Genomic DNA, 576,716 nt, shown 5'->3' on the forward strand with positions numbered 1-576,716 from the left:
CATAAAGAACCTGGAGAAAGCTCACACACATAAAGAACCTGGAGAAAGCTCACATTAGCAACTTTACAGCACACCTGAAAGCACTAGAATAAAAAGAAGCAGACTCACCCAGGAGGAGTAGAAGACTGGAAATAATCAAACTGAGGGCTGAAATCAACAAAATAGAAACACAGAAAGCAATACAAAGAATCAATGAAACAAAGAGCTGATTCTTTGAGAAAAGCAACAAGATAGACAAACCCTCATCCATACTAATCAAAAGACAGAGAGAGAACATCCAAATTAACAAAATCTGAAATGAAAAGGGGACATAACAACAGACACTGAGGAAGTTCTGAGAATCATTAGGTCATTTTATAAAAGCCTGTACTCCACAAAATTGGAAAATGTAAAAGAAATGGACAATTTTTTAGATATATACCATATACCAAAATTAAATCGAGACCAGGTGAGTAATTTAAATAGACCTATAAACTGAAAGAAAATATGATCAAAAACCTCAAAAAAAAAAAAAAAGAGGCCGGATGGTTTCAGTGCAGAATTCTAACAGAACTTTCAAGAATAACTAATACCTATACTCCTCAAAGTGTTCCATATAATAGAAATGAAGGGACATTACCAAACCCTTTTAATGAGGCTACAGTTATGCTCATAACAAAATCACACAAAGACTAAACCAAGAAAGAGAATTACAGACCAATTTCACTCATGAACATGGATGGAAAGACAATAAAATACTGACAAACCTAATCCAAGAACACATCAAAAAAATCATACATCATGATCAAGTTGGCTTCATCCAGAGATGCAGGGCTAGTTCAACATATTAAACTCTATCAATGTAATCCATCTTATAAATAAACTGAAAGAAAAAGCATATAGCCACAAATAACATAAAATATGTTGTAACACTAACCAAAGAAATGAATGACGTATTTGACAAGAACTTTAAGTATTTGAAGAAAGATATTGAAGAAGATATGAAAAAATGGAAAGATCTCCCATGCTTTTGGATAGGTAGGGTCAACATAGTAAAAATAGCAATCCTTCCAAAAACAATCTATAGATTCAATTCAATCCCCATAAAAACCCCAACTCAATTCTTCACAGACCTTGAAAGAACAATGATCAACTTCATACGGAAAAACAAAAACTCAGGATAGCCAAAAAAATCCTGTACAAGAAAGGAAATTCTGGAGGCATCACCATCCCTGTTATCAAGCTCTATTACAAAGCTGCATTAATGAAAACAGTTTGTATTGGCAAAAAAAAAACAGAGAAGTTGACCAACAGAATTGAATTCAAGACTCGGATATTAATCCATGCATCTATGAACACCTGATTTTTGACAAAGAAGCTAAAATTATACAATGGAAGAAAGAATGTATCTTCCGCAAGTGGTGCTGGCATAACTGGTTGTCCACATGTAGAAGAATGAAAATAGATCCATATCTATTGCCATGCACCAGACTCAAGTCCAAATGGATTGAAGACCTCAATATAAATCTGACCACACTGAACCTGATAGAAGAGAAACTGGGAAGTAGTCTTCAATTCATGGGCACAGGAGACCACTTCCTAAATATAAACCTGGTAGCACAGACACTGAGAACAATGATAAATAAATGGGATCTCCTATAGCTTAGATGTTTCTGTAATGCAAAGAACACAGTCAATAAACAAAAGAGGCAGCCTACTGAATGGGAAAAGATCTTCACCAACCCCACATCAGACAAAAATCTGATCTTAAAAATACAGAAAGAACTAAAGAAATTAGACATTAAAATTCTAAATAATCCAATTAAAAAATGGGATACAGAACTAAACTGAGAGTTCTCAACAGAAGAATCTCAAATGCCCAAAAGATACTTGAGGAAATGTTCAACATCCTTAGCTATCAGGGAAATGCAAATCAAAACAACTCTGAGATACCATCTTACACCAGTCAGAATGGCTAAGGACAAAAACACTAATGATAGTTTATGCTGGAGAGGATGTGGAGTAAGGGGAAGACTCATTCATTGCTGGTGGGAATGCAAACAGTATGGCTGTTTCACAGATAATTGGGAATCAACTTACTTCAGGATTCACCAATACCAGTCCTGGACATATACCCAAAAGGTGCTCACTCATACTACAAAAGCATTTGTTCAACTATGTTTATAGCAGAATTGTTTGTAATAACCAGAACATGGAAACAACTTAGATGCCCCTCAGCTGAGGAATGGATGAAGAGAATATGGCACATTTACACATTAGAGTACTACTCAGCAGTAAAAACCAATGACATCTTGAATTTTACATGCAAATGGATTGAATTAGAAACCACTATCCTGAATGAGGTAACCCAGACTCAAAAAAATGAATATGGCATGTACTCACTTATAAGTGGATACTAGCTATAAACAAAGGATATTGAGTCTATAGTTCATGATCCTAGAGAAGCTAAGTAATAAAGTGAACCCAGAGAAAAATATATATAAACCCACCTGGAAATTAAAAACAGACAGGATTGACTGGCGAGATTGGGAGCATGGAGGTTGTGGGGGAGAGTGGAGGGTAAAGGAGATCTTGAGGGAATGGGATGATTGAGATAAGTTGTTTCCACGTTCTGGCTATGACAAACAAAGCTGCTATGAACATGGCTGAGCACATTTCCTTGTGGCACAACTGAGCATCTTTCAGCCATTTTAGAATCCTCTGTTGAGAGTTCTCTGTTTAGTTCTGTACTTCATTTTTTCTTATTGGATTATTTGTCTTCTGATGACCAATTTCTTGAGTTCTTTGTATATTTTAGAGATCAGTCCTCTGTTGATGTGGGGTTAGTGAAGATCTTTTTCCATTCTGTGGGCTGTCGTTTTGTCTTGTTGACCGTGTCCTTTGCTTTACAGAAACTTTTCAGTTTCACAAGGTCCCATTTATTAATTGTTATTCTCTCAGTGTCTGTGGTACTGAGGTTAAATTTAGGAAACAGTCTCCTGTGCCAATCAATTCAAGTGTACTTCCCACTTTCTCTTCTATGAGGTTCGGTGTGACTGGGTTTATGTTGAAGTTGTTGATCCATTTGGATTTGAGTTTTGCGCATGGTTATAGATATGGGTCTATTTTCATTCTTCTACATGTTGATCCAGTTATGCCGGCACTCTTTCTTAAATAAGCCTTCTTTTTTCCATTTAATATTTTTTGCTTCTTTATCAAAAATCAGGTAACACTCCTGCATTTTTGGTGGGAGTGCAAACTGGTACAGCCCCTTTGGATGTCAGTGTGGTGATTTCTCAGAAAATTAGGAAACAACCTTCCTCAAGACTCAGTAATACCACTTTGGGGTATATACCCCAAGGATGCTCAATTGTACCACAAGGACATGTGCTCAACTATATTCATAGCAGCATTATTTTTTATAGCCAAAACCTGGAAACAACCTAAATGCCCTTTTACCAAAGAATCGAAAAGGAAAATGTGGTACATTTATGCAATGGAGTACTACACAGCAGAACAAAATTAATGACATCTTGAATTTTGCAGGCAAATGGATGGAGCTAGAAAACATCATTTTGAGTGAGGTAACCCAGATAAAGAAAGACATCACATGTAATCTCTAATAAGTTGTTTTGAAGCATAAAACAAAGAAAACCAGCCCACAAATCACAATCCCAGAGAACCTAGACAGCAATGAGGAACCGAAGAGAGACATATATCGATCTAATCTACTTGGGAAGTAGAAAAAGACAAGATCTCCTGAGTAAATTTGGAATATGGGGACCTTGGGAGAAGGTTGAAGGGGAGGGAACAGGCAGGGAGGAGAGCAGAGAAAAATGTAGAGTTCAATAAAAGTCAATAAAAAAGGGGAAAATAAGAAAAAATGAAAAAAGAAGTGATTCTAATGACAGTATATAAGAATAATAGAGGGGCGAATTGAGAGAGGAAAGGCAAGAGCTATACTGCAAAAACATAGCATTGATAGTGAGAAGGAGAGAGAGGAGAGGGAGGGAGGGATGGAGGGAAAGAGGGAAGAAGGGAGAGAGGGAGGGAGAGAAAGAAGGAAGGGAGGGAAGGAGGGAGGGAGGGAGGAAGGGAAGGAGGGAGGGAGAGAGGGAGGGAGGGAGGGAGGGAGGGAGGGAGGGAGGGAGGGAGGGAGGGAGGGAGGGAGGGAAGTGGCTGAATGCTCCACTTGGCAGAGAGGTCTACCTGCCTTTATTTTCTAGAAGCTCTAAATAACTGATGTGCTATTTTCATAAACAGATGTGAAAAGCTGTTCCAAATAAACAGTGTAGGACTCCTTTCCACATTTATTTGTTTCTAGACCACAGATTGTTCTCTGATACCTTCCATGATACCTTCCATGTGGAGTCCTGAAAAATGATTAATACTTCAATCTCTTCATAGTGAAGAATATAATCATTCTATCTAAAACACATGAATCCCTCTCAAGAAGATTTTCAATAATATAAGAAGGAAATGCGTTTTGTAGTTGCTTTCTTCACAGTAAATCATTCCATTCAATCTCATTAACTGTACACACTACAAGAAGTAGCAAGCTACTCTGCCTAAGAATGTTGATAGTGTGAAACTTAAAACCATACCTATGATTTATTGATCATTCCAAAAAATATTTTTATTAAACATTGTCAGTGACAGAAATATCTCCTTCATTGTTTACTTTTCTGCAAGTAATATGCTTTGGCAATAATCATTTTTGCTATTTGAACCCTGTATCTGATGCAAAATGATTTCCTCACTGGATAACCTTGGCTGCACATGACTCCCAGCAATTCTCCACATTCTCTATGGGATTTCCATAGGATTACATACTCCTCTTGCTACAGTGATATCGAATCAAACTAATAGTGCACCCACACAGGATTCAAGAGAGGAAATTTTTTAAGGCAAGAAAATATTTTTCTCAGCCACTCTGAAATTAAATATTCTCATATATTTACTGTTGTTTGTCTTTAGAATACCTAACTGTAGTTTTGCCCATTTTCTCTCAACTCTCATATTTCCCATATGGACACTTTAGATTTTTTTGGCTTCTCTTTATCAGAGAATTATAATGATCATGAGTTCATGAAAACAGGTATTTGACCAAGAATTAAGTTGTTTGTAAAACAAATTTTTAAAATTATAGTAGCTTTTGATTGGTGCAGAGTCTCTCTCTCTCTCTCTCTCTCTCTCTCTCTCTCTCTCTCTCTGTGTGTGTGTGTGTGTGTTTGTGTGTGTGTGTGTGTGTGTGTGCCTGTGTGTGTGCTTGTATATAATACAGGATGTTGTCTAGCAAGTCCAACAATGACTATGTACCAATAGAAAATACACTAGTCTCAGCTGGTCTTCAGTTTATGCTGGAGTACCAAAGAAGTAGGTTCTAATGCCAGTGAAGAAATTATCCAGCAAGAGAAGTCAGTCAAAGAGCAACACTTTCTTTTTTCCTGTTCTTTATATTCCTTGCTACCAAAAAGTTTGATCCAGGTTAAAGATGAATCTTCCCACCTCAAAGGATCTGGATTAAATTTCCCACTTCACATGATTTAGTTAAGAAAAATCCTTTGTGGATGAACCTATCTGCTAATGTTTTAGTTAATTCCAGATGTAGTCAAGTTGACCACCAAAAAGAGCCATCACAAGAAGCAAAACTGTTTAGGAAAAACACATTGAATTGAAATGGATGAATTCACGAGAAATTATACAGATCAAAAACAAAAATTAAAAAAACTGCAGCATTAAAGATAAAAGAGAAACAGTAAAATACAAGAAAGGTTTACCTATTTGCACTCACAAAGTGAAGAGAGCTACAGATATTCTAGAGCAGTGGTTCTCAACCTGTAGGTCATGACCTCCTGGGGCTCAAATGACCATTTCACTGTAGCAACAAAAATAATTTCATAGCTGAGGAAGAGTATTAAAGGAAAGAAGCCTTAGGAAGGTTGAACATGATTGCTCTAGAGAGTAATGTGTTCAGAAACATTTATTTTTTTTCCAGAAAAGATTGTCCAATGTAGATACCACTCCTATTTTCCATGGCAACATGATTAACAGTAAGGTGAGTCCTTTTTCTATGGTTTTAAAATTTAGAGTATAGTACATGGGGAATCACACAAGCTCTATCATGTCAACTCCCTAAGAATGAAATACTCAAGCAAGTTTAAAAAGGTTGTGTGTTATACAGAAAATTAAAGATCATTGTGAAGATAATTTAAGAGTGAAACCACCATTCATCTTCATCTGTAAATATAGCGGAGTTTTAAGGCACTGTGTTAAGCTTTTGTTTGCCTACTGATTCTTTTTTTTCAATTTCTTTTTTTTCAGGTTTTATTATTATTATTAAAAATTTTCACCTCCTTCCCTCCTCTTATTTTCCTCCCCTCCCTCCATTCCCCCACCCCTCCCACTCCAGTCGAAAGAGCAGTCAGGGTTCCCTATCCTGTGGGAAGTCCAAGGTCCCTCCCCGCATCCAGTTCTAGGAAGGTGAGCATCCAAACAGACTAGGTTCTCCCAAAGCCAGCACATGCAGTAGAATTGATTCTTAAATCATGTCAGTGACCGTAATAAATCACAGGGTGGAATATCTATGAAATTCTCTCAAGTCTACTCACCAACGTGTCTGCAATGGGAACTCAGAAAGGTGAAAAACTGAATGATTGTGGGCCTTTAAAGTACCCTGTGATAAGATGATGGAACTTGGACTGTTTTTCTCACCTAACAGAGCAGTGCACTCGTTGCAAAGTCACAGGCAAGCTAAGGCTACATCACTTCACCTCTACCATCTTCTTCCACAACCATAAAAACCAAATGCTAAATAGACTGAGTTTTACAGGTTATGGCTAAAGATACTGATGCACTTTTGTTTTGGGCTCAAAGACTCTCAATACGTATGCTTTAAAGTCAGACTTAACTGAGTCTAGCATTTTTTTCTTTTCCTTTTCATTTCTTTTTTTAAACTTAACAGCATACTACACATTTTCAACCTTTTACCCTCCTGTTTTCCAGTTCTTCATCTATAGGAATGTACCTCTCTAGACTTTAAGTTTCCCTATTAAAACTACCTTATAGATGAGGTAACAGTTCTTGAAATAACACAGCTAAGCTTTGCTGAAAGAAAGTCTAAGTATATAGTTTGCATAAAATAAATTAATGTAACAAGTTAATATTGCAAGGCTCCCCAAATCAAGGAATTTTAAATGTATGCTTTTCTCTCAATTTTATTAAGGAATTTTATTAAGGAAGACCCTAAATTAAGGCTGGTTTGCATTAAAGAAGCTCTAAAATATATTTAACATAGTATTAGCATTATACACATTATTGCATCCTTTATGATTTCATTGTATTCAAAATTTATTTTATACAAATTTATTCTTATATTCGTAATTCCCTGATTGGGACTTATGGATTAAAACTTAATAGAAATTTCTGTTGTTGAAAGCTGTAGTGTCACTAAGATTTTCCACAGTTTTTCTCTCCTGACATTCAAATTCAAAGTCCTAGAAATTATTTTCAGAGAGACAAGATTTATTCTTTCAAACAACATTGCAGAGCTTCACAGTACAAAATGAAGGCGATTCTGCATAAATATTTAAATGCTATCTGGCCTATTATTACCATCCTTGTGTTCATAGTATGAGATTCAACTATGAAAAGAATCAGAGAGTGAATGTAAAGTCTCTACAGTGATAATTACCCATTGTATCTAAGTTTTTAAAGATGATGGGGTCATTTTCTCATATAGGATATATCTTAACTAAAATCAAATTAAGAGCTATCCTGTCCTAACTTAAGATTAGTTTCTATGCCTCATAGTCTTTGTGAATGATTTCTTCAGGCAGTACCCAATAATTTCATCAATGTCTACCCAGAGTGACTGTCTATTTGCCAGCCTACTGCTACTATGCAAAGTTAAGTAATCATGGTTCTGAAACAATCCTGGTAGGTAAATGTGGATATACCAGTATACTCTGATGATGTTTTGAAGATATGCTAAATGAGCCTGAAATCACAGGCTTTTTAGGAATTTCAAATCTGTATCCATTCCTGGATGCTGCCTGCCAGCTCCAATTTCTTTACTTCCCAGGACTAGTCTCCTTTTAAGGAAAGGCATTAACTTAACAATAAGGAAATGATGGGCTTGTAATGACAAATGAACACGCCTCTTCTCTTCTGTTTGATAGAAAGACAATTGTCCTGTGTAAATTATGTGTTCTTCTGTAAACAGACTCTCACTGTTTAGCTAGAAGAACCAATGCCCTGTGCAGATGGTACCAGACCCTTATTCAGAAATATATGCACGTGGTGTATCAGAAAGTTTTGATATTTAACCTTTTGTCCAAACCTTAAATCAAGGCCCCAGGACAAGAAGTAAAGTCTTCATCTTTTTAAATTTAAAAATCTGTTTCAAACTAGAGACAAAAAATTAAACTTCCAGAATGATTTGAGTCTGTGCGCATAAAAATAGCCCTCTAGCATAGTATGCATTTATAACGAGAGTCATAATCTAAGGATCAGTCTCTCAAAATGAGAATGAGGATCAAAAAGAATTACAGGGGAAAGTATGTCTGTAAAAAGACATCTATAAATCTCTATGCATGTAAAAAGCCAAATCAACACGATTAAAATACAAGGTTATTTTTAAAAACATCTCTATACCAGTCCTCCAACATACACACAAATATACACATAAAAATTACAATACAACCAAAATTGTGCTATTTAGATTATTAAAAAGTAATTATAGGATTTAACTCATACAGCAGCTAGGGAAATTATCATAGGTTGTAGCTACTGCCACCATAAGAATTGGTTTCAATTCAGCCTTTAATGAGATCAGCAATTTCTATTCATTTTCATGGGTACCTACTCCTGTAATGAAAAGGATTAATTTGAAGTTTCTAGAAATGCATCAACTGTCTCATGTTGGAGGGTAGCTAGTCTATGGGCCATAAATATAATTTTCTCAAGTACTAGGTTGACTATTTCATTAAAACAGATGATGTTTTAGTATTTCATATGCAAAGCCATGCAAGGGTTATGTAAAGCAGGATTTTAATATAGAACATATTTGAGGAGGAAAAGATGTCATGAAAGGTAATCACTACTTACTTATGGATGCAGTGGTCAGGGTGGGTAAATGCTTCCTTTTTGGAGCAAGAGCAAATTAATCTGTAACAACTTAGTTTTGCAAGATCCCAAAACCATGAAATTCTGAACAACAAATCTAAGTTAGAAAATGCAAAGGTAGAAAATGTGTTTTATGTCATGGCTATTATTTAAAGCAAATTATACTAATTTATTCAACTTTTTTTCTATGTAAATGACCTAATATATTAAGGACAGGATTAGAAGTGTGGGAAGGGGCTATGCATACATTGTACATTAACCTCTATTTTGATCTCATGGGCTCACACCTAATCTTTAGTGAACATTTTAAATTCTATAACTAGTGCGGTTCAGATGGGCACTGTTGACAATGGCAGCTTGGTGCTTTATGAAAATGTGAGGGGCATTATCAAACTGACAGTGACAAAAGGTCTCCAGAGCACATGTCTGTCCAACTCTCTACAAACCAGCCATAAGTGACACTCCTTATAGAACGTAAATTACACAAGATAATGATGAAGCAAGTATGATGAATGCCAATTTGATCAAATCATGGAGGGAAATAACAAAAAGATAGTCAATTAGCTTTCTCATGAAAACAGGGGCACTGGTCTCTCAATGTCTTTCATGAATAAGTACTGTTACAGGTTTGAGTTTTTATAAATTTTTATTTCATGGATAAAGCAGAGTTGATTCAGACTTCAAGAGTTGACCATTAAAAATACTTAAAATACCAAGAATTATTTATAGAACAGGCACAAGCCATATAATTTCTGAAAGTTGAAATCATGCAGAAAATGATTAAGTGTATATTTATGTGAAAATTTTCAGAATCTCTTTTGAATCTTAATACAGTACTCATCAAGTTGAAGTGAATAATACATGTAACGATTCCTGGTCTTGTCACAGAAATCCCGTCCTTGGATGAGGATCTTCAGTGACATCTGTAAACCAATGACAAGAGATCAACAAAAATGAGAGCAATCAGCCAAATATACTGAGTCTATTGAGGGTTATTGTCCTGCCCTGAAGCAAACAGAGGGATTCACAAATGATAGATGATTTCCTCTGGTGTACCAAACAAAGGCAGAGTATTTATCTTCTTAAATATTTGTAAATCTCCCATCACATAGTTTTATAATACCCTCAAATCCAAAACAAGAGCAAACATAGTTAAAATGTTTTAACTGTTTAAAATGAAGAATGCCTTCATCCCTTGTGGGGCTCTGAGGGTGGGACTGCCGAATTCGGAGATCCTACTTTAGTGAATGTGTCTGTAAAAATATCATTCAGTGAAGAAGGAATAGCATCTAGCTCATTCATTACCACATTTTCCAAACTCTTTGTACGTATTTTATTTTCTACCTGGTTGTCAAGTGAATATCCTGTTAATCAAAGCCAACTGATGGAATGTCAGATTATCAACCTTATCTTAAATAGCTAAGTTGTTTTGGGTATTGACTTAAAGCAGAAAATATTTGCTCTACAAGTCACAAAGTCTCATTACTTTAGTTTACTGACAATTAAGATTTCAAATTTTTAGAGATGAAAATCTTGGAAAATCCATCTATTCCAATTCCAACATCTGAAAATCTAGAACGAACGTTAAGAGAATGGGCCAATATAATACCTCAAGGTAAGTTCTAAATTTAAAAATACACCACGATCCATGATACACTGTGCACCATGTAAACCTTTCTGAGTACATAAATGTATACCTTCATGCACAAGAAAACAGCAGCACATTCTGTCCCCAAGTTCCCATTGAAAGCAAAAAAGATTCTTCTACTTCCTTAGTCCTTACACAAACTGAGAACCAAATAATAAGAGAGCTGATTTGGGAAAGAATGACATAAAAGTTTTAGTTAACTTAAATATGAATGGAGATCTTTAAAAGTGAATAAAACTTAAAGAAATTATCCAAGCATGACGCTGGCTAAGAACAATAAATTCTAGGCCTACTGCTAAGAGATATTGAGTATGGCAATAGGAAGATGCTAGTGATGATAGGCATTACTGAAGAGTTTGCACTAAGGTCCAGGGCAACTAAATAACTGCTTCACATGCAGTCAAGTTTGTTTTCCAGCCTTGGTATGTAAAGGAACTCCCTTCACAAGCAGATAGCAGAAGAATGCTGAGAAAGACGAGTGGTTCTTTCATCATTTAACACAAGTGGTCTCAGCTTGAAATAATCAAAATACTAATTTTGCAAAAAAATTCTTTTTGAGACAGGGTCTCACTCTGTAGCCCCTCTGGCCCAAAACTTGTCCCATAGACCAGGCTGGCCTTGATCTCACAGGCATCTTCATTCCTCTGCTTCCTGAGCTTTGGGATTAAAGGTGTGAACCACCTTTACAAGTCCAAGTTTGCATATTTTGAAGTGATATTCTCATAATTTGTTTATATCATGTACCCATTTGTTTTTAGTAGTTGAGGTCAACATGTGTGGTAATAAGAAGAGTGGGTTACATGTTAGAGTGAGTTACCAAACACTGTATGCCTGCCTTCTGGGACTATAAACTTGGGCTATTCCTTTAACACTCTGATATATAGTTTCCATACATAAAATGGGATGAATAATTCATAGAGTAGCTAAAAAGATTAAGTGAAGCAATATATGTAAAGTGGCTAGTACGTTTCAAGCACTCAATAAATATTAAATGTCATTATATTTTATTTCTTCAGGTACAAAATAAATCAGTGAATGAATCAGTAAAAATTAACTTTTCTATAGTTTTAAATATGAAGCAAGTGTTAGTCACAGTTTGAAAAGTAGAACAGAAAGATTAGGAGAAATTGAAGATATGTAGAATTCTTATCAACTACTATTGAATCCCCATAAGTGATAAACACCAACTTCTTAATGGCTGATAGCGTACTTGATTAACAGGCATGTTTTTGGTGGCACTCGCTTAGAAGAAGCTATTGATGGCTACAAGGTACCAGGCTGTGGATACTTTACTCCACAATTAGATATTTTGTGCAGTGTGATAAGTCACACACTGAGTGAGACAGCTACATCTTCTCCCACATTCACACGGGATCTTTTAAAAATGGGAATCAAAATGTTTGGTAGAGTATTCGAAATTTGAATGGATAGGGGAAGGTACCCAGAGGTTATGTAGCAGACACCCAACACGGTTAAATGGAAGAGAGATTGTACTTGTGTTCTCTGGAACAATGGGGAGATTTATTATTGACAATAATCTCTTACATATTTTATGAATATGAAGGAAAACTCAATCAAAGTCTCCAAACAAATGTAACAATAAAGAGATGAACACATTACTCATCCTGATTTATTCATCACATACTGTATGCATGTCTTGAAATAGTTCAATGTACTCCATTAATAGCTATAATTATTTTATATTAATCAAAAAGTTTTAAAGTATTTAAAGAGATGAAAAGACTTGCTACTTTGATATGATCATTATACATTGTATAAATCTATCAAATTATTGCATTATACTCTGTAAATTTGAACAATTAGAATCATTAATAAGTGAAGAAAAAGGATCCCAGTATCATCTCCTGCTTCATATGTCCATGGAAGACAAAGCTGAAACAAATAGAAAGTCAGTGTATAAACTGAATTTCTGCTGTCCTTAATAGCATATTGTTCTCACACCCCTTGATTTAGCAAATGTATCTTGAGCATTTATAATATGCAAATTCAATGCTAATTAGTAATCACAAAGTTAATGAGAAAGCTTATACTGATGCATACATTCACAAACAAGTACATATACTTACAATCAGTTGGAAAACAAATATTGAACAAAATGAATAAAGTCAAGTGGATGTTGACAGGTTGATGTGATGAAGGAGGATATTATAGGTAGGTAAGAGAGAATAACATGATGAAATGTCAAGAGAGTAAGGACATGAGACCTGGTATGTCTTTTTTCCTTGTCCTATAAAATTCCACCATTTATTAAGATCTAATAGATATTATAAGCTGAATATCAATCCCCATAATTTGTACTCCCTTATTACACCCTTCAGTTTTGTCTTAAGATATCTGGAGCTTCTTCATAGCAGGGAAGCAAAAGTCTCAGTAAAATTAACACCCTAGAATCTCATTTACTATTTACCATCAGTAGTAAGTAAAGTAGTTTGTTTCTAGAATATAGGAAGTAAGGAAAATGTGAGAAACAAAGGTGAATTTTAAAGCTTTAGGCTCAATGAGTAGGTGAGATAGGCATGTAAAATCAATGAATAATGAGCAAAGCTTAAGTTTTGGGGAAGCAAGATAATCTGGTAAATTTGGTATTAATAAAAATGCAACGTCAAAGTTAAGTAGGTTATGGTTCATGTTTGCATACACATATTCAATGAAAGATATTCAATTAAGCAAATTCACATGATGACTTTGAATTTAAAAAGAAATATTTTAATAGAGGAAATCCAGGAAATAAAGAATTTTTTATTTCCTGGAGAAAATAAAGAATTTATGTCAGTAGAAAATGGAGAAAAAAGAAAAAGAGATTTAGAACTGTTATTAGCAGTTTCCAGAAATAAAAAAAAATGAAGAGAGATGAAAGAGATTTGAGGGGCTGAGGAGATGAATGGCTCACTACATGAACTGCTTGCGGCACACACATGAGGATCTGACTTTGGGTCATCAACACCCACAAAAGTCTCAGATGGTGTTATCAGTGTCAGCAATCTCAGTGCTGAGAACATAGAAAAGAAGAATTTGAGGCTAATGAATCAGTCAGTCTAGCCTACTAGAGTTCAGAGCTAGTTAGAGATTCTGCCTCAAAAAATAATGTGGAGGGAAATAGGTAGACAACTCTAAGTACCCTCTGACTTTCAAAGAGCCATATGAGCACAAGAGTATACACACACACACACACACACACACTCACACACACACACACACACACAAAGAGAGAGAGAGAGAGAGAGAGAGAGAGAGAGAGAGAGAGAGAGAGAGGTTTATTACATTTATAGCTCTCATGGTTAACTGATATCATCAAAATTTGTTTCAGGAAATTAATATAGCTAAATAAATTTTTTCTTCCATCATATCACATAACTGAATATACTCAAAATGATGGATTCACAGCTTTAAGAAGAAAAGGTTTATATGCAAATATTTACACTGTGGTTTCCACGTTGACATTCTTTTAAGTGAGAATTAGCTATTTTGTCTTTCTTAACACTTTATGACACATGCATTTTTGTATTAAGAAGTTATTTATTTTTTTACATCCCACCTGCATTTTTCTCTCCCTCCCCATCATCTAATCTTCTCCCAGTACCTCTTCTGTGCCTGTGCCCCCTTCCTATCTACTCTTCCTCTGTTTCTATTCAGAAAATGTCTCGTCTCCCCTGGATATCAGCAAAACATGGCATATCAAGTTGCAATAAGACTATTCACCCCACTTCGACATTAGTAATGGGCAATGTAAGCCCCAAGACTGAAAACACAAGTCACAGTTTATACTGGAGAGAATGTGGAGCAAGGGGAACAATCCTCCACTGCATGTAGCATATAATATGCAATTTTTAAAGCTTATTTTAATTAAGATTTCAAAAAAGTTTAAAATCTACACCAACTATTCCAAACTAAAGAAAAAGTCATTTTTATTAATCTATTAGTTAATTGTTGTTTGCAGCGGGCAGGGGTGATGCGCATGCCACAGCACATGTGGAAATCAGAGGACGATTTTGTGGTTACCTCTCTCTTTCCATTCTTGCCTGGTGTGGGGATTAGTTTTTTTTAATTAATTAATTTATTTATTAAAAATTTCCACCTCTTCCCCGCCTCCCTTTTCCCTCTCCCTTGCCACCTCCCCCTCCCTCTCTAGTCTTAAGAGCAGTAGGGTTCCCTGCCCCATGGGAAGTCCAAGGACCTCCCTCCTCCATACAGGTCTATAAAGGTGAGCATCCAAACAAGCCAGGCTCCCACAAAGTCAAGTCCATGCAATAGAATCAAAACCCAGTGCCATTGTCCTTGGCTTCTCAGTCAGCCTTCATTGCCAGCTACATTCAGAGTGTCCATTTTGATCACATACTCCATCATTCCCAGTCCAGCTGGTTTTGGTGAGCTCCCATTAGATCAGTCCCACCATCTCAGTGGGTGGACGCACCCCTCGTGATCCTGACTTCCTTGCTCACGGTCTCCCTCCTTTTGCTTATCATTTGGACCTAGGGAGCTAAGTCCAGTGCTCCAATGTGGGTCTCTGTCTCTATCTCCATCCATCGCCAGATGAAGGCTCTATGGTGATATGCAAGATATTCATCAGTATGGCTATGAGACAAGGCCAGTTCAGACACCCTCTCCTCTGCTGCCCAAGGAACAATCTGGGGACCTCTCCTTGGACCTGGGAATCCCTCTAGAATCAAGTCTCTTGCAAATCCTAAAATGGCTCCTTTAATAAAGATATTTACTTCCCTGCTCCCATATCCATCCTTCCTCCATTCCACCCATCCCATTCTTTCAAGATTTCCCAAATCCTCCCCTTGTCCCTTCTCTATATCCATCTCCTCTTACATCCACCACCAACACCCCCCCATGCACCCAAGTTTGCCTGGCAATCTTGTCTACTTCCAATATCCAGGAGGATTACTATATGATTTTCTTCAGGTTCACCTTCTTATTTAGCTTCTCTAGGATCACAAATTATAGGCTCAAAGACCTTTAATTATGGCTAGAATCCACTTATGCGTGAGTACATACCATATTCCTCTTTTTGGGTCTGGATTACCTCACTCAGTAAAGCATTTTCTATTTCCATCCATTTGCATGCAAAATTCAAGATGTCATTGTTTTTTACCGCTGAATAAAACTCTAATGTGTGTATGTTCCAAACCTTCTTTAACCATTCTTCTGTTGAGGGGCACCTAGGTTGTTTCCAGGTTCTGGCTATTACAAATAGTGCTGCTATGAACATAGTTGAACAAATGCCTTTGTAGTATGATAGGGCACCTCTTGGGTATATTCCCAAGAGTGGAATTGCTGGGTCCTGAGGTGTGGAGCTTTGAATGAGAAATGTCTCCTGTTGATTTAGACATTTGGTCAGTAGTGCCCAGTTGGTGGTACTGCTTGGGGCAGCGAGGAAAGTGCATCCTTGCTCAGAAGTACATTACTAGGGACAGGTGTTGATAGTTTAAAGCCTCATGCCACTTCCAGTTTGTTATCTCTGCTTGTCCTTGTCACTGAAGTGTGATTTCTCAACTCGATTCTCCTGCTGCCATGCTTAGAGCTGGCTGGCCTAGCTCCCTGCCATGATAGATTCTTATTCCTCTGGAAGTTTACGCTAAAATAAACTCCTTCACAAGTCCCTTTTGGTCATGGTGTTTTATCACAGCAATAGAAAAGTAATATACACAGGAAATTGGGAACACAAAGAGGCAGGTTTGAGCAAAACACACCCTTACCTGTTGAGCCAACTCACCATGCAGAATTCATTCTTGATATAGAATAAGAATCCCACAAGCCATTTTGGAGTTGGCAATCTATATCTGTGAGGAAAAGAATCATACATCTAAAATGTCATAGGAGATTTTGACTAACTAATAGGTAATTATCTTAGAGGTAGCCAGATATTTTCATTTTGGAATTTGTGGATAACTGGGGAGAATAGAAGTAAAAAGTCAAGAAATGGGAGTTAGAGAGATGAATCAGCAACTAAGAACATTTGTTTCTCTTTTAGAAGAACTGTACTCAGTTTTCCTAACCCACGTGGCAACTAACACTATTTGGAAATCTAGATCAGGGTCTGATGCCTTCTTCCAGCCTCTGTGTGCTCAAGGTAAACATGGTTGTCATACGTAAGTGCAGACAAAAAAAAAAAGCTCACCCACATAAAATAAATGATAAGTTTGTCTTTTAAGTGGAAATACAAAACAGATGAAAGTTTCTAGACAGCATGTGATCAAGTATTTAGATTTATATCCTTGAGGATGAGAAGCAATTACAAATTAAGAAATCAGGGTCACTTAGCTAGTCAAGGAAAAAGAGCATAAACTCATACTGATGATGGACTTTGCCTGTGTGCTGTTATATGACAGCCCAGGAAAGCATTTCCCATAGTAACAAAGAAGTAAATATACTTCATGATACAATCAAATTACTCTTCCACGAAACCATACAGAAGTCAATACCTTATTCTTTTCTCATTTGGTGTGGCAATTCACTCAACCACTTACTACTTTATTCATTCAAGAACAACCAATTGCTCATTGTAGCCTAGCAGTGTAGGCACTGGTCATAAAATAGTGAGGCGGACACACTCCTTGAAGTCAAGAAAGCCTAAGCATCCTCCAGATATTTCCAACTTAATCTCAGAAGACTAATTGCTTTAAAATAAAATCCATGTGGCTATCTTGCCAAAATAGCCTACATGTTTTACCAGATTAACAACCTCTGTTTATGATATGATATATCACACCTGTTGTTCAAATATCACATCAATTTTCTGGAACACTCCTGATTTTATACCTCACAGCTGCAGTTTTATTTAAACAGAAAAGTATTAAAGAATACATTTTCATTGGCTCTTTTAAATAAGTTTTCACTGTATGCAGCATAGTATGTTAACCAACTTCCTTGATAACCCTCTAGCAAGGACTCAAAACCTTTTGTTGTGATGGTCACAGACTGATTTCATAGATGCACGTGTAGGACAGAAAGGTGCAGAATGCCAAGTGATATAGATGACTAGCATCCCGTCACTTTGAACAGAGAATAATGCTTTTGCTTCTTAGTTTAAAGAAATACAGCAGGAGGTGATCATTCACATTACAGAAAAGAACCCAGAAGGATCCAAACTCCTTCACATAGATTCATATGTCAACTGCTCTATGAAAACTAATACATTTAACACGCTATGTAATACCTCCCAACCTCTGGGAAAACAACAAATGGGTTATTTAAACTCAGCTTGTGCTTAGGGGAATACTTTCTTTAAGAGAACAGCTTTTACTGAGAAAAAAAAAAGGTTAGAACTTTCATGGCCCAGAGGTAACTTACTGCCTATTTCTTAGAGTTACCACAGTTCTCCTAACTGATGGATAAGAAGTCAACAAAGAAGAGCCATGTATGGAGTAGCCTAGCCCAGGAAGGAAATGAATATGAGAGCCATAAAGTTGAATTTTCTGTGGAAAACACTGAGTTATTTACCTCTTGATAATTCAGAATACTAGTAAATTATTTTACTTAATATAAATATCCTTGAATGTTCTAATGTAAAAATCTCCAGAAAATGAAATCTGAATGAAGCCATTTTTCTCCTATTATATACTAATACAACCAAGAAAAGGAAATATATATAGTATGTATATATTGACTCTTAAACTGTTAAGCCTTTCGTCATCTATGATTTTCTGAGAACTTTCCTTGTCTCCCTCACTTACTGAAAGCTGTACAAAGGGTCCAGTTAGTCTCATTCTTGCATGTTTTCTGAATGCCACTATGCCACATGATTACTTGACCACAAAGTACTAACAGTAAACTAAAACCTCAATCCTTAGAAGACTTTTATCCTATGAATCTTTTTTGAAAACTCTATGACATCTCATCTACTCCATTACTTATCCTTAAGACATATAGGATTCAAAGTACGATTCCTGTTTCCATTTTCCTCCCTGCTTCATCCCAAATGTACTTAAAATAAAATCACTGTCTTAATTAACTATGCCCTCCTCTTCAGGTCTTATATTCCATTATCTACCAAGTATTCTTGGTGCTTCTTTCATCTTCTTTGCATTTTACAAAGTTGTTGCCTCATCAAAGCCCTCTTGGCTGATGCTTGGTGAGTACAGATAAACGCTGAGTGTTCAGGTCTTATTTCCTTTCACATTCACACTTCGCAGCTCTCTAGATGGATCTGTTTCATTGTTTTTATCCCTCAATTCTCCTCTTTAAAGGAAACAAATCAATTTGTTGATAAAATCATTTATTAAAATGCTTTCTCTTGTTAGTCTGTGTCTTCCATAATGTGTCCCCACCTAATCTGATATCATCATTCCTTCCAATTTGTTTCTAAGTAACCTAGGCTTTGAATACAGCAAAATTTACAGTTTAAGCAGATTCCTATAGCCACTGGCCTGTGGAGCCAGTTTGTACCAATACCTAATCTAGCACATACTGTGAATTGAAGATAAAGTGGAAAGCATAAAATATTTTAACTTGTTCAATTATATAAATTCAACTTACACACCCATATATAAGATTCATCTTATTCATTAAGCATAATCGTGTTTGCTTGACTAGTGACTGTCTATGACTGACTTTATACCACAATGACAAATAAAACTATGAGGTTTATTGATATTTCTCTGCTCTGAGTTTGAACATAAGCCCTGTCATCTTTTATTAAAGCAGTTGTGATAATTTGTAGGAGACCATACAGAAAAGAACATGTTAGAATTCTCTTGGAAAGAACAGGCTATGGCTTACCAGCCCACCCCCTCCTTGGAATTATAGAAAAGATAACTTACTGGGCTAGATCTCTGCTGGTGTAGTTTCCCAAATGGATCCCCTAAACCCTTAATAGTGCAGCGTTTTGCCACTTGTCCATACTATAGGTGGAACACTTCACTGATGGTAAGTTTTCTCAGTGACTTGTAGGTGAGGAAACTGTCTTTGAGTCACTCATGCATGACCCTGTGAGTAACTTCAACAATGTTTTTGAGGAGAAACCTCTTATCTGTCTGTTGGTGCCCTGACTATAAGCAAATCGATATTTACTCATATCTCCTCAGGAAAAAATAACATCATCTACACAAAGCCTATAGTGTTAAAGCATCAATATCTGGCTTTTTATATCAATACTATCATTCACTGGTTTATAAGTATTAAAGTAATTAATGGTGGACATTAGCATAAATAGATAAATGATAGATAGTTAATAGATAGGTTGATTGATGATAGATAGATGATAGATTGACAAATGCTTCTATTTATTCAGAATAATAGATACTATTTACATTATCTTTATATATTATTAAAATAAACATTGTTTTACTATACTTAGAAAAATGTTTTTTGAAAAAAACATTAACGTTTTGGATTTAATGGTAAATAGTAAGGAGATGAGAAGAGATGAAATGAGGATGTATAACCCAGGAACAAAAGAGACTTTCGCAGAGAAGATGGTGATGAGGGCAGTGAGGACTCAGTTTTATGGACATAGATGGAAGAAAGCAGAATCAGACACTGTACAGAAGTGTGGGAGGGACCATTTCTATACCTCATCATCTTCTGCCTGCTGTTTTTTGTCTCATTAAAAAGAAACAAAAATACTAATTATTGACTCTTACCTGTATAATTTAATTATATTATCAGCCAATCTTCACACAACCCATAATTAAAGCAATTAAAATCTTCTTAGCTACAGTTGAGAAAAGACCAAAAAAAAAAATGTGTAAGGGACAGACCTGCCATTGTAACAGGCATGAGGGCGAAGTACATAGTGAGGAGACCATGCTGTCTTTCATTACGTTTCAGTCCTGTGCACTGCATTCAAGAGAATCTCTTTGGGGCTGTAGGAAATGGTGTGTTTTAAAAATTACGATGTAATACTGTCAGATCAGAATGCTGCTCATCCCTTACTGTCCTCACAAGCTTCCTATGAAATGAAGGTGTTGATTTACAGAGGGCATCCTTTCGTCAGAGACTCCACTGGCATGAGGAAGCATACTGCACTGGCAGGCTTAGAGGCTGCAGGGGACTGTGATTAAACATCACTCTGCTAGTGAACATTGCTGACCTCTTATTAGGTCAGCCCTTCCTTTCTCACTATCACACTGTAACGAAGACACAAGTAGCATCCTTATTTCTATCATAAATTAGTCTTGTATAGACTTGTTTTAGGTAATGCCCCCAAGTTCCAGGACGATGCAAGCAGGGGATCCAGGACACGAACAAAATGTTACAGGTCTAGACCATTCTGCTAACTTTTCTTGATAGACTGACAGTCTTTTGAGATTCTCAGTGTATGGGAAGGCATCAGCACATGAATATATGAGTAACCCATTTCTGAAAGGAAAAGATTTCTTTTCCTTGTATCTTAGTTAGGGTTTCTGTTTCTGTAAATAGATACCACGACCATGGCAACTCTTACAAAAGAAAATTCTTTAATTGTTGTACCTTACATTTTCAGAGGTTCAGCTCATTGTCACACGGTGGCATGTAGGCAGAGACCTGGTGCTCCAGAAGGAGCTGAGAGTTCTTAATATTGCATAGCCAACAGGAAGGGTCTCAGACACTGGGCATGGCTTGGACATATGTGACCTCTAAGCCTGCCTCCACAGTGACATACTTCCTCCAATAAGGCTGTACCTACTTTAACAAAGCCATACCTCCTGATTGGGTGACTCCCTTTGGGTCTATCGAGCCATTTTCATTCAATCCACCACACCTTGTTATGACAACAGTTTGAATATATGATACGTAATTAAATTATAAATTCAGTTCTACCCCATTTAACAAACATACAGGTGCATGAACATGTGCAAATACACACATACAGTCAAGATGTGTTTTTGAAGCCATAAAGATCCCAAACAGGCTTATCAACTTCCCATTAAGTAGGAACTGTCCTTATGATCAACTTCCTGCTCTAAGCACTAAAGAGAGCTGTAGGTTCAGGGAGTATCCCTCCCTGGGCAATGCTCTCATCCAGCTTTGCTCGCCCACAGATCTAGGTACTGTTAACATAAAAGGTTTGCTGTAGTTAGTAGACTCTGAATAGTGCCTAATGAACAAACAGCCTGGAGTAAGCACGGTTCGCGTAGTCCCCAAGCACTGATGAACACGGAGATTGAGCTATCTCTTCAACCTTATTACTGTCTTTAAGTCGATTTCAAGATATGAGGTTTGCGAAATGAAGAGCAGGAACTTCACTGCTGCTGGCATTCCATTTGTCAGTGACCTGCTGTGGATGTATTATCCACAGATGCACTGCCTTTCGCAGGAGGAAGACACTTCAAAAGACAAATGCTAAACTTACATTGTAATATTTAGACACTCTTTTCTTGGAGGTCAGTGTAAGAACAGCAAGTAATTACACCATAACACGGGGCTCTTAATTACAGAGGTTCATATTATCTTTACTCAACGGGGTCATTTTTATATTACAGCAATTCCTCATCTCTAGGAAACACCTTCCCTTGCATCAGAATTCTGAAACCTGAAGTCTTATGTAAATACATCTACTTAACAAGGTGATGCCCTCCCTTAAATGTTGTGCTCAACTCTAAGATACAACATAAACATGAGGCTCCTTTTAAATGAGAGAAGCAGGTTGGTTTTACTATGCAGAGAAATAGTAGGAATAATAACAATGATAATAATAGTCTATTTTGTTATTTCCCACTGCTATTAAAATGGAGCACATTTGCTCAGGTCATTTGAAATACCCACACACCCTCCTGTCAAATAATTATATTTGCCACAGCAGGAATCTAACATTGCGTCTATCTTGCCGCCACACCCATCAACCTGGAATTTAGTGGGCACTTAACATCCCTAACATTTCAATGGGTTGATAAGTTTTCCTTACATTTGGTGCTATTGTGTTCCTATAATGTACATTTCAAAACTCACTATCCTCTGTTTTAGCACTGGTGAGCAGACAAGTGAGAAACACACATGAAAATAGGTGTGTTCTTGGCAAATACTTGGACTGTATCACCAACTGTAGCAAGGATCATGACAGAGATGCGTATGGTAAGAATACAAGACTCTGTCTCTGTCTCTCTGTCTCTCTCTCTGTCTCTCTCTCTCTCTGTCTCTGTGTGTGTGTGTGTGTGTGTGTGTGTGTGTGTGTGTGTGTGTGTGTGCTGTAAAACGAGGTCTCAGTACCGAGTTTCAGATTGACTTCCTTTTCTTTACTAATCAGGATAGTTTTCTTCCCATAGCCCCACAGGGTTTTTGTTTGTTTGTTTGTTTGTTTGTTTGTTTTAACATGAACATCTGCAGTGCTCACCAGGACTGCAAATAACTCCAAGTGTCAAGTTTGATAGTCAAAAAATCTGTTAATCATTAAAAACATCATGCTATTTACCAGTCTCTAAAGTATTGTTTTTCTGTCTCTCATACAGTGTGGAGAAATTTGTAAGCCAGCCCGCCTAAAAGATCCCTGACAATGTAGCAATCAAAATGGCTGTCTGCAGAAAACTAGGAACAACCTTGCCTGCACTTAAAATTAAATGCTGAAAATGAAAGTGCCATGTGCGCATTCGGCAATAAGTGGAGCGCCCTCTCTTTACTTCGGCCTCCATTTTATTTAATAAACACCAATGATCTGTACTTCATAGAAAATCAATCTGAAAGTACTTTCCAAAATATACTCGCATAGACCTCTAGATGGCGAGCTTTAGCAAATTTTATGGCTGGCCTGAATTCTCAGTTTCTTCCTGATGTTGTGTAATCCACCTAGTGAAATGATTTCCAGTTTAATAAGCTACTCAATAGTATCTGTGCTTTCATGGAAAAATGTATGAATAAAGAAAACTGTTTTTTTTTTTCTAAAGTTTAATCTTTTTCTTCGGGTTTGCCTAGTTGTGACAAGATGGTGCCGCAGTGCCCTCCATCAGCGCCTCTTCGGTGTTAGGTGGCCTGGAAAAGTTTTACATGAAAGGTGACTGAAACTAACTTCTTAAAATCAGGTATTCCCTTTAATTATAAAGACTAGTCCCAGCTTTTGTTAAGGGATTTAAGCGATCTCCAAGGATAATCACAGAGCCTCCTTTGAGACATTTTAAGGCTTTGGGGTGTATGTATGTGTGCATTCGTGCACATGTGATAAGAATCACGATCACAATTGGGCATCCGACACAATTTCCACAAGCCCGCAATAAATGTTGCAACACAATTATTTTCAAATTCCAACTCAGATCACTAGGCTGGACCCTGTGATGTTCAGTCTTGGCTGCCAGCTGGAATGAGCCTGTTATCAAATAGGAGATGTGTGTCAAGGAGGATCTGGAAAGGTGTTCACAGGAAAGACAGACTGAGAAAAAAAGACTATCCCGAGTTAGTGGCAACCTCAGATGGAGTCCCAATCACCAATCATACAGGTCTTAGGAAACGCCTCCGCTTTTGCCTGCCTACCTTTGCTGTTTGCTTCCTCCTAGTTAGCTGCTGTTCCTATCACTGCAGCTTCAAAATTTATGCTACGAGGATCTGGAAAGTTTGTGACAAAGAGGCCAGAGAAGGAGAGGCTGGGTGGGGAGAAGGGAGGAGCTTATTAATATCTCAGTGGTGAGTAGGGTTCACAGAGAACTGTTCCCCAGATTCGTTTTGGTTTGACGTTAATGTTGGGTATTGAACACTCTCTCTACCACTGAGCTTCAGGTTTTTTGTATACTGTAGTTTTTGCTGTTGTTTTTTAAAGCTGAACATTCACTTCTTTCCATTTGCAAGACATTCTCAAAGTAATTCATTAAGTTGCCATCTTACATAAGTTTATTTAAAGTGTTTTGGAAACCAAATCAAGGGAATCTTAACTAATAATCCTTGTTCTTGGCATTTTTTTCCTAGAAAAGAATGATTTTAGAAATAAATTGAGGTCTAGTTTTTTTATTATTTATTCAAATATTAACTAATATTATCTTTATAATGTGACAAAAGTGTGATATATGAGATATATATATATATTCTTAGAAAATCCAAGCACATTAATTTCTATTTAGAATAATAGAATGGTGAGTTTAACTCAAATAACTTCAATACTGTGAGCATAAAGTACAGGGAAACACAAAAACAGAACACAGTAAGATTTCCTTTCATTCACAATTATAAGTATAAGCAATTTATTTTTGGAAGTATTTGTTTATATACATACATACATATATATACATATATATCCCCCAAAACACACTAACATGGAGATTATTCTTGTAGATTTTAAAGGATATCGTGATTCAATTGTGCATATTAAAGTGAAATGAGGTAGAAAGGTGAAACCCTCCCTGGGGCTCAGCTCTCCTCACTCAGCTGGTTGACCTTTCAGAAAATGCACAACTCACTATCACATTCTTTCTAAGTAATAAGCTTCCCTTTGTGAACACACAAACCAGAAGAGTTTCTCTATAAATGCATTTAAAATGAACACAAAATTTCTCATAATTTTGTGTGATCACAAATGCAGATGGCTTCCACTAGGGGCTCCTAAAAGCCTGCAGCATGGGAACCTGCTTGAGAATTCAGTTCATTAGAGTCCCTGGCTAGTGAAGGGTGAGGAATCTGGGGATGAGGTAACCTACTTAGCAGGTGGGTCCACCCACGCCTGAAATCTGCCCTGACCTTATACTTTACATGAGACACTATTCCCTGTTTTCTCCCTAAGCATATAGAATACGGTTTTAATAAAACCCAAAGGAGTCTTGAAAAATGTCAGGTCAATCCTTCTGACTTATGTTTTTCACTTACTCTCATATTCTTCATGATACCAAAGAATGGAATTACAATTAGAGGGAACTGTTTGCTCTTTTCAGTCATTCTAGATGTATAAAGAAACCTGATCATGGTGCTGTATGGGAGGAATTACATATGTAAACTCAGAATGCATTTCCAGCAGATTATGTATCCAAATGTTTGTGTTCAGAAGTATGCTGTTGACATAGAGCAATTGACAGAGCTTTAGGAATTTTTAGAACCTTAAAGAAAGTGGGTCAAAATGTAAGATGTGAAATATCAAAGAGATTTATTTTTAAAGCATAAGATTACTGCCTAATGTTCTTTCCATGAAAATTGTAGACAATTTTTCCCATTACAGTAGAGATGTCCAGAATAATTAATGTGATTAAACTGAAGTATACATTAATGCACTAAGAGCACTAGCCCCTCTATTTTTCTCTATTTTCCATTGCTTTTTCATGGATCATTTTTTATAATAAAATATTCATAAGATAAACATTTTCATAAAAGGGCCACTTAATCATTATATGAAGAAACTCAGCTAAATGCCGAAGTAACATGGTTTGAAAAGTAAAAACTGTAGAAGGAAAATGAAAAAGATACATCACAAATCTTATCAGAAATTTGTGACCTGTGATTTGTAAGAAATTTGGTTAGAAAAATTAGCTGATTATCCTTCATTCCAGTTTCCTCATCCATAAGACTATATAGAGATAATACCCAGTGTGTGACTGTTGTTTAATTGCCTCTCCTAGAAACAATCTGCCACGAACATGGGAGTACCATATAGCTATACATGTGGCTGTCACAGAGACAGGATCCTGAACGGTCTACCAAGTCCTTTTCTAGGACCTGTAAACCAGGAGGAAGTTAGATGCTCTTGAACTTCCAACACTGATACATGACAGGAAAGAAGTTTCTGTTGACAAAAATCAGTGGTGAACAACGGCAGTCGACAACAAGAAAGCAACTGTTAAATATAATCCATAATAGGCGTATTGTTTTGACATCTGAGTCATTGTGTGTTCAGCTGTGCTCTGCATTATATGAAGCTTGGACACTCCATCTCCCACTTGAATAACTACCTATGGCATTCCCCTCTTTACCTCACCTTTCAATCCAGTGTCATGTACTCATTAGCAAGAATATTTCTAAAAGCATGTACTGGCTTTTTGGGATCCTATTCTCTTTGGATATATATCTTGCTCAGCCTAGATGTAGTAGGGAGGGCCTTGAACCGTCCACAAAGCAAAATGCTTTACTCTCTCTTAGTATTAGAGGGGGTGGAGTGGGGAGGTGTGTGGACGGAATGGGAGGAGGGGAAGGAGTGGGAATTTGGATTGGTATTTCTTTTTAAAAAATCTAATAGAAAAGAACATTTCTAATCAGATTCTTAAGACTCACATTGTTACAAATAAAATACTGAATGTAGTAGAACTTGGAACACTTTAAATCACTGTCCAATCATAAGACACTATACAGTCTTCTATACAAATAGAATACAGCTTATAGTTTAATCATGATTGTTATCTGCAAGTAACCTCAGATGGTTGTGGAACACAGTGTAATAGAAAGAACATTTTATATGTCAGTGTCAGGTCAAAGGTCTCATGAATCACAAAGGAAGGAGATTTCAGTTCAGTATGAAAAAGGAAGTTTAGCATAGACCATGAACTAGTAGGTGACTGTATTGTTTTCAGTCCTATTTTTCTTTTGTTTTCAATCACTCTCCATTTTAAAGATAACATCACTTTATGGTAATGAACTCACAAATAAAAATATCACCTAGAGAGATGAATGTATCACTCAAGCACACACTTGTCCAGTCCATAGCTCTATCCACCACAATGAACTACTAGACTGGTAGCATGGTCTTTCTGAAGTGTTAGGATGTCATTTAGGGTATTTTATTTTCCCTATCAATTTTATTTTTAAATACTGATTCATCACAAGAAAAGGAAAATCACTACACAGTTGAAATTAGAAAAACAATTAGCTTTGTACATGTGGTCCTAGATAGATATAGATAATGTATACAGATACGTATGTGAATAGATATAAACATCTTAAGTACAACATTTAGAAAGCACACCAGGAAAGGATAATAGTAGGCGATGAGGAAGGGCAGAATGCAATAAAAACAACACATGAGTCACGAAAGAGTAAATAAGGCTAATTGTTTTTCTATTGTTTCAATTTCAAAAGGGCTATCTTTTAAACTTCTCTGTCACATTTGTTTAATAAATATACTGGGGAAAGACAAATGAGCATCTTTGAGGTATGACTTTCCCAATACATGTGAATTTCAACCCACAGAGCTGACATAAGGGAGAAATGCAGAACCCAAGCTGCTCAATTGTTGTGTAAATCATGAGGTTGTTCTTTACCAGTTCAATAGTGGACAGGACCTTTGCTGGGGAGCCAGGCAGGAAGTTTCTTTTTTATCTGTTGAAGACAATTGGCCTTCCAGTCTGCTGGCAGCTTTTGTGTAACCATGGGAGTAACTGTGTCTGTAATGAACCAGTTAAATCCCTAGGTTAAAACAGAATTAAATGTACCACAGACACAAACTCATGTGACATACATCTGTGAACCCTAAAGATTTGCTAAGGTGACAGCACCCATAAAATTCACCAAAACAAGACTTGTTGCAGGAAAATTTGAAACAAATACTTTTAAAATCTTTGCAACAAATACCACATTGTCATGCACTATGCATTCCCAGAGAATGGGCCAAAAATCCTAAAAGAACCAGAGCGACCAGAGCTTGAGGTGAAATTGAAAAACACACAGACTATGTCTTCAGAGCTGTTTTCCTCCTACTCCTACGAAATTCCTATCTTTTCTTCCAAAGAAAAATAGCCACAAAATACTTATCTTTGCTTAATCCTGATGAGTATAAATCTTGACTACTTCCCAGAAATTAACATCTTATATTTTTCTTCTGGAAGTTCGACATCCTTATTTAATTCGGATATATCTGCATTTGATGAATAGATGGCCATATTAAAAAAATGAAGTCTCATAAAAAAGGGTTCTATGGGTAATTATAACCAAACAAAGCATAAATTATTATAGTAGAGATGTGTGTCATATTCCACTCACCTAGGTATAAAAACAACAAAACTTCTACCATGCAATTAATAAATTCCTTCTATAATCTTCATTCATTTCCATAGTAAACATTTACTATACTCTCAGTCTTATACTACTGTCACATTTGCAGTATAAGATGAAACTAATTTTTAAAATAAAGACTAAAGAGATGGCTCCAGGGTAAAAGTACTTTCTGGGGGAACCTGCCAGCTGGATTCTACTCCTAAAACACACTTAAGATAGAAGGAGAGAAATGACTCCAACAATGTTCCAATGTTCTCCTTTGACCCCCCACCCCCGCCAGCCAAACAGAATGGCATGTCCACCTTCCCTAACACACTAGAATAGATATAGATAAACAGATTGATAGATGATAGATAGATAGATAGATTGATTGATTGATTGATGTTGGATGGATAGCTAGATAGATGATGGATAGATAGATGATGGATGGATGAATGGATAGACAGATAGATAGATGATAGATATGTAGATAGATGTGAGAGAGAGAGAGAGAGAGAGAGAGAGAGAGAGAGAGAGAGAGAGATGATAGATAGATCGACAGATACTTTAAAATAGTATCAAGAATAAATTCTAGGAAAATGTTTCTACTACTGTGTTTTATAAATGAAGTGATAAGATTTAAGTAAGAATTCTGAATTACTCTGATCTGTCTATTAACCAAGTCTTCTATCAATAGAGTACTTTTTCCAAAATACTGCCATTTTGGATAGACTTGGAAAGCCAGTAGGATACATCAGCAGTGTTGAGACATTCAGCATTAGTGATCATATGATCAACCAGTCAACTCCCCTCATGCTAATACATTACTGTGAAGAATAGAGAGAAAGGAAAGAACGGTTTCCAAACAGAGTGTCTGAGAACCATAATTTGCATAGTTTCCAGAGAACAAGTCTGATAAGGCAAGAGCAGAAGATCATGAACTGAATCATTTTTATCCTACGAAGTTGTGCAACCTCATCATGATAAAGTATAACCTGTTCTGGTTAGATGTCAATTGTTATAATGAAGTAGAAAAATATAATTAAGTAATCAAAGAGGCCTAGGCAAGTAGGATTCTCATATCACAGTTATACAAAGGAGGTTTGTAGTTCCACCTAAATGTCTAACAATGCCTACGTCTGGCATGAACGTGGGTTAGAATCATGACTCGGAATCAATTAGGGCAATTACAAATCAGTGGAGCACAGAGGAGCATCAGTGGTCAATTGACAAAAACATAACTGAGCAATCCTTAGAGCAATAAGTATGTAGAAAACTGAAGTTCTTGCTGTTCGCTGATGCTTTATCAGTCTCTCTGCTTACAAGGTTCAGCAGATATGAAAGGGAGAATGTTCAGAGGTGAATGGATTCTGGGGATGACACTTTATATACAGAAACACTCTGAAAGGGACTACCTTCCTATCACCATCTCAGAAGTCTGTGCTCAGTGAGAACAAAACATATAAAAACCAAAATAATAGATCAAAAGCAGTGAGCTTAAATATTGCATGAACCCACAAGCTAAATGTAAACCTGGATCCTAAATTCAAGTTCTTAATTTTTTTTACAAAACTTTTAATTATCCCTCTGCTATGTACTGATAATTCATCTGGTAATCTTGACCATTAGTACTTAGTTTAACATTCTTTTCTATGACTTCTTAGGAGCCAGAGGGCATGGACTGTCTGGTCTAGAGAAGCAAAAGAGAAAAGAATGTGACTACTGAAGTCCAGGATCCTCCAGACATAACATTTCAATTATTCACCAGTGTGCATCGGTTCCTGGTCGACCGCTTTATTACAGAAAGAACAGACAGCATCCATCTCTCCTGGCCTTGCAGGGAGGAGACTAGTAGCTAATAATAGAGGGCTGGAATGAACATTCATAGTGCATATGTTTTTTAAAGGAAACATGCATTTCTGGCTAAAATAAATGCCTTGAGAAGTGGACTTATAAAGAGGCCACCTTCTAATTGTAATAGAATGCACTAGGCAAATAAGCAAGATGTGTTTAAAAGAATTCAAACAGCTCATAGTCTCCTCCTGCTGGGTACACTTCTAACAACTTGGCATTAGCACACACCTTCCTCTGAATGGAAGAGAACAAAGAGAAAGAACAAACGAGATATAAAACAGAAAACAAAAATGCCCTAGGGTTGTTCTGAACTCCAGCGGCTCAGCCTCGGTGAAGGATGCTTCATCAGCACAGTGGGTTGTGTGCAGGCACACAGGTCTATGCCCTAGAAAATGCCTCTGAAGTAGATCACTAATCAGACTAAACAAAGAATTTTAAAGGGCAGATGAATTATAAAAAACAAAAAGTGGCATGTCTTGTGGAAAGAATATTACGTCAGCTCACCTGCTCTGGAATCGGTATGCTGGCACCATGTAAATGTCTGGAGATTTTTCTCCAGGCAAAACAGGACTGGAATTATTTATGTTTTCATTGTGTCACATTACACAAAACTACAACGCATAATAATTGGAAAAAAAGAAGCCTCAGGTGACACAGATGGCAGCACCAATTGTTTAAGGGTGGGAGGGATACTGATCACAAGCTTTGCATTAAAACTACTCTGACAAATGAAATCATCATAGGGAGAAAATAGAACTGTGATTGAATAACAATTCCGGGTTCATGTCACCTTCCTCCGTATCCAGATTCATCTCTGCCATTAAAGTAGTTTCAGAGTGAAATAAGGACACTGTTTCTTGTTTCACAGTCATAGAGATTAAAATCCATGAGAAAAGCAAGGAGAATTCCCTGAGCATTTATGAGGGATCTGGTTTAGAAAAAGAAAGTATACATATTTGCTGCCCTAAAGCACCCTTCCTTGCCCATCATACATGACCTATCTCAGTATTTCTTCTTTCTGCTGTGCGAGAGTAGCAGTAGCAAGATATTAGGAAATTAGAGTGGAGAGGGTGGCTAGTTTAAATAAGTTTTTCCATTTTCCCAAGGCCTCCATGGAGGTGTCAGCTTAAAAAGAAATAGAAGATACATAGAGCACTTAAACAACCTTTTCTGAAATGTTTATGGCTGTGATCTCATGTTGAGGGTGTCATTTGTATAACCTCAATATTTAAGATGTCTCTGCTGCTCTTTACCTCCTTGCCCTTTATATTGAACAATGACACTGTTGACAAGGAGAGCATCAAATATAACTGCCAAGTGTGATGCATAACCCAGAGGCTTTGCAAGCTCATGGTTCATGTGGCTCTCACCCTGCTGCCCATAACCGCCAGCATCCTACTCAGTATCGGTCTCTGATTCTGGTGATGTTCTTGTACATTGCCAGCAGCCTCTATTATTTTTTTTCTCTCTCTTGATTTATAGAGAGCTAGGTTAAAGATTTCTCTTTGTGAACCTTTTGAGGTTTATTTTCTTGCTGTTCTCAGTCTGGCCCCTTTCTCCTTCCATCATAAGCTGCTTGGGTATCACCCGGTCTTCTCTCTTCTGTGCGTGTCTTACCATAAGAGCCTCACTTACAGTACCAAGATTCCCATGCTGGTTGTTGGGCTGAGTCGTAGGACTTCATTCTTTTTTCTTTTTTTAATGATTTTTATTGAGCTCTACATTTTTCTCTGCTCCCTTCCCTGCCTCTCCTCTCCCCCTTTCAACCCTTCCCCAAGAGCCCCAGGCTCCCAACTTAACTCAGGAAATCTTATCTTTTTCTACTTCACATGTAGATTAGATCTATAAACATCTCTCTTAGTGTCTTCATTATTGTCTAAGTTTCTAGTGAGTGTTATGGTTCTCAATGTCCCTTTTGATATAAATAGAGCTCAGAAATTTCCAACTCCCAAAAGGAGCACTCCTTGCACAGCTTTGTTGGTAATAGAAGAAGGCCCAAAGGAGATTAATGAACTGATCTGCAAAGAAATTGTTTCCCAAGTACGCACACCTTGAAAAGTTGGCATCTCCAACATGCTCTATTGCCTTATTTTTTTTCACCATTTTGAAGGGTGGTCTTCAGAAAGGAGACCCCAATCATCTTTCAAGTATTTACAAACTATTCTAGGACAAGCAAAATGACTCAGTGACACATTTGCTCTATAAACTGACAACCTGATTCGGATCCCTGAATTATACAGTAAAAAGAGAAAAGCAGCTCCAATTTTTCTCTGTCCTCCATATGTAAGTCATAGCACACACACACCTGCACACATAATACACACACACACACACACACACACACACACAATAATACACATTAAAAGTGAATCAAAATTACAAGCAGGGTCTCTTCTCAACTATTACAATTATTAACAATTACTTTTTAGAAAGATTACAAATCCTTAAAATATATCTTATACAGATAACTTTTACTTCTGCATTTCTAAGGATCATCCTTAACATTGTGAGTGACCATCACAGCATGAGTTGGGCACTATTATTTCAGTTCTTCTCCAGAGAAAGTCATCCATCAATAATTCTTGGTATTCAGCTGGGTTCCTGTGTCCTCTGAGTTACATTATATGCAGAATGTCTTTTGAAATTTGTGAAGATGTTCATAATCTTTTGTGTTCGAACAGCTTCCCCAGAGGCTAAATTTATATCTAATAGCATTTCTCATCTCCCAATGGCATCCTCAGGAAAAGATTACCCTTAAGACTAATCTTTAATCTATTTATTCCTTAACACCATTAGTAATGAGAAATATCCCTGGCACATCTCCTCTGTTGTCACTTATATGGTCATATACACGTATACCTGGAGGTAATGACAAATTCTGTTTACACCTATGAATTCTGGCCTAATAATTACTGAGATGATACCAATGCAAGGTTCTGAGACTTGTGTTTAAAAAGTATCATGTATGAGTTTCAAGAGAAACACTAAGACATGTATTAAAGAGTTATTAATGTCGTAGACACATAGATAGACATCAGGCTGATGTGACTCTGAAGGGAGTTCAGTCCTCAACATCATGGATTAAACAGACAGCCTGGTAAGGGCCCTGATGTGGAGATAGCTTCTTATAGGTCTGTAAGGAAGAAGGCTTCAAGTAGTCATGCTATCTAGGGTCCTCAGCCAGAGCTGAGGGTGTATTCCAGGGTAGGAATGTGTAGCTTTAAGAATGTGGAAGGAGAAAGGCAAATTCAGTTAATGTATCAACCACTGGGACTTAGAAATATGTAGCTACTAATAACTGCCAATCACTCTTTGATGTTTGTTGTGACACATTTGTACACTGTTTGATGATATATTGCTGTGATTGGTGTAGTAGAAAGCTGAATGGCCGGTCAGACATGGAGGAAGCAGGACATGGAGGAGAAGAGGTAACAACCACGAGCCATGTGACAGGATATAGCTTCAGAGAAATGAACTGACTGAAGTTATAAAAAAACTAGTTAGGAACAAGTCTAATCTCTAGAACAAACTTTCATAATTAATAAGAAGTTTCCATGTTATTATTTGGAAAGTGGTTGCCAGGACAGAGAAAGATTAATTGCATTCGGTGCCAAACATGGAAAACCTCAATAAAGCATTTATCTAATTATTCTTCTATCAATAAAATCTCAGGAGTCAGTTATAAGGATAAGAAACTGATTGGTTATGGAGACAGCAGAGAAGCTATCAGTGACCTCCTCTCTCTCGCCTTTCTAGATTTAGATGATTGAGTATCTCTCTAAGCCCTTTCCGACTACCTTTTATGTCTCTCAATATGCATATATGCCCAAAATTTACTAATGGCTAATTTGATCAGCTAGAAGCTAGCCTTTTTATTAAATTGTGAAAGCTCATATATATATATATATATATATATATATATATATATATATATATATATATATATATACACACACATTCCTACTCTTCTTTAAGGTATTTTTATATATTATACAAATTTAAGGTTGTTTTTGTTATACTATGTATATCTTTCTATTGTTATTTAATGTGTTCAACCTATGCAGTTCATTTAACAATGTAATGTAAATTTATAGTCCGCAAGCTATTTATGATAGCCAAGAAATGCAGGTCAGTAATTGATCATCTATAATAATCAAGCATGTAATCATGTTAACTATGTTTTCAAGATCAAACAGAGATATATTTTAGATAAACAGGTGGTATATAGAGATCTACCAAATGTTTCATTTAAAATATTTTAATAACAGAAGGCTTTTCATGCAGTGAGATACATCTATTTGTGGAAGCACCAATTAACTTTTAAAAAGTATGATAGGCATTGAAGAACCTTCATGTGGAGTTTGTTTTCTTTGTCATAAAAGTTAGTCACCAGGCAAGAAATTGCCTTTGACTCAACTGCTGACAGTGCACTATTTAAATTGGACAAGGAGAACACAAAAGAATATGACTCTCAAACTTTATCATGATAAGGTATGACGGTCCTTAAAATTTCCTGCTTCACAGAAAAGTCTGTCAGATACTTTAGGCCTGTAGGCCAACGATGATTGCCCTAATGTTGCAGAGGAATCTTGGTTGTTTGTCTAGGCAGTCATCTGTTTCTGTCATTTCTAAAATTTTTGGCAGTTGTTTGTTCTGCACTTCCTGTTTACTCAGGAAATATTATATTTTTCTTGGTTCTCTGATGTAGTTGAAGATGGGATAATTATAGTTGTATTTTTCCTGCTTACCAAATTCAGAAAAGAAATTTACATGAAAGATGTAAATCTTATGAGATAGAGAAACATAGAAGTTTAAGTTGTTTATCTAAGGTGTTTTAAGATCTAAAAATATTTCTAGGATGATAATAAAAGTTACGACAGAAAGAGGTATAGGTATAAAACTTTTGATTCACTAATATAGAAGAGATAATTGTGTACATTACCTGACTGTACCAGATACAGATAGACTGGACATTGTAAATGCAATTTGTATTTGGTAATTGTTTCTATTGTATATAGTTTTACTCTATCAGAATTAAAACTTATCCTTTTTATTTAGACAAAAAGGGAAATGTTGTGGGGTATTTGTATACTGTGTGAATATGTATTATTGTGATTGGTGTAATAAAAAACTGAATGCTCAATAGCTGGGACTTCCAGGCAGAGAGAGAACACTTCAAAGAAGATAGACACAGTCACCAGTCAGACACAGAAGAAACAGGGCATGCAGGAGGAGAGGCAATAGCCATAAGTCACTTGGCAGGATATATATTCCTAGAAATTGATTTATTTAACTTATAAAAACTAGTTAGGAAAAAGTCTATGCTATAAGCCAAGCTTTTACAATTACTAAGAATTCTTAAAGGCATTATTTGGGACATGGTTGGCGGGAAAAGGAAAAATTCATTTCAGGTGTTCTTTTCTTGGGTGATTAAAAGGGACACATAACATTCTCCTGTAATCTAAACTCCTTGTGTTGGGAGTTCACAGACAGACTTTCAGTAGAAGTTTGTCATTTCCTTGTAATGGTGGCAGCCCTAAGACTGAAGCCTCAACTGCTGTCTGTTCTGGATCCTACAGTGTTCAGACTATTCATATTGTCCATTTAGTTCACTACTATCAATAGATTATTGTTTATTAAAAGTACAACCTTTCTGAAAACTTACTCAATATTGCTCAGGAATAAAGTGAATGAGGTGAGTGGACATAGGCAAGAAACAGAATTTACAATACAGCAGGTCTTAGTTTAGTTCAAAGTTCTGTAACACTTGACAGCATGTCAGGGTTAATCTGTCTTCAGGAAATGTTGAGCAGGTAACTTTGAAAAGAGGTGAATGTGAACAAGAGTTTCAACCTTAAGATTTAAGAGTTAGGGTATTGCTTTTGTAATTAGTGAACTTTATCTTCTTGGCTCATATAACTTTTTATATCTCATTGGAATTTATAATATGACTATCTCAGAAAACTGTTTTCATGATCCTTCCTTTACTTATATAAAATGTTCTTGGCAATTTAGATTTCTCCCCAGTTCTGACTTCAAAGGAGTCATGTTAGATAACAATAATGATAAACCATTAATCTAAGATAATCATAATACTATGCAAAGTGTAACAAGAAAATTCATTAAACAAAGCTATTTGTACTAAAAATCAAAACACAACATTTCTATAGCATTTTTCATGCTCATTACAGCTCTAAGAATTTTACATACATTTACAGATTTAATACTCATAAAAATACAAGGTACTGTCTATTACTCAAGATCAAAGACTTTGATGTTTTTGTTTGTTTGGTTGGTTTTTTGAGACAGGGTTTCTCTATGTGGCTTTGGTGAGTGTCCAGGAACTAACTCTTGTATACCATGCTGGCCTCAAACTCACAGAGATATGCCTACCTCTGCCTCCCAAGTTCTGGGATTAAAGGTGTGTACCACCACAAACCAGCCAAGATCAAAGTTTTAATAAATGTCAAGAATTATACTAAAATCAAGTCATTTTTACTTAGATCATGGTACCTCAAACATTGTTCTATATCATGTATCATCAACACTAATATGAGCTTTGTTTATCTGGGATCATTGTTAGAATAATATTATACATGATTATTGATATATTATATTATATATGACAATAATGTCACACGAAAATTTCATGTCACAAAGCAATGAACACCCTGAGTGTCTTTACCTGACCAATATGAGGCTTAGCTGAACTTGGGTGTGCTCATTCATTCTTTTGCAGAGTCAATCAGTCCCTCCATTCTTTTTTTTGTTACTATTTCATTAGCCAGGTGGAAATTCAAAGTAGATAGAGTGCAAGAATTAGAATTCAAAGGCCCCCTAAGGGTATATATCACTGTGTATGAATTAAAAGAAAAAATAAATGATCAGATCTACTATAAGGGAAGTGGGTTGAATAGAATTCAGAATCAAATTCTATTATGTCGTAGCCAGTTATTCATTTACCCATTGTGTAAGCACCCTTATGTTCTATATCATGGTCTTATGTTTAAGACAGATCATGCTAAAATTCAATTTCTGTTTCAAAGTATCAGTAATTATGATATACTATTTGTGCTGCCTAGTTTTTATTCCCTGTTAACTTGAAACTTGAAAGTCTTAATAAAAAATTATCTATATCAGTCTGGCCTATGGATGCATGGGTAGACTTATCACGAATATTAATTGGTATAGAATGACTCAGTCCATTGATGGAAACACCATCCCTAGGTAATATAGTCCTGGATGGGAAAAGAGAAAAGGATACTGTCTGACAGTATCAAGCAAAGGGTGGATGCATATCTCTCTCTCTCTCTCTCTCTCTCTCTCTCTCTCTCTCTCTCTCTCTCTCCCTCTCTCCCTCTCTCTCTTGTTCTCTGCTCTTGACTGTGACTAGATCCTTGAGTTCTCATGTTGACTTGTCTCAATGATGGACCAAAAACTGCAATTGTAAGTCAAATGAACCCTTTCTCCCTTAATTTGCCTTTTTGTTCTGGAAATTTTATCATAGAAATGGAAATGAAACTAGAATGCCACATTATTTTGAAAAATCTTGTGAAAACAAACATTAGATCTACAAAGATATTTTTCAGTGTTTTTGTTTGCTGGTTTAACTCTTTGTTGGATTGGTTGACTGACTAGTCAGTTTGCTGATTAGTTATTTAGTTCTTTGGTTATTTGAATTTGTTGTTTTTTTCTTTATATGTCTGTATGTATATGTGTTTGTGTAGATGCATGTGGATGTTACATTGTGTATAGGTGCCCACAGAGTCCAGAATATTTGATGAATCCCCTGGAGCTAGAGCTATAGGTAGTTGCTGAAAGTGTTGAAAAACTACAGTCCTGAAAAAGAACAGTAAGTGCTCTTAACCTCTGAGCCATCTGTCTAGCATAGTTTTTGTTTTCATGCTAGTAGAAAGAGAAAGAGTAGAGATGATACCCCTGAGAAACAGCTTGGGTTGAATTTATGTCTGGATCTTGTGTTTTCTAGATAGTTTTTATAAGGGACAAAGAACAGCATGTGTTTCTAAAGTATCCTTTAATTCACTAAGAATGGAGCTCACCAACAGAGTACTTGCTTAGCATACTTTGAAGATGAACTTCATCACAGGCAAAATGAAAAAAGAAGGCCAGAGAGATGAATCAGCAGGTAAAGCCAGTTGACATCAAGCCTGATGACCTGAGTTCAATCTGGAGTTAATTCAGTAGAGAGAATCTATTCCTACTAGTTGTCTGTTGACATCCACAAGCACACTGTAGCACGTATGTGTAACATGAGGGTCAGCTTGTTGGGGTTTATGTCCTACCCAGTTCCCATAACCAGCAAGTCCCAAAGAAAATCACACAGAGGTCTCTATAAGTTTTAAACTGATTGGCCCATTAGCTCAGGCTTTATTTTAACCTCTATTTCTTTTATTTTTACTTTTAACTTTTGGATTTTTGAGACAGGTTTCCTGTGTATCTTTGTCCTGGAACACCCTCTGTAAACCAGGCTATCCTTGAGCTCACAGAGATCCACCTATCTATGCCTCCCCAGTGCTGGGACTAAAGGTGTATGCTACCGCACTTTGAACTCCCAGATATCTGTCTGTCTCTGCCTCCCAGGCATTGGGATTAAAGGTGTGTGCTACCACACCCTGAAGTCACAGAGGTCAGTCTACTTCTGTCTCCTAGTTGTTGGGATTAAAGGTGTGTACCACTACACACAACTCTTTTCTTTTTATTTTAAAGACTGTAACCTTTTTTTTCAAGGCTGCATATATTTTTAACACACTGTAAACCCATTTAGAGATTTTCTATGAATCTCTCTTTACTGTATATCTCTCTTTTTCAGACCACATTAGTCTTTAATTTACCAAAAAATATGAGTAGGATTAAAGCCGTGGCTTTGACAACTGGATCCAGCCCATTTCTTAGATTTCTGAGACTTCAGCCTCATGGTTGATGTACTGGCCAGTTTATTGCCACAACTCTATGGAATTTCAAGGGTCCTGTCAGCAAGCAAACTGCAGCATTCTTCTCACAAACTACATTCAAATTCTCTGTAGTCAGACCACCTTCCTGAAAGAGTTAGAATTTTCCCTGGCAGGATGGTCCAGAAAGCCGGCATTTTAAAATGGTGCAGCTTTTTTCCTGCAAAGGTTGGAGACCAAAAAGCATGCAGTCAGCTTTTCATCAACACCATTTAAGTGTTATGTGGCAGGACCTCTTAAAGGGCTGCAGGGTTTTGCAGCTAAAGCTGAGTCAGGAAGCCTCTCTTAAATGAGAACACATGCCATTAGCAAACTGAGCAGATCTGAGAAATTGCTGCTATCAAGAAGTCATGCTTTACTCTATTTTTTCTGTCTAAAATTACTTCCCAAGCTCTGTCAGGCTTTTTGTGGATGCAGTTGTCCACATGGGTGCCACATAAAGGGCCTGCTCATTGGGGTTTCTGTCCTGCCCAGTTCCCACAGCTGGAAAGCTCCCAAAGAAAATCACACAGAGGTCTATATTAATGATAGACTGATTGGCCCATTAGCTCAGGCTTCTTGCTAACTCTTATAACTAATATCAACCCATAATTTTTATCTATGTTAGCCACATGGCTTAGTACCTTTTTCAGCAGAGCAGGTCACATCCTGCTTCTTCTGTGATCTGGGCAGGACTTGGGAGGAGCTTCCTTCCTTCCAGAATACTCCTCTTCTCACTGCCCCACCACTACTTCCTGTCTAGTTTTCCTGCCTATACTTCCTGCCTGGCTATCGGTCAATCAACGTTTATTTAAAATATAATTGACAGAATATAGAGTTGTCCTGCATCATGTGTGTAACCCCTCCCAAAATAAAAAGATGATAGATAGATAGATAGATAGATAGATAGATAGATAGATGACAGATAGATGATAGATAGATAGATAGATAGATAGATAGATAGATAGAAAGATAGAAAGAAAGAAAAGAGGTTGAAGGAAGGAAGAAGGGAGAGAAGGAGAGTTAGACAGAAACTGAGAGAAAGGAAAAAAATAAAGAAGGGCTTCAGCTTGGAAATACATGTTGCTTGAAATTTTTGATTAGTACTTTCTAATATCATATGCATATTCTTATTATTACATAGATGAGGGATTTATGAACTGTATTTTCACTTTGAAATTCTAAGACTCATTTCTACCATGTCATCAGATTAGCTAACTTCTTCTTACAGTGCTATCTGAAAGTGAATGATTGGTACACATTTACTAATAAGGTAGATATTGGTACAAATACAACAGGATGTATCTACTTTTGTCAACTCAGAAATAAAAATTTCAAACCAACTACAAATATTTATGTAGGCAATAAATATTCACACCTTGGCTCGCAGTAGTCAAACTATTGGCAATGCAGTAATCACAACTGAAGCCTGTTTTATTGATTTATTGTGAAATATTACAGTAACAAGGACAATAAGACAGAAGCAGACAGACTTAGAAATCAGAATTCTTGAGCACATAATCTGAACAGTAGCAGGTAGATTAATTGGATGCTTTACAGCAAATTGCAAGAATACTATGTTTCTATCTCTGAATGGAATCAGGAACACTGGGATCCAAACCCAGTGCGTAGCCTTGCAAGTAGGACATAAGTGGCTTGATATCCAATGACTGTGTTATGTTCATGGACTTCATGATCATTATCAATGAAGAAATGCATTCCCTTCTTGTACACTCCAAGGATGACTGATGCCCAGTTTGACACCTTTTTCCTGAAATGTTAAAACTTAAACCAGAAGCCATTTTATCATCATGAAATGTTAATCAGTAGTCTAATGTTGACCTCATCATTTATCTCTCACAACTAAGAATTTCTGTCTTTGCCAGTATTCACAGTGAGTTCCTTATATAGCTCCTTAAGGTGTCAAAACTGGAGATCTAGAATGTGAAGTCAACAGATGTTATCCAAATGTATATATACATTTGTATACAGTACATAGTCAAGTTTAATAAAAAGATGAAAATACTGTTTAAAGATTTAATGACAGGGCTTCTCTGACAAGTTTTGACTTCCAATAAAAACTTGTGAGTTGTCTTATAAGCTATTAAATCAATGTATTTATGAAAACATACTTTTTACTCACTAAAAAATTTGGCTTCAAGTGATACATCTTTCTAATTATGTAGCAAAGGGCAACAGATACCTCCAGGTAATCTTTGAAGTAGAAGAAGAAACAGTTTGTTTATACTCTGATTTCTCATTAATTTTTCTTCTGAACTTTATTACTATGAGGGAAGTAGTTGAATGAGAGAGGATTTTTGCTATAGATGACACTCTGCTCTTAGTGTTAAGAACCCTCTTGACTTCTCAATAATACCTTGATTATATTATATATCATTCTCTGACAACAGAAGATGGAAAAATGAAATAACAGAAGCAGTGTTCAAATTATACCCTGACATTGGATCTATGTGGTTCCAACTATCCTTAAATAAGATCAGCAATTAAAATAAAATATTGCATGCACTTATGATATGCAAATTGTACACAAGTTTAGAAATAAAGGTTTTTATCATTGGGAGAATACTGTTATTTATGTTTGTTTTGTAGGGGGAGTTTTTTGTTTTACTTCTGAAAGATTGGAAATAGATGATTACTATGTTTATTACCATGCTTTTGTTTGCACATAAAGGAAAACACAACCTAAACAAGCTTGGCTAATCAAGACAATTACAGGTTTTGTGACTGAGAAGTCTTTCAGGTAGTTACCACAGCTCAAAAGGTCTTAATAGTAACTACTTCTATTCTTTATAATTTTCAACTCCTTTTCCTTGGTGTTTATCTCATTCAGTGTTAGCAACTCATTTCATGGTTCACATTGCAGCTCAGTGGCTGCCAAGAAGTCTTCCATTTATAATCCTGCCTAACATAAAAATAAAAAAAAAATCTGTGCCACTACTTCCAAATAGATAACCAGAGACACATCCTGATTAGACTAGTTAACTAGTTAAATCACTAATTAATCTGCAACCTAACTGCCATACCCAATAGATTGCATGTTACCTTTGTATCTTGCAATTGTGTAAGTTTTTTACAACATATGATGGAAACAGATGCATGAAGGAGTGTTCATTAAAACGGTATACTGTTCAAACAGGAATGAAGGAAATTTAATTTCTGAGTTTTATATCAAATATATATACCAAACACATACCTGAAATAAACTCACACATTCGTGGATAACTGACAAAAGTACCAAAAACATGGGAAAAAGAAATGATGATATATAAAAAATGGTGTTGGGAAAATTTATATCCATGTCAGAAGAATGAAAGTAGAAATTTGCTTCACTTCATATACAAAAATCATTCCAAAATGTATGAAAAATTTAAATGTATAACTCCAAACTGTCAAATTACTAGGAAAAGATATAAAGGAAACCTACATGACATATGTAGGCAGTAACTTTTTAATATTGTATCCAAAATATAGTAGCAAAATAAATATAAATAAATAAATTATTTCAAATAATGGAAAAGCTACACAATACAGAAAACAATAATATAAAATCTTTTCAAAGAATATGCAAGGGTAAATATCAAATATACACAAAGTATTCCAGCAACTCAATAGCAAAAAAAATAAATAAATGAGAAATTAATCTGACTTTAAAATTGAGGATCTGGATTGACATTTCTCAAAAGAAGACATACAGATAGTTAATATGTATATGAAAATCACTCATCACGACTAATTATCAAGGAAATGCAAATTATAACAACAATGCGATAGCATTTAAGCCTATTAGAATGGCAATTATCCAAATTAAGAAAGATAAAAAGCACTGGTGAGGATGTAGAGAAAGAGAAGCTTTGACCACTGCTGGTGGGAATGCAAATTACTATGGTCATTACAGTAAACAAAATAGAAGTTTCTCAAAACATAAAAATAGAAATATGATGTAGTCCAGGAATGCTGTTCCTGGGCATACATTCGTAAATGAAATAAAGTATTTTAGCCAAATGATCTGTCGCACTCCTGAGTTCTTTGAAACGTTATTTGTAATAACTGTTATGTGGGATCAGCCTAAATGTTCATCAGTGGATAAATGTATAAGGAACAACACATACACTAATGCACGCACACATTCATGATCGCATATGCATATATGTGTGTGCCTTGGAAAACAATTTAGACTAAAAATGAAATTGATATGTCATGGATGATCCATAAGAACATTACATCAGGATTAAATGGAAAGCATAGAAGGGACAGGTTCTTCTGGTCTCATTTGCAGAGTCCCTAAAACCTGAGTACAGAGAGCAGAAAACAGAGTGGGTAACCAGGCTAATGGCGAGAGGGTGGATGCTTGACAGATGAGGATTAAAATAAAATTTCTACTAAATATGAGGAATAAGTTTTAACATCTACTTCATGGCCTGGTTACTACAGTTAATACTACATTTTGAAAATCCCTAAGAGTATATTTTAATCATTCTAAATATGAAAAATTCAAAGTATATGAGGCAATGTTTATATTACTTAGTTCACTGAGCTACAAAATATTACTAACATATTTCAAAATATCACATTGAATATAACGAATGAATACATTCTTTATTTATCAGTATTACTTAATTCCTATTTGCAGTGATAAATTTGTGGAATATTTGTAGGACATGAACAAAATTGAATTCTTTGGAATTTTTCAGTAAAAAAAAAAGCAATACCTAGATAAAGTCAGCTAATATCTATGGTAGGTTTCACCAAATAAGTTTCCATAAACATTTTCTGTTGCCCTTAGGAAATCCTGTACTGCATTTGCTAGTCCGATTTCACAGTAAGCTTCTCAGTTCCTCTTCCTCTCTTTTCTCTAGAGGTGTCTTGAACACACAATCTAATTTTACTTCACACATTTACCGTCAACACTCTTCTTTGCATCAGCAAAATGATAAATAATAATATCCAGGAGAAACTCTGATTCCTCAGTAATAAGAAACAAATAGTTGGCCCAACTGAAAGAGTTGAGATTGTTACCCAGTTTGAAGACTAGAACTAAAACTAGAAAGTAAATATCACAGGTAAATTTATGTATGCTTCTACAATATAATGTTCTGCTGTTTGTTGCCTGAACCACATCTTATTTCGTTTTGAGCTGGTTTTATTGTGAGATTTAGACTTTGGTTTTCTTCTTAATGAGATACTGCTTATCTTCCAATGGTGGCTAAAGGGAAAGTCTAAATATCCCTCTTCAGGGGCATTCAAATGACCTTGACATGTTTTCATTTGTTTCCATTTTCCAGAAGGAATTTATTCCATTCCATGTGGCATATAAACTTATCGACTTTTGAAATATTCTCTTTGTTTTTGTTTATTTTCTTCATGTCACCCAAAAAATAAGATAAAGTGGGACTAGAGAGATGGCTTAGTGGTTAAGAGCACTGATTGCTCTTCCAGAGGTCTTGAGTTCATTTGCCAGCAACCACATGGTGGCTCACAGCCATCTGTAATGAGATGTGGTCCCTCTTTTGGCCTGCAGATGTACATACAGACAGAACACTATACATAATAAATGAATAATAAAAAATCTTAAAAAATAAATAAGATAAAGTGACATAAGTTTCTTATTTATCCCTTCTTCAGGATGGACTGTCATTTTCCATATATTAGCAGCTCCGAGATGGAAAAAAATTGAAAATGTCTAACTCACAGCGTAAAGACTTCGACAAGCAAAACATCAAATTCACCAACTACTCTGCATATTACCTGCATTATGCATTCTCTAGCCAAGGTTGAGGTTTTAATTACTTAAAACACAGAAGCTCAGCAATAAAGTGAATATATATAACCAACAGCCTTGAAAAAGCATTGATGGATTGAGAATTAAATAAAATTTTACACAATCTGTTGAATGTTTTAATGAGTTATTAGGTATCCTAATCCAACAAAAACCTGGAATCGATGCTAAACAACTAAGAAAGATCTACTGGCTTCAGATTAATATTTCTATATTTTGGAACTTAATTTACTTTCTAGAACTCCTCTTTTAATTATTACTAGCTTATGCATAATAAAAATATAATATGAGTTATCATTACCTGTTTGAACTAGTGGAGTACTCCATTGCTTAACCACAATATAAAACTGTCCTCTGAGAATATTTATTGTAAGTATGGTTCAACTTCAGAAGCGTTGTTTATATGAAAGAACACTCAGATGTGTAGAGGGAGTGAATACTTATGTTATAGAAAAATGGTTCATAGTATATTTTTATAATTAATATTAATCTTATTGATGCCCTTCCTATTAAAACTGTTCTTACTCTTATTAACTCCCTTCCTCACGGGACTGGGACATTCTTGGCAGCATTACATCCAGCAACTTTCACCATACCCTCCATCAGCAGTTACTGAAGCCAATGGGCCTCCAGTTTTAGTGTATACTAGAGCCACTGAAAGAACTGAAAGCATAGATGGCAGTGCTTCTAGTATTCAGCTCCTTAGATCTACACAGTGTCTAGTGGGTGTATGGTATGCATAGTAGATGTACAGTGTGTTCAGTGTTCAGTCTTTGTACTCATGAGATGCCACCACTGTTAGTGGGAGAATTGCTGCCATAACCTCATCCAAGGTGACATCTTTTATGTCGAAAACATTCTAGATATACACAATATATGATATCAGCATTCTCTTATTTTAGACAAATCTATTGAGTCATCTCAGCTTCAACTCTCCCAGTGGGATTCACTGAAACATTTCTTTTTACCATATTGAACGTTGACAATTCCCTCTATTCAATGCTTTATTTATTCCCTCTATATATTTATTGATCCTGTGTGTTCTACAGAAAACTATTGATTGCCTACTCATATCTGCCGAACATATTAATAATTTCTAATCGTTCTTGAATGCCATTTAAACTTGCATCTACTTATTTGCATCAGCTCCAGACTAGATGAATAAAATTTGTGTCTTCTACCTACTAAATGCTACAAGAAGAAAAGTTCCAAAATCCTAACATCATGCTCCCAACAATGCCTTCATATTTTTCAATAGTACATAATGCGTATTTAAGTAATTTTTCTCTCTTGGTGTGCACTAAAATATTCTGTAATTTGTCCTAACCCCGGCTTCATATCCTGACGTAGTCTCAGAAGAAGACCAGTTTATTGACGGGTTTTGCACACAAGATTACAAAACCATTTTCCATGTCTTGATTTTCCTTTTATTTAAATCTCATTGATTTCAAGTCCTATTGATTTTATGTACAAAATATCTCCTCATTTTCCAAATCTTTTCTTCCTACAAACAAAGTCATTCATAGGAACATTTATGAGCACTAGAGTACTCAAAGAAAGTTTTCAGTTCTCATTCAACTTCCTGGCTAAATATAGCTTACAAAAGATCACAGTTCTTTGATGGAGCAGCCTGACGGCAGAGGGTATTGAAACAGCCTAATGGCACAAAATGACTCTCACAAATAATTAGTAACATTGTCATGGCTAGGTAGGAGAAGAACCATGGGTTCTTTATGCTTCAAAGTCAGAGAAAGTGGGGGAAAGAAATTCAAATACTTAAATATGATAGCTCAGTAGGTGTGTATCATTTAGTCCTAAGGCAGAAATGTTGTATCACAGTATCACAATAAGACTACATGCCTTGTATTAAAAAATACAACCCAAACCTCAGACATTTCTTAATGCTGAGAGAGGTCATTCATATAGTCCACTTAAAGTGGAACATATACAAACACTAAGGCCTCAATATAGGAGAAAAAAACATATGTATGCATCAAATGATGTTACCAAGAAAGAAGGAAACAGAGAGTGTGTGGATTTAAATATACTCCTAAATCAACCAAAGACGCACCAATTTTTTGATGTGTGCCATAAAGGTATAATAATAGGTAGATAAAAAACTTTTGTTGAGCTAAAATGAATTTTCTATATTACATTACAAAGTTATTTTACTTAATATTTGACACTATTCTCCTTTGCATTTCACTCTCACTCTCCATTAAAATAATATGACCTGTCATTATAACTTCAGAGGATTAGAAGGCGATTTCTAAAAATATAGATGGGTTATCATAAGAAGCTTGGGTCAAAAACAATGTGACTATGCACTAATAATTTTTGGAACTAAGTCTTTAGCTCCTCATTTCTCTTTAGTACAAAGATGATAGTATATTGATCTATGTCACTTGTCAATGTCACGGTCACACAAATTGTCTTCTAGTTCCAATTTATTAAACTAGCATTCCGTGTTTTTGTATTTAAAAACTGAACTTACAGTTTTCAAAATTACATAAAAAAGAAAATATTAATAATGCATGATATATACTAAAGTATGGCCCTTTCTGGGTAAATGTGCAACTAAGAATGAAATAATTCCTATTTGATCCTGGGGTCCATAATTTCACAGCTATTCGTGCCTTTATTTTTCCTATTGTGAAGAAAATAGAAACGTATACTCTATGCCTACCGTGATTATTCCTATGCAAAGAAGATGCTGAGGATGCAAACTTGAGTAAGATAGAATTTTTGTCAGCTTATCAAATTAATTGTCTAATACAGGGGGAAACATTAACTATGCAATCTGGGCTGTGTTCTTCATGCAGTGGAAGAGTTAAGTCCCGTTGACTTTTGTTGTGAAAGGCCTGCACAGGAGAAATTGTGGCGGTATCTTCACAAACACATTACTTTAAATGATTTCCTTAAGCTCACCCATTTCTTCCCCTCCCTTCTACTTGTAGTTTTCAAACTGAGTGTTGAACATGTTAGAAATAGAGGAGGACCGAGCAGTGGAGCCCTAGCTCTCCCTCAGGACATCTGTCCTAAGAAATTATCGGTCTTTTATGGTTTTTCAAAATGATTCATATGCTCCCTGGATGTTAAACTCAGCTCTATTTTAGGGAACATCATTAACTGACTTTTGACCTTAAAAACTTTAGGCCAAGGAAGAAAAGGCACCAAATTGTTAGTCACAGGCTAGGACACTTCTTATTACATTGCAATGAAACTTATTGATTTCACTGAATAAAAATAATTCTTAGAATGTGAGCCAAACCAAGTTCTTTTATATCATCTATGCACACAATTATCCTAAAAGTTAATGTAATTTAATCAAAACAATATGGTCCCGTAGGTTTACATATAGTATTTAATATGCAAAAAGCTATTCATAAAATAATCTCCACTTGTATTATTTTGTTAGGTTGATAAAGATAAAATGAAGAGGTAATCTCAGAATATCATTGAGATTATGATTTTTTCCCATCTTGTAGAGAGATTAAAAGAACAATAGCTGTGAGCCATTTATTTCCAAATATTCACATACACTGAGTATCTGATTGGTGTTTTCTATAATTATCCAGATGTTAGACACATGTAGAATAAACTTTAAAACTGGAATAAGTAACTGACACTGAATGAGTCAGAGGTTAGTTCAGCAGTGGTGAACTTTCCTAGCGGCATTTATGTATTTAATGGCAGCGATTCTCATTATATATTGGTGCAAACTTCACCATCGTGCAGTAATACATGGTAACTGTGTACTGGCTCTCTGCAACTGGCCCTTCTAAGTCCCTTTTCTTATTAACTTTTCAGAAATTCTCTCACACAAAAGAGTTTGATGAAGCTCAGTATGAGCCCTCCCAGGAGAACTGTCATTTTAAGCCGTTAATTAAATAGAACAATCTTTTACTTTAGAAGTTATAAAATGCATTTAATAGAAAATGGAAAGAAGCTTTCTAAGGAGGACATTTCCCCAGTATACTTCCGTCATGTGACTATCCATGCCATATATATTCCCCTAAACACAATGGGTCCCTAGTTTACAAAACTACGTTAAGTAAATGTAATTCTAATTCTCATGTTTATGATTATAAGCACTTGAAGAGCCACTAGCTTTCGTGCATTATTTTATTTTCATCCTTTGGAGATTAGCATATTATCATCAAAAATTGAGAGATAATAAATATGTGTGTGTATCATACATACATGAACAAACTAAGGCCATTATATTGACATATAAAATGAAATACTTATATAAATAATAGATACTTGCTATGCTCTGAATATAAAATCTCTTCTCCAAGCCAATATAGAGAGTACTTGGTTTCTAGCTGATGGACTCTTGAGAAGCGGTTGAGTACTGTGTTGCTGCCTTACTCTATGGATTTATCCCTTGACAGATTCATTAGATGATGATATTATTAGGAGGTAGAAAAAGTAGGGAGGGCAGTGTGGTTCAAGAAGTAGGCGACCGGGGAATGGTCAGGAAATGTGTGTCTTATCCTCTCCTGAGCACGATTAATGAAAACTCAGACAGTGAAATTGGGGCTCAACCTGAAGGTCAGAAAAGCCAAACAACCAGCCACTGGCTCATATCTCTACTTTAGTCTGAAAAGGCAATCTGGCCTCCAGGAATCTCAGAATCAGATTAAGTCTCAGAGCTGTCTCCTTCCGTATTGTAATTCTCTCTAGGGCTGGGATTAAAGGCATGCACCACCCAGCTTCTATGGCAAACTAGTGTGGCTACTGGAATTAAAGGTAATTTTAGACACTGCCTAGTCTATAAGGCTGACCAGTGGAGTTGTTTCACTCCCTGATATACAGGCAAGCTTTTTTTATTTAAACACAAATGAAATGCCACTACACTTTGCCTTGTTTTTCTTTTTATCACTTCTGCCACTGATGAGGGATGTATCTCTGTATGCTGTGAATATCTTTTATTACCATTGATTAATAAAAGAGCTATTTCGACTAATAGTCAGACAGAATATAGCCAGATGGAAAATCTAAGCAAAAATAAAGGGGGGGGGGGGTAGAGCCGGAGAGCCGTCAGTAGCCGTCAGAGAAGCAAGATGTGAAGTAACAAGCCATGAGCCTTGTGGAAAAATATAAAATAATAGAAATGAGTTCATTTAAGTTGAAAGAACTAGTTAATAATAAGCCTGAGCTAATAGGCCAACAATATGTAATTAATATTAACCTTCAGAGTGGTTATTTGGGAATTTGTGAACAAGAGAGAAACCTCCAGTTACATGCCACCACGAGGGAGCTGCTTTTCTCAGCCACTTGTTCCTCATAGTGATACTATGCTTCATGGGCTCACAGTCCACCTCAGTGAATGAAAACTGGGAGTCAAAAATAAAAATTTCTTTCTTTTAGAAAGTATATGTCAGATGTTGTGCCATAGAAGTGAGTATATGACTACACGATGTATAAAAGGGAAGGGCTGGATGGTGGAAGCAGATTCTTTGCATTTTGTGTCTACTGCAAAATTCCATGAATACTCAAAATTCTTAGAGCAAATCACTCTGATAGTGTCTGAGGTGGTAAGTGCTCCCCGTATCTGAGACAGAACGGAAAATACAGCGCTCCCTTAGTATATTTCCCTTAGTGATTCAGTACTACTGTTGTGGAGAACGTTAATTTCATGTGATGCCTTCAGTAATGTTTTATGTTTTAAATGAGCAACACTGTTCTACTGGGCAGCAATCTATTTGAATGACAGCTAACAAATCTGTTCCCTTTCACTTGTTGCCTTAAGCATGAAGCTGTCAATTGGGCAGCCTCTGCTTTGACAGCCAGCCAGACTATTTATCATCATGGCAGCCTGGCTGCTCTGAACATTGCATGTACTTCCCAAGGAAACTGCATGTCAATTGCAAGAAACACTATGACCATTACTGCCACCCAAGCCACAACCTCTAATTCAGCAAGCTGTATTTGAGGAATGGCCCTTATGACAATTTACACTATCTCTTTGAGACGACACTTCTTCCACGACAAGCCTAGGTGGACCCACCTTGTAGCAATTTTCTGTCAGGACCAATCCTTTTGAGGCTCAATAAAAAGTCTGTCGTTAAGGCATATAGGTGGCTTGTCTTTGGTGTAATGAGGAGCAACTTACAAACAAGTGTGTGTGGTTAGTGGAACAGGAAGGGGATAAGAACAGTATCCTCTATATGGGCTATGTACGTAGGCTATTTTTTTAATATTGGTAATTAGTATATGGAATTTTCTTTCCCTGTTTGCTGAATATCTCCTATGGATGGCCTTAATTCCTACTAGTGGCCTTTGCTACTAAGAAGAGCAAAACCCTTGCTTCGCCCCCTGTAGGCATTTGATTGCAGCAACCAGAGACTAGCTGGAGAATGATGCTGGAAGTCATGTGAGCCTCTGGTCCAGGGAACTTCTTGTGTGCTTTGTTCAAAAAGCTGAAGAGTTCCAGAAAGAAGCTAAGAGAAAGATTACAGAGACTAAGAAGGAAAGACTTCCTGAGGAATGTTCTGGGGCCAGTGGAAAGCGGTGTCTACCAAAAGCAAGTGACTGTAAAGAAATGAACACAAGTGCAGATGGTACTCAGTGAAGGGGTTCCAGAGATCTACCAAAGGTAAAAGAGGGTGCTGACTGTCAGGTTCCAGGTTTTTGATATTCACTGCCTAGAGCAATGAAAATTCAAACTGGAACATATCAGGCTGTAAGTCTCTGTCTTTGAAAACCTGGAGTTATAAGCCCTTCGTGCTCAATGCCTAGATCTAGAGCATCTTATTCTGTGCACTTGTAACCTTGAGTCTCTGATTCTTAGTATCTCCAGCTATTTACCTCTCAGGCAGTATGAACACCAAGTGCTGCACAGCTCAGTTCTGGAAACCTAAATGGGACAACAATGGAGTGAAGAAAGAACAGCACCAACACAAGAACAGAGAATCGGGGATGGTCTGGTGGGCTATGTTTTCTCTGATGGAGAAGCATCCTCTACAGTGAAAAATATCAGAAGCTCACCCTCTTTGTCCTACAGCACAGGGGGAAGACTTAGCTAGTATGGGGCAGAGGTCTCTGCAATAGAGCAATCTCAGGTTTGGTCATTCAGGAGGAAGAAGCGGCTATTGCTAGTTTTTACATTCACTATCAACACCTGCACATGGTCCAGAATTGTCAGTTCTATGGGTCTGAGTCACTGGGGTGCTTGCCAATAATACACATTCATTTTGGAATTCATTCTCTCCTTACACCTTCATTTAGGATTTCCTTGGCTCCCCAGAGATTGAAGTTTAGTTTATTAATGTTAAAACTGAAGGAAAACACCAAAGGAATTCCTCCTTGTCTGTTTAAGAAACAAAAGAACCCACAGTCGTACCTTTGCCCCAATGGTATGGCTGGAACAATTCATACTTCATGCTTATTATTCCTTAAAATAGATATGCTTGCAAGGTTGCCATGGAGATTAATAAAATATCCTTAATGTTGTTAATATTACAGCTGTAGTAATTACATTGGTCAACATATTATCACACCTTTGTTTGAAGAGAAAATCTGATAAACAAGACATGTAAATTATTCATTAATTCAAAAAAGGACTAAGAAACAAGTTATAACAATGTTAGTTCGTGATTTTTAAAAACTGTTTAGAAAAAATCTGGGAAATGTCTTTTGTTGAAACCATCTCGAAAATCCTGAAGACAGAAACTCAAACATTATTTGTAAATACTGCCTTCCAAACTCTACATGGAAATCATTATTAGGCCATTTGTCAGTGGGAAAAATATCACTTCACAGTGACTAAAAAAAATGCTTCTCAAGAATTCTCACCTACAGTTTCATAGAACACATCTAAATAAGTCAGTAGTGTGGGTGGGTTGCTAGGAAATACTGCAGTTTAAAGTGCATATGTGATAGCTCAGAAAATGTGGATTCACCTAGAAAGCAATTTATAAAATTTAAGTGGACAAATCAAGCCTTTACTGTACCTTCTTAAGACATTTCAAAAATGTTACCAACTGTACAGAATAAAACACTAGTAAGTTTATAATAAACACATGACCTGTACTTAAAATACTCATAATAGAGCAAGGAATACGTTATCACTCTGCAAGAATATTCCTTTAATCCCTTGATCTAGTTGCAACGTAACGATCCTTTACTTTAAGCAAATAATCAGAATGCTTCCAATATAGGGCTCTGAAAATCACAGCTGTTCCAGGGAAGGTAAGTTATAAATTAACTAAACTCAGTTATTCTTGATCATCTTACTAAGTATTTCTATTCCTACTCTTCCTTGGGAATTTACGTTCCCAGAAACACCAAAGTAAATGGAAATTCTCTTTAAGTGTATTCATGGAAAAATATGAGTGATCTTCTAGTTTCCCATTTTAAGATTTAAACACACTCTAAACACATTGTGGAGATTTTTAAATTTTACTGTGGATAAAAATAATTGCAATTTGGGAAACACGGAGTGATGACTCATTTAATAAAGGGCTTGACTTCCAAGCACAAAGCACTGAGTTCCATTCCCAGAGGCCACACTGAAATAAATACCAGAAGTGATGGCACTCATTTACCAATATAATGACTGCACCAGCGGTCAAGTTACATGGGTCCTTGGGACTGACTGGCCAGGCAGCCTAGCCTACTTGATGACTTCTGGGTCTATCAGAGCATTTGTCCTTTTTTCTTTATTTTTATTGATTTTTATTGAGCTCTACATTTTCCCACCCTGCCTCTCCCCTCCCCTTCAACCCTTTCCCATAATTCCCATGCTCCCAATTTGCTCAGGAGATCTTGTCTTTTTCTACTTTTCATGTAGATTAGATCTATGCATGTCTCTCTTAGTGTCCTCATTGTTGTCTAAGTTCTCTGCGATTGTGATTTGTGGCCTGGTTTTCTTTGCTTTATGTTTAAAAACCGCTTATGAGTGAATATATGTGATAATTGTCTTTCTGGGACTGGGTTACCTCACTCAAAATGATGTTTTCAAGCTCCATTCATTTGCCTGCAAAATTCAAGATATCATAAAGCAAGGTGACAGGTACATAGGAATGAGACTCCAGAGTGTCATTTTCTCTCCACATGCACATCCACATACTATGCACACTCCACACACAAACACACATGTACCTGTACAAAGAGGAACATTACAAACACAAGTTAATAGAAGTTTGAATAAATAGAATACATTGTTCTCAGCAGTGAATGAATAAATAAACATATGATTCTCCCTCACCAGATGATTTAAATATGTGGTCTTTTCCCTTTCTATCCAAATTCCATTTTATGAGAAGGAAAATGGATGTAGTTTCCCTTATGTAGAAGGCAGGGCTAAGATGCCAACCTTCCAGTCTCAACCACATCTTCACTTCACTTGTGTTTTCAAGTTATCTGGGTTGGAATTAAGGGATGACTGAGGACATTTATACTGTGTTCAGTATAAATATATACTGAAAATTGACCTAATGAGCCATTTCTAACTAGCCTGATAGAAAGCAGCAGGATTGACAGAGCTTCAGTTCCATACAATGAGCCTGAGCTGTGGGTGTCAAGGCCAGGAAGTTTTTGCAAATATTGAGATTCACCTTAAGGCCCTGACAGCTTTTCTGGTTTCCTCCCTAACTCAAAAGAGTTAACTAAGTTACTTGCTTTTTCCTAATTTAAAATAAAAATACACAAAACAATCCGCATTAAAATTTAAATCAATAATAATAAATGAATTTTACACTGCTTCTATGATCTCACTATTACCTCGAGAGTACACAGTTGGTTTTTGAAGACTAGGAAATAATACACTCCAGGGAAACACTCAGAGCTGGCTAAAAATTTCTACTGTGCCTTAATTCTTTGTGGCTGTTATTTCATAGCTTATTTTGGAAATGCTCTGTTGAAGCCTTTTGGAAATCCAGACTTCTGCATTTCTTTCACAGACTCTATGGGACTGGCGAATAAATTCATCTGAGCTTAAATCTTTACTTTTGTAGTTTATCAACCTCATCTGTCACGTTTGTGTCACTGAAATGAGAAGAGCCTTAGAAGGCAGGGGGAAAAGTAAAAACAAATTAATGTGGGAAGATGATATAAATCAAGTGGTCAAGCCAAGAGCAAGTTATCAAAGGTTCTTTCATCAGGAGGGAACACATTTTCCTTTCTCTCAAGAGGAACCCATTATGTGTTTTTGTTTGCACAATTATCCTTCAAGAGCCATATTAAAGAAATGGATTTGTTAGGATTTGAAATGTGTTTTGCTCTGATAGGAAAGAATAGTGGTCCCTCAAATTTAATTTGAAAAGACATAAATTTTCAAAGTCTATGCAGACACTGGCTAGTAATGAGTGCTAAGAAAAGCAAATATTACTTTTAACTCAAGACATGAATGAAACTCTCCTTGTAGGAAACATACAGCTATCCTATTAGTCTATCTGTAATCTTCAGAATACAGCTATCCTATTAGTCTATCTGTAATCTTCAGAATTTATTCAAGTAAGTATGGCAGTTTAACTTTTTTGTGTCAAATACATGCTTTGTTTATAGAGAATGGAAGCAAACAATTAAAACAAGGATTGTTTGTGTCTTCTATACTTGCTTTCTTTTGGAGTAAACTGCATATACATACCAGTGGGTTTTAACAAACACATCTCTCTGGTAATTTGAGGGAAGATTGAAGGTAGATAGAAATTTAACAATAAAACAAATACCTGCCTTATAACTGTCCACAATCATAGCTATTTTTCAATAGAGAAATACGGACATGCTATAATCTTTGAAGAAGAGAGTGATTGTGTGTAAACATGTATGTGTGTGTCAGACAGGGATCACAGAATGTCTTAAACAGAGACCAACATATTATGACAAATTCCTTAAGAACAAATCTTTTACAGGCTTAGGCTGTGGGTGAATCAAAGTTAGAGAGCTGCAAGGAAGAGAAACTGGCTTTAATGGGGAATTTTCTATGATTAATCAATGGGGGGAAGTGTATAGTTTAGTAGCTGTATGTTAAAGACTAAAAATTTGGAGTGTCTATGCCTCATGGATAAACAATAAGGACTCAAGCGTAAAGGTGGCTCTATAAAAGACATTACTTTCTAAATACAAAGGGGAGGAGAATTTGTTTAATGTTGGCATTTTGTCCCAAGGGCAAAGGTAAATTTCAACATCATCAACCGTGATGCCACCTCCCCATCGATGATGCCACCTCCCCATCTTTCTTCAGTTCCTGGCGACTTCCATCTCTGCTGCAAAGGTACTAGGAGAGCCAGGTCTAGTGTTCAAAAATGGAAGGAAGTCAGCTGTTAGAAGGAAGAATGGCATTGGAAAATCTTCTAAGAAGGTCCACCTGGGACAAGAGTGTATGATTTGAAACTGAACTTTTAAAATTATCTTCATGCGGAGCTGAGATACAGTACAGCTCAGAAGGCAAACCCATGCTGCTCCAGCTTGTGGAACTGAGTTTGCATCCCTAACAACCACATAAAAATTCAGGTGTGGTGTCTCCCAGTTGCTCCACTGCTGAGTCAGGAGACAGGCGGACCTCAAAGACTTGCTGCCCTGACTAGCTAAAAAGGTGAGTTATAGGTATAGTGGGAGAGTCTGACTTCCCCCAAGCAAAAGGTGTCAAGTGTTAGAGGAAACCAGGTTGCAGACATTGGCTTCTAGCCTCTCATGTTGCCTGAGGAAGACACCAGCATACACACATGCTACTCACCCTCTTTCTCCTTTTAAGTGATAAAAACAACTAAAAGGGAAATGTAAGGCCATACTTTTCCCCGAACTGAGTAGAATGTTATTGCTAGAAACGAATTGGATTTTTGAGGCACCCTGGCAGCAAGGGGTCTGGTAGAAAAGACAAAACAGCACACAGGCAGCTCCGTGTCTGTTTGGAGCCATTTATAGCAGGTGTTCGCTGAGTTGGTCTGGTCTGCATAAGAACAAAAAAGAAAGACACATCTGACATCGCAGTGAACAAGCACACGCCAATGGTTTTATTATGTCTCAGCTGCACAGGGGGAGGAGGCATGTGAAATGAAGTGGGTGGTGATTTCTCCCTCCTGGGAAATACGCCATAAATTTCAACAGTATAAACCTATGAATTCCTTGTGGCTCACTTAACCATGTTATGGCTGGGGAGATAACTCAGTGGGAACAGAACTTGCTGGCCACACCTGTGGACAGGAGTTCTGATCCCTGTTACGGACGTGAACGCTGGCCTTGGAGGTATGCTTCTGTAACCACAAGCTGAACTGGTCAGCTCCAAGTTAAGTAAGAAACCCTGACTCTAAACTCAGGTGAAAAATAACAGAGGAAGACAGCTTACCGTAAAACTCTGGTGTCCACCTTGGGCAAACAGTCACAACTACGCCCACCAAACATACATGAAAATATTGACACAAAATGCACACACACAGACACACACACACACACACACACACACACAGAGAGAGAGAGAGAGAGAGAGAGAGAGAGAGAGAGAGAAAGAGAGAGAGAGAGAGAGAGAAACTATTTTGATAACTTGTAAGACTACACTGTGAATTAATAAGTCAATAACAGCTCAAGAAAACACTTTTTCAAATCAGACCAGCACAGATTATTTCTGTTATAGAATACTACTATCAAATATGAAAAAATACACCATTAATTACATAATTAATTTTATATTATTGAGAAGAAAATGGCTCTGGTCCTAAGTAATACAATGCTGATAACTCTCATTCAGTTTCATTGTTTAGGAACAACTAGACATTTATCATTGTTGTGATAAATTAGGAGTGGAATGGAGTCTGCGTCTTCTGTGATTTTGCAGTAATAGTGTCATTTCTGACATACTTTGTATCTGTCATCAAGGTAATACGATTTTTTTTCTTAATTACATTTCTGGGCAAAGGTAAAAATAACAACGAACCACGGTAGCGAATTCATCATCTTTCAGTGTTACAGCGAGCCACGGTAAAAGGGTAGAGCGAAAAGAGGTTCTGTCAGTCAGAATGCTTTTGCTTTTCTTCTTCCCCATCCTCATTTGCTGGATGTTCTTATTTTGTCTTCCATAAATTAAAAGCAATTACATTTTAGTTTCATAGATATTTCTCAGAATGTTGAAGTAAGTGCTGTAGTTTACCAAGAAGCCTACGTGGATGCACAGTAAGTGGGAATAAGCAAAATATACCCTGACTTCCACATACCATTATCAGGGCTCCATTTAAACATAGACTTAGTGGAGGGACAGTTATGCATAAATTATACCATCAGCTAATGAAGACCACCATAGAAGTACAAAAAAACTCATGCACAGTAGTTTTTGAACTTTACCGTTACCCTCTTATCCAACACTAATCAGAATGTCCATCTTAACACTTGGTAAATGACTCAGAAGTATTCTTTTCTCCCCTCATACAGCATCACGCCTGAAGCTTCAGGTAAGTTCTGTCCTCCCTCATGTCTCCTCCCAACTGTACTGACTGCAGCACAGAAAAGCAAGGAACAGCCCAGGAGATGCTCTTCCTCGTCCTCACTTCCAACCTGGAGAGTCAGCTGCGCACAATCTGCTAGAGCAGGCTGACCTCAGCTGACACCCCCCAAACATTTATTTAGCACCGGGATAGATGTGAGTAAAAATAAAAATAAATAAAAATAGAGCCTGAGGCCTCCCAGCACCGACAACGTATTAATCTACTTGGGAAGACGCTCATAAGTTTATTCACACTGAACTGTTATTAGTTGGCAAGTGTTAGCTCCATAAGGTGTTATTACAACAGGTTCCTAAGCAACCCAGTTCCTCCTCCCATGCTCAGCATGGAGCTGAGGGAGAGGTTGTGTTGCTATGCAGAGAGAGCTGTGGAGCAAATCTGTCAGAGAATTATAAAGTTGCCCAGGCGAAGCTCTGGAGAATCACCTGCCATCCTATTTCACCAAGGGCCTTTTCGAGAATGGGCTCCCAGAAATGTCCCTTAACAGATTTCCTGCCAACTGAGAGGGCAACTGTACGCATGTGACCTTGGAGCCTGGAGTTTCAGGAGACTCATTTTCTCATTAAGGGCTTTATTCCCTTTCAAAGCATCGTAATGTGGCTTGAAGAACTGCTTTCCTCTAAGAAATTGTTTCCCCGCCTGATCTGCTTGACAGAGTAATGGCCACAGAATTGGAGTTCAACGGACAGTGATCCTAAAGGGACCCTTGCTGGCGTGCAGAAGAGTGGAACTTCAGCCTGGAGATCGAGGGGACTCCTGAGTCAGTCTCACCTTTTGCTGAGGGCCTGGAGGAGAGGTGTCCTAAAGAGAAGCTGTGGAAAGACATTTCAGACAGGCCATTTACAGGAGACAGTGGCACCTGAGTGTATTTATAAAGAGGTATTTCCAGATAGAACCTGCCTATGTGAATATGCACAAATGTAATTTAGATATTTGGGTTTTTAACAACAAAACACTGAGAAATGAACACTGGCATTCTCAAACAACTAAAACGTGTTTTTATTTGGCCTGAAATTAACAATGAATAGAAATGAAATCTAGAGATATTACAGAAATTTTGCCCTCAGAAGGTTATGACCTCTTCTAAATTTAGGCAAGGTGGTTCTCTCTCTCTCTCTCTCTCTCTCTCTCTCTCTCTCTCTCTCTCTCTCTCTCTCTCTCTCTGTGTGTGTGTGTGTGTGTGTGTGTGTGTATAACCAGCTTGTAGTTCCAACTATTTTTTATTTGTGACCCTAATGACTAGCTAAAGTGTCAGTGGATGTAAAAACCCTCTTGTCTCCATTTGGTTTAGATGACTGATAATGTTAATGTAGGGGAAATAAGTAAGAATGAGTTATGTGCTGAAGGGTCTTAATGTTATAAAATGTTGTACACACCTTTGTTGTACTACTATTGGAAACCCAGTACAATATTTGGTGCTCCCTCATCTCCATGGCGCAAATAGGAGAGGTCAAATGCTCTAATTGGATTTCCATATTGCCTAATTCAGCTCAAGAACAAAAATTACAGGTAGTTCAGGCAGAAATCAGAAGTGGAGGTATTGAGGGATTATAAACCGCTTTTTTGAGAAGGCCTTGAGGTGGAGTCAGGGATCATTCCAGTACCCTGAGACATTTCCTTTTAAGCTTGAGGTTTTTACCCCGACAAAACTAGAAAAGGGAAAAAAGTATAACTTATATCCAATATTAAAGATGTCCTAAAGGGAAAAGAAAATAAAGCTTTATGTTAAACAAAAAAGAAAACAAAATAGTCTCATGACTGACGACTGTTCCCTAAAATTAAAGAGTCTTACAAAAATGATTGTTTAAGGTATCTTTCTCTAGAGAGAACAAAGAATCCTGACTTTCACCAAGAGTTTCCCTCAAGCAATAATGTCTGTCAAGATAAATAGCATGTGGTAACTCTCCAGTGATGTTTTCCCTAACTAGTAAGGTCAATAACCATAGAGCTATGAGGGTGGACCTACCGTGCACTGAATCAGTGTGTGTCTAGTTCTAAAACCTTTGATTTTTATTGTTTCTTTCTAACTCCTTCAACAGAAAAACCCAATTTGACGTAAACTCACATGATACCTTAACTCAATGTGAATACCGCATGGTCATTTTCAGACTTTATGCAGCTTACAGGGAGATTTGTCGGTGTATTTCTTGCCATCGTTAGTGATATGTCAGAATATGACATGCACCCTGAGTAGGATTGTACTTCTTCTCTCTCTGTCTCTCTGTCTCTATCTCTCTCTGTCTCTTTCTCTGTGTGTGTTTGTGTATTGTCCTAAAAATCTAAAAGAATCCTGATCAGAAAAAAAAAAAGAATCCTGATCAAGAGGTTCACAAACATAGTTTATAGAGAATCTCCTTTGAAACGCTGACTTCGAATTTCCCTTGTGTGTAGCCCAGTGGAATACAGTGAGGGTGAACAGTTTCTTAATGGTCTCCCAGTTGATAGTGGTTGGAAAAATGATGATTTTTTTCTTTACTGTTGGCCACTTAAGGTTATAAGATTTTAACCCACCACAGTGAACTCCTCCTTACCTTGAGAGACACATCCCATTTGCTGCTGGAGTTCCTTCCATTTTACTTTTTTTTTTTCTGGCTTGAAATCAGTTTTAGAGTTAAAGAGTAATACTATTGTAGAGTGATTATCATTCTCTGCATATACATGACAGAATATGTGACTTTCCATTTAGAGGCTATTGGGGAAGGCACAGGAAAGAGAGAAATCGTGAGCAAAGAAAAGAGATGTGGACAGAAAAAAAAGTGGAAGGAGGAGAGGCAGGGCAAAGAAAAAGAGAAATTTGTTTGATGCTAACAATCTCCTAACCTTGATAATATGTATTAAGAATAAGCATTCTACTCATTTATAATATCTATATATATTTAAGTAAATAAGAAAGAAGATAGAGCAGAGAGAAACCTTGAATGACAAAAGAGAAGCAAAGATCCCTTTTGCATTGTGATTTGTTGCTGAGAAAAGAGCTAAAATGGCAGCAGAGGATAAAGAAAATGCATGTGGAAAATAAAATAAAAACAAAAACAGACCTGTACTAATTAATGTCCATGAGAGAAATAAATTTTATCATGATATTTTCCAGAGTGGGAAGGGACTAAGGCAAAGTAACTGTGTGTGAGAAAAGGATAATTGAACATTCTGGTTCCCGAGTTAAATGGTAGTCAGATACAATGGATTATTTCATGTATCTTCTGGAAATTGGTTTCCAATTCATTCTGCGACTTTCAGACCCTGCTCTCAAATTAGGATGGGGAATTCTTAAAATTAAGCCGTGTTAGGTTTTGAAGTAGACAATGCTGTATTTCCAGTTCAGTGTTAAGAGTGCCATGAAAATAGAGCACAGCCTTTGGCTAGAAGAACAGTGACATACCGTGATGGTCAAACTGGTCCATGGAAATGTTAAGAATCTGTATCCTGAGATCAAGAGATGTTGGAAAAAACAAGCTTGCTTAACCTTGAGGTAGTGCTGGAGTTAATTTATATGTAGACATTAGGTAATTTGCATCAGATAATAAAAATGAACTTCAACAAGATTTAAACTCTCCTTACCCTTTACCATATAAAATGGCTCTTCTCCGATGTGGTCTGATGAGATTCTCACAGCAAATTCTTACAAGGCTTACAAATCAGCTAAATGGACTTTTTTAATCACTATAAAAATGAAGCATACTTATAGAGATCAGCATGCCAATTATTTGATCTAACAATTCTACTAAAGAAACTACATGACAAACTAGCAAAACCTGGTGTAAAACTGATTATAGCAGGAGAGTGCATACATTTTATGATCATTAGTGGCCGAGAAGCCTTAATGAAAAGTCAAAATATACACAGTGTTTTTATATCCTACCACACTTGCCCAAAGTTTTGACAAAAGAAACATGATATGGCTTCAGTGTTTTCAAATAAACTCCACGGATTCATTTTATAGGAGCTAACTCTTAGATTGTGCTGCAAGAAACAAAGAGGGAAAACTTGACCAAGATTTCTAGGAAAAATCAGCATTTTGGGACTGTTAACTAATTTATCTCCTTAATATCCCCAAACTATGCTAATGATTTGCTTTCATCAACATGTGTTCATTGTTAGTCTTTATATAAAAAACAATTCTAGTAAATTTGAACCAACCAATCCTCCTCTGAAGAAGAAGGAACAGACAACATCTTTTCAAATGCAATTATGATGAGTGATTCTATGACATGTGGAACCTTATCTAAAGCAGGAAGGTAAACACAGACCGTTTCAAAAAAAAATCACTGGGAAACGGAAGCTCAATTGAAAAGAAAGTGTCTCTATGTCTGGTAATGGCTTTGATTCAAGGAAATTTAAGGTCTTACAACCTAGTACTGAAAAAAAATTAAAAGCTTGAAACCTATTAAAAAAAACTTTAGAAAATAATTCAACTAGAAATAACCACATTAAAGTACTATACTCCTCACTATCATTTACTTTAAACCCTAATCTCTAACTTTCTTCTAAAGAAGAAGATAAACTTGGTAGAGCTGGCAGAAAAGGGTCCTGTAAGACAACCCAAACACTGTTCCTCTTTGTGTGACCTGACAGGCTAGTGAAAAGTCCCTGGCCCCAATTTCAAGATAAGGCCTCGATCTTAAAATAAGAATATCTTATCCTTGAGGCAACAGCTGTCCTAAGAGAAAAGATAGTTAAGGTCTCACTCATAACAGTGATTTCAAAGGATTTTACAAGTTTTAGTTCAAATGGGTTTCTTCTTTCCCCGAGAAGGGGATGGATGGAAAATTAAGAATGTAAGTTGTATGATTAAGAGGTTCTAAGATAAATGGCAACAGGGAATTCCCTATGCACTAAGTAAATATTTTGATATCAACTCCCCCATATAAATTGGCAAGAGTCCAAACCACTGACAAAACCACTGCCATATGGTAATAAAATATAACCTTGGTCATCTATTTGCACAAGATCTGTCTTTAAGAAAGCTCATGGTAATTGTTATGGTAGATGGAAAGGTTGGGGACTGTGGCAAAATATAGATACATAAGAATAACTATCTTTAAGCATACTGAACTGTATACCTTAGATCTTTGTTAATAATTGAATCTATATATCTAACTTTACCTCTGTGAAAAGTGACAACTGACATCCATAACAATATTCTTTGAATTATGGGGAGAAAAGGAAAATCACAAAACAATCATAAAATCAAAGGTCTATTGGTTTGGTAATATGGCTTAGTGGATAAAGTCACATGACCTGAGAATTACAGTTCAAATTCCCCACATCCACATCAGTGGCTGGTAGTCCAGGCCAGTTCTCACACATACAATTGTAGTACTTGGAAAGCAAGAGAAAAATCCCCAGAGGAAGCTGGTTAGCTGCTCTAATGGTGTCTGTAAACTCAGTTTCAATTGAAAGAAGTTGTCTGTTGAATGAGGTGGAGAGCAATCAAGGAAGATTCCCAACGTCAGCCCTGGCCCTCTACACATCCACTTCTGCAAACACTTGCATCTACACACACTGAGACACAACCCCACCCACACTGAGACTCATACACACACGGAGACACACACATACACACTGAGACACAAACACTGAGACACACACACTGACACACACACACATACACACTGAGACACACACATACACTGAGACACACATACACACACTGAGACACACATCCACACACTGAGACACACACACTGAGACACACACATACACACTGAGACACACACATACACACTGAGACACACACATACACACTGAGACACACATACACACTGAGACACACACACCTGAAAACAACAACAACAAAATCACCACTAATACTTGCCAAAGATCATGTAGTCCTAAGTTTCATAGGAGCTGAAAAGTGAATTTTCTGTGAACTATGGTGGTTTGGTAGAAAGCAGATTGAAATCAAGGGAACCACATTTCAATCCACATGTCCCTTCCTACTGTAGATTTTCTCTGAAAAAGATCTTGAAACATTTGTGCTCTTTACTACCAGAGGTCTACCCCTCCCATTTTTGGTTAATTGAGGCAGGGTCTGTCTAAATTACTTAAACTGACCTTAAACTCAGAGTGTAACGCAGGCCATACATGAGCTCACTGCCTCAGGGACTCGCCGTCCTGAGTAATGAAAGGATTTAATTGGAGTGGTCTGGACATAATTTATGAAGGTGATCACAACTTTTTCCTTCTTCTGAAAACTGACTTGAAAGGGGTGGGTAAAGATGATTTCCAGAGGATTTATACAGGGAAAAGATTACAATCACATTTCCCTATTTCTTAGTCCCATTAAATTTGGACTATCAAACAGTGTACACATAGTGCCTAGCAGTTGCTCATAATGGTAAACAATAAACTTTCCAGTTTTCTACTTCAAAGTCTTGCCTTAGGGCTTTCAATCTGTGATGTTTTAGTGTAATAAGAACTCTTCATATTAATTTTGAGTACACATGTACTAAAACTTTTGATATATATTGACCTGCTTGTATTTATTTCTGTAATTTTTGTTTGTTTTTGAACTTAGCATATTGGTCATTTTGAGAACACTGAATCCTAACTTTCTTATTTAACTTCTGAGTATTTGTGTTTGGATGATTGAATAAAATAAAGTCACTCTTCTTATATAGAATATAGCTAAATTTAATACTACCTCTCACTACAAAGGCAGAAGATGGATGCCGTATTGGTAGGTATAAATAAACCTTGGCATATAACAGCATGAACAAGGATTTTATATATTCAATGTCGTATGACACTTAGTAATATATTTCATAGGTTAATTATAAAAGATTTATTGAAATAATTTCTTAAATATTGTCTTTCAAATAGCTGCTTAATAGTCATTGCTAGTAATTTTTAAGAAAAAATGCATTGTTACCTCCTATTTAAAATTTAGAATGAGAATTAATGATTAGAAGACTGAAATTTAAGGCTGACTTCAAAAGCCACTTAACTTTGTGTGACTTAACAAAATGCTCCACTTTTGCAAGGCACAGTTTTTTTAACTACAAAATTAAAGTTCTGATCTAAGCTGTCTCATTAAAACCTACTTTCATATTAAACTTCCATGATTTTGTTTTTTAAGTCATTTCTAATCAAAGAAAATGTGTAAAACTATTTTAAATAACTGAGAAGATAATTTAGAGGTACAGACTAAGGTTAGGAAATAAATATTTTCTTAGACATTTAGGCAATGACCTTGTGCAGAACAAGTTGGACATCATTTGGAGCTGTTAGCATTAACAAATGTTTATTCAATTGGTGTTACCACCAGTGCTCTTTAAATGACGATGCTTAATGCTAGAACACAGAGGAATCTCAACAGATTTATGTGAGTTCCATCTCAAATGAAATACTGTATTATAATTTCCTTGTAAGGCTATGGCTACTGCAAGTTATCTTCCTAACTACAGCCCTTTCTTGGAGTAGCTGTAGTTCCCTCCATTTAGATTGAATATTAATACTGAATGCTAGAATGTGCCCCCATCCTGACAATGCTCAGATCCAAATCTGTCAATGGGTAATTCTGCAACATCTGGAAATCCTCCTTGGAAACTCTGCCAGCTCCTGCTTCTGAGCTGATTTCTAACAGATGTTCCGCCTTTGTGAATTCCCAATCTTTACTTCGGCTCCTGTCTTTCTCACTAACAAAAGGGACCTCTGAGCCATTGAACATGGCTGTGGGAAGCCAGAGTATCCAGGAGATGAAAATACATCTAGATTAAGACTGCATTTTCCCACTGACATACAAATCCGTTGCACCTTGTCTCAGATTGCACAATGTTTCTCCGGTGCTTGCCACCGAGCAGACATTTTGAGAGATTCTGGACCAGGGCATTCAGATCTCAGAGCCACAGGAAGGGCATTAGGCTTTAAGACAGACACAAGATGTCACTATGCCAGTACTACACAACTGACCGTACAAAACATTTAAGTGAGATTAAAAAGTTCAAGGAAACAGTAGGAAACATTAGCAGACAAAGTATACCTACTCCCTCTAGAATTACATATCTGCCATCAAGCTTCTGATTGAGACTGACTTGAGAGTCTAATCTTTAGGCAAGCTACATTAGCATCACTCAATATGAACCAAGAGTACAAACAAGGCATGCTTACTTTATGCATCACAATCTTATCTGGTAAAAGTTGTGCTTCCCACTATACTACTCTACACTCAGTACAAAGCTAAATAGAAATGGAAATTATTTTGTGAGCTTTACTCCAACTTAAAAAAAAAAGGAAAGAGATACCTTGGGACTTATTTTCGAAACAGAGATTCTTGGAATTCTTTATTCTTTTATCAGCTCTGATGCTCTGATGCCCAAGGGGAAATCTGTACAACAGACATTGTATGTCTTTAATAATGAAGCAAACTACTGTAGTTTGAGTCTTTGGAGCAGCGAAGAAACCCAATTGTATGTTGGAAATGCCTGAAGAGTTTGTTTTACAGAGCTATAAATCTAGCAACATCCAAGGGTTAGGTTCATTGCAGTTGAAGGCAGCAAGGCAAAAGAAACAGAGGCATTTTCCAGATAATTCATAAGAACTGCCTGGCTCTGAGGAAGATTTCCCATGAAGCAAATTCCTTCCTTCTACAGTTGAGAGCTCTAGAATTCTTCCTTAACGGTTTTGTGTAGGGACACAAACACCAGAGAGCGTCTCATAAACACCAATATCATCCTTCTTTAAAAGGAAAAAATATACTGAAATGTTTCTTAAAATGTTTCTCCAAGTAAAAGGTCTCCTCACTGATCAAGTTTATAAACAATCCCTTTTTCAAATGGAAAACTGTGAAGCTTGATTCAACAAATTAGATTTTGAAGATTTTTACTTCTAATGACACTTCGCAACACCAGACAGCACATCGTATGCCTTAGCCAGCAAAGAACAGTGGCTAACGGCTGCTATTAAGCAAGCAGACACATTAGAGATGACAATAAAAATAATTGTATTGAAGGCATCAAATAAACATCACAGGCATAATTTCCATATGGTCCTTTTTTTGAGTTGCAAACTGATGTTTTGGCACTATCCTTTAACACTTAAAGTAATCTCAGTCCCAGGGTAGGTCCGACAAATGCAAAGTGTAAGTACTATAGATTTGAAGAGTTCTCAATAGCTCAGTGACTGTTCTTTCGAAAACATTGATCAGCTGAACAACGTGTAATTTCAATGACAGAAAAGTAGGTTTTTTCGCAGATGCTTTCAATGAACAGAATAGGGCACTATGGTGAGTTGGGCTGGTAGCAGATTAGTTCAGTCCTTCAACTGGAACAACTAAGGAAATTCGCTGTAAAACACTACCTTAGCTACTGAGCTTCCTAGCTTATTTTTTCAATGTAAAATTTACATATAATTTTGAACATGACTATTCAGAGCAAAATTTAATCAAAACTCATATAGCTACTACTCAGAACAATCAATCCCTTATTTGTTGGGCATTTAACAGGGAAAATATTTTATGCACAAGCGGCATTTGTATCAGGCAATTAACAGATAGTAGAGCTTTCACTGTCTTAAGTATTTGAGTAGTTCAAATGAGCTAACTCTATGTCCTTATTCCAGAACCTCAAATGGTGATACATACCCTTACTAAAAGCACTCAACTGCAGTTTTAGATACAGCATGCATATTTGATTTTGTATCTAGAACAATTTAGAAGCAAACAATTAGAAAGAAGCATGACTGTATTGGCAAGAAATGACAGCTGATAGCCTGACAGACAGGGGCAAGAAGAAACATAAAATAGACAAAGTAATTGTAAGATATAAACACAACACAGTGACCCACAACTGAAATGCATAGCCACTTGAGGCAATTGTCTTCTCAAATAATTACTTTAACAAATGTAGTAAAACTGATAGGAACAATGATGGGACCCCCTGCTATCCAAAAAGCATTATATAGACCCTGTTCCAATCAGGCCAGAAGTACTTAACACTTCAGATAAATATTTGTAGGAAAAAAATAATTCATGTTTTAGAGCATTGGCAATCCAGGTATTCATTTTGTAGAGTATCTTATCTTCAGCCATGACCCCTGAAACATAGCTGCATTAGCAAAAAGATATGAGACTCAGTATCACTGCCAGCTGCTGATGGATGACTCAGATATCAAAAAAGAACATATCATTTATTTATAAATTTAAAACTAATATACTTTCTGAAGCTCATTGTTACACTGTTCTGTCAGCCTAATGAAGAAAGCAAGTGTCAGGTTCTTAGCCTCAGTGGCAGTGGCAGTTAGGGATCTATCTCATTGTGGAGGCCTTACATCTAAAGTTTAAGAGTGGTTGGTTATTTCCATAACATCTGTGCTACTACTACAGCAGTGGTACAGTTTGCAGGCAGGTTGTTATTGTGACTTGCGAAGTTTATAGCTGGGAAAGACTGATAATTCCTTTCCCCACAGGTAGCATATACAACACATCTAAACACAGTGGATGTTGACCAATGGGGTGAGGCTTCCAGTGAGCACCAACTAGATTTCTTTATGTTCGATGACATAAGTATGTGGTATTTTCACCAAGTAGTCTTATTGTCAAGTTGTGGAGGGTAACCTATAGTATTAACAATAACCTTTAATGTTTTGGGGATACATAGAACCCTGATGACCGACAAGCCCATTCCTGGTATCTGGAATTTTATTTGGAAGACTACGGTGTCTAGTTGGGGTATTGCCCTTATCCTTAGATGGCAGCTCTACTTAAACTCCTTTTATATAGATATATATTTTAGAAAGCTTCTTTTGAAATAAATAGTTCCCATATGGCTTTTTCAAAGGAACTTTAGTGTTAACCCTCCGTGTATTTTCTCCTCTACTATGCCTTATCATTCCTCTTTACATTTTAATGCTGTATTCTATTTCCCAGAGCAGTGTTTCTTAATGAGTAACCTTATTTGCTTTTCTTCTGTGTTTGCTCTCTTCACTTGAACTTACTTTTCAGACAGTAAGAACTGGCTTAATGATAAGAGTGTGATTCAAGCTCTGTCAGTCAGAGTTTCCAACATCCCTCCCTAAATAATGATTGGTCCAGGATGTAGGCACCTGTCCAAAGACAGAGCTGGATGCTTCCCAAAGAGTTCTCTGAAGAATTTTGGGAAGCCACAGTGGGTGGTCGAAAGCTGGTTTAACGTCTCCTTCAAAAATACTGTGAGTGTCCATGGTTTCAGCTTGTCTAGAAAACAAGATTTAAAAACTAAAGCCAGAACACAGGAAAGGGAACACACAGAACAGAGGGAGGGGGGAAGGAGGGAGGGACAGAGAGCATTTTAGCACCTGATTCTGATTCTAATTTTTCTTGGCAAAATTCTTGCCATTTATTTAGATATATAGTTCCCAGAAAAATGTCTATATAGTTACTTCTACAGATATGGGATAAGTATTGCCAACTTGCCTTTTCAAAATGATGTGCTGATTTATATTACTGGCGTATTTCATCATAAATCAGCAAGTGCGTCTTTGTTGAAAACTACATGATGGATAACTCTAAAATGCATATGGTAGCACAGAAAAGTATGACTTGCTACAAAATCTCCTCTTGTGGAAGATATATAGTCTCTGGGGGTCAGGCACACATGATTTTTTTTAAAGTCCTTCTTGCTTACTAGTCATTACAATTTTGGATAGATGCCTGAAAATCAATCACATCCATTATACAATAAGGCATATTAACACCTAGCCTGTGTCCTGCTAAAAACCTAGCATTTAATTAACATTTTTCTAGGGAAAGAGAACTGCTTTATTTACCTTTTGAGCAACAATTGTGATAGGTAGGGAACTCACATTCTTCATTCATTTTTAAAAAGATCTCAATGTCTACATAAATGATTTTAAAAATCTTTTTTACTTCTAACCTTCTGATAATGTGTACTAGGTCCAGAAGTATAAACACTGTTACATTTTAATACAGTTGAAAGTAAATACTTATTTTGATATATGAAAACAGATTAGCTCTTAATTTTAAAATTCAAAGAGAAAAACATAAATAGTACCTTAAAATAAGCTAAGTAGTAAGTCTGATATAACTCTATTGAATCTAACTTTACTTCAGTGATGTCACTAATCCATGTACAATGTCACAGAACCTCATGGGACTTTAGTATTACAAGAAACCTAATCTAGCCTTATGTTCCCTCTGCTTCCTTTGATACCACTTTGCTACAATAATGGTCTATTTGAGGTAATTTAAGAGAACTGTGAAAAAAATGAAAAAAAATGGCCATCAAATTGCTTTGTAAGTTTCCCAATTATATGTGTACTCTAAATCTATAGAACTAGGCCAATTTTATGCATTAATGAATTTTTTATAGTACAATCATGAATCTGTAAGGCTTATCAGAATTCCTGTATTGATAGATATGACTTTGTAGGTTTCTCTATCTAATTTGCAAGTTATATAGGAAATATTCATTAGTATATATTCTTTTGATTTGAATTATTCTAAGGGCTTAATGAATCATTTCAGAAAGTTCACTTTAATTCAAAGTGAATACTTGATTGCTTTCCTTAAATTTTAAATTTATATGTATGTTCACATCAGGAAAGTACCTTAATTATTTAAAGCTTCCCTTAACATATGCAGATATAAAACAATAGCTTTTGAAGATGGAAACATTTTATACATCAGAAGAGACTAGAATAAAGAGTTTGGAGTAGGATCACTGCTGTTTTTCATTTTCTTACATGCATTTGTCAGCTAAAGGTTACTTTTCAGGTCATCCCTTCTGATGAGAGAATCAAGGAATCATGTTGAGACTTAGGCTTCTGCAAGTAAAAGGATATTCTAATTCTCAGAATGGTGGTAGTGCATATAAATATAATGCTACATTTAATTTGTGTATTCTTCATTATCAAACCCAGATAACCCACAAATATAAAAATGTGTATGTATGATTTAACACTTATCCTCAGTTGTAAAGTAAAGGAGCATAATTCCTGCATCCTAAATCCCTTTGTGATTCTTACACAATATTCAACCCAAAAATGCTGAAGATACTTATTATATGAGAAAAAAAGGTCAGATTCTGCATAAAACTGGAATTAAAATAAAAAGAAAAACATTAGGATGTATAGGAAATTGAAAGGGGGCAGAATATTTGGACTGTGTTGTGTGATACTTTTCCTGCGGAGATGGAAACAAATGTTTGTTTCCTCCAGATGGAGAACCAATGAGAGACACAAGTAATATTACACCAAAATCCAACATGGAGAACTAGCAACCTACTTTGGTTACTAGAAATATGAAGGGTTACTTACAAGAGATGGATGATGCAGAGGCAGCTACAGCATGGACCCTGAGTACTACAATTCTAATCTGCCTGGCAAGATGTAGCCATTGTTATCACAATGGCATGTTGGTTATTTGGAAAATCAATTGCTTTTTAAGTGAATATGAAGTCTGTTCTATAGTAGAGATTTCAAAGCTGGCACTATAAACCTGGTCAATGCCTATGACTGAAGAGATCACAGACATTAGTGGGGAATCTACTGTGATCTGCTAAACAGTGATACAGTTAAACTGCATCCTAACTCCTTTTGTTTATACTCATGAGTTTATGTTGTTTTCAACTTTGGCCAGAGACACTTAATGCAGAGACTCACGACGAGAAAACCTGCTAAGAATAGATAACTGTGAGTATTCAGTGGTAAATGAGCTATCTATATCGGCCTACCCCTATCCAAGACTCAGGAATCATGGTGGAAGAGGTGGCAGAAAGAACGGAAGAACTGAGAAATGCGAAACACAGCCGTGAAATGCTGAATTCAGGATATTGTGGGTCTGTTGGATATATGAACTCACAACAGCTGTGGTTAACTGCCCAGACATGCACAAGATTAAGTCAGTCAAATAGGAGAGAACACCCCCACCACACACACGCATCGGAGGAGCATTCAGTGGCTTGTCAGTTATTCTCTATCATTACTCATGGTTTGGGGATGGTCCCGCAATCATGTACTGTAGGTAGCACTAATTGGATTCAGGATTATTAATGCAACAAAAATGAAGAAGGATTAAGCTGGGAGGAAGATAGGCTGAGAATCACTAAGAGATGTTGGAAGAAGGTAGTGATGGATGAATATGAAAAAAGTATTTTCCATAAATGTATGTTTTCAAAGAGCATATAGAATATAATGTCATAAGTATTAAAAATAAAAATAATTTTTAAAGAAAATTAGATCCTTTGCATTTAAGCCTTATTTTTAACTGTAAAGAAACACACACACCTAGGAATGAGGAAGCATGCTGTCCCAGAAGAAGATGGGTAGAGACGCTGAATGTTGATTTGCATAATGCGTTGAAGTTACCAGGGGTGTTTTCCACCACTCCCCTACTGTATGTCAAATAGGTGGAAGAAGGCACTGAATCCGAGCATACATTTTAGACAGGAGTTCTGCTTTGTTAGTATGAATACTGATGTCATTTTTAACTATTTTGATGAAGGATATTGCATCTTGTGGTCACTATAAAGTTATTGATATCAAACAAATTTAAGTGTGAGAGAGCATTAATGGATTTGAGAATTTCTGAGGAGGATTATTAACATCTCTTTTCAGAAATCCATATGTAGAGGAAGCAATAATTATGGTTTCAGTGCTTCAAAGTCTTTTTCATGTTGCTGAAATTAGATTTCTTCTCCATATAATATATCTTAATTATTGTTTCTCCTCATTCTATGCCTCCAGTTCCTTCTTGCCTCCCCTCTCATCCAAACCCTTCCCCTTCTCTCTCATTAGAAAACAGAATTCAAAGAGGTAATAATAAAATATAATATAATAAGATGAAAACTAACACCCTGGACTATGACAAAACAACCCAATGAATGGGAAAAAGTCTATGAAAAGGCATAGCAAACAGATACAAACGTGGAGACCCACTCATTTGCATGCTCAGCAATCCCTTAAAACACTCAAGTGTAAGCCACAATATATATGCAAAAGTTCTGTATAGTAAAATGAGACAATATATAATTAAAAAACATAAAAACAAAATATTAAAAATAAAACAGATTTTAAAAAGAAAGAAAAAAGAAAAAAGGAAGGAAGGAAGAGAGGAAAGGAGGGAGGGAGGGAGGAAGGGAGAAAGGGAGGGAGGAAAGGAGGGATGGAGGGAGGGATGAAGGGAGGGAGGAAGGGAGGGAGAGAGGAAGGAAGGAAGGAAGGAAGAAGGCCCTGATAGGACATCACGAGAAAAGGAACTTCCAAAGACACTGTTGAGTTCATTTCTGTTGGCCATTCACTACCACATATAAACCCTAATGATAAGAACAGTTTGTTTCCCCAGTGAGATTCCCTTGGAGAAAACTAAATTTTCAATTGCAAGTTGCTATCAACTGTGGATAGCTTATTCATTAGGAATGGGGGCTATCTATTCTGCTTCCATTTCCTAGGGAGAGCTATTACCCTTCCCCCACCACCCTGAATTTCCTTACTCTATGTATTTTGAATCTAGATAGAGACTAGGAAACTAGGAATTATATGAAGATGTGAAAAACATAAAATTCAGAGAAATAAGGGATTTCACACAAGGACAACACATTCAGTATGGAGAATCTTCAATACTTTTCCTGATAATGAAAATGAGCCAGTTCTTATTTTGTGACCACCAGGGGCATCATGAAAAATATAATAGATGCATAATACAATATCAGATGAGACCCCTTCCTACTGTGTGTTGGCCTCCTATGTCCTGGCTTGACATTGATATATTTCCTTTCAATGAATCAATTCATTGAACATTCAAGGTGACAGGCCTAAGTAAACACACTGACCTATATCATTAGAGATATTTGGTTACCAGAAATGTTGGCATATGGTTAACTGTGTTTTCACTCCCGTTTTCTCCAAGCTATACTGTAAGCATGTTGTGTATTTCTTCAACGACTTTCATACTATATGTCATGTCCAGCTTCTTTTCTTTCTACAATTGTTCAGTTGGAAATCTGTCACTATTTCCTCCAGTTCTCATTTATCTCCTGTTCCAATTAGTTGAAAGCATCAATATAGTCAATCTTTGCAGAAGAATGATGTCATTATCAAATTCCTTTGCTCAGGTATATACTCAACATTGATTTACTGGGTCTGTCAAGTTCTTAAAAAAAACTGTCTTCTGCGTTGTCCCTGGGGTTGTTTGAATAAGAAATGTCCCTCTGTGTATTTGAACACTTTGCAATCATTTGGTGGTGATGTTTGGGAGAGCAATGAACCTTTGGCATATGGAGCCTCGCTGGGAAAAGCATGATATTGGGGCTGTAGGGTTCTGCAACCTTGCCCAAATTCTTGGTCTCTTCTTCTGTCTGTTTCCTGCTTGCAGATGAAATGTGACCAGCAAGCTCCCTTTTCCTTGTGTTCCCCACCATTGTGCTTCTCTTCAGCAAGCATCAGCTAAAGTAAAGTCCTTTCTCCCAAAGTTGCTTTCGGTCATGGTGTTCTCTCACTGCAATAGGAAATTGACTAAAACACACTCTCAACCAACACGCTCGACTGCACATGCTCATCTCTGGTATGTTGAACTCTCCTTTTCCTCTGTTAGGCTGTGTTCATATCTAAATTTGTGTATTCCCTGATGCTGGTGTTTCATCTGTGTTAAATAATCATGATCTTTGCAACCATGAATGTAAATTCTGCTCTGTGAACCAAATTTTAACCCTGTCTCAAAGAAATGGAACTGGTCCTATTGTGATGCTGCTGTCTCAGTTTAATACCTACAACATTTTCTTGCTTTTTCTTTCAAAATTTGGCTATTTAATAGACAATTCCATGCCAATAAATTGTAACTCATTTCTTAAGGAATTTTCCTGTTTTTGTCAAGGAATTTGGTCAAATGCCAACTATTCCCTGTTACATTCTTTGCATTACTCAATTAATTCTTATCAGCATTTGTCATACGTACTGCATCTTTGGTAACTATACAATTTGCTAAAATAAGCATATACTAAAGATATCACTAATACTAGCAAGACCGAAAGATGAATAGAAAACTGTTACAGGTGGACATTATCATTCAGACAGTAGGTTTTGACTATGCATTTCATGTATCACCATTGAAAGATACTCCAATGACCTCAGCCTTAAGTATCAGGAAAAGTCAATATAATTTATTGTTTTAAAAGCAAGGGAGCCCAGAAACTAGTCTATTCGATCTTATTGTAGAAGGCAATATTCCTAACCATCTGAAGGTCAATTATGAGGAAAAACTGTAGCACAATAAAAGAAATAAAATATGAATAATTTTTAAAGTGATGCATAATACGCCATTTCGTTGCAGTTAAATCTATTTTCCACCTCTTTACTCTAAGACAGTGCAAGCATAAGACATTCTAATTCTTTTCATACCCTGAAAAACACTTTTATGAAGAATTAATTATGAACGTGACTTAGGTTCAAACATAATGCAATTATTCCAATGCATCCAACTTGTATTGTAGAAAATCTGGACAAACTGTGGAAGCGAGAATGTATTTAAGGACAAGTGAATCCCAATAACATTCTGTCTCTTGTTATATTTTACTTCTATTGTTTTCAATAGGTGACTTTCATCTAGGCAAACACTCTCTTGCTTCACCTGCAAAGGGAAATATTCCAATCTGTTGAGCTCCCCCCACCGGAGTTCAACATCTGAGGTGGTGGGGGTTGAAGAGGTGGGTGAACTGATAATAGTGTTAAGAATGTGATTTATTTGTAGAGGAACTGACTGTTTTAGTCTTTGGGGTCAATCAACATTAACACACACACACACACACACACACACACACACACACCCCAAATATTTTCTTTAAGGATTTCTTTAGTACTCTAGAAGAATAGCAGATATGTTAAAAATGATGTATGTGCAGCCATGCTAAATGAACAAAATGAGATATGGTCAATACTAGTTTATCATTTGTTAAGAACCATCTAGGTCAAGTTCAAGTAATCATGTGATGGTAAACATATCTGCAATTTGTCTTAGGTGTCACACTCAAAGTTTCCAAGTTACTAGAGCTCACCCCCTGTTTTTTGCTTGTCTATCTGCTTGTTCCAGGCAGAGAAAAACTGTATTTTTATAATGCCTAGGTAGGGACTTTTCCATTTGATAAGAAAGAAAGAAAAATCAAATTATACTGACAGAAAATTTTCAGAAATAAGGCCATGGTGTGCGTGTAGAGAGCTTCCCACACAAAAAAGTAGAAGATCCTACGTCTGACATAATTCTCTGAAAAAAGTCATAAATACATGGAGATCTGAAGAGGTACCCTACTGTTGTATGAATTTAATTACATATCTGAACTGAAAGATAAAGTATCTGACATTGATGAGCATTCATTGAATACATTTCCAGAAAAAATTCTTTATTCTTACAAAAAGAATTGTTGTTACTCTTTAGTAAACTTATTTTCTTTCTTTCACTCTGTCTTTTGTAGCTATTTATTTTCAATTCTCCAAACTTCATTTTACTATTTTGACTCAGAAATCTCTTTTAACAATGCCTTTCAACCAATAAAAGGTCACCTTCTTGATTTATGTCTGATGTAGCACTATTATCTCCCTAGGAACATTTCTTTCTTCATTTTATTTCTCAGGTAGCTGAGTACTGAGATTTCTTTTTTAAAACTTCACAAAATTTACCTTATCCATGAGTCAAAACGATATGCTTTAATCTATTAGATGAAGCAAACAATTGCTAAACAATGCTTTCAGACATGTTCTGACAGCTCCTTCAGGGGCGATTGTAAACCACTCTGAGCCTCCTGAGTCCTCCCCACCTTGACCTTCCTGATACTTCTCAATGGAGTGGCTGCTGGACTCTATGTCTAGATGAAGAATGAATACTTCCACCCCATTTCTGTTCTCTGTACAAGCGTCTGAGTCACACTTGGTCGAATTTCTCCCACTTTCCAGATTTCTTCTCTGCTTCTTCTGCATGCATACCTTCAATTTTAACTATTTCTAGCTTCTTCTCTTCCACAAAATGCTTGCTTTTCTCTCTTAAGAAGGGGGTACGTTTTTTTCTCAAAGAGTTTAGTCTTCTTTAAAGGACCTGAAAACCCCATCTCACATTTGCTAACCATTATCTCTAAGTTTCCACCCATTCTTAAGGATTTTAAGTCTTCCAATATCCCAGCAATTTAGTGATACTTTTCCCTCCAAGACTTACTCATGTGACTCCAAATGAAAATTATGATGCTATTGCTTTTTAAAAAGGGTCTTCCTAATGTTATCCAAACTTCTCATCAAACCTCTTACCCGCTTGCCTCATCCACCCAAATGAGGTGATAAAAGGCATATATCCCATACCTTAACTCAAGTTTATCTTATTTATGTTTTCTCTTACTTCCCAGCAATATTTCGTACTATTTTATTAAAACTGTACCAGATTCTGTTCTAAAAATTCATTACATTGTTACCAAACTGTGCATAATAGATAATTTATATGTTTCAGTATGCTACCACAAAGAATTCTCTTCCTTGTTCATGAAAGTACTTGAAAAGATCTGCGTGCAGCAATTTCTATCTCTTTGAAGTTTTATAACCTTCTGATGTATTCAGGTAATCAGCATTATGCCTTTACAGGGCTTATATTAATCTCAAATATGCTTCTAAATTTTCTACTACTTCTACTTATGACAATTGGTAACATCCTTACTTTTTATCTTCATTTTTTAAAAAAGGTATTGGTTCTTTTTTTTTTATTTTCTCAACCCTTAGCAATTACCTATCATAAAATTCTAATTGCTCAACCAGCTCATAACAATCAGTTCTAATATATGAGTTCCAGGTTTCATATTTTAGTTAAATAATGCAAGTTCTAAATAATGTATTTCATATTTAAGTTTCCATGATATGTTAACTAAATAATAAGTGCAAACAAAAAAATAAACACTATCTATTTTGTTGATAACTCATTATACAAATGATAAACAGGCATCATGACCAGTACTAATACCATAACCTCCTTCAAAGAGTATTGGTGACTGGTTATGATGTCTGTATTTCAGTTTGTACACAGAAATAATTATTTTGTGTACATGTAATAATTATTTTGACTTGCCTCCTATGTGACATTTTATGAAAGTGAACAACTTAGGGTGCCAATTGGTAGTAGGAAGGCACTTAGTTCGTTCCCAGATGCTCAGCCCCAAAATAATTACTCCGAAACTATATTATTTAAAACACGCCTTGGCCAATCACTTAAGCCTATTGCTAGCAAGCTCTTATACCTTTGGTAAACTGATTTCTATTAGTTTATATTTTACCACGAGGTGCATGACCTACTAGCAAGGTTCCAGTTGAAAGCTTGCATCATTCTCCTTTGGCAGCTCCTTGGCTTCTTTCTGACTCGGACTTCTTTCTCCCAGCATTCAGTTTAGTTTTCCTGCCCAGCTCTATTCTGCTAAGTCACAGGCCGAAACATATTTATTTATTAACCAATAAAAGCAACACACAGACAGACAGACTTCCCACACCAAGGGACCTGGGCACGAACCATGAAAGTGTAATAATGAGAAATGCCATGGGTTAATGCTGGAATGGCAACTCAAATACAATGCAAATGATATTGCAATAAATAAGCTGACCATGGACATATTGCTATGACCCAGGTTTGAGAGACTCTACATGCACAGCAAGGCTTGCACCAGTCTCTTCCATGAGAGTTGATTGACACACATAAAGAAAGTGATTAGTGATGAAAGGGACATGAATGTCCTAATGAGGAAGTGATTCCAGCACAAAACTTCACACTAGATGAATTCTCAGAGCTATCTCACAACAATGAAACTTTATGATATGAAATATTGAAAGCTATTTCCAACTACGAAAAATGAGTGCAATTCACAAAGACATAGAAAAGAAGTTCTTCCTACTGAGGAAGCTGTGTGAAGAGGAGGCAAACATTATTCAAACTACTCTTGGCATGCTTTTTAATAAGTTTATTTATTTAATTCACATCCCAACCATCATTTCCCCTCCTTCCTCACCTCTCAATCTTTCCCCCCCAATCTACTCCTCCTTTATGTTTAGGAAAGAGCAGGTCTCCCATGAGTATCAACAAAACATTGCCTATATTTGACAAAAAGGTAACCAGGGTAGCAATGGTTCTATTGTTTTAAAAAAAACTGTGCAAATACATATTAGTGCTGCTATTTTTACTTTCTCATATGACTATAACTACCATTGAGTTTTAATACTTTAAGAAGTATCTTTAAGGTTGCAAAACAATTCTCGTGTTCTTCTTGACTATTAAAGCACTTTGGTTTTCTTTCACAGTCATCTTTATGTTTCTTCATTACTCTGCCAAGTGAAGAGTGGGCGCAATATCAATTCCTTCTCAGCAATCTTTGCATATGTCTTGTGTGATACACTGGGTGTTCTTTCTCAGCAACTTCCTTAGTCTGCTTAGAGACAGGGCATCAGCAGATGGCAGAGAGGGAATTTTGCCAGTGGCTTTCAGACATCCTCCTGAGAATTACCCACTTCAGTGCCGCAGGCAGCTGTGATAATCAAGTGCCGCTTCCAGCAGTGCCTGGCGTCCTCCTGAGAACCACTGACTTTGGTACTACAGAGAACGGAGTTCATGGGCTGGAGTTTTCTCCAATTCTGACATTTCTGGAACTTCTGAAAGCCACAAATAATCTTCTGACCTTTGCTTTGTCAGCTCTTTAGGATTTGTCTCTAGGTCCCCATAAAGTACCAAATGTTTGGCATATTCTTTGTGATATCCATTTTCCTGATTGCCCCTTCGAATAGACTTAGAAAACTTGGGGTCAAAAGTACTTGATGGATAAAGAAATACTTAGGGATAAAACTTTGTGCTGGTTGGATCTGAACTCACGAGTATCTTTAGTGGAAAATAAAATGTTAGCTTCTAAGACAGAATGACAAGCATTTAGTATAGTATCACTTATTGTTACCATTCATATAAAGCTTACCGCAAGCAAATAGGAAAAATCTAAATTTCTTTTACATAAGTAGAAAAGAGATGATAACAAGGGTTGTGGAGGAAGGTGATGACTGGGATTAATGAATGACCTTTCTAGATTTAAGGAGTGATGGAAAGCTACAATGTCCAAGCTCATAGGCTTCTAGCTGATGGATATAAAACTCAGGCCCAAAAGGAGTCTACAGGTTGCAACTTAAATTCACAGCCTTAATTGTTTTCTTCAGTAAGACGTTACACAGTATTGGTTATATACATATTCAAGATATGTCGGAAAAGAAGGTGGTTTGAATATGAAAAGAACAAGGTCTTAAGAGAGGACATTTAATTATGTTGTTGACAAAAGCGCCTGTGGAATCTGTAGGTGTGACTAATTTCTATACTCACCTATTCTGTTCAAGCTACTGTGGCCTCAGGCTGTCAATGTCCAAAATCACAATCACACTGATTGCTAGTTGTTAACACTCTACAGTGGTTCTCCTTTGGAGGACACAAATGTAAGAAGAGTGTTTAGAGACAGGATTCAGATATGCACCATTATGTAATGAATGATACTGGTACATATTTTATTTATTTATTTATAAAAATTTTCACTTCCTCCCCTCTTCCCAATACCCTCCCACTCCTCCCACTTTCTCTCCTCCTCCCTCTCCAGTCCTAAGAGCAGTCAGGGTTTCCTGCCCTGTGGGAAGTTCAAGTTCTTTCCCACTCCCTCCAGGTCTAGGAAGGTGAGCATCCAAACAGACTAGGATTCCAAAAAGCCAGTACATGCAGACGAAACAAGTCCCAGTGCCATTAGCAATGGCTTCTCAGTCAACCCCCATGTCAGCCACATTCAGGGAATCCGGTTTGATCGCATGCTCATTCAGTCCCAGTCCAGCTGGCCTTGGTGAGCTCTCATTCAATCAGTCCCCTTGTATCAGTGGGTGAATGCACCCCTCGCGGGTACATATTTTTTTGACTTGGGTGTCAAGTCTTAATTCCGGAAGGAAACCTGGGCCATGTGCTCCTGAGTCACAACTTTCCAAAAACAATGCATAGAAAAATTAGCCTTAAAATATTGGGTCAAAGAAGTGCTTGTGGATTAGTAAACATGTGAAAGTAGGGGTTTCAATGTTGAAAAGTTTCCCTGGAGGATCTTGCAGTGCTATGGACATTTACCCATATAACAGCCCCTAGTTTGACTGCAGCATCCTGCCCAGCATGGAGTTTTTATGAGGATTTCCCAAGTTGTGTACGGACAAATCCCCTCAGTTGTGACTTTAAGGATTGCAGCACACCGTGCCCGTCTGTGCTCTGTGTGCTTCCATACAGTTCGTGAACTGGGAAAGGGCCTGAAGATTTAAACACACAAAGACACACAGATAGAGACATGGGCCATCCTTGAAACAGGAATGCTCCAAGCATGGCCCCTTTTATTGTTTCCAGGGGCAGTTTATATAGGTATCATTAACTGATAGCCATGCCCTAGCCAAACCCACCAGAAACCACTCTCCTGCCACCAGGAACTCCTGAGGGGCTCATGCTCAAAGCAGCTGCAAGAATTACAAGTTGTTTACCAGAAATTCAGGATCTGGGGCGTTCACAGCTCCTAACATCTCACCTCCTCTCTTTTCTTTCTTTCTTTTCTTTTCCTTGACAATTTTTTAGGGAATTTTGGCGCCATCAAACTGTCTGTCTGCTTTCTCCTGAGTGGGGGCACTGCATTCTTGGGATTACTCCTTTTAATCTGACTGTCTCTTTTAAACTCACTCTTTTCCTTCGTCTCTGGGGCTATACTCTGTCATTTTTTTTCATTCTTTTTGTACTATTTTTACACTTTTCCTTTTGGAGGCCTTCAATTCACCTTCCTGCCTCCTGTTTTTCGGAGGGCGTCCCTCAGAGCGTTTCTGGGGATGAAAACACACATACCAATCTTCAATTCACCCTCACCATTCCCCAGGGTCACCTCTCAGCATTCCCTAGTTCCCCATTTTGGCGGGCCCTCCATTTGTAGCACACCACGCCTGTCTTTGCTCTTTGCACCACCATACAGTTTGTGAACCGGGCAAGGGCCTGGAGATTTAAATACACAAAGACACACAGATAGAGACACGGGTTATCCTTAAAACGGGAATGCCCCTTTATTATGTGCCACAGCTGCTTTCATGGGGATCCCAACCGGATAGTCATGCCCCAGCCAAACCCACCAGAAACCACTCTCCTGCCATCAGGAACTCCTGAGGGTCTTGTGCTCAGAGCAGCTGCAAGCATTACAAGTTGTTTACCAGAAATTTAGGATCTGGGGGGTTCACATCTCCCAACAAAGGACAATTCATGTTACATATTTTACTCTTGCACTGCAAATATTTACTTTAGCTTCAATTATAGTTTTTTTTTTAGAATTTGATATTTAAGTACATTGTATTGTGTAATCTGTAAGAAATAGAATTCAGAATTCTTAGATTAGCCTTTAAGGCCATTTGTAGGCTACTGTCTATCATTCCATTCTACTCCTACATTTTTCTTTGTAAACTTTAAGCTTCAGCTTCTCTGGGGTACTGATGCATGTTGGGTGAATCAGTGTATGTTTAAAGAGCATTCTATATCACTTCCTACTTAGACTATGCTAATATGCTTGTTTTCTATCTGATGCCCCTTACTCCTACTTAGGTTTTACGTAGCGAGGCCTTCTACTTATCGATTGAAATTATTTGGTTTTCTTGATAAGTGAAAGCTCTAAGATTGGACTGCCTGTCCATAACAAAATCCTGTAATGCATTAATGAAGGTATAAGAACTAGAGCTTTCTGATATGAAATAAATCTAGAGTAAAGGGAGTTTATAGACGTGTGACTGGGCCAACTTTGTCAGAAGTTAAGTGTACTATTTTTTGCCCTCTGCCTATATAAAGTCATTAATTGGTAAAGATAGATATGGACCTCCAGTCATTTCACCCATGTTCAAAGCAATTAATGGAGAGGGAAGAGGCTGATGTTAGTAAATGCCCGAGATTCCTCCCTGTAAGGGGTCATTCTAGAAGTAGCAGCTAACTTCTTTCTTTGCATGGAAGTTAATCAGATGGCTGGAAATATGTTTTGGCACATGAATAATAATTCTGTTCTTAAATAAATGAGAGAATAATTGACATTACATATATAATTTGTAGGTGATGCCATGAACACAGATCAGCTTGCTCCATATCAATTGAGGTCAAATTAGTACAGTTCTTTATGTTTCTGTTCCCTAGTAGCAGGGTCTCAATACATGAGCAAATAATGGACAAATGAATTACAGTATTCTTTTTAATAAATGACGTGTGACCAAGCTATTGGAAAACTGGGATATGTCCTAATATTCTACAAAGACAGAAATTCTAGGGTTAGATTGGTGAGACAGGAGTTATTTTTATTTGGAAACAAGAAAAAAGCAAACTACTTCTAACTTCATTTCTATGGCTACCTGTCAGTAAACACACACTCTTGAACTCTTTAGTGATAGAAGTACATAAACGAGTAGAAATGTGATAAATACAGATAAACACTTGCTTTTGCACTGTGTAGAAAATTCATCATTGTTGCCAACATACTTAATGTTTTACATATTATAACGAGACTCAACATCCTGCTTTTATAATGGTGAGCCAAATGAAACAAAACAAAACAAACAACGACAACAAAAAACTTCATGAATCTTGCAAACCCTTGCTGTAAACTAATGAAATATCAAGGGATGCTCCAGGAGTCCTCATTAGCTCTAAGTGGTTCCTCAGCAACTAGTTCCAAAACAGACTACCTAGCTGCAAATAAGACTATTACAACTGATCCACATGTAAAACATTTATTATGTTTATCTATCCATCCATCCATCCATCATGCATTTACTACCTTACTACAGACATTATTTTATGACTTACAAACATATTACACTCATTTATATTAAAGTTAAAATGTATAGGCAACACCAACAAGGCAGGAGATTAATCTATAATGAAATAAGAATAAACAGACCAATTTAGATGCTAGGTAAGCAAAAGAAAATCCACCATGACATCCCACTTTCTTCCTAGAAGTTCATTATTTGTCTGGCTTTAAATATTCATTTAATGCATGGAAAATCATTCCTTGGAGAAATGTAATTAAATACCTATCAGGTTAATTCTGTGCTTAGGGGAATAAAATTGCTCATCTGGGTTATAGCATGAGAACACCACAAAATAGAAATGTTGGCTATAAGGCAAGGTGACATAAAGGATACGATGAAAACAGAGACACACTCACACATACCACACAATCAAGCACACGGAATTAAAAAGGAATTACAGGTCTTGTAAACACAGGGTGAGATCAGTGTACCTTTTACTTCATGTATCCAAATCTTTTTGTCAAATACAATGTTTGTCAAGGAGTTACTAATGTTTTCTGTGGATCAGGATTAAGCTAAACAATATTTAGAAGCTAGGCAAACACCATGTTAAACGATGTTATTATTGGAATTAGCAAAGTCTTTAACTTGCTTCTTGAGTCAGTGAAGGAAATAAGAGTGTAGGAGCTCTCCAAATTTAGCTGACAATCTGGGATGACAGCCTGCTATGTTTTCATTACATCTTTATTACTTTATTATTTTATTACTTCCCAGATTCAGGATTACTCACCCTCTCCCACTGTCGAAGTCATGACAGTGTGATGGAATTTCAGCTTGTGGGGTGGGACACAAGAGAGAGTTGAAAGTACATACACCAACTCCAAACCTAAACTTTGTCCTAAAATTATTTTTATTCTTCCTTCAAGTGCATGGATTATGTACCTTCTAGACAGCACAGCAGGCTCTGAGATGGAGAAGAGTTCTTGTTCTAGAAAGCAATGCGATGTTGGAAGAGGCTGCTTGTTGGTTCCCAGCCACTTATCCCCAAAATAATCACACAGAAACTGTATTAATTAAATCACTGCTTGGCCCATTAGGTCTAGTTTCTTTTTTTTTTTGAAAGTAATTTTATTAAATTACAAAAGTTTCCATTTCCGCCCCTCTTCCCAACACCCTCCCACTCTCCCCACTCCCTCTCCTCCTCCCTCTTTGTCCCTTAGGGCAGTCAGGGTTTCCTGCCCTGTGGAAAGTTCAAGTTCCTCCCTCCTCCCTCCAGGTCCAGGAAGGTGAGTATCCAAACAGACTGGATCCCCAAAATCCAGTATATGCAGAGGAAACAAGTTCCAGTGTCATAGTCAATGGCTTTTCAGAAAGACTTTGGGCCAGCCACATTCAGAGAATCTGGCCAAATTCCGAGAATCTGGTTAGATCACATCCTCGTTCAGTTCCAGTCCAACCGGCCTTGGTAAACTCTCATTAGATCCGTCCCCTTATATCAGTGGGTGATAGCATCCCTCGCAGTCCTGATTTCCTTTTTCATGTTCTTCCTCCTTCTGCTCCTCATTTGGACCTTGGGGGGCTCAGTCCGGTGCTCCAATGTGGGTCTCCGTCTGTATCGCCATCCATCGTCGGATGAAGGTTCCCTCTGATCTTGCCTTCCTTGCTCACGTTCTCTTTCCTTCTGCTCCTCATTTGGACCTTGGGGGGCTCAGTCCGGTGCTCCAATGTGGGTCTCGGTCTGTATCGCTGTCCTTCACCAGATGAAGGATCTGGATGGGAGCTGGGATGGCAGGCAGGAGGGGGTAGTCAGCACTGCAGGGCGACCTGGGTGTCTATGGGGTCGGGGAACGCCCAAGCTCCTCCTCACCAGGACCCTGTCAAGGCCCGAAGCAAACTCACCCCTCCGATGGCCCTCTGCTAGAAGTCAGGGCCCCTGCTGGTCAGGAATGTGGCTGAGCTGGCACCTGGTCCACCTGTCCTCAGGGAGGCCTTTAAGACCCAGCTAGGTCTAGTTTCTTATTTGCTAACTCTTACATTTTAATTTAACCCATTTCTATTAATCTGTGTATCACCACAAGGTTGTGGCCTACCAGCAAAGTTTCAGTGATCCTGTCTGGTGGCAGCTCCATGGCTTATCTTTGACTCTGCCCTCTTTTCTCCCAGTATTCAGCTTAGCCTCCCCCTCCTTCTCCACCCAGCTCTGTTCCCCTATAGCTCTGCTATAGGCCCAAAGCAATTTCTTTATGCATCAATGGTAATCACAGCATACAGAGGAAAATCCTACTTCTATCGAGGAGGGTTCCTGTTCTAGAAAGCAATGTTACATGAATCAAAACGCATTTTTTATTGTTCCCTTGTTGAGCTTTTAGGATTAACAATTAAATCTTACTACTACCTGAGTTAATTTTTGGAGAACACCTACACATACTTTTTCACAGCAAACAACTGATATTAGGCCAGGCTCTCACACTTCTAAAGCATTTTATTTTAGGGCTGTTTTGTTTTCCTGGGACAATAGATTTAATTTATTTTATCAGTATCTACTCTATAAAGAGATGCACATTCAGGTATCTGGATTTACTTTCACGTTTGAAAAATATACTTTTCCAGCTGAACCGTGCACCGGTACTCACTTGTTACTACTTTCCACCGGATTTTTGGTTTCTCTTCTTGAATCCATGTAGGAGAGATACCAATTGAGCTTTCATAGTCACCTCCTTTTTTCTTCTCCTCCTCCTGCCCCATCATCTTCCTCCTTCTCCTTCTCCTGTGTCATATTCTTTTCTCATCGAGCATTTAGTTAAAAAAAATCTCTGTGGGGGAATACTCCCTGGTGTCAAGTTACCTGGACTATATATGAAGTTTGTGAAAGACGTGAAAGAATTTGAAGACATAGTGGTGATCATTTACAAGAGATCTCTTTAAAGATTACCATTAATAATATTCTGGGTATTCATCTAATTACTTTAACACTGTAAGTTCAAGAATAAAATTCTGAAAAGAGTTCTAGTTGAAGGCTATATCAGTGCTTGCCTAAGATTTCAGTATGCTTGTCTGTTCTATGGATTTGCCAAAAACATATACACTCACTTGAATGCATATAAGAATAATTTTATAATAATCTATATATTTCACTAAAATCTGCTGTACTAGAAAACCATGATGCATATAACTCTTCGCTTTTGCAAATAGTTTTCAGGCTACTGGCATAGCCTGTCTTCAGTGTTTTGGTTTTTTTTTTCCTGTCTTTAGTTTCATCTCTTGCCAAGAGGACATCCTAGCAGCATAGCTTACCATGATTATGTTATTCATATTCAGCAAGCTAGGCCAGTGTTTTCTACATCAAAATCACTCAGTGACTGTATTGCCCCTCTTTGTATGTTGTAGTTGGAATGTATAACTGATACTCATTCTAAGATGATGTGGGGAAGAGAGTCACATGCTACTTTCTTCTTCTCTTTCTCCTGTTCCCCCCCTACTTCATCGCCTTCTCCCACTTCTTCCTACTTTTCCATTTCATTTCACAACCTCCTTTTTTCCCTTTTCCTATCGATTTTCCAGTTAGTGTTGCTCAGAACATCTGGGGAGCAGGGTTTACCGTGGTGTGTATAGTCCACCTATCAGGGGGCCACATAATCAATAAAACTGATTCTCCCTCTCCTAACAGTGATCAAACACCAATAGGGTGTTGGCTAGAGATGGGATTCCATGTTTGAATCTGGAAAATGCTGTTTCTGTGATGCTGTTGACCACTTCTTGCTTTTACGATTTTTCTACTTCCCCACCCATAAACGTTCCTGAACCACAGGAGGAGGAGTTGATATGTTTCCAGTTTAGAGCTAAAAGTGTTTATTTATAATAAGGAATATCTAAAACCTCATTTCCCATTCATGTGAATGAGACACACATGAGTGCAGGATGTTTTTATCTTGCATATATTTCTTTGATAAGATAATAAAACTGGAAAGAAATAATGTATATTTATTTGAAATTCTGTGAAAAACCCTATCATTTCTTTCTTTGTTCACATTTTCTCAAATGTGGTCATTAGGTCCCTGTCTATGTTCATTACAATTAATTCATCATTTTTGTGGTGATTTGAAAGAAAATGGCCCCCAAAAGAGTAGCACTATTTGGAGGTGTGGCTTTGGAGAAAGTGTGTCACTGTAGGGGTAGGCTTTGAAGTCTCTTTTTCTCAAACTTCCCTCAGTGTGACGGTCAGTTGTTTTTCTGTTGCTTCTGAGTCAAGATGTAGGATTCTCAGATCCAGCACCACATCTGGTGCGTGCCACTATGCTCCCCTCCATGATGATAATGGACTGAACCTCTGAAACTGTAAGGAAGCCCCCTCAATTAAATGTTTTTCTTTATAGGTGATGCCATGATCATGGTGTCTCTTCACAGCAATTAAAAAACCCTAAGACACCTTTGTTTGGGGAAATTGTTTTCTACTCCCCTGGAAGCAGAAGACTTACCTTCTGTATTCACCCCAGCTTTCAAATTAGTCAGCTTTCCAAGAAGGTTGGAACAGCTTGCCATAAAAGTCGTTTGACTTCAGAGTCAGCAAACTAGGTTCTAGTTCTTATAACATTTCCATTTGTATGAATACATGTGCAATAAGCAAATACTAAAACCCCAAAACACTAACCCCCCCCCCAAAACAAAACAAAACAACCAACAACAATGTGGCTATTGGATGCCAGGTAGGAAGGAGGACTGCAGAATTCACATGGATGACCTTAACTTCCTAAGGAAACCTGCTAGAGTAAGTTAAAGCATTGTGTAGTTAGTGGGATTTTACGTTAAAACAATTCCCATTATCTGGTGTGCTCTCAGAACACCTTCCTAGGTCTCATCTTAGAGGGTGTGAATCATAGTCCTTAAGGCCTAGGCATGATGAAAACATCTTCCACGTTTTTCTAAAGACAGCTGCACCTGGAAGAAGGAAGCAAGCTCTTGGCTCCCAGTTGTCTCCTTTTTCCCTACCATTGCTATGCCTGTGACCATGCTTCTGGCCTGACATTTAAATGACAAAATAAATTGTACATGAAATAAACATTGAACAAGATACATACTGTCTCTCTAAATGAGGCAGTGATTAAAACAAAAATGTCAAGCAGCAATTTAATATGAAGCACAATACTGAAAGTAGATTAAAACAAAACAGGCTGGGCAGTAAATGAATTAACAAAACTAAGGAACTAAGAAATTAATAAAAAACAACTATTTTTTAAAAAATCTGACAATGTGGTGCTGAGGAGTTCTACCCGGAGAGGTGAGTGGGTGCTAGCCTGGGCGGCCAGCCTGGGAAGAGAGCACAGCCCCTCCCCCCTCAGCTTCTGAGGCAGGGTCTTCTGTGTGTTTCACCGGACCACGCCCTGCCCCCACTGCCGCTGCACTCTTGTCTCCTGGGCCCTGGGAAGGCCAGCTATCCCAGCTGCAGTGCTGAGGAGCTCTATCCAGAGAGTGCTGAGGAGTTCTATCCAGAGAGTGCGGAGGAGTTTCATCCAGAGAGGTCGAGATGGGCAGGCGCCAATGCAAGAATTCCTCCAACAACCTGAAAGGTAACATGACATCTCCAGAATCCAGGGAGCACGAAATGAGAAGAATTGAACAACCTACTCCAGAAGAAATAGAAGAAATCAACTAAGCGGATCTATATGAAAATAATAGAGGAACTTAAACAGGAGGTGAAAATCTGCCGTAAAGAAATGGAAGATAAGTATAAAAAAAAAGATTGTGGAAATGAGTAAAGAAATGGAAAAGAAATATACCAAAAAGTTTGAAGAAATGAGTAAATCCATAAATGAAATTCTGGGAAACCAAGAAAAAACAATCAAACAGGTAATGGAAACAGTTCAAGATTTGAAAACTGAAATGGAGTCAATGAAGAAATCACAAACCGAGGGCCGGCTGGCTATGGAAAATCTAGGTAAACGAACAGAGACTTCAGAAACAAGCATAACCAACAGAATACAAGAGATAGAAGAAAGAATCTCAGACTCCGAGGACACCATAGAGAAATTAAATGCTCTGACCAAAGAAAACAACAAATTCTCATCACAAAACATTCAGGAATTGTGGGACACAATAAAAAAACCAAATCTAAGAATAATAGGGATTGAAGAAGGAGAAGAATGGCAGATCAAAGGCCCAGAAAATATATTAAGCAAAATTATAGAAGAAAACTTTCCCAATCTAAAGAACGATATTCCTATGAAGGTGCAAGAAGCATACAGAACACCAAATAGACTGGATCAGAAAAAACATCCCCTCGCCATATAATAATCAAAACACAAAACATACAGATTAAAGAAAGAATATTAAGAGCTGCAAAGGAAAAAGGTCAAGTAACTTATAAAGGTAAACCTATCAGGCTTACACCGGACTTCTCCATGGAAAACATGAAAGCCAGAAGATCCTGGATAGAGGTACTGCAGAAACTAAGAGACCATAGATGCACGCCCAGACTACTATACCCAGCCAAGCTATCATTCACTATCAATGGAGAAAACAAAACATTCCAGGACAAAAATAAATTTAAACAATTTGTAGCCACAAATCCAGCCTTACAGAAAGTAATAGAAGGAAAATCGTAACCCAAGGAATCCAACATTGCCATCACTGCCTACAATAACCCAGACATCTAGTGACCCTTCACAACCACAACTCAAAGAAGAGAAACACACAAACTCTACTACACACACACACACACACACACACACACACAAAAAAAAAAGTAATAATCGGAATCAACAACCACTGGTCATTAATATCACTTAATATTAATGGACTCAATTCACCTATAAAAAGGCACAGACTAAGAGATTGGATATGAAAACAGGATCCAACATTCTGCTGTTTACAAGAAACACACCTCAATCACAAAGATAGACATCTACTCAGAGTAAAGGGTTGGGAAAAGGTTTTCCAAGCAAACGGACCTAAGGGACAAGCTGGTGTGGCCATTCTAATATCTAACAAAATTGACTTCAAACTAAAATCAATCAGAAGAGATGGAGATGGACATTTCATATTCATAACAGGAACAATTCATCATGAGGAAGTCTCAATCCTGAATATCTATGCCCCAAATATAAAAGCACCCACCTATGTAAAAGAAAAACTTTTAGAACTCAAGGCAGTCATCAAACCACACACACTAATAGTAGGAGACTTCAACACACCTCTCTCACCAAAGGACAGGTCAATCAAACAGAAACTCAACAGAGTAATAAGAGAATTACTAGAGGTAATGAATCAAACGGACTTAACAGATACAACATTCCACCCAAATAGGAAAGAATATACCTTCTTCTCTGCAGCTCATGGAAGCTTCTCGAAAATTGACCACATACTCAGTAACAAAGCAAACTTCCACAGATACAAAAAAAATTTTAGTAACCACCTGTGTCTTGTCGGATCACCACGGTATAAAGTTAGAATTCAATAACAATTCGAACACCAGAAAGCCTAAAAACGCGTGGAAGTTGAACAGTCAACTACTGAATCATCCCTGGGTCAAGGAAAAAATAAAGAAAGAAATTAAAGTCTTCCTTGAATTTAATGAAAATAAAGACACAACATACTCAAAACTATGGGACACTATGAAAGCAGTGCTAAGAGGAAAGTTCATAGCACTAAGTGCCCATTTAAAGAAAACGGAGAAAGCACATATTGGAGTCTTAACAGCACACCTGAAAATTCTGGAAAAAAGAGAAGCAGACTCTCCCAGGAGGAGTAGAAGACTGGAAATAATCAAACTGAGGGCTGAAATCAACAAAATAGAAATACAGAAAACAATCCAAAAAATCAACGAAACAAAAAGTTGGTTCTTGGAGAAAATCAACAAGATTGACAAACCCCTAGCCAAACTAATCAAATGGCAGAGAGAGAACACTCAAATTAATAAGATCAGAAATGAAAAGGGGGTCATAACAACAGACACAGTGGAAATTCAGAGAATCATTAGATCTTACTACGAAAGTTTATATGCCACAAAGTTGGAAAATGTACAAGAAATGGATTGGTTTTTAGATAAATACCATTTACCAAAGTTAAATCAAGACCAGGTGAACAATCTAAATAGACCTGTTAGTCGCGAAGAATTAGAAGCTGTTATCAAAAATCTCCCTACCAAAAAAAGCCCAGGGCCAGATGGTTTCAATGCAGAATTCTACCAGAACTTCCAAGAAGAGCTGATACCTATACTCCTTAAGGTATTTCACAATATAGAAACAGAAGAGTCATTACCAAACTCTTTTTATGAAGCTACAGTTACCCTGATACCAAAACCACATAAAGACACAACCAAGAAAGAGAATTACAGGCCAATCTCGCTCATGAACATTGACGCAAAAATTCTCAACAAAATCCTGGCAAACCGATTCCAAGAACACATTAGAAAAATTATCCATTATGATCAAGTAGGCTTCATTCCAGAGATGCAGGGCTGGTTCAACATTTGCAAATCTATCAATGTAATCCATCATATAAATAAACTGAAAGAAAAAAAAACCGTATGATCATTTCATTAGATGCTGAAAAAGCATTTGACAAAATCTAACATCTCTTTATGATAAAGGTGTTGAAGAGATTGGGGATACAAGGATCATACCTAAATATAATAAAAGCTATTTACAGCAAGCCAACAGCTAACATCAAACTGAATGGAGAGAAACTCAAAGTCATTCCATTGAAATCAGGAACAAGACAAGGCTGTCCACTCTCCCCATACCTCTTCAATATAGTACTAGAAGTTCTAGCAATAGCAATACGACAACATAAGGGGATCAAGGGGATTCGAATTGGAAAAGAAGAAGTTAAGCTCTCGTTATTTGCAGATAATATGATAGTGTACATGAGCGACCCCAAAAACTCTACCAAAGAACTCCTACAGCTGATAAACACCTTTAGTAATGTGGCAGGATACAAGATCAACTCCAAAAAATCAGTTGCTCTCCTATACACAAAGGATAAAGAAGCAGGGAGGGAAATCAGAGAAACTTCACCTTTCATGATAGCCACAAATAGCATAAGATATCTTGGGATAACTCTGACCAAGGAAGTGAAAGACCTATTTGACAAGAACTTTAAGTCTGTGAAGAAAGAAATTGAGGAGAATACCAGAAAATGGAAAGATCTCCCTTGCTCTTGGATTGGGAGGATCAACATAGTAAAAATGGCAATTCTACCAAGAGCAATATATAGATTCAATGCAATCCCCATCAAAATCCCATCAAACTTCTTCACAGACCTTGAGAGAATAATAATCAATTTTATATGGAAAAACAAAAAAATCCAGGATAGCCAAAAAAATTTTATATAATAACGGAATGTCTGGAGGTATATCCATCCCTGACTTCAAACTCTATTACACAGCTACAGTATTGAAAACAGCTTGGTACTGGCATAAGAACAGAGCAGTAGACCTATGGAATCGAATAGAAGACCTAGATATTAACCCACAAACCTATGAACACTTGATTTTCGACAAGGGGGCTAAAGGTATGCAATTGAAGAAGGAAAGTATCTTTAACAAATGGTGCTGGCATAACTGGATGTCAACCTGTAGAAGAATGAAAGTAGATCCATATCTATCACCATGCACAAAAATCAAGTCCAAATGGATTGAAGACCTCAACATTAATCCGACCACTTTGAACCAGATAGAAGAGAAAGTGGGAAGTAGTCTACAAGACGTAGGCACAGGAGACCACTTCCTAGGTAGAACCCCAGTAACACAGACAATAAGAGAATCAATGAATAAATGGGACCTCCTGAAACTGAGAAGCTTCTGTAAAGCAAAGGACACCGTCAGTAAGACAAAAAGGCTACCTTCTGACTGGGAGAAGATCTTCACCAACCCCTCATCAGATAGAGGCCTGATCTCCAAAATATACAAAGAACTCAAGAAACTAGACAATAAAACTCTAATTCACCCAATGAAAAAATGGGGTTCTGATCTGAACAGAGAATTCACAACAGAAGAACTTCGAATGGCCAAAAGACACTTAAGGTCATGCTCAACCTCCTTAGCGATCAGAGAAATGCAAATCAAAACAACTATGAGATACCATTTTACACCGGTAAGATTAGCTAAAGTCAAAAACATCAATGATAGCCTATGCTGGAGAGGATGTGGAGAGAGGGGAACTCTCATCCATTGTTGGTGGGAATGCAGACTTGTGCAGCCACTGTGGAAATCAGTGTGGCGGTTTCTCAGGAAACTGGGAGTCAACCTCCTTCAAGACCCAGCAATTCCACTCTTGGGAATATACCCAAGAGATGCCCTATCATACCACAAAAGCATTTGTTCAACTATGTTCATAGCAGCACTATTTGTAATAGCCAGAACCTGGAAATAACCTAGGTGCCCCTCAATAGAAGAATGGTTAAAGAAGGTGTGGAACATATATACACTAGAGTTTTACTCAGCGGTAAAAAACAATGACATCTTGAATTTTGCATGCAAATGGATGGACATAGAAAATGTTTTACTGAGTGAGGTAAGCCAGACCCAAAAAGAGGAATATGGTATGTATTCACTCATAAGTGGATTCTAGCCATAATTAAAGGTCTTTGAGCCTATTATTCGAAATCCTAGAGAAGCTAAATAAGAAGGTGAACCTGAAGAAAATCATGTACTTATCCTCCTGGAGATTGGAAATAGACAAGAGTCCCAGGTAACCTCGTGTGCATGAGGGGGTGGGTGGGAGGGTTGTTGGAAGGGGAGAGGGTTAGAGAGAAGGGAGTAGGGGTGGAATGGAGAAAACTTGGGGGACTGAGATGGGGGGAGGGAGGAAGGATGGATATAGGATCAGGGAAGAATATATCTCAACTAAGGGAGTCATTTTAGGGTTTACAAGAGACTTTATTATAAATGGGATCCCAGGTTCAAGGAGAGATCCCCAGATTGTTCTCTGGACAGAGGAGAGGGTGCCTGAACCAGCCTTGGCCTATAACCATACTGTTGAAGATTTTGCTTATCACCATAGATCCTTCATCCGACGATGGATGGCGATACAGACGGAGACCCACATTGGAGCACCGACTGAGCTCCCCATGGTCCAAATGAGGAGCAGAAGGAGGAAGAACATGAAAAAAAAAAAACCTCAGGACCGCGAGTGGTGCGATCACCCACTGATACAAGGGGACTGATCTAATGAGAGTTCACCAAGGCCAGTTGGACTGGGACTGAACGAGCACGTGATCCAACCAGATTTTCTGAATGTGGCCGAATTCTCTGAATGTGGCTGGCCTGGAGCCTTTCTGAAAAGCCATTGACAGTGACACTGGAACTTGTTTCCTCTGCATATACTGGATATTTGGGATCCAGTCTGTTTGGATACTCACCTTCCTGGACCTGGAGGGAGGGGGGAGGAACTTGAACTTCCCACAGGGCTGGAAGCCCTGACTGCTCTTAGGGATGGAGAGGGAGGAGGAGGGGGAGGGGGGAGTGGGAGGGTGTTGGGAGGAGGGGCGGAAATGGAAACTTTCATAATTTAATAAACTTTGAAAAAAAAAACTAAAAAAAGATCTGACAATGTTTACCTATATATAAAAGTATAGCAAATTTTTATACATTCATCAACATTTCCAACAATCATAACAACTAACCTTTTCTCATTTTTCCTTTCAAGCATTTATAAACTTCTTAGATATATCAAATAATTATATGAGTATGCAAACCTAAACCATATATGGGCATCTTATTCAACTACAATGTAATTATCACATCATTAGTACTAATTTCATATAACAGCACCAAACAAACAAGAATTTCATTGGACGACCTTCTTAATATTCATATTTTCTTTAACATATGAAAATATCTCTTTCATAGGACATAATTTTAAATTTAGGTCTAAATATGATATGTGGCAATGTCTCTTATATAGCTTTCAATATGTGACATCTCACTCATTTTTCTTTCATTTAGTTGCTGAAAACCTAGATCAACTCATTACATATTTTGCATTATCCATTCATATGTCTGTCTTCTCATAGTAAGTTTAATCCATTCCTCACATCCTTATATATCTTTAGCATGACAATGATCTGTAAATCTTCAAGTCCAACTTTGGGAAAGGCAATATAGCACTGTTTACGTAGTTGTCTCCATCTTTTCTCCATCAAAGAGGAAATATTTATGTCCTGTTAGTTATGTCCAGAACAAGTGGTAAGTGTTTAATTTTTCCATGGAAAGGTTCACTACTTTGAAGATAAACAAATTTGAAATGAGTAAAAATATTTACTCCGAATTTTAAATTGCATAATATTCAAAGATAAAAGAAAAACTCTCTAAATGAGTAAGATTAAGAGTTTAAGTAAAGGAATAAAGTCAAAACAGAAGTCACATACATTCATCTTTAATGAGTTTAAATTGAAAACATAAACATAGTCCTTTTTCTCTTCATGGCAGAAACAACAACAATAACAACAATAATAGCAAAAACAACAACAATAATAGTGATGGACTGAGGAGCCCATGACTAGGTTCCCACAAAATGAGGTAAAAGAACAAAGATAAGAGGAGAGAGAGGGAAAGATAAGCTAAGAACATGTTGAGGAAACCTAGAACCTATGTGGCTCTATTCCAAAGATCAAGACGAAGTGGTCTCCACCCTGGGCCCTGGAACTCTCCCTAGGCAGTGTGTGCTCTTCAGTGTGGGGTCGGGTGCTGTGAAAGAATAATAATATGGAATAGAGATCAAGCTTGTGACTCCTGATCTTTATCTCTTTTATCTAATATGGAAACAATGTAGAATACTAGAGTTCAAGTGAACACCAGCTTTAGGTAAGAAGACAATAATCATCATTTGTAGTACTTGTAGAACACTCAGTGAAAATTTACATAAAATATTTTGCTATAGGAAGCAATAAGAATCAATACATGCTCAATAGTAAATTACAACTTTAACACACATCTGTTTAAAAATAGTTACATATACCCCTAGTTTTGCTTATCAAAAAAAGATACAGATGTAGCTCCCAAATAACCACACAGAAACTTAATAATTATAAATGCTTAGCTAATAGCTTAGGCTCATTACTAACTAGCTCTTATAACTTAAATTAACCCAGTTTTCTTATCTTCCTCTACCATGTGATGGTACCTTTTTTCAGCACAGCCTGTTTGTCTTGTTTCTCTCCTGGTGACACCACCCTCCTTCTTCCCTGCACCTCTTCTCAGTTGGCCAGATTTAGCCAAAAATTCTCTTTATGGAATCGGGGTAGATATGTAACAAAATTGTTCGCAATGTTATTCATCATGAAATGAATGTCATAGCAAATACTGAATTAAAAGGAGTCCTGATAAACATGAGAAAGAAGTAATAATCCTTTCAGTTTCTCATTGCGGGCCTTACCCTTTGTGGGGAGGGAATGAGGATGGGCTGGAGGGAAACAAGATAGAGCAGGAGGAAGGAGGGGTGGGGAGCACTGTGTTTGGAATGTAAAATGAAATAGAAAAAAATGGAACAAAAATTTTTGAGGAAAATTTTCTAGAGTGTAAACTGTTTGAAACATATCCTACATGTTTGGAAACTTTTAAAATCAAAATAAAATGACTCATTGAGATTTGATTGTTGTAATTAAACCAAAATTACATGGAGTTGAATATGAATATTATACATGGAAATCAAGTGATTTGTTAGTTCAAGACAAATGTAAATATTATACATGAAAATCAAATCATTTGTTAGTTCAAGAACAAATGTTGGAACCAATGGCCCTTTGTATATTCAGCTGAAATCCTGATTCTATCTATATGTCAAACTTTATATCAAAATACTCATACATATGATATAAGCACATGTTGGATGAGTTCATATTTTTCACATTCAGAGTTTTCTATTCCTATGCTATATTACACAAGCCTGCACATAAACCCTTGTAAATTCATTTATCTTGTTTTATGGCAAAGTAAATTGGTAAGATTTCTCTTGTTGGATTTTTGCTTTAAGAACACTTACTATAAATACTATATAACTGACAAGACTGGAGAGCAAAGCTTGATGTTTCTCCCACCTTTACGATGTCAATATTGAGTTAAGTGAACATGTATTTAAGGATGAATGTTCTGAAGAGGGTATAACCTTTCCATCTAAAACGTAACAGACCAAGCTATGTATGAGTGTGGACTCTTTTGCGGCATTTTAAATATGCATTCCTCCTCTCAGAAGTCTATTCTGGGCTGTGAGCAGCAAAGGGAAAGGGAAAGGTTAGAGACGCAACAACTAGATGCTGGATCCCACCGGAGGAGACAAGTTATTTCCCTTAGTATTCAGTTTAGACTGCCTATTGATTTCCATAAGCAGACTGACTGGGAATGCTTGGCTATACATATCTCCTGGCCCCTGATTCGATTCTTTCCCTATTTAAACCTAAACCTTACGTTAGTACTCCAAAGATAGTCTTGGGGTCACTGGAGACCTCCATCCATTCCTCTTCACAGCGTGTCTGAATTGATTACATTTCTTCTCGCTGCTTATCACCAGCATTGCCATTTCTTTAGTTGGCATGTCAGGGTGAATAACTGATCCAAGTCTGTCAGGGGTGGGAAATCTGGGCTTTTGTTCTAAATCTCTGGGCATACAAATAGTCTATTAAATGAGGAACTTGCAATTAATGTTTGCAACTTGAATTTAGGTCTCCCGATCATAGGTCACATTGTTAGAGTAAAACACAGTGTATGTTTTATGGTATAAGAAACTGTACATGAGGGCTAGCCTTCTCTCCTGTGCATCAGAAATGACAGGAACCATTGTGTATTAATAAGTAAACTTCCAGAATGGCCCACCCTTCAGACACGGGTGTGATAACGTGTTTCTTTCATATATACAAACATGGGCTGCGCTGCACAGTTTGTGCCAAGTTAAGTCCAGGTGTAAAGTTTTAAATTATAGAGGAAAAAAGACCCCTTAAGACTATTATATCTTAATTCCTACATTACCAATTAAGAAATTTTGCCCTAAAGTGTGGAGGTTTCTCTGCAATTCTCTACAAATCATTATTAATAAGATAATAGTGCAGAAAAATTAGTAGGGAGTTCATTTGATTTTTTTTCCCTCCCTGAAGGCTGGCTTTAGTGAGAAAATTTACCTACATTTCAATTCTAATGCACAGCGAATGATAAATGAACTCCACGGAATAGAGGACAGGACATTGCTGTGCCTTAGATTTCTATTTTCTTTCATCAGAATATTCTGCCTCACAAAGTTCATAGCTCAGTGCCTGTCCCCGTGTAAGGAATAGATAAATGGACCTCAGCCGTCTAAAGAACTCAAGTTCAGGGCATGACTCAAAACAGGCGGAAAGAACTGATGTGCGAGGGGCAAGGACAGCCAGAAGGCTGCTCTGCTGCTGTTTTGCTTTCTCTCTCCAGTTTATCTGCTCTGGTTCATTCTACACAGGAAGAGCAATAGCAAAGCTATTTTACCTTGCTTTGATGGCCAGGTTCAATGGCTGCAGGACCAGAAACAGTGAAAAGATATGTGCCCTGAAGCTGAGAGCTGAAGGAGAGAAAAACACATTAGCCTTCACCGCTTCCTCCCTGCTCTGTCTGCACTAGCTTGTGTATTGTTTGAAGAATAGGTTCCTTATCCAGACAACCTCCTGTATGATCTGCATAGCAATGGCTATAAAACCCCGGTGGGTGACACATGTTGAATTGATACCGCTAAGGAAGTGCTTGAGTCAGAGGGGAGGAAAGGTTTGCATTTTTACAGTCACCATGAAAAAAAAGTCAATTTGCTGTCACTGGTTACTTTTTTGAACCAGGGGAACATGGTGACTAAATCCGTCATCTGAGGTTAGAGCTGAACACTTAAGGCTGAGGAGAGGGCAGTGGAGGAGACATCAAATTTATAGAAAAGAAAATATGAGAGGCATCGACCCTCAGAGTTCAAGTAGTATAAAATGGGAAACACTGTCAGAAAAAAAATGTTTACAATTGCACTTTTTTTTTTTTGCTATTAAACCGTGGCTTCTCCTGAGCAGGAGGACATAAAACTAAGACATTAAATATTACTAACATCAAGAATAAATTCTCTTTTAGATAACAAAGTAATTGCTAGTAGTCATTAGCTTAACACAGGAGAGAGTACAAATAAATATGAGGTTATCTCTATTTTCTAGGACATTAAAAAATTAATAGAGCAAAACTATGCATTCTGGAAATTAACAAAGACAGGTTATCCTCCTTTTTTGATGTTAGTAATAAGCATACCATAGAAAACAGCATTTGCAGAGTACAAAAGGTGACATTCTCTACTTGTCTGTTGTGAATTTTGAAAACATTTAGCCAACAAATGCTAGTGAGCCAACATATACACTAGAATATAACCAGGTTCTCTAAAAATAGCTATACCAAGACAGAAAAAAGGAAATTGTATTTAGTTAGAATGCTTAATATTTTATTTGTCTATTTATTAAAATCTCACCTGGAAATATACATTCACAGCTGCTGTTGGTATGCAGAGGCAATGGGCATTAATGGGAGGGGCACACAAATAATTTAGATTGATAAAATCTAACTTCACACTGTGCGCTATATTGAATAGAGAGGACCTGTGGCTGTAATTACTCTGGTCATTTAAACTCTTCCAGAAACTCACAGTGAAATGTTTTAATGATGAGCAATTTCTTTTGCTAAAAACAAACAAACAAATAATACCAACCCCAAACTCCAGGTTTAAGAATATGACCCAGTTGGTAATATGCCTGCTCTGTAAGCAGGAGGACCTGACTTCAGTGCCTGGAATTCATGGGCATGATGCCCTGTGGTTTGGAAGACACATAAATCCTCGGGGTTTACTGGCCGGTCAGTCTAGCTTTCCTGGTGACAACCTAAAATGTGACAGATTCTGTCTTAATAAACGGTGGCATCTGATGAAATATACCTGAGGTGGTATTCTAACCTTCACATACACGCATACGTGTGTACACACACACACACAAATTCCTGATGCAAAACAATCACCTTTCCTTATGCACAGCGAACACAATAGTAAGAATTTTATGCCAGTGCAGGGAATGTCATAGCTGCACATCATGCTACTATTACTGAGAAGTACAGAACACAAACCACAGCAATGCCGAGATACTAACTGCAAGGCCCTCAGGGAATGCATGTGGCCAGGCTCCTCTCCGGAGAACCTCCAGCCACCAGGGTGCACCCACAGAATACTCTTACTGCCCTGAGGACCCATCCTTTACGTTCCCTATAGAATAAAAAGCCCAAGTTCAGAAATTGAAATCCCACCAGTCCCTTAGCTTGCAGTAAACTCTGTACTTGAAATCAAACTAATGCCCACCCTGAAAAGCTCTTCCCCCACCCCAAGAAATGCTACATAAACCCTGTCTTCTCTTCAGTTCTCTGACGCTTCTCACCCGAGCAGAGGCAGTCATCCTCCTGGGATCTTCCCTTGCAAAATAGCTCTTGTGTGAGGTTTGTTGTGCAGTGGGACTTTGTGGTATTCCTTGGCTCCTGATTGCCCGGATGCCTTTTCCCTCAGAGCTGTAACACTTACACTAACACCTTCGCACTGTGGGAAAAATGCCAAGATGGCTTCAATCAAGCTCCCCTGCGTGCACCACTATCAGCAGGCCATGTTGAGTCTTATTAGCACACCAAGTTATTAGCCTATTGCACTTGAAGTGAAAACAAATCATGTTTTAGACATTGATCTCCAAGGCTTTACTCAAAGTTGGCTACTCAAAAATGTCACCTCATATACAGATTTAGCTGCATAAGTAAATCCATTACCCATTCATTACACAGTTAAAAATTCTAATATATAATATGGTTAATTTTTGTGAATTCCATATATGCCCAGCATATTTTGATCTTATTAATTTCCCTTCCCCCATTTCCAAGCACTTCTTACTAATTATGAATCATCTAGCTAAAAAAAAAATAAAAACCAAGAATTAGTATTAAAATAAATGAAAAATTGACAACACCTTTCTCAGGAATGCATCATGATTTCCTTTATGCATAAATCGCATACCAGTGAGTAGACACCTGAAAAGCAGATTGGTGGAGTGTCGCACTGGACTAAGAGAGTCCAGGCAGCTTCTCAAGGTTCTCACTTAAACCTGAAAGATAGTTTATATATCCGAATTGTTTAATATGATTTTCTTTCAAATGTTAGAAATTTTATGTGTGTTGATTATGCACACATGTGTATGTGTAGGCTGTGTTAGTGTGCATGACAGCATGTCCATTATTGTGCACATGAGATGTTAGGGCCTTTCCTCTATCTCCCTTCATGTTTTAAGACAAGGGCTCTCATTTATTGAAGCCCAATACTTTGCTAGGGCTGGCTAGGCAGCAAGTTCCTGGGGATTTGTTTGTTGTCTTTCGCCAAAGCTGGAGTTACACGTGTACACAGTCACTCCTAGCTTTAATGTCAGGACTAGGGACTTGAACTTACATCGTCTTCTGTTACTATTTTAGTTTTAAGTTTGTGCATGTGCTTACATGTGAGTGTGTAGTTGTGAGTCTGATTACTCTTGGAGGCCAGAAAACGATATTGGAATCCCCGTAGCTGTAGTCAGAAGCAGTTGTGAGCGGCTGATGTGGGTACAGGGAACTCATCTCAGGTCATCTGCAGGGGGAGTCCTTGTTCTAAACCATGGAATCATCTCTTCCACCTCTGCACACAGGTGCTCTAAGTCACTGGGCCATCTTCCCAGCACCCTGATTAACATAATTTAACATACAACATATTTCCCAAAGAAGGGAAACTTCCTAGCTGCCTGGTCCATTGTGCACATGTGAATCTACGTATGGAAAGCATCAGAGTTGAGATAAAGTCCACTAATATTAACTGGAAATCATTCCTTATAATACCACAAAAAAATGAACAGTTGCCACTGCAATTTAGCATTTTTTATTGACTGAAATGAAAGACATTTTCTGAAATGCTACAATTACCATCCCAAGTCTTCATAAAGACTAAGATATCAGCATTAACTAAAACAGTATATCGACAGGGGATTACAATGTAAAACTTAACGCAAAATGAGGCACAGATAAGAATTTTATATTATCTCTTATAACACTTGTATTTTTAGGTTACCAGTACATATTTAATGTAATATTTCTAAACACAATTTGGAAAAAGAAGAAAGAAACAAACTCAGTACTTTATAATTCAGACCAACAGACAATGGAACAAAAAAGGCCACCAACTATCCATCTCACAAAATACTGTCTCACTACAACAAAAAAATCATGCCTGATGAGCAATTCAAATTTGAAATTAAAGGATCAAACACCTTGCCAGTAAAGTAACATTTAAAAATTATTATATATTACACTTCATTTGCAAATCCTAATTTCTTGGAAGGCTTCAAAATACACATTGCTAATATTTTAAACACATCCTTCCTTCTACTTCAGAAGTAAGTTACATATTTGCATATTCCAACGTTGAATTTCAGCCCGATGTTTTGGCTAGACAGCCGTGTTTTGCAAAGCACACGCATTAGCAACACTGTGGCAAGGGGAATCAGTCAAACCGACGCATCTGCAGGAGGTGGGTTGAGTGCGGGTCTCCTCAGTTTGGCAGATCCACATTCTGAAGGATGAGAGCCACGCGGCTTGGAATGTACACCTGTCAACACAATCACATCGGTGTAATTGGAAGAAATGCTGAACATGCTGTCATAACATCACAGTGACAGAGACACCGTGCAGTTTCGCATAGGATTAAGGTTACAGTGAAGGTTCAAGGATTAAGGTTTACACCACCAGAAGGCTCAAGCAATCGAAAGCTATTACAACATTCACCACTAGAGGGCTCCATACTATTTACAAAAGATGAAATTCCTCACAGGAATGATGTAAGGGGCTCTCTCCTAAACCGCTTCGCTATTAGGAGCTGCAGAAGGGCTGCCTGTATTTCACAAGGTTGTGATTAGAAAAATAAATGCAACAACCAGGTACTTAAAAGAACATTGCTCTTCACTAAGACAATATGTAATCGTGCCATTTCTTAAAAATTTAAGAAAAACTAGAATGCAACATAAGGAATTCTAAGTGTATCAGAACTTGTCTCAAGGTAACCCAATTTTAAAAAGAGATAGAGTGGGGGAGGGAGGGAAGGAGGGAGGGAGGGAGAGAGAAAGAGAGAGAGAGAGAAGAGGAAAACAAGAAAACAATATAAAGACCCCTCCTTTGAGAAAGCCCTTTGAACCTTTGAAGCTCCTCTGCTTTGTGCAATCTTAGCTCAGCCCCTGCCTCTCACCACCTCCATCACAGCCTCCTGCTGCAGGAATCTGTATGTTCCTCTCAGCATTGTCTAGAATATATTTTATGTTCTGAACTCTTTGCTTGACTGGCTCTTATAGCCCTCAGACCGTAAGAACCCTTAGATCCTGGCCAGGTCTAATTGCAGGTACAGAATGTCCTCCGTTGCAGCAGCCATTTAGTGCCTTCTGAGTCCTTCATATAATTTAGTTTGTGATTTTTTTGTTTTAGTTTTTATTTTAATCTTTTTCAGATATCTATTCTTCCTACAGGACCAGGAGCTTTATGGAAGCCGGGGTTAACTACTATCTCCTAATTCATCACACCTATCAGCGCTAACAGGGAAGGAGGGAACCAGTAATGGCTCCAAAAAAGAACAGGTAACTAGTGAGGAACAGCAGAGGGCTGCTATGTTCATGCTTCCCAAAGCCCTCTAATGCAGCTACTCATGAAACAAGCTGTATAAAATTAATAACCAGTGAACTGTGCGACCTGATTGATTCCATATACACTTAAGTACTAGCAATGTAAATAATAAAAATAATACTATAGATTACTGAAGTCATTGTGAGACTTCTCTCCCTGTCTTTGTTAATTATTTTACCATTCAGTCATTTTACCTCTACGTGAACACTTGCCTGAGAGTTTTTTTAAAAAGTCTTTTTATAGTTTGTAACCAAAATTAAAAACCACAAAAAATGCCTTTATAAGAAAATTAAAAATGTCAAATGTACCTAAACTTTGCAACTGGCCTCACTATATTTTAAGATATCTACAGTAAAGAATTTAAACAATGTATTTTCCATACAAAAGAAGCAAAACAGACCTATGGAACTGGTTAGTTTTAAATATTAAAGCACAGTCCATTTTAGAAGATGAGTTGAGGAAGGGATGGAGAAGGAGAGAAATGAAGAGATATCTTGATAGAGGGGTCCTTATGGGTTATGAGGTTTGGTAGAAAACTCTTGCCAGTGAAACACCCAGGAATCCGCAAGGACGATCCCAGCTAAGACTCCTAGCAATAGTGGAGAGGGCACCTGAGCCAGTCTTCTCCTGTAATCAGATGAGTGGCTACCCTAATTGTCATCACAGAACCTTCAGCCAGTAACTGACGGAAGCAAATGTAGAGTTCCACAGCCGATCACTGGGCTGAGTTCTGGGAGTCCAGTTCAAGAGAGGGAAGAAGAAATATATGAGCAAACAGGATAAAGATCATGACAGAGAAATCCACAGAGACTGCTGACCTGAGCTTGTGGGAGCTCATGGACTCTAGACTGACAGCTAGGGAGCCTGCATGGGACCAACCTAGGCCCTCTGCATGTGGGAGACAGATGTGTAGGTAGGTCTATATGTGGAACCCCTAACTGTGGGACCAGGACCTGTCCCTGGTGCATGAGCTGGCTTTTGAAACCTATTCTCTATGGTAGGATGCCTTGCTCAGCCATGATGCAGGCAGGCAGGATCTTGTTCCTGCCTCAACTTGATAGGCCATGTTCTATTGACACCCATGGGAGATCTTACCTTTACCCTTCTGAACTGAGATGGAGAGAGAGATGGGGTGAGAGAATGGGAGGAGAGGAAAGAGGGGAAACTGTAATTGGTATGCAAAATACATTTAAAAATTAATAAAAAATAAAATTATATTAAGAATGAAATGGCCAGAGGTCATAATTTCTAATTTTTTCTTAAATGTAACAATGATTTGGAAAGTATTACTTGTCTGATAAAATTTTTATAAACAATAACAGCCATTATTGTTTGTTGTCACAATCTGGTTTGCAATCAGGTATTTTGAAAAAGATAAATATTCCATCCCTGTATAATGAATTACATGTGGAGAAATCAAGTATTTCAATGTCATAGCCTGTTTACCTAAACTTATATATTGTCTTTTTTTTTTTAAAAAAAAACTATTGGTTTTTAAACCCTATTAGAATTTAATTGCTACTGTAACTTATTTCATCCAAAAAGTGTATTCTTTTTGACTAAGACACAGATACATAAGGTAAGATGTAGGAAACTGTTTCAGCAAAGGGAAGCTGGAGGTATCTATGAGTAGAGGAGGAGTGTCTACTCCATAGATCCAGAAAGATCAATACAAGGAACTGTGAACTTCTACAGTGAAGCCACAGACAAAAGAAACAGATCAAAGCAAAGGAGAAGAAACAAAAAGGACCAATAGTCAGGAAATTTCATTTCCTTCCTTAAACACCCTAAGCACAATTTTAGATAGCAATCTGTCCCTCTGAAGGGAACATCTAAGAGGTTGCCCATGTGTTATGATTGCTGTTACTGGGTTTTGACTAATAGGTAAGATAGGAGGTTCTGCCACGAACCATCTTAAATCAAAGAGCAATCTAAATTTCTATCTAGCTCCAGAAATCAGACACAAACATTTCACATTCTTCTCTCTCAAAATCACTCTGAGAAGATAGTGTCCCATAATACCAGCGACAGGAACCCGGCAGTTCACGCCTCCTGAAGAAGTTGCAATGAGACACATTAATCAGACTGGGGACAAATAATGATTGGTCCGTCTCAGTGTGCAACACAGTGATACATCAGAAGAGGTCCACTCAATCTCTTATTTGGATTCAAGGCAATTACAGTAGCTACTGCTTGATTCATATCTTCACAGTGATTTATCTATGGAATATAAGTAACAACTATGATTTCTAAAAAGGTACCTTCCTTTGGAACCTTTGATATTTCAGCGAGCTCAAATTTAAGAATTGAAGACAAGAGAATATAAGGAGGCCAAGTTTGCAATACATGCTGCATCGGCTTTTCCATTTTGGCATTAAATGATTAGAAATGTTCTGAGAATTATCCTTCTCATCAAATGATGCTGACCATTCTATGCAAGGAAATTCATGATGCTAGTTCTAGTCACAGTGACAGACTTCAACACTATCTGTTCAAAACTCTTCAGCTGGCAATCACTCAATATCTTTGACAGGAATGGTGTGTAATCACGGTATTTTTACTGCACCGTTAATGACCACATGTGTTTATGCTGCTCTGGAGCCCCTGTGCTCTAAGCAGCATAGTTTTGTTTTTCCCACATAAAGTGATTTTTCTCCATTCTGGCTATTGACAGATTCTTGAGTCTTATTCTTTCTTGTGTTTCTTTGTATGTAAATCAACTTTCTTAGGGGTTTGGAAAAGACTACCAATTATACTAAAGACTGAAGGTAATTAGTGCTAATCCTTAAGATGAGATCATTAAAAACATGAACAAATTTGGGGTCTCTAAAACTTAATGCATAAGTACTGGCTCTGCAACTCTCATCTCCCTATTTACATTCCAAAAGGTTTTGATCTGTATGGCAAGAGGAAAGCCATAGACATAAGCAGATTTAAACATAAATGTGTAAGTATATTTATATATAACCAACATTTTGGTACACACATTTAGAAAAAAATTTAGTATGTATGTTATAGACCATATGTACTGTAAAACACATCTGATTAGGCATTCAGCCTTACACATATTACAGTGAGGGCCACATAAAGAACAAATGAGACAATGTACACGTCAATGCAGTTCATTGTCTAGCCATAGTCATACTGACCTGAATTAAAGCAAATACCATTGAAATCATTGATTGTCAAATGCATGTTAATCTACCAGCTATTTTGGCTATTCATAAAGATTTAACTGCTACAGTAACCACAAGCGTGACCCAAAACTACATGACCACATAGTGATCCATGATGTCAGCCAGCCTCTGTTATTCTTCTTAACGATCATAAAAGAGCTGCGAAATTAATTACATAATTTTTGGAAACATGGTGTCTAACACTTGCAATGATAACATTTTAAAATATAGGCATAATGATGCACAGGGAATTTTAAAAAGATATTCAAATGTGTGCTAAATTTAGCATTGTCCCATTCACATATATACTGGTAGGGCAAAAATACTATTCACTGAAAAGTAGACTAGTCCTTTTAATAGTGGTTTTCCTTTTTCAAAGTGATAGTTAAGGTAATTTTATTTTTCATATACATGTATAAGTTTACAAGGTGTCTTCCAAGAAAAATGTAATTAGCTCTCATTGTGTTTGTTAAGAGTTAGGGGAAGTAATATACATATAATTTTAATTAATTTATCTTTATTCATTTATTTCCTATATATTAATATAGAATAGGACATACTAATTTAAAAATATAAAGAAAACTAAACTCTAAGAATTGAGTGCTTTTTTCCTAAAATAAATAAATACTTCTATAGTCAGTGGCAAAGATATATTCTAAATGTTAAATTGTATTTTCTGTATTTATAATGAGGGACAATAGAAATTACACCTTTTCAAGATCCCCCATTTAAACGAAACCTCTTGTGACTCCCCACATTTAGAATAGGCACAAATGCACTACTTGTTGGGAAGGGGCCAAGCTGATGATATAATTAAGGCCAAGCCTCCTGTTTTGGTCATATCTTCCTCACTGCCATTGACCTTGGTGGCTGTAAGCAAGCACACTTCTGTGGCCTTGTAGCCCCTGTGCTCTTCTTTAAGCTGGGAAATTTGAATTTATGAGCCAGAGAAGGGAAAGGGAATCTATTCACCCAACATGTGCCAATTAACACAGAGGTTAACACACCAGTTCCTACGTCAGAACACACAACACAGAGTGATCACGCTAAATAGAGTTCCCTCAGACCATCAGCACGGCAGACTAATGCAGTTCAGCCCTATTAGGTCAGTGGCTGTGGGGTGCCCTGGCTTTGCAAATGTGTTTTGGTGGTTTTGTGAATCCAGTTAGCACTGGTTTCATGGTCTTCAGTAAGGAATCACAGGCAGCTCCCAGGCAGTGCCTGCTGATGCCGCAGGATGCAGGTGTATTTTAAGATTCCTCTGAGCTGTGTTTGCTGCTGTCTTTGAAAGCAGATTTGACACTTACTCAGCAGATCCCTGGATTATTGAGCTTGCACATTAAGCTTTAGCAAATGCTGTGAACCGGTTATGACGGGCAGATTTCATGGAAGAGGGAAAGTTGTAGCCATTCTTCCTTTCATGACTTGGGGAGCTCAGGACTTAGATGTTGCTTAGTGGTGATTATACGAGTCATAGTGTTCCCAGGGACATTGTCATAGTGGACCCAGGGACATTGTCATAGTGGACCCAGGGACATTGTCACAGTGCACCCAGGGACATTGTCACAGTGCACCCAGGGACATTGTCATAGTGCACCCTGGGAGATTGTCATAGTGCACCCAGGGACATTGTCACAGTGCACCCAGGGACATTGTCACAGTGCACCCAGGGACATTGTCACAGTGCACCCAGGGACATTGTCACAGTGCACACAGGGACATTGTCACAGGGCACCCAGGGACATTGTCACAGGGCACCCAGGGACATTGTCATAGTGCACCCAGAGACATTGCCACAGTGCACCCAGGGACATTGTCACAGTTTACCCAGGGACATTGTCACAGTGCACCCAGGGACATTGTCACAGTGCACTCAGGGACATTGTCATAGTGCACCCTTGGACATTGTCATAGTGCACCCAGGGACACTGTCATAGTGCACTCAGGGACACTGTCAAGCTTTGGACTGGATTCCAGAACTTACTAGTCCATTTAAGAAGCAGTTTCACTGTAATGAGGCATTCCTTTGACAGATGTTTTGTTCACATCATTTTCTATTCCCTGTCCTTTACCCTAATTGTCTAACAGAACAATTATCAAGAAGGAACGTGTTTTTATGTTTGTGTGTGTGTGTGTGTGCGTGTGTGTGTGTGTGTGTATTTCCTCTTAGGCTCCCTTCTTCTAGCCTCTTTCTCTGCCCCTGTGCCCCTGAACACTATAGATGGACACTTTCTTTTTTTTTAATTTTTTTTTATTAAATTATAAAAGTTTCCATTTCAGCTCCTCCTCCCAACACCCTCCCACTCCCCCCACTCCCTCTCCTCCTCACTTTCTAACTATCTGAACTCTGACATCAGACACTGCTCTGAGGAAGGAAGGCTCCCCAAGCCCTCGCTGACTGAGGTGGATCACAGCTGCAGTATGCATAGCCCTTAGACTTTTCTTCTGTGCATGTGTATATTACTGAGACTAAGGGGGAAGGGACAGTCTTCATTCCACCTGCTAACTTAGAAGCTGTGGTCCAGGCCTGCCAGATCCCTTCAAATAGAGCTTAAAACGTAACCTGATTGCCACAACCCCTGGCTTGGTGACTGGTTTTAACCATGTCAGAATATTTTTTCTCCTAAAAAACTGAACAGTTTTCAAAATCTTTTCTATCTACAGCAAAAAGTGTGAGCACATCTCAAGGAAAGTAACTTCCTGCCCCTTGGGAGACGGTGTTTGTAACCAAGCACCCTCAAGGCACTTAGTGCCTTGAAATGTTCAAGATAAGAAAATGCACCCATGACATAACATTTAAACACATTGCCAAAAGGACCAGAAAGCTTGATCCTGTTAATGGGCTCTGTGCTTCCTAAGAGTCTCTTGCCTTAGAGAGGCTGGTCCTATACAGCCGCATTTACAGATGAGGGAAAGAGCTATGGACAGCAAGTGACATTACTCGAGTCTTATAGCCAGCCAGTGGCACACAGGGCACTGGATTCCAGGCCTCTTCCATGACAGTTTGTCATCATTTCACTCTCACAACAGAGCCTCTCTATAGAAGAACTCTGTTGAGACGTCGGAACCTTTGGCAATTCTATCTACAAAAGAAGTTTGCTAAACCTTTCAAACTCCTCCTGTCAAATTCGAGTGGATAAAGTTCAGTTTTACTGTGGCAGGCTGCAGCTTCTCGGGTTCCTCGCTGAGCTGAATCATCTCGCTAAAGCCCTCAGGAGTTTTTTACCTTTTTGGTTATCCCACATCTTCTGGGTAATTGTCTCGCTCACTTACGGATCTACTGTTATCAATCGTATTGCACATGTCACAGCTGAATGCCCTGACAAACTACAGCTGTAGCTGTTCAGAAGTGGCTAGTACCCATGAGCCCTCTCGCTTAGCTGGGCAGACCCTGCCTCTATACCCACATATGCCTACATCAGCTATTCAGACACACTCATACACAAATAAGAACAGTCGCTGAGTCTGTCTAGCCACTGTGCTTATGTCATTACGCAGGGGTCATTGTTGTGATCTTTTCATTTATTTTAGGATTAATCAACCTGCCCATAATAAAGTACTTTACTGTATGAAAGACTTGTTCAAGTGGTAGGGTATAGAATAAAAATGGAATCCAAGGGTACCATGCAGATGTTAATGCTCAGCTTATGAACGTTTAAGAAAGTGAACAAATTTATAAAATCTGCTGACTTGATATGCTACATCCACATATTTGTTAGATATTTCCTGATGTCATGAAGGGAAGAGAATATCTCTCATAGTGAAAGAGAATGATAGATACCTCAGCTATATATACAGAGAGAGAGAGAGAGAGAGAGAGAGAGAGAGAGAGAGAGAGAGAGAGAGAGAGAGAGATGGAAAGGCAGGCACATGATCAGTCAGGCAAAGAAAATGTGATTTATATGCAACCTAAGCCTACCATATGGACATAAATTATTAAGATAAGAATTCTTTGCATCTAAAATGTTGCTAAACTCTACATCTTCTAAGAACTGATATAATATTTGAAGGCATCATCCTATCACCTGTTTCAACTCTGCAGTATAACAAAACTTATAAGATCAAAACCATTTCTCAATTACATGAATAAGCCAGAGAATTCAAAACTACAAAGAATCTAGGCCTTGATTTACTAGATGACAGAAAAGATATACATTTTTATTTCTTCAAGATGTTTTAAGTTAAATTTCATTAAACAGATAATAATGCAGAAATCCATTAAATGACATATACTGTAGAGAAAGCAATAATTACTACATAAAGAATAGACATGATTGCAATCCAAAAAAGAATGAAAACTTCCCTCTCAAGTCTATAGAAATAGCTTTAAATCCTACCAATATTCAAGGTATTTTTCCAGTTGTACCCAAATATTCTTCAGTATTATTTTTCCTAAGACCCAGTGTCTCTCAACACATTTTTCTGTTTTCCCTATCTTTGCCCATGTGACCAGTTAAAGAGTTGCTATTTTGAACAAAACCACAACTATAAAAACAAACAATTAAGTTAAATATAATGAAAACATCTTACTTACCAAGAGAGAATAGGGACGGCCATTATGTTCGAAAGCCTCAGCAAAGTAATCAGTATTGTGGTCCAGTCTCTGGTGTCCTCCATATTCCGGGGCATCTGAATCTAAGACTATTTTGAATGTGCAGCCATTAAGGAATTCACAACAGTGCAGAAGTGGATGGAGGCATTATGAATATACTCTAAACAATGGCAAAATATGATTTTGTTTTGTACTCATTCCTTCTCAAAAATTGCAGAGATTTCAAAGAGCTTCTAGATTGAGCCCCACATAGTACACCTGAAAGGTCATATATATGTACTTCATCCAGCCCATTGAGAGATCATGCAACCTGGCATTGAATATTCTACTGACAAACACTCTCCTTTTCTCTAGAAGCAACCCATCCGCTAGTTGACAATCCAATTCTGAAGAGAAACAGGGTTAATTGGGAATATTTTATCAAGGAAAAAACACAAGAAATACACTTACTATATAATTGTGATATACCATTGTGTATCTAGTTACTTTGTTAATTACATGTCTTTAAAATGCATTAACTGTATTATAATAAAATGCAATGATACATGCATGCACTAGACTTTTCCTTAATCCTCACTTGGAAGAACTTTTACTCCTTCCTCATCTTTGAATTCATGGAGCTTTTCAGAATCTGAATTTCAGAGGGGCAAACAAAGACATGGACAAAATATGGTTGGAATATTTCCAGGTATAGCCTTACCCCAACTTCCTGGCTCTAGACCACATATAGCTCTCAACACAGCACAAGCAGGTAAATGCACTGTCATTGCCACAGGAAGATTCCTGTGGCAATCAAGGAATATACTATAATTTGATACCAATCCTTCCCTTGCATTATCAAAGATTAAAGTGGTCTCCAGAATGATAGCCCAGTGTCCTCTCAGGCTAATACCTATTTCACTGTGAGTTAAGAGCATGAATGTACTTACAGAAGGTAACTAAAGGTGTTTGACTAACCTAAGATGTCAAGAAATTGTACTTGACATTAAAATCTACAAGTTAAAACTTATTAGTACATAGAAAATTTGACCCTTCTAGGTCTTATGAAAAGCAAAGATAGTACTAAGGCATTTTAGCTTTCTCTTCCTGGAACATAAATGTTCAGTAACATTTGTACACTTTTCATAAAGTAAAAAGCTCCAAATATTGTGTGTGTGAGCAATGATCAGTGGTCTATCATTTCCACCCTTTGAAACCTTAGTCTGGGTCAGAGATGCAGATGGATACCCCACAGGAAATTTGTTGATGGTAGTGATTCTGTTTCAATCAATCCAGGTCAGTCAGCTCTGACTCACACAAGCTGATGACCAGGAAGCTACTGTGCTCAAAGGATGCAGGGGTCAGGGTCAGGGGTGGAGGTTCAAGTGATGTGTTCTGGGCTCAAAGATACATGTGCATTCTGAAGTCAATGTAGCTGAAATGACTGAAGCCTATTAATGAGATTTAGCGTGAAATCCAGCTGGTGAACATCACTGCAGACAGTAGATAAGTGAAACGCCAAAGATGACCAGAAGGAAGTTGAGTTCTCTTCTTTTTCTAGTTTGTCACATCCTTTGATTGGTGTCTAAAATGTCAAAATATGGAGAATAATGCCCCGGAATATGTTTTTATAATTACTGAATTATATTATCAACAAACTACTGGTTAACAACACAAATTGTGGTGAAGGAACAAAAGGCAAGCATGTCTTCAACATCAGTAGCTGGATGAGGAACTACCAAATGGTAGCTGTATTTTAAGAGTTTCCCTGTGTGGACAGGTGTTATTACAGGTGAGAGAAGATCCATATGCATTAGTCATTGTCTGAACACAGATTGCTGTTTCTGTTTACTAAAATACTAATCCATTGAAAAACTCAATAGTGTACCTTCGACTATATATTTTCATAATCAATGATACAGAAAGAACAATAATCATACAAGGGCATATTTCTTTTTTCTGACATTGAAAGGGACCCTCATATTGGAAATAGTTACAGTATACTTTGCATGTATGTAATCTGTAGTCATAGAAGAAATGTTTCAATATAAAAAAAAGGACACAGAATTTCAAAATGCAAGCTATACTTATCTTTTTTCTGTTTTTAATTTTTGGAAAAATTTCTTTTGTTCCCAGTTTTGGAATGACCCAGCTCTGTGTCTTTACTATCCAGGGAATACAACAACTTCCTTAAGGAAATAAAATTAAAAATCTGAAATTTATGCCCTGGCAATGCTGAAGCATGCATGGGCAGCCCATATATGGTGGTTCTGTTGATCTTGTTCACATTGGGTTTCATGGCCTAAGTTGATGACCAGGTCTCTTCTTCAAAAGGGAACAAGATTTCATTACAGATGGTTGTGAGACCCCATATGGTTGCTGGGAATTGAACTCATGACCTTTGGAAAATCAGGCAGTACTCTTGAGGCTGATTCATCTTTCCAGCCCATCCTTAAGGAAATATAGTGCTTAAATTCAGAAGTTTCTACAAAGTGAAGCAGTAAAAATAATGATTGGGAAGACATTTTGTGGTTGTTATTTGCTATGACACATTATTCAAGCATCAGGAATCTTTGCCTTTATAGGACCTTTCTTAGACTTTGACTAAAGGCCTAAAGAAAAGGTTAGTGGAACTGCTGCCTTCATTTGCTGATTATAAATATTCTCCATCTCAAGTATTCTCCTAATCCCTTTTAAATATACAAAGAATATAGTTTGAAAAATACAATGCAGATAATTTTAAGTCATTTCAAATTATTCTTAATGTGCTTTCATATTACACGAATACAAAACTAATTTGTACAGACATATCAACAGGCTGCTATTGACCATAGCTTCCTTCCCACACATAGAAAAACTATTTTCTTGTAAGATGTTCTCAATAATTCATTCAAACTGGCATTCAGGACAATCCCAATTCACTAACAGGTGTTGAACTTCAAATAGTAAGATTTTATATTAGAAAAATAGGGAAAAATTATCATTACCACCTCATGCACTTACTACACATACAAAATGAACAAGAGAGCATAGAAGATACAGGAGTTGGTTAGATGGTCTTAGTTTATATGTTATTCACTCCTTATAGTAAGGAGACTAGCCATACATATGTATGTCTGTAAGTAGGGGAGAAAAGACATTCAGTGAGGTCAGAAGAGAAATACAAAGAGAGAGTCAAAGAGAAATGGAGAGTTGAAAGTCTGTTCATAAAGAAACTGGACTAAGATGTTAATATGTAATTTTTTGTTGATTAAATCTGATACTGCTACATATTTAAACCAAACATCATTTGACTAGCATGAAATTTAATCCAGGAGTCAGAACTCAAGTATGAAGTTCAGGCAAAAGGTCAAATATGGCAAACCAATTAGGAGGTTAGCAATGACCAAGGATACCAAGGTTAGCTAATCTTCAACAGACACAGGCAGTATAGAATTTAGAGCAAAACATGGTAGAACTAGAAAATATGGAGCATGGTAAACAATTTGTTAAAAGAAAAGTAGAAGACAGACAAGTAGGAAAGTGGTGGAACAGGTGCCAAGCAGAACTCAAGGGTAAACTTGGCTGTGCCATCCTGCAGATGACTACAGTTTATAGGAAATTCTATCAGATTGCTGATGTCGTGTAGGAGGGCCTTCTTCTATGTGTTGCTTTCATTGGTTAAATAAAGAGACTGCCTTGGCCTTTTGATAGGACAGCATCTTAGATAGGTGGAGTAGACAGAACAGAATGCTGGGAGAAAGAAAGTAGAGTCAGGCAGAAGTCATGGCTCTCCTCTCTGAGACGAATGTGATTAGACTCATGCCGGTAAGCCACAGTCAAGTGGCGATACAGGTTATTAGAAATGGGTTGAATCAAGATGTGAGAGTCAGCCAATAAGGGGCTGGAGATAATGGGCCAAGCAGTATTTAAATGAATACAATTTTCATGTAATTATTTAGGACAAAGTTAGCCAGGAGTGGGGTGGCGGGAAATAGCCCGCTGTTCCTTTTACAACACTGGGGAATGCTCTTTCATGCTCAGTTCTAACATTGACCTTCTAAACACAAGAAAGCCAGAGTAAATATAGTATGAGAAAATAATACAGGAGGTAATTGATAGTTTTAAATTAGCACACTTAAAAGATAACGTTTCCTATATTGTCAAAAGTTTATTCTGTTAGTTTTAGTTCCATACTCCTTCACTTCCTCACTTACTTGGAAACAAAAAATATTCTTTTCCTTGCTTAATTTTGGAAAAATGCAGTAAAGAAAAGAATAATAGAATTTTAAGTACAGATTTCTCTCTTCTATAAAAAGGGAGATGAAATAGGTTTCTACCAATTTGGATAGCATTATAAAATATTATGACTTCTTATTTTAAATTCAAGAGCTTCATAAGTATTTGATATATCTATCAACAGGTTGAAGTAGATAAGAAGTTTTAAGCATTATTTTATAATCTATGTCCTTAAATTTAAACCTAGGAAGAGCCTATTCTGAAAGAGGCCTCTACTAATAAGATTAAAGAACAGTGGAGCCATGAAGACTCTCAAATTCAATGGCTCTTCAAATACTTCAAAAGCTGCTATGTTTGCTCAGGCACTTGATAAAGGGTCTGTTCCAAGTGTGAGCATTTCAGACAAGAAGAGCTATCATTGATATCATTCAGTGCCAAGCCTACTTCACTACCACTGATGGATCTGAAGAAATTTATTGTAAGGTACAACCCCTGAGATTTCCAACTGAGTGACAGAAAGGGGGTCCTCCAATGACTAGAGGATCATAAAATGGGAGAGACAGTAACTTAACATATATATTTAACTGTCAGAAATAATAATTTTGAGACATAATTTTCATAGATCTCTAGTAAAGGGAAACACATCATTATTGCACTGTTCCTTGTAAGGCAAATTCACAAAAAAGAAAGGGTATAATGTAAAAAACATAAAATGGAACATTAATTTGAGTGTCAGTTATATTTATATATACTTCTTCAATCAACACACTCATTTGATTGCAATTACAATAATTCAAAGGAATTGAATGATGTCAGGAGACTCTATACCCAAGAGAGAAAAGCAATGTAAACACTCTAAGATCTACTCTAATATAAGTAACTATGAGTAACCAAATGTTTACTTTGTAGAATAAGAACAGTTGGTGGAAAGCAAGAAAGGATTTAGGATTTCAATAGTTTGAAGATGACTATCCAGTATAGAATTTTCCATAATGTTGAAATATGCTCTCCCCTTTAACATTTCACAAATTAAATTTTATCTCTTGACATGTATAATACATAAAATCTAAGGTCCATAGCTATAGAGCATCTGAACCAGATCTGCCCTTTCACTTTATAATGAGTTCAGTTATAATCTTTATAAAATCCATAGAAGCCACAACTTTCCTACAAGAGTCTTTGGTTTCTTTCAAAATGCAGAGAGAGCAAAGGTTTGTGATGTGTTGGGCATGTGTTAAACATGTGCCTGTCTGTACGGGGTGGTGATACATGTAAATACAGACCAGATTCTGGCATTTCTATCTTTATTTCTTCTTTCAAAATTCATTCTTATAATTGAGTGTTCTCATATTTTAATAATTTTTAAACCACAGATATGAGACATATATGATTACTTTATATGAAAAGTATGCATTTTTTCTTAGACATCAATGAAAAATGGCATCCTTCAACAGCACATAATTTCTAATATAAATTTAGAATAAGAATATAAAAATAAATGAGAAACTTGCTTCTGAGTATACTCAATATTTTAAAATTTAATAAATCAATAATGAAACTTTTCTTTGGGGGAGTACTTTCTTAGTCTTATTAGGTCCAAATAATCATGGAGTCCTAGAAAAAGGCAACATCTCCATGCATGAACTCCACAGACATTTGAGATTGAGAACAATGTCTTCATCAAAAGTTGAAATAACCTCATATTTAATTATATGCCAAATAGAAGCATATTTCTACTCTAAGCTAGGATGTACTTGCTTTATCAACAAAAGATTTCTGGTTTTAAACCACAAAATAAACTCCAATTTCTGCAAGATCAATGCCTTACTTACATACACGTCTAATTCTGTAAAATGTAAATAAAAATAAAGCAAATCAATGCATGTCTTGCTCAAATGCCATTATTCACTATGTTAGTTAATGGATAAATATAATTTGTGAAATACATTTCATACAAAATTTAAGTTTATTCTTGGGTATGCTTAAGGACAAACATCAGTAGATGACATATTGAATGACAATACAAAATACCAAGGGCTATGCAACTCTCTACAAATGGAAAAAGTGTTCTAAATACTTTACAGAATATTTCTGGCTATCCTACGTAGCCAGGTTTCATTATCTTGTATGATTGTTTAATATAAGCTAAAGAATTCACTGCTTTTCAGTAGCTTGAAAGAGGAGAAATGCAACAACAAAGTGTCTACAGTTCTGACTTATTTCCCTCTAGAAATACACTCTGTCTATACCATCATTATTGACGTACTGCTAAATTCAGCTATTCAAAGAAGCAACAGCAATTATTTGGAACTTTAAAAGAAAAATTACATATCATTTTTGCCTGTAAATCAGAAACCTTATTATCAAAACCAGTTTGTACTATGCTGAAAAGAAAAACCGCAGAATAACAAAACTCTATAATGTTTTTGAACTAAAAGCTAATTTTCATTTTGACTATAAAGAAATGCTTTACCCCACACTGGAAAAGTGACTCAATGGAAAAGAGCTTTCTGTGCAAGCATAAGATATGAGATCTTATTGCCAGGATCTACTAAAATCCTGGGTGAAGTAGCACCTATCTGTAATTCCAATGCTGGTAAGGCAGAGACAGTTAGAATCCAGGGGCTAACCTTGGCCTTAACACACCCGTGCATCAGTGAGCTAATTAGCATCCTTAAAAAATTCCACTTCATTATCTGTAATACTTAAATGTTTAAAACAATTTTATGATATTTAAGATAGATTTGTAATAGACACACTTTTGATAGCAATAGTTAAATAAGTACATGTGTAGGTGGAGACTGCTCTTTCTTTCCTGGCTGTCTAGACCCAAATAATCACACAAAACTATATTAATTACAACACTGGTTGGCCAATACCTTAGGTATATTTCTGGCAAACTCTCATCTTAACTTCACACATTTCTATGAATCTACATCACCACGAGGCTGTGGCTTTCAGAATAAAGTTCCAGCATGTCCTTCCCCTTTGGCAACTACATGGCGTCTCTCTGATTCCACCCACACTCTCTCTATATCTCTTCCTGCCTGGCTATATTCTGCTCTGCTATAGGCTGAAGCAGCTTCTTTATTAACAAATGGTAATAAAACATATTCATAGCATAGAGAAGAGAATCCCATGTCATACACGTAAATGTGAAGCAATTATTTCTCAATAAAATAACTGATTTCCATGAGTTTTGGAATTAAGATATCATTCATAATTCTTAACTGATGGGGATAAATGACCAATAGTTTATTAAGGACATGAAAAACTTAAAGAATTTCATTATCAGCTTCATTGGCTAGTTTTTTTAATAATTATACGTTAGCACAAAATATTAAAACAACTAGACAAAATCATATCTTTTTGAGTATGTGGGGCAAGAATACACTCTTTGATCATATGATTCTACTTTAAAATGCATAAACATTAAAATACTTAAAATGTTACAACTCATCACTGTATCTGTGGTACTGAAAGTATCATCTTGCTAATATGTGAAGGAACAGAAATATATTAACTTTCATTTTTAACTTCCAAGAATATTGCTATTTGGGTCTCTTCTGGTGCGTTAGGAAGCTAAATGAGCTGAGGCTGAAATGGTTTCAGGTAAACTACAGTGAAGAATTGGGCAGGTTTGGATACGTGTGTGGAAGCAGGACTGTGCCATCAGTATTTAGAACTTACAGGCACACAGCCCATAATGACATCAGACTGATTTATGGAGTCAACGTTTTAATACATCTCACATGTATATTTTAAAAGTTAACCACACAGATATAGATGAATACACACTTCTGAGTCTTATAAAATATTTCCATGGGTATATTACAATTGACATGGTAATGTCAATTTTACACCCACCATATCTTAATAGACAGATGTGGTTAAAAAAATACATATATCTGAGAAACAAGTAATGGTGTTAAGTTACTTCTGGAAAGTACATTTTTGTCACTCATAGTGAAAATTCATATTCTAGTTATGATTGGCAAACAGATGATTTATAAAATTTAAATCAGTCAAAATTCTGACTTATTTTAAAGCCAGTCTCTCATGATATAATTATTTTTCAATATTATTTAATATTCATGAGTTTTATTTAGACTATTAGATTATCATGAGATCTTAATTCCAACATACATTCTGCTGTATATTCTTTTTGTTCCATTAGACTTGTTTATTCAAGTATCCGAAAACACTCTTTCCACTTCCTCCCCTCCTCCCAATACCCTCCCGCTCCCCCCATTCCCTCCACTCCCTCTCCTCCTCCCTCACCATTCCCAAGAGCAGTCAGGGTTTCCTGCCCTGTGGGAAATCCAAGTTCCTTCCCCCTCCCTCCAGGTCTAGGAAGGTGAGCATCCAAACAGGACAGGATCCCAAAAAGCCAGTCCATGCAGACGAAACAAGACCCAGTGCCATTGTCAATGGCTTCTCAGTCTTCATTTGGACCTTGGGGGCTCAGTCAGCCCCCATGTCAACCAAATTCAGAGAGTCTGGTTTGATCACATGCTCGTTCAGTCCCAGTCCAGCTGGCCTTGGTGAGCTCTCATTCGATCAGTCTCCTTGTATCCGAGGGTGAACGCATCCCACACGGTTCTGATTTCCTTTTTCATGATCTCTCTCCTTCTGTTCCTCATTTGGACATTTAAGTATTACAGATAATGAAGTGGAATTGTACTCTAGTCTTTCTTTGCTTTATGTGTAAAAGCCACTAATGAGTGAGTACATATTATATTTCTCTTTTTCAATCTGGGTTACTTCACTCAATATGAAGTTATCTAGATTTATTCATCTGCAAATTTCAATATACCATTATTTTTTTCAACTATGTACTCTATTGTGTAAATATACCACATTTTCCTTATCTATTCTTTGTTCAAGGGGAATTTAGGTTATTTCCAGGTTCTGGCTATGACAAACAATGCTGTTATAAACATAGTTGAGCACATGTCCTTGTGGTATGATTGAGCATCCTTTGGGTATGTACCCAAAAGTAATATTTCTGGGTCTTGAGGTAGGTTGTTTTCTAATTTTCTGAGAAATAACCATACTGATATCCAAAGCAGCAGTACCAGCTTGCACTCCCACCAGCAATGCAGGAGTGTTCTCTTTACCCCACATCCTCTCCAGCATAAGTTGTGGGATTCCCCCTCTGTATGCCTTTAAAGTTAAAACCTTACTTTTCATTTAAACAGATTAGGGGAGGTGATGTAGGATTCCCCTCTGTATTATGTGAATAAAAAAAAACTGTCTTGGCCTATTGACAGGGCAGAACTTAGATAGGTAGGGAAAACTAAACTGAATGATGGGAGAAAGGAGGCAGAGTTAGGGAGAAGCCATAGATATGCTGCTGGAGGCAGACATGCTGAAACTTTGCTGGTAGGCCACAACCTCGTGGTAATGCACAGACTAATGGAGAAGGGTTAAACTAAGATGTAAGAGTTACCCAATAAGAAGCCAGAGCTAATGTGCCAAGGAGTGATTTAAATACTACAGTTTCTGGGTGATTATTTTAAGGCTGAGCAGCTGGGAACAAGCAAGCGGCCTTCCAACAATAGTTTTTCATAAACAATATTATAGCATTTGCACAAATAATTTTATTCCATGCAGGAAAATTTGGATGTAATATACTTCACAATATATTTGGGTATCAAGATATCCACTTTAGATGAGATTTTTTTTTTCCTGACAGCAAATCATTTTACTTTGGTGGACTGAATATTGGTAGGGTTCAGTGTCTAACCTTATATTCTTTTGTTCTTACAGAAAAACATTTAATTACATTTTCCTTATTTTTTTCCTACCAATTTTTCTGTTCATGTTTTGTGGTTACCATGACATTTGGGGAAAAACATATCTAATAATTCAGTTGTAAGCACAGAAGCCAAAAGTACTGACCCAGTAAATTATGGGATATTCAAGAAATAAAGTGATTGCAACAGACAGATAGCCCATGTAATTGAAATTAATACTGTTAAATGGTGATACTACTCAAAGCAATTAATAGCCACGATGTGATACCTATCTATATCCTATGACATTATTCATAGAAAAATAAAAGAAAATTCTAAAATGTATATGAAACCACAGATTATCAACTTGAAAAAGAACAAAGTTGAAACCATCCTACTATCAGGTTCCAAAGTTTAATTTAAAACTATAGAGATCATTATAGCATATTAATAGCATATATAATGTATATATCAAAGAGTCACATGAGAGAGTATGGGAACAAACTCACTTAGTCTACTAATCATTAACAATGGTACCAGGAGTACTCAGTAGAGAATTTATCTATTCTATAATCTGTGGTGGAGAAATTGGATATCCTTTTGGAGGAGAATGGAAAAATTATTCAACATCACTAATTACTGGAGAAATAGTAAGCAAAGGTGGTCCATCACAACATGTGTGTGAGGATTGCTATTACCGAAAGTGCAAGGATGATATCTGACAAGGATGGAAAGCAAAGTGGCGCCATTAAAAGTTCTCACAGACACTGTGGAAAATAAAATAAAAACCTACAACCATAATTCACAATCCATATATAGGGATATAATCAAAGAAAATTAAATCAGCAGTTTAAACAATGTGTAGATGTCAACAACCCCTGCAGAATAGAAGCTTCATCTGGCGATGGATGGAGATAGAGACAGAGACCCACACTGGAGCACAGGACTGAACTCCCAAGGTCCAAATGAGGAGCAAAAGGAGGGAGAACATGAGCAAAGAAGTCAGGACCTCTACAGGTGCGCCCACCCCCTGAGACGGTGGGGCTGATCCAATGGGAGTTCACTAAGGCCAGCTGTACTGGGACTGAAAAAGCATGGATCAAACCGGACTCTCTGAACGTGGCGGACAATGAGGACTGACTGAGAAGCCAAGGACAATGGCACTGGGTTTTGATCCTACTGCATGTACTGGCTTTGTGGGAGCCTAGTCTGTTTGGTTGCTCACCTTCCTAGACCTGGATGGAGTGGGGAGGACCTTGGACTTCCCACAGGGCAGGGAACTCTGACTGTTCTTTGGACTGGAGAGGGAGGGGGAGGAGAGTGGGTGGAGGGGGAGGGAAATGGGAGGTAGGGAGGAGGCGGAAATTTTTTAATAATAAAAAATAAATAAAAATAAAAAAATATAAAAAGGAAAGAACTTCAATGTCCAAAAAAGATTCAGTATTTATTTGTAATTGAATATTTGACATAAAGGAACTGTTTGCAGTAATCTAGTCTCAGGAGATATTGTACTAAGGGAAATGAGGAAGTCATGGCAAAGCAAATACTATACAATAACACTCACATGGAGAATCTAAACAAGTTGAATTCTTAAGAGAGGTGAACAGTGATTGCTGTGGGCTGCAGGGCAAATGTGAAATGTGGAAAAATGGAAGGCTTTTGGTCAAGAAACTCTGGAGAACTAATGCACAGCATAATAACTTTGGTTACTAATAGAGTAGAAAGTAAAACTAACTGTGGGTCTTCATTATAGGTATTCTCACCATATATGCAAATACATATAAAGGAAGTAATTCTGTGAGGTGGAGACTACATAGGCTGCGTGAGGTAACTGTTCATAAACATCTGTATACCAAGGTAGAATATTGAATACTTTAAATCTATACAATCTTAATATATCAGTTATGCTTTAGTAACGATATAAATATTTTGTGTTCATATTGAGCTGTGATTTTGAATGTTGCAAACTAGGGTAGTAAAAGATAGCTACCCCTCCCCCATCAAAAAGAATTAGTCAGCCATTAACTTTTTCAAAGAGGGGGCAAGAACACAAGTGAAAAGAGCATTCTAACTAGTGAGATATGCTTTATGCACACTGACAGTATTTCTAAAAGGCAACAAAAAGATGGTTTGCCATCCAAATCTCAAACTGTGCTGACGTAGAGAAACTCGATTAAATTTCATATATTCACTTTCCAGGACTTTGACCTTTCAGAAGTTATGAATCTTTCTGATCCTCATATGTAGATTAAGGATAAGAGCACTAGACCAGACCAGCCTTACTGACATAATGTGAGAATTGCATGGGCCAAGGTAAATGGAAGTCTATGAACTGCTATGGAAATTCTACTTCTGACACTAATTTTAAAATAAGCACAGAGACTTCCTCACCAAAGCAATTCTATTTGATCTGAATAGTCTGCAAAGTTCATCTCTGAATTCTATGTTTAAAAAATCAGAGTCCATGCTTCCCATTATCCCTAACACTCATTCATCATCACCCACCTGTACATATTTTAGTTACATAGCAGAGGCCAAAGCATGCTGGCCAATAGAGGATGCTATCGTAGTGTGGACTGCTGAGTTGAAGAGGACCTACCATTTCTTCAGGGCAAGGATGGCAGAAGAGAGAAATAATAATGAGAACTGATGGGTAGGGAGGGTTATTTCATGAAGAAATTGGGGGAGGGAAGTAAAAAAAAACATGAAAATATTCCAACAAAATAGAGAAAGGCAGGTGATAAGAAGCAGAGCTGGGAAAATAGTATAAAAATAAGGGAGGGACTTAGCAAGGAGCAGACAATGTACAGTTACAGGTAAAGGAGTGAAATGAATTATTATGAGTTAATGAGCTGGGGAATCAGACATGGAAAAAAGAATTTGGAAAAAGAGATCTCAGGCCACAGTGAGGAAGACTATCTGCTGAGTTCAAGTATTCTAATAAGTACAATACAATAAAACACAATATAACACAACATAACAGTACAACACCACTCCAGGACTTCCACACACATCAGCCTCCCACTATGACCCCAAGACAGTGAGTAAGTGCTTTAGTGACAAAAACAATGAAAAGACAACAATCTACTTCTTTAGTACAAATAAATGGCAGAGACAAACTGTAAAACCCCAGAGAGTAATACTGTAGACACTATTCTAGCACAGAGCAAATCTATGCATTTATAGATAACAAAATCACACAATACCTACATCATCTGGAGGCTGCAATAGCTACATGAGCCTTGGGGAGACAAGAAGATCAGAGTTCATTTTCTGTTGGGCATTTACTGCTGGGCATGTGACCTATCTCTAAAAGGAGTTTGTTTCCCAAGTGAGGTTTCCTATTAGAAGCTGAAGAAAGCACCTCCTTCAATTAATAATAATATATCATAACGTGAATATGCATTGTTTTTTAAAGGTTATAATATTTCCTAAATTCATTATCATCCAGAACAGCATAAAATGGACGACAGGAATCTGAGCTGTTGTCTAAGAATTTCCAAAGTCAGGAGATACTTAATGAATTAGATACGTACAAGAAAAGCTACAGAAATGTTCTTGAGTATTTCACAGCACTACAATAGATATTCAGAACAAAACTACCCCTCCATTCCTTATCACTACACTACACAACAATACAAAAGTTGTGGAGATATGGCTCAGAAGTTAAGAGCACTGCCTGTTACTTCCAGAGGTACTGAGTTCAATTCCCAGCAACCACAAGATGGCTTACAGCCATCAATAATGAGATCTGGTGTCCTCTTCAGTTATCCAGGTATACATGCAGATAGAACACTGTATACATAATAAATAAATAGAATCTAAAACATGGTTGTGTTTATGCATACCTAGTAAAGGGCTGCTTATATATTACTGTCTATAATCATATATGTATTTGGCCAATCTAAAAATGTTACAGTAGCTACAGTTTGATCATAAAAATATTTTTCATACTTTGTGATTCATCTCAAATTTCTGAAGTGAAGACAAAAAGCCAAATTAAACCCTCTTGCCAGGGAAGAAAGAAGGTTAGTCTCTTACTGTCATTAAATGTCAGGGACTTCTAAGAAATATTGACCAATGAAAAAAAAAATTATCAAACAAACCCCATACAAATGTCTAAAAGACATACTATTATCTAGAGACTGAATAAGAGAATGTTGTCAACTCATGAGTATAATGCATGTTTGTAAATTCCTTAAAACTAAAGATGAAAGAAAACTGTAAAAATAAAAATTGCATTTGCTTAAATTCCCTTGATTACATAACACGTATAATAAGGACACACACAGACACACAATAAAAGAGAAAAGATGGGTGCATATGCTCCATATCACTGTTAAACATTTCAGGAGGAACACTTTTCAATGTTTTTTTGTGTTTTCCCGAAACATCTATAACAAAAACACCAAAAAGGCAAATCTAGACTCTAATTTTTTTTTAATTCAAAAATTATCCCTCACATGTACAGTACCCTCTTGACAATGTGGTATGTAATTAATTTTACAGTAATTACTTTGCTGTTTACTCTGTTTCATAAAGTCCTGATTCTGTGTAACAGTGTTATCTAACCACACTTCAGAACCTTCTCTAAACCAAGCAACACAGCTACAGCCCTGCCTTCAGCGATCACACTCCAGTGAGTCATCCAAATGACATTATTTGCTCATTAGAAAACCTGGATACTGGTTGCAAATGTCATACTCTGAATTTACATTTTAAAAGGCACATCTTGCAGCAGTTTAATAAAAATATTTTTAAGATCTTAGGTCAAATCCAACTATTTACTCATCTGTTCCCTTAGCTTTAACTATTTTTGGCCTGCATTCACATACTTCTCACAAGCCATGTTTGTGATGGCTTCTTTTAGCATCTGATCTTGTGACTGCTGAAATGCCATGTGGAAAGGGGATGCTACTGTCACGATCATGCCCACCTTTCCAAGCCTGTGACTGTTCTGTTGTTTATGCTTTCAGACTGAGATTCAGTTTTAAAGACCGATTCATATGCCTTAAAAATAACATTTGAGGTTATAAGTTTGCATGTACTATTATACAGTAAACTTGGATGCAGTAGAAGGGTTTACATATAGAGCCATGTGCATCTACATTCCACTCCAGAATACAGAAAACAACAAGAGAAGAAGATGACCTGGAAATCTATGATTTACTTTAAAAGAATAGTTTTTCCTTTTTGTAGATATTGGTTACAGAGGAAACACAGAAAAATTCCAAAGGAAGAATATGTGGCAGGTTACTGGGAGGTGGGCAAAGAGATCAGGTGAATGGGAAAATGTGCATATTGCCACAAATTTTTGCACAATTTTCTAATGCAACTCATTTTCTCTAAAATTGTATCAAAACAATTTTTAACATTATAGAGATGATAATCACTAATCTCACCATTGCTATCATGTCAAAACACATGTAGCAGATACAAAAATAAAGGAAAATGTGATACAAGATCACTAGAAGGGCATGGACTTTGTAATAAACACACTGCTTGATTTTACCAGCCCCATGCTGGAGAAAAAGACTCAGGTCCCCAGAGGCTTGCCTACTGGTCTGTCACATGAGGCAAATACAATTCTCCTTCTAGACTGCACAAGGATATAAAAGTAAATACGTAAAAGAAAAGCAGAAGGCCTTCAGATGCTGTACCTCAAAATACAACTTGTCCCTACATTACCTAAAAAGGGGAACTACCATTTTGTATTCTGGCTTACAAATAACAGGTTTTCCTTAGGGCCTCACAGCTTTTAATTTTGATTCAGAGCTCACCTCAAAATACAAAAGGTACTGTGTTTTCTCTTTGCAGATGAACAATGTGAAACCACAAGATAATATACTGGAAAATAACTTCTAGTTTTCTAACCATGCAATGTGAAACCTGCCTGTTGATCAAGTGCATTGAGGTCTCGGCTATGCATCACCACATTACCATTATCCACTAGACTGAAGAACCCTGGGGTTGATATACTGAAGATTAATTGCTGAAATGGTATGTGATGCAAGTATGTAGGGAAAGGCTTTCTGCTATTGTTTATACTATTCTCCTAAACATAGGCACTAACTTATTTAAAAGCTTATTGTATTGATACAAATAAGCCTTATCGCTCAATTTTCCAAATTTTGTATTATTTTGAAAGATGTCTAAAAGTATACTTAAAGTTTTATCCTCCTTTGCCTTTCCCCAAAATAGCTCCCTTTACAAATTTCTGGGAAGACACCCACCATGAGTTCCCCAGATCTGAGTCAGGTTGATGCCTTGCCATTTGATATGCAAGACAAAAGACACACAGTTTCAAGATGGACACTGCTTGAGAATTCAAACATGTCACCTACAACATACTTGTCCTTCATAATGACAGGAGAAATTCAAATGACTTTTGAAGAAACTTGAGATTTTTCTGGTATTAAATTCAGTTTCTTAGGAATTCAGAATCTGAATAATTTCTTTACTTGATAAAGGCAACCAGTCTTGACACTGAGGAAACTTCATAGCAACTATCTCCATTTCATTTACATGCTAGAAAAACCAATTATCATACAACATTTTTTAATAAAGTCTGAAATATAATAATAGAATCTTAATTTATTCATATTTCTATATCTAAAGTCATTCTGTAATAGTTTAAAGGTGAAAGAGTAAGAATAAAAGATTAAAGGCCAAAAAAAATGAGACTTGAATGATGTTGTAGATTATAAAAAGAATGTTAAGCTTGGATCAACAAAAATTTGCAAGAAGATATCTCTGTTTTGTCTAAGGAATATGGTAGACTCTTAAGAAATTAGCAATGAAGAACCACACATTGCAGAGTTCCTTTATGAAATCTCTCAAAAGATTAGAGGTCAAAAACTAATACCCACTGTGTTTTCTCATGCTATTATATGGAATTTTGAGTTTAAATTATTACCTGAATAAAGAAAAGAAACAAGGTATTATACTAGGGCATCTAACGAAAAGCGAAAGACTTTGAATGAATGTATAACAGGAGCAGAAGGTGTGGTATGGTTGCTGTTGGTAGAGAAAGGGGCATTATACCTCTACTCATGAAACAGGTTTAGCTTGGAAATGCAGGAATGTGGCACCTGATCTTTCCTTGCCAGCCCAGATCTGATGAACTGTGCTGCTAGATGTGGTGGCTTCACTTGGATGAATGTAGAATTTCCTTTTTAAAGGACAAAGAAGAAAAAGAAGGAAGGAAAGAATGGAAAAGAGAAGGAAAGAACAGAAGACGGAAGGAACGCCAGGCATTTGATCTAAAAACAGGAAGGCTGGAGAGAGGTAGTGTAAAAGACAATGTTTTTAATAATTAAAAACTTCCATGTTTATCCTGTGAATCAGATCCTTAGAAGAGAATATTGTTTCATTAGCAGTCACTTCTTTAACAGGGAGTAAATGGTAGGCATAGACTGGGTAGGCAGATCACAACTTCACAAAACCAAGTTGACAGTATGGTTTTAGTCTCCGAGTTAAGGTCAACTGCTTCTTATAGGTGAGTAATCGTGAGGGGTGGGGCAAGTGTATCCTGGAAGCACTTCCTTAATCCTTTGACTCAGAAAAGAATCTACATTATAGTAAAATACACTAAATCAGCAGGTTTTTAAATATTTTTAAGTGTATAAAGAGACATTTCAAGCCACCAAGTAAACTATCCAGTGGCAGGAATGTGTTACACCATGTAGAGTCATTGGCCAAAGTGGTCCCTTAGGTTCTGCAAAACTTCACCAAAGCTGTTGGTTACTTTCCATAACATGATGGTAAAGCCCACTGCTAAAGACACACTTACTATGCCCAACTAGAATCTTTATAGTAAGTATTTTACATGCTACTGGAGGAGAAAAGTAATCATCAGTATCACCCAGGTACAAACCCTACAATAGCAATCTGCCTGCAAAATTTTGGCCCCAATGTTGTGGAGTAACCACTAACCACTTTTTGATTGCATTTAAAGCTTATACCATGAGATGAAACCAATACCCGAGACTAGATAGGCAATAGGCCTAAGGAAAAAAGTTCATGACTCTTATTCTGCTAAAGTGACATAGCAATAAAATGACTCCTAATAAGCTATTGCTACACCAACAGGTCAGAACATTGCTCAGCCATCATCAGATAAGGTTCTTGCAGTACACGGTAATTAACAATGTGCAGAGAGTGAAAGACTCTGGGGTACTAAGCCCTAAGTGAGATAGACATCTTTAGCAAACCGTTCCTCTAAAAGCACAAGGACCTCTTATGCAGAAGAGGACACAGAAAGACTGTAAGTGCTAGATATAGCGAAGGCCTCCAAGGAAATACTGTCCTCTAGTCAAAGAGGATGGAGAAGCATAAACTCACAGAGACTGTCACAAAACACACAAGTCCCATACAAGTTCAAAACAGACCACTACCACCCCACTCTGCAATGAGAAGGAGAAGTAGACACAAACTCCATGCTAACCAAGGAGATATATTGTTACGTTCTGGAGAAGGGAAAACCAGTTCTCTCTAGTATAGCATTACTGGCTGCATCAACAACACTCTAGGGCAGGCCTCATGGCTAGGAGCAGTTGGCCAAAATAAAATGGAATCCATGTGATTTTTTGGGAATTTTTTTTGCTTGGTTTGGATATTTCTATCTTATTAGTTTTCTTGCTTAGTTTGTCTATTTTGTTTTTTGTTTATTGAGTGAGAATATACAATTAGGTAGATAGGGAGTTAGGCAGGTAGGATCTGGAATAAATTGAAGCAGGGAAAAGTGTATGATCAAAATATGTTACATAAAAATTTTAAAATAAAAATTAATATAATGAAACTTTTTATTTCCCCTTGCAAATATATTTCAACTTTCACTTCGGAAAGAGCTACATGAGCCTGCTGTTAATCTCTCTCCATCACCTTACTTCAAGCCTACCTATGCTTTAAGTATTCTGCAATATTCCATGGTTAACATGAAACTGCAGTCTTCCTTTCACGTAATCTTTTATAGACTTGGATATGAAATTTTGCTCTAGTACATGCATTCTTACCAAGTGACTTCCTAGTTCAAAAACCTTCAACCACGTACCATAAACTCCAGGAAAAAGGCTGAAACTAATTAATGTAGATTTTCAACTCTTCTATTACATGATCTCAATCGGTGCTGTCAGCTTTATTACAGTCCCCATTCCTTAATCTTTTGTACTACCCATTATCTAAGGACGGTCTATGCTTCCACTATGGAATGGCATTCCTCATTTTACTATACTATATCAATGCTAATTCCCATGCTATAGGCATATCATTCTTTCCTCTCTACTTTACCCCTTTTTAGTCTTGTTAACTCATGGAACACATATGCTTCTCTCCCACTTGTTACCTTATATCTTACAGAATACTTTGGTTTTATACATATATGCTCCAGTAAGGGTTGAGCAGCGTAGCAAGGATATATAAGAAGGGACTGAGTCAGAAGCCAAGAAATCTGTAGACATAAGTAAGTAGCAAACATCAGAAATACTCTCCTTGCTCTTTCTCTTGCTCAACCCCTTCCTGCCCCACCTATTTCCCTGTCAATTCTGATAAACAAAAGTGAGTAATGTCCTAAATTTAAGAAGAGATAGAGAAAGGAGGACTGTTGGTTATATACACTTTCTCACCAGTTAACGATAAGGGGTAGAGATAATTATCAGAGGTAACTATGAAAGATTTTATATAGAAAAACAAAGTGTGGATTAATTGCTTATTAGAACAAAATACTACTTTCAAAAATTTCCAGAATTGTAGTTTTCAGAGAGGAAGCAAAGCTCATGAATAATTCAGTACAAATAAGATGGGCAATGTTAGCTTCCTCAAGTCCCTTAGTTTTCAGGAGGAAACTGAATTTGAGATCCATGTTAGCCTTTTTTAAAATGTACTTATCCGATGACATATTGAATTTAAACAGCCATATTCGCTAGCAGAGAAAAGGATATTTCCCTGGCAGTGCCGTCCCAACTCGGTAGTCAGTATAGCTCTTGTTCGGGTGGAAGTTGAAAATAAAGAGGAGCCCTGCTCTCTCAAAGGTGATGGTCTTATTCCCTTCATGTTTTTCGCTCACATAGGCCTGCAAGGATGAACACATTACATTTAAATCACTCTGAGATGCTGCTGCTGCAAGGAAACCATCTCCAAGAGGCTCATTTTGTTCTTAATATGTGTTGTTCATTATTATTTCCAAATGAAATCCCTGATCTCTATACTTTTGCATGCTACAATTTTGCCAAATAATATGAAAAAATAGTTTAAAGACTATAAGAATGCCACTGTTCCACCGTGAGAGCACACCCAGAAGATTAGTGTTATGGATAAGCCTGAAGTAAAAGCCAAACCAAACCAAACAAACAAAACATGGCATTTCCAGTATATAGTATTTGTGTATATTAGGCTTATTTTCCTAAGACTCTGCTTTAGTACCCAGATTAATGAAGTAACACAAATAAAATTATTTTTCAAATTTACTATAAGGTTATATCCAGCTTCAAAATTATAGTTATTCTAAAAATCATACATTTTTACATAACTCTGCAGAGACTCAACGGCAACCCAAAGTCCACTGCAATATGCTGGGGATATTTCTTAATAATATGAAAAGGTCTAAAAATAAATTACATCTGCACTCTCTCTGATTTCTGTTTACAGCTGGCTTTGAGAGCCTTTGCATCTTCGGCTCCACTTTGCCCCAACTCTAGTGTTGGAGATTTATTGCCATGTTTATCGGCAGCACCTCTCCTGGTAATTTAGCAGGGAGAACTACAGCTCCAGAGTAAACAGTGTGCCTTTTGGTATTCAACTTTGTTCCTCCTGAAAAAGGAGCATCATTTTGCTCTTTCTTCTGGAAATGGCATCTCTAATAAACATGAGCAGGGCTGCATATCAGGGAACCAGTCTTACTGAATACACAAATACCTTTGTTCAATCACTAAACAAGCAAACCATAGACACTAAGGTAAAAACACATCAACAGTAATTTCAAACAGTATCAATAGAAAGTAAATGGATTATAACTAACACATACTATATGCTAATTTTTGCAAGAGGAAAATACAAACCTGTATAAAATTTGCACCTGTTAATTACATTTTCTCAAACATATTGAAAACTGAGACTTTAATTCCAAAGAGAGTTCAGACTCATGCAAAATACAACACAGCACGCAGGTATAAATGGCATCTATTGGAATGACAAGCTAGAGACCAGTTAAGAAGGGGAAACAGAAATAAAAAAAATCTAGGTGTTGTCAAAGTCGGGGTTTTTTTTTATGACAGCATAATTATTTACACAAAGGAAAACCAGTCAAAACAATTAAGATGTTGTTGCAGCAATTTCCAAAATGGACTTCATGCAGAGTGTCTGCCATTTACTGTTAACCAATTGAAATGAAAATTATTAAATTTCAACAACAACAACCAACTAACCAGGAAGCTAAGCAGGGCAGTATGCTTACCATTTTCATTATCTATTGGAGAGACTCCTGTGACATGTTTTGACAACTCCAGTACATTACAGGGCACTACACACTGAATAATGAAGCGCTGCTCAGAAGGTCTGCATGCAGATTTAAACCGCTTGCCATTCTAGGCATGCCCAGCACTGGTGACTAAAACATCACATTCAGAGTAAAGAGCTTACCTGTGGAGCTGAAAGCCAACCACATCTTTCCTCCAATCTATTCATATCTCTGTCAAAGTTATTTAGGAACTTATAGCGAAGAAGGTCATCATCGGTTAAATGAAATTGCCTTCTGGCGTAATGGTAACTCTCATTATTCCCTTTCCTTGGGAAGTCTAACCACTCAGGATGGCCAAATTCATTACCTGTATTCAAACAAACAGAAAGGTTTGAAAATGTAAAAATCAGGTAGAAATAGAAGCATTTCTTACTAAAAGAACTCCATAATTATGTATTTTCAAAGTTATTTAAAAATCAATTTAGAGTCTAATTTCCTAGAGCGGCATCCTGTGGGCAATGTAGGTGTCTTCTTTAAAACGGAAAGTAAAGCCTGAGGAGATGACTCAGGGACTAAGAGTGCTTGCAATCTTGAGTTTGTGAGTTCAAATCTCCCACATCTACACAAAAAAGCCAAGCATGGCTGCATATGTTATAACCCTGGCATGACTGGGTAAATACAGTCAGATAATTATAGCACAGTGGCCAGCCAGTGTGGCCCAATTGGAGTGTTATTGCTTGGGCGACAGTCCATGACTCAAAGTGGTAAGGAAAAGGACAAGAGAGGAAGACACTTGATTCTCTCTTTCTGCCCTCATTTGTGTACATATAGACACAAACAGGCATATGCTCACATGCATCACACACATACACACCATCCCACAACCATACCACCACCAACATCAAAATTAAGCAAAGCAAAACAAAACAGAAAATATCACATTTAGTCTCTGAAGTGCCTTGGTCCAGCTTCAGCTGATTAAAACATAAGGATTTCCCTACCACACTACCGTAGGCACACATGCTAAAATGTCCTGTGTCTATCTAAGCTATCACTAGTGTTATTAATTGTCCGTATTCCTTTCTCAGGTTTCCTGGTTACTTTAGACATATATCTAAATTTGGTTCACGTGCAAGTGGGTACAACTGAGACACTTGGATGGGAATTCATTTAAATATTATTTCTTGTTATAATGATGAAAAGCAGAAGCCAAATGCAATTTAAAATTATCTACCATGGAACTGCATTACAGAGTAAACTTGGCTAAGAGACTGTGTAGTTTTCATTTGACATTTCAGGTCTAGAGTCATAATAACAAAAATTTCATAAAAAATAAACTATCTGCAAGCAGTCCATTAAACTCTAATATTTCACTCTAAATGAAAATATTTCTTATGATGTGTACATAGTACTTGAGAGGAAAGACACGTTTTTTCCTCTGTGAACCTACACTGATTGCAAGATGCTTCCTGAGGCAAGGGGCCCCTTTATGCTACACTGAGACTCTACCTTCAGAAAGAGTAAATGGCAGTGGGGAACTCAGCCACAAACGGGCATGTATACTGCACCTTCCACCGAGGCTCAAGGACCACTTCAGGGGAGGGGACAGAAAAATCTGAACAGTCAGAAGTCAGGAAGAACTGGAGAGAATCACTCTATTCTGGACATGACTGGACTACTACACTCGAACTTGAAATCCACACAAGATGAAAACATTAAACTAGCATGGAGAGAGAAGCATTCATGAACCTTTACTCTCTAGAGGAGGTAAGGAAAGGCGATGGTATCCTGGGAGGGAGAACCTGTTTTTCTTTAAAAGTGTGGCCTTGAGCTCTAAAGAATGGCCCCTTATCTAGGAATACATGCAATGCCCAAATTGGACTCATTAGGTTATTTAAACTAAATCATGGACAAATATTTAGTGTCATAACCCAAATGAGATTTTTGTAGTCATTGTAATTTTTATTTATTTAATGTTATCAAATATAAATTGAGTTACTTAAAATATAACCTAATAGGTATATATATTTAATACAGAACATGAAATCAAATTTCTAACAGGAAAATAGAATGTCATGATATGATAAAACTCTTATTAAGTCATTACATATTGATCTCTATTAGATTCACAGAGGCCTTTTAAAAATTCTTCCCTAGAGAGGCATCTTTTTAAATCAGAAGGACCAGAAAGCTGCACAACAAAAATCACAACAAAAGTAGAAAAACTGTACCAGTGGCTACAGACAGCAAACATTCTACAGAGTGGGTGTTCATGCTATCACAGTAGTAAATGAGCTGACCTGCAGCAAATTAAGTTTAATGTAGGCAAACCCAACATCAAATTTCATTTCTTGGTTCAAAGCCATAAACACAAGTGCAAAATGAATGGAAGTAAATCACGTGAAGACTCTGAAAGTGACCTTGCAATAGCAGCCAGCCATTCTCAGGCTGAACCGCACAACCTGCAAAGTGCCTGTTAGGAGCTCTCAGCTCACAAACCTAATGAAGAAAAATACTATCATTACAAAAAGTTAAAAAATGTTCTCCTCAGTTGTGGTCTAGAAATTATTTAGGAAATATGGTACTACTCGAGACAGCACAGTGAAATATGATCACCAAAATGAGTTGATAACTAAGGGCTGCTGTATATTAAAAATGATCAGAAACCTAAATGAAATTTTTACCATGTCCAAGAAGATGGGATTTCTTTTAGTATAGACAACTCTATGGACTGGGAACAACTCAGTCTTAATAAGCATTTAAAATTAACGGAATGAAAAATGCTGTTCTAAATCACATATAAAAACTATGTATGCATTCCATGTCATTTGTATATACACTTTGATTAATTTGATAGGTACTCAAAACCTGTGCTCATCAGGTTCAAGATGACTCTCTGGTATCCCATGGAACATATTCTATGTGTATTCCTGTATATATGTTTCTTAAGTGGAAAGATGTGCTTTGTACTTTCTAGGCATTTTAGTCTTTAATGTCTTTGAGAAAGACATGCTCTATTCGAATCTTCCGGAATTAGGAAAATGGATCACAAAGAAGAATTTCTAAGCAACATAAAAAAGAAATTGTGAAGAGAAGCATTTTTTAAAACTGCTGGCTGGTTTATCCAACAGATAAGAGGCTAAGAAAAGTCACATTGGAAATTCCCCTGGGACCCTGAGGCAATGACAAGGACAGTTGAGAACGTACTTCTAAGACCAGATAGGCATTACAAGTAACCAGGCACTCACCAACAAAGCATCTTGAGGCTCATTAAGTTATGATAATGATCAGTAGTGTAACATACAGAATGCTACCAAATTCAAAATGATGGGAAGAGAACAATCTTTGGGCTCTCACTTGGGACAACTTGTAAGAAAATTCATAGTTCATTCCATGCATGATGCCCTGAGTTCAAAAGGCTAGCCAAATTGAGTGTTTTCAGAAAAGAGCAGGCTGACATATTTGGTCAAACAACTTTAGAACACCAGGAAGCAGGTAAGTAATGCTGCTACGGTTAATGACTCTAGTAAATTCTACAAAGTTCTTTCTCTTTCTTTCCATTTCCTCTGTACACTTCCCATTCATGTCTAGTTAATTGTGAAAAACCTCTAAGCGCAACATCCCTATTGGGATTCCTTTCTCCGTAATTAATTTTTTTTTTTCTGTTTGATGTAAAGGTCCAAGCTATAAATTGACAAGAAGCCAGCTGGTAGAGGGATGAAATTCAAGACAATATAACTAACAAAAAGCTCCAGCTCTGTTAGCTGAACATTTTGATTAGCAGACTTGTGTATTTTGTTCTCTGAACTGCAATGCATACTAATTTTACCTAGGAATTAATTAAAGTCTACCATGGTCTCCGTGATGTGGATGTTATATAAGTCTGTGTTGTTCCTAAGTTTATGTATACGTGAAAATAATGCACGGTCCTAATGAAAAAGAAAGAAGCCCTTCCAATTCTATGCTTAACTGTACTGAAAACGAGCTTTTAAAGAAGTCCTCTGTTTTAAATTATTTTATATTTTTACACCTGTGATGACTGTGTTCTTAACAAAGCAAGGAACACCAGATAAAATAATTTTCCAAATATGGATCAGATAGTTTTCGTTTTGAAAAAAATAGACTCGCCATCACTAACCTCCCTTGGTGACACAGATGTGTATTTTTGTGTTGCTGCCTATGTCTAAAGGTTCATTTCAGTTCTATACTGGTCATGTGCACAATTCTAATGATGACAACATTTTTAATACTGTTTATAAGCATATGTAGCATGTCCAAGTATCACCCCTCTCTTGTAGAACCTATAATCTAAAGGGGGAGAAAAGACACAGGAGAGTGTCTAAGAGACAGAAAAGATCAATGTGAGCTATTATAACAAAAAGAGTGGAGTAGAATGGAAGAATACCAGATTCCCCTGCCCTCAACCAGGGTTAGACGTAAAGACTCTGGTTTGGTAGCATTGGGAGGCAGAGTAAGACTATTCTAACACTCAACTTATACAAGCAAAGGAAGGCAGTCAGTCTTCAGAAGTAATCTCAGAATTTTAGAAAATTACTTTTGTTATGAAGGGCCCACATCTCTGTGTATCAGGCCCAGGAATGGCCTGGGAAAACAAAAGGTAACAGACTTCTGGGGTGTACTGTAAATGGGCTTGGAAGAATACATGTATCCCAGTGGTGGACTTGGATATAATAAGGCAGAAACTGAGAAACTCGGTTTCTTGTAGAGAAGACAAACACCTGGGATAGGAATGCAATTCCCAGAGTGTCAGAAGGAAAGCCAGAGCAAGTGGGAACTAGAGGGCTGAATGCAGGGAAGAAGGACATCCCAGCAGAAAAGATGTCCACTGTGCAAGCAGTACAGAGGGCGTACAAGTGGAGCTAAATCTCATGGACGAGAGTAATTTAGTAACATCAGAAGACATGGATGAATGAAAAGGACATTGACGTATCTGAGAATACATCTGAATTACTGACAAGTGAATCAAGAAAATACCTGTGCTAAGCTTTCTATTTTCTTTATTCCAAGATATGCTGACAGGGAGAATTTAAATAAGTGCCTGACAGAGAAGGCCATTCCCAATGATGGCCATGCATTCATGTTCTCATGCTCTCTAGTTTATGCATTAGAATTAAAAAAAGACTAGTACACACTATTTAGTGTTCTCAAAAATGTTTGGAAATATATAAAAATGAATTGCATAACCGATGACAAATTCTAGTTCTTCATTCTCTTAAGTACAAGGGATGGTGATGTTTGTCCTCTTGCACCAGAATGGTGATGCTAATGGAGGGCCAGTGGCGCAATGATGGATGCCAGGCGTATGGTAGCAAGGCAGTTCCATTCTGTTTCTCTGTCCCAGGTATTAGTGTCTTCTCCTGATCAATTACACATAAGAAGAACGGAAAGGATTGTTAAATGATCTGTGACTCTTTGGAAGACCATTTTTAATTCAAACTCTTTTCGGGTTTGCTCAGATCCACGAGTGAAGTTCATGCCAGGAGACACAGTAAATGCTCAGGTTAAGTGCCTGGGTCTGAAGGTTGTCAAATCAAAATGAACAAGCCAACAGAAAAACGTTACCATCAGTGCCTGCCCATAAGTACAAAATGAGATTATATTATGTATAGATGCAGCAGAATGAACATAGATATGCCGACACGCTTACAAACAAGTAGTTGTTGAAATGCTAAACATAGAACTATTAATACTGAAGAGTAATTAAATAATTTCTAATGCCTTTATTTACCAAATGGAAAACAATTCTATTACATGAAATGTACGGCATTTAAAGTTATTAAAATATTAAAAATTTAATAATTTTAATAATATTAAAAGCAATTTTAATATCCCAAGTGCCTCCTACCTACATATGTTCTACAATAGCAGTTACTTGAAATCTAACAAAAATTATTCAATACAGAAATCATTCCCATTTTCAAATATTTCAGAAAAGTAATTAATGTTACTTTCCAAAGTCATTCAAGCATAAAACATCCAGGCTAGCATTCAGATTTGATGTCTGTGTTCTATCCATTGTATTCAGCCCCAGTTCTTGTTTCAAACAATATGAACATAAAGCCTCGGTGACTATGCAAGTGTTAGGAAAGATAGGGGACAAGAGCTGTAAATAAAGCATATTTTTAATAAAGCATATTTATTACTGACTTGTGCTTCATTTGTATTTTGCATGTTATACTATTGTTGCTGTTAATATTCTACGTTACAGCTGGTTAGTCTCCAAAAACTTCTATTTGCTCCGGTTTGTAGTGCTGGGGATTGCACCTAGCGCTGTGTACACATAAGCATACACACGAGTACCCTTTTACTGAGCTCTACCTGAAGTCCAGTTCGCCTTTATCAAAATCCCGCATAAGGCTTCAGTGCTTCCCTTTGGCTTACACTGCTGTTCACTTTTTGTTTGTTTTCCCTTTACTGAACAATTACTTAAATAGTATAACGCCATAGTTTGACTTTTGCCTATCAGACAGGGGACAGACCCTCCATATTTAGATCTATTATCTCTACTATCTAATGGAATAGAAAGTATGGAATGCACATTCAATGATTTATTTAGTTTATGATAATTCTTTAAAGTGGATAATGTCTGCTTCCTTTAGGAGACGACTTTGAACAGCTATTGTCAATTGACCTTTTAGAGTACTCGGTTTGAGGCAAAGAGACTCATAAAAAAATGTCTACAATAGTTAATTATTGCATAGTTGGATTTTATAAAACACATAAGAAGAATACCAGGAAACAACAGAAAGAGTTTGTATAAACAAAAGCAAATCTGCAGTCGCAGGACGGGGACAGTGAGCAAATCATCACAACTTGGTTCTCAGTAGCCAGTGTTCCACTTCACAATGGTGTATCTAGACAAGACAGGGTGTTGGGTGCTCTTGTGGCTATTTAAACTCCTTCTGCATGTTGTTTTGGGTGCATTTAAAAAACTCGACCTCAATAGAAATATAATAATACCAAAGATTAAACAATGAACACAGCAAATGAAAATGAATTGGGTAATATTTTTTTTTGCAAACAGAATGCCTTAAGAATCACTTACACTTTTTAATATAAAGATTGGCAGCATTTGGAAAGGGATTCTTTGCCATATTTTAAACATATTTTATATTGCATGGCACAAGACGACTGGGAAACAATAAGTCATGCAAAGGAAAACAATGGGGAAGGAAACAAGAGGTCACTATGAAACTTCCCGAATTCTGAATGCATGCAGTTAAGTACAAGGCGCCGTAGGCAAGCTTCTCTAATGGTAACCTTGTAATGCTGTGCAGTGCCATACAAAAACAGAGTGGGTGGGGAAGGCTGGAAAGAAAATATTTCTTTAAGAGCCACCACTTGTTTAACTGAATCCTGATATCACTTCAAGGTGGAGGAATGCTTCTCTAAGCATCTCAGGATTTTCCATGATGAAGCTTGGCTAGCCTTCCCTCTTCCATGGCCTCTCATTTGCAGTCAGCGTTCCTATTACAGACTTTACTACCTGATCCTAACATAAGCAATCGACTCGCATCTGTTTGCCTTTCATTGACATTTACAAGGTCCCATGGCTGACAGCAGCTAGTTTTAGCCTTGTTTATGGATCAGCTCTTGCTTCATTTGAGGTTGGAAATGTCAAAAGAAGTAAGAAGAAAGTTCCAAACAACAGGGCAGCTGTGGACAATGTGGCACTTCTTCCCTAATGAAAGACCCTTACTTCAGATATTGCCCTTTACAGAAGTCCTTCGAGATTTTTGTTTAACACAAAATGATTTGATGAACTGGTGTATCAACCAGGTCTGAAGGCTATTATAACATGAGACTGAAAATCACATCAACAAACTTAACATTCTCAAGGGAATTGCACTGAAAGCATCCCACCTGAGAGGTGAACACAGCATGAATGGAAACAAAGACCACTCTTCTCCACTTGGATAAACCACAAAATCTTCACCAACCATACTTTCATAAAGAACAACGTTCTAAAACCAAACATCAACTGCTATAACTGGTACCTTCACTGGTGCTGGTTTTAGCTTTGCCAAAAACTAGCCAGTTACTTAAATTGTGCTAGTGATTTCTACTTGAATAACTGAGATTTTGTTGTTATTTCTTTTTTATTCCTATTACATAGGACTTGCATCCATTAAACAAGATGATGGATAGCTACCTAATCATAGCCCACAAATCCAGCTTCAGTGTCTCTTCCCAGGATGTTGACTGGCAATTTCCAATTGTACTGCCTGAGATTTTATTCACCAATACTCAGTTTAGATATTGTCTCCTACAACTGAGATACAGGTGTTCTTCTGATAGAAAACCTATTTTTCCTTTACTAGTTGGAAAAATTACTTTCTCAACAAAGAGATTTTTCCTAGCCTGCATTTCCTAGCCTCACATCTAAGTTTTGTATAATAACTAAGTGGAATTGAGAATCTTCCAAATAGAACCTTTCTGCTCTTCTTTCTCCCCTGTATAAACAAATGTCTTGAAACTTAAACTTGATTACATAGGCAGGGCTGTATTTCATCTTTGAGTTTGGTAGCCTCTAATGTGAATGACATTCATGTGAGTTCGTGTAATTGAAGTGACCACATAACTGCTATGATACACATCTAAGTACCCTTTCATGATTCTGATTATGGAATGGGAAACTTGAACTGAAGTATGATAAAATCACAGATCAAACTTGGTATTAAATTTAACTAACATTCATTTTTTGTAAAATGAGTGTCAAAATTTAAACAACTTGTAGAGATATATTCAAAAGTAAATGTAATAGCAGACTTAAAGAGTAAGGAAATACCAAAGAGATTAATTAATTGAGCTAAAAAGAAGCAATAAACCTCCAGACTTGTAGCATATTACAGTAGCTTTCTGAGTACTTCAGAGATTGAAATATGACTGCATTTGTAAAAAGATAAAAAAGTGAACATTTTATCAAAGTTTCCTCCAAAGTTTTCAAAACTTTACAAAGTATCATTAAATGTGTCAGCGATTTGGGAGTAAAAAGAAACTTTTAGTATTCCAAACGACAGATGTCAAGACTCATGAATATCTAAATATTCATAATTCGGCAGACATTCTAGACTATCATTAAGTAATATATACATACTTACCTTAATATTACTTCTGAGATTCATTAAAAAGAAGCCTCATGTGAAAAGTTGGAGTTCAGGGTAGGAAGACTAAATGTGGTGCATTTGGATGGGATGCTCCCCACAATCTCAGACATTTGAATACTTGGTCTGTACTGGCAGCTGCCTGGGCAGGATTAGGGGATACAACGCTGCTCAAGAAAGTTTCTCACAGAGCACAGGTTCTGAGGCTTCAAAAGATCCAGGTGTGCTCAGTGTCCTTTCTATTTCCTGCTTACTGTTCAAGATGTGAGACCTTCGCTTCTCTTACTGCTCCAGGCTAGCTCCAAACACCCACGCCAATGCTTAAACTTCTGGAACCATAAGTTCCAAATAAATCCTTCCTTTTGCAACTGACTTTGGATATAATGTTTTAATCACATCAATAGAAAAGCAATGAGACACGAGAAAACATATTATTTCGCTACCAGTTCTATTGTACCATTTTATGTTGTTTAACACATTTGTAACATTAAATTTGTATAGTCCCAAGTTAAAGAAAAATGTCTACAAATTTGAAAAAGGAAAAATGAACTATCATACAGTCTGATCATATATATGATCAGAATATTCAGACTCAGTATAACCTAATGCCTAGCTTCAGGCTATGTGCTTTTTAGTGACATAGTCACTGCAATGGATTGAAGACTTTAAAGCAGAGTTACACCAAACGCATCACCCACTGAATACTCTAATTACTATTGTAATGATTCACCACACAACATGGCTGACACTTCCAGGTTCCAGGGCCATGCATGTGCAGACAAGCCCTCAGGCAGAAGTGCCTAAAGGGCCAGGGAATCTTAAAGGACCCCGTGTGACCCACATGCAGCATAGTTGCATCATCTATGTATGACACAGTTGCAAGAGCCCTCACTGCATGCATGAGATCCATCATCTGCATGTTGGTGTGACTACCAACAAGATATCTTGTCCTAGGGTATGGTTACTGGTATTTTGGTTATTAAGAGTGCCCACAGAAGTGGATTTGCTCCACCTTGACCAAAAGTCAGGGATGTCAGGACTATTCCTGCTCCCTCAAGGATATAACAGGAAGTTTGACCCAAGGAGTGACTGCCTACAGGATGGTTGACCTAAGGTGTGGTCTCTGCATGCCCTGCATAAACAGAATACTTAACCTGGGGTATAGTTGCTTGGTCCTTCAGGTATTGAAGAGGCAATTGCTCTGTTTCATTTTAAAGTAGTCCTTTGCCTTCTTCCCCTCATTTTAGACTGGAGTATCTAACCATATAGAAAATAAATACAGGTGAATTCAGTATTCACTGGACTGCCAATCCAACTCTATCCTATGTCTTTGTATTTCTTTTGCATCGCTGTTTTACCTGACTGACATTTCTAATCCACACACCCCAATCCTGGAACATATGACCCAGCCATGGTTGTACCCCATCAAACTAAAGTTTAGATTTTGAAATATTGATTTGGAAACTTTTTAAAAGAAATGATTAAAGTATAAAATAAGTAAACTTTCTAAAAATGATAAAGGAAGGAAACTATAAAAAAGGCCAAAGATTCTAACGAAACAGGTGCAATATAAGAGTAACAAGAAAACAAGGTGAACGAGACTAGGAAGCCATGGTTAACAGACAAAGTAAAAGAGAAAAAGATGAGGTGTAAGACCCAGTCAACTAGGCAGGGGATTCATGGACATGGTATAGAGACCTGCAAGCAGCATAACTTTAGAAAGTAGAATGCCCTACATATAGGAACATAGAAGGAGCCCTTAAAAGGTTCCAGAGGAGAATAGAAGAAAGGAATGTGGCTTCAGTCCCTTTAACTACATGACAGAGATGAATAAACTGGAGAGGAAACAGATACAATATTAACAAGCTCTAGAGATCAGAAAAGTGTGCATTTTTCAAGCAAGATTTTAATATCTTTGAGAGTTTCTAAGATTAATTTCTCAGTTATTCTTTATAATTTTCATAATAATTAAAACTAATGAATATCAAACTTAGATTGAAAACCATCAGTTCTAGTCTACTGTTCACGCTACATACTCTAATGACGCTAAGTGAATGAATTTTTGTTTCACTAAATTATGCATTTAAAACAAAAACAGCTTCAGCATCACTTGCTGCCAAATTGAAAGAAAATGGTGCACGCTATAAAACATTGTGACAGAGGTAAGAAAAGAGCATTATTTCCAAGTGTGGTACACCACGAGAATTCGATATGCTATGCAGCAGACATATTCACCCTTTTAAATTAGAACTTAAATTCTTTATCTTCAGTGTTTGCCTTTTGATGTTATGTTTCCTCAGGCATCCCTGGGCCTCATTTAATTCACAGTAGCTTATATTGACAAGGGAAAAAGAAAAAAAGAAAACAGAATAAAATAATTAAGTTGGAAGTAGACTGATTGTCACTGCAAACTTATTTTTAACTTCAAAATAAAATAATACTGTATCTTTTAACTTTTAGTTACTTTAGAAATATTTTCAACAGAATAAGACCTTATATTAATATTTGAAAGAGATCCTGAACAACCGCCCCCCCCAACACACACATACACACACACACACACACACTACCAAGGTCATGGATTTGGAATGTTCTCTCAAAGTTGGGAAGAGGGACTTCCAGAGGTGATCTAGAAAATGGTATTATTATATATGCCATCATATATGCGGGTTTCTCACATAAAGAGTTTGGTCATTCTTAGCCATACATTCTCTCTTGGCCTTCCACTGTTGACAACTGAATCTTCTCCAGAAAGGTTCTCTCAGACATAGCTCCTCAGATCTGGTATTTTGCAGCCTGCAGCATCATAAGCAAATCATCTCTGTCTCTATGCTGTATAAATTACTCAGTGCCAGGATGATTATTACAACAACAACACAGAAACTGAAAACAAACACCAGTGTAAGGAAGGATATGAGAATAATTTCTTATTTCATCTAATAGTTCTTTTATGTACATGGAATGGGTGGAACAGAAAATTTTTTTACCACTATCCTAGAAGAAGAAACCTACACATGAAGCTAGAAAGCTGGAACAATTATTCTTGCAGCACTATTTTGTGCACAGAATCTAACAAGCAATCTCTGAGATGAGGACAGAAAGATAAATACAAGCAATGCAGTGGATTGCAACATTTATACATTACATGACCGTTGCTTATCTCTCAAACCCATGTGTCTTTCCAGACGTTTTTAGCTCATTCTTTTCACTCCATGAAATGTTACTATTATATATATATTATATATATTTATATGTTCTGGCAATCTGAAAGGATTGCACTCCCCCAAGAATAAAATACTATATTCAAGTGGAATACTGTCACTTCCACGAAAATTGAATCATTATGGTATGTTTAGGAAACCATGAAGATATTCAGACTACTAAAATTAGGTGCACATTTTGTAGCATTTACAAGAAGGGTCACTGCTTATATATCTTCAAAAACTATATACAGGGAATGCCACATCCAGCTTTCTGCAGTAGCTCCCAGGAAATCTGGGTCAGTGAATAGCTGGACTGTTAGCAACCAAAATGGTGACTTTCTAACTCTGTAAACATGAGAACAGATTCAATTATTCTTATGTTTCTTGTTAGCATTTATTTGACCTTTTAAAGTAGAAGAGGCTGCACATAGGAGGAATGCTATGTGATTATTCTTTTGCACACTGTGAAAATGTGTTGCTCTCATTCTTAACAAAAAGCTGATTGGTCGATAGCTAGGTAGGACTTTCTTCGCAGAGACAATGCTGGGAAGAAGGACAGAGTTGGAGAAATCACAAATGAGACACAGAGAGATTCACAATGAACTTGCTGTGTTAAAAGAAGGTACTATCATGTGGCAAAGGATAGATAGGAAATAAGGGTTAATTTAAAATGTAAGAGTTAGCTAGTAACCGGCCTGCACTATTGACTGAATGATTATAATTAATAATTACTCTCTGAATGGTTATTTGGGAACAGTTGCTGAGACACAGAGAAACTGCCTACAGTTCTCTGTGAAAGAGAAAGACGGGACACATACATGTGGGGATGTGGGAAAGCGGGGAAACTAATTCTCTTATGTCACAAGCTTCCAGAAAACTTTTGATTTATTAAACAGTATGCCTTTAAAAAGTTAATAACTAGGTCTTTAAGATGTTCCTAGGATGAATGAGAATTTTTTTTCAGTAGGTAACCATAAAATTTGTCTACTATATCATAATTTAAAAGTCTATAGTTAGGCATAAAACCAGCTGATCCTTAAATATTAAGTGTGTATCGATTCTACATAACAATAAAGAAAAGAAGAAAGGCAAAAATATAAATTGTAACGTTAATTACAGAAAATTATCTCTTAAATGACAGAGGAGAAGTGATAGTTTTTATTTAGCTATAGATAATGTATTAGAAGAAACCAAGGTACTTGTGTGCTTTGTTGCCCGGAGCCACTGTCCTTAAAGCTGAACCATCCAGTGGGAGGAAAGCCTACACACCAAATAGTGTGTCCAATTTCCCAGGAAACTGGTGTGCCTTCTAAATACATTATGAAATTTTAAATCACGACTCACATAACTTTTAAAAATCTTTATACAAACCATGAAAATACTTTGAAAAAAATTGTTTCTTTAAGTTCTTAAACTTCATTTTGTCATCTTTTTATTTCAACATGGTCACACAAAAAGATTAATCAGTTTCTGTGAACGACAGCAATTTTAAATAGGATTGTAAGGTTTAAACACCAAACTTACATTTTTAAATTGAATTTTATCACTGATGTCTCTGTGTATGTGAATGCAGGAATGAGTGTTCCACCACACTCGTGTGCAGAACATCTGTCAGTAGCTGGGTCTGTCTGTCTATTGTGGGTTCTCTGAATGGAGTTCACTTTGTCAGGCTTGTGGGTAAGCACTTACCCACACAGCACTGCATTTCCCTTTATTAAAAGTGCTTTTACAGGATCTGTTAGGTACTGATGCACAAATAAGCTTGAAAAGTTATTCATGGGTTACTTGTCCAAGCAAAAAACATTTCTTCTATGAAAATGGAAGTGGACTCATATTTTAAGATGGTGAACATAAGCTTTTAAGTTAACTGCAGATATAGTTTGCTAAATGCATTTTGAAGGACAGATAATGATTATATTATACACATTATAACAGTGCTGATTTAAAACAGTTACAATTATTTCACCTCTGCATTTGTTATTTATGGTACTATGGGTACAACTTACCTTATGCAACTTGCCTTATATATATAAAAAAAGCTTCCACACAGGACAAACAAGTTGTAATTTTGCTCTACTACTGAATCCTTTAAAATACAGCACATTTTACAATTCACATTAAAGGCAACAGATTATTTATGTCAACAACCTAACAAAATACCAACTAGAAGCAGCTCAGGGGAAGAAGGATTTACTCTGGTTCCCAATATCACAGTAGCATTGATTGTGGCAGGACCAGCTGCTGTCTGAGTACTGGGAGCTGGGGGTAGCTAGTACATTTCCAAGAAAAAAGGGAGTTCAGGCCCATCCCCAGAAGCCCACTTGCCCCAATAAGGCCCTGGCTCCTAAGGGTCTCTTAAAGGCCTCCTGAAACAGTACTACAGACTGGGGCTCAGGTATTGAGACACACACGCCTATCGGGAAATTTCACAAACAAGCCACAAAACAAGCTTTTGTGACAGCTATGTAATCTGTATTTTATCTAGGTGACCACAAATTTACACTGGAGAGTTAACTTACACTGAATATGTTAAATACCAGGGCTGCTTTCAAGTTATGAAATAAAATTTGAACACTCAAAGATCTTCTCTGACATTCTTTCTATGCTCAGAAACATAAGACTTGCATGCATAGACAAGCAGTATTCCAACACTTTATTATTACAGATATAAACGTGCAATTAAAGTACCTTAAGAAAAGCAATCTTTCTTCTTGCATAAGCTACCTAAGATAGCATTAACATATAAATCCCCCTCTAGCATGAGCCAACAATTAAACCATTAAACCACTTAAAATCAATTCTGATGGCAAAATATCTTGCAGTGCTTCCAGGATTGAGATGACTGCTCTTTTTAATTCAGTTTTAAACAAGGAACTTATCTACAGTTGATCTGTGTATGCTTACAACCTTTCCATGACACCCTATGAGACAGTTTTGGCTTTTATGTTCAAGTTAAAGTTTCTTATCACATTCTAAGATAATGGGCACTCTTTACCTACTTAGCTCTGTGTAGCCACTTCCCCTATGGTTAGTACAAAAATTTCACTGGGAATCACAGATTTGACATCTTAGAATCAACCCCTCCTTCTGTAGGTGGCCTTCTGTGGTGGCCTACGATTTTCCCCCAAAGGATATTAGCTGGGTTCTTTGTGTGATCTGTTTGTGTGATCCTGAGAATCAAATCCAAAGTCACAGATATTAAAAAAAAAAAGTGCTCTGCCACTGAGCTATACCCTCGATCCTCTGAGGAAATCTTAACAGTGACATTTATCAACAGGACATCATACTTTGTCTTCTCTCCTGAAAATGGGCGCTTAGATACATAAGCAATTTGCAGCATTGTTTCATACCTTGAAAATGCATTGCTTTCTCCCTTGATTTGTTGTAGATAATATCACACAAAATAAAATGTGATCTACTACTCTTCTCTGAATGGATTTCGACAGGCAGAGGTCCACCAACATCACCGTGACATGTATCATCTCTTTTAGACACTACTTCAATGTTAGCCTCTGTGGGGTGACGGTGCAATCGTATGCTGTGCAGGTTGACAGTGTCAAGTTAGATTTCTACTTCCTATATAAATCTGAAAGCCACTGAGTTTTTTGTTTTCCTACATTTTTGATGACGGTAATTAGACCTGGTTCTCAGGGATATAACAGGATTTCAAATGAAGCAGTATACATAAAATACTTAGCACAATGCCTTATTTACAAAAATATAATGTGCTTAGGAGATTATTAGTATTCTTTAGAGTAGTGTGCTAAGATATTGTCAAATTGAGACCCAAATAATTTTTATTGTCTCAAACCTTACTGAAAAATAGAGAATATTTTATCGCTTTGTTAGAAATGAAAACAAAAAATTACTATATTTCCCAGGGACCCCCAGGTAATCCTCTAGTCTTCCAGGAGAAGTAAAGTAGCTCTCTTTGACTTGCTTCTCTTTATTAGAATGGAAGGTTGGGGAAAAGAGACTGATATAACTATCTAGGATCTCAGACGCAGAGAAACTCTCCTTCAAAATTTCTTGTTTGCTGTTAGCAACTTACTCAGTAGGAAAGCTTGCAGAACATCCTATCTATGTCCAGGACACTCATCACTGCATTCTATGAGATGACAGACAAACTGCCCAGTAGCACTGGACACACGCCATCAGTCACACTTAAAAGCCTGTAGATAGTTACAACCTGCCTGATTAACACTGAGAGTCAGGCATCCAGCTTTCAGTTCGAAGTTAGGTGCCTTAATCAATTCTCTTCAGAAAAAGATCTCTGTGATTTGTTTCTCTTGAAAATTCTAGAAATTCATAGAAAGTACTAAGAAATCTTGAGCAAAAACAAAAATAGAGATTAACACTGAGAGAGGAGAATGGGTAAATGCACACCCGATACACAGAAAACCACAAAATGGAATCATCTGGATTGGTGGAAGTAGAGGATTTGTTCTATCAGTGAGAGAAGGTTTTACTGAGGTGGGTTATTAGTGTTACATCAAGTTTGACTGAAGTTACAACATAGATCTGGGGGTTCAAGCTGGTGATATTCATTCTATGTGCTGATTTATTTTTAGTCTCAACTCTTAGGGTAGCGTTTTCACTTGTCCATTGGTGTGGGAGGTCCTTCTTTCTGTGTGTTGCTTTTCTTGGTTAATGAACAAAGAAACTGCCTTGGCCTGTTGATAGGGCAGAATATAGGTAGGCAAGGAAGACAGAACTGAATGCTGGGAGAAAGAAGGGCGGAGCCAGAGAGATGCTATGGAACCTCCTGGAGACTAACACTGGCAATTTTACCCGGTAAGCCATTGCCATGTGGTGATACACAGATTAATAGAAATGGGTTATTAAGATGTAAGAGTTAGCCAAGAAGATGCTAGAGCTACTGGGCCAAGTAGTGATTTAATGAATACAGTTTTCTGTGTGGTTATTTCAGGGCTAAGCTAGCAGTGCGCCCAGGAATATGGCAGCAGGAAGGACAAGTAGGCCTTCCTCATACAGTCCTTAATCTACAAACCTTCAGAAGAGGAAGGCACAGATAAAGACCCTAGAAGTCCCTGCATTTAGTAGATCTTTAGGATTCTGAAGTTCATGATTAGGCAACAAGGCTTTGTAGTTATTCTAACATGACATTTCTCCTTAGCAATAAAATACACCATGTCCCTGACATAGTTTGTACAACAAAGGTCCTATTACCAATTGCTTGGGCCACAGAACTTTTCCGTTGGGAGATGATAGACTTTGTAAAAGTTGGGCAATGGTGAGCAGTCCCTAGGTACTTGTGTAGATGCTCTTGGTGAAGACTGGGGACTTGGCCTCAATACTATTAATTCCTATCATGGAGGTGACTAGCTTTACTTTGCTATGGAGCTTTCACCATGTTGCTTCTATGTACAAACCAAAGAAATGGGCCCCACTGATAATGAATCAAACTTCTAAACCTAGGAGACCAAATAAGAGTTTTCTATTTATAATTGACTGCCACTGTATTTTGATATAATGACAGACAGCTGACAAATAAAGTCTCTATTTTTCAAACTCAATAACTGAGAGAGGGATATGAAAAGGAATCATATGTATTCTCTTAATCTAGGGCTTCGAGGAGAGTGTACCCACTTAGGGGCATCCTAGTATAATTATCCTCTGCATTAGATGTATAGATGGTGAATCTACAATGTGTCCTATATGTCAGGGGAATGCATGTGCCTGAGCATCTATACAATAAAGTATAGGATTTCTCTGCTTCTCAAGGTGAAATAACCATTCCAGGGGAAAACAATACAGACTTAACTTGAGAAACAAATATGCTTTTTTTCTCATTTGTACTTGCCCTAAGATCCACACCTGTTTTACTACTATGTTAGCTCAGAACATGTGCTGTGCAAACTCCAGATTTAATTCCTGTATGTACTGATCTCACTTTGAGGAGGGGAGATAAAGCTGGCCCATGAGACTTTCCTGTGTTTGGGACTTACCCGTCCTGAAATCTAAATGCTGATAAGATGATATCCTTTCTCAAGGACAGAGACAAATATTCAACACAGTAGGTTTTGCTTTTAAATCTATAGCACACAAGGAATAATAATACATTGCTTACCACGTTCTGTACAGAAAAGCAATTTTGTTTCTAACAAATTTGTGCATTGAGAATAAACTACTGAGCCAAAACTAATAATATTCCCACTCCTCTGACCGGGTTTCTCTAGGAACAAATAAAAGAGAAAGATACTGTTCCTGAGCCTAGGGACCAAGAAGTAGAATGTCCTCTCTCATTGTCTGGATTATAATATTTTCATACTGGTCAAGTGTTTGATGTATGTTATTTCTATCTTTAGTGATGAAGTTAAGAAAATGTAGATAAGACACACGTTTCTAATAGGTTAAGGTAAACTTTCTCTAACACTGGGATTCAGATCATCAAGGAGTTAGAAATGAAATCTTATTTGGAATGGGTACCTGGCAGGTGGAAACTTTCCAGAACTGAGATGGAGGAGGAAGAAATTTCACAAGCAGGTCTCTCCTCTCCAACCATCATGTTTCTATGTTCCTTGTTCAGCTTTTCCACAAAGAACATTCACTTGGTGTGATTTGTAAAGTCTGAAATGCAAGGGCCTCACCCATGGATCTCAGACGTGGCTTCAAGCTCCACTACTTCAATCTTAGCAGTGCAACAATTATGGTAGATTCTCATTAAATGCCCACTGAAGTGGGTTATTGGTGTGCTGTGAACCAAATCCAGTCTATTTCCTTTAGGTCTCTGCTACTTAGAATATGCGCTATTTGTGTCTTTTGAGCATTTTAATGGAGTTTCAAGTCATTTGCAACTGCTCACACTGAGAATTTTGCCATTTTTCACAGTTCAGTTTTATAGACTTCTAGGAGTCATGTTACGTTTAGTAATCTTGCCTCAACAAGCTAAGAGAAAATGCCAGAAATTAGCACTCCTACTGTTCAAGAGAGTGTATTTTCTCTTCCTGTAACTGCTTCAATTCCAGCACTTAGCAGGGAGACATTTAAATTTTTATTGTATCCCCTTCTATCAGAAAGAAAGAAGAATTTACAAGTTTGACACTAAACAATCACAGATGGAAGATCTGAAGTAAGAGCACACATTTTATACTGATGTTTAAGGCAGCCATCAATAAATGCAGCCTGACACTTAGGACAAAACCCATCTACTTTCCCTGTGGCTTTTGGGAGAGTGTAACGTATTCATTAAAAAATGTCCCACGGAATTTTCAAATGTCAAAATACAATATAATCATATGGAGAAAATCCTTCAAATTTAGTAATGGAAATTTCATAATACTGCTGAGAGAGAAAATTGCCAGTTTGTAATTGTGCCTCTTTCTCCACAGGAATCACTCATTACAGGGAAAAGAATAACATCATGAAAATGAAATTCCTAAACAAGAAACATAGGGACACATATCCAATGACCCACATTATAAACAAAACAGCTCTGTCGGCATTATTTTATTCTATAAACTTATTTTATATATTCTTCATCTGTATGAATACACAAATGTTTTAGAGAGAAATATGAGGATAACGGAAAGCTTGTGAATTAAATTTATATGCCGATGAAGGTATATTATACAAAGATTCTCAATAATGCTCAACCCATCCCATGCTGTCTTGGTTGCTAGAGAATGTCAAAACACTACCCAGTGGCTTGGACATATACTGGTACTCAAAGTGTTTGTGTTCTCTAGTCTGTCTCAGGTTCCCTTCTCCTCACAGAAACCCTATCTTTAGACAGGCGCAGGTAACTCTAACCTCCCATCAACTGAAGCCTTCTAAGGGTAAAGGAACATAACCAAAGGCTGATTCTATGTGTTGTTTCAATTACACACCAAGTGAGTGGGCATTACCTACACATCCCCCTTGTTCCTCTGCTAGTTGAAATTTTAGAGATGTCTTTCAAGCCTTTTGTCCTTTCTCAACCATCTTTCTTTTCTTCTTTCAAGCCTTAATGATGATGTCCCTGAGCTAGTAATGTGAATTCCCCTCGATAAAACTCCCCTTATAACTATCTGTACCCCTCTTCATCCCTCTTCTTTGCTTCAGGTTAATTACTGCCCTTATGCAATTACTGATGTCTGCATATGTACTTGTGTACACTGTTACTTTTACCCACTTTGTTTATTCTATGGTTCTCTCTCAGTACAGAAAAAAAGCCTTCTAAAAGAGCCTAATTGGAATAAAAATGTCTTTACCTCCCATAAGGTAAGAAGCTTCCTTGATTCCCAATTCACTACATCACCTTATTATATCTTTGCTAAACACCATTTCAAAACTGCTGACTTTCCCTTTTATACCCACTCCAGTGTACTTCTTTGCTTCCTAACTCTTAGAATCACTTTGGCCTTGTTCTGCGAGGCAAAACCAGCTGTCTGGATTCCTCTTTTGAAATCTGACCTTTGGCGCTCATGATACTACAATTCCAGTGCCTTTTCTTCCTTCTCCCAAAACTCCTGTTTCTGCTGATGATCTCCCTGTATTTACACACTGGGCTCCTCTGGGTCTTGCTCTGTGCATTTCTTAGTTGATGGTTCTCAGTTCCTGGAGCTGGCCTCATAATTATCATGGATCTAGTTCTTGTTAGTTGCAAGTTTACATTTTCTAAATTACATTTCTTGACCCTGGTGGTCTCTAAACTCAACTAGCTACCATTTAGGGCTAAATGTGCCTTGATGGTTCTGTGTCTAAAATTGAGTCCTTACTTTCATGATAAGCTGACTCCCTAATTCCTTTTCCATGTAAGAAAGTGGTACGGCCAGTTACTGGTTGCTTAGGCCTAAAGCTTGATTGCTGTTAGTCACATTTTCAAACCAATATCAAGGCTGACAGATTCATGATACGTTTGGCTCAAAAAGTTCTCAAACCAGTATCAAGGCTGATTGATTCATGCATGATTCCGTAAGACTCAAAAAGCTCTATTTCTGTCCCCCTGTCTCCAATGATCTCATTATTGCTCTTAACTTCTTCTTTAGCCTTCTCAGTAGGTTCAGTGTTTTTTCTTTCCTCATTCAAGTTATCATCATCAAATCCAAACTGCATCTCCATAATTTTCTCATTAAAATTTACTTCTGCAATAGGGCTGACATGATCTTTATAAACAAACTTTTAGCTACCTTCCTAACACTTTTTATCATATATTTATTAAACACCAGCTGAAAACTACAGTAACCTCTTTCTATGTCTATGTCTATGAATCTGTCCAGTGCCCTTCCCATGAATAGTCTGGGCCTCGCAGAATCTTTTAACTATCTTAAAAGAGATCTTTTTGTTTGCTTATTTTTTGCTTCAACTGAGTTGGTCCATTTTTATTCATTTGATGAGCTCTTCTATAGTACCTACATCTATGAAAGGTGAAGAAATGCGTAAGTTTCTGTTTCAAATGATGTTACAAATACAGTTTATTTCATCCCTTCATTGCATCTCAGAATAAAACTCTGACTCTTGCTTTTTATATTCCAGTCTGATAGGTAATTCCTTCTGCAGTAGTTACCTAAACCATCTCGGCTTTGTGGTGTTGATCTACCAGCATTCTCTAACTTCTCCAGGATCAATAGAGAAGAGATCATTTAAACATAATCAAACAAAGGGCATTCTCTGAAGTGATGTTTAAAGGCTTTACCCAGCTGTTTGGTGGTGCCACAAGTCTTTAATTACAGCTCTTGAGAAGAATAAGAAGGTGGATCTCTGAGTTTAAGGCCACTCTGATATACAGTAAGTTCCCTTACAACCAGGACTATGTAAGGAAACCTTGTCTCAACAAACAAACAAACAAAAAACAAAAATAAGGCACTATACTTTTAGAAAACTTATATGACATTTTAAAACATATCTTCACTCAAAATTAATCACTGTATAAGGAAGAGCTCACAGTATTAGTCTGATATGGGAGTCCCCTCTCTCTGTATGTTGTGATTACCATGAATGAATAATGAAATTGCTTCAGACATATTGCAAGGCAGAACTTAGGTAGGCGGGGAAAACTGGACTAAATGATGGGAGAAGGAAGGTGGAGAGAGAGACTCCATGGAACCACTACTGGAGATAGATGTGCTGAAAGTTTGTTGGCAGGCCACTACTTTGTGGTGATGCACAGATTACTGGAGATGGGTTAAATTAAAATGTAAGAGTTAGCCAATGAGAAGGTAGAGCAAATGGGTGAAGCAGTGATTTAATTGATGTAGTTTCTGAGTGGTTATTTTGGTTCTGGGCAGTCGGGATGGTCTAAGTAGCTGGGCAGCTGGGAACCAACGAGCAACCTTTCTTACTACATTAGTCCTATTTGTCTCAAGCCCTGGTGTTATGTGAATGACATCCCATATCTGGTTACGATTGCAGCTGACAGATCCAAAGTAAATGTCAAATTTCTTAACATTTTTCTATTTCTAAAAAAGTATTTAAATGAAGTTATAAGAAGAGTTACATCATTTTCACAGTAATCCAGGAAAGAAAGCTTGCTATTAGAATTTGTTTTCACATATACCGACCCAGAAGTCAAGGAAGCCATGGAAGGTTTTATACTTTCTCGTCTCTGCTTTTCAAGTTGATTCAAATGATTCCATGTCAACTTTCAAATATCTTTTATATACCTCTTTACTGAGGCTGGCTTCCTATAAATGACAGTGAATGACAATACCCATGTCAATGATTAATTGTTCTCAGTATCTTTGACCTCTAAACCTTTATTGGAGGAATTGCCACCAATAAGTGAGTCATCATTGTCCCTCTCTGCCCTTTACCCCGAGGAACAGACTATATGTGATCTCCTGAGATTATAAATGTCAGAGAACAGCTGTCCATATGTGATGAGGTCTGGGCAGATGAGCATGACAGAAGCCACAGCTGTCCATAGGCGATGAGGACCTGACAGATGATCATGACAGTGGCCAGAGGGAGACTGAGGAGGCATTAATTTGGGCCTCGGGTACTAGCACAGTGTAGGGGAATGGTGGTAGGGATAGGGAAGGTGAGCAGAAAAGTCAGAAAGCTGTCTCGCATTGATTTCACAAAACAGGTCAAAACTTGAAAGACTGTCTTCCAATTATTTTAACTGTGTCTATTTTTAACAATTTTGTTGCATTTATTTACTTATACATTTCTGTGTGTTTGTATGTGTATGCTTCGTTTTTGTGGGCATGTGCAGTACAGGACAACTGGTCAAAATCACTTTTTCCTCTTGTTCCAATATGTGGGTTCCAGTGGTCTGAAGCCAGGGACTGTGGCAATCACTTTATATGCTGAGTCATCACAACAGTCTATATTCTAACAACTCGGTGTGTGTGTGTGTGTGTGTGTGTGACTTTGTTCATTTGTACCTTCATATTTCATGTTATTTATCTTCATTTTATGTTTGTTGTTCCTAAAATAAATTAATACTGGGATTTCTGACAAGTATTGTGGCTCAAGAATTTAGCTGGGCCTACTACCTCACCTTTTAATTCCAGCATTTTGGAGGCATAGGTAGGAGAATCTGAGTTAAGGTCAGCCAGGTCTTCATAGTGATCACTAAGATATCCTGAACTAGAAAATGAGCCTCTGTCTCAACAAAACAAAAGGAATCAAATACACTAAATAAGTAATGAAAGAAGGAACTTAGTATAAGATCTACAATAACTCTGGCACAGAGGGTTACTTAACATGGGAAATGAATGAGTTAGCAAATGAAAACATGATTCTGAAGTGATTAAATGCTTTCAGCACTGTTCTTGTATTCAGATAAAAAGTACTGTGTTCCCAGCATAGCCTTGGATGGATGATGGATACAGCCTAGACATCCAGATTTTCAGAGAGCCTGAGGAATGGACTTTGTGCTCACTTAAGATGTTGGAAAATGCAAATGGAGAAGACACTGCTGGTCACAGCTGGGAGTCTGCAGAGAAGGTGAAAAACTGTTTCCAGAACTCAGGGCTCATCTAGAAAGTAATTGCTATTTCTGCCCATGACTTATTTTTTTAATAGCCAAAAATAAATTTTCAACACTAAAATTTAAACATCACTAGATATTCCCTTCCAGTGATAAATTCTAATTAAATTAAGGAATCAAGCATTCAATCAGAAAGAAATGTTAGAATATGTAATGGCATCTTATCTTACATCTACCATGTGGAAGATTTGTTTTCCTTGTTCAATACACCCCTGTGACCAGAGAAAGCAGAGCCTATGGCAACTATTCCCTTCTGTTTAAAGTAAACCATTCCACACAAAATTGTGAGCCAAGTGTTATAAATCTCTGTTGTGGGTTGAATAGGAATTATTTCTCATGGGTGTATTTCAGTACTTTGGCACCAGGTTGTGATGCTAGCTGTGAAGGTTATAGAACCTGTTGTAGAGGAGCCTTGGGATTTGGGGATTTATAGCCCCACCCTACGTCCTCTTTTTTCTCCACTGAATGTGTGTGGATGACAATGTGATCAGCCAAGTCCATGTTCCAAATGTCATGCTTTCTCTGACTGTTGTTAAGACTTCACAGTCATGACAGATTTCCCTGTGGAACCAAACCTCTCTCCTCCCATCTACCAGACAAGTAATTGTCAACTTGTCTGTGTATGGCAAAATTAAAGAAAAAAGATCCCATAGCTCTGTTTTGTTTTTCTAAATGCTCTGTATTTTTAAAGATGTTTTTAATGTTAGGTATTATACATTTAAACTCAAAACAGCATCTAATCAGGAAATGAACAAATTAGCAGGTAAATCTAGTAATTTGAAACAAGGTAAAAGAGAGGAAAGAAATGGTAAATTGAAGGTGGGGATTTGGAAAGAAAAAAGAAACTGGGGAGTTGACTTCTCTCTACTTTCTTACAGAAGTCTTTGCACTTAGAGCTCTTTGTTTATATTTTGAAATTAGTTTATTTCTTGTTTCACATTTCTGCATTGAGAGGGCAGAGACTGGCAATGTAACTTTCAGGAATGAATTAAGTGAGAAGGAACAAGTCAATAAGCCCAGCTGATTCTAGGTTCTGTTGGGTGATTATGTATGTGTATCCAATTAACTGGGGAATTTGCGTTTCTGTTGACAACACAAATTCTGAGCACACCTTGTTACATTATACTGGTAAATCCTGCTGGTTCTGTTGATTTCATTTTTCCAGTTCAGTCTTTTTTTATGAGATATTTGATTCATTTATGCTTTGAGATATACCAGAGATCACATGTCCCATTAAAACTTTAAATCAAATGGTATACTCATTTAAAAATTGCTTTTCTGTCATGCTAGAAATCCCCTAAGGAAGAAAAAAAAGAGCAGGGAGAAAACCAGCTTTATGAGAAGGGCAGGTCTTTCTTAGTTCAAAAGTTTGAAGACTCCCATTAGATCAGTCCCACCATCTCAGTGGGTGGACGCACCCCTCATGATCCTGACTTCCTTGCTCACATTCTCCCTCCTTCTGCTCATCATTTGGACCTAGGGAGCTAAGTCCAGTGCTCCAATGTGGGTCTCTGTCTCTATCTCCATTCATCGCCAGATGAAGGTTCTATGGTGATATGCAAGATATTCATCAGTATGGCTATGGGACAAGGTCAGTTCAGGCACCCTCTCCTCTGCTGCCCAAGGAACAATCTGGGAACCTCTCCTTGGACCTGGGAACTCCTCTAGAATCAAGTCTCTTGCACACCAAGGCCAGCTGGACTGGGAGTGATGGAGCATGTGATCAAAATGGACACTCTGAATGTGGCTGGCAATGAAGGCTGACTGAGAAGCCAAGGACAATGGCACTGGGTTTTTATTCTACTTCATGGACTGACTTTGTGGGAACCTGGTTTGTTTGGATGTTCACCTTCATAGTCCTGTATGGGGGGGGAGGACCTTGGACTTCCCACGGGGCAGGGAACCCTACTGCTCTTAAGACTAGAGAGGGAGGAGGAGGTGGGGAGGGGGATAGAAAAGGGAGGAGGAGAAGAGGTGGAAATTTTTAATAAATAAATTTTAAAAAAAGTTTGAAGACTCCGTCACTCTGTTTGTCTCTAGGATAGGGAAGATAAGGATGAAGACACACCAGAGGCAAACAAAACACAAACTGCAGAAAGTTACTACTTAAAAAAAAGTATTTTCCACAAAGAATTCCCATTTTGGCAAAAAGAATAAAAAGGTTTTCATAAAAGTTATAAAAGACATGTTTAAATGAAGAAAATATTTATTATACAACTGCTTTGTGTTCCAAACATATTTTAAGTTGCAAAGTATTTTACAAAAAAAATGCCACTAGTAACTCAATGGAAACTTTTTCACAATAAAACTGTCACTAAAACACAAGAAATATCATACTATTTCTAAACTAATGAGTAAATAGTTCTAATTTCCTTTTCTATTTTTTAATATCTAGGATCTTACCATGTTCCCAGGGCAAGTCTTGAAGTCAGTGAAAGCAGGAAAACTGTTTCTGCCTTGGGCTCCTGATGGTGGGACTATATAATGTATACATTCTTTGTTGTCCTGTTTAGTCCCATTACATTGTGTCTGCTAGTATTTTACAGCATCATGGCACATGCGCAGTGCTTCATTATTTGTAATGGAGAACAAGTAGAAGTCAGGGTAAAACTTGATACTCTCCTTTCACCATGTGGCTCTCAGGGATCAAACTTACTTAGTCTTGGGAAAAGTGCATTTATCCACTAGGCTGCCTATATGGCCCCATTCTATTTTACTTTATACATTAAATGTTTGTATATGGTTACATCATAATCATTAAATACATACTTTTCTTTTTTTATAATTCTAGGCAGTCCTTAAGTGCTGTCAATACTATTAAACAAGTTACATAAGAAGTACATAAAGAATTAATGGTGCAGTCATAGTATTTGTATTTTATGCTGGTAGTATAACTACTATACAGAGTAGTCACCTATTTCTGTCCGAATCCTGAGGAGTTACTGGATGTGGTAATATGGCTGTCATTCCTCCAACTTGACTGACTGATTACAAAAACATAATATTTGCACGATAGCCTGGCATCACCAGCCTGGTGGAAGATCCACAGAATATCTGAGGAGGTCTGTCTTCTCCTTCTCTGCTAACAGTCAACATCTTCTTACCGAGGCCATTCTGTGTTTGAAGTTTTAGCTTTTCAATTTACATTTATTTTTAACCACAAAACATATTTTACGAGGATTATAAAAACTACAAAAGGCACACTAATATAATTAATAGTAGCTTTATTGTTTAAAGCCATATTCTTCTAGCTTCATTAAATACAGTAAAAGCCTATAACGGCACTCAGTGAGGAATAGAGCTTTCTCAAACAGTACAGAGTACTTGAACAATTTTTGCAAATTATAGTGTATGTGTGTGTGTGAGTGTGTGTGTGTACAATCATGTATGTAGAAGATGTGTTTACACAATCTACACCACATGTGGAATTTAGAGAACAACTTGGGCCTCTCTTAGTGCCATCTACTTGGTTTGACAGAGGGCCTTGCTTTCTCTTCCCTAACGCCAAGTGAGCTGCCATGCTAGCTTTGGGATTCCTTTGTTTCCACCTCCTTTCTCCATACAGGAGTTCTGGGATTAAAGATGCTTGCATTACAGCATGTACATTCTGTCTGGATTGTGGAGATCCAAACTTGGTCTCCATTCTCACAGAGTAAGCACTCTGAATTACAAAACTGTCTCCAGTCAACACCTTTCTTTCCCGAACAAATTTGTTTAAAAACAAAAACAAAAACAACAGAGAACCATAAATTTATTTCTCTAGGCATTTTTGTTTCCCATTTATTCATTTATTGTAAATTTAATGCCATGATTAAAGTTTAATTTCAAATGAACCCTCAACTGCATTAAGCATGTTTAACTCTGATTTCAACATGGCGTTCTTGAACTCCCCAATTCCAAACTGTATGGGTAGAAGAAGCTATAAACCCAACTGCCTTGTAACTCAGCTTGCTGCCTCCCTCGTCTGTTTACCTTGTCACTGTGTGCAGCTCATATTCACGTATAAAGAAACTCTGAAGGCTGAACCTGCAAAGAGAAAATTTTCTTTCTCATGTGTGCACACTTGAGTGTGTGAGTGTGTGTGTGTGTGTGTGTGTGTGTGTGTGTGTGTGTATAAGCGGTGTGGATAGGAATAACATAAACCCCATTAAATTTGTTCTGATATTCTATATATGTTTGTTTATGATCGATATTACCCAACAGATACATATGATAAGTTAACTGATTAATAAAAGTAAAAAAAAAAACTAAAACAAGGAAGGAAAACTGACTTCTTTCTTATACATAAAATTAAACTTCCCTTAATAGAAATATTCAGTATTCATTACTACATATGAAAAAGTTAAAAAAATATATAAAAAAGAAAAAGGTAATATTTACTCCTAATAACACTGACTAAACAAATGTCATAATATAGTATACAACATAAACTGGGAAAAGAGAGGTCATTCTTAACAAGTAATCATTACCTGTTCTTGCTATGTAGGCTACTAGAACTCAGCAGGCTTGGAGACACTGAAGATAGGTATCCCCTTCATGATTCATTTTGAGCTCAACTTTCTATTTCTGCTAAGCTTAAAGAAGAAAAACTATCATGACTGCCCCTCCTTAAGACTTAAAATACCACATGGAAGAGCATGTAGAAGGGCTCTGTTGAAGCCCTTTAAGTAAGGGTATCTCCCTTTGTTAAATGGAGTTATTTTATTGATTTATTCATTTAATTTTTAGATGTATTTATTTATGTCTCATGTACATTTATATGTATGAAGGTGCATAAATGTGTACCACATGCACATAGCTGAATACATAGATTAGAAGAGAACATGGTCAAGTTACAGAGAGTTGTAAGCTGTGTGATGTGGGTTCTGGGAACAGAACCAAGATCTTCTGCAAGATCATTAAGGGCTCTTAATGCTGATCCATATTTCCTGCTCTCAATATTAATTATTATTGTTATTACTATTATTATTACCTAGTCAGTGCATGGCTTTTTAATAAAGCCACATACCTTCTCTGGCTCTGGATAGACATGAGACAATCTGGCCTGCCTCAGATAATATCTGATCACACAGATATGCTACCACAAATGAGCCGGTCAGTCACCTAGACAGGTAAATATTGCTCAGGAAAGCTGTCTATTGCAGTCACTTTAAGAAACATGATATACCCAAACACACAGTAAAAGACAGGCAGAAAATTCTGTCTTTCAAAAGGTATGAACAGGTACCCCACAATCCACTCCCTGGACTTAGTGACTTTCGGATCGTCCCTGCTAAGCCTGGGCATGTTCTCAGTCAGAACACAAAGAAGATGAAACCTCTTGCTTTCCCTGATACTGGCCAACATTCTAGGCTCTTTTGCCTGAAATTCTAGCGCCCTTGCTCCCTCTGCATCTACTCCACTCCCAGGCAGCTGCATCAGGACTGGTTGAGCCTGACTGCATCCTTGAACTGTATTTCTGAAGGCATGCCCTTTTCTCTCTCTGACCCATCTCTCCACTCCTGGATGCTGCTGAGGTCTCCAGTTCACTTGTTCTTTTGTTGTTTTCTCTCAAACTCCAAATTGCCCTGAAGTTTCTTTTTAAGTCCACTATCAAATACATCTTCAAGACTATGAGCCAGCAAGAGTCCCTATTCCTAAATACACTCTGACACCACAAAATATAAATGGATTAAGCACCTTAAAGCAATTCTTATACTTATCAATGGAAATTTCAAAATACTTTTAACACACCTATATGAAATTAAACCACCATTCAGGACTTATAACTAATAATATTAAAAATAGTAAATTTATGTAACAGTTGAGTATAGTTACAGTTGTTTAGGAATACGCATTTTATATATGCACTAAATCATTTCACCCCCGCCCCACAATAAAATCCAAACCTGTGAGTTAGGCGTATCAATACCATGAAAAACTGTACAGAATAAAGATTCCTTGAGCCTATTCAAAACTATAAACATTTAAAAGACTGAATTAGAACCAGATTGTTTTACCCTCTAATCTATTCAATCATTAGTCACACATTTTTGGCTAATCTACAAATTGAGCTAAGTATAATTATTTCATAATATTCTCAAGTTAACCACCACAAGAATGAACAAGGGTCCAGCTGCCGTCACTCCTAGTTATACACCATTAAACATGTCCCTTCACCTCACAGGGCTGCGACAACAGCAGCTGCGGTGGGAAGGAGGCAGAATTTAGCATTCACCTAACCTTGTCCCCAGATTTCTTTTGCACTAACATTAGGCAGAAAAAGGAAGGAAAAAGAAAAATTAAAAAAAAAAATGAGTGACACATTTCATTTTATTGACAGTTACATGGTAGTTCTCTTATGATTGATGATAGATATTTTTTTTGAAACCCTAAATTAGAAATGCTGTATCCAGAAACAATTAAAAAGCAAATCAGCCAAACTATCATTTTCTAGGACTCTACAGATGGAGCTGAATGATGTGATAAGCAGAACACATACCTGAATGTTCAAAAGCTACAGAGTCATTTCATTTAGCTTTAGTTTATCGTAAGAACACAGTGTGATCATTCTCTTTCGCTGCCACAGCTCCTCCCAGTTCCTTTCACATCCCTACCCTCTTAACTCCATGTACTTTTTTTCCTCTCTCAAATAATTAAAAAAAGAAAAAGAAACAAACAAAATTATATTAAAGAAAAACATGTAAACATTTAAGTAAAAATGCCTGTTTTCTTACTTTTAAAGAAATCTCTACCAGTGGAAAAGTAAAAACAAAATTAAAAAAATGAAAACAACTAAAATATGAACAACTATAATTGTCTTGTATTTTCTGTAATTTCTATAACTACTCCCCTTTAAAAATCAATTTTTTAAATGCTTTAAAGTGTATTATGCTATGACACTTAATAGGAAAATATTAACTTTTACAAATAATCTTACCAATAATAAAATTTAAAGCTATTAAGGTATGACTGATTTAAAAGCAGAGGAATATCACACTTAGATAATATAGCATGATAGACTGATATTTTTAAAGGATGCATTAAAATTAGGAGTTATTTGTTTCAAGAAATAAACTAGAATTAATAAAAATTAGAGGAGAGCTTCAAAGTTACATTGGCTATCACACATGTGGTCAATTCATCAACTCTATAGAAAGAGAGCGGTTAGAAGCAACTGCTATTTTTTCTTTTGTTGCTCTTGACAATTTTGTGAAAAGAGCTTCCCAACAGAGCAAATGTTGTCTGTCTTAGGTTGAATACAAAGTGTGAAAAAGAGTGTTTTGGAAATATTACGATTAACAATCCTGGTAGATGAACAAATGTCACAGCTCTACAGACATTGCTTTACTCTGAGAAACACACGAAACAGGGAAGAGGTCCATGTTAGGATCTGTCTGGAGCCAGACAGTTCAAACCAGAGAGGATACTGAAGAAGCCAAGATTCCGTGTAAGAACTCTCAGAGAGAATGAAATAAACCTAACACTTGGGAGCAGTGTTTGTGGAAGCACAAATCAGGCTCTTGGACATGTTTTATAGTTTGGTCTGTTGTTCTCTAGCCGACAAGCTTAACTCTCCTAAAACCCAAACACTCAGATGTTCGCTGTAGAGCAGATGATATAGAAAGATGTCAGTTAATTTCCTTCTCTTATTAGTCAGGATTCTTCAGGTAAGAACAATCTACTTGTTCGCTGCTTTCAAGACTGAGTATGATGCTCTTCACAATGTCCCTCAGCCATGATGTTCATACTTGTGACACAAGTATCTGGTGTGCAACTACTCAGAGAAAATTCCGATGATCTGCTTATTAGATTGTTATATGACAACTACAACTTTACTATGCTTAATATTAAATTTCTATAAAAACATCAGAATGAAAACATTTAAAATAACTTTAGGATTACAAATATTTCAGCATTCTTATTGACAAAAATAATGAACAAAATTAAAGTTTATATTTTTTAATCTTAAAAATCAAACTAAAATATCCGTCACTTATATAGCATTTTAAGAACAGACGCATTTTCTGTCTCACTCACACTCACCCATGAAATTGAGATATCCTTCTCCACCAAGCCCGTGAGTAATGAGCCGAATCATCTTGTGAAGCTGTATTCCTCGATCAATAACTGGAGTGAAAGGAGCCAGAACACTCATGTTCGTGTACATCTCGGCATCCATCAACCAAAATGCTAGCGTCTTATCGCCAACCAGTGCCTGCGGAAACAATTCACTGAGATAAGACGAACATGGCTACTAAGGCTGAGCAGTTATAGCTAGCAGCAGTGTAGTACTAGGCCATTTCTGAGAGAACCATGAAAGACAGGTATTTGGACCTATAATTTCCAGTGGTTACTTTTTTTGCTGAAAGGCAGCTGGTAAATGGGAACAATGTGGGTTTAAGACAATGTTTAATTTTCAAAAAAGATTGATAAGAATCAATTAGAAACCTGAGTTATGTCTAGGACGGAGCTTAAGATTTTTTTTTAAAAAATGCTTCCTACAGTGGTAAGAATATTACATGACCAAAAAAAAATATACCATGATTCCATTTCTTTTGAAACAATGGGGAAAATTTAAAATATACCTATGTATATGTATGTGAAATAGTAAAGTAGATAAAGAAATTACAAAGATCCTTTGTTCCCCTTATGAGATAAAACTTCAAGCTTGCATTCTTTATTTGGTACTTCTATTTAGTTCATTTTATCTGAAAGTGAACAACTGATGATTAGGACAGTTGGCTCATTAGTGCTCTAGGCAGCAGGAAGGGGGGTTTCTGACGACGTGCCCTGGTGAAGACTAGAAACTAATGAAAGTACTCCTCACTGACAGATCAGGAGTAGATAGTGAAATGCATGGTGGGAGGTAGCACAGAATCTCGGTATGCTGAATCTTCCACTTTGGAAGTCTTTACAATTATAAACCTATTATACCACTAGGCTATTTTAATGAGGATGACTCCTTTGAAGTTTGAGCGCAAATCTATAGCACAAATTCCTAAACAATTTGCCTTTTCTACTTATATGATTATATATACTTGATTGTTTTCATAATCGCCAATTCGGCTTAAAAATTATTTTGCTGGGTGTTGGTGGTGTACACATTTAATCCAAGCACTCGGGAGGCAGAGGCAGAGGCAGGCAGATCTCTGTTAGTTCGAGGCCAACCTGATCTACAAGAGGTAGTTCCAGGACAGGCTCCACAGCTACAGAGAAATCCTGTGTCAAAGAAACAAAATGCAAATAAACAAAAAAAAAAGCATTTTGATGGCTTTAGTTTAGGTTCACATGGGATGATTATTTCAAAGTCAAGTAGCCCTCTAAAATACATCCCATTGGCTGATAGGTACTTAATAAGTAAGCTTAAGCATTTATCTAAAAATTCTATAATACCTTCTACCATGTATTATATGTGTTTAAATTTATTGATTGTATAAAGAGGTGTTTGAATGTCTTTTTACCAAGTTGAAAAATAAGAGCACATTTTCTTCTGTAATGAATGAGGCAATTTTTTCACTGTTGACATTCCTGACAATTTTTCATCCATAAAAGAATGAAATAATCTCAGTAAACCTACAGTTCTTTATAAATAGGGTAAAAAGTTGCAAAGTAAATTTATAATCTTTCATTTTCAATTTTTTAATCTACCCAAATGTTTTTTATTTCATTTATTCAAACAAATATATATGTTGGCAATTTACAATGTGCTGTGATTTCTATATATCTATTTATAAATAAAGCAATAATTTATGCATGCATTTTAATTTTCACTGCTTTTTTGTTGTTTAGTTTTTGTTGTTGCTGCTGTTGTTGCTTTGAGACAGGATTTCTCTAAGTAGCTCTGCTTATCCCTGAACTCACTCTGCAGACCAGTCTGGCCTCAAACTCAGATAGATTCATCTGCCTTCCAAGAGCTGGGACTACAGGAAACAATTTTCACTGCTTCATCCTTAGTGAGAACTTCCCCCTCCCAGCACCCTGCTGTCTACCCTTTAAATTACTGTTTTTTTTATCTAGCCTGTGTTTTTATAGGTATGTACCTGAACTGCTATTTAGATCATATACGTTAAAACTCAAGTGGACAAGAAAGTCATACCCAATTTGGTAGTTGCAAATTTCGTAGAGGTCTGCTTTGAAGTGCAACAAACTTCTACTTAGAGTCCAAAACAGTAAATATTCTAGGAGAGTTAGGGTAGGTACCGATGTATGCCACAGAAAAACAACAAAAAAAATCATGAAAATTGAGCAAGCACAGTTGTTTTCAAGTTTACTGTATACACAGGCACAAGAAAAAGGTAGAGTGTGAGTCAGGGCTTTGCCAATGGCCTGTGTATTTGCACATTCCTAACAAGGAAAAAAATGAAAAGCCATTATTAATTAATGCCTATTAATACTACAATAACAAATACATTTATTCTCTTAATATAGGCATTCCTAGGAATTTCAAAATATTTATTGCCTTCATTTATTACCCATAAAATGGAATTTTTATAATTTTGATGCATATAAGAATAAATTTTAGCCAGGCATAATGAGGCCTGCCTTTAATTCCAGCACTGGGGAGGCAGAGGCAGGTGGATCTCTGTAAGTTTCAGGACAGCTTGATCAACACAGCAAGTCCTAAGACACTGAGTTTAACATAGAGAAATCCTGCCACACATACACAAAAAGAATTAAATTAGGTATAAATTGCTAAATGGTGCCTCCCCTCCTGATATAATATATTTATTGAGTGGTGTAGAAGTGGTCCCAGTACTCAAGTGTAGGGGTGAAAAAATGAATGGGAAAACACTTTTCCCCTGCCCTAATACTTGATGGGAAGGCAGAACACAAAGCAGTTAAGTTTTCCTTCATGAATTACAGCTTCATCGAGAATCCGATACTTGGGCCAAGTCTGAGGGGGCGCCTCTCTGGTGAATTAGGTGGAGGGCAAAGTATAAGACTGAAAGCAGAAGACCTGTCAGAAACAGGTAGAAGTTTTATGGTATTGAATAGAAGGCTTAGAGCTGGGGAAGGGATGGAACTGGTCCTGCAAGAGTGATTTTGAATGGCAAGCTTCAGCCAATAGAACCTGCTTGACAATTTGATGCTCTTTGGAAAATAGTTCATTCTGCACCAGAGAAGATAGACTAACTTAGGACAAGTGCAGCCCAGGTGATCCATTCCAGCAGAAGACTTCTGTGATCAAAGGGGAAAATATAAAAAGAGAAAAATGTATGTAGATACCTATCATGGCACTATCAGCACACTAGATTAAAAACACTGTTTTTACAGAAAAAGAAACCATTAACACTGGCAACTTTAATATGAAGCACTGTACTGCAACTCAAAAGAATAATTTATAGATTATGAAGTAACTTTAAAATGCTTTTCAAATGTGGATCCCTGTATGTTTATACATACATTAATGTTACAATATCTATACTTAATTATAACAGTTTATATTTAGCGATATAACAGAATACAAAGATTTAAGGGAACATAAATATTGACAAAGAAAAAAATGACTTTATTTATATTCCTTTACCTGATCATGGCTCTCTGCATAAGCAACACATTTTTCAAGATAGCGTCGATTTGTGAGAGTGTACACTATATTGCCCATATTCCAATCTTCATCCTTAAATTCTTTAAGTAACTACACAAAGGAGAGGAAAACAACTTCGAATGAACACAGATTTTCTTTCTTAAAACCTCAACCTGACAGCATACATATTATTCTAAACTATTATATATACATATATATATATAATATATATATATATAAAGTAATGATATCATTTTGTGGTTTTACTAAATGTAAAACTTTATTTTCAAATAACATAAGCATTCAAGAGCATTAAAGCAAAGGCAACAGTGGTAGGCATTTATCTACCCATAAGATATTAACAAGGCTAATGCTAGGTTTCTTTAATGTTTCTGCTGTACATATTTCACTTATATCATTCTATAAAGTTTAATACAGTATGCATAAACGGAAGGGTATACCATGCATGTTGGTGTGTAGGTGACTGTTTTTTTTGCATATGTTTCAAATTATTCTTTGAGAGCTCTGCTACTTTTTGATTACCTGGAATAACTGGAGCATCATGATTGGCATTTAACTTGATTTCTCTTCCCTGTCATTTCACACTAGGTCTTCCTGTAGCTTTCATACACTAGAGATACGCCTGCTACATTTTTAGACTGGAATAAAAATGTGTTAGCAGGAAGCGTATAAACAATTATAATTAAAACAATTATTTCAGAGTGAAAATGCTAATTATAAAATAATTATTATCTTAATAGATCACACTAATTTTCTTTCCACTTCATTTTCTTTGGTCTGGCTTTTGCCCTTTAACCCTGCTGTGATGCCACTGGCCTAAGACCTCAGATGTCATCTCTTAGGTCAGTAATTGCTCTTTCTTAGTTAAATACTTTCTGTGCATGACACCACTGACCCTCAGACCTCACATGAAGTGTTTCCTCCTAGCATCTACCACTGTGTACTTGATGTTTTATCTCTTCCCAGAACTATGGATATCATTCAATTACTTTCCCGTGACCTTACTCAACATGAGGTTGCAGTTTCACTATTATTCTATATAATTTTTCTGCTTGGGCCAATTCTCTGTTCAAAGTATTGAGAAAACTTGCTTGTAGGCAAAATTACAAGATGGTTCTACAGTTCCTGTTCTCATTTATTCTTATATCTGTGCTACATGGAGTGTTTTATAATCTCCAAATATGATAACGTGGTGGATACAAACTGCAGATGAGATAATAACTGAGCAATGCAGCAAGATTCTAAATCTGTGGCAAGTTGCCATTTCAATAGAAAACTAGAAATTTTTGATACCAGAAAAACACAGCTGAAATAGTCATTGCTAGGGATCAAGGAGTGGCTGGGAGTCAGAATAAAATGGACGTCTATAAAGACAGTAAGAGAGTATTTTATATCTTACCTAAATCAATGTTGGTGTATTATTTATGGCATTGTACAAGTTTGCAACTTAGCACCACTGAAGAACTGATCAATTACAAAATGCACCTAAATATATAACTTTATAACACAAAAGCATAAACATAATCCATATCTATATCACACAAAAATATCAGGTAGGATGAGCAGACAAGTTCCAAATGCATACATCCCTTCGTATAATGAGTAGTGAAGGAATTCAGGAAAATGCATACATCGCCTTTACGTGATAGACTTAGTCTTCTAAATCTGATGAGGCAAAATCAAACCAGAAAACAAAGACTATCCCATATCTTCGTAAGTATTTCTTATGGGAATATTTAAAATCTAATGCTATTCTAATCAACAGAGTGCAAAAGAACACGAAAAGAATATTTCAAATAACTTAGGGCTACAAAATCATGACTGTAATCTAGCATTCATGTCTTATCCATAGCTTTTGAGTGGATGATACTGAAAGCCACACTTATTCCGACTAGACTTGTCATTTGGTTTAATATATTTGATGGTTTCACTGCTATTTTGAGACAAATTATTTTAAAAGAAATGTAAATTTTTACTTTACAATTTTTTTTGCCTGTAGCATATATCTATGTACTAGATGCATATAGTGTGAGAAGATGCCAGAAGGTGGTGATGGGAATACCTGGGACTGGAGTTACAGTCATCCGTGAGTCACAAAGTGGATATAGGAAATCTTACAAGATCCTCTGAAAGAGTAGGACATGCTCGCACGAGCTGGACTATATGCCCAGGGTTTAGTTATAGTTTTAACTATGTAGCTCATAAAAACAGACCAGGGTCACTGTATCAAAGGATTTAAGAATATTTAACAATCTAGATTTATGAACTAAAGCCAAAAATTGGTGATGCAGAAACATTTTTAAGTAGATTCATAAAATAGAAAATGGCACATGCCTTTAAAGGGTTTCTGAATTTAAGATGATCGTATCTAGGCACTAGATGATAATCTCTCCACTTGTATGACACTCAGCCTACTATTGTAGAGAAGGTACTAAAATGTTTAATGGACTAATTTTACAGATTTGGAAGGGAAAAAAGAACACCATCAACATATAAGATTATATTCCACTGTGAGCTATGATTGACTAGAAAATAATTCTAGGTTGATATATACTTTTGATACATTCTTGAACCTACACGAAGTACAGTGAAGAATTTTAATAACAGATTAAAAAGTAGGATTTGGCACTTAAGCGGAAATGATTTATAAATAAAAGACTATAAGTGATAAGAAATTTGGGCTGATAACCTTATGTCAAAAAAAGAAATGTGAAAAGACAAACACTGTTTATATAGTAACAGACTAAATGCATCTTTCAATGTACTAAACCAGAACAATCACGTAGCCTAAACTGACCTTGTAAAATATTTGTTTGTGGACCTGCTATTGTTTAAGGAATCATTATTAAAAGAAAAGCAGAAATAAACTTCTGCCTAGTTCACTTCTCAATATCAGAGCTGAGCATTGTAGAACCTGCCTAGAAGGACAGAAAGGACAGCAAGTGATGATGACAGTAACATCAATCATAGATCCTATGAGTTTTCATACAGATGTGTTCTTATATTTATTCAGAACATGACTGTAGGCATAACTTCTCAAAGTGTGTTTTTCAAAGCTAAAACATTAGATTTTGATCATTTAGGAAAACTCGTATGAATACATACATACATACATACATACACACACACACACACATACACACACACAATGGGGGGAGGCAGAAGGGAGGAAAGAATAAAATTAGAATTAATAAAACTGCATTGAGAAGAAATATGCTTCTACCCTCTATGATTACTCTGTCCTACTCTTTAAGAGTTAGTAATAATTTGCTGAATAAAGGCAGTGGTCAACTTAGATTTGCTGTATGAAAGATCATACTCTGAAGGAAGTACAAGAAATTAAGTAATTTCTCCTTCACTAGTTGACTGCAGAAAGGAATAAATGTATTGAGGACATTTGATGTGTTTTCAATACATAGCACAACAGTTTCACAGGTACGCATTTATAGGGCAAAACTCTGCTCAACACCTGATTCATATCACTTTCTCCTGCCTTAATCACAGAAATGTGAAAACTTCGCTACACTTTTTAAAATTCTGAGAACCATCTTGTAAAAAGCACAAGACTGACACACTTACAGAAGAACTAATATTTCATTTATATCTGCAACGAATAATTATGATTAAAAAATAAATGGAACAGATAAATAAATTCATATATGATACATGGGGGGGATGAAAATAACATGGAATCTTACTTGAATCCATTTATCTGGAATTGCCATTGCTAATCTGTAGTCAAAGCCACCTCCTCCCTGGGAAGTAGGAGAGCAGAGAGCTGGCATCCCTGATACATCCTAAAACAAAGTACATTACAAATATCAGTTCATATTACTCAAAATAATTTCTGGACAGCAAAATCTAGAACAAAAAACAAAGTTAAGAAAAAAAACATATAGTTTTGAATATTTTGATCCGTAATTATAAAAGCAAACACAATTGTGAATTCACATCCTAGTCATTTTTCTAATGTTTTCACACTAGTACAACTTTCACTTCAAAAGGCTTTTATTCCTTTCATTAGTATCACCTTGAGAATAAAAATTAGTAAACATATTTTCAAAATATTGTTTAATCATCGAGGCTTTAAAAAACCAATTTACCTACCATGTTTAGCAAAAACATAAATGTATATACCATCTCTCTGCACTATTTCTCTCTATATTTAGCCCTGTGAGTACTAGCTCTCGAAGAAATGGAAAACACAGTGAATACATTAACAGCAAAGAAATAAGGTGTCTTCACTTTAGTAGGTCATACTGGAAAGGGTCACTGAGATCAGCCACTGGGTGTTTTCATTAGCAGATATAGAAGCAAAGGCTCACTGAGGTGAAGGAATCTTGAGACAGAGAGAAAGGTTTATTAATGGTGGAGTCATGGCTCAGACATCAGACATCACCTGTTGACAGAGTGTGTTCTCCTGTCATGATACCCTTGGAATACTGAGAAGTAAATATTAATCAAATAGAAAACTGAGCTGAAAAATTGGGCAAAAGAATATGGATATAGCAGAAGATATTTTTGTAACAACAACAGCAAAATACAAGCTAAATACTATCGTTCCAACTCCACAATAAATTTCAAACAAACCATTTTCTTCTGTTCAGTTTCTATGGCCAGTTTTATTGACTCTAAATTACCTTTTACTTATACTGTAGGTCTTCAAATGGAATTTCTCCAGTTCTAATTCTGTTTTACAATAACAACTAATATCTCATTAGAGAGTTTGTTTGTATTTCTGTCCTGTTCAATATCTAATACTAGAAATATGAACTTCTTTAGTTAAAGATTCACTTAAGACATCAGCCATTACCCATTTGCTCTATGATGTACTACCCAGGATTCTCTTTCCCTACTTCTTGCTTGTAAGATACATAATGGAAGGAGTTGCTTTTGTTAGCTAATGTCACCAAAGGAGGACTCTTGCTTGGCAGCTAGCACTTGGCATAAAGAAGGTACTCAATAAAAATGTTCTGAGTGCTAGGAGATACAAGATAAATAAGGGATATTTATCTGATTTATCTACATGCATAAATGAGGACATGAACAAATATATCTCCATTTACCATGAAATGGCAATATTTACCTGCCCAACGGACATAGGCCATAGTGAAGGCAGAGATTTACATCTTTCCACCAGTGTCCCTCTCAATCATTTAAGATCTATATATTTGGTCTCCCTTAAAGTATATACTTTTTATGCTTGCAACAACTTTTTTAACTTGTGTCATAGTTTAAATTCTTCTATGGAAATTCTTAGAAAAGGACATCACGTTCTGAAACCAGAGTTAGCTAAAATGCTACTGCTTTGATAACCTCATCTGTATACTACGCACAGAAAAGTTTGAGGAAGAAAAGTGTTGACTTCTCTGGACTCAGAACTGATTGACTACTTTCTTATGCTAGAACAACAAAAACAAATGCGTGTTACATTGAAATACAACCACTGGGAACCAAAATGCTTACTCATCATACTTAAATTCCTAACAGTTCCTTAAAGCTCACTATGGAAACAGAATGAAGATCATCAGGAATACCTACTAAAGGTGTACTTAGCAAACAGAAGGCATTTGTTCACATATGCAGGTATTCAGTTCAATTTGCTGTTACAAAATGGGCTGAGAATCTATAAAATATCAGGCTTCTATTAGATGATAGAATTAAAGACAAAATACTTTGCGAAGACTTCCATTGTGATCAAATGGTCTGGAATGATTACTGATGGCTGGGATTTAAGCTCAAGGCAACTTTGCTTGAGAAAAAAAACTAGATAATCAGTATTATATGCATCTTTCTAAAAATAAAATAGAAGAAAAACACAGATATCAAATTTGTCACAATCTCTAAGTCAGAATCATAGGAAGCTCTCCCATTAGTCTATGGGTTATTCCAAGTTTTCTTGTCAAAAGGAGGTGCTAGTGGCCACCCTTTTGAATGTAAAAGACAAAAGAAAGAATAAATATAAAGGTAATATATTCCAACTATGAAACATATGTGTGAAAACATTTGATAAAGCATGTAGGAAATATTGTGGGTTCTGAATTTAAATAAATTTGGTTCTTTAAAATCTAGAATATTTCTGGCTACTGATCAAAAACATAACTTATAAAAAATATTTCCATTAATAAACTAACTTTTTACAATGGTGAACAGTTTCGTTAAAATGATTTTGTTATAGTTGCAATTAGTAATAAATTCATATTTCTACTATATAAATTTACATAAAATTCCATCACATTCATTTTACCAATGTTTTGAAAAAGTTCATGAAGATTAATTCAGTATTTTGAAGAGCCTCCCACTAGACAGAGAAGTCATGTATTGAAATTGAAGCAGTTTTCAATTTGAGTAGAATAAATTGAAAGCATATCTTGCTTAAAAAAAAAATCTAAAACCAAGTAACAGAAAGTAGGCTAAAGTCTGAGAGTTTCGTTGGTAGAAACTGTGATAATCAGATAGAGCTCCCTAGATGATGAAACCATTTTACTTGAAATGAGTGGAAAGATCAATGTACCAATCTTCACTTTCATGTATTGCTTCTTCTTCATCACGACTCACTTTTCATTTGCACTGTCATTAATTGTTTGTAGTAATTTGCCACGTATATTAGCTCTGCTTTGGGTTGTCATGAATATAATTGACAAAATAATTTTTGATGTTTGACAGATAAATTAAAATAGGTTTTCAAAAAGTAAAATTAAATTTAAAATATTTGCTATGAAAAGCAATTCAGAACAAAGTATACATAGCTAAGAGTTCTGAGAACAGGTAGTGAAGTTGATACAATGAATTATTACTGGGTGTTTTGTAGTTTGGGACTTCTGCATTACTTCTATATAAGAACTTCTTTCAGGATTATCTTCTGAAAATATTCCCAAATGTCATTTAAATGGCAAAAGGAAGGTCTGACAGAAATAAAACTGTTTTCAAACTATAGTCTAACAATAGAGTTACATGTACTATCTAGAGACTATTGTTTCTGAGAAATGACAGACAGGAAAACTGTATAAAAATAATAAATTCAGAAAGAAGGGAATTCAATCCAATAAATGGAATTCCAACAGGACAAAGGGAAAGCTTAATAAAAATTCTTCTTAAACATAATGTTAGTATCTTAAAGGCTTACAATTATACTTAAAAAATATTAAAATTCTAAATTCAATATTAATAACAATTTTTTCTTAGAAGACAGCAAAAGGGGTTGGTATTAAATCTAAATTAGCAGAAGTATTTGACAAACTTCATAATTTATCATATTTATCATCAAGGAGGGAATTGTCAATTATAGATATGCCAAATTATATCATTACAGCACAGCTTTGGGACAGTTAATCATGAACTTTTAATAATCATGAATAATTGGTGAACATTTGACAGCCTGAGGGCCATAATGTAAACAGGAAAGGTAATTGCATCAGAACACAAAATGCATCAGAAAAGTGTGCAGGCAGTGATCCATGACATCTCTAATGATTAAGTCAGAAAATAAATTAACAAACAAATAAATAAGTAAATGAATGAATGAATGAATGAATGAATAGAACTGACAGTGGCACATTAGTACTCAATTCTTTTCACCACTGAAGGTGTCAGGAAGAAGGAATTGTTCACTAATTAGGACATTTTACTTCCTAACCATTGACATTTTCTTTCTAACAATGGAATAATGTCAAGCAATTAGTGTAAATCATTCCCTAGTAGGAAAACAGTGAATTCCAAATAATGCGCCATCCTTACAAGAGAGCTGAACCATCGTCAGTGCACAATGACATTTTTGCAATTATTGATGACATAAATTTAGTTATTCAAATACTATATGCTACCAAAATATCCTGTATTAAAGGGGTGAGGTGGTATAACATCACACAGTCTTACCTCTGCTATGGTAATAGAATCTGGATACAACGTGTGAGCCAAATGATTTGCCAACATGAGATAAATCAAAGCATCTTCATCAACATGTAGTCCAAAATATTCATTATAGTCACCCGAAAACCCTTGACCTGATTAACATGGGAAAAAAAGGAATATGGTATATAAAGAAGTGAATCTTAAGTTTATGAAAACAAATCACAGATTGTGAGGAATACGCTACTGTAAGGGAATATCATGAAGTTACCACTTGAAAATGCACTAACCCAATACTCAGAAATCAGAAAATCCTGCAAATCAATTGCTGCTTGAAAGAAACAAAACACAAAAATTTAAAGATGAAATTTAATTCTAACTAACTTTTATAGCAGTGAAATATGTAATGCAACTTAAAACGAATTCAAATATATTCAAAAGTCCAAATTCCAATACATTCCTACCATATTAGAAAAGAGAAAAAGAATGGGCCATGAAAAGACAAGGCATGGGTAGCGGGGATTAAGGAGGGCCTAACACTCACCACTGATCTACTGGGTCTGGACTGATCGAGGTAGGACTCAGTGCCCCTAAGTGTGTAATCACCAAGACAGGCTCAAGCTGACCCTTGTTTTGTCATGTCCATTTGCTGCCTTGTGACATTAAAGGATAAGTTAATGTGTAATTATAAAAGGTCATGCCCACTATTCTTTCACATATAAACCTCAATAATAATTATCTGTCAATTTTCCCACTTTACCAAAATCAGTCTTCTTTCATTTACAATATGGAACAGACACCTTAAGTCACTTAGATACACTTTTAAAAATTATTTTTATTTTATTGTTATTCCCAGGGTATCTTGAAGATAATCAGATGAGGGCAGAGGGCAATGTCACGTGGTAAACTCTTCCATTCCAACTTCACTGATGCAATCACTGGGCTGGCACAGCACATTTTTATCTGCTGAGCCATCTTGCTGGCCCAAGATAATACTTCCATATAGGTGTATAGCATATATTCATTATCCCAGCAAATTAATCATATACATCCTATGTGCTGTCAGTGGAACATATATGTGAATTAGGGACAGGGGTGGGGTAGCATAAAATAATTCTAGAATTTACCTTTAATTAAATTCTACAGCAGCAATAGAACACATAACCACACTGACCATCCTGTATGATATACCTCCCAAATACGTGTCTGAAAGTTGAAATATTGTATCCTTCTGCTAAAATTCCTCATTTTCTCAAGTTCCCTACCATTCAGCTATCAAAATCATAAGCCACAATTTGTTTCCCTAGGAAATCTGAATATACGTTTTGGAAAGCAAGCTACCACAAATTCAAACATTTTTTATCCATGAAATAAATTGCTTTTTCTTCATAGATTCTGATTATGCTATCCACTCTCCCAACTCCTTTGAGATCATCCTCACATCTCCTCCTATCCAGATTCATCCCCTTTCTATGTCACCTTAGGAAAAAAACAGGCATCGAAAGAGTAATAATAAAACAAAAACTAATATATTAGAATAGGACAAAGCAAATGAACAGAAGAAAAAAGAGCAAAGAAAAGTCACAAGAAACTAATACAGACACAGACAGAGATACACATTCACCACACACAAATTTCTCATAGGGTCATCACCATAGTCAGCAGGACTTGACCAAAACATATTTACATAGAATAAAATAAAGACTGGGTATGGAGGCCCATAATTGAAATTCCATCACTGTGGAGGAAGCTTGAGAGAGAAGAATTAGTTTTATGTTCATGTAGCCTAACCAGCAAGACGCAGCCACAACAAAACATAAAATGAAAGCAAACCAATTATCTGTATGTCATGTCTTTGGGAAATTGAAATTCTGAGTATAATTTTGTTCAATTTTCAAAATGATGGCTTGATCAATTCTTCAATTTAATTTAAATTAAGTAAACAATACACATATTTTCTATATGCATAATGTACAAAATGTTCTAACTAATCATTTTTATCTGGTTTAAATGTTTAATATATCACATATATGCATATGTATGTGTATATACATATATATACATATTGATGCACGGTGGTAAATGGTTCTTTACATTTATTTTTTAACTCTTATATTAAGGATCCATTTTTATAAAGAAGACATAGAAATGTAAATGTACACTTTTGGTTTCTTATTAAATCGTATCAGAAACGACTACACAAAAGGCGTAAACAATAGACAATTACCTGCCAGTGATGACCATAGCAGTTTCTATAGGAGAACCCCACACCTGGCTACAACTTAACAGTGAAAACTAAACTCATACTTCACATCTATAAAATATCAGGTACCTACCCATCCCATGGTGATGATAAAGCATGGATGTAACACCATCAAAACGGAACCCATCAAAGCAGTATTCTTCCAACCACCATCTTATGTTTGACAGAAGGAATCTTAAAACTTCCCAGCTAAAATATTAGACAAAAACAAGGTTAAGTATAATGCAAACAGTGTTTTCCTTAGTTGTTAGATATCATTTGTTTAGAGTATGGGCTAGAATTACTTCCCTGTCTAAAGAAGCATGATAATCAAGAAACATATACAAACAGTAGATAACATCCAGTATGGTTTATAAAATGAAGCTCATTCTAAATGGAAAACACTAAATTCCCTTTATCCACAGAATCATTCAAAATCTGAGAAAAGTAAAAGGGAAGGGAAGAATTATAAAGCAGCCGCCTGTGTTGTCTTGTTCAGTGTTCTACCCTTATCAACCAGATAGTCAAGTACAGATAATATAACTAAATATGAAAATGCTATTTATAATTTAATTTTAATCAAGATTGTTCATTGACTATATCATAGTAATGAGAGGAGGTTATTTTCTCTATTAAGAACATTTTAAAGTTTAGGGCCGGGCGGTGGTGGCGCACGCCTTTAATCCCAGCACTCGGGAGGCAGAGGCAGGCGGATCTCTGTGAGTTCGAGGCCAGCCTGGTCTACAAGAGTTAGTTCCAGGACAGGCACCAAAAACTACAGAGAAACCCTGTCTCAAAAAATCAAAAAAAAAAAAAGAACATTTTAAAGTTTAGAATAGAGAAGTGGCTTCAATGAATATCTTTTTAAAATACTTGACTATAATTCCACTGAAGAAATAAATGATAAAAGACTTCCTCAGATGGTAAAAAAATTACATTTACTAGACTGCTCTTATATAGAAGCAAAAATAAAAGCCTAATTACAAAATCCCTCTCCCACATATTTCATAAAGCATAGCACTCAGAATCCACAATCCATCAAAACAGAAGGAAAAAGAACTGTATTACTCAATTAAAAACACCACGTGAAGCAAGTCTATTTCGGACAATTGAAAAGAGGGCAGTGTCAATTAGTATTTTCTTCAGATGTAGAGACATGGTTGAATTCTCTATCCTATTACAACTGCAGTTTTAATACTTTAATACCTCATTTAGCTTAATGACAAAGTTGTAATAGTGTACACAAGTCCTTAACACAGCTCAAATTTATGTATTTTTAAACCTCCTTCATATTAACGAACAATCTGACATAAGCAGAGATTAAGTCATCATAATCAACTTGAGAAGTATAACTCACTTCAGAGGGAAGATGAATGCTGTTACTAATACCTACTTGAAATAAGCTACCTTGAACTTTAAAACCTAGTGAATGATTGAAAAAATAAATGTAAGAATAAACTCAGAAACATAAGCAATGAAACCCGAGAGAAAACCTGGAAGTTCAAAATGCTTAGCTAAAATACTTATAAAGATGTATTTCAGTTGTATTTTATTAACACATGTTCATTAATTTTGTGAGTATGTAAACATGTGCAAGCTTGGAGTGTATAAAACCAAGTGGATGTCAGATATGAATATTAAGTAGAATTCTCAATTGATTTTCCATTGATTTTTCATCTTCTTTTTTTTGTTTTGTTTTGTTTTAAGACCGACCATGTAATAGTTTAAATGAGAATGGCTTCCTTAGGCTCATATATTTGAATGCTTGGCCTCAGTTGGTCTAAATCTTTGGGAATGACTAGGATGAGTGGCCTTCTAGGGAAACTGTGCCATGGAAGCAGGGTCTGTGATTTCAAAACCGGCCTCATTCCCAGTTAACTCTGTCTGCCACCGGCTTGTGATAAAGATGTGTCATGCTTGCCTGCCTGTTGTCAAGCTCCCTCCCATGTTGGTCATGGACCATAGCACTCTAAAACTTGATCCCCAATTTAAATGCTTTCTTTTATAAGTTGTCTTGCCCATGGTGTTTTGTTACAGCAATTGAAAAGTAACTAAATATTAGAGAATATCACACCGAACATGGAACTTACCATTTAGCCAGCAAGCCCCATGGAGTCCTAACTATATATACCTTGCAATGGGAGTACAGACAGACTTTATCAATCTTTACCTGAGTACTGAGGTTGAACATATGCCCACATGCTTACTCAGCAAATACATTATTGACTAAACCATCTCTCTAGCTTCTATCATTTAAGAAAGACATTCATGCCCTTCCCCCACCTCAGGGCCATAAAAACACCCATCTCAGCTGGCTTGCAGGCTGGGACTGGGCTGGAAGTGTAACACGGCAGGATGGAGTGACTGTGTTTCAAAAGCCTGCCTGCAGGTGGTGGAAAGGTAGGCCCTGCATCAGCTCAGCAAGAATCCTGGCCAGCAAGGGTCACGGATCCTCTAGCAGAAGATTCATCAGAGGGGGGAACCTGACCCAGTACCAGAAGATCCACTAGAGAACAGTTGAAGGAAGAGATGGGCAGACGCCAAGGCAAGAATTCCTCCAACAATCTGAAAAACAACATGAAAACACCAGATCCCAGCGATCTTACTACAGAAGGACTTAAACACCCTGTTCCAGAAGAAGTGGAAAACAGTATCATTATGAAAGCAATAGAGTCCCTTAAACAGGGTATGAATAACTCACTTAAAGAACTGGAAGAAAGTATAACAAAAAGATTGAAGAAATGAGTAAAGAAATGGAAGAGAAATATAACAAAATGTTTGAAGAAATGAGTAAATCCGTAAACGACACCCTGGGAAACCAAGAAAAAACAATCAAACAGGTAGTGGAAACAGTTCAAGAATTGAAAGCTGAAATGGAGGCAATGAAGAAAACACAAATCGAGGGCCAGCTAGATATGAATAATCGAGGTAAACAAACAGAGACTTCAGAAGCAAGCAAAAGCAATAGAATATAAGAGATAGAAGAACAAATCTCAGATTATGAAGACACCATAGGGAAAATAAATGCTCTGACCAAGGAAAACAGCAAATCCAACAAATTCTCATCACAAAACATTCAGGAAATCTGGGACATAATAAAAAAATCAAATCTAAGAATAATAGGGATAGAAGGAGAAAAATTGCAGATCAAAGGTCCAGAAAATATATTCAACAAAATTATAGAAGAAAACTTTCCCAACCTAAAAAACAATATTCCTATGAAGGTTTAAGAAGCATACAGAACACCGAATAGACTGGATCAAAAAAAAAAATCCCCTCGCCATATAATAATCAAAACACAAAGCATTCACATTAAAGAAAGGATATTAAGAGCTGCAAAGGAAAAATGTCAAGTAACTTATAAAGGTAAGCCTATCAGACTTACACCAGACTTCTCTATGGAAACCATGAAAGCCAGAAGGTCCTGGATAGAGGTACTACAGAAACTAAGAGACCATGGATGCAAGCCCAGACTACTATACCCAGCCAAGCTATCGTTCACTATCAACGGAGAAAACAAAATATTCCAGGATAGAAACAAATTTAAATAATACATAACTACGAATCCAGCCATACAGAGAATATTAGAAGGAAAATCGCAACCCAAGGAATCCAACATTCCCAGCACTGCCTAAAATAACTCAGACATCTAGCGACCCTTCACAAGCACAACTCAAAGAAGGAAAACACATATACTCTGCTACCCCCTCCCCCAAAAATGACTGGAGTCAACAACCACTGGTTTTTATTATCACTTAATATCAATGGACTCAATTCACCTATAAAAAGGCACAGACTTAGAGATTGGATACGAAAACAGGATCCAACATTCTGCTCTTTACAAGAAACACACCTCAACCACAAAGACAGACATCTACTCAGGGTAAAGGGTTGGGAAAAGGTTTTCCAAGCAAATGGTCCTAAGAAAAAAGCAGGTGTGGCCATTCTAATATCTAACAAAATCGACTTCAAACTAAAATCAATCAGAAGAGACGGAGATGGACATTTCATACTCATAACAGGAACAATTCTTCAGGAAGAAGTCTCAATCCTGAATATCTATGCCCCTAATATAAAGGCACCCACATATGTAAAAGAAACTCTTCTAGAACTCAAGGCAGTCATCAAACCACACACACTAATAGTAGGAGACTTCAACACACCTTTCTCACCAATGGACAGGTCAATCAGACAGAAACCTAACAGAGAAATAAGAGAATTATTGGAGGTATTGAATCAAATGGACTTAACAGACATCTATAGAGCATTCCACCCAAATAAGAAAGAATATACCTTCTTCTCTGCAGCTCATGGAACCTTCTCGAAAATTGACCACATACTCGGTAACAAAGCAAACTTCCACAGATACAAAAAAATATTAGTAACCACCTGTGTCTTGTCAGACCACCATGGATTAAAGTTAGAATTCAACAACAATGCTACCCCCAAGAAGCCAACAAACTCATGGAAATTGAACAGTCAACTACTAAATCACCCCTGGGTCAAAGAAGAAATAAAGAAAGAAATTAAAGTGTTCCTCAAATTTAATGAAAATAAAGACACAACATACTCAAACCTATGGGACACTATGAAAGCAGTGCGTTCACCCTCTGATACAAGAGGACTGATCGAATGAGAGCACACCAAGGCCAGCTGGACTGGGACTGAATGAGCATGTGATCAAACCGGAGTCTCTGAATGTGGCTGACATGGGGGCTGACTGAGAAGCCATTGACAATGACACTGGGTCTTGTTTCATCTGCATGTACTGGCTTTTTGGGATCCTAGTCTGTTTGGATGCTCACCTTCCTAGACCTGGAGGGAGAGGGGAGGAACTTGAACTTCCCACAGGGCAGGAAACCCTGACTGCTCTTAGGACTGGAGAGGGAGGAGGAGAGGGAGTGGGGGGAATGGGAGGGTATTGGGAGGAGGGATCAGAAGTGGAAACTCTTATAAATTGATAAAAAAAGATTAAAAAAAAGAAACACAAAAAAAGAAAGACATTCATGTTTTAAAATTAGAACTCAACAAAGAAACATGTTACAACTGTACAGTAATCAAATTATTTTATATGGTTATACAGTGATTTGTTATACCTTTTTATACTTTCTTTAACTTAGCAAACTTTAGCAAATTTACAGCAAAACTAGAATGGAGTCATGCAGAGATTGCCTATATATCCTCTTTACCCACACATGTCATAGTTGTTTTAAAAGAAGGTTCAATTCCATATGAAAATTTCAAAAGATATGACTACGTTACAGTTTTACATGTCAATAATAGGTTGAAACATGTTTTTCAATATTATCCATACTTTTAAAATAATGCTGCATAGTTACACATAATTTTATTTTGTCCAAAGATTTGCTTATGTGTGTGTCTGAGTGTGTGTGTGTCGTGAACATAAAGGCTAGTAATGTCTTTAGATCTCCCAGAACTGGAGCCTTTGTAAAATGTCAGGCTTGCTATGTGGGATGCAAATGCTGGTCATCACGATTGTAGAGAACTCTGAGCCATGTCTCCAGCCCACAAGATCCCTCTGAAAAGTAAGGTGACTATATATATATATATATATATATATATATATATATATATATATATATATAAAACTATATTTATATAAAATATAAACTAAACACCACTCTAGGGTAGAGAGAATATTTGTCTCAAAGACAAATACATAAAAAACATAAACAAGATAGTATAAACTGTCCTTAGGCCTTATCTTGCATTCAGAATTCCTTATTTGTCTGGGAGTACAGAGTATTTTATATATTTTTTTAAAAATTTTAATTCATGCAGACACAGCAAATGTGTTCTAGGTCTTCCTAGTTTTTGGAACTGGACTTTTCTTATGCTAAATATTTCTATATCTTTACATGATTGGTTTATACTAGCGAACATAAATTTCACATAATAGAAATGCCACAAACTGAATAATTTCTAGGTAAAAACTGTATTCTAACTCCTGTGAAAATAAAAGAAATAATTGATCATGAAATATCATATTTCAGAGACAAAAAGAGGAGGGAAGTCAATCATTGAAAATAAGGCATTTCTCTATGTCATGTTTTTAACTAAGAGTAGAAGTAATAAAAAGTAACCCACTGATTCCTATTACTACAATACTTCATCTATTCTTCTTTTGGCCAAGAAAAGCAATAACATTCTTTAACATATGAAAAGAAACAGCAACATCTGGGTATAACAATGTGCAAATACACTTTATTAGCATGGATGAAAAAAAAAACAGAAACATTATCTTGTGATATTCCAAAACTAAGCAAATGACAACTGAGTATCTACTTAGAAAATTCTCAAAAGCAAATTTTATTCTTTAGGTTTCTAAAGTACTATTAACCTTTAAGCAATGCCTAAAAAATAATTTAAAAAAATAATAGACATAGCCAAAGGAATCACTATGTATTTAAAAATAATAAACCAAATTTTATTGGATTTAAAACAATATAATTATTCTTTATGATTGAGTAATAAAATAAAATTTTGTATCTCCTACAAAATGACCAAAAATAATAAAGACTCAGAGCATGAACAAACAAAACGAACTAACATTGAAAGCTTACTTTTCCTAAGGACATGTGGAAAATAGGCTCAGGAGAAAAATCTCAGACATAAAAATTTAAAGTTAAGAACAGCAAGCAAAAGCCAAAAGTTAAAAAAATTAAGTCTCTGGAGGGTACTGGATAGCTTGGTTGGTAAAGTGCTTTTGTCATGTAAGCAGGAAGAATTGGGTTCAATACCAGAACCAATGTAAGGCAGACAAGTTCTATGGCATGTGACTGGAATTCTCAAGGATGAGAAGCAATGAGAGGGAGTCCCTAAGTCTCAACAGTCAGCCAACTTCTCTCTAAATCAAGAATCACAGGACAGTGACATACCCTGTCTCAAAAAAAAAAAAAAGATGGAATGCATCTGAGGAGGAACACCTGAGATATACTTCAACCCTCTAAATATAAGGAAAACATATGTGCAATCATCACACTAGTGACAGAACAGAGAGTGAGACAGACAGACAAATAATAATATTATTACATTTCTGTTAAGAATGTTCAACTCGATTATTATATTGTCAATCCTAGATTAAGATTAGATTATAAATTATTAATACTAGATCATAAAGAACAGTTAATTAGCTTTATATGACTAACACTTTATAAATAGCTGGTCATTGTTGCATAGGGAAAAAAAGAGCAAACAGAATCAGACATGCAAGCAAAAAATACAAACTTATAATGTTTCATTACTGTGATCCAATGATTGTGTATATTACCTTACCATGACACATGCAAACAATGTAGTTGACTGCAAACTCACTCAGTGGCCTGGTGTTGTGGCATATTTAATTGCACTGTGAACCCCAAGATTGTATTAATTAAATAAATCAAACTTGGGCCAAGAAGAAGAGCTAGGAACTAGTTGACATTGAAAATAGCAACAGGGAGTAAAGGGGAGTCAAGAAAATGGAAATAAAATACACAGGAAGTAGTAAGGAGGGACTTAGAATTTGGCAGTCAACATCCTGGTGAAATTAATTTGAAATGCATTTATCAAATGTATGTCAGTTAACCAGAGAATTAGAGAACCTACTAAACAGAGAATCAGAGAAAAAAAAAAGTTGTCTAAGGAACAAGCACAGCAGCACATGTATTTGCATATACAAAATGTAGAACTCGATGTTAAAAAAAGTCAGATCATGGAGTGTTACCAGGATGAAGATGTAGCTTTCTTTATGTTTGGCTTTAATATGTAACCATTCAATTTGATGCAGACAATGCATTTGATTATAACATAAATATATTATCTTAGTTAACTGAACTCAAATTACAACAGAATTGATCCTGTGGTTCTCAAGGCCAACTGTAAAGCTCAGAGAGTCACTAAGGAACTCAATAGAAGGTTTGGGAAATAGGTACACTTATGACTAACTATGATATTTATGCATAAACATATAAAATACAGTCAGCAGGGGATTGATTCACAAGGAATCACTTGAGTCAAGTCAATAACAAATCTATGCAGGTTGTGGCAAGGGACCAGTTACAACAGCACATATCACAATCTAGACTTTTACAACAAAAGCAGTGTTTCAACATAACCACATTGCACAATGTATTCACAGGAAGAGACTGTTACTGTTCCTAGAAGTAGTAAAATGTTTCCTAACTCACAAGGACCAACCCATGGAACTCTTGCCAGCAGGTGTTTTTTCCAGACAACTGTCCTAGTTATGTATTATGTATTTTTTTCCTCTACAAGACCAGAAGCAACCTTTGATTAAGTCATTACAAAATAATTAGTGTTACTATTTGGGGTTAAAAAACAAACATACTATTAACATCACTTTCTTTTTAGTTATCCATACTTGAAGATCAAACAAAGGAAGTTTAAAAATCTAGGTGAAGTATAATGTCCTGAACTAAATTCTCCTGCATTCACAGGGACAGTGAAAATATTAATGTCATACATGAATGGACCAGTCTGTGGAATCTAGTATTTGGATTTTTAGTGTGCAACTAAAACAAACTTAAGTGAGTTTGTCATGTCTCAAAAAAAAAAGGTTTCTGAAAGATGACTAATACCATATGCTAGAAATTTTTAATTTAGTAATAAGAAATTCTGTGGGATTTTTTTTGTTTTTATTTGTTTGTTTGTCTTGTTTTTGTTTTTCATCTTTCTAGGAGAGAGAAGAAGGGGAGTCATGATGTAACCTGAACCCTGACCAAATGAGAAATGTCACATAATGTGATCTCTGGCCACTAATGTGAATTCGTTAATATGAATTCAATCTTCTCAACTAAATGTTTATCCAGAGTCAAAGTATAAAAGAATGTCTAGAAAATTGTATGATAAAAATGTCATCAGAAAGCTCATAAGTCAGTTGAATCCCATAAAAATATAAAGCAGGATTTATCTCGGCAGTATTGTTTTGGAGTACGCCAACATATAAGGTCTGTCATTCATTTTCAGATTATTCTCTTGATATCAGGCATTTGAAACTTCCTTAATAAGTCATGGTGGTGGAACCTAATGTCGGATCCATTGAGAGACCTAGGTGGTAACATTTAGACTGTGATGCCCAAAGTACCTCCGGGACCACCATGAAAATGCTAGAGAAGGGGCTAAACACAGTGAACTATTTGCACATGAATTAGGAACAAATAATACCTTCACTCATTTGAGTAACATACCACAATTTCACTTAAATAAAGCATAAACATGGTTTTACCATTTTAAAAATGTTTATCTTAACAATATAAAAAACACACAGTAACATAGCTGTCATGCTTATTAACCATAAGCTACTAAAATGTTTAAATCATAGGTGTTATATTTAAACTGAATACACAGACGATGATATATACATTTAAGAATCCTTAGCAATCAAAATAATCAGGATCATAAATGGTTTAAAGGATTGAAATAGTCAGTTTCTAATCAAGTAATGAAAATTATTAAGGAAATTCTTGTCATGCACAGATAATTCCAATATTAAGATTTTCCAAAATATCTGCAAACTCAAAATTGTTGATTGTCTCTCAGTCTGCCAATAAACTTTCTAATGAAATAAAACACAGCCAAATTTTCTTGGCAAGCAAGTGTAATCAGATATAATGACATTTATTTAATGAAATCACATTTTGTAATTCAAATCTATTTGCCTAACGTTCTATTTATTTGTGGTCCAGAATAATGTCTAAAATTTTCAAAATAAGCAACTTGGGTCAACAGATGTTACTAAACGTGCTAATGTTATACACTAATAAATATAAACAGTGGCTGAATTACAAAAGCATCAAAAGAAGTAGCACATGCCTCTTAGCTGTTTTTCAGGCCATGTGGTTGAACAGCTATTAAAGAATAAATCATAAATGCATGAAGCAAATTCCTTGATGTTCTCATTTGTATTTCAACTGAGGCAACCATGTAGGCTTGAGAAAAGAAGTTTTATAGAGATCATTTCTCTTTTTTTGGAGATATATTTAATTATTTTGGAATTTGATATATGCACACAGCATTAATAATATTTATCGAATATCCCCCCATATAATGTCTGTCAGATCCAAATCTCACCCTCCAACCTCTCTCAACTTCCTGTTATTAAGTATCTAAACCATAAGCCTTTTTAATTAAGTGAATACACTGATGTATTTTTGCTTATGTTTTAAACTATAAATTTAGCCAACTAAGAGAAAAGCATAGCTTGATTATAATGTGTTAATATATATGCAATACATACATGCATTGTATAGTGTATAACATACACTTTCAAAAATAAGCAATTATAATAAATGATCAGTGAATATTTTCTATTTATTATCTGTGCATCTTTATATGATATAAGGTACCATGGTGCTTGGTATGAATGAACACCGATAACTCAAATTAATTATTGTAAAAAAAATTTCTCTTTATACCTAGGTTATACATAGCTTATAATACATTGCATCAAAATTGTTTTTACTTAAGTAATCTGCAGGAATTCTCTTTTTGTTTGCCAGTTGTCACGCAAGTTTCCACTCTACATGCCTGGCTGACGTGAAACCTGCTATGTAGACAAGGCTGGACTTGAGTTCACAGAGATCTGCCTGTCTCTATCTCCCTAATGCTTCACTTAATCATGTCATGTTTATTCCCACACTGGGAAGGCACAGACCTTAACAAAAAAATAAACATTACAGAATAACATACTGTTAAGCTTGTGTCCTAAATATTTTCATTTAAACCTATTCTAAAAATACTCAAAAATTTTCAAGTCCTACTTTTCTATTTAGCATGTATTATCTGCCCAAAGAGTATTTTATAAAAGCAAACTTTTAGGAGAGTGCTACTGTGTGTCACACATAAGTGTGTAAGCATGTTTCTGTATACACGTACATGTTATATACACGTATGAGCTTATGGTAAAAGTTGCAATAAAGTGACATGGGCAGGATAAGCAAAAGTTAGTGTCCTGATAGAAGGATGCAATGTGAATCAACAAACTATGTCCTCTGTTAATACATGCCCAGAGTTATAAAGTAACTTGTATATTTTTTAAAAACATGTGTTAACACTGATTCCTGGCATTTGTATTCCTAACAAAGTTTGCTGACCAAGATAATTTTTAACACATCTTTGTCTCTAAAACAGACTTGTAGAGACTAGGTGGATGGCTTAGGTGGTAAAGTGCTCACTGAGCAGGCATGAGGCCCTAAGTTTGGATACCGAGCACCCATGTAGGGAGTCAGACACAAAGGCACATAGGTAAAACATAAGCACTAAAAATGTAGAGGCAGAAGGGTCCCCGGGGCTTACTGAACAGTCAGTCTAGCTGGGTAGGCAACCTCCAGGTTCAGTGAGAGAACCTGCCTCAAAAATAAGCAAGTGGGATGTGGGACACAGTGACTCTATTTCCATCTTGACTCAAGGTTAGAGAGTTCAAGCTTGTCAAGACCAAATAAGATTTTGGCCAGGTGCTGGTGGTACACATCTTTAATCCCAGCACTCGGAAGGCAGAGGCAGAAGGATCTCTGTGATTTCAGGGTCTGCCAGAACTACAAGAGCTAGTTCCAGGACAGGCTACAGAGAAACCCGGTCTCAAAACCGCCCCCCTTCAAAAATGTTTGACTAAGGATGTGGTTACTAGCTGTTTTGCGTATTAGAGTGGTAATTACCCTTGTTTGTTCTTTGGATCATTGTAAGGAACTCTTTTGCCTTTCCCTTTTGCTTTGGTTATATAAGAGCTATAAGAAATAAACTTGAGGCTGTTGCAGTAGTCACTGAAAGCCCTCCTGACTGTAATCTTCTGTCTCCTGCCTACTTCTTTCCTCAATCCTCACTCCTCTTTTCAGGCACATACAAAAAGGTAGTCCTGTCCTGGCTGAGCAATTGAGGAAGAGACAGAAAAAATCTCACACCATCCCATGACCTTTGCGTGCATATATACACATGAGCACATACCTCTTCTGCCAAGCAAGTCAAGCTAAGCTTCTATGTTTCATTAAAGTCCTAATGTTTAATCAGACACAACTGAAGTAATCTGTGGAACTTCACAGAGGTCATCCTAACAAAACATTGTTCTTCTTGGCTTGAATTACTGTACATTAGGTAGCCACAAAAAGGCAACATGGAACATGTGTTTTCCAAACATGACTGAAACCCTCACCTTAATTATAAAATGAAGATGACTAGTACTTCATATAAAAAATAATGACAGTACTTTGATTGCATATGCAGCAAGACAAATATGTTTTACCTAATAATTAACTTTTATGAGCTTACTTTGAAGGTAAATGTTGGGAAAAACTGGTTACTCAAATATATTTTAACCTTTTCATTCCAATTTACTTCTAATAAGAGTAGTTTTAGATGAGCTAGTATAGTATTTACCTTTTAGAAATTTCTCAACTGGGTAATTCCTCATTGTCTTATGAAATCATAATTAAATGTACAATGATTATTAACTTACGTTTAAGTAGTACTATTTCAAAAGATGGCTTAACAGATACATGGCTGAAAAAAGCGCCCATAAGACATAAGCTCTCTCTCTCCAAAGGACATTCTCCGGCCCCTGCATTGGACACGGCAGTTTTCTCTTTTTTTTCTTGATATATTCTTTTTTATGTTTGAATCCATTGAGTGTGGGGGGTACAAAAGAATATATATATATATATATATATATATATATATATATATATTTGTAAAAATAAAGATATCTGGTACCCTACTATGATGCAGTTCATGAAAAAGTTATGACTTATTGTCCCTAATGAAAATAACCCATGTAGTTCTAACACACAAGGATTACTGAATTAAGAGTAAAAGCTGAATTCTAGTAAATTTCAATAAAGTTCAAATAACAAATAATCTTTCTAAACCTCAGAGTAATGATTTTTGCAGGAAGGCATGGAGTTTGGTTTCTCTTTATAAATTCTCATGAAGCTAAACTGAAACTGAAAGAAAAACTCAAGATCAGGATATTTGAGTTTCAGAATATGGACTAAATAAATTGAATTTATGTACATTCATAGAATTTATAACAAAAATATTATCACATAAAAGCCAAATATCAGGATCATCTTCCATGTTTTTCCTATTATAACTCTAACCATCCTTGAATACCCAACAAAAAGTATTTCCACAATTCTGTGCATCGTGCGCCTGCCAGACAACATTGATGTTAGTGAGTCCCAGGTCCCTCACCCATGAATGCCTTGTGAGGAGAAACAATATTTGTTCCACTTTTATATTAAATTAAACCCAACTGTTCTGCCATAAATTAATTAACTTATGTACTTATAAATTAATGCACACAAAAAATGATTTAAACATAGATGCTGAATAAAAGCTTTAGAAAACAAAACCTTGTCTCAGAAACAGTAAGGTATAAAAAAAAAGTTAATATTATTTTTACAGACACATACAGAGAAAAAAGGAAATTAATACAACAAAATTCCTTGGCTCCTGAAATATATCAGACATGAATAATAAGTATTCCATAAGGAGAACGCTACGAAAGTATCTCTGGTTAGCTGATGTAGAATTTAGAGTACTAATATCATGAAGAAAACTGAGTAAGAAATTAGTTAGAAAATTGAGTAAAAATTTTATCTTCTTTTCTATAATTCCTTTTTGTGGATCTTTAACAACATATTTACCACTAGCAAAATCACTATATTCTTTGCTAATCTTATCCTCTCATGAATGTATTCATTTTTTATTAGAAGTTTAAACACACATGGGCATTCAGGCAAATATAAATTTAAAAAAGAGTAGTATATCTGGGCCCAGTAAAAGTTCCTGTTGGCTTGCATGTAGAGCCAACATTGGGTATGAAGGCTTATGATTAAATATTGAACATTTCCCCAAATGTTGCATCAGTCTCCAGTGAGGACAACAAAAGAAAGGAACCATGAGACATCTGTATCCTTGAGGAATCTTCAGCTTCTTTTTGTTTGTTTCATTTATAAATTTTGCATTTGCACATTGCAGCATAGAATTTCAAAGAGTTCTGAAATGATTAATTGAACAAATCATCCATACTGATCAAATATAATGAAGAACTTTTACATACATATGATTTATTTATCAAGGACAGAAACATGGGGAAAACAGAACTTCCAGCATCCTGGAATTACATTAATGTGGGGATGGAAAAGTATTGCCCAAACAAATACTATATTTAAAAACAAAGCCATGAAGCTGCTGTTCTCTATTCCGTGAAAATATAAAGAATCAACGTGTACTTTTTTAAAGTAAATTTTATCTGGTTATGTAAATTTAAAGCAGTGATATCTAATAAATGCTTACTAAATGCTACAGTCTGTAATGAGTGTTTCGCATGATTAATTATGTAATTCCCACAGCAACTCTCAGAAGCACAAATCATGACAAGGGTCAGTAAACTTCTCTTGTAGAGGCAAGTAAATAAACATTCTAGGAATTGTGGGCCCTTGGAGGTCTTGACTTACGATACAACAACTCAGTTCTGTTGTTGTCAAGTAAAGGAGGTCACAGTCGACATGTAAAGTACCAAGTATTGCTGAATTACAAAATAAAATTATTTATAAAAACAAGCAACAGCCAGACTTGACGCAGAGGCCATATAATTTGCTCTCCAGGCAATACCAATTTATGAATTATACCAGTACCAATATTTAGCTTTCACATGGCAACATATCTAGATAATGATGAAATCAGAATTTAAACCCAAATTTATTATCATACAAGACAGCAGCTGAAAAATTCAAATCTAGTTTGGAAGAAGAGATTTTATACTAAAACATGCACAGACATATTCTGGAATAAAAATGAACTATTTGTAATAAATAAATCAATACATTATAAACATTATGGTACTAGAAACAGTCCTAACAAGAGAAGCTTACATTCTGGGTAAAATGTAGAAGAAAACTTCAGAAGTCCACTTTCTTTAAGGATCTAGTTTCTTAGAACTCCATGGCATAGGAAATGTGTGTGTGTTTACGTGTATGTATGATATATAAACATATATATATATATATATATATATATATATATATATATATATATATCATGACCATGATAACCTAGAGAATGTTAGAGAATAGATGGTTCATTGGACTTATGAAACCAAATGGTAAGAACCCATTTCTGTCACAGTAGGAAAGCATGACAGTAACCATTACCATGGGTGTCAAGGACATTTGGTAGAGCAAACAGGAAACAGAAAGAACACACAGGAAGAAGTTCACAGTTTTGAAACATCAAAGCTCAACAGTAGTGGCATATTACCCTAGACAGACCACATCTCCTTAACCTACTAAAACAATATCTGTTCAGATGCCTGGAAATAAGGGGGATAGATCATCAAAACAGCGTATCATCTATGCCCTGGATCTTTGCAAATGTGCAGTGTATGTCCAGGTTGAGAATAATGGTCTACACCTGGTCCATGACTTGCTTTGGTAGAGCACACTTGTCGCAATAAAGAAAGTCATATATCCCTTGCAATAAACTCCAAATAACAAGCTTGTAACAGGGTCCATGCTGATCTGGTTTCCATACTTGGACATTATCTTACCCACTAAGCACTAGCCACAGTGGTCTGCTTTCAGTGTTTGAAACATAACTGAGCTCTTCTCACCTACAGATATTTATCAGCTATTACTTTGGCTAGAAATCTCTGTATTTATGACAGAGTCCCACTCTAACGTCAATCATATTTCTTGCTACCCATATCTATGTGTACCTATTTATGATTAACCACAAGCTCTTGCTTATAACTCATCACTCATGTGGCACATTGGCTATTTTCTGTTTAGCAACCCGTTCCCTTCTATTAAGCAATCATGTGTCATTACACAACCAGTTTTAAAAACTGATTTATTATAGATCTTCTTTCAAGTAATACATCTCTGCTACCATCAGAGACTTTGCATTTTGTTCATGGCTGTTTAATCCCTAGAGACAGTAGAGCACCTGTTACTTAAATGATATAGGAAATACCTGCAAAATGAAGAAATGACCAGAGATATAGAACAAGAAATCACATCTCTTCCAATTCCATTATAAAATTCTATGCAACACTGTCCTTTCCCCATCAATGTGTTTTAGTTTGGAGACCTATGTGCATGAACACAAATACACACATGTGCGCACACACACATGCATGTACAAACACAAACAAAGAGAAGAAAAGGAAGAAGAGGAAAATAAAAGCTGCTCATATCTCATACATTGAAGACATATTTGAAATTCATACTTCCTTCATATTTTATTCAAAATGAAGGAAGCCGAGTTTTGTTTTGCTTGTTTTTTCCTTTTATATTTAGATCACTATGATCTATTGTTATCCAAATGTGGAGAAATGTTATTTTGACTCTGAGTACAATGGCATTTAAACACTATTGTAATTGTATGCATATGTAATTGTATGCATACTACCATTTTATTCACTTTTCCTTCATTTTCATATTTTAACTTAATTATTTAAGCAAGTATTTTAATCTTTAGCGTACTTGAGAAAAGAAAGCTTATTCATAGAAGCTGGTTTTTCACAATGTATGCCCAGCTTAAAAATCATATTCATCTAATTAATTTTTTATTGTCTCTTCAATCCCCTTAGACCAAATTCTGCTACTTTTACAAAGTTAATTCTTATCCCTAAAAATTCAGCAAATTCCACAGTGGTTGTTAGATATCAGCATGCCCCTACACATACAATCATCCAGAGGGATTTCCAGTCCAGTCTTTAAATTCTTATAAGAAACCACTGTTTCCAGGAACTGATAACACTGTGTAAACCATTTCTGATACCACAAGCACTGCTTAGGGTTAGGCATGTTTGCCCAAGGGAAAAAAACAAAGGTATTACAGAATAAACTCCTCCAGTGGTTTTTTTAACTTAAAACTCATAGTAAGGGATACTTTATTTAAGAATATGAATTTTAAAAATGTTATTATTTGATTAAATCAGGCCTTTTAGAAAGCCATTTTTGAGGGCAGTGAAATGGCTCAGTAGGTCAAGAAACATGCAGCAAAGTGTTTGAAGCTGAGTTCAAATGCAACTCTCACTGAGGAAGAAAAACTTCACCAATACAAATGGTCCTCTGATCTCCACACACCTGTAAAATGGTGCCTGACTGGCTCTCCCATCCACAAACATAAAATAAGTCAATGAATGGGTTTTTAAAAGAGAACTGTTTATTTAAAAACCATTGTCATTTTTTCCTTCAGACAAGTTCTCCCAGACTACATTTTCAGTATCTGCTGCAAGCTTCACTAAAGGTCAGCGATTGGTTTTGTAACATTTGCTGTCTTTCATTGGCATGATGACTTCTCGTTGTAAACACTTCAAACTCCTCCACACCATGAACTCCAAATTGACACCGTGAAATAACTGTCAGAATGACACTGTGTCTTAACATGTTAATGGGACTCTCCTCTTTCAGTGAAGATGGGATTCTGGGATGAAGAAAGAAAGCAGAGAAAATTGCCATTGGCCGAGGGCCTAGAATGCATCATGAAGTTGTAGCTCATTTGCTCACTACACTATGGCAGGAAGTAGAGGAACACAAGCTTTGCCTCCACCTCTAATTGGGCAGGAAGATTAATTTGAAAAACGAAAACAGGAGAAAATTACACACATTTCAATTTTGCATGAAACAAAAGTCTTCACAATGAAATGAAGATCCACAGTAGCAACCTCTCCATATTCACGAGGGAGGGTTGAAAAGAGAGGCAGCTGCGAAACAGCCTATACAATAAACAGAGAAACAAAGGAAAGTAAAAGTCATTTTATGAGTGCATGCAAATATGTCTGCAGGTAGGGGTTCAACTTCGCGTGTTCTACCTTTGGACCCATTCGTGTGTGTGTGTGTGTGTGTGTGTGTGTGTGTGTGTGTGTGTACATGTGTGTGTGTACATGTGTAGTGCAATGCACCTGTCTGCATATCCATATAGAGATGAGAAGTTGGCAAGGCTGTCTTCCTATACTTTTACTTCTTTGAGAGAGGATTTCACACTGAACCTAAAGATGATGTAATTAGGCTGGCTGACTGACCATAAGCACCCTGGATCCACCTGTCCTTCTTACGACCATTAGGGATAAGACTGCAGATTGGGACCATAATACCCTATATTGGTTATATATGGTTTCTAGGATCCAAAAGTAGGTTCCTTATATTTGTGTGGCAAGTACTTTTCTCAACATTTACCTCGTAAGTTATTTTTAGTGCAGTACATTTTACAAAATTCTTCAGCTCCCTCCTCTTAAACTAAAAACAATTATTTGTTTCTAGTGCAGAGTGGGCAATACTCAACTGGGAGTTCTATCTTGTGAAGAATCAGAGGACGTATCTTGTTAATTTCCAAGTATTCTTAAGTATGAAGTGATCATATCCCAAGATGGAATATTATGTGTTGATGTGTCCTGAATGACTTTAACAGAGTCACATTATCTAATTATAGACAAAAAAGCTAGAACAAAAGATTTTAGGTAAACAAGAGATTCTGTTTACCCCAAATCACTGGATGAATAATGGAATGTTGGAAACAATGGCCCACTTCTATCTGATACACACTTACAAACTTTGCATAGCCTCAGACAGAAATTTACAGATTATAACCTGCATGTTCCTGTATCAATGGAGTCTTAATTTCTAAAATTTATGTACTAGTTGTTTCTATCATTTGCTCTTGAAATTTAGTGAAGAAAATCGAGCTCTCTATACCACAGGAGACTCCTGAACCTTACAGCAATCTCCCAACTTTGGCCCTCACAGAGTCTTCTCTGGAATGTTTGCTTTTCATTTATAAGTTAATTTTATAATGCATCCATTGTGGCTAAGTGGGCCTAGAGTGGTTAAACTAACATAGGAAGAATTAAACTATTGGGATGCATTATCCTAACTATTATAGGCTGTGAACATAGAAATTACTCACAGTAGAGCCACAAATACATCATATTTGGCACCCTCACTTGTCACTAACATAAAGATGTGATTCCGATTCATTCACAACCAATTCCTTACGGAATCAATGAGAAGAAAGTGAGAGAAACGGGGCATTAAAATGTTGCTAATGATACCAATGTGAGAAGATATGGCAACAGGCACAAAAGTAGAAATATTCAGGAAATGATGCCTAGACAAAAATAATTAGTAATGTGAAGTATAAACTTCTCCCACAATTGCCTGGTATTTTGCAGTAACTATAACGTCGTGTGCCACATTTCAGACCTATTGATTGAAGATGTTCCTTCTTTTTCCCTGGAGCAATAGCAGTTTCACCCCACAGAAGCAACTCTGGCCACGCAGCTTGTTCTTCCCACATCACCATCCAAGCATATAACACTCTGACCTTTCATTTACTATGCTAATCAATGAATCATTTCAATACCTCTTGTTTGGCAGAACTTGCTAGTCTTTGGTAATAGCTAAAAAAAATAAATCAAAGTTTTCCATTTTTAAAGATTAAAGAGAATTTCTATTTAAAGACAAATGCATTTTTTGTGAAAAAGTAAAGCTTATATATAAAAGGACTACATTTGTTTTTCATAATTCATAAAAAGTTCACAAGGAAAGATAATTCTTTGAAGTTTCATGATATTATTAAAGCAAGAAAAATGATTTTGATAAACAAGGTTTTATGTATTTTTTCTAATGTGGCTTTTGAGACGCAAATATGTGGTTGTGGCCCAGGGACCTCAGAAATATTGTCACATCAAAATAATGTCTGAAAACAAAAAGCACGATGTCTCTGCAGCCCCACAGGGTGTTGATAACCCCGCGATGACAGCAGGAGCAGTATATGAAAAGGTCCTCTTCAGTGGCTCCTACTGTGATCTAAGGCATGTGAGAGGGGATCCGATGGCTCTCAAGTTCAGGATTATAACTCAGAATCACGGAATCAGGAGCACTGGCAAGTACACAATTTAACTCCTTAAAAACATACACGTGGTGTGTTTTTCCTTCTCAATCAAGAGACCCCGTCACAGATTGAGGAAAGAAATGTAATCTAGCAACTATCTCTAGGAATCCATCTTAAATTGAATGATGGATTTAACAATTTCTAAGCATATACTGGTTTTTGAAAACGTAAAATTACACTTTACATCACTCTCAATAATAATTACAATATATCGCTGCTTCTTCTATCTAATTGTAAGATTGACTTCTTCCATCCAATTGTACATACTATGTATAGAAGATACATAGTGGTGTAGGAGATCCTTCTGTATTTGTATTGCTTTCATTGGTTAAATAAAGAATCTGCCTTGACCTTTTGTTAGGGAAGAACTTAGATAGGCTGGTAAAGAGAACAGAATGCCGGGAGAAGGAAGGCATGAAGAGAGAGCCTCCATGGAGTCGTCAGAGTCAGACATGCTGAATCTTTCCTGGTAAACCACGACCTCGTGGTGACATACAGATTATTAGAAATGGGTTGAATCATGATGTGAGAGTTAGCCAATAAGAGGATAGAGCTAATGGGCCAGGCAGTGTTTAAATGAATACAGTTTGTGTGTAATTATTTCAGGGCTAAGCTAGCTGGGTGGTTGCCCACCTCTCCTCCTACTACAGACTACCAACAAATGTAAGCACATTGCAAGAGCTATAATGCACATATTTTATAAAATAACAAACCCCAGTATGATGACACATTTCTATACTGGGCAATAACTACGAAATTTCTAACTCTAAAACCATATGAAAATCAGAATTCACCTGGTATATTGTACACAGTTCAAAATCTGATATTGAAAATAAAGATAGACAAGTTCAAAATTTTAATCAATAGAAAATTATAAATATGTAATGCAACAAGAAAAAAACAATTGAGAGAAAATGAAAATTCTCTGGAAATAACAGAGCCCCCAGAAAATAATTCTGAAAAACATACAACAATGGAGGTGATCAGCTCCCTGTTACAAACTTCCACAAGTAACACGCTGACAGACATTCAATGGACAACTGAACTTTACCATGGATAGATTTGACCAAATATGGGAAAGGGCTAACTCATAAGATGAGTTTCAGCCTACTGAAAATATTCATGGATAAGGTACATTATAGATTATGAAGCGAAATCTAGACTTAACCATGACTTTGGGGATCTTTCAAAGTTTTATATCTGAATTCTCTAGGACGAGACAACACTTAGACTGAGAAAATATTTCACAAAAAGAAATTGCATGGAGTAAGTAACAGTTGAGGGTGGTAAAAAGGCATGAAACTAAGGCATTACAAATGTTTTTCAATGCAGAGTTAGTAAATACTGAAATATGTAAAAATCTTGTAAGAAACCTGATTTAACAACATCACGATATATGAAAGAAACTGAAAAACTGAATCAATGAAAATAGCATTTTGAGAACAGAAAAAAATGACTTGCATGATGACTAGGAAAGCAAACATCACTTGCTTAATCTGAAGAAACAAACACACAGCCATTATTAGTACACATTAATTGTAAAAAGTGATGTGTGCCATATTATCTAGCATAGACGCACATCACACACTGAGTTGAGGAGAAATTGGTTGTCATCTTTGGGTGTTTCCCGTTTATAGGTATTGACTGAGCTGTTATGATAAATAGGCACTGAATGTAACCAAAAAATACTTTTCTAAATCTACTAATATGATTCTTTCTTCAATATCCTGTTGCAATTTTATGTTACATTATCATATTTGATTGATTTTTACATTGAATGTGTTTCACAACTCTGGATGAAACTCACTTGGCTACAGTGTACAATTCCATTCACGCATTCCTGAACCGTACTTTCTAAAGTCTGATTCAGAATTTTAGGTCTCTGCTCATATGTATTCCTCTGCTGTTTTCCCTTTATTACTTTACTTATCTGATACTGATTAAGGACTTCATGAAATATTTGCTTCATGAAATTAAAGGAAAGTGTTCCTCCTTTTCATACTTGATTTCTGAATAAGTTTTATCTAATTAGTGACAATTTTTAAAAGTATGTTGTGAAATTAATGAAATTATTCATTAAAATCTGTATAGAAAGCTCTCTTATTTTAGGTGCTTTAAAACTATTACTTATACTTTTGTAGTAGTTGTAGCATATGGAAATTATTTTATATTAAATAGTAGGCAGCCTCTTCTTTAAAAAATACTGTTTAATCTATGTTAGCAAATATATTCATACAGAATCATTCTTAGTGTCTTTTAGTAACCCTGGGATATTGGTTGAATGATATTAACCTAAAACGTAAAGACAAGGACAATTCTCATACTTATATACTCCCGACTTCCACTTCCTTTCCTGCTAATCTACCATCTCTTTTATTTTATTCTATTCAAAAACCAAATTTAACCACATTTTTGATTTTTAGGACAAGTGTACAGACTACAAATCCTTTTACTTTCCTTCCATCTGAGAATGTTTTAATTTCTCCATTATGGAAAGACATTGTCAGTCTTTCCTAATTAAATAACTGTAGTACCTATTTTATGCGAAAGAATTTTAATATATAGTAAGATTTAAGCCTTAATAATAACTTACATATTGAAGTACCTAATCATAACGTGTAACATGTTTTACAGTAAGTTCCAACCAACATCTTTCCAGTATTGTGTCTACCCCATGAAAAGGGATGTGTAAAAGTGATTTCTTCACTTAGAGAAAGGAAGAACTACTTGACCTCAGAAAACCCTTACAAATTCACTCCTGAATTCCAAATCATACTAGTAAGGACGATTTTTCAATGTGTTAATATTTATGCAAGACATAGTGGAATACACTCTGAATATCACAGAAAACTGTCTCTTCCTTTCACAAACTAAACTAATCCCTTTTACTCCCACTACATTTCACCTTGACTTTTGGCTTAATTCTTTCTCTCACACAACTCAGACATTTTCCTGCTACAACTCAGATATTCCAGTCTGACTGTGCACTAGACATTAACTACACCTTCATTTCACACATGGAGAAATGAAAGTACTGTCACTTGGTTACATACACAATTATCATTTGAAAACAACAGAGATATTACTCTTTTTTGCTTTAATTTTGGTTTTTGTGGAATTTTGCTATACATTCAGAAACACTTTACCTATTATGCTACAATATACCCCTGAAATATATAAACTATCTTTTTAAAGATCCTAAAATTGTATCAACATAAAAAACATGAATAAAACAAATCACACTTATCATTTTGTCCTCTTATGCAATGATTAGAAAATTTCATTTGTCTATTTTTCTGGAGTTGTTTCTTATCTTAGTGAACCAATTAATAATGCTGGAGTAAGACGCATGCATTGTTACCCTATAAGATACACAGATAGTAGCTGATCCTTACTGATGGTTCAGCAATAGTTCACACATATTTAAAAGTGCTCAGTCCATAGAAAACATGCTCTTCATATGATCCAAACCTTTATGAACATGATCCAATGTTTCCTTGATACTGCATCTGTATACACATCAATGCTAGAAGAATGCTCAATCAAGCTTCCTCCTTATAATAAACACATTGGTGCCAAGGCCTTCTGCTATATCTACTTACAATGCAAACAGAACAGACACAGGGCAGGGTGTCTTGCTCTCTCTTAAGATTGGAGGGGGTGAGCAGGAGTGTGTGTGGAGGGTGTGGGAGGGAAGTGGGAGGAGGGGAGGAAGTGGGGATTTGGATTGGTTTTTTTTAAGTAATAAAATAAAATAAGAAAAAAGAAAACAGAATAGAGAAATTAAAATTACCATCTACTAATGGTTCAATAATGGTGTAGTTATCCTAATGAATAGAAATAAACAATTACATTGATTATTTCTCATTTTATGCTTATATTGTGGCATTTTAAATTAACGTAAATTCTAAATAAAAATAATTGTGGCACTTTATATAATGCTCCATTAAAAAATGGGATGGGTATTTACAAATGAAATTTGTAAGTCACCCATACAGAATTCATTATATTAAGGAATCTGGGTAAGAAAACCCAATAAAATTGTGGCTGAATATGAGATTAAATAAAATCACAAGGCAAATAACAATAAACACAATTACTTAAAAATTATCCTCTAGGTTAGAAGCAGTCACATTTAAAAATTCTTTAGGGACTTAATTAAAATACTTTTCAAATATGATCAAGAGAAGTAAATTTGGTTCTGTATGTTTATTTTGACATTTTAAAATGTGTTTTAATTTGAAAAAGAAAGTAACACATTTGATTCAAAAAAATTCTTTTTCATTATATTCCTTTTCAATAGGTCTCTTGGGGACAAACCTTTTTCATGGTGAGTAGAAAACATAATATTAAAATGTCATCAACAAGAAACAATTGGGGACAATTTATGAACTAAATATCATCATACTATGGACAAACTGTATTGCAGTCTGTGATTGAATATTAAAAAATAATGATTACTTGTATTTAATTTCTTTTTTAAATTTACTTATTTATTTATTTATAAAAATTTCCACTCCCCCCGCCAATACCCTCCCATTCCCCCCCACTCCCTCTCCTCCTCCCTCTCCAGTCCTAAGAGCAGTCAGGGTTTCCTGCCCTGTGGAAAGTTCAAGTTCCTCCCCCCTCCCTCCAGGTCTAGGAAGGTGAGCATCCAAACAGACTAGGATCCCAAAAGGCCAGTACATGCAGACAAAACAAGACACAGTGCCATTGTCAATGGCTTCTCAGTCAGCCCCCATGTCAGCCACATTCAGAGAATGTGGTTTGATCACGTGCTTGTTCAGCCCCAGTCCAGCTGGCCTTCGTGAGCTCTCATTAGATCAGTCCCCTTGTATCAGTGGGTGAACGCACCCCTCGCGGTCCTGACTTCCTTTTTCATGTTCTCCCTCCTTCTGCTCCTCATTTGGACCTTGGGGGCTCAGTCCAGTGCTCCAGTGTGGGTCTTGGTCTCTATTACCATCCATCGTCCGATGAAGGTTCCCTGTAATCCTGCCTTCCTTGCTCACGTTCTCCCTCCTTCTGCTTCTCATATGGACCTAGGGAGTTAAGTCCAGTGTTCTAATGTGTGTCTCTGTCTCTATCTCCATCCATCGCCAGATAACTCAATATTTAAATAAAATTAAAACTGAAAAATATGTAGCAATGATTTATCAGACTGTAAATATTTTGGCACCATAGACATATGAAAAAATTTTCAATAATAACAAAATTTGACATTCAGTCTCTCCACACAGACAAATATCTCACATATTTTTCTAGGGCCTCATTCACTGGGTGTCTCTGAACCATCCCATCCGTATAAACTGCTCAAACTGTCACAAGTAGGGAGATCCTAAATGAAATGTCCAGGCTTTGTCTATACATCCCTGCCTGGACCAAAACTAATCTCTAAGCTTCTGCCAGAACCCACTGTACCATGCTTCAACCCATGAGCCTCTTGCACACCACATTTAACCTTTACACCCAGCCAGATATACTCCTACACTCCAGGGTTGGAACAGGACGCCTATCCAGCATACCAAACACATGACTTCATTCCACCCAAGTCATTTGCAGTATCTCTACACAACCCACATGCACACCTTCTCTCCAGTTCCAACATTCTCTGCCCATGTAAGACTAAGAACAAAATAAGTTTCCCTGTCCAGATCGCATCACAGAAATACAAATATTAAATATCACAGGACTACCTTCTCCCCAAAGCCTAGCAGGCCTGTGGAAATGTTTGCCAATGAGATTGACATAAATGAATTCCTATAAACAAAATTTAAAAGAACAATGGTGAAGTCCATCATGGAATTCAAGGAATGTAAAGAAGACACATATTTTTCATATTTCTGTTATTATTTGTGCTCAATCCTCTATTTTATCTTCGAGTGCTGATAGAGTATTTTCTACTTAATTCTTTCTCCATGTAAGACTTTCTTTTGTGCTTTCTAGCTGAGTTACTGGATTTTCAATTCCATCTGCATTTCATCTTGGGTCTCTTCAATGTTTCTATCTCCTTATTTAATTTCATGTTTAAATTCTGGGCTTTCTTTTTTGTTTCCATAAACCTTTTGTGATTCCATGGGCATCACCTTGTGTGTTAATTTCTCTTACATTCTAACTCCTTGATTTGATTTGCCTCTTTCTTTGTGTCTTCTTTAAATTACAGGAAGTTTTTGTTGTTGTTGTAGTTGTTAGTTCTAAATCTCTTATGGACTGAGAACATTTGAACAGGAGAGAAGGTGTGCACATGGGTTGTATATAGATGTTGTACTAACAAATATCCAGACTACCTAATGACTCAGCTATATCACTGATTTGCATATGCCAAAGGACTCCACATTCTATTACACAGATACTTGCCCAGCCATGCTCTTTGCTGCTCTTTTCACAATAGCTAAGAGATGGGAAAAAAAAACTAAATGTCCTTCAACTCACTAATTGAAAATGAAAATGTGGTGCATATACATTATGCAATACTACTCAGCTGTTGAGAAAAAGGTGAAGCTATGAATTTGCAGTTAAATCGGCAGAGCTGGGAACCTAGAAAAGAGCATATTCAGTGAGGTTTACACTAACCCAGAAAGACAAAGTGACATGTTTTCTCCCACGGCAGGCTCTTGTCTGCAACAAATCTTCAGATATGAGGATATGACCTGGAGTAACTGCAGAAACCAGAATAGGAAAGTGGAACCATGGCAGGGTTATGTCATGGGGAGGCAACAGAGATAAAAACAGAAGAGTACAAGTGATCTGACCAGAAAAAAAAGTGAAGGAGAGGCTCTAACTAGGAAATGGGGAGAGAGATAAATATGGATGGAAGGGGGTAAACTAATAGTGTGTGTAAAAATAAAGCTACAGCGAAACAAAAATCTCACTTAAAATTTTAAATGCATACAAATTTGTGTATAAATGTACATATATATATGTCAAGTGAGACTTTCTCATCTTCTCTGACAATATTCTTCCAAGACTCAAAGACCATCTAATGAACAAACCAACACCAGGCTTAAGTTCTCTTTTGAGTTATTGGTCAGGGTTGTCCAAGAGACTTCCAAAAATTTTAAAGACTATTGCTATTGGTGTTGCTTTCATACATGAGGTATAAGACAAGTCCCTGTTATTGAAGACGCCATGCATGCATCCCAGAAGCAGGTCCAGAGGCCGGCTGGAACTGACATGAATACTTTTTTCTAAGATCTAGCTTTAATTCAGTATTCTAAAGAAAGGAGGAAACCTCCTCAGTTATGAGACCTATGAACCACAGCAATGACCAGAATCGCACGGTAAGCCAAAGGGTACAGTAGTGGTAGAAATACCTTGAAAGGAACTAGTACCTAATTTGACATACTGATCACCTGATAATCGGGAAACCATGCCTGATATTGATGACCAGGGCAACTGAAGCCATAGATCTTGAAAGAGAACCTATACTACTTGATCAAACCAGCATCAACCCTGCGGGGTTGGGAGATACGGTGAAGCCTTTCAATAGTGTCGCTACTGATCCAAATTCAAGCACATAAGGGCATATGTGTAACTACACACGCATTTATTTAATGCAAATGTTCAACACCCACACAACCATATTCCCAGGTTTTCCTCCTTTGTTGCTAATGTCCTATTTTAACAATAAACACCTAGAGAAGAATAGAATTTTGTCCTATACACCATTTGGGCAACTGAAGAATACCAGGATCTTGGTCTAGGAATAACATTTTAGAGACATTTGATGCTGTCTTTGATATGAAGTAATCGTCATGTCAAACCCTGTTTACAAGTCTTTGGAATCTGTATTTTCCTCTGATAGTAAAAACAACAACAAAACAAACAAACAAACACCAAAGCTATGAAATTATGACAAAGTATACAGGAGACAAATAACCTAGAGGATAAGAATGCATACTATAGATGTCAGGTTATCATTTTTATCTGAAGTACAAGCATTATGCTGCTTAGAAAACAACTGCCGCTGGCTAGAGTTTATCACCAAATGATTTACCTTTGTGAGATGCCCAACAAATTTACATGTTTGAAACCTTAATTTGGCAGCAGTAAGGAGAACCAAGGAGATTTCATTTGAAGAAGTATGTTTGATTCAATTGTATTCCAAGCTTAGCTTATAGTTAATTATACCTCTCTTCATCTTTTTAATTAATGTTATTTAACAGATTAGACCTGAAACTCTATGACAACTTTTGTTGCTTTTTATTTACATTGGGAAAAGTGCAAAACTTTAAGGGAAACGCGAAACAGATGGCCATTCAAATGTTTACTGAATGACTCCAAGAGGTACTTTTTTCCTGTTTGTCAAGAAGTCATGGGTGTGATTTATGCTAAGTAACAGCTTTGTGTCTCTTTATGTAAGGCAGCTTCAGCCACACAATGCCAACATCAGCAGATCATCACAGCTTCTCTCCATGATACATTCCCCTTCTCCTATCCTACTGTGACAAAAATGCTATTCACACACCATTAAATACAATTTCCTTGATCCAACTTCTCCAAAGTCAGTAAAGACTTCCACCTCATTCCCTTCCTGAAACAATTTCCCACTCTCTTCAAGAACAATTCTTCAGACCCCCCTCATCTGCAATTCAGATACTTTGGACTGAAAGCTGATTTTTGTGCATTTTATTTTAAAAACTAAACAATTAGAGAACACCATTATCTACCTATATGTATGTCCTAGAGACTAATCCACATCTCTAAAGGTGCCATCTCCCTCTCTTTCCATCCTAAGAACAAAACCTTTAATCACATCAGAGGCTGTAGGACATACACATTGAACTCAAATCATAGCACTAATTTATTACCTGATGTCAATTTTTCCTCCCCTCACATATAAGCAATCATTTTACAAGATTTTCAAGTCTAACTTCAAAATGGTTTGCATTTTTAATTGAACTCTTATATCAGCTATTGCCAATACATAGACAGACCTGAGACTGCCCTGTCTTAGTTCGGATTTTTGTTGCTTTTAAGAGAAACCATGATCATAGCAACTTAAATAAAGGAAGATATTAATTGGGGTGGCTTACAGTTTCAGAGGTTAAGTTTATTAACATCATGGTGGGACATGGTGGTGTGCAGCCAGGCATGGAGCTAGAGAAGGGGCTGAGAGTAGCAAAGGAGCTCTGTCTTGATCCCACAGGCAGTGTTCTGAAGCAGGGAACATGGCTGCAGAATATATGAGACCTCAAAGTCTACCTCCATAGTGACACAGTTACTCCAACAATGCTACACCTACCACTAGTGCCATGGCCTTTGGGAGCCATTTTCTTTCAAAAGACCACATTACACTCCCTGGCCCCTAAAGGCTTGTAGCCACATCATAATGCAAACATGCATTTATTCCAACATTAAAAGTCCCCACAGTCAATAACAGTCTCAAACTTATTTAAAAGTCTAAAGTTTCAAATATCTTCTCAGATTCATGCAATCTCTTAACTGCAATCCCCTGAAAAATCAAACTCAAAAAACAGATCACAAACTTCCAGCATATAATAGCACAAGCGATACATTGATATACATTACCATTCCAAAATATAGTGAAGACAGCATACTAATAAAGAACCGCATCAAAGCAAGGCCAAAGTCCAGTTGGGCAAACTCCAGACTCCTCGTCTCCATTTCTGATGTCAAAGTGCTCTTCAGATCTCCAGCTCTTTTCAGCTTTGTTGAGTACAAAACACTTCTTTCTCTTGGGTTTGTTCCACTTCCCCTTAGCAACTTTTCTTGACAGGTAGCCCATAACTCTAGCATCTCTGACATCTTGGGGTCTCCAGGGCAATCCAGGCTTCACCTTCACAGCATCACCAATTGTTCTCTCGGCCACTCTGCAGGGGAATCCCTGATGTCTATCTGGCCTCAGCAGCTTTCTTTAGTTACTCCTCGACTCTAAAGCAAGAACCAGGAGACCAAAGCTGCCACGTTCTGCTGTTTGCTGGGGCTGCTCCCCCTCGTTCACTTACATCTTCGCCAGCTTTCAGGTTTCAAAGGTTTCCTTTACTGCCTGTTTGTCTTTTCTGGAATTTACTCTGTAGACCAGCCTCAAACACAGAAAACCACCAGCCTCTGCCTCTGAAGGGCTCAGTTTAAAGGCATTCACAACCACACCATGCTCTAAGATGTTCTTTAATTCCTCTTCACAAGTTGGAAACTTAGTTATTTACCACTGCCTTTATTCCATTTCTTAATCTACGTATCTCCTTCAACATGGGACTTAACTCCATTCCATTTCCTGGTGCTCCTTTTCTCCTCAAATTGCTCAGCACCTTGTATTTTTTTTCCTGATTACTTTGCTCCTTTTCATTGCAAATCTTCACTAGAGTTATCAGTAATAAACATATGACCATCTATACTAGGCTGTTTTGAGATTTCTTCTGCCAACAGAATTAATCCAGACCTCCTCACTGTAGCCTCAGGCAGACTCTTTGGACAAGCGCAAAATGCAGTCACATTCTCCAACAAAAACTTCAAATGACCACTCTCTAGGCCACATAATAATATTCTTCTTCTCTGAAACATCTTGATACAGGCACCCAAAGTTCAAATCTCCTCAGCACCACTGTCTTCCATGTTTTTACTAGGATGGCTCATGTAGCAGTGCTTAATGCATTTCACTGCTTTCCTAACACATAATACCAAAGTCCAGATCCCTCTAAACAAAAACATGGTCCCAGGCCTATAACAACAATACCCCACTCCTTGTCACAGTTAGGGTTTCTGTTATAGTGAAGCGATAACCATGACCATGGCAACTCTTATAAAGGAAAATATTCAAAGTAGTGGCTTACACTTTCATCAGAGGTTTTGTCCATTACAGGCAGACATGGTGCTGGAGAAGGAGCTGAGAGTGGAAACAGAGCTACATCTCAATCCTGCAGGCAACAGGAAGGGTTTTGAAACACTAGGTATGGCTTGAGCATATATGAGACCTCAATGTCTGCCCCCATAGTGACACACTCCCTCCAACAAGGCCACACCTACTTCAACAAGACCATACCTCCTAACAGTGCCACTCCTTTTATAGATCATTTTATTACAAACCACCACATCCCCAAAGTAAAGAAAAGTTAATATCTCTTTAATCTGTTCATATTCTCTATATCTACCCAATATCCCTCTCCCTTTTAATTTTTTTTACACAGAAAAACAGAAATATTTTTTCAGGACCTGCATAACTTTTAAGCATTTACAAAGCTGCTGAAATATTTTCTCATCAAGTAGAGAAACAGTAAAGGAGACGATTACACAAACTGCTTCCAAAAGCCTCAGGGCTTTATGAACTGACAGCCAACAAGCCCTTTTGCTGGGGAAAAAATCTCTTTGTATACTGTGATTGGTCTGATCAAGAATTGAATGGAGAGTTTCCAGGCACAGAAAATGCTGGCAAGAAGAAGGGAAGGAGTCTCGAGGAGTTGGGGAGGGGAAAACATGATATGTAGGAGATGAGGTAACAAGCCATGAGCCACATGGCAATATGTACATTAATAAAAATGAGTCAATTTAAGTTATAAGAGCTACTTAGAAATAAGTCTAAGTTATTGTCCAAGCTTTTATAATTAATAAGAAATCTCTGTATCATTATTGGGGAGCCAATAGTCCTGACGACATATCTATCCACACCCTTTGGAAAAGGAAAATATTTTCTTATTCATTCATATCTCCTTGGCCTTTTATAAACGCACACATAAGGAAAACAAACAAACCTACAGTCTCTGAAGATGGACCAGACAACTACTGTTCTTACTAGTTCCTCAGTTCTCAGGATTCAACATTGCACCTCACTTCTCTTGGTCTGGGATAAAACATTGTCCCCCCAGAACTGCACAAGTCAACCATACTAAACTATAGTCACTGTGTAACCAAACACCATACACTCTGAGCTGCCTGTCACTGACGTCACACGTTTGTTTTAGCTATTCTTCCACTTGATAATGAAGTCCTGTTCTGTTGACCAGAATGTTCTCAATCTTGAATGCTCCTGTTCTTGCCACCCAACTGCTGGAACTGTAGACATGCACCACCATGCCCAGCAACAATTGGCTGTTTTTTGAGTTGTTTTGTTGTTGTTGTTTTCTTTGTTCCTTGCTAATAATTATCCTTATCTGAAATTTTCTTTCACAGTTTCTATTTTCCTCACTTGAACACAGGAATCTGAGGGTGAAATCTGTTTTGATTTATTTTCTTCTATAAATTCATTTTGGAAGTTTTCAGAAATGTATAAAATAAGTGGATTCTAGCCATAGTTAAAAGTCTTTGAGTCTATAATTTGTGATCCTAGAGAAGCTAGATAAGAAGGTGAACCTGAAGAAAATTTATATAGTTATCCTCCTGGATAATAGAACTAGGCAAGATTGCCAAGCAAACTCGGGTGCATGGGGGGTGGGGGGGTGGAAGTAAGGGAAGAAGGTTAGGGAGAGGGGAGAGGGCGAGAATTGGGGATGGCTTGGGGGAATGGGAGGGGGGAGGGAGGAAGGATGGTTATGGGAGCAGGGAAGTTTATATCGCAACTAAGAGAGCCATTCTAGGGTTTGCAAGAGACTTGATTCTGGAGGGGTTCCCAGTAAAAATTAAATAAATAAAAATAAATAAATAAATAAATAAATAAATAAAAAGAAAAATTAAAAAAAAAAGAAAAAGAAAACGCTTTACTGAGTCAGGTAAGCCAGACCCAAAAAGAGGAATAAGGTATGTATTCATTCATAAGTGGATTCTAGCCATAATTAAAGGTCTTTGAGCCTATTATTCGTGATCCTAGAGAAGCTAAATAAGAAGGTGAACCTGAAGAAAATGCAGGTAGTTTTCCTCCTGGAGATTGGAAATAGACAAGAGTTCCAGGTAACCACGGGTGCATGGGGGGGGGGGGGGTGGGAGGGTAGTTGGAAGGGGAGAGGTTTTAGAGAGAAGGGAGCCTGGGAGGAATGGGAAATGCTCGGGGGAATGGGAGGGGGGGAGGGAGGAAGGATAGATATGGGTTCAGGGAAGAATATATCTCAGCTATGGAAGTCAGTTTAGGGTTTACTAGAGACTTGACTGTAAATGGGATCCCAGGTCCAAGGAGAGATCCCCAGATTGTTCTCTGGACAGAGGAGAGGGTGCCTGAACTGGCCTTGGCCCATAACCATACTGATGAATATTTTGCTTATCACCATAGATCCTTCATCTGGCGATGGATGGAGATAGAGACGGGGACCCACGATGGAACACTGGACTTAACTCCCTAGGTCCAAGCGAGAAGCAGAAGGAAGAAGAACGTGAGCAGGGAGGGCAAGATCAGAGGGAACCTTCATCCGGCGATGGATGGCAATGCAGACGGAGACCCACATTGGAGCACCGGACTGAGACCCCCAAGGTCCAAAGGAGGAGCAGAAGGAGGAAGAACATGAAAATGGAAATCAGAACCGCAAGGGGAGCGATCACCCACTGATACAAGGGGACTGATCTAATGAGAGTTCACCAAGGCCAGTTGACTGAGACTGAAGGAGCGCTTGATCCAACCAGATTCTCTGGAGGAGGCGGGATTCCCTGAATGTGGCTGACCCGAAGTCTTTCTAAAAAGCCATTGACAATGACTCTGGGACTTGTTTCCTCTGCATATTCTGGATTTTTGGGGATCCAGTCTGTTTGGATACTCACCTTCCTGGACCTGGAGGGAGCGGGGAGGAACTTGAACTACCCACAGGGCAGGAAACCTGAACTGCTTTTAGGGATGGAGAGGGAAGAGGAGAGGGAGTGGGAGGAGTGGGAGGGTGTTGGGAGGAGGGGTGAAAATGGAAACTTTTATATTTTAATAAACTTTAAAAAAATTATTCTAAATATGTTAATTAAGGCTACAGCAGATTTATTTTAATATATTATTTTCACAAGGAGATTCCTTAAGTATCAACATTTGTGCACAAAGCCAGCTGATATTAAAATGCAACTTAAAGTAAAGACCACAGAGAACTTTTACATATGTAAGTTTTCTATCCAATGTTCCTTAAATGTCCTACCCTACAGACTCCACTGTTTTAATATACACCATGCTCTGATCTGTCCCCTGGCCCATCCCACAACTGTCACGTTGCAGTTTCCTTACTTGTGAAAGTTTTCCAGATCACTTCTTTTGTTCCATCCATACATCTGCAACTTTAATTTTTTTTTTACAGAGGGATGAACTTCAAATGTGTATATACATATATTATATTTTACTTATCAATTGATCAGTTTATAGACTAATAAACTATTCTCTGAATGAATTTGAGGCCTGCTTCACAAGAGGGGATTCATACTTGGTCCTGTAACCCTTTCAAATACCCATGGATGACAAATCTTGTGCCCTATAGGTAGTGATGTCTTGTTTATGTTTTAACAAATAAAGGGTGCCTGAAGATCAGAGTGCAGAGCTAAGCCATTAGGGACCAGGGAGTGGTGGCATACACCTTAATAACAGGACCCAGGTGACCGAGGCAGAGGGATCTCTGTTAGTCATAGGTCACCCTGGGCTATACAAGATCAAATCTGTCTAAAAGAGTCACAGAGCTTGCACAAAAGTGATCCCAGCACGTGGGATCTCAAGCCTTTAGTACCAGCACTAGGGAGGTGGAAGCAGGAGTGATATGGCTGAGAGAGAGAAATAAGGCAGAAGCAGACATCAGCTCACTCTACTCTGTGGTTCGGTGGAGACAATTTTAGTCTCAAGTTTGGTGGAGACAGAGTCTGGAGACAGGATCACCCCTTCAGTCCGAGTATTGACAGAGGTAAAAGAAATCTCAACTGACTGGCCTTACTGCTTCTCTGATCTTCAGCATTACCCCCGATATCGGACTCTGGGTTCTATTATTAAGACCAAATAGAATTTGTACTAAACTTATGGACAAACTTTCTGCAGCAGTTTAGCTAAATTGTCACAGATCAAACATAATTTTTATATTCATATGAATAGAAAAATGCTTTCCCTAACCTTAATCAAAGAGGTCTCTCTTTGCAGTGATGAGAGGGGCATGCGGCGATGCAGGGCTGCTCAAGGTACTGAGCATTAGTGACAGCTGAGAGAGTACTAAGTCCCAAACAGAACAATTAATACCATCACCTTTAGTATGTAGGGATCACTGTAGAAGAGGGGACAAAAAGATCATAAAGGGCAGAAGAAAAGTACAGAGGCTATGAATACTGACTTTTGGGCATGGCAGAGCCAATGTAGTCAGCCATGAGTTCAGTTGCTGTGGCTGCCTACAGTGGGCCTACACAATACTGGGTCATTAACAGTCAATTTCACCACAGTGAAAGGGCTGGCTGATGGGGCCTTTCCCCTCCTTGCTAAAATAGTGGCTACTGATGGATTTTTGGAAAGGAGCAGTCATTGCCTTCAGCTGTATATTCACTGAAGCGCCTATCAAACTCCAGTATTAATTCAAAATCCATAGTAACACAGATGATCGTTGTCAAACTCAGTGGGCCTGAAAACATGCACACATGCAAACACACATGCTCAGAGGTTAGAGGAGGAGGGACATTACAGCAATTTGCATGCACTTTACACATGTACAAAACTGTCAGAAAACAAATTCAATAAGCATAAAAGCTATAAATGCATATTCACTAAATATTCTAAGGTATTTAAACTGTAAAGAAATGTGTAGAAATTTCCATAATTTAGGGATTTCTAAATTTCCCATGGCACTGAACATTCTTCATGGGACACAGGATGATACTCAATGCACTCCTTCTTGGGGAAGCCTTTCATTTAGTTAGTTTTATTTCATGTACATTGGTGTGAGAGTTTCAGATCCTTTGGAATTTTAGTTATAAACACATGTGACCTGTCATGTGGTGCTGGGAATTGAACCTGGGTCCTCTGGAATAGCAGCCAGTGCTCTTAACCAGAGTCATCTTGCCAGTCCATGGGGAAGCATTTTAATAAGCAAATACATTGAACAAGGATCTGTGAGAACCTCAGATGCTATTGCTATCACAGGAATGAGATGAAATACCATTTTCTCTAAGTGGAGTAAAATGACTTCAACTGCTCAAGAAGTTTTATTACATGGAATAATTTATACTCAGCTGAACATACATTTGAGAGATATTTTCTGACAGGTATTTATATGCTTCCTAAAGATCATACTGCAAGATGTCCAAGGCCTGTTGTGGGAAAATATTCTGCCAATAATACTGGGGTACTGTCATTAGGGCATAGCTTTTTGTCTGTGGACATGATCTTTAAAAAGGAGAGAGAAAGAAATCGCACACTCTCTTGGGTTGTGAAAATCAGGTCAGGAAGCAGGAAGCAGGGTGTGATCAGTCCCAAGCTTATGGATTCCAGCTCTGTGAGACTGTTTTCACCACAGCCCTCTTTTGACGTGTGTGTGTGTGTGTTTCTCAAAACAGAGGTCTACACTGTAATTTATGAGAACTGGTGAGTGAAAATGTACCTATGCATTTATTCATTCAACAAATCTGTGTATTAATGAGCTAAGCCCTGTTTGAGTCTGAGATAAAGTAGGCACCAAAGCAAATATTGGTGTATTTGTCCTGGTGAAGGTTATATTCTTGTTCGGTGTACATGAGAAAAGTAAACTAAATGATACTAATGTAATTCAACTATTAATTAAATCTGTATTATGATGTAGAAAAACAAAAAAGTAGAGGCAGTTATAACAGCAATTAACACAGAATAGTAAAAGAAAATAAAGTTCAGATAGGAGAAATAATTTCAAAATAAAATGAAAAAATAATCGTAATGGTGAAATGTATTTATGGGTAGAATGAATTAGAGGCACAGATTTGAATTCAATAACAATAAAAAATGTATAATTGTAAGGACATCATAACATGTCCAAGAAAGGAGACTAGTTCTTATTATATGCCAGAACTTGTTTAACAACATCACAACTTTTAAAGATCTCATAATAGCTCTAGGTAAGTGGTGTGTTAATCTCTATTTTAAAGAAAAATTTCAAGTACATAAGAATTCAAGATACTGTCCCATCCCAAGTCACAGAGAAGTCATTCTTTCAGAGTCATCTGTGACAATTCCACCAGCTGAGACTCAAGTGTTCACTTTCTCATGTATTCAGCTATCAATAAGCCAACCGGTGTTTTTGCTTGTGTTAACCTGTGTTTTGGGCATCAAACTCATCAGATTTTAAATCCCCAAAGATGGGAGCCATGTCTTCTCTACATTTCATGGAAACTGAGTCTAGCACAGAAAATTCTAACCACTGTAGACATGAATTCAACCTCAAGGAGGAGGTGACTCAAGTGAAACAGCACAAAAAGGAGACGTGAAATCAATGATGCTGCATGGAACTTTGTGGAAGTCAACACCGAAAGCAAGAGCTCTGACATATCACAAAATGGGAAGAAAATGTGAGCGAAAACAGAAACTCTCACCAAATTACACGCCAGATAAGTGACGTTTCTTCATTACTGCTAACCTGGTTTCTCTAGGACTCTATCATTTTTACGAAGGTTAAATAAATTATAGGTCTTTAAAATTCATAAAAATCACTTTTCATTATTTATCTATGCTACCCATCCTCTAAATGAAATCCATAACTTTTAAAATATGGATGAGAAAGAACAAATGCCGTTAGATTATTTGAAACAGAGTATGTTGCTAAATTATTTATTTCATGTTTAACCAGAATGACTGAATCATTCATTCTAAATCACAGATGTCTGGATCATTTGCCAGAGAAAAGTAGAGTGCCACAGCAATTAAATTTATGTGTTTACTGACTGACAAATTGGTGTGTATTATGCTGGCTGTTCTATAAAACTGCTGCAGGCTAAGGGTTAACAAATGTCAGTGGACATTTTCTTGAAGTTATATGTTCATCATCAATTTCCTGAGAAATTGAAATTTAGTGTTTTATAAATCACATACTTCCATGTTTTGAGTTCACTGCTACTAAATTTATTGAAAAATAAAATGGCATTTCATTCAACTAGCTCAATATATTGATGTGCATTTACCCAATCTTATCAATTACAAAGCCATTATAGAAAAGCCTTCAGGGTACTTGCTCAACTGCATTAATGTGTCATACAGCACAATACACACAGGGGGAGTGAGCCCTCAGCAGCAGGTTAGAGTGAGTACTGGAATGGATTCATAAATATTTTTAAATTACTCAAAATTGAAATTTAAAGGCTGACACCCAATTCCACTATTACAATCCTTACGAATGCTTAGAACAACACAGATGTAAGGAATCTATAATTCTACTGTAAACAGTTTTATGTTTAAACACACATGCACACGTGCACACACTTGCATGCTCGCATGCACACACAAACACGCACACACACACAATTTAGGATGAAAATCTAATGTGAACTGAGATATACTGTGTGGGCAAACAAACCATACTTCTAAGTCACACTGCACCAAAATGTGAAATACGTTATTTTACTTGATTTAATGAGTTTTATAGAGCTTTAAGATTTAAAAAAGATTTGAATCCCCAGAGCTAATGAAGCTAAATATAGTTGCTCTGCTTATTACCTTGTATTTTTGCACTGATACTAATTAATGAAATTTTTCCCTGTCAGTTGCATTCCATTCATGCTAAGCAGTGACACACCACTACCTCAGCGGGACCACTGAGCCTGTTTGGCACCTATTTCATGTAAACCTCACATATAATTTTCCTGACCTTGCAGCCTGGCAGTGAAGTGACTGAACTATTTTCCATGCTGGGGACACTGTGAGCTTCTCTCACAGTCTTTATAAAATGACGGTGCTAGTGAATGAACTCATTTCCCAGTGCACTAAAGTTCTCAGAGGAAACTCCCTGAAATCTCTTTCCATAATGTTAACTCCTGAAAATGGTATGTCAAATAAACCTTCAGATGTCACCACACAAATTAGGAAAGGATCTCAGGACAAAAAATAAAAGGAGGAACTGCTGATCTATCAAATCAGTGGTAAGTAACTATGAAATAACTGCTAATAACATTTCATCAAATAACAGTCAGTAACTCGGGGACAAATGCTTTACCAGGCTGAGAAACTGTACAGCACACAGAAGTGTGTGGACACCAGCGATCCCAACAATCAGAAAGGCACTATAAGAATCAAGTCGTCTTTTCTTGCTAAGGACTATATTTCAAGGTTATCGTCCAACCTCACTATTGGGAAAACAATACATTTTTACTTATAGTGAATGTTTTGACAATACAAGTCATGCCTTCCTTTAAAAACAGAGAAGCATACAGCAGGGCCCTTAATCCAGCACGGTTGTAAACTCTTGTAAACTCAGTATTTGGAAGACTGAAGGAAAATCTACCATGAGTATAAGGGCATCAGAGCTGCATAAGAATGTCAAAGCTACCCTGCCCTTTGCAGCAGGATCTTAATTCAAAGAAAACTGCGTCCTAAAAAGACATCTGACTTACAATGCAAAGTAAGCAACTAACCCAAAACTGATTAGTAAAATGATGTCAGAACCTGAAAACAAAATTAAATATAGCACAAGGATGCCTCATTTATTTCACCATTCAGAATAAATTAGTCTAGAGAAATAAAACCTTTCTAGACTCTTCACTAAAACTTGATAGTGGATCTGGAGGTGTAGCTCAGTGTTAGAATGCTGGCCTAGCAAGTACAAGGCCCTGGGTTCCGGGATGGGAAAAAAAAAGCAAGCAAATGCTGACTTTAGATCATTAACATCACACTTAAAACATTAAACAATCTAACTAAAGGTACTTTTAAATTGCATTTAATTTTTTCTTGGCACCTTTTATGATACAAATTTTGAAGACAATTTTGAGTTTTTTAATGACTCAGGTTCGTTATGATCAATTATTATACTACATTGTGGTATAATGATGCCCAGAGGGACAATTGCAACATGCAGAACTGTTTGCTGCAGTACCTAAGTGGCTTTGCAATGCTGCGCTTTCAGTTCTGGTTTCTGACCTTGATAGGTTTTCTCTTTCCCACTGCTCTCAGAGGTGACAGCTCAATACTATTAGCTGTGGATCACAATCGGTCATTTCAAAAACTGATTCTAATTTTATGCACGCACCTAGAATTGCATCACCTGCTTTAAAGCTAGTATAAGACTGCGATGAACAAAGACCCATTGCCACTGTAGTACACACTGACACATCTTGAAAACATGCCATTACTTGCATGTATTTCTCTAATTATGATTCCCAGAACTAAGGTAGCTGGTAAGTCTGTCTGGCTATGAAATGGCTTCCACAATGATACCCCGACTGCAGCAATGAACACCACAACTTAGAGTTTAGGATATTTATGTCAGTGAATCTTTACAACCCTATGAGGTGCAGAAATGATCTAATTTTACAAACAAAAAATGAAGGAAGGAAGAAAGGAAGGAAGGAAGGAAGGAAGGAAGGAAGGAAGGAAGGAAGGAAGGAAGGAAGGAAGAGATTGTGGTAAACTAGCTCTAGTAATAGTGCTATACACTGTCTTCAAGTCATTTATAATTAAAATTTTTTTCAACTTAGATGCACAGCATTAAAAGTATCAAGTGAATGTATGTTAACTGTAGATTTCTTGAACAAGCTTTATTTCTTGAACCTGGCTTTATTCAGCAGTAAAGAAGCAGTTCATTTACTCATCTACTAAAATCAAGCATTACTAAGAGTCTGCTAAGTGATGATGCTCTGCCAGTTTAGGTTTATAATATTCTCTTTGCTGGCACAATTGAAACTGAGTTAGAGTACTACATTTAAGTCATGAATTATTATCAGCTTCACCATATTTGACTCCTTATAATTTAATTGGAAGTCTGGTAGAATCATATTATCTTGTGACCCAAAGCACACAATAGAGTCTAAAGATAGGCCCAGTGTGCTGGGAATTTTATCTATTTTACATAAAAATTCTTTTATATGAAATAATGATTTCAAAATTTTAACTGTGTGATACTCAAAACTGGAGCAAGTTACATTTAAAGTGTGTGTTTCTGACGTTCCTTAACTGAAATATAAGGCTGCTTTCATGTGCTCTCATGAAAAACCTGACAGGGGCTAGTTAGCAGCACAGGACCCAGACAAGTTCTGTTTGCTCCAGACTGTCAAAAGATAAGATCTGGCCATGCTCCCACAAGTCACCTGCTGTGTATAGCAAATATCTGAAAGCACAGCTCCACATTCCACAGTATTCTGTGGACACAGAATAGACAATTTAAGATGCATTGTTTTTTGTGACAGGAACTAGTACTCATAGAACATAAAAATATTATTCTATGATTGTTTTACACATGAAATCAAGATTCAGGTGGACCATGCATGATACAACCTGGGGAATAAAGATAACAAAACCACCTGCAATCTACCTGACATTATGTTAGCTCTTCAGCAAATTAATTATTTTGATATATTATTATTGTGGCTACTATCACTATTTAAGATGAAAATCCCTTTTCCTTCTTTTCATTGAATTCAGCAGTAAATAATAAATGAATTTTTAAAAATGCATGATATTACTTGGTGGATAAATAAGAAAGTTTGTTCTACAAGAAGAACCTTTATTGGAGTCCCAGAATGCACATCAAAAACAGAGCATTTGGACCTTGGGAGCTCAGTCCAGTGTTCCAATGTGGGTCTCTGTCTCTATCTCCATCCATCGCTGGATGAAGGTTCTATGGTGATATGCAAGATATTCATCAGTGTGGCTATGGGAGAAGGCCAGGTTAGGCACCCTCTCCTCTTCTGCCCAAGGAATAAGCTGGGAACATCTCCTTGGACCTGGGAACCCCTCTAGGGAGCTCCCGAGGTCCATATGAGGAGCAGAAGGAAGGAAAACATGAGCAAGAAAGTCAGGACCGCGAGGGGTACTGAGACGGTGGGACTCATCTTATGGGAGCTCACCAAAGCCAGCTGGACTGGACTGATGGAGCATGTGATCAAACCGGACTCTCTGAATGTGGCTGACAATGAGGGCTGACTGAGAAGCCAAGGACAATGGCACTGGGTTTTGATTCTACTGCATGGACTGGCTTGGTGGGAGCCTGGTTTGTTTGGATGCTCACCTTCCTAAATCTGGATGGAGGGGAGAGGACCTTGGACTTCTTACAGGGCAGGGAACCCTGACTGCTCTTAGGACTGGAGAGGGAGGGGGAGGGGGAGCTGGGGGAGTGGAAGGCAAATGGGAGGTGGGGAGGAGGTAGAAATATTTAATAAATAAATAAATAAGATATTTTAAAAAAATAGATCATATCTGTACAGCCACTGAATCCCAGTACTGGCAGGCAGAGGAAGGAAAATCCTGACAGCTCCCTAGCCAGTTAGCAAAGCTGAAGTAATAAGATCCGAGGTCAATGACAGACTCATCCCAATCCAATAAGGAGGGTGGAAGTGGCATTTGCATATATATATATATATATATATATGCATGCTTTTATATATATATATATATATATAATATATATGTATATATATTGAGCATGAAGGTTAATAGCTTGGCATCCACCCCTACGTTCATCATGTATACGCCTGGGTCCATGCACCCATATGCTCACATTTGTGAAATACATACACACAAAAGATATTCCTACAAAAATATTTTGAAGTATCAGGACAAAGCTTGCAGGTAAAATCTATGCTAGAGAAACAGGAAAGTAGAGAAAGAAGAAAAGATTATGTCTAGCTTAAATAAAATATATTAGACAAACATTAGGGACAAACTATTAACCTTCATGACCAACATGTATAAGCAAATGCCCTACTGAAATTGAAAAAAAAACACACATAATTATATGCCCATAATCTCACACAGTATTCATCATAATGATAAACAATCAGGAAGGAATCGGGAATGATAGGGGATTGGAGGGATGTGTTTATATCAGATTGCCAGGGGCATATGGAAACACCTGATACCACATAAATTAAGAAGGTGAAATCAACATGATTAATGTCACATCAGTGCAAATGAGCCTACCTGAACAGCTATCCAGTCTCCTTTGCCAGGCCAAACACAATGTTAAAAACAAGGCTTTGGTTGTTTTGTTACCTGCAGCTTTGAGAGAGAATGCTAGCTACAACAGATTCCAAACTTGACTAGCGCTTTTCAATGCAGATTTTTACAGGCATTCTTAAGCAAAAGCCTATTTTGTCAGGTACTTGGAGGAAGAGGCATTTTAATAATCAAAAAGGCAATGAAATAAATAAATTGAAATCTACTGTTTCTCTAACAAACAGTAAAAATTAAAAACAAGACCAAGAATGACTCCAGCCATGGACAATGAGATGACTGGGAGAGGGTGAACATTAACAGTACTTGCAAACCAGCCTGGTGACCTAATTGTGATCCTCTGGATACACAAGGTAAAGGGCAGAACTGACATCCATAAACTGGCCTCTCAACCCCAAAGTTGCCATGGAAAATGAATGTACACATTCACACATGCTCCCAGCAAAGAAAATGAATAAAATTCAACACAAAAGCAAAGAAACAAACGATCGAAAAAGAAATCCTAAGGTCCGGGGGTACCAGCATAGGATTACCTTAACCTTACAAACTGTATCCAGGAAAGACAGCGGTTAGAGAAAAACACTCTGGTCACTAACCTAAATTAATGGAGAGGAAAGCCCTCAAAATGAACAATTTCATATTATTTATGACCTTTTCAGATTTATGAGAAACCTATATTTTCTGAAAATAAGTGGCTCAGTACAACACAGTTTATTTATCTGCACCAAACACTAAGGAAATCACTCAGCTAGAAAACCATGAAATATCTCTTTCGAGCTTCACAACTGCAACCCAAACTCTAGAAAATAGACATGCTGAAACAAGCTGTTCTGCTACACACAGATAAAAGGAGGAAAAAATTGATTCTTTTCTTTAATTTTGACCTGCTTATTTTTTAAAGGGCCATAAAAAACCAGAAATCATTATTATTTTAGACTCCATAAAATTCCCTGACTTAAATGGATAATCACTTGAATACAGACACTAATACCATTTTTACAAGCATGTGCCTTGCCTTGAGCTGGAAGTAGCTTTTAGGACAGCAGACAGTATTTTAAGTTTAAGACACTGTCCTATTTTATAGTGAGTTTCAATTTGGGAAAGAAATCTTCCAGGTAAGTAAGACCTAAATACTCACGATGCTCGCATGATATCCCTGTGCGCCTAAACTGTAGGCATGTGCAGAATAAATGAGACCGATAATACCAGGAACAAAGTTTATACAAAGACAGTAAAGCCTCACTCCTGTGCTGGGCTCTGCATCAATAGAAAACTTTCTACTGGGCTGAATAATCTCATAAAGCCTGTGAGAGAAGATATATTTCTTGCTATTCAAACTCAATTCCAGACAGGATAGGATGATACTGAAACTTTCTTAATCTTTTCCACAAAAAAAGATTAGTATGTATGAGTTTTGAAGCTAACTTTACTTTCTTTGAAAAAGTAGATTTAACTGTTTTCCTTAATCAAGTTCAAATAAGATTCTGACTTCTCAACAAGGCTAAATACTAAAAGAAGAGTTAAATAAATTAACAAATGGATAAATAAATAAATGAATAAGTATATGTAAATTTTTAAAAAGGTTGTAAGCTTATTTTATGGAATAGAAAACAGTCTCAAAAGCAATTAATAAAAGTCTTAAAATAAATTTAATATTTTAATTAAAAATTGGCTATGAGTTATTGTTGTATATTTTAATTGCCTTAGTTCCTTCTGGGTCATTAACTGTTTCCTGAAACTGCATTCAAAATTGCCTGATACTGAATCATTATTATTTTTATGACTAGTAAATGGAACAGGCTTTGTCTAAATGAAGTAAAAATGTTAAATGTTTTGGTTTATTGCAAGAAATTAAAAGCAAATATTATAGAATTTTGTGGCAATTTTGAAATACACTGAGAAATCCAATTCTAAAACACATGGAATATGACAGATGTTATATAAGTCTATCAAGTAAACAAATGAGCAAATTAATAGATTGATCAAAAAGGCCTAACTATATATGTGTATGTGTATGTATGCATTTGTTATTTCATAGTTGATCTATATAAAGTTTTAGTGTGTGCTTTATTAGCTCCTTAGCACATTCTTCTATATAGCATTAGTAGTATATTAGCCATGTTACCTTCACAAATTGTAAAAATCAAGCTTTGATGATGGCAATCGAGAAAGATCCTTTGGAACTGGGATGAGAGGAATGGGACTAAAGTAAACAAGATATCTATTGCCTGACTGTGGGCTTCTCCGGTCACCTCCGCCCTATGACTGGCCTACTTCCTGACCTGCACTAACCCTGATTGGACAAGTGCAGAGTGGCTAAAGTCAAGCAGTGCATATCAGGAAATTACCAGGCTCTAACTTTGTGCTATTTATTCACAGTTTTTATTGTTTAGCTTCTTCAGGTCTTATAGTCCCCATTCATGAACAATGTATAGGCTCCCACTTTTATGCCTTCACAGTAAGCTGACTTAGTAATATGGACCCATATCTCCTACATTTCATTCTCTAACGTTCTCTTTAATCAAATTCTTTCTACTTTCACACAGAGAAAGAATAAATACATAGGGGAAATTATTTTTAAATAAAAGTAAAATACTAATGGTCTATTAGAGATATTACAATCTTAACACAGGACTTTAATGCTTATCTTTGGCATAGTGAATAGTTTTCTAAACAATATACAGATCTAACTAAGAACAGAGGTAGAATTGTGGTTACTAAATCTTATGCTGGGCGGTAGTGGTGCATGCCTTTAATCTCAGCACTCAGGAGGCAGAGGCAGATGGATTTCTCTGAGTTCGAGGCCAGCCTGGTATACAAGAGTTAGTTCCAGGACAGGCTCCAACGTGACAGAGAAACCTTGTCTCAAAACACCCCCCCAATAATAATAATAAAAAAATTAAACCTACAAAAACCATTAGCCAATTTCTCCAAAATTAGCTTCTTATTGGACTTGTTGCAGATTTACATTTTCATTTTCTCTATTAGTCAATAGATTCTGTCAGATAATAATAAGATGAGGCGTTTATATCAATACTTGATAGCATGCTCATTTTTTGTGCAATTCGAAAAGTTTGACAAAAACTATCCTAAAGAGTTGTGTGTGTTCTTGTAATAAAAGAAACAGTACTATGTGTCTTTGACATTTTACACGTTTTTACTGTTATAAGAACTGTACTTAAAAACAGCAACACCATTGATAGCTTATGCTGGAGAAGACGTGGAGTAAGGAAAACACTCCTCTACTGCTGGTGGGAATGCAAACATGTACAACCGCTCTGGAAATCAGGATGGCAGTTTCTCAGAAAACTGGAAATCAATCAACCTCAGAATCCAGCAATACCACTCTCAGGCATATACCCAAAAGATGCTCAATCATACTACAAGGACATTTGTTCGACTATGTTCATAACAGCATTACTTGTCATAGCCAGAACCTGGAAACAACCTAGATGATCCTCAACCGAAGAGTGAATAAAGAAAATGTGGCACATTTACATATTGGAGAAGTACTCATTGGAACAACAAAAAAAAAATGAAAAATGACATCTTGAAATTAGCATGCAAATGGATGGAACTAGAAAAAAAAAGCATACTGAATGAGGTAACTCAGATCCAGAAAGATGAACATGGTATGTACTCACTCATAAGTGGATACTAGCTGTAAAGCAAAGAATATTGAGCCTGTAGTTCATGATCCTATAGAAGCTAAGTAACAAAGTGAACCCTAAGAAAAACACACATAGATCCACCTGGAAAGGAGAAAAAGACAAGATCACCTGAAAAAAATTGGAGGCTTGGGGTTGTGATGAGAAGGGAGGGCTGAAGGGGATGAGGAGGGAAGAAGGGGACCAGGGAGGAGAACCTGACAGAACAGGATAGTCGAGATGGAGGAAAAACAGAGATATTTTGATTGAGGGAGTAATTATAGGAGACGCAAGAAACCTGGTACTGGAGAAAAATTTCCCAGAAATTCACAAGGATAATCCCAGCTAAGACCCTAAGCATTAGAGGGGAGGGTGCCAGAACTGGTCTTGTCCTGTAGTCAAATTGATGAATATCTTAAATGTCACCATAGAGCCTTCATCCAGCAACTGATAGAAACAGAAGCAGAGACCTGCAGTGGAGCTCTGGGCTGAGCTCCCAAAATCCAGTTGAAGAGTGGAAGCAGTGAGAATATGAGCAAAGAGGTCAAGACCATGATGGGTACACCCACTGAGACAGTTTACTTGCATTAATGGGAGCTCACCAACTGCAGTTGGACTGAGAAGAAACAAGTGTAAGTCCCAACAAGACCCTCTGAATGTGTGTGACAGTTGTATGGCTGGGCAGACTGCAGGGCCTTGGCACCAGGATTAATCCCTACTGGATGCTTTGGAACCTATTCTCTTTGAATGGATACCTTGCTCAGCCTAGATAAAGTAAGGAGGCCTTGGACCTTCCACAAAGCAATGTGCCTTACCCTTTTTGAGGAGTGGATTGGGGTGGGGTAGAAGAGTAAGTGGAGGGCAGGAGGGAGTGGGAACTGGAATTGGTATGTAAAATTTATTAAAAAAATAAAATTAATTTAAAAAAGAGAAAAAAAATTGTTTCAATTTGATTTCACAAATTTATTTTAAAAAGACAACTGGGGTGATTTATTCTACTTTTATGGAGTTTTTTTGAGATTATAATATAATTAAATCATTTCCCCTTCTTATCTCTGCCCTTCAAATTTTCTTATATTTTCCTCCTTGCTCTCAATGTCATGAAAAATTTCTCAATCAAATGTATTTAGCAACATGTCCTAATATACATGAATCTCTGATCTAACATAAAATACAAAACTGTTACTTGAATAAGTGTATTTACTATGGGGACACCTAATCTAAAAACTCAAACTGGAAATACTTCCGAATTTGAAGTTTTTGGGTGTCACTATGTTGTCAGGGGTGGAAAACTCAACATCTCATCTTAATCTATAAGCTACAGTTAATACAAAAAAAATATTGCATAGAGTCACCTCCAGGTTATAGATATGAAGGAAACATTAGTTTGTGTGTAAGCTTGTAATTCCATCTGTATTATCTCAACAAGTATTTTCAGATATTTAATTTCTTTTAGATTAAATGAAAAACATTAATGCCCTAAATATTATAAAGAATATTCATACTGTACAAAAAATTTTTACTTAATGATAAAAATACCAAAAATGAGTTCAACAGTACTTTAAATATAATTTTAGACATTTTTAATCAATGTCATTGATGCTTAGTTTTTAAATATATTAATAATTATGTTGGTGTCATATGCTCATTAAGTAATATATCAGTGTATAATAACCTTTTAAGATTTATCATTAATAACTGATTTAGTAAAAATCTTACAGTACATTTAAAGATTGTATGTAGAATACTTGTATCCATATTTATGTGGGCTTATGCTAGGAATGGAAGATTGGTTTGATATTGATAGGTAACCAATATAATTGATTGAATTAATAAGTGAAGACGAAAACATGTTTGATTATCATTGACCAACTATGAGATCTAAATCTCTTTTGAACAAAAGGTCTCAAGAGTTTTCTTCCATACCAATGTGAACAAGAGTGTACTTGGTTAAAAAGACTCAATTATTATAGTCTATAATTGCATGCAGGTATAAACATAAGAGAAGAAAACTGAATTTCTTTTGCCTCTTCTCAAGAATGCCCAAAAAAACTCAAGATAAAACTGGGATAACTTTAGTAATCACAATACAAGATACCAAATTGATATAATGTAGTTATACCAATTTTACATCAAAGTGGAAATTTAAGGAGAAAAAGATCACTAGCTTGACTGTGATATTCACTTTGAGAGTCAGAATATTATTTTTAAAATTAATATTTAGCAAGAAGGCCAGTCATTTGACAATGTGATAAAGGTAGTTAAAGACGTAATAGTTATTCAACTTAAACAGATCTTACATTGTTTTATCCAGTGAATTTTTATAATTCCATAGCAATGTGCAAAAAGAATGTAAAATTGAAGTGTTCAAGTTATACCCATTATTTTTCATTCTGTGTACTCTTGGGACTTACTGCTGACAGATTTATAAAAAAGCTCTCTGTACCAACTGAAAAAAGGACAAGCCATTCTCTGCTATGAACTGTCAATTGTAATTTAGCAGAGTTAGAAGGCAGATCCACTGACTAGACAGAAAATTAAAACATGGGCAGCTCCTGATTAGAAATTTATTCATAGCAGGTAATAGGACAGTCAGTATCTCTGGCATTACTCAGAGAGAGATTTAATTCTGATAAGTTAGGTGATGGCACTTGAATCAAAGGTTATAAATGGTGACAGGTTGTGACATATAGAGAAGATGAAAATGAGTAACATCACTCCACAGAAGTGATTCAATATAGATGAATTTCTTGAGTAGTCATATAATTATTTTAAAAATCATTTGAAAGTTTTTAAAGAACAAGACTACACTTTAATTGAACTATGAACCACTTATATAGCTATTTGTCAATAGATTATAACATTAATCAACTGATCAAAGGAAAAGAGTGGAAAATAAATTATATTTAAAAGATGAAATGGAAATTGTCATTTCTGATTTCATATGAATAAGGCACAAACTTAAAATTGTAGACAGACTAGTTACCATATGAAGAGAGCAAATGTGAAGTACTGAGGTTTTACACAGCTATATGTATGAGAGAGATATGCACTTAAAGCTTTAAAAAAGCAAGTTATTCATATTTATAAAGAATACATTTTATTTTGGATCTGGATGCCTCTTTTGCATTTTCCAATAGAGAAGTGCATTATTACATTGCCTTTTTAAAGATATAATTCTCTACACTACAGAAACATTGCAGATATAAACAATTTTCCACATGGGCAGGTATCTTAATTACCTCTTTTGAATTTGTGAAGTAGTCTATTAATTGTGATCAAATCTTGTTATAGGTGGAGATTTTATAAAATAGGTTTAAAATCCCCTGGTGCTATTCCCACTGAATGAAGGGACCACAACCCTCATTCCTTAAATCTGGCAGACCAATCATTCACAGAGGAAGTGATCCTATATTAACTACAGGAGTCAAACTATATGAAACCTTGTTCTGAATATTCTGTATTTTGGAATTCTTAGGAGGAAGCATAAATAGTACCCGCAGAAGTCTTCAAGGAGAAAAACTGATACCAAAGACTCAACGTCATGGCTGATCCATAGCATCAACTGTCAGTGATGGAAGAAAGTTATCCTGAAAGTAATTGGTCCACTTAAAATGGGGATGTTCCTGAGGGAGCTGGGAAGCCAGACGAATACCATGACAGTCTCCTTGTAGCCCTGCCAGTGACTAGGCCTTAGTTTTGGTTTCCTGAAACTGAACAAACAGTTCTTGGAAAGAACATAACTCAGGCACAACAAATCAGTAGGCATCCCATAGCCTTCTGCTTTCTCCACCCAGCAGCTGGAAAGTCCCTAAGCACTAAAGCCACCTACCTATCCTATATCAACTCATAAACATAAGCAGAGACTGCACATTAGTTTCCCGGCCATCCAGACCCAAATAATCACACAAAACCTATATTAATTACAACACTCTTTAGCCAATGGCTTAGGCATATTCCTAGCTAGGCCCTACATAATACATTAACTCATTTCTATTGATCTGAGAATGTGGCCTACAGGTAAAGTTTCAGTGTCTTTCTCCTTCAGCACCAACACGGCATCTCTTTGACTCCCTCTTCTCTCTCTCTCTCTCTCTCTCTCTCTCTCTCTCTCTCTCTCTCTCTCTCTCTGTCTCTCTCACCATATATAGCTATTTGTATATATGTGTGTGTGTCAGATTTCCTACCTGGCTTTATTCTGTCCTGTCATAGGTAAAAGCAGCTTCTTTATTAACCAATGTTAATAAAACATATTCACAGCAAAAGGGGGAATTCCACATCACATAAACTTTATGTTTAAACCCACCAATTAGCTCCCAAACTAAAGTTCCCTCTCGGGAATTCCCGTAATCTTGCTTAAAAGGAATCTGTGAGTTTCTCTTGTGGTCACCATTTTGCCACTTTGTCTGACAGCTATAACCCTGCATGCTGAAATTTTTGCTCTAGAGAATTAAACACTCTTGGTGATTACATATGAGTCTGGTGGTCTTTTATAAGGCTTATCATGGACCACAACAGTTACAGCTGATACAACAAGAAAAGTATGCTCAAAATAGAAACAGAGTAAAAACTTGGTATCTTAGTCACTAAATTTGAAACTGGTTCAACAAACTGAAAAATAATGAACCAACAGAGTAGGAATTTACTTGTGAATGCCAAATGTATGCAAATGGCTTTAGAATAAAGGTAAACTATACAAGCCGCAATTAATATTAGACAGCAGAAAATGTTTGTGTAGCAGTTTCCTCTCTGAAGTTAAAATTTTCCATCCTGGTGTGGTGGTATACACCTTTAATCTCAGCACTTCAAAGACAGAGGCAGACAGATGTCTGTAAGTTTGAAGCCAGTCTGTTCTACAGAGTGACTTCCAGGACAGCCAAAAGCAAGAACTGTTACACTGGAATATCCTGTCTCTAAAAGCAAAAACAATAAATTCCATCATCATGCAAACTTCTTAAGATATTTAGGAGAAAAGTGGAACAAAAGGATGTTTACAAGGACGTAAAACTATAGAATATTCTAAGAGGAAATAAAACCTTTCATATTACAGAGATGGAAATAAGCAACTCAAAATAGTTTCATGAAGTCACTGAAACTGACAAGGTTCACAAGGGCCCTCCCTCCTCAAGAATACATACAGTGAGAATCACTCTCAGAAAAGCAGAACAGCTTAGAAGAAGTTCAGAACAAGTAGCCTGAAAGAACAGGAACCAGCCAAACCACCCAAAAGAAACAAAGATAAACTGGGTTGCCAGGAAAGCATGCTCACCAGCATTGTGTATATTTTAGCTGATTAAATTTAAACAGCATTATTTGAAAAAAGGGAAAACTATATTTTCAATTGACATTATTACTTACCATAAGTGGAAATATAATAAATATATGGTACAATTAATTTTGAAAGTAGAAAATATTTTAGCACCTAATGTACAGGCTGTGAGACTCGACTCTAAATACATGACACCCCACAGTCTAGAAAAGATTCTAGCACTGGCGACAGGTTAGGTACATGTAGTCAAAATATCAGATATCTCACAATTTGAAATCTTTTGCATCTTTATGCTACAAGTTGAAAACTCCAAACTCAGACTCAGGTGATGGGTCAAGTGCAAAACACATACATATTAAAATACTCTCTATAAGCTACTAGAAATTTTAATCAGCTAAGCTCCATATAGATGGAAAGCTAGCTTTTTAAATATTCTGTTTTAGGAATAAAAAGAAAACTAAGTTTTAGTGTTTAAATGGCTAAAATGAAACAGGGTATGTAAAAATAAATCTAGCTTGTGTTTAATATGTTAGCTGTAAACAGAGCCATCGAACTTCTTTTGATATATGAAGACATAATGTACGAGTGGCCTACTTATAACAATGTGTAATTTTAACAAAAGATTTTCTATGATTGATCCAACAAGCTAAAGCTACCCTTTAAATTTTAATAATAAATTACTCACATAAAAACCTTTAAGTGCCAAAACCAACAAAATATTTTAAATTGCATATTTATAAAGTTTAAATTTAACATAATATGCCATAAATACATGTACTATACAACAGAAAAAAAATCCTTACATAAATGTTTAAAAATCAAATCAAAAGCATTAGCTAACAGCTGGCATTAGCTAACAGTAACAGAACACACATAAATTGATTAATTGAAAATACTTTAAAATTGAAAATTAATTTTAAAAACACAAGTTTCACGTTATATGTACTTACCTGGAGTAGTTAAATAATCTACTATCCCAAAGATCATGGGTCCCTCTGGGTCCAGAATGAAAATAACAAGAATCGGTCCCATCAAACATGTTCAACCCATCTTCTGAATTTTTTGAAGCATGGCTATGTACCACATCTAAAAGGACTGTGATGCCCATTGAATGTGCTGTGTCAACAAGTTCCTTCAGTTCTTCAGGAGTTCCATAACGACTGAAGGGAAAGGGCACAGAAAAAAATTACATCACATTGAAAGCAAACATTATTTGTGCATCAATGCCTATGCCCAGCATGGCATTAGCTATTTTAAATACAAAACTGAAAATATAAATACAAAAAGTATATACTTGGAAGTGCTATTTTATATAAGGTAAATGAAAAGGATTAAATAAAAATATTAATTAACAAAAGCTGTTAAATGGAACTCTATATTAAAGAAAATTTGCACTGGGGATACACAAAATAGTAAAAATCTATGTTTTTATCCTTGGGGCTTCTTCTATAAGTGAGTCGAGTCAGCCATGGTCAACGATACTTTCCAGATGTTTGTCCTTCTGCCTGCATACAACCAAACGAGGTAAGGGGCCCTTAAAGTACTTCTTTCATCAAAGTACTCAAAGCTGTCTATTCTCCCTTGTTCCTAAACCAGAATTTTGGTGGAATTAGTGGGCCAGGAAAATGTGCCATACTTCACCAATAGTTCACACATGCAGAAGAGATGGTTATCTTATACATATAGTCTCTCAGTCTCCCTGCAGAAGAAAACAAAAATCACTTCCAGAAGACTTTGTGTCGCCCCAGGGCCATAACCATATTACTATTTTCTAGGCATCAAATTTAAGCTCTAAATACCTAAGTGCCCTTGATATTGTTATCATCTCTCTTGCCCATCAGATGACATGCCTGTTCATAGCTGAGGTTGTGTACATGTGCCTTTTCATGACACAGTGCAATACTTAGCAAATAGCAATTCTTCTACTGAGCAATCCTACTGAAAAGTTAAAAAAAGAAACAAACATGTTATCCTCTAAAAAAGAACACTGATTGTAATGCCAAAAAGATGAGGACTGGGGTCATTAGATGGCAATTTCTCATATTATTAGGCTCTCCATACCACTCTACTACTTCCTTTCCTTAGAAAAGTCACACTGGGATAGTTTTATTCACTGAACAACAGCCTCAATACATGAGTAGCCCTCAGTCTCATTCAGTCATTCCTTTTATTCTTTTTTTGTAATGATACATGTATTAAGATAGCTACCATAATAATGGCACTGGGTTTTGATTCTACTGCATGGACTGACTTTGTAGGAGCCTGGTGGGACTGATCTAATGGGAGCTCACCAAGGCCAGCTGGATTGGGAGTGATGGAGCATGTGATCAAAATAGACACTCTGAACATGGCTGGCAATGAAGGCTGACTGAGAAGCCAAGGACAATGGCACTGGGTTTTGATTCTACTGCATGGACTGACTTTGTGGTAGCCTGGTTTGTTTGGATGCTCACCTTTATAGACCAGGATGGAGGTGGGAGGACCTTGGACTTCCCACGGGGCAGGGAACCCTGACTGCTCTTAGGACTAGAGAGGGAGGGAAAGGTGGGGAGGGGGATGGAAAAGGGAGGTGGGGAGGATGTGGAAATTTTTAATAGATAGATAGATAGATAGATAGATAGATAGATAGATAGATAGATAGATAGATAGATAGATACAATGAGCTATGAAATTTCCCATATTCTAGAAATTGCATATTGAACAATATTAATATCACTGTTCTGCAATTTACACTAAAATGAGGAGACAGAACCATGAATGAAACATGAAGAATAAAATAGCAAATAATTTTTCAAAGACAAAATGAAAATAAAAGCACACTATTTCCAGAAGAGTCATCAGTAAATGGATCTTATAGGTGAATAGGTGACACTGAGCCAGAAAGGAGTGAGGAAAAGACAGACAGATATATGAGAAATTCAAGCTAAAATGAGCTAAAAAAACATATAAAGATTTAACGGGATGGGGAATGGACACATCAAAAGAGAGAGCAAGAAGACCTCATAAATCCTGTCATATGACCAAAGGAATATTGACACTTTTCTGAAAGAGACAGAAAGTCACTGAGGAGAGTATGTGCAGGAGATCCATACAATTTAAAATGCATCTTTAAATGCTTTGCTTTGGCTATAGTGCAGAAAACAGATATTTGGGCAATTCTACCAAAAGCAATCTATAGATTCAATGCAATCCCCATCAAAATCCCATCAAACTTCTTCACAGACCTTGAGAGAACAATAATCAAGTTTATATGGCAAAACAAAAAACCCAGGATAGCCAAAACAATCTTATACAATAAAGGAACTTCAGGAGGCATTACCATCCCTGACTTCAAACTCTATTACACAGCTACAGTATTGAAAACAGCTTGGTACTGGCATAAGAACAGAGAAGTCGACCTATGGAATCGAATAGAAGACCCGGATATTAACCCACAAACCTATGAACACCTAATTTTCGACAAGGGAGCTAAAGGTATACAATGGAAGAAGGAAAGCATCTTTAACAAATGGTGCTGGCATAACTGGATGTCAGCCTGTAGAAGAATGAAAGTAGATCCATATCTATCACCATGCAGAAAGCAGATATTTGAATCAAGACAAGAATAAAAGTTCAAATAACAAATAGCTACTGAAAGAAACCAAGTAAAATACTGTCAACTTGGGATAGAGTAGGAACAGAGGGGCAGGTGAGCAGCCAGATTTAGGATACAATGTAAAGTGGCAGATGTCTAAGTTTTCTAATAAGCAGAGAACAAAAAGGGATAGAAATGGAATAGTTTAATGCCAGATTCTGGCTTAAAGAATTAGAAAAGGAAAGTGTCACTTATTGAACTAGAAAATATGATGGAGAAGGAGAACGGTGGACATGATGAGGTAATGTGTAACATATTAAAGATTTGTACTGGACACAGAGAATGCAATGTATAAAGACTAGAAATATAAAGTTTACATTGAAATTGTACTAAATTGGGAGGAATGGACAGAAACAAAACAGATTAGAACTAGAAAGTTTCATCTTAAGTAGAAAGATGAAAAGGAAAAAAGAAGGAAGAAGTGAAAGAGAATGTACCCCCACCCCAAAAAAGGGAGGTGAGAGATACTGCAGCAGGATATTACATTCTGGAATTAAAGGGAAAAATAAAAATCTTCCAAGGAGGTAAAGGAACTCCTTAACTTGACTGTGTTAAGCGATTCCGACAGTTTGAGTTAACCAAGAAAAGCCACTGGACTCCAGGGATGAAGGTCACCAGAAGCATTAACAAACACACTTTTTAGTAGAGAGATAGGCAGATTCTTGAATGAAGCTAGAAAACAAGTTGAAAGCAGTATATACTGTATATAAACAAACAAAGAGAACTACAGGGAGATGTAAGAAAATTGGTTAGTATCTCCTTCTAGAATATTATATGCTTAAGCTCCTTCTAACCTTTCTCAGCTATGTCACTGAGAGCTTCAATCCACTTCAAATATCACATGAGATTTAATCTATAGTCAATTTTGTAGCATTATAAAAGCAATTTGTGGTTAGTGCTTATTAACGGTAGAAACCACTATATGTATGAGTACTAAATTAAAGTCTATTTCCCATACTGTAAACTAATGAGGCAGAATTAATGTTGGGTTAGTTCTATTTGTGGTAATCAAGGCACACAGGACCATTTAGGGTAGTCTTTCTCTCCAAAGAGCCATATTCTGGTAAATTTAAGTCTGAGATAAGAATTTCATCTGTGCAGTATAGGTCCTCCCACATGTTCCTACCTGACACCAATTTCTTCCTATAAAAAGTTGGAGTTCGTTTAGTACAGGCTTGCACAGGACACAGTTTCTGACTAAGCGTGTGCCTATAAGGTGTAAGTGTCAGCAAGTAAGTAGACATTTACCAGCTGATATCATTCCATGAAACCTGACATTAAACATGGGTCAATCAATGCTACATCTTTCTGATGAAAATCAATGACCTCAGTCAAAGAAAACCTCCATCGTCTATTAACCAGAACTGTAAGTGGGGTTATAAAACAAAATGAAGCTAAATGTTAAAATACAACTTGATTACATTATTTGAAATATACATGAGCATTAAATATTCATTTTACCTTGATGCTGCAAAAAAGCTAGTGATTTGGTACCCAAAACTGGCATAGTAAGCATGTTCCATGATCGCCATCAACTGAATGCAGTTGTATCCTATATACAAAAAGCACAAAGAAAGTCAAAACTGCATTCAAAACAGAATGAAAAATTGCATGTTCTGAAGACGTAACTTTTACAATGAACCTAGAAGCTCTAATCAGCATGCAAATTTCTACTACTCTGACATAATTTACTTGTCTGACCTTCTAAAACAATTGGACATTTGTCTCTTTGAGCCACATACTGCCTGGATATTTGAAATGTCTTCATTTTAATACGTGACAAATGATATGCAAATATATACATAATTTTGCTTTAGAATATTAAACATGGAAATCTGCATATGCTAAACTTTAGCTTTACTTGTAATATCCATACTGAAGATTATGAGGCTAAATACGAGTAACTGATTGCATGATATGGTTTTTAATTTGCCTCTTTTCATCATAGTTTAGATATTTTACCATATAGCCTAAAAAATATTACCAAATTCATTTTTTCTACAAAGTAGGTATTATGAAGCCAGGAGCTAGGTTCCTATGGACTTACTCTTAAAATATTTAGTGTCTTTCATGTGCACACACAGACATGGGACAAACCACAGTTTTTCTCTCTTCATCAGAATATATTTTCTCTCTAGTTGTAAATGAAGTCACTCAAAAGGCAGGGATTGTCCTTTAAATATTCATAATAGCAGTGGAACTACTCACAAGTAAATAATCAGAGAAAAGACAGAACCTCTTGATTTTATACAAAATAAAGAAACAGAAAATCTTTAGAGAAATCAGTTTTTCTTTTCTTACAAGTACAATTTTATCATTTTTCACATATGCTCAGTTTGCTTGGGAACATTTGTGCAACAAACATGCTAAGTATTTGTATTAAGCTCCTAATGTCCAATTCATATAAGCTTCAGTTTTATTAAAAGACTTCATAAAATCAGATTCCTTAACAAGTCACTGAACTATATAACTGAACTTGTGAGAAAACCAAAACCCATATTAACTTCATTCTCTTCGTTTGCTGTGCTGTAGCTCCTCATGACTATATTTTAGCACATCATACATTCTGTAACTTTCACAAATACAAATTCAGAAGTAAAAATTTATATACATATAGCATTTCTCACAGATCTCACCATTGGCATATTGTTGCAAAAGGAAAATGATTTAATTCAAATAGACCTAACAGAAACACATGTATAAGATGATGGACATTAATTATCATATATCTTAGAGTAAAACTTGTAGTTTTAATTATGTCTCCATTATATAATAGGCACTGTTCTCATCGAGCTCTACCTTGAATAGTCATTGTTTATTTCAATGGCACTAATCATGTCTCCCTTAGTGTGCTCTCTACCTACGGTGCTAGGCAACTCAAACAATGGTGCAGAGGAGCATTCTGTGCTGCTGAGGTGCATATTAAAAGTCAGGTATAAATAATTTAATATTATATAATAATGAAAGTACTTCTTCAGTGAGCAAATGTAACATAATACCTATCCACCAATGCTAACAATAAATTTGATTAATTTTAGTTTCTGGAATTGTAGTTCAGTTCACAATCACAGATAATTAGGATCTATAGATAGGTGAAAACTTTAACCCTGACTTGTATTTAAATTGTTCCTCTGGTTAAAAACTAAACTCCCTGCCAGAAGTGATATAATTAAATGTATTTTGTTTTCCTCTCCAGCTGCTGCAGCAGGCACCAAATATGCTACAGAATAATTTTTTTCAACTGCATCACCTATAAGAAGTAAAATAATAATATAACATCTATTGAAGCAGGCAGTCAACCTAATACTATTTATTCTTAGTCTTCTCTGAAGACAGTCATGTCTGCTATGTGAATATTTCAACATGTTTCAAGGGTGGTCCAGATATGTTTCTGAGAAAAATCATACATATGATACATATGATTTTTCTATATAATATATAATAACTGACCCAAAATGAGTTCCAGACACCTTACAAATACTAGAGTTTTTCATAAAATAATAAAATGGACTGGCTATTATCAATGACCACGTCAAATGATAAAGGTTATCTTCTGTAGAAAAGTAATTACACTCGCATATTTATCTACAATTTGGAAGCCATCAGTTCACATTACTTTAAATTGAAATTGGAATAATATCTTGAATGCTTATGCTCTATCTTATTCCATTTCTCTTTTCTATGCTATCACTATTACAGGGCAATTGGAGAAGCCTAAAATAAAATGCATTTTATTACATATTTAATCTCTTAACACAAAAAAGAGACATTTGTAATTAGCTTTTCTAATAAGAGAACAGTCTCATTAAAATTTTATCTGAATAAAAATCACAATTATTACTTACCAAGGTCTTTGATTCTTGGTAGTACATTGCTTGTAAAATGTTTATAAGAAGCTATTTTTCCTTCATGAGAAGAAATTCCCACATGAGATTCATAAATTCTTAGACTTCTTGGTTTCTTAGGTCTGGAATGCTTCAACTACAGAATACAGAGTTACAAATGGAATTAAAGCAAGCATTCAGTTGTGACATTAATCAAGTATGTGAAATAAAATAGAGGCTAAATTCAGTGAAACACTTGTGATTGTTCTTCCACATCAAAGGCAATGGCTGCATACACCATGTTTCTTAATCATTTATAGGACTGTATTAATAAAAACCACTTAAAAAGTGATGAAATAGTTCATGCAGTATCAATGATTGGAGAGATATTTTCTTCATTTTTAAACCTATGCCTTAGGGAAAATATGGAGCTATAAATGTCATATATAATATATTTATTTAATGCATATCACTCATTAGCAAGATTAAGTAAAATAAATGACTGAAAAATTAGTTCTAAGATGCATATAACACATCTGGAACATAATCATAACATAACCCTAAATACATTAGTTTGCCATGCCACTGTCCTTTTCAAAATACTAAATTATCGATCTTCACATACTAAATTATTTAAATCTTTGTACAATTGAAATTGTAACCCAAAATATTAATATTTCTTCTTGATAAGTATATAGAAATTTACTGGTTTTTGTTAACTTCAAAACCAGGCAGAAAGAAAAACCTTACTTCTGTTTCATGGGGAAGATACGACAGAATATGATATAAGATGTATAATACAGGAACACTGTCAAACAAAACACTAAGCAAGCAAAACTTTGAGCATTTTTACAAAAGCTATAAAATACAAAAATTATTGTCCCAAGAAACATTGAAATAAGCAATTATTTATAATCTGCTGTCCTCACTTTATATGTGTCTTCTGGATCCCAGTGTATCCAATCATAATTCACATTGTCACTTTCACGAACCACATACTTGGCCCACGGTGAAATGCGATACAAAATCTCACCACTTTTACTGGTAATGACGACCTAAAAAGAAAATGAGATGGCACTGATTTAAAATAGCCCCACAAATCTAACAGAGGACATAGTTAAGGAGCACTGCCTGCTGCAGGAAATCAAATGAGTTAAAAATTTAGGTGAGTACCCAGATGTGTATCTATAAGAACGTATTTAAAATTTTTGCTCATCTGTTATTACTATATGATCATTAAGTTACATATAAGTTTATATTATACAATCCTCTTTCAATTTCCATGAATGCAAACCAACCATTAGAATACTTAAGTAACCCAGACCCAGAAAGACAATTATCACATTTACTCACTCATAAGTAATTTTTAAACATAAAGCAAAGAACCAGCCCACAAATCACAATCCTAGAGAACCTAGAAAACAATGAGGACCCTAAGAGAGACATACATGGATCTAATCTACATGGGTAGTAGAAAAAGACAAAATCTCCTGACCTTAGGAGAGGGTTAAAAAGAAGGGAAAAGACAGGTAGGGGAGCAGAGAAAAATGTAGAGTTCAATAAAAATCAATTTAATAAGAATAGTTAATTTAAAATACTGTAGATCCTAAAAAGACAAGATCCTTTGGATACTGCAATCAATAAGTCAATCATCCACAGGTTATTCCTCTTCTTTTGGATTGGGAAAAAGCAAATTATACAGCCAAAACTTTCTTTTCTTCTTTGTAATATATTATGACAGTTTCCAATGCCGAATCAAATACAATGGTTTAACACTACAAATACGCAATTAAAAAAATCATAAAACTGAAATGAAATATTATTACCTGTGTCAGTGAATACTTTTCTTGTATACAGTGTTGTCAACCTTCCAAAAATATCACAACACATAGGTTGAGAACTGTTGTTCTAAAATATCTAACTATCCTTTTTGCTTTGTGAACAGAACAAAAGATCATTTTGGAACATTATTTTGCAGACTTTCCATTATACATAAATATCATCAGGAGACAATGAGTTCTAAGTGACAGAAGAAACAGACACACTATCCATATCTCTGCTCCTATACATCGTGTTCAATTACAGAAAGAATACAATGCTTTAGCTGCTGATGCTAACACCATTTCATTTTTGTTGTTGTTTTATTCTTTTTTTTTTTTTGATTTTACATACCAGACCCAGTTTCTCTCTTCCCTCCCCTTCTCCTCCTCCTACTTCTTCCCATCCAACATCTCCCCTGCCATCAACTCCTAAGAGGAGGTAAGACCTCCCTTGGGGAGTCAACAAAACCTGGTATACTAAGTTGAAGCAGGACCAAGCCCCTCCCCCATATCAAGGTTGAGAAAGGTATCCATCCCACTATAGGGAATGGGCTCCAAAAAGCCAGTTCATACACCCGTGATAAGTCCTGATCCCACTGCCAGCCCACTTCCCACCCTGCAACAGATCAAGCCACATAATTGTCACTCACATTCAGAGAACTTAGTTCAGTCAGTCCCATGAAGGATCCCCAGCAGTCATTCCAGAGTCTGTGAGCTCCCAATAGCTCGGGTCAGCTATCTTTGACTAACACCATTTCTTATGGTCATTCTGAGAGTCACCTTCGAGGAAACTATAAATCGGACAACCATACTAAATATAAATGCTATATAAAAATGGATATTTCCAAACTCACCACCACACTACAATGATGTCAAACCACTGAGTAATTGAAAGTCAACTAGGTTTACAGTTTCATCTTTGTAAGGCTTGAAAAATAAGGAAGCAGTAAAAACATGGTATTCAATGATTTAGCGTTGTCAGTGATACATCATTTGTCTTCATCCTGGGGATCCTGAACTTTGGGCCAGAATTTGTGAAATGGTAAGAGGAAAACTCCCAACCATGTCATTAGGGTATAACCATTAGATACACCTGACAAAGAAGATTAAGTCATCCCCTGAATGAATCATTTTCCCAAGTGTTCTGTTTCTCCTTTCCCTAACCTGTATACGTAGGGACACATATTATTGTAAAGAACTTCAACTTTCTGTTTCCTTCGCCTTTCATAGAAATTCCTAAATGATATGAAGAGCACAGCTTCTCACTAAGCCTGAAAAGTATATGATTTATATGTAACAACTTTCTAACGACTTGTGTTTTCTGACTAACACAACTTGTTCAGGAAGAATCCTTCACTTTCAGTGCCTCTTCACAATGTCTTTAGTATCACAAACCAATTAGGGGTATTATGATAAATCCAACTAGGAGACAGCAACCAAGGAAAATGATCCTATCTCAGACTTATACATAAACATAATGAATTGAACATATGTATCATATGTCTACCCATCAGATAAGATATGTCACAGGGAACAGGCTGCTAATTTGCAAACTGTTAACCATTCAGTAGCTGAGTGATGCTAATTGTCGAAATCCCAGGAGGAATCCAATGTTCCCTGGGTTGTCCTATAAACTACCAAATAGAATAAATGTATTTTTATCTCACAGTAAGTACAGCCAAACATGTATAATACTTGTTGTCAGCACTTCTCGTTCATATGTCTGAATATTCAAATGGACAATAAATCTTGAAGTAAGTTTTAAGGACCTTGTCACAAAGCAGGTAGCAACATCATAGACTATCAAGAAGGACCCACATGGTAGAATAATATCAGATTTCTAAAGCTCACCTCTAACCTCCAAATGTGTGACACAGTCACACAGCTACACACACATACATACACACAGATGTTGTAGGAGGCCGCTCGTTGGTTCCAGGCTGCTCAGCCCTGAAATAATATAATATAAAGCCCCATCTTTATAGTTATAGTTTTCCTTAGTTATTATAAAAGATTAAGTAGATATAAATATTATAACTGCAATTTTTTGTTAAAGTTAAAATCTTCCTTCACATTTAAACAGAAAAGGGGAGGTGATGTGGGATTCTCCTCTGTATGCTTTGAATAACATTTGTTAATAAAGAAACTGGCTTGGCCTGATAGGGTAGAAGAGAGCTAGGTGGGGAAAGCAAAACTGAATAATGGGAGGAAAAAGGCAGTCAGAAGAAGCCATGGAGCCGCAGCAGGAGATTGATGTGCCGAAAATTTCCTGGTAGGCCATGACCTCATGGTGATGCAGAGATTAATGGAAATGGGTTAAATTAAGATGTAAGAGTTAGTAAATAAGAAGCTAGAGCTAATAGGCCAAGTAGTGATCTAAATAATATAATTTCTGTGTGATTATTTCAGGAGTCTGGGAAACCAGGAAAACAAACAAGCAGCCTCCCTATTACAGACACACCCATTCATGTCAAAAATATGAAAAGAGGTTAAGCGGTTTTTGGTTTATTCTTGTTGTTGTTGTTTTGTTTTGTTTTTGACTTGGGGTGTCTCTCTGTAGGCCTGGATGACCTGGAGCTTGCTATGTAAAACATGTTAGCCTCAAACTCAGTGATTCACCTACCTCTGTCTCTTCTGCAGTGCTAGGATCAGCATGTATGCCACCAAGCCAATCACAAGAAAAAGTATTTATTGAAGGAAATACATTATTTTCTCTTTCATTTTGGGTTTTGAGATAAAGTCTCACTTTGTAACCCATTTTGACCTTGAATTTACAATTCTGCCTTGGTCTCCAGGCTGCTGAAATATCAAGTTTGTTGTACTATATTCATCAAGCCATCATATTCTGAACTTTTCATTTGAAAGGGTAAAAAAATTCAAAATATTTCACATTTCATTGTTAAATTTAAATCTGCATTGCTATTTTAAAAAAAAAAAGCTAGGTATACCAAGATAGCCACAAAATGACTAATGCAATTGTGATAGATAAAAGTTCTTCCCTACTTGACTAAATGCATAATCAGTTAAGACCTAACTGAGGAAGGAAAATCTAGTTTTTAATAGTTATATTTTGATAACAACAATCATATGTTTCAGAGACCTCCATCTTTGTTTCTCAACTTAGTTAATAAATTTCAATTAATTAAGTAACTATATAAACCATATATGCACATAAAAAAATCTCTGTATTATGTCCTTCGCATCTACAAAGAGATATAGGATAGAGAAGAGGACTAGACATATCAAATGATTAGACTAAATCCCTGTGTCTTGTGTTATGCAATAGTAGGCACTATACAAAGGAAGGAAAGAAAATAGACTTCTTAATAGCTTAGCCACAAAAGCTATACCTTTTTTGATAAAGTCTCACTAGCTCTTACTATTTAAACTTTGTACAACATATATAAAATAATAAAATAAAAGAGAAAGGAATTGATTATTTTGGAACATGCTACCACAATTGAAAGAAAAAAGTTTTCTTTCTTCAATTAAAAAGAAAGAAAAGGACAAAAAATTGTCCAAGTTGAATCCATAAGAATTTGAAATCAAGTAGTGTAAAGACTTCTCTAGCAAAAATAAGGTGATTAAAAAAGAACATTTTCAAAGACTAAGAATATTAGCCATAAAACAAATCTGTAATAAGAAACTAATCACTATCAGAAAAAAGTTAAACCAAATTTTAAGATGAAGGGCACTCCCATATAGGACCAGAACAGAATATTTTTAAGGCAAAATATCCAATTACTTTGCTTTTGGCTTAGGAACAATTATACAATTATGAACACTGATCTCTGTAACATGGGGAGGGGAGAGGGAGAAACCACAGAATACTGTCAAAGAGAAATGAGTGGACAGTAGTAGTTGTATCTCCTAAAGGCAGGTTCTTATTTAGAATGATTGAGAAAAACAGGTGTTTCATTCCTATAAAAACAAGTACTGTCCCCCCATCTAGTCCCTTAGTCATTTAATATGAATAAAATTTATTAGAACTGTTTTCCCCATTACTGAGACAAATATTGAAGAAATAAAGAAACAACTAAGCAGAACTAATAAAGTGTTTGCTATTTTCAAGGGCATTACCTGAACAAAAACCTTATAAAAGGAGGGAGGTTACTAAATAAAGAGAAAATCCAAATGCATTGTTTGAGATTTAGGAAGCTGGTATTGAAAATGACATCCCTGAGCAAGTAAGAATAACTACACCTAAGCCAAAAGAAAAGGAACAATGTTTTAATAGGGTAAAGATTGTCTAGGTGTCTTAGGCTAGGAAACAAATGAATTACCTATATTAAAAGAAAGGATTTACACATCCAAGGTATTGAAAGATCAATATAGAAATAAAAGAAAAAAGTCATGAAATGGGGGAGCGGGGGAGAGATCAGTGAGTTTGCATTATTGAAAAAGTGAGTTTTAAAGAGATTCATCCATGTGCAGTGAATGCTGGAAATATTTTATGTAAACAGTGTTATAATATGGTATGGCGCAAAAACAAAATCTAAGACACGCTCAGAAGTGAGAGAGAATAAGGCATCGAAGATGAGTTGAAGTTTTTTTTGGAAATCTTTCATTAAGTATCAGTATAAAAGTCTATTTGGTAATAAACTGAAACAATTGAAGAATGAATATGATTCCTAAGCAACCACTCTCAGTAATATTCCACTGAAATAAGATTCAAAGTGTAAAGAAGGAAAATGAAATGATTCAACCTCCAGAAAAAACAATGCAGAGGAATTGCAAAGACCATCTACTGAGTAGGAATTTTAAGAATTATACATTAAGAAAATATTTAATTACTTATTTAGTATATACAGGCTAGAATCTTGAAGAGTATCTAATGACTACTAAAAATTAGTTAATGATAGGAATTCCGAATCATAAGCACTCATATAAACCTTTACAAATTTAAGTCTCGACATAATGATTTCAATACTGTCATTGTTCCTCTTATCTTCTGTAGAAAGTCTGGTTTTGCCAGGTACAAGTGGCACGTGGGAAATGAGAACTGTAAGTAGTTTTATATAAACAAGGATAGAGAAATGAGCATAGGCATAATGTGAGAGAGAAACGAAATATTTCACATAGTGGGAAACAATAACTACATGGTTTAAGATGCAATTTGAAAACACCTGATGACCTCTTGTCAATTGATTTTTATATACATTTTCTTGTGGTTATAAAATACAGTGAAGAACTGAAGTGACCCTTTAACAGTGGACTTGGGCAGTGGAGGCTGTAACAATGAGGATAAGAAGCAGCCCTGATCAATACAACGATCATCACAGTACAGTGATTTAGTTGAAATCTTTCTTACCGAGGTCTGTTCAAATTACTAAACATAAATTCTCCCATGTCATTGTTCTCTAAAATATTCTTTCCATCACTATTTACTTGATTCTTTAGGATACACTGATTTACAAGGGGCAAATGTAATGTTCTTGCTATATTTTAATGGTTCAAGTGAACAGCAAGATTAGTTAAGAGGGAAAAAGGAGAAAAAGGAGACATACCTTTAAATTTGAAGAGGTTAAATAATAAGTTTGACATTTGCCATATACTTATCTGTAGTATCAAATAAAGCTTCGGTTTAAATGTAAATGTTTAAAGCATGAAAGGCTGGACAGTATGTATTTTGCGATAAGCAACACCAACCTTTATGATTAGTAGGAGGCATACCTGGCAAAAGTGAATTTTTTATGTTTAATAATAATAAGCAAGAATAATAAACACCTAAGTCACAAACTATTACTACTTCCCCTTTTTTCTTAAAAGCTATAAAAAAAATAGAGGTTGGGGTTTGAGAGATGGTTCAGGGGTTAATCCTAACAGTTCTTCCAAAGGCTCAAAGTTCGGATCTCAGTACCCATGAGTAATTCAGTTTCAGGGGATCCTAGCCCCTCTTCTGGTCTTCACGGGCATATGCACGTATCTGCACAGACCACTACACAGAAACATACACACATGCATATGATTAAAAGAAAGTCATTAAAAAAGAAAAGAAAAACTAGGTGCCTATATACTTTAGAGCAAAAAACTAAAGCATAAAACACTTAATATTTTTAAAACCTGTGTATTTCAAAGGCACAATAGAAGAAAGCTTTCAGTTCTTCAGACTTTTATAGTCACATTTAATATATTATGAACACAAGGATAGACTAAAGAATAAAAGATCATAAAACAATTAGATACTTGGAGTACAATAATACAAAAACAGAAATGCTTAGTCGTAAATTGAAAGCATTTCTAGAAAATGCAGTTAGGAGACAGATTTATAGAGTCTAGTGGTCTAGACACATATGATCACTTATATAAAAACTTAAAGAAGAAAATATTTTTTGTTTTTATTTTTGTATACTCTCTTATATATCCAATTTTAGCAATAACAGAAGTCATCTTTACCCAGAATGATTTAGATGCATGGACATGTTTGACTGTGAAACTTTTGGGCCTCAATGCAGTAGGGAAATGCTAGTCAATTATACATGTCTCCTCAAGGACTTTTCTGGCCTAGATTTGGAGTCAGATACCACATAAGAAACACCTCAAATAATCATTTTCTGAGCCCTGACTCTAATCCCCACCACTAACTTCTCTGCTGCCCTGCAACACGGTTCTGAGTTCTGAAGATTTCAGTCACCACAGGGAAGCCAAATATGAAACAAGAGAAACAAAAGGTAAGATGAGATGATCAACTTTTATTTTTGAAAGATAAATGGCAATAGAGGATAGAAAACTAACACCAGTGTATTATGGAATATATTTCCAACACCCTAAAATTAAATTCATTTTTCCAAATAATATAATGTATTTTTCTCTGAAATTTAAAGCATTTCTTTGTATTTTAACTTTGTTTCATATATTTTAAGAATAATTTAAGATTTTTCTATTTTCATATGTATACTAATTCTACCAATTTAAGTGTTTCAAATAAAAAATATAATTTCACACAAACCAAAATTAATTTCATGTACATCACTAAAGTTCTTTGTGTTAATTCAGAAATGTTTGGTATTTATATTTTACATCATTTATTTAACAAAGTATTTCCGAGCAAGAGATCATGAATTCACAAGAATTCATAAGACCTCTTGACAATTCTGGCGCTACACTGATCTCTATCCTATCTGACTTTAAAAAAAAAAATCTCTTTTCTATATTCTGTAGTTGGATTTTTTTGAGCCACGAGCTATTTCCCAAATAATGACACAGAGACATATTATCAATTATGAAAGCTAGGCCTTAACTTAGGCTTGCCCCATTAGCTCTCATAAGTTAAATTAATCTTTATATATTAATCTACATTTTGCCTCATGATTTTTAACCTTTCTTTTATCTTGCACCTCAAGTTTTTGTTTTTTTTGTTTTTTTTTCCTTGCTGGCTGGTATATCCACCCCTTCTTCCCAGAGGTCTCTCTCTCTCTAGCAGAAGGCCCTGCTATACCTCTTGCCTAGCTATTGGCCATTTGGCATTTTATTACACCAATCACAACAATACATTTTAACACAGTGTATAAAGATTCCAATATACCACAGAACTCCTTCTGAAGATGTTTGACATCTTCGAAATGAATAACTACTACTACTGAAAGTGAATGATTTCCTTTTCAGCTTTTTATCTTTCAATTAATTCATAATTTTTAATTCAAAGTTTTAGCAAATAATGTCTCTTTTCTAAGTAAACTTCCAGCACCCCTGAAGGGAAAATATTGTGGTTGAGAGAATACAAAGCTTATAATACTAGTTTTTTTCTTCTTCTTCTTCTTTTTTCTTTTTTTTTTTTCCTCATGTAATGTAGGCCTAGCAATTGGACCTAAAAGAATCTGGAAGAATGGAATGAGTAAGTGAAGTATATCATACAGTCAAGCATTTTAACCTATAAGCAATGAATGGTGCTTAACTTGATAAAAAATACCATGTTCTTCTTAGTTACACAATGGGAAACACAAGGAAGCTACCAGTCTGTGAAAATGAAGTAGTTCACGATATCTATAGTTTCTATACACACTTTCCTACATGTGATTACATATGTATTCAGAATCAGCTGTTTTGCAAAAAATAATCACAAAAATAAATTTGATTTGACAAAAACTTCTTCAAAGCACATGTCTTCAAAGTTCAAGTTTTAAGATATATGTATTTTCTATCAACAGAATTGCAATGATTATTTGTAAAGTGTATGACGGATACTGAAAATAAACATAAATGCTCAGCAGAAAAGTCAGAGAATGGAGACTATGTACCTCATCAAAGAACTGCAGTGTAGAACCAGCCCTGCTTAAACACAGAAAACTCATGACTAAAGCAAGTATAAGAGAGGTTGCACAGTTTGGGCTCACAAGAAGAAGTTCTGATAGCTATATGGATTAGAGAACCAAAGAAGACAATGGAGTCGGTTACAAAATGAGATGGACAAGAAGAGAAAACCCAGAAGTGCAGTGCAGAGGGAGACAGGAGATGGGAGAGAGACCAGAGTGTTTAGGTTCAGACAAACCCATTTGGGCCTGAAATAGCCAAAACTCTTTGGAAACAGAAAACTAATTCTTTACAAACCAGACATACTATTGATGCAAACATTGGTTTAAATAGGAGTTCCTATCACAGAAAATAATAAACAGTGCTGCTGTTCAGCTGAGAAATGGGTTTAGTAAGATTATAGAGGTTCCTACAAGATACAGAATAGAATTTTAAGCTCAACTTAGAATTGTTTTTAGTATCAATCAATCAAATATTACCTAAACTGTCCATAGAAAATTATTTATTTTCCCATTAAAAAGTTTTAAGAATTACTGGTGATTGCAGTCTTATTTATCAAACATTTGCTTGAAGAACTGATACGTGCATTCACAACAATGGAGAAATGTTAAACACTGTCTATAATCACCAATGCAAAACATTACAAATCATTGTTTCATTACTATTAGCACTTCCAACAAGTGTGCATGACTGCTTATAAATGGGACATCAGTCAATGACACAGAATTAATTGGCCCTCACAAACTAACCACAGTTAGCATGATGATACAGTAAATCTACTGTGATACAAATATGAAAATGTCAAAGACCTTGTCATCGGCAAAGGCAAAAACAGCATTAGCTATACAGTCTTCAATTTGTATTACTACATAACATTATAATGTATATACTAAGAAGATATTTTCAAACTCAGAAGTAATTCACAAACATGCCTCAAAATATTCATATACACACACTTTCATTGTTGTTACAATAAATATAGTTTTTGTAGTGTAACAATATTTTCAGTCTCATAATAATGCCTATTTTTGAATAAGTTCTGAAAATAAAACACAAAGATGAAGAAAATAGATGAGAATCAGCAAAGAGAAGTTAGACACAAACAGAAAAACCAGTTACAGACTTTTGTAAATACTTTCTTTTTATACTGTATTTATAGCAGTCTTATTTTGATGATTTTAAGAGTTTTTACTTCTCTAAATATGACTTACTTTACCTTTATCCTTTGTAGTTAAACCTGAATAACATATAAATACAGAGAGAAGAAGTGAAAGGAAAGACAGATTTAAGAATGCTTGGTGGTAGAGCAGGATGAATAACCACAAAAGTTTCAAAAGCTGCCGGGTAGTAGAAAGCCAGGCTTCTGATGATTGTGTTCTTTGCCTTCCCTGTTACTAGATTAAATGTTATTAGTTAAATGTTTTAATAGACATTATAAATTTTACTTAATGATTACAAAGCAACAAGCAACTACCTGTCTTAAAATAAAATTGAAAATTATTTGAAATAATAAAAATATTGCCTAGGTTCCCACATCAAGTGGATGGAGTTCTCCATCTGAAGACATGTCCATGCGCACTTGTGAGCTCAGGCCATTTGTCTGCGCACTATTACCATAATCTATCAAAGTAGTGGGGCACCTCAGAAAACCAAAAATAGGATTTTACTTTTTCACGATCAGGGAAAAAAAATAAAAAATAAGAACTGAAATGTGAATACTATTTACTCTTGGTCTAAATGACATGCTTTGGCTTTCCAAAAGAGGGAGCCGGAACTCCACTGACAGGACAGAAACAATGTGGCACTTCGGTATTCTGTACTCATTTTAGCCTTTTAAATTTAATTGCATAAAGAGCATAGCAAAGTCAATGAAAAGATATCATGATCCACAGTCATAAAAGAAAAGCTGCTTCACATTCTCTGTAAACATTCAGTTGTAAACTAAAAATAGTTTGTAAGTCTTGTATTTACTTTTCCAAATTTATTTTTAGATATCTGAAGATTCTATGACATCAGATGTTATAGAGTCTTAAAAAAATGGAAGCTAATTATTACTTGAAAATTCAGAGTTCTTACTGTTCAAAAATATAGAGAAAAAAAATAATCATCCTCAGGCAATGATTACAAAAATACTAAAAATTCTATCTTGTCTGTAGGATCTCCTTGCTGAAAATGATGTCCAGGACACTTCATTAGCTAACTCATACCCTTAAAACATATTTTTAAAAATCAGAATACATTATACATTTTAAGCTAGTTAACAGAAATCCAATGTATTAAAAGACTCAAAGTAAAGAAAAAGTCTGTAAGAGAAAAATCATTAACTGTGAAATAAAAATATTAGCATTCAATCACAGATTCAGCATGAAAATAAGAATACCATCACTTTGGAAACTAATCCTAAGAAAAATGTGAAACCTTTAGGTTAAATTTTGACAGATAAGAGAGAGAGAGAGAGAGAGAGAGAGAGAGAGAGAGAGAGAGAGTTAAATATAAAGTGCAAGTACACAAAATCAGCATATAACAGGGCATCTGTGCATACAAGATGCTTCTGAGCAACTATTTTATCCACTTGCCATTTGAATAGACCTAAAATTAGATGTTTTTCTTTTCTTAATCAGAATCTGGTGATCACCAAGTTTGTACATATTTAATACAGAACTTAAGGGGCTGGAAACAGATTCCATGATTAAGAGATTTTTTTGCTCTTACAGAGGACTCTGGTTTGATTATATTTCTAAAGTAGGGTTTAAACTGAGTAACTCCTAGTTTCTCAGCATCTACATGAAGTTAGCACTTGGCAGAGGATAGGGTTTAAATGTTTAAGACACTTATGCTATTAGATAAAATTTGTAATACTTCTAATATCTAGATTTGTAGATAAAATTATAGTAATTATGTATGCCTCATAGGACTACTAGTGAGAGTTAAAACTAAACAAGAGATTAAGCAAATAAAATGCTTAAAATACTCAAAATATAGAATACTCAAAATGGAGATTTTTCTGTCTCTATACATAGTCACAGCTGTCCTAGAACTCACTGTTAGACCAGGCTGTCCTAAAACTCACAGAAATCCACCTGCTTCCATCTGTTGAGTGCTGGAACTAAAAGGCATACACCATAGCACACAGCTTCTCAAAATAGTGTGTGTATGTGTGTGTGTGTGTGTGCACGTGCGTGCATGCACATGTGTGTGTGTGTGTTAATCCAAGTTAAAATGAACTAACACTTTAAAAACATAAAAGCTAAACATTATCTATGAAACACTATGTACTGTCTGTAAGTACACTGCAAATAAAAACATCTCTAATGATATTTTTATATGCATATATTAAGCAAGGACTAAATACGTTTTGAAACAAGCATCAGGTAATATTTTAAAGGTTCCATTTTACTATCATGAAGAGATATGTTATATTTACAACCTATAGCATCTACAAAACTTCAAGTTCATTTACTATAAGATGAAAATTTTAGTCAGAGACGATCTCATAGTAATTCCTTACTTACAAACACTTGAATGCTTATTAGGAAGGCAATGCATAAACATGTGCAGATGTATATGAGTGTGGGGTGTGTGTGTGTGTGTGTGTGTGTGTGTGTGTGTGTGTGTGTGTGTTATATGGGAGGAAAGACAAAATAACAGAATTTTAAAATCATATATAAATTCTGAGACCATGTATAATATCTTTCATTACAGAATGTGTGATCCCAGTGCGAACCAAAAACATTGCATTATTTACAGAAATTAAAAAAAAAACTTGCATCTACCTGTGGTGTGGCTCAAACATACTACATACCATGAATCTAAGTGTATTCTTCTTAAATACTATAAACAGGATTAAATAAAGCCAGCTATATGTTAAGAGGTTGAGCAAACAACCAGGTGACAGAAAAACTAATATGGGATTCCCTTCTGTATGCTGTGAATATGTTTTATTACCATTGGTTAATGAATAAAGCTGTTTTGGGCAATGCTTCAGCAGAGCAAAACCAAGTAGGAAATCTGAACAGACATATAGAGAGAAAGTAAGCAGGTTAAAAAGATGCCATGTGGCTGCCAAAGTAGATAGATGCACTGGAAACTTACTAGTAGGCCACAGGCTCATTGTAATACACAGATTAACATAAATGGGTTAATTTAAGTAGTAAGAGTTAGTTAATAAGAAGCCTGAGCTAATAAGCTGAACACTGTTGCAATTAATAAAGTTTCTGTGTGATTATTTGGCTATGAGCAGTCGGGAAACAAATGAGCCATCTCTGCCAACAGAAACGACAGGGAGTTAGAAAAACTAAGGGGAAAAATAGAGAGACACAGAAAAAGTAGAAGGGCGGGAGGTAAAGTTTGAGAAGTTTTCTTTGAGATAAAATGGGAGAGAAGGCTCTTTCTGTGATATCTGCAGAGAAGAAAGGTCAGCCAGGTGTTTTATCTGCTTCTTTAACTAGCAGGTTTTCACCCCAGCATCTATCTCATAAGTCTTTATTGGTAAATATCAAACAATAAAGATTCAATAAAAACATCAAGTATAATAATATTAGAAATATTTTAATAACAAAAGTGATATTTTGAAGTTGAAATAGATTAGAAAAGAAAATAAAAATTGGAAAAAAACAGATGCTAAGCATTGGAAATAAATAAAAACAACACCACATAAAACCTAGAGGAGTATAGGAAACAAAGTATGCACATGAAAAATTAGCAATCTTAACAAAAGCTTAAAGTTAAAAAAATCACACATATGCTAGACTGACTTCAGGATTCTTAACAATCAAGAAATTTTCAACAGCTTGGTTCCCAAGCAACTGTACAAGATACAATACATATATAATAAACCACGTATCTGTTACTTTTCTTAATTCAGTCACAACTATCTAACTAGAAGCAACCTAAGAGAGAAAGCAATAGTCAGGTTTATAGTTGGAGGGGACACACCTCACTTTGGTGGGAAAGGTATGGGCTTGTCACCCTAACCAAGGAGGGGAAAAAGAACAGGAAGCAGGCAGGTTATAAAACATCAAACTCTCCCACCACCAGCCCACTGCCTCCAGAGGTTCCATCTCTTAGGTGCTCCACAATCTTGAGAAGCAGCACCATGAACTTGGGTCTTCAGGAGCTTATGAAGAATATTGCACATTTAAAGAATAACAGATCATTTTCGGATTTTAAAGGTATGGTCACACTGTCAATAGGCACGAAATTGAATGTGTAAATAGACAGAGCAAATAAATTTAGGCCCCAGTGGTCAAGCAATCACTCAAACTGCCTCGCCAATTTTTTGTGCAAGTCAATAATTTCAAATATTGTAAGGTATCAAAATCATGGGAAACTGTTTCAAAATAGAGAGTATGTTCCCTTCTTTATGGAGGGACAAAGTTATCTCTGGAAACATGTGTGTGATGAGAACAGACAGACATCTTTCAAAGAGCACAGTGTTCAAAAGAGCCATCTATCATATCACCAAGGTCTTCTGTAGTGGGAAGAGGAAGCGGCCAGAGAAATTCAGAGTGAGGCAATAAAGGCCAGTGCTAACGATGAAAAGAACAATAGTCTAGCAATCCTGCTGAGGTAGAATCAGCTAAATTTCCTGACAGATTGTAAGTGACAATAAAAGAGAGACAAAAGGTACAAGAACTGTAAGTTTTTAGTTTGGAGACACCAAGAGGAAAGTAGACCCATGGAGAGCAATAAGTAATTTAGGAAGTTATGGGAGTTTACAAGTAAAAAGAAACAATAAGTGTGTTTTGAACACTACATGTCAGGTCAGAGCCTCTTTTGTTTAGATGTGCCTCGTTCCCAGGAAGTGTACATAGAAATAAAAGTGCATTATTGTTTAAAAAGGATTCCATTTTTTTACTCTAAGCTAGGTATCACAAATACTATGTAAGGTATGTGAGCATACATAAATAGATATAGTTTCTGCTTATATATCAGTTTACCTTCCCATCCTCCAAATACATATATGCATTATTGAGATCCATAGTTGAGAAGCTAAGCAATATTGATTTTATTCTTCCAGACACAATAATAAGAAAAAAATTATATCAGCAAAAAGAAAGTATTTGGTGAGTCGTACTCATAATATCATTTTCAAATATAAATTACCTTCAATATTAGTCTATCAAAATACTATATTCAAGGAATTAATGAATTCACATTGCTTGTAAACAAGGATTGTTTGCAAATGCTACCTAGCATCTATTATGAGTAAAGGAACCTTTACTTGCTAACATACATTTAGTCATGTGAACAGATCTTTAACAACACTAAGATATATTACAGGTATGGATCTTTTTAGAAAGGTGTGTTCCTGTCAGAATACATACTTCTATTATAGCTATATATAATGTATCATAAATAATCATAAACTAAAATATCGAGCAGTTGGGCTGATTTATTTTAAACAAAATTTCAGCAGCATACACAAGCCACAGATAATTGGTAAATCATTACATCAGCCTTCTGAAGTCTTAAGAAGAGACAGCAAGATATTTTTCCTGGGGTTGTTAGAGGTCACTAAGAAGATAATCTCCGCAGCAGTAAGAAAAGCATACTGGCTATTCTGTGAACTGAATTTTACAAGCATCTTGCAACCAGAGCCCCAGTGTTATCCAGGACTTACTTGCAAAGCATTCACACTGACATGCTTTACCATATTGATTAGAACATACTGATCACGCTTACCCAGTCCTCAGATTTGACTATTCTCAACTCTACTAGTTTTTCTAATTTCTAATAGTTCTCCTTTCTTTAAATAAGATCATCTTTCTGTCAGTTTGATGACTCAGTTCAGTCTCAGCGTCTTTGGTTTCTCTAATATATTTCGTCAAGCTGTCTTCTGAGGTTGTAGGGAGATAGACAAATTGTACTGAAGATTTAACTGACAAAACACAGTTACTATAAATATCATTATGAATTCTCAGTTATCGTTGGGAGTGATTTCATGAACACCATAGCAAATGAGTCTGAACTTTATGATTGTGAGGGAAAGGGCTGAACTACACACAACCATCAAGGAGTACCTTAGAATGGATTGATGAAATATTGATTCTGTATCCACAGTGTGTACAATAATGCAACTGCTTTAAGATTAATGTAGCATGGTCTCTTGGCATACACATGCATAAATCTAGATATTTATGGAGTAAAAATGAGGGAGGATATAATTTTAAAGGATTGATTTTACCCTCTCATCAGTTCTGTCCTAAATGCTATTACATAGCCACTATATAGATGGAAGCCAGAGAGTCCTTTATCAAAAGTCATGCTGTTGTCTGGCTACGGAAATGACAGCTTGGTGGAGTTCATATTTGCGCACATTATGCGACCACTACAGTGCAAAAGGACACTGGGATAGGCAGCCTCTGAAAGGTCATAACACAAGTCCAGGTATAAAGCAAAATATCTGGGACGCAGAGTGCCTGGGAGGGAAATGTATTATGTTAACCCACATTGTGTACATATAAGACAGCCAGGTGAAACACAGTATGACTTCCTCCGGTGCTTTTAAGCAGTAAACTCAAAGGATATAGGTTGCACTATCAAATGTGTTATAGAAGAACCAAAACTTAAATAATGAAAAACATATCCAGGAAGAATAAAAGTTACAACTATAGTTCTTATTTATTTCAATACAAATCAGAAAGTTGAAAATCACTTTGGTAGTTTTCTTGCAAAATGCCCTGAATCTATTAGATGTTTCTAAGGACAAACTAGGAAGAGTAAATGGATCAGAGATATAACTTTCTCAAAGAAATAAAACTTAAAGACGGTAAATAATAAAACCTTACACTCGAAAGATTTTTAATTCAATCCATTTGTTCAATATAATCTGTCATGACATCCAGTTAATAAGATGGTATAAATGGACAACAACTTTAGAAAATCTGATTTAGTTTACTGCACCTTCTCTAATGTATTTCCTTTAGGCAAATTGGTGTAGGAGTACAATTCACTGATTTAACATAACTGTATGCATTCCTCCCTCCCAAGGTTCTGTTAGGAAGGAATTATAAAAAGGTTCTAGGATTGTTTTGTTGTTGTTTTTCTACAATATATTTGGTTGTGTGGTATGGGGGAATAAAATGCAAGCATAAGTGGTGAGGAAAAATAAGAGAAGGATTCAATAAAGATGCCACTATCCTTGGTTTCTCTCTTCAGCAAAATAAACTAACATACACTCTTTTCAATTGATCCACACACTTCCTCATTAAAATTAGAACAGTTGCATATTACAACTAATCAAAATGGTCTTCGTACTTTTGCTCGGCACCCTGATATCTACTAAAATAAATGAATAAATAAATAAATAAGAAATAATATATAAGGAAGCACTTTCTCAGAGTAATTATACCCTAATCTAATGGTTCTGTGCCTTAGATCACAGATCCTTTGAACAGTTCTTAGAAACAGGATGACCAAGACCACTAAAGGTCAGAGATATCTTGATGCAGGGAACCATAATAGGACTAGAGAGAAACATTCCACTAAAAAATTTTCCAGGAATCCACAAGGATGACCCCAGCTAAGACTCTAAGCAATAGTGGAGAACTGGCCTTTACCTGTAATTAGATAGTTGACTACCTTAATTGTCATCATAGAACCTTCATCCAGCAACAGACAGAAGCAGATGCAGAGATTCACAGTGAAACACTGGGCTGAGATCCCAAAGTCCAGTCAAAGAGAGGGAGGAGCAATAATATGAGCAAAGGGGTCAAGATCATGATGGGAATACCCACAGAGACAGCTGACCTGAGCTTGCTGGAGCTCACTGACTTCAGACTGACAGCGGGGAACCAGCATAGAACAAAATTAGACCCTTTGTCTGTGGGTAATAGTTGTGTGACTTAGGCAGTCTGTGAGGCCACAGGCAGTGGGACCAGGATTTATTCCCAGTGCTTGAACTGGCTTTCTGGAGCCCATTCTCTTGGTAAGCCTAGATATAAGGGAGGGGCTTGGTCCTGCCTTAAAGTGATGAACTACTTTTTAGACTTCCCATAGGAAGCCTTAACCTCTCAAAGGAAAGGAGAGGATGAGGGTGGAGAAGGAGAGAAGTGGAAGGGAGTGGGAGGAGGAGAAGGAGTGGGAACTAGGACTGGTATGGAAAATGAGGAAAGACTGTCTAAAAATAAATAATTTTTAAAAAAGTGACCTTGGATCAGCAGCATAAGCACCACTTTGTCTTTGGGTGTACACGAAGTTTCAATCACTTGGATACTTGTTTAAGGCAAGTTCTCAGGTCCCCTAGACCAACTGAATCAGAGTGGCTCTCAGGTAAAGGAGACACGTGTTTAAGTTTGATAGATTGCACTTCAGAATACTTCTAGATTTGGAATGATGACTATGAGGAATGGATCCAGAATCGTAATGTGACTAGCCACTCTTTGACATAGGAATTTTTAATTGAAGGCAAATAAAGCAATAGTTTTCTCCTTACTCACCCTCTTTTTCATAAAGTCAGAATATAGATTTTTCTCTTAGTAGGGAAAAACTCCAGAGAAGACAAAGGAATCTGCAAACAAGCCTTACCCCATTAGTTTCATCCCATGTACTTAGGACCCTGTTATCCCTCAAGGGATAACAAAAACTGCTTCCTATTGTTCTGACATTACTTTACAAAACTATTGTTCATTGTGGAGGATGCTACATACCCTGTGATTCTAAACAGCCACATTGAATGCCTTTTGCTTCAGATTTTCTTAATGTAATGAACACTGCATTCATTAACACAGTTCTTTTATTTCTCGTTATCTGTCATTTTGTTAAGGAGACACAGCTGAAAATATTGAAGAGGAAAAGATTACCTGCTCATCAGTGTGGTTAGGAGGGATACCTTAGGCCAGGGAGGGTGGGTATGAGAGCCATCATTTCAGCTTCTGATATCACAGAAAGGTGCTAAGGGAGAGAGGAGGCTAAGATCACTCGAAAAGTGACCAAGTACATCATGGACAGCTTGCTGAAGAATGTTCCTGCACAATATTTTACAATCTTACCCTCAAATATGTTACAAGAAACAGATTTTAAGAATGTTCTTATTTTAGTAAGGTCCAGTTCACTAATGCTTGCCTTTAAAATGACCAGCCACCTTATCTACATCCACAGCAGACTTCTTTGCAAAGTGCATCTACTACTGTGTAAAATATTTTAAGATTTTTCTCATGAATTCTTACAATAGACAAATGTTGACACACACTCTTTCCCTAATAGCATGTGTTCTGCAATATTTCTGCAAAGACAGTGTGAACTTCACAATAGGATGTTAGGGAATGAAAATGTAACTCTGAGAAACCTCTAACACCCATATAAAGGGCTTCAGGTTCACTATTCAACAAAATGTCAACAACAATAACAACAAAATAGTAAGTATATAAAACAAAACAACAAAAATTTTTTGAAAATCAGGTTGATGATTTGAAAATGATTTAAGCAAATACAAATTTAGCTAGGTTAAGAAATGGATTGTAGGGTGTTGTGAGACCATGTGTAGCACAGCACATGTGTGGAAATAAAAGCGAATGGTCCTCTTATTCTACCATGTGGGTTTCTAATCCCGAGTTCAAGGCATTAGGAAAGGAAGGAGGCATGTGCCTCTACAAACTGACTCATAGCACTAGCCCATTATTCTAAATTCTTAACTCATATTTCTATCTCAGACGTTCCTATCCAGCTTTCCTCAGAATTCAGTTTTAGATCTAGTTGGCTTATTTTAACGTGTGTGTGTGTGTGTGTGTGTGTGTGTGTGTGTGTGTGTGTGTGCTGGCACCATGGCTCACACATTTAATTTTGTGGTACTTCAACATTCACCCTTGTATGACTCACTTTATTTTATTACCTTAAACATATTCACTTGCTTTTTTTTTGAGAATATCCTTGGAATGTATATTATTACTTAGAATATTTGATATCAACTTACACTGTTAACTATCTTAAGCCAATTTTTATTCTCAAATATTATGTCCCATTTGCTATTTGTTCCATGAGGCCATGATGAGCTAGTAAGAATTTTTTTTTAATTTAATCATGTTCATCTTCCATGTTCCACCTTCAACTCTCTCCCACATCCCTCCAACACATTTTCCTCTCAACTTTGCATCCTCCCTGTTTCTATAACCTACTATATCCACTGAGCGATGTCCTTATGTGGAGGGCTGAGATCATCCACTGAAACATGGGTAAACCACCACCAGTAATTACAGTGTCAAAGGGGAAGGCCTCTCCCAGTTCCAGCGGCTTCCAACTGTGAATAGCACCTAAGGAAGGTATAAGGCCTTCAGAACTTTCCCCAGCTACTCTGGAATTTTGACTGCCTTGATCTTTTATAACTCTTATACAGACAATCACAGAGGCTGCAGAAGTAATTAGATCCAGAAGACAGAATAACAAAGTAGACTGAAGTTTCTGTCCCACAGCTACTCTCACATAATCATTCCAAGTCTTTATATTAATTACAAATGCTTGCACAATAGCTCAGGCTTATTACTACCTAGCTCTAACATTTTATGTTAACTCATATTACTTATTTACACCCTGCTACTTGGCAGTACCTTTATTATCATGACTCATCCAATTCCTGCTCCCATGTATCTGGCTGGCAACTCCAGAATCTTCCTTTCCTCATCCTAGCAGTCTCCTAGTCTGGGTCTCCTGCCAGACTGTTCAGCTACTGGCCAGTCAGCTTCTTTATTAATCCAATAAAAGTGATATATATCAAGACAGTGTAAACAAAATATTCCACAACAGTAGCGTCTCCTCCATCCACTACTTCTTATATTCTCTGTGTGTATGGAGGGGGTTGTATGAATATGTGGGCATACACACACTCATGCATGAATGTGTGGTCACAGTTAATTTGCCCATATCTATAATAACTGTAGTTGTAGCAATTTATGAACAATTATGTTTTTTCCTTATTTTTCCTTACCTTTGTTGTATGTTAGTTATTGTGGGCTTTCTCTTTAATGTTCTGGTTTGAATAACCATAAAACTAATTATGCATGGGTGGTGGTGGTTGACACACTTTTAATTCCATCACTTGGGAGACGAGACAGGCAGGTCTCTAAGTTTAAGGCCAGCCTGGTCTACAGAGCAAGCTCTAGAAATGCCAGGACTGCTACACAGAGAAACACTGTCTCAGGGAACAAAATATATATACACACATATACACATAGAGATTTGTAGAGACTAGCATCACCACGAGATGATGCCATATCAATTTTTTGTATGAGTTCTTTTGGGGACTTTATTTTATTTTAAACTGCTGTTCTACTGACCTTCTTAACAAAAGATACTAACATGTTATACTATGTTCTCTCAATGTTGTTACTGTTGTTGCCAAGTATCCACTGAAAAACATGAGTATATAAACGTATTTCACATTGACAAATTGCTAAGAATTATCATTTAGATCATCATCTAACACTCTGGGCTTTAACTCCCATCCCCGTTTTGTGATAATAGGAGATCTCTGAAAGTGTTGATATTAACACTAATAGAGCCAATCTTCAGAAAGTGTTTAAAATGTTATCTGATGCATAATAAGTACTCTAACATAAAAGAAAATGAGGGGAAGTTCTACAAAGAACAAACTTTATCATAGCCTATACCAGGAAGCAAATCTGATTGGCCAACTACTACACTTTTGTAATTATGCAACCATTGTTTTCTTAACCAATGTTTACAAAAAGAAAACACAGAAAGGAAAGTATCAGTTGGAGTGTGGTGGTGTAGTAGTTCCTTCTGTTTATGTGCTGCTTTCATTGGATGAATAAAGTAATTGCCTTGTCCTAGTTGATAGGATAAAACTTAGGTAGGCGGAGTAGACAGAACTGAATGCTGGGAAGAAGGGCAGAGTGGCAGATGCCATGGATCTCCTGCCTGAGACAGATGCTGGTCAAAATCTTGTCGGTAAGCCACAATCACGTGGCAATACACAGATTAAAGAAATGGGTTGAATTAAGATGCAAAAATTAGACAATAAGAAGTTAGAGCTAAGGAACCAGGCAGTGTTTAAATGAATGCAGTTTCTGTGTGATTATTTCAGGTGTAAGCTAGCCGGGCACCCGGGACAAAGGACCCACTCTCCATGCAACACTGTAAGCTGTCTCCCTGTGATCATCTGCAAAGGTGACCCTTATGGGGGAAAAAAAAATGTTATTTGTTCCCTAAGTGGAACGCGATTGGCAAGGCTGCTGTGGTGCACAGAAATCATCCACTAAACTAAGTCAAAATTAATGGCAAAATTGAGTTCCCTTTGTGTTTGATTTTCATGTACCTGCACTCAATTATAAATGAGCTATCAAAAAAAAAAACCTACCCATTAGTGGTTAATTCATAATGACTTGTACTGCCATTGATGACTCCCTGAAAACAATTCTGTGAGTCTTTAGTTGAAAACCAACAGGAGCACAGAACTGTAGAAGTTGTTTCTTCTTCTGACCCTATCATGGGAGGCAGCAAACAGCATACAGGAGTCAGTTTTAACATAAACAAGCTGATATAAGATTGGATCTATACACTGAAAAGATGTAAGTGAACTATTTTTATCATTTGCTGTGGCTTATTTTCTCTAATCAGTAATTGGTACTATATACAGTGCAAAATTCTATTTTTCTTTGTAAAAATTCTTCAAGGTTTGAGAAAAATTCAATGTAGAAATGTCTCAAAGAGCTGAAATGTGCTATGCTGAGGGATATCATTCAATCATTAATTTGAGAAATGTGTGTTGTCATCTCATGACTGGAACTTTTTCACATTACAAGCATGACCCGCTAAGTACTCTGAGTTGTGACACATCCATAGTAAATACATTTTGAAACCTCCTATCTCAACAAGCTCTGAACCACAAAAACAAAGTGCTGAGCCTAGTCCATTTATAAACAAGAAACTTAAAGTAAAATGAAAGCCACATTCAGTCTTGATTTGAAATAATGACAAATTAAAACCATTATTCCCAAATGTGTATACATTTAATTTGATATAATCTCCTCCTTTACCAAAAAGAAAGAAAATAAAAACAATGAAAAATTACATAAAGTAATCTGAAAACAGAATGAGAACAAGGGCTTAGGAAGAAAAATGATGGGGTAAAAGTACTACAGCTTCGCAGGATATTTATTATTTAACTTTTTGATGAAAAAAGATAAAAGTCAGAACTACTGAATAACAGTAAGCATTTGGAATCTTTTAGAGTAAGTGTAGGAGTCACTTTTCTGTTGTTATGATAAAACAAAATAACCAGAGGAACTCTATTTGGGGTTACAGCTCTAGGGAGCTTTGAGTCCAACATGGAAGCGAAGGCATGACAAATAACAGGAGGTGTGGCAGGCAGCAGGAGCAGGGCTGAGAACTCTCATCAAAGAATGGGAGACTGAAACAAAGAGATGAATTAGAAGTGGATCAAGGTTTTAAACTCTCAAAGCCCATCCCCAGTGATTTACTTCCTGCAGCAAGGCTGTACCTTCTAAACCTTCCCAAACAGTGTCACCACCTGAAGTACCAAGAATGGGCTGAGGATGAAACTCGGTGCTTAAGCTCTTAGCAAATATTCACATGCAAGACAACCTGCTTTTAATCTTTGGTACACACACACACACACTCATACACACGTCATTTACCTAAAATTGTTACAGTATTGATGTGGGATTCCCGTCTGAATGCTGTGAATACCATTGGTTAATAAAGGACTGCTTGGGACCCACAGCAGACTAGAACTTAGATAGTCAGGTAAAACTAAACTGAATGCTAGAAAAAAGGAGGAGTCAGAGAGAGAGGCCATGGAACCACCAGAGACAGATGCACTGAAACTTTGCTGGTAGGCCACGACTTCATGGTGATGCACAGATTAATGGAGATGGGTTAAATTAAGATGGAAGAGTTAGCCAATAAGAAATTAAAGCTAATGGGCCAAGCAGTGATTTAAATAATACAGTTTCTTTGTGATTATTTTGGGGCTGAGCAGGCAGAAACAAACAAGTGGCCTCATTACAACAGTCTAATAAAAACTGGGGAGTCAAAAACTGAGATAAAGACCTGGTAAATCAAAGGAGCAACAGAGTGCATTGGCTGATCCTCTGCCCATGTTATTCCTTACCCACCAGCCCAGGAAATCCCTCCTGAAGACATTTTTTCTCTTACTGTTCTTTCTCTAGCAGACCTTCTCATCCTCCAGCAATTCTATTGCTGATCCCAGGCAACCAATGACAGACAAACTTCGCCCATTGATTCAAGGTGGGATTTACTGGCACAGCAGAAGGCTGTATAGACAATTCAACTGCAGCATGCACACATACACACATGCACATGCACAAACACACACACACCCAATCAACAACAAAATACTCACTGCACAAACAGGATTAATGAGGATGTTTAAGTAACAAGAAACATAGAGAACGGTAAAGATTCACTCAAACAAACTTAAACTGGTGTTTGTTTACTTGAGGAATTTTTTTTCTACCTCTGATGTTAACAGGACTCCTCCAATACACAGAAATTATATTTACTAGAAAAATCTGTTTAAGATATTATACTAGAAAATGCACTGTCTCTGGAAAATTAACATTACCTTAAGAGATTCATACATTTCTTTCACTTTTAGTTTCTATGAAAATGCAAAAATATTTCCCATGATGAAGTCAAGCTATTTGTGGTGAATATACCATCCATTCATGAAGACAGTAATCATGAGGTAGTTCCTACAAATCAGATGTTAAAAAGCCTCTAAAACATCACTCTGTAAAAAAGCAAAGCTATCTGATCAGTTGCAGACAGGGCAATAGAGTTGTTCTATAGCTGAAGTGGATACTGATCCCAGCATGAGAAGGAACAGACCCTATAGGGTTAGAGGGGAAAGGAATAGCTAGTGAAAGGGAAGCTGGATTTGAGAATATGGAAAACATCACTGTACACTTCTGGTTGTTTCTCAGACTACTATACATGAAAAAGGCATTTTTACTAAAAAAAAAAAAGATATTCTCTGCACCACTCTGAAATAAGAATAAACTAGTCACAATTAGATTTTAAAAAAAAAAAGTAGTCAAGTGTGGTTCATATAAAACTGCAATGGAAAGCACAGGCCCAGGAATGGAGGGTTTTGTACAGGGAGTCAAGAGAAATGGAACTCGCAATGGAAAGTATAAAGCTTATTGATGTGAAGGCAGGTAAGGTCTCATTTGGAAGAGTCATACATGGAATCATGACTATCAAACAGCAATGTACTGGGGAATGTAAAAATTGATCAAACAGTTTTTCTAGCAACTGATTCAAAATTTCAGAGAGAAGGGAATGGGACAAGGAATTTCATCACTAAGTGTTCAAAACAAGAGAATATCGTGAAGAGATTGCATGTCTTAAAATGAGGACAACTCTGACTATTCTGTGAAAATTGGGAGATGAAGTAAGAAGTTTTATAAAGATATGGCCAGTTTTTGAAAACATGAAATAGAATCTGTATCTTAGTGCACATAGTAAATTGTTTTCTTTTTTGCATTGCACTATAAATTCAAAAGCAGTGTTTCCATTGTTCCTTCTTTCCTTGTGTCCAGGGCTGATAGTGCAATGCTTCAAGTACAACACATAAAATCAAATATTTGTTAACTATTGTATTAGAAAAGAAGAATCAAAATAAGACTGCTTTTAACTTTTAGGCATAAGCATAAAACACAAAAGAACACTCAACTCTCTCACCCATCTTTGCAGTCACAGGACTTACTCTCTAGATAATTACTTTACATATTTAAAGTTTTATTTTGTGCTTCCTATCACCATGTTAAGGAACTTACACACAAAGACAGACAAGAAAGAAAAGAGAGGGAAAAATGAGTCAATTTAACAGTGCTTTATTCTCATCTACAGGGAAGAGGTCATTTCCTGGTATGTTATTTGGGCTCATTAGCATTCGTACTGTGTTTGCAAACACAAAGACTCATCATCTCTAAGGAAAGGAAAGTATCTAATTCTACCTATGCACTCTCTCACAAATTAGATGTTTCAGGGTCTTAAAGGTTGATTAAGTTGAACTGGATAACAAATGAAGTGAATAAGGATGTTCTGTAGGTCACAGAAGAAAAAAACATCACATATAATAATAAGGACAAGACAAGCAAGAAATGATCAGAATAGCCAGAATCTTATGATCACTATACCCTATGAGAATGCAATGACCCAATGAATGCCTCAAGTCATTAAGTATTCCACTGAGCAGACATGCTTTCTGTTTCTTACATCTCGAAGGGGTTATTTTTGAAGTTGGTACTAAAAGGAACAAACTCCCCAGGGTTTCTTTACTCACCCCAGCAAATAAGTAATGGCAAAAAAAAAAAACCACTAATAGAACAAGACAAAATGAAAAAGGGAACCGTAAATTGCAACAAAAATTTATAAGACTGGAAAGCAGTTACAAGTATGAGAAACCAATAGTAAGGCAAAAGTGGGCTAGAGAGATGGGTCAGTGGTTTACAGAACCTGCTGGTCTTGCATTGAGTCGGATTCCCAGAATCCTTTGCCATCTTCTAATCTACATGGGCACATGGTACCCATATATATATATATATATATATATATATATATATATATATATATATATACTCCATTCTTTACTAACAATATAATAACTAATTTTTCACATACATGTGTGTATACACACACATATGAAGGCAAAACATTCACAAATGTACATTATTTTAAATAATTTGAAAAAGAAAGGCAAATCTACAATCTGATAATATGATTTTACAGATGAAGAATGCTAAAATTCCAATTTTACAAGCACAATAGCAAATGTCATCTAAATAACTCAGCATCCAAAAGCCCTTAGGACCAGGAAGAAGTAAAGCCAGCTGATTAAAACAAGCCAGCATTGCTCCTGGGTGACACTTCTGTGTTAATTGGAAGAGGTCCATAAATACTTCTGCAAAAGGAGATTCCAGCTTTATTCTATGAAAACTATAGATGTAGGAGCCTCCAGACACAGGAACTGTGAGTTCAGAAGATGTTTGAAAATAACCTGACTGAAAGTAGGTGAACCACTCATTTGCATGTTGTGCTGTTATTTCAATGCCAATAAACTAGTGTACAGCCCTATATTTCATGTCCATTCTACTCTTTCTATATACCTGTTCTATAATATATTGCAAATTCCAGTGGAAAAAGATGAAAATATTTCCAGAAGGAAAAAACTCTTCACTTACTGTCATATTTCACAAAGGAACTCACCAGATACACAGCAGCATCCATATACATGGAATTTAATGACCTTTCCTACGTAAATACAAAATATAACTCTAATCATGGATCACTGCACAGTTAAGTACAACTTGCAAGATGACATTCAGAGATAAAAATAAACATACACACAAAAATAATACCAGAAAGAGAGGCAAATACCAGAAAGTGCTAGATAGAAAATTTGATTTTTAAATATCTGCAATTTATACACAAAATATATTTTTAAATATTTTAATGAAATGATTTAATTTAAAAATAGAAATCAAAAACAAATTCTTAGAGACTTTGAAAGCATAGATGTCTAAAAAAAGGCAGTTGAAAGACAATATTATCTTTCAGAGTATAACCAAAAGTCAAAATAATGATGGGTAGGTTAAAAGAAAAAGACAAAATCTACAAGATTCAATATACACATACTAGGCTCCCTTAAAAGAATGAAAAAAAAAAACAGGAAAAGAATGAAATCAACAATGACATAGTACATAAAATGTCCTAAAACAGAAGGATCACAATTTATCAGATCAATCTTCTTAGGCAATGACTATAACACTAAATTCTTGCATGCAACATCTCTAACACAAACCCTTCATTACATGCTTACTCCTGAAAAGCCCATTCCAGTTCTCAGTAGTTATGTTTAATCTACCTCTTATCACACAGACTCTTTCCACAAAATATCTATTTCTTCATTTTGTTCTCAGGAAAGATGTAATATTCTGTCTCTCAGCATGCTAAAACCTAGAGGTCATAGTTTCCAGACAAAGAGCTACAGAACATAGTACAACATGAAATGTTAGATCTGGGACATGTTTTAAATTCGCCTTTATGTGTACCAGCCCTCCCTCATCTTTCTGAACCCTTACACTGACTTACCATATAGCACATTTCAAAGTGTGCACTATGAGTAAATAGATTACAATGAAGACACAACTTGTAATAAATCACTAATTTTGTGAAAACATACCTTTAAGAAGTACTTCTTTCCTAGTATATAATGAAGGATGGAAATAAATGAATAAAACATGTATTTTTTTTCAAAAGTCTTAGCTAACAAAATTCCAAGTATAACTATTTGGATTCATGCTTCTTATCTAGCAATCAATTCTATAACATCCAAATAGGTTTTATAATTGAAAAGAAGAACCTTCCTGCCATGTAATAAATGTCATCTATCCAAATTTAACCCTAACCTAACTAGAGGATGGGAAGGAAATCTTCAGTTTGCCTCTAGTACACCTGTCAAGTTTACCTTCCTGATCTATTCACCCATGTCTCAGATACAGATACTGTCCTGTGAGAGCCCCATATCCTAGAATTCCAATTCCTAGGAGCCTTGGCCAAAGTCAGGCTCCAACAAGATGTCACAGATAAATGGGGATGAGGGACCAGTGTTGGGCCCTGTCTCCCCTTACTCCCTGGGTGCGTCTCTGAGGACAGTTCTGGTCAGTCAGCTAAATCTTCCTGCTAATTCTTGTGCTCACTCTGCTAGCCTGGTGATTTAGCTGCAGGGCACAGTCCACCTCTGGTATGGTAATTTCCCACCTGCCTGGGAGAATTACAGGCACCAAGGTCTCTCTCACTGCTGTTGCTGCTCTCCATCCCCTGCCTGGGAAGGAATTCCCTACAGCACCAGGTCCCATACAGGGCCAGTTTCCCCTCTGGTTGGGAGGGAGTTCCCTTACTGGGGCCAAGGTATATTAGCCTTGCAGTCAGCTAAAAAAAGTGGCATTCGGTGATCTCTTATCGAATGACCCAGGTCTCTTGTGTGTGTATCTTTTGTTCAATCTCCAGGCCTTTGCCCAAAATCGCATAAGGTACGGAAGGTGGGCGACCCATACCGAGAAGGGTGACACAGAACCAGGTGGTACAGACCAGATCCTTTGTCTCCTTTATTACTCTACTAGCTCCTTCACTTGAAGGCTGCTACAAACAACCTTTAGTTCTCAACCAAAATCCAGTGCTTCACTCAAGACAGTGCACTTCTCCCACTGGGTTCCCAGTTATTAATCTTTTCATCAAGTAGCAGAAAAGGGGTTAAAATTTTAAGACTTCCAACTCAGCACTCCTTTGAACACTCTAGTTTTCTCTCTGCAACATAACTATGAAAACAGACTTTTTGAAAATAATACCTACTAAAACTGAGTATGCCATTTGTTTTCACCTTGAGACCTGGATCAATACTCACCTTTAACCATTCTGCACTCTCAGGTTAGAATGCCTTTCTTCCTGTTCCTCTCTGATCAATTTCTAAATATGTGTCCAAGCATGCTTGAATGTCATTACCACTTGTAAGTGTCTTATGTTGACATCACACAATGAATATGTTGTTTATTCATGTTCGATCTTATAGCACTTTCTACTTAAAATATATTCATGCAATATGTGTATAAATAGAAAGATAGATAGAAAGACAGATGATAGATAGATAGATAGATAGATAGATAGATAAAGGATACTTAATAACTATGACAATCTGTCAATTTCTATTATTTAGATTTAATAAGGTATTAAAGGAAAGCACAATGAAGTGTGAAAGGTATGAATAATATAAATATAATTATCCTTAAGGTAAGTGGTCTTCCTTGTACCATAAAACCCATGAAAGTTTATTTTATCATTTTATTCTTGACTGTTGTCATTCAATTAAAATTACAACAGCCTTATTTATAACATGATAAGTGGTTAAAATCCTTTTCAACTGATCAGTTGAAAAATTGAAGTGTTTTGCAGAGAGAAAATAAGTTATAATTTCTGTGGTAGGTAATGCTTATTTTGTTAATGGTTACAAGATAATGCATAAGATATAGTCACAAATAAGAAAGGTCAATCCCTTTGTGGGCTGAAATAAATTTTCAAGTTCTGCTTAGGAAATGGCTTTTCATTACAAAAGAGACTAGTCAGGCATATCACCAGGGTAAAGGGCCAAAGGATTCAGATCAGTTGATGTTTACAGAAAATTTCCAGGCATCCCACAAAAGGTACAACAATTTCCACACATAATTAACTAGATATGTCACTGTTAAGTATTACAAAACAGCTAAGTATACCCTTAACACTTGAAATGGCTAAACAGTAGCAATAACATCTTATTAGAGTTTCTTATTAATTACTTTGACAATAAATTTTAGAGATTCATACTGAATAAAGAGAAATTGACCTAATATTCATTTAATATTTCCCTTTTGTAAAACAAGAGTTTTTTTTAAAAAAAAAGCCAGATGAGAATGTGAAAAGCATTTTAAACCATTAGATAAAAATATCTGTTTAAAAAAATCAAACCATTGTCTAATTTGGCCAAGGTCAACCAATTTTTTAAAAAGAAACATAATTTAATATATAGCACAGAAAAACTCTAAAAGACTTCAAGCAGAGGCATCAACTCATTGCTACTCAATAAATTCATCCAAAGTAGCTTTAACATATCAAAAATCATTCATTTCTGGTAAAAGCATGAGTAATCATTATCAAAAAACTTAGGAACAAGTTTTTTTTTATAATACTTGCATATAAAGAAGGCATCTTAGAGAGGAAATCTAAATCTAAATACAAACTTCATGAATATTTCATCTCTACCTTACACATAGAGCCTAAAGGTAAGTATTTGCAATTCGTAACTATTTATGTAAGAAACACAATTTTGTGGTATAGAATTTTCCACTTGTGTCACCACGTCAGCACTCAAAAGGCTTCTGATTCTAAAGCATTTTCAGTTTGAAATTTTAGATTTGCAATGCTCACTGCAGATTTAATTATTTTACCACTTGCATAAAAATGATATTTTAAAATTTATTTATTCAATACTTAATTTTAATAGCAAGGAAAGTATGAGAACTCATGAAACTATGAAAATAAAATAAATGATAATATAATATTTTAAAAGATAATAAATCCACTACCTGAAGTAATAACACAGTTTTCAAAGATGCCAAACCTGAAGAACTAAGAAAGAACAAACTTTTGAATACATTTGTTCAAAACTGAGGTTAAATGGGCCCCAGTAGTATTGTGGTACACAATTAACACAGTAATTTTAGTGCCCTCTTGAACTACATGCCAATGCCTTATCATGAATAAGAGAAAAAAAAACAAAAAGGAAGGAGGGACATACCTTCAGTTTGGATCCATGTGGTATCACCACAGATTTATTCTGCTTGGGTGGGATACGCAGCTCCCATTTTCCATATTCTAGCTTTTTATATGGATGAGAAAACGGATTCCATCCATCTAAATAATAAAGATCAGGATAGAAACATGTGAAAAACATAAATCAAAGAACAAAGGAAACAAAACAACAGATGAGCTAAGAAACAGGCTAAGAAAATAATCAGAGGAAGAACTATGAATGACCAGTAGACATGAGCAATAAAACTCAAGCTGATTTAGATCACGGAATCACCAACTCATTGCTACTCATTGACTTAGCAAAAACTAAAGGTTCAGAATATCAAATATCCAATAAGGTCATAAAACAACAGTACTTCAGAGGGTACAAATGGCTGAAAATAGCTTGGCACTGAATTTATGCTAACCAAATGGCCCAACAAATCTATTCCCAGGCAATATCTTAGACAAATTCTCCTAAGTGAATTTAATAGACTACTTAGAACTGATCACTGAAGATTTAACTGCAAATAATAAATATAATAAGAAGCAATCATATTTTACACAAGCTATAGAATACAGAAAATGCATCCAGGTGGGAGAATTAAACAATGAGGTGTCACACAAAGATGTAATAGGGGAACAGAAAAATTATCACTTATACCAAACTCAAGAAATATGTAGAATGCAACAGATAGAGACATGTGTATGTTGTAAAACTATTAAAACTGAAATGAAATTGTGAAACAACATCTACAATAATTTTCTCTAAGATTGGAAAAAAATAAATATACACAGAGCGGAGAAACAAATGAAACAAGACAGCCAAAATATTTATAATATTGAAGCCAGCTATATAAACATAGGACTTCTCTGTCTTTCTAGGATTAGAAAAATACCACAATAAAAATTCATGTCAGGTCTCTGTACAGAAATAACTGTCCAAATATCTTTCTTTACCATCAATTATAAAGTGATATTATCAGGCAAAGGGCATCAGATCTTAACATATTTATGATTCCAAATACAGATTACCAAGCTACTTTCTGGGTTGGCAGTTTCAATTCATACTCCCACCAGCTGCACAGGGGAATGTTCAACTATCCATATCCTCAGCAACTCCAGAGATTATCATTTTAATAACAAGACATGCCTGTCTTGCTCAGCCAGGGTTCACTAAAAGAATTAAGCGCTAGTACCCTAAGGAACCCCAGCAGGAAATAAATAAACTCCTCTTTAATGCATCAAGAATAGAACTTGTTATACACCATCCTTGGGAGAATTGAGGAAAAAGACACTCCAATAATTTTCAGCATCCCATGGATCAGATGCACAGCTAGCACAAAAGAAGTTTTCTCTCATTATTTTTCAGGCAATAACGATAACATTTGATATGCGCTGTTTTCATTTCTTTTCAAAAAATAAGCTGTAATTGGAACAGTGATTACTCTCTTTAACCTTATTGTTATTTTGGATAAATTGAGTTGTATTATATTTCCTTTTAAATATCTTTCATTAATTTCCAGTTTTATAGAAATGAAGATAATAATGTGGCTTACTTTGAGGTTTAATACAGTGACAATCAAAGCATTTATTTATTTACCAGCCTATTTACTTTGAACAGCTGAAGCCATTCAATTTTCTTAGAATAAATTTTGCAGACGAATACAACATGAAACTATATAAAACTAATCAAAGCAGAGGTGATCTGCTGGATACATCCGTATGTGTCTGGGCTACTCTAACCTCTCAGCCTCCCATCTGAGCCTGCAGACAGAACTCAGTTCTTTTCTTTATGTGACATAAGTGTGTGGTATGTGCTTGTGTGAGTTTAAATCTAAATGGAAGTGTGGGTGCACATGCCTATATATGTGTTCATAAGCCAGAGCACAACATCAACTATCTTTCTCAATTGCCTTTGCCTTATTCCCTGAATCCATAGTCTGTCACTGAACATAGAGGTCAGCCTTTCTGTTCACTTCCCAGGAAGCTTCTAGAATCTTCCAGTGCCCATGTCCCAACACTGCGGTAATAGATATGTTTGGTCATGCCTGGATTTTATATGGTCACTGAGGAATTGAACTCAAGCCCTCATGCTGGCCCAGGAAGCTCTCTCTCTTACCCACTAAGCTATCTTCACAACCCAGAATTCTGTTCTTAAAATATGTGAGTTATTTGGGGAGGGTTAAGGACTCAGGGGCTTCCCTCCACCCATGTTAGCATGTCTATTGTTGTCATCCATGTTCAGCTCATGTTGAAGCAGTCATGGTGGTGAGGTTTTATCGCGTCTGATAATCCCAAAAGACACAATTTCACAGCTGGAACAAAAAAGACCTCCAAATATAAGAAAACAAACTTCAGTACATATCTTAAAACATACATAAAATTAGCTCAAAATGGATCCCAGAAACAGGCTTAAGAACTCTAAAACATTTCAAATAAAACTTCTGTAAATTTATATTAATTCAGTTCTCTAATACAATGCTAGATATAGATGAAACAAAAGAAAAATGATAAATTACACTATTCATAATGAAAAAATGAGTAAACAAAAGATATTATCAAAAAAAATGAAATAGCAAGGGAAGAAAATAATTGGAAATCATTAAAGTGATAAAGTTACTTGAATCTAGGATATCCAACTAATATTTACAATTTAATTACTAAAATATATTTTCAAAGCAAGCACAGGATAGATGTGCCCTTCAAAACAGTAATGTCCAACAAGCACACAAGGGATGCCCTATGCAGTTAGTTATGGAAATATAACAATCATAATGAGATGCTGTGCTCACAGATGTAAGGCTATTGTGAAAACAATGGATATCAAGTAAACTGGAGGGTGTGGAGAAATAAAACTTCACACATTGCTACTTAAAATGCAGAGCCATGTCACTACTTTGGAAAACAGGATGGAAAGTCTTCAAATACTAGTGTTAGCACCGAACCCAGGAATTCAACTCAAATTTATATATCAATGTTAAATCAAAGCAGATTGTGTTGTAGATTTCTTTGTCAACTTCAGCCACGATGGAATTCTCTTGGAAGAGTGAGCCTCAAGTTAGGAATTACCTCCATCAAACTGGACTCTGCGCAAGTCTATGCACATTTTTTTTTTGATGGATGAAAACTGTGGAAGGGCCAGCCCTACAGGCAGTGCCATCTTTGACAAATGGTACCGGGAAAACAAATAGGCAAGCCAGGAGGAATGAGCCAGTAAGCAATGTCCCTTCATGATCTCTACTCCTACTCTTCCCTTTCTTGAGTTGGTACCTTGATCTCCCATGATGTGCTGTGATCAGGGTATATAAGCCAAATAAATCCTTTCTTTCCCCAGTTGATTTTGGTCATGATGTTTAGCAAAGAAATAGAAAGAAAGGTAGGACACAGATGTCCATACAAATCCTTGCATGTATAGTGCTCATTTGGATTATAATTCATAGTCATCAAAAACTGAACACAATTAAAACATCAAAACAATCAACAAAAAATGCTTTGTGTTCACATAATAACATATTTAGTAATATAGAAATGTGGCATACTAATTCAACGTAGAATTTTATGAACCCAACTTATATTAAGGGAAAGAAGCCATCTCTCCTTACATCCACCCCCCACTCCCCCAACCCTGTGCACCCAAGTTTGCCTGGCAATCTTGTCTACTTCTAATATCCAGGAGGAGAACTATATGATTTTCTGGTTAGAGAGAAGGGAGAAGGGGAGTATTCGGGATAGCTTGGGGGAATGGGATGGGGGGAGGGAGGAAGGATGAATATGGGAGCAGGGAAGTATATATCTCAACTAAGGGAGCCATTTTAGGGTTTGCAAGAGACTTGATTCTAGAGGGGTTCCCAGGTCCAAGGAGAGGTCCCCATATTGTTCCCTGGGCAGCAGAGGAGAAGGTGCCTGAACTGGCCTTGGCCCATAACCATACTGATGAATATTTTTCATATCACCATAGAACCTTCATCTGGCAATGGATGGAGATAGAGACAGAGACTCACATTGGAGTACTGGACTTAAATCCCTAGGTCCAAATCAGAAGCAGAAGGAGGGAGAACGTGAGCAAGGAAGTCAGGATCAGAGGGAACCTTCATCTGACGATGGATGGTAATAGAGACAGAGACCCACATTGGAGCACTGGACTTAACTCCCTAGGTCCAAACGAGAAGCAGAAGGAAAGAGAACGTGAGCAAAGAAGGCAAGACCAGAGGGATCCTTCATCCGAAGATGGATGGCGATACAGACGGAGACCCACATTGGAGCACCGGACTGAGCCCCCCAAGGTCCAAATGAGGAGCAGAAGGAGGGAGAACATGAACAAGAAAGTCAGGACCGCGAGGGGTGCGTTCACCCATTGATACAAGGGGACTGATCTAATGAGAGCTCACCAAGGCCAGCTGGACTGGGAGTAATGGAGCATGTGATCAAACCGGATTCTCTGAATGTGGCTGACAATGGGGGCTGACTGAGAAGCCATTGATAATGGCACTGGGATTTGTTTCTTCTGCATGTACTGGCTTTTTGGGATCCTAGTCTGTTTGGATGCTCACCTTCCTAGACCTGGAGGGAGGGGGAAGGAACTTGAACTTCCCACAGGGCAGGAGACCCTGACTATTCTTAGGACTGGAGAGGGAGGAGGAAAGGGAGTGGTGGGAGCGGGAGGGTATTGGGAGAAGGGGAGGAAGTGGAAAATTTTATAAATAAATAAATAAATGAATAAAAGGGGGAAAGAAGTCACAATATGTGCATATTCCACACTATTTATACAAAATATTTGTGGTGGGTAAATTTGTATTGTTGTTGCTGGGACTGTGACAATTATAAAATGACACCTGAGTGAATACAAGATTTCTTTTCAAGTAAGGAAAATATTTTAAAACTGAGAGTGGTGGTTATTACACAAACCAAGTTTTAATTACACTAAAGATGAGGGAAGTGAATACTATAAATAGGTAAAATGCATGCTGTAAGAATTATCTCATATTGAAAAATACCGCAATAAAACTGTTCAAATAATTCAGAAACAAAGCTCAGGCAGCCTTTATTTGTTTGTTGTCATTGATCTTCGCCTAGAACTCAAATCAAGTTCTGTCAGAGATATTGTAAAGGAAAAGGCCACATAGGGAAACATATAAAAATTTAACACTAAGAAGATAGCCTGGTCAATAGGTAGAATAAAAAAGTCAAGTTTGATGGCTAAAGATGTCTTTGAAGAGAAATGACCAAAAGTTTAAAGGCTTGCCAAGGCAGAGCAATTTGAGAGCTTAGGACTGGAGAGAACAGAGAGAAAAAATTCAACCAAAATAAGTATATATAACCATCTTTCCATCTGGAGCCCAAACAAGCTGATTGGGGTTCAAACCAGGAGACACACTCTTAGGAGTCTTAGGAGACAGAATTGCTGAGAATCTGAGGACAGCCTGGGCAACAGAGTGAGATTCAAGCTAACCTGTACTATCAACACTATCAAGCAAAAATGTATTATCTGAAAAATAAATAAATAAACAAAAACAGGAGAAGAAAAAGTACAACAAAAGAAGCAACCAACAAGAATCTTCATCCTTGAGGGAAAGTCTAATGACCTGCAAAAAAATACACAGGAACGTAAGTAACAGGGTAAATGCACTATAAACATTTTTGAATGACTTGAGGAGAGGCTGAGTCTATGTTATACCTAATATAGAAGAATAGAGGTTTGTTGTGCTAAAGGAAATAATGAAATTATTACAATAGCAGTGTGTAGGATGGCCTGGTGAAAATGACTGCAGCAGCAGTTATGGATTCTCCTTAGTGCTTGACATTCAATATCTGATTCAATTATCTCAAAAGTCCTATGCGGTATTAGAATTTTCATTTGATGGATAATGAAGCAGGCTCAAAGTGTGAGAGCAGCAAAGCTCAAGTCTCGGAGCTACTAACAAAGCCAGGATTTGAATCATGTCAGCCTGCCTCCTGCTTCAGTCTATCTTTACTTACACGCTGGCATGCATAAACCAGCTAGATGAGGCAGCATCTGTCTCCATTAGAAATGCAGAAAACATCTGTCTTAGTGTGGGCTGCAGATACTTAAATAATAAACTGGTTTTGCCCCCTCACAGTCTAGAAGCCAGGCAAGTAGAAAATGGGGAAAGCATGCCAGGTTCTTAATAAGAGTTTTCTTCCAGCTGGCAGGCTACAGGTATCTTCAGGCTGTATTCTTGTAGGATCTAGAGAAGTCTTCTCTCATGAGTCTGTGGCCTCTAAGACAATCTTTCCATGCCTGGGAACTCTCCCCTCAAACTCTAATTACATTTCAAGGCTCCACCTCCAAATACCAATACCTTGGACGTTCACAAACACAGGAACTGGAGATAAAACACAATGCTCAGCAGGTTCTAAAGTGGATTTTGCATTTGCACGGTTTCTTGTCTTAGAATCTTACACTTTTGGAAACATATTTTGTATGTAGATGTTTGTGTGTTGATGTTTTCTTTGGTTGGTTTTTTGTTTCCTTTTCTTTTCTTTTTTGGCTTTGTCTATTGCTCATTTGTTTTTGCTTTAATAGAAAAGCATAATCCTGCACGGCTGTTTGCCGGAGCTGCTGTACCACAGAAGAACAGTTCAAGTCTAAAATCACAGGTGAGGGGCATACTGCCAAGATGAGTCACCGTTCTTAGCTAAGTGGCTGACAGATCTGTTATTTAGACTTCTCCCAGGAATGTCAACTTTGAATTCTTCCTCTGCTAGTTTATTTTTATGTGAAGTGATCTCATATCACCCAGGTCAACTTTGAGATCTATGTTACTGAGGGGGAATCTGAACTCTTTTTCCTCCCACAACTATTTTCTGCGTGCTGGGAATACGGGCCTGCCTGTGTTGCCCTGCCCTTTGAGCTTAAATGTAAAAAGTTTTCTTATTTACAATGAATCCAGCAGCAATCTTGGCACATGGCCTTGTGGGAGATAAACTCAAAAAAGAAAAAAAAAACACAGAGGAAGGGGATAACTGGGAGAAAGGGAGGGAAAGGGAAGGACAGAGGGAGACTGATAGAAAACCAGACAGAAACAGATTCAGAGAGAAAGGAGATAGAGACATGCAGAAAAAAACAAACAAATAAACAAACAGTTCATATGATTCTTCGAGGCAGTTTTAGTCTGTCTCAAGGAATATGCAAAAGTAACGGCCCAACAGGGGTTATTATTATTATTAGTCCAGGGGAAAACTGGAGTTGGAAGAGGAAAACATCCCTCAGGTTGACAGCCGTCTATATCTGAAATTACCTGGCGCAAGAAGAAAACATAGAACATACAACAAACCTGCTTAGGAGTTAGGGGTGGGCAACGGACGGTGTACAGGCCTGATGAAGGTCAATGTGCAAAGAGAGAAAGAGAGAGAGACAGAGCTGAAGATAACATGGCGCCTCCAGCTTTTAAGGGCTGCCTAGTGCATGCGCACAGGGGGATGGCATGGTTACATCATAAGGAGCTCACGCATTCATGTAAGGGCTCATGCATCTGTGTCATATGTAGAAGATTTCCGGGGCCATTAGGCACCTCTGTCTGGGGATTTGTCCGCACATGCGTGGCTCTGGAACCTGGAAGTGTAAGCCATGTTGTGTGGCTGAATCATTACAGTATCTACCACCTACTGCTCCTTCTGTTTATTGCTGAGGGCAGAAATGACCTTTTCCTCACTTTTTGTTGTTTTTGTTTTAACTTTGAAACAGAATATCACAGGGAACATGGAATATACCTGTTTTTGAAAGATTGACCAAAGAGGCCCCATGATCCACTACTCTATACCGCCCAGTCCTGGGATGATAGGTATGCATGATGCCTGGCTTTTAGTGTGGGTACTGAGGATTTATGAACTCAGGTTCTCATATTTGCACAGAAAATACGTTGCCCACTCAGCCACCTTCCCAGCCTCTTGCTTTTAGTTTATTTTATTTCGCCTTTCCTTTAAAAATAATTCCTGATCTGCATTCATTCCTTTTATCTTTCCAATTATTTGATGTTCTGAGAATTCTGAACATTGTTAACTCAGTGTTAGTTTTCAGAATTCAAATATAACAAATTTGTATATTTAATGAAACACCATCAATAACCATGGAGTAGGTTCCTGAATTCTTCTTCCATTTGTTCAGACTAATCCAGCATCTAAAATGTCCCTAACTAAACTGATGGTACTTTCTAAATTTCCAACCCCAAATGTTATTCTCAGATTTCACCTGTCTTGTGTTCTCAGGGAAACACTTGGACAGTCCTCCTTAGGCTTTAGTAATCCACTCAAGTCGCTGTTCTGAAACCACAACCATGAAGGCATGAAGGAGAAGAAATGTACCTGCAAGGTATTCTAGTTACAATGGATAAGTAGCAGTGTATTATTAGTAGAATTGTCTATAGGCGATACCATCTACTAGCGTTTGCATACATCCCCACACATATACACGTAAACACAGAGATGCATATAATTTAGGAATAAAATCAATCTTGGGGGGATATGACAGAATTGAAGGAGTGGACAGCCTTTTCTTTTCAAATATATTTAAGGAAGAAGAGATATGGCAATTCTATACACAGAAGTGGGAAGCTGCACCGAGGACCTCAGAGAAAGAGGAAGTAAACACAGATTTACAGTCAAAGAGGGAAGGTAAAAAGGAGTTGATGCACTGATCTGTAGCATTATTTTTTCTATTGTCTTTTATAAGCACACATAAATACAGACAGCTTTGAAGGGGGACACTTGGAGGCTGAAACATTGCCTTTGTGCTAGCTTCTACTTTATGTGAGAAGTCAAAGTACTATGCTAAAAAAAGAACAAGTTGTAATGAAATAAGGGAACAGATCAGAAGAGAGTGAGAAAACTAAAATAGATAGACTGCAAATGAAGAAAGAGGAGTCAGAGTTTGTGACCGATGTCTGTGCAATTGACAACCATGAATCTAGGTCATAGTAACAATACAGCACCTCTGACGGCCATGAGATTTATCCCCAAAGTCCCAGAAGAAATATGACATAATTTGATGTCTGCAACACTACAAATCTGTAGAGCAGGGATGGTAGAAAGTCCAGGTTAAAAAGACATGAAACCTTCAAGACCAAAGGAAAGGGTCTATATAGGACCAAAGAGAATTAGTGAGAATATTGTGGATCTAGAGGTCTCACCACCTGTAACTAAATAGGGTCAGAGAGTTTATAACAAACAAATAAACAAACAAAAAAGCCTGTCTATTGACGGTTCTATGTTTTTTCAAAATAAATTTTGATAAAGGTTTCCATTAAGGAACAGTAGCTGGCATGACCTGCATAAGTCTGCATAAGGTAAAACCAGGCAAAATGTCAGCATAGTAGGAGAAGAATTCTTCAAAGCCCAGCCCTTATTGAAGGGTACTGGCAAGTGATAGACTTTGAGGGAGAGAAAGATCATTCTTTTTGTGTTAATATTCTAACTGGCCAATTTACCAGAAAGAAAGAAAGAAAGAAAAAAAGAAGGAAGGAAGGAAGGAAGGAAGGAAGGAAGGAAGGAAGGAAGGAAGGAAGGAAGGAAGGAAGGAAGGAAGGAAGGAAGAAAAACTTGGGAGGGAACATAGGAGGGGGACTTCTTCTTGGGGACTATGGGTAGATACAGGAGTGAACTGGGGGTTCAATGTGATCCTATTATATTAGTATAGATGTATGCAATCCATGAGAAGAAAATTATAATTTATAAAAAGCATTGTAACATCATTTTCAATTGTTCACTAGCAGTCTTGCAACTTGCCAAAAAAATCTCAAGTGCAATTCTATCTCCTTCATCTCCTTTTATTAGACCTCCAGAACTCATTACTCTCACTGATTCATAGATTCATGAGTGTCAAGTAAATGCATACCATTGCTATAAGCTTAATTTTGTAATATTGTGCATTAGAACACACTACTGTAAAACCATGGCTATACCTAATTTGTGCATCAAGTTGGAGTGACTGACTCACCACAAACAGCCTAAGCTGCTTCAGAAATGTTTTAGTTTTCATGCTAACTTTTGTAAATTCAGGGATCTAGGTGTACACATTGTAAGATCAACTAAACTTGACACAGAATTTCACACATAATTAAACAGTCACCAAATATTATTTAAAATAATAAGCTTCAAGTTTTTATGCCAAATCAAGACAATATTCACCTAAATGAGCAGTTGGAAATTTAATAAAAAGCAGAATTAACAAAAACTTCAATTTTAAGATTTAAAGGTCATCATAAAGGGTCTTCTCTTTATACAATAATATTATATAAATTATTTGTATGTTAATTTAATGATATGAATTATTTAAAAGCATAAACTGTTGGTACTTATGTTTGTTAACTTTTCCAACTAATCTGGATCCTTATCAAAACTGTATAGAAAAAAATAGCAAGACCACAGTAAATTAAAAACTACATGATTTAATTGGATTTATTTGTCTTTTAAGATATATTTTAATATTCTTTGCTTTAAATATCAAAAAACATGTATAATATATAGGATTTATACAATCTAAATAAATTTGATATATATTATGAGTATACAAATTATAATCATTCAATAGACTATTTCCACTCAATAAAGTTGCCTTCTAAAATGCTCAACAAGCTATTTAGAGATGGATAAAATGCTTAACTGTCTATACATAAACACTAATAGCATCTAAAATGGACCTCTATGTGTGATTTGTGCATTGAGAACATATATAGCAGGTAATTCATTAGACTACGTTCCTTCATTTATGAATTCCAAAAATCCAAGAAAACGAATCCCTTTTAAATGAACCAATGTGTTTATTAGATCCGTGGGGTGTAAGGAAACTTCAATTGCAGCTCTGTGTCATGCTGATAGAGGCAGAAACTCTCAGGTTCAACTTCCCTCTTTGTAGTACAAGTTTCAATTTGGATTTTAAACAGCTCGAGGCCATCATTTTTCACATCTTTTTCCACTCTCATTTCAGAAATCAGAGACTCAATTTCAGCAAAATACTGTCAAGTTATGAGCAGGCTTAACGTGTTCAAGAATAAAACCAACTGTCATTAAAGGTAACTCCATCAAAGAAACATTTTAACTATTTATTCTTATGATTTTCAGCTTTTAATTTAAGAAATATATTTAACATAAAATAAGGTAAATAGTCCTGTTTTCTGAACTACTGATCAATTTCATAAAATTCTTAAATTTTATACAAAATCATTAACATGTAACTATGTTCACCTACTAATACTCAGCCTGGCTCTGACCTCTCACCACCATATTAATAGTTTCCCATTAATAGATGACTCAGCTGTACTGCACTACTCGTTGACGAAATGATAAAACTAAACATCCATTAGCTTTTCTTGACCACTGAGTCCTATCATACAGGCATATGCAGGTTGAATATTCATTATCTAAAAATGCTTGCTACCATAAGGGTTTTATATTTCTGCTCTTTTCATATTGTGGGGTCTGCACACACACACACACACACACACACACACACACACACACACACACACACACAAATTGAAAAGTAAAATTCATTTAGCTTTTGCCAGGCAGTAGTCATGCATGCCTTTAATTCCAGCACTCAGGTAGGCAGAGGCAGGTGGATCTCTGTGAGTACAAGGTCATTCTGGTCTAGGACAGCCAGAGTTACACCGAGAAACCCTGTCTCTAGAAACAAAACAAAAAAAAAAATCATTGAACTTTTACATGTATTTTATTCATTTAATACAAATTTGAGTAATTTTACTGATTAAATGAAGTTTCCTGCTATACTTGTATATTTTGGCACTCAAGTTTTGAATAAGGTGATACTTCAGATTTGGGGTTTGGGGATTAGGAATCTGCATTCCATAACTGTAATACTCCACTGAAAGATCTATTAGCATTGTTTTTCCCTGGGCTACCCCTGCTCCACAGAGCACAGTGGGACCTTGAGAACAATAGGATGCCATTCTCTCGAGCACTCTGTAGATTTGAGGTCTCTAAAGCTATATATACACTGTGATGGTTTGAATGAAAATGATCCCTGTAGGCTTATATATCTGACTACATGGTTCGCAACTGGTGGAACTGTTTAGAAGGAATAAGAAGTGTGACTTTATGAGAAGACATGTCACTGGAGATGGACTTTGAGTTTCAAATGTCCATGCCCGACCAAGTCTACCTCTACCTCTCACATTGCTTCTTTGCCTCTCTGCCTCCTACCTCCTGCCTCTGCCTGTTTGTAGATCTAATATAAACATGCCATCCCTATCTATCTGCTGCCATGATGGCCAGGAACTCTATCCTGCTAACTCTGAGCAGCCTCCAATAGAATCTTTCCTAAGTTGCCTTGGTCAAGGTGTTTTGTCACAACAATAAAATGGTAACTAAGACATTTTGTTAATCACCAACTACTACAAATAGAAGTTTCTGTCATCACGGTTGAGAAATGCACTGACCTATGGATATAATGATGAGTCATGGAATATTCATTTAATACTATAGTCACTTAGCAGCATAATGGTAGTAGGTTTTCCTCTAGGAACTGTTGAGTCACAGGTCTTTGGCATAATGATGGTATCATACGGTTTTATCTCATGGAATATGGCCTAAAAATAATCAGAAAGTGGTTGTTTACTCTTATGATGTTCATGTGCCTATTACACCATTGGGTGTGGTTGTCAAGTGGTTACTATCTTAGTTTGTGGGGTTTAGAGTGGGGATGATTGATGATTACTTATCTTTTCTGCATGGCATCTTCCAGTACTATGAAAGCAAGAGGGAAGGGATGAAGTTTCCAGGTCACTACCAGCTTGACTTTGTCATATTGTATGACAAAGTGCTGTGTTTAGCAAAAGGATCTTGCTATTAAGTTCTGAAGGACAACTAATGGCATCCACAGTATCTTGTAATGTTTGTGAAAATCAAGATCTCACTAGCCACTAACTCCAAAGGTATTTACCCATTCCTAACATGGGGCTTTGTATTTGTTAGTGTACTGTGTCAAATAAAGACAGTGTTGTCCTGTTCTATAGTCACTCTTGGTCTCTCTCTGTCTCTGTCTCTGTCTCTCTCTCTCTCTATCTCTCTCTCTTTCTCTCTGTCTTTCTCTGTGTATATAGATATAGATATAGATATAGATATAGATATAGATATAGATATAGATTCCATGTCTTTTTCAAAAGGACTTTAGTGTTATTTGGGAAATGGTTATTTTTATGTTACATATAAGCGTTTACAAATTACTTTCAAATCAATAAATATACACTAAAAAATAACAAGCCAAATACTTTGCATAAGGACAATACAAAAGATGCTTTGAGGCATGTGAGGAATTAGCCAGACTCTACCCATGGTGCATTCAAAGGTATGAGAGAGAAAGGTTCTCTGATGACTCCCTTGAGAAATGGCTGTCTCTTGAGCAATTTTTCAACACAGAGAAATTAGGATTGTTTATCCTGTATTCACTTCAGTACTTGTCCATTTGGATGCTCAGAAGTCAATGCATGTGGAATAAGGCCTGACTACTGCTGCAGCTGGAGGCCAACATTGGCATATGTTGATTAATTAACCAAGGAGAATGTAAGAGACACAAAATTGTGGACACTTTCATTCAAATTGTAAAGGAAGGGCAAATAAAGTAGGCAATGTCTGTCCAAGGTCTGGAAACCTTCCTTAACTCTTCCAAAGGGTAATATTTGAAACCAAAAATGAAATGAAGACCCCAGGACATTTGAGTAGCAGAGTGTGGAACATCTACCAAAGAAAGTAGGAGAACTGAATCCAAAAGAAAAGTGCATGTTTCTGCAGTCAATCCAACACGAGAGTGGCAGGGCAGGTCAAGATGTCTGGGACGAATATCACCACACCATCAAGTGCCAGGTACAAAGCTACAAGATTTAGTGATTGTCGTGTTGGCTTTCGGTCTCACTTTACAATGACACTTGCCATTTAGAGGGGGGATATTTGCCTAGCAATCATTGTATCTTGAAAGCTCTGTACCTTATTTCTAATACTACATGTTCTCACAGCTTCAAACTGCTTTAATCTCAGAAAAGTCATTAGACTTGAACTCTTGAAAAGTCCTGGAACTGCTGAGACTCTGATGATACTCCAGATGGACAGAACGTATCTCCTATTATGACCTAAACATGAGATTTTGTAGAGTGCCAGTGATGGAAATTGTATGGCTTAAGAGGTATTTGGGATTCACATTGGCAGAGGTTGACTTGTGATTGTTTGTTTATCTTGACCATCAGCGTTACTAAATTTAGACATGCCTCGAAGATTAGTAATGTGCACTCTGGGTATCTGTGGTGCTTTAAATGAAAATAGGGCCAAAAGGCTCATGGATTTGAATGTTTGGTCACCAGGGAGAGGTACTGAATAAAATGTCAGTAGCAATGGGCTTTGAGGTTTCAAGGACTCAAGTCAGGTCCTGTGTCTCTTTCATTGCTGCCTGTGGATGCAGAGGTAGAACCCTCAGCTTTTTCTCCAGCACTATGTCTGCCTGCATGCTGCCATGATCCCATCCATGATAATAATAGACTAAACCCCTAAAACTGTAAGAGGTTACAACTAAATAAATTATTTTGTGAGAGTTGTCAAGTGTCTTTTGGTGTCTCTTCACCATAATAGAATGCTAAGACAGTTTCCCTGTAAGGGATACGGAAGTAGAGCGGAAAGACTCATACTGAATGGCAGTGTAAGCAAATAATAGATTGGAACACAGATGAACAAAAAAGGAAGAAGAAACCTGCTGGCACAATGACTCCCAGTCTTGCTGGCCACCGCAACGGCAGCCATTCTGCTGTAACTGACTATCTTTGCTGTGACAGATGGATATCCCTGAAACCAAGAGCCAAAATAAGCAATGCTGGACTTCAAGTAATTCCCCCAGGCATTATGACTATAGCAGTAAAAACTAATTAAAACAACCAAGTTCAATTCACTGATTACACAGAAATAAATTAGTAAAACTGATATAATTTCAACGGGAAACCTTACTTTTCCATCCAAAATATTCAGAATTTATCACCCATATTTCTTTCACAATATAGACTGTACTGTTCATAGTATTCATTTAAACTTTGGAAAATTCCAGAAAGCAATGCAAAATTAATGCCAGGGAAAACATTTAGGTACTATATAGAAGGTGCCATGCAGAAAGCACTGAAGTGCAAACTTTCACCTGATCTTCCTAGCAATCTAACACTGTATATAGCAAGTTCTTCCTGCAAGGCTAATGAGGGAAGTGTGAAACAAAATATAGTACAGATGAGGATAATCCATCTGCTTACAACAATGATTTCCAATTTTCTGTACGCCTAACATGAACATGCTTTCCTACTAAGCCTCTGAAACTGAATGAATCTCAATCTTCATTGAGAAAAGATTAACAACTCTATAATGCTGCAATTACCTTCAGGGTAATGATGGTATATTTACAGGAGATTTCAACCTGCGATTCCTCATCCTGTGGAGATGAGGGGAGCGAAGAACAAATACAGACTATTTTCTATAGAAGGTATTCATTGCAAAATGAAATGAAATTGTGGTGAATAGGTTTAGCATTTGACAGCGTTTGTTTTGATTTGATATGCACAGTTAATCTGAGATACTTTTGTGCTACTCAGCATGGTCTGACCATAAAAAAAATAAAGCTTTTGTTTCCAAGTTTGGCAAATCACCTAAATCAAAAGTGTGGAAAACAGAAAAGGAGTAGAAGATGAAAGGGCGATTTCTGACTTCAGCATCCTCAGACTGCCGCGGTAAAAATCCAGGATGAGTTTATTGACAAGAACCGTGGGGCTGATCAGATTGCAGCAACTACAGTCAATCTTACAACGTCTCACGTCCTCCTGCTTCGTCAGCTGGGCAAACAGGTATGGCCTCAGCACCCAGTCAGAAGAAGGCAGCCTTACATCCTGAGATTAGAATATACAGACCCAGGGTTGAGGAAGGTCCAAGGGGGAATGGTGATTTGCTACATACATTTCAATATGTGTCATTGCTTTGTTTAAAGACTTGAGTTAATAATAACTAGACTGAACCACAGAGTAAATCTTAGGTATCCAAATTTCTTCTCTCAAGCCTTAAACTAACTTGTGCAGCACAGTTTGCAATCTGGACAATGTATATGAAGGACGTAGTCTCACATGTGTATTTTTTATACCTTAATAGCTTCACTAGTTGTACACCATAATTTAAGACGACTAATATCCATCAGAGAATGCTAAAGCAAGAAGCTAGCCTATTTATTAGCAGCACTAAAATGGTAGTAAAGCCCAGCAGCTACAGCACTGAGAGGGGAGGGCACCATTTCTTTGTTTTATTCAGAGACGGTAAGGCTGGTTACTGTCTCCGGAAGGGAAAGGCTAACTATATCCATCCAATAACTAAGTAATTAAAATTCCTTCAGAAACTTTCTTCATGTGCTCATATAATATTTCAATTAAAATATACCTTTTGGTGACGAAACTTTATAAAGAATCCATATTAATGACAAACCCTGAATACCAGTTAAATATAAACTAACGATAAATTGAAGATTTTAAACCTACTTCTAACTTAAAGAAAGGTTAAAGCAATCTACTTTTAATTAAATACATCTATAGCTACTTAATTCTAAATCTTAAGGTTCTTGCAACCCAATTCTTTTGTGATAAGAATATTACTAAAAGTCATCTGCATTGAATGACACTCTTCCGTTCCTTGGCCTCTCTGAATCCATTATCTCTCTCACGGGAATGAATGCTTTGCTATGACTGATGATGAATAAGATATATAGGACAAATGATGCATTTTTTCATTTAAAAGACTAAAAAGGAAATTCACTTTAGACTCCTGTCTGCCTAGTTTCATTAAAATCTAAATGCAGCTATTCTTAGAGATCTTTTTTTTTTCAGGTTCAGGTTGCCAAAAAAAGAAAGAAAAATCACTTGTGTCATTTAAATCAACTATAGATTCTTTTGAACTATATTACAATCACTATTTTCAAAACTTTTGGCTTAGAAATACACATGTAACTTATCAGCAAATTAAAAATCAAAACACGTAAATGGTAACCTGAAAAACTTACTGCTTAAAAGTCTCAGACAATTAGTCCTCGCATTTGTTCTGACTTCAGAACATGGTTTGGAAAAATTTCTCCCAGTCTTAGTTGCTTTTCTATTGCTGTGAAGAGACAGCATGACCAAAGCAACTCACAAAGGAAAGCATTTATCTGGAATCTTGCTTACAGTCTCAGAGGATGAGTTCATGAATATTAGGGCATCTTTATCAGAAGCACAGCAGCAGGCAGGCTGGCATAGCACTGGAGCAAATAGTTGAGAGCTTTTATGCTGAGACAGTAACCCAGATGTAAGGAAGGAAATGATGGCGGCAGGGGGGAAGGCAGAGAGGAAAGAAGAGAAGAAAGGAGGGAGGAAGAGAAAGAGAGAAAGCAGAGTGCTAACTGGGAACAGTGTGGGCTTTTGAAATCTCAAAACCCAACCCCAGTGACAGAACTCTTCCAAAAAAGGCCGCACCCCCTAATCATTCTCAAATAATTCCACCAACAGCAGACTCAGCATTCAAATATATGACCCTAGGGGTGCCCATTCTCAATCAAATCCTCACATTTCACAAATTATTTCCTGTGCCATTATCATTGGTCCCTCAGTCTGTCCCAATTGTCAACCACATACAGAGGGTCCAGTTTGATTCCATGTTCATTTCTTCCCAGTCCAGCTGGAGTTGGTGAGCTCCCATTAACTCAGGCACACTGTCTTGGTGGGTGAACCAACCCTTCATGGTCCTGACTTCCTTGTTCATATTCTCCCTCCTTCTGCTCTTCAGCTGCACTGGGATTTGTCTCTACTGCATGTACTAGCCTTTTGGGATCCTATTCTCTTTGGATGCATACCTTCCTAAGCCTGGATGTAGGGGGGAGGGCTTTGGACTTCCCACAGGGCAGGGTGCCTAACCCTCTCTTAGGACTGGAGGGGGTGTGGGGAAGGAGGTGGGGGAGAGCAGGAGGGAAGTGCGAGGAGGGAAAGAAGTAGGAATTTTGATTGGTATTATTTATAAAGTAATAAAAAGAGGAAAAAACAAATTATTTCCTAAAATATCTTAATAAAAACTGCTTTTAAAATGTACCTTTAATTAAAACATCACATATTGATAACAAAAAATCTTAGGATAAAATTTTCAAAATTTTATTATTCTAAGAAGTTACCATTCATTTGCTCTCCTACTAGATAGGAACATTTTTACTCTTAGTTACACTGTAGAATCTTCAATACATAGTAAAGTATTTGGCATAGAGACAATAAATACTGATAGCTAAGATGAAGAATATAGAACAATATAAAAAAGAAGCTATTAAATACTCCATATGCAAATGTATTTGTAGTTACAGAATAATTAGAGCATTTAGCTGATAAATTTAAGATAAATCTATGATACAGCCATTTTTCAGAGTTTTTTGTTATTATAGGAAAAATTAAGACAAAATAAATTTAATAAAATTTATGTAGGATTTAGATATATAAAAAAATTATATAAATTTCCTAACAATATTTTAGAAGTCCCAGATAAATTATTGTGAAACCAGTAGTTTGCTTTTTGTAGAAGCCTGAAATTCATTCACTTTTCCATATCAGATTCTAGATTCACCAGAGTAGCATAAAGGAAGTGTAGAAGAGGGAGGAAGAAAAAGAAAGGAGAAAGGGAGATGTCACTAAACCTGAGGGTCAAAGGGTTTGGGAACCCATCTTCAATAAGCCTAATTAAATGGGATAAATTAATAGTGAAAAACGAGACAGCAGATTTACACAATATGTCCAAAAAGCAAGTGGAATGCCACCCCCAATTCCATCTTGTGATCCTGACAGGAAGCAGATTATACAGAAAGCAACAAAGGCATGAATAGGTAAGGAGTCTGGCCAAGGTGTGCGAGTGCACTCTCTGGCCACTAAAGTCTCAAGGCCAAGTTTCTCTCCACCAAGGTCAGACTTTCCTGCAAGTTCATCAGAAAAGCTGTAAAATTTTTCTACAGGAAGCAAGTGCCTCCCTAGTAAAGAAGTTCCAGCCCTTCATTCTCCCTGTAGAGCACTCCAGAGTAAATTCTAATTTCTTGTGGTCCATTTTTAAAATAGTTCTGATAGCCAAAGAGAAGCAGAAGTGTCTCTTTAGACTATATTCATTCGCACTAAATTGTCTGGTTACAGAGAAACCCATCCACCAAAAAACAATTTTCTTCCTTTGAAAACATAATGTAATACCATTTAACTGTGAGGTCACCTCCAAAAAGCTACTGTAAGAAATGACTTTAATGGTCTGTTCTCTAAAGTCACATTCCGAGAAACCTGTGGGCAGTACTAAGCTCAAATTCACCATGCCAAGAACAACCCAGAAGAACCTCTTAGTTTCTTCAACTACCTCAGGACTCTAGACCCTGTATGATCCTGTTTCATATCAGTATTGTCCATCAACTTTGGATCCAAAATAAAGTATTGAAAACATTTACTGAGTCATGCACTGTGTAATTGAAACTCTCACGCATGTAGTGGTTTGAGACAAGGGGTGCCTGCTTATAGAGAGCAAAGTAAGTTCTACTATTGCATACTGCTGCCAAGAAAGGAGGTTGTTGTTTTGTAAGAAATCTAGTGTAAGCCAGTACTCCTCTGGTGTTCCATTCTGCCACTAGTGTTCCCCACTAAACCAATTCCACATATGCCGAGATGCAGGTTAAAAAAAAATAGAACAGAGCAGAGAAGGCTAGGGAAATGTCCATAATCAAGACAACACAACAGAACTTCAAACAACCCCCCCCACACACACAGTACCCAATTTTCATGCAGTGTTATTCACAATAGACAAAAGTATAAACCATCCAAATGTCGATTGGTTGAAATAAGTGCACAAACTTATCATTTGGCCACAAAGAGGAATGAATTCCAGGGAATTAGTACATCACATACACACACACACACACACACACACACACACAGAGAGAGAGAGAGAGAGAGAGAGAGGGAGGGAGACACACACACAAAAGGATCCTAAAACTTGAGGCTAAGTGAAAGAAACCAGACACAAAAGCACCACAAGCTACATGAAAGAAGAAAAGCTTTGTGGTCTGGGTAGGAAAAAAAAAATGCTCTGTAATTAGACCATAATATTCATATAGCATATTATACATTATGTTAGCTAGTCTTATGTCAACTTGACACACAAATTAGAGTTATCAGAAAAGAGAGGATCTCAGTTAAGAAAATACCTCCATACTATCCAGTTGTAAGGAATTTTCTTAATTAGTGATTGATAGGAGAAGGCCCAACCCACTGTGGGTGGTGCCATCCCTAGGCTGGTTCCTGGGTCCCATAAGAAAGCAGGCTGTGTAAGCCATAGGGAGCAAACCAGTAAGTAAAATCACTCTATAGCTCTGCATCAGTTACTATTTCCATGTATCTGTCCTTACTTATTTCTATGATGAACAGCAATACTGAAGTATAAGTCAAATAAATCCTTTCTTTCCCAACTTACTTTCTGGTCATAGGGTTTCATTGAAAAAATAGAAAACCTAACTAATACTGTAAATGCCAAAGTTATGCTTTCAGATTTTAATTAATGTGCCTACAAGATAAGTGAAACAAAAATGCCTCTAACCTGTAAGTCCTCTTACCCAAGAACAGATACTTCATGAAATGCTGGAGACTATTGTCTATAGGAGATAACAAGTCACATGTTTCATTCCCGAAACAAGTCTGACTCAAATGCACCAGATGTGCTAGATTACATGGGAGACTCTTGGGCAAGAGTTATGTCAGGATACATACAGGATACAGTGATTGCCCCTGATTGGATGTAGTTGGAAGGTAAGCAGGAAAAGAGTATATCACAATATCTGATGGGACATATAATGGCCTTATGGGTTTGCCTTTATACGCCTTTGCAAAATATGACTTGCACCCATTTTCTGGGAATCCAGCAATGGACCTGGCCAGAGTCCATCATCCAGACCAGTATTGAATTAAAGCTTGCTTCAAATTTGACTCAATGGTAGTGGTTTTATTCTTGTCCTGTGGGATTAAAAACACGTACACTCTAAACAAATTAAATTTAGATTCTGAGAATATCATTCTACTCTGATAGGTTTAAAAAATGAACACAAAAAAGTGAGGGTAAATCATCTGTGTCTCTCTCCGTGGTTGCTGGGTGATGGGCGTGGTCGGCCGGCAGTTAGAATTAACCAGACCAGCTCAAAAACAAGTAATATAATTTAATAATTGGAAAACAGAGAAAACTCACCTGACCAGGATCCAGTGAGCACAGGGGCAGCCAGGAGAGAGAGAGAGAAACAAGGGGCAGGCACCTGGATTCCCAGGTCCTTGTTCCTTAGCCCCAGGAGACCACACCCTAGCCAAATGTGATTGGCTCAGCTTCCCCATCAGCTGGGCAGTGACTTCTTGCACAAGCACCTCAATGTTTACAGATATTCACTATTGCTGAGAAAATGTAGCTATTTTCATGTTCCAAACAATAGGTTTTAGGCACTTCTGCTACTGATTTATAAGCACCTAAGATGACTGAATCATTTTTCTCAGAAATTAATCATGAAAAGAGGGACTTTGAAAATCTAAATTAAAATTTATATGCACAGTTTCTTGTGAAGACTACCTAAATACAATGAAATGGTATTATCTTTATTCTTCCTCCCCCTCAAAAAGCTCTATTCCTGTCTTAAAATACTGTCATATTTTTAAAAGATGATTCATAAGACTTTCAAATGTGGTTGGTGTATCCAATGAGACGTCATTGGGAAAAACTAATTTTTCCTTTGTGAGCTGTCATCAATTAGAGATAGCTTCTGGGTTAGGGATGAGGGCATCTATTTACTTTCCCTTCTACAACTGGGACCCAGTATGGCTTAGACCTGTGCATGCTGCCACAGTCTCCTTCAGTCTGATGGGATATACAAACCATACTTAAGACCTGGCCCCATGCCCAGCAGTAGATGGCCAAAACAGAAGGAATTCAATGGTATTTTAGAAGGATTTCGTTTCACAATGTTTTGCCTGAGCACTTTTCTTTCCTTACAGATCTTTTATTTCCATACTATGGTTTCGGATTTTTGTTTTTATGGATTTGCTACTTGTGTGACTGTGTGGACCTCACCATTTTCGTGGGATTTTTTTCTCTTTTATTCTGTTTGTTTGTTTGTTTGTTTTTCTTTGCTAGTTTGTTTGTTTGTTTAGATGCCTGTGTGTAGTCCAGTAAAAGAAAGAAAGAACGAGGATTTGGGTGTGTAGGGACATGAGGATGATCTGGGAGCAGCTGAGGGAGGGGAAACCAAAATCAAAATACATTGTATGAAAAAAATATATTTTCAGTTAAAAAAAAAGAACATAAATGAGAAGAATTCAAGACAATATTAGAGAAAAAGAAGGCAGATTGGAGAGGAGAATGAGATGAGAATCCAGCTATAGCAGGAAACCTGGGCTTCACAGAAAATGACAGAAACATCATTTGGTGCTTAGAGAATATCTACATCAGTGGAGGGAAAAAACCTGCTGTTCACCTTTGACCTGTAAGCGACATTTCCACAAACACCTTCAGAATGCAAAATAATATTAATCCATTTTCTATCTGTGGCATAAGAAAAAAAAACACCAACAAATTAAATTGGAATTTTCTTAAATGTGTATCATATTGACAGTTTCTTCATTCAAAGTTAAAAGGAAAAGCAGCACTGTGATCAAGACCCTGCAAATGTTGATCTGTGTTAAAATGTGCCACAGTCTTGGCTATATGTGACTATTATAAAGTAAAATATCACTCTTTTAAGAAAGCTTTTAATTTAATATAAGAATAATATAAATAATGTACCTTTGTGTAGGTGAATGATGAGCTTAAGAAAGACATTCCGACAGAAAAAAGTTGTTAAACCTTCACTAGACAATTGCTAAAAAAAAAAAAACATTTTAAAAGTTTATAGACTTTAAATACATGAGAAATATCAAAATTTAAAAACTAACAGGAAATTCTATCTTATCCACACTGCATAAATTTTTAAGAGGATTTTTAGAAAAAGGCAATGTGATGATAGAAAATTACTACTTATGTCATGCAGTTCAAAATCTCCCTTCCAGCATTAAGGTTTCTAACAGCAATCTTCTAAAGTCCTTGGGAGGATGTGTCTCCATAAATATAATCCCATTAAGCGCTCCAACAAGACTCTGTGATCTACCAAAACCGGGGTCTATAACTATATATAGAATGAAAATATTAGTTAAAACAGGGCTAGGAAAATGTACGTACATGCATATATACATGTACAAACTATACAAATAATAAACATTTTTAACATAAAAATGTTGTTAAGTATATATCTACCCATCGCTAATGAATACTAAGATCACACCTTTAAGTTTGGATCTGTTATAAGGATTTTGAGGCACTCTGACCTACAGAAACAGTAAATGCAAAGCAACCTCTACAGCTTGCATTTTCATTTCAATTAAAATGGAATGAAAGTTATAAGATGAATGCAAAATAAATATCACTTAAAATTCATTTAAATATACAGCTTTTTCTCATCTCACTTGCACATAATTTATTTCTCCCAAGTTATCCTTGTTCAGACTTTCCTAATACTAGATAAGTTTATTTACTGGCATACTCATAGTTCATCATTTTATATAATATCATGCCACAGAATTATAATGAGAATAGTTATTATTCATGGGATGGTAGATAAGGAGAAGTGTTCACTTCACAATATGCAGAAAACGTAAGAGGTAAACGCAGACTGCATACATGTAACAGGAGGGAAGAATCAAGCCACTTGCTGTGCTCAGTGTCCTGTGGGAATCACTCAACATTACTTAGAGCTGTGTCTGTGAAGCAGAAGCTAATTCACTAAATCTAATAAACAGAAGAGTGGCTAAAGAACCATCATCAAGTTGGAAAGTAAGAGGAAGTACTGAAAACTTTCTACAAAATGCCTTTTTGCTGATTGCTTATTTTAGAGTCACACACATTACAGAGGCCATTTCTCAGCAGGGACACTGTTTGGGTAAGCAGCACTCTAAGGCTTTCCTGACCCAGCTTGCAATTTGCCACCCCTCTGCCAAGCAGTTCCCAGAATAGCCCTAAAACCCTGCTTTATAGAAACATCAAAACTGCAATAAGCAAACTAAAGGTAAACCATGTAACAATGCACAGAAAAGTCACAGTGAGTTGAAAATGTCTGCCAGGCAGTGGATTCCTTTGAAGCTCCATTGAAATCCATAAATCAGAAAACAACACATTTCTAAGCAGTCTAAGTGGTGCATTCCCCCTACCTCTCCAGTACCCTCCGTCATTAAGAGAGACAGAGAGAGAGAGAGAGACAGAGAGAGAGAGAGAGAGAGAGAGAGAGAGAGAGAGAGAGAGAGATCAGAGACAAGTGAAGTCTGCAGAGTTTACACTTAATATGCAAAAGTATGACTATCTTCTGGGATCATATATACAATGACATTCCAGTCAACAAGAAAACACACATGCAACAATGCTCTTTAAGATAATATGGTATAGTGGTTTCATAGTCTTTATCTGGACAGGTGCATTCTATGACTTTGGCATGAAAACAAGATAATGTAACAAAATATTTTGGAACAAAACTTGTCTTTAAGGCACAGGTAACTAACTGTATTATTTGCCTCAATTTAATGAGCATCTCCATAAAAGAGTATTCCTCTTCCAAGCTTCATTGATAAAGGGCTGGTCCAGATTATCTGAGTAATGAAAATAAAGTGAAAATTGCAGATCTTCCCCTTCTCAGAAGATCAACAGGGTCCAAGAAGATGTTTCTCCATTTCCTGGACTCCATATAGAGTCTGATACATTGGGCAGAGCCACAGCTGACAACTGAAGTCAACATGAGTGGGAAAAAAAGGCTTTGTCGTTGAAAGCTGTAAAAATGTAGGGACTGTTTGTAACATGCCACATCACAGTGAAAGTTGGCTGGAGTCATCCGAGATTAGAGAAGGAGAATGATACAAAAGGAAGTGATGTTGGAATTGCAATGTTGTATTATAAAATGCTTACAAGCCAATCAACATAATCTATAACTTTTAGATCAGTGCTTCTCAAACCATGATGCTGAACCACTTATTTATTTTTAATATGGAACCTATTTCAGATACTCCATAAAATTATTAAGATTATTTCATCTAAACAAAAAAAACTCCCAAACGTTAAGACAATTTCTATATCACTGGCCCTGTTTCGGAGCTAAAGGATGCCAGTGCCCGTAAGCACTTTGGGTGGTGGCAGCAGCAGTTAGCTACCTGCACACGTGCCTCTGCCAAATTGACTGACAGAAAATGAAAGGATTCTCCAAAACAAAGACTATAAATGTACTTTGTAAAATGTGAATTTCTTCTTCAAGAAGTTTTTAAACTACAGGATGGTTCAACAGGTAAAAGTGAGTATTATACAACACTATACAACTCTGAGTTGTATAAATTTGATTCCCCAGATCCTAAGGTTGAACGGGAAAAAAAGATACCACGAAACTGTCATCTGGCCACACACACACAAACACACACGCACACATGCACACACACACACAACCACACACAACCACACTCTCACACAAAAATAATATTAAATTGTTTAAAAATGATGGAGGGCAATAGCTAGACTTCATCAGTTTGAAGAAAATAGACTATTAACTTTTATGAGGTTCAGCTATCTTTTGAAATTAAAAGTAATTTTCCAGCAAGAAACAGCATTTAAAAATGCATCTTCCCTTCATGAAGGCAGCATTGAACATGGTATAAATTCTTCACCTTTGTAAAATAGGGCCCAAAACAACCTAGCCAGGCAGGAAAGATCAACATATCACATTTGTCTCCCACTGAGCCACATGAAGATACATGGTTACAGAATTCAACTGTATTTTCAAATTCAAATCAAATCCTTCATTTTAAACACCAGCTCATGACAAAATACTTCTTTAAAAACTAAATTTGTTCTCTCAAAGCATATCCACCTAAAATGTTCTCAGGCCAGACAGGGAAAAAAAGGAAGGAAGGAAGGGAGGGAGGGAGGGAGGGAGGGAGGGAGGGAGGGAGGGAGGGAGGGAGGGAGGGAGGGAGGGAGGAAGGAAGGAAGGAAGGGACTTAAGTCCTGAAAAAAAAAAGTAAAGAGTTGTTAATTTCTAAACTGATTATAAAACAGGACACTGATTATAAAACACTGTTGCAATCTTTTTAAAACAGGAATACTTTTCCACAAAACAGAATTAAAGGACGCATTTTTTTTTGTCATTTTGTTTTAGCTTTTTTTTTTTTCCTTACACTTCCTCCCCTCCTCCCATTCCCCTCTGGCTACTCTGCTCAAGGGATGCATATTCTTTTCTTGCAATTCTGAGACTTGAAGAGCCTTATATGTACTAAGCAGGCACTCTACCACTGAGCCATATCCCAGCCCTTTATTTATTTAGCCTTTCATTCATTTCATTTTGATAGCTGAATCTCTGATACCTGTTTCAGCATTCTGTGTTACTAGGATTCTAGGCTATACAATCCAAACTAGTCTATATTTTCTTTATTTGTTTTTCATTTTTGTGGGTTTCTTTTAAAATATATATACTTTTAATTAAAATATTAATTTCAAGAATTATTACAACTAAATAGATAACCACTTAGATAAAAGTAAAATGATATTTTTTCTTTGTTACCTAAATATAATTAATTTATCACTTAACAGATGTAAAATATTTTGCTGTAGATTTTTAAAGTTTGATGAAATCAGCATAAAAGCATTCTTCTTTAATTCCTACATAAAAACAATAGGAAAATTATGCTGGTTTCACTGTTTTTTAATCTCTGAAAATAGATAAAGAAGTAATATTTCAAGTCAAATTCTTGCTGCATGACAAAGTAAAACATGGGGAAATTTAAAACAATCAGGATATGGTCAGAGGTTAACTCCAGAGAACAAGATGATTTGGCCACTGACTCAATTTATCAGCTGGTTTTTATCATCATTAATAAACCCACCACGAACAATATTTTATTTGGTTTCCAAATCTAAAATCGAACATAATTTGTGAGCTCACTAACATCTATTTTTCTATTGTTAGCATAAATACAGACACTAGAAGACTTCTAATAAGGTATTCTAATAATCTTGGTCTTGAAAAAATACTGAAAATAAAAAATGTAACTCCTTGTTTAACTAGTCTGACGGGGGATAAAAAATAGATAAGATTTATTTAAAAAGCAAAACAAAACAGAAGCTGCTTTGTAAGGGAAAGGGTGTGATTAGGTAATATCTTTTTTTTAAGATTTGTACATTTATTATGTATGTACTGTTCTGCCCGCATGTACGCCTGAATGACAGAAGAGGGCACCGGATCTCTTTACAGATGGTTGTGTGAGCCACCATGTGGTTGCTGGGAATTGAACTGAGGTCCTCTGGAAGTGTTTTTAACCTCTGAGCCATCTCTCCGGCCCCAGGTAATGTTTCTAAGGATGTATCTGAGCCAGATTATAAACAACAATAAAACTCTGTGTTTTAGATTTGTGTGCACTTGCTACCCACACACTAGCTGAAAAAAATATTCCTTTCAATGCATGACTGGCTCCTAAATTTGACTCTAACTTATAAAGGTTCTGCTTTTGCAGTGCAGAAGACATCATCCAGAGTCTCCAGTAAGGAGCCAAGGCAGCTCCCGCTGAACTACATCCTGATTAAAGCATTTTCTTGTTGCTATCTGATAGTTGGTTGGCTGGTTGGTTTCATTTTGTTGTTTTAAGAAAGTCTCACTGAGGGATCCAGACAAGCCACCAACTTTCCATGGTCGCACTGCTAAAATCACAGATGCACACTACAACAACCGGCTTCAGAGAGTAACAGGTTTGTACTACCATGCCCAGCTTCAGAGTAGCTGCTGCTGGCTAAAGTCAAAACTCTTTAGTGATATCTCACAAGCACAGACCCTGAGATGAGACCCTGTCATGAAGGGCACTAAAAGAAGTTACCCTCTCCCATTAACTAAAAATTAATTGGTTTGATAGTCTAATGTCTCTAAAATATTTTTTAATCATGACTGATTTTAATCATAAGGTCATTTGCATTACTATCCTACTGCAGAGTTAAATATAAAGAGACTCACTGACTAAATCTGATGATCTTCAGCACCTTAACCATTAAATAAATTCTGGTGGATCAAAAATCATGTAGAAAAAAAATGCTATCTCCGGGATATGGAAAGCATTATAATTAGGAAATACACTTACACAAGAGGTGGAGATTTAAAAATCAGTTCAAGGCAAAAAGAGAAATTTAGCACAGGACTTCTTTACATTAAAATAAGACTATTATGGAGCAACTCAGCTCAGGCAGTAAAGGTGCCTGCAGCCAAGCCTGAGAACCCGAGTTAAATTCCTGGAACTCACATGATGGAAGAAAAGAACAGATTCCTGCAGCTTGTCCTAGACATCCACATGGACATCTCAGTGTGAAACACAAGCAAATACACACGCACACCAAAAAAAAACCAAAAATGCATATTTTAAAACACGGACCACATGATATGGGAGTCCCCTCTGTGTGCTGTGATTACCATTAATGAATAAAGAAACTGCCTTGGCCTGTAGATAGGGCAGAAATTAGGTAGGCAGAGAGGACTGGACTGAAGGCTGGGAGAAAGGACAGAGTCGAAGAGACCCGATGGAGCCGCTGCCAGAGTAAGACATGCCGGAACTTTGCTAGTAGGCCACGACCTCGTGGTGATACACAGGTTAATAGCAATGGGTTAAATTAAAATATAAGAGTAAGCCAATAAAAAGCTAGAGCTAATGGGCCAAGCAGTGATTTAATTAATATAGTTTCTGTGTGGTTATCTCAGGGCTAACCTAGCTGGGTGGCCAGGAAGAACAAGCGGGCCCTCATTCTACAACCACACAATTTTAATTTCACTTACCAAACTCTTTAAATCATTGTACTACTTTTAATAATTCAGCATTAAACTTAAATACATTACTTAAAAATTTTAAATCTTATTAGTCAAACACCAGTTGTAGCTTTAATAAATCATGATTTGTAAAACTATAGCTTCAGAAAGTATTTTTCATAGTTTCTTACCTATATTTTGATATTTATGAAAAGTATTCATGAATATGGTAGAAAATAAAACAGCAATATCAGTTTATTTGATAATCTTATACTACTTCCGGGGGTGAGAGTCTTGTATTGAAGGTCAGTAAGATGGCACAGTAGATAAGGGAGCTTGTCAGCATGCCCTCAGATCCAAGTTTAATACCATAAGTAGAAAGAGAGAATCTACTCCCGCACACTACTGTCTAGCCCTCACAAGAATGGCATGACACACACACAGACCAATACACATACATAATAAATAAATGTGGGGGGGGGGACTTCAACTTGAATACTTTCAATCAATAAACTCTCAAAGAATATTCACAGTATAAGAAATGGAAATAAAAAGAAGTCATAAAATTGAGTGCTGGGTAGTTATAAATTAAATGTTAATAAGAGATCTAGTTCCTTATGTGGCCATTGAGAATTTGAAATAAGATTCATCAAGGCTACTGAGAAACTGAATTTTACATTAATTTCATTTTCATTAATTTTATTATTTTATTAAGCTTAATATTTAAAACTGTTATTCACATCAGTTTCTAAGAAAATTTTAACTAAGTTGAAAAACTTCTGGGTCTGTGAATCGACTCTTAAACTGATAATTTTGTTAAATTAAAATGTGTGCCAAGTATCTCTCATGAAAAGGTAGCATTTCTGATCAAATTTGTGATAACCCAATTTCAAAGACATGATACAAAAGGAGAATAAAAGGGTCTGCCAATGAGTTTTAAAACCAATATATGGTAATTTCATAATACCTTTATATATTGGGCTAAATAATATATTATAAAAACTCATTAAAGTGTTCTTGTACTTCATATTACTACAAAAATTCTTGAATTATGAAAGGGGGATAAATTTTATTTCTCTTGGACAGTACTGCCTTATTCAAAACCTAAAACTTCTGCTAAATTCTAATTTTTATTCAAGACAAGATCTCATTATATAACCCTCATCTGCAACTCCCTATGTAGCCCATAACTGACCTTAAACTCATAAAGAACTGTCTACCTCTGCCTCCTAAATGCTGGTTAAAGGCATGCTGTAGCGAATGAGTAAAGTCTTGAGCTAGTGAAGTCCTGATTTGTGTATTGTTTGCAATGAGCCCATCATGTGGAGAATGAAGGTTCAGACCCATGAGAAATTGGCCAGGTCTTACCCATATAGCTAAGGCTCAAAGGAACTGGCCGAGACTTCCTCCAGTTCTGGTCCGAATGTGAGTGTCGGCAATGAATGCAAGTATAAGTGCTTACTGAAAATAGATCAATGTGTGCAAAACCTAGCAACTGCAGCTCCCTCCTCCTGTATGACTGCAGCCTAAGACTATTCCCCCACAGAGGCCTCCGACCCCAGCTAGCTAACTCCTGCTCTTGTGCCGTACAGAACAAACATGCTGAAGTTTCAAGTTATTGCTGCAGGTGACACCACTCCATCAGAGTGTACCTAACCCACCTAACCCCAGCTTTTCTGTAAATGTATCTGTGTGGCTATCCTTCCTTCATCTCCTTACCACCCCAGTTAGGTTTCCAGACCCAGGCTTCATAGGTCTTGGAGGCTTGCGTGACCATCTTTGGCTCTGTTCAATTCTTTAAGGCACAACTCACATATAGAAAAACTCACATAAGGCACACACACACACACACACACACACACACACACACACACACACACGCAACCATATAGTTCTATATATATTTAAATTGATACAAGCAATCACTACCTGTGGTAGTTTGAATGTGATTGGTCCCCCATAAGCTAATAGAGAGTGGCACTATTGGAAAGTGTGGCCTTATTGAAGTAGGTGTGGCCCGTTAAAGGTAGTATGGTCGCTGTGGAAACAGGCTTTGACATCATTTTTGCTTAAGCTTCCCTCAGTGTCACAGTCCTCTTCCTGTTGCCTTCTGATTAAGATGGAGCCAGCACCATGTCTCCCTGCACGCTGCCACATTGCCCACCATGATGGACTGAACTTCTGAACTGTAGGTGACACCACTGAACCATAATGGATCAAACTTCTGAACTGTAAGTGAACCACCACAATTAAATGTTTTTCTTTATGAGAGTTGAGGTCACCGTGATGTTTCTTTACAGCAGTAGAAAGCCTAACTAAGACACCACCATGGTGGTTTGAATGGAGTCAACCTACCTCAAGATTCAGCAATACCACTCTTGGGAATATACCTAAGAGATGCCCAATCATACTACAAAAGCATTTGTTCAACTATGTTCATGGCAGCATTATTTATAATATCCAGAATCTGGAAACAACCTAGATGCCCCTCAATGGAAGAATGGATAAAGAAAGTGTGGAACACATACACATTAGAGTACTACTCAGTGGTAAAAAACAATGGCATCTTGAATTTTGCATGCAAATGGATGGAAATAGAAAACACTATCCTGAGTGAGATAACCCAGACCCAAAAAAACCAAATATGGTATGTACTCAATCATTAGTGGATTCTAGCCATAAACAAAGGACATTGAGCCTATAGTTCGCAATCTTAGAGAAGCTAAATAATAAGGTGAACCCAAAGAAAACATATATAGATCCTCATGGAAATTGGAAGCAGACAAGATCACCAGGCAAAATTTGGGCACATAGGGTGGGGGTGGGGTGGGGGAAGAGGAGAGGGGGAGAGAGAAGGGAGAAGGGGAGGTTTGGGAAGAGCTTAGGGGAGTGGAATGGTTGAGATGGAGGAAGGGTGGATATGGGAGCAGGGAAGAAGATACCTTAATTAAGGAAGCCATTTTAGGGTTTGCAAGAGACTTGGCTCTAGAGGGGTTCCCAGGTGTCCAAGGGAATGTCCCCAGCTAGGTCCTTGGGCAGTAGAAGAGAGGGTGCCTGAACTGGCCTTGTCCCATAGTCACACTGATGAATATCTTGAATATCACCATAGAACCTTCGTCCGGTGATGGATGGAGATAGAGACAGAGACCCACGTCGGAACACTGGACCGAGCTCCCAAGGTCCAGTTGAAGAGCAGAAGGAGGGAGAAGATGAGCAAGGAAGTCAGGACCATGACTTGAGAATGGTATAATATTTATAATTATTTATAAATAATACCATTTTGAATGGTATTATTTATAAAGCAATAAAGAAAGAAGTGTCCCCATAGACTCACATATTTGAACACTTGGATAGCCAGTTAATGGTAATTTTGGGGAAGTTGTAGAATTTTGAGAATGGAGGAAGTACATCCCTGGGGCAGGCTTTGGAGGTTTATAGCCTCACCCCTCTCTCTCTCTCTCTCTCTCTCTCTCTCCCCTCTCTCTCTCTCTCTCTCTCTCTCTTCCCCCTCTCTCCCTCTCTCCCACCACCCTCTGCATTCTGCTTGTGGTTGAAGATGTATCTCTCAAATCCCTCCTCTAGACATCTGTTGCCATGCCTCTCCTACAAATCTGGATTCTGCATCTGGAACTGAGTGCAAAATAAACTCTTTATTCTGCAAGTCATTTTTTAGCATGGTATTTTACCACAGCAACAAAAAGTAACTAATACACTAGCACAATAACTATGGCTTAAATCACTTTCATCATTCTTGACGGTACCCTTTTGCTCCCATCCCCTGACAACAATAATCTGTTTTCTATCCCTATATTATTGGCATTTCCAGAATGTCTATAAATAGATTAATATATCATGCAAAATATTTCAGTCTAACAATATCAAGTCATACATAGCATACGCCTCTATAATACTAAAGATTATGATCACTTTCTTGTTTCTTTTGCTGATATCAAAGACTGTTTGACAATGTCTGTCTTATCTAGTTATTTCATTTTCAAAACAGCCTTATTCCTTATTATATGATGAATTTGCTTATCCTCCAAGCATAAAGCATAACATGCTGTCTTACAGTTTTTCTCTAGGTCCTTCCCACCATAGACTACAAATTAAGAAGTCTTATTGCTTGACACTGAACTTTTGTTTGTACTTTTAACTGTGTCTAATGTAGGTAACACTACAGATGTCAAAAGAAAGGGACGATGAAGATGACAAAGACAAAAAGCACTTGAGTGATCGAGGTCCCTATCTAGCAGACAGAATGCCTACTGTGACTGAAAACTCAAAAGCAGTACAAGGCAGCAAATAAGCAAGGGATGTGACACCAGCTAGTCACCTGCAAAGGCTCCTGAGACTATTCATATCAACATTTTCAGCAATATCGATCTTCTCTTTTATAAGAACACAGCAGCAATGTTGGGTAAGGTTCTGGTACTCTTTCTAACACTATTTTCTCATATCCTGCTATTTCTTGGGCCTAGTATTCTAGAAAGTAAAGATTCATGAATACACATATCATATGATAGCACAAGCAACTGGACCCCATGAAGTAAAATATTTAGTGACTTCTATGGCACTAGCTGAAAAGTCAGATAACTATTGGAATCATTAATATTAATCTAATAAAACATGCAAATTAAGTCGGCATGACAGAACAATAAAATATTAATATCTTAAATGCTTTCAAAATACTCACTGAAGTCTCCAGTCAGAAAAACTGCTTCTGCTCCTGGGGCCCATTCTTTGCAGTATATGCCACCATCGGCACATCTGTGGATGCCAAATGACTCATAGCCTCTGGAAAACTTATCGATTCCACCTTCGTTCTCTCCAATGTCACTCAAAAGCTGGGTAAACTTCTTATACCTTTGAGGAAGCACAATAAAAAAGAAGTTAGAAAGTTTGACTTCCAAAAGGAAGTAACATAGTCAAATTGGAAAGAAAATAAAATTACTACTCTACAGCAAACTTTTACAAAATTTTCCTGAGGCTTTGACCTGGCCTCTTTGTCACAGCTCCTCAGCTGTGTCTCGGAAAGAAGAAAGGAAGGAAGGAAGGAAGGAAGGAAGGAAGGAAGGAAGGAAGGAAGGAAGGAAGGAAGGAAGGAAGGAAGGAGAGAAAGAGGGGAGGAGGGAGGGAAGAGAACAGGGAGGAAGAAAAGAAGAAAGAAATACAACAACAAAAACCCCACTTATTTCATTAGTGGATGATTATATCTGAAGCAAATTTGGAGAAAAAAAACCAACAAAACTAAAGTACTAAACTGTGAAGCATATCTTAGTCAGCGTTACTACAACTGTGATGAAACACTATGACCAAAGTGTCTTGGGGAGCACTGGGTTTATTTGACTTCTAAATCACTGTTGATCATTAAAGGACGCCAGGCAGGAGCTCAAACAGAGCAGAACCTGGAGGCAGAAGCTGATGCAGAGGTCATGGTGGAGTGCTGGTTACTTGCTTGCTTTATGTAGCTTGCCCAAGAATCAAGACCGCAAAACCAGGAGACCCCCAACTACAATGGACTAAGTCCTTCCCACATCAATCACTAATTAAGGAAATGTCCTATTTGCTTGCCTACAGCCCCTATTAAAAAGGCATTTTCTCAAATGAGGCTCCTTCCTCTCTAATGATTCCAGCTTGTGTCAATATGGCATAAAACTAGTCAGCACAAAGATTGTTCACATAAAGAGTAAAGATACACTGCAAGATATACTGATATTTCATTTGTATTTTAATAAATATAGATTGACTGAAAATCAGAAAGCTAAAACAGCCGCACTGGCCAGCCTTACAGACCAGGCAGTAATGACACACACCTTTAACCCCAGGAACCACACAAACTTGAAAAAAAAAAAAAAAAAACAGGCGGTAGTGGTGCAGCCCTTAATCCCAGAACTAGAGAGGATTATAAAACGGGAGAAGCCAGCTCTCAGTCTCAGTCTCATTCTGAGGTATCCTGCAGGAATGATCACCATTTGTGGACTAAGGTCAAGGTAAGAGTCAGTGACTGACTGCTTTGTTTTCTGGTCTTCAGGTTGAACCCAATATCTATCTATGAGTTTTTATTAATTGTATTTCAGCAAGAAGAATCTCTCTACAGTATCTTGTGCAAATCTATAGGGAAAAAGAAAAGGAAGTTCCCAGAAAGATGGTATGAATCTAAATGGAAATACACAGGGAACATATAAAATCATGGAAGCTAACCAATAAAACAAAGTGAACTTAGTTAAACAGACAAGAATCTATATATACTTCATACTATACAGTAATTAACCTTAATAACTAGTCCAACAAATGTAAACTAAATAACTATAAACAAAAACCAGAAGGAGAATTTAAATGTAACTGAAGATCTAAAGAGAGAGAGAGACAGTCAGATGTTTCTAGGAGAAATGCTGCTTGCTACCAAACCAACTGACCTGAGTTTGATCCGTTGAGCCTACAAGAAGAAAGGAGAGAATCGACTCCTATAAAATGTTTTAAGTCCTGTACACACATACAAACTAAACCAACGTGAAAAGAAAAAGATGGAAAAAAGGATGTGCTGCTGGAAAATAATTGATAAGTTAGGATAACTAAAAATTACAAATAATTGCATAATTAACAAGTAATTAGTTACTAGTTAAAATATTAAGAAAATACCGAATAGATTAAAAATAAGCATCCAAAATTGAAATGAACCAAACAAGAAGAGGAGGTAACTCTGAAAAACAAGAAAACTAGGTTTAAATGACAGGTTTTTGTAAATAATTAAATCCATATATGAAAAAAAGAGCATGCCATATGTTACATTTTGAATATATGTTCCCCATGGGCTCATCTGCTAAAGCATGGTCTCCAGCTGGTGGTGCCAATGTGAGAACTTTTAGCAGGTGGAGAATAGCTAGAGGAAGGGAATCACTGAGATGGTGGTAGGGGAGGGTTCTTTGGAGCTGGTCCCCTTTTGTCTTGGCTTCCTGACTGTTATAATTAAGCTGGCCTGCCCTATCACCTGGGTGACATGCTCTTTAAGAGGCAAGCTCTGCCCACTCCCGATCTCCCAATCTCCCACTTCCCTCCAAGGCAAGCTGATCACCATGCTTCTTTTCTTCTTTATCTCTCTCTATCCATCCCCCCCCCATACCTCCTATTTTCCCATACCCTCATGTACCCACTAAATAAACTCTGCATACTCAATCTCTCTTTGCATGATGTATCTGACTGTCTCTGACCCGCTGTGGGACCTGTCAGGGTCACCTGCGCCATAAATCATTAACAATTCCCCCATCCCACAGCCTTACTACTGTATTTTATCTCAGGCTCATAAAAACGAAGCCAGGCACAGGTTATTGCAATTGCTCCTGGTGGCCCATCAGAACCTGAAGGTAAGGGCCTAGTGCTGAAGAGTCTAATTATAAGAAATGGAGAAATCAAGCGGGAATGGAGCTAGAAGCATTCTCACTGCTGGCCATGTCTCAGAGTACTCCAAGGTGCTAATCAGGCTGATGATGAGAAAGGCCTTCAACAGCCTTACCCTCAGGCCCCTCATGCTAAAGACCACGTACCAGGCAAGATGAGCCCGCTGATATCCAACTATTTTCTGAACTGGATTTGAGGCCTGCTCTGCAGGAGCGAAAGCACACCTGATACTGAGTTAAAAGCCTGTTAGTCAAAGCAACTTCCGTTTATGCCCAGAGGTTAGTGCTGCTGTGAGCTTAGGTCCGAGAGGCTGCTTCTATCGCAGTAGGCAGTAATTAATTCAGGGACTCATAACTGGTCCAAGTGCTGAGAATAAGTGACTGTTCAATGTCAGCTCTGAACTGGACGGACATCTATAACACTGCTGCCTCTCTTCGCCTCGCCTCCCCCACTCACCACGTGCTAAGGCTCAGGGAATGTCATAAGAGATAGGGGAAGGAATCTAAGAGCCAGAGGAAGGGCTAGGGGACTGATGAATGCAACAGATCATCCCACTTGATAAGGCTTTTAGACCCAGGAACTCGGAGTGGTTCTGAGTACGTGCACAAGACTGACTCATGATTGGACCTATCAACATTCTGTCATAGAAGGGGGCGGGGTTTTTTGAGGGGCGGAAGATTTGTAAACAATGATTGCTTAGCGATCTCACTCCTTTCTTGGTATCTATAGGGAGCTAATGGTAACTGGGATAAAATTATCCATGCACCTGTAGGTAACTTTTAAGCTGCATTACCAGAAGAAGCAAAGCCTGACTAAAATCACTGGGCAGGAAAATAGAGAGAGGAGAGAGAGAGAGAGAGAGAGAGAGAGAGAGAGAGAGAGAGAGAGAGAGAATATACCGAGGGGCCGTGCATTGCGGCTAAACCGCAAAGAAACTCTAGAACAAGAATTACTACAAAATAGGGCCTCGGCTGACAGATTAAAAAATCAAATTGAAAAATAAAATATGGAGAAAAGGGGGTAGAACTGTATACAATAAAACCACTCACCACCAAGTAAAATTTCATTATGGCTTCTATGCTTTCTAATTTCCTAAGAAGGCTTAGATGAACATTTGCAAAATAACATATAATTAGGGAAAGAAAGTTACATATCAATCTTAACAATATTTTTTCATCTAATTTTAATTTCATTCTTTAAAATAAGTAAAATGAGTTAAATGCATCATATGCAATTCACTCATGTTTATGGATTTTTCTGCATTCTCCTACCAATAGACAATCATATAAAACTAATAAGAATGCTATTCTTTTGCAGTATTAATGATTTTGAAGAGAGGGAAACTGGCCTTCTGTGGTTCTGCCTGTTTGGTTGTTTCCTGTGCAAGGTTTCTTTTCTTGGTCTTCCTTACTTTGCTCTTTTCTTCTTTTATAAAATGTGAGTACTACTTTAAGAAATTAGTTTTCTATAACTCATATGATTTTTATATTAAATCCGCTAGATAGTCTTATATAATATTCATAGCAATTTCACTAGGTATGCAAAACTCTGTAAAATTTACGGAACTGAAACCATGAGAAATAGAGCTTTGAAGTTAACCTGGGTTTCTGCAATCGTCATGGGCTGAGCTCAGATATAAAAACTAATGAATGATAAACCAGCACTGAAAGTTAGCAAGGATAAAAAACATATCTAATAACACAGTGCAACTGTGAGCCTGTCATTAAAATGTCATCCTTAACACCACAATCCAAGCCATGAAAGTCCAAATCTGAACCTTCAGTCCTAATCCCTACTAAAAGACCAGCCAGTGTGGACAGGGAGGAGTTGGGATCATGGGTAGGGGGGTGGGGGCGGGGACAAATACTCAAAGTTCTTTGTTGGAATACAAAACAATAATCTAGCATCCATCATTCAAATCTCAAAAACTGCTTTATTCAAGAAACTCCCTTTTCAGAAATGTATTCTGTAGACACACTCCATAAGAAGAAAAGCACCTATGTATAAAATTATGGCACTGTTCATAGCCAACTTTGAGAAATAATCTGTCTAGTTTACAATGGGAAACTAGTTGAATAGAATTACAAAATATCCAAACAGGAAATGGAAACCAGGCCTCTAAGAAGAATGAGGTCAAACAAAATGTGCTAATAATGGAATAACGTGCAAGGAAATCACTGGTGCACTGCAGTCTTAATCCGGAGACCCAGCCTGCATTCTTGGTAAAGCTGTGCAGGTGTTGTACACCTGAGGCACTGAACACACGGAAGACACACAATATGACAAGGGAATGCTAGTGAGAGGTTAGCCATGGAATGCTGGGAGCAGCAAGGAAACGGAAGTTGCATTGACACAACCAACACAGGTACCACTGCCCTCTAACTCTTAGCAGCTCTGTTGTCAAGCATGCTTTACCCAATCAGGTACTTTGCTAGAGACAAGAAAAAAAGAAAACAGAAACAGATCAGCATTTCTTATGAACTTAACAGTTTCAAAGTACTCAAAATAATGACCAAAGCAGGTTATGAATCAGACCAAAATACCCAAAACCTTTAAAAATCTGTGAAAAGTTTCTTTCTTTTTAAAAATATCCTCCATATACTAGTCAGATCCACTTCTTTGAATGCATTTTATTTCACTGGGACCATTTTTAGACACAGTTCTTTTTGAAGAAAATTCTAATTCAGAGCAACTGCCATTATGTAATAATCATGCAATAAAATGAAGAAACAATATGAAAAGACTAACGAAATCAGGGTTGAGGGCAAAAAATACAAATTATCATAATATAAAGAAAATTACTTAGTTCTAAAAGGAATAAATTTTCAGAGGTTAAATACTATAATAATTTTATTGTCAATCTACATATGATGCACTAAAAACACATTCTTAGATTTAAGCTATAGTTTTTTAAACTCACTTTTACAAAATTTGCTAAGAATATGTTCCAGGGCTCTGTCTGGTAAAGTTTCAATGGAAACAGGATTAGAGCACGCTATTACTTTCACTAAGTATCTTGACTTCCCTCAAGGTCAGCCTTGTAGCTTCTAAAAGAGGAATACACATTCCACTTTGAAATCACTATGGCTGGGGAAAAAAGAAAATGCCTGGGGGTACAGCAAGCTCATCCTGCCTCTGCTCTCTCAGGCTATCGGCATCTCTCTTAATATTTTTTTCTATGCATTTATAGGATACTTAAAAAGTAGGTCAAATTTTGGTAACCAAAACTATATTATAATGTTAATATTGGATCAAGCATTTTGACCAGACATGAAAAACTATTGTAAATAATGCAACCTACATTAATTAACCATTTATTTTTTTAAAAAAAAGGGGGTAAATAGAAGCACATAAATACAAAAGTTATTGAAGGCCAGGAAAATAAAACCAATAGGGATATATCATCATTGGCCCCAAGAGGTGTCTTCAATAAAATCTCAAGCTCAAATCGCCTGTTGTTAAGAAGTCAGGGCCTACGTTTTATTCCTGAGGCTATTCATCTTACAATTAGGAGTAACAGCACAAGATAACAATAGCTTCACCTCTAGAACTAAACAGTCCATGTTTATTTATTTATTTACTTTTTTAGCCTCAGTATGTGACCTTGAATAAGCCACTTAAGCTCTTTTCTCTTTCTGCCCTGCCCCTGTTCAATGCACAGAAACCTCATAGGTCACAGGGGATCAATGAAGGCACAGTGGGATCCTTCCTGCAGTAGCCAGCAAGTACTCAGTAGGCACTGACTGTACCTTTTCTCCAAATGGAAATGGCAGTGCACCACTATTCTTTTCAATGTAGCAATTGCCTTTTATTGATATCACGTGTTTAAACTTTAATGTACATGCTAATTAGGGACCATTTATGTTTCCCTCCCAAATCCCAAAGGTCCTTGAGACCTGTACTCAGTATTCCAAACTGACTGTCATATACAGGTTTTGAAAAATCTGAGTTTTAAAAAAAAAGACTGATTTAATGAAATCAATAGGAATGCTAAGAAAGTAAAGAAGACGGGAACATGAGAGGAAAAAATGAAGCACTTCAAACATCTCCTTTCCCAGAAGATTACCTATATACTAGATGGTATGTTAGTAGTGAAGCTCCAGTGTAAGACAGGGTTGTGAATATCACAGTTGTGTAGTAGAAAATGGTTCATGTCTACCTGAAAATGTCTCTGATATAAAACCCATTCTTGTGAGTGAGATACAAATATAATCAACCCTTGGGAGAAGTTCTTTGCTAAGAGAAGAACCAAAGTTTCTCCATTTTGTCCTCCACCTCCATCTCATCTTGTGTAAGCTATTTCCTGTAAAACATTCCAGTCCTCAGAAATGGCTAGGGGAAAGAGTAACGTGGTAGATGTCTGGAAGTACAGATAACTGCAGAATGTCCCCACCTGAAGGTCAGCCAATAAGAAAACTTGACAAGTAACAGGAGAGTTTCGAAAACAAAATTTGTGAAAAGTCCATAGATACAAGCCAATTACAACTAAACCCATTACCCCAAACCCTGCTAATGTAACTTTTCTTGATTTTACCTTCAAATAGTGCTCTCTAGAAGGGGGGGGCACCTCCTCCTGCTGCTGCACTGACAAGGTCCCTGCCAGCTTGAACACATGTACACAATAAACCTTGATTTTGCATTTCGGTGAGTTGGTCTCCCTGGTGGTCTCTTGGGGTCCCCATGGACTGGGCACAATACTAAGTAGAGCAGACTATGAGATTGTATTCTCTTTTTGTCATTCCAGAGGAAATTAACTATCCGAAGAAGCAACATGTGAGCTGATAATCTGAAAAGAGTACCAAACCGTATGGCTAACATAGATCAGAATAATGGGTTAATATAAGCTATAAGAGTTAACAAGAAGCCTGTGGTAATGGGCTAATCAGTTTATAATCTTATGGAGTCCTGTGTGTGATTTTCTTTGGGGCTTGCTGGCTGTGGGGTACTGGGTGGGACAGATACCCCAACAAGCCGGCCCTCCATGTTACACTGTGGTCTGGCTATGACATCACTGCTGCAGTCATGAGCACATAGCTGATTTAGTCATCTGTGCCAGAACTGCACAGATGAAAATGAAAAGAGAACGAATGGTTGAGATGAAAAGGGGTCACCGAGAGTGAAGGAAGATTAAGAGAGAGCGAGGGGGATGCATAAAACATTGTTTCATATATAAACAATCAAAAACTACTTTTAACTAGATTAAAAGTAAGTATCTTTCTGTAAAGTGAAAAGGTATTTAGCTCACAATATAACATTAAAGAGCCCTCTTAGTTCATCCTTTCATAAGACTAGCACACCACTGCTGTAGGAAATCCTACAGCCAATAGTCTTAAAATTTACCTCCCACTGGGGTGTGGCCTCTTATATGCATGCTTCAGGCCTCTTTTCTGGCTGCGAAATTAGGTTGCTGTTCTGTTACAGCAGAGGATATTGATTTGTGAGCCTACCCCTAAATAAATAACCATTATTATTCTCAGTTCTGAGCTCATGGGGGGCCTCTTTTTAGCATCCATCCTCATACTGCAATGAAGCTCATGAACAAAATGGGTACACCTCAAACTGTGGGAGATAACAGAGTCCTGCAATTGTAAAGGCACGCTCACAATGATGTTAGTACTACCCACTAGGCTGCACATTCTATCTATCCAGATGACCTTTACAAGGATATTCAATATTCAAACAATACCGATATGTTTTCTTATGTTTAAATACTATTCCCTATTTTTGAATGCCACTAATTTAGATAAATGCAAGAATTTTTTAACATTCCTTTTCAATTTCTGGAAGTTTTCTAATCTTATCTACTTTAACATAGAGTGTAGTCTTCTTCTCACACACTACGTGAGCACCTACTTTACATCTAGCACTGCACCGGCCACTGTGAGCAGAACTAAGACCTAACAAAGCCCTAGTCCTTACAGGCTCTGTATGTGTGAGATCAGCAGAGCAGAAAGGAAAGCTTAGGGAAAGTGCTGACAGAAGCATGGAGATGGCTCAGTGGGTAGCGTGCTTCCTGCGCAAGTTTACAGGCATGGGTTTGCACCTGCAGAGCTAACATAAAGGCAAGACATGCAGTGTGCATATATAATCCCAGAGATCCTAAAGAGACATGGGAAGTGGTGGCAGAGAAATCCAAGGCAGTTACTTTGACAGCTAGCTTTGAACGCCTAGGGGCAAACAAGGCATACTGTCTTGCACTCTATCAAGAGAAAGGTGATGAAAAATACCCAACTGTATTCTCTGATCTACATGTGTGCACTGTGCACTGTGCACTGTGGCATGAATGTGCCATAATAGCATGCAGGAACACATCCACAAATGCATACACTTAGTATACCCATATTGGAAAAAAATTTGTTAAACAAAAGAAGGACGAGAACTTGTCAGAACGTAAATTTTACAAGGACAGGGAAAATTATCGGTCTGTAATCTAATGTATTACAAACACCTGAAATATTGGGAGACAGTAAAAACTCAATGAAAAATTTCTAGCAAATACCTATTCTTTGCCAGGATGTGTATAAGCAATATTAGTGGAATAAAGTTATCATATTCCAGACTAGGGATATGCCTGAATTTCAATCCAAATCCTACCTCTTTGCATCATAACCAAATTTAAAATGGGGATTAAAACCTATTTTATAAATACACAATGGCAATATACCTAAATAATCTTTCCTGTGAAATAACTAATAAACACAGTTAGAGTGATAGTGTATTCGATAAGATTGTTAGATTTGAGATTAACACAAAGGAACAAATATTCTATTGAAATATAAGATAAAACTTGACGATTGTACTAGACCATTGGCAAATGCCTCTTTGCTAACAATAAATGTGTGGAATGCTCTATTTTCTGTCTCACAAAAATAATAATGAGAATTTTAAAAACAAGCAAAAAGGCTGGAGAGATGGTGCAGTGGTTAAAAACACTAACCGCTCTTCCAGAGGTCCTAAAATCAATTCCCAGCAACCATATGGTGTCGCACAACCATCCATAATAAGATCTGTTGCCTTCTTCTGGCCTGCAGGTGTACATACTACATACATACATACATGTAAGCAAAAAGTCAAATGTGGTTGTGACACACAGCTTTAATACCAGCACTCAGAGACAGGCAGATCTCTGAGTCTGAGGCCAATCTGGTCTATAGAGCAAGTTCCAGAAAAGCTCAAGCTATGTAGAGAAATCTCTATCTCAAAAAAGACAATTTTAAAAATAAGAAACAAAAAGTGTCAAACCACAAAAAGTTGCAACAATTACACCATATTAATTTTACATTATAAGATCTAGGTATCAATTCAAATACAAAATAATATTATACTCCAAAATGCAACTTTTAACAATTCTTATTCATCTGGAGATGGATGGAGATAGAGACAGAGACATACATTGGAACACTGGACTTAACTCCCTAGGTCCAAACGAGAAGCAGAAGGAAAGAGAACATGAGCAAAGAAGGCAAGACCAGAGGGATCCTTCATCCGAAGATGGATGGCGATACAGACGGAGACCCACATTGGAGCACCGGACTGAGCCCCCCAAGGTCCAAATAAGGAGCAGAAGGACGAAGAAAATGAAAAAGGAAATAAGGACTGCGAGGGATGCGATCACCCACTGATACTAGGGGACGGATCTAATGAGAGTTTACCAAGGCCAGTTGGACTGGGACTGAACGAGGACGCAATCCAACCAGATTCTCTGAATGTGGCCGGATTCTCTGAATGTGGCTGGCCCGGAGTCTTTCTGAAAAGCCATTGACAATGGCACTGGGACTTGTTTCCTCTGCATATACTGGATTTTTGGGATCCAGTCTGTTTGGATACTCACCTTCCTGGACCTGGAGGGAGGGGGGAGGAACTTGAACTTCCCACAGGGCAGGAAACCCTGACTGCTCTTAGGGATGGAGAGGGAGGGGGAGAGGGAGTGGGGGGAGTGGGAGGGTGATGGGAGGAGGGGCGGAAATGGAAACTTTTATAATTTAATAAAATTACTTAAAAAAAAAGCAATTCTTATTCAGGCATGGTGAGCTGGACAGATCAATGAATGAAGGTGCTCGCTGGTCGACCTGGGCTCTGAGTTTGATTCCAGTATCCCACAGAGTGGCAGAAGAGAACTGATTCCCAAAGCTGACCTCTGACCCCCACATGTTCTGTGTTTTAGCTCTCATGCACACTCCTGTGGTACATGGGCATTCAAGGTTCCCCACCCCCATCCCTACATGCGTGCACGTGCGCGCGCACACACACACACACACACACAACATACACACACACTCATTCACTCACTCACACAAATGAAAGAAATAAATATCACGAGAGAACAACAAACAGTTAACTTCTTGCTCCGACATGAAACAGCAGTTATTTAAATAGCAATTTTCTCTTAGCTAGCATACAGTCAACCTTAATTTTAAAAATGGTCTCTACAATAACAGAGCAAAATGATGCTTATACTAAAATTATTTAAAATTTTCAGGAGGAAGGAAAAGGAATTCCACTGAATTGTCCTTTAAAAAGAAGAGTTGTTCCTACCTACAATCATGTCCTGTCAATAAGTAATGGCTGCTGTTTGTTAAATACTCTTTCCTAATTCTGGCACTGAGCCACATAAGAGCAAAGGCTAGAGACCACTGCTGAAATCCTATAAGGTTAAAAAATCTCCCTTTATAGTGAAATATTCATAAATTCACAATTACTCAATACAGTTCGCTTGATATTACTTTAAAAAGCCATACAGAATTCATCTCTTTTAATTATAAAATATTTATTGCTAGAATTCTACTTTTTGACTGGCAATGCTACATAGTTGAAGAAACACAGAGAAAAGACCTATTATATAGCCATTAATGTAAACATATTTTGACTTTTTAACAGATTAATTAATTATAATAAATTAACAAAATGTAGCTAGAAATTAATTTTAATCGCTGTGCCTTGTCTAGTGCTTGTGAGCAAATTACTAATGTATTGCCCTTGCAGTTTACTAAGGGATGATTAATGGTTAATATTAAAATTCTTGGGGTCTTCTGGCAAAGTGAAAACATGATTGCCTAACTAGGAAAATAAATCCTCTGACTGCAATAAATCAGAATTACTGAAGGTAAACCCTGTGAGCTGGCCCATCTGGTCAGTCCTCGGAGCACCAGGACTTGTCACAAGCAGAAGCTGCCAGCCGCCTTCCCAGGCTCTCTTTCGAGTCACGCTGCTGTTCACGTCTCTGCTACATGCTCTGCTGATTACCATGGAAAAGGGCAGAGCTGTAACTGTTCGACTGACCTTTCGGTTTATTTTCTCTTGTGTAATCTGAAACAGGAGCTAACACAGTCTTAGGCTACTGATTTCTACAAAGCATTCTGACTTCATGTTTCAACAGTCTTGGCTCAAATAGCACAGTGCTCTCCTGTGTTCATGTTTCTTTGCTCCGAAATCACATGGGAACACTAGCTCTATGCACAAGAGACAGAAACTCTGTGCCCTCTACTTAGCAGACCACAGTCTACGATGCTCCTAGAGTGCATGGACATCCAACTTGGTGAGAAATAATTCCATACTCTCATAACCCAGATAAAATCTTGGTTTCATGGTCAATCTAGCGGGACTATGGACAGAATAAAAACAACCATGTATATTTCTTTTCTGTCTTTTGATAAGATGCCATGATACTCAATCACTGTCAAAAAAATTATACTCATCCTAAAAAACAAAAGCATAAAATTTTTTAAGAAGTCAAAAAGCACATACTTGAGACCCAACACCAGCCATGTGATGTAGAGGAAAATAAATATGAAGATTTAGGTTCCTCATCCTTCAAATTGAAATGCTGCATACAGATCAACTAACACCTAAATCCATACTCTAAACTTCTGTAGCTCTTAGTTCTCTTATTTGTAAAGTACACTGATTCACATATCTTTTATACCAAACAATGGTGAAATATCAAAGGTCTATCAAAAATTATAACAGTTTTTTGCCTTTACAATGGGAGATGAAGGCTTCAAAATTCTGGCTGTTGCAAAACTATAAACATTGAAAAACCTTCACAGCTACTCACTCCCCAATATATTTGCAAGATTTCTTTTAAGGCATAAAATTTCAATCCTTATCTATAAAAACATATTGTAAAAAAATTTTTAAATAATTTTTAATAATCATACTGTATTGTAAATTCATGTATCTTGTTTACACACCTCCATTAATTATTTCATTATACAACTAATGACCTAATAATACAGTCAAAACATAATAACCTTGAAAACAAAGGGTGGCAGGTACAGTGACCTGTATGTTATGGCATATTATTTCTCCCAAAGTACTTTTATTCTTTTAATTTATACTCAAACAGGGCTGAGAATAGGTTTATAGTTGTATAATACAGTGTGGATATAGAATAACACTTATAATATTATCAAGAGTACCTATAATAGAATAACTACTATAAAAAAGACCATATGCTAAAAAAAAATTAGGAAGAAAATTCAAACCTAAATTATACTCAATAAGTATTGAATTTGCTTCTCAGTAAAGCCATGATTGGATTCACGAGTCTTTTCAACGTAAGTAAGACAGAATTATAAGTACACCAAGAATATCTGTTACTTATGGACAACTGTTTTCTACCTTTGTGTTCCAAAAATGTGTTGGGCAAACCTCAGACTAATAGAGACAGTTAATATGTGGCCTATTCTTCCACTATTCCCTAGCCTACAGATTACTCAATTGCCCGAGGATAAGTTTACAAAAAGCGAAAGTCAAACTTCTAACATGGTATAATCATTCAATATTATAAATCTCTTGTTGATCTAAAATGCTCTCCACTGCAGTGATAAACACCATGAACAAGAACAAACTAGAGGAGTAAAAGGATTAGTCATCTTAGATGTTACAGTCCACGGAAGCCATGGCAATGGCACAAGACAGGAACTTGGAAGTAGGAACTGAAGACCATGGATGATTGCTGCTTACCGGCTTGTTCTCTGTGACATGTTCATCTTACTTTGTTATACAACCCAGAACCATCAGGGTGGCCCTGCCCACAGTGAGCTGGGCCCTCTTATATCAATCAGCAATCAAAAAAATGCCCCAATAACATACCACAGACCAACTTATTGGAGGCAATTAATCAGTCGAGATTCTCTTTCCAGGGAACATGGAAGTTTGTTGCCAAGTTGACAAAGATAACCAGTACAAACAGATGGATGTATCCTAAAGTCAAGGGGTTTTTGTTTGTTTGTTTTCTATTTCATATTCTCACTCCTCCATACAAAATTCTTTAAGGTAGTGAGTACAAACAAAAAGTTCTCTCAGTACATTTCATTCTGGGATGCTTGAAAGAGGAGAAAATTCATTAATCTGCAGTTACTTCACTGGGAGATGTTATCTATTATTGAGCATTTACTATGCATTCAGCAAGATGCTGAATGATATATAAGCAATAACTTATTTAATTCTCTTACTGTTGTGTGGGAATAAATTCTGTTTTATTAAAATAAAAGAGGAACCCAAGGATCAAAAAGTTAAATTATTTGACCAAGATCCTTCAGAAGAAATTCTCTTGAAATTTATGTTAAAGAATCTTAAAATATAGTTGTTCTTATAATAATGACTTGTAACAGTGATTAATTCTTCTCAATTTCAAATCATCTTAAATAATTCTCAAAGTTCTTATGGGAAAATTTAGCTGCTAGAATTAATACTTCTGCATAATAACGTCTAATTACTGAGCACTGTCCATGCATAGAATAGACATGATTTTACTGAATATGTAACATTCATACACAAATTATCAGGAAGCTTTAGATCTATATTTAGTAATACACACAGTTCATTTATGCTACAACATGAAAGGTGAATTGAATTTCAAGGGCTGTTTGCTATATGTTTATACAATGATATACACTAATAGATAACAAAGATATCTAAAGAGTTTATGACAAAACATGGCTGAGCTATAATAATATGTTTCTTTATTGTTATCTCTATTTCTCATTTTTCTAGTAAAAGCATGCAAAAAATAAGAACATAAAATAAATTAGAGAACGATCTATATTATTTATAAAATTATAAAGTTTGAAGGCAAAGCATGTTTCCTAATGCCTCTGTTAACAAAGAGCTGTTCAGAGAACTGTGCTGAACATTCTAACTGCGAAGTGGAGAGGTGGCTCAGAGGCTAAGAGCACTAACTGCTCTTGAAAGGATGCTGATTCAGTTCACAGCATCCAATGAAAGCTTACAACCTCCTACAAATAAAGTTCCAGAAGATTCAACACCTGTTCCTAATGCCCACGAGTTTATCATGCATGAACGTGGTAGCCATACACACACTCAGACACAAACACACAAAAATGTCCTAACTGTCATCGTTTAAGAGTTCAACCCACCAGCATGGATCACACTAATGAAATAAGCCTACTAAAACTCAAAGCTGATTGATTCTGCACTTGTTCACTTCCCCAATGAACAACCATTTATTTTCACTCAAAGGAATGCTTAGTTTCCAAGGCATGAGCACACATGTGCACACCTACCACCTAGGTGTGTGTGTGTATATATATATATATATATATATATATATATATATATATATACCTAATTTCAAATACTCATAATCTACTTAAAACACAAATCGAATCTAGTACCTGAATATTGTAGACACCAGGAGTAAAATTTCCCTTGAACTTAAAACAGTAGGTAATTAACTAGAAACCTGACTCCTGTCCTACAGCCTGCGAGTGGTCCCTCGTTGCTCTCACTTCTCGTCCATCGTCATTTCCTCAAGGATATATAACATGTTGTAAAAACACCATGGATTTCCTGAGCAGTCCTCAAATGTGAACTGCACTTCACCCCAGACATGCAGTCTCAAATGCTGAATGGGGCGGGGGGGGGGGGGGTTGGCTTCAATAGCAGCTGAATAAACCATTTCCATTTTATCCACCTCGCATTTTTTTTTTCCTAACAAACAGTGAAGTGCATCTTAAATTATTTTAGTGTCTGTTGCACATAAAGCCCCAGTGATAGATCTATTTTATTGCTGTTCGCTTCAATGCCTGTTTCCCCTTTCTTTTCTGATTTCAGCTCCACTCTCAAGAACACCCTTACAAACAGTAAATACTAAGAGCAGGGGCACTGAAGCACGATGTGCTCATTCTCCTCTAAGACTGGTCGCCACCAGAGCACACTAGCTGGCTCTGCACCCTCAAGAGGAAGACTATTTCTACATAACAACTTCCAGAGAAGGGGAGGCAGCTGGGTAATGATGGCTCTGCAGCCTTGCACTCTACCTCCTCGCCTCTTGCTCACCTGCTAGGAAATGCCCTTGGCATTCTGCCTCCCAAATCAACTTCAGCATCAAAGGGGGAGCTGTAAATCCTTGCTTGCTTGTTTCCCTTTCCTTGTTGTTGTTTGTATTTCTAGTCCTTGGAAGACATCTGCTTCCAACTCCCTCCCTTTAACTTGTTACAGGAGCCAACCCCTAAGTAATAATTGTACCCATCAAGAACTGGGCAGCTTAACAAGTGCAGAGAAAAGAGTGTTTGACATTTTTCTCCAACAGAATCCATCCTAACTTTCGGCACTGGTTCAGTGAACATGGCTGTAATCGAGAGATGCCTGAATGCAACAAAAGATTCATTCTACAAGAAATATAAATGCACGCCCTTAAAATATGTTACATAGGGTATTTCAAGAATAAATAGATTTAAGCCCAATTAAAGAGTGTTCACCACCATTTCCTTACTAATTTTCTAAACACAAAAGATGGAAATGCTTCCTACTCCATTCTGTTAATTAACATACTCTTCCCGAGCTGTTTACCACAGCTCTGTGGTATCAATATAGATGTTAAAATCATATTTTCTTGAAGTCACCTACCATCTAAAATCCTTGTAACCAAAAAATAGAAACATGGGTTTTATTAGAAAAGCAAATACCAAAAACAAATAAACAAACAAAAACCAAGCCCCCAAATTATTCCAAAATTTCCTTGTTAGGTTTCCACAGTCCCCGTAACAGTTCCAGTTCTGGAGCCCTTGTACCCGCAGGAAGCACACATTTTTAAATGACTTGATCTAATACATAACAACGTGGATTTTACACTAAAAGCAAAAATTATGTGTCCCAAAGAAAGATGCAAGTCCAAGTTTTGGGGTAAATTGAGTACGTCTTCATGTGCAAATGACCAAAAGCCAAATGAGCATACAAACCCTGGACAAGTGTCACATAAACCCAATGAGCAAGGAGCAGCCTTTAAAATTGCCCTCCAGTGTGCTCCCTCTGCAGCTGACCCAACAGGAACGTTAGTCAGAATCACAGCATGTGGGATGCTTACCAAAACTCACTGTACCAGGCCCAGTTTCTGGAGACAGTGTCATGAACGGGCATATGAACACACACATTTTTCTGTACATACCTCAAACTATTCTTAATGTTTACTGCTATACATATCCCTTCTTACTGGACTTAAACTTGCTAAAACTTATCAAAAGGATGTTTTCTCCTTTTGATTCTTTCTTTTTATTTATTTACGTCTTTTTAAGGAAATACAATGAATTGCATAAAAAATTATATCTCAAGTTCTAAATTTGATAAAATTTAGATGTGTTTATTTCTAATACAATCATATTTCCCCTTTGAGGGTTATAGCCTCTGTCAAGATATCTCCCTCTAGAGTTTTGTTTTCCTTCAGTGGGAGGGGGCCTGTGTTTTATTGTCTTGAAGTGGTTGTAGTGGCTCATTTGCCTGCTTGCTTTACTAAAAGTGACCTGGGGACACTCTGAGGTATGTTCAGATTATGTATGAAAGTGTCCCTTCTCTGGACTAAGCTTTTGATTTCTCTTCAAGGAGATGTTTCCATCGGGACAAGCAGAATCAGAGACCACACAAAGGGTCACACATGGAGAAGCTGTATAAGGAAGGTGCTAGGCAACACTGGGCCACACTACACAAGCTGTGCCGCCAGCCTGCACCAACAAAGAGATTATTCCAAATGTCACAGTGAGCACTGCTCATCGCTAAGGATGCTTACTCGACTATGAGTACCAAAACGGTCCTGCCTATGCAGACTCTGTGGTAAGGAAGCATGAGGAAATAAGTTATAGCTGCGATGGGGAGGGCAGCTAATTTTAATTTCTTCCGTAAGGCAGAAATATAGCCATGGGAACATTTAATCAACCTCGGGAAATTAATGGTCAGGATGCTTGGTTTCTTTAACTAAAATACAAGCTCGCTTATTTCCTAGGCAAAATTTCCTAATAGAAGATTTACAAACAGCACATACTCACTTCCTTGACGCAATGCATGCCATAGCACCCTTAAAAGAGGGCCACGGGTCTAAATCCTTATCTGAGAACAAACTAAACAGTCACAGATGACTAATCTACCACAAGTGGGCTCCTTCATTATCAGAGGAAGGCTGGAGGATCTGTACGCCAACAGATGGTGACTTACCAAGTGACAAGCTACTTCAGTAGTGTCAATGGAGAGTTGCTAAATTTAAATGCTTACTTTGAATGTTTACATTTGAATGTTTACAGATAAAGAATTTTAATCAACTACCAGGTAGCCATCATAGGGTGACACAAGACAAAGGTCTTCAAATGAATCTGTCAAATTTGAGGAGAAAAAAAAAAGCCCTTAACAAATTTCAAGCTAAAGTACAAAGGAGAACACGAATGTCAACATACATAAAATAAAATTTGCAGAAAATAAGAAAAATGCAGACAGTTTATTTAGTATATTTCTAATCTCCTTTTAGATGATAAATTCCGGCTGAATAAATTGAAGTTACATTTGGTTTCTCATAACTCTAGCCTCTCCTGATGGCCTGCTAAGTAAAGATTCTTATGTAGCCTTTTTTTCACAAACACTGACATCCAGCCACAATAGTCAAGAAAAAGAGATGCTTTTCAAAGATGCTGACATAGTGAATATTTAGAATCCTATCATCTATATACAACTAGCAATTAACTCTCCCAATTACTACCTTTATAATAAATAATCACTTCCTGATGGTATCTATTCTGTTCATATATATATTTAGCACCATAAATATTATAAAATGTTGCAAATTAACCAAAGGGTATAACAGTTCCAAAGAGAAAAGAGGATGATGTCAAACTGTCTGAATTTTAAATGTCTCTTCGAACAAGAATCTAGTCCGCATACATATTATAGAAACAAAAGCAACTGTCATCTTAAACATAATTAAATGTATCAAAAGTAATTTAAAGTTTGTAAAAAAATTAGTAATTTCTGCTGTAGGAACTTTATGGGTGGGCAGGCGGTACAACTACAATGCAAGAGAAAACTGATTTATTTTAATTATATTCATACGACTCCTAATTACCCCGGCCATAGATTTATTCTAACAGAAATGAATAATGAAATCACAACATCCAATAGTCCCCTAAATGAAAAACAGGTAAAGTAGTAACAAAAGGAACTAGACAGAGAAAATGCGGCAAACATTAACAACCTGTCGAGTGCTAAGCGTATTAAGTGAGCAATACATAAAAAAGGAATATAAATCACAAGTACATTCTAATGCTTGAGAGAGAAAGGTAGAGGATGAACCCTCCGTCCGTATTTCTAATAAAAGAAATACATAGAAATATCATAAGAACAAATGGTGACCATGTCATGCAGTTTCTTCAGAACAGTCATATCACAAGGAGTCTCAAAAAGCCAATATACAAACAGACGGAAGAATAAATTGAGTCTCACACTTATCTATAGCGACCGGACTTTTTCTAATGTGTTACCTAATCTATCTCTCATTTTGTCTCAGGCAAACTGTTATGAACAATGAAGCCGCTAATGCTAGTTTTCATGTGGGATAAGAGGTCTTTGATAGCACTCCATTACAGGGTGGCTTATGGGACTTTTATGTATCACCCAAATCAGGATTCTACATTTTTGATCTTGGGGAATGAGGAAACACAGGGTGAGAGGCAAAATGAGCAGACTGTCAGGCTTCCTTCACATGTCCTTCAGTCTCTTCTTGATCATCACATACCCAGTTCTCTGTCCGAAGAACACAACCCTCAACAGATAATATCAATAGGCTTTCAGCTTCACCAGTGCCTAGTATGGGGCAGGGACTATATTTCTGGCTACACTCTCTTCCTGCAACTGACTTCCAGAATTCAATCATTCAGTACTAGAATGATAACTCTAAAGCTAAGCATTTGGAATGATCCACAGTGCATCTACTAATATTATTGTAAACAATCTGCATAAACATTATTTAGATATGCCATCTGTTTCTTATTAACATCCTAAAGACCCTGTCAGAGCATGTAGGTCACTTGGGTTGTACTCTTAAAAAGTACATCTTTGCCCCACACTCCTCTCATTCTTTCTAACATTTTTCATGACAGAAAGTGTTTTCCTTCACTACACACTCCTCACCGTGATCCTCTACCTCACTGACCACAGGCCCAGATGTAATAGATCCAAGCCACAATTGATCAAGGCAATGGACTAAAATAGAACTTTGTTCCTTGAAGTTGTTCCTCTCAGATATTTTGTCACAGTGATGAAATGTGCCTAATACATAAAACTGAAACTGAGCAACGCAGCTGTGCTGTTACCATACCTGTATAAGCACTTCAGAAAACTTTTAAAGGTGTTGTGTGGGAGGAATTTGGGAACATATAGAAGCAAGATAGAAAAAGCTTTGAATGCTAAATCAGCCAAGCTTAAAAAGTGGTTCTAGTGGGAGTTCAGAAGGCAAAACAAGAATGCAAATAGAGAAAACTTTACAGAATGCGAACACTATTAGAAACAGAGTTAGAGACCATCATTTTAAGTTTTGGGAATAAACTTTTCTACATCTAGCCAATGCTCTGAAGACTGGGTGAAGCTAAGCTCAAAGGTGACAGACCAGCAGAGGGAATTCCAAGGCAGCACAACATTCCGACTGCCATATGGGTGTTGCTGGCTACTTCTAACAACAAACAAGGTGAGAACTGGAAACAAAAACCAGAGCAGAAGATTTTTAAAAGTTTAGCTTGTCCAGAAAAAAACACTTTTAAGTAGGAACCAATATAGTAGTGAAGGCTTGAGGGAAGAGCACCATTAAAAAGGAAGCCAAATACTTTGCAATTAACAAGGAGGATCCCTTGAAGGAATCTCAAAAATCTCCCAGAACCCTGATTTTCTAGCATCATCAATTGTTTTGCTAATAGGATTTAACTTGTACAATATCACTGGACGCAATTAATGAGAAACAACTTAAGAATAAGAGCATTAGGTTATTTCCAAAATAATTTTTTCTTGTTCTTACATGAAATTTATTAAGCTAGAGATGTACTTTTAAGTGTTATGTTGGATATGCTAAGTTTTATAATCATATGCACATAAAATATATACTTAATTTCATATTCTTACTGTCTGAATAAAAACTTCAATTAAAAGAAATCACAATTAAAACAAAAGACTCAAGTCAAAGCTACAGAGAAATGCATATGTCAGAAGTTTGATGCTAAGATTTTGAAGTGAGTGTGCGTGTGTATGTGTGTGAGTGAGTGTGAGTGTGTATGTGTTTACTTGCTTACACACCAATTGTCTTAGGGTTTCTATTGCAGAGAAGAGACACCATGACCACAGCAACACTTATAAGGAAAACATTTAACTGAGGTGGTTTATTCCCTTACAGTTTCTGAGGATCAGTCCATTATCATCACGGTGGTGAGCATGGCAGCATGTAGGCAGATGTGGTGCAGGAGCTGAGAGTGCTACATCTTGCAGGTAACAGGAAGTCAACTGAGACACTGGGAGGTATCCTGAGCAAAGGAAACCTCAAACACCATCCCCACAGTGACACACTTCCTTCAACAAGGCCATATCCACTCCAACAAAGCTACACCTCTTAATAGTACCACTTCCAGTGAGAATATGGATACCAACCACATTCAAACTAGCACATTAGTCATTAGCGGAAAACAAAAACCTATAGACTCTATGGTGTTGACCCAGTACTTTGATATGGTTTAAAAGCAAGGCTTGCAAAATAACCAGATTTAGAGCTCAGTACTTAGCAACCATCGTCTAGCATTTGTGATTCTTGTTAAATCATCGAGGCTGCTCAGTACTGCACAGAGTCCACCAGTTTCAAAGGTATCATTATTCTAGTAGCCAGCCATGAACAGATCACCCAAAGGAAGTGTTTTACTTCCAAACATTATCACCTGCCAGAGTAGGACTCAGCCATCTATACATTTAATGGAGGCCTGAAGCAATTTACCCTGAAGCAATACCTGGTTGCAGGAAGGACCATAAACTAAGATTACCTGAGCACCACCCAAAAACAGACCATCCAAAAAAAAATGCCTAGTTCCAACTGCTGTAGATAGGATCACCTGCCAGCACACACTCACCAGGACAACCCTAGACAAATGTCAGCCAATCAGGGGTCCTGAACCTCAGAAACCCCTCACCCTCACTTTACTACTATAAAAAGCCAACTCTAACTGAGCTCAGGGCTCTCCATTTATTCCAATGCGTTGGACATGGGGAGAGACCAAGTTTGCAAACTTGCATATAATAAAGGCCCTTTGTTTTTACACACGGGACTCAGTCTCCTTTTTGGATTTTGGGGGACTTTGCAGATTTGGGCATAACAATTATGTCTATGTATTTCCTGGCCCTAGGTGACAGCTTCAAGATATTCAGATGATTAACATCCCCATGTATCATGTCTTGATAGAGATAAAGAAAACTATCGTCATGTTGACATTGGACTGTGAAAGTGTTCAGTGCTCTTACTAATTTTTATTTTTTTAATTGTCCAATTAGTTACTACAGACCATATGTAAAGGACTATACTGATTGCCCTACTGTGATTGTCCTCTAAGATGCATTTATGAAACTAGCAAGTTATGAGTGCAACTTTCATGTCATGTCCAAAGGACAGTAATTCAGGGCCCTCTTCCTATCCTACAGCTCTTACATGGGGATGAGGAGTGGATGTGGGAGGTAAAGATATATTATTTAAGGATGACAATTACGTTGCTTCTTTTCTGTGCTTTTACAAGTCAAATATCATCACTGCAGTGACCACTGCCCACTGTGAAAAGAAGTTTCTCTGACACCAGCTATAGTCACCTGCATAAAAACTGCAAAAGATCAAGCCAGCCAACATCTCAGACAGATGGAGTCAATTATCCGCACACCTCACCCCTAACTGAGGAGCTACTGAAAGTTTATCACAGGTAGGGGAGAGAGAATCATCTTCCCTTGAGGGTGTGGTCATAGGTAGTTTTCCAGTGTTCTAGTGGCTGGTCCCCTAACCATCTACATATGACGGCAGTGTTGAACCAACCTAGTCTCAAGTAATTAAGCGCACCATATAAGCCACTTCTGCTTACTCAAATCAACACATTAAACCAAGACATCTATTAAAACATTTTTATCTCAATTTATATCAAGCATACATAATATGATAATAATAATAATTGTCTTTATTTCATGTATATTTTTCAGTTTTGTATAATACACATCCGAGTTTTATCTCAGCACCAAGGAAACTTAAGAGCAATAAAATCAACAATGTATACTACTGATTTCAGTGTTTAGTGTCTCAGAAAAGCCCTAGCACAAAATGACATTTGCACCTTTGGCACATGTGAAAAACTGTGCTTTTTCAAACAAAACATTCTCAAGGCAAAGTCGAAATTCGAACCTTGTCCCAAAGCCAAGTTCCACAGTTTTAATCATTGTGTACATTTTTCTGAACTTTCATCACTTTATACAATGCACACTATTTTTTAGATAATGTCTCACATTATATAGCCCAGGCTGACCTCAGAATTTCATGAATCATTTGCCTCAGCCTCTGAAGGAAAATAGGTGTGAGCTGCAATGTGTGACTTTCACCTCCTTTTGCAGAATTCGCTTCCTCAGAACAATCTATTAAAATTTTCTGAATTAATTTTCTCCAGATTTACTTCTTTGGGTCTGTGGCCACTTAAGTATTAGATGTGGCATAATTTCCCATAATTCAAGAATCATGACCATGTTGAATTTTTCACCACTGTGAAAAATGTCTAAATAATTTAACAGAAAAAAAAAAACGAAATGAATTTACCTCACAGGGTCAAAGTCTTAGTCTACAGCTAACTGACTGCCTGACTTTGTGGGCCCTCAACTTGAAGAAGGAAAACAAGTAACAGACCCAAGCAGCTCACCCTGAGGTGACCAGGTAGCAAGAAGGCTTCTCTCTGGAGTCTTCATTGCCACTTTAATTCCTTCCAAAGTCACAGCCCACTGTTGGTGTTCCCTGTATTCAGGATAAGACTTCCACTCTCAATTAACCCACTCAAGCAATGTCGAAACAGACAAACCCATAGGTGAGTTGGACTAACCGCCAGCATCAATCCACTCAGTTCAACAATGAAAATCATCCATCATAATCAAGTGTAAAATCTTCCAGTTGATAAGCTAAACCATGATCACTGGAGCTGGAATAAGACGTACAATTATTTCCCATGTCTAAAAACCCCAACTCTGGGATACAGAAGCAAATAGGGTAACAGTGATGAAAAGAGTATATTTGTAGATGGACTATATTATTTTCATCATAAAGATAAGCAGACAGCGTTACCCTTCTACAGAAATCCTTTTGTTGTAGAATATTGCTTAAGATGCATTAAATTAGAAAAAAAAAGATGTGTTACATTTGTTTATGCTGTGGAATATTTGTTTAATGATTCAAACATATATTACATTCTCTTATGCTAACTCTGTGAAGCTGTGTTACTTTGCTTGTCTAAAACACTTTAATGATCTAATAAAGAGCTGAAGAGTCAATAGTCAGGCAGGAGAAATGATAGGCAGGGCTGGCAGGCAAAGAGAAAAAATAGAGGAGAAATCTAGGAGGCAAGAGATCAAGGAGTGAGAAAAGAAGTGGCCAGCTATCCAGTCAGACATGGAGTAAGAGTGAAAGTAAGGTTATAGAACTGAATAAAGGAAAAGGCCCAGAGGCAAAAGGTAGATGGGATAATCTAAGTTAGCAAAAGCTGGTTAGGAACAAGTCAAGCTAAGGTTGGGCATTTATAAGAAAGAATAAGCCTTTGTGTGTGATTTATTTGGGAGTTTGACCCCCAATATAGCCAAAAGAACAAAAAATAAACAACCAACAACACCCTTGCATCATTGATAGCCACTCAAAGCAGAAAAGCAAATACTCCTTAGTTTTAAAATTGGGAAGAACATAAAAAAAATAGTATTAGCTGGAAAACATTTTAAGAATTTCATATGCAAATATGTGATGTTGAAGGTTGTTTATGCGTCTACTTTACTTTGCTTCTTCGGTGACAGTCTACCTATGGAGTCCCAGCTGGCCTCAAAGTTGTGATCCTTCACCTCTACCTCCCAAGTGTTCAAAGTATAGATGGACCTCCATGCCAGGATAGGAAGTGATTTTTTTAATGTAGTCCAAGGACTATAGAAAAAATATTAATAATAAATCCAAATTGAGATTATAATAATAAATCAAATTTAAGAAATACAAGTAAGGATAAGGAGCAAGCAGATGGTTCAGGCAGTGAGTTGCTTGTTGCACAAGCATGATTACCTGAGTTTGGATGTCCAGCACCCATGTAAAAGCAGAGTGTAGCAGTGTTCTTCTGTAACCCCCAGTGCTACCAGGACAGAGACAAGGGGATCCCAAAGGCTTGCTGGTCAGCCAGTCTAGATGAACTATTGGTCACCAGATTCACTGAGACACTATATCTCAACAAGTAAAGTAGAAAGCAATAGAAGATGATATCAAATATCAGCATCAGACCTACACACACACACACACACAAGTGTAAGGGTATGGTAGGAGATAAGCAAGTACTCACTGCAGGTAAGCTTTATCTTTACTCCTTAAACAGGTCTAGCAGCACCACAGAATTACTGACTAAAAATGCAAGTTCACAGGCAGATTCCCAGGCATAAGGATCATGCATGTTAACGAGATCCATGAGCAGGTGACCCTGTACACTACCCAGAGTTGTTTACAAAGGCATGAGATATCTTACACATCTCACTTTGGGTTCAGGACTGAGTGTGAAGCCTTCCCTAGGAATGTCAACAATTTCCTTTTACTTCGGTTTTCTTCTGCCTTAGAAAACAACAACAAAAAAAAGGCCTGCCTGCCTGTCCGGGAAGGGAGCACAGCCCTTCCCCCCTCAGCTTCTGAGGCAGGGTCTTCACTGTTCCAAGGGACCCCTCCCCTCCCCCCACTGCTGCAGGCCCTTTGTCTCCTGGGTCCTGGGAAGACCAGCTAGCCCTGTTGCATTGCTGAGGAGTTCTTCCCAGAGAGGGCTGAGGAGCTCTATCCAGAGAGTGCTGTGAAGTCCTACCCAGAGAGTGCTGAGGAGATCTATCCAGAAAGTGCTGAGGAGTTTCATCTAGAGTGGAGGAGATGGGCAGGCGCCAATGCAAGAATTCCTCCAACAACCTGAAAGGCAACATGACATGGCCAGAATCCAGGGAGCTCGAAACTAGAAGAATTGAACACCCTACTCCAGAAGAAATAGAAGAAATCGACTCTAAGCGCTTCTTTATGAAAATAATAGAGGAACTTAAACAGGAGGTGAAAATCTGCCGTAAAGAAATGGAAGATAAGTATAACAAAAAAATTGAGGAAATGAGTAAAGAAATGGAAGAGAAATATGCCAAAAAGTTTGAAGAAATGAGTAAATCCGTAAATGAAATTCTGGGAAACCAAGAAAAAAACAATCAAACAGGTAATAGAAACAGTTCAAGATTTGAAAACTGAAATGGAGTCAATGAAGAAATCACAAACCGAGGGCCGGCTGGCTATGGAAAATCTGGGTAAACGAACAGAGACTTCAGAAACAAGCTTAACCAATAGAATACAAGAGATAGAAGAAAGAATCTCAGACTCTGAGGACACCATAGAGAAATTAAACACTCTGACCAAAGAAAATAGCAAATCCAACAAATTCTCATCACAAAACATTCAGGAACTGTGGGACACAATAAAAAAACCAAATCTAAGAATAATAGGAGTAGAAGAAGGAGAAGAATTGCATTTCAAAGGTCCAGAAAATATACTCAACAAAATTATAGAAGAAAACTTTCCCATCCAAAAGAACGATATTCCTATGAAGGTTCAAGAAGCATACAGAACACCGAATAGACTGGATCAGAAAAAAACATCCCCTCGCCATATAATAATCAAAACACAAAACATAAATATTAAAGAAAAAATTTTAAGAGCTGCAAAGGAAAAAGGTCAAGTAACTTATAAAGGTAAACCTATCAGGATTACACCAGATTTCTCTATGGAAACCATGAAAGCCAGAAGATCCTGGATAGAGGTACTGCAGAAACTAAGAGACCATGGATGCAAACCCAGACAACTATACCCAGCCAAGCTATTGTTCACTATCAACGGAGAAAACAAAATATTCCAGGATAAAAACAAATTTAAACAATACGTAGCTACTAATCCAGCCTTACAGAGAATATTAGAAGGAAAATCACTACCGAAGGAATCCAACATTCCCAACACGGCCTACAATAACTCGAACATCTAGCGACCATTCACAAGCACAAATCAAAGAAGAAAAACACATACACTCTACTACCTAAAAAAAAAAAAAAAAAAAATGACCGGAGTCAACAACCACTGGTCATTAATATCACTTAATATCAATGGACTCAATTCACCTATAAAGAGGCACAGACTTAGAGATTGGATACGAAAACAGGATCCAACATTCTGCAGTTTACAAGAAACACACCTCAACCACAAAGACAGACACCTACTCAGAGTAAAGGGTTGGGAAAAGGTTTTCCAAGCAAATGGACCTAAGAAACAAGCGGGCGTGGCCATTCTAATATCTAACAAAATCGACTTCAAACTAAAATCAATCAGAAGAAATGGAGATGGACATTTCATACTCATAACTGGAACAATTCATCAGGAGGAAGTCTCAATCCTGAATATCTATGCTCCTAATATAAAGGCACCCACATATGTAAAAGAAACTCTTCTAGAACTCAAGGCAGTCATCAAACCACACACACTAATAGTAGGAGACTTCAACACTCCTCTCTCACCAATGGACAGGTCAATCAGACAGAAACCAAACAGAGAATTGAGAGATTTATTGGAGGTATTGAATCAAATGGACTTAACAGACATCTATAGAACACTCCACCCAAATAGGAAAGAATATACCTTTTTCTCTGCAGCTCATGGAACCTTCTCGAAAATTGACCACATACTCGGTAACAAAGCAAACTTCCACAGATACAAAAAAATATTAGTAACTACCTGTGTCTTGTCAGATCACCATGGACTAAAATTAGAATTCAACAACAATGCTTCCCCCAGGAAGCCAACAAACTGATGGAAACTGAACAGTCAACTACTAAATCACCCCTGGGTCAAGGAAGAAATAAAGAAAGAAATTAACCTCTTCCTTGAATTTAATGAAAACAAAGACACAACATACTCAAACCTATGGGACACTATGAAAGCAGTGCTAAGAGGAAAGTTCATAGCACTAAGTGCCCAATTAAAGAAAGCAGAGAAAGCACACATTGGAGACTTAACAGCACACTTGAAAGATCTAGAAAAAAAAGAAGCTGATTCACCCAGGAGGTCTAGAAGACTGGAAATAATCAAACTGAGGGCTGAAATCAACAAAATAGAAACAGAGAAAACAATCCAAAGAATCAATGAATCAAAAAGCTGGTCCTTGGAGAAAATCAACAAGATTGACAAACCCCTATCCAAATTAATCAAACGGCAGAGAGAGAACATGCAAATTAATAAGATCAGAAATGAAAAGGGGGACATAACCACAGACACAGAGGAAATTCAGAGAATCATTAGATCTTACTATGAAAGTTTATATGCCACAAAGTTGGAAAATGTAAAAGAAATGGACTTTTTTTAGATAAGTACCATATACCAAAGTTTAACCAAGAACAGGTGAACAATCTAAATAGACCTGTTAGTCGCGAAGAATTAGAAGCTGTTATCAAAAATCTCCCTACCAAAAAAAGCCCAGGACCAGATGGTTTCAATGCAGAATTCTACCAGAACTTCCAGGAAGAGCTAATACCTATACTCCTTAACGTATTCCGCAATATAGAAACAGAAGAGTCATTGCCTAACTCCTTTTATGAAGCTACAGTTACCCTAATACCAAAACCACACAAAGACACAACCAAGAAAGAGAATTACAGGCCAATCTCACTCATGAACATCGACGCGAAAATTCTCAATAAAATACTGGCAAACCGAATCCAAGAGCACATTAGAAAAATTATCCATTATGATCAAGTCGGCTTCATTCCAGAGATGCAGGGCTGGTTCAACATACGCAAATCTATCAATGTAATCCATCATATAAATAAACTGAAAGAAAAAAACCATATGATCATCTCACTAGATGCTGAAAAAGCATTTGACAGAATTCAACACCCATTTATGATAAAGGTGTTGGAGAGACTGGGGATACAAGGATCATACCTAAATATAATAAAAGCAATATACAGCAATCCGACAGCTAACATCAAACTGAATGGAGAGAAACTCAAAGCCTTTCCACTAAAATCAGGAACGCGACAAAGCTGTCCACTCTCTCCATACCTCTTCAATATAGTGCTTGAAGTTCTAGCAATAGCAATAAGACAACATAAGGAGATCAAGGGGATTCGTATTGGAAAGAATAAAGTTAAACTTTCGTTATTTGCTGACGATATGATAGTTTACATAAGTGACCCCAAAAACTCTACCAAAGAACTCCTACAGCTGATAAACACCTTTAGTAACGTGGCAGGATACAAGATCAACTCCAAAAAATCAGTGGCACTCCTATACACAAAGGATAAAGAAGCAGAGAGGGAAATCAGAGAAACATCACCTTTCATGATAGCCACAAATAGCATAAAATATCTTGGGGTTACTCTAACCAAGGAAGTGAAAGACCTATTTGACAAGAACTTTAAGTCTTTGAAGAAAGAAATTGAGGAGGATACCAGAAAATGGAAAGACCTCCCCTGCTCTTGGATTGGGAGAATCAACATAGTAAAAATGGCAATTCTACCAAAAGCAATCTACAGATTCAATGCAATCCCCATCAAAATCCCATCAAACTTCTTCACAGACCTTGAGAGAACAATAATCAAGTTTATATGGCAAAACAAAAAACCCAGGATAGCCAAAACAATCTTATACAATAAAGGAACTTCTGGAGGCATTACCATCCCTGACTTCAAACTCTATTATAGAGCTACAGTATTGAAAACAGCTTGGTATTGGCATAAGAACAGAGAAGTCGACCTATGGAATCGAATAGAAGACCCAGATATTAACCCACAAACTTATGAACACCTAATTTTTGACAAGGGAGCTAAAGGTATACAATGGAAGAAGGAAAGCATCTTTAACAAATGGTGCTGGCATAACTGGATGTCAACCTGTAAAAAAATGAAAGTAGATCCATATCTATCACCATGCACAAAAATCAAGTCCAAATGGATTAAAGACATCAACATTAATCCGTCCACTTTGAACCTGATAGAACAGAAAGTGGGAAGTAGTCTACAAGATATAGGCACAGGAGGCCTCTTCCTAAGTAGGACCCCAGCAGCACAGACAATAAGAGAAACAATGAATAAATGGGATCTACTGAAACTGAGAAGCTTCTGTAAAGCAAAGGACACTGTCAGTAGGACAAAAAGGCTGCCTTCTGACTGGGAGAAGATCTTCACCAACCCCTCATCAGACAAAGGTCTGATCTCCAAAATATACAAAGAACTCAAGAAACTAGGCACTAAAACTCTAATTAACCCAATTAAAAAATGGGGTACTGAACTTAACAGAGAATTCACAACAGATGAACTTCGAATGGCCAGAAGACACTTAAGGTCATGCTCAACCTCCTTAGCGATCAGGGAAATGCAAATCAAAACCACTTTGAGATACCATCTTACACCTGTCAGAATAGCTAAAGTCAAAAACACCAATGATAGCCTATGCTGGAGAGGATGTGGAATGAGGGGAACACTCATCCATTGTTGGTGGGAATGCAAACTTGTGCAGCCACTGTGGAAATCAGTGTGGCGGTTTCTCAGGAAACTAGGAGTCAACCTCCCTCAGGACCCAGCAATTCCACTCTTGGGAATATACCCTAAAGATTCCCTAACATACTACAAAAGCATTTGTTCTACTATGTTCATAGCAGCACTATTTGTAATAGCCAGAACCTGGAAACAGCCTAGGTGCCCCTCAATAGAAGAATGGTTAAAAAAGGTGTGGAACATATACACATTAGAGTTTTACTCAGCGGTAAAAAACAATGACATCTTGAATTTTGCATGCAAATGGATGGAAATAGAAAACGCTTTACTGAGTGAGGTAAGCCAGACCCAAAAAGAGGAACACGGTATGTATTCACTCATAAGTGGATTCTAACCATAATTAAAGGTCTTTGAGCCCATTATTCGTGATCCTAGAGAAGCTAAATAAGAAGATGAACCTGATGAAGATTATTTAGCTATCCACCAGGAGGTAGGAAATAGACAAGAGTCCCAGGTAACCTCGGGTGCATGGGGGGGTGGGAGGGTTGATGGAAGGGGAGAGGGTTAGAGAGAAGGGAGTAGGGGAGGAACGGGGAAAGCTCGGTGGCCTGGGATGGGGGGGGAGGGAGGAAGGATGAATATGGGATCAGGGAAGAATATATTTCAACTAAGGGAGTCATTTTAGGGTTTACAGGAGACTTGATTATATATGTGATCCCAGGTCCAAGGAGAGATCCCCCAGATTGTTCTCTGGACAGAGGAGAGGGTGCCTGAACCGGCCGTGGCCCATAACCATACTGATGTATATTTTGCTTATCACCATAGATCCTTCATCTGGCGAAGGAAGGCGATACAGTTGGAGACCCACATTGGAGCACCGGACTGAGCCCCCCGAGGTTCAAATGAGGAGCAGAAGGAGGAAGAACATGAAAAACGAAATCAGTACTGCGAGGGATGCTATCACCCACTGATACAAGGGAACGAATCTAATGAGAGTTTACCAAGGCCAGTTGGACTGGGACTGAACGAGGAGGTGATCTAACCAGATTCTCGGAATTTGGCTGGATTCTCTGACTGTGGCTGGCCCGGAGTCTTTCTGAAAAGCCATTGACTATTATACTGGGACCTGTTTCCTCTGCATATACTGGATTTTGGGGATCCAGTCTGTTTGGATATTCACCTTCCTGGACCTGGAGGGAGTGGGAGGAACTTGAACTTCCCACAGGGCAGGAAACCCTGACTGCCCTAAGGGACGAAGAGGGAGGAGGAGAGGGAGTGGGGGGAGTGGGAGGGTGTTGGGAAGAGGGGCGGAAAAAAAAAAAGAAAAAAGAAAAAAAAATGTGCATAGGCTTCAAAAATAAGACAATGGTATAGATAGTCATAGAAAAAAATAGTTAATAAGGAATAAGAAAATAATCTGAAGACAAAAAAGAATAAGCCATGTAGTGATGGTGAATATATAGGGATTCTGGATTCTGTATGTTACTGTGTTGTCTTTAAATTTTCTGATTGCTGATAAGCAAAGAAAAGCTGCTGGGAGACATGGGATAGTGAAAGGGACTGCTGAAATAAACCAACCTAGAAACTTTAAAAAAAAAAAAAAAAGTTAGATGTTCTGCAACATGCAATCAAGCAGGACATGACTGATTGGTTTTTTGTTTGTTTGTTTTTGTTCTGATTATTTTGTTTTCACTTGTCCAAAGGGGAAGCATGACAAGTGGGAGGACCGGAGGTGAAACCAGACAAGCCCGCCAACTCACAGCTGAAGCTCTCAGAGCATCTCAAAAGGCTGGTCATGTACTATCATGCACACACCATCATTCAAATACTTAGTTTATTGAATCATTCCCAGATATAATCTGCTTAATCACCCATTGGCTGGCTAGCAGAAAAATCAACTTTAATGGTCAGAGCACAGAAGAAAAACCAGAAGAAAGTCTAAGGGAGGAAAAGGCCTGTTGCAGCGAGTTACCACAAAATTATTGTTGAAATATAATGATATATATATTTGGCTCTGAAACTGACAGCTAGCTTCGACAGTATTATGCAGAAATTGCACTGTAGGTTGGAAATAACTAGCCCGTTACCTAATGCATTCAGTAACTTACACCAATCCTGACATCTCACTGTACAGAAACACCAGAATAATCCCAATGAAATCTAATATAAATTAGTCACAGCTTTGCATTCTTCCTAGATATTTCTGATGACTTCATGGAAAAAAAGATGAAGATAGTATTGTTCATAACACTATTAAAAAGACTCTATGATCACATGCCACCCGCTTGTGTTTATTCAGTTTAGAGAGACCATTTTATTTATTATCGTGTTATGTAAGAAAAGCTAAAATGCTCTTAAAGTACCTTTTTTTTTAGTTTGCACTTAATTAAATCTCATATACATTTCCTTTCTTCAAAAGAGCTCCATTATAATTCCCTCCACTTAAGGAACCAAATAGCTTTATTATTTCTCTGCAAGCTTCCCACTGAATGAAGTATATCTCCCTGTAATATAAGTAGTGCTCAGCCTTGTTTCCCAGCAACACAAAAACATTGCTCGGTCCTGGTCTTTCCAATTTGAAAGTGACTAACTTCGAGAGACTTATACCACTTGCTTGTTAGCCTTTGACAGTGCTCAAATTCACTGGTTCCAAACAATACTACTTCAACTTCAGTACTAAAGGTGGTTACACCTCTAGGAGATCATGGGTGTTAAAAATACATGAGGGAATTACAACAAACTTCTCCTAAGTTGTCTAAAAATAAGATAAAACACAACTGTAAAACCTAAACACTCATCAAAACAGAAAATCCATCATAACTATAATAAAAGAATAGCATCAGATAGTCAAGTGGCAGACCTCTGAGTCACTAGACAAAGGTCAAGATGCATATAATATACTCAAAATGAGAGAGAGAGAGAAACATATAAGTCATATAAACTCAAACCTGGCTTATGCTTACTAAAAAATATACTATTCCACAGATTAATAATTAAACCTAAATTTAAAAAGAAGTGAAAATAAACCAACATTATCAGGGAACGGACATCACCAATGCCATCTTTCTAACGGCATCTCTTTGAGGCTGTGTAATATTAAGTGCTTAAAACTTTCATACTATCTTTGAACTTCTGGCCAAAGTTTTCCATAGGTTCAAAAATGGTTTAAATAAATAATAATTAGAATCACTAAAATCATGAGAAATAGTTACTTCAACAAAATGTTTGATTTTTTTTAAGACCAAAGAAAAGCTATTGAGACTGGTATCAGCCATGAATGATAGACCCTCAGCTGCATTTAAAAGTATAAATTTCGAAAGAACATATCTACATTCACCTTGAACACCAGCAATCAAGCAGGAATATGTAGACCTCTGAGTTTGAGGATAGCCTGGTCTACAAAGTGAGTTCCAGGCCAATCAGGAATACATGATGATACCATGATTTCAAAAACATAAAGATAAAATATAATTTTTTTTATTTTAAAATTTTCATACAACATATTTATCATACTATTTTCAATCCCATATAATATATTTACATATTGCTTTTCTCATATATCATATCTTATTCTTTCCTGTCCATTACTCCTCCCAGATCCAACGCACCTCCCTACTCACTCAAACTTATGAAAACCATGTTCTTTCTCACCTTTGCTCAAAAAAAAGAAAATGAAAAATAATAATAATAATAGGAATACAAAAAAATATCAAAGCAAAATAAAAGTTGATGCAAAAACAAGAGTCCATTTTACATTGACCAACTACACCTAGGGACATGCTCTGACGAGTGGTTGATAGTCCCAGTAACACTTCACTGGATAAAACAAGCTTTATACTCCACTTGAGATGAAGCGATGACAAAATTCCTAAATGTCAACATAAATGAAATCTGAAAGGAACAACAATGAAATTTCAATGCAACCTACACTTATAAAAGCAGTACTCTTCCTAGCTCTTTCTTAATACTAGGATCACTATCTTCAAAGAAGAACCCCCCCCCCCGTCTATACACAGAAATAAGCACAGTGGAAAAGAGCACTAATTCCAACAAAGATAGCATGTGATATAAAGCTTAGACAATACACTGTAGATAGAGTTTTTTTGTCCTGCGGTTGCTCTAAAATAATCATGCAGAGTTTTAATACAAATTATAAATGCTTTGCCAATAGCTCAGGCTTATTACAAACTAATTCTTACAACTTAACCAATTTCTATTAATCTAAGTGCTGCCCCAAGGCTCAAGGCTTTTACCTCTATCCCATTTTTGTGTGCCTGACTCATTCTCCATAAGGCTGGCAACTCCTCTGACTCTGCCCTTTGTCATTCCCTCATTTTCAGTTTGGTTTTCCCACCTATCTTTATCCTATTCAGCTAGTAGACAGTCAGCTTGTTTATTAAACCAACTATAGCGACATATATTCACACAGTGTAAAGAAGGATTACTAAACAACATTTAAGATATACACAAACGTGGATTTATTACAAAGCCTGAGTTCTAAGGTTAGTAGATCCTTAGTTCTCTATGTACACATTTCCTAAAATCTCTTGAGAACCTTGATTACATTAACAGCTGCTTCAACATCTACCTCAGTGTTTGACACAAAGACTTATGAGAACAAAGATTTGTTCACAGATGCTCTTGCTTACTGAGCTGTGTCCCATAAAAATCTAATTCTCTCTAGATTATCTACCACCAGATTCAATCCCAAAGAGCAGCTTTAAAATCTCCGCTTGGAATAGTATCCCATCTTAAACCAAAACCAAACCTAAGTCATGACCACTGAAATAGTAATGCAGGCAACTTGTTTCACTAATTTCTAACACACCACCTTAAGAGGACAACTGACTACCTAGTGAATGAAATTGAAAGAAAGAAAAAAAATTGGATGAGGCAACTATCAATAAATCAGTTTCTTTTTCTAGTGTGGCTATTGTTGAGGCACTTTGTACATTTTAGTAAATAGAAGGGTAAAATTCCATTTATTGAGTAAGTAAATATGGCTTATACCTCCAAAAAAACTAAAATAAAAAAAATTAAACATATCATCCCTTAGTAATAAGAAGGAAATAATGTTGTTGTGAAGCAAAAGTAATGTCAACAAATCAGCAGTATCCCAACATTAACTTTGACATAAAAACAGTCACAAAAGGCATTCATAGTAGGTCCACTTAGAATTTTAACAGCAACGGTGACTAAAGCCAGCAAGGGTATAAATTACTGGCCGGGATAAAAAATCATGTTGGGTCTGAAGAAAAAAAAAGTTTTTAAATAGAATAATGTTCTGAAATAGAAAGCATGTTAAACAGAATTGCCCAAGGACTGTTAGGAAATGAAAAATTACACTAACTGCATTGGGAACAGCAACCCGATAAAAGCACAATGCACAAATTACAATCTTCTCTGAGGCTGTATTAGACAGGAGAAAGGTTAAGCTGTGTGTGTGCACAGTTTGGCCCACTACAGGACACAACATGATTGAAGAATTACTCTCAAATGCTCCTAGGGACACCCAAACAACTACAGTAATAAATATGTCTAGGTTTTTAATATTACAGAACAAGCTGGACCAGACCCCAAGTCAATAGATACTTGCAAAACACCCCTAGAGTGTAAACCTCCATTCTAAGTTCTAAAGAAAACACCAAAAGACAGTAATATGTGCCCTAACTATATTCTTTTATTCTTAAATTCAAGACACACAGGCAGCATCCCAGGATGCTAGGTGAGTCAGAACATACTGCAAGGCTGTGCTAAAGCAAAAAAAAAAAAATTGAAGAGAGCAGAAAGGCAGCATTACGGGAACAATCTGATTGACAGCTATAGGTCAAATACCTATAAGAGCCATGTTTTCCTTATTATTACAAGGTGAACTATCAGGAATTCAGAAAGGGTGCAAACTAAATAGAAGTATAAACACTGATAGATTTTATCTATAGTAAACAAACATACCTCATGAAGGAAAGACCATAAAACACACACAAGTCCATGCATACTTGAGCCTAAAATGTGATCACTATTTTAAGAGGAATAGAGAAGCAGTCTTTCCCAACTTTCTCTCCGTTAACAAGCGATTTGCTCTGTAATAATGCAAGTCATAATGAGTCACCACAGCATCTAAGCGAGAGTTGGATAGCAGAGTTATAAATGGCTACTAATTGGTCTAGGGCCAAGTAAAGTGGCACATCCAGAAAGGTCTACAATTAATACAGCCAGAGACAGTCACAAGATCTTAAGCCCTTCACCAAGAAGTAAATCGTTACCAGATTCATTTTGGTGCATATTTTTTGTGCTATGTTGTTTGTGAGTTTGCTTTATGAGACAGACATAATACATTTAACATAAGAAAATCTGACATAAAAATCATGTAAATAAATAAGTAAATAAAAAATTAATAAATTCGTACTAGCTGCCTCAAAGAATGGAGGGGAAACATGGCCATGTGCTCACCTCCAGTTAATTATGTGGACTAATTCTTTGTTTATATTTACAATATCATTCCTTTAATTCTCTGAGTATTAAACTACCAGGGTTCAATAACCAGGGAGTCCCTTAGGCAAAATTGTAATCTCTATGTGTCTAATTACCTCTACTGCAAACACAAAACTGACTGAATCTTTCTACTTACTTAACTTCTTCTTTATTCTCCTTGTAGGGGTCATGCTCACTCTCCATCTAAAAGCTCCTGCTTCAAACACATAACCTAAACCTTCCCTATGGAATACAGTAGCCACCGGCCACACACTGTTACAAAGCCCAAATGTGCTTTCAGTAGGAAACATATAGATCTGTGACGCCTAATTGGCAAAAATCTGAAATATATAATCAGAAAAAAAAAATTAGTTACATGTTGAAGTGACATTCTTACTCAACCCCCAATGAATTAAATAATAGATATTTAAATGATTTCATCTACTTTGCCTTTTTATGTGGCTACTAAAAAATTCTCATGTATACACATGGTTCATGTTATATTACTATTACAGAGTGCTGATCTAGGCAAGAAACTTAAGTGGGGCTAAGGAGAAAGCACTGGACAGTCATTTCTACTTCTGGAATCTTCCTAGCCAAGTGACACTTGACTTAATATCCCCTACTTCCTGATTCATTAAAAAATGGAGTGCCTTAGCTTACTTCGAAATTGCTCACTATCTCTAAAAATAGCCCACTCTTACTTCCAAAATGTGCTTGTCTGTTATGAAGAAGCATGCTGGTTTGTCATCAGATATGATTTACAATGTATTTTACAAGCTCCGGTGCTTACAGAATGTGGCAATTCTTATAAAAGTACATTTTGCAAGTGAACCCTTTTTTCAAGGAAACTTTCACATTAAGTAATACAATCCAGGAATAAGGTCACACGATATCTTCACTAATTATTTTAATGAAGATTAATGAATGACTCATCTAGTGCTTCGAATCTCAAGTCTCATTGAACTGCCCACATCCTGAAGGATTAATTCTTTCTTTTACAGAAAAATAGTTTTAAGAATGTAAAATGAAGTTCTTGATGGTACCTGTCCCCTTCTTTAAGAAGACTGATGATTTCATCAGAATTATACCCGGGTTTATCTACTGTGTTGACATTCTCTTCTCTAATTGAGCTGCTGTCAGACAGGCAGCCTATTCTACTTGTACTTGTGTTGTGCAGAAGAATGCCTGTGACAAAGAGAATGCTGGAAATAGGTTTTGAAAACAAATCAATGAGGGGACCACAGCTCAGACGCCTACACACAGTCTGCAACACGACTTCTGGGGGATGGCAACCCCTGTGTAAGTCACCCTAACACTCCAGGTGCAACCATTAAAGTCACAATGCAGCGGTAAGAGAAACAACTTGGATAATGGCAAGGATGAAACCCTTTTCCCTGCAGCAAGGGTTTTTAAAAAGTCATTATGCATTACAAACCAATCTAGTAGCTTGGCTAGTTGGATTAATATAAGGACTGTTTATTTACATTATAGTGAGTTGTCATTGTAAAACTTCTCTAAAATCTCACTTCTCCACCCTATATGAAGTTTCACAACCTCTGTCAAATCAACGTGCTAACAACAGTTACATTTCAACATCTAGCCTATTTCTTTGGAAACTGATGTGTTCCAATTGCTAGCAGCATTTCTAGAACAATCAATCCTGATAAACATCAAAGTAACTATTAAGACTGAAATAAACCAAAGGCCAATTTCAGTATGATAAAAAGAAGCTAATTTTGGAAATATCGGTATTACCTTAGTTAAGATTTAACAAGTTCACTCCTACAATTAAGAACATCTGAAAAAGTTTTACATGATGAACTGGTCATTTAAATCAAGTAAAAAGACAAACTGAGTAAAAGCAGGTTTTAAAAAATATATTTCTTGTAGTATTTATCCAATGAGTACAAAATAGAGCCAAAAAATACTGTAAGCATATCACTTAAAACACTGCAATATTTTAAATCAAATTAAGATTATGAATTGAAGTCTACACAAATTCTCAACAACTAGAATATAAATCAATAATATTCTGAAGTGATACAAAAATAAGAAAATTAAAAATTGAAAAAAAAATAAAAGTACCTGAGGTTAAATTATATATTTGCCAGGTTTTCCCTTTTAGCTGTCTGAAGATAGCAAGCAGAAGTTTTTCTAAGACATTATAAATAAGAACGTTGATCGACTATTTCATCCTCACACTGTGAACGAACTGGAATACATATTACAACTATAACTGCTTGTATACTTCAGTGAGAATTGAGCAAAGACCAGCGTGTTATAATGTAAAATGAGCCAATAAACATTCACAGCCAATGAAGTACACTTCGTCTAATCCTTTTCGTTATACAAAAGTTTGCTCAAAATGAAAAACAGACTTCAATATACTAGGTAAAACAACAGTACCTTTAGAAAAATAACTTCGATCTTTAGAGCTAGGAAGAGTGTATTCATAAGAACAAAAATAACTATATTCTTTAAATGAAAGGGTTCAACACATAATACTTCAAAATGAAAATATTTGTGTGTGCATATGCTTGAAAAACCATCACATTTAGATGAAATCATAAGCTACAAGGCTGAGGGGAAATATTTGCGACCCACATTAATGACAAAGGACTCATAGGAGGGATATGCAAAGAACTCTGACTCTCAAAGAGTTTTGTTTAAAGGGAAGAACAGTAATCTAGTTTTAAAACTAAACCAAATAAAGGCATTTCAACAAATAGAGCACACAGATAGCAAGTGACTCAATGAATCTGAGCTTAACGAGCTATGAAAAAAATTAAAATTATGACTTCATATACTTATGTAACTATTGGGAGACTAATGAGACATAGTGTCAATCCTGACAAGGATTCAGATAAAACTGGGTTCTTCATAGATGATAAGACAGAAAAAGATAAACTTTGGAAAGTAGTTTTACAACTTCTTATGATACTAAACACTTACTTATCACATAATCAGCCTTTATTCATCCCAGACAAATAAAATATGTACATAAAAGTTCAGATCATTTTAGTAAAATAGTTCTAATATCTAAAACTTGGAAACAACTCAAACGCCCTTCAACTGGTAAATGGATAAACAAACTGAGCAGATGATACTCCCACATGATGAAACACTACTCAGTGACAAAAAGAAACAAATTATTACTAAGTGCAACTAGGCTAGATCTCAAAGGCACTACCCTGGGAGAAGAAAAGAAATATCAGTCTCAAAAGTTTGCATATGATATAATTCATATAGTATTCTCAAAATGAAAAAAGTCATAGAGCTAGAAACTAGGTCAGTAATTGTCAAATTTAGGAATGGTGAGAGAGTAGTAATGTGAATTTTATGCATGAGGAATTTCTTTGTGGTACCAGAACAATTCTATATCTTTACCACAGTGACAGTTTCATTAATATACACATCGATAAAACCATGAATATGTAGACACTCACAAGAATAAACATCTAAAGCCATGAAGACGTAAGCACACACAAGAATAGACATATAAAACCATGAAGATGTAGACATACACAAGAATAAACATCTAAAACCATGAAGATGTAGACATTCACAAGAATAAGAATTTAAAACCATGAAGAAGTAGACACACACAAAAATGACCATTTGTAAAACTAAAGAAATGGGAATCCGGTCCCTGGATTGCATAAATCTCAACTTCCTGGTATTGGTGCCATGCTATAGTTATGCCACAGAACACCACAGGGGCAAGCCTGGTGGAAGCTAGAGAAGCCTTCTTTGTGCTATTTCTGAAACTTCCTGTGAGTCTTTATTTGGCTGAGATGAAATGGTTTTAATACAATTTGCAATTCTTTCATTAAATGTCCTATGAGTTTATAAGTAGTAATAACCTGCTACACACAATACTCAGTTTGATAAAAGTTATTTCTGCACAGAAATTGTGGTTCATTGTAGCTGACTGTTCAATGACTTCACTAAAATGCACAAGAATAGGTTATTCCCTTGTTTCATATATCTTTAAAAAGTCAAATTTATTTTAAAAGTATCTTAAAATCATCAAATATCATCAATAACAACAAAAAAACAGAGAAAAGGCAGGATCACAAAGTCAATTTTTCATACTAAAAGTCATGAATAACATGCTTAGACTACACTTTCATTTTCTAACTTTTTAGTGAATATTATATTTTTTTTCTTCTTACCCATTAGTCTTATTTTCAAAGTTCTCCTGGCTATTAGTAAACTCGGTGTGATCATCTGTCTAGCATCCAGAGTTCAGGAGGAAGAAAATCCCTGCAGCTGTTTGATGCTCAAGAATATGAACACTTACCAGTCAGATGAAAGAGGAGAAAAGACAGGAGGGGAGATCAAGAGAACAGTGAGTTTGGATTTCTGCAGGCTAGCATTTACCTCTTTCCATGAAAGGAGCGCTATGCTTCTTATGTCCCAGGACTCATCCTGCCTTCAGCTGACGGACAACTGGCAATTGCCTCATCATTTCCACCCCAAATTAAGGATCAAAGTTTAAACATGCTCTTTTCCTTCTCTATTAGACTGTGATTAAAACTGCCACCTGCCTCACCTCACTCTCACAATCCCCTCTACAGGAGTGAGAACAATTCCCTGAAGAAAGAACAACATAGTTAATTAGGAAAACAAAGAGCAGTGGGGAATTTAAGGTCTTGGCTTGATTGCAGAAAACAGTACTAACCTAACAAGAATAGAAAATAATATTTAAGCTGAAAAGTTATCTAATGCCCACAAGTTATGGCATATTAAGCATCCTTACATACATCCTTAGTCCTCAAAAGATCCTAAAAAATCCATTTCTATGTTTTTTCCACTGAGTATGAAAGTGACATCCTTGGATTCAAAGATATTTGGCAGTTATAAAAGCAGGGATCGTCTCTTTGTCTTGTTACTAAACTTTGTAACACAACCACCCCACAATATTTTTATATTTAGCATGTAAGGGACCTAAGTTTAGAGCCCAAATTATCTGGATTATTTGAACATAAAAACCTATAACTACTAAAATGCAGAACAACTGAACACAGTATCCAAGCAACACTAAATGAACTCTATAGATTGTATCTCTCTCTCTCTCTCTCTCTCTCTCTCTCTCTCTCTCTCTCTCTCTCTCTCTGTGTGTGTGTGTGTGTGTGTGTGTACTAAGTTTGTACTAAGAGGCCATGAATTTAAGAGGGAATAGGGGAACATGGGAGGGTAGTAAGGAGGCAGGGGGTAATGATATATTTTAATTAAATGTTTTACTTGAAAAAAATAAAAGTTTAAATGAAACAATGAACCACATACAATAAAATCAATCAAGCTTTACAAGTTAGTCACCATCACTAAACAGTATCAGAGAATATACAATGAGACAGATCAATACATGCAAATTAAAGAACTACTTATGTTTAAGGTTTTCATTTTGTTGAGGTTTCAGGTTCCTATTGGTCCCAACAAAAATCTAAATTGGACTTTACTTATTAAACATAAAAGCAGCCTGGATTCCAAACAAGAACAAATACTGATGAGCAGACATGACCACAAGGAAAGAATTCTTAAGAGAGAAAGAGAGAAAGATTGCTGACTTTAGGTGAAAGGTACCTGGTAGCCACAATCCCTTCCAAAAAATAGATTTTCATTCATTCCCTCTCTGCTAATTGAAGCCCAATATGTTCATGTAGGATTCCCCTCTGCAGGCTGTGAATATGTTTTATTATCATTGGTTAATAAAGAAGCTGTTTCGGCCTATGGCAGGCCAGAATATAGCCAGCCTGGAAGAAAATATATAGAGAGAGTAGGTGAAGTCAGAGAGACACCATGTAGCTGCCAAAGGAGAAAGATGCCCCCAGAACCTTACCAGTAGGCCACAGCCTTGTGGTGATACACAGATTAATAGAAATGGGTTAAGATGTAAGAGTTAGCTAGAAATATACATGAAATATGCTGTGTAATTGTTTGATTGCCTAGGACCCAGCAGAGTGAGAGCTGAAATGAAGAAGCCTCTAAGAAGTTCCCATGCAAAGAAGGATTTATTCCGAGGTGGTGCAGCTGGCACCGGAGCCTATTCTAAACAGAATGTCCTATGACGTCATTCTATGACACTCTGAAAATGAGAGGAGGTCAGAGACTCTTGGTCACACCTCTCGATAACCCAAGAGTGATTCTGGAATGATGGCAGATCTCTGTTGCAAAGAGCAAATGAGTCCTACCAGTACAAAAAAAGTGGGTCAGCTACATCTCATAGCTGTTTTTTTTTTTCTCTCTCTCCCTTCTAAGACCACTGACAATTGACTCTTCAAAATCCAGTTTGGCTGAGTGCTGAAGGAAAAAAAAGTGCACCAATAAATCACATTTAGAATTCATATTCTGTGAGCAACAATTTTAGATATGATGACTGGCACGCCAAATACAAATAACATTAGCTATGTCCCAACACATGTGTGGGATCATGCTATGAGGCAGAAGGAACAAATGCATGTAGCAGGCATCGTAACACATGCAAAACCACAGCATGATCTGAGACCAGAACAAATTCCTACCATACAGTAAAGCAGAATGTGCTGCCACCCCTTCAAGCTGGTATTCATAGTGTGTTAAATGTATATTTGATATAATATAGTCTGTCATTTAATCAAAGACACAAGAAGTTTGGCTTAATAATTTACTTGTACCAAGATGTAAGACTCACTATTACAATAAAGAACAGAATTTGTCTCTGTTCTTGACATGTTGCTTTTCATTGAATGAGTTTTCAGAACTCCCACCTCAACTTCTTTTGTATACACAGGTAATTATTAAAAGGAAATAATCAGTATTCCGTGTTAAAGAAGCAGACATGGAAAAAAGACACCATGTCAATGATTAAATGAGAACCTTTTAGTATCCCTTACAGGATTGCCCTGGTATCTTGTTAGAGAAAACAAACTGGGATTTGGTGAGATATGGGGAACATAAGATACACATAACAATTGGACTAGAAGGATGAACAGAGAGCAGACTGTGAAAGGTTAAGAAAAAGAAAATGAATTGTACTTCAACAGAAATGAGGGGTGATTAAAAAGGTAAGCAGAATAGTATTGTAATTGCATTAGTGACTTTTCTGTCACTGTAACACAACACTATGACCAAGGCAGCTTATAAAAGAAGGCTTATTTGGACTTATAGATCCAAAAGGATAACGTCCACGATGGAGGAGTGGAGTGATGCCAAAGGGAATAGGAAATTAAGAGCTTACATGCTGAACTGCAAACACAAAGAAAAGAGAGAAAACCAGAAGTAGGGGAGGTTTTAAGCATTCAAAGCCTTCCCACAAGGATGAATGCTAGGATGGACGTACAGCACCTCCCCAAACACCACCATCACTGGGAGCCACGTAGTCAAATACTGGTGCCTATGAGGGGCATTATCATTTAACCATTACAATAACCATATTCACCTATTTTAATGTTCACTCATTATATTGGGAGCGGAGAAGGGAAGAACAGATAGAGTAGGATGAACATCTGATGAAGAGGCAACAGCTAAAAACCAGTTCTCATTCCTGTCTAGGTAAGCCAACGACTTGAAATAAGGTAATAGCAATGCAGATTGGTATATACATCAAAGAATCAAAGGACACAACTACTCAAACTGAGAGATGAAGAAAGGAGTAATTAAGAACTCATCAAAAATAGAAAATGGCTTGGTTATTAAAGTGCTTTCCTTGTAAGCATGTAGGTCTGAGTTCAATACCAAGAAGCCACGGGTAAAAAGCGAAACATTATGGCATGCATCGTACTTGATATCCTAGCACAGAGGACAGAGACAGACAAATTACTGGGGCTTGCTGGCTAGCCAGTCTAGCTATTCGGTGAATTCCAGGAGAGAGAGATCTGTCATAAAAAAAAAAAGGTAGATTCCACACATACACACATTCACCCCGACACACGAACATGCATGCACAAAGAACATGCTAGGTATCGAGGCTGAGTCACAGGTAAATGAAGATATTAGAACCATGATGGGGTATAAAAGGACAGAGGTTTGGGCTAAATATATATATATATATATATATATATATATATATATATATATATATATATATATACTTATAGGACATTAAAATGAAGACCATTCAAATTATAATTGCTGACCAGTAGGAAAATCTGAAAAGAAGACAGATTTTGAGTAACCTCAAGAGATGAGAAATACAGGGGTTAGAGAGATTGCTCCATGGTTAAGAGCACTGACTGCTCTTCCACAGGACCTGGGTTCCATTCCCAGCACCCACATGTCTGCTCACAACTCCAAGATCTGACACTCTCACATAGGCATACATACAGGGAAAACACCAATGCATATAAAATAGAAACAAACTTTTAAAAAGGTGAGAAATGCAAAAGTGCTATGTCTAAGGAAAGGATATTACACAGAAATTAAGTGGCATTTTTAAAAAAGAAGAGGAAAGACATGAGGAGGGAAGTATCCTGGATTCTCTCACATGATATGGCCTGAAATAAACTGAAGTAAAATCTACAAAAGCCATGGGGGAAAAGCAAGACCATGGTTTCAAGAAGCCAAGAAGGATTCTGTAATATACAATGCTAAAGAGAAGGAACATACAGAACAAATTACCATGAACATCTTAGGAATAGTTTCAGTAGGAACTAGAGAGATGGCTAAGTGAATGAGAGCACTTGCTAGCACCTAGAAGACCCAAGTTCAGTTCCCAGTACCCATGCAGGATGAATTACAAACTGACTGTACCTCCAGCTTCAAGAGATCCGTGAATACCCACACACAAATAGCATTCACTCTCTCTCAAAGACACAAAAGAGACACCCACACCCACACACAGACCCATAAATAAATAAAAAATAATAAAAACTGAATAAACAATACTTTTAGTAAAGAAAGATTAGTCCCAGCTCAGCCCTACCAACTGCTTAATCGGCCAGCCAGGAAAACTGTGTATCCCCTCTAAGTAAATAATTTTTAGAAGATGAAATATCATAATACACACTTAAAATATTTAAAGTTTAAACAAAGAATACTACTGGGAGAGCAATTGTATTCATCTGAGCATTGTTCAAAAATGTCAGCCCTCTGTTTTAGGGAAAGGTAAGCCAAACCAACTGGTCTCAACCTGTGAATCATAAACAGTGGAACACATATTTCCCATGATCACAACCCATAGGTTGAGAAACACTTGCTTAGACCAACATCGTCTACATAAAGGGCTCAGCGTTGGGCAAAAACTCAACACAAATAATAGCTGCACTTTCTCTTTTCTAGGCTACTAGAACTGAGAAAGAAATTTCAAAACAAATCTTTCATAATCCTAGATCACTGAATGATCTGTGAGGAGAGTCCTCCGGCCAACTCCCAATGCCATGCAGGACGTGAGCAATCAAATGTTGTAATCATGCATAAGAACGAACTGGAGTACAAGAGCACGTTTCGCAAAATTAGAAAGAGCAAAGTAGAAAATGTCACGATAGGAGGCAATTGATGAGATGACAAACATACACTAATGTATTTACTTTTTACGTATGATGCAAAATAACTCACACTCCGCACTGGATTTGGAATTCTCACAGAAGGTGAAAAGAGCATGTAAAATAGAATTCCACGTGAAGCAAGGGTGAGTGGGAAAATACGTGATGATCCCTCAGTGAGAAGAAAAGGCCTCCCCATCAGCATTCTTACATACTGATGATTGTACCTAAAAGCTTCTGCATTATTTAATAAGCACACCTATTGTGATAGGCCAAGCACATACTAGACACCTGGGTTACTAAAATTAAGATGAAAATTAAGTGTCTTCTACTATTATTGTGGCTTCAACAACATACTGTAGCAGGATAACTTATAAAAAGTAAAAACATATCTCCTCATAGCTCGGAAGGCTGAGGAGTCAAACACAACAAGATGGCGGTGGTTGAAGCTGTCCAGCGAGGGCTGCTCTCTGCTTCCTGGTGCCGCCTTGTTACTTTCAGTCCCCAGAGAGTGGGAATGCAAGGGCCAGAGGACAAATTACATCAAAGGGTGTCTATTTTTTTCAATTTTAAATTAGTTTTAACTTTTTTCTGAGACTTTCTTATTTGTATACAATGTATGGTTGCAACATTTCTCCTCCTTGGACTCCTCTTGGCCTCCTCCCATTCCTGCTGACCTCTACCTTTCTCTTCCCAAGAAGCCCCATCCTACGTTTATGTCTTTGGGGTGGGTATGCATATGTCCATGTTGTGCAAGTGGTCACAGCCCGTGTGTCCATGACAGCCACAGAAAAGTCATTTCCAAAGATGGGACTTTACAGCACGGTTCCCTGACTTCTGGCTCTGACAGCCAATTCCCCATTTTCTGCAGTGTTCCCTGGACATTAGAATGGGTTACATGGATGTTCCGATAAGTCCCTTCTTTGATTAGACCATTCCCCACTGCCAAACAAAGCACCTTGACTAGGGCTTTAAGCTGTCTCTGGGTATAAGGGTTTTACCTCAATTATGAGGGAGGAGCCCTCACGGCCTAGGCATATCTATGAGGTCCCAGCTCTTTTTTTTGTTTGTTTGTTTGTTTTTTGTTTTTTTGAGACAGGGTTTCGCTATAGTTTTAGAGCCTGTCCTGGAACTAGCTCTTGTAGACCAGGCTGGCCTCGAAATCAGAGACCCGCCTGCCTCTGCCTCCCGAGTACTGGGATTGAAGGTGTGTGCCACCACTACCACGGCGGGCCCCAGTTCTTTATACAGCATACTGGTTGGCACCTGAATCTTACAAAGGATACATTTTAAATCATGGCAATCAATGACCATGACGACACTATGAAAAAGTTTTTATTCTTCAACAATTGACAATAAAAGTCACCACAGCCAAATGCCAAATTACTATCTAACATGCCTAAATGGAACATGTGTGCTGGAAAATGTCAATTACCCAGAACCAAGGACAGAGTAGCGTCCTGGTCACAGTGAAGCACAGAAGGACCCACTGGGCCAGACTTCTCACCATGAACACTGGATTCTCTCGCTTCTTTATTCTGGCCTTTGTTCTTCTCATTAATTTTGACAAACCATGAAAGATGACTATAATTGCTTCAATCCCTGTGGAGCTGAGTATGAAGTATACAAAAGAAAAAGGGGGATGATGATGTTTGTCTGCTTGTGGCCATTGAAAACTGGAAACAGAGCGCAGGCAAAACATTTCCGCAGCCCTCGCTTTAGAATTACAGGGCATTTTACAAATCACACATGCAGAGTGACTGAAAAAATAAGGACCTCCAAGAAACCTGGCCATGACCCTTTGTTTGAATTTGTGAGTTCATTACAATAAAGTGTTTTTTATATTAAAAGCCAGTATCTATGGTGAGAACAGATGAAGCAATGAGGCAGATAGGCCCATAGGTGCGCGAAAGTCCTTACCATATTCCTTTCTATATTGCTTTGATTTTTGACCCATGTAAATGGTTTCATACAAAAATATAGAAAGAAAAGATAAATTATTTGTTTTTGTTTGAAAAATCAGTTATTTCAAAATCAGATCAAGTATTTGAATTTCATGAGCTGCCTGAGAACTCTCTTAGCACAGGTCAGCATATTCTGGGTGAAATTTTACCAGTCTCCTCCCCAGTACTTAATCCAAGGGCATCATTCCATGCTTACAGTGAGTGTCAGTCCAGCATGGTGACTTTCAGGAGGGCTCACTGTCAACTCTGGAATAGACGGCTTATGATGTCTACAAATGTTTTAGAATCTCTAGCGTAGCAGTTTTGTTCTTCAGCTTCATACTAGAAAGTTACTTAAGTGAATGTGCTAAATAACACGACAAAACTCGGACAGGAACTTAAGGTTTCTTTGTGCTTTCAAATCAAATCATGCCCATCATCACCAATGCCACTAGCTAGTTAGAATTTTTCTATGAATAAACACATTGCGTAGAATCAGCTGTCATGTTAGCTTTGATCTTCACAGTATCTGGGCTTTAGAGAAGAAACTAGGATCACAAATGTGACTATGGCCTGGCAGTGGTGGCACAAGCCTTTAATCCCAGCAGAGACGTGTGGATCTCTATGAGTTCAAGGCCAGCCTGGTCTAGGATAGCTAGTTCTGGGACAGGCTCCAAAGCCACAGAGAAACCCTGTCTCGGGGGGTGGGAGTATAAAAAAAGACTATGACAATATACTTGAAATAGGATCATAACCACTGCAGTTAGAATAGAAGTTATTTTCAGCCTGGCAGTGGAGGCACACTCCTTTAACCCCAGCACTCAGGGAGGTATAGGCAGGAGGATTTCTGTGTGTTCAAGACCAGCCTGGTCTATAGATAGAGTGTTGGGATAGCCAGTGATAAACAGAGAATCACTGTCTAAGGGGGAAAAAGTTATTTTAATTTTGAAACTAAATCTGAGCTGATCATAATTATTAGATTCCAATAGAGGGAAGCAAGGTCGAGAGCAGTTAAAATTAAAGGTTTTTGGATTGAGTTCGACAAGTTGGCTATCCACACCCCTCTCCCTCTCCTGGATGGCAAGGTCAAATGCCTGCAAGTGTTGCCCTACGTACACTTTTCAGTGTTGGTTTGAGAGGGAAATTTGATCAACGACGAGCAAACATTGGGAAACAGTGTCCCCTTGAAAGGCTGCACCAACCCTGATCGGAAGTAAACCACAAAGTTTGAAAAGAACAATCACACGCTTGGCGTCACGTCCACGGCAACTCACAGGACCAAAGAGAGCCTGGATGTGTCACAGACTTGGCTGGGTGGCCCCAGGGCTGCCCGACCTGCACGTAGGAGATGGCGCGCGGCCGCGGAGTGCGCGCGAACGGGGCGGACGTGCGGGAGGCGGCCGACTCCCCAGGACAAACGAAGAGAGGACGGAGCCACGCCCACTCATGATAGGCACGCGCGAGGGGTGGGGCCTCGCGGAAGGGAGGACGGCGGCGCGCTTAAGCTCCGCAAGGCCGGCCGGCTAGGGGTGGGCAGTGGCGGGGGTCCGTCCGGTACCTGCGCTGGAAGTCCGAAGCGAAGGGCTTCAGGTACGGGTCGATCTCCAGGAGTCGGGCCAGCTCGGGCACGTCGGCCAGGGCGGCCTCCAGATGAGCTTCTGAGCCCTTCTTGTCCGCTGCCGCCGGAGCCGCCATCTTCGCCGCAGCCCGAGTAGCCGAGGCCCGAGAGGGTCGAGTGGGCCGAGCGGGATTGCGAGCGGCGGGGCGGAGCCGGGCGAGCCTAGGCGAGCCACCGCGGACTTGCCCTTTATAGCCGCCGAGCGAGGCCGGGGTGAGCCCGGGACACACGTCCCCAACCCAGGCCCCCGCCCACTCACGCGGCCGGCACCTGGTTCTCTGAGCGGGGCTGGCCGGCCACCGAGAGGCGGGTCTCCCCCCTCCCTTCCCCTTCCTGTCCCGTTGTCTTCACTCCTGACACAACTTTCTGCTATAGTTTCCGAGTTCTTGCTAGGGGTGGTACCAACACAAAATAGGAAATTCACCGGGAGAACAGTTAAGTGTAGATGACGTTAACCTGTTGAGTGTTTTAATGTCACTCAACTGTCCTACGTTGACTGTGTCTAATGAATTTAACCGAGACAGCTTTGGGCGATTGTATGAATACCCCGATATAAGAAGCCACAGCAAAAACAAGAACTTTCATACAGCCAACAACAAATCAGAAAGGCGTTTGTGTTTCTACAAGCTTTTCACCCACAGAACTGTCTTTGATGAGATAGCACCAGGAGAACATCATTAAGCTGAACTCACTCTCCTGTTTAATGGCAGTGATAAAACAAGACATTGCTCTTCGGGCCGAACTCCCAGCTATAACTTGCTTCTGTCCTTTCAGTTCAGTGGTTCCTTTTTAAGAATATAGAATTGGGGACCTGGTGACATGATGACTCACTAGGTGAGGTTCTTGCCAATAATACAGATAAACCACATTGTGAAAGATGGGAATCAACTCCGACATGTTGTCTTCTGACCACTCCTGGCACTTGTGCACTGATACACAGGCCTATATTCATGCGTGCATACAATAATTTTAATAAAGAAGAATAATGCAGAATTGGACACCAGGAGAAATGGACTATACTGCTCAGGAGGTTGCAAGTTAATTTGAACTCAAAACTGGAGAGATCTGAGTGAGTATACCTCATTAATATGGAGGAGAGAAAGGGGATGAGAAGGTAAATTTGGTCAGAGCTTTCCTGAATTGAGTTTTTTTTTAATCAAGTTTAAACAGGAAGACATCACCCATACACTCTCATTCTTACCTACTCCCTGTTTTCAAACTGGCAAGTTTCTCAAACTGAAGTCGATATTACATATCTTGGTGAAAATGTGCATTCTGAGATTGGACTTCATTTACCAGAATACATTTTTAACTCCTTCCAGATGCTGCTGCATCTTTGAATACCTAAACTCTACACTGTAAGTCAAATAATGCCACTAACAATTTAAATGGCGTGCTATTTCACTTCGAGTGAAATATAATCTTGGCTTTCCTTAAAACATTTATGCAATCTGGATTTACTACCATTATCATCCAGTTTTCTTGTACCGCAGTGGCATGGGCTTTCCTGGGAGTAGCAGAATTCTGTGACCACTGAGGGTACTGCTTTGTCTGTAGGGAATTCTCTTCCTTGGGCTCTCCCTAGCTAGTTTTTTTTCCAGCTGTCATTCAGGCTTCATTACAAATGATAGCTCATCTCCGAATCCCATACTTCTTTCGGAATAGACGATTTCGGCCCTCCTCTTCTGTGCAACAGTGGACACAGCGTGGGGTCTGTATTAATCTTTAAAACGTCAGCTCCACAAGAGCAGGAACCTCCAGTTCCATGTGCCAGCCCCTTGCCCACACAGTGCAGCTAATTGGGACTTTAGGTCCCACTGTCATGTCACAGTCTCATGGAGCTAGAGCACCAGAATTAATATGGATCAAATGCACCTCTTCAGTTCTGGTGTTCAAGGAATGCCATTCGGTACTGCCATTTAGATTATACTGCTCTAAGATGCAGCCATGGAGGAACAGCACTCCAGGCAAAGAGTTTCTGACACGGGGAATTGAGCTGCTCAGGTCAGAAAGAAAGGAGGAAAGGGAAGAAGCGAAAGGAAACTAGTGTGTGTGGTGTCCAGGCAAGCAGGAGAGTTCCAGGAAGTGAACTAGTGCCAGAGACATGTTTGATCTTGTAGAATCTGTAATTTTACCCACAAACTAGACAGCGATAATATGTAGAAGAGAAGATGGTGGCTTGGACTAGAATGAGACAATGATGGAATGAAGGTACAGAATTTATGATGAATGCCCATGGTACGCTGATGTAATTTAGAATTTGTTTTTTTAGTTTCTCCAGCCACCGGCTTTTGACCTTGCTTATATTACCTGCTGAGTTCCTTCCTGTAAAGTAAGCCTCAAGACCTATAGGAAATGTGTTGTTTGTACCCATTAGTTCTATCCTTATGCCACCACTTTGCACACCCTTATGTCCTAGTAGCATGACATGCGAGGTACAAACTAAGAAGATGATTAATGACATGTTTTCTCAGTACCTGTGTTGTGTCTTCTACAAATGTGTGGAGGTGGAGGGGACCGGTGCTTCTAGCTTAGCCCAGTCTGATTTCTCCAAGTGCTACAAGTATGTGTTATCTTCAGCAATAGGAACTTCCTGTTGCTAGTTGATAGTGGCCTTAAGATCAGCACTTGCGAGGCAGAAGCAGGCAAATCTCTGAATTCAAGGCCAGCCAGGTCTGTTGAGAAACCCTCCCTGTCTCCAAGCAAACAAGCAAAAAAAGGGCTTCCTGTCTAGTTCCAACATTCAGTCAACAGCAGTGGCAATGACCTTTGTGATTTGTCAATCCTGAGAGGTGCCTTTAGCCAGCAGCTCATTGGGAGATAGCCAGTCTCCAGCACTTTGATTTTAATAACTTACAGCTGGGTGATTCTTTTCCACCTCGACAAGCTGCCTTCATTCGAGCTCTCTGCCTGCTTTGCTTATCTTCGCAGATGCTTCTCCAAGTCTGTAAACTAGCATTATATAGTCAAGTTTCACAAAGGGTGAACTTTATCTCTGAAGGCCCACTACCACCCATTAGTAGAAATTAAAAATTTGCCTTGGGACTTAACATCTTAAAGTAAGACATGAGGAATATCTAATACAGCATGAAAAGTTGTATCCTCACTTGTATCAATTGCTTCCTGGGCTAGGGGAACTATGTTGGATGCAACAACATGCAAAAAAAACCAAAAAACCCACTTCCCTTATTTAATACTGTAACCTGTAATTGTGACTCATGATCCATAAACTGCCCTGCTTTTTCATCCTAGGGCACTGCCTCAGTGCTGAAGTCTGTCTTCCTACTCCTTAAAGCCAGAAAGAGCAGATTTTTAATCCTGTGGAAGTGCCTTGAGGGGAAAGGGGAAGCAGGGCTGTGTTCATACCTGCTAGACCTGCAGTTGAAACCAGATTCCTAGATCTAGAAGGCTCTGGGCCAAAAACATAGATAGTCCTTACCTTTCTATCAGTCACACTTGGCTGCTGAAAAAGCTTCGGTGTAGGTGAAAAGTCTCTACTCCCAGCAAACTTTGTTGCAGGATAAAAACACACAAAGCATATTTGGGGGAAATAGTTGTCCCAAAATATTTTCCCTTGTACTATTTTCTTATTTACTTTGGCCATAAACTGTAGTTCTCACTTCTAAATATTCCAGGTATGTTTTCAGACTCCTGCTGGTTTCCCCCCTCAGTACTCCAGCTAGACAGAAGTCTTGCTGTATCTGCCATTGAGTGTCCTGAGTAGACCCTTTTCTTTCCCCCTCCTTTGTTTCTTCTAGATTTCTTTAGCACTTTAAAAACATGGTTTAGTCACTAGTCTAAATTGTTTTTATCTGTCACAACACTCTTGCTCCTTAAAGATCATATTCTGTCATTGGGGTTCAGCAAAAACACTAAAGTTCCAACTCAGTCCTAAAATCCGTAGTCAATTAGCTTCTTTACTGTCAACAAAGTTCTTTAAGGCCTTGTGAAGTGGACATCACATACCACTTCTCTCTTGCCCAATCTCTGAGCAATCCTTATTCTTCCTCAGAAGTCTTCAGTTCTTGGCATTCATGGGACCTCAGATGTAAACAACCAAGTTTCTGTAATAGCTTCTCTGACCCAGTCAATCAGAATGGCTGGCTTTGGACTGCCTCCTGTTACACATTCTGCATGCCAGGGAGGATGCTAGTTGCATTGCTCAGATTTTTCTGCTTCCAGGGTGTTTATACCAATCACATATTTCCCTGTATCCCACAGTCTTGTGAGTTACGACACGAGAAATAATTTCAAGCTTTGCTAAAATATCTTTTCTCTGGGTGGGGAGATGGATGCCAGCAGACATGTAAAAGTCAGGTATAATGGCATGTGCCTGCAACTCCAGAACTAGGTGGCTGGAGAGAAATTAATCCCTGGGCTCACTGTCCAATGTGTCTTCCAAAATTGTAACACTCAATTTTCAGTGAGAGCCCCTGTTCCAAAATGTAAAATCAGGGGACTAGAGAGATGGCTCAACAGTTAAAAGCACATGCTGTTCTTACACAGGACCTAGATTCAATTCCGAACATGCACATATGACTGCTCACAACCACTTTTAACTCCAATTGTGGGGGAATATGACACCTCTAGACTCTGTAGGCACCTCCATTTCCATTCATGTCATAATCTGCATACACACATACAGGTATGTATTTATTTATTTTTACATAATAATCCTGGTTCCCCCTCCCCTCCTCCTGTTCCTTCCCCTTCCCCCATCCCACCCACCCATCCACTCTTCAGAGAAGTTAAGTCCACAGCTAGGTGATGGGACAGATTTAGTTCCTTCCCAGGGGAGTCCTTCACATATACATATTTTTAAAAATTATGTTTCAAAACATGATAAAGTAGGCTAGAGAGATAATGGAGTAAGAGTACTTACTGTTCTTGCTGAGCTATGGGTTCAATTCCTAGTACCCACACTAGGAATTGGATGAATCACAGCCATCCAAAACTACAGTTCCAGGGGATCTGATGCCCTCTTCTGACCTATGCAGTACCAGGCATACATGTGGCACACATTTATACATGAAGAAAAAAAAAACACCCATACACATAAAATAACTTTTTAGTACGATTATTTTAAAAAGCAGAAAGACAATTAAGACACAATGTCAACCAACCTCTGTCCTTCACATATACCTACACAAGTAACCACAACCAGACACATATACATTCCTACACCACATACATTCACACACAGAGAAGTCCTAATTCAAGCAGTTCAAGTATACAGTATTCCTTGCTTGTTACATATTCTTGCACTCGACCATAAGGCCCCAATCAGCATGCAGTGAATTTTCCCTTCCACTGTATTAGAAATTGGACTTGAAGAATAGCCTCCATCACTTCTACCTATTCCTCCCTCCTCCTTATTCTGTTATTCCCATGGGTTGGGTTACAAAGTTTGGGATCCCAGGGAGGATGCTTTTTTCCCATTGTAGTTCCTTCCTTGTATGGGCAAGATCCTTCTGTGCCCAGACATCACCCAGACCCAGGTGGCCAGCGGGCCATCCACATTAGTCTTTCCTCACCACCTTCTCTTCTTCAGTTCTGTCTCTTCCCACAGCACATGGACAATTCTGTCTTTCCCATTTTTCCACCATATATTTGTTCATCATAATGGCACCTACCTACCTGGCACCCTAAGAAGCTGGTTTGGCATGGGGATGCCTTAACTCAGCCCAGACTGTAAGGACCCAGGATGGCCTGTGGATGCCTTCAGCCATCCAAGACTGTAACTTTGAATGAAGTTGAGGTTTTTATACTCACAGGGTAAATAGAACAAAAGGTCAGTAAGACTAAGAAACTTCTCTCTGAGGCTATCATAGATTTTTACCCATGGAATTTGGCTACTGTGGACAGTTAGGAGATTAGAGATCTATGTTACGACTAAATAAGGATTTCAAGAGGATAAGAAAAATTGTTGACTTAAAAAATTGTGACCTGACTGTCACAATTTCTGACATTTATGACATTAGCAATGTACTTTATCTCTGTGGCCCTTGGTTTTTCAAAATATGTTCCTTATATAAGAATATTTAGTAACGATACATTGATAAGATAATATCTAGCACAGTAGATATCATATGAGGCTAAGCTGTGTTGTTAGTGATAGATAGTAAGCATTAATAAGAAACCATCAGTCTGAACACTATATCCATAAAACACAGTCTGATCTCATTGATTTATTACTTATAGTTCTGATTAGCGGGAACATGCACATGAAAGAAACAAGATGACAATTTCATTTACTAAGAAGTATTTAACATGAAAATTTAAAATTTGAAGTGCTTACTATACTTATGTCTTGTCCAAGTTTTTAGATACTTTTTAGGCCTTCAATATGGTATTTAGAGTATAAAGTGATTTTAAATTGAAACTTCAATATAATTATCCAGAATCACATGAAAGGAGACAGAGGCAGAGAGGAGCCATGGAGCTGCCAGAGACAGACCAGATGTGCTGAAACTTGGCTGGTAGGCAAACCTCGTGGTGATGCCCAGATTAATGGGGATGGGTTAAATTAAGATGTTTTTGTGTGATTATTTTGGGAGTCTGGGAGGCCAGAAACCAACAAGCAGCTCCTACAACAATGAGGTATAATTTCTTCTATACATGTTACATTGGACAGAGTTAAACTTCCTATATACTCCCTCTGTCACCTGCCTGGCCTCTCAGAGATCTCTGAAGAAAACCATTGCTTAAATACTTAAATTCCATGTGATGAATGTTCACTATGATGTGAGTTTCATCACCTGAAACCAGAGGCAAACAACTTTTTCCTAAGTTGGCATGGAAGAGTTTTTAAACGACAATGATTTTCAATTACTTTTGTCATAAGTTGAACGAGAACCAGTGACCTGAAGGTGAACAAATTCTCCGAACAGCAGGGTTTCTCGCTTAGAGCGAAGCAATTTTCCTGATTCTAAAATGGTGATTTTTATTTCACTCAGTTACACTCTTCCTTATGCCTTTATATTATCTATAGTGGGTGTTTTGTGTCTGAAATCTCCAGTACATCTGTATTTTCCCTTGAAATTTCTACAAACATTTAAGCACAAAATAATGGGAGAAAGAAAGGATGAATATTTGAGCTAATCGGTATGGAGTTACTCTGAGAGGGGAATGCACAGATTGCTCAGACAGATAGCTGGTAATGCAGTAGTCCTCCCTGCCAGACTCTGCTTGAATCAGTATTGTGTGTTTGTGTAAGGTCTTCAGTAAGCCTATGGAAAAAGCACAGGCATAGGAAGACTGCATAAGACAGTGTACTTTAGAGAGTCTGTGTTCGAACGCAAGTATAATTTTTATATAGCCGTGGTTTTCATGGGAAAAGGGGAATGTGAAGGACAATATATATTTTTAACCATTTAAAGAAGAAACATTCTTATCCATAATTTTTAAATTTTACTTAACTTAATAACATTTGGGTGAAGCTCCAAGCCCTCGGAAATGAATCTGGAAGGAATCTGATGCCTATAAAATGTGCTCAAGTAAATGGGGAAAATTTATCATATAAAAGTTAAGACTCAGAGGCAAAAGCTCAATTTAGGGAACTTGATACAAGGAATAAAAAACAAACCCTGCAAGTGATGACTCCCACTGTGGTAGTTCAAATGATTTTGTTAGTTCGATTTTGGTTTGTTTGCTGGTTTTCTTGTCATTAAACATTGCCTAGTGGCAACTTGGGGAGGAAAGGGTCTATTTCATTGTACAGTTACAGTCCATTATGAAGGAAGGTGAAGCAGAAGCTCAAGGAAGGAACCTAAAGGCAGAAACTGAAAGAAAGACCTTGAAGGGATGTGTGGCTTGCTCTCTTTGCTTTCTTTCTTTCTTTCTTTTTCTTTTTTTGCTTTCTTATACACCATAAGACCACTGGTTGTAGAATGATATTTCTCAGTAGACTGGGCCCTCCTATATTAATCCAGAAAATGCCCTACAGACTTGCCTGTAGGCAATCTGTTAGAGCAGTGGCCTCAACCTTCCTAATGTGCAGCTCTTTAATACAGTTCTTCACGTTGTGATGACCCCCAACCATAAAATGATTTTTGTGTCTACTTCATAGCTATAATTTTGCTAATGTTAGAATCTTAATGTAAATATTTTTGGAGATAGAGGCTTGCCATTAGGGTCATTGCCTACAGGTTGAGAACCACTGTGCTAGCGGTACTTTCCCAGTTGAGATTCCCTCTTCCTAATTATGTCTAGATTTGTATCGCTTTGACAAAAAAACAAATGGAAAGAGGTTCAAGCATATTCTAATATCCAGAGCCTGTGGAGATTATATATATATATATATTAATACACACACACACACACACACACACACACACACACACACACACACACACGGGGCAGTGTCACCAAAGGAACGACCTCTCTGATACACTAATAATGATAATGATAAGGAGTTTTAGGTGGCCATACAGAAGAGCACAGAGAAGATGCAGCAATATGCATCATGGCTGAATCATAATATGAATCATGGCTGAAGCTCATGATTTCAATGATGCAATCACAGGTTGAAAAGTCAGGAGAAGCAAAGAGTAACTTCTCCCCTAAAGCCTCCAGAGGAAGAAGAGTACTGACAAAATTTTAATTTCAGGTTTTGAGTCAGAACTGTGGAAGAATGGTTCTGTTGTTTCAAGCCACCCAAGTGATGGCAGTTTATTTTAGTAGACTGTAAACTAACACATCTCTTGATGTCAGTCTTTAAAATGAGTTTCGGTGATTGTAAAATCAGCACCCGGGGAGTATCATCCCAAAACAGCTCATTAATTTAGGAGAGCCAGAGGTGTTTTATCTTGGCTATATTCTGTGTATTCTACACAAGAGAACTATTACATTCTTTCTTTGTCCTTGTAGGTGAGTACTTAGGAACAAAACAAGACTTCACTATCTAAGCATAGAGTCTCTCACTAAGCAATACTTTAGCAAATGTGTGTGTGTGTATATATGTATGTATGTGTGTGTGTGTGTATATATATATATACATCATTATTTAATGCAAATAAGAGGGAGATCTGAGTTAACTTTGAAACAATCTTTTTACTGGATAGATAAAAACATAAAGAACTGAATATAAAACTGTGCTTGAACTGGTAAATTCATTTTTTACTGAGATGTGGATGAGAACACTTAAGACACTTTGCATATATATATATATGTATATATACACACACACAAACACATATATAGATATATAGATATAGATACAGATATATCATGATTGAAAAAAGTGAGTAAATTGTAGACAATCTACACTAGGTTTCTTTGTCAGAAACAGAAGTTGCAAAGAAGCAGTAAGAGGAAGGTAGCATGGGCCATGTATGCTGGATTAAACAGAAATAGCTATATAATCTGGTGGAATACAAGTGTAAACACATGAAAAACAAATGTTGAAAATAGGTTCATATGTGTCTGTATGCAAACCTGAGTTTGCACAACACATATTTTCTTGATCTCAGTTTCCCAAACAGTAGAAAAGCAGGGAAACCTCCTGAACAAATGTGGTGTTTCAAATGAGAGCCTCTGCTTGAACTCATTTTGGAGTCCATAGTCCCCAGCCTTTCAGAAGACTCAGGAGGTGTGGTCTTGTTAGAGGAGTTGTGTCGCTGGAGGTGCCCCCACACCCCTCTCACTCACTTTCTCTATCTCATGCCTGTGGATCAGATGTAATCTCTCTGCTTCTGCTTGAACATTATGCCTGGCTGCCCTCTGACATGTTTCCAAGTACGATGGTCATGAACTCATCCTCTGAAACTGGAAGCAAGTCCCCAATTAAATGCTTCCTTATAAGGTTACCTTGGTCATGGTGTCTCTTCACAGCAATAGAAAGAGAACTAAGACAATAAGTATACTCAGCTTACCTTCTATATATCATTTCCAGTTAAAGAAAATAGCCAATTCTGGGGTCAGGTTGAAAAGTTGAAATATACACAAAATTTAGGGATTTTTTTTATTTAAAAAGACATGTTTTTTAATTTAAATTTTTAATTTTTTAATTTATTTCTGAATATTTCATACATGAATACTCTATTTACATCATTCCCAACACTTCTATCCATCAAACCTTTCCCATGCCCCAATTCCCCTCAAACTTATGGCCTCTTCTTTAATTATTATTGTACATACACATGCACACACGTACATATATACATACATGCATATGTATATATACATAGGCACTCTGCTGAGTCCATTTGATTTTTTTTCCTGTATATGTATTTAAGGCAGACCACTTGGGACTGAATAACCATCAAGGGACCCATCCCTAGAAAAAGTGTATTAAACCCCTCTTAGTAGCCATTAATTAATTGTCTGTGGTTCTGTACCTAAGGGTGGGGTCCTGTGAGATTTACCCTATCATCATTGGTAATGTATGAGGGTCTTGTTTAGGTGACCATGATTTTGAGACTTCTTAGGTGCAACTTCTCTGTCACATATAGAAAACACTATCCCACTGCAGATGTCCTGGTCATCTGGCTCTTAGAAAATTCTGCCCACTCTTGTATGATGTTCTTGAAGCCTTGGGCACAGGAGTTGCACTGAGGATGTATCAGTTGTGGTTGGGCATCTCACAGTCTATTGTTCTCTGCATTTTGACCATCTGTAGATTTCCATACACTGCGCAGAAGAAGCTTTTTTGATGAAGGTTAAAACCTACATTTGTCCATGGGTGTAAGGATAAATTTTTTAAAAGGAGTCAGAAATTAAACGAGTTTAAGAAAATGGCAGTAGAAGTTCTACAAGTTTTAAAACTGATGTATATGTGTGTGTTTCTGCATGAACGCACGATAACATGTATGCAGGTACCCACAGTGTCTAAACGAGGGCCTCAGATTCTCTGGTGTTGGTGTTACAGGCAGTTGTGAACTGCAGAGCATGGATACTGGGAACCTAACTTGAGTCCTCTACTAGAGCAATATGCAATGTTAAATGCTGAGTCATTTCTACAGCCTTAATTTTTTAAACAAGAATATTGGAGAGCAACTAGTTGGTAACATAAAGTAACTGTGTAAGGGCATCCTTATAGAAATGATTGATTAAATAAATCAGGAGATAAAGGAAAGATCTTGCCTTCTTAAAAATTTCCAAATAATTTATAGTCTCCATTCTTCAGGAAGTAATGCTTAATCTTTTGTGCTTGAATGTGGGCGAGACTTAGTTACATACTTTCAGATAATAGAACATCGAAAGAGAAACAGTGGAGAAATCTTCCAAACTATACATTAGCCACATGATCAAGGTTATAACATTGTCATACTTGGACTTGATGCACCCTTCATATGAAGTGGTGAGAAATGCATTCTGCCTTTGAAATACTCTTTCCTAAATCCCTTCAGTGTTTCTAATCATGTGATAGCATGCAGGACTAAATTGAGGGAGATTCTATGAAATTCCTGTCCAGTACACCTAAAACTCATCAAGATTTGGTGTGGAAAGCAAAGAAAGTCTTAGAGCTGCCAATGATGGAAGACTGGACACAGAGGAAGGCTATGAACGAGCATCCTGGAATACATCCCAGATAACAGAATAATGTTTAAAGTTTACAATTCAGTTAGTTGTATTAAATAAATAATAAGTTCTTTATTTTGTTAAATAAGGATGTAGCAAGTGCTAGCATTAGAAGTTGAACAAATGGCATATGAGAACCCTGGACTATTGTGAAAACTTTTCTTTAAAAATTATTGTAAATTAATTAATATACATTTTAATACATTTTCATTTATACTATCACCTCTCTTAAAATCTTAATGTCTACCTATTTTGCATAGAAACTATAATCCTGCATTTCTAGTGTTATATTTGTCTATTTTTTATTTTTCCTAGAAGAAAAAATTGCAGTATTTGCTATCTATTTTCCCCCAATGATATTCAGACCTTACTCAACCTTTAGATAATGTTTAAATGAAAAACTATAATAATATTTTAATGCTGTAGTTAATCAAAATTTCCTGTCTCTTCTGGTGGAATTAAGTGTAATGGATTTCTGAGCTTCTATTAACCCTTTGAGTTTAGAAGACTGCCTCTTAGTTATCTGGTGGCAGAGTGTTGGAAGAAATTTAGAGGAACTGCTACAAGTACCTAATTAATCCTTACAATGTTGAGATAATCTGATTCATTAAAAGAACAATGTGTGCCTGGCACTGGACTAGAAATTTTTAATTACCATTTGTACTTTGCCGATAACTTGATCTTCAGTGGGGGAAAAATAGAAGAAAGAAAAGTGACTCTCTAGGTTACATACTAAAAACTTTAAAACACAGACTTGAATGAAACATAGAGAATAACAGATAAATGTCTAGGACTATAAGAATTAAATTTTTGACATTTTGAGATCATATTTCCCAGATTATTGATTCTAAAAATAATTGCAATAAGAATTCCTCATTTTATCTGTATAACACTTATGTTTACTAGCAAATACAAATTTTTGTGAGGATAAATTATTTAAGCCAACAAGTAACTTAAATCTGACTTTTTAAAAATAAGAACTAAGTCTTTTGGGCAGGATGTGAGCTGCCCAACTGAAAAAGCTACTGAGCCACATGGCTAACATAGATCAGAAAAATGGGTTAATCAAGATGTGAGAGTTAGCCAGTAAGAAGCCTGACCTAACGGGCCAATCAGCATTATAACTTATAGAGATCTCCAGTGTGATTTTTTTCTCTGGGACTAAATAGCTGGGGGACGGGGCAGAACAGAAAACCCAAGTAACAAACAGGCCCCTCTTCATGTTACACTTTTGCTATTACCCTCCACATATTTTCATTCTAACAAGAAGTTTTGTATTCTTCAGTATTTGTATTAGGATATGTTAACCATCAAATAGCTTACTCTTTAAGGAGCAGGTAATGAGCCCTAGGATGCTGCACTTCATGTTGAATGCTAAAGGTTAATTTTTTGCAGAGTTTCTACTCTTACTTAGAATTAATATTGTGGGTGTAAACTTACTTATATCAAAACTTCTTTTGAAATCTTTTCAGAGATAAGTAGATCTTGCAGCTATTTCTACATGCCTCTATTCACAAATACCTGGTAAACTAACTCTCATTTGGGAAGCTAGAATTTCCTAGGTCTAAAAGATTGAATTATTTCACAAGGTTTATCATTTTACCCAACTCAGTATTCTACTAGTTACGTTGTGCATTTGATCTAAAATAAAAAAAGTTGTTTGACAGAGAATGCTCAAAACTTCTCCTTAGTGGGATGAGGTAGAAAAAGATCTAAGAATAGGTCTAATATAAAAGGATTCTGGAGGATGGATGTGAGGCACATATTTCTGTGAAGTTATCACTACTTATTAAATGACAGGCATTCCTGCAGTGTTCAGGTTTGTATTTTTCCTTACTTTTCCTAGTGCATATTATTGGGAATAAATTCTCACTCATTAAAATTAATACTTTTCCAGAGTAGGAGAATATATTTTAATTATATATGAGCATATGTATGAATGTGTCAGTAGTGTGAAATTGTTTCAATATTCAGCCTGAGAATTTTGTTTGATTTTGTTTTGAAAGAAGATCTCTATAGCTGAGGCAGGTTTTGATCTTGAACTTCTGATTCTCTAGCCTCTATCTTCCAAATATTGAGATTTCAGGCATGTGGTACAATACCAGGTGCATAGGTGGACTTTCTGTATAATTGTGTTTAGTGTCTTAATCTTCCGAAGGGCTCTGTTGATTACTAACAGTGGCTAACAATTAGTTTCTAGCGGATATAAAAGGACATTGGAAGGATTTAATCCCAAGCATTAAACATTCAGCCTTGGGCATCAGGCAAAAATGGTTATTCCAAATAGATGGAAAGGAAATGAGGAAATCCCTGTCAATAGTCAGGGAAGAGGATCTGGAAGATGCTTCAAGATGAAAGCTTGAGTGTAGAACAGGCAGCCTAGACTTCATAACACAATATCACAAAGAAGAGAACTACACAGAGAAAGGCTCTCAGAATTATAACAAAATTGCCTACTGAGTACTCAGTGTAATGCTCTTCAATGTGTGCATTTGAAAAAAAAAACTGTTTCAAGTTTTGAAAGAACCATCCTAAGGAATTAAAGGGAACAGTGTTTAAAATTCATACAGAGCCAGTAAAAAGTACCTATTCCTTATAGCTAGATAAGAAAACTCGTCATTTTTGTAGCACGTGATAGATTTCTCAGAAAATCCTTTTCTCTGCACCCAAGAATAGTTAGGCTTAGAATACTTATTTTTCTGGAACTACCTAACAAGTTACAATTTTAAGACCCTAAAACTATCTTTCTTTGTATAACTTACATTCATACAAGCACAAAAGTTAGAAATATTTATGGAAATATGAAAATAGTTACTCAACCAAGAAAATCTATGAGGTCTGGTACTCAATTATGTCATGAAGCAAGAACACACAACTGCGGAGACTATCATTCAAAACTTACCCAAAACTGACACAGGTGTAGGAATTAGCAGAATCAAGGATATCAAGGCAGTCAGGATGGTTAAATTCCATGTATCTCAAAAGTTAAGTAGAAATATTGAAGAAAAGAGACACATCATACTTATAGAAATGAAAGCTTCAATGAATGAAATGAAAATTTACAGTGTGGAAAAAGAGCAGCAAAAATATCTAAAACTTAAAAACATGGAAAAGAAACCAAAGCATGATGAATAAATAGGCAAATCGCTAAACGTAACTTCATAAGACTTTGTTTTATTTGAAAAATATTCGTTAAAGAAGAAAATGGTAAGAAGGTCTAGGAGGAATGCCTGTGTTTTGTGTATGTTTGGGAAGAAGGAACCTTAATCATAAAAGCACCCAGCCAAAATACAGGATATACAGAGCTCAACCTGATGGTGAGGACAAGGGAAAGCTGGCAGACTGGCCAACCCTGCAGCTACCCAGGCCCAGAGCTAGGGGTTGACCCACTCCAGTATCCACCCCATCTCTAATATCTTGAGCATGTGACGGGGCTAGTCCTGCAGATCCAAAGCTGCAGGATTTCAACGATAAGGGAAACATCAGGAGAGCCAAGAGGAGGTCCAGTGAGGGCTCAGCTTCAATAGTGTAGCAGAAACCAGAGACCTCCAGTCCAATGACTCTTTCAAATTAATTCATACAATTATTTTATTATTCTAATTTTAAAAAATATCTTTTTGACATGTACCAATCACTAAAGTAGGTCACATGGTACCTTACAATTGCTTTATATTATACTTGCTACACATGTGATTATTTATTTTCTGTCTGTTTCCTATGATACATTATAAAGGCCACAATGGCAGAAATCAAGTCAGTTTAGTTGTTGCGCTCCTAACACTTAACCAAAGTCAGGTTTTTAATGAATGCAGACAGAAAGAGAGCTGAGTGGGGGAAGAAGACTAGTTAGTAGAAGGAAGGGGAGAAAGACGGAAAAGAAGAAAAGGAAATAGGGAGGAAGGGAAGAAGGAAGGAAAGAATAACACTCTAGCATCTGCTCTGTGACCATTAAAAATTTCTCCCAGAAATGAAACATTAATTTAAGCCTTAAGCCCAGGTTTCCCACTTAAGCCCAGGTTTATTCTTGATTTTAAAGTATTAGGGTTCTAATAATACACTTTAAATGTGTAGATAATCTGCCATCAAAATATCTTCTCTCATCGTTCTTTTCATTTTTTTTCACAACTGCCTCTTTTCACCTCTAATCACTTGAAATCCCTCATAAAAATATTGATTCCTCTTTAAAAACTAGAGATGAATGCAGATCATTTATTTCATGAGGAAGAGTCCCACTTTTCATTCTTTGACCAGCTGTGTGTAGTACAGTATCTACTTATTAATTACTAAACTGCTGTCCCTTAGGAGATGAGAGAGAATGCACAGTACTAATCAGGACTGTGAGCTTAAACCAGAATAATTGGGTGTCATCTTATCCTCATATTTTGGAAAACTAAGCAAAATGGTATTAAGAAAGATAGATGTCATTGGGGACTAACCTTTTCTCTCACACATTTCGAAAAAGAAGTCATCAAATGTCTTTAAAATTGTTATGTACTTTTGAAATAGCTCATTTAGTCTGGGATAATGTAGCAAATACTAGGACAAGGGAATCATATGCAAGCTTTCCAATATCTGTGATTGACTGTCCCTGACTAACTGAAGGCAGAATAATGTCAGGAGAGGTGCCAAATTCCTTGATATAGATGGGAAAGAATCCAAATACAAGCCAGACTTGTATCCTAAAATCAGGCAGAATCAGCAAAATGACATCCACGTAAGTTATTTCCCCTGAAAAGGAAGATAGAAGGGAAAATAATACAATGTTCTGAATAACAAGCAGGAGGACGGGCTGGAGAGAAGGCCCAACAACTAAAAGCACCATTGCTCCTGCTGAGGACCAAGTTCGATTCACAGCAACCACGTGGTGCCTGATAACAATTCATGACTCCAGTTCCAGGGCATCCAACACCATTTCTAGCATCCTTGGACACCTTGAATCCTTTTAAGAAGTAGATATTAAGAATGGAGGTGTTTCAACATCCACAAACTAACCACACGTCATTAGGCCTGTGCTGCCCCTCTTTATTAATGTTTTTTATCTATAAACTAGGAATGCATTTTACAGCTTATCAGTTTAAGTGAATTACATTTTTTTTCTACTGATTGTACTAGTTAGGGTTCTCTAGAGTAACAGAATTCATTAAATAAATTTACTATATATATAATAGTAAAGTCCATCTATATAAAGCAGATTTATAAGAATAATTTGCTGTCTGTGGTCCCACTAAGCTAATAATGTCTGCCTATATATAGGAGGTCCATGAATCCAGTAATGGTTCAGTCCATGATGCTGGATGTTTTAGCTGATTTTCAGAATACACTGAAATAACAAAGAAGTAGGTTCTAATGCCAGAGAAGGAAATGAATGATTTGCAAGAGAGGGGAAGCTTCCTTTTTCCATGTCCTTTATATACACTCCTAGAAGAAGGTGTGGCCCAGATTAGAGATGGGACTTTCCACCTCAAAAGATCGGGCTCAAAGATGTGTCCTCACATTTCTAATGATCCAGTTAAGCAAAAAAGTCCCTCACAGATGTGTCCAGCCAATTTTTGGGTTTTAGTTAATTTCAGATGTAGTCAAGCTGACAACAAAAATAGCCATCACACATATAGTATTGCTCCTTATAATCAATTTTACTATAGATCTATGCACCGCAGTATCTTCTTATAAAGACGTCCTGATAGCTTGAGCTCATTGTCACATTTTTCTTTTCTCTTCTTTAATTGATTGTATTGAACTATACATTTTTCTCTGTTCCCCTTGCTTCCCCTCCCCTCCCCTTCATCCTTCTCCCATGGTCCCCATGATCGCAATTTACTCAGGAGATCTTGTTTTGTTCTTCTTCCCATGTAGATTAGATCTATGCATGTCTCTCTTAGGGTCCTCTTTGTTGTCTAGGTTCTCTGGGATTGCAAATTGTAGGCTGGTTTTCTTTGTTTTATGTCTTAAAGCCACTTATGAGTGAGTATATAAGATTTTTGTCCTTCTGGGTCTAAGTTACCTCACTCAATATGATGTTTTCTAGCTCCACCCATTTGCTTTCAAATTTCAAGGTGTAATTTTTTTCCTGCTGTGTAGTACTCCATTGTGTAAATGCATCACATTTTCCTTATCCATTCTTTGGTCAAGGGGCATTTAAGTTGTTTCTAGGTTCTCTCAATGACAAACAATACTGCTTTGAACATAGTTGAGCATATGTCCTTTTGACACGATTGTTACTGGATTTAAGGAAGGTTGTTCCCTAATTTTATGAGAAATCACCATACTGATATCCAAAGGGGTTATACCAATTTGCACTTGCACCAGCAATGCAGGAGTGTTCCCTTTATCCCACAACCTCTCCAGCATAAGTGTCATCAGTGTTTTTTTTTCTTTTATCTTGGCCATTCTTACAGGTGTAATATGGAATCTCAGAGTTGTTTTGATTTGCATTGCCGTATTTTTCAATGCATGTTAAAATTGACCGTTTTATTTTTACATTTGGCAAAATTTATGTATAACTTATAGCCTGAAAACTTACATTGTAGAGATATTTGATGGAGATTTATAACTGTAAGCCTTCAGGAATAGTAGAAATCCAAAAATCCAACATGTTCTGCTTAGATTAGCAAAGATCATGTATTCTGTGGGAGTGGGGGAGGCATTCAAGAGTAATAGATACTTGAAGAATGGAAGTTGGAGAAGAAGCGAGATAGAGTGAGAGGAGTAAAATAAGAGCTATGAGAAATACAAATACAAATTTTTCTTTATGTGGTCACTCTACACACACATGCATGTGCATACATAAAACGTAATATATACTGGTAGAATAGAAATAATTTAAAAAGAGCAATGTGGGATTTTGATCCCTCTTACCAGTGGTTCACAGGTGGAGGGGCAATGGAGGAGTCACGAGTTTCCCAGGAAGCAGACTCCAGAGACGAGCATTGAAGTGCAGACATGGTTTAATGTGTATGTATGCTTACTGGCATATATATGCATACATTATCCAATCAGCTAAGGTTATAACAAGTTACTGTCCAATGAGGCCAAATAGCATGCAAGCCACATTGTGTGTGGGTGCATGGAGGGAGCAGTATGTCCAGGCGGTGCGTGCAGACAAAGGGCAGGACATGGGCAATCCCCTGGGCTTTGACACAAAATTAGAGGGTCTCCAGTTAGCTGGGACTCTACTAAGAGTCATGTAGTGTTTCAGAAATTCAGGTCTGCTCAAACAGTCCATGGATGTGATGGCGTGTCTTATGTTCCCTGTCTTTTAGAGACACCATCTGAACAGAGGCTGACCCCACAGAGGGAGACAAAGGGAAAGAAAGAGAAAGGCTAAGAGTGATGGCCCTTTATAAAAATACAAATATAATTTTGTTCTATTTAAAGATGACAGGAATATCTATTGAAGTCAGGCATGGAAACGTCAAGGACTTAAGGATTCTTTTTCTTTCTTAACTGAGGACTTAATTTTATAAAGTTTACATTGAGTGATAACATAATTAGTTGAGTTGGAAAATGCCAAATAAAAATGAAAAGCCTAGCACATTATGCTACATATGAACGTCTTCTTATGAAATTTTTATAGATTCTTCTCATCAAGGAGTGAGTGTCAGAGTTTCCCCCCCGAATAATGAAGACTATCAAATCAGGGCCACCAAAATTAAAAAAAAAAGCTAGTGATATTCATGAATTGCAGAGGAAGGAAGAAGAGCCTTATTAATGTAACAATGACACACAGCCCCCCTAATCTTTAGTGAGCAGAAGCCAAGAACTGATCATAAAGACACCTCTACTTTATCTTCTCACAAACAATTCTTAGAACACAGCACATTATTTTGTAAGTTATCATTAATAAAAAGTCACTTTTAGTAAGTTATGTTGTAACTGAGAAATGATTTACCCCAATAGAACCTTGATTGCTTGTTTATGTTTCCACAGCTCAGATTAGAAAGATTATTAACATATTTCTTCCTGGGTGATGCAGAAAACTTCAAAGCTATTCAGAGGAACAAAGAAGAGGAGAAAGCAATTTATGAGATTCAGTAATGATCATATGTCTTATTAAGAGTCTTTGTTCAGAGTACGGGGCATCAATAGGAGTGTAGTACATCCTTCTGTATAACCCTAACATCCCTTCTTTGGTTCCAGGCATGACTGTTTCAACATATAGTGCTTAATTTCAGGGTGTATTAACTGTTTATTGGTTTGCTAGTCATGACACCTCACCAGCGATGAATCTGATCCCTGACCTCAGTTTATTTTCTGCTTCTTAAAAGAAGAGACTCACCCTGTACAGGTATCACTTCACAATAAGGCATATAGTTGGAATGTTGCATATGGCATTTCTCTTGTGGAAAAGTAGCATTCTAATCAAGCTCACACATACTTTCAGTTATTTTTGAAATAATGTTTATGGCAATTATTAGCACAAATTCTTCTTGAGTTCACAGTGAAATTTGGAATTACTTTTTGACTTGGCAGGCTAGCAGAAAAGGACTAGGTTAACATTTGGTCAACTTTTATAGCTTATACTTGACATTTTTGGAAACCAATTTAGAAATTTGAGTTCCTTGCCATATTTATCTGAGTCTTTTAGATTTGTTAAGCTAATTTGACAACAGATCTATTCTTTACCCTGTAACTTTGGAAGAGCATTGTTCTTGGACAGTGCTGGATGATAAGACTATTGATTAGACTCTGAATTCTGTATCTGTAGCACAGCCTTTAATTGGTAAATTCTGCTTTTGACAATTGAAAACAAAAACTAAACTGAAAGATATATATATATATATATATATATATATATATATATATATATATATATATATATATAAATTAATTGACCTAAGCTTGCAGCGTTTATACGAGTACAAGGTTGAGTATTGTAGACAGATGTCACTAATAAGACAGTACTAAAGGTTCCTTTGGTTCTCAGATGACTCTTGTTTAAAGGACTGAATCTCAAACACATTTTACTACTACATTCATTTTAAAATACATTGATGATGCTTGGATTTAAACACCGCTAACAATTCAGTTGCAATTTTCCCAGTAATTTAAAAGAGCTTTGTGATTTTTGCTATTGAAATGAGGAAAGAAATATATCAGAGTTGTCACAAATCTTTCATAACCTGGCACCCTGTCCCCCTTCTCAATCCCCAGATCTTTTATTAAATTCCACTCTGGAGGAAATATGAATAGTCATTGAAATGGTTTCTCTGCCAGGATTTGAAAGCTGATCCACTGGAAAATGTTCCCAGTGTATGTTAAGTGAATGCCAGACTCCCTGGCAATAAGAAGACTAATATGAGACTACTACACAGTTAAATTTAGAAGCAGGATTAAAAGGAGTGCCTGGGTTCTTCATTCCAAGGTCATTCACAGACACATGCTCAAACTTCTACACGAGTATCATCCCAGTGAGTTTCTATCCACTTCTGAGGTAGTCTCTAATTAATTTAGAGTGTGAAGACTTTTGAAGATATATAAAAGACATGTTTATTACGTATTTTCTATATTCCTGAAATTGTGCAAGTTGCATTCCTCTGTATCTAATGAAAACAGTAACATTATGAATTATAGTACTGGCTAATTTCCAGACATGTACTAGGGAAAACGCAGTGTGCTAAGTAATTTCAATTTCTTGGTTTGCGTTCGAGTTTAGCAAATGAAGAAATGGATGCTTACAGAGATTCAGTAACTTGTCAAATGTAGCTGCTGCTTTTTACTAAATGGAAGACTGAAATTCATAGTTCAGGGTTTTGTTTGCTTTGCTTTGCTTTGTTTTACTTATTCATCTCAAAAGCCAATATTCTTAAAATGATATGTGTAAAAGTTTTGACATCAGACTGTGCCTCTAATTTTTTAAGATTTATCTTATTTTTAATATGTATTGATGTTTGTGTGCAAGCACTGTGCAAGTGCCTGCTGCCTTTGGAAGTTGGAAGAGGGCTTTGGATTCCATATAATGGAGTTACAGATGTTTGTGAGCCACCGATGGGTGCTGGGAACTGAAATCTATACTCTGTAAGAGCAACAATTGCTCTTAATTATTGAGCCATCTCTCCAGCTTTCTGTGACTGTGTATCAATATCAATGTCAATACCGATACATTGTGAGAATAAAATATGTGAATACATAAAATTTTGTATAATTCCTGGTACACATCACATACAGTCAAGAAATATTAGCTTTTAGTATTCTAATCTAATTACAGAAAAGTTTAGGCTGGGTATGGTAGGACACCATTGTAATTCCAGGAGTAGAGAAACAGAATCAGGGATATCATGCATTCAGACACAGACTGCTCTATACAACAAGAGCCTAATTTAACAAATATATAGGTTTCTGAATTTTAAAACATAGGGTTATTTTCTTTACATTTTAATTTTAGTTGTGCTTTCCTCAACATTTAAAAATTACTGCAAGTACTTTACTTTCCTCCTCCCTATTAAGTATCTCACAACAGCTAACTTTTCAAATATCCAAAAGTTTTTGAAATATTAGTGCAAAGTATTACTTAATTTTATATCTCTGGAAACTCACAATCAGAAAGTCATGTCTCAGGTGAGGCCATGTCTGAAGACCTGTTGATAGAATGCTTCTCCTTTATCATTGAAACACTTCTGTCTTCAGAATGTTCATCATCCCATGGAAGGTGAAAAGTTAACCATGAAGCTGTGCATCTCAAGGGTCCATTCATACAGGTCCTATTCAGGGTTACTGATGTTACTGTAATTTTCTCCCCCAAATCTGTCATGCACCTTTCTCTCGTTTTCATATTTGCAATGGGGCTGGGAAAGATGTTCCAGTGCTTAAGATTACAGTATTTTCTAATTTTATTGTTTGTAATTTTTTTTGTAAACCGTGGCTTTTAAATTTTTGTTTTTATTAAAATCATTTTTATATAACATATTTTGATAATGCTATTTCCCCTCCCTAATTTCTACCAGATCCCACCCATGTACTTACCCACCCAGCTTCATGTACTCTATGTGTTTCTGTCTGTCTGTCTGTCTGTCTATCTCTGTGTCTCTTTCTCCAAAACAAAACAAATCACAAAACTCAAAACACAAAATACCAGTGAGATAAACTGTACCAAAACAGAAGGAGAAAAGGAATTATAGAATTCATTCAGGTTGGACAACTATTCTTGAGCACAGGTCTTGCCTTGGAATGTGATTTATATACCCAGTTTCACTGCACTGTACAAAACAGATTTTCCTTTCTGAGCAAGTACCAATCAAAAACAACTTATTGGTTCTAGTTGGACTTAGTGGTCTCTTCCCATTCTCAGTGCTGGGATTATATCTGGTTTGAACTTATTCAGGTCTTATGTGTTCTGTCACAGCCTCTGTGAGTTCATACTTTATCAGTGCCTATGTCTTAGTGTTTTCATTGCTATGAAGAGACACCATGATGACAGCAGCTCATAAAACTCTTAAATAGAGGAAAAAACATTTCATTTGGGTGGCTTACAGTTTCAGTGGGTAGTGTGCAGGCAGACATGGTACTGGAGAAGTAGCTGAGTGTCATACATCTTGGCTTGCAGGCAAGAGGAAGTGGTCTGTCTCTGCACATGACTTGAGCATATATGAGACCTCAAAGTCTGTCTCCACAGTGACACATTTCTTCCAATACGGCCATACCTCCCATTAATGCCACTCCCTTTTGGGGCCATTTTTTTTTTCAAACCCTCAGTCTACAAGGTGATGTCTCCTTTAAGCTGTCCACCATTTCTGACTCTCACAGTCTTTTAAGCTTCTTTGCCTCCTCTTTGTCATACATCCCAAACCCTTGACGGGAAGGACTTGATAAAGACATTTTATTTGATACATGTTTTGTAGAATCTAGACAAAACATACACTATCAGGACATCTGTCATTATAATGTCTGAGTTCCAACAAGTCCTTTAGAAAATATTCTTTTTTAAGACTCTTTGAAGGTTGGGCTTTGTCTGAGTTTGAGATACTTACAGTCTTAAGTCCTTTTCCTTTACCCAGCCTCTGTTCCTCAGTAGGCTATATTGTTTTCCAGTATCTGACTGATTTGCTGAAGTGTATTTGTAAAGATGTCACCTAGTCTTTTGAAATGCCACTTTCAACAGCAGCTTACTATTAGAAGAAGGCTTTGAAAGTGCAAAGAAAGGTCACCAGAGCATTCTGGTTGTAGGTGGCTCTTAAGTCAGCTTCTTTTACTCTTCTTTCACAGCCTGCTTGAGTTACGTTTTAGTGATGATTGTCTTTCATATAAGACAGCATTAAATGATCTGTTCAGCCAATAATAGTCACTTTCAAATATGGTACTGTGGTAATGTCTACTGCTATTCATAGAATATATTTTATCTCAGCCACATATTCAGGTTTTATTTTCTGGTTTCTTTTTCCTTTTGATATAAGACAACATTAAATGATCTGTTCAGTCAATAATATTTACTTTCAAAATGATACTTGGTACTGTGGACATATATAGCATGATTCATATAATATATCTTATCTCAGCCACATATTCAGATTTTATTTTTTGGTTTCTTCTTCCTTTGGGAGGTCTATATTACTGGATTTGGTCTACATAATTGTGAATAGAAGTGACATGAGTCACACTGGGACCAGAACATTCAACTGTCAGGCATAGACCTTTATGAACTGTCTTTGCTGATGCCACTGTGATTGACAGCTTTTCTGACTGGCTGTCCTGGTTTTCAATCTGGTGCCTAAAATCAGTTAAAAGCAAAAATCCTCAGCTGATCTGACCTAAACATGCAGAAAAAGAAAAATAGTAAACATTCTGTTAGACATAATAATTCTAGACTTGTTTATTACCACAGCAAAGCAATCCTGATGAATGCAAGAATTACAAATGAGGGCTAACAAGATGGCTCAGTGGGTAAATGTGTCTGTTGCAAAAACTGAGAACCTAAGTTCATTCATGGAAACCACATGGTGAAAAGAGAGAACCAACTCTAACAAGTTGTTTTCTGGCCTCACACATCACTAACATAAATGAGTAAAAAGAGCATTACAAATTAAAACTTGTGATTAAAAAGAGAAAACTAGTAAAGGCTAGATGACATTACCAAATATTGGCTCCCCAACTCCTAATTCTGAGGGTCAAACTTGGAACCTTACATGTGCTAATTATGTGATTCAAAGCACCAATGCTCTAGATAGCTAATGACTGTGATGTTAATTTCTGTTTCATAGAAATAAACTTGGGTTTTGAAGTGAATCCATGTTTTATAAATCCAATATCTGATTAGCCACTGTGAATCTAGTACTCACAATGAATGTCTAGTATCTTAAATTTTATGCTATGACATAATATGACTGTCATTAGTAAAATTTCTTAGAGTGGAGAAATAGAGTAAATTGTCTTATAAGTAATCATAATTTATGCTTAATCAAAATACTGCTTCTTTATTTTTTAATAAAACATAGCAATAAGAATCTTGATTCAGCTGTACAATATTGTTTCTCTGATAAAGTGTCAAGTTCTGGCTTTATTCTTGCTTTGACCAGAATTATACTGCCTTTTCTGTAATATCTCACTCAACTGAGTACTATCATCGACCCACCTGATCTAGTCCTGGTGACACATCCAGTGTGCCAGTCTATTTTGAAGATTTCTGTCTCCAACACATTCAATCTCTGCTTATGTCAGGATATAACTACCTTCCATGCTGGCTATCTACAGGTCCCTTCCTCACCACATCGGACCTCTCCACCCAGCTAGATCTACCTGCACACACTGAGCTAGGAGAAGGATGCACATCTTGCACACCAAACCGGTACCCTCTGATTACCTAATTTCATTCAATCTAAACCATTTTCAACCCTAACTCGGCCCCACTCATGTATGCTTTCTTCTGCCCTAACCTGCTCTGTTTGGATCAGATAAAGAACAAACAAAAGATGTTTACATGCCAAAATCGTATCATAAAAATATAAACAACACAAAAGACTGAGTATCTCTCCTATAGAACCAAGTGCTTCTGTCCAAATGCCGCAAATGATGATATAGAGTTTAACAGAACAATCATAGACTTCATCAAAGAATTCAAGGAGTTTCAAAAGATATAAAGTAACAGCTCAATGAAATTAAAGGAGAGAAAACTTAGGAAGAAACTTCTATTTGCCCAAGCAGTGTCCAGTAAATAAATAAATAAATAAACAAACAAGTAAAGATAAGGCTGATTAAAAGTGGCAAAGATAATCCAGGATTTTAAAACAGAATTCAAAAGAGTGATAAAAATATGAAAAAAGACTAAAGCTGAAATAACGATGGAATTGAAAAAAAGCATTATCCCAACTAGAAAACTCCAAGGAAAGTCTAACAGATAGAATGAACCAGAAAGAAAACAGAATACCAGAAATCAAAAACGAAGCAGAGTACCTAGACCAAATAAGCAAGGAATAGCAAATATATAGAGACATATAGGAAGTGTGGGTCACTGTGAAAAGATCAATTCATCAAGTTATAGGCATAGATGCGGGAGATTAATCAACAGTCACTGACAGAGACCAGTTCTCCAACAAGATCATAGCAGAAACCTTCCCCAGTCTAAGAAAAATGCACCCATTCAGATAATAAGCATATAGAACAACAAATAAACAACACCAGAAAAGAATATCCCCATGGCATATCATAGTAAAATACTAAGTATATAGCACAAAGGAAATGTATTGAAAGCTGTAAGAAAAAAAGGCCATAATAAGAAAAACCCAACATAACAGATTATGTATCAGTGAGAACTTCGAAAGCCAGAAGAACTTGGAGCAATGCACTCCAAATCCTAAAAAACATTAAGGCCCACCTAAAGTCATGTAACCACCCAAACCCCCCACCGTAGTTGAAGGAGAAAGAAAAGTTTTCTGCTATACACACAGTCTAAAAATATTGTTACCAACAACCAAATGTAAAGAAAATCTAGGAAGCTATATTTTGGGCTGAAAAGAGGGAGGAGCATAGTCAAGAGGCTGGGCAAAGAAAACCAAAGCCATAATCATTAAAACACAAAGTACCTCTGAGAACCCACTGTCATGGACACTGCTCCCCCTAAAACAGTAAACTGAAACAAAGTGTTTCCTCTGTAAGTTGTTTCTGGTCTTTATATTTTATTGTAAGAACAGAAAGGCAACTGATACAAGTCTATAATGGTTGGAACAGCATTGTAGGTGGTAGTCAGAGCAGGAAGCTGGCTGATTTCTCTCCAAAATATGAAAGAGAGTGTGAATTGGAAGTGAGTCAAGGCTAAAATTGCTTCCAACCCCTACTGACATAGTTCCTCTACTAAGCCTCTACATTCTACAAGTTCCATAGCTTCCTCAAACAGTGAACTAGGCCAAATGCTCAATTACCTGAGATTATAAAACACATTTCTCAATTGTGACGAAATAAGATTATTCCATATTGGATAATTAGGCCAAGGTCAGGAATAAACTCATTTTAAAATTTAAATAAACTGCCAAAATTTATTTCTTTGATTAAAAGACCGATAGTCTTTTAATTTTAATTTTAATATTTCTTTATTAAATATTTTAATATTTAATTTTTAATTTTAATATTTCTTTAGAATACACGTTGAACTTTGATTAAGTCTTCTGTTTTGATGTACAGATTAAAAAACGACTATTTGGTTTTTAAATAGTAACTGAATTATAAACTGGAGACCAGAAGATTGGATGCAAATATCTAAAGATGTCATTCAGCTATGGTCTAGCATAGGTTTGTGGGGGGGTACATGCACATGCACCTGTGCGTGTGCGTCTGTCCACCCATCCATGTATATATGAGTATGTAAGCATAATGCTATGGCACTCATGAAGATGTCTTAAGGCAACCTTTAGGTGGCAGTCTTCACTGTTCCACCTTGTGAGATAAGTCTCCCCCCACCCCATGGAAAGGAGGCTAGGAGCTGAAGAACTGCTTTTGTCTCTGGCTCAGTTTACATCCTAGGCCTACTGGGATTATAGGTGATTTGCAGTACCTTGTCTGCTGGTGTGGGAGAATTGTCTGTATTCTGTCAATCATGTATTTTAATAAAATGCTTATTGGCCAAGCAGGAATTATAGGTGGGTCAACCAGACAGGAAGTAGAGGCAGGGCAATGAGAACAGGAATATTCTGGGAAGCAGAAAGCTCCCTCTGCCATTCATGCCCAGATCATCGAAGAAGCAACATGTGAGCTGCCACACTGAAAAAGGTACTGAGCCATGTGGCTAACATAGATAATGATAACGGATTAATATAAATTACAAAGACTAATAAGAAGCCTGACCTAATGGGCCAATCAGTTTATAATCTTATGGAGTCCTGTGTGTGATTTTCTTTGGGACTTGCCGGTTGTGGGGTACCAGGCAGGACAGAAACCCCAACAAGCCGGCCCCTCATGTTACAGTCTGCTTTGCTCTTATGTTGGTTCTAGAGATCTGAACTGAGGCTGTCAGACTTTCATGGCAAGTGGCTTGTTACTCACTGAACTCTTCTCTAACCCGAAGGCAGGTTTCTAAAGCTCTACACCAAAAAGTCAAATAAAATACCAGTTCATAGTACACATTTTTGTAATTGACAAAGCAAAACTGTAGTGTTAGAATTTCTGCAATTTCTTCCTATGCACATTTAAAGGCATATGTTTAGTTCAATCTCTAAAATGACACCTAACATATTATCAATTATCTAGGATTGTGAAAAGTTAAAGCCATATAAATGCGAAAGTGTATAAAGTAAAAACTTTACTGTACTCTAAGTAGAATCAAACTGATTTTTATTTTATTTATATAGAATATCAAATATGACAAAATAAATCAATGAGAAAGGAGCAAGGCTATTAGCAATTAGATTTTGCCTTAGATGATCTACAATAATGAGAATCTGAATATAAGTAATAACTTCAACTTGCTGACATTGGAACAAATTTTAGACAGTTTATAATAAATTTATCAGCATGGAAAAGGCAAAAAACATTAATTAACCCAAACCAAAAGAGTAAAAATTAAATTATAAGAGATAATAACTGGCAAACTAATCAATTTTCCTTTAAAATTTACATTAAAGAGCTATTAGGATTTATGTTAAGATAGGAAATAATTCAGACTTTTTGTTCTGTTGTAGGATTATGGTGGTTAATATTAATGTGAGTATTTGAAAATAGCTTGAAGGGAGCATTTTACATGTTCTCACAAGGAAGAAATGATAGACAATAAGGTAGTGACTAAGCATCAACACCTAGTTTGATTATTTTTAGAATATACATATATAAAATTATCACACTATACCCACCCCACCTGTATATCATCTATCTATCTATCTATCTATCTATCTATCTATCTATCTATCTATAGTTTATGTATGTATAAAACTTATGAATATATGTGTAATTATGTCAGCAAAAAAATGAAAGGATAGAAAGAGCTTACCTTTCATACTCCTCACCTGAAGTAAAAAACTTCAATATCAACAACAACAACAAAAAGTCAGTAAGCGATTAGCTTAAATACCATGTTGACTGATGTGTATGTAATATTTTCTAAAAATCTAAACTATTATACCATACAAATCCATATTTGAGAAGAGAAGTTATCCAGTTTTTGAAGAAATGATGATAGAGAAATTTATTAATATTTAGCATAAAACTCAGTACCCAGTAGAAGCAACTCATTAAGCATAAGTTTTAAATTCTGAACATTGGACTATGCTATTCCATAGAAAAGTAATTCAGCTTTCTTAATTTTAAGTTATATTTTCTCAAGTGAGGAGTCAAAAACGTATAAGAAGCTGATGTTCAATTAGCTTAGATTGCTTCCATTGCCTTTCCATGATAGTCATGAAAAAAATAGTACATGATCATTTGACTCTCAGTCCTTTATAATTCATGCAAAATAATATTTTCTAGTCACTACTATCATAGAGAAATTGTGATTAGATGTTCTGTGTGGGAAACACCACATAATGTAGCCAAATTGACGCCTTTTACAGTTGTTAACAATACAGCAATATGTCACAGCAAAATGCATTTTAATTCATACACAGGGTTCATATAAATGGTGAGGATATGCTAGTCAAGCATATTTCAATAGTTGTTTTCTTCTTATTCTTACTTCATACTGACCAAAAAAAAAATATTCTGGAATTTGGCTTTCCAGGGAAATTTGTTATGGAGTAGATAGTTCAGGAGGAAGGGACAATAGAATAGAGATGAGCTAAAAGAGCAATCACGTTCCAAAAAGAAAATCTATCTGACAAGAGTAGAGTAGAAAGATGAAATGCAAGACTCAGTAATATGTGGAGATTTTTCCATTGCCATCATGCATAAAATTAGAGCAATAAAGTCAAAGCATTATTAGTGACGAGGAAACTGAATTTTCAATGCAACTGATGAGATGATGTGAAGGTAATTGGTCATGAGAATGTATAGCATTAGCAATTCATTGGCTATTGCAAAAATTGCATTACCCTAATTAAATTATAGAAAACCATTGTTTTATTACAGAACATTACTGTGTGTCATATTAAAGAAAACATAACTATTTCAAACAGGATAGGCTATTACTTCCTAAGAATAGCATTAAAATGAGAATCTCCTCATTGCTCAATCACTGACATTGATTTATGATTAATCAATGACTGGTATGACACATACCAGTCTCAATAAATGTTTTTTAAAAATTAGTGATTTATGGCTGCATGGGTCTTTGACTTACATGCATGTATATGCTGTATATATGTGCAGGACTGGCAGAAGCCAGCAGAGGGGATCTTATTTCCCGAGACTGGGTTTACAGACAGTTGTGAGCTACCATGTAGGCCCTGGAAATTGAACCCATGTCTTACAAAAGACTAGCCAGTACTGCTAAGTGCTGAGACATCTCTCTAGTTCCTATTCAGTAAACAATTGTTAATGAATAAAACAATTCACATATAATGTATCTGAAACTCTAAAAAAATTCAAAGTATTATTTTCTTTGTGAAGACCATAATATGAGTATAAACTGGGAGCAATATTTTGGCAGTGAAATCACTGGCTTGTTTTCTAGTGTCACTGGGTTCAATGTCAGCATCTGAATCACAAGTATCTGTAATCCCAGCCCCAGGGTATCTCATGCCCTCTTCTAGATTTTGAAGGTATTACATACATATGGTACACAGATATGTGTGAGGGCAAAACACCCATGCACAAAAAAATGTTTAAAATCAGAATAAATATACTAATTAAACACAAAAATTATTAAAGAATATACAATGTGAAAAAAATTGCATGAACACAACAAAAATAGAAGTCTATATTGTAAATTTAATATATTGCAAACTATTAGCTAATTATTAGTGAGCATAAATTACAAAAGGAGCCAATGCTATGTGTAAATTATTTTGCATGGAAAATGGTTTCAGTTGCTGACTCATTTTTAGAAACTGCACACATATCATTTGTCTTCACATTCTTCTATAAGAGTTGGACATTTTTAGATACTCACTAAACTCTATAGAAACTTTAAAATACAGGACAACTTTTTATTGAATTACCATTTGAGAATTTTAATGTTTAGGATTTTCATCAAAGTTTTCAACTGAGAGGCTTGAGACATCCTTTTTATTTTTTTATTTTTGACAATGTTAATATTGTTTTTCTCTGTGCTCGAAGAGTTCCTATAAAAAGCTTTGAAGGGTAAAACTCAGAAAAGAACTAACGCTACTTCTTCAGAAGTGGGTATAGGAAGCAGAAATATAATGGCACAATCATATTCTTCTGTCCTTGCAATAATTGGTGTTTGTATGCTTATTGTATGGCTTTGTGTACTTAAGCATTCGCTGAAAAACTCAGTTTCTTATCCTCTTTTAGCCACCTGACTTCTCGCCTATTGTCAGCAGTGTGGGACTTTGTGGTAACTGTTATAGAGTAAATTAATGACAGTGTTATTTGGGCCATTTAGAATGAATCAATGGAGAAATTCAGAGACGTTTAGTTAGCATATTTATTTCCTCCCAAGTTTTTATGTTGTAAGGACTTACTAGTCCGTTCCTTCTTCTTCCTTTAGAGTTGTAGAAAACCTACAGATGACGTGTTAAGAAAAAAAAAGATATAAAATATTCTTTTTCATTAGTGTATTTCCTTCATTCATTAAAACAATATGTTAGTATGCCTGCTTGAGTGATAAAACACATTAGAAACTATAATCTACGACAACCATTTGAGCCTTTGAATTTAATTATGCAATAACTGAACTGAGTTAATATCTTGTCTAAATATTTTCTGTTTCCATCAGTTAACTGACTATACTTTAAAAACCTTTTTGGTTATAGCAAATACCATAAACTTCTAAGTTGCATATGTGGGACATATCTGTTCTTACCCATACAATATATCAAACTTTGGAATATATTTTATGACAGGAAATACAATCCACATTATTTTAAAGAAAATTATAGATGTTTGAGGAAAATATGCAAAAACCAGATAATCTGATATGCTTAGCATTAAATATTTCTGAGTTAAAGAAGAAATGGAAAAGGAATAGTGTGTCATTCTGTGTATTACTAGGACGGAACTGGTGAATCTTCATTGAAGGGCAAGATCAGACTCTTAAAGAGAATTATCATCTAAAGTAAAGTAAAGTACTACTTAGGTGCACGGAAAGGGGCATAAAAACACAAGAGCAAGCACAGATAGGGCAGGAAGTGCACACATTAGGAATAATCTCAGGGCTAAAAATAGCCACTTTGCTGAAGCAAATTCAGAATTAATCAAAAGAGTGACATCTAATTACAGGAAAGTCGTGAGTTAATAAATATAGAGGTCTAAGAAACATAAGAAAATTAACATTTAATCTGAAAGGGTTAACGTTTGCCACAATTATCTTAGAAATTGAAATGGAAATGTTCTTCCCTGGCCATAGTAAATCAAGCCTAAGATCCAAAGCTGTTAAGGACCAAGGACAAAGGCAACTCACTAAAACCACTGGATTTTTCCCTTGTATCACTTGTCCAGACTCATATAGCTGAAAATGCGTTTAGAAATAATCCAGCCTAACTCCTTTGTTCCCCAGATGAGAAAAGTGGTGAACAGAGATATTATGGCTTTTCCAATCACCCTGCTAACAAGCAATGAGTTTCAGCTAAGACTCAGAGCCTGCCCATGCCTGACATGGCTGTCAGTGTAGCAGAGGAATGTATAGAAGAAAACACTCAGAAAATGTGAGTAGCTGTTTTCATATGAAGAATGTAACTCATAGTTGATGTTTATGGGTGGAGCAGTAGGTATCTGTGTATGTGTCAAGACAGGACCATGGCTTTTCTAAACCGCCACACTTGACTAGATTGTCTCAGTGCAAAAGGACCCCTCCTAATTCTGCTGTTTCTATTTTGAAATAATCAGAAGAAATATGTCCTAATTCTGCTGTTTATGCTTTTAAATAACCAGAAGAAAGTTGTTCAGATTCAAAGTACTTTACAAATGATTGTCTGTTTATCAAGCAACATCTAGTCTTCAGGCTTCATGTTTTTTAAAAAGTATTTTTAAAATTTATTTCTTATTTTGTTCTCTTTAACATGTAAGTTTCTGTTCAGATACTTGAGGGCCCTTTCTTATTTGTTATGTAATGTATCTGTTTCTCTGTGTGTTTCTATTGGTAATTTGTGTTCCTAAAATGACCATTTCTTTATTTTAGTTGATAATTTGGTCAAGAACCAAATATACACGTTGAACTATTTCTCAGATGTAATGAAAAATAATTTGTGTTACTCTTAGAGAAAATTTTACTGTTCATGACAGAATAATATAAAGCAGCAAAGAAAGGTCACTTTTTAAGTGATAGTTAAGATGAAGGGGCTTTAAAATAACCTAGGCAAATCACGTAAATAGTATACTGAATTAAAGGAGGAAAGATGATTATATATTTGAAAGTGGTGTATTGTTTACAAACTGTGACCTAACTAGAATATATTACAAGAATTGAGAGTGCAGACAATGTTCTCAAGTTCAGTACCACACTCTGGATCAACAGTGGGAACAATTCTTAAATTTTTTTTATCAATTTCTGTTTCCCCATCTGCAAAGTTTGGACTGTGCTGTTGGTCAACATTAGTCACACCTGCAGACATATCAGTGTCTGCTGATGCAGGCCCCTAAAGAGCCTACAGGGTAAATCCCTGCCCTGGCTTCCTATCTCCTCCCACTGTCAACACTGGATTCATCTGCAGAAGCTTTCAGCTTTGACTCCACTTTCCAGGAATACTTATACAAGTTGAGGGAGTCTGGAAGGAAACAGGATCCAGACCTCTCTGTCATCAACCTGCCCAACTTAAGCTGTTGTTGTGATAAAATTTAGGGTTACTTTTATCTTAGACACAAATTTCCCTAAAAGGAAATCTGATACAGTCTTAAGCAGGGTTTAATAGATGTGTGTGTGTGTGTGTGTGTGTGTGTGTATGTGTGAGTGCACCCGCACACGCTTGCACAGCAGTGCTAAGGATGAAGGTTAGTGTGTTTAACATGTTAATTGAGTGCTATACCACTGAGTTGTCTCCTCAGTCCATAGATCAGCCACCAGACAAAATGTTGAACAAAATCTTCTCACTATTTCTACATGGATCTTTCTTTTCCTTTTTCTTTTCTTTTCATCATTCAAGTTCTACTACTTCTTTCTACTTTGCTGTTGCCCTTTGGAAAGGAGTCACCTAATGAAATGCACCAAGAAGTTGAAAAAGATGCTTCTTTTAATTTTATGCTAGATACCATTTCTATACTGGACTAAGCTGCTTCTACATGCGGCCTATAATGATTTGGACCTGATCTAGAGCAAACCAGATCCCTATGAAATATCACACACAGTTAATATATTTCCACAGAGAATCACAAATGAAACAGAAATTAACACAAGAAATCCTTTTTTTCTTAGTGAAAGTTGAGGTAAAATCCAGCTATATAATTATGAAAAGATAGTAGAATTTTTATTTGACAATATAATTGTTCTTTTTGTTTTGTTTTGTTGTTATGCTCACATTTTTGTAAGCTCATTCTATTCACTGTTTAGACTCTGCCGGCAGTTGTTCTGCCTGCTTGTAAGAGAGCATTCTTTGCAAGTGGTGTAAGGTAATCTAAAAAGACAAGGCTAGCTTTATAATTCAGTGATTAAGAGCAGTGGTTTCTCTTTAAGAAGATACAGGTTACATTCCAAGTACTTATATAGTCGTTCACAGTATTCTATAACTCCAGTCCCAAGGCACTAATAGTTGTGCATAGAAACTTGCAGGAAAAACATCCATACATGTAAAAGTAAAGAAATTAATTATAAAATTAAAAATAAAACAAATTTGAATATTGTGGGTATCCATTTGTAATCTTTACTATTTGTATGACTAGAGTTGAAGGATCATTAATTGGAGCTCAGCATGGATAACACAGCAAGACCCTACCTCCAAACAGGAAAAAACATTGATATAATTTTCCCTGAAATGTTTCCATGACTTTCTGTTTTTTCTTATGTTTTGGCTATTGTTATCTATCTTGTGTTGTGAAATATTACTTAAAGATGTGTTACATTTGTTTATGCTGTGGAACATTTTTTTAAAATGATGCAAAGATGTGTTGCATTCTTTTCTGTTTTCTTGGTTTAACTGTGTGAGGCTGTGTTACTTTGCCTGTCTAAAACACCTGGTAATCTAATAAAAAGCTGAATGGCCAATAGCAAGGCAGGAGAAAGGATAGGTGGGACTGACAGGCAGAGAAAATAAATGGAAGGAGAAAAAGGAAGACTAAGGAGAAGGAGCAAGAAAAGGAGGAGGCCATCAGGGTTCAGCCACCCAGCTGCATAGCAAGCCACAGAGTAAGAAGTAAAGAAACATATATGGAATAGAGAAAGATAAATGTCCAGAGGCAAAAGATAGATGAGAGAATTTAAGTTAAGAAAGACTGGCTAGAAAGAAGTCAAACTAGGGCCAGGCATATAAAAAAGAATAAGCAAGTCTCTGTGTGATTCATTTGTGAGCTGGGTGCTGGGCCCCTCAAAGAGCCAAAAAGCTAAGAGTAAAAAGAACCAACAATAGTCTTGTCACATAAGCAGAAAACATGTCTCTCCTGGAAAAGGGAATTCAAGGTAGCAAAGTCCTAAAATGGAGAAGGCTGCAGGCAGAGGAGGAATATTCCCAGCTCCCCAGCCCATAGACTCGAGGCTTAACAACCACTGTCACCATCATAAAAGTTCATTATTAACTGAACCCATTTTTCTTCCAGTTATTATTTATCGAGGAATATTTGAAAAATTCTTGAGACTTTGAAACATCTACCTTAGCACAAACTACAAATGGAGAGTGTTTTGTATTTATGTCAACCAATGTCAACCAGCTATCTCCTGACACTGTACCTCCCTCCTCACAAAGGACTTTAAAGAACACACTTTGCTCTCTCTAGGTGGGTTTATCATTTTACTTTAGACCCTGCCACACAGTTTTAATAAACCCTTTGATCTAACTCATTCTTCTTTGAAAGCATGCCACTCTTGTCTCTAAACCTAAGTGTCTGTCTCTCCACTCTCCCCCACTTCTGCTTATGAAGCTGTTTTAGTGTTCTACAGTCTTGATTCTGTAATCTCTTTTTTATTTCCTGTGCTACTGGTTCAGGCCCACTTTAATTGTTTTCTGAGATATAAAGCTACACTCCCTATGGATTGTCATGAGTTATACACTTCTTTATATCAAGGACTCTCTCTGACTTAATCTACTTAGCAGAGCTTTGATCAGGCCATTGCCTCTCTCAAGTCATCTCAATAAGTTTGCATTTCTCAGAAGATGAAGCTCAAGCATCTTTTTCAGAGGATTAATATAGTCTGTGAAGAAGAGTCATCCCAACTATTCTATTCTTACTCTACACCACCACACTTATCAAAACCAAGGTCCTGCAACATTCCACAGTTTGCTGCTCCTGTTTATTTGCCAATTCTTGTCTTTGTGTGAAGCTCAACATTTGTCTTTGATTGAACTTGCTTCTTTCTAGAATTTTTTCTTTGAATACTCAGGTTTCACGACATCTATGCACTGAGATTTTCATCTCACTCTTTATTGTGTTTTTACAGCCCCCTCTAACCACATTACAATAGGCCCCTTTCTCTGTGTACATGAACAGGTTTACTCTCCTTTTCATGTATTCTAAACCTCTTTTGGCAACCTTTAAATTCAGTACGATAACCTGTAGAGTTTGATACATGGTTGGGCAGACTAATACTTTGAAAACTTAAAATTCTGCATGATATCACAGAAGAATCAGTATCGACAGGAGAGTCAGATCTTGAATAAAGAGAAGCCCTTAACACACACACACACACACACACACACACACACACACACACACACACACACACATTGTAATGGGGCCGCTAGTTAGTTTCTGACTGCTAGACCCAAAATAATTACACAGAAACCATGCTATTTAAATCAGTGCTTGACCCATTAGCTCTAGCTTCTTACTGGCTAACTCTTATATCTTTACCCATTTCTAGTAATCTGTGTATCACCACATGGCTGTGGCTTACTGGTGAAAGTTCTGAAATCTGTCTCCAGCATGGATACATGGCTTCTCCTTTACTTCGCCCTTCTTTCTCCCAGCATTCACTTTAGTCCCCCCCCCCAGCCTAGCTCTTTCTGCCCTACTCTGTTATAAGGTCAAAACAGTCCTTTATTAACCAACAGTATTCACAGCATACAGAGGGGAATCACATACACACCATGAAATATCATGCATTACAGAAGGCAATTTCCCTGAGTGTCGGTTTTCCTTGACAGCAGACCAGTCCAAGTGATGATAAAGAAGTTTCATTGTAGAGATCTAGAAAAACAAGATCTTAAAAACATATAGGGAGGAAATAGATAAAACATCCTGTTGAAGGTCAGGAGACCTGTCTACTAGCCTCAGCTTAACCTCTCATAGCTTGAGGTTTTTGTAATGATTTTTATGGCCTTCTATTGGTATTGCATAAAATTAGCACTTAAGGCTCAATGACTGCTAGTCTCTTCTAGAATTAAAATTTTGTGCCTATAAAGAAATAATGGATTCCTCTCTTGTTTTGGGCAATTAGTGGCATAAAAAAGTTGTACTTAAAAAAGATAAAAAAAAGAAATCAAAAGATTTTAAAAATTACTGAAAATATTAAATTGTAGAAGCTTTACTATTTCATATAAGTAAAAATAGTTAATTTATGTAGAGATTTGCAATCATATAAATAAAGTTATAGTCCTCATTTTGATCAGCCATTCATTTACTTTGTTAATGATAGCACTTCTTTATACAGAACCATAATTGTCTTTGAGGAGGTCAAGAGTGTTATACAGACCCCACTCAAACCGACTCATACAAATGAGATTCTATCTTTGATTTTTAAATACCTCAAGGCAAATAGCAGTCTTTTTCCTGGCTCAAATAGATCCAATTACCTCTAATGACCCTGTTACAATTTATTGAATATCTGTGATGCAGGTGTTTTACTTAAGTCTAAAGTTGAATTTTATAACATTTTGTGAGAATTCAGGGGCAAAATGAACAAAAATTAGTAACTTTCTTCCACAATACTCTTTTTTCTATTGTGTGTTTTCTACTATGAGAAATGCAACACGATAAACACTCACAGATGAATAAAAAAACCCTGGGACTCAGTGAATTTACAAAAAAGTACAAAGTAAACCAAGCTTACTTTGAGTTACTATAGACTAAACCCAGAGCTTTAATCATGGCTGGTAAGTACTTTACCCCTGAGTTACAATTGGAGACTAGAATGAATTTCAGAAAGATAAGAACAGATTCTGACATGTGATGGATATTCAATAAATGATTTTTGGTAAATCAAATATCCCAGGAATTAACATTTTGATAACTATCACTGTGGCAGAGGATAGCATAAACATTATCTCAGTAAAAGTTCATAGAAAAGCTGTATTTAGGCATTAAAGTTAAGTTAATAATGGAAGAAAATGTTGGAAAGTCATTTAAACTAAGGGTAACAGAAAACAGAGGTGCCTGTAAAGGAACTACATACGTTAAAAGCTGAAGAAACTCAAGCACACCATGTAAAGAGAATAGTGGAAAAAGTTAGAGAGGTAAGTAAGTGGCTAAAAACTGATTTAAGTCTATAGAAAATCTAGGGATTCTGGAGATAAAATACATTGTTTTGTTTAGTTGTGACAGGTTGTACTATATTTATTCTTAGCTATTCTCTTATGTCTGTTTTAGCCCAGACTCAGGCAGCACTGGAGGGGTACTCAAAGAATATCTTGGTGCTGGTGTAGAAACATTTTTACTAGAATTCACATTACAGTTTGCTTGAGTTTATATTGACATTTTATTTACTACCACTACAAAAAAAGTAACCCATTATCTAGTAGAACATTATCTAAATCACATTAGAAAAGTATTTTTTCTTAACACGTAAGAAAAATTTAGATTTCTGTTACTGGCTATGACTTTCACAAAGGTCATGACAGGAGAAATATTATTTCTCATCATCAAGACTAAAGGTCATTTTCAGACAATGTAGGCATTAAACTACTTAATATTTTAAATGGAATTATATTTATTTACTTGTTAAGGGAGATATATTATAAGTGTTCACATATGTTAACAATGGGAGTAAATGTTAAATGTTTACATAACCTGAACTCTTAATATAAAAGTTTGACCTACATTTTAAAGCTTTAGCTATTATTATATGTAGATCATAATTACCTATTTTTATATGTATCATAATGACCAAATGAATATTAATTGTTATGCAAATACATTTCTAAATTGAAAATAATAATGCCTATTATAAACTATTGAGAAAATAAAGAATATTACTGATTTTTCAGTCCTTTGTTGTATATTGCTCACCACAGCTCTCAAACAAGGTCCTTTGTACTTTCTCTTTCCTACAGGGAGAGTGGTCTGCAATTTTTCTACTGCATTTATGTTCAACTTGGCAATTGGACCCACATCAGTCAGCGGGATACAAACAGCCAAAGCACATGAAGGTTTGTAACAGTGATCCTGCTGAGTACTTACTTGGTTTTGTCATCTCCCATGAGAAGAACATGTGGAACTAAGGAGATGATTATAGATGGAACAAATTTAAGACTATGCCTATGCCTTAGAGTCCAGTTAAGAGTGGTTCAAGCCCAACTGAATCCGGCTGAGATTCTATAGTCTAGATGCTCTATAACTGACTTGATGCACGGGAAGAATGTTTATTTCTGTAATTCATTTATATTTTGGTGTTGTTAATTATCCATCACATTTCATAACATCATTGATAAACACATTGCTTTATGTTCCTGAAATAATAAGTAATATATAGGATGCTAGATTTACGGGGTTTTTTTTATAAGAAATCAAATGTTAATAAGCATTCTGATACAGATGTCTGAACAAGTTTGATATGGTGGCACAGGAAGATCATGAGTTCAATGAATAGGCTAGCTAATGAGATCCTTTATCAAAAATAAAAGCTCATTAGTAATTATTAAATTTTGGTGAGCAGAAACAGTTTTCTCTGGAAAGTATCTGCAATCCTGAAAGAACTACAAGCAAATTCAAATGGAAAAACCATTAGGACACTTTTTTAAAAAAACCACAAGAAAGCTTTACATCATCTTAAAAGTTTCTACTCCTTAAAATAACATTGTGTAGATTTCCTTATATTATCTTTAAGTACAGAATTTAAAAATTGCTTTCTTATTTAGATAATGCATCACCTGTCCCTTGTAATCTCTTTATAATTTAGTTGTTAAAGATTGTGGAGCAGTGCACAAACTAACTTGGTTCTACTGATAAACTGCTTAGCATAAATGGCCCAAAGATGAAAATATCTACAGAATTTCATAACTTTAATTCTATGTACAAATGTTCACCACGGGAAAGTTCCAATGTCATATGAGGACATGCTTCGGGATCGAAGTCAATAGAATGAATTTCTCAATTTTAATGATGGCCCATACCATTTAAATTGTCTCATCTGAATTTTTTAGCTTGAATATATATCCAAATATATTTGAAAAGTTGTATAATTATACAGTGAATATTTCCACTTCAGATGTCAGAGACATTTTGTCAAAAGGCAAGAACTATGAGTAAGAGAATGAAAATACTTTAGTTCATAAACAAGTTGCCCTAATTTATTTGGCCTACTTTTTCAAAAAAAGCAATTTTCTTTTAATAGATAACATAGCAATTATCGAACAATTGACCTGATAAAATGTTATTTCATAATTAGACACCAAAATAATAAAACTAAACAAGATATACCACAATAAGATGGGCAACTAGGAAAAGCTGAAACTCAAAACATTTCCCACATTTCAGTCTATCAATTGCATAATAGGCTCGTTAAGTCAGCAGTTTCACTATCCATCAACAATTAAAAATTTTATTGGGGAAAATATTCTTATTGAAAATGTTTTTAATTTCTATTTGTAGAATATTTGCTAAGGTTCCCACATTACAGTTTATATCTAACATGAAATTGATTCAGGACAGTCTATTTTTTACACTAATTCATGAATGGAAAAGGAAGTCATGATAGGTAGAAATTTATTGACTTAAGTCTACTTGTTTGCTCCAATTTTAAAAGTTATGGTTTAGTTTTTCTTTTTATATGATTATAGGTCACTTATATCTATCCTCCAATTAAGCACAAGCAGTTATTACTTTTACAATTAAACATATATAATTTAGAAAACCAAAACTTCACATAAAGTAAGGCAATTAGAGACAATGAAGACAAATTCAATTAATAAGCAGAGGATGCCAGAAGTTTACTTAAACTCTTGCTTTGCACATTATGGAAAACTTTTTATTATTTCCTAAGAAATCTCCGAGTATTCACAAGCCTTCCCACATAGTCACAGACCTGTGGAAAGCCCAATTAGTTCTTCAGCTTTACCAGCATCTATTCTTGTCCGAGCTGTAATTCTAAACAATTTTACAGCAAACACAGCATTATCCACATTATAGAAAGCTTAGGAGGGCCTTAGCATAATTTTATTTGGGGCTTTATAATGACAGGCAGAACCTGTCACAAATACCAGCTTTAGACAAAATCTACACTACATTAGGCTTGGTTCTTTGCCCACATTAAAAAGATCAATTGCCAAGGTGATAGAGAGGAACTGCACATACAGGTGTCGGAAGAGGAAAGCAGATGAGAAATAAAATATTAAAATGTACGAATGTGCAAACATTTAAGGTTGCATGTGAGCTTAGCACTTAATTTGCATGCTGTCTACACTGTGTCCTACTGTTTAAAGATAATCATCTCCTCAACTATGTTATAAACTCTTTGAAACAGGTTTTGGATTTTCAAATCCTAGATTCCATGACACCAATCCCAGCCTAGTGCTGAACACTCATCAAGTAATTATTGATTCTTTGTCATAATTCAAGTTTTAGGTCAATGCAATGTACCAATATCCCATTAATGAATACAGTGATGAGGGGTCCCATATGATATACCGTGAATATGTTTAGGTCACCTCAGCACTATTAATTTCTAATTTTAAGGATACGTTACTCAGTGTGACAAAGCAAGGCAAATTTCTAGGACAACTTTAACTGTACATAAAAATATTTCTTTCCAGTGCAAGTCTGATCTCAGTGTTGCTTTTTATTGCATTCTTTTCCTTTGGCTTAGTGGAAAAGAAAATAAAATGTTATATACTTTTTGTAGCTGTTTTCTTCACTTTCAGAAACACATGTCTAACCCAGGAAGTATGAATACCCTTTCTCCCAATGTTTTTATTCCCATTTCAACTGTGTTTGTAAATAAGTATGCTTTTGGAATAGCCCTCACTCCCCTAGCTTCATTGAGGAAGATAGAGAAGTCAAAGAAAGCCATAATAGCATGCAGCTAATGTTACTTCATTGTGTTCAGAGAGAAGAGAAATGATTCCAGGGTTATGGCCTGAATTAGACCTTGCCCTTGGAACGTTCCAAACAGAGGGTTGCAATAGAAAAATTGTCCTTTCTTCCACGGATCATACCACATTGCCAGGACATCTGCCAGATGATGATGATGATGATGATGATGATGATGATGATGATGATGATGTGTGTGTGTGTGTGTGTGTGTGTGTGTGTGTGTGTGTGTGTGTGTGTGTAGAAGGGACTCTGGCCTTGTTTGGCTTACAATTTCCCGGCCCAGTATATCAGGGTAAGCAATCCTTGGCTGCAGGGACTTGAGACAGATGGTCATATGGCATCTGTAGACAGGAAGTATTAGTACTCAGCTGGCTTTATCCTTATTTTTATTTAGTCTATGATCCCAGTGCTAAAAATGGTGGTGCCTACAGTGAAAGAATATTTTCCTTCTCAATTACCCTAACATAGGCATATCCAGAGGCTTGTCTACCTAGAAACTCTTCATAGGAAAGTCTAGAAGCTAAACTAATCTAGTCATAGAGACCTGTTTCCTAAGGCAATTCTTTCCTGTCACATTGCTGACAGATATTAATTAACCACATTAGTTTTTAAGACTCTCTCTATATATATCTCTCTCTCTCTCTATCTATCTATCTATCTATCTATCTCTCTATCTCTCTATCTATCTATCTATCTATCTATCTATCTATCTATCTATCTATCTATCTTTCTGAACTTGGATCTCACTGGTTTGAATAAACTAGCAGCTAGCCATCCCCAGCGATGTTTTTGCCTCCACCCTCCCACTACAGAGAATGCAGGCTTGCACTGCCCTGCTTGACTTTCATGTAGGTGCTCAGTCTCCAAACTCAGGTCCTCCAACTTGACTTGGCAATCACTTCACTGATTGAGCCTTTTCCTCAGTCTCGTTCTAGAAATCTGTTCAGCTCTTAGTTCTATGCATTTAAACAGCATGGCTTTGTTTTAGAGATGGATGATTGAGTTTAGCTGTAGTCCTGCCTATGTCTGATTACTACAGTTGAATTGTTTCTGGAACACAGGTTTCCTTTAATGGGCTTTGGCAGGGATTGTTATATCCTGTTGAGACAAAGAAGGTGTTTTAAGTTATGTTTTCTAGGTTGTAAGCTAATTTTATACAACCTTGTGATAAAGTATGAGCTATACAAAAGGAATAACGATTTCTTCTGCAGAGACTATTTGGGAGTATTACTAAAAAGCAAAAGGTACCCTTGGTGGTTTTTTTGCTCATGATGCTTGGCTTTAATTCAGAGGATATTGCTTTGGGGAAACTATTGTTAATAGTCTCTGGACAAAGATTTTCTGTGTCACTAATTTCTGAAGAGCTTCTAAAGTTTTAATATATAGCAAATGCATATTAACTAACATTCTTGTTTGCATGTGAATTCCACATGGTTTTTCTGTTGGCTCATTGAGCATAGGTCAATGAAAAGTGAGCATTATTAGCACGAGGAAGCTTTTTGTGCTTTATGTCCTTAAGCTCAATAAATCACTCTAGCATCCAAGCTGGCATTACACTATTTATCCTGTCTAGTCAGGAATAGAATGCCCCAGCATCACACTTGCTGCACAACTGTAGCTTTGTAATGTAGCATGTGTTTGCTTAATGTGTTTTGAGTCCCATTAGAGTCTCATCTTTGTCTCCCAGTGCCATATGTTACTGGGCTAGAGCATACCTTCTAAGCAAGAGGAGATGAAAAGGAGGAAAATTACGTTGTGACATATGCCATTGGCTATATTACAGCAAAGAGGCTTCTCTTCTTCTCTCCTCCTAACTGAACCCTAATTTTGTTCTTGTCTGGAGAAAGTGTGCTGGGCTTAGATGAGCCCCTCTCCTAATCTGAGGAATTAAACATGAAATGCATCAGTTATAATCTCATCCTGCTGTCATTAGGTGGTGCGGGAGAATTGTCTGTATTCTGTCAATCATGTATTAAATAAACAGTGATTGGCCAGGCAGGAAGTGTAGGCAGGAAAACCAGACAGGAAGTAGAGGTGATGTAATGAGAACAGGAGAATTCTGGGAAGCAGGAAGCTGATTCCTCCCAGTCCAGCCCAGATCACCGAGGAAGTAGGATATGACCTGCCAACTGAAAAAGATACCGAGCCAGATGGCTAAAATAGATCAGAATAATGGGTTAATATAAGTCATAAGAGCTAATAAGAAGCCTGAGCTAATGTGCCAACCATCTTATAACTTACAGAGACTTCTGTGTGATTTTCTTTGGGTCTAAACAGCTGTGGGAACCGGGCAGGACAAAAAACCCCCAACAAGTCAGACCCTTATGTTACAATTAGGTGTTCCAACATAGTGTGCATTTGACAGAGTTCTGGCCAAGGTCCTCTGAGAAAGGTCTCTTTCTGATAAAAGAAAAATGCACAAGGAGAAAAATAGCTCAGTCCCTATTCATTTCCTGTTTTTGGATGATATGCATACAGTTACTGCTGCCAAGGGGTCCAGTACAAGGTAGACTGATGAATACAGAGCATGGCAAAGCCTAAGGTTAGGAAGAGCTTAGGTATGTTAAGGCTTTGTTAGGTGGCCAAGACAGTTCTTAGATCTGTTTCTCTTTGGAAGGCTTGAATGTCATAATAAATGTCCTTATTGTTTAAGATGAATATAATAAGGTCTTCTGTTACCTAACAGACAAAAGCATTCCAGTTGATAATGGAAGGTAGTTAAAAAAATGCAGTTCATACCAGTGTGCTTGCTTCTTTCACAGACAAGGAAGAGGCAAAGAAAAGAAAGGGCATCTCTGGTTTACTAATGAGCTTTTTGTACATCTGGTAGTTTAGAACGTGAAATGCATTTTCCCTATAGAAAAGTTACAAATGGTGTCCAGGTTCCCAAGGTAAGTTCATAAAGCCCATTTAAGCCAATAATGCCACAAAATCTGTACAGCCTAGTAGAACTGAATCACCTTGAAAGACAATGTTTCCTTTGGGAGAAAAATGAATTCAGAAAAAAAATGATCAAAGATTCAGCTTGGTAAAACTAAGAAAAAAATCACTCTAAGAGAGCAATAAAACTAAAGATACCCTTTGCTCCATGATTAGATAGTGGGGACCTTTATTCAATAACCCATCCCAAATGACACAGAACACCTGTTCATGGGAGTCCCCCATAGAGGTCAGAGGTTAAGTTGTACCCGGGCAATAAACTACACATTTGACAAGGGGGAAACTGACTAGATGTTCTTCTTTCTCCTCTACTCTTCAGGTCCATAAGTTTCCTTCTACTTTCTCCATCTTTAGCATAGCTGCTATTGTTAATAAAACTGCCCCATTCCTGCTTTCCCTACAGCATCAATCTATGGCATATTTACACATATTTCACACAGTGTTCTTTCTTTCCTGATTCTGTTACTGTGAATACAAGATTCTTGGTATAAGCAGAAATCTGAAGCTTGTTCCCAAATAATCCTTGAAATGACCTTGTATGATGGAATGGCAAGCTCAGGGATGATGAGAGAAAAATGGATTATTATACCAAATGGTGACAAAATCCTAAGATGATATAATGAAACTATACATGGTTGGTCCCACATAAATTGCATATCAAATATATGTGCCTGGTATATCAGGCTTTCTTTTTCTGCTTTGAAATTGTATGAACAATGTTAACTTTTCTGGAAATTGTCTGTAATTTTGAAAGCTTGAAAAAAAAATTTGAAAAAACTTGAAAGCTGCTGTCAAGTTCCAGAGAACATTTAAAGTCTCCAGAGCAGCAGCTTACCCGATAGATTATCTCAACAATAGGCTGAGTATTTCCAATTAATCACCTACCTCTTGTTTACCTAACAATCTCTATCACACTCAGCTCAGGATTATGTAAGTACTTCTTCATAGCACTCATTGGAGGTTAGCTATATGTTCTTCTTAAATTATCTGAAATGACTGTGGAAGAGAAAGAGAGACTAGTGAAGCAGATCCTGCACTGCTCCTCTTTTATGTAGATATTCTCTCTGTCCTCTCTGAGCTAAGCTGTGTTTTCCCAGTCACCAAAAGAAGTCTTTGGAATTTCAAGCTTTTTTTGAAAACAAATACTCAAACACATTACTTAGTATAGAGTTACATTTTTGATTACAACAAGAATCGTTTCTATCTGTTCCAGAAACAAATAAATATGTATTTTTAATCTATTTATAGGTGTCATATTATTTTTAGACCAAGGTTTTGACAGCCTGTATTAATGTTTTTATAGTTTCTGCAAGTTAAGAGTTCAGACAAGGCTTAACTGAGGTCTCTGCTCAGAATTTCACAAGACTACAGTCAAATTATCCACTTGACTGTGCTTCCATTTGGAGACTTGAGTGGGCAAGAATTCACTTGGCAAGTAATTGAGCTTGTGTGAAGGATTCTTTCTGCTGTGGCTATATGGCTGAAGCTGGCTTTTCTGGATGTTGTGTGAGTAGTTTCTTCAGATTCCACAGGACCCTCACTGTCACTATGGTCACCTCCAATTCCTTACAATATAGACTTCTCCAACCCTGGGTTGCTTACTTCATCATCTAGCAAGGGATATCTTTCTAATTTGTGAAGATTAAGTTTTACAAAACATAATATTGTTATGAAGAATGACATTTTATCACCTTTGCTATGTTCTATTGTTTATAGAGAAGTCAAGGTTTTACACACAAGCAATAGAGAGAAGTTACATAAAAGCATGATCTCAAAGAGTCATTTGGAGTTGTGTCACATTCATATCTGTGCATCAAAGCATGTATGCTAAACTCTAACGACATTATTAAAATATGAAATAATTGACATGCCATTATTAAAATGTCTGTAATATTTCCTCTGGATCTAGAGTCTAGATTATAATTATTACTTTTTCCTTAGTATCTGTTGTGGAACATCCCTTTATGTGTGAGCATGCCTCACTGTGATGGCTTTAATAAAGAGCTGAATGGCCATTAGCTAGGCAGGAAGAGGTAAGGCAGGTCTCTTGAGGAGAGAGAGCTCTGGGAAGAAGAAAGGCAGGGTTGTGAGTCAGGTGCAGAAGAAGCAAGATCGACAGTAAAGTAAAGTAAAGGTAACTGAGCCATGTAAAAAAATGCAGATTTAAAAAGATGTGAGTAAATTTAAGTTATAAGATCTAGTGGGACAAGCCTAAGCTATAGGCTGTACTTTCATAATTAATAATAAGTCTCTGTATCATTTTTAATGAGCCGGCAGCCCAAGGACAGATCCATGTACAAGTGTCTTCTTTTACTGCTGCATTTTAACAACATAAGCCTGAGCAGTCTATGTAAAGTACACATTGAACTTGCAAAGTTTAACTGGGGTTACCATATAGCTCTGTGTTGCTTCTGAAAGACAAGTAGAGAAGGTATATCAGAGAAATATAATCACGTCAATGAATCTTTTCTAAGTTTTTAAATGACTTGTTTTTTATTCTTGTTGTGTTTATGATGTATGTGTGTATGCAAGCAAGACAGAGAATGCAGGGACGTGCATGCCATAGTGTGTATGCAGAGTTCAGAGTACAACGTTGAGTAAAGGTCCTCACTTCCTACTTCTCTGATGCAGGGTTTTCCTTGCTTTATGTCAGGATGACTGGCTTTTGAGATTCATTTGTCTTTTCCTTCCATCTCCTGTTAAGAGTGCTGTGATTACTGATACATTCTACTGTGTCTGTATTTTTTTTCTTTTTCTAATTTATTTTTATTGAGCTCTACATTTTTCTCTGCTTCCCTCACTGCCTCTCCCCTCTGCTCCCAGGGTCCACATGCTCCTTATTTACTCAGGAGATCTTGTCTTTTTCTACTTCCCATGTAGATTAGATCTATGTCTGTATTTTTAACATATGTTTTGGGGATTTAAACTCAGGGCCTCACACTTACATAGGAAGCACTTTATTCAGTAAATCATTCCCCCATCATTGAATATTCTCTACCCAAGTAGTTTTGCTGAATATTATTGGTTCTCTAGCAAGAGTAATTAAATGGTTCAATCTTTGAAAGGAATACACAGAGTCATTGTATGTTAAGACTTTTCTCTCCGAGGGGGTTTAGGGAAAAAGATACACACTCTCTTATTGGCTATCTTCTTTAGCTTCTGCTCTTCTGTGTTCTTCCTACTGTATACTTTTTTCCTACAGTTTATATACCCCACCAAAGTTTTTCAAGCAGTATAAGAATTACAATATGGCTGCATTCTGTTTTTCAATGAATAAAAAAAAAAAACAGTGAAAAACAGCATGTTTTCCATATCCCTTCCATGAGTAGTCATTTTATGTGCTACGGTTGAAAAACAAATTGTCCCAAGAACCCACATACATTCACACCCAAACAACTTGTTATAGAGTAACTGTCAGGGGAATCAAGGTATTCTTCAATTAGGCCTTTTACTGGCAGGCTTCATTCAGCATATACGAAGAAAGGGCCAATTACTTTATTACTTATCTTGAAAGGTAATCTTATAAGGAGTCTTAAAGGAATCACACACTTAAACTTTTATATATGAGAAAGAATTAGTCAGTTCTGCTTTAAATCTTTAGGGCACATATCCACTCATTAATAACATACATATATATATAATAAGATATATATGTATATATCAGGAAATTGAGGGCAGAAATGGATATAATAGATTAATCATCACCTTTGATCATCAATCAATCCTAGAAAGAAAGGTATGCCAGCCAATGTTAATTGGGTTGTTTTGTTCTTGTTTTCTGACCTTAGTGAGCTCTACATTTAACTATGTGCCTTTCTAAAGCTTTAGATTGTCTTCTTGGGTTTATGCACTTCAAAGGTATTTAACAAAAGCATTCTAGTCTATCTTTGTTATTTTCAAAGCTTTGTTTCAGCTATGATGCACCCCGAAACCGGTGAACCCGTTTCCCAACATTAAGGGGAAATTTAAACTAAATTAAATTTTAAGTTTAAATTAAATTTTAAACTAAATTAAAATTAAGAGAATTTAAACTAGCTTGGATACTGGAACTCAATTGTTTTTTCTTAATCATTAACTTGAGTTACAGTCTATGCAGCTCCTTAGGTGGAAATTAAAGACCCTGGTTGTGAAACATATCCTTGTATTTACTTTTATTCACCAAAACTTTGTATTGGCTATCATTATTATTATTAATTTAGACAATACAGCTTAGGGAGGGGTCATTTTGTTTGTTTGTTTGCTTGCTTGTTTTTGTTTTTCAAGACAAGGTTTCTCTGTAGCTTTGGTGCCCTTCCTGGAACTAGCTCTTGTAGACCAGTCTGGCCTTGAACTCACAGAGATCTGCCTGCCTCTGCCTCCCAAATGCTAGGATTAAAGGCATATACCACCACCACCCAGATGGGGGGGTCGTCTTCTTAACAACCCACAAATAAAAATACACTGTAGAATGTGGTGTTTCCAAGAGATAAGCATATCACATTACAGGCAGTAGAGATCTCTTCACATTACAGGTAGTGGAGATCTCTCCACATTTGCACACACCATTGTAGATACCAGAGGAATATTGCAAATATGTAGAGGCACAGCAGAACAAAAGACATTCTGGGATCTGAAGTCCCTTGCCTAAATAAGATTCATCCATCAGAGAGTTTCCTCACGGTTGGTTGACACCCTGAACTTCAATACTACCTGCTGCTCCTCTGGTAAGGACACCAATCCCTTCCCTCTTTAGAGAACACCATTGAGTTCAATTCAATCATTTACTTTCTTCATCCCCTGTGAAGTCTTCTTAGGAGTCTTGAATGTTAGCAGAAGTCAGTAAGGCTGTCACTTTCCACTAAACAGCTCCTATTATTTTCTAATCTAAAGGACAACTTTGGAGGGGCTTTGCTTTCTTTCTTTGCCAAGAGTTTCTTTTGCAGCTTGGAGCGCATATTTCTAGAGTTCTAGTTACTAAGAGTTAGATGCAGCCTGCTAAACCTAACTGTAGACTTGCTCAGTTAGGAGAGACTTTATTCCCTGCATTTGCATAACTGTGTGTCTACAGCGGAGAGAAGATCAGCATGGAGATGGCTTTTCGCTTCTGCTGAAACAGAAAAGCAGCTGGTACTATGCTCAGTAAAACAAATTAAAACCCTGCCTCTCCAGTCATTAACCCACCTCTTCCTTCACTATTACACTAGGATTTTATGATGGGCAACTTTAAAGCAGTCTTTAAGTGCAGAGTCTTCATAAATTGCATTCGGTGTGAGATTTTACTCTTCTCTGTCATGCTTCACCAAATGCTGGCTAGAGCTCTGGAGCTCTACTCTTCTCTGTCATTTAATCTCTGGCCATCTTCGTCTGCCCTACTTATGCATGCTGTGGCTATGGGAGCAGGGTTTTAAGGTCTCTTTGGTGGAAGGAACCCAGACCAGAAACAGTTCTCCCACTGGGTGGAAACAAGGAGGCATGTCCTTTTCTGCATGGTACATTAAACAGTCATTCCAGGAAGCAGTGCACCAGGTGTTACTGCTTAACTCCTTCACATAGCCTGATCTCGTGCATGCATGCGTGCACATGGGACTGCTAAGATATTTCTAGAGCTATTTGCCAATGGATAAGAAAGGAGAAAGAAGTAGGGATTGAAAACTGGGTTTTAACATAGTCCTGCTTCATGGCTTTCATTTTATTCTCTACTTGCTGCTCCAATGAACTCCAAAGTGGGTAAGAGATAGGTGATGCCAAGCTAAAATTGGCATGGCCCAGGAACACACATTCAGGTTACTCTGACTAACACAATTGAGTATTACAAGAATATTTTCAATCAAAGAATAAAGAAAAACAGACATCAACGCATGTCCCAAATATGTCAGAGGGAAATTGGGTAGGTGGGTTACAGCAGAGTAGAGAAATCTGTTCGATTGCTTTCAAGAACTATCTTACAACATAACATCCTTGAAGTAAGAGTCAATGGAATCTAATAATCTGCTCAGTAATGCATTTACAAAAATTTCTCCAATAGTCCCAAAAATGTTAGGGAAGATAAAGAGGTTGGTGGCAAATTTCTATTAAAGGGAGTAAAGAATCAATGTGATTTTGATTCTCGTTCTTTCATAACCCAACTATCCACAGTCACGAAGTTTCAACCAGTCAGTCTGAAGAATCTTCAGCAGAAATGGGGCTTTTTCAGAGTGTTCTGTCCCTGAAAATGCCCTAATATCTAATTTAAATATACTTTCTCCCACTTTAATTACTTTGTCACCATAGAATTTCTTATGACGACTTTGAGTTTCTAAGGTTAGAAGCATTCACATTTCAGAACAAAACTTTACTGAGGCATTCTTTCAAGTTTTATTAACACATAAAAAAGATTCAGTATCACAAAGTGAAAGAAGAGAATAACAGCAGGAAGGAAGGGGGCAAGGACTGACTTTGAGATCACCCGGTCCTGATAGGAACTGTTCAGCAGAGCTTGCAGGATTGGCTGTTAATCATGTCCTTCCCCGCTGATGTTGATCCCGCTATTACTGGGTAAACTGGCTAAGAAAATCAGGTATGAGGAATGAGAGCTCCTGTTAAGTATTATTAATAGCAGTTAGGGTATATATTTACCTAGAGCAACTTATTGAAAAGGTGCATATACCAATTCACATGAAGCGTTTTGGGTATTGTTTTTGCTAATATAACTCATAATGTTTAAAGTTCCAGATAGCAAAGTTCATTTCAGCTACGAAAGGGAGGGGTGAACTATTATTCTCCTTCTTAACTTGTGGGTTGGGACTCCATTGGGGGGTCTCATGATTGAATTTAGGAACTCCAAAATATGGCAACAGTACATTGTTTCTGAATGCACAATGACCACAAATTCAAAATTAAACTTGAGTCCGACCTGAGTCTGGTGGCACAGGCCTATGTTACATTTTCTGTCTCTATCACAGCCTTGCTTCTCAGCGTACAATGTGTGTGCTCTCCACTACAGGTGTGATGGCACTGCACACATCATCATGCAGCCGTCTGAAGTATCTCTACTCGTTTGCCACATGACTTATGCTACGAATTATAACATTTTACCATTTGTAAAAGTTCCCTTGTCTTACAGAAACTTTATGGTTTATTTGCAGAAAACAAGGACACTGAAGGTTTTCCTGCTTATTCCTTAACATGTAAGTATACCGTATTGTATCTCTAGACTGTTCTGTTTAGTATACTTATTATTTTTTAAAAAAGGTTCTTGAAGTTTCTTACTTGTTTTTCATTAAAAAAAAAACATTGAATAAGGAAGTAAGGGATGGAAGAGAAATTACTCAATAGATTTTGGCTTAGCACTAGACAAAAACTCAAATAATTTTGTGAAATGATGCCACACATTTGCCTGATTGACAATAGGAATTTATAGGAGTGCTACTCTTAGCACTGCTGTTGCAAAAATCAAAATATCAGTCAACTCTGAAAATTGTTGAGGATGCTCTGTGTTGCAGTATCAAATGTTCATTCAAGATTATATTCTTTATATATAAGTAAACAAGCTTATGTAACTCACTAGCATGTTAATTTTCTTTTGTCTTTAATACATAGTAAATTATATGTACATAAAAATTGCTCTAAAATATTTTTCTTTATAATTTATGATCAGAAAAATTATATTTCTATTTTATATACCCTTACGCCATCAGTCACATCAAATTCCTTGAGTGAGAACCTAAAGACATGGCTGAGCACTTAGGAGCACTTGCTGTTCTTCCAAAGGACCCAAGTTCCTTTCCCATCACTTATGTTGAGTGGTTCAAACTGCCTGTAACCATAGCTTTAGGATCCCTGACAAAATCTCCTTGCCACTGTGGACACCTACGCACAAGTGATGTACTCATAGAAACAGGTATATAAAGGCCCCAATGCTACAGAGAAACCTTGTCTGGAAAAAACAAAATAAAAGAAGGAAACAGATATTATAAAAATAATAATAGATCTAAAAACTAATGAGAGAAAAGAATTGAAAGCAGAAAAAGGTTTTAAAAATCTTTTTTCCCTTTTCTCATAGATTACATCTCAACAGCAGTTTCCTCTCCCTTTTCTTCTGTGAGTCCCCACTCCAAAACACACGCACCTCTTTCCTCTCCCAGATCCATTCCTCCTTCATTTTTCTTCCATTTAAAAACAAAAACAAAAACAAAAACAAAACAGCCTTCTCGGACATGAACTGAATACCAGATAACATATTACAGAAGGACTAGGCATAAACCCTCATATCAAGACTGGAAAAGGCAACCCAATAGGAGAAAAAGGATTTTAAGGGCAGGGAAAGAAGTTATAGACACACTCCACCATCCCCACTGTTATGAGTTGTACAAGAACACCAAGCTGTGTAGTCATAACATATATTATATTGAGGTCTTTAATCAGTTTGGACTTGAGTTTTGTACATGGAGATATGGTTCTATTTTCATTCTTCTACATTTTGACATCCAATCATGCCAGCACCATTTGTTGAAGATGCTCTTTTTTAAAGACTGTTTTGAACTTTTAATCAATCAAAAGTTCCAGTAGACCATCAGGCATAGAGAGACCTGAAAAAAGGCATTAAAGATTGGATGCTGAAACAACCCCCATATCACCCCATAGAACTGGAATACTCAGAAGCTATTCCTTCTACTAAGATAAAAAAAAACTTTTTGAATAATGTAACCACTTATGTAACTATTTGGTCCAGAACAGCCACTTTTACCAGGAACATATCAGTAAAATTATGTAACAGTAATATGGATGTTTTGTGTTCTATATTTGCCATTTGACACAACTGCAAATTAGGTACTTTATTAGCTTCCCTGCCTAGAAAACCTAAATTGTACCTTTGTCTTAGCTGCAAGGGAATCTAGACATTTTTTTTTCCCGTATTCTATCAATCTTTCCAAATCAAGGGTAGAAATGAATGTCAACCAAGACTCATTACTCTCTTGTACAATACTACTAAATGAAGCTGACTTCCATACAATCGGTTTTGATATGGAGAAAATATGAACAAAAAATAAGTTAAAAGACAGTAGTTGACTGAACCTCGGGTGCATGGGGGGGTGGGAGGGTCGATGGAAGGGGAGAGGGTTAGAGAGAAGGGAGTAGGGGAGGAACGGGGAAAGCTTGGTGGCCGGGGATGGGGGGGGGAGGGAGGAAGGATGAATATGGGATCAGGGAGATCAATCTGCTTGCTAATGGGATTATTATTAACAATGCCTATCACCTATTATTTTGTTGTCATGTTGAGATTGCTGATCCTGGGACTGTTGGGATGCAGTTTGCGGACAATCTTCATACACAGCTTCTTCTAACCATGGAAAACAAATGACCGCGAGATACCAGTGAGACCTGTTGAAAAGAACGGCAATTCCAATAACACGCCAAGTCTACACAATGCAGAAGACTTTTCTAGAGCTCCACCTGTGAGATCAGACGTGATAAACTTTCACTATTAAGATATCGCATCATGGAAGATGGAGCACACAGCCCACACTAACAGTCCACACTAACAGACACAATTTACCGAGCCATAAATAAACGTTTGTAATGCACTGTCCGAATAGCTCAAATGTCATCTACCTTCAGAGTTTTATTTTCAAGATCTCTATTAATAAAGAGACCAATAACATCACTTTTTTGTATCAGAACTTAAGAAATGTATTCTCTTCTGATATTTTTAGTTTATAAAATATTTCTTAAGACAAAAAATTAATTGCTTTGGTTATTATAACATTGAAGAAATTTATCATTTTTCTAATAAAAACTTAAGTGATCTTTGCATTTAAAAAAAAAGAACATATTTCAACTAAGGGAGCCATTTTAGGGTTTACAGGAGACTTGATTATATATGGGATCCCAGGTCCAAGGAGAGATCCCCCAGATTGCTCTCTGGACAGAGGAGAGGGTGCCTGAATCGGCCGTGGCCCATGACCATACTGATGTATATTTTGCTTATCACCATAGATCCTTCATCTGGCGAAGGACGGCGATACAGTCGGAGACCCACATTGGAGCACCGGACTGAGCCCCCCGAGGTTCAAATGAGGAGCAGAAGGAGGAAGAACATGAAAAACGAAATCAGTACTGCGAGGGATACTATCACCCACTGATACAAGGGAACGAATCTGATGAGAGTTGACCAAGGCCAGTTGGACTGGAACTGAACGAGGACGTGATCTAACCAGATTCTCGGAATTTGGCCGGATTCTCTGACTGTGGCTGGCCCGAAGTCTTTCTGAAAAGCCATTGACTATGACACTGGGACCTGTTTCCTCTACATATACTGGATTTTGGGGATCCAGTCTGTTTGGACACTCACCTTCCTGGACCGGGAGGGAGGGGGAAGGAACTGGAACTTCCCACAGGGCAGGAAACCCTGACTGCCCTGGGGGACGAAGAGGGAGGTAGAGGGGGAGTGGGGGGAGTGGAAGGGTGTTAGGAGGGGGGGCGGAAATGGAAACTTTTATAATTTAATAAAATTTACTTAAAAAAAAAGACAGTAAATGAAACACAACAAATCAAAACACAAGAGAGTAAGCTAGGAGGACAGTTCAATGGTTGAAGGGGTTCCTGACAAACATGAGGACCTCCATTTAGATCCCTGTTACCCATATAAAAAGCTGGGCAGAGTAGCATGTGCTTGTAGTTCTAGCACTAGGAGGTGGAGACAGAAGAAGAACTGGAGTTTGCTGGCTGGTCAGTATTACCAGTGGAGGAGCTCCAGTTTCAGAAAGAAATTACATTTTATAAAAACAAACACATGAAAAAAAATTCAGAATAAAAATAGGAGAAGCTGTTTTCAATGGTAAGTTTTGGGGATCTATTGTTGTTGTTGTTGTTTTCTGGTTTGTTTGGTGAACTCAACACAAGCTGGAGTCCTCTGAGAAGAGGGAACTTGAATTAAGAAAATAATTCTATCCAATAATCCTCTAGGCAAGTCTGTGGGCATTTTTTGATTGATGATTGATATGGACAGGTACAGTCCACTTAAGGTTATGCTATCCCCAAATAACTGGTTCTAGGTTGTATAAAAGCCAGCCGAGTAAGCCATGAGAGTAAGATAGTAAACAGTCTATTTCTTCCTCCTGGCCTCAGTGTACTCAGTGTTTGCCTCTAGGTCCTTACTGAGTCCTTACCCTGACATCCCTCAAAGATGGACTCTTGTGGAAGCTTAATTCACATAAAATCTTTCCACCCCAGCTGCTCTTGGTCATGGAGTTTATTACAGCAATAGAAATCAAACTGTAATACCATAAATCAATGTTTAGCCTCCACATGAGCATCTATATTTATGCATACACCACAAATTCATACACACACCCATACATTTTGTGTGTGTAGGTAGGTGGAGGGAAAAGGAATGAAAGAGAGAAACACTAATTAATGTTGCCTCATCTTGAATTGTTGAGTCATTACAACAACTAATTCACCAAAAAGATATAAGCGTGCTTGATTTATATAAGGAAAAAGCAATTCCTATTTTGGTGGACGAATGAATTGTAAAATTACCTGTTAGAACACCTAGCATCTCCCTAAGACAAATGTTTTTTTTACTAGTATTCCTTGTGCCAGACCTGCTAGTTATTATTCTGTACCCTGTAATCTAAGTAAAGCAATCATGTTGCTGGCGTGGTACACAAACTCATTCGGAATCTTTTGCCAGTTTATCCCCAGTCTGATTTCTCAACAATTCCTTCACATGTGTTCTATGCTTGAAAGGATACAATTATTAGCTTATTAGCTGTTCTTAACAGGTTTACTTCTGAACTGTATAAAATGCATACCTTCTTCTCGGACGTCTTCCATATCTTAATATCCTGTTCAATAACACCCTATTTTTTCCTATTCTTAGTGAATGTCTTTAACATGACTTTTATTTTATTGTGATTTTTATTTCTTTTCTTATTCATCATTTTCCTTAAATATACTACGTCCTCTTTGAAGATAGATCTGTTTTATTACACATGCTGTCTCAGTAGTTGGTAGAGTATGAAGTAGATTCACTTCATGAATTTGGATTACAATTTATGTGAGATGACAAACAATGAAATAAGAAAGAAGTATATAAATAATACTTGAAGAATGAGTATTACAAAATACTTTAAATATAAATAAAAACAAACGAGATAGTGAGAAGTTAGGGCTGGTGTTGGAGCTGGTGATGGCCAAGCCCCAAGGTCAATTGTTCTCCCTTTTGTATACTTGTCTCACATTCATCATGACTAGTTGATGAAATATGGTGAATTTTAGGTGCCATCTGAAACTATGTCTCTGCCTTGGTCTTTTATATTGTTTGTTATGTGAGAGACTGCTGTCTATTTAGTGAAGATACAATGTTCACTGCACACATCCATCAGGAGATGTGGGTTATCCATCTTGGAAGTGGTTATTATGTGGTTATGTGGCCTTGTGGGTTATCCATCTTGGAAGTGGTTATTAGCTGCAGTCGGGACTCTTATGACCACAGTGACAAGAGACACCTGACTGAAATATCATGGAAATTCTGATCTACAAAACACAACCAAACCTTTTCTGAATCACTCAAAGAATATGCATGAAGGCTGATATTTTGATCCACTATATTCAGTGATAGCATACATTATAAAATAAATACTACAAGGTCTCATCTAGAGAGGTCTTGAAAGCTTCTTCAAGCAGGTAACAGCTAATGTGAACAGAATGAGGAGACATCAGCTGTTGACATTTCAGAAGTCAAATGTTCAACAGAGGTAACAATTGATGGCCCTGTGGTAGTGGAATGTTTGTCATACTAAGGGAGAGAGGAGCAGTAAGCATGTGAAGCAGGGGAGGGGAAACTAGGGGACAAGTTCCTTTAATTTTTTTCTGCTAAGAGAACAGAGTCATGTGGCTTGCCATCCTTTTCTTTCTTTCTCTCCCCTCCCTCCCTCCTTTTTCTGTTTGGTTTTTTTTTTTTTTGTTCTTTTTTTTGTTTTGCTTTTTTTTTTATGACAACCTTTCTCTGTGTAGCCCTGGACATCCTGGAACTCACCTGTAGGCCAGGCTACTCTCAAACTTAGAGATCTGCCTGCCCCTGCCTCCCAAGTGCTAGGATTAAAGGGGTATTCCACCACCACCCTGTTTGTTCCTTTCTTTTAAAGTGATACATCTAATGCTTCTTTATAGGAAGATGGACTAAAAGGGCACATCTGAATGTTGGAGAAAGAAATAGCTGCAGAAGTGAAAGCAATAATGAAAAATGTCTTTAATAGAGGGTTTGTGTGGGATTCCCCTCTGTATGCTGTGAATATCATCAGTTAATAAAGGAACTGGTTTGGGCCTATATCAGAGCTTTAGGGGAACAGAGCTAGGTGGGGAAAACTAAACTGAATGCTGGGAGAAAGAAGAGTGAAGACAGAGCGAGAGAAGCAATGTAGCCCCACTAGAGACAGATACCTGAACATTAGCTGGTAAGTCATGACCTTGTGGTGATACACCAATTAATGGAGATGGGTTAAATTAATATTTAAGAGTTAGCCAATAAGAAAGTAGAGCGAATGGGCCAAGCAATAATTTAATTAATATAGTTTCTCTGTGATTATTTCAGTTCTGGGTAGCAGGGATGAACCAGTAGTCTCCCACAACAAATTGGTGCACAAACATGGCCAACTAAATCCACTTAAAATCCTGAGAGAGCGTGAAAAGGAATTCTAGACATAAATATACAGAGTTCAACACAGCTTCTTATTGTTTGCTGACAGCATGCCAGAACTCCTTTATAAGAGGTTTTCCTGATTTGGCAGTAGTAGAAAAAAAAGCCACACTGCTTTGAATCAGTGACTTTCTGGGCCATGCTCCCAACACAACCTCTGACTCTTTCATTTGAATGAGTTTTGTGAACAACATGTTAAGGCTTTCTTGGTGTCAACATGGACCAGCTGTGTGCCTAGAGATGGGGCCCTGTGCATGGCTCTTGGAGGTGGCAAAGAGCTCTGCCATGATGGACTGGGCAGGGCAAGCAGACAGTACTGTATTTCCCCTATCTATGGCGCCTCTTAATTTCATAAGGAGAGCTTAGCATTTTAAGAAGCACTTCAGGTCACAAATGAATTTCAGATACATAATAGGACAGATTCAGACATTAAAGGCCTCTAAACGAGACACAGTATATTTTAAAAAGGTACATAGGCTTGGGAGAGAGAAGAAAAAATATAGAGAGTTATAAAAGGAAATAAATGGTTTAGAAAAAAACAAATTCTTTAAAGAGACAGAGTACAGACAGTCATGGATTAGAGGAGTAAAGATAATAAAATAAATATTAAACTTGTACTAAAAGTAAAATAAGCCATGAAAAGATGAAATGTACACAGAGAATTTGGATAATGTATATTATTGTGTTTTCTTTGGATTTTTTGACTGCAGAGATACATTTGATTTTGAGGATTGCTAAGCTAAACCAACATATATACTTTAAAGGAATCTTCTTGATTTCAAAATATGGAACTAAGAATATGATGCTTTGGAAAATAAGTTCTTCTTTTGTTTCCTCAGAGGATGAGAAACTGTGGAATTTTTCCAGACTAATATGATTTGATAAACCATGATCCCCCGAGAGGTCACCATGAACACCCCCCAAAAATTCCTTTGTCCAACAAAAAGCAGGAGGCAGTTTGGAGAACTACACTCATATTCCCAAATATTGTTTATAAATATTTCTTTACATTTAAAGGGGGATATGCTATAGAGATTTACATTGGTATGGATCTTGGTTTATTGATGCAAATTTAAGGTCAATTTTGTTATATGTATGTTTCTGCTCTTGATTAAAGTATTGTGTTCATGCAGCTCATTAAAAAATGTAATGTATAATTAAAAATATAGGTTAATAAATAATCATCTATAATAGTCAAGTTTAGTCACGTTAGTTAGGTTTTCTAGATATATGGAGATATATTTCAGTTAGATAGGTATTCTTCAAATCTTTCAGAGACCTTCAGAATATGGCATTTAAATTTTTTTGAGAATTTAGGACTTTTCATGACAATGAGACACATCTGCTCCTGACTGCAACAGTCCTCTTCAAGAGGAAGATGGGCATCGAAGAGGTTCTTTATGAAGCTGCTTAGCCGTTTGGGCAAGAAACTGCTCTTGCCTCGACTGCTTGGTGAACTGGACATGAAGGACCCACAGAGAAATGACTGCTTAACTTGCCTAAACGTGAGATGATCCTTTGGAATTCCTGCTACATGAAGGTATCTTAGAGACATTCTGTAGGATACTGAAGAAAATGACTGACAAACTGCCAATATAGGTAGAACTGTCTTTGAAATATCCTGCTTCATGGAAATGTCTCCTGGATATTATGAGCCAGTAGGCTGAGAATGAATGCCCCAATGGTACTAAAGAACTTTGGGTGGCTGTCCAGGCAGTGAGGTGTCATTGTCAATTCCAGGGTTTTGGAAGTTGCTTACAATGCACTTCCTGTTTACTTAGGTAATATTATATCCTTCTGGGATCTTTGATGGAGTTGAAGAATTTATAGTTATAGTTTTTCTTAGATATGATAAAAGATAAAGTAGATATAAATATCATAACTATAATTCTTACTTGATAACCTGTTTTGTGTATGTAATTTTATTATGCTAAAGTTAAAACCTTCTTTTTTCTTTAAACAGAAAAGGGGAAGTAATGTGGGATTTCCCTCTATATGCTGTGAATATCATTAGTTAGTAAAGGAACTGCTTTGGGCCTATAGCAGTGCTATAGGGGAACAGAGCTAGGTGGGAAAAACTAACCTGAATGCTGGGAGAAAGAAGGGTGAAGTCAGAGAGAGAAGCCATGGAGCCACATTCAGAGACAGATGTGCTGAAACCTTGCTGGTAGGCCACAACCTTGTGGTGATGCACTGATTAATGGAGATGGCTTAAATTAATATGTAAAAGTTAGCTGATAAGGAGCTAGAGCTAGTGGGCCAAGCAGTTATTTAGTTAATACAGTTTCTGTGTGACAGCCTCCTATAACAGAGGGTAAATTTTTATCTCAATCAAGTCTGTTTTATAGTAGTGACAAAGACAGAGAGGACCAAGTGAAGAAGGACACTTAAAGGAAATCCCACACAAGCTTAGAATTGAGTATAGTAGAGGGCTATTTAGTTAGGGTAGACTGACAGATCACAATTCTCTGCTGGAATGGTGAACAGCAACTAAATCCTGCAGCTGGAAAAAAGGCCAGATGTGTGCTTTACAATTGGCATATATATAGATTAATAGGTCACACCCAAGTGGGCAACTTAAAGGCTACTGGTGGTAGGAATTCCTACAGCAGATCAAGCACATATGGACACTGACCTGGAGACTGTCCCATCTGCACAAACAAGGCATCTTTGTCTAGTTGCCTCTATTTTCTCAATAAAATGCTTGGTTTGATTATGAACTAAGGTGGAGATGTAGGGGGTTTAAAGAAAAAAAATGAAATAGCTATTTGTTGCATGGCTGAAAAAAATTGAATGCTCAGTTGGAATTTCTATTGTTTTCCACTCTAGGGAAAACAAATACCAGCACAAAGAGAAAAACAAGTGGATATGAAGTATTTAGTGCAAAGAAAAAAAGAAAAAGAAAGCCTTGCTGGCAGCAAGGGAGGATCAAAGGGTGAAGAGAGTGAGCCAAAAGACTGGCCTTATTTTATCCCCCCGAGTTCTAGTATTTTAGACTTAGAGGGATCAGTATATTTAGACAAAAGCAAACTCCTGCTGCTTTTCTCTGTCCTTCGTGTCCTTTTATTGTTGTTGTTGGTGGTGTTTTTTGGGATTCACATTAAAGAATGAATTTATGCTTTCTCTTTTTAATTAGCAGTGGAACCAAGAGTCAGAGCTAAATGTGGAAGACTATCACTCCATTAGGAGCCACTGATGAGACTGATGTTCTCCATAATTGACGAACAGGTTACAGTAACTTGAGGGCTTTTTTATTAAATTTATTTCTACTGTGTAGGTTGGGATATGAGGGTGGTGAAGTGAGTTAGTCTGTGAAGACCAGAGGACAAGTAGTGAGAATCAGTTTTAAACTTCAACCATATGCACCTTGGGCATCAAATTCTGGTCATGAGGCTTGGTGGCAAGCACCTTTACCCACGGAACACCTCATTTGCCTAGGTATCTCCATTGTTTAATGTACTCTCCAAGATATTGGTTGGTAATAGAAAGAAATGTGAGTGAATAAAGTAGACAGGATTTCAGCACTTCTGCCCACTCCATACTCTCTTTATTATATAGATAACCTGACAGGCATGCTTTCTAAAGTTCAGTTACATAAAATATTTCTTCTATCATATATAGCTCTCCATTACTGGGGGGGGGTACAGTGTGATGCTCACAGTACGTTCTTAAGCCCAACAAAGTTTGAATTATTTAAAGTGTTTACTCATTGGTTTCTTCACCTATACAATGGTGGATAATTACAGAACACACTTCATTCTTGAAATAACTGACTCTTTACATTTAAATTCTTAGCATACAATCTGACACATAAAAATGTTATAAAATAATCACAGTCAGTCCATATGAATATATCCTTTTAATGAAGTGAAGAAGGGTTCTTCTTCGCATACATTAAAAAGACTTCTAAAAAAAACTTTGATTTTAGTTTCAACCATACCTACTTTTCAGCTCAAACATAATTCAGAACATAAATATTCTGACATACCCCCTTTTAACATAATGTATAAAGATTTCTAAAACAAGTGTGAGTGTATGTGTGCCTGTGTGTTTGTGGGGGTGCACAATTATTGTGGAAATGGCAGGGGCTGTTGGTAAATCTGACACTGGTTGTCACACTATTTTCTTTTTTGTTTATTCTTCTCTCATATATTACATTCAAACCAGTTTTCCCTTCGTCCTCTCTTCTCAGTCCTCCACCTCCACACACTGGCCCTCTCCACTAGATCCATTCCTCCTCTGTTTCCCTTCAGAAAAAAGCAAGCCTCCCAGGGACAGCAACCAGTGACACTACTTTCATTCTAGCAAAATTAATAAATTACAACTTTAGGGTTCCACTTTGCACTTTAATACGAAACTTTGAGTCAGTAGAATTAAAAATGTCAAATCAAAATGATCCTTAACAATCAAATATTGAATACTTTCATTCCTATTGCTTCACAAATGAAATTTAATGACCATCAGGATGTTTCCCCACTAACAACATCCTTCTATGACAAAGACAAAATACACAAGAGACATCTCAAGCTTGAGAGAACTTGGAGCAAGGAGAACACTCCTCCACTGCTGGTGGGAGTGAAAATTTGTACAGATCCTTTGGAAATCAATATGGTGGTTTCTCAGAAAATTGGGAATCAATCTACCTCAAGACCTAGCTATACCACTCCTCGGCATATACCTAAAGAACACTGCACCATCCCACAAGAACACTTGCACAGCTATGTTTGTAGAAGCTTTATTCATAATAGCCAGGAACTCGAAACAACCAAGGTGACCCTCAACCAAGGAACGGATAAAGAAAATACGGTACATTTACACAATGGTGTATTATTCAGTTGTTAAAACCAATGACATCAGGAAATTCCCTGGCAAATGGTTGGGACAAGAAAAGATCATACTGAGGGCGGTAACCAAGACCCAGAAAGACAACGTGGCATGTACTTTCATGTAGTGGACGTTAGCTGTAAAGTAAAGCAGAACAATGCTACAGCTCACAGACCCAGGAAGCTAGTTCCAGGAGGGCTCTCTACAAGGTTGTATGAATTTCACTGAAAAAGGGAAACAGAATGGATGTGTCTGTGGGTAGGGGAAAAGAATTGGAAGAGGAATAAGGATGGGAACCAGAGGGATCAGGTTTGGGGAGGATGGAGGAAGGGAGTATTGGGAGAGACAAGTAGAATCTGAGGGCATCTCTGGGATGAGCTAGAAACCTAGAGCAATGGAAACTCCCAGGAATCTAGGTGGGTAACCCTAGCTAAGACTTCTAACAACCGGGAATACAGAGCCTTAAACTGGCCATCTCCTGTAACCAGGCCAGACTTCCATTAGAGGAATTGGGACACTAAGCCAGTCACAGACCCACAGGCATACAGTTTACCCAGCCTACAATATATGCTGGGGTAAAAGTGGAAGAGCAATTGTGTGGAAGTGATCAACTAATGGCTGGCACAGCTGGAGGCCCATACCCTAAGAGAGAGCTCCCCCACTAGGGCCAGTACCCAGAGACCTAGGATAGAACCAAACACAACTGGCAAAAAAAAAATTATTATTATTATTTCTAATGATATTCTGTTATGCTCATGGTGCAATTGGTGCCTAGCCCAATTGCTCAATTGTCATCAGAAAAGCTTCATTCAGCAACTAATGGAAATAATGCAGAGACTCACAGCCAAACATTAGGCTGAGCTCCAGAAATTCTATGGAAGAGGGGCAGGAAGGATTGTAATACCCAGTGGTGTCAAGGAAAACCCGCAGAAACAACTAACCTGGGCTAATAGGGGCTCAGAGAGACTGAACTGATAATCAGGAGGAATGCATGGGACTGGCCTAGGCACTCTACATATATGTGACAGTTATGTAGCTTGGTCTTCTTATGGGACTCCTAACCGTGGGAACAAGGGATGTCTCTGACTCTGTTGCCTGCTTTTGGGACCCATTCCTCATACCGGATTGCCTCATCAGCCTTCATAGAAGAGGAGGTGCCTTGTCTCACTGCAGTCTGATGTACCATGGCTGGCTGATATCCATGGGATGCCTGTACACCCATAGCTGAAGAGAAACAGTTGAGGAGGAGTGGGTGGAGTGTGGGGGTGGGGAGGACAAATTTGGAAGAGGGGAGGGGAAACTGGTTAGGATGAAAACAAAACAAAAAAAAACAAGACAAAAAAACCAACATCCTTTTACTTTTACTAAAGCATTTATGATTCCCCCCACACACACACACCTCCATGATCAGGTATGAGTTCTGACCAAAAGTGGAGAGTAGAGGGGGGCTGACTAAAGACAAAAAGATATTTGTGTTCTTCACACAGAAGCACAGAAACTTCTCAACAGCAGCAGCAGCCACAAGGGCTATAACATCATATCTGTATCCTGGTATCAACCCACAGGGTGAGCAACCAGCTGCCAGCTACCTGCCCAAGACCATCGGGGGGAGGGAGTCTTGTCACACTTTCTCTTACCCTGAGGACAGACTGCCATGCACTCCGACTAGCGTTCCAGCCTCTACCCACAACCACTCTCTCCTATGGTCAGAGAAGGCTGGTGCTCGGGCTGCAAGATGTGCATGCAGCGGTCTATAGAAACAATTACACTGAAGAAGAAAGATGAGTTTAAGAAAGCTTCTAAGAAATTTATGCAAAAAAAGAAAAAAAAGATTCCTAGGTTGCAGTTTTAGAAGGCTTTTTTCCTTGTATATTTAAAGAGTGCATTATGTAGTCATTCATTCTGTAAATTAAGCCTTTTGATTTCCAGTAGCATTATGCAAAACTAGCATATTGTACCTATTTGCAAAGATAATAAATTAGTGAATGCTTTCATTTTCTTTGGCAAAATTGCCAAAATGTGTCACAACAGACAAAGAACATTTGAAATGTTACCAAAATAGAAGTATTTGTGTCAGCAATGAGAAGCACAATAGATGATACAGTTACTTCGGCTGCCCAAAGATATATGGAAATGAAAAAAAGCCAACGGATAGTTACTCTGAAGAAGCGATCAGGGATCTGTGTGAACATCATGAGAAAATTACCCAGGACCACTAATCACTGAAACAGAAATGTTGGACAGAATGTATTGTCTGATGAAGCAAAGATTTGGGGAATTTTCCCAGCCACACCTTTCCTTTTCATGCTTCAAATGCACTAGATGAATTTCATTTTCCCAGAGGTCATCTGAGATGGACAAAAGATGCCAGCAAATCACAAAACCGTATCTTCATGTGGAAATTCTCAAAAAGCATAAAAGATAAAAGTAAACTAAAATTTGCATCTTGGTACATATGTATCTAAGTGACATAAATTATAACAATGCATAGAGACAAATAGTACCCCAATACTCTTTGGTTAAAGTATTTGGTGAAATGACTGCTGAGCAGTTTGGTATTCACTTGTCCATGTGTACATGCATATGCAGTTGGTCTTCCTGAGTGCTCTGATTACTGACTCTCTGGTAATTACATCTGTAAATTCTCTCAGTCATACAGCAGCTAGAATTCATTACCGCACTGTGGATTCTCGAGGGACACTACTGAGGACTCTTTTAAGAACACTGTAAGACAAAAAAAAATGCTTAAGCCCAGAATACAGAGATGATGCTACACATGAGAACAACAAGACAGTCACACATACAAAGTCACATCAGATGACTGAAGCTAAAATTAGTGTCTGCAGTTTTTAATTTACTTCCTTTCTGTGTATGTTTACATACATGTATATGAGAGATACTTCAGAAGAGCATAACAGTCTATTCAAAGTATTTTAACATATTTGGCAGAAAGGCCATTTCTGCTCACAGAAACGAATCAGACATTTTCAATGGAAACGTGCTAGTTGCTCTGATTCAGTGTTCTACATGTGGCCTCAGTATCCGTTATACTAATATTTATCTTCAGTGATGACTAAAGGAAGGGTAAAAAAGAAATTCACCCTCCCCCTGAAAAAAAACATCTGCTCTTAGTGAGGACAATCCAAATGATGGATGACGGACTGAATTGACAGTGTCGAGACAAGGGGAAGAATATTTGAGCCTTTGAGGGCAGAGTTTGCAGAGATCTTAACCCCCACATGCCTGGATACAGTTTTGTCAATCCTTGGCTGGCCAGAGGTCCTAACAGTGTTCTTTGTGATGGACATCTGTGTGTTTAACTCAGAGTAATGCCCTACAAATGTCACCTTATGACAGGAAAGCAGTGCACTGAGCAGCCCTGGCATTCTAGATGGAGGCCTAAAATTGCTTTGTCTTTTAGTGAGGAACATTCCTTGACTGATGTCTCATTATTATAGTCATCACCTATTTGTGTCTATTTTACCTATACCTAGTCTAGAAGGACTTCTTGAACACCAGAAGTATGTCATGTACAGCACAAAATAATTGCAAAGTGTTCATTGAATGCTATTTATATCAGCAAAACATAAACTGAATATATAATTTATTACAGGTAATGGCCAGAAAAGGAGTCTAGTTTATATTACATTTCTATTTATTATAATGTGGCTTTTTTTGAAAAAAAAATTTCCCCTCAAAATGATCCTTTCTTCGTTGAGTGGTAATTTAACCCAGTTTAATTTGCTTGCTCTTCTCTATATGAAATTTTGTTTTTGCCCCTTGTGCAGTGAAATTGGAATACAAGTGAATTACCTGTTACTTTCTATATTATTGATTTAAGAGATCCCTGTTTGTGAGTCTAAGGAAAGAGCCAGAGTACCCTGGTTGTTCTCTTTGTGAAGATTCAAAAGCAATGAAGCGAGTTATTTCCCCTGAATGCTGTTATCCATGACAAAGAAGCTAACTGCTTAATTCCAGGGGTCTGTTATTATTTGTAAACTGGCTCTTAAATAAGAATACTTACAGATGCCACTTGCTCCAGATGGTACCATTTAACTGCCTGTGTTACTCATGAGTGGTTTTCTGCTTTCGTTTTAAACAAATACTTAACACAGCAATTCGGTTATCAAGAATTCCTTCTCAAAATTGGAACAAAATCCCGAAGTGCTGCATGAAGTGGCAACACAATTTCCTTCAGCAAGGGACACACGGGTTAAAAGTAAATGGAGCTTGACAGTAGAGGGGAATAAAAAGAACTACAGTGAAAGCAGAGGGGAAAAAAAGTTCTCTGGACCTCACTGGAGGGCTGAGAGCCAGTTCTTGTTTGTTAATTGCTGGTTTTGTGACCTTAGAAGGGGACACAGACTCACACACACACACACACACACACACACACACACAGACACACACACACCACACACACACACACCACACACACACACACACACACACACAGACACACACACACAGACACACACACACAGACACACACACACACCAAATCCAAAACAACACAAACAGTAATCACCATCCTTTCCACAGGATTTGATTCAGGACTAAATAATTAGTAACTCCATGACAGATTTCTGAGTGATGTTAGTAAACGCTACCATAAAAAAAAAAAAATAGCTTTCTACAATAGCATTTATTCAAAGCACATTAAGTGTAAGCTGGAGAGATCACTCCGTGGTTAAAGGCTAGGCTCACAACCAAAAACAATAAGCACATTAAGTGAAACCAGAAAATAAGTTTCTACAATGAAAAACCTCTCTGTCATTAAGATGCCCATATGTTTTGAGAGCATATGATGTCATCTGGGATTAGGATTTTAAATCCATTCTTGTTGGGCAATGTTTCACATTTCCTTGAAGGGCAGGCATAATCATATGAACGCTGGAACTGTTGAACCACATCACCTGTGGCCTTGGATCTTTCAGTTGTAAACACTTGATACAGTGACTTCCGCATCTGCTAATGTGAAGCAATTCCTTGGTCTATATGTTTGTAAATTTTATTTGTGCTGTTTGTCTGAAGAACCCAGGATCATGCACGTGGCGGTCAAGGCTTTTCTTAGATGGATCTCAATTAACCTTTCCAACATGTTTTTTCCCAAAAACTACATTTGTGCTCTTTGCACTCCAGCCAAAATTAAGTATTCTTATAATATTCTTTTTTTTAATTGTCCAAAATGTAGATGATAACAGTAGGTACTTACATTGGACTTACATTCTACTTGATTTTTCTTTTAGAAAAGAACACCATCTATTTTTAGTATGTGATAGGCAAACTATCTTTCCTCATTTCTCTTTGTAAATATGACACTTTCTTCCTTGTCCTTATTCATAAAACCAGAATTTAAAATCTAATCTTCCCTATTTTGATGGCGAAAATCAATTCATTTTGTAGAAGGCTGAACAATAAAATAATTACGCATAACAGTATACATTAGAACTTGAAAGTCAGTGAAAAAAAAAGCGAAACAAAAAATATTCATTCCCACAGGTTCAGAGGATACTAGCTGCAAAACTCGGCTTTGTAGGTAGAGTATAAGCACATACTGCTCTCTCTCTTTTGTGACACTTTTCCTATAGAATGTATTAGCATAGTTGAAGCTGAAGCTATGTGAAATGGTAATGCTATCTCTGCATTCTTTTTTGTGGCACCTGCAGAGGTGTCATTAAAAAGTCATCTGAGTGTTAGAAAAGCAGCGGAAGTGCCAGATAAAGCCTTGATGCCAAGCCTCTGACCTGTTGTGTGACCTCTGCAGTTTACTTGGCCTTTGTTTTCTTAGATAGCAACCGAGAGAAGTCACAGTGTTTGTCTTGAATATTTGTGAAGTGCAAAGATGGAAATCTTTGTGTCAAAGTTATTAACACCCAGCTCTTATTTTAGATTTAATCAAAAGTCATATGCCTAAGCTTCTCCACTTAAATGAAAATGAGTGTAAGTCAGAAATTAGTATATGACCACAACTTTGCTGTTTTTTAAAACTAGAAGCAGATTCAACTTGTTGAAATAATGCTAACGTAAATCATAATGCTGTGTATTTCAACTTATATTGCAGAGAACACAAGAAAGCTAATTTATGATGTGGGCACCTAAAAAAATCTTTCCTGCAATGTTTCTTCTTTTGGACTTTTTTCCATATTTATTATTCCTTAAGTCTTATTTGGGATCTGAATATAAGCTAGTATGATATAAAAATCCCAGATTCTTACATTGCACCTTTTTATTTAATGTTTGTGATGAACTCTGAAATAACAACTGTATTAATAGTCTCTTTTTTACAGAGACCTGAAGCAGAGGACTGGATTGAACTCCCAAAGTTCAGTTGAAGAGAAGGAGGAGTGACAATATGAGCAAAGAGGTCAAGAACACGATGGGGACATCGTCTGAAACAGTTTACTTGAGCTAATGGGAGCTCACCAACTCCAGCCAGACAGGTAAGGAACTAGCATAGGACCAAACTAGACTTTCTGAAAGTGGGTGACAGTTGTATGGCTAAGGCAGAATGTGGGGCCACTGGTAGTGGCCCCAGAATTTGTCATTACTGCTTGTTGCTTTGGGAATTCTTTGTCTTTGGATGGATACCCATCTCAGTCTAGATATAGTAGGGAGAGCCTTGGACCTTCCTCAAAGGCAATGTGCCTTACCCTTGCCGAGGAGTGGAAGGAGATAGGGTATGACATAGGTAGGTGGGAAGGTGAAGGGAATGAGAGAAGGGGAGGGAGTGGGAACTGATATTGGTATATAAAATAAAAATGAGATAGTTTTCTTTTTTAAAAAAAATTAAAAAAATACTGGCTAAATCAATAAACAAATGAACTCAGGGTTTCTTTATAGTTTCCAACAGTTAGAGTAGATTTGCAGTGTTCTCTCTGCTAATTCAATTTGCTAGTGTAGCCTGTGGTTTCTTCTTGTCTGAAAATTGCTTAAAGCTTTGAAGATACAATTTTTAATTTGTTAACAAAAAAGACTATGACAAAGAATCAAGCTTCATTCACATAGAAAATTTAATTGACATTTTAATTTCACTGTCGCTACCATGTATGTTCTAGAAACAGATCGTCAAAGCTGCTGCCATTTATATAAAGTTGATAGCTGTTAGTGATGGTGACTGCTTTTAGGTTAAATTATCTAGATTTGCTTCTCACAAGTCTCCTAAGATGTCTAAAGTTAAATGCATTTTGTCGTTTAAAAAATGAACTTCTTGACATTAAAGCAGGTTGACATTCCAAGATAATTTATGGGACTTTAGTTCTGGAGTGCTTCTGGACTAAGTTGCATTCTTATATGTTTATAGAAATTTAAATATAACTATTCTCAAAAGGTAGTGACCAAGCTAGGGTGCTTCCAAAAGATCCTTTTAGTTTTCTGTCCTATAAATAACTCAATATTGTCTTCTTCAGTAGCTGAATTTTTGTGAAAACTTCTATATATGCTCAAAACTGGCCACATTTGAATGTAGATGATGAGATGGCTTTTCAAGACTAGAGATTTGATAAAATTATGGTGCAAACCAGTCTCATTCCTATCCATTATTAATTTGCTTTGAGCAATTAAATATTAATGACTGATTGAAACATGACTGTCAAAAAATGTCAAGCATACAAAAATTTCCTGAGTACCTTCATTAGATCCACTCCATGGTTTTCAAAGTAAAATTGCTCTGTGCATTCTGAAGAGTGATCTAAAAGGGACATACTTCCAGTTTCTAATGAGTACGTTCATTAAAAGCATAGCAAGTAAAAATAAAAAACAAGTAGTAAGCAATGGAAAGATAAAAGCAGCAGATAGCAAAATTCATTAAACTAAGCACTTACCAGCATTCAACATTCATCCTTATTTATACTCCATCATGTAGCAGTACCTTTATCAGCATGGCAAAGTCATCTCCTGCTCTCCTGGAAATAACTTTTGTAGACCAGGCTGGCCTCTAACTCACAGAGATCTGCCTGCCTCTCCTTTCAAGTTCTGGGATTAAAGGTGTGAACCACCACCGCCAAGTTTTTATTTTTTCCTTTCTGCTCCCTCTGTATCTGGCTGGTGACTCCTAACTCCATCCTTGTCCTTCCCATCATCCTTAGTCTGGTTGTGCCACCTCTCTGCCTGGCTACTGGCCAATCAGCATTTTATTAAACCGATTTGAGCGACAAATCTTTACAATGTACAAGAGGATTATTACACAGCACTTACCACTTTAACAAGCTTAAACAGCACAAGCAATTTACAAATATAATGAATATTACAAAAACATCAACAACCCCAGAGATAGAGTGCTTTGTCAAGGAATGTAAAAAGTTGTATACATGGTTTACATCTTTACCATCTCATTAATCTAAATAAAAAGAAAAAAAACAGTTTTTCATTTTAATTTTTGTTACGAAAATAGGTATCTGCTATAAATCAGAGGCCACAAGAATTTTCCATTAATAAGAGATGACATCTAGATATCTGGCTTTAAATAATTTTGGAATACTTTGAATTGTAATTTTAAAATAGCTCCCCAGGAGCCCTCTCTAACTCTCTCTTGCTACACTTACTACGTATGGTGGAAATGGACGCAAGGCTCTTCTATAGGTGAATTTCATGATCCTAAATTATGGATTTAACTACTTACATCATTATCATAGCTTCTGTAACAACAGTCTTTAATGTTAGTAGTTAATTTATGAGAATATCCAACGAAAGTTTTTACTTTGAGATTAGCATATTAACACTTGATATTTCAAAAGTTAGATAAAGTAGAGATGTGAAACAGCCTCATGGCTCTATGTGTTTTGGCAATTTATTTTGACTAATTGCACATGAATGGCTGGCTGAAGCTTAACATTCAAGGGTATGAATCATGCAAAATTGCCTTGCACCTTTATAAAGAGTTGTCATTACCACATTGCTAGGACTCTCTTTCTAGTCTGATTGTGACTGCATACTCTTCAGTTTTTAATATTCCCAAGTAACCATCTCTATGTGCTTTAAACTGAGTTTCCACATGCTACTAAAGTACTTTGACAGTTGTAAGGAAATTTCAGGGGGAAAAAAGTCTTGCATATTAAAATTACTGAAATGACAGTTTTATTTGCAGCTAGGTTTTATTTATGGATGCCTCTCAATTTGCTACCTAATACATACAGATGGGGCCATGAATTCTGGAGAAAATTTCCATTTTGGGCCTTTATTGCAGAGATGTCTGCATGGAAAGAAAAGTCTAAACATGGTTCCCTTTGTTCAGAAAACATGGCTTCCTTTGTTAACTTAATTTTCTTAAGTCCCCCATAAGATTATCAGCATCCCCAACCAGCAGGAAGTAGCCTGAAATACTTCGCCCACATTCCCAACAAATGGACTATGGGTATAGCTTAATATAAGCTATAAGAGTTAACAAGAAACCTGAGCTAATAGGCCATTCAGTTTATAATCTTATGGAGTCCTGTGTGTGATTTTCTTTGGGATTTGCCAGCTGTGGGGTACCGGGCGGGACAGAAACCCAACAAGCCGGCCCTCGTGCTACATATGGTGCCCAGACGTGGATAACTGAATCCACAGAAAGCTTGAGAAAGCTTGGGAAGGAATAGAGTAAATCATGTTTTCTTGGTAGCAGCAATTTCTCAGGTCTCTTCTGCTTGCTAGAGGCAAGCAAGCACTCTCATCTAAGAAAGGCTTCCTGACTCAGCTTTAGATGCAAAACGTTGCAGCTCATTAAGAGGTCCTGCCACAAAGCACTTAAATGGTGTTGGTGAAAAGCTGAACGCATGCTTTTCAGCTTTCAGCTATAGCAGGAAAAAAGCTGCGCTGCTGTTTTAAAATGCCGGCTTTCTGGGCTGTCCTGCCAGGAAAATCTCTGACTCTTTCAGGCAGGCAGTCTGACTGAGTGTGGTCTGTGAGCAGAATGCTGCAGCATGCTTGCTGGCAGGGATCTTGAAACACTGTAGAGTTGTGACGATAAAAATGGCTCCAATAGTACCTCTGCCATGAGGCTGAAAAGCTAAGGAATGGGCTGGATCTAACTGTCAAAGTCACGGCTTTAGTCCTACCCATTAAAGACTCATGTGGTCAGAAAAAGAGAGATATACGGAAAAGAGAGATTCAAAGATGAAGAAAACCTCTAAATGGTTTACTATGTGTTAAAAATATGTGCAGGCTAAAGGTTAAAGTTCTTAGAAGTAAAAAAGAAGAAAAGGGAGTAGTTGGGTGTGGTGGTACACACCTTTAATCCCAATGCCTGGGAGGCAGAGACAGACAGATCTCTGAGTTCAAGGTGTGGTAGCACACACCTTTAATCCCAGCACTGGGGAAGCAGAGACAGAAGGATCTCTGTGAGTTCAAGGACAGCCTGGTCTACAGAGTTATTCCAGGACAAAGATATACAGAGATCCTGTCTCAAAAAGTAAAAGTAAAAATAGAAGAAATAGAGGTTAAAATAAAGATGGAAAATATACAAAGAATCTTGATACAGTACGCTATTATGCTCTCTTTGAATTGTTTGAATGCTGAGGAAGGAGCAACAGCTGCTAAAAGACTTTTGTTTATAAATGCTGCTGAACTAACCCAAGATAGGCATTTTGAAAATACCTTGGCTTCAAAACTGAAGTCAAAAGGTATGTTACTTTGGAGAAGAGATTTTGCTTTTGTTTCCTCAGAAAATGAGAGGCTATGGATTCATTCTGAGTTAAGAAAAATCAGCTTTGATCAAGGGAGGCCAGCTGAGAAATCTCCAACAGGAACAGATGGCTCAAATGTCTGAATTCTTCATCCAGAACAGATTCAAGACTGCTGCCTGAGATGATCAAGATTCACAGGATACTCCAGTCAGAACTTGATTATAACTTTAAATTTTCTTTAGGTCCCCATAAGATTATCAGCATCCCCAACCAGCAGGAAGTAGCCTGAAATACTACGCCCACATTCCCAACAAATGGACTATGGGTATTTTTCTTTGTTTAATAAAAAAAGAGGGAAATGGTATGGGAGAATTGTTTATATTCTGTCAATCATATTTTAATAAAACGTTGATTGGCCAAGCAGGCAGTATAGGCGGGAAAGCCAGACAGGAAGTAGGGGTGGAGCAAAGAGACTGGGAGTATTCTGGGACACAAGAAGCTCCCTCTGCCATTTTGCTGCCCAGATCACCGAAGAAGCAACATGTAAGCTGCCCCCGCTGGAAAAGGTAGTGAGCCATTATGGCTAACATAGATGAGAATAATGGATTAATATAAGCTATAAGAATTAACAAGAAACCTGAGCTAATGGGCCAGTCAGTTTATAATCTTATGGAGTCCTGTGTGTGATGTTCTTAGGGATTTGCCGCTGGGGTACCAGGCGGGACGGAAACCCCAACAAGCTGGCCCTCATGCTACAGGCCTCTCATCTGAAGACTCAAAAATCCAGCCAGCTCCACTCTTACTCACAGATAAATGTAAGTTCCTATTTATTACCTGACACATTGGCACATAAATCACATGGAATGGAGAATTGTTACTGATGATTTAAACACTGAGTTTTATTCGTATAGAAGACTGTTATTGTGTTAAATACTGGTTATATAATATACAAAAAATTTAAGAGTCAAAAATACTACTTATTTGCCTATCATAAAAATTTTTGAATTAAAGACAATATTACTGATTAAAAATGCACCATAAACTGGGTGGTGGTGGTGCATGCCTTTAGTTCCAGCACTCAGGAAGCAGAAGCAGTTGGGTCTCTGAGTCTGAGGCTAACTTGGTCTACAGAGCAAGTTCCAGGTAGTCAGGGTTATAGAGAAATCCTGTCTCAAAAAAGAAGAAAAATGCACTATAAAACCATAAAACATAAGCAGTCGGTCCACTTCTCATTCTTTGGCACTGCAACAAAGAAAGGAAAAAGGAAATATGCATAATTAGATAACACATATGAATAACTGAGAGCATAGTCTACAGTAAGCCAATTTCCCACATTTAAAAAATAAGAAATCTAGATAGATATAACATAATTGAAAGTAGGTTAATTTACTTTTTCCTACCTCACAGTAATCCTTCAGATTTTCAGGATAAAAAGTAAATCCAAACTTCTATGAATGTAGAAACACAGATGTCACGGCCTTTTGCAGAATCAAGCAGCAATGACCTAAGGGTGGAGGGATGCTTTATTGGCTCAGTGGGTAAAATATTTGAGGCACAACTGTGAGGATGGTTGCTCACATCCCCAGAATCACACCCAAACACACACACACACACACACACACACACACACAGACACACACACACACACACACACATACACACACCTCTCTCCTTGTATTTTTAACATGACACAGGCTTTTGGGAAGAGGGAACCTGAATTGAGATAATGTCTCCTTGAGACTGGCCTGTAAGCAAGTCTGTGGAATCTTTTTCTTCATTAATGATTGGTGTGGGAGGACCCAGCCCATTGTGGATGTGCCACTCTGGATAAGGTGTCTGATTTGTGTAAGAAAGCAGGCTGAGCAGTCCACGAGGAACAAGCAACTAAGCAGCATTCTCCAGGCTTCTATCTAAGTCTTTGCCTTCAGATTCGTGCTTAGTCCCTGCCATATCTTCCCTCTATGATTTCCAGTTATCTGGAAGTATAAGAAGAAATAAATAGTAAGAGGCCGCTTTTTCATTTCCCAGCTTCCCAGATTCCTGAAATAACCATACAGAAATTTTATTAATTAAATCACTGCTTGGTCTATTATCTCTAACTTCTTATCGGCTGACTTTTACCCCACATTGCTTTGGTCATGGTCTGTAGCACAGCAGTACACACCTAAGATAATTTACCTTTTCTTTTCCATGTTTGTTTCAGGACCTCTGATTTCCATACTTTGTATGTCTTATCCCGTGATTTTCTCCCACCACTGGGAAATTTGCCTTTCTGAAAAGTGCTTTTATAAGCACAGCAGCAAGAAAAAAAACTGTGTTTCAGTAGAAGATGGAACAAGAAATCTATTACATTGAGTTGTCGTCCTAGATTGGACAGAATTGTCCTGACAAGTTTGTTTTCTTTATGTAGTATTGGAGAGTGTAATTAGGGAAGAACATTTTCTCAAATCAACATATCTCTCTTTTTAAATCCAACTTGCTTTCTATGGGAACATAACCTCTCTTTTCATGGCTGCTTGTGAAGTTGAAGAAAAAGGGATCATTCATAGCAAGAGGATGCGCAATAATGTACATATCCTCCCAAATGTTAAAAACTCATTTAGCTTTACAAAGAAATTGTCTCCACACAATGAAAACCTCCCAGGAAGTCCAACTGCTTATTTGTTTGTTCTTTCAAGTGAAACAAATCATCATTAAAAGGTTCAGCTTCAAATTAGGACCTTTTAGGAGCTTAGAGGGACTTGCTCACAGAAGTTCAAATCCCTTAGAAAATGGCTCATTGCTGTCTGTGAGAAAGAGAAAAATAGCTACTGATGAGATTCAAATCACTCTCTATCTTCTCATTCATTAATTTTGAACATAATTCATAGGCCATTATGCTCTAGAAATCAAAAGAATTATTTCTTATTGTAGCCCTTCATTTTTCATCATTATACAAACACAATGTTCAATTTCACCCCACTCGTCCAACATGGCGCTTAAACCAGGCAGGAGAGATTAACTCTAATACTTACATTTGGCTTTAATTCATAGCTTTATAAAGACATTTACTGTTCTAAATATGTATTTACACAATAGAATATGATGAGTCATTTAAAAAATATAAACATACTAGTTTTAAAATTTGCTTAAATATGTACTTCTGCCTAAGACTTTCTCAGGATATTCCTATGAGTCACAGCAACAACTCCCTAATATTTGAATCACACCACTTCTCAGCACAAAACAAATAATAAAACAAGGGTAGGGATACCTCTCAAAATAGTCCAAATATTTTCACCTTTTATCTTTTTATATATTCCACAGCTATACAAGAATTGGCCTCAGTTCAACTAGAAACACCTTCAATTCTTTCTGACTATGCTTTCAATAGTATTATAGGGTTGCTGTTTAAAGACTCTGATAATGAAACACCTGGGAAGATGCTCAGGAACTAATAGTATTCTCTTTTTGTAAAGAGAAATACAGATCACAGACCTTTTTCTTGGCTACACACTCATGTCACTACACTACCAAGTTCTCTTCGCTTTTAAATAGTCTGTTGTACATATTTTAAAAGTACTTGAAACCTTATTTTCTGTTGAAGTGAGATTGAAGATGAGCACCATTTGGGGCTAATGTCAGTGTAATCATATGCTTGTGATTGCTAATACTGCCTTAACATATCATTGTTGGCTATGAATTCTGTATAAAGTGAAGTAAAAGTGAAAAACAGCTATAAATACCCATATTATGGACAGCAGAAGAAAAATCCATTGTAGGACACATCTGCTCTTCACTCTTTTATTAATGACATCTGTTTATGTAGTAAGGTAATCTCATCTAAATATTGTACCAAAACATACTTGTTCTAAGTGCTATATGCTATACTTCTATTTCAAGTATTTTCTGAGAATTTCTATAAAAACCTATTTGACATCCCCTAAAACATGTTTTTTTTCCCCACCCTGGGGAACAAACTTTGACTGATAAATTTGTGTAGAGAACATATTGAGAAGTGTTTTCTAGATAAAAGGCTATTGAGGATGAATAAAGTAAGATTGGGCAGAAAAAAAAATATAAGTGAATTGAAATAATATCTCAACAAAGGCACCCCAGAATGTATGGAAGTTGTGGAATTGGGATGGTGTTTCAGGCATGTGTAATATCTAGAAAATAGGGGACGAGTTAAAGCTTTGGTTTAGAGTCTGAGGATTCAGTGTTCAGGTTTCTGTAGTCACTGAAGCAGAAGCTTGAATATGACGTCAACTTTGTTATTTGGATTAATAAAAAGAAAAGTGCTAACACAATGACTCTAAGAATCAAGACTGACCACAAGACCAAAAGAGGAAGGTTAAAGTTTGACTGACTCCATTTGGGTTCCCTCCCTATAGGATCTACTGGCTGAAGATGAGATCTAACACAGAAATTAAGATGCTAATCCACTGCATTCTCAGATTTCTGGCTGTCTATGTAAAACACAACTTAAAAATTCAATTCCTGTTTTTTGTCTCTGCAACAAGCAACAGAGTCATTTACATATATACTATATAAATGCCATCTTGAAGCAGAATGGGACAGAGCAGGAGGTCCAGAAGGCCTTTGCAAAGCCTTACAAAATTAGCATATGAAAAATACGTTGACAAAAGAGACAGACTGGAAGCACTCCCCCTCCCTGAACCAGACCAGCTAAAACTAAACACAGGCATAGATAGGTACAGAGGCAATCCTAAGAGTCTGCAAGTAACCCATGGCTCATTGAAATACTGCAGCACGCATGTTGAATAGATATTTAAGTGCTGACGAAATAATATACAAAACGGTGTGTAAATCTATGTGTAACAGACCATGGCCAGAAAGGTTGGTATTAAACAATGAGGTCCAAAACTTGCTCCTGTGCTAAACCAAATAAAGACCTTAACTCTCTGTGCAGTGGGTTGTGGATTCTCATCTGCGCAACCCTCGCCCCCATACTAGGCTAATGAACTTTTCCTGCTGTGTTTGTGCCTCTGCTCAACTGTCAGGACAAAAGAACCCAGAACACATCTAGAGGCACCCTCCAAATCTGAATATCGGCCAATATCAATTAAATTCTCTTTAAAAATCACAATGTTAATATAGCAGATTTACAGGCAAACCTGCTTTCTTGTACAACTATAGTGACATATTTGTTATACTCTTTGGCAGAACGATTTGGATATAAGGCAGGTATAAAATCTAGACCTGCTCTATCATTAAGAAGAAATCAACAATATTTAGGCAAGTGATCATGCATTAGAACCTAGAGTCACATCTTGGAAAAACATTCTTTTTGGCCTCTATGTAATTTGGTATCTGAGCTTAGACATGTAAAAGACTAGCATGCTCAAGGTGGTTAAGAAATAGCAATGCTAATAAGATTTGTCTCCCTAACATTTGCTAGGTTTTTTTTTGTTAACTATTTTTGATAGTTTCAACATAAATATTACTGCTATTATTACTCTCATACTTTTGGCAAATAATTAAATAAAACCTTCGCAAAATCATATTACTATATTGCAGCAGATTTAGAGTTTAAATGGATGCTTTTTTATTATCCTAAAATTTGAGCCGTTACCCAATGATCTCTCTGAAATATATAAATTTCAGGACTAAAATCACCCCTTTTTATCTTATTATGGAAGTATCAATAACATTGCTTATAAGTCACTACAGTTTTTGGATACAGTGTTATAATAGTTTCTTTATTATGACTGTGACCAATAGCTTGTCAAAGACAAGTAAACGGAAAGGCTAAGTTTCATTTTGCAGATTTCAGGCCATGTAAGTTAGGAGAAGACAAGTGAGCTTTTCCTGCCATAAAGGCCAACAAGCCAAGAAAGGAAATGAACAGCAAAGTGTTAGGGCAAAACACAGCCTTCAATGGCATGCTTTCAGTGCCTGCCTTTCTCCAAGTAGCTTCTACCTTCTATCTTTCACCAATTTCAATGTTGCCACAATGGTTGGCATTCATCAAGGAGTTAATCCCTTTATTTTGCAGAGGCATCATGCTCCAAATCTCTATAGAAACGCCATAACCAATATATCCAGAACCTCAACACACAATCTCCAAAGCATTTCTTCATCTAATCAAGTTTACAGTTTAGATTTGCTACTACACATGTATATTGTTTGTGGTTATGTTAGATGGATCTTTAACCAACTTCCTATAGTGTAAGCACCATTTCCTAAAATTCTTTCCTTGTACTAGAATAGAGTTGACTTAAAGAAAAATGTGTGAAATTTGGGAGATAGAAGTAATACAGCAGTCATTATTTTCTAAAGATTGTGGTAATTGTGTGTAGCGATGAGTAAGTCACAGGGGTACTTTTCATCCCATGGTGTAGGAGGTTCTTCTGTTTATGTGTTGCTTTCATTGGTTAATTAATAAAGAAACTGCTTGGCCTGATAGAGTAGAACTTAGGTAGGCAAAGAAGACAGAACTGAATTCTGGGAGGAAGAAAGTAGTGTTAGAGAGCTGCCATAGAGCCTCCAGGTCAGACATGCTGAATCTTTCCCAGTAAGCCATGACCTCATGGTGATACAGATTACTAGAAATGGGTAGCCAATAAGAGGCTAGAGTTTATGGGCCCAGCAGTAATTTAATTAGTACAGTTTCTGTGTGGTTATTTTAGGGTTTAAGCTAGCCTAGTCACGGAACACAGCCCGCTGCTCCAACTACATTGTGGTTCTCTCCTCCACGTTGAATCTTCAGATTTCTTTCCAAGTGTTGACTCCTGGACATCAATAACCAGTATATAACCTCCTGGTTGCAGATGAATACTCAGAATCACAAGTTTCTGCTAAAATTCTTAACAGTCATATTTTCATAATTCTGTTGTTCATGGTCTCAGTTGTATCTGACCACTGAGGGTAACCAGTTGGTCTTCTGACTCTTCCTCTTTTCCTTTTTCTGTCTTCATTATCTTATGATTATGAGAAGTCTACATGTAAAATAAGGCCTCTACCTTAGTTTTTTAATGGTTCTAGTTTGCTTAGTGAATTCTGAGTGATACAGAAATTAATGCTTGGGGAAGCATGCTACCATAATAAAGATCTTAAACCACTAGGCTTTAGGATCAAGGAATGAGCCTCGCAATACTTAGAGAAAACCCATAATGATTACAAGAGAACTTTACTGGAGGATGTGCCATGCATTTGAATTCAAATGGCAAACACAGTTCAAACTGAACAGCCTCAACTTTCTATAGGCATAAGTTTAAATGAGATGTTTTATCAGATAAAAGCATGACATGTATTCTCAGGAAATAAAAGGTTACTCAAAGAGAGGTATCCAGAGCTTAGACAGTATGTGGAGCTAAGAACCCTGGATCAGAGAGAACTGAGGATTATTAAATCAGTAACATATAACATGTCTGGTGAAGTTTAGAGGTATAAAATAGGTTATTAGCTACTTTTGGTTTTATATGTATCTTTCCTTTTCTCTTGTATTTAAAAAACACTTTGTTGCCGAGAGGTTGTGGCACACACTTTTAATCCCAGCACTTGGGAGGCAGAGGCAGGCAGCTCTCTGTGAATTTGAGGCCAGACTGATCTATAAGAGCTACTTCCAGGACAGACCCCAAAGCTAAAAAGAAACTTTGTCTTGAACCCCCTCCCCCCAAAAACATTATGTTTTGTTCTTTATCTGGTTCCCGTGGCCTCTTCATCCATGAGCAGCAAAGTCTCTCCCATATTCTGGACCCAGGCTTAAACAAGATTGGCAAATTCCCTTCCTTGCTGGCACACAATAAAATCATGGTAGCCAAAGTCAGTGAGGTGATATCCATAATCAAGTTCCAAATGAAGAAGATGTTGTGTCTGTGTGTTGCTGTCAGCCATGAGAAGATGACTGATGATGAGCTGGTCTACAATATCCACTTGGCTGTCAGCTTCTTGGTGTCCTCGCTCAAGAATAAGTGGCAAAATGTCCAGGCTTTGTATATTAAGAACACTATAGACTAGTCCCAGTATCTGTACTAAGATACCCCGGAAAAACTTAGTGCTACCAAAAAAACCCACAAAAAAACATTTTGTTTCATAACTACTGCTTTGAAATTGCTATGAACTCCTAATTTTGAATCTAATTTCTGCTTTTGTGCGTTAGCATCTATTGTCATTATGTTATTTTAATGCTGACCAATGTTGGTTATTAGAAAATCATAAAATTTTCATTTTTAAGTTTTTAAATACAAAAGACTTTAGCATAAAATAAGTAGGCTCTAAAGAGTCACTCTATAGTTGGTTCTTTGCTTGTTTATTTGCTTTTCATTCTTTGCTCTTTTGGTGGCTCCTAAATAAAAAGATGTAAACTTATTCTTGACCTGTTTCTAACTAGCTTTGCTAACTTAAACTATCCCATTTACCTTTTGTCTCTAGGCTTTTATGTTTTTTTATTCTATATCTCTCTTTCCTTCTTATTCCTTGGTTGGCTCTTTTGTTGAATGGCTAGATCCTGGCATCTTCCCCTCCTTTTCCTTTTATTACTCTTTGCTCCTCTCTTTTTCTGATTATATTTATTCTCTCTGCCTGACAGCCCCACCTAGCCCTCTTCGACCTAACTATTGGACATTTAGTTCTTTATTAGACCAACCAGGTATTTTAGGCAGGCAAAGTAACATAGCTTGACAGAGTCAAACAAATACAACCTGAAAGAATGCAACACACCTTTGCAACATTAAACAAATATTCCACAACATAAACAAATGTAACACATCTTAAAATGTTGTAGCAGAGGCCGCTTGTTGGTTTTCCAGCAGCCTGGAGGGGAATCCCACATCATTACACTAATATTCCACAGTACCATCCTGACAGATAACCTAGTTTAAATGAAGACTTACACTTTGAGCCAGAGCTAAATCACTCCATAAATGGATATGACTTTGAAGGCCTTTTTGTAGAAATTAACACCTTTAACATATGAAAGAGATATGAATTGTATATAATTGCCAAGCAATTAATTGCTCTAAAGTCTAAACATGCATATACCTTTCATGGAGGAATGGGTTATAGTTTTGTGAAACCTCCTTTAATGAATAGTTGTAGAGCAAACAATACTGTCCCAGTTTTCGACCTATCCCATGACAGAACTGAAAAATTTGACTTTTGCCTTGTTGGATCTCTAGAATACTTCTCCTTCTAATTACTTTTATGGAGAGTAATATCATCACCTCAACCAATCCTTTCAACCCAGTAGATCTGTAAATGGGATCACTTAGAAATGTCCAGATCCAGCAAAGCGTGTAGAGGAATTCAGCTTCCTGAGTGACTCACTTCGTGAGTGACAATTACTGTGCCTTGTGCAGCAAAGCAGCTTGTCTATTCCTGTCCAACCCAGAGGACTATAAAATGTAGTAAATTAGTTTTGTTTTAAATCACTAAACCTGGGCTTATTTGTTATTCAGTAATTCATAACTGAAAGATAAAGAAATAAATACTCACATAAGGAATTTAATAACCAATCAAAATAAAAGCTTGTGTAAAAGCAGGCACATTGTATTATGTAGGATATCCCTGGTGTGTTGTTCTTTCTTTTCTTTGACCTCTACCTTTGTGAAGCTTTAAACCTTGTACCACCTAGAGATGCTAGAAGTTAGGAAAAGGCACTGATGATATGCTGATATGAAAGTGAAGGAGAATTTAAATAAGGCTGTTGGATTTTCCTGAAAGGTTTAGGTGAGAAAAGATTTTACTTTTATTGTTTTACTTTAGATTGTTATTTTGCAAAGGGATTTTTAATTGCTTGATTTTGTTTCTAAAGATGTATTGCTAGATTTTAAAGTGTGTGTGTGTGTGTGTGTGTGTGTGTGTGTGTGTGTGTGTGTGTGTGTGTATAGATTGTACATGCCCCAAAGGTTAGAGGCATTGGATTTCTTAGAACTGGAGTTATAGGCAATCCTGACTCACCTGATGTAGGTGCTAAGAACTGAACCAGGGTCCTCTCCAAGAGCAGAATGCATTCTTAACTGCTTATCCATCTCTCTAGCCTCTGTTGTTTTTGATCTCTTTGTGTACACTAAATATTGAAGTCTCTTTTAAAAAGTAAATAGAAAAACCTAAAGTAATAAAATAAATGAGGTAGAAAATAAATCTTTAATACTGTGGAAGAAAAGGACTTACAAAACAACAATATCTAAAGGTCTAATACACTAAAGGTCATAAAATGTCATTGATTGGTTGTATGTCAGCACTAAATGAATACACTTAAGAAAACAACAGCCATGAGATAAAGGCAAAGTGATAAAGTTTATTTCGAAATAGATCAGCTATCATTTGACTGGGGAGTGTGCATTTGAAGCTGATTGCTTGTTTTCTTCCTTCCTCCGGGACAAGAGCATATGTAAATGACAGACATAAGGAAATGGGGAAAAGGGGAAAAGGATAGACTTTATAGAAACCACTAAAAAGGCAATAATGAGGAATGATTTAACAAAATTCAAAGGTTTCAGATCATTTGAGAGCCTGGAACAGCAGATGGCAAATATAGCTCAATTCCGACAAACATTTAAAATTATGTGAAGCAATGGAGAACTACAAAAGAGGGCTATGAAAACACATTTCAGTAGACCAATCACCCAGGGTATCAGCAAGGAAATATTTGAACATTTGTAAGCCCCAGTTTAGTGCAAAGAAACATTCTTCTTAGTTGAAGATCAGTATAAGGAATCATTTTAAGAATTCATGTTTACTTGTTGCAAGAAAAATAAAATGAGTAAGAAAAAAACACTCAGAAAAGGGATGCAATTGATAGTTTGTGGAATATGAGATTTCTTGACAGAGGTTTCTGTCCTGCCCAGTCCCGCAGTCAATCTGTCCCAAAAAAACACACAGAGGTCTACATTAATTATAAAGTAGTTAGCCTATTAGCTCAGGCTTATTAACTCTTACATCCTACATTAACCCATAACTCTTATCTGTGTCAGTCATGTGGCTTAGTACCTTTTTTCAGTGAGGCATTCTCATTTGCTTTCTCTGTATCTTGGTGACAATTGCAGACTGCACCTTTCCTCATCCCAGAATTCTCCTATTATATTTGCCCTGCCTATACTTATTGCTTTGCTACTGGACAATCAGTATTTTATTAAACTAATACAAGTGAGAAATCTTTACAGAATACAAGACCATTGTCCCACAGTAGAGATTCTTAGTCATAACTTTAGGCTATTTAATTTCCTGGAGATGAAACAGCACTACTATAAGTATACATTACAGTGGGACTAGAAAGTGTACCCACCATCCCTGGTTTGGGAGGCTTTGAGATTTTTAGGAGATTAGACTTATTTGAAGACACTATAAGATAAGAGATTTCAGAAAGAAGACCCTTATAGATCTTTCCTTCTCTTCTCTGCTACTTACTGACCCTGCTTTCTGTCCACATACACTTCTATACTTTATAAATATCAGATTCATAATGGTCTTGGAAATGCAGAGTCAAGTCACCAAGAACCAAACTCCCTGAAACTACAACACCAAATAACAAATTCTTCAGTGATTGTTTTGTTACAGTTATTGTTTGTTGTTCTGGTTAATGAAATGCATTAATTTGTTAATTCATTTAATGAGATACATTTTTATACCTTTGGAAATATTGTATATGCTGTAACCTATGCAAAACTATGAGCTGTTTACATTCATTGTCATAACCACAGAGAAGGCTCTATGTACATGTACATGGCTGAATTTGGCTAGAACATAGAACATGGACATCTATTTACTTGTGGCTTTGTACTTAGATATTTTCTTTATATTAGTCATTTTTCATGGGGTAAGTGAAAAGAAGAGGAGATAGAAACTAGACAAGACAAAATCAGGGACCTGGAAAATAGAAGTTCTATAAATGTCCTTGGTTCTTTGTCTGAGAAGAATATCAGAAGAGAGCTAAGATTGTTTAGCTTTTTCTCAAGTTGTACCTTTGCTTGAAGGTTAGGTTGTACAAGAGGCTATTACCACAATAACCAGTCCAGACATATCAAATCCTTCTGCTGAGAGGTTTTGGAACCAGATCTATGGATTTTTATGTTAGAATTGGATAATATCCAGTCTCCTCTATCCATCTTTTAATGATGTTATGGTTACCATGTAGGGGTGGTGACAATTTATCAGTTGTCTTTATAAGGGTTCTACTGATGCCTGCTAACAGAAACCCATTTCTTCCTGTTGAGAAGAATGGGACCTACTCCTGGCCTTGACTTACTAAAAACTATATCAAAGAGATAGGAAGAATAATTATCCCATTTGTGAGGTAATGTATTCCCTTCCCCAAACTCAGAAACCCACAGTCTATGTAGTAAATATGATTCCATCATAGAGCTCTATGTGGTTGACCAAGCTTAACCCAGGAATGTATAATTTCTTTCTATCAGATATTGGCCATGCTTTTTTTTCCCCCAATTTGGGGTTTTCCTTCTTTGAAAAAGCCCCTTTTGCTTTACAGCAAGACTTTCTCTTCTCCAGACAACTGCCAAGATTTACAACTTGCCATACCTATGGTTTTTTTCTCCTAAATGCTAATAAAATTATCCTCAATCTTTCTTCAGAGATGTCTGTTAAATTCGTTTATTATTGAGACTGAGATCCCCAAAGAGGAAATCCCAGTCTGGTGCGGGAGAATTGTCTGTATTCTGTCAATCATGTTTTAATAAATGCTGATTGGCCAGGCAGGAGGTATAGGTGGGAAAACCAGACAGGAAGTGGAAATGATGCAAGGAGAGCAGGAGAATCCTGGGAAGGAGGAAGCTGATTCCTCCCACTTCTGCCCAGATCACCGAAGCAGCAAGATGTGAACTGCCCCACTGAAAAAGGTACTGAGCTACATGGCTAACATAGATCAGAAAAATGGGTTAATCAAGATGTGAGAATTAGCCAGTAAGAAGCCTGACCTAATGGGCCAATCAGCTTTATAACTTATAGAGATCTCAGTGTGATTTTTCTCTGGGACTAAACAGCTGGGGGGGCAGGGTGAGAAAGAAACCCCCAAACAAGCAGGCCCCCTCATGTTACACCAGTCTCCCTAGTGATGTCAACTGAGAGAGCATTCACGGCTTCACTCTTTTCTCATTTACCACAAATAACTCATTGGGGTGTTTTACCCAGCAGATTTTATATTTTATTTAGACATAATAAAGTTAGTCCTTTTGCAGTACTTCTGGTATATTTTCTAGATTGACAGTCACATTTGAAAAATCTTTTTAGCCTTAGTCAGTATTTTGAAAAAAATTTGGATCCATCTCTTGTTCTCATCTTTAGAGATCATTTTTTCCCCCAAATTGGTACTGTTGATCACATGTTCTTGTAGGTATTACAGTGTTCTTGTCTGTGTTGATTTTGAACTAAGTTTAAACCTGATACACCTGTCAAGAGTATCTAGAATTAGTCCACTGAAGTGGAAGGAGGACTTAGAGATGCACATGGAAATGCAGATTTAAATCAGGGTAAACTTTAAATAAAGGTTTACCGAACAAGTTCTCCAGAGACCCAAAAGTATAATAATCAACAAAATAATACATAATTGGCATCTTGAGTACAAAGATTAAAGATAAACATCTCCATAGTACTTCTCAAATTATGTTCTTCTTTACTTCGTTTTCATAGGTTTTTAATTGCCTCCAGATCATCAAGTTAAAAGGATAAGGGAATTGTTTTTTTAAACTTCAAAATGAACTTCCTGGGTAAGACTGACTATATTTCACAATATGGGGAGTTGTAAGTTTTCACAATGATATAATAAACTTTTAGTATAGTTTGATTCTTTCCTTTATATTTCATCCATCTGCCACATGGGATTATTTTAGTTGGAATACTGATAATAGCTTGGATCTATATATGGTTTAAAACTTATTACTTAAACAGAAACCAAAGCATATATTTTAAAATGTCTTTTTTTCTGGTAAACAACGAAAATGAGTGGTAACAGAAGAACCTCATGCTAGGATCTTTAAAACACACATATTTAGACTTACTAAATAATGATTGTTTAGTTAAACAATAAAGTTAGTTAATGATTTTTCAGTGAATTTTTCTTTCCACTTGGCAAGTGTGTACCTGTAAATCTTCTCTTCCCTATTAAATAAGTATGAGATATGATTCTAACCTTACTACAAATTGGGCTCTTGTCATTAATTTTCTCCTTCTCTGTGTTTAGCACAGTGTTACAGATGGCAGATGAACAAATATTTGTGGGGAAAATACATGAACCATAATTTAGCACTTCCCAATGGATTCATAATTACAATCACATGATGAGACAAAATTAAAAACACACAACCAAATCAGAATTATATTCACTATTTTATTTTTCTTGAAACAGTATGCAAATAAATTTTATAGACATAAAGAGATGGTGACAAAAATCAAAAGATGCAAGGCACTTACATTTTTGAAAAGATCACAAGTCACAGAACTGACAAAGGAACTGAATGTTATATTTAGAAGTAGATTTAAAACATGACAGTTCATGACACTGTATTTATTAAGGAACACACTTTACCTACGGGACTTGACTTTTTGCTCTACTATGCTTTGCTTCACACCGCTTTTATATGAAACACAAAAAAATGCTTTTGTACATGACATTGTGACAGGAACTTTTTTAATTCTCTGATGTATTTATAAGAAGTCTTTCCCAATGTATAAGTTACAATTTCAATATTAGTGTAAGCCAAATATAAAGTCAACATCAGCAGTACTGGTTTCAAAAAAGTTATTCAGTTATTTTTTTAATGTTTGCTTAAAACTTCCACCACCTCTCTAATACTTATTTCATGGACTAATTTCTTAGTTACCAACTTGACCACAACAAACTGTCATAGACTAGTGGCCTACAAATACCAGAAGGTTATTATTTACATCTCAAGGTGTGGAATTCTAAGATTTTGGTTTCATCATGGTAAAATGCAGGTTTGATACCTTTTCTAATTATTGATTGCTGACTCCACACAATATTCTCATACAAAGAAAGGTTGTAGAGAGCTCTCTGAGCTCTCTTTCTCTCTCTCTCTCTCTCTCTCTCTCTCTCTCTCTCTCTCTGTGTGTGTGTGTGTGGGGGGGGGGGTGTGTATGTGTGTGTGTATGTGATGTAGGAAAACTTGTATATCACTGTGTACACAGGAATAACAGAGGACAACATTATGGATTTGGTGAATTTTAGAATTTAATTCAAGTCATTATGGTGGATTAGTAAGCAGTTTAACCCATCAAACCATCTCACCAGGGATTCATAAAGGAATTAGTCTGATCTTAAAGTCTCTTCACTTAAATGGCTTAATTCTCAAAGACCCACCTCCAAGTGTGATGACAATAGTGTTGTAGGAACTCCTTTAGCCATTAGCCTTTAAGATACCAGTCCACTTGGGCTTGGCCTCTTCTGTTAGAAATGCTGATGTAAAGTGTGTCCCGGTTCATGCAGAAGACTGTGATCTGTAGAGCCTACTCCTAAATAAATAATCCTTTATTATACTCAATTCTGAGCTAGTGTGAGATTTCTTTTTAGTGTCTGTCTTCATAATAGGTTTCATTATATGACAATGAAATATTTGCTGTTTGGCAACCACCATTCTCAACGTTACTTCTTCCTTTCTCCATAGTGGTTTGATGCCAGATGTATAGCTGACCATCTGGAGCAGCTAGAGCCACCGTTCCCAGACTCCCTTTCAGCTATGTCAGCTATGCTTTAACTAATCTACTGAAACTGGAAGTGGAAGTGACATGTCTATGTATGGGTCATAAAATACCTGACAAGACAAGTGAGCTCTTTCCACTTTTCCTCTCCTAAGAGATAAACTCTAGCTGTTTCTGGAATCTACATCAGGCCATGCAGAAGAAAGTAACTTTACTTTTGGTGGAATCACACAGTAAAGAATTTTAGTTTCTGGTTAATATCATAGGGCATGGTGACCTGCATATCTGCATTATTTACTTGGTTCTTTATGTAAGGAAAAAGACACAGATTCATGTTGTCTTTATATTTTTGACATATTTATGGTAATAGCTTTATCTTCACCATTAGTAAATCAATTGGACCCAGCAAAGGTTTTCATTTACTCTAATCCCGAATGATGCCAAACTTACCTTCATTTATTTTTTCTAAAAGATCAACTACAGATGGTGTTTTCATCTGAAAATATTTTTAAAATATCCTAGTTTATAACAATTATTGAACAGATGATAATTACTGACTAGAATTTCAGGCTAAGTGTTGTAGGAAAATTAATAATGACTCATTCCTATTTATTAAAAAAATCCATCTTGTACTTAATGGAGGGTTCCAACTTTATAAAATGTTGTTTTTGAAAAGTGTTACTAAAACGTAATAGCCAAAGAGACTTGGTGCTTCAAATGGCCTTCACTCCATCTGCCTAGAAGTTCCAGATGATTGCCAATCTCACAATCTGACTTTGCTACTAATTGTGCTCTACTTTGAGAAATGATATGGCATATAATCTGCTTAAGTTTAAATAGAAAGGTTGCAGTCCATTTGCTAGCATGCATTCATTTAGTAGATGTATGTTGGATAAGTGATTGAAGAAGCAACTGTTCAATTTTCCAGAGATTCAGTAATGAATCAAAGAGATAAATTTATTGTCTTATACAACATGAATTTCACTTGGCATAGAGAAAGAAACAAACATGATGTTTTAAAGTGTTGATAAGTACTATAAAGGGAATAAAAAATAAGAACAATATTATAAGATAATATTCAGCAAGAAAGAATCCTCAAATGCAGCTTTCTCAAATTCTTTGTGAACAGGTCACATGAAGCTCAAATTTGAGTGGTTAGTGTAAGACAAGAGGACTAGGAGAGAGTGTTTTAGGTAAAACATATCATAACCAAATCCTCAAGCATTTTTATATTTAATTTTAGGTGTAATATATATCTAGATATTTAATTGTTATCTAAAAATAAATGACAAGTTAAATATAAAAAGAGGATAAAAGAGTTGGTACTTCTATAAAAAAAACCTATACTCAGGCTTTTACTTGGATGTGATGTGAATAAGGCAGACAAATGCCATAGCTTCTAATGGTGTTTGCAACTAAAGCTGATTCAAATAATGGAGGCTATTTAGCACAACAGTTTCCAAAAGTTACATTCTTTGAAATAAAAAAATACACATGATGTCAAATAAACATTTCTATGAGTTTTTAGGAACCATTAGGAATTAATTACCTTTAATAACGTCTCATGCATTATGATTTTATTTTTAATTTTGTATATAAAGAAGAACTGAAATGTTGAATAATAAAATGTTGGTGAGGTTAAATATTCAGGTGAATACTCTCACAGATGTAGGTATAACTATCATAGAAAGCAAAAAACAGAGACTATCTAAAATTCTTTTTAAGCAACATTTATTAAGAATTCTTTAAAATCTATTGGGAAAACATAACAAGTTTAGGAAAATTGGAAATCGAGTATTAAGAAATGGCCCTTATTTTACCTCTATGTCCTGTCTTCAATGCATAGAACCTTAAAATGATGCTTGCAATAACAGAATATGAACCAATCTATGAAATTTAATGTACCAAATAAGATTCAGCATGCCTGAACAAGAATACAGTGAAGAAAAAGTTACTGTAATTATGAAACTTGCAACTATTAAGTTATTTATGTTGTGTATGCTTGCTACCTCTTTTTACAAACTTTTAAATAAGCAATCTTAGAAAATAATTTTCTGGGAAATGACTTAGATAACCAGAGATAAGAAATTAAAATGAATTATTTGGCAGCCATTGGATGGTAACATTGGATTCAGTTCTGCAACTGAAATTGCCTCTGTATTGAAAGCAGCTAGAAAACACTTTGTCAAATGATCAACATCTATTTCCAAAATTGTGCTTATGGATAATACACAGAGTTACAAACGATCACAGACTTTCCTTCTGAGAATCAATCCAAGGAGAAATCTTCAAACAAATAGGTACCTTTTAATAAGTCAAGTCCCTGCTGTGAACTTGAAGACAATCATTAGAGATAAAGAGTCCAGGCAAAATATATAATAAATAACCCCTACAAAACTAAAATTTGCAGAGTTCTAAATCTTCATGAATCCACAGGGTGTTCACAAATATATTTAGAGGACAGGGATTTCAGAGCTAACATAAAATCTAACTCATTATCTTCCTCTATTTCCTCTTATAAGAATTCTGAGCAGAGGGTAGCTAGAATAGCAGCATTAATCTAAACTTCTTTCCCATCAAAAGTTCATTAAAAGTGCCCTTGGCTCTGTTCTCAGCTCCTTCATCCCTGCACAGCTCTCCTGCATGACTTCAAAGAGAACTTTCTACACAGGAGATAGGAAAGGGAGACTGGGGGATGAGAATGGGGCCACCTCTGTTAAAAGAGAGGCTTAATTAAGTACATATTTGAAGAGTGCCTTTGACATAAAAAAGCAGTAAGAAAATTCAGTACTATTGACACTGGATGAGAAGCTCTTGGTCCTGCGAGCAAAGCCTTTCAGAGATTAAGGCAACAGTTTATATTCTTCTCCTCCAGGAAAGCATTTTTTTTCAATGGGTTCCTTTATTGATCTGCCATCCTGAGAGAGTCAGTAAATCTAGCATCTGCATATTGATTCCTAGTTGATTCGGAAGACAAGGAAATAGAAAGTAAAAGATATATCTTTCTTAAATCTAAATAAGAGTACAATGTGTGTGCTTATAAATGTAAGGACATTTCTTTTTAAAAAGGGTTATAAAACACAAAAATTAATGGCAAAGAGATCATCTATGTGGCAAGAGAAGGTTTTTATTTTCATTTGTTACTTGGACATTTACCTGGAGGGTATTAGTAGTAAAATAGCCAATATTAATGTAACAGCATGTGAAAATTGGAAGTTTAGGCTGAGGCACCATGATTCCACAGCTATAAAATCCCAAAGTGAGATGCCAAAACAAAATACAAATCATCTATAACAACAACTGGTTGGAAGTCTCTAATGCCCATAATGAAAGGATTGAGAATAAAAGCCATGAAAACAGGCAGTATTTGTGAGGATATTTTTTTAAGTGATCTGTGCTGAGTTCTAAGTCTCACTATCATCCCAAAGGCAAGACGTGAGAATCCTTCTTTCCCAAGACACAGAAAGGAGGGTTTCACTGAAAGTATATAAAGAGCTTTAGGGTGCGATTTGGCAACTCTTCAGTTTGTTATTTGAAAAATGCTATGGCATTCTTCAGAAAAATGCCACAATTCTTTGAGGTGGCATGATTGAGAAAGAGAAGGGAATTTGCCTATAAAATAATGTCATTCCCATTAAAGAAAGGCAATAAGCAATTTCCTGAGCAAGTGAAGATAAAGAAGGTAGAATGGCATTCTACAGACCTTTTACATTATGGTTGACTGGACTCCAGTAGAAACAAAAGGAAAGGCTAGAGTCTATGCACTAAGTAGACCCCTACATTATTGCAAAGGAGAAAGCAAGAGCTGAAGATAAGGTCTTGGATGAACACACAGAATAAGTATTTCTAGAGAAAGCTAGCCTACAAGGAATCACAGAAATTTAAATATCTTTGAGGCTAGATCTCTCTAATGTTGTTTTATGATAGTACCCATTAGAGTAAGAACTTCTCTAACAAAAGGTCTTTTGCCTTCATGCTTTTTGTCTAGAAACAGTAACAGGAACAAGATAGTCTAGAAAGAGTGAAGCAGAAAGATATGGTCCCTCCTTTCTCCAACTACCAAATAGCCAAACTACAACCGGGTTTTGGGTCAGTATATAAAGTTCTAACATCAGACTTTTGACTGTTGAGCACAGAACAATGTAATTTCTCTTCTAAAAAAGCAAGTGAAAAAAAGCAAAACAAAATTCTAAACAGACATGTTGACAGGCTCCTTAAAGATGAGCTTAGGAGTCTGTGGTAGGATATTAATTCAAGGTCAGCTAGTGGGATGCTTTCTCCAACCAAGGACACACACACACAAACACACACACACAAGCCTTTAATATTACTTTTGATTGACAAATCATAATTGTGCCAATTCAAGGTGTGATGATTTTTGAGACATATAAAAACACATATGACATGATTAAATCAAGCTACTGACAAATTCATCACCTTATTTGACTTTCACTTTCATGTTGAGACATTTGAAATTTGTTCTCCGTGATTTAAAAATGCTGAATACAATTTTGTTGATGATAATAATTTTTCAGTACAGTAATTTTGTGGGTAAATGGTCTTTTATCCTGTCATTTGTATTACTTTTTAATAATATGCTGGTTGGCCTGTAGCCAGGCAGGAAGTATAGGTAGGACACCAGGGAAATCGAGGAAGGACAATGAGAATTCTGGGAAGAGGGAAGTTTCAGTCTGCATTTGTGACTCAGATGCAGAGGACACAAAATGTGACTGCCTCACCAAAAAAGATAACAAGTCACATGGCTAACATAGACAAGAATTATGGGCTAATATATATTATAAGAGTTAAGAAGAAGCCTGAGCTACTAGGCCAACCAGTTTATGATTAATGTAGATCTCTGTGTGTTTCTGCAGAATGACTGCAGGACCGGGTGGGACAGAAACCTCAGTCAATAAATGCTGCTCAACCTGGGGTGGCAGGAAGCAATTCTAGAAAGTGATGTCCCCTCTCCCAACAAAGTTTGTCCACACAATTAGAGACACCATTTAGGGGTTTATTATTATTCACATAGGGTTGGGGGTTGGGGTGGAAATGATGTAGGCCTAGAGATCTCAAAGAAAAAAAAAGGGAAGGTTGAATGGGATAATAGGTAATTTAGTGTGAATTTATCACACTAATACTAGTAATAATAGTCAGTAATAGAGTAAATAGTTGTGAGTTATTATTTATGGACAATTTACACTGGTATAGTTTCTTGTATATTGATACAAGTTCAAATTATATTTGATATTTCTGTTTGCAATATTTGTACACCTATGCAAAATTCACATAATTCACATACTATTTTGCCATGTTGTATGCATGCATATTTCTACTTATATTTAAGACATTTTATATATTGATACAATTTTAGGATATATTTATCATATTCCATTATGTATCTACTTCTCCTCCAGATGCTTATACATTGTTTACATTTTGAGGTCATTGTTCTCCTTTATTACACAGTTATTTAGAGATTGCTTAATATTCTAATATGAAGTCTTAATCTTTAAGTTATATAGGTATTATAGGTAAATAGTCATTCATGTTTGTTATGCTTTTAGTAAGACTAATTAGGTTCTTTAAATATATAGAGATTATATTCTGCATAGATAATTAACCTTCAACCACTTTTAAGATTTGTAGAACATGGCTTTTAAATAATTGAGGATTCTGTTGACATGAGACACAATTTCTCCTGACAGCACCAATTTATTCCCGAAAGAGTGTTGAGCACCAAAGATACTACACTTGGAGTTTGTCTTCTTCTTGGCACAACTGGCCTTTGGGCAAGAAACTGCCCATGCCTTCACCACTGACAAAGTGCATGATGTCTGGACTGGAAAAGCAGGATATAAGAAAAAAGACTTTCAATTTTGTCAAGACAAGGTAAGACAGTTTTGAAAAATTTCCTGCCTCTAGAAATTGTCTGTCAGTTACTCTAGGCCTTAGACAAATGTTGGTTGCTTAACATTGCAAATGAGACTTTGGGTGATTGCTCAGGTGGCCAGTTGTCTCTGTCATATACTGTACATTTTAAAAACTGCTTGATTGCACTTTCTGCCTACTCAAGTAGTATTATCTCCCTTCTCAGGCTTTTGATGGGGTTGAAAATTAAATAGTTATAGTTACTATTCTCTTATGATCTAGCCAAGTCATTTCCAATACAAGTCTTTGACTCCTTAAGATAGAATATTTATTGAAACATTCAGCATGCATTCCTTGTTTAATATTGTTTATGTTATAATTGTAATTCTAATCTTATACTTAATATCTGTTCCTAGTGTATGTAGTTTTGTATTGGGTTTGAAACTCTCTTATTTAAATAAAAGGGGGAGGAGCTGTGGGTGCTCCTTCTTCTTCTTCAGCCAAAAGCCTTAAAATACCAGTCCACTTGGGTGTGGTCTCTTATACTATAAATGCAGCTGTAAAGTGTGTTCTTATTCTCTTGCTTCTGGCTGCTAGACAGTAAAACTCAAAACCTATGCTTCTTGTCTGTTTGAAACTTTTTTATTTATCAGCAGCTCTGCAATTCCTTCCTATAATGTATACATGACACAATTCACATATTTGCTTATCTGTTAATATGACACCATATTACCTATGTTTCCCACTGCTCTGACTAAAACCTTGACAGAAACAAAAAATCAAAGATTTATTTGAGATCTTAGCTTCAATGCTGACAGTCCATCATAGGGCAGCAGATGGAGAGGTAGAGAAGGTCATATCTTAGTGATCAAGCAACAGAGAAGAGGGTACAAGAATGAGCCATTGCAAAGTAAAGTCTCCAGAACATCCCTTCAGTGACTACTTCTTCCACCTGAGCCCCACCAATTGTCTCCCACCATGTTATGACAAGGAAAATAATTGATTTATTTGATTTATTATTTAAATTTATTTATTGATTTATTTGTTCAGAGACTTCAATCTGAATGGGTAAATGCTCACTGACACTTCCATAGGTCAATTACTAAGGCCTTAAGCATTTCTTTGTCCAATCAATTCACAATCAAAATTAGCAATCTTAGACAGTTGTATTGTTTTTGTGGTTTGGTTATTACGGATGCTGTTTTAGTGAACATTAGGGTTCACATATCTCTTGACATATTGGTTCCACTTCTTTGAACATATAATGGAAATTAGATTGATGTACCATACATTAGCCTTTGTTTTCTGGAGGAACTTTCATAGTGTTCCACAGTATGATTTTGAAATGAGACCACACTTTTAATAAACTGACTAAAGAAGTCTCAGTTCTCTAAAATTGATAAAAAGAACATAAGACTTTCAAATCTTCTACATAAGGTTGGTGCTAAACTACCTCTAATAGAAAGATTAAGGCATTGTTATAGAGCTCAGTGGTAAAGTACTTGTCGGCTATGTACTCTTCCATCTCTTTTTCTCTATATGTTGAGCAATCTGGGACTCTGTTAATCTATATCTACTGCAAAAAGAAGCTTCTCTGATGAGGGTTGAGAAATTCACTAATTTATTGGTGTGGAATATACACAGGGAGTAGAGACCATGTACATTATTGTGTTTTCTTTTAATTTTTTTTTTTTTTACTGTGAATGAGCTACATACAGAGAGACATCTCATTGTACAGGCTGCTAAGCTAAGCCGACATATATATTTTAAAGGTATCTTGATTTCAAAATTTGGCTCTAAGGATATGTTGCTTTGGAAAAGAGGTTCTCCTTTTGCTTCCACAGAGGATGAGAACCTGTGGATTCCTTCCAGACTAATGTGGTTTGATGGACCAGGATCCCTCAAAGGTCTCTGTGAACACCACCAAAAATTACATTGCCCAGCAAAAAGCAGAAAGCAGTTTGCAGAGTATTATGCCCAAATTCTACAAATATTGTTTAAAAATTGTTTGTAAGTGTTTGTTTATGTTTAAATGGAGATATGCTATAGAGATTTGCATTGATATAGATCTTGGTTTATTTATACAAATTTAAGATCAATTTTGTTACACACACACACACACATATATATATATATGTATATGTATATTCCTGCTCTTGATTAAGGTATTGTGTTTGTACAGCTCAGTTTAAAATGTAATGTATAATTAAGAAATAACAGGTTAATAGAGAGTCATTTATAATACTTAAGCTTATTGTCATGTTTGGTTTTCTAGAGGTACAGAGATATATTTCAGATGGATAGTTATTCTTCAGATCTTTTAAAGACTAACAGAATTTGGCATTTAAAATGTTTTCAGAACTTAGGACTTTTCATGATAGTGAGATACATCTGTTCCTGGTAGCACCAATCTATTTCAAGAGGCTGATGGGCATTGAAGAGGCTCTTCCTCACAGAGTTTGCTATCCATTTGGGCAACAAAAACTGCTCTTGTCTGAACTGTTTGACTGGACTTGCAGGAGCCACAGAACAATGATTGCTAAAGTTGCCTAAAGAAGGTGAGACAGGTCTTTTTGTTTTGTTTTGCTTTGTTTTCTGCTTCATGAAAGATTCTGCCAGACATTCTGCAGGACACAGAAGAAAGTGACTAAAAACTGCCAATATAGGTGAAATTGTCTATGAAATTTCCTGATTCATGGAAAAGTCTGCTAGATACTATGGGCCAATAGGCTAAAGATGGATGCTCCAATGATACAGAAGAACTTTGGGTGACTGTCCAGGCAGTGAGATGACTCTGTCAATTCTAGAGTTTTGTAAGTTGCTTATATTGCACTTCCTGTTTACTTAGGTAATATTATATCCTACTGGAGTCTTTGATGGAGTTGAATAATAGATAGCTATAGTTTTCCTTAGTTATGATAAAAATAAAAGAAATATAAATATTATAACTGTAATTCTTACTTGATACCTGTTTTGTTATATGTAATTTTACAATGTTAAAGTTAGAAACTTTCTTTTCATTTAAACAGAAATTATTTGGAAAGTTATTCTGTATATATGTTGATTTTATTTGATAATGAATAAAGCTGTTTTGGACAGTGGCTAGGCAGAATAGAGCTAGGCAGGAAAGCTAAACTGAATTTTGGGAGAAAAAAGGAGGAGTCAATGAGAAACCTTGTATTTGCCTGCAGGAGACAGACAGACAGACTGGAACCTTGCTGGTAAGCCACAACCATATGGTGATACATAAATAATAGAAATGTGTTAATTTAAAATGTAAGAGCTAGCCAAAAAGAAGCTAGAGCTAAAAGGTCAAGCAGTGATTTAATTAATACAGTTTCTGTATGATTATTTCAGGTCTGGGAAGCTGGGAATGATTAATCAACCTCCAAGTACAATTTATAGGTATAAAGAAAAGTAGATAGGAGTTGGTGTAATGCCAGTTTCATTTAGCAGAATAATAGCATTAAGTTCTCCTCTAGGGCCTATGACCTACCCAGCCAGTGGCTCTTGGTCTCATTGATAGTGTCAAGCATGAGTTCTGTCTTAAGGAACTGGCAAACACAGAGTGGCTCATCATGAGCATAACATCATGTGAGTATTGCACCAGTGGGGGCTAGTATGTTTCAGAGCTGGATAAGGCTGTTGTTTAGGCTGCATAGCACTTACAGCATGTAAGAGCTAGCCAGTGGAAATAAAGATTTATCTATTTATTTTCTAGGACTCAAAAGTCTGTTGTTTTATGAAATAAGTTCTCACTGAACAAATTCTGAAGAGCAACCAATAGTAATGGCTATAGCACATGTTTGGGAATCTATAGGATACTCTTCTTAGCAACACCTTGAAAAGAGGTAAAGCATACCAGATATTGTGTATTTATTTTTTGATTTGTAGCTTATAATGTCTGGAAGAGGCACTAGTGCCTCTTTAGTTATAAGATAATTCTATTTAAGCTCCTTTTCATATATGTACATATGTTAGAAAGCACCCGCCACATAGGTTTCCACATAGTGTTAGTCATCTCTCTTTTATTCTTTCCCCCACCTTCCAGCCAAGTTAACACTTCATGCTCCTTTATTATACATTCCCCTTTATACCACTTGTATTTTGTCTTCACTTCCTTGAAAGATCCCCCATGGCTTCTTATTAGTGTCCTGATTTATTTGGGCTCACCAGTTTAAACACACATATCTAAAGAATCAAAGTTAACCTGTATGTATGTATGACACACAATTTGTAACATTTATAGTTCTGAGTTTCAGTTACCTTACTCTGAATGATTACTTCTGGCTCCATTTTTTTTTGCCTGTGAATTTCAGAATTTTCAGTTTATTTACAGCTAAAAATGAGTTGTTGCCTTATGTACCATATTTTTATTTAGTTCGTGTATCAGTTGTTTTCCTTTTAATTTTTTTGGATATTCTGAATAGAATAGCAATTAAAATGGATGAGCAAAGATTACTGTAGTAGTATACACTGTCCTTTGGGAATGTGCCCTGGACTATTATACCTTAATTATATGATAGACTTATTACTGTCTTTTGATTTCCACAGTGTCTGCATCAGTGTGTACCCCAATAAGCCTTGAATGAGTGATCCCTCTACTTCTCAACCACATTAGCATTTGTTGTCATTTAGTTTTTCATCTTAGCCATTAAGAATAAATCTCAAAGTAGTTTTAATTTACATTTTCTTAATATTTAAGGTTGTTGAACATTTAAAAAATAATTCTCAGCAATTTTCATCTCCTTTTTTTGCAAAGTCTCTATTTCACTCTATACTCCAATTTTAAAGTGAGTGTTCCTCCTCTTACCATGGCATTGAGATTTTTGTTTTCTGTGTATATGTCAGTTACCAACTTTCTTTCAGATGTACAGCTGGCAAAGTTAAATTTCCTGGTCCTATAGGCTATATCTTCTCTTACACACTGCTATCTTTTGTTGTAGATTTTTACTTTCATGAAAATCGCATTTGTTAATTGTTGTTCTTAATACCTGTGCAACAAATTCCTGATCTGAAAGCTTACCCTATGCCTGTAAGGCCAATTTTTTTCTCCATTTTATCCTAAGACAAATTAGGGTATCAGGTTTTATATGGAAGTCTTTCATCCATTTGAGCTGAATTTTGTGCAGTGTAAGAAATATGGACCTAATTTCATTCTTCTACATGCAGCTATCCAGTATGACAAACATTGTCTCTTGCAAATGATATGCCTTTAGTCCAGTGTGCATTTTTTTTAGCTTTGTCAAAACTCATGTAGCCATAGGTATAAAATTATGTTCATATCTTCAATTTTATTCCTTTGGTCAACAAGTCTGATTTGGTGCAGTACCAGGGTGTTTTAGTTACTATAGCTCTGTAGTATATCTTGAAATGAGGATGGATATACCTTCAACAGTATTTTATTGCTTAGGATTGGTTTGGTTTCCCTGTTGAATTGTTCATCTAATTAACTAATTAAATTTGTTTGCTTACTTATTTATTTGATGTTTGTGTATTTCCACCTAAAATTTGAGATTGTTTGTTTCAATTTTATTGAAGAATTGTGTTGGAAGTGAGAGTTGATCTGAATCTATGAATTGCTTTTGGTAAAACAGCCATTTTTTAAATATTAGTCCTCTCAGTCAATGAGAACTGAAGGTTTTTCTATCTTCTGTGTTTTCTCACATTTCCTTCTTCTGAATCATAAAGTTTTTTTTGGGCAACTCTTTTACTTGCTTAAGATTTATAACAGCTTTCAAAAATTGCTAAGGTTTTTCCTAGAAGAAATTTGCTTTTCAAGAGTTTAATCTTTTGTAACTTCTCTTTTGTGATTTTAATAAAAGCATTGTTAATTCACTTTAAAAAAAAAAACTCCCCTATAATTACAAAATACTAATATTTAAGTCAATTTCTGAGAGGTGAGTGGAGTAAGGGAAAACTGACAAGAGCATTCCTCCAAAAGAAAACAGAGCTGTTTATTCTTACAAGTGTCCTAATTCAAAGTCTATAGATACAAAACCAGATGTAAAACCCCAAAACCTCTCCCAAAGAAATACAAATAATAAAAATTTCATCTTAAGGGATCAGTGCATTTCATAACCATTGCTGTGCCGCTTGTTCTTTGGTTGACTTTTAAGAAGTCTAACAACCATGTTTAACAAAATACATATCTTTCACTGGCTTTGTTAAATTAAAAATAAGAGATAAAAACAAAAAATAAACAAAAAACACTTGAAGGCACTTACAACTGCCTGATCTATTAGAACTTGTGCAGAGTATAAAAACCTGGGAAGGCTTTCAGTGTCACAAGTGACTACAGGAGTCTCGTCTTCAGTATTTAATTTTTATTCTTTGAATCCATACAAAACACTCACGTGCGTAGAGCCACAAACAAATGCCCTTTGAAAATGCCACAAGACAATGCAGACGTCTGAGTTTTTTTGTAGACTGATAGGGTTTCTGTCAAAGTGAAACAGTTCTGTATAAAATACTTCCCATCCTGTTTCTTGGTTTCACTGAAAGATCTAGAATAAGTGTGAGATACTGTCCTGTGGAATCTCACCTGGAGATGTAATGAGTGGAACAGCTGTTAAACCACTGATCACATGATCAAGGTATCTCTTTTCCTTGGTATACCTTTTCAGTACTGAAATATACTATTCTATGAGACTCTGAAAGGAGAGTCCTTTAAGATCATCTAAAACATTAGCACATGCATTTTGCCTATACTTTTTACATCCATAAATCATCATTCAGTCAATCCCTGTCATGGTAGCTAGTTTTAGTTTGTGTTTGACTATTGCCTTCAAAATATTCCCTTATATCCACTTCTTAAAATCAATGTAACTTTTTGAGTGTAATCTTTAGCAATGCCTTGATCACTTGAGCACACATAAAGTCATTCTCTGTCAAACTAAGATCACCACTAACAAAAACAGTATTTCCAAATATTTGGAATATAAACATTTAGTGTTGGGTTACAGTAAAACTTCATCATACCTTTGTCTATATCATGATCACGTTGGCTTTATTCCAGAGATGCAGGGATGGTTCAACATACAAAAATCTGTCAATGTAGTCCATCATATAAATAAGGTAAAAGAAAAAAATATGATTATTTCATTAGATGCTGAAAAAGCATTTGACAAAATCCAACACCCCTTCATGATAAAGGTTTTAGATTTTAGGGATACAAGGAACATATCTAAATATAATAAAAGCAATATACAGCAAGCAGACAGTCAATATCAAATGAAATAGAGATAAACTCAAAGTGATTCCACTAGAACAAGACAAGGCTGTTCTCTCTCTCCATATCTATTTAACACAGTTCTTGAAGTTCTGGCTATAGCAATAAAACAAAAGGAGATCAAGGGGATTCAAATTGGAAAAGAAAAAAAATCAAACTTTCATTATTTGCATATGATAAATGACCCAAATAATTCTACCAGAGAACTTCTACAGCTGATAAATACCTTTATTGATGTGGAAGGCTACAAAATCAACTCAAAAATAAATCAGTAGCCCTCCTGTAAACAAATGATAAAGAAGCTGAGAGGAAATTAGAGAAACATCACCCTTCACAATAGCCACAAATAATATAAAATATGCTGGGGTGACACTAACCAAAGAAGCAAAAGACCCATTTAACAAGAACATTAAGTCTTTGAAGAAATAAATTGAAGAAGATACCAGAAAATGGAAAGTTCTTCCATTCTCTTAGATGGGTAGGAACAATATAGTAAAAATGGCAATTATACCAAAAGCAATTTATAGATTCAATGCAATCATCATCAAAATTCCAATGCAATTCTCTTCAACCTTGAAAGAACAATAATCAACTTCATATGAAAAAACAAAACAAAACAAAAAACCCAGGATAGCCAGAACAATTCTGTATAATAAAGGAACTTCCGGAGACATCACCATCCCTACATCAAGCTCTACTACAGAGCAACAGTAATAAAAACAGCTTGGTATTGGCATAAAAACAGAGAGGTTGACCAATGGAATTGAATTGAAGACCCAAATACTAATCCACACACTTCTGAACACCTGATTTTTGACAAAGAAGCTAAAATTACACAATGGAAAAAAGAGCATCTTCAACAAATGGTGGTGGCATAACTGGATGTCAACATGTAGAAGAATGAAAATAGATCCATATCTATCTCCATGCACAAAACTCAAGTCCAAATAGATTAAAGGCCTCAATATAAATTTGACCATACTGAACCTGATAGAAGAGAAAGTGGGAAGTAGCCTTCAATGCATGGTCACAGGAGACCACTTCCTAAATATAACCCCAGTAGCATAGACACTGAGAGCCACAATAAATAAGTGGGACCACCTGAAATCGAGAATCTTCTGTATGAAGCAATGACACAGTCAATAAGACAAAAAGGCAGCCTACTGAATGGGAAAAGATCTTCACCAACCCCACATCAGACAAAGGATTGATCTCCAAAATATATAAATATCTCAAGAAATTAGACATCAAAATTTCAAATAACCCAATTAAAAATTGGGATACAGAACTAAACGGAGAATTCTCATCATAAGAATCTCAAATGGCTGAAAGACACTTAAGGTAATGTTCAATATTCTTAGCTATCTGGGAAATGCAAATTAAAACTATTCTGAGATATCATCTTACACCTGTCAGAATGGCTAAGATCAAAAACACCGATGATAGTTTATGCTGGAGAGGATGTGCTTGTACAACCACTCTCGAAATCAGTACGGCGGTTTCTCAGAAAATTGGGAATCAACCTACTTCAGGATCCAGCAATACCACTCTTGCACATACACCCAAAAGATGCTCAACCATACTACAAAGACATCTGTTCAGCTATGTTCATAGCAGCATTATTTGTAATAGCCAGAACCTGGAAACAATCTAGATGCCCCTCAACCAAAGGATAAATAAAGAAAATGTGTCACATTTACACATTAGAGTACTGTTCAGCAGTAAAAAACAATGATATCTTGAAATTTGCATGCATACGGATAGAACTAGAAAACACCATCCTGAGTGAGGTAACCCAGACCCAAAAAGATGTATTCACTCATCTAGCTATAAACAAAGGATATTGAGTCTATAGTTCATGATTCTGGAGAAGCTAAGTAACAAGGTGAACCCTAAGAAAAACATGCATAGGTCTACCTGGAAAGCCGAAATAAATAAGATCGCCTGACAAAATTGAGAACATAGTGGTGTGGGGAGAAGGGAGAACAGAAGGGGAAGAGAAAGAAGAGGCGGTGTGGAACAAGCCGGCCTTCATGCTACAGTGGTGTAAGGAGAACTTGAGGGAACGGGATAGTTGAGATGGAGGAAGGTCAGAGATGGGAGTAAGGAAAGAGATATCTTGATTGAGGCAGCTATTATTTGTCAAGAAACCAGGGTTTAGAGAAACTCCCAGGAATCCTCAAGGATGACCCCAGCTAAGACCCTAAGCAATAGAGGAGAGGGGTCCTGATCTTGAATTGCCCTATAATCAGACTGATGAATATCTTAAATATCACTATGGAACCTTCATCCAGCAACTGATGGGAACAGAGGCAGAGACCCGCATGGAGCACTGGACTGAGTTCCCAAAAGTGTGGTTGAAGAGTGAGAGGAGTAAGATTATGAGCAAAGAGGTCAGGACCATAATGGGTACACCAACTGAAACAGTCTACCTGAGCTAATGGGAGCTCACCGACACCAATCAGACTGGGATGGAACAGGCATAGGACCAAACCAGTCCTTCTGAATGTGGTTGACAGTTGCATGGCAGTGGTACCAGGATTTATCCCTACTGCTTGCACTGGCTTTTTGGGAACCTATTTTCTTTGGATGGATACCTTGTTCAGCCTAGATATAATGGGGGGATGCCTTGGGCCTTCCCTAAAGCAATGTGCCTTAACCATTCTGAGAATTGGATGGGGGTGGAGTGGGAGGGTAAGTGGACAGAATGGGAAGAGAGTCGGGAGTGGGCTACTTGAATTGGTTTGTATAATGAAAAATGATAGTTTGTTTTCTTTTTAAATAAAATAAAATAAAATTTTATTTGACATCAAAAAACACAAAAACCAACATATCAGTTATTTTTTGAGACAAAGGAAAAGAGGGATGTCTGAGAGGAAGAAAATAAAGAGGAGCAAAGACAGGAGGGAGGAATTCAGGGAAATTTTGAAAATTTAAGTAGCAGTAATTGTAAGAAAGTCCGGTCAATGATAAATTGCTTAATTTCATCAGATGGAAAGCCATCTGCAGGGCACAAGTTTTACTGACGTACTGACCAACACCACTCCATTTGACTTTGGTAACCATTGCGTGTACACAGGAAATCCTGAGTAATAGCAGGGTTTTTGTTTTTTATGTTCTCAGCATGCTTTGCTAATTATGTCTCTAGTTACAGGAAATAAAACTCCTACACATTCAGGATTTTGTCTAATATTTTTTTGTAGACCATGTTGAATCACCAATGTATTCCTTTCTTTATTTTAATCAACATTATATTGTCTATGCAAACCTATTATTGTCTAGAGAAGCTATAGTTAAATTTGCATGCCTTGCAGGAACAAGGCATCATTTCTGCTTTGAGTTAATATTTAAAAATGCATGTAGGAGTTTCATTCAGCATAGATTCTAACATACACTTAAATCACTCTTAAAATAGAAATTCGTCTAATTCTTTTGGGTGTCATGAATTTCTAACGTCAATGCTAAGAACATGTTCTTTAACTTAACTGTGGAAAGCAGGGAAGTTTGTAAGTTGAGAATTATTATACAAAATACCATTTGAATCAGTGCAAGTGCTAATGTGTAGTATTTATTTCTTAGCCTCATGGTAAGTAACCTGAGTATATCACATTTATAAGAGTATATCACATTATAATCTGTGCATGCTACACGATTCTTTAATTTAGTTGTTTTGAATAATTTATCATTGAGCTCAAGCATTTTCAGATAGTAGATCTGGAAACAAACATGTATGATAAAATTGATAATGAGTAGTTTTATAAGAAATGAAAAATATATCTAAATTTATGGAGAAAGAGTTACATTCTTGAAAAACTTAGGTTAAGCATGCTGTGCAATATAAAGTCTATGATAAATATCTTCAGAGGACTGGTTCAATGACCTCCACAGATACAAAAGTCTGAGCACACACAAATTCCTCATGTAAAATGGTGTGGCATTTGCAGCTAATCTCTATATATATCCTTGTGTGTGCTTTGCATTATCTCTGGAATACTTGTAAGGTCTAAAATAATGTCAGTGCTGTATAAATAGTATCTATACTGTGTTATTTGAAGGAATAATGGATAGAAAAAGAGGCTGTAGATGTTTAGTATGGATCAGAGCCCTAAGCACACAGTAGAAGCAGAATTCTGAAGATGGAGAATGTTTAAACTGGACGGAAACATAGGCTATGTGCAATGATGGGATGCAGAGAGGTGACCCACATGAGTTTCAATCCTGTAATTTCAGCTTTGTGTTAAGCACGCAGCAAACTATTCTTCTTTAAATTTCTGCTATTTTCTAAGTGTTTGGTCCACAATTAAATATACAGATATAAAACCTATGGATAATTTCCTTTTAGCTTTTTAGCTTTTTTCTGTCATCTACCATGCCAGCATTAATTCCTCTATTGCTGCTTTATATAGTATACTTTCAGATAGGTAAGCTTAAAATAATATGGTGCTTCTCTTTAGAAGATGTCAGTAATAATTAAACTTACTTGAATCTTCAAATAGTCTAATAGGGTTATGATGAAAAATACTGATATTTTTGTCTGCTGTTATTAGAATGGACACAATCACATAGTGTAAGCTAATTTGTAAAACTGGGAGTCCCTTTTTGGCAAGTTGTGATTTACTCATTAATCACCACCAACAACCCTGTGTCTTTCAGAGCTCCTTCCAGACTAATGTGACTGTTTCTGTCAAGAACACCCACCTTAGCTCAGTACTTGTGATTCCCACAGCATTTCCTATGACCATAATAGTCTGATCAGCTTAACAAATGCAATCAAGTACTTTCAGTATGATAGTGCTACCATGTTAATCGTAAAATTTCAAATATGCTCCATATACCAAATTTTCAAAGAACTTGCCCATTAAACTATGCATCTTCAGCATAACTACTGCTCAAGGAATTTTATAGTAAACAAATAAAGGGTCAGAAACAGAGGAGGAATACAAAATACTAGATGTGGAACATAGAGTCAGTTCCATGTGCTAGCTTTGAGTATTGCTGGCCGCTCATATTGCATGTGTTTAAACTCAGCAAAGCCACTTAGTAATTTAGTGGGTTTGGCAAGTCACTTGTACTTTTTAGTAGATATATATTATGTACTTTTCATTTGCCTATAAATGTGATGATCGTAGTGTGCATGTACTTTAGAGATTTATTCTTAAAATTCTCTGTGTTAATATATGTAACACTACCTGCCATATCACGATGCTATACAAATATTAGTTACTGTTATTAGTGGCATTACATCAGAACATAATATATATAAGACTTAGCAGAATGCCTGTATCCTATTATAGAAACCAGTCAAAAGACTAATAATCATTCCTAACATTTTCAGAGAGCATTCCTAACATTTTAAGAAAGTAAAACCAAATCGGATCAGAACAAACAACGTGCATCCTCTCAGGATGGAAGAGAACTGATATAGCCAGACAATTCTTGCTTAAAGAGAGAAATAAGTTGTTCTGACTTTAAGGGACAGGTTCATTTGCATTTTTGTAGCTTGAAACAAGATCTTGTTATTATTTGTGAGCCAAGGCTGGCCTCAAACTGATAAACCTTCTCCCTCAGCTTCCCAAATGCGAGGATAACAGGTTAGTGACAATATACCCAGCTAGGACAGGAAATGAAAATAGGCTTAGGATATAAATATGTGGTTGTACAACAGAGTGAGATCCACAAACCAAGAGAGAATGAAAATCACCAGATTTGGCAGTGCTTCAATGCTCTGGCTACATACAAAAACAAACAAATGAATAACAACAAAAGCTTTCCATATTAAGCCTCCGTCAGTTGCTACATGTTGGTGAAATAACCACAATTATTCTCTGAAAAAAATTTCAATGAGAGCAATTATATAGAATAGGATGTAAAAGTTCTAAATCCTAGAACTTCTTTCTTTACTAAGGTAGCAAGCAAAACAAGAACCTCATCCTAATTAAGATTCTGTGCATTTGTGTTTGTATTGAAAACTTGAAAGCTGTATGTGTGGTGACTTTCCTACTTAGCTTAAAGTTAAGTGGATTCTGATGAAGAACAGTGGGTTTGTGTAAACTTAATGACCATGTCTATCCAATTCTAATTTCACCCAGTATTTTACAGGCGTTTTTACTGAAAATAAAATCAGTGCATTATATGGTAAGAGGTATGAACCATGGGCAACTGACTGTGTTAGCGTCTACCTATGCTTGACAGTAACATCTCTAAATGGCATGGAAATTCCATGTGGCAGGGCTATCAGTCAGTATTCTGACTTTTTCTTATAATGTACAATAAATTACATGGTTTATTTAGAAAACAGAACTGAAATTTTTTTCTCAGGGTTCTGGAAGTTGGAAAGTTCAAGATCAAGGAATTTGTAGGTTTGATGTTTGTTGAGTTCACATTTTCTCATTTAAAAGTCTGACTTCCGGCTCTATGATGCAAAAGCACTAATCCCCTTCAGGGTGGCGCTGCCCTTTTACCTCATGCCCTCACAAATGTCCCACATCTGTTCACTTTGTTACACTCTTACAGAGCGTGCAAGGAGCATATTTGCATGTTCTAATGTCAAGATTTTGTCAACTTTCCAGGTTTTCTGTCACGAATGCATGACAGAGCATAGGAAACAACCCCCCTGGAGATTTAGAAATGAGAACTTACATTTTGGGTCAAATACTCCATATCCTGGCAACAAGGAGACAGGGGCAGGCATTTGGAAACATGGACCCTTGCCTCAGGCCTCAAGAACTGGGAGAACATTTTGCAGTCAGAGCTCAACAAAAGAAGACCTAGAAATGAACAGAAAAGTGGGGGTGCGGGAACATGAAGGAGAACATGGAGCGCTGTCCAAGCTGTTTCACTAATGGAAAGTAAACACTGGGAAATAGTCTAAGAAAGAATGCAGCAGGATAGGCAGGTTGAGACTTGAGTTGCTAGGATAAGGAATCTGAGTGCAATTTTAGTAGTGGTTGTGAAAGACCCCTGGAGCGGGGAGACTCTCACTCAAGTCTCAGGATAACACTACCCCCTTCCCCAACTCACGAGAGACCGTCCTTACTGCAATCACAGAAGGCTCATTTCCCACGCAGGGGTAGAGTAGCTGGAAGAAGGGGTATTTAAGGAAAGAAACCATAACCCAATAACCCAAAGGGGGTAGGGCGTCACTGGAAAATTCCGTGATAATCACAAGGGGGTAACTCCCTGTTACTCAAGATTATTCTCAAGATTATAATCTAACTTTATGGTCAGCTAGTTCCTGGAACAGAGTCACGGAACCGGCTAACCTAGATTTTTTTTTCTTCTCTCCCTGTTAGAATTTTTTTTTTATTTTTTTTGGCTCTACTCTTTCTGCTAGAGGGGTCAGAATTTATTCGGGTCTTTCATTTGTTTGTGTCTGAAAGAGAAACAGATTCCCTAGATCTGTTAGTCTTCAGGAGAATGCAGGGGTGACCTGAGGTGCTTTTGAGTCCTTTTCCGCATCCTCTTCAATCAAATACTCTCTGGAGCTGAAAGGTTGAATGCTCTTAAAACGGATGAAAGAGCTGGGTTGTTAGCTGAATATTACAAAAATATGCCATTTTAACATTTGCATGATGAGTCAGTGTAAAGTTCGTGTGTGGGGGCGGGGAAGGAGGGAGGAACTACTAAGTACACTAAGAATACGGCACAGTGAATGTGTGGTGATCATAGAACAATTTCAGTTCTCAGTCCTCACTTTTTCACTTATGCAAAGGTCACTTGTTGGTTACCTCGGCCTATGCCACGGTTCCTGGCCCATCAGCTTCCGGATTTTTCTTTATCTACTTCCCTTTTCTCCAAAGGTGTGCTGGGATTGCAGGGCGTATTGCTGTATGAGTTCTGGGAATTGCAATCTGATTCTCTTGTCTGGACAGCAGAAAACATTTTATCCCCCAAGTTATCTCCCCAGCCCAATATGCTGGAATTTCAACCCAGACTTTTAACATACCAAAGAGTAGAAGAAAATTACACCTTTTAAAAATCCTGCTTCCAGACCTGGGTATGCATTTCAGTGGATAAAGTGTCCGTCTGAAACAGGAAGGCCTGAGTTTGCCTTCCGGAACACACCTAACAAATTTGAAGTGTGGTGTCTTTGTGGTCATAGCACTGAGGAGGTGGAAATGAGGAGGTGGACGGCCGGAAGTCATTGATTATTCAGCTCAGGTTCTTTGAAGGCTCCAAGCAAATGAGGAGACTCTGCCTCAGCGAAGTGGTACCTGACTTCTGAGGAGTAGCGAGTGTTTGGGCTTCAGCGTCCACATAAACAAGCACACATGTGAATACAGACGAACACAAGTGCATTCTCCACAACACAAATGAGCAAATACACGCACACACACACACACACACACACACACACACACATACACACACACACACAGAGAGAGAGAGAGAGAGAGAGAGAGAGAGAGAGAGAGAGAGAGATCACAATTTCCTGAATGGTAGCTCTCCCACTGCTACAGCTGTTGATTTAACTTTCAGCTCTTAATTTTGAATAGAAAGTTCCTTAACAAAAGTAGTACTGGGATTTGTTCTTTATCTAACTTATTTTTAAAGATTTCCTTTTTCTTTATTTCTTTCTTTCTCTCTTTCTTTCTTTCTTTCTTTCTTTCTTTCTTTCTCTCTTTCTTTCTTTCTGTCTCTCTCTTTCTTTCTTCCCCTTCCTTCCTTCCTTCCTTCCTTCCTTCCTTCCTTCCTTCCTTCCTTCCTTCCTTCCTTCCTTCCTCCCTCCCTCCCTTCCTTCCTTCTTTCCTCCTTCTCTCCCTCCCTCCCTCCCTCCCTCCCTCCCTCCCTCCCTCCCTCCCTCCCTCCCTCCCTCCCTCCCTCCTTCCCTCCCTCCCTCCCTTCCTTCCTTTCAAATCCATGTGTCTGTGCATATGTATACACATTCATGTTCTGGTGCCTGCAGAGGGCATAAAAGGGTCACCATTCCCTGGACCTAGAGTTAACAGCAGTTGGGAGCTGCCAAGCAAATGTCTGAAGACCATACATAGGTCTATTGCCAAAAGAAACAGTTCTACAACCTATTGGTAGTTGTACTTTATAAAACATTTCCATTATTGGGAAGAGAGGGAGGTTAGGCTACTATCACACATTTAAAAACACTTGTTTGATGGATTCATCAAATTAGTGAGAATAATCAAAGTAGTGACAATACTCAGAGCAGTCTTTTAAGTAATATAAATCAATTTTGAACTCATTTTCATATCAGGAACATTTTGTATTGTGACACAAGGAATTGAACTCCTGGTTGGTTGTTCTGCTCTTTTGTTTTTGTTTTATTTTTGTTGTTGCTTTGTTTGTAAACTCAAGGAAAAATATAGTTATTTGGGGAAAGAAACCACAATTGAGAAAATACCTCCACCAGATTGCCCGAAGGCAAGTCTGTGGGGAAATTTTCTTGATTATTGATTGATGAAGAAGGGTCATCTCACTAGGGATGGGGATATCTTTAGGTGTGTGGTTCTGGGTGTTACAAGAAAGTAAACAGAACAAATTAGCAGAAGTAAACCAGAAAGGAGAGTTCTGCTACACTTTCTTCTTCAGCTTCTGCCTCCAGTTCTTTTCTTGAATTCCTACCCTGACTTCCTCAAGCATGGACTGTAACTGGAATTGTAAACCAATTGAGCTCTTTCCTCAGATTATTTTTGGTCATGTTGCTTATAACAAGGATGGAAGACAAATGAAGACATGCCCATATTTTCACCATGTTACACTACACAATGTCTCTACCAGAGAGCTCTTGTCAACCTGTGTGTCCAGAACATTTCTATAAAGCCAATGAACTATCCCTTTGAAAAATCTGCTGTCCTGGAGTCATCCCCACTTTCTGGATGAGTGAATCTGTGCCACATAAAAGCCCCTAACCTAGATGAAGGTCACACAGCCAAAAAGCAGTGCCCCGGTCATTGGCCCAGTCAGTGTGGCTCCAGGTTCTCTACGCTAGAGAGAATATTGTTGGAAGATGATTCTTCATTCATGAGAAGCTAACAAACTCTGGTTACAATGGTTCAAAATAGATTACAGCTACTGTCTACTTTCATATTTTTTAATTGGTGAAAATAATTAGCTTTTATCTGAATGAGTGATCTCTGTCCTATTAGCATGTTTTGCTAATGACAAGTATAATGAATCATAACAGTGAATGTGAAGTTACCATTTCTCTGCCCTAAAATCAAATCACAACATTTAATTATTTTCAAGTTCATGACATTATTTTAAAAGTGTAATTAGTTACATTTTATTTTTACTATTTTTGGAAGTTATACTTTGTATTCAATTATTTAAGTGTTATCCTGCAAGTGCAGCTTTACGATCTAGCTTGCTAACGCTTTGCTCTCTTTAAATTCGTATTGATGAGAAGCAATCATTGCGTATTTTCTTTCCTCTGTTCAAGTGTTTAAGCATTACATATAAATCTTGTTTTCAGTTTTATCATTTAAGGTATCTAGGACAAGGGTCAATTATTCTAGAGGCTATGTTGGACAATCAGCTCTGCTTTGAAAAACATAAACTGTGCCTAAATTCTACTCGTCCTATGTCCGACATATGAATGACTAAGTAGTAAGTAGAAGATTTGTACTGCTTATAATTCAATTCACAGTCTAATTTTGTACAAACAAAACCTTATTTCTGACTCATGAGCTTAATGTATAAAGCGACGACTGACTTTGGCTTCTTCTTTACTTTGTAAGACACAAGATTCTGCTGCTGTGGAAGCTTATGCAATTTATTTATTGCTCACCACAATGGTCAGTAACAAAGAATAGCTTTAAATAAACTGTATGCTTTCTGAGTAAAATCACACAGAAGAATAATTGTTAAACTTTTTACCTCTTCTTTCCTGCAAGAAATGATGCTTAAACTGTTGATTATTATGTGTGAACATGGTATTCACTCTCTCTATCCCTACTCCTCTACATGGTAGCGAAGTCATCTCTCCTTTCTTACATGAGACATATTAATAAATATTCTGAGTAAAAACTAGAAAATTACTTGAATTTTATTATGAGAAAATTTTTGACACACTGGAGATTTTTGACAACATTCAGCAATCTTGTAGTAATTAGTGGCTGTGTTTCAAACTACATTTCTTAACATTTTTCTCTACTTGCATATGTTTGAAGATTTAAATTGAAAACTACAATGGGATTTTGTCATCTAATGTTTATTGCTAAAAATGTTTTAAAATTTTACTTGCACTTTTACACTGGAAAGCAAGGATATCTTTTGCAGAAATTGCAGATCAACTTTAAAGTTGAAGTGTCTTTTCAAGACAATGAAATGAATACATCTTTAAGGAAAATGTCAATTTTATTCCATGTAATTAAACTTAAAATGAAATAAAGAATATTGCATTTTGAAAATGGAAAGGAAAACAGAAAATTATGTTCTTTTCTGTAGTATATTGACTTTGTTATAAACCTGCAGAGTTTATTATATGTTAAATATTTTCTTTTCTTCTTTTCCTTTCACATGACAATAATATCATTGCATCAAACATGTGATGGTCAATTAAGTTTTAGAACCAGTTGCTTCATTTCTGGATCTTGTCTTTATCATGCACAGGCACGAAGCAATCTTCAGTGGAACAAAATGGCATTTGTTGTTGCAAAGACAAGTCGGTCTGAGAGACCATTTAAAATATGTTTTAAACAGACAAACATTATGTAAGAACATTTAAATGGATGAAAAGGGACTCAATTAGGTGCTGAGTTGACGGTCACAAAAAAAAAGCGCCCTGATTTCATGGCATTTTGTTGTTTTATGGGATAATCATTTAAAACACAACATATGTAACTTGGCTCTGGAAGAGCAGAGAATTGAATGTTGCTTGGCAGAACTGAATAGAGCAATGAACTTGGCAGGAGAATGTGTGAAGACTCTGACACCTCAAGGTCTTCCAACTTATGTTCACTGTCTTTTTCAGCACAGTTCCAATATTCTTTTTTCTTTTAGTTTGTCAACACCTCCTTAAAGGAAGCCTTCCACCTACTGGGGTCATGGGGCATCCTTCTTTGGAATAGTTGCAGGCAGATCTGAGGTGTGCACAGAAAGTAAGGAGGAAAGCAGAAAAGGACAACTGGAGAGAGGAAGAGAATGCGAGGCTGAGTGACCCTGAGGGATGGTTCTGGAACAGAGTAATGGATTCAGGTCTCCACCCAAGCTAAGACCTCAGGACCACTGTGGATAATTCACCCTTTGAAAGTCCAAACAGTTTTTTTTTCTTTTTCTTTCTTTCTTTTCGTTTGTTTGTTTTTTAAATGCTAGGGATGCTTGATTTATGGGAGCACTGTGAAAAAGCATAACATAAGATAGTGTGTGACAGGGGTAGAGGTGGGGTGTAGGACCCCGCCTTCCTGTGGATACCCACACCCGATCCAGGCGCGCGCCTTCCCGAACTCGGGCCCACAAGAATGGACGATTGTCCTGAGGGTTTAAAACAGACACACAAAAGAGAGACCTGCTCACTTACCAAGAGTAAATGGCCACTTTATTAATCTCAAGTCGGGTATTTATACCAGTGGGCAAGGGGGATCAAAAGGGCAAGGCCTCCTCCCATCAGGAGCAGGAGAAGGAGAATACAGGCCCCGGCGCCTCAGGCAGAATCAGCTGGGAGGGACCAGGCATGTGGAGCCCACTGCTAGAACCTTGATTACAGGTGGAATCACCATAACAAAAAGAGCCAAATTCTTCCTAAGCTATCCCCTCAAGCCAGTGCTAGTGCAGAATCTCCAGGGAGCCGGAGGTCACACGGCCCTGAGAATCGCCAAGGAAGAAGGGAAAAAGACCTTGGTACCTACAGTGGGGGTAAGAAGATGGTCCTTAGAAACTGGTTCCTATCTAAAAATAAAATGCTTCAAGGATTAGAGGCAGCACTGGTGGTTGATGACTGCTAAGGAAGAAGAGTCGTTTTTCTTTAGGAATGTGATCCACGGCGGATTGACTACGCTTCAGTGGATAGGCACACAGCTGTGCATTTATGGGAAGCACTAATTGGACTCAAGTGTTGAGAGCTATATATAGAGAGAGACAGATAACTAGACAGACAGATACACACACACACACACACACACACACACAGAGAGAGAGAGAGAGAGAGAGAGAGAGAGAGAGAGAGAGAGAGGGAGAGAGCATGAAGTTGGAAGGATGGGGTAGAATCATTCCAGGAACGGGAGGTGTGTGTGAATATACAAAGTAGGCAAGAGAATGGGGCAGGTTGATTGAAAAGCTGGTATGTTGTGCCCAGTCTAAGGTCCAACTAGAAGATGTTCCCCATCATTTGAGGTCTGTGGAAAAGACGACGTAATTATTTACCCATGACAGAAATATGGCCTTACAGTATTACACATTATAGTATTGAGAGATGTATGATCAAGCTACAATTCACAACCACAGAAAAGCTAGGTAAAAAGGAGGACCCTAAGAGGGACACACTTGGACAGTCCCAGGAAGGGGAAATGGTTAAAATCTCTTGGGTAAACTGAGCGGGGAGGTAGAAGAGAGGGGGATAAAGGATGGGAACATGAGGGCTTGTGATGGCAGAGTTGGTGGTGGATGGAGAGGGGAAGCAATGAAAGAGATATCTTGACAGAGGGAGCTATTATGGGGTTAGAGAGAAACCAGGTGCTATGGAAATTCCCAGGAATCCACACAGATGACCCTACCGAAGACTCCTAGCAATAGCAGAGAAGGTGCCTTCACTGACCTTGCCCAGTAATCAGATTAGTGACTACCCTGATTGTCATCATAGAACCTACATCCAGTAACTGAGGCAGATGCAGAGATCCACAGTCAAGCACCGGGCTGAGCTTCTGGAGCTTAATTGAAGAGAGGGAAGAGGGATCAAATGAACAAGGGAAGTTAAACTCAGTCTTGGGAAAAGCACAGAGACAGCTGTCCCAAGCTAGTGAGAGCTCAAGGACTCTGGACCTACAGCTGGGGATCCTTCATGGGACCAAACTAAGTCCCCTGAATGTGGGTGACACTTATGTGATTTGATCTGTTGGGGGGGGGTCATGGTAGTGGAATCAAGACTCATTCTGGGTACATGAACTAGTTTCTTGGAGCCTGTTCCCTATGGAGGGATACCTTGCTCAGCCTTGATACAATGGGAAGGGCTAGGTCGTGCCTAAACATGGTATACCAGACATTGTTGATTCCCTAAGGGAGAATCCTTTGAGGAGTTGATTGGGGATGGGATGGGGGAGAAGTTTGGGGGGCATCAGGAGTAGGGGAGGTTGGTAACAGGCTAGTATGTAAAATTTTAAAAATTTAAATAAAAAAGAAAAATAATTTAATTTAGACAAAAAAAAAGAGAAGTGATGTTCTTGGTAGATATTTTCAGGACCCTGGGACAACTGAGATGCTGGTCATACCTTGTTTGGCTTTTGTTTCTCCCCTTTTTCTTTCTTTCTTTTCTTTCTTCTTTCCTTCCTTCTTTTCCTTTCTTTCCTCCCCCCTCCCTCCCTTCTTTCTTTCCCTCTCTCCCTTCTTTCCTCCCTCCCTCTCTCCCTCCCTTCCTTTTTTCTCTCCCTCTCTCCCTTCTTCCCTCCTCCCCCTTTTTCCCTCCCTCCTCGCCCTCTTCTCTCTCTCTCTCTCTCTCTCTCTCTCTCTCTCTCTCTCTCTGCCTTTGTTTTTCACCAGACTTTTTGATGGAAAGCGACTGTGTAAAAGTTGAAGGAATTTTCCTCTCTGGAGCGATGTAAGCTACTATAGCAGCTGACACAGCAACAAAAGAGCAATCTTTTGAAGGGTATAGAGTTCATTTAGGGTGCTGTAATCAGTATTTACAGTAACTGAAATCGACTAAATGGTAGAAAATGCTCGGGGAGAATTATTGCATCACAACTTAATTGGATGGACCTAGAACTGGAGAGGGTGAGGTGACCTCCCAGCTAGAAATAGTTAGACAAGCAGGAATCTTAACAGGAATTGTAGGTATGCCTGTATAATCCCAGCACTTAGGAGGCTGAGACAAGAGGATTTTGAGTCTAAGTACAGCCTAGGCAACATAGTGGGGTTTTTCTCCTTTTTCTTTCTTTCTTTCTTTCTTTCTTTCTTTCTTTCTTTCTTTCTTTCTTTCTTTCTTTTTTTCACGAGACAAAGAATCAGACAAGCACAGACTAAGGAAAAGTAGATAGAGTAGGGCAGACCAAACATTTGCAAAGGGAACTCCAGTAGCTGTTTTCACCCAAAGTTCTAGACTGTTTGAAAAGAAGGTAATGGGAATTCACTCAAACTGTTAGTGAAAGGGAGCACTAGGGGTGCGGGTGCAACTTCCAGTACTTTTCCTGAGAGGGATGGAGAAGAGTAGACTTCCTCCCCCGCCCTCTATTTACATACACTTGTAATTAGTTGAAACAAAGAGATTCTACCAATCTGGGATGACCGCTTACTGTGATTGATGGTTCACAAATGGAGCAGCTACTGTTTTAGGAAGTTCCATATTTCTAAACTGAAATATGCCTACTTATCATATTTATTGAATTCTTAACATTCTTCAATACTGAGGAAAGTGCTTGAGTTACAAGAAAAATAAGAAGCATATAGTCCCTGATTTCTTGGAATCTATATCTTTTTTTGTTTTGTTTAAGTGGTGGGGACTGGTAAATAACAAGTTTAATGAGCCAGTCTTGGAGCTATAATAAGGGTTGAATAAGAAAGCATCAGAGAGTTTGTTATAAAATGGCAGCTGATCTGATAGTGTGATCAGAGAAGGTGACATTGAGAAAGTGAAAGTAGTTTGGTTTGCTTGAACATAAGTTAAATTGAAGTTTGAATTTTCACACCTGATACTTTGTAACCTCTTTTTCATGGCTCAGACTTCACCTAAAACTTAGAATGAACCATGAGCCGGGCGGTGATGGCGCGCGCCTATAATCCTAGCACTCGGGAGGCAGAGACAGGCAGATCTCTGTCAGTTTGAGGCCAGCCTGGTCTACAACAGCTAGTTCCAGGACAGCCTCTAAAACTACAGCAAAACCCTGTCTCAAATAAAAAACCTCTTAGAATGAAACTTACCTTATTCCTTTCTGTGAAACAAACACAATTTATCTTTGTGTTCACCTTTTATGTTCATTCCCCCCCACCCCAGATTTCACAGACATTCTCTGAGCTTGTCTACTTAATTAAATAACTTAGAAACAAACTGGATGTAATTTATTTGCATTTACATTAATATAATAGAAGAAATCTGAAAATAAATAGAAGAGGAAGCAAAAAACTAGTCTGTAAATCAGGCTTCCAAAAATATTATCAAAAAAATCAAATAATTAGTTAAGTAGGCTTTGTATTCAAAGAGAAATTACCAATTAACCTTCCCCTGGCCTCCTATGAAGAAAGTCAGCCAAAGAGCAAGAGACGGAGTAGGTCCTGAGGAGAGAGGAGCAGATCCATTTGGAGGGGCGTCCTTGCTGAAGGCTATACTCACTGACAAGAAAATCCCTGTGACTGATTCCACTTAGGTTTAGGAGCTCTTAAGGGCTAAAAGAGAAAGCTTTGTTAGCAGAAAGAAAAACAAACAACAAAGACAAAAAAGAGGGCTGACTGAAGGAAGTGCACAGCATCAAGGCAGTTTTCTGTCGGGGGTTTATGGTTTGGCCCTGGATATAACCAAGGAAACTGTTTTATTTTGAGCTCAGCCTGGTGAGATGTAGCAGACAAACACTGTCTAAGCTGCAGAACCCTCATTTGCTGATAAGCAGAGGGTGTACTATTTGTGTTAGAAGCAAATGCCTTCCTGGAAGTCACATACTCTGTGCCACCCTGACTGCTTCATAAGTTAGCTTGTCCTTACATTACCTGCAGAAACAGCACGCTTAAGAAGATCTGCATATGAGGACCAAAAATAGAAAGCAGAAAGCTGCTGTTCCCTTTTCATCCCTCTCACAGCGCTGTATGCCTCTCTATTTCATCTATAATGAATGTTTAAAGCTATCTCCGTATGAATGTTCTTTAGATTATAAAATTCTTGAAGACTACTGTTTATCTTTGCGTTATTAGTGCCTATCCATGCCTACCACACTTAGAAATAATGTTGATTCTGAATAAAACTGCGGAATGATTTGTTAATGGTACTCGAAATGCTTAAAACTATCCCTCTTGGGATTTTTTTTCATCTTCCTTTCAGATAAAATTGTAATCATGCTTGCCAATTACTTTCCTGAAATATAATAGCCAATACTTTATCTATTAACAGCTCTTTTGCTTCCTTTGCACGGAATTATGATAGCATAAGCCTGTTTTTTTTCTAAATCACACACACACACACACACACAAACTTTCTCTATTTTCTTTAAAAAAGTATGACCTTTTCAGTTTGCATGATATTTGTGTTTATATGATTTCTGACTGGCCTTGATGATGGGGGAGGTGGTAACTCAGTGTAGGTTTATTTGTAGTTTTCTATTGACTAAGGATGTTGAATTTTTCCCCCCAAATATTTATTGGTTATTTGTATTTCTTTCTTCAAGAACTCTTTTAAGTTTATTATCCTAATTATTGATCAGATGCTTTGCTTATCAGGATTTAACTTTGCGTGTTCTTTATAGCATCTGGATGTTAATGCCTAATGAGATGTACAGTTGACAATGCACTCTCCTCATTCTGGAGGAAACCTCCTTACTCTGGTGTACTTAAGCTTTATAATTCCATGGAATCCTATATGTCATTTTTAGGATTATTTTCTTTGATACTGTGGTTCTTTTCAGAAAGTCTCAGTTTACTATTAATTATTTTATTTTGCTCTTTTGAGACAGGGTCTCATGGAGTTCAAGCTGTACATCACCCTCTTGTTACACTTGCTGGATGTAGGAATTATAGGCTTGTATAACAACACATGATCTATATGTGTATCTTGAAGTATTTTGATTATCCTTTAGCATATTTAACCAACTAATTATAAAATTATTGTTATTTTCATTATTTCTTTTTTTACCATGGGAAGGAAGTTTATTGGAGAAGGGAGGGGAGAGAGGAAGACAGAGAAAGAGACCGAGATGTAGTGATCCAGCTCCTCAGAGAAAAGGCGGAAAGAGTATTTTCTTTATTTCTGATTAGCTATATTTTAGAATGTCTGGGAATCTTTTGAATTTATCTGTTTCATAAGTGGTATTGGGAAAACAGGATATTCACATATAGAATAAAAAACTAGTTCTGTATCTCTCACATTGCAAAGCAGCCAAATTGAGATGGATGAAAATCATGAGCATTAATTCTGAAACTTAAAAATTATTAAAGGGAAGTATAGACAAAGGAACACAGAGCCAGGCTGGTTTCTGAGTTTGAGGCCAACCAGTTTTATGAGTTCCAGGATGGCCAGGGCTATATAGAGACATCTTGTCCTGAAGAACAAAACAAACAAATAAGCAAAACTTTCTGCTCAGAAGATAAAATTTTAAAAGTGAAGAGTTAGCCTATGAAATAGCATAAAATCTGTACTATAAATTCATCTGACAGAGAATTTCTATGTTGATTACATAAGGAACTGAAAAATTAACAACGAAAGTACAGAATTTTAGACAACAAATGAACAATAGAAACAAACATATATATTCTCTCTCTCTCTCTTTCTCTCTCTCTTTCTCTCTCTCTTTCTCTGTGGAAGGGAGTTGAATACAGGCTTACCTAATTCCTTGGTTCACATAGATGATATGTAATGTAAAGTTTTTGCAATATGCAACACACACACACACATACACACATATACACATTCATGCATACACATGCATGGGCCTACGCATGGCTCGGTAGCTAGGGAAACAGGCAGGTAAGGTGGAATATTGGATTGCAAACATTTGTCAGGTGTGATTGCTATTTTTATGTCAACTTGACATAAACTAGAGTCATAAAGGAAAAACAAACCTCAATTGAAAATGACTCCATAAAATTTGCCTGTGGGGCTTTTCTTAAGTAGAGATTGATGGGGGAGGGCTCAGCCCATTGTGGGTGGTGGCCGTGTTTCATTTCTTGTCCTTAGTTTCTTAGTTTCTTTAGTGGTGAATAGTGATATGAAAGTATAAGCAAAATAAACCCTTTCCTCCCCAAACTGCTTTAGTCATGGTCTTTCCCCACAGTAATGGAAAATCTAACTAGAACACATGGATACAGGGAATATTTAATATATAGGCTTACATACGTGCATGTTGTACAGTATCCAAGAAAACTGTGTCAATAAAATACACACTTTGGCTTCAAACTTGTCTTTATTTAAATATTTATGATGTACTTATGATGAAACAATTTACTCTTTTACTTGGTTTTTCTAAATAAGACTTTAATAGTACTTAGCTGAGATATGTACTCTTTTTCTTTTTGAGACACTGTCTCATGTAGCTCAGGTTGAATTCAGATTCCCTGTGTTTCAGAAGATGAGTGTGAACTTTTGTTCCTCATTATGCCTCAACCTTCAGAGTGTTGGAGTTGCATGTCATGATTTCCCAACACTTCAAGCTTTTGTGGTGTTAGGGCTCAAAATCAGAACTTTGCTCAAAGTAGCTAGGTATTCTACCCACTAAGTTACATCCTATAATCTGAGATATATAATTGTATCTTGACTCTAGAGGACGTGTCTCTGATGATGAAACAATAACATTCAGTAGATTGCAAGTTATACTGCAACATAGGGAATTTTTATTTGGGTTTCTGGAATCAGTTCATTGAAATAAATTTTTCATCTTTTTAAAATTTATTTTACTTATCTATCACAGTTACCCCTCCCTCCTCTTCTCTTGCTCCCTCTTCGCACTTCTTCCTTACTCCCCTATCCACTACTCTGTCTCTACATAGATGGGGTTAGGTCTCCCATGGGAATCAGCACAGCATGGCACATCAAGCTGGGGCAGGACCAAGCTATGCCCCACTGCATCAAGGCCGAACAAGGCATCCGATCATAGGGGTTACGTTCCAAAGAGCCAGCTCATGCATCAGGAACAGGTCTTGTTCCCACTGCTAGGAGTCCCACAAAAACTAAGCTCCACAACTCTCACTTAGATGCTGAGGGCCTATATTGGTCCCACGCCACCTCCATAGCTGTTTGTTCAGCTCCCACTAACTCAAGTCATCTATCTCTGTGGATTTCCTCATCATGAACTTGACTCCACTTTGCTCATACAATCCCTCCACCCTCTCTGCAACTGGACTTCCAGAGCTTAGCCCAGTGCTTGGCTGTGGATCGCTGTATATGCTTCCATTAGGTTTTGCACAAAGGCTCTATGATGACAACTAGGGACCAGTTTGATAACAGGGGATGGCCAGTTCAGGCACCCTCTCTACTATTGCGAGAATTCTTAGCTTGGGTCATTTCTTGTGGGTTACCAGGAGTCTCCCTGGCACCAGGTTTCTTCCTGACCCCACAATGACTCCCTCTATCAAGATATCTCTCCCATCACTCTCCTACTCTGTCCCACCAACAACTTGACCATCCGGATCCCTCATGTTCCCATCCCCTATCTCCTCCCATCTACTCCCCAGCCCCCAGTAATCTACTTTCTTTTTCCAGGGAGATCCATGTGTCCCTCTTAGGGTCCACCTTGTAACCTAGCTTCTCTGGGGCTGAGGATTGTAACCTAGTTATCCCTTGCTTTACATCTAGTATCCACTTATCAGTGAACATAAACCTGTGTTTGTCTTTCTGGGTCTGGGTTACCTCACTCAGGATGATTTTTTTTTATAGTTCCATCAATTTGCCTGCAAATATCATGATATCATTGCTTTTTGTACAGCTGATTAATACTTCATTGTGTAAATATACCACATTTTCTTTATCAATTCTTCAGTTAAGGGGCATCTAGGTTGTTTCCAGGTTCTGGCTATTATGCATAATGATGTTATAAACAGAGTTAAGTAAGTGTCCTTGGGGTATGATTGAGCATCACTTGGGTATATGCCCAAGCGTGATATTATTGGTTCTTGAGGTAGATTGATTTCCAATTTCTGAGAAACTACCATACTGATTTCCAAAGAGGCTATACAAATTTGCACTCACAAAAGCACATCCTTTCCAACATAGGCTGTCATTAGCATTTTTGATCTTGGTCATTCTGACAGGCTTTAAATGGTATCTCAGAGTCATTTTGATTTTGTTGTCCCTGATAGTTAAGAATGTTGAATACCTTTTTTGTTGTTGTGATTTTTTTTCTCCACTACAGGGTTACTCTGTAGCTTTGGAGACTGTCCTGGAACTAGCTCTTCTAGACCAGGCAAGCCTCGAATGCAACTGAGGTCTGTCTCCTCAGTGCTGGAATTAAAGGCATGCACCATACTGCCTAGCTTGTTGAACATTTCTTTAAGTGGATCTCAGCCATTTGAGATTCTTCTGTTGAAAATTCTTTGTTTAAATCTTTAATGTTAAATTTTTAATGGGATAATTTGTTATTTTGGTATCTAGGTTCTTGAGTTCTTTATATATTTTGAGTATTAATCTTCTGTCAGATGTGGGATTGGTGAAGATCTTTTCCCATTCTGTGTACTTCTGTTTTGTCTTGTTGACACTGTCCTTTGCCTTACAGAAGCTTTTCAGTTTCAGGAGGTCCCATTTATTAATTGTTGCTCTCAGTGTCTGTGCTACTGGTGTTATATTCAAGAAGAATCTATTGTGCCAATGTGTTCAAGGCTATTTCCCACTTCCTCTTCTATCAGGTTCAGTGTAACTGGATTTATGTTGATAGATCCACTTGGATGTGCATGAGTATTGTGAAGGGTGATAGATACAGTTATATTTGCATTCTTATACATGTCCTCATTCAGCTATGCCACACCATTTGCTGAAGCTATTTTGTTTTTTTCATTGTATACTTTTGGCCTCTTTGTTAAAAATCATAGGTGTGTGGGTTCATGTTGGGATCTTCAATGATTCCTTTAATCCACATGCCTATTTTTGTGTCAACATCAAACTGTTTTTATTAATATAGTTCTATAGTAGAGTTTGAAATCAGGGATGGTAATGCCTCCAGAAGCTCCTTTATTGTACAGGATTGTATTATCCATCCTGGGTTTTTGTTTTTCTATATGAAGTTGAGTATTTTTCCTTCAAGGACTGTGAAGAATTTTGTTGAATCTGTAGATATCTTTTGGGAATATAGTCATTTTATTGTGTTGATCCTACCTATCTAAGAGTCTTGGAGATCTTTCCATTTCCTAATCTCTTCCCTAATTGTAGTAGGAGGAGTGGGCTGCATCCCACCACCCAGCTAGCTTAATACCCCTGAAGCATTTTTTGGATCACTTATGTATACTATCATATTATCTGCAGATAGTGAAAATTTAAATTTTTCCTTTCTAATTTGTATCCTCTTGATAACTTTTTTCCCTTATTGCTCTAACTAGACCCTCGAGTACTATATTGAACAGGTAGACACCCTCATCTTTTCATTGATTTTAGTGGAATCACTTTGAGTTTCTCTCCTTTAGTTTGATGTTGGCTGCTGGCTTGCTGTACATTGCCTTGATAATGTTTTGGTATGTTTCTTGTACTCCTATTCTTTCTAGATATCATGAAGGCATGCTGGATTTTGTCAAATGCCTTTTCAGCATCTAATGAGATGACCATGTGTTTTTTTGAGTTTGTTTATATGGTAGATTATGTTGACAGATTTTTATATGTTGAACCCTGCATCTCTGGGATGAATCCTACTTAATCATGGTGGATGATTTTTTGATGTATTCTTGGATATTGTTTGCCATTGGTTGCTTGAGTATTTTTTGCATCAATGTTCATGAGGGAGATTGGTCTATAGTTCCCTTTCTTTGATGCATCTCTGTGTGGTTTGGGTATTAGAGTAACTGTGACCTCATTAAAAGAATGTGACAATATTCATTCTGTTTCTATTGTGCAGAAAAATTTGAGGAGTAATGGTATTAACTCTTCTTTGAAATTCTGACCATCTATTCTTGGGCTTTTTTGGTTGGGATACTTTTGATCACTGGTGTGGGAGTCCTTCTGTCTATGTATTGCTTTTATTGGGTAATGAATAAAGAACTGCCTTGGTCTGTTGATAGGGCAGAACTTAGGTAGGCAGAGAAAACTGTAATGAATGCTAGGAGAAGAAAGGTGGAGAGGGAGACATCATAGAACCACCAGAGACAGATGCTGAGAATTTTATTTGGTAAGCCACAGCCATGTGGCAGTATATAGATTAATAGAAATGGGTTAAATTAATATAAGAGTTAGCCAATAAGAAGCTAGAGCTAATGGGACAAGTGGTGATTTAATTACCACAGTTTCTGTGTTATTATTTTGGTTCTGGGTGACAAGGACAAACAATCAGCCTTCTTTTTCTACAGATGACTTCTTCTATTTCCTTAGTGGTTATAGATCTATTTAAATTGTTCATCTGGTCTTGATTTAATTTTGGTATGAAAGTTGTCCATTTCTTTTACCATTGTCTATTTTCCAATTTTGTGGAGTGCAGATTTTTGAAGTATGACCTTATGATTCTTTGTGTTTCCTCAGAGTTTGTTGTTATGTACTGGTTTTTATTTTTGATTTTGTTAATTTGAATATTCTATCTCTGCCTTTTGGTTAGTTTGAATAAGGGCTTGTCTATCTTGTTGACTTTTTCCAAAGAATCATCTCTTGTTTCATTGATTCTTTGTATTGTTCTCTTTGTTTCCATTTTATTAATTTTAGCCTAGAGTTTGTTTATTTCTGGCTGTCTACTTCTCCTGGGTGAGTGTGCTTCTTTTTATTTTAGAACTTTCATGTGTACTGTTAAGTCACTTGTGTGACATTGAAATATTTTTTAATGGACAAATAATGCAGGTAGGAATAAGTTTAGTTACTTTCAGTGTTGACTAGAAAAGCCTTTTTTTCCAGTGAGTTATCAGTGAATACAGAGAGTAATTGCTGCACATGATGCTGTGAATAAGGTAAACCTTAAAGAAGACATTGAAATTATCCTCACTAAGTCTCAGGTAACATTACAGAAGAGTAAAGGATGTAAGAGCAAAAAGAAAGAGAGAGAAGGAGAGAGATAGATAGATAGAGAGAGAGAGAGAGAGAGAGAGAGAGAGAAAGTGAGAGAGAGGAGGGAGAGGAAGAAGAAGAAGAAGAGGAAGAAGAAGAAGAAGAAGAAGGCTGAAAAGGGTTATGCTGTACAAGACACAGCCAGTACCATAATAAACTCACAGCATCTGTACATATCTGCATTGGATGAGTCAGTCTAAAGTAAAGTGTGTAGAGAGGAGCAGGTCAAGGGCCCATACCTATAACAGATGAACTGTTTGCTACTGGCAGCTTCATGGAAATGTTGAGCCAATACTTTCAGTTGGGTACTGATTGGTGAACTTGCTATAGTAAAGAATTGAAGCTACTTGTAGGTAGAAATGAACCATCATCTTCTCCTCTAAGAAGTAATGCATTTGGGAAGTTTAATCACCTAATCAAGAGACTATCCCTCGAGCAAGTTGGGTCTATCTTAACCCATTTTAAAGAAATAGTAAGAATATTTATTTCTTTAATTAGATAATATGTAGCAAGACTAAAAAAAACCCATGGGCAGATATTGGGGTTCAACCTGAAGGTCAACACAATAAACAGTCAGTCATTAGCTCTTACCTCTACCTAAGTCTGAAATAGTAACCCTGCCTTCAGGAATCTCAGAATGAGACTGTGTCTGAGAGCTGTTCTTGGTGTGGAAGAATAGTCTGTATTCTGTCAATCATGTTTTAAATAAACACTAATTGGCCAGGCAGGAAGTATAGGTGGGTCAACCAGACAGGTAGTAGAAGCAGAGAGATGAGAACAGAAGCATTCTGAGAAGGAAGCTCTTTCCGAAGTTCCTGCTCAGACCACCCAAGAAGCAGATGTGATCTGCCTCACTGAAAAAGGTTCCACTTCATGTGGCTAACATAGATAATAATAATGGGCTAATATAAGTTATAAGAGTTAATAAGAAGCAGAAGCCCGACAAGGAGGAGCTCAGACATCCCCCATCCCCCTTGACTCCCTGACCATTCTGCAGGGGCTAAGCCCTCTTGCCTCCTAGCCCATCTCACCTTTCATCCAGGAACCCCTTCCTTCATTCCTCCCTCCCTCCTCGGGGCCATAAAATCACCCTGCTCAGCCAGCTTGCAGGCTGGGCATGGGCTGGAAGTACAACACGGCAGGAGGGAGTGCTTGTGTTTCAATACCCTGCCTGCCAGTGGAAAGGTAGGCCCTGCATCAGCTCAGCAAGAATCCTGGCCAGCAAGGGGTGCTGATCCTCTAGTAGAAGATTCGTCAGAGGGGGGAACCTGACCCAGTACCAGAAGATCCACTAGAGAGCATTTGAAGGAAGAAATGGGCAGACGCCAAGGCAAGAAGTCCTCCAGCAATCTGAAAAACAACATGAAAACACCAAATCCCACTGATCTTACTACAGAAGGGCTTGAACACCCTGTTCCGGAAGAAGTGGAAAACAGTGTCATTATGAAAGCAATAGAGTCCGTTAAACAGGGTATGAATAACTCACTTAAAGAACTGAAAGAGAAGTATAACAAAAAGATTGAAGAAATGAGTAAAGAAATGGAAGAGAAACATAAAAAAGGTTTGAAGAAATGAGTAAATCTGTAAACGACACCCTGGGAAATGAAGAAAAAACAATCAAACAGGTAGTCGAAACAGTTCAAGAATTGAAAGCTGAAATGAAGGCAATGAATAAAACACAAACCGAGGGCCAGCTAGATATGGAAAATCGAGGTAAACAAACAGAGACTTCAGAAGCAAGCATATCCAACAGAATGCAAGAGAAAGAAGAATGAATCTCTGATTATGAAGACACCATAGAGAAAATAAATGCTCTGACCAAAGAAAACAGCAAATCCAACAAATTCTCATCACAAAACATTCAGGAAATCTGGGACATAATAAAAAAACCAAATCTAAGAATAATAGGGGTAGGAGAAGGAGAAGAACTGCAGATCAAAGGTCCAGAAAATATATTCAACAAGATTATAGAAGAAAACTTTCTCAACCTAAAGAACGATATTCCTATGAAGGTTCAAGAAGCATACAGGACACCGAATAGACTGGATCAAAAAAAAAAATCCCCTCGCCAAATAATAATTAAAACACAAAGCATTCAGATTTAAGAAAGGATATTAAGAGCTGCAAAGGAAAAAGGTCAAGTAACTTATAAAGGTAAAACTATCAGACTTACACCAGACTTCTCTATGAAAAACTTAAAAGCCAGAAGGTCCTGGATAGAGGTACTCCAGAAACTAAGAGACCATGGATGCAAGCCCAGACTACTATACCCAGCCAAGCTATCATTCACTATCAACAGAGAAAACAAAATATTCCAGGATAAAAACAAATTTAAACAATACGTATCTACAAATCCAGCCTTACAGAGAGTATTATAAGGAAAATCACAACCCAAGGAATCCATCATTCCCAGCACTACCCACAATAACTCAGACATCTAGCGACCCTTCACAAGCAAAACTCAAAGAAGGGAAACACATACGCTCCACTACCCAAAAAAATAAAATAAAATAAAATAACCGGAGTCAACAACCACTGGTCATTAATATCACTTAATATCAATGGACTCAATTCACCATAAAAAGGCACAGCCTTAGAGATTGGATACAAAAACAGGATCCAACATCCTGCTGTTTACAAGAAACACACCTCAACTACAAAGACAGACACCTACTCAGGGTAAAGGGTTGGAAAAAGGTTTTCCAAGCAAATGGACCTAAGAAACAAGCAGGTGTGGCCATTTTAATATCTAACAAAATCGACTTCAAACTAAAATCAATCAGAAGAGACAGAGATTGACATTTCATACTCATAACAGGAACAATTCATCAGGAAGAAGTCTCAATCCTGAATATCTATGCCCCTAATATAAAAACACCCACTTATGTAAAGGAAACACTTCTAGAACTCAAGGCAGTCATCAAACCACAGACACTAATAGTAGGAGACTTCAACACTTCTCTTTCACCAATGGACAGGTCAATCAGACAGAAACCTAAAAGAGAAATAAGAGAATTATTGGAGGTATTGAATCAAATGGACTTAACAGACATCTATAGAACATTCCACCCAAGTAGGAAAGAATATACCTTCTTCTCTGCAGCTCATGGAACCTTCTCGAAAATTGACCACATACTTGGTAACAAAGCAAACTTCCACAGATACAAAAACATATTAGTAACCACCTGTGTCTTGTCAGACTACCATGGATTAAAGTTAGAATTCAACAACAATGCTACTCCCAGGAAGCCAACAAACTCATGAAAGTTGAACAGTCAACTACTAAATCACCCCTGGGTCAAGGAAGAAATAAAGAAAGAAATTAAAGTCTTCCTTGAATTTAATGAAAACAAAGACACAATATACTCAAACCTATGGGACACTGTGAAAGCAGTGCTAAGAGGAAAGTTCATAGCACTAAGTGCCCAATTAAAGAAAACGGAGAAAGCACACATTGGAGTCTTAACAGCACACTTAAAAGCTCTGGAAAAAAAAGAAGCTGATTCACCCAGGAGGTCTAGAAGACTGGAAATAATCAAACTGAGGGCTGAAATCAACAAAATAGAAACACAGAAAACAATCCAAAGAATCAATGAAGCAAAAAGCTGGTTCTTGGAGAAAATCAACAAGATTGACAAACCCCTATCCAAGTTAATCAAACGGCAGGGAGAGAACATGCAAATTAATAAGATCAGAAATGAAAAGGGGGACATAACCACAGACACAGAGGAAATTCAGAGAATCATTAGATCTTACTATGAAAGTTTATATGCCACAAAGTTGGAAAATGTAAAAGAAATGGACATTTTTTTAGATAAGTACCATATACCAAAGTTTAACCAAGAACAGGTGAACAATCTAAATAGACCTGTTAGTCGCGAAGAATTAGAAGCTGTTATGAAAAATCTCCCTACCAAAAAAAGCCCAGGACCAGATGGCTTCAATGCAGAATTCTACCAGAACTTCCAGGAAGAGCTAATACCTATACTCCTTAATGTATTCCACAATATAGAAAAAGAAAAGTCACTGCCAAACTCCTTTTATGAAGCTACAGTCACCCTAATACCAAAACCACACAAAGACACAACCAAGAAAGAGAATTACAGGCCAATCTCACTCATGAACATCGATGCGAAAATTCTCAATAAAATACTGGCAAACCGAATCCAAGAACACATTAGAAAAATCATCCATTATGATCAAGTAGGCTTCATCCCAGAGATGCAGTGCTGGTTCAACATACGCAAATCTATCAATGTAATCCATCATATAAATAAACTGAAAGAAAAAAACCATATGATCATTTCATTGGATGCTGAAAAAGCATTTGACAAAATTCAACACCCATTTATGATAAAGGTGTTGGAGAGACTGGGGATACAAGGATCATACCTAAATATAATAAAAGCAATATACAGCAAGCAGAAAGCTAACATCAAATTGAATGGAGAGAAACTCAAAGCCTTTCCACTAAAATCAGGAACACGACAAGGCTGTCCACTCTCTCCATACCTCTTCAATATAGTGCTTGAAGTTCTAGCAATAGCAATAAGACAACATAAAGGGATCAAGGGGATTCGAATTGGAAAGGATGAAGTTAAACTTTCGTTATTTGCTGACGATATGATAGTGTACATAAGCGACCCCAAAAACTCTACCAAAGAACTCCTACAGCTGATAAACACCTTTAGTAACGTGGCAGGATACAAGATCAACTCCAAAAAATCAGTGGCCCTCCTATACACAAAGGATAAAGAAACGGAGAGGGAAATCAGAGAAACATCACCTTTCACGATAGCCACAAACACCATAAAATATCTTGGGGTTACTCTAACCAAGGATGTGAAAGACCTATTTGACAAGAACTTTAAGCCTTTGAAAAGAGAAATTGAGGAGGATACCAGAAAATGGAAAGACCTCCCCTGCTCTTGGATTGGGAGAATCAACATAGTAAAAATGGCAATTCTACCAAAAGCAATCTACAGATTCAATGCAATCCCCATCAAAATCCCATCAAACTTCTTCACAGACCTTGAGAGAACATTAATCAAGTTTATATGGAAAAACAAAAAACCCAGGATAGCCAAAACAATCTTATACAATAAAAGAACTTCTGGAGGCATTACCATCCCTGACTTCAAACTCTATTATAGAGCTACAGTATTGAAAACAGCTTGGTATTGGCATAAGAACAGAGAAGTCGACCTATGGAATCGAATAGAAGACCCAGATATTAACCCACAAACGTATGAACACCTAATTTTCGACCAGGGAGCTAAAGGTATACAATGGAAGAAGGAAAGCATCTTTAACAAATGGTGCTGGCATAACTGGATGTCAACCTGTAAAAAAATGAAAGTAGATCCATATCTATCACCATGCACAAAAATCAAGTCCAAATGGATTAAAGACATCAACATTAATCCGTCCACTTTGAACCTGATAGAAGAGAAAGTGGGAAGTAGTCTTCAAGATTTAGGCACAGGAGGCACTGGGTTTTTATTCTACTGCATGAACTGGCTTTGTGAAAACCTAGTCTGTTTTAATGCTCACCTTCCTAGAACTGAATGAAGGAAGGAGGACCTTGGACTTCCCACAAGGCAGGGAACCCTGACTGTTCTTTGGACTGGAGAGGGAGGGGGAGGGGGAACGATTGAAGGGGGAGGGAAATGGGAGGAGGGGCGGAGGTGAAAATTTTAATAATAATAATAATAATAATAATAATAATAAATATTAACCAAAAAAAGAAGGAGAAGAACTCAAACTTGAAGACACAGAAAATATATTCAACAAAATCATAGAAAACTTTCCCAATCTAAAACAGAATGTACATATGAAGTTACAAGAAGCTTACAGAACACCACATAGATAGGACTATGTGAGAGATGAGGAACTTGAACTTCCCACAGTGCGGGAAACCCTGACTGCTCTTAGGACTGGAGAGGGAGGAGGAGAGGAAGTGAGGGAGAAGAGGAGAGGGAGTGGGGGGAATGGGAGGGTATGGGGAGGAGGGGAGGAAGTGGAAATTTTTCTAAACAAATAAATAAATTAATTAAAAAATAAATAAATAAAACCACTGCATGCTAAAAAAAAGAGTTAATAAGAATCCTGAGCTAGTGGGCGAATCAATTTATAATCTTATGGAGACCTCTGTGTGATTTTTTCTTGGGACTTGCCAGCTTTGGGAACAGGGCAGGACATAGACCCCAACAAGCAGGCCCTTATGTTACATGCTTTCTCCCATTTTATATTTCTCTCTAGGGCTGGGAATAAAGGCATGCACCGCACCTCTTGGTTTCTATGGCAAACTAGTATGGCTACTAACATTAAAGGTGTTTGTCACCACCGCCTGGTCTGTAAGGCTGATCTGTAGGACTGTTTTACTTTCTGATCTCCAGGCAAGCATTACTTATTAAAATACAATTGAAATATTACTATAATAATAGACATTTTCTTTACAGAATTCTTGATGCTACTGTAGTCCCTATGAGCTACCATGAGGTTTGATCTGCCCCGTTTTCTGAGCCAGGACTTAAAAATGAATAACTTTTCCCGTTCCTTCTTCTATCTCTTTCTTCTGGATAATGGACAAATCAAAGCATGCTTTTGTTGGTACTTTGTAATTTTTTATTTTTTTCTACAGCTCTTCTTCCTGCCATGTGACTAATGCCAATGCTGTCTCATTTCCTTTTCCTCTTTTTTTTTTTTGGCAGCACAACAGTTTACTTGCCCTAGGAGTGTTCTTTTTAAGTTCTCAACCATTTGTCCTTGATCTTATATTTGAGTTTGTTCTAAAATTACTTTATTAATAAGACTAAGAGTCCAAGAAAAGAAGGATTTTTATCCCAGGTATTTTATATGCTGATTCTGGGAGGTTTCTCAAATACCTGGTTAGTAAAAGTCCCACCAGGATACAATGGCTAGATCCAATCTAGTGTTTGTATCAATTCTGTTTAGTCATAAAACCAAACTAAAATTCTACAATCTGGGAAAGGAAAGAGGAGGGGAAATGCTGGTTGGGATGGAAGAAACAAAAGGAGGTGGGAGTAATAAAAGTGCATTATATACAGATATGTGAAATTTTCAAAGAACAAAGTTTACATTAAATGAACAAATAACATGGGTAGGCTTATGTATTTGGATGATACAAAAAAGAATAATATTAATTTATGCATTTATGTGTTTGTCAGCATTGGGTTAGAGTGAAATTTCAGTATGAACTCTAAATTGGGCCTCTAAGAGAAGCAATTAGACCTTTTTTTGATAAGTACCTAGCATGTCTCCAGAAGAGCACTGGCCACTAATTTTTTTTTTCAATTTGTTTTTTAAAAGAGCTTTATAGTTTAATTTTATTCTGGCTAACCTTAATTTTCAACAGATAATTGAAGATTTGTAAGACTATTTACTAATCAATAAAAAATTAGTTTGCCATAGTAACAACTATATCTTGACTACTCTATGACTGTGACCTCTGACATTCATGCAGTTTTTCTTCTGCTCTCCTTTATCAGCTACACTGAATACGAATGTTTTCTTGAATTTTACACCACAGCAAAAAAGAAATTATTTTTTTCTGATTATACAAGTCTGTTTTAGAACATGTTTATAATATAGACCAAGTTCCCTTAATGTTTATGACCTTCAGAAAGTGGAAATAATTTAAAAGTACTTTTGAAAAGACTGTGGGAATAACCAAAAAGTGGTTGCAGAATATTGGATTAGGTAACTGTGGAATTAGAGTTCCAATTTTCAGAAAATCCCTCCAAGTAAAGAAGCTCAGCCACTTGATGAATATGTCATTCTAGGGTATTCTAGAGGCAAGATCACATCTAGTTATTGGGAGGCTGTCTGAGTATCTCAGATCACAAAATAAATTGGATTTTTCTGGTAATTTAGATGAGTTTTGCTATAAATAACATACATGATCTTTGCAGTCAAACCGTGGATTTAGGGTTTTAGAAATCCCTTAATTAATTAATGAATTAGTCAGTTCAGATTTACATAAATACTTTTTTTTTAAAACCTATACATTCAAGATAAAAACTGACAAAGTTCTTAAGTTTCTTCGTAAGCCGTTCTCTTTGGTGATGCCTTTACTGTGTCCAGAAATCTTCACTATTCTCTGATTGGTTTCTATAGGCCCAGGTTTTTGTCCATAGATAAAGTATACATAAAACATTTATTTTCACTTTCAAATGTGTGTACATTTTAAATCTACACACACCCTTCATATTGACCTGTTGTATTCTTATTTACTTGTCATGAAAAATAATCTCTCCATGAACATTGATACTTCCTATATCCTCCTCTTGCTAGTGATTGTTGAGCAACTTGTTGCCTCAATTTAGAATGATCTCATTATTTTGGTTTATCTCCATCCCTTCTCAACCTTTACATTTTATGTAGTTTACTGTTGTAGGAGGCCGGTTGTTCATTCCGGCCACCTAGAATAGAAATAACCACAAAGAAACTGTATTAATTAAATGACTGCTTGACCCACTAGTTCTAACTTCTTATTGGCTAACTCTTACATCTTAATTTAGCCCATTTCTAGTAATCTGTGTATCGCCACATGGCTGTGACTTATCTGCAAGATTCTGACTGGCATTTGTCTCTGGTGGGGCTACATGGCTTCTCTCTGACTCCACCTTTTTTTCTCCCAGCATTCATCTTAGTTTTCCCTGCCTACCTAAGTTCTACCTTGCTATAGCCCAACCCAGTTTTTTTTTATTCATTAGCCAATAAAAGCAACACATAGACAGTAGGACCTCCCACAACAGTTTACTATGAACTTTTAACTGACAAACAAATTCTCTGGGATGCTGCTTACTTTCTCAAATTCCAACAAAGGTTCTGACATCATGCTTCCATATAATCCATTGAAAGTAATTGCATTTCTTGGTTCACTTACATGTTGGCCTCCAGGTAAGGAGTCCATAAAGAAAATGCCAAACTCATAACTTCTGTAGGTTTGAAAACCCACTTAGTACTTGGCCTCCTGTAGGTTTATGTGGCATATTATGTTAAATAACTCATTTCCTCATAGTAGAAGAAAATCCCACAAATTGGAGGGCTAAAATATCAGACATATATTTTATCACATTCCTGAAGCTATACAGGGAAACAAAGTTTTGAATTGGTGGATTCCTACTGTAGACTCTGTGGAAGAACATTTCTGATATCTTGGTGGCTGTCAGAAGTTCTTTGTAGGTTCATTTTCAAGTCATACCAGGCTGTTTCACCTTCCCCTGCTGTGCTCTCTTGTCCTTTGTCTTATTCACTGCTCTAGTTGGTGGTGTGAACCGGAAAGATCCTAAAAATGAGGTAGACTATTCTTATACTCTTCAATTGAAGGATGAACAAAATGTATACACAATGAAGTACTACTCAGTGGTAAAACAAAATGACATTTTAATATTTGTATGTGAATGGATAGAACTAGAAAAAAAACATCTGGAGTGTGGTAACCCAAACCCAGAAAGACAAACATTTTATGCACTCACTCATAAGTAGATATTAGATGAAAGCAAAGCATAACCAGTTCATAAGCCCAGAGAAACTAGGTAACAAGGAGAACCCTAAGAGAAACATACATGGATGCTCCTGGGAAGGGCAAATAGACAAGATCTTCTGAGGAAATTGGGAGCGTGAGGATAGGGAGAGAAAGGAGAGTGAAAAGGGAGGAGAAGGGTAGAAGGGTGTTAGTGGAGCACAACATGAGGGAGCAGGATGATGAAGATGAGAGAAGGACACAGAGAGAGAACAAGGAAAGAGATATCTGATTGAGGGATCCATTATGGGGCTAGCAAGAAAGCTGGCCCTAGGGAAATTCTCAGGAATCCACAAGGATGACCCCAGTTAAAACCCTAAGCAATAGTGGAAAGGGTGCCTGAACTTGCCTTCCCCTGTAATCAGACTGATGACTAACATAATTATAGAACCTTCATCTAGCAGCTGATGGAAGCAGATGCCTAGATCCACAGAAAGGTACTCGTTGAGCTCCCAAAATCCAGTTGAAGAGAGGAAGTAGTGATAATATGAGCCAAGAGGTCAAGACCACTGAAACATCTTACCTGAACTAATGGGAGCTCACTGACTCCAGACTCACAGTGGGGGAAACCAGTATAGGATCAAACTAGACCCTTTGAATGTGGGTGACAGTTGTATAACTGGGGTGGTCTGTGTGGTCACTGGCAGTGTTACCAGGATTTGTCTCTATTGTTTGAACTGGCTTTTTAGAGCCTATTCTCTTTGGAGGGCTACCTTGCCAAACCTAGATATATTGGGGGAGGGCCTTGATCCTGCCTCAAAGTGATGCATTAATGTTTGTAGACTCCCCATGATAAGCCTTACTCTTTCCGAAGAGTGAATGTGGGTGTGGGGGGAGCATGGAGGGAGTGAGAGGAGAAGAGGGAGTGGGAACTGGGATTCGTATGTAAAATGAGAAAAGATTGTTTTTTATTTTTTTAAACAAAATTTAAGAAACAAGGCAGATTAAAGTCTCATGTGATAGTCAATGCATGAAACAATTTATCCCTCGAGAGTTAAGAAAGGTCATCTGAGTAGTAAAGTTCTCACGAGTTCAAACTGTGTGCAATCACAAGGACAAGCTGCATGTAGCAAAACCTGTTTTTCCATACTGGCATGGTATGGAAAATAACAACAGGTGAAGTAAACTCACCAGTATATGCTACACCTGGGAGGGGAATGCAAACACATTCCAAGAACAACACGTGTTCTGGAGGAACAGCGTTTATGAGACTCTTGTCTTATTTACTTGGAGTTTTCTCACAGGCTCTCAGAAATCTCACACAGCTTCATTCCTGAACTGTGTTCTGATAGTCTTTCTTCAACACTATCTGTCTCCTAAGAAGCCAGTTATTACTAAATAAGGACCCAATTTGTGGATTTGTTCTAACTGATAGCATTAGCAAATATCCTATTTACGAAAAAAGAGCATTTATCTATACCAAGATCTATTACTTCACTGTGACTTATATATGTCTTCCCTTTTTTCTCTTTCAGAGGGGAATGCTGTGTAATTCAAACTGGCTTTAACATCCTTCTATCTTTTATTCTAAGAGATGGGACAGAGTTTTGCTATGTAGCCCATGCTGTCTCTGAATCTGCTATTCTGAGGCTTGTCTGAAACTAGCAATTTTTCTTCTTCATTATCTTATGTGCTGGGATTATAGTCACGCACCATCATACTTTGCTTCAACATGTCTTTTAGGAGATATAATCCAGCTGAAACATCATTTATCAGGTGTAATTTTGTTGTATAGTTTGCTTGCTATGGAAATCTTTCTTAAACAGGGACAAGCCAGTTATTAAATGGCTAACTAGCTCATTTTATACATTTAGTAGAATAAAAGTTACATGATGAAAAGTACTTGGATTGTTTTTACTGTTAATATACAGACTTAATAATTTCTTAGCTCTTTTATTTCTTGCTATTTAAATTCTTTGATTCAGTCATCAAATGTATTCACTAATTTGTTACATGGATAAAATTTCCTTTCAGGAAAGGATCAGTTCATCAATTCATCAAGAAATTTCTGGAAGAATTAGGCTAAAATAGCTCGCACTCAAAGTTGCTGATTTATACAACTAAAACGCTTATAAGTTGGATCAACTTTAGTTGATATCCAAAGTAGAGGGAGAGGATGCAACAGAAAAGTTATTTCTTGGCATTTAGCAGTTAGTTGATTAACATGTAAATTTTATTCAAAGTTATATGAAATATGCATCTATTATTTCTTGTTCATCAGATTGAGTTATTTTTAATTTTAATAAGATGCAACAATAATTAAGTGATCTAAAATATATAATTTAGTACTCAACTAGTTGATCTGCAGCAATGCATCTCTTGCTCATGAGGTTCTTCCTAAATGCTCAGAAACTAGGGCTAACATATAGGAAACAGCAGCAAGGAACTGGATGCTAGTGCATGGTTCCATATGCTAGAGAAGGAGGCCTGCAGAACACTGGGACTATGAAAGCAAAGTCACAATGACTCAGTAGAAAATGGGGGAGGGGTTTGAACTTTTCTTTGTGTGTATGTGTAGCATATGACTGCCTTAGTACTGTATGAGATCTAATTCTGTGTGTCAATAGGTCTCTGAATTCACTGCATACATTGATGTCACTGGTATGGATCAATTTTTTTTTATAACTTTGGAGAGAGATGCCTCCTAGATTTTCTAAATTATTAAGATTTCAGTTTAATTTTGAAGTCTAAAAACTTCTTACCAGAGTTTATTTTTTTTTATTTTTATTATTCTGGTGAGCCAGTAGGGGGAGGTCACACATTGCATTCTGGTGGGCTTCTGAAATCTTTGTGCTTTTTTTCATAAGTAGGTTTATCTTCTTTTTTAAAAAGTAATTTAAGATAGAGTATTTATGCTTATGTTTTTTTCATAAACATGCTGCTATTGTTTTTTATAAAACAAATTTTCTTAAAATTTAAGTTTCTTATTTTTCAAACTGAAAAAATGAAACACCCCAATATTCCTGGAAAAAATAACCATATTGTTGATTATATTCAGTGGATAAGTTCATTTCTGACACCAGAGAGTTAATGACTGAATTTAAATCATACTAAAAAAGTTATAGAAAATCTATCTATCACTTTTTGATTAAACAAACAAACAAAAATTGATTATAGTGCTGGGTGTAATGATACATATTTGTAATCCTAGCACTTGGAGGTGTGAGGCAGGAGAATCACTGTGAGTTCAGAGCTATAGTGAGCTTAGGGATAGTGTGGCTTACACCGCAAGAGCCTTGTGTAGAAAACAAAAGGAAAGAGCAAGTAAATCTGATATTTGCTTTTAACTCTTCCTTTCTTTTCTCGGTACAAATCACCAGAAGAAATAGAACTTTGCAGATTTCAGGATACAAACAAAACCAGCTCATCACCAACAGAAAGCACAATGTGGGAACTCTGTGGCTATTGTTTCTGAGAAGGTAAGAGCTGATTGCATCACAGTGTGCATATGCTGCAGGATAAATCCAGCCCTGCTCTGATGGCTAATAACAGGGAGATCTAAGTCAGTATAGTGTGCAGCTTTGTGTAACAAAGCAGAAAGGATAAGACCATTATTCTTTGTATTTTGGTTTCTCTGCTCAGTTATTCATGTTCACTGTTCCCTCATTGCCAATCCCTCATTTTTTGCAAGTTTGAGCCTTTTTATATATTGTTATCGTATTGTTTGTGTTCACTATAGCTGGCTGCAGTATAGTCAGCTGGTAATTTAACAGCTGCACATGAAAGGTAACAAAAATTAAATATTGAAATAGAAACATCTAATCTTGCAACAGGTATTTAGTATAGCCATGAGTAAGCTTTCTAAACAAATGACAGCTCGAATGACATCACCTTATGGAATGTAAATTCATCTGTTTGAAATGCAAATTTATTTCTCTGAAGTCACTGTTTAGATAGTATTTATATTTGAAATAAAATCTCAAACATTATGATTATTATTTTGACAGTCACAAATATATGATGAAATTAATAGAAATTAACAGAAATATAATAGAAAATAAATACCGAAATTTAGGAAAATAAGGCATAACATAAAAAGACAATTATTAGTCAGATTCAAATTAAGAAATAAGCTGGGAGGTATTTAAAGAGAACTTATTAAAAATGAAATGATATGTATTTTTTATAATTTTTAAATATTTATAAATGCAAATATATATAGTTTTGTTAAGTCACACAGAAAAGAAAGAATTTACAATGGTGGACAAGGTGAAATAAAACTGGACAGTACCTCTGCCCCCATATTTATATCTACTATGTTCAGACATTCTCTGGACAGAATCATCATAGCAACTGGCCCTTGGAAGAAGATTATAAAGTGATGTTGACTTAAAATCATGTGACTAATGAAAAAAATTACTTTCATTTCATAGAGCATTGTAGCAAGAATAACAAAAACACAGAAACAGATATTGGGGTCCAACCCGAAGACCAGAAAAGCAAAGCAGCTGAAATGGCTATCCTGCCTCCAGGAATCCTCAGAATGACACAGACGAAGTTGAGACGTGTCTCCTCCCATTTTATAATCCTCTCTGCAGCTGTGATTAAAGGCATGCACCACTACTGCTCAGCTTCTATGGCGAACTGGTGTGGCTACTAGGACTGAAGGTGTGTACCACCACTGCCTGATCTGTATGGCTCACTAGAATAACTATTTTATTCTTTGATCTTCAGGCAAGCTTTATTTATTAAAATGCAAATGAAGTAAAACTGCACTTCTACTTTTTGTTCAAAATAATAAAAGAAAGTTGTAACTAAGAAAAACTATATGTAATAAGTACTATGATTATATACAATATCCATAGGCACTAAATACATCAACAATGTCTAGTTAATTTGCATTTTACAAATTCAGAGAAAATACTCCATATCTATCCTATCTTGGTGAGTCCAAAGTCTTTTATCTAATTTAATTTAATATAGTGATATTTTATTTGCATTTTAATAAACAAAATGCCTGAAGGTTATAGAGTAAAGCAGACACACTGCTCAGGCTTCCAGCCAGGCAGTGGTGACAAACACCTTTAATCCCAGTAGGAACACTAGTTTGGCCTAGAAGCCAGGCAGTAGTTACAAATGCCTTTAATTCCAGCACTAGAGAGGAATATAAGACGGGAGGAGACAGGTCTCATCTTTCACTTATTCTGAGGATTCCTGGAGGCAGGATGGCCACCTCAGACTGAGACAGAGATAAGAGCCAGTGGCTGGCAGCTTTGCTTTTCTGACCTTCAGGTTGGACCCCAATATCTGTCTCTGGATTTTTATTATTTGTTCCACAGAGTATACACTGTGTCATGAGACCTTCTTCTATAAGGATTAAAATAGACCTATAGTTTGAAAAGACCGTATTTTTCCTAAAAGTTTTTGTTTATGAGCTAAGATTTAAGCCTGTGAGAGACACAGCAGTTGTACAGTAAGCCCAGGGCAAACTTTTCCTAGATTATACATTTATTTTTTAAAAAAAGAGAAAAAGTCAACAATATTTAGATATTGCAAAATCATATTGACTAGTCAGTAATCTTAATAACAAAGCAAGTTGTAAAATATATTGACAATTGGTGCAGAGAAATTAGAAAGTTTTAATTTTAAGAAAATAAAATTCAACCTGAAGTATGTGTTTAAACCCTCGTGTAGAAAAAAAATATCTGAGAATGAAAAAAACAATAACAAAAACAAAACAAAGAAAACTGCGCACACACACACATTTTCAATTTAATGGGTTATTTTTGTAAATAATAGGCTCTATTTCGAAAACTTTGGTTTGCTTATCATAGCTCTAAGAAATTGGGGACTAAAACCATTCAAATTCTGTTTGTAAAATATATTTCTATGAATACATGGTTTTTCTAATGACTGGAACTATGGAAATACAATATGACACAAAAAATTATGGTACCAGGTACTGGAGAGGTGGCTCAGTGATTAGAAACACTGATTGCTCTTTCCAGGGACCCAAGTTCAATTGCCAGCATCCATATGGTGGCTCACAACTGGCTATAAATCTAATTCCAAGGGATCTAACACTTCTTCTGGCCTGTGTGGGCACCAGACATGTATGTGATGCAGAGACATATGCCCATGTACAAATATAAGGCACAAAAATTATTTTAAAAGTTGTTGTACCAAATTTACTTATTAACACATTTCATGGTTCATGCTATTTGGCACCGCTACTCCATATTCAGACTTTTGACATTATTTAAGTCTTAGTAAAACACCAATATTACCTAGAAAGTACCTTCTTTTACAGCACATATTTAATCTGAATTTATTCAGATTATAATCTGAAACTTGATTCTCTGTCATTTATAAGTCAACATCCATTATAAGACAGAATTCGTAAAAATGAAGATTTTTATTAATGAGGACAATAGTGTGGGCATAGAAAACTCAACAAACAATTAATACCTTCTAAATGAAAAGTGTTCCAATAAACAACTTGCATATTTATTTTCAGATAAGCCACGTGTAACAGATGCTAACATCTCATTTAATAAATACAGAACCAAAGAAAAAAGGCTCAACAATGCCCAAAATCACGTGAGGAATGTTAGATGTAAAATTTTAGATTCATGCATGCTCTAAGGAATTTCTTTACCTTCTTGCCTATCAACATATCACTATTTATATGCTCTTCAAAATGTGTCTTTTGTAGGTTTTTTATTTATTACTTCAGGAGTTACTGCAACAATGTGCCATTTTCCAAGATCACATGATTACCTACATTGGCTTTATTATTTTCTGTGTATCATCAAATGTTGCCAGATCTCACATTGGAATGGCTTTGCCTGGGTTTGGGACTTTCACCATTAACTCGAATGTGAATTGTAAGAGATATTCAATTCACCTTCCCAAGCTGTAGGAATGCCCACATGTATTATTAGAGGTTAGTTACTTTGGAAGCATTTCCACAGTTCTGTATCTATAGCACAGCAATCAAATGATCAGATCTGTTTCTTTCATCATCACAGCATGACCTGATGAGTAGCAATCTTTCTCTCTCTTTCTAAGCTTAGGCTGTGATTAATTTGATTGGTTTCAAAGCCTGTTGTGTATTCTTCTGTGCCCTGCTTAAATATTGGCACAATATGATTGCAGTAGGTTACATCATCCCATTTTCTCTTACATACTTGAATTCCAGGCCACTTAACCCAGACATGTAAATTGGGTGGTATTAAATGTCAGTGAACAGTGTAAGCCAAGAGCCCAACAATAGATTTTCCTTTTTGTAAGACTGTTACTAGTCATAAATTGTCATGAAGCATGTTCAAATAATGGTTTTATTAATCATAACACAAAAGGACAGGAAGGTTACATGATACTTGGGAAATGTAATATTCATGCATTTAAATCTATGGTATGTTTTGTCACCTTTATTGTAATATCAATGCTGATCTTCAATCAAACTGATTTTTAATGATTACATTTCCAGAATAAGCTATTGCAGTAATGAAAGGAACCATGTTCATTAAAACCCATTTATTTAGTGTATAATATTATAAGGTTGTAATTTATAGAAAATCAAATGAGGAAACATAATATAGACATGAATCTCATTGTTAATGAAAATATAATTTAACTGGAAGATTATGCCTAACTTATTTCTGAAACACATGAACACTGTTAATCTGCAGGCAGAGATGGAAGTGATACATCACATACACAAAGGAATGACCACGATGGCCAGTAAATCACAGAACCTATGTGAGAAGCCTAGAACAGAGTGTCGCTTGAAGTTCTTAAAAAGAACCCCCTTGCCACAGCCTTCAGAGCTCTGAAGTATGACATTCTGTGTTTTAAGACAGCAGTCCATGGTGCTTTCTATCAAAATAACACAATACCATATTATTCATTCGTATTCATATTCTGAGGAATTGAATATCAACTTGTACTAGAAACTACTGCTGTGAAATAAAATGTCACAATTTGACAGCTTCAAGTAGTGTCCATTTATTATTTCACAGTTCTGAAGCTTAAGTGGCCAGGTACAGGTTAGCTGGTCCTCTGCTCAGTTCCCAGAAGGCTGAAAATAAAGGCTCGGCTAGGAGACAGATCAACTGAAAGCTCATTCAAAGCAGGCCACTGACAAAATTTGTTTCTTTCTAATTGTATGATGGAGGTCTCCTAATCTTTTGCCTTTTACCGTATTTGACTGGGGTCTTTTTTCAACTTTGTGTTCAGTACTCTTTCTTTTCTTTTTTAAAAAAATTATTTAGTTTTACCTCCTGACCCCAGTTTCTCCTCCTTCCTTTTTAAAGACCCTCTAGTGTGCCCACTCCCATTCACTCCTCTGTTTCTGTCCAAAAGGGACAGGCTTCCCTTGGATATCAACATAGCATGGCATATCAAATTACAGTAAGACTAAGCACCTTCCCTTGTAATTAAGGCTGGGCAAGACAATCCAGTATGAGGAATAGGTTCCCAAGAGTCACCCAAAACATTAAAGACAACTCCTGCTCACATAGGTATGAGTCCTATAAGTCGATCAAGTAAAAAATCTGTCACATTTATGTAGAGGGCCTATGTTGGTCCCATGTAGGATTCCCCGGTTGTTGGGTCAGATTCTTGAGTTCCTATGAGCCAAGGATTAGTTGATTCTGTCAAATTTTTTTGTGGTGTTCTTGACCCTTCTGGCTCCTTCGCTCCTTCCTTCCTCTTTTCAGCAGGATTCCCTGAACTCAGTCTAATGTTTGGCTGTGAGTTTCTGTATCTGTTTCTATCCCTACTGGATGAAGGCTTTCTGATGACAACAGGAATAGTCACCAATCTGATTACAGGAGAAGGCCATTTTAGGCTTCACATCCACGATTGCTAGGAATCTTATCTAGGGTCATCCTTGTAGATTCCTGGAAGTTTCCCTTGTATCAGGTTTCTCCCTGACCCTGAAGTGCCCACCTTTCCTTTTCCAGTCATCCTTTTCAGTCTTTTCCTCTCCATCCACCCTGCAACCTGATTTCTCATGTTCCCACCCTCATCCTCTTTCAGTCCACACATGAGATCTCTTCTTTTCCCCTTTCCAGGAGATCCATGTGCCCCCCCGCCCCCGGCTGTCCTTGTTATCTAGCCTCTCTGGATCGGCCGATTATAGCATGCTTATCCCTTTTAGTACTGCTTCTTAATGTGTGGACAACATGGATGATAGTTCAGGAACACATCTAAGGTATCATTACTTAATAATGTAAGATAAGACCGTTAGTAACATACCATTACGTGTCAGTTAAGGATATTCACAGGTGTTACCTACACTTAAACAGAAATAATCACACATGGATATGTCACTGCTGTTTCTGGGGAGAGGGCTGATAATAATATTTAAAATGTATATTTTTAGTAACAAAATGCGCTGTTATTAGCAATCACACACGCACAGTTACAAGTGCATGCACATGCACAGTTACAAGTGCATGCACACACATAGGCACACACACATGCACACACACAGGCACACACACACATGCACACACACACACACACACACACACAAACAATGAGCAGATTATTTACTTGAATAAATAAACCTTTCTAGTATTATCTAGTCTTCAAGCCTATAATCAAGTTCTAAAGACAGACCACAAACTTTTAGTTATCTGGAAAAGGTTAATTCCCACAAAACTAGAAGAGATACTATGGGGGTAGGGTTTGTATACTGCCAGTCAAAGAAACTGTTTGGCTTTTCAGTTTTCTCAAGTTATTCTTGAACTTATTCCTCTTCATTAAAACAAAAGAGGTATGTCAAAACAACTGTGGAGTAATCCTGAAATCAATTTACAGTGTCTGGGAATGCCTAAGAAATGAGATTACTATGATTATTTTCAACTATGAGACTCAAAAGGAGGAAAGATATAACTAACTAGGATTATTGATAGATGTTTTAAAATTAAGTTTTTAATGATCGATGAATGGAAACAATTAATCGAGGGTCAAATAATAATGTGGATAAATTTGGGGAACTTTAAGTACAGTTTGAAAATAATTTCTAAGCATTACACCAATTTCTATATATCCTGGAAATATTTAGATATGATGGTGCAGTAATACATGAATGTATATTATGTTAAATTGAATTTCTGTTAGTACTGTATTTTCTAGGTGCATATTACATAAAAAGGAAAATTCAAAACTTAGTACAAACTTATATGCAATTTAATTCTGATAAGTGACAGACTGTGTCCTTCCATGTTTGTACCTGTAAAGTTATAAGATTTTTCCTGCATTTTTATATTGATTAAATGAAATAGAAATTCTGCAGAGTTAAAATTAAAATGTACATACCAGTAAGAGGGTCAGTCAGCAAGGATTTCTTTCTAAATTTTGTGTCCCTAGACAGCCATCAGGCAGCCAGCAGAAAAATTCATTTGAAGCCATGGAGTCTTCAGTTTTTATTTCTGACATTATGTTGAGAGTCGACAGATGGAAACCCAGCAGCAGACATGCAAAGTGGATGCCAAATGAGGCACATATATATAGCAGAGTGGTGCCCTACCCAGGTGGTCATCTTCTCCTCTCCAGAACCTTTAACATGGCTCACTCCACACTTGACTACACTGTAGTGATATTGACATGTTCTTCAGTCATTGGCGAATGTCAGTGGGCTCTTGGCTCTCTGCGTAAGGAACTTTGGTATGCTCTCTGCTCTGTACATATGTCCAAGCTGGCAGCCAGTTGGCATGGCTGCTGATGTGTCTCTATCTGTCAGATCTCCTCATCACCTTTGGGATAGAAATAGGCGATATGAGGATGTCAGCAAGAATGTTATCATTGACTGAGGAACAATATCTAGGGAAATTAAAAATTAGTTATATTTTAAAAGTAACTTCAAAATATCACCTAAACTAGGGATCCATTTATCTTTGGGAAAATAGTAAAAGTCTAATTAAAGGTAGAAATCATTTACAATCATTTTAGATAAGACATTCATAGTAGGCAAAGAGTGAAGCAAACCTTGAACAAATGTGCTCCAAAGATCAAGGTGATGGAGCAGGAGGGGCACTTTCCTAACAAAGCATCAGGTAGTTAATTCAAACAAAAATGATTTAATTTTAATTGACCAAAATTACAATTATAGATGTATGAAATAGAGTCTTGTACATCTTTTAAATATGCATCATGACCATGTTTTAGACAGTTTTAGGATGACATACACCTGCATGTCTTCATCTTGGTTCTATTCACCACCCACCTAAGAGAAGAGAGACAAGTCATTTGGGCTTCAAATTTATTAGATAACCTTGGAATAATTGGTTGAACTGGCTCCATTTTAAATGAACTTCTCCATCATCTTTTCATTCCAGTGATGCTGTATTTGATTGTTAGATTCATTAATCCATCTCTTCACATCAACAATTATTTACTGAACTCATTACCTCCTGTCCAACAGTTTAAGCAGTTTCTCTGATTATGCTCCCTAATTAATTTCATGAAATCAAAATCTACTCACTCAAGACAAGAACTTCAGAATCATCCTTGACTTTTCCTTTTTACTTCTCATGAGCAATCCATCCTTAATCTTCAGCAGGCCATTTCCTAAACATTGCAGATGAGTTGATGAGTTATCTTGTATAAAAAAAATCAGAAGCAGTATTCTGGTGTTTAAATAGCTGTCATAGTATTGAATAGCAGAGCCATAGGAAATATGTCACTGCCACAGCATCTTGTGATAGTATGTGTTAATAACAAAACGATTAGCATTTTCAATCATTTGTGGGGGGTTATTTATGGAAGACAGCAACAAGGTCAAATGCAGGGTTATGTTTTTCATTTTGCATTGGAGTGGTGGTGGAAAACTGTGTATTTAGATATGGAAGAGTTTTCAGAATGCTCTTTTGCAACTAAATGTATCATTTTCCTGATAAGCGCTATATTAAGAATAGAAAGCAAACCTAGGCTTTACCAATGTGGCCTTTCTTTGATGGAAAATCAGAAGATATATACGACCGTGGGTTCCTGAGCAGTCTAAATCCAGAATAACATCTGTAGTCTATTATAAATTATATTATAGATATTAGAAAGGTATATGTGAGTTCTGATTTGATTGCATAAATAATGAGACCTACCTCACAATGAATAATAAAGCATATGATTTATCATCTATGCTTAAGAAAGAGTTATTGCACTGGGTGGTGGTGGTACACACCTTTAATCCCAGCACTTGGGAGGCAGAGACTGGTGGATCTCTGTGAGTGCGAGGCCAGCCTGGTCTACAAGAGCTAGTTTCAGGACAGCTAGGTCTGTTACAAAGAGAAACCCTGTCCCTAACAACCACAAAAGTGTTATTAGTTATTACATTGTATAGCAAGTAAAGCTTAGGCCCATCCCAGGCCACCAACCATGTGGTATTGCTACCTTCTATGCCTGCTGTCTGCCTTAGCAGTTAGTTTCCTAGTCCTGTGCTTTGTAGCAAAGACCCATTAGTAATTTCGAAACTCTCATGAGATTCTGCATGTTTTGTGCAAGCTCCACTCTTTGTTCAATAATCACTACAATCCTCTGATTATTTTTTCATCATATCTATCCTTACCCTTTAAAACTATTTTAGAAAATATTTTTATTAAATCTTTGAGAATTTCATGCTTTTGAAGCATTTTGATCACTCTCACCCTCCAATTCCTATAATACTCCAAGACCCATGATCACCTTCTTTCTTTCTCCCTGACTTTTGTTGTCTGTCCATTTGTGTAAATAAACCCCCAACTCCAGTTTGTGCTGCCCATCTACTCAGGGGGTCTGTGTCCATTCTGTGGAGCATGGTCAGCATACTGGATCCCATACCTTTTAAGCCACTTTGAGTTTTGAAGATTTTTTTTTGTGTTTGCATAACATAGCCTCAATTTATCTGTATTATTATAATAGAAAATAGCGATAGTCTCCAGGTATGTCATGCTTGCTGTGAAAGGCATATTGGTTCTAGGATAGTCTTTATATGTATTTTCCGTAAAGAATCTTCAGAGTATACATTTATTTGGGGATCCTTAAGTTGTGGAAAATGGATGTCAGTGGGAAAAGGTAACTTGCTGTGGCTCACAGAACTTGTAAATAGAAAAGGTGGTGGTTAACTTCAACTGATATGTTTCCTAAACCTATTTTTTTAAATCATCTTATCCCTTTCATCTTACAAAAACAAGAATTTCTCTCTACGTACATTTTTAAGGTTAGTTTTTAAGGTTAATTTTTTCATGTTTTGCTTTTAGATTTCCTAAGCCTTAGTCTAGTAGTTAGCACATTTAAAGATATAGCAAATGTTTGATTAGTGAATGAATCATTAAGTCTTCATTAACTCAATGACTTTGTGAGCCATAACTAACTTCTTTCAGTTCAATGTTTTCTTTCCTCATATATCTCCATGCTAAAGGGAATTCTGGTTTTCATGTTTCTCTAACAATGAAATGTCTTGGAAGCTTGAAGTCTAGACTGGCTAAAACATTTGCAACAAGGCAAAGCAATCATCCATACAATTAGGTAAAAAGGCACTACCTTATAGTATGATGGAAGGTTAGGAAGAAAAAAAATCTATTTTCTGTATGAATACATCAAGAATTGGAGGTATCAGGCATGGTGACTCACCCTTGTAATGCAAGCAGTTGGGAGTCTAAAGTGAGAATTGCAGGTAAAGGTTATCTCCGTTGATCTATTTAGGAAAAACTGAAAGTAGACATTTGAAACTTTGTACAGAGAGTACTAAGGAAATGGAATTTGGATAAAGATAGGAAGAGGAAGAATGAGTGGTAATTTGGTAGCATAAGGGTACTGTGGAGGAGGCCAGAACTTAATGGGATTTTGAAGCAGGGGACTTTGGAGAGCCAGACAACAATATGGCAAGAGTGACAGCATGGTGGCGCCGGAACTCTGGTGATGGGGGGGGGGGAGGAATGTCAGGCCCAGAAAGCAGGGTAGTAGCACAGAAAACAACATTTAGTCCTCTGAAAACCCAGAGGCAAAGAGAATCTGCCATTTGACTCTTGTATTCCTACCAACTGCAGGCTGACTGCTGCAGACACAGATGGGATCCTTATGAAGATGAGGCCTTCATGACGGGAAGAAAATGTGTTTGAGAGCGCTTTGTGACATGAGCAGCTGAACATGCATCCAGCTAGAAAGTGCAAATTAGTAACCTTTAGTGTTTTGGATTTAAAATATTTAACTCTTGATATACTACTGCGATATGATCCACCCAGTGTTTATTTCTCATTAAGTTTTATTTATGTCAGAGTTGGTCAAGTCATGCAATACCCACAATACAGAGATGAAACTAGGAATATCAGAAATAAAAGAGGTCTATGCAAGAACTCACTTAATGACTTACTTTTAAAGATGTATTAATGGGAGCCAAAAGATACTATGGGTTTTTTTTTTTTTGATTTTTTTTTCTACCACATTGTAGTAAGCTTAGCCAGGGTTTCTCATTTCTAGATTCTAGATCCAGTTCTTTTTCTTCTATAGGTCTTAATTCCCACAACAGTTTTGCTGTTGTCACACTAATTTTTTTCATCAGGAAATGTGTGGTCTAAACTTACAACATAGAGGGGGGATAAGAGAAGAAAGTCTTAGCCACAGCCATTCTTGACAACTCATTCCTATATCTATATGCTATAATCTCAGCATTCAGAAAGCTGAAACAGGAAGACTGTTGATAGTTCAAGTTCAGCCCAGGCTAGACAGTGAAACCACTTCAAAATACCTCTGATGTGGGATTTCCCTCTGTATGCTTAGAATGCCATTGGTTAATAAAGAATCTGTTTTGGCCAGTGGCCTAGCGGAGTAGTACTAGGCAGGAAAACTAAACTGAATGATGGCAGAAAGAAGGCAGAGTCAGGGAAACCATAGAGCCTCCAGAGGAGAAAAACGTGAGTTGCTAGCCAGAAACCTGCCGGTAGGTCATGATCTAGTTAGTTAAATATAAAATAATAGAAATGGGTTAATTTAATATCTAAGAGTTTGCTAGGAATATGCTAGAGTCATTGGCCAAACAGTGTTTCAAACAATATAGTTTCTGTGTGATTATTTTGGGAGTATGGGTGGCCAGGAAACAAACAAGTGGCCTCCTATAACACACCACCACCAAGGAATCTTGCCTTCTGTAATTTTCAGGGTTTAGAGACTAAAATAGGTAAGAAGGTCAAGATACTCTCCATGGAAAGGGATAGATAATAATAGTTTATGCATAACCTTAAAATATAATGTCTTATTTGGTTTATTATGGGTGCAGAGATGTGGAGTACAATGACAACCCAAATTGCAGGCTTTTCAAAGCACCCACTTTTCAGTGTGTGGTCCACAGAGCATCACAAAGACATTGGCATCAGGCAGGAGCTTATTCTAAGCATAGATCTCACTGTAACCTAAGTGGATTTTGGCTGGGACTTGGTAAGCTCTCCAAGAGATCTATACACGCAGCAAGTTTTTGATAATATTTGCTATAAATCATATTTCCTTTTTTGCAATATCAGGTATCTGAACGTACATTACATCAAATCAAACTTATATGAGGCTACAAGTACAAAGCAGTTAAAATAGGATTAAAGACCTTTATGTATTCATCTCAGAATAAGAAATTTGGTTTATGAAGCAAAATTGGTATGGCTTAGACATTACCAACTTTTTCTGCTCTTTCAGAGGACCAGGCTTGATTTTCTGCACCCATACCAAAGAGGTAAAAACTGCTTGTAACTTCATTTCCTGGGGATTCTGCACCCTCTGGTCTCTACCAGCATTTGCATGCATGTGGTGCACATAAATTATGTTGGCTCAAATGTATAGAAGCATAATTAAATTAGATTGAAAAAGCCAGAGAGATGAAGCAAAGTTAAAGTAAATATAAATTAGAATCAAATTAAGGTTTTGCTTCTGTTCTGTTACTTGGGACAAAATAAGCATTCCCACGTGTTAGAGGTAATGATAATTATGCAAGAAGTGGGGCTGTTTTGGTCCTTTATGAATCTAAAGGAAGTGATGCTGAAGTTTGTACCTTTATATTACCTGTAGTTTTGATCCTCTCAAATCTCTACATTAGCACCTATGTGAAAAAGGAATGAATGATGTGTGGCAAACTGTCATTGTTCCTTTCTTCATTCAATAGACACTCATTGCTTAATCTGAAGAAAAATTCAAGATGATCTGGAGAAGATGCAGTCTAACATTCAAAAGACCACTGGAGCACTGACTGGGGCTCGTAGGTGGTCTCCAATCAATGATGACTCAAGCACAACCCAGAAACTTCCATTCTCTTCAGAAACTGTCATTATTGGCTATGTAACCTCAAATGAGCTTCTTGTCTCTCTTTTGTGCTTGGTTTATTTAATTTCATATTTCAGCTGAAGATATTCATAATGAACTTTGCATCTTTTAAACATAATGATTCTTAGCCAATTAGAAGTCCAAAAACAGCATGAAAATTTGAATGAAGTTTGTCAGGTCTGAGCTAGAATCACTAGGAACTGTAGGTACACAGGTTCCCCATTTTTCCGAGGCGCTATGTAAGGCTGTTCTGCTTCCTGGTTCCATTGCATCAGCTTGAGGGTGTAGCATAGAACTGCCCTCTCTTGTTATGTTAATTTCACCTAGGGCCCAAGGGTGTAGCTTAGAGAGAACTCTCCCTCTACTGTCATGGTAATTCCACCTGCAAGCAAGGTTCTCGCCCGCAGGCAAGGTTCCCAGTCAGCTTTTCTCTGAGCCTGAGCACGCCCACCTGGCTTCCTCCTTTCTCTGTTCAGCTGCTCTCCGACCTTGGGTGCGGGCCCCCTGACTTTTCTCTTTCCTTGATCCTAATGGGGGGCTGGTGTCCTTTTGCCCCACAGTATATATATCCGACTTATGCTTAATAAAGCTGCCATTTGCCACTTGCTCCTTGGCAGATGAGCCAGGTCTCTTTGTGTGTGTGTCATGTGTTCAAACCCCTAGGACATGCGTCCGTTCTCATGGGCTCGAGTCAGGAAAAGCGCGCTCCTGTTTCGAGGTTCGGGTGTCCACAGAAAAGTGCGGAAACTTACAAGGAACCACTGAGTGACCTTGGGGACATAAGGTGGCTTATCCACAACTCCCTTTTCATCTGTGAAATGGAACCATATCTCAAATTTTCAAGCTTGCTTATGCCCTTTAAATGGTCTCACACTTGAAGCTAGCAGTGTATCACCTGGCATGGAGAGGTATCAATAAGTGGGAATTCGTACCAGGATGGCTTTATTGGCTGAGGAAAATCTCATTTCCTATGAGAGGCATGCCAAATGGGATGCTCAAGTTACTGTTTGCATTTTTCACCCGTGAAGGTGTCCATGAATTGAAATCAGCACTGTGTGTGAGCCTCATGGGATTCAAGTGTTGCTAAGGCAACCACTAATTTCCAAATCAGGGTAAATAGTTTCACAGAATGTACAGTTTCCTATAACAAATTGGATTCCAGTGAAGGGAACACCTTTCCTTCCCCTGCTGCTCTGTACCCAAGTTAAGGTTGTACACTGGCAGCTGTGTGCACCAAGGGCTACTTTCATCTTTTGCCAACGATACTATGAAGGTAACAGGCAGGAACAGAGATCCCCGAGGTCTACCAGCTTTTCCCAGTCTTTGCCTTTTGTGGTTTGTCAAGTTGAAGTCACATTTCTTAACTCACACAGTAGGGCACTGAACCGACTCCTCAGCACATTCATGTAATAGACTTCTAAGCAAAGAGGCCATGGGGTTTACAATCATGTAGCTCTGTTCCCTTCCCCACTCTGCAACACTCCTTACTCCTGCTCATGCATAAGAATTCCTGCCGAGAATGAACCTATTATTAAGCCAGCATTGCCTCTCTGTCTACATTCTTGTGTTAAATTAGTCCTCTTCATTGTTACAAATAATAGGCAACCACTTATACATCAATGAAAACTCACTGCACTGCTGTGGGATTATTTCAGTCCTCAATGAACCACACATTCCTGCTATTGTTTATGGGAGTGATTTTTAAAGTCTCTCTTGCTTCCTTTTAAACCTTTTCTTTGAGGAGGAATGGCCAATCTTCCTCATGTACTTTGCATATTTTCTCCTTGAACCCCTTTGCAGAATGGGTACCATTAACAGTGGCATCTTTTTTCTTTCCTTTTGCAGTATTTCCTAGCGTTGCCTCCTGCTTTTGAATATGCCAGCAGCAAGGCCCGAATACAATACTTAAAAAAAATTCATGGAGGCATATTAATTACCTTCTTTGCAAACAAAAAAAAATGAAAGCAACTTCGTGATTATTTCATCTTTTCTGGTCACGTCTTGAATTCAGAAATAGTCTTGCTAACTTTTTCATAAATTCTTTTGAAAAGGGCCTTGTCTGTCCATGTGCATTGAGGTGCTTTTTGTGCTAGACAAAGTGCTAGACCCCCACATGCATACTCTTTCTTTTTGGGTGTAATATAATGTGATGAAGAAGACATCTAATTTATCGATGCAGATGTAGACTGGGGATTGAAAAGTTCATGCATCAACTAAGTTTGGTATTTTAGTCCTGTAATTGAACACTTAAGAGATAAGAGGCAGGAGAATCACAAGTAGTTGATAATGTGTGGTCCCCAAGTGCTGGGAGTCATTGCTCTCTCTGGTCTGTATTAGAAAGATCAATGCTACCTTCCTAAGTGTTAAAGACAAGGCTGCACAGAAAGTTCCAGAACATCCTGAGTTAAACAGTGAATCTCTTCCTTAAAGAGCAAAACAAACTACATGAAGTAAATAGAAATCTTACAATAAAAATATTCAATTGGGAAAGCCCATCTATGACAATAGTGTTTCTAAATTATAGATATAGTTTATTATACAAAACATTTTTCCCTGTGTTGAGAGGAAAACACTTTCACAAAAATTACAAACTACATAATATACAACAGACTGTATACACAAAGCATAATTTGAAAGTATAGCGATAAAAGGAATAGTTGCATATTCACCACTTCCTTAAAATGAAGACCTTACTGCCAGTCATACACCTTGCCTTAGGACTTTGATATCACATTCATTGTTTTATTATAACAGCCCATAGTGTCTTCATTGAGAGCATTACCTACTATATTGCTCCACCCCCATACACTTGTATCAGGCCACTTGAGCTATGACAGACAGAAGTAGGGGAGGACTGAGGGTCTTTCCACTCCACCCCTATCTTAGGTGGCTTACCTTCCATGGCTGTGTGATGTTGAGTTTCAGGCTGGGCTCCGGTATTGTCATCTTCTCCCTTTTCCTCTTTGGTTTACACATGACTGGGTTCTGGATTTTACCCATTTCTGCTTTTCTAACCCCTTTTAACTTCTCAGTTCTCTGATCATGGAAGGCATTTATATACCAATTGTAATTACACCATGAGTGAACACATGTCTCAGCTATTCTCAACCACAGCCAACACTCAATTTTAGTGAGTGAGTATAAAAGGTTTAAATGAGGAAATTTCAGATACATCACTTAATGTATCTGAAGCTATTTCCTATATTTTTCTACAGTTCCGTACTCTTGTCTTGACACTTGTCAGTAACATGTGAACAAGTGCAAACATTTCTAGTATCTACTTAGAAAACACTTGCTTTTGTGTAGATAAAAAGACATCCGTGGATCATTATAGTTAATCTTTTCATTTAAGTGATTTGTTAAAGGTCGCTAGTTAGGAGGAAAGAGATGTAAAAATAAGAGCAGCAACAACATGTGATTCTTAAGTGACTTGGAAGGAGAAGATGGCTGCTGTATAGTGAAATCAAGATCATGACAAGTGAAATGCTACAAGCCAGGCATGACACTCTGTCCACGAAAGATACGATTAAGAGAGAAGTGGAAAATAGATAAACAAGACTCACTGTACCTCATCTTCAGCATCATAAAACTCTGTACATGGGTCTCAAAGAACAAGTGTTACCAACGTGAACTGACAGAGAAGTAGCCCATGCCATGACAGAGACTCTTTCATTCTGTGATTTCATTGATGTGAACAAAGATGTTTATCTGATTCTCAAGATTCTGCCTACAGACAATGACTCGTCTTTGAAGGCCATGGAGGTGGCAAAGAAACACCCAGAATGACACTGGGGGCATGAACCGGCAGAACCAGAAGTGGGTGTGTGCTGTGCAATTTTATTGTCAGTGTGCCAAATGTAGATATTTGAGATCTTGAGAAATTCCGTCTTCAAAAGGGACTAATACATGGCTCCCCCAGGGATTAGAACATAATGATGGTCCAGGCCTGTATGCATGATTAACATGATCAACCCTGCAATGATAATGTCAGTCAACCCCATGTGGTACACATGTTCATCACAGAAAGTGCCCAATCAGTACAGGACATATTTTTCCCGATCAAGGAGAGTGTCACATTTATCATATTCATTGCTAATCTAGAGTCTATCAGCACCATGCCCCACGAACTGCAACAGTGAGAAGGTTGGGAACTGGGAAATACAAAGGACACTGCTCTGTTCAGGAGGGTAGGTCTAGTAAGAAGCCATAGGCTAGAATCATACAGATACATTCCCCAAAGATGAATATCAGCTTCAATGTGAACTGTGAGGGTATGCACTTTATCATTATGACTTCAATGGGGCGATACCCAGGGTTCTATATGTGGAGCTGACCACAATCTTATTGTGCAGGAGTACCAGTGAGATCACTCATGAGGACTACAAAGGACATTCTGAAGTACATGCCAAGAACAAAAACAACATGTGTATTATGACTGGTAGTTCTTGTTGGTTATATTCATCAAAAAGACAGTTTTGAATTTTGCAAAAAAAAAAAACCTAAATAAACGTCAAAACAAACCACATTTCTTTGCATTTGAAGCCTCAATATAAAGAGAGACAATAAGAAACAAATCATTCTATAGGTGGAAACTCATTACTAGTTATTCGTAACATGAGTGTTCTCAGACTTGTAAAGACTGATTCATAATTTGAGATATACAAGCTTTAAAGAAAATAACACATAGCTTAATATACTTCTGAAAAAATGGAGGACTGATATCGAGGACTCTAAGAAAAATATTTATTTGGAGAAATTTATTATATTCTAGTAGTGTTTTTATCCAGGAAATATAGCAGTAATATGCTTTCTCTTACCATATTCTAAATCTGAAGAATATCAGTATAATGATTTAGAGCAAATTTGAACCTATAGTAATAAATAATTCAGAATTTATTGTTAGAAAATACTAAATGTCAGGGTTTTGTCCTGGTGGTGAGTCTAGAATCATTGAGAAGGGATGTAGTCATAGAAGATATTACATGAAACTCTGTCAAACTGAAGGATCTATAGATCATACCCAAGCTTGAGGAGGTGCTGTATACTAGGTTTGTCAGGAATGACCAAGGAAGTTGAGCAGGGAATCGGTCCAGGGGGACTGCTCAAGGTTGAGGAAGAATATGAAAGCACTACCATAGAGGAGAGTCCTTGTTAAGTCAGGTGATCCACACTTCAGTGTTTCTGAGGTCAGTGGATATGTAGTGGGGTTAATATTTTTTCCAAAGAACTTGTACAGGAAGTTGCAAAGGCAAGCTTCCACTCTGAAGACTACACATGTAGTCTGGGCTCACACTAGATCACTGTGCTACGAGTCATTCAGTAGAAAACAGCCTCTCCATGTCACAGTTGTTCCACCCTCGCTGTCTTCAGAGGCAGAACAATGGTCAGTGGGCAAGGGAAGCATAGGAGAGGAAAATGCCTCGCACACAGTCTTGTTCCTTGTGAATTCCAATGTAAAGAAGGCCAGACTGACTTGGGCTAGAGATTACAAATTTTCCTCAGTTTCTGAGTTTTACTGCTCCATACACTACATAGCCTAATTAACTGAATGAGAATGTTTCGTGAATAAGAATGGCAGCAGGATTTCTGAAAAGGGTTGAGAAGCATCACAGGCAAAACAGGCAACTTGGGTTTAGTGACAACTTTTCTATCAGAGAAGGCCCCCTAGAATGTAGAAATATCCATTTTGAAGGTATAATCCCACCAGGACAAATAGAAGGGAGCAGAAGCAATAACAGAGCTAATGGCAAAATCTTCAGAGCCGAGAAAGCAGCAGGACAAGAGCGGAACAGACAAAGCAGAGCCAAGAAGTCTGACTCCTACACCCCAGGAGTGCTGACAATCAATTCGGTTTCATTAGAGATTTGCTAAAAGGCTGGGAAGTTGGCTCGCACTGCAGACCTGCAGGAGTGAGGTGAAGGTGGGCCAACCAGGGTTGTCAAGTGTGTTGAGAGTCTGTTACACTTACTAGATTCCCTCCAGATTGTCCTTCACAGCCCTTGTACAAGAGTCCATATTGCCAAATAAAGTATTTATGTTCTCCTTCCTTGCCTTCCACTTTTAGACAACACCTTTTGACTTCCAATTATTTTTTCCCCTGAACATTTTTCTCTCCCTGATAGTTTCACTGTCATTTTTGATGATTAATATAGGGTATTTACATTATTATTATGGTGTGGGTTTTATTTACTGCCAAGCCGTTTAGGATAGCTAATTGTTTTCCCCTAAAAAATGTTTTTGTTTTCCGTGGCATTAATTAATGCCTTCTTTTAGCACTTTGATTAATTACACACAGGCAAGAATACAATGGAGAGTCATATAGGATGTTCAGTGGGATAAGAATACTCTCACTCAAAAGACCAAGGAGAAAGGGAACATGAAGATGTAATACAAGAATCCAGAATTAGTTATCTTGGCTTGAGAGGCTGTAAGTCCTTAAGGCTTAATTCGTTTGCTATGCAAAGGTCTGTTGGTTACTTAGGAGTATCAAAACATTCATTCATAACATGGTGCATTTTTCACCTTTTGTATTATTGTTTTGAGAGGAAATCAGCATGAAAAATTACATGAAAATGCATTGGAAGAAAGGTGTTTTTAGGGGCCTGGTGGCACTGGTAACAAGAAACATTACTTTTGAGTCTAGGCTTGAGGATTGCTAGTGGACAAACAGTGTTGGAGGAGAGTGAAACTTCAAAGTAAATATTAGAGTCATATGATAAAGTGCTTTCAAGAAAATAGTTTCTTCCCACTGGTCTCAAGACTGAATAGAATACAAAACTGCAGGGCATTCAGTCAGTTTGGAGCTGCTGCCGTTGTCTAGGAAGAAAGGAACAAAATAGGAGAAGGATTAGCTTCCCTACTTGTAGTCGGAGACTCCTCTTTTCTTTGCAGTTGCCCAGACCAGAAATAGTCACACAGAAACTATATTATTTGCAATACTGTTTGACCAATTACTTAAGTGTATTGCTAGCTATCTCTTATGTCTTAAATTAACCCATTTCTCTCAATCTGTGTATTGCCACGTGGTTCCATCCAGTGTCCGTCTCTGGCATCTGCCTCCTTTGCCTGTCTCCCAGCGGTGGCTCCATGGCTTCTCCTTGACTTTGCCTACTGTCTCCTCCATCTGCTTGGAATTCTCATCTTGCCCTATTCTGCTAAGCCACTGGCCGAAACAGCTTTATTCATGAACCAATAAATGCAACACACAGACAGGAGGACTTCCCACACTACCTACTGTAGAAGAGCTAGAAAATAAGAAACTTATTTGAGAGCTAGCATGATATTTAAATTCATAAAACTGTATTCTCAGATTATGGAATGAAAAGAGTATTAGGTTATTTAGAAATTTTTGTTTGGAGTTAGCAGATGACTATGCATGCTATTTCAAATAAATACAAAGGAAGCTGATAAATTTAGGAGGAAGATACTGGGTTTTAGAGTGTCTTATCTGTAGAAGGTAATGGGGAAGTGAATTATGAGGTGGGATATCATTTTCATTTTAAATGATAACTTCACCACCTGTCCTGGAATCAAGGAGGCTTCCCTATACAAAGGAAGTATAGATACTTCATCCTTGCAACTAGTGGAGTTAAAGTATCCATATAAAGCTGATAAATATAAATATTAAGCTTGTTTTTATAAGGCGAGGGTCTGCCATCAAGTACAATTTAGAAGAAATGTCTCATAGAAAAGAATAGATAAAGTACTTTTTAGTGAATTTTTACCCTTTTCCAATTGAGAACAATTATAATTTTTAAAAGAGGAAAAAAGGGATTTCATTCAACCCCTGAGTCTGTGGCTTTGCCTGAATACTGACTTTTTTTTCTTTCTTGTAAGCGTAGTTGGATGAAGAGATCTCTTAGTATCCAAGTAGATTGCTTACAGAAAGATTAACCGAATTTCCCACACCCGTTTGAGATGACGAATAATTTCCACACAGTCTCAGATGTTTGCCACAGGACTAGCAGAGTCCTGAAACTTAGGGAAAGCGAGGCTGTAGTTCTGACTGGAATGAGAATCTCTGTAAATGACAGACAGGACATACCGACATTATCCTTCAATTCTGACCCCCAGGTATCAAAAAGAAAAATTGAGAAGGCAGATTTTTCTTTAAATGATTGAAATTCAATTTTTGTGATGTTAACACAGAAATTATGCACAATTTATTAAAAAATAAAGGTGATCCATGTTTTCATCGCCTGGAATTGATATTTAGTACATATGGTAGGCAGTGGAGTATGCTCTAGAGACATAGAGATGAGATCTCAGCTGAAATCTATCTGGGAAGTCATCAGTGGGAGTGTAAAGCTTCATAGAAATTAGCTTGTTTCTATATCACGTAGAGAGCAAACTGTTTAAGGACCCCAAATTAAAACAAATTGAAGAGGGTTGCATAAAGAATATCAAACAAACTTATTAATGGAAGCTAATGTCTGAAGGTCTTAGAATGTCAGACTTGCTTTTGTTCTTTTTTTTTCAAAGTTTATTAAATTATGAAAGTTTCCATTTCCGCCCCTCCTCCCAACACCCCCCCCTCCATCCCTAAGAGCAGTCAGGGCTTCCAGTCCTGTGGGAAGTTCAAGTTCCTCCCCCCTCCCTCCAGGTCCAGGAAGGTGAGTATCCAAACAGACTGGATCCCAAAAATCCAGTATATGCAGAGGAAACAAGTCCCAGTGTCATTGTCAATGGCTTTTCAGAAAGGCTCCAGGCCAGCCACATTCAGAGATTCCGGCCACATTCAGAAAATCTGGTTGGATCACATGCTCGTTTAGTCCCAGTCCAACTGGCCTTGGTGAACTCTCATTAGATCAGTCCCCTTGTATCAGTGGGTGATCGCACCCCTCGCGGTCCTGAGTTTTTTTTCATGTTCTTCCTCCTTCTGCCCCTCATTTGGACCATGAGGGGCTTAGTTTGGTGCTCCAATGTGGGTCTCCGTCTGTATTGCCATCCATTGTCGGATGAAGGATCTATGGTGATAAGCAAAATATTCATCAGTATGGTTATAGGCCAAGGCCGGTTCAGGCACCCTCTCCTCTGTCCAGAGAACAATCTGGGGATCTCTCCTTGGACCTGGGATCCCATTTATAATCAAGTCTCTTGTAAACCCTAAAATGACACCCTTAGTTGAGATATATTCTTCCCTGATCCCATATCCATCCTTCCTCCCTCCCCCCAACTCAGTCCCCCAAGTTTTCCCCATTCCTCCCCTACTCCCTTCTCTCTAACCCTCTCCCCTTCCAACAACCCTCCCACCCCCCCCCCATGCACCCGAGGTTACCTGGGACTCTTGTCTATTTCCAATCTCCAGGAGGATAAGTACATGATTTTCTTCAGGTTCACCTTCTTATTTAGCTTCTCTAGGATCTCGAATAATAGGCTCAAAGACCTTTAATTATGGCTAGAATCCACTTATGAGTGAATACATACCATATTCCTCTTTTTGGGTCTGGCTTACCTCATACAGTAAAGCGTTTTCTATGTCCATCCATTTGCATGCAAAATTCAAGATGTCATTGTTTTTTTACCGCTGAGTAAAACTCTAGTGTATATATGTCCCACACCTTCTTTAACCATTCTTCTATTGAGGGGCACCTAGGTTGTTTCCAGGTTCTGGCTATTACAAATAGTGCTGCTATGAATATAGTTGAACAAATGCTTTTGTAGTATGATAGGGCATCTCTTGGGTATATTCCCAAGAGTGGAATTGCTGGGTCCTGAGGGAGGTTGACTCCCAGTTTCCTGAGAAACCGCCACACTGATTTCCACAGTGGCTGTACAAGTTTGCATTCCCACCAACAATGGATGAGAGTTCCCCTCTCTCCACATACTCTCCAACATAGGCTATTATTGGTGTTTTTGACTTTAGCTAATCTGACTGGTGTAAAATGGTATCTCATAGTTGTTTTGATTTGCATTTCCCTGATCGCTAAGGATGTTGAGCATGACCTTAAGTGTCTTTTGGCCATTCGGAGTTCTTCTGTTGAGATTTCTCTGTTCAGATCAGCACACCATTTTTTAATTGGGTTAATTAGAGTTTTATTGTCTAGTTTCTTGAGTTCTTTGTATATTTTAGAGATCAGGCCTTTATCTGATGAGGGGTTGGTGAAGATCTTCTCCCAGTCAGAAGGTAGCCTTTTTGTCTTACTGACGGTGTCCTTTGCTTTACAGCAGCTTCTCAGTTTCAGGAGGTCCCATTTATTCATTGTTTCTCTTATTGTCTGTGCTACTGGGGTTCTACCTAGGAAGTGATCTCCTGTGCCTATGTCTTGTAGACTACTTCCCAATTTCTCTTCTATCTGGTTCAAAGTGGTCAGATTAATGTTGAGGTCTTTAATCCATTTGGACTTGATTTTTGTGCATGTTGATAGATATGGGTCTACTTTCATTCTTCTACATGTTGACATCCAGTTATGCCAGCACCATTTGTTAAAGATGCTTTCCTTCTTCCATTGCACACCTTTAGCCCCCTTGTCGAAAATCAAGTGTTCATAGGTTTGTGGGTTAATATCTGGGCCTTCTATTCGATTCCATAGGTCGACTTCTCTGTTCTTATGCCAGTACCAAGCTGTTTTCAATACTGTAGCTGTGTAATAGAGTTTGAAGTCAGGGATGGTTATACTTCCAGAAGTTCTGTTATTATATAATATTGTTTTGGCTATCCAGGGTTTTTTGTTTTTCCATATAAAATTAATTATTATTCTCTCAAGGTCTGTGAAGAAGTTTGATGGGATTTTGATGGGGATTGCATTGAATCTATAGATTGCTCTTGGTAGAATTGCCATTTTTACTATGTTGATCCTCCCAATCCAAGAGCAAGGGAGATCTTTCCATTTTCTGGTATCCTCCTCTATTTCTTTCTTCAAAGACTTAAAGTTCTTGTCAAATAGGTCTTTCACTTCCTTGGTCAGAGTTATCCCAAGATATTTTATGCTATTTGTGGCTATCGTGAAAGGTGAAGTTTCTCTGATTTCCCTCTCTGCTTCTTTATCCTTTGTGTACAGGAGGGCCACTGATTTTTTGGAGTTGATCTTGTATCCTGCCACATTACTAAAGGTGTTTATCAGCTGTAGGAGTTCTTTGGTAGAGTTTTTGGGGTCGTTCATGTATACTATCATATCGTCTGCAAATAATGAGAGTTTAACTTCTTCCTTTCCAATTCGAATCACCTTGATCCCCTTATGTTGTCGTATTGCTATTGCTAGAACTTCTAGCACTATATTGAAGAGGTATGGGGAGAGTGGACAGCCTTGTCTTGTTCCTGATTTCAGTGGAATGGCTTTGAGTTTCTCTCCGTTCAGTTTGATGTTAGCTGTTGGCTTGCTGTAAATAGCTTTTATTATATTTAGGTATGATCCTTGTATCCCCAATCTCTCCAACACCTTTATCATAAAGGGATGTTGGATTTTGTCAAATGCTTTTTCAGCATCTAATGAGATGATCATATGGTTTTTTTCTTTCAGTTTATTTATGTGATGGATTACATTGATGGATTTGCATATGTTGAACCAGCCCTGCATCTCTGGAATGAAGCCTACTTGATCATAATGGATAATTTTTCTAATGTGTTCTTGGAATCGGTTTGCCAGGATTTTGTTGAGAATTTTTGCGTCGATGTTCATGAGTGAGATAAGCCTGTAATTCTCTTTCTTGGTTGTATCTTTATGTGGTTTTGGTATCAGGGTAACTGTAGTTTCATAAGAAGAGTTTGGCAATGACTCTTCTGTTTCTATATTGTGAAATACCTTAAGGAGTATAGGTATCAGCTCTTCTTGAAAGTTCTGGTAGAATTCTGCATTGAAACCATCTGATCCTTGGCTTTTTTTGGTTGGGTGGTATTTGATAACCGCTTCTAATTCTTCGCGACTAACAGGTCTATTTAGATTGTTCACCTGGTCTTGATTTAACTTTGGTATATGGTATTTATCTAAAAACCAATCCATTTCTCATACATTTTCCAACTTTGTGGCATATAAACTTTTGTAATAAGATCTAATGATTCTCTGAATTTCCTCTATGTCTGTTGTTATGTCCCCCTTTTCATTTCTGATGTTATTAATTTGGGTGTTCTCTCTCTGCCGTTTCATTAGTTTGGCTAGGGGTTTGTCAATCTTGTTGATTTTCTCCAAGAACCAACTTTTTGTTTCGTTGATTTTTTTGGATTGTTTTCTGTGTTTCTATTTTGTTGATTTCAGCCCTCAGTTTGATTATTTCCAATCTTCTACTCCTCCTGGGAGAGTCTGCTTCTTTCTGTTCCAGAGCTTTGAGGTGTGCTGTTAAGTCTCCAATATGTGCTTTCTCCGTTTTCTTTAATCGGGCACTTAGTGCTATGAACTTTCCTCTTAGCACTGCTTTCATTGTGTCCCATAGATTTGATTATGTTGTGTCTTTTTTTTTCATTAAATTCAAGGAAGACTAACTTCTTTCCTTATTTCTTCCTTGACCCAGGGATGATTCAGTAGTTGACTGTTCAACTTCCACACATTTGTAGGCTTTCTGGTATTAGAATTGTTATTGAATTCTAACTTTATTCCGTGGTGATCCGACAAGACACAGGTGGTTACTAATATTTTTTTGTATCTATGGAAAGTTTGCTTTGTTTCCGAGTATGTGGTCAATTTTTGAGAAGGTTCCATGAGCTGTAGAGAAGAAGGTATATTCTTTCCTTTTTGGGTGGAATGTTCTATAGATATCTGTTAAGTCCATTTGATTTATTACCTCTAGTAATTCTCTTATTTCTCTGTTGAGTTTCTGTTTGATTGACCTGTCCATTGGTGAGAGAGGTGTGTTGAAGTCTCCTACTATTAGTGTGTGTGGTTTGATGACTGCCTTGAGTTCTAAAAGTTTTTCTTTTACATAAGTGGGTACTTTTATATTAGGGGCATAGATATTCAGGATTGAGACTTCCTCCTGATTAATTGTTCCTGTTATGAGTATAAAATGTCCATCTCCATCTCTTCTGATTGATTTTAGTTTGAATCAGCTTTGTTAGATATTAGAATGGACATGCCTGCTTGTTTCTTAGGTCCGTTTGCTTGGAAAACCTTTTCCCAACCCTTTACTCTGAGTAGATGTCTATCTTTGTGGTTGAGCTGTGTTTCTTGTAAACAGCAGAATGTAGAATCCTGTTTTCATATCCAATCTCTTAGTCTGTGCCTTTTTATAGGTGAATTGAGACCATTAATATTAAGTGATATTAATGACCAGTGGTTTTTGATTCCGGTTATTATTTTTTTTGTGTGTGTGTAGTAGTAGAGTTTGTGTGTTTCTCTTCTTTGAGTTGTGGTTGTGAAGGGTCGCTAATTGTCTGGGTTATTGTAGGCAGTGATGGCAATGTTGGATTCCTTGGGTTGCGATTTCCTTTCTATTACTTTCTGTAAGGCTGGATTTGTGGCTACGAATTGTTTAAATTTATTTTTATCCTGGAATATTTTGTTTTCTCCATTGATAGTGAATGATAGCTTGGCTGGGTATAGTAGTCTGGGTTTGCATCCATGGTCTCTTAGTTTCTGCAGTACCTCTATCCAGGATCTTCTGGCTTTCATGGTTTCCATAGAGAAGTCCGGTGTAAGCCTGATATGTTTACCTTTATAAGTTACTTGACCTTTTTCCTTTGCAGCTCTTAAAATTCTTTCTTTAGTATGTATGTTTTGTGTTTTGATTATTATATGGCAAGGGGATGTTTTTTTCTGATCTAGTTTATTTGGTGTTCTGTATGCTTCTTCCACCTTCATAAGAATATCGTTCTTTAGGTTGGGAAAGTTTTCTTCTATAATTTTGTTGAATATATTTTCTGGGCCTTTGATCTGCAGTTCTTCTCCTTCTTCAATCCCTATTATTCTTAGATTTGGTTTTTTTATTGTGTCCCAGATTTCCTGAATGTTTTGTGAAGAGAATTTGTTGGACTTCCCGTTTTCTTTGACCAGAGCATTTATTTTCTCTATGGTATCTTCCGAATCTGAGATTCGTTCTTCTATCTCTTGTATTCTATTGGTTATGCTTGATTCTGTAGTCTCCGTTCGTTTACCTAGGTTTTCCATATCAAGCTGGTTCTCAGTTTGTGTTTTCTTCATTGCCTCCATTTCAGTTTTCAATTCTTGAACTGTTTCCTTTACCTGTTTGATTGTTTTTTCTTGGTTTCTCAGGGTATCATTCACGGATTTACTTATTTCTTCAAACTTTTTGTTATATTTCTCATCTATTTCTATACTCATTTCTTCAAACTTTTTGTTATAGTTCTCATCCAATTCTTTAAGGGAGTTTTTCATATCCTGTTTAAGGGATTCTATTGCTTTCATAATGGCACTTTTTTCCACTTCTTCTGGGTTAAGGTGTTCAAGTCCTTCTATTGTAGGGTCCTTGGGATCTGGTGTTTTCATGTTGTTTTTCAGATTGTTGGATGAGGTCTTGCCTTGGCTTCTGCCCATCTCTTACTTCAAATGCTCTCCATTGGAACTTCTGGTACCGGGTCAGGTTCCCTTCTTGGGCAGGGACTTCACTGACAGAATGCCCACCTTTCCTCAGGCAGGCTATTGAAACACAGGCACTCCCTCTTTCCGGGATGCACTTACAATGCAGGCCCAGCTTGCAAGGCAGGTGAGCTGGGGAAATTTTATGGCCCCAGTGGGAAGGGAGAAATATAGGAATTCGTACCTGGATGGGAGCTGGGATGGCAGATGGGAGGGGGGAGCCAGCACTGCAGGGTGACCTGGGCATCTATGGGGTCGGGGGAAGACCGAGCTCCTCCTCACCGGGACCCTGCCAGGGACCTGAAGCAAACTCACCCCTCCGATGGCCCTCTGCTAGAAGTCAGGGCCCCTACTGGTCAGGAATGTCCCTGAGCTGGCACCTGGTCCACCTGTCCTCAGGGAGGCCTTTAAGACCCAGGAACTGCCTCCAGCCGGGATGCACCTACAGCCCAGGCCCAGCTTGTGAGGCAGCTGAGCTGGGGAAATTTTATGCCCCCAGGGGGAAGGGAGAATTATAGGAAATCGTACCTGGATGGGAGCTGGGATGGCAGACGGGAAGGCTTGCTTTTGTTCTTTGAAGAGTTTGGTAGCTTCCTGTGTATACGGTTCTCTCACAGTAGTATGTTGTTAAAAACAAAATCTGTTCTTATCATTCATATAACTAAGCTAACTTGCTTCTGTAATTTTTCTTTTTATGTTAACTTTGACCTGAGTCAGGGAGGAGAATTTGAGCTTTACTGCATTTCAAAATATTTCAAAGTGGTTTTATTGAAAACAAAACTAACAAAAACATCTCTTCACAAAGAAACAAGGATCACATAGGCAAACATAGTTAAACAAAGTCTTCCAGTGGTGTTCGTTAGAGCATGGATAGCTATGATTCTTTAAGGACATGGTTTCCAGGTTGGGTATTCTTAAGTCTTTCTTAGACTTTCAATTGTCCTTAGGAAACCCACCAGAGTAAATTTCGTCTAGTGTACATGTTGGTATTCGTGAGTACTTTAGAGATGTAGGCTCTTATTTGGGATGAAACTGAAGAGGCTGCCAACACTTCAAGTGTCAGACTTGGTAAAAATGGATACTCATGTGTTTCTGTCAGTTGTCACCTGGGATAGATTTCAGTTGCCATTGTGAATATAAAAAGCACACTACCCCATTATTAATTCCCTATGAGTTATTTAGTTCTGTCTTTCTTTTTGCTAAAGGTTAAACTCTTATCTTTCTGCTAAAAGTTAGATAATTAACATTCTCACTTACAATGCTTCCATAACATCTGTAGATTATGTGCCATTAATCAAATTCCTCTGCAGGCATGATTGACTTTTGCAAGGAAACTGGGGGAATAAATTCTTTGCTTTCCGTAATAAATTTGTTGTTATTATGGTTTTCACTTGGTTATCTCCTTCTGGGAGACTCAATTTTAAGTAACAGTCTCTAGCTATTTTACATGGTTATCATAAAACTGCATACCGAAAATAAGAGCAAATGATGTATTTTAGAACCTTTGGAAGTGCCGACACGTCTGTGAAATAAAAAACATCATATTTGTGATTTCCAAAGCATGCAGATATTTATAAAATAATTTATATTGACATTTAAATTCTCTGTTTTCCAGTGACAGGAGCAAAAAGTAAGGCTATCCACTGTGTCAGCATTTACACCGTGAATTTCAAATTTTGCTTGTATGGAAAGGATAGATCAAAATCAGATTTTTATTGTCCTTACACTTCCTTGCTTGAATTATTTGTCAAAAACACCTGTGCAAGGTAAGTGCTGGGCATTTGTAGAAAATCATAGAAATGATTTTTTTTTGTTACGGGAAGAAAATCTATTTTATACCTGCGATGTTTCCTTGACATTTTTTTTTCTGCTGTAGGTTTCTTATAATGCCTCCTTGATCTGTCTGAGCAGATAGATTGTAGGAAGTTTTTGAAGCTTTAGAGATCTATTGAACATAAAACTAAAACCTTCTTTTTCATCATGAGACTTTGCTTTCAATTTTTCTTTCTAATGGTACGCTCTCCTTTCTTTTCACTTTGTTAATGCAAGGAGTAGAAAATATCAATGCACTTCAAAAAAAATAAACCAATATACACTTCTTTATTGAATAATAGAAAGTAAACATGATTGAGTCACTGGGATCTTTATATATATGTATACATTTTTTATTATATGAATAATAAATATCTTGACTTAATCAACACTTCTAAATTTTGAGTCTAATAAAAATTGTCATGCAAAACAAATTGACAATCATGATATCAGTCTCAGTAATAGTCATGTAAATAATGTTTCAGACAGCAGATTCAGTGGTTTAGAAAAAAGGAATCATAATCATAATAATAAAGAAGCAATTTTATACCAATAGATCATAACTAGGTATACAATTAGCATTATAGGATCAAGATATGTATTAAAATTTTCCATATAATTAAGATCCATATAATTATGCAAGAAAATAGTTTATTATCAAGTAGCCAGTCTTCAGTTTGTTAAAAAATTGTTACAAGAACCATTTAACTTGGTGTTCATTTAAAGTTTAAATTGCTCTGCGCTCATCACAATTACCTATGTACTGCTAAATCTTTGTAACAGCTTGTACTGGCCTCTATGTTTTACCTACAAAGTGAATGTGTGCTCATCTTTTAAGGGGAGAGAGAAATGTAGTCTCTTTGAAGGCTTGAGACTCCTCTATTCAGAAACAATCCATCTCCTTGCCATGGTTCTATATTACTTGAAACATAGCTTCACTAATCATATCTCTTCTTTCCTTCATACCTATTACTTGTTAATTGTAATCTTGAGAAGGACACAGGACACATCTTAACCATTGTATCCCAATTAATGAGTTCAATATCTGACCCAAACAGTTGTAATTTCAATAATATATCTAAATGTTCATATATTTATATGTACAGAGTTAAAAGCAGAAAGGGTTACAGCCAATAGCCTTAGTGTAATATTTACTGATTTATCCAGCTATAGGCAGCATTAATGACTTATTAGTATTTTATTAGTAAGAAAAAATTAAGAGTGAAAATGATTATGGGTAAAGTTTGAAAACCACATTAATAAAACTGTAAGATTCAAATATTTACTAGAAAAAAAATTTCACACTTAAACCATCAGGAAATAAATGGGGGAAAACTTACCAAATGAGAGCGAGGTGTGATGGCATCCAACTTCAGTGTCAGCACTGCAGAGGCAGAGGTAGAAGGATCTCTGCATGTTCCAAGTTAGTCTAGACTACATACTCAGTTTCAGGCAAATCTGGTCTACATACTGAGTTCTAGGACAGCCTGGGCTACATAGTGAGTTCTAGGACAGCCGCTACTAAATACAGAGTCCCTGCTTTAAAACATAAGTGTGTAAATAAGTAAACATTTATAAAATGTAAAAATGTTTCTCTGCTGCTCATACACGACTTTATCAAGTAAGGAACACAGAGATTCAGAAAGACACAAGTTAAAACTCAACCAAATTGTAAAAATAAAGTAAGTGGATAATTTTCTTAATACATATCACCTACCAATGTCAAATCATTATCAGGTAAGAGATTTAAACAAATTTTTAACCCCTAGTGAAATACAAACAGCAGTTATTAAAATTCTCCCAAACAAAAGAAAGCCAGGGCAATGTCGTTTCATTGCGACGTTCTATCTAACTTTCACAGAGTTAAGGCCAATACTCCTTAAATTAACCAACAAAATAGAAACAAAAGGAACAGTGCCCAATTTGTTTTATGAGTTGATGGCTATCCTTATAACCTTATAACCAAACCACATAAAGACCCAATTAAGAGAATTATAGACCAATTGTGTTTATGACCACAACGGCAAAAATTTTGAATAAAATACTTGCAAACTAAGTCTAAGAATAGATTAAAATGATTATCTACTATAATCAAGTAGGGTTCATTCTCAAGAAGCAGGTATGGTTCACAATATATAAACCAATGAATATAATCCACTAAATGAAGAAATTGAGACATATAAAACACATCTCGTTAGGTGCAAAAAAGGCCTATGACAAAACTCAACACTCCTTCATGACAAAAGTTCTTCTAAGAGTAGGTATACAATGATCATAGCTCTGCATTAAAAAGACAACTTACAGCAAGCTCACAGCCAACATCAATTTTAACAGAAAGAAACTCAAAGTAGTTTCCCAAAAATGAGGTACAAGAAAAAGTTTATATATACAATTCTTGAAGTCATAGCAAGAGGAATAAGGTAACAGAGGAAATAAAGGGTGTTGCAGGGGGCTGCTTGTTTGTCCTTTCTGTCCAGTACTGAAATAACAACACAGATACTGTATTAATTAAATCACTGCTTGGCCCATTAGCTATAGCTTTTTATTGGCTAACTCTTACATATTAATTTAACCCATTTCTATTAATCTGTGTATCACTATGTGGCTGTGGCTTACTGGCAAAATTTCCCAGTATCTATCTCCAGTAACTCCATGGCTTCTCTCTGATTCTGCCCCTCTTTTTCCCAGCATTCACTCTAGCTTTTCCCATCTAGTTCTGTTCTGCCCTTGCCATAGGCTCAAAATAGTTCTTTATTCATTAACCAATAAATGCAACACATAGACAGAAGGACCTCCCACACCAAAAGGGAATACAAATTGGACAGGAAGAAGTCAAAATATCTTTATTTGCAGATGTTGTGGTTGTATACATAAGTGACACTGAAAAGTTCCACCAGGGAGTGCCTATAACTGTTAAACACTTTCAGTAAAGCAGTAGGTTACAAAATCAATTCACAAAACAAGTAACCGTTCTACATATCAATGGCAAATGGACTGATAAAGATATCAGGAAAACATCAGATTTTGCATTAACTCCTCACAATATAAAATATCTTGGGTAACTCTAACTATGCAAGTGAAAGACTTGTAAAATAAACAAGACATTAAAGAAAAAAATTACAGAAGATATCAGAAAATGGAAAGATCTCTCACAATAATGGGTCTATAGTTTTAATATGCTAAAAAAGACATCCTACCTATAGCCACCTATAGAATAAATGCAATCCCCATAAAAATTTTAATATAATTCTTCATAGGTCTTGAAACAATTTTTACCTCCATGTGGAAACAAACAAGGAGGAAATCCAGGAAAGTTAAAACAATCCCGAACAATGGCTACAATTTTCATCATCCCTGTCTCAAAATTGTATTGCAGAGCCTTAGTCATAGCATTACAGTTTTGGCACAAAAACATACATGTTGACAAATGAAAAAAATTGAAGAACCAGACATAAATTCTCACACCTATTTATGCCTGATCTTAGATAAGGAAACCAGAAATATCTACTGAAAAAAGACAGCATTTTCAACGAATGGTGCTGCTCAACCTGTATGGCTGTATGTAGAAGAATATAAATAGATCTATACTTACCAGCCTGCACAAAACTTAGCTCTAAGTAAAACATCTCACAACATAAAACCAGATATACTTTACCTGACAGAAGAGAAAGTGGGGGAGAACCTTGAACCCACTGGCAAGCAATAGACCTCCAGTACAGAGCATTTTTAGCACAGGCACTAATACTAACAGTTAATGAATAGATCCTGTGAAACTGAAAATCTTCTGTAGGACAAAAGACATCATCCTTTGGATAGTGTCAGCCTACAGAATTAGAAAAGTTTTTTTTTCCTACACATCTGCTAGAGGTACTATATCCAAAATATATAAATAACTAAAAGAAAATAAATATGTAGAAAATATCAAGAAAACTAATAACTCAATTAAAATGATAGCAGATCTAATCAGAATCAGCAAAAAAAGAAACTGAAATGGCTATAAATACTTAAAAATGGTCAACCTCATAGTCATCAGGGAAATGTTTTTGAAGATTTTGAGATTCCTTCTTGAAATTGTCAAAATAATTAAGATCAATCAAATGATAGCTTATGCTGACAAGGATGTATTGTAACAGGAATACTCACCCATTGTTAGGACACCTACAAACTTTTACATCTGGCATAGTCATAGCTGATGGGAAAGTCAAAAGTCATAAAGCCAACACAATCGTTTGACAAAGATCCAACAAAACAGAGACACATGATGCCTTCATGACACTTTGAGTTTTGATTTCTGCCTTTTTCATACTTGGGGGATTTTAATATTTGTACAATTTGTGGATATTGTACTTATGGGAAATTTCTTATGTATCATTTATGCCTTCTCACAGGTATACTGTTTCTAAGCTTCCCCAGGAAAGTCCTAAATATATTATCCTTCCTGTTTTTAGTGAGAAATCCTTATCTACTTGGAGGTCCTCCTTATACACCTTTAAAGTTGTAACACACATAAAGAAGCCAGAGATCTCTTTGTGAGGCCATGAGATACTGAAACATCTTTCCTTTTACTTACTCGGGAACAATACTATCACAACAAAGTAAAACTGAATCTTGTTGTCCGTATTAAATTTTACACTGAACAAGCTAGAACTCATACCTAGGGCAACCTCGATGACCAAGATAGCTGAGATACCTAGGGTAAAACCAAATACTAATGTTAAAAAAAAGAAAGAAAGAAAAGTAGCAACAAAATTACTCATAATGACATTTTCCTATACTCATGACAAGTGCTCAGTTATTCTCATTAAAGTGTCCTCCTGCAGCAGGTGGGAAGAGATACATATACCCACTGACAGAGTTTGCAAAGAGCAAGAATCCTCAGAACGTTCAGCACAAAATGGGATGTTTCCATCAAATCCCCCTGGGGCTCAAGGAACCCAGCATAAGTGAAGGTAGAAAGCACATAAGAGACAGAAGGGATGGAGGACACCAAGGTATCAAGGTCCTCTAAATCACCAGCATCAACACTCATATGAACTCACAGAGATTGAGACAGACTTCACAAGGCCTCTATGGGTGTGCACCAGGTGAGGTCCCAGACCTGAGAGAAATGGACACTTGCCCCCATTCCTAATCCTGTAACTATCACCAGCTGATAACTACTTGCAATTAAAAATTTCGTTTTCTCCAAGGGGAAAACAAACAACTCCTAAGAGTAAGCTACCTGTCCAGCAGCAGATGGCCAATAGAACATGAATCCAACGGCATCTTTGTAGGTTCCTTGTCTCATAATGTGTCGAGGCTTTTTTCCTTGCCTTTTTAAAAAAATGTCCTATTCTGATGTGTTTGTTTCTGTTTTATTTTATTTTATTTCTCTTTATCCCTTGGAAGCCCATTTGTTCCCTAACGAGAGACAGAAAGGGAGTCAATTCAGATGGGAGGGGAGGTAAGGAGGAACTGGAGAGAGTCCAGGGAGGGGAATGGTAATTAGGATAGAGTATATGAAAAAAAAATCCACTTTCAAATAAAAGAAAAAAAAAACAAGTAAGCAAACTCAGTGTTGTGGTTTACATGTGCAATGCTAATCACGCATTTGTTTCCAAATCTAATGCCCAGGTTCTCTTAAAAGTGTTTTATACCAGGGACTCAGCTCATGAAGGCACAGGTTAGTTTTATCTGTATTATTTCTTGCACTTTTTACTTTAAATCCGTGTAGTCCTTACTCTCAAATATATCAACAGTGAACTTGAACAAGAGATGGAAATTAGTCTGGTGCTGCTGCTGCTGTATTTTGAACACAGCCCAGGCTACACTTTATCTCTGTTTCTGTCTTTTCTTGATTAGAAGAAAAGGTGAAGTGTATTTTTGGCTGTTTTATACTTAATAACTAGCATACTAGCTCATATATAGTAGAAAATCAATGAATATTTATGGAGCAATGAGCATCTCTCTTACTAAGAGAAATCACATATGAAAAGAGAATATATGATCTTTATTTTGTATTTAGTGATATCTGGAAGACCAGTGAATTCATAATACACACACTCAATAATTTCAGCAAACACCTTTCCTGCTAAACATTGGAGTTTTAAACTCTGTTTCCAGTCTAGTATTTAATAAAGATAAACTAATTAAGCAGACCCCGTAAGGGAGGTAATGTTTTTACCTGTCTGCAAAATACGGAGGACAAATTGATATTATCATTGGCTTCTCTATTTCTTGTAATAAGTCAGCTGCAGCTTTAATAGTAGTATAAAAGGACACAATTTCCAGAAGATCTAATTATAAACATTGTCAACAAGAGAAGACTCAGGGTTTATTGAACTGTCTTCGGAGTTCCATTGCAAGGAGGATGCCAAGCTTTCACAACAATGTGTAAAATTTAGTCATTCGATAAGAATCGTACCATTGCAGAGCTGACATTTTCAGTTTAGAAAAATCATTGCTTCCAGCATCCTGCATTTTCCTATGAGAAAGTGAGTTATAGAATGTGTTCAAGTCAGTGGTTGATTGGGAGAATTCATGATTTTGGGCTTGCCATTTAATGAAGATACCAGTATGCCTTTGTTGTTCATCGTGTGACATGATACAATCAAGTCCAAATCAAATGTTAACTAGTCCATCTGTTAACGAACTGGAGAATTAATGACTCAAGTTATATGTGGAATCAAACTAAGACAGGAAGAAATGGCTTTTTGTAATAATTTATTTCATTTTTTGAAATTACAAAATAATGCATCATTCCCTGCTCCCCCTTTTCTCCCTCCAAGTCCTACAGTCCCCTCCTTGCTTTCTTTCAAATCTTTGGCCTCCTCCCATTAATTGCTGTTATATCTATATGTGTATTGTGTACACCACTAAAACATGGGTACACCTGCTCAATCTTCTTATTGTTACTTATATGTGTAAGTATTAGAAGCATGTTTTATTGATAGAAACCACAGCCTCTATTTAAGGTATATTCTTTGAATAATTCTCTCATGTGGAGGATTTCAGTATTTCAGTGCACGTGACAAGTCTGCAGCAATGTAGGCCATGGTCATTATTTTTTATTTAATTTTATTTTATATGAGACTTCATACATGAAATGTGCATATACATACATCACTCTTTTTTAAAAAATATTTATTTATTTAGTATACAATATTCTTTCTGCGTGTATGCCTGCAGGCCAGAAGAGGACACCAGACCTCATTACAGATGGTTGTGAGCCACCATGTGGTTGCTGGGAATTGAACTCAGGACCTTTGGAAGTGCAGGCAATGCTCTTAACCACTGAGCCATCTCTCCAGCCCCACACAAATCACTTTATTGTCTCTATTTCCCTCCAACTACTCTTGCCCCCTGACAATGATTGCCTTTTAAATTATTGTCGATTACATGGATATTTGTGTGTGTGGTGGGTTTGTATATATAAAAATCATATGTATACACAGGTTACTGAATCTGTAGGTTTGTTTTTATGTACATATGCTTGGGGATGATTATTTGGGGTTGCACAAGGTATGTGGAACTTGTATTTTGAGGAAACTAATTCTCCGTTTCCCAACAGGAATTGACCACCTGAAGTTCTTTTTCTCAGGGTGGAATCCTGTGGGGTTTCCCCTGTTTACATTGGCATGCCAACTGGTGTTACTACTATGTTAGACTTGGTCAGGCAGCCATATTTTTAAAGATTCATGGATGTAGTTCTTCTATTATGTAGAGAAGATACTGTCTTACAGGAGCCATCTAGTTTCTGGCTCTTACAATCTCCACCCCTTCTTCTGCATTGATTTCCCTGAGACTTAGGTGAAAGACTTTATTGCTGATATATCAGTTTCAGTGTGGTACCCCAAAGTCACTTATTCCCTGCAGTTTGACCTATCATGGGCCTCTGTAATATTTTCTGTTTGATGCAGAAAGAAGCCTCTTTGATCAGAGTTGAGCGCTACATGTATCTGTAGGTATAAGGATAAATACTTATAATACAGTTAGAAATTATGTTGGTTTAGGAAAATGGCAGTAGTGGGCTCTCCTCTCAGGTCTATGACCTTTCTATCCACAGATCATTGATTAGGTTTGTGGCACAAAACATAACTTCCCTCCAGTTGATCTTGCCTCAACTCCAATTACACAGCTCTTGGTTACGCTGAAGGTAAAAGTACCAATGTTGCTTCATCATGTATATTTTGCCAGTCAAGTTGTTACAGGGTTTGTATCTCAGTGGGACTTTTGATTGCTTCTCTCTCTTGGCAAATTGCTGGCCCCCTTTGATGCTGTAAGAAGCAGTATTCAAGGAGGAAGCTTCCAGCTTAATTTCAGTATGGTTCCTCTAAGCCACCTCTGTCAAGCGTGTTGTATCTTCAGCTATAGGATTTTGCCTTTACCTTCAAGTTCTGGTAGGCAACCAAGGACAATTGCAATAGATTCTATTATTTTGGGAGTCTCTTAGACTCCTGAGAACAACATCTGAGAGTTTTTCATGTCTGACGTTGGATGTTTTGTTACATAGTTGCTGGTTCTTGGAGAAAGCATTATCACCACAAATGGAATAAAGTCAATTAAATAATTTATGTATATACATATATATACATATACATATTTACATACATTATTTGTATTTTCAAGTAAACATAACACATACTTCCCTTTGGCTTCCTCAATCACCGTTGGTGTTTTTTAACCCCCCCCCCCTCCATCTCCCTCACAGTTGTCCTCCTCTTTCTCTCCACACGTACACACCCTTTATAATGATATTTTATTTATGTTCAAATGAATAAGGTTTTACTAAAGATCAGAGGGTAAACAAAGCCACTAGAGGCCAGGCAGTGGTGTCATACACCTTTAATCCCAGGATTTGGGAGACAGAAGCAGATGGATCTCTGTGAGTTCAAGACCACTGTGGGCTACACAATATCAATGCAGAAACAGATCCAGGTGGTGGTGGCTCAAACACCTTTAATCTCAGTACTAGGGAGTCACAGGCCTTTAATCCAAGCACTAAAGAGGAGTATATAGTGGGAGGAGACAGAGGATCAGGGATCAGTCTGTAGTTACCCAGTCTTGGTAGAGGTAAGACTTTTCTAGTGTCTTGGTTTTGCTTTTCTGATTGTTAGCTTGGACCTCAATATTTGTCTCTGAGCTTTTATTAATTGTGCTACATTTACCTCATTTTTTTCCATTTTTCCATCATAACATCTATGTTCTCCTGTCCCCCTCTCTACAGTTCTTTTTTCTTTACCTCTACTCGGTCCGTTTTTATTTTTTGAGTTTCGTTGGTTACTCCAGCTTATGTATTCACAGCTAAATATTTAAAATCAGGAACCACAATAAAAGAAGACATTTGAGATTTGTCTTTCTGGGTCTGAGTCTCCTCACTGAATGAGATATGCATCTGTTAGCTTGAAAATTTCATGATTTCATTTTCCTTTGCATCTGTATACAATTCCATTATGTATACATACTATATTTTCATTATGCATTCGATTTGTTGAAGGACATTTAAGACGTTTCCATTTCCTAGTTATTGTAAGCAGACTAGAAATGAACATGCCTGAGCAAGTGTTTGCAATGTATGATGTCCAGTATTTTGAGACTAAGTCAGTAGTGATGTATTTGGATCATATAACACATTTGCGGTTAGCTTTTGGGCTATTCTCCACATTGATTTCCAGGATTGCCGCACCAGTTTATGACCCCATCAACAGTGAACGAGGGCTCCATTTCCTCCACATCCTGACCAGCATTTTGTTGTCATGTTTTCTTGATATTAATCACTCTGGCTGATAAATGAATTCTCAAAGTTGTTTTAATTTGTGTTTCTATAGTCCCTAAGAATATACATGTTTCTTAACGTGAATTTTACTCACTGATTATTTATGTGTGTATTTGAATTTTTGCTTGTTTTTGTCTTTGATGCTGCTTTTTTTTTTAATCTGATGTGAATGGCAGTTCTTAAAGGCTATTTTGTGCCATGTGCAAGTGACTAGAAGACTGTGTTTGGAAGGTTGAGGCAAAAATGTTATCATTGAATGTTGTGGGTAATTTGTTGAAGCACTTCAATGTTTGAAAAATGGTATGTGAATCAATAAATAATTAAAATAATGATGATGATGACAGAGGAAATCCTTTGGGGGAAAAGTCTTTCAGCCAGAATCATTGAATTTATCTCTCAACACTTCAAGGTATCAACCAGAACGACAGACAGTAACACATATACAAATTAATATCTTGGTTAGGTGGAGAAGTTTAAAAAATCCTTTAATAGAACTGAAAGTGTAGCTATTGATTTCTTAGGAGATAGCCTTGCTAAAGGCTGAATTGCTTTATGATTAAATCAGAAGGTTCAGCTCTGGCATCAGTGTTTCCTTCAGTCAAAATCACAGTGGATATCTACAGATCCCCAGAGCTGTTTCTCTGAGTGAACGGTGAAACATAAATATTTCCCTGAGGGGCTTTGATCCAGTGCTAGATTAGCTGCCTGAACTTGATCATTTCAGTTTTACTTGAAGAGATCTATACAGGCCATTTACCTACTCGATTTGCCCATCTGGATTTGAGAATTAAAACAGATAAAAGTTGCAATCTATGTTTGTGTTTCATACCCTGCAGTGTAAGATGAAAATGCATATTTCTAATGCATTAGACCTTCTAGGTTATATACTACTTTTTCTGGAAGCTGAATATATTGCATTATACTAAGCAACATTGTGTATTTATACACAATATAAATGTGTATATTATAAATGGTAATGTTCAGAGTTCATTACCAATCACCTTTAACTCTCACAAGTCATATAGACATTAACTTGATGGTCTCAGAAAATAAACTACATATACCCGAAAGTCCCCAAACCAAAAATGCAGTTTACAGTCATGAGAAGAGATGAAAAAGTAGCTACAGTTGCAAATAATGTAAGATTATTAGCCAATCTTAAGTGTTGGAATGCATACTCCAGTAGCCCCTGTTTTCCCCAATTATTTTCTGAGCCATGTCCCCTGATTTCTTCTTCTCATTCCTAATGACATCCTGAGAAATGTCATAGCTTTCTTGCTACTTTCAGTTATTAAAAATTACTGCACAGTCTTATCCATTCTTAAAGTGCAGTTCCATCCACTTTTCTCCTTCCAGAGTGGCATAGTGAGCCATGCACTTGCTCTACAGCAGGTTGTTTCCTCTCCCGTTCTTATTACAGATTCACACATCTCCACCAATAGTGATATGACAAAGGCTGAAGACTCAGGCAGTGACCTCCAAGATACTCGTGGCTACTGGGTATATGTATGCGTTGAGCAATCGGTAGCTGTGGAGACCCTAGTGGAGTATGATTTTCTTAGTACACAGGTAGAATATAATCCTTTCCATCTCAAAGTCAAAGAGGGAGGAGCTTCACTGGGTTTCTCCCACTTCTCACAGTACATTTTCTTGTTTTTCACAGCAGCAAGCTCACAGTTCTGTTGTCGCACCTGTCTTCACTCCGTAGTCTTTCCTTAATGGTTGGGGGCACCAAAGTTGCCAAACGATTCTGTAATATCCACAGAAAATTAACTTTGAGAAAACCGCTGCATTGGTACAATATCAAACCATGGACATGCACTCTGCCATGGTGTTTCATTACTTCGCTCTCTTTTTCAGAACATTCTTTTCCCCATATACGAAAATAGGTCACATATGATGGTGAGTTGGCATTCATCTGACTCTCGTCCAGGGTATAAGATGCCAGCTTTCCATTCTGAAAAGAATCTCTTTTCACTTAACTATTGAATAGGGTGATTAAGTGTTGCTTTGTCCATTTGTACATATGAGAATTATAGGGGAAAACAAGCATTAAGCTTTTTTTATTTGGGGGCATAAAGTTATGCACCAATTGATGACGTGGGTTGACCAAATGTGTTTAACCCCAACTTATATGTCAGACCTTCAGTTTTCTGTACTTTAGCTGAGACTATTAAATTTGGTGATCTTTTAAGAGTTCAGTCCTTAATGATCAATTATAGGGTCATAGGAAATAAAACACTTCTGATATCAAATTTGGCTCAGAAAGTTAACTGTACAAATCACATGTTTTAGAAATACTGTAACTCAATTATAATAAAATAGCCATGTGGTTAAAGGTATACTTTCCAAAACCAGGAGCTAGGTCTCAGCAATTTGAATCCATTGACTATGTCATTTGTGGCCTTTAATATTGATTTCTCTGTTACTATTTGGTTGATCGTCCCAAGTGTACATATATATTGCAATATATTATCTTTCACTTTTAGTGCCAGCTACCATGCAAATTTTTTGTTCTTTTAAATCTCAAAACTGTGGTTCCAAGTTTCTATCCCACCTGGTTCCATAGCCATTTAGTCCCAAAGAAATACACAAAGACTTACATTAATTATAAACTGCATGGCCTATTAGTTCGGGCTTATTATTAACTTGTTCTTACAACTTAAATCAACCCATAATTCTTATCTTTAATTTAGTTTAGCCATGAGGCTTGGTACCTTTTCTCAGTTCAGTATTCTCATCTTGTTTCCTCTGTGTCTGGCTGGTGACTGAATCTCTATCTTTCCTCTTCCCAGAAATTTTTTGGTATGGTCGCTTTTCCTGCCTGGCTACTGTCCGATCAACATTTTACTAAACCAATATGAGTGACAAATCTATACAATGTACAAGAGAATTATCCCACAGCACAAAACATCTAAAAATAATTGTCTATATGTGTGACCAAAATCACTTTTTTATTTTTCTACCAATCCTCTAACATTTCTTCCCACTTTTAGACTTTGTTCTTGGAGCAATTAATAGTGATATCTTTCAGGTCCTCATCTTGCGTTCAGAAGAAGTTAGTAGTGTCCTTGTTCCTTTGTTAATACATTTCTACATCATGCTTTGAATATGCACTCCTGGTTTCCTGTTTACTGCAGTAGTGTTCCTTTTGAACCTCCTTGGGTACTTCTTTCACTCTCAAGTCATGCAAGGAATCAGATTCATTGCTGAGTTCCCCATCTTTCTTTGGATATTTCATACTAGGAAACCCTCTCCTGCCAAGTGTAAATTCTAATGAAAGTAATTTTTAGTTGCATTTTTCTAGTTTTCAGTTTTTCTAGACTCATATAGACTATGGTCTTTATAATTTCTCCTTTAAGTATCTTAACCATTGTGTACAAGACAAGTTGTTTAATTTCAGTCTGCTCTGTATAGCTCACACCAAATAAATGAAGCATAGGCATATAAAGAAAACCATGCTAGAGTTATGTTGGCAGAGGCTGTTTTTTCATTTACGGCCACCAGATTTGAAATATCCAGACAGAAACTGTATAATTTGAAAGACTGTTTGACCAATAACTTTAGCATACTTGTAGCTAACTCTTATATCCAAACTAGTCCATCTCTATCAATCTGTACATCACCATGGGGTCATTGTCTACTGGCAATGTTTCGGTGAGCTCCAGAGACAGTGTCAGTCTCCTGTGGTGGCTACATGGCTTCTCCCTGACTCTGCCTCCTCTCTCTCTACATTTCTGTTTGGATTTCCTGCCTGGCTTTACTCTGTTAAGCCATTGGCCAAAAGCAGCTTCTTTATTAAAAATGACAATAAAACATATTCACAGCGTATAGCACTTCCCACATCACCGTTACTCTTGCTCCGTGTTACTTTACCTTGAATATTACTACCTCAATACAGACACAGAATGTTACCTTTTGGTAGATTATATCCTCAGATTTGTTTTGACAGTAACAGAAGCAAATTCATTCTCATCAGTGAAATATCAGAGCCTGGAAAGGTGGCTTTATGGTTAAGAGCACTTGCTGCTCTTAAAAAATTCACACATCCAGTTTGCAGCATCTACAATGTGGATTACAACCATCCATAACTCCAGTTCCAGGTCATGTGATGTCCTCTCCTGATCTCTGCATGCACCAGGAAGGCACCCAGTGTACATGAATATATGCAGAAAAATACTTGTAGCATAAAAACATATTTTAAAAGTAAAATATTGTAAGGTTTTCTTGAGATAAACCTATGGGCTAATTTATAGCTCTTTAGGATGACTTGTATTGTTAATTCTTGATTTTCCACACATCTCTAAAGTGTATTTCTTATTTACTTTGTGGAATAAAGCAAACAAATCCTATGAATAAAAATCCCAAATCACGTAAATCCAGGTTTGAACTTATGATCATTTAAGAAATAATCAAATCTGATTAAAACTTCATTAATCTTATCATATATTCTATTATTTACACTATTAAAAATCTCTTGACTACTAAGAACACTATGCTCTTACTTAGTGCTTTCATCACATTATGCAGTATTTTTACTTGTTTTCTGTGTGAAGTGGAAAACAGTGATGTGGAGGAATAAGAATTTCAAAACAGAAACAATATTATGGTCTTTGTTTTTCTTTCTCAGAATCTGTGTTGCTTAATTCTTCACAGGCCTGTGAAGGCTACATTTTGGAGACAACTAGTTTTATCTCTAGATATTGGGGTCTGCCTCCTGAATTAGCCTTTAAGAGAGGCTCTTCCCTAGGCTCTCATTAAGGAACAGTAGCTAATGATTTCACCTGGCCTAATAAAATGTGAGAGGGGAATTGCTGAACAGCTTGTGTGATATGCATTGACTGCCTTCTGAGGGGGTTTCTAGAAAAGATTCATTTTTACCAATTACCTAAGGTCAGGAAGCAGGTTTTTCCAAGAGTTGATAGTAGGCTTTCAAGGTCAAGTGACAAGATGGAGGTTAAGTCAACCTTAGGAAGAAGCAGAAATTCAGAGAGGAAAAATAATCCATGTTAGAAGAGAGATAAAACATCAGCAGAAACAAAATCAAGCAGTCTTGAGTTCCTAACAAGATCATACTATCATACTATTGAGGAATTAAGTCACATCTGAAGCACAGGATAGCTTTAGAATGCCCAAGCAGCAGAACCATCAGATCTCCTTTTGTTGATGAAGTCATTTTCTATTGTGTTATAAGCTCGCTCCATTTTTATACATCTGAAGAGGTACAGTGAATTAAAAGGATGTTTCATTTTTTTCTCAATAACCTGAGAAGTAAATTGTGTACCTGGGGGCAAAAAGAAGCTAATGGGCAAGTTCCATAACCGAAAAGACTTTACAGTTGCAATGTTCTTGCTGTTGGGTTAAAATTTATGAATCAACAATGAGAAATCCACATCTCACTGTTAGTACTGACATTATTACAGAACACTGCAGCTCTTCCCCTTCTTCAGATACCGTTTTGAGATTCCTGTGAACATAGTGTAGGTGATCCAGAAAACTGATCAGAAGACAAAAGCAAAACACAGATTCAATCAAAGAAACAAGCCATAGCAAGCTATAGTTCAAGGGAAAACCTAACAATACAATAAAAAAAATAGGATCATTAAAAGCACACCATAACCTACTGCCACACTTGGCTGACCTCTGCTAAGGCAGGATGCTTCAAGATCTGTAAAAGGAAATCACGGTTCTGCTCTCCTCACACCAGCGCTCCTCCCCCAGTCTGTGTTTACTTCATATCCTTGTAGGTGAGAAAACTAAATCATGCCTTTTTGCCGTGGGATCAATTTTAATTTTAGAGACGTTTAGGACCAAAAACAATTTTAGTAGGAAAACCAACTCATACAATCAAATTTGGGGTCTCTATTTTGACTTTAAGAGTCTATTTTAGGAGTCAAGTCCAAGAAGGAAACACTTTGTTTTTCTTATTTGATTCTCCTTTAAATGAGCAAATATCAGTTTCAAAATCTAATTTTAACTTTGGGAAGACCTACTAAATAATGTTACTGAATATGACAAGAAATGAACAACCTCCAAAATTTAAAAAAAAAATGAAGTTTTTGAGTTATTATTTCAGACTGGTATTTCACTGTGGGTCTTGATTATGGAAACCAGAAAGTTCATGATCCTCATTTTTAGTTTTCAGAAACATGCTTCTCCTATTCTTTTGGGTATATAGACATTTAAGCTTAACTGTCTCTTGCTGTATCCTTCCCAGAATGTTTTTGCTGTGTCTGTCTATGGGTCTCTGCACCGATTCTTTTGGGGACTGTGTTGGTGACAGGTAAGAATAATTTGCTGATAGGATTAATGGTTTTTCTTTACAGGATCTGGGAAATGAAAGGATATAAATATTTTTTATTGGCATTCTGTTGCAGATCTTCCAAAAGTCTGTAAGTATATGTGGTCAGAGATGTTACAATGTTAGGAAAAAAAATCCCTTTTGAATGTGAGTTTCCCTATGATTGCCTTATCTAAGGATGACACATTTTTTAAGAAGAATTCAAGACAGACCCTAAAAAGAAATCTCACATTAGCTCAGAATTGAGTTTAGTTAAGGGTTATTTATTAAGAGGTAGACTCACAGATCACAGTCTTCTGCTTGAATGGGGACCAGCAATCGAATCCCGTAGCCAGAAGAGAGGCCAGATTCGAGGTACATCAGCATTTATAGTAGTATGAGGTCACGTCCAAGTGGGCGGGTAACTTAAAGGCTACTGGTTGTAGGAACTTTTACAGCAAAAACAATGGAAGTGTTGAGAACAGGGTACAGAAACTCATCAGGTAGGGCAGGGACCTTAAAGCATCAGGATTGAGAATGTCCATTTTAGGGGGCAAGAAAGGGATAGTGGAGCTCTGGGTCCTGGTTCCTTTCCATCTCTCGTCCTAAATAAGTACGTGTGTGTAGGGACTATGGGATGATGTGGCTAAAACTTAGAGGAGGCTACTACATGGTTCCAGGTTATGCCCACTGTACTGACTAGCTGATACACTTCATTCCTTGGCCAGGTTAGTTCCATAAGTCTTCTAAAACGGCCTAAGATGAAGTGAGGTACCCCATGTTATTCTGTGACCTCTTGTCTGAATAGGGTTCTGCTCTCTTTTCCTCCATAAGTTCCCACCTATGAATCTATAATTAATTTCTTGCTAAAACTCACCTTTTGTGTTTTCTGAATCTCAGTCTTTAAATTCATGAGAAAAGAACTTGAGATCTTGTTTGGAGGTGAGCACAGCTACTTGTATCCCCTTGATGAAAGACCAGTCCTTCTCTATTTGGTGAAGGCCTTCCTGTCCTCTTTGAATGAGCCCCTGCAGCTTTCTGAGGGACACAGACACACACCTGGAGCATTGAGGGAGGAAGGGGACACCTGCCTAGCCAGGCAGATCAGAGGAAGCAACCCTGGCGATCACTACAGGGACAAATGTCACAGTCAGATCGCCCTTACATCCTAAAGACAAGATCTCCTGAGTAAATTGGGAGCGTGGTGATCATGGGAGAGGGCAGAGAAGGGACGGGAGTGGAGAAAAAATATATATCTCAATACAAACAATTAAAAAAGAACTTGAAAGCCATTGGCTTGTGATGGATTTGGTGGCTGCAATATTTTATGGCACGCTAGCACCCCAAACTATGCTCAGCAGGATTCAAGAGATTCTCCAATTCTTTCAAAAGCACCCCAATATTCCGATAACAGAAGGTTACCCTCTCCTTTCCTTTAGCTTCATTGTCTCTGATCTTTACTATTTATTTCTTTAAGTTTTTCTGTCTGAGAACTGCCATATACTTACTCTTGAAAATGATGACCTCCCTGACATGCTGAAGTCTTACTGTCTGTCTTTCTAGACTCTACAGTCTCAATGCTGCTTTTACCCTGGGTGGTGTGTGTGTGTGTGTGTGTGTGTGTGTATGTGTGTGTGTGTGTGTGTGAGTTTACAGATTTTCTAGACTACAATCCTGAGGAGGAGGTTTCAAGTGGATTTATTAATTTTATCCTCCCATTTCTCCTTCATAATGACATTTTTTTGGTAGGTGAATTTAAAAAGCTCAGAAATACAAGTATTCTTCAGAAGTCAAATTCATTTATAAATATATACTGCATGGTATTACAGGATGTATATGTACAGTGATTTGATTGCTATAGTGGAAAGAGTTAACATGGCCATTAAAACACAGTTAATAAGTGTGAATGATTGTGTGTGGTGTGTATGTGTGTGTGTAAGAACATCTAACTTTATTCATTTATCAGGTATCTCAAGGAAATTGCAACTTTACAAACTACCCATACTATATATTAATAACCTTGTTACATATATGTGCATATACTTTAACTTTTTACCACAAATGCAATCTGATTTAATATGAAATTAAAGAAAGGTTATTCCCTTAGTAGTGAAGATGTGCTCTGTGGGTGGGTCTGAGCACTACACCAAAGAGCACTTGCAGTCTGGCACCAGCACAAAGGACCACGGTAGCTTGAAATGGCTGTTTTCTCTGCTGGATAGGGGATGGCATGAGTCTCAAATTAATTCCTGTGATTCAGTTGCTCCTCTAATATGAAAAGAAGAAGTTGTACAATCCTGTCATCACATCGAAGTGGGAATATCTTTAAAGTCAAGCCAAAAGTTCATTAAATTTTGAGACCTTCTGTTTTTGTTTAATCCTTAAAGGTTTCTGAACTTAGGTAAATGATATAACTTAAAACATGATTTCATAATTAGTAAATAGAAATTTTACAAACTAAGTTTTCTTCCATGATTGGGAAACAAAAAAAATATAGCATTTTGTTTGTACCTACAACCTAATCTTAATCATAGTCTACCTTATGGTTTCATTACATAATTAGTCCTCTGCTAAGTCTCAGTAATGATGCCATGTTCTCCTAAGCCTTATGAGGGAATAAAAGAAGCATGTACATATATGTATATATACCCACATGTGATGATAACACATGCACACTTTGTCAGTTTCATTAGGTGTCTATCATAGAAAGGTCTTTGCTAATTTTTATCTCTCCTATGATATGAAGCACAAAACTTTCATCATCAGTATCCAAAGCAGTTCAGAAATTAGCCATATTACAGGATGGGAAAATCTTCACAGGATTTGCAGGGCTATTACTGAAGTTTATATCCCAGTGCCCTGACACCTTTCCTCAAAATGATCAGACAGCAGTTCAGATCTTTGACTCTTGTAGTCTAAGACCTTGACATTTAACCAAGCACAGAGATTATGTGTCTTTCCACCATGCCTCACAGTTATAATCAGGTTGCAGAGTCATTACATCTGATCAATCAGAATTATTGCTTCCCAGGACCTACAGGTGAGGGTTATTTTCTTTAAAAGAACTGCATGTAATTTTCTTAGTGTGTTTGTCTCTTTTCTTTGTCTGGTAAGATATTTTCCAGAATGGATATTTAACAAATATTAAATGATAATTCTTTATTGACCTTTGTAGCTTTGGGGAACCTTGAAAATTTTTCAGAGAGATGTTTTAAATGTTTTGTGATCTTTAGGATTTTAAAATAGAATTGTAATGACCTTTCCAAAGGAATAAAACAGAAAGTTGTTCTAACCTGAAGGTGAAGCAGCTAAAACTACTACATCTGGGTCTTTCCCCACTCACTAATTATATCTAAGTAGATACACTGAGCTTTTTGTTAATTCCAATTTATAGGACGTCCTGGGTATGATATTGCCAGAAAGGACAAGTTGCCTCCATGGCATAAAAGTAGAGTGTCAAAGGAATGTTATACTGACAGCCAAACTAGATATTCAGCCCCCATGTGCCCAGTGGGAGTATTGGTTCCAATTAGGATGTTATAGGCTGTTAATTTCATTACTGCCAAGACCACAGGAAAGCAGATCCTGTAAATATTTCCAAATGCTGGAAACACTGCCCAAAATATAATGACTTACCTCTAATTCATTTTTCGATGCTCTGTAGGCTAGCAGTCCTACCCCAGTACCTTACACATGGTCAAAGTGCAGAACAAAACAGTCTTCTGGAAACTAAAGGGTGGGACCGGGTTGCTAGGTCTTTCCAGTTTCTTAATTCTGTTCTCTCTAATTCCTTTGCTTAGGGCCTCATTTCTTCATCCTCAGAACCAGTGAAGTAGAGATCTTGGATTCTAGTTGTCTAATCTTAGACCTCGACATTCAAACTGTAACAGAGATTTTTAGTCTTTCCATGGTGGCATAGTCTATATAGTGATTATATGTTACAGGAACATTGACATACCTAACCTTAGTCATCACTGAATAAGCAAGCCTTCCTCCATCTATAGCCTTGTCATCACAGATTTTGGACATTAGGACATGAACATCTCCCAGGAAGGGCAACACTGTGTCTTGTTACTAGACACTAAAAGTGAAATTATATCTTCATTGTGTAAGTGCAGAATATCATTTCAATACCAAAGTAAGGAAATAAAAAGTTGAGAAAGGATACTGATTTGTGATAAGCTAAATGGATTTTCAATCGTCATGTTTTAATCGTAACAGTGCTGTGTATTTGCAGTGTAAATTTCCTGATCTTCAATTTTGTCACCTGAATGATAAGCTTAGAAATCTTTCCTCAGAGGACTTTTGGAGAAGGTTTATGTTGATTTTTGTATCAGCACGTAGAATCATAATGCCTTGGCTCAGAATTCATTAACATTAAGGAAGAGCTGAGGTTTTAATCATTATCTCTTAAATCAGTATTTTTTTCAATGTAGTTTTGTGTTGATCATTAAATGAAATTTAAGATAACCATTGTAAGCTACTTTCTGTAGCCCTGTGAAGAGTGTGCACTTCTTGCAGTCTTCTTCTCACCTCTTATGATAAGGCAGAAGGGGTGAGGCAGCATTCCAAATGAAGAACCTGACTCCTTGTTGAGAAGTTGTACCATCAACTATCTGCTCAAAAAAAAAAAAACCTTACAAAACTAAATATTGAATATCAGAGTATGTCAGGTCTATGATCTCACAAGTGGTAACAGGACATTAGTTATATTACTGTCTTCAAGTAATAGATTTTCTTGAAAAAGTAAAACAAACGTCAACCGGTAATCTAACCTTTTACAAGTAGTTTGTTGTTATAGACAGATAAAATGGATTGAAACTGAATTTGACATGGTAAAAATTTATTAACTTTAATCTTAAAGCATATTTGGCTAGTACTTGCGGTTAAGAATTCTTTTATACTAAAATTTTTCGGTTTTGGTTGTGTTGTGTAAATAGATGTGTGCTATTTCCTGTGCATTCTGGTAGGCCTTCTCTGGTTTGAAGTTCTAATCTAATTTTGGACTTTTATTATAGAAACTGATGTCACAAATTATTAGAACATATTTGGAAATATATGCTCTTTGGATGGTTGTTTTAGATTGTCTTTTAATTGAAATATTATTTTTTGTTTGGAGAGTAATTATTTATCAATATGAGATATGCTACAATGGTGGAAATGATATGTACTCTTCCCTAGTTTTTAAATAATGAATAATCTTTTGTCTTAGGAGATTTGATATAGAGCTTCATGTCCAGGCAATTACTATATGACACATTTTGAATTTGTTACTTTACAAGTTAGAGAAAATCAGTATTTTACACATTGAATGCATTTGTGTGTGCCATCAAATAACTAATAAGGTATAAAAAAAATCATTAGCTATCCTTTAGAAAGATATTTAAGCTAGTGAACTATAAAATTCCAAGTTCTTCTAAATGTCACTTGGAGTTCTGGGGGATGCCTCACTTCTGAATTCAGAACTCGTAAATTGAATATCTTGATCTAGTTGAGTAAGCGGGAAATGAGCACTGCTTTCCAATCGACTGGTGGATGTGATCCTAAGTGGGAGGACAAGGATGGAGAGGGCGAGAATGAATAATAAATGCATTTGAAAATCGGGCTTAGCATGTAGAGAATATCAGTATGTCCTCTAGATTCTGGGAAGTCTGTCTCCGATTATTCATTATACTTCCTAAAGAATAGGTGTGTGATGGCTAGAGCCTTTCAAACTTAGCAATAATTATTTTTCTATCCTAAAATAAAAATGAAGTCTAGAGAAATATTTCTAACTGTAACAATATACTATAACGGTTAGAGTTCCATAAAGATGTCTGTCTTTCTCCCCTAAGATTTCCTTCTATGATTTTAAAATCAATCTACTTTTAAAATATTTGCAGAAATTAATATTGTTAACTTGCCCTGGCAATTTCAATTGTAAAGAAGTGAAAAGGGAAGCTTATTTTATAGACTGGAAAGTGTCTTTACAACTTCAATTTCACTTTTAGGCTAAAATTTTCCTTTCATTTTTTTTTCTCTAAGGATTGTGAAGAATTCCAGCCTCCCTACTGTTGTGTCTTACACAGATTCATGTTGAATATGTATTTCTCAGCATCTAGAGATGCTGATTCAGTGTAGTTGGTGACAGGTGTCTCAATGACAAAGGCAGGAGGCCTTTAAAATCTCCAGTTTGGGAGTGTCAGGATGGGTATGACATAGACTCATGCTGACAATCTAAAACGAAGGTTCTTGGCATAATTGCTATTCTTTCAAAAGTTAAGAAATGCAGCTGCGTCCTCTTCACCTCCAATTCTTGAAAATTCCACACAAGGAATCGATAGTTGCCCCCTTCACTTTTGAGGCTTTACCTTCTCCCCTTTTTTCCTTGGATGGTAATAGATCAGTGGACACATGGTATTTTGTTCTAATTAAACTTAGGCTGGCTCAAATTATCCATTTACTTGGGTGGGGATGGTTCCTAATATACAGAGGAGAGTTTTTGTTCTGTTTTTATTTATAAAACAATGAATGCCTATTTCTTTCCATCTAGTCATGGGTGTTACGGGGGCATGAAGGCACTGTAGTATATCCTCAGGCAAAGCAGGAACAAACAATTAAATAAACAAATATAGGAGGGGGAAAGCAATTGTTCTTTTCAGAAATGACTCACAATATTTCTTCAGATGGCAGGAAGAATGAATTAGATGCAGACTTACAGGACTCTATTAACTTTTAGGCATGAGCTATAGGCTAACTGACCTATAAAATTATGTTAATTAATTAATCTCTCTTAGCTTTGGGCAGAAATATGTATGTGAACACATGTTAATTTCTAAAAATGGTTAAAATCAGAGTGTAATTTTGTAGTACATATATCTTCACATGAGCTATTCACAGGTTTTCTGCCTGCCTACAGAGAACTTTGAACTATTGACTAAAATCATTCACAACTTAACATGATCATTGTTCATCAGGTTCACATCACTTTTTTCATGCATAGTCTTTTATTGAGTTTAGTGAGCTCTACATTTTATCTCCTCCCCTCCCATCCTCTCCCCTCCCCTTCAACCTTCTCCCATAGTCTTCAAACTCCCAATTTACTCAGGAGATCTTGTCTTTTTCTATGTCTTATCATTTTATAAAGCTCTTCCCAACTTTATGGGTGATTCAGCAAACACTCCAGGCTATAGATTTCCTTCCTTTAACCCTAGCAGCCAAGGACCAAAGAAACCTTACTGCCAGCATGCATCATGGATTACCTGTCAATCCCATAATATGAATTTCCCCTTCCTCTAAGTTCTATAAGAAGGGACTTCACTGAACTACTTAAGCCTGGACTTCGGGCCTGACTCTCCTTAAAGCCTCTGTCATGTTGTTGTCTGCCAGCCTGGCTATGGTCTTAACTTCACTTCTCATCAATCTCTTCTAAAACAATACCCATCTCTGTGTCGTTCCCTTGAACTCTAAACTTGAAATTTTTCAATGACAATTTTAGGTCTTCTGGGTAATTGGGCTTGGTTTTATATGCTGTGCTTGGGTGTGGCTCTGTGTCTATAGGGACAACTTCACAACTGTTTCCCTTCCTGCCTTCAAAGTGATAAACAAATCCTAACTTTACTACAGCTATGAATGAATCATCTGAAAACGGATTCCACATCTGATAGTTAGGCAGACTGAATTAAAAGAAAAACAACATCAGGACCCGATAGATACCATCTGACCAATATTTTCCTTTCCTTACCTTTCCTTCTTTCTTTTTTAAAAAATCAATTTATTCATTGAGAATTTCATGTGTGTGTTTTGATCATCTCTATTTCCTTCCATCTTCCTCCAACTTCTCTCAGATATTCCTACCAAGATTTATTTTTGATCATGAGAATCATCTAGGGTTTGGCATGTATTGAGGAGAGTGGTGAGTTTGTCATACATTAAATAACAAAATTTAAAAAATATCCCTGATGCCAGGAGAATGGCACAATGGGTAAAGATGCTACCACCAAGACTGATGGCCGGAGATTAATCTCTAGTACCCACACAGTAGGAGAGACCCTTACTCAAAAAATTGTCCTCTTGCTCTTAGGCCATGTCACATTCACATCTATATCATGTCTCACACACCCTCTCACATGGGAATTTAAATAGTAGAGTCATGGAGTAGTTAAACAGATTTAATCACCGACTTCGTGTTTCTGGGCTCAGGGTGCTGTACATGCTAGGGAACACAAGGAAAATTTTAACTTAAACATCAAGCTTTGTTAGCTTTCTGTGGGTGAATTCAAATTACTTACTCTTCCTGTGAAGCAGCAGCAACAGCAACTTCCTCTTTTGAGAAACACGTTATGTTTGTGATATATGAAATCAATACTTCAGTTTACATTAAATGATAATTCTAAGCACCCCTTTATTATTTTCATTCCTTCATTTCCTCTTCTTTTTCTTTCCTCCTCCTTTCTGGTTTATTTTTTTCTAGGCAGTATCAGACCTTAAGTGTTAAGACTCATGACTATGATTACCTTGTAGACGGAACTCTTTTTTTCTTAAAATTTATTATTTTTTATTTTCTATCAGATGAGCAATATATAATTGCTTTAAAAAACAGATTTGATAGATGGAGATCGCAAGCAATGGTATGAATGTCAAATCATCAAGTGTATGCGCCATAAATGGTCAAGAACTGTGTATGTAAATTGAGTTTATAGATTTTGATTTAGCAGTTATAGAGATATACCATTGTTCTGACCTCTGCAATCATGAACTTAGAGGCCTGGAAATGACATTTGACTATTTAATACAAGTTTTCCCTTTGCCAAACACTATCCTTTGAAGATGATGAAATAGAAAATAGCTTAATTTCAAATGTAATATCACCAGTGAAAGTGAGTTAAGCCACAGGTCACCTAGAATTTTCTCGTGTAACTCCAGAAAACCAATTCATAACCTCCATTCTCTTCAGTGTGAATCCCATAAAATGTGGCCTTTGAGGCATCCTTTTGTAACCTATATTTTTTGACAAGCCAGCTGTGGAGTGATCAGTGGATTATTTTCGGACATTACATAGTAAGAACTAAAATGACTATGGCTCTTTCATCTCCCATATTCCATCCCTTAACCCATCATTTTCTGCTCTCACAATTTAAATATAGATTGCCTAACTGTTGTTTTACAAACATGCTCACTTTGTTGAAGATCTGTTTTGTTTCTGAGAGATATTCATGAGGATTCCCTCATCGTACAAATCAAGGAAGACAAAGGACCATCACTGTCTTTGCTTGCAAGGTTGAAAGGTGAGGGGTGTGGATGAGAAAGGAGCCCACAAAAGAGGGGCAAGAAGATGAGGGAATGGGGAATGTCATGGTAAGGTAGGGGAGTAGGAATAATGAATGATTTGTTTTACCTAGGATTCTGTCTTGGAGATAAAATATCTACCCTACCAGAAAACAAAGCAAAAACAACAACAACAAAAAAAATCATTGAAACTTAAATACACAAAATCATTACTGGCTTTCTCTTCTATAGTGGATAAACTTCTTCATGTCTCTACACAAATAAATAGTCCAGCATACAAAACAAGACAATTATGTATTTTGTTTAAGAAAAACCCACTATTTAAGAATCATATTTTACCACAAACAGCATTTTTTTCCACACAAAGCAATCTCAGAATCTGACTGTGTTCCTACAAGCCCGATAACATCATTATTCATCTCCATGGATAAGGAAATGTTACTGCATTTTTTTTTGAGAGCAAAAAGGGGGGAGATCTGACTGATAAAATAGTCAAGCAGGGCTTGATAACAATTTATTTCTGACCTTTCCATGCCTTCTGCTCCTAATGATTTTCTGTCATCTCTGTCTAGTCCAGACTTGAAGTTAGGTCTCTGAGGTACTTAGTTTTATGTTGCCACTTAACTTTCAACTTCCATTTTCAGCACAGAAAGGTAAATCAGTAACTGCCACTCTGGCTTCTCAAGGTTTGTCAGGCACCCAAAAGGGATTATGACATAGATCTGAAGGGGATTTCATGTGACTTTTACTTTAATTTTGACATAATCATGGAAATGCCTTAGGACTCCAGGAACTTAATTATCCTGAAAGTTAACCTCCCTCTCTCTTCCTCTGCTTAGGTTTCTGGTTCACTACACCAGTCGTTTCTCTTCCCCGACTTATCAAGAAGTGATTAAAGAAGAAAGAAGGCGAAAATTAGGGGTATTTGCTCTGTGATATATGCATGGTTGATAACTGTCTCTTTTCTCTAATTTATTTTTCTTTTATATTTTATCTCCATGGGGAAGGCACATAACTTTCCTAGTCTGGGCATTTTGGCACTCTTTCAGAACCTTGGGAGCTACCCTCTACAAATTCCGTGCCTCATCCTTTATTTAAATATATTGTTGAGTCCAATTTTCAGCTTAGCAAAGGGAGTCTTGTGGGATAAGAATCTACCCAGAGGTCTTCTTTAGAAGAAAATGAGAAAAACAAGTTTAAGGAGATATCTATGGAGAATTCCTATCTTTAGATCATAAAAACTTTTATGGTTTGTAGTATATTCTTTCAGATATATTTCTCTCTAGATGGGTGGATATGGATTTTTTCACACTAGGCAAATTTCCTTTGTAACAATGAGATTGACTCAAACTGGCTTTAAGCCAGGACACTTATAAGCTTGTCTAGATTCAGAACCTAAATAAGTAAACTAATTCCTTGTTGTGTAATAATTTCCTCAATTAAAACATGACTTCCTGCAAGGGAACTCCTCAAACAGGAAGGTAGAAAACTCAAAACAGCTTCAGACAGTTCCTAAAACTGACTAGATTTGCTAGGCCACTCCCTGCTAGCATAAGCAATGAAAACTGAGACTCCTTCTCAAGGTAGTGGAGTTAAGCTGCAGAGGAGACTCTCGGACAAACCAAGCTACAAAGAGAACTCTGAGAATAGACTGCCTGCCTGGAAGAAGAAGATACCAACCATGCTGCCTGCAAGAGGCTCAGACCAACTGAAGAACCTCGAGAGGACATCCTTTAGCCTGGTGATCTGTGTGCAGGATATGCAGCATGCATCAGATGCCCAGAATCGTGAAATGTCTCCTATGCTGAAGTGGACTGTGGAGGCATTTCTGCTCCTGTAAGTTATGTCTTATTCATATTCCTGTATATGTATCATCCAAAAAAAGAAAAACTCACTGTTTCACCAAGTTGAACTTTGTTTGATATCCTTAGTTTTGTCTGTCTAGATATGTATGTTGTATCGCCCCAAGAAAAGTTTTGTCATACAACACTCCTTGTCCTCCGCTCTCCTTGTTTTGTTTCTGCATCTTTCTTGGTATTACATTTGTTCCCTCAAGCTAATGGTAGGGTAACTTGAGACAGAAGCATCCCTTGTCTAAATAGACCTCTTTCTCTAACTACCCATGTGCAGTCTTCTGGACAAGAACTCAATTTGTGGTCTATGCTTATCCCTGGCTTAGTTACATGCTCATCTCTCCTGAGATGACTTTCTATTGATAGTCCAAATCTGGATCACTTTAGTATATTGAAAGATGAAAAGGACAGACTAGGAATGAAGATGGTTGTTTTACTTATAGAATTGGAGGTGTAAGAAAGCCTGTGGAGAAAACTGTATTTGCCGAAATATTGATCTTGATGTATATCTGTGCATACAGAGATTTTTTTTCTTAAACCATTTCATAGTTTCTTAGATAAGGTTTTATTGCTGTGAAGAGATACTGTGACTACAGCAACTCTTATGAAGGAAAACATTTAATTGGGGCTGGCTTCCAGTTTCAGAGGTTTAATCCATTATTGTTACAGAGAGAAGCATGGCAGCATGCAGACAGACATGGAGAAGAAGCTGAGAGAACTATATCTTGATCCATAACTCACAGGCAGCAGAAGGAGACTGCCTCACTAGGTCTAGTTTAAGCTTGTAAGACACCACAGCCCACCTCCATAGAGAAGCACTTTCTTCAACAAGGCCACACCTCCTAATAGTGCCACTCCCTATGGGCCAAACATTCAAACACATGAGTCTATGGGGCCATTCTTATTTAAACTACTGCATTCCATTCCATTGTCACCATATACTTACAGCCGTATCATTAGCAGAAATACATTTAATTCAACTTTAAAAGTCACCATAGTTCTACCATAGCCACAATCTGTGTTGATACCCAAGGCTACTGTTACCACCAAAGGTCAGAAGTATAGGAACGCACAGAGTTGACCCTGACCCTCACTGGCTACAGCACTAGGGAGAACTGGCCCAGCTCTTCATTGGCTGCAGCACTCAGGAAAGCAGGCCCTGCACCTTGCCTGGGTAACACAGTAGAGATGACCCTGTTGCAAGGGCCCTGAGGGTATGAGAGAGGGAGAACTGATCCTGCCTCCCTCATCTGCCATGTGGTAGTGAGGGTGAGAGAAAGATGTCCTGCCCCCACTGCCTCTGGCTACCGGTGGGAGGCTAGAGTGTAGACCCTGCCCTTCACCAGCTGCAGAACTAGGGAGAGGAGACCCAGCACCTCACTTAGACAACACAGTAGACGTGGCCCTAGTAGTACAGGTGTGGATGAGGCTGCCCGAGGCTCTGAGAGCAGGAGAACCACCTTTGTCCTCTGATGCCTGCTATGCTTGGAGAGCATTGCTGGAGAGCTTGCCCTGGTGATGAGCATGAGGGAGGACTGGCAGGCTGACCAATCCAGCTACTACCGAGGCTCAGAACCAGGGTTGAGTTGGCCCACTCCAGCATCCACCCCATCTATTATCTGCTGTGAAAGCCACAAAGAATCAACAAAAAGCTTTACTAAAAAGTTATCAAAGCCTATAATAGTCTCAAACTTTTTTAACAGTCCAAAGTTCAAAGTCTCTTCTGAGACACATGCAATCTCTAAGACACCATGGCCCCAGCAACTCCTGTAAAGAAAAACATTTAATATGGACTGGTTTATAGTTTCAGTGTATTAGGTTCATTACAAAAGCAGACATGGTGCCAGGGAATGAGCTGAGAGTTCTACATCTTGACCCACGATTCACAGGCTGCAGAGGCAGACTGCCACATTAGCCCAAACTTGAGTTTTAACCTCAAAGATGACCTCAACAGTGACATACTTCATCCAACAAGGCCACACCTTCTAATAGAGCGACTCGCTATGGGCCAAGCATGCAAGCACATGAGTTGATGGGGACCATTCAAAGCTATTCATTCCTATTCAAACCACTCTTCATAGTAAATATATATTATCATTTTTATCATATTTGTTGACTTATTCTGTGGCATAAATAAGATAAATTGAACTAGTTCTTATAAATTTTTATTATATTTATTTTATATTTAGGTGAATATACTTGTAATAGATTGGGCATGTGGAGGGCTGAGAGCAACATGTGTGTTTCAGTTCTCTCTTGCCACTGAATGTTTTCTTAGAGATTAAACACAGAGTGACAGGCATGGCTGCAAATGTATCTGCCTGCTGAACCACCTCCTGACTGTATTTATTATCCCTCAAATACGTAAAGCATTTATTGTATAGTGTTTCATCAGACTGATGGAAAACTCTTCCTTGTTTTTCTCTGTACTTAAGCATAAGTTTTATTTCCCTCATGGATTCATAGGTCCTGTTTAAATAATTCTTTAACAGATATATTTACTTCTTTAAAAAAAAAGTCATGAAAGAGTTAAGTGTCTTGTTTATGATGATTTGTGCTCTTTTATCATGGTTCTAAAGGGTGTTTATAACAAAAATGATATAAGATTTATTAACTGCATATACACATAAATATAAGTAGTATTATGGGTACTAGAGAAATATTTTAGTATGGACAATACAGAAGTACCTAAAGATTTCTGTACTGAGCAGTTACTGCTCTTATTTCAAGACCTCATTGATACCTTGTTAATAAAAAAATCAAAAAAACAAGGTTTTGTGTGTGTGTGTGTGTGTGTGTGTGTGTGAGAGAGAGAGAGAGAGAAAGAGAGAGAGAGAGAGAGAGAGAGAGAGAGAGAGAGAGAGATTCTCTGAGTAAAATTGGAGAATTTAAAGGTTTGAAGCATACTTTGCCTGAAGCCGTCAAAGGTCAAAATAATAACTAAAATATTATCCATGTATTTATCTACCTGTATATCAACTATTCATCTGCCCATGATTTCTGAAATATACTCTGTCTTCTTCACACATATACACCAACTAATGTTATATAGAAGAGATTTGAATTTTGTTTCCTCCAGGTTCTCCCAGGAAACAGCTGATAGTACTGACTTAAGGCTCATGGTGAGTTACGGTTATAATGGGGACAGCAGGCTTCTATAACTCCGGTTAATAGAAGGCACAATACCAGCAGAGACTTTCTAACTCTGCATTTAAAATCTCTCCAATAGCTATTATTACTTTCTAAAACCATTTGCGCATTGGCACCAAATCAAGTGAAATAGTTTCATTTAAATAATTTAAGGGTTTGACTGAAGTTCTTACTTTGGCCATAATAAATAATATTATCAATTTCAAGAAAAAAGAGGATACAAATATTGTGATTTTCCTTTGCTTTCCGCTGAAAAGTATTTTTGAAAAGGATTAGAAGAGCAGATTTCCCCCGGTCTGGGTTGGATGCCCCATGTATTCCACCTGTGGTCCTTTCATAGAAGCCCCACCCTTTGTGTATGGTCCTGTTCACCTGCCCTGCAGTGTGGCTTCCTGTGGTGGGAAGGCTTAGTCTTCTAAAACAAGCTTATTGATCAGCAGGGATTGCTCACTCAAGGGTAAGGACATTTTCATTCTTCCCCTTGGGTTTTCCTTTTTGAGAAAACCCATATGAAGAATTCTTTTACCTCTTTTATTGTGTCCAGTCAATCTTTCATTTGATACAATATGAAAACTGGGAAGGAAAAAATATCCATGTTAAGACTCCCACCAAGGATAGAACTCTAAGTCCAGTAGATTCTCTTCATCGTTCATAAAACTCCCTTCTGTTTTTAAGAGGAAAAGTGTGACTTTCTGTTCATTTCTTGTCTTCAAATGACCATTCGAATGTTACTATTTTCCCAAAATTCTGACCATAAATGCTATGTGAACGTAAAGGTTTCTTTGTTTGACTCCAATATTGTAACTTAGTAATTTCAAAAATGAATTAATTTAACATCTCTAGGTAGCTTCAAGTGTTTTATGGGTGAATAATATCAATTTTTTATATTATTTTAGAAACTAATGCTAATTCCACATTTTGATGTGTCTATCTGAGTGGCTTACTCTATGCTCTTCTTCCTAATGTTTTGTACTTCATACTCACCAATATATTTATAGGATCTTTTCATTACAGAATTGACGCTTCCATTTCTTAAATAGGATTTTTCTTGAAGTGAAATTTGAAGGCAACTGTTTACTCCTGTTGGCACTGAAGAGAGGAGAGGAAACCAACAGCAGAAGGGTCATGGCTAAAACACAGCTCAGCTAGCACTGAGGGTGAGGACCAACAGGAAGTAATGTGCTTTGATAAATGTGCACCGAAACATTTTCCTTCAGAGGAAACAATGCTAAAAGTGGCTGGGTGCCAAGAACATCTGTGTTCCTAGTATCCCAAATGCTTAGAAGGAGCAGATGTGTGAATATATAGCAGAAACCCTGGCACACTTCCTAACAACGTGGGGGAGGGATCTGGTTTTGCACAGAAGGCCTTCTGATGCCCTGAAAAATGAAAAAATGCTGGGGAACTCTGGAATATTATTAGCTTTCTAGAAAAATATTATTAAAGCCCTCAACAGAATGAAGACAGTGTATTCATAAGAGAGAAAGGAAAGCTACCTATTGCAAACAAAGGAGGAGACAGCTCAGGAAATACATTGTGTGTACAGGTGACAATACAATTACATTGGAGTCTAAATATGGCCTGTAAAGAAAAAATGCTTTTATTTTTAATATTTACTTCTTCTTATACTGCCTGTACAATTGTAAGTTCTTTCAAGGACAGAACATAATCATAGCTTCACTAAATATTCCATCATATGCTTCATGGGCTTAGCGAATAATTCTTAGGCTGTCTAGGCGGAAGTCCCTCTGAAACAGAATAAACTCTAAAATCCAATTTAAGAAGAGCCAAACGATAACAGCCGTTCTTTCCTTATTCCATTATATCAAGAAATTTTATTTTAAAGGTTTTTTATAAAGTGAATGTCTGGGTTGGCCACAGTAGTTGGCAAATTTTAATATTCCATATGTAGTTAGAGTAAATATAGTCACCTATGAGGAAACAATACGTCGCTGTATGTATACATAGCTAGATCTTTGTTAGCTGTTTTGTGAATAGGATTGACCATTTGCAATTCTTTGTAGAATATGGCTTGGCCAGTTGTCACTTTGTTGGAAGAGTGAATGGGCTGTCTTTGCAGCTCTTTAGCCCTTCTTTCTCATTGCTGCCTATGTTGTGGACATCGTGCTGTGTAGCAGAAGCTTTATGATTACAATGAGGTGATGGCTGGGAAGATGATGACACACAATGTGAGCACACCGGAGCAGAAGGCTCTTGTGACCTTTCCAAAGGGCACCAGTACCAGCGCAAGTCTACTACTATGTTTAAATTTTTGGTTATTTGTGAGAGAAAACCAAAAATCAACTTAAGAAGCTTTTATTATTTGGTAGCTATTTTATTCCAAGTCATTATTTTTTTTTATTGGGAATACAACTACAATCTTTTTATTCATTATTTAAAAACAGCATTATATTTACTAAACATATCATCAGCATCACCACTCTCAAATTTCTCAAAACACAAAGCTGTATAGATTAAGAGAGATGTCACTGTGGCAATGAACTTTAGGAGAAAGATTCTCCTATTAGACCAATGTACAGTGGGGATACCACATATATTTCTTGATAACATCAAAGAATGAAATGGACAAATCAGACAAATCAGAGGTGAGACAGGATGGTGAAGGGCTTGGAATGCACTACTTTAAACACCTATTAAAAATTCAGTAGGTTTAGCATGAACAAACAAACAAAAAAACTGAAAAAAGTATATAAATATGATGCTTTGATTTTCAAATACTTGAAAAGATTTTAAATAGAAGATATGAACTTATTCTCACTGCCAAAGTTTAATTCTAAGAAAAATAAATGTAATAATTGGATGGATTACTGTTAGGTGATAAAGTAATATTTCTGAAACATAAACCATCTAATAAAGAATGTACTCAGATACCTTTTAAGACCAGTCGTCTACTGGGAAACTCTTTGCTGTAGGGAAAAAGTGTGATATTTATCTTTAAAGGTTGGAGACTTAGTACATGTTTTAATAACTATGAAATAAGTGAAACTGCTCTACTATACACAAATATCCTTTGAATATAAAGTTTCACATAGCTGGAATATATGTGTACTAATTGCATTTATATCAATGTTTTCTAGTTCTATTGATTTTCACTGGCCTACAGGATGAAGCTTACAGTTGTGTGAGAGAAGAAATGCATACTTGAGAATGAAGAAAGAGCAATGTAGACACCTCACCTCAGAAAAGTGCACTATTTGACTAAACAGTATACAAGCTCAGAATACTTGCAGCAAGGCTAGAAGATAGTAGGTCTCTCTGAGGTCAGTGCTCCATGTGTCCATCATGGAGATTGAGGCTTAGAAAAGAACACCATGAAGCACTCATTTTGCTCATACAATCTAATGGATGTGAAACACAGCTTAGGCTGCTGTATCCCATCTTAGAAATTGATTCAAAGGATTACTTATGCTTTCAAGACATAATCCTCTGAAACAATTCTAGCATCCATTTTTGTTATTGTAAGCTGTCTATTATTTGCTTTTCTGTCAACTGCTGTGGAAAAATGGTTTTACCCTGTAAAGATTTGTTTCTTGTACTTGTTTAATAAAACTCTGATTGAGCAGTTGCCAGGCAGGAGAAGAGATGGGTTGGTGAGAATTCTGGGAAGAGAAAAGATTCATTCTGCAGTCATCACTCAGACACAGAGGTAGTCAGACACAGAGGAAGCAAGATGTGACTGCCTCACTGAAAAAGGTACCAAGCCGAGTGGTTAACACAGACAAGAATTATGGTCTAATATAAGTTATAAGTGTTAATAAGAAGCCTGAACTAATAGGTCAATCAGTTTATAATTTAAATAGACCTCTGTGTATTTCTTTGTGACTGAATGGCTATCTGACCAGGCAGGCCTGCATGGGACAGAAACCTCTGTTAAGAGTCAACCAGACAAGATGTTAAGTCATGTTTCCTGGCTTTAGATTGCTGTATATTATCTATCCCCTGGTAAACCTCTTTTCCACATGTTCGTATTTAAGAAGGAATAGAGGTGAATGAATAAAGTTGAATGCCTGAATTGTTTTCAAAAGGCCAATTCAGAATATGTTAAAAAGTATTTTAGTGTGTCAAATGTGAATTGACACACACAATATTTTGCTCACAGCAAGCTAAAAAATCTTTGGTATATGAACTTTTTATGTGACTTAGCAACTAACAATTCAAATTGTAAACCTGACTGTTCTGTAATGAGTATTTTCAGAAACATATTCGAAATCTACTCTTTACCCAACAAGCTGAGAAATGAGTGTTTTGGGCATTAACTTTTCTTTTCTTGGCAAATGTAGCTGCAGACAACATTTCTATTTGTCCAAAGAGGGTCTTTGTTAAAAACGCGTCTCACATTTTCATTAGGAAATCAGTGCTTTTGAAAAGGAACCCAACAGGAATTTAAAGCTCCTTTGTCACAGGGCTGGTTTGTCATTAAGGTCAGTTTTTTTCTATATTTGTTAGTGATATGCTTTATATTGGAATAAATAATATCATTTTATTGAAATGTAGTTTTGACAATTAAGTGTAGGCCATTTTTTTCCCTCAGTGTAATGGAGTCCAGTCACAGTTTAGCCAAGAAATGTATTAGAATATGCAGATTAGGAAGTTAAAGTGATTAACATAAGCATCAGTCAAAGTAGGAATTAATATTCTGCAGTTTTGTTCCGCTATATCTGAAAAGTACTGAAATTTCAAGCATAGTTACAACCAGCATTACTATATGTATAGCAAAATACACCTGCAAGGAATGCAAAAGCAACAATAAATACGACAATAAAAAAGAAAACAATCACTCTCTACCAGATGTTTTCTACATAGCTTTTGGTGGAGTTTCTCTGTGTACAAGTGGATGTTTAGTGAAACCTAATGAATCACTCATAAATCATGAATGGGAAACCAAAAAGTAAGACAGCTTTTTAGGGTGGAGAGTAGGGAAAGGGAATGATCTATGGGTGAACAGAAACCATTCAGGAGAAGATGAAGGAAAGACATGCAGCCTCTAAGTTGCATATCATACACAAATCTCAGCATAGTACTTGGTATTTTGTGGCAATGATCATGTTTTCATGCATGATTCAGTTTTTTAACTTGGACAATTTGTCGCTGATTTGCAGAGCAAAAAGGCAAGACCTGGAGAGATGAAGGAACACATAAAGATTTCAAAGCCTATTGGAAAGTGAAGATAATCGTTGATGGCTATTGCACATCTCAGTTGAAATGGTTAGGTAGGCATTTGGGTGTCTAGTCCCAAATGAGGTGAGACAAGGACACAAGGTAGCAATTTGGGAGATACCAGAGTAAAAGCTATAATTATGCTTTATATCTTGAGATCTCTCAAGGTAAGGGTGGAAATAGAAAGGAAACTATGAACTGTAGCTCTTTCAGTCTCTCAGAAAACAGTGAGGCTGTACAGTATAAACCATAATAGCCACTTAGCAACATCAGAATGTTCATAAGGAGTATGTAAATGCAATTTAAAAATACGTGTTTTTTCCTTCTATTTTTTCCATAAAAGACATATAAGATAGGAAATTCCACATAGGCCAACTCTTTTTTTTTTCTCAAAGTTTATTAAAATACAAAAGTCTCCATTTCTACCCCTCCTCCCAACGCCCTCCTACTCCCCCCACTCCTTCCCCTCCTCCCTCTCCATCCCTAAGAGCAGTCAGGGTTTCCTGCCCTGTGGGAAGTTCAAGCTCCTCCCCCCTCCCTCCAGGTCCAGGAAGGTGAGCATCCAAACAGACTGGATCCCAGAAATCCAGTATATGCTGAGGAAACACGTCCCGGTGTCATTGTCAATGGCTTTTCAGAAAGACTCCGGGCCAGCCACTTTCAGAGAATCCGGCCTCATTCAGAGAATCTGGCTGGATCACGTGCTTTCTTGGTCCCAGTCAAATGGCCTTGGTGAACTCTCATTAGATCAGTCCCCTTTTATCAGTGGGTGATTGCACCCCTCGCGGTCCTGATTTCCTTTTTCATGTTCTTCCTCCTTCTGCTCCTCATTTGGACCTTGGGGGACTCCATCCGGTGCTCCAATGTGGGTCTCCGTCTGTATCGTCATCCATCGTCGGATGAAGGTTCCCTCTGATCTTGCCTTCCTTGCTCACGTTCTCTTTCCTTCTGCTTCTCGTTTGGACCTAGGGAGTTAAGGCCATTCTAGCCATAATTAAAGGTCTTTGAGCCCATTATTCGTGATCCTAGAGAAGCTGGATAGGAGGGTGAACCTGAAGAAAATTCAGGTAGTTTTCCTCCTGGAGATTGGAAATAGACAAGAGTCCCAGGTAACCTCGGGTGAATGGGGGGGGGGTAGGAGGGTTGTTGGAAGGGGAGAGGGTTAGAGAGAAGGGAGCAGGGGAGGAATGGGGAATGCTCGGGGGGACTGGAAGGTGGGGAGGGAGGAAGGATAGATATGGGATCAGGGAAGATTATATCTCAACTAAGGGAGTCAGTTTAGGGTTTGCTAGAGACTTGATTATAAATGGGATCCCAGGTCCAAGGAGAGATCCCCAGATTGTTCTTTGGACAGAGGAGAGGGTGCCTGAACTGGCCTTGGCCCATAACCACACTGATGAATATTTTGCTTATCACCATAGATCCTTCATCTGGCGATGGGTGGATATGGAGACGGAGACCCACATAGGCCAAGTCTTATGTAAAGAAAATTAGGGCAGATTTTTGACATTGAGTGTCTAATTTCACCATGGCTTAGAGGTAATGAAATGTAAATATGAAAGAAGGACAACAGTGGACAAGCAAGCAGCATTCTTACAAAGGTACAAATACTTCTAAAAAACTAAAGAGATTTATTAGACAATGATTAGAGAAATCACAATAACAAAAATATCCGGACATGTTCCATGACTCTTATTAAGACGGCAGAACATCAGAAAATAAGCCAATTTTCTTCAGTAAGTATGAGACCCCTATATAAAAATGTCTCCCAGCCTGGTCCTATCACGCTATGCAAGATGAGGAATAATGAAGGAAACAGAGAAGGCAAACAAAACAAAGCAAACCGAAACCTCCTTATCTTATAAAAAAAGTGCTTTCTGGAAAAACAAAGCATTTAATCAGGTATCTGAATGAGCCAATTAAGGAGGAAAATAAGTGATTGCTTCCAATATAACCAACCAAAGATACTTACACTCAATCCATATAGAGATGAAAGTTAGATAGCTGATAGATATATAAATAGATGATATTTTTAAAAATAGTTGTATGTATGTATGTATGTATCTATCTATCTATTTATCTATGATAAATACCAGAGCTAAATTTAAAGAAATTTTTTTGAGAAGTTGTTTTGTTAGCCAAGTTAATAAAGCACGTGTAAGAGGCAGGTGGTCCCAAGGACTCCCAGCACAAGACACTGAACAGGAGTATATTTACCTGAGTGATTTCCCTTGTTTTTGCCCTCTTTAGGAGCTCCATCTTCAGGTATTTCTCTTTTCACTTTTCTTACTCTATGTGCTGGCTTTGTTCCCTTTGGAAGAAACTGAGTCTTATATTATTAAAAACAGGGTTAGTGGGTAAAAAGATCATTGATGTGAGACCTTGAACAAATATTCCAGGTCTTGGATCTTGCTAACCTTTTGGGCCTTGAGTTTTTACGTACAAAGGAGAGAAGTGTAACAGTCTCTTGTATGTTAAACCAGAGCTTTCGAATTTCCCTAGTTCTAAGATTAGTTCATGACAGACCTCTCCCTGTGTGCAAGTCTAGAGTGACTTTCCTTTAGAGGGACATTAACTTAAGCGTAGGTTGGTGTAACATCGTGTCATCTTTTATTGCTTTTCTTCCTTATATTTTTGAACTTGGCTATTCTAGTTCTTCTGTGGCTCTCTTCTACGCTTACTTTCCTACTGTGTGTAGCTACACTCATAGAAACTCCCTTTTAGCTGTGTGTGGTGACACAGCCCTGTAATCCCAGTCACACCTTGAAGGCTGAGGCACGAGTCTGAGGCTACCTTGGGTTACATAGCAATATCTTGTCTCACAAAACAAAATAAAACAACAGAACACAAAATAAAATAAAACAAGAAATATGGTTTCCATTTCAAGCACTTTCCAATAGGTTTGTTGTATATAATATTAAGTAAGTTTCATAGCCATGGGTCTTAATCACACCTAAATGTTTAGATACCTTTGTATGCTTTACAAAGTCTAAACCCCCTGCTAATACAGTGAATCCTTAAAGTTTTTACTTCTAGTCCATGATATCACCCTTGCTGCTGTCTTTATTGTTCCAGTAGGCTTTGAATGCATCATGTATTCCATGGCCATCATGCATTTATTTTCTAGTGGTATTCATTCATTTGTCTGGGTTTCTCTCTCCCTTCATGTTTTGCCTTATAAACTCTGTAAATTTCATTACAGTCATCTTCATTGTGAAGCACTTTTACATCTGTAATATTTTATTTTACTTAATTTTTATGTGAATTGTAACCTAGAACTTATTCTACCCTTTAGCCCAGTAGTGGTGACACAAGACTTTAATCCCGAGCACTTGTAAGTCAGAGACAGGCAGATCTCTGTGAGTTCGAGGCCAGCCTGGTCTACAGAGTGAGTTCCACAACAGGCTCCAAAGTTGCGAGTAAGGCTGTCTTGAGAAACAAAACAAAACAGAAAAGGAAAGAAAAAATAGCAATAACATGTATATAAGTAAGGGGAGGGGAGATGAGATAAGTAGGGGAGCCATGACTGACTGAAGAAACAGCCAGAAAATGACCTAGAATTCACTCAAATCAAAAGAATATAAGCAAAGTTTCAGGCATCAGAAATGAGACATAATTACCACTTTTATAGAAAGAGGCTTGTTAGCTCTTTAGGCAAGAACACTTATTTGAAACTGAGAAATCTTCAGTTTCAGAATACCTTATGGCAAGTCAGCAGAAGGAGACAATGGGATGAGATTAAGTGAAGCTGTAGAAGAAAATGGGCTAGAAATAGAGGTTGATATATTTAACACAAGGGAGAATAGCTCAGGAAACCTGTGTCTGAGGAAAAAAAAAGTATGTACCCAAGCCAAATTCATCATATTTGACGATTTCCATGCTGTTATATCAGAACCATTAGATGTCTTGGATATATCTTCTCTGACTCAAACCATTTTATAAACACCTGGGAATCCCCCATCATATTCAACACATGTTTCACAAATTTATTAGCATCCTGTTCAGTCTCAATATGGTGTAATCTTTAGAGTAACCTTGTTGTTCATTCAAGAAATACTGAGTGCCTCTCATGAGGTAGGTCTGTGTGAACAAGGGCAAGATTGACTCCTTTTTGGTAAACTGTAGAGCCTGGTAGAAGAGACACAAAACAGTACTGTATTTTAAAATAGAAGATGCAGTTACAAAGCATGAGGAGGACCAAGGGACATAGCACTGTGATATTCTGATTTCATCTATTGGTTGTAAATGTGTTTATGATTTAGTAATTTTTAGCGAAGTCATTAGCTGTGTTCTTGAGCAACTGACACTTGTTGCCTTTGATTCCTAAGTTGAAGTCAGACAAAACACATAAACTATTCCATATGGTGCTTAAGATGGCATCTGGCATATGAGAAACACATCACTATTACTTCTTTTCTGAGGGTATTTGAGCTGCTGCGAATGCTGTTATTTATTGTGTTGCTTGAAAACCCACCATGTTTCTTTTTTTTTTTTGTTTCTTTCTCATACTTCCAGAGGTTGGAAAGAAAAGATCAAAGAGCTTAGAAGCTTAGTGTTTGGTGACAACTTTTTTTTTCTTTCTTTCTACAAGATCACGTCTTGATGTGATCTTACACTGTGGAAGGGGTGAGGCATTTCTCTTTATGTTCCTTTTCTAGAAGAGTCTTAATCTTATCAAGAAGAATTTGTACTATAATCTAACTCATTTCACAAAAGATATTCTTTCTAATATTACTGCTCTGAGGTTAAGTATATCAACACATACATTTTGAGAGGAAGGACATGAACATTCAGATATTACTCATATCAGCTATTGAATTATTGTCATTACTATTGCAGTGAAATGGAGTAATAGTCCTGGGAGTTATTCTTTCTTAGTAATCAGAACTGCACATCTTCCCTGTTCCCTTTAATGGCTTCTGTGATTTGGATTCTCATAAAGGTCTAAAACTGCTGGCGTGAAGATGGTAGCATTCATTCTATTAATTATAGTCTAACTATTTCCTAATTTGAAAAACCAAGAAAGGAATTTTTATGTCATCTTCCTTATTCTCTCAGTTATCCTTCCACCTACCCATATAGCAAACACTTCTGGAATAAATAAAGCTAGATACTTAGGGAATCAAAAGACAAATTATCAACACTTCCGGTTCTGTCTCCTATGTCCAAACGCTGACAGACAAGTACACAAGCAATGAGAAAAATGTACTGAGTACAGTTCAGGAGCAAGTGGTGAGTTCCAGTCAAGCTGGAAGGTAAGCACAGGTACATTGCAGACTGGAGACAGTTCCTCTGTCCTGTTTCCTCTCTTACACACACAGATTACAAGAAACAAAACTCATCTGTTATCCCTATGGTTCGCTCCTTTAAAAAAAAAATTCTTCTCTCATTTATTGTAGCCTGATCACAGTTTCTCCTCTGTCCACTCCTTCCAATAACTCCATATCTCCCTTCTCCCCAAGATCTACTCCTCCGTTTCACTTAAGAAAAGAGCAGGCCTCACAGGGATAGCAACTGAACATAGCATAACAAGTTACAGTAAGATTAGGCACAAACCCTCTAATCAATGCTGGATCAGGAGGAGGAGAAGGGTACCAAGAGCAGGCAAAGAAATCAGAGATGGCCACTTCTTCAATTGTTAGGTGTTCTGCAAGAAGACCAAACTACACAACATGTATGCAGAGGACCTACGACAGACCCATACAGGTTCAATGATTGCTACTTCACTTTCTGTGAGCCCCTATGAACTCTGCTTAGTAGATTCTGTGGCACATGTTCTTGTGGTTCCCTTGAACCCTCTGGCTCCTACAGTGTTTCCTCCCCCTCTTCTGTGGGATTGATATTTGACTGTGGGTCTCTGCATCTTCTATCCGTTGCTGGATGAAGAAGCTTCTGTGATAATGAGTATGTTACACTCACGGCTGGCTCTTATTTGCAGATTATGCACTAAAGATGGGCTAAGAAATTTCTTATGGCATCCTATTAATCACAATATAATTCTGTTTGGAAATAAATAGAACAATGATCAGACTTTTGTGATAGATTATAATAGCTGTACATAGTGCCTTTGACAACTTAGTATTACTTTCTTCTTTAGTTTATCAGTATGCCTCCCTTATCAAAGAAGCTCACGAAACCCTTATGCCCCCAGTTTATATTTTAACACATTCTTTCCCTTAAACGTGCTTCTTACTCGTTTAAAAACTATCATTTTTGTTGGATTCTCCTTGTCCCCTCTGCTGTCAGTGTCACTGCTGATCCTCTTATCCGCCTGTCATTTTCAACAAAAAACAGAAATGTCATTAAAAAAAAATCTCTAGAGTCACATCACAGAAACTGGGGAAAAGGGTATGTTGTGTGGCACTATTCTACGGAAGGTTTGAACAAGCATCTGCTCACCTCCGTTAAAGAACCAGTAACAGAAGGAAGCAATGGTGCAAAAGGCCAGCTTAGTGAACCAGGGAGTTTTATTGGGGCAACTTGCAAGAATATGGTGGTGTTTACTTGTAGCAGTGATTTTCAATCTGTGGGTCTCTACCCATTTAAGGTTGCATATCAAGTATCCTGCCTATCAGGATTTATATTCCAATTCATGACAGTAACAAAATTACAGTTATGAAGTAGCAATGAAGTAATTTTATGGTCAGGGGTTGCAACATGAGGGGGCCTGCTTGTTGGGGGTTTTCTGTCCCGTCCGGCCCCCCAGCTATTTAGTCCCAGAGAAAAATCACACTGAAATCTCTGTAAGTTATAAAGCTGATTGGCCCTTTAGGTCAGGCTACTTATTAGCTAACTCTCTCATATCTTGATTAACCCATCTATCTGATCTATTTTAGCCATGTGGCTCAGTACCCTTTTCAGTGGGGCAGCTTACATCCTGCTGCTTCGGTGATCTGGGCAGGAGTGGGAGGAATCAACTTCCTCCTCCCCAGAATTCTCCTGCAATCCTTGCATCATTTCCACTTCTTGTCTGGTTTTCCCGCCTACACCTCCTGCCTGGCCAATCAGCGTTTATTTTAAAACATGATTGACAGATTACAGACAATTCTCCCACACCAAGGGGTCACCACAACCTGAGGAACTGTATTAAAGCAGCTCTGCATAGGAAGGCTGAGAAACATTGACTTAAAGGAACAGAAATAAATCAGAGATAGACAATCAGCAGGAGCTCAGCTCAGTACCAGCGACAGTTTTAAAAGTTGGAGACTTGGAGCTCACTGCAGGAGCTGCAGGCAGGTGAACAGGTTGAGGGTGTCTCTTCCAGGGATCTCCTCTGATCGTTATGACTTCAGGCAAGCTGGTCTGGTCTGAGTTATTTCCTAGGCAACAGTTAGTCTGACGGTGACATGCCTGCAGTCCCAACTGTATATCTAGGCTTGGGGAGGGAGGATCCTACTTAGTCTGGTTAGTATCAAGGACTTCGTGGGGGCCTTTTCATTGTTTGCTTTCTGAGTTTGATGAGTTCCCTTGCCGGATAGAGTGTTTTACATCTATTTAGAGCACCCTGAATATTAAGGTGGTTCTTTCCATAATGGAATGTTTTATCTCTGAGGAAATTTTTATACAACAGAGCAGGAATTGATAAGCTCTGTTATGACAAGCTGTTTCAATGTATACAATAGATAGGAGGAATAAGAAAGCCAGACTGTGGCAAAAGAAAAAACACTTGCAAGCAAAGCAGGTAAGAACCACTGAAGTAGGTTCTGAGGCATTATTCTTTCTCTCTCTCTCTCTCTCTCTCTCTCTCTCTCTCTCTCTCTCTCTTTCTCTCTCTTTCTTTTTCTTAGCTTTATTTATTAGTATACAGTTTTTTGTTTGCATGTATGCCATCAGATCAGAAGAGGGCACCAGATCTCATTATAGATGGTTGTGAGCCACCATGTGGTTGCTGGAAATTGAACTCAGGACCTCTGGAAGAGCAGACAGTGCTTTTACCTCTGAGTCATCTCTCTAGCCCCATGCATTATCCTTTCTTATGTCCATCCTGTAAACATCTTGCTTGCATAACGTAAATTACCAAGAGGAAGCTAATATTTGTCATTTGATTAAGAAAAATCTATTTTTTTTAGCAATCTTTTAAAAAGCTATTTATTTTACAGTTATGTACAATGTAGGGGAGTAGAATAATGAAATTACCGGATTTACAAGTATCATTGACTGGCTAAAAAATGATAGAAGATATTATTTTCAGAAATAAGTGGATAAGGACAAAGCAAAATAGATGCTAATGTGCGAAGAGAAATCAAGAACATGTTCTAAATAAAGTAAACTCACTAGTAATAAAGTGGTCACAGTGGTTTATCATTTATTAAACTCAAATAAGTAGAATGGATGACATTTTAAGAGGGTAAATACTGTGAAAAGTGGACAACATTATGATGGCAAATGCCCTGAGCTGGGATACTAAGTTACTAATATAAATAAATACCTTTTGTAGACATACAATATTGTCCACAAAACTTTTACAGATTAGGGTCCACAGCCATGTCAAAGTACCTAAAAAGCCGTGAAGCGAACTCTTTTAGATATAGCAATGATGTAGGAGAAAGATGTTGATTGTCCATAGTTAGAAAGTCTGTCAAGTACAAAAGAGAAGGGAGCTAAGTGGAAAGGGAAATAGAAATGTACCTGGGGAAGTAGCAAGTCTTTACATTTAGAAGCCAGGAAATGCCAAGTGGAGAGAAGAATATGAAACCTAAGAGAAATAGCCCAGTCAGAAACTGTGGAAAGAATTTATGTGTGTCACAACCCATTTGCTTTCTGCTACAGTCCACAACCATTCCTTCCTTGGGCTCCCTTCAATCCTAATGGAAAGCTGGCTCTGAGTCAACATGCCAGCTGAATGAATCTTGATATGCAATTCATTTAGACTGGGGAAAAGTGTAAATAAAGAAAGCATAGAAAGATCTCATAAAATGAAATGTTCATTGAAAATACTGGGAAAGTAAAAGAAACCCTTTGCAATTGGCTACATGGAAGCACCATTGTCATGAGCACTAGGAAATAAGCATAGAAATGGGGTGTTTGGACAAAGTGATTTTTCAGATTATTTTTTGTCGGCTTTGAATTATTGTAAAATATATGGTGATTGCAAGATTGAAAAGTTAGGAGGGATTTTTCAAAACTGTACTAAACTGTCATTTGCCCATTTAGAACTTTGACAATGTTACAGGGCATGTTAATTAATTAGCTAGTGAATGATAATTCTTTACCCTGACTTTCTGCTGTAAATAAGCTGAAGAGATTTGATGAGAATAAACCAAGGAGCTATGAATTGTCTTCAAGTATTGCTATTGTTATGTTGACAATGGGGGTGATGATGATGATGCCAGAAGCAGAAACTTTACAACTGGCATCCCCCCATCTGTCACTACTCCTCTGCTCTTGAAAGTCCCACAGAATGCTTACTGAATTGTAGGAACCACACCTTTCTGTCTTTTCAAATGACCTTGGGAAGCATTTTAAGGATGCACACTATCTTACCAATTGTTTACTTTGATGCAATTTTTGCATTGTTTTAGGAGATTCAGAGCTGGAAAGATGTAAAGGCTGATTGCCTTTCTTTGCCTTTTCCCAGGAAGAGTTTTTCACGTCATAAACAGGAGAACAGGACTGCATTTTTAGTCACGCAGTTAAGGAGCTTAGTATCCTAAGGTGTCAGCACTGAACTATCATCTTCATGGCCTGCCATTTTGATGAAATGTCAACAATGGAGCAAATGTGTGATGAAAATGGCACCGACAACAAGGATAAAATGTAAGCGACAAGATGCTGGACTGAGAAAGAGCCCTATGATGAAATGCTGCATAACAAGATGACCTTGTGATGAAATGGTCAACACAATGTGACCAGCACAAATGTGTAGCACACTCTGTTACTCACACCCTGAGAGGAAGCATGACTTGTTAGGTACCTCATTGCTTTACGGTTTATATTGATAGAAAGTCTTGATTTTTTAATATTTGAAACCAGTGACTGCAAACACATTTAAATGCGGAAAAGTTTTTCCCCCTTTTTCTTTCTGGGACACTGCAGGTAGTCCCTTTCATCTCCCTGCTTCAGACTCTGTGGAATGTTGCAGAGCAGGTGATCCTGGCATCTCGAGTCAAGAGAGCTAGTTCAATCAGCTTTCGCCTTCACTGCCTCTCGCACCTCCTTCCCAGTTGGAACAGCGAGTTCTCTGTGAAAGCGTCTGCAAATGATGACAAGCAGGAGAGAGTTCTCAGGGAGAGCAGCCGAGCTTTAATGCCAGGAAAACTGTTTCCAAATGTAAAACACATTTGAAAATCTAAATGGGTGCTCCGAAACAACATCAATGGAACCTTTAATGATCCTTAGAACCGGCCTTTTTTTCTTCCAGTCAGTAGGAAGATTGTTTCAAATCTGTTTGCGCCTGAAGCACTTTTGATTGTGACAGTCTTCTCATTCATGGGCTAAACATGGCGTCCCACTGGAAGTGACATCGAGGTTCACAGCAATACAGTTTGATATGAAAGTATAAACAGAAGTCAGCGCTGCGCTTCTCCTCTGAGATAACAAGTGCAACTCGATTTTCAGACCACCTATTATGCCATAAAAATAAAACAGAAAGTAATACCTCCTCAATGTCAGTTGCCTGGTTCATGAGAATGAAATCTACCTCGTCAAAATGGAGCCTCAATTATGGCACCTGGCCACTTGCTAATTTTTCTTTCATAGGATAAATAGCTATTAACATCGTTTTAAGATATGTTTTTATCCTTAATGATGTCATGTTCATGTATCTGTGTGTGGGTTTGTGCACTTGAGTACAGGTGGTGACCATGTGGAGACCTGAAGAGAGCATTGGATACCCTGGGGCTGGAGTTGCTCATAGTCCAGAGCAGGCCAACTTGGTTACTGGGAAGGAAACTAAGGTTATCTGCAAGGGGCCTTTCTTAATCCTGAATCTCATGGACTGTTCTATAGCCAGACTTAGTTTCCCCTTTTTAGTCTGTGTCCACAAATAAGGGTTTAGCCATATCTAATGATCAAGATTCCTGGCGTATGCATTAAGATCTCAGATGCTTGTAGCCCTGTTCCTTGTAGTAATGGGCTGACTAGATAAAATAACCCTAGTTCTCTGTATAGATAGATATACTCTACCCTCATTATAGAACTATTTTCAAAAGCCAAGGATATTGAAAGTTATAACAGTAATGTCAGTCCTCATGATTAAATCATGAGGCACATGAGTTTTCCGTTTAAATTTGATGTTCTCATGATCTCAATATTTTTCATGCAAATCTTGTTATTTCTGCATCCCTTCACACTCCAGCTTAAATTGCTTGTCAATCGCCTTGCTTTTCTTGAGTGCAGCACTTCTGAGCTTCTCCAATACGATTTTATACATCTATTTATATCCCCTTCTTTGGTATATTTTCCCTTAAAGAAGACACTGGTATAGCATTCCAAATCACATTTAATGAAGTCTTTTGAATTGGGAACAGTGACTTTGGAGGCCAAAGGAGATGAGGCAAGAGGATTGGTTTGGCTAGCTAGCAGCTTGGTATGCAAAGGAAATGTAGGTTAAGAGAAGAGGCTGTTCTATATTTTTAATATTTATACATTTCTAAGCATTATAAGTAGAGTGCTTACACTGGGGTTAATTAGAGCAGGGGCAAAGCCTCAGAGTAGCAAAGGGAAATAGGAAATACATTGTAAGTGTACGTAACAAAAAGGCATTTAAAATCACTCTTGAAAAATAGCCCTTGATAAGTCAAATCTTTCAATACAACCCACTTTGCCTCATCACATAAGTTGTCAATCATTAATATTTTAGCAAAGCGTTATAGTTTTTCAGTGAACAGTACTTCTAATTTTCATATCCTTTTCTATTATCAGATTTAATCTCATCTAATTAGTTAAGGGTAAAGGAACAGAGACAAATATTGCTCCATCACAACAGCTGTGCTCGTGTTACTGAAATGACAGGACTTGTTCTGTGGAGATGGACAATTTCCCAGGCAAGTTTTGGTCCCATGTTCCCCCAACCTCATCAGTGTTCCCTCTCCCTTTCCAGAGTGAAGCGTATCACCATGTATCTTGTAAAAATCAGCTACTTTGCTTGCACAGGGCTGGAATGTCACTGATATAACAAGACATGCAATAATGTGCACTCATGTAGTTGAAGACACTTCTAATTGATTATACATTTATTTGCCACACCACTATTCTCCTTGGAATATTGCTTAAGGAAAAAAAAACTGTTTGAATAATCACATACTGGTCTCAGGATTCCTCATGCTTGCTAATGAATACACACAATGCTTTGTTTTTCAAATATGTTCTCAAATGTGTAAGCTACTTACTGCTTTTTCTATGCATTTTTATATTCTGGAGGATCCTCTAGTGACAGAGCATTTTCAATCATTACTTCTCTTTCGTGGAATCAATTACCTCCTGATAGATTCTCTTTCCAAGTTTAAAATTGCATTTAAAAACTCATCTCTTTTCAGAATTCTAATTGGGTGTACTTTGAACTCTCGATTCTTTTAGTGAATATTTGTTTATGAATCTTTCTGTATTTAAAGGGCTCACCAACACATTTCAGGATTGAGAATAATATCTGACAAATAATAGGTAATGTCTTTGGGAAATAACATTTATAAGACAAAGTTTTCATTTTCAAAGCAAAAGCCCAAACACAATACTGACAAACTTAAAATTGAGAAGTAATTATACACTTTAAACACATTTACTTTGTCAACTTGATTTGTTTAAAGTCATCTAAATGATAGAATTGCCTGTGGTTGTCTCCTTATATGCAGAATAATAATAGTAGGTCATTTATATTCCTATACAATCAGTCCATCACTTTTTCAATGGTTATTATTTGACATGCTTATCAATTTGCAACACAACCAAAAAGTGAGAGAATAAGCAAAATGTCTCTCTGTAATTATAGTACTAACACAGAACCCTGTCCTGTACAAAACATCTTATTAATAAACCCAAATCAATTGTTTGTACTCATGCAGGTAGACTAAGAGATTAAATTAAGATAGTAAAATCACAGAACATGCAACTTTTGAAGGATAACTAATATTGATCCTGAATCATAAAGAGTAGCAAAATTCAACTAAAAGATGGGGATATTTAGTTCTACTTACAAATGAGTAATATAAGGGGAAATGTTACTCATAAGGATTGCATAACTAACAAAAGAACTGTGGTTGGAGGACAAGTGAAACTCACTTCAAAGCTATTAGTATTTCTTATCAAATGACATCTCACAAATAAGATGGTAAAATGATTTGGGATTAAAATATGTGTGCTTCTTTTTATAGAAAAATATTGGGATTATATTCAGAGTATTTTCTTTCATTTGAAAATAATTCTTTTACTTACTTAACTGATTTTGTTATTAGATATTGAGTAGATACATAGAAAGAATATATAAAAGCTAAATGAAGGTCTGGAAAGCTCCTTCATCTCCAAATCACACAAAAAACAAGCAAGCAAATGCCTTTATGATATTCCAGGATGGTGGAGGACTCAACATTATTATTTATGGTGTCAAAATCCAGCTAGAGAAGCCAAACAGCAAAAAGTATACATAGTTACCTACGTACCTACATTCATTCATTCATACATACATACATATGTGTATGTCTTTAAATTCAGTGAGTTGAAGGTTCATTAACCCAACCTCACACCCAATTTCATTTTCTCTTACCTAAATGTTTAAAATCTAAATTTGATTGGTTATATTTTTAAATGTTTGCTTCATTCTTGGGTTTTATTACACACTTCTATCTTATGCTAAGTGTACCCGGCACATTTAAATCAACTTCATTCATTTATTATTTATATATATGTATATATGTATGTGTGTTTTGCCTGCATGTATCAGATGTACCCCTCATATATTTGGTGTTGAAGTGGTCAGGAGAAAACACAGCCCCAAGCACTGGAGTTATGTGTGTTTGCAAGCCACCATGTTGGTGCTGGGAACAGAACAGAACACCAAGTGCTCATAATTGCTAAGCCATCTCCAGCCCCTTTATCAACTAGTGTGTTTGAAAAGTTTTAGAAAATATTTTAAATTTATCATTTGACAGTCACATACATGTATACAACATATTTTGATTAAATCCCCCTCCTCCTTCCCCTCCTCCACTTTTTCTTATCTCCTCTGCACTCTCCTATCTAAACCACATGAACTCTTGCCTTTACCCATTGTCTCAGCGTTTCTGTTGCTGTAACAAAAGACCATGGCCTTTGGAAGGAGAGAAGGGTTTATTTCAGCTTACTTGTTCGGATCCCAATCCACTCTGAAGGGAAGTCAGGGTAAGAACTCAAGAAAGAAACCTGGATACAGAAACTGAAGCAGAAATCATGGAGTGCTGCTTATTGGCTTTCTCCTCATGGCTTGGTCAGCCTCCTTTCTTAAAGCAACCAGGGCAACCAGCCTGAGATTGGCTCCACCAAAATGAGCTGTGTCCTATTACATTAACCACCAATCAAGAAATTGCACCACAGGACAGTTTTACGGAGGCATTATCTCACTTGGGGTTATCTGTTCCCAAATGACGCCAACTTGTATAAAGTATATGTATAAAATAGACATAAAACTGCCCTCATACCTACAAACTTCATTTAGTGCTTTCAGTATGTGCATTGCTATAGAGCCATTCATTGTACATGCACAACCTTGTACATTGTACATGTACATGCAGGAAGCTGCATCCATAAGACAACAAACCTGATTCTGCTCCAAGAGTCATCAGTTGCCAACAGCTCCCCAGCTATCAATGAGTCCCTCCAACGTATATTATGGAATTTTGGCTGGGTTGATCATGTGCAGGTCTGTGCATTCAGTAACAACTGCCATCATTTCTTGTATGCAATGTCCTGGTCATATCTGCAAAATGAGGCTACTTTACTTTGGCAGTAAGCAGCTTCTTCCTCTTAGAATCTTTCCACTCCTTCTTTAGTTATGATCCCTATGCACTGGGAAAGGGTTATAACACAGTTATCACATTTAGGACTGAACATTACATGGTCACTTGTTGCATGTACTTTGACAAATTGTGATTTTCTTTGTTGACATCTGCTGCAAAAAGAACTTTTATTGATGAGGGTTGAGAGCTAGCTATACTAATCTGTGTGTGTAAAGGTTTATATTTAGAGGGTTGTTGAATACTAGGTCCCTTTAGCAAACTAATAGAAGTCATTATCTAGGGTCATTGACTTATTCAGGCACTAGGACTTGGCTTAGTCAACCACACCAGGCATAAATTTTCTCCTGCGGAGTGTGCCTTCAATCCAATTCAAGAACCATTATTTATGCCTAAAACATTCTGTCATTATTGTACCAATAGGCATATTTCATGATTTTAATTTTTTAAAGCTGAAGAGCATTCCATAGTATATTTATACCACATTTTCATTATCCATTCATCAGTTGAAGGATATTCAGGTTCTTTCCATTTTCTAGCTGTTGTTGATAGATCAGTCATGAACATGGCTATCTGTGGAGTAGTGTGTTGACCACTTTGGTATATGTCAAGGAGTGGTATAGTTATGTCAGATGATAGATTTATTTTTAGGTGTTAGGATTTTCCACACTGATTTCCAGAGTGGTTGGATCAGTTTTCATTCTCACAAAAAGTAAATGTGGGCTCCCTTTTCCTCATTTCCTTTTCAGCATTAGCAATTGTTGTAGGTTATTTTGTTGATCTTTGTCATTTTTGCCTGGCGTACAGTGAAATCTCATAGTTGTTTTGACTTGCATTTCTCTAATTGTTAGGGATGATGAATATGTGTGTGTGTGTGTGTGTGTGTGTGTGTGTGTGTGTGTGTGATTTTTCTTAGCCATTTTCATTCTATATTTTGAGGACTCCCATTCAGATACTTATTTTTTTTTAAAATGGGTATTTTTTAAAAAATCTTTTTTGACTTTCATTGCCATTATGGTTTAGAAATGGGTGTGCATGATGCCAATTAACATCACCTTATTTACTTCCTTTATATCACTGTGACCAAAATTCTATAACAATAATATAAGGTGGGAAAGATTTACTTTGCATCATAGCTAGAGCAACTCAGTCCATCATAACAGTGGGAGGGAGAAAGATGATCCTACAGTAGTGTTGCCAACAACATGTGGGTCGTGATCCCTTCAGGGGAATCAGATGATTCTATCACAGGGGATATCTAAGACTATCAGAAAACACAGATATTTACATTACAATTCATAACAGTAGTAAAATTAAAGATGCGAAGTAGAAATAAAAATAATTTTATGGTTGGAAGTCACCACAACATGAGGTACTGTATTAAAGGGTCACAACATTAAGGTTGAGGCCCACAGTCCAAAAGGTTCTTTACATCATAGAGAGCAGACAGAAGGAGGGCCCAGTTAATCATCTTTAAAAGTCTGTTCCTAGTGACCTAATTTGTCATGTAGATGTCTTCTAAGGTTTCCGAGCTACTCAAAGTAGTTTCCCAAGCTAGAGAACGAGGGCTCACAAGAGGCTGTATGGGAGGTTTCAGGTTCAAACCACAATATTCTTTTTTTGAGGAACAATGGAAGAGTTACCTTTGCAAGTCTAGGATTTAAAATTCATCTTTTACATTCTA

The 576,716-nt window shown here is 36.9% G+C and overlaps 1 protein-coding gene and 2 long non-coding RNA genes across 4 annotated transcripts; 2 read left to right on the plus strand and 1 right to left on the minus strand.

Moving 5' to 3' along the window:
- Positions 1–103,240: 103,240 nt before the first annotated feature.
- On the minus strand, positions 103,241–355,591 carry Gbe1 (1,4-alpha-glucan branching enzyme 1). Of its 2 annotated transcripts, none has more exons than XM_087899665.1 (16): positions 355,437–355,591; positions 305,243–305,412; positions 271,666–271,781; positions 240,195–240,320; positions 239,287–239,422; positions 236,903–236,993; positions 232,758–232,967; positions 180,139–180,254; positions 177,830–177,957; positions 173,653–173,751; positions 169,934–170,044; positions 166,450–166,621; positions 134,341–134,525; positions 132,643–132,775; positions 112,754–112,869; positions 103,241–103,982 (listed from the first exon to the last, which is right to left on the minus strand). In XM_087899665.1, the coding sequence occupies exons 1-16, from the start codon at positions 355,571–355,573 to the stop codon at positions 103,926–103,928; spliced, it is 2,103 nt and encodes a 700-aa protein (XP_087755791.1). In that variant the 5' UTR covers positions 355,574–355,591; the 3' UTR covers positions 103,241–103,925. The 2 variants fall into 2 exon arrangements, with proteins under 2 accessions (XP_087755791.1, XP_087755790.1); XM_087899664.1 differs by lacking the exon at positions 355,437–355,591 and adding an exon at positions 341,953–342,103.
- A 39,302-nt stretch (positions 355,592–394,893) lies between these two features.
- Positions 394,894–425,733, plus strand: LOC146895686 (uncharacterized). The gene is made up of 3 exons (XR_015000618.2): positions 394,894–394,990; positions 407,915–407,956; positions 425,586–425,733. It is a non-coding gene; the product is annotated as an uncharacterized LOC146895686 (long non-coding RNA).
- Positions 425,734–451,221: 25,488 nt separating this feature from the next.
- LOC148122919 (uncharacterized) lies at positions 451,222–457,028 on the plus strand. The gene is made up of 2 exons (XR_015735050.1): positions 451,222–451,400; positions 453,739–457,028. It is a non-coding gene; the product is annotated as an uncharacterized LOC148122919 (long non-coding RNA).
- Positions 457,029–576,716: the final 119,688 nt, after the last annotated feature.

The sequence above is a fragment of the Myodes glareolus genome, chromosome 2 (genome assembly GCF_982192425.1).
Source record: "Myodes glareolus chromosome 2, mMyoGla1.1, whole genome shotgun sequence".
NCBI lineage: Eukaryota > Metazoa > Chordata > Mammalia > Rodentia > Cricetidae > Myodes > Myodes glareolus.

Excerpts from the sequence above, each read along its gene's own strand:
- Gbe1 (XM_087899665.1), bottom strand. The coding sequence starts at position 355,573 with ATGGCGGCTCCGGCGGCAGCGGACAAGAAGGGCTCAGAAGCTCATCTG. Across the intron at positions 240,321-271,665 it reads CACATGGATCCAAACTGAAG|GTCGTCATTACCAGTAAAAG; the intron begins GTATGTCCCTCC and ends TTTTCTTTTTAG. Across the intron at positions 239,423-240,194 it reads ATCCAGAAGACACATATAAA|TTGAAGCATTCCAGACCTAA; the intron begins GTGAGGACAGCA and ends TGTATTCTGTAG.